This window comes from Taudactylus pleione, unplaced genomic scaffold (genome assembly GCF_031769625.1).
Source record: "Taudactylus pleione unplaced genomic scaffold, aTauple2 ptg000102l, whole genome shotgun sequence".
Taxonomy (NCBI): domain Eukaryota; kingdom Metazoa; phylum Chordata; class Amphibia; order Anura; family Myobatrachidae; genus Taudactylus; species Taudactylus pleione.
The window spans coordinates 1,565,290-2,069,187 of record NW_028284504.1 but is presented as its reverse complement, the minus strand read 5'-3'; the positions used below and the strand labels follow the sequence as shown (position 1 = coordinate 2,069,187).

General features: G+C 44.9%; 4 protein-coding genes and 1 pseudogene across 10 annotated transcripts; 2 read left to right on the top strand and 3 right to left on the bottom strand.

Moving 5' to 3' along the window:
- Nucleotides 1-48,829: 48,829 nt before the first annotated feature.
- On the bottom strand, nt 48,830-113,340 carry FAM171A2 (family with sequence similarity 171 member A2). Of its 3 annotated transcripts, none has more exons than XR_015878258.1 (10): nt 113,145-113,340; nt 98,366-98,593; nt 93,259-93,351; nt 89,898-90,062; nt 55,882-56,058; nt 55,600-55,716; nt 55,247-55,370; nt 53,611-54,989; nt 53,359-53,500; nt 48,830-53,047 (listed from the first exon to the last, which is right to left on the bottom strand). XR_015878258.1 is itself a non-coding variant. In XM_088470666.1 (10 exons), the coding sequence occupies exons 1-9, from the start codon at nt 113,275-113,277 to the stop codon at nt 53,409-53,411; spliced, it is 2,508 nt and encodes an 835-aa protein (XP_088326792.1). In that variant the 5' UTR covers nt 113,278-113,340; the 3' UTR covers nt 48,830-53,047; nt 53,363-53,408. The 3 variants fall into 3 exon arrangements, 2 of the variants coding, with proteins under 2 accessions (XP_088326792.1, XP_088326791.1); XM_088470666.1 differs by having other exon boundaries at nt 53,363-53,500; XM_088470665.1 differs by having other exon boundaries at nt 48,830-53,500.
- A 23,431-nt stretch (nt 113,341-136,771) lies between these two features.
- ITGA2B (integrin subunit alpha 2b) lies at nt 136,772-259,461 on the bottom strand. The gene is made up of 31 exons (XM_088470729.1): nt 259,381-259,461; nt 259,147-259,305; nt 258,162-258,292; nt 255,700-255,794; nt 244,640-244,808; nt 243,482-243,531; nt 240,740-240,785; nt 237,556-237,672; nt 211,609-211,653; nt 192,470-192,510; nt 183,862-183,912; nt 181,990-182,042; nt 180,345-180,553; nt 177,925-178,107; nt 177,799-177,844; nt 175,495-175,599; nt 173,760-173,815; nt 172,874-173,025; nt 170,093-170,218; nt 160,256-160,323; nt 155,761-155,908; nt 155,510-155,596; nt 154,042-154,121; nt 152,747-152,827; nt 151,985-152,090; nt 150,927-151,076; nt 150,329-150,481; nt 146,846-146,959; nt 145,900-146,001; nt 140,498-140,620; nt 136,772-137,029 (listed from the first exon to the last, which is right to left on the bottom strand). Exons 2-31 carry the CDS (start codon nt 259,281-259,283, stop codon nt 136,967-136,969), a joined length of 3,087 nt encoding a protein of 1,028 aa, XP_088326855.1. The 5' UTR covers nt 259,284-259,305; nt 259,381-259,461; the 3' UTR covers nt 136,772-136,966.
- Nucleotides 251,760-251,877, top strand: LOC148525627 (5S ribosomal RNA; annotated as a pseudogene).
- Nucleotides 259,462-274,257: 14,796 nt separating the features above from the next.
- Nucleotides 274,258-340,110, bottom strand: GPATCH8 (G-patch domain containing 8). 5 transcript variants are annotated; one of them, XM_088470661.1, is made up of 8 exons: nt 339,999-340,110; nt 326,487-326,561; nt 314,060-314,132; nt 295,394-295,461; nt 293,994-294,080; nt 293,690-293,833; nt 288,167-288,297; nt 274,258-278,539 (listed from the first exon to the last, which is right to left on the bottom strand). In XM_088470661.1, exons 1-8 carry the CDS (start codon nt 340,044-340,046, stop codon nt 274,978-274,980), a joined length of 4,188 nt encoding a protein of 1,395 aa, XP_088326787.1. In that variant the 5' UTR covers nt 340,047-340,110; the 3' UTR covers nt 274,258-274,977. The 5 variants fall into 5 exon arrangements, with proteins under 5 accessions (XP_088326787.1, XP_088326788.1, XP_088326785.1 ...); XM_088470662.1 differs by lacking the exon at nt 339,999-340,110 and adding an exon at nt 317,801-317,818 and having other exon boundaries at nt 326,487-326,556; XM_088470659.1 differs by lacking the exon at nt 339,999-340,110 and adding an exon at nt 325,305-325,342 and having other exon boundaries at nt 314,060-317,818; nt 326,487-326,529.
- Nucleotides 340,111-488,820: 148,710 nt separating this feature from the next.
- On the top strand, nt 488,821-491,966 carry FZD2 (frizzled class receptor 2). The gene has a single exon (XM_088470658.1). The coding sequence runs from the start codon at nt 489,322-489,324 to the stop codon at nt 490,978-490,980; it is 1,659 nt and encodes a 552-aa protein (XP_088326784.1). The 5' UTR covers nt 488,821-489,321; the 3' UTR covers nt 490,981-491,966.
- The last annotated feature ends 11,932 nt before the right edge of the window (nt 491,967-503,898 follow it).

The following is a 503,898-nucleotide window of genomic DNA, read 5'->3' as shown; positions in this document are numbered from 1 at the left end:
TGGCTGAAGTAACCGGTATAGCCAGGGGCGGATTGGGCCGTCGGGAAGCCGGGCCGTTTCCCGCTGGGCCGGTCCCTTATTATATCTTTAGGGGCTGGCGACGGCCCTTCCCCCACCCACCCCTCTGCCGGCCCAGCTGTAAGCTGCCGCGATCGGATCGTGCAGCATTACAGCTTCCGCACATGCCGGCAACAGCCCCATTCCTCACCAACCCTTCTGCTTAGACAGCCCAGCTGCCGCGATCGGAGCTCAGACAGCTCCGATCGGGCAGCGTTACAGCTGTCTGCACACAAACAAATATGGCAGATGCCGGGGAGCTGCCGCGCATGCCCAACCGCTGCAGCTCCCCCATAAGCCCTTGCGGATGCCTGTCAGTCACTTCTGACGGCACCGCCTCCAGGCTGTCTGCGGCGCGCCTCGGCACCTCCAGGACGAGTTATGTACATGCCGGCAGGGCAATGTACACGCACGCATGGGTCAGCAGCATCCTGCACACAGGTGCCGACAGGGCAGCCTACAGACCAATTGTTACAGTAAGTAAACTATATTATTTATATCTAATATATGTCTGCCTGCCTAAATATATATATATATATATACACATATACTATGTATATATAATATATACTGTATACAATATATATATACTGTGTGTGTATATATATATATATACTGTATAATATATATATATATATGCGCACACACACAGTATATATATATATATATATATATTTTGTGTGTGTATGTATATATATATATATATATACTGTATACAATATATATTTACATATATATATGTGTATATATATATATATATATATTGTGTGTGTATATATATATAATATATATATATAAATATATATATATATACAGTGATGCTGAATCGATCACGTTGGAGGCCATACTGTGATGAAATGCAACTTGCATATGGTTGGTGCAAGTTTTGATGGCGTAAGCAATGGTGGTGTCTAAAGGTACACCAAGCAGTATTGCAGCATTTGTAGCGTTAATGCTGGGTACACATTTAACGAGCACTGGGCCTGATTCAGAGCCGGACGCTATTTGCGCTCGCTCGTTCAGAAAAAGGGGCCGGCTATTTAAATTGAGTGCTCGCTCTTTGCGGTCTGTTGACACCTCTATGTCTGAGCGAGCGAACGAAACATGCGCTCGCTATTTTGTAAAGACGTCCCCTGGCCGCTCGCATCCTACGTCATCTCCGCTATTTATTAGATTAATCAAGTACATCGAAAGGCATCTGAACTGCTCGCAGTGCTTGTGGTAGGATTTTCCTACCGCAATCATGGGAACAGTTCAAGCTAAGAAACAACCAAGTGACGTGGTCGATGACGCTGCTTTGTTAATTATGCACACCCTTAAAACGCCCGTTTTGACTGTTTGGCACGCCTGCGTTCGGATCACCACTCCCCGTTTTCAAGCACCTTCCCCTGTTACCACCCACAAACGCCTCATCCTGTCACTCAAATTAGCAGGCACTCGCTATTTTGCGAGGGCTTGATTTCCGACCGCAATGACTGGTTGGCGCATGCGCATTACGACCCATACGCATGCGCAGATGTGCGAACATCGCTCGGAGCTAACGAGCGGCCGCTTACGAGCGGCTCTGAATCAGGCCCACAGTCTCAGTGATGGAACCAGCGGTGGTGTTGGGAGCAACATCGCCATGGCGGGTGCCATGCTGCATTCGGCAGCATGGCCCTCGCTAACTATGTCACCCGTCGGACCTGCATGCAAGTCCAAGGGGCGATGTCGCTGACGATGTGCCGGAGCGCGCATCATCAGTTAAATTGAGGATACACACTAGACAATGTTCCCAATATGTCGTCCAATCCGTCCGGATCGGACAACATATAATTTAGTGTGTACCATCCATAAGAGTAGGTGTCTCAGTCTTTGCAGATTCAGACGCACGGCTGTGGACCATACAAGGGGTTAGTAGTAGCCGCAAAGAGGGAGTATCCCATTCCCTCAGAGCCCGCCCTTACAACAGAGCCTGCCCCAAACAGGGCTGCTTCCAAAAATTTCCCGGGCTGGTTTTCCATCCTAATCTGCCCCTGGGTATAGCTGACCATAGCCATATGTGGCTCAGGAAATGGAGTTCACTTCTGGTATCATGCATGCCATGTTTATTAGGCAATAGGAAGTATGATTTTACTGACTTTTTTTTTCTCCATAAAACATTTGTAGACAATTACAGATGCTTGCTATACAAGCTTTGCAAGCTGCTGGCAGCAATGAACTGCTTTGGAAATTTTAAGGGATCAAACTTTAGGTAGGTGGATCTTTTATTTCCATAAATTCAATCAACAGAAATTCTCATATAGGGTAGTTGCACACTGGTGGTTTATTTCGCACTTATCTGCTCCTTTAGCTCATAGTCAAATGTAGTAAATGCTGGGTTAATGTCACATCACGATATAGCATGTTGCTTTCATAGACAGGACCCTCCTTTCACCTGTTCATCCCGAGCACTATCCTAGATTTTAGTGTTCCTTGGGTAGATTTAATTAGCCACTGTACTTACCTCCCGGTAATATTTAATTAATGCCCACTGTAAGCCTGTGACTAGTCCCGAGGATTCACTTAATGCCGATTTTTGCAAACAGAAATCCGCATTAACTAGTACTTCCGGGACTAGTCGTGTATTTACCTTGGATGGTTTTAGCATATCTCCAAGCACTTAACCTAGTACCTAAAACCCCACGGTAAGTTCCGTGCCTAATTCAGTCTGCCCGTTTGCCTCTTGTCTCCTAGTCCCTTTCAGCGACTCTGACCGCCGGCTTCCAGACACTATAATCCCGTTGTGGTACTAATGACAGGCGTCGAAAACTCGACGCCTGTCATTAACCAGACGCCGGAAGACCGACGCCCGGCAGACCGAACGAAGGTAAGCCGGGCGGGGGCAGCCGCGCGGGGGGGAGGGTTAGGTTTAGGGCTCCCGGGGGACATTGGTTTAGGCAGCGGTGAAGGGGGGGTTGGGATAGGCACCCATAAGGGAGGGTTAAGGTAGGGAATTAGGTTAGCGATACTTACCTTAGGACGATCAGGATTTTCACCCTTGCCAAGCAGCCGCTGCCGGGATTTGAACCGCTGGCCATGCGTCCGGCGGTAATACTTACCACACCCTCTGCTCCCTGTGTCTCACCATCCCTTGCTTGTCAGGATGCAGTATATTACTCGCCCCTGATTGCCCCTTCCTAAGAAGGCGATAAGAAATGTGTGAAAAGTCCATGGTTTGGGTTGCCTAAACAGGACTTTAGACAGGTTTAGCCACTATATGCAACTAAAACCAGTCTCATTGGGTGTAACAAGCACGATAATTAATGGGTGCCCAAAACAATTGAATTGCTACATTGGGCGCCCATTAACTATCGTGACGCCAAAAACAATTGAATCGCCCCCTATAGCTGGATCCACACTAAATTCACACAAACAATCCCTGATCCATATTAAGGGGTATATTTACTAAGGTGTGGGATTTTAGTCAAATGTAGTAAATGCTGGGTTAATGTCACATCACGATATAGCATGTTGCTTTCATAGACAGGACCCTCCTTTCACCTGTTCATCCCGAGCACTATCCTAGATTTTAGTGTTCCTTGGGTAGATTTAATTAGCCACTGTACTTACCTCCCGGTAATATTTAATTAATGCCCACTGTAAGCCTGTGACTAGTCCCGAGGATTCACTTAATGCCGATTTTTGCAAACAGAAATCCGCATTAACTAGTGCTTCCGGGACTAGTCGTGTATTTACGTTGGATGGTTTTAGCATATCTCCAAGCACTTAACCTAGTACCTAAAACCCCATGGTAAGTTCCGTGCCTAATTCAGTCTGCCCGTTTGCCTCTTGTCTCCTAGTCCCTTTCAGCGACTCTGACTATATGTTTGCTTGCCCTGGTACAATCTCACTGGCAAAATTCAGTTGAAAGCGATGGACGTAATGTGCTGTTCTGAAACGTCACATCGTACCTGGCGACATCGCAAGTTTTATTACCTATATGAGGTGCGAGGGAAAACTTGCAATGTTGACGCTACCATAAATGGCCAATATGTGCGTGGTGCCACATCACATCCCAATTGAGTGCTGAACTGCCTTCTGCTCCGGGATGTAGTCCGGAAGCCGGCGCTCTAAATACCGACCGCCGGCTTCCAGACACTATAATCCCGTTGTGGTACTAATGACAGGCGTCGAAAACTCGACGCCTGTCATTAACCAGACGCCGGAAGACCGACGCCCGGCAGACCGAACGAAGGTAAGCCGGGCGCGGGCAGCCGCGCGGGGGGGGGAGGGTTAGGTTTAGGGCTCCCGGGGGACATTGGTTTAGGCAGCGGGGAAGGGGGGGTTGGGTTAGGCACCCCTAAGGGAGGGTTAAGGTAGGGAATTAGGTTAGCGATACTTACCTTAGGACGATCAGGATTTTCACCCTTGCCAAGCAGCCGCTGCCGGGATTTGAACCGCTGGCCATGCGTCCGGCGGTAATACTTACCACACCCTCTGCTCCCTGTGTCTCACCATCCCTTGCTTGTCAGGATGCAGTATATTACTCGCCCCTGATTGCCCCTTCCTAAGAAGGCGATAAGAAATGTGTGAAAAGTCCATGGTTTGGGTTGCCTAAACAGGACTTTAGACAGGTTTAGCCACTATATGCAACTAAAACCAGTCTCATTGGGTGTAACAAGCACGATAATTAATGGGTGCCCAAAACAATTGAATTGCTACATTGGGCGCCCATTAACTATCGTGACGCCAAAAACAATTGAATCGCCCCCTATAGCTGGATCCACACTAAATTCACACAAACAATCCCTGATCCATATTAAGGGGTATATTTACTAAGGTGTGGGATTTTAGAAGTGGAGATGTTGCCCATAGCAACCTATCAGATTCTAGCTATTATCTTCTAGAAGGTGCTAGATAAATGTTACGTAGAATCTGATTGCTTGCTATGGGCAACATCTCCACTTCTAAAAACCCGCTCTTTAGTACTAAATGTACACATACTAGAGATGTGCAGGTTCGGTTTCATTCGGTTCTTATCGCCAAATTATTTCTCTTATTGGCTATTCAAAACACGTGACAGCCGGGTAGCCAATATGATGCTGTTTTTGAGATCCCAGTAAATCTGAATCGCACATCTCTAACACATACACACCCAGATTAACACTAAATTCACATAAAAGCATCTTTATCCAAAATGTGATTTGGCAAGATCCAGACGTGTTTGCTTGAATTTACTGCTGATCCAACTTTTGTATATTTAGAGTGGATCAATTTTTTGTGTATATTTAGTATGGATCTGGCTTTTACCCTCTTACTCATAGGGGTAAATTTACTAAACGTTGGTTTTGGTTCTAAATCAAAACCGATGGTTAATGACAGATATCAACCACGTTTAGCTGCCTAAAAAACCTCTATTTATCATCTGTTAGGTTTCAGCTTCAGTTGAAACCCAACGTCGATATCAGTTGTTTTTTGCAGCTCTAGATGCGATTGGGTTTGAACTGAAATCAGAAGTAAAAAAACGACGGCAAACCCGCCCACACAGAAGAACTGAACAGATCACTATGATCTGTGCTGGCTTCGTTAGGGTCAAAAGTTATCAAAGTGTTAAAATGAAAATAAAAGCGTGGGTTCCCACCCAAAATCAGTAACCAGCCCCAGACCTCTCAGCCCGGACTGGTATTGAATATATTGGGGAAAAAATGGCATGGGATTCCCCCTATTCTCCAAAAACCTGCACCATGCCGAACCAATCGGAGGAGATACTGCCATAGCAGGGAGACACACAGAGTGGGGTCCCCCCTGCCATCATGTTAACCTGCTTCAAACTGGTTAGCCCAGGGCTGGAATTCCTCGAAAAGTAAGGACCCAAAAAATAAAATGGGGCCCCCCACCCAGCGAACTACCAGCCCTAGGCTGAAAGCTATTCCCTGCATCCTTGGTGGTGGAGGATGCGGGGTTAATAATAATAATATTGTTTGTTAAAGGTGAACTACAAGTCCCAGGAAGCCTGCCCTGGCATGCCGGTCCTTGTGGGAAAATAACTGCCAGCATGCTGGGACATTAAGGGCCTGCTAGCACTTTGTAGTCCGTCTGCAAATAAAAAATTAAAATAAACACAGTACTCACACACCAAATGTGGTAATCTTTTATTGAAAAACATAAAACCATAAAAAAAAAAAATGTCATACTTACCAAATCCTTGGGTTACCGTTACACTATGAAATTGTTGATTATTGATGATTTTCTTTAGTCATTAATTGTCCATGATTTGCAGGACATTACTTGATTTTGTGCTTGAAAGTTTTTTCCTAACAATGTTATTGTTTATAAATAGCAGTTACCTTTTTGGGTGCAGTTCTAGTCCTTTATATATAGACAACTGCACAGTGCCTTTTTTTTTTAATGAATATAGTAACCTACCAAATCACTGCTGCACGCCTAATATTCTTCTCTCCTGCGCCAGCTCCTTTGCCTTCTCTCTGTCATACACCTCACTAGCTCCCTGTCCTATGGAGAAATAAGTTGAACTCTCATTTATTAATGGTCGCATGGGCATGTCAGTACAGCTCATGATCGCATTGCAAAATGCAATCATAGCGCCGGGTGTATCATCCGGGACATGCAGGGACACGAACTCCGAAAGGAGCCCGTCCCTATGTGCCCGGAGAGCTGCCGGCCAATGCCGCGGCTGCTGCGCATGCGCAGTCACGCTGACTGCACATGTGCGACGGCCAGTGCCGGGGGAGGTGTAGCCATAGGCTACAGCGGCTAACACCAGCTCCAGATGGCCAATATCGGGAGTGCATCGCATTCCGGATATTGGTAAATCTGGCAGGATCGCATCCCCCATAGAAGCCTATGGGGGATGCGGCTGCCAGCGGTAATGGGGTACCTGCTGCGGTCCCTCCTTAATACATCCGAGGGATACTTAATATTTGAGTTAAGCCCCCGAAAACAGGTGTTTTCGGGATATTACCTCAAATATTCGATGATAAATGGACCCCTTACTTACAAAGCCTTCAACCACTCTTCTCCTCCCTACATCTACAGCATTGTTTTTGCTCATACTCCCTCGTGCCCACTTCACTCTGTCAATGACTGCCTTTCATCTCTTTTCTGAACTCCACTTTACATTTTCTCCTTTATGATTTCTCCTGTATTTCTCCCAAAATCCAGAATGGCCACATCACTCATTCAGTCTTTAAACCTTTAAATCTGTACTTAAAACGGATCTTTAGGTCTACCTAGTGTTCTCCCCAGAAAATTTGTCTCGCCAAGTGGCATTAAGAAGTAGTCAGGTGGGGGCCTAAGCTTATTTTTAAAAAAGAAGTTTGTTTAATTTTTTTTTATTTTTTTTTACACTCTTCAGAGCGGCAGCATCAGACTGTCCTTTAGGACGTCCACGCTGCCGCTCCTACACCCCGCTGGCGCTGCGACGCCAGTACTGATCTGGGGATCACAGCGGGACCCCGGAGTCTGTACTAGCCGGAGCCTCGGGGACTCCCAGGACTGCTGCCGGACCTACGGGGATAGGTAAGCCGCGGGCAGCGCAAACTTGCTAGTTAGCGGCGGCGGGCTCCCCCTCCATGAGGCATACCCCGCGTGTCCGCTAGACCACCAGGGAGTAATGGCTGGAAGCGGGATCCGGGTTCCCTGGGTTTAAATACTAGCCAAGGGAGAGAGCCGTCCCCTGTCAGAGCGTCCAGCTCTGAATCAGGCCCAGTGTACACAGCACTATAGCCCTCCCAGACACAATCTGGGCGGTTGATTGTAGTGTAAAGGTGCAGTGAGTATTACTTTCTGCATTGTATGTGACTTTTGCTAGTGCTGCCTGTCTGTGCTATTATTTTACTTACTGTCAGATTATACCTATCCTTTTCCTTCTCCTACGGCCCGGCAGGTGTGTGGGGGAAAGGCTTTTCTGTGGACCTCACTTCTATAAATCACGTATTTGTGAGGTCAGTCACATACAGTTGTGTGCTACACAGTACCATATTGTGGGCATAGGCAAAACTAGAGATCTGGTAATGGGTGGTCCTAGTTTTAGTACCTTATCAGATATTGGGAAAAAAAACACCAGTGGCGCCCTTTCCCCATGGTGTCAACTGGAGTAAGAAGGAATGTTGTGTGCGCGGCGCAAAAAAGGGGGCATGGCCTCGTGATCAGGGGGCGTGGTCACTTGAGCAGGGGGAATGGCCTCGGAGCCCAAACCCCAGTGGTCTGGTTTGTGTATAAGTAGTACAGGTGAGCGCTATGCAGTGTCGGCTCCCTCACACTGTCAGGAGCCGAGTGCTGCATTTGATGCTACAGTGCAGCACCCTGCTCCTATCACCTTGGTGTCACCCCTAGGCGGGTTTTTGGGTCCCCAGTCAGTTTGAAAGTCTTTTCTTACCTATATGGTGGTTTCTCAGCAACGGGGAACCTCTAAGGAATTTGAGCCTCACTGGGCAGCGTCTTCAGCCGGTATTCACTATTCATGTAGGAGATAACATTGTCTGGAAGATGCCTGTTTACGTAGAAATATAATCCATGTCATCATCATAACCAAATAATATATACTGTAGTAACAGAAGCTTTTGTGCAGGAAATTTGTGAATTTCCCTGATCAAACTTCTGTGTCTCTCCAGGCTCCCCTGTGTTACTCCAGACCCCCCAATGTCTCCATGATCAGGCCCCTCTGTGGTTCTCCAGGCTCTCTGTGTCTTTTTATCTCCAGGCGTCCATGTCTGTCTATCTCCAGGCCCCCTGGTCTCTTTCCATCCCCAGGACCCCTGGGCCTCTCCATCCCCAGGATCCCCTGCGTCTCTCCATCCTCAGGCCCACCTGTGGCTCTCAGCCTTATTCCACCAGCCCCAGTATGCATCTCTCAGCCCCATTCCCCCTGCCCCAGTGTGCGTCTCTCTGCCCCATTCCGCCGACCCCAGTGTGGGCTCTCAGCCCCAGTGTGCATCACTCTGCCCCAGTGTGTCTCTCAGCCCCATTCTCCCTACCCCAGTGTGCGTCTCTCTGCCCCGACCCCAGTGTGTCTCTAAGCCCCATTTCCCCGGCCCCAGTGTGCGTCTCTCAGCCTCATTTCCCCGACCCCAGTGTGCGTCTCTCTGCCCCAGTGTATGTCTCTCTGCCCCAGTGTGTCTCTCAGCTCCATTCCCCCGGCCTCAGTGTGCGTCTCTCTGCCCCATTCTCCCAGCCACAGTGTGCATCAGAGTCATTCCCCAGCCCGTGTCACCCCAGCCCTGTGTTAACTCCAACCCCCCCCAGCCCTTTGCAGTACAGCTCCAACCCCCCCCCAGCCCGTTGCAGTACAACTCCAACCCCCCAGCCCCCTTTGCAGTCAGCTCCAATCCCCCACAGCCCTGTGCAGTCAGCTCCAACCATACCCCCCGGCCCACTGTGCAGTCAGCTCCAATCCCCCCTGTGCAGTCAGCTCCAATGCCCCCCAGGCCTGTGCAGTTAACTCCAACCTTCCTCCCCAGCTCCCCTGTGCAGTCAGCTCCAATCCCCCCTCAGCACTGTACACAGCTCCAATCCCCCCTCCCCCCTCAGCACTGTGCACAGCTCCAATCCGCCCCTCCCCCCTCAGCACTGTGCACAGCTCCAATCCCCCCTTCCCCCCTCAGCACTGTGCACAGCTACAATCCACCCCACCCTTCTTAGCACTGTGCACAGGTACAATCCCCCCCCACCTCCCTGCAGTCGCCACCAGCACTTACCTCCTGTTCCTTTCCTCTGTTTTGCTGCTTGTTGTGGGAAGAGCTATTGCTGAGCATACACAGCAGGTCCCCCGGTGGCCATTTTTTTTTTTTAAGCGAACTGGGCTAATGGGTGGTCCTGTGCACACCCGCCCCACCCCCCAGTTTCGTCTATGATTGTGGGCTGTTGTGTTGCACACTTGTGGGGATGCAAGTGTTAAACACTAGACTAGGTTGCGCACTCTGTGGCTCCTGCGTTGTTCCCCTGCAGACGCTGTTCTGCGGGAGTGGATAGGGAGGATTTATCACAGGACGGTCTGTGCGGACGGTGCCAGCTATTACCTGGCCCCTCTCAACCCCCTATGTCGCAGGACACTCCTTGGGCGATGTTTTCACAGGTCCTGGTGTCAATCGCGGACCGTCTGGCGGTCCCGATTGCTGTCCCTACTAGGGCAATGCCTCAGCCGACCTTCTCCCATTCCCCGGGTATTCCGCAGTTATTGCAGTCTCCCCCCGGATCTCAGTCTGTAGGTCCTTACTCGGGGTTGCCTATGTATATTCAGTCTACCCCAGTGCCGCAACAGTCTGTGGTGCCCTTTCAGGGTTTTCCTCAGGCGGCTCCACCACCCTGGGTAGATGTACTCTCCAGCTCTGTCCAGAGTTTGGCGGCCTCGTCTTCAGCTTTTCAGTCGATGCTACAAAGTGACATGCCTTCAAGGGCGTCTAAGCGCCCAGTTATGGCTTCTCAGGCTGCGCATTTAACAGACACTGATGTGTCTTCAGATGATGGGGAGGTACATGAGGACACTGACTTGGACGCCACGGCCCAGGAGGTAGAGACTAAGTCCTCCATTAATGTGCCAGCATTGGCTAGGGCGGTGCGGGCCATCCTTCACATAGAGGAGGACGCACCGGCTCCTAGGTCGAAGTATCCTAATTTTAAAAAGGCTAAGGTAACTTCAAATGTTTTTCCACTACTTCACATAGAAGATGATGCACCGGTCCCTAGGTCGAAGTATCCTAATTTAAAAAGACTAAAGTGACTTTGGCTGTTTTTCCCCTGTCTGATCAGCTGACGGATCATATGGCGGTGGCCTGGCAGTTGCCCAGCAAGAGATTCCAACCACAGAAACGGTTGGCAAAAATTATCCGTTCCCCGAGGCTCATTGCAGGAAGTGGGAAACCCCACTGGCGGTGGATTCCATGTCACCCGCTTGATCAAAAGCACTACACTGCCATTACCGTCTATCTCCTCCCTGAAGGATCCCACAGACAGGAAGGTGGAGGCTTGTTTAAAGTCTATTTACTCTCTCTCAGGGGCTATGACCCGTCCGTCCATGGCCATCTCCTGGGTAGCTAAAGCCATCGAGATACCTTTCCTGGCGATGCTCCGGATATCCAGAGAGCGTTAATAGGACAGATGAGAGATGCCGCTTCCTATATTGGGGAGGCGTCTTTAGATGCCAGTCTGCTGACTTCTAGGGTTTCGGCTGCAGCAGTTTCTGCTCGCCGGTCCTTGTGGCTGAGGTCCTGGAGAGCAGACGCAGATTCTAAGAAAGGCCTGGAGACCTTACCGCTTTAATGGGGAGTTGTTATTTGATCCAGACATGGACAAAATAGTGGATACTTTGGCTAAATCCAAGTCAGCCTTTCTCCCTTCGGCTACAACGCCTGCTAAGGTCAGGAGCTCTGCCTTTTGCTCCTTTCGGATTCAGGGTAAGGCAAAGGGTCAGTCCTTCCCGAGGCAGTCGGCGACCAAGGCCGCCTCTAAGCCCAAGAAGCAGGCCTGGAGTGCTAGGCGCCCTTCTTCCAAGCAGGAAGATAAACCTGCCTGATGGGACGGGCCTCCCTCTGGGGGACCCCAGAGTGGGAGGCCGACTTCTTCAATTTGCCCACTGCTGGCACAATACCACCACGGATGCCTGGGTTCGAGAAGTGGTCTCCCAGGGGTACGCTCTGTCCTTTCGGTACAGACCGCCCCACCAGTTTTTCTGCACAAGTCCTTCTCAGGACAAAACCAAAGCTTTGCAGATTCAGGTAGCTATATACAGTCCTTGCTGAAAGCAGGGGTCATTGTTCCCGTTCCTCAATCTCAGCGTGGGATGGGGTACTACTCTACTTTGTTTCTGGTGCAGAAACCAAATGGTTCTCATCGCCCTATCCTCAATTTGAAGTCTCTGAACAAGTTCCTTAGAGTTCCCAAGTTCAGGATGGAAACGTTACGTTCCCTCATTCTGGCGATGGAAACTGGGGACTACATGGTCTAGCTGGATATCCAGGACGCCTACCTCCATGTTCCTATAGCACCTTCACACCAGCGGTATCTGAGGTTTGCTATACTACAACATCACTACCAGTTTCAGGCCCTACCCTTTGGCCTCTCCACGGCATGAAGGGTATTCACCAAAGTTATGGCGATGATGGCCGCCCACCTTCGGAGCCAGAATATACGGCTGCTACCGTATGTAGACGACCTCCTCTTGCTGTCAAGCTCTCCGGAGGTACCGCTTCAACATCTCCACCTGACGATCGATTGTCTAAAGCACAAAGGTGGTTGATAAATTGGAAAAAGTCCTCCCTGATTCCATCACAGCGGATGGTTCATTTGGGAGCCCTGCTAGATTCTCGTCAGCAAAGGATCTTCCTGACTCCGGAAAAGGTCTCCTCCCTGCAGCTGCGGACATACAGTTGCTTGAGCAGTTGCCGAGTGTCTGTCCACTCGGCAATGAGAGTTCTGGGGTCCATGGTGTTGGCATTCGACATGGTGGAATTTGCCCAGTTCCATTCCAGGCCCCTGCAGGGGCTGATTCTATCCGAATGGAACGGGTTGCCTCACCGGATCCGGTCCCAGATGCTGGTGTTGTCCCCGGAGGTTCGGCTGTCTCTAGCTTGGTGGCTTCAGACAGCTCATCTCATCGTGGGGCGCCCCTTTTGGATCCCGGACTGGGTTCTGCTCACAAAAGATGCCAGTCTCCGGGGTTGGGGGGCAGTGACAGGCTCGTTGTCACTTCAGGGCCGTTGGACTGCGAAAGAAGCGGTTCTCCCAATCAACATTCTGGAACTGCGGGCCATGTAAAGGGCCCTGCAGTCGGCCGGCACCGCTCTTCAAGGAAGGGCAGTACAAGTTCAATCTGACAACGCCACCACGGTGGCGTACATCAACCACCAGGGAGGAACTCGCAGTCGTGCTGCGATGTCGGAGGTGTCTCGCATCCTATCTTGGGCGGAGTGCCACCTTCCAGCAATCTCGGCAGTTTTCATCCCCGGAGTCCTCAATTGGGAGGCGGACTTCCTCAGCCGTCACGACGCGCATCCTGGGGAATGGTCGCTTCACCAGAGGTATTTCAACTACTCGTGGACAGATGGGGACTGCCTGAGCTGGACCTGATGGCCTCCTGTCACAATCAGAAGTTTCCCGTGTACGGGTCAAGGACAAGAGACGCAGGCGCAAGTCTGGTGGACGCACTGTCGGTGAAATGGATGTTTCAACTGGCGTATCTATTTCCTCCGATAGCCCTGCTGCCTCGGGTCCTGCAAGCATTCAAACAGGACGGCGGCATGCTTCTCTGGGTGGCTCCAGCTTGGCCCAGAGGTCCTTGGTACTCCGATCTGCAGAGCCTCTCATTCGACGCTCCGTACCTTCTTCCTCAGCGTTGGGACCTGTTGTCTCAAGGGCCCTGCCTTTACCCGGATCTGGGTCGGCTGTCTATGACGCTTTGGCTCTTGAGACAGCCGTCTTAAGGTCTCGGGGCTTCTCAAGCTCTGTTATTAGTACCATGCTTAGGGCACGCAAGCCTGCTTCTGCACGGATTTAACACAGAGTGTGGCACACTTACTTTCAGTGGTGTGAGTCCAGAAACTATGATCCTCAAGTGTTCCAGGTTTCTAGGATTTTGGCTTTTCTTCAGTCAGGTTTCGACCTAGGCTTACGTCTTGCCTCTCTGAAGGTTCATGTGTCTGCACTGTCTGTGTGGTTCCAACAGGATCGCTACACTGCCAGATGTTCACACCTTTTTCCAAGGTGTTCTTCGAATCCAGCCTCCCTTTGTGCCTCCAGTGGCTCCTTGGAATTTGGAGGTGGTTCTTCGGGCCCTGTAGGGTCCTCCTTTTGAGCCTCTTGAGTCGGTGGAACTCAAGTGATTGACATTTAAGACTGTTTTTCTACTGGCAATTGCTTCTGCCAGGAGGGTGTCAGAATTGGGGGCGCTTTCCTGTCGTCCCCCTTTTCTGATTTTTCACCAGGACAGAGCGCTGCTTCACACTCGTCTTGAGTTTTTTCCTAAAGTGGTTTCTAAGTTCCACATTAATCAGGAAATTGTTGTGCCAGCTTTTCGGTCACCTGATCTTTCAGCTGGTGAGGCTTCCTTAGATGTAGTCCGTGCTCTCAGAATTTATGTGGACCGGACTGATTCCATTAGGAAGTCTGATTCCTTGTTTGTCCTCTTTGGTTTTCACAAGAGGGGTTGGCCTGCCAACAAACAAACTTTAGCCCGTTGGCTTTGTTCTGTTATTTGTGAGGCTTATATACAGGAGGGTTTACCTGTTCCAGCCTCCGTTAAGGCTCATTCCACTCAGTCTGTGGGTCCTTCTTGGGCTGCTAGCCGTGGCGCCTCTGCTGTTCAGCTATGTAAGGCGGCCACCTGGTCTTCCATTCAGATATTTTTGAGGTTCTATGCATTTGACAACTTTGCCTCTCAGAATGCATCCTTCGGGCGCCAGATGCTCCTTTCTGCACAGGAGCGTCCCTGCCCTTTGTTGAACTGCTTTGGGACATCCCCAAGGTCAACCCTGTGGACCCCCTATGGACCCTGAAGTAGAAAACTAGAGATTTGGTAAGAACTTACCTTTGTTATCTCTGTTTCTACGAAGTCCATAGGGTCCACAGGGCACCCGCCCTGACGCACCTGACTTCATATGGGCTGTGTGGCCATTTCTGTGAGTATGGTTTCTTGTGTGTTCCAGTCTTCCATCTCTCTGTTTCGTCTCCTCCTCCGGCCTTGGCTGCTTACCAACTGAGGTGCCTGGGGGGGCGGGGTATAGAGGATGATGGACCCAAGTGCATCCCGGGAGCAGCAAAAGCTTTAACTGCATGGTGCCCGTGGATCCAGATCCAGCTATACCCCAAGGTCAACCCTGTGGACCCTATGGACTTCGTAGAAACAGAGATAACAAAGGTAAGTTCTTACCATATCTCTTGTTTTTGCGGGCTGTATTTATGTTCATATGTAAATTTCTAAGCTTGAACCCTTGAGGTAATAAATAAATGATAGTAGTAATAATCAGTATTACTATCATTCATTTATTAGACTTTCAACCAGCCTACTTTGTTTTAAATGCACCCTTAAAACATACCTTTGTGGTGATCGCGAAAAGCGGAAAAATTTGTGAGTTCCAGTGACCCCTGTCTTTATAAAATTGGAGTCCTACGCCACCGTTTCTGGGTCCCATCACATATTATGGTGGGGTGAAAGCAGGCAGCAGCTGGGGCAGTGCTGGTTGGCAGGTAGCAGTTGGGGCGAAAGGCAGGGAGAAGATGGGGTAGAGGGGAGTAAGGCCAGGCAGTGCAGACAGCAATTGCGACAGTGCTGGGGGGCAAAGAGGGGCAAGGATAGATAACAGCTGACACAGAATTGAGGTGCAAGGAGGGAGCTAGGGGCAGACAGTACTGAGGGTAGAGAGGGGACAAGTGTAGATAGCAGCTGAGGCAGTACCATGGGCAAGGAGGTGGTTAGGGGCAGGCAGTGCTGGGGGTAGGGAGGGGGCGAGGATAGATAGCAACTTGGGCAGTACTGGGGGCAAGGAGGAAGTTAGGGCCGGGTAGGGAGTGTGAAACTGTAGGTAGCTGGAGCAGTACAGGGGGCAAGGAAAAGGTTAGTGGCTGGCAGTGCTGAAGGGTAAGGAGGGTGTAAGGGTAGACAGCAGTTGGGGCAGTACTGGAGGCAAGGGGCAGGCAGTGCTGGGAGTAGGGAGGTGGTAAGGGTAGACAGCAGCTGGGGCAAGGAGGAGATTAGGGGTAGGCATATTTACAGTGCATCACACAAAGGAGTACCCCATAAATTTAGTGGCCCACACACAGCAGTGCATTTAGAGAGTGTAACACAAAGGAGTACCCCATAAGTATAGTGGCCCACACACAACAGTGCATTTAGAGAGTGTAACACACGAGTGCCCTCAATTTTTAACAATATTATAGTGGGAGGATATTGTAATGAAATAATGTAAATAGTCAGGGCCCGGATTAACGGGGGGGGCGACAGGGGTGATCGTCTCTGGGCCCCCACACCTGAAGGGCCCCCACACCCATCGGGGTTAACGTGAACTGGAGGAGACTGAACCAGTTATGCCTTCTCCAGCCAACCTAACCCTGGCGCCACAGGGAGGCACCATTTGCCTGTCTCCCTCCCCGCAGTGGCAGCCGCAGCCAGAGACTGGAGCTCATTCGTGCTTCCGGTTCAGGCAGTGTAGAGGAACTGCCGGGCGGAATGGACATGGACGGCAGCAGGAGCGGGTGGAGACAGATCCCCTTCCGTAGATGTGTCCAACGTCATTCCCTACCATCCAAGTGGGCATAGAGGGAAAATATTCATGTGGCGAGCGAAGTGAGCTACCATGCCCGTAGCGTGGCGAACGAAGCGAGCACACAAGGGGCCAACTTTCTTATTTTTGTGGAAAGTGTGGGCAGAAATCTCCACTTGCGCCCTGACTCACGTCACTTCCAGGTACAGCAAGTGAAGGGGATTTATGCTCTTCCCAGCGGGAGCGGGGCTTAGGGTAAGTATTAGTTTTTTTGGTGTTTTTAGTGCAATTGGCTTTTCTACTGGGGGCATAACTCGGGGGGGGATTACTACTGGGGCCATTACTCAGGTGGGGGGGACTTACTGCTGGGGCATTACTCGGGGGGGGCATTACTATTGGGGGCACCACTTCTGGGGGCATTACTATTGGGGGCTCTACTACTTGAAGGCGGGGCACTACTACTGGGGCCACTACCACAGGGGGCATGACTACTGGGGGCACAACTACAGGGGTATTACTACTGGGGGCATTTATACAGAGGGCATTACTATTGGGCACACACAGGGGTCATGACTACTGGGGGCACAACTACAGGGGTATTACTATTGGGGACACAACCACAGGGGGCATTATTAATGGGGGGCACTACTAATGGGAGTATTGCATAGGGGGCACTACTACTGGGTGCACTGCATAAAGGGCACCACTACTGTGGGCTCTGCATACGGGTCACTACCACTTTGGGCACTGACACTACTGGGGTCCCCATTGCGCATACCCCCAGTTCATCACATTTAATAGGGGCCCCCACGTTTGTTGCCCACGGGCCCCCACAGACCTTAATCCGGCCCTGTAAATAGTCCCTCACCAGCAGTGTACAGCTCTCTCGAGGAAACTCTACCTCCCCAGTCACCAGTATTGCAACTCCCCAGGGTCCAATTCTTCCCTGCTGGTAGATATGCAGCTCACTGGTGGTCACTAATCCTCCCCGCTGGTAATCCCAACGGCACGGTCACTCTGCTCCCCGCTGCAGGGACAAACGCAGGATTTTTAAGGCGGGGGTTGATAGATCTTTGTATAAAACAAACACACAAGCATGCATACATACACAGCATGCGCACACATAGCTTACATACACACATAGGTCCTGATTCAGAGGCGCTCGTTATTTGCAAGCGCTCGCTCTGAATCAGGGCATTTTTTGTTTGTTTTTTTAAATCCGCCTCCAGGCCGCTCGCATAGCTGTGGGTGTGGGTGGTCTGGTGATGATCGCGATTATCGCAACCATCAGGCTTGCGACGAGACTCGTGTGGTAGGGTTCTCGTCCACCGCAAGCCCCAGTGAACTTCCTGCTCTAATATAGCAGGAAGTTCACTACTGACATCACGTGTGATGTCAGTAGGGCCACCCACAAACGGCAGGCGTTCCTTCGGGAACACCTCCATTTGTGCAGCCACCACCCCCGACCCGCCTACAAAACGGGGCTTGCTGTCGATCAACATCGACAGCCGCCTCGTCTTGTAGCGGGCCCCGGAGCGAGTGATTTCTCGCTCGCGCGTGCGCACTGCCAGACCATCGACCCGCTTGCGAGCGCGTCTGAATCAGGCCCATAGTTTACACATACACAAGCATACTTACACACACATAAGCATACTGTACTTACACACACATAAACATACTTGCATACATACACACACAGCATACATATATACAGTACAAACATACACACATCAATGTTAGTTCCCTGACACTTCATCTGACATCTACATCTTTCTTCCTCTACGAGTACTCAAAAAGATCAAGATCGATCAAGTACCAGTCATTCTAATAGTACCAAAATAACTTTAGAAAACATGATTCACAGACATTCTCAGCCTTGCAGCAGAACAACATTATTGTTATGTTCTGGGTTGCTTGTGGACCCGGGGTGGTAGCAGGAGCGATAACAGAAGCAGATTTGAAAATAAAACTAGGATTTTTAATGAGTGCTAGAGTAGACATATAATGTGGCAGTAAATAAAAGTCCAGGAATATATAAATGTGCACAAGAGTTCTGTGGTGGGAGTAAAAGGGTTAAGTAGAAACTAAGAGCTGTGCAGGTAGTGAAACTGAAAATAATCAAACCAGGGCCCTGATTCAGAGCCGGACGCTCTGACCAGAGCGCTCGCTCTGAATCAGGGCCCACCTCCATAATTATGGAGCGTCCTCCTGGACGCTCGTATAGCTGTGGGTCACCACCCACAGCCTATACGAGCGTGCAGGATGATGGTCGCGATGGTCTTGACCATCGCCACTGCGAGCCAAAGCCTGCATTTGAGTTTCTCAACCGCAAGGCCCGGAGTGATTTTGGCTCTATCAGAGCCAAAATCACTCCCACTGACATCACTAGTGATGTCAGTGGGGCCGGCTTCTGACGGTAGGCGTTTCCTTGGGAACGCCTCCGTCTGGCAGGCACGCCCACCAAAGGGGGCGTGATGTCAATCAACATCGACAGCACGCCCCCTTTGATCAGACACAACGAGTGAAGGAAAGTCCTTCGCTCGTCACGTCTCGCGCATGCGCACGACGGAGCTCCCTCCGTCGTGCGCATGCGCAGTGCACACCATCGACCCACTTGCGAGCGGACAGCCGCTCGTGAGTGGGTCTGAATCAGGCCCCAGGATTGCAGGTAGTGAACTGAAAACAATCAAGCCAGGTTTGCAGGTAGTGAACTGAAGCTCAGGATGACAGCAGGCTCAGGCACTCAGGTATGGGCAAGGGTGATGGAGGAAGCAGGGTAGTCCAGTGGGAGCTAGGAACTGGCAGACAGCGAATTCACAGGAACAGGATAAGCACAGAGAACTCCCTCAACTAGGCTGAGATACACGTTGCACTGGCAAAGAAGGAAGGCACTGACCCTTCCTAAATACCCCATGCCGTGCTGTTACTGGCCGGAGGGAACATGTGACTCACCAGGATTGGCCAGCCGCATCACATGGCCAGAAGGCAAGATGGCGGCACCCATGCCAAACGGAATGGAGACGCCTCCAGGCCTTACCAGCGCAGAGTGACAACAGGCCCGCACAACAACGCGCGCAGCCAAAGCCCCCCGCCAGACACCAGCTCCACCACCAGACAGCCCGCGCCACAATGACCTCACAGGTAACACTCGCCTAGCGCCATGCTGAAATACCCTGGCCGTGACAGTACCCCCCCTTTTTTTGGTGGCCTCAGGACACTCACCAGGCTTCTCCGGATGGGCAGAATGGAATCTCCTGATGAGCGTGGGAGCGTGGACATCACGAGCATCGGTCCAGCAACGTTCCTCTGGCCCGTAACCTTTCCAGTCCAGCAAATACTGTAGATGACCTCTGCGTAGACGAGAGTCCAAGATCTGGGCGACCTCAAATTCAACTCTCTCCGTCTGGACTCGAGGAGAAGCAGGTAGAGCACTATGGAATTTATTCAGGACCAGGGGCTTCAATAAGGAAATATGGAAGGAATTAGGGATTTTTAGGTATGGGGGTAACTGTAGACGATAGGCCACTGGATCAATGACTTCTGTTATGGAGAAGGGACCAATGAAGCGTGGTGCAAATTTCATAGAAGGAATCCTCAGACAAGGATTCCGGGTGGATAAACAGACCTGGCTTACAACTTGCATGCGTGGAACTATTATACGCTTCCTATCGGCCTGGGTCTTATAGCGAGAGGATGCCTTCAACAAATCAGACCGTACTTGAGTCCAGATGGCAACAAAATTCCGCACCGTGTCCTCCATGGCCGGAACATCGAAAACAGGCAGGCTTCAGAATTCGGGAACACGAGGATGAAGGCCATATACAACCTGAAATGGCGTTTGGTTAGTTGACGAGTGGTAGGAAGCATTATGTGCAAACTCAGCCCACGGCAGCAAGGCAGCCCAATTGTCCTGGGAAGATGACATAAAAATTCTTAAGAAAGTCTCTAGATCTTGATTAACTCTCTCGGTGGAGCCGTTGCTTTGCGGATGGTAGGCCGTGGAAAAGTTTAACTTCACTTGAAGAACAGAACACAAAGCCCTCCAGAATTTTGCAGTAAACTGCACACCACGGTCAGAGACAATTTCAGCAGGAAGGTCATGTAGACGAAATATGTGTTGGACAAACAACTGTGCCAGGTCAGGGGCAGAAGGTAACTTCTTCAACGGTATATAGTGGACCATCTTAGAAAATCGGTCTATTACAACCCAGATAGTGTTGAAACCTTGAGAGACTGGCAGGTCTGTGATGAAATCCATGGAGAGATGCGTCCATAGATGTGATGGAGTAGGTAATGGAAGCAATTCCCCAGCTGGAGCTTGTCGTGATGATTTATGCTGTGCACAGGAGGAGCAGGAAGAGATGAACTCCATTATATCTGCCTTCATAGAAGGCCACCAATAGTGTCTTTTCAGGAACTTCAAGGTCTTCCGAGTGTCTGAGTGCCCTGCGAAGCGAGAGGAATGTGCCCAAGTGAGAAGCTGCTTCCTTAATTCCAGGGCCACAAATGATTTCCCCGTAGGAGGCTGAACTTGTAATGCGGCAAAGACTCTTGATTCCAAGACAGGGGTATTGCTTTGATTTTCAGCTTGATCATCACAGAGGAGAGATCTCGATAGGGCATCAGCCTTCTGATTAAGTGCTCCAGACCGGAAGGTCAGGGTGAACTGAAACCTGGCAAAGAATATTGCCCAGCGGGCCAAACGAGGACTCACACATTGGAGGTTTTTGAGAAATAGGAGATTTCTATGGTCCGTAAATACAGTAAATGGAAACTTGGCGCCTTCTAGCAAATATCTCCATTCCTTAAACGCCAACTTTACAGCTAGTAGTTCTTGCTCACCTATGGCGTAGTTCCTTTCGGCAGGTGAGAATTTTTTAGAAAAGAACCCACACGGATGGACTCGGTTGTCCTCATAACGTTGAGACAAGACTGCTCCCACAGCTTCAGATGATGCGTCTACTTCCAGCAAAAAAGGCCTGTCCAGATCTGGTTGTCGAAGAACTGGTGCTGAGATAAAGGCCTATTTTAAAAGATGAAAGGCAGACTCTGCCTCAGGTGACCATTGGGCAGGATTAGCACCTTTGCGGGTTAAGGCTGTAATGGGAGCCAGCAGTGTAGAAAATCCCTTAATGAAGCGTCTATAATAATTGGCGAAGCCCAACAATCTCTGGATGGCCTTCAGTGTCTGAGGTCGGGTCCAATCCAGAATTGCTTGTACTTTCTTGGGGTCCATTTCTAAACTGGAGCCAGATATTACATAGCCGAGAAAAGGTACACTGGGCACTCCAAAGACGCACTTCTCCAGTTTGCAGTAAAGGTGGTTTTCTCTCAAACGGGTCAGAACTTCTTTAACATGTTCTTGATGTTTAGCCACAGAGGGTGAAAAAATCAGTATGTCATCCAGATAGACAACAACCGAAACATATAACAGATCCCGGAAAATCTCATTAACGAAACTTTGAAAGAGCAGGGGCGTTACACAATCCAAAAGGCATTACTAAATATTCGAAATGTCCATCTCTGGTATTAAAAGCAGTCTTCCATTCATCGCCAGCTCGGATACGAATGAGGTTGTAAGCCCCTCTCAGATCTAATTTAGAAAAAATGACAGAGCCCTTGACCCTATCAAACAACTCAGTAATCAGGGGAAGAGGGTATCGATTCTTTACAGTAATGTCATTAAGGCCTCGATAATCGATACATGGTCTTAGACCACCGTAGTTCTTGCCAACGAAGAAAAATCCAGCTCCGGCAGGTGAAGTAGAGAGTCGAATGAACCCCTTTGCCAGGTTGTCCCGGATGTACTCGGTCATGGCTTGAGTCTCAGGCAAGGACAGCGGATAAGTACGACCACGAGGTGGAATCTTATCAGGTATCAATTCAATTGGACAGTCCCATTCCCTATGACGGGGTAAGATATTTGCTTGTTGGTCAGAGAACACGTCGGCGAACATCTGATATTCCTTGGGAATGGCAGAAGAAACTATTGGAACTGTCTTTCTCACAGGTCGAATTTTTGGAAGACAGGATTTCTGACAGTCCATACCCCATGACAGAATCTGCATAGAACTCCAATCAATCCTGGGATTATGTTGACGTAACCAGGGTAGACCAAGAACAATTTCTTGAGAGGCCTCAGATATCACCAGGAATTTTAAGGACTCAGAATGAAGTGCCCCAATTCGGACCAATACTGGTTGAGTCTCTTTGGTGACTATCCCGTTAGTTAGAGGGCGTCCATCTATAGAGGTCAGAGAGATGGCATGATTGAGAGACAAACAAGGAATCTGAAATTTATCTATGAAACTAGACGTTATGAAATTTCCGGCTGCTCCGGAGTCAAGTAGAGCAGTAGCAAAGACAGGTTTGGGTTTAAGATCCAAAGCTAGGGTAATTGTGAAATCTTTAATTTTTGGAGACGGGCTCATAACTCCTAACTTGATGTCTCCAGGATCAGTTAGGATTTGGCATTTCCCGGTTTACGGGGGCAGGAGATCAGCAGGTGACCGGACTCTCCGCAGTACAGACAGAGGTTCTTTTGCATTCTTCTCTGATATTCTTCTTTGGAGAGGTGTGTATGATTCACCTGCATAGGCTCCTCTTCAGTAGGGGAAGGAATGGGACGGGTAGAAATGGAGGGGGTAAATGACCTTTGCCGGTCAGTTCTGTTTTTTTCAGTCTGACGTTCCCTGAAGCGTAGGTCAACTTTGATACACAACGAAATCATGTCGTTCAGATTAGTAGGAAGCTCTCGAGTGACTAGATCATCCTTTAGTCGGTCTGACAACCCATGCCAGAAGGCCGAGGTGAGGGCTTCCTCATTCCATTTGAGCTCTGGTGCTAAAATTTGAAATTGCACGGCATATTGATTGACAGGACGGACTCCTTGTCTCAGTGTCATGATGTTTGATGATGCTGATACAGTACGCCCAGGTTCATCGAAAATCCTCCTGAAGGATGACACAAAGCCTGCGTAATTATCCAGCAGCGGATCTGAGCGCTCCCAGAGTGGGGAAGCCCATTCCAAGGCCTGGCCGGATAACAAAGAGACTATATAAGCCACTTTAGTTCTTGCAGTTAGAAAGTTGTCAGGCTGCAGGGTAAAATGTATGTCACACTGATTTAGGAATCCTCGGCAGAGTTTAGGGTTGCCGTCAAATTTACTTGGTAAAGGAAGATGTAAGCGGGGAGATGATCTGCCTCCTGTATTCCCAGACGCTAAAGCGGATGTAGATGCTGGTACTCCAGGGGTAGAAAAGGAAGTTTGCAAACTATCCTGTCGCTTGGACATCTCTTGCAGAAATTGAGCCATCTGATGCTGCATGTTTTCCAGATTCTCTATAAACGACCAGAAATGCACCGGAACAAATCCACTCCTGACTCCTGATCTGTGGCCAGCTCCATGGGGCCAGTGCAAACTGTTATGTTCTGGGTTGTTTGTGGACCCGGGGTGGTAGCAGGAGCGATCACAGAAGCAGATTTGAAAATAAAACTAGGATTTTTAATAAGTGCTAGAGTAGACATATAATGTGGCAGTAAATAAAAGTCCAGGAATATATAAATGTGCACAAGAGTTCTGTGGTGGGAGTAAAAGGGTTAATGTCGAAGTAGAAACAATTCAGGTTTGCAGGTAGTGAACTGAAGCTCAGGATGACAGCAGGCTCAGGCACTCAGGTATGGGCAAGGGTGATGGAGGAAGCAGGGTAGTCCAGTGGGAGCTAGGAGCTGACAGGCAGACAGCGAATTCACAGGAACAGGATAAGCACAGAGAACTCCCTCTCAGCTAGGCTGAGTTACACGTTGCACTGGCAAAGAAGGAAGGCACTGACCCTTCCTAAATACCCCATGCCGTGCTGTTACTGGCCGGAGGGAACATGTGACTCACCAGGATTGGCCAGCCGCATCACATGGCCAGAAGGCAAGATGGCGGCGCCCATGCCAAACGGAATGGAGACGCCTCCAGGCCTTACCAACGCAGAGTGACAACAGGCCCGCACAACGCGCGCAGCCAAAGCCCCCCGCCAGACACCAGCTCCGCCACCAGACAGCCCGCGCCACAATGACCTCACAGGTAACACTCGCCTAGCGCCATGCTGAAATACCCTGGCCGTGACAATTATCCTCTTCCAAAGCATCTAGATCTCCTAAGTCAGAGTCCCTTCCAGCATCAGGATTTAGTTCAGTGGGATTTAATGGCTTGATCTCTCGGTCTAAAGTTTTTTCAGAACCAGTTCATCAAACAATGATTAAGGGAGGCCTGGCCATCAACTGACTCGGCTGTTTCATTGGAGCTTCTGCTGAGAAGATAAAAGTCCCTTATTTCTGACTCTCCTGGTCTGCTGGGGACTTCTGCCTTGTCTCCCCTTGGTCACCCCACTTGTTCTCACCTGGTGATGAGGTTCGCGGAGCTGGGTGTACTTCCTGCATCCCTGTGGGTTGCGCTCTGCTCATCTCAGTGGAGCTGGAAACTGGATTTCTGACAGACGCCGGAGGTGCTGTTCTCTGTGGAGGGAGCCTGGACCTGCAGTTTGACTACTCCCTGTGACCTCTTTGGCACCCTGCTTTGCCTGCTGAATGGCGCGCTGCTTTGGGGATCCAGTCTCTTACCTCCCGCTACAGAGTGCTTCCCATAGTGGTTCACACAGAGCTCCATGCTGGCCTGAGGCTGTGGGCTGTGCCTTTCTGCCAATCTCCCTATTCCTGATGATCTTTGCTCCGAGTTGTGGCAGGCTCCTGGACTCTTAGGCTGCTGGCTAAACTGTGCCAGATTTTTTTGTTGGTGAGCAGCTGCCCTATTTCTATGCACAAGACCTCTACTCCCGCCTATCTTGGTGGTGGTGTTTTCTTTGGACATAGGATTGCGCCTCTATACACTCCCTCTTATATAGCACCCTCCATATCCCTGCCTCCTGTCCTTCATACTTTAAAGCCGTTTCCCCAGCCCTTATTAATATATTTTTATTTCACATTAACCTACATTGGCACTATACTGGAGGTTTTCATTTTCTATTTATGGGGTTATAGCTCCCTCTTGTGGCTGAACATTGTACCTGCATCTTGCAGTGACGCCCTTCTGTTAATAGTTTATAGGCATATAGCAGGTCCCCTGTTCTGCATGCCTTGACTTGAGAAGTGCTGTTTTTTGGAGCTCATATAATACTTGTGCCTGGAAGTATTGATTGTAGATAAAAGATCCTGCTGCTTCCCACTGCCCTGACACTTTGTATGGCCGAGTCCTCCACAATGTTGCTGGCCTGCCTGATCTACTGAGGCTGACCATGATGGCTGGCTAGGCAACTTCTGGGGGTGTGTGACCAGTGATGGCTTATACATTCCTAAACACACCTACAGTCTTTTCCTCAGTGCAATTGCTTGACCAATCTTTTTTACTATTTGATTTTCTGTCATTTCGGCTCTCCATGGGCAAGAATAAAAAGGGATCCTCCAAATTAGATACCACCCAAACTACAGGGATCTCTTCATTCTCATTTACTTCACTTACATCGGACTGCTGCCTCACCTTCTGCAACTATGGACACTCCTTCACTGCCTCCCTCGCTGGGATCGTCTCCTTCCCCGAATCCATCTCAGAGTGTAGATTCCGCTAGCACTGCTCAGACAGAGACCCCTAAACCTCTCGTCTCTCATGCACCTTTTTTTTTTAACCCAGTTTATTGAACAGCAAAATGAGAAATATACAAAGTACTTAGCAAGAATAAACAAAGTACAATATCTGGTCACTGATCTAAGATGATTCTTGACAAAAAAATAGTCAATTGCTGCTGTTTTTTTTCTTCCATTAAACAAATGTAATCTTGTAAAAGATATAACTGTACAAAGAAAGTATTAGGGATGATACATTAATAAACCACATAATGGTGATCAGAATTACTATATCCATCAAGAATGCAAAAATACAAATGAAGAAAAGGAAAACACACATGTTAAATAGAATTGTGTGGAGTACCTATGTTGCAACATGGTCCAAATAACAGATTTACAGGGGGAAACGGCTAAAATAGGCAAGGGTATATATGTCAAGGGAAGGAAAGTATATTTGATGATCTGGCGTAACAGGAACCACCCTGTGAGTTCAAAAACCTTCCATACCTTAGCGTTCGTATGAAGAGGTAAATACTCTACATATGCTCCCCATTTTTTAGAGAAGGCCAAGAGTGTAGATGGCCATATGTCTTTCATGATAGAGTATATCTACAACAGCTATTTGTCATTCAGTTAAAGTAGGAGAGGATCGTGAGATGCAGTGTTTAAGAATTAAGTGTTTGACAACGGTAACCATTACTGTCAGTAGGGGCTTCCAGGAAGCCAATCTGTTTCCCACACTGAAATATCAGCAAAGAGAAAAACTACAACATTTTTAGTTAGTTGACGTTGTAGTGTAGAATTTAAGTAGTTTAGAAGCTTATTCCAAAACCTATTAAGTTTTCCACAATACCATAAATTATGTGAGAGAGAGGCATTGCATTGGCCACATTTGATACAATACCCTGAATCAGAGGGTACAAAATGCTTTCTATGTGCTCGGGATATACAAGTGCGATTTAATATCCGAAGGTGTACCTCTTGTAGACGAGCTAATTGGAGATGAGGAACAATCCTTTCAGAACACTGTATAATTGAATCAAAGTTCGGCATAGGGATGGGAATCATTTGATGTTTCAGCGGAAACATCGATCAGATGGTTTCGATAATTAACCCTGCAATGTTTAGGATCCAATGTTTCATCACCATCGCTAGATTTCTCCCCCAATGTTTTTCCCTGCTTTTCCAATGTTTTTTTTTTTGTGACACTGTGAGGTGCTTTCACTGATTTGGGTGCCGTCTGACTCTCTCCTTGTTTTATAGTCAATCACAACTTAAGAAGAGAGTACACAACACACTGACTGGGCTACTGCTGCTGTGTGCATGACACTGTGGTCAGCCAATTAGCTGCAGCACATAGGACAGCCCCGCCCCTGACTCACTGTCACTGGTGCTACTCTTAGTGAACACTGGTTGATTGCTGGGGTGTCTGCCTGCGGCAGCTCTTGGCAAGCAGCAGTGAGCTGTTTCATTAAAGTTTTATTAGTTAATGGTTAAAGCATCACATTTTATTTCTTTAGTAACAAGTTTATCACAAAACCTGTTTTACTTTTAAAAATGCATACATCCTTATCAATTTTGCACCATTTGTGTGTGTGTGTGCATATATATATATATATATATATATATATACATACACACACACACACACTGTACAAAGGTCCGGCAGTCACATAACAGAATGAGCAGGGTGCCCGGGTGCCAATCCAGAAATATGGAATATATGCAATAGAGGTGCGGGGCACTCAACAGGTTTCAGCAAAATACAGTATCTATATCTTGCTGAGACCTGTGGAGTGCCCTCTGCCTCTATTGCATATATATATGTATATATATATATATATATATATATATATATACATACACACACACTGTTTACCTCCATGAAGATAGACATAGTATAAGAATTATTTTAAAAGTTTATTAGTCTATTATATGTTTAAGTACAGAGTTAGTTTAAAAAATAAAAACAACATCGGTTCCAGGAATGTTTATATCTAAATACGGTAATGTTTTGTATTCAATTTTAAAAACATCGTACTTCCAATGTTTTCTTTCGATGTCCCATGCCTGCTGAGGTCAGGAATTTCTAAACGCCATGCATGAGAGTGGTGGAAAATGGTAAGGGGTTATCTAAAGATTGTATATAGTGATGAGTTTGTAGAAACATTAAGGAATGAGAAGAGGGGAGGTCATATTTCTCTTGCAGCTCAGTGAATGAGAGGAGGTGGCCTCCTGGGTCAAATATATCCCTGATAGACATTATACCTTTATGAATCCATAGTCTGTAGGCTGAATTAGTGAGAGGGGGCAAAAGCAGGATTACCCAAAAGAGGTATGTAGGGAGAGGAATGTGAGTCATTTTTTAGGTGTTTATTAATGTTTAACCAAGCTCTATAGGTGTCCCAAAAAAGGATGTTAGAGCGTAAAATTGTTGGGATCTGTGGCCTTGGTGTATGCAGTAAAGCTTCCGGGGCATATGGATGAAACAGTGCCTCTTATAAGGAGGGGTTAGTGTAGTGATCACTATGTAATATCCAATCGGCCACATAGCGAAACAGCGGAATTTGCAAATGCTTCGATTTGAGGAACCCACGGTCCTCCTTTCGTTTTTGGTAAATAAGTGCGTGCACGATTCATTCTAGGTTTTTGGTGATGCAAGATAAAATTTAGAGAAGATTTGTATGCATCACAGGATATCAGCATTTGTAAGGGTAATAGGCAGATTTGAGTGAGACGTGTTGTCGGAGAGCTCCTGATGTTCCCAGGGGAAAACAAGCTTTCCGACGTGTTCAGTGGCCCCTTTACACTGCCTAATCAGTCTCCTCTGTGACCCTCACTCTTGGGGTGCCCGGCGGTGGCGACCAAAGAACGGAGGTGACCTGCTCTGCTCACTCGCGGGCTGAGGCCTCTCACCAGCCCAGAAGCCGGGACCTCAATTTTGCGCTTCCCTTACTGCCAAGCGCTGTGCGGCCGCAGGTGTTTGCCGCGGATTCCGGACCACGCAGCTCCAACCCATATGGCTTATGGTACTCTGGGGACTTACTTTAATAGGAGGGTTCGCCTCCCTGGACCCCTCGTGTGTGTGAAGCTTGCCTACAGAGCTCTGGGAGGGCGCCATCGTGCCTGCCTCTGCAGCATCTTTCATAGGCAAGGCACTGCCAAAGAGTGTGGACTCCATCTAGTGGCGCTCTTCGATTATTGCATGTCTCCTTCATGTGCCCTGAATGCTATTCATATCAGTAGCTGCTGACTTAAAACACCGGACTACCATTTTGACAACCGGCAAAGAAGGAAGAACGCCTCACAGGTGAAGATTACTATAGTTCTCCCACTCTCTACTAAGATGCAGTTCTCTACTTAGTCAGATATGCAGGAGGAGAACCTTTTCCATGAGATAATTTGATTTAAATTCTTTACTTATCCTTGCGTCCACCACCAGTGTCTCTTTCCTCCAATTTCTTTATTTTTCTATGTTTTACTATTTTGTCCTGAGAAATCCGCTATGTCTCAACGACATAAAAAAATCAGCGACGGGAGAGTCGGCAGACTTCTTTCGACCCAAAGACAAAACCAGAACAAACTCTACACCTGCTCTCTCCCCGCCATCTACGGGGGCGACCTCGAGCCTCACGGAAGGGTGCCCTGAAATTTCTCGCTCCTCTGAAATCACTAAAATTATTCAGACTACCATTCGAACTGAGCTACGCTCTCTGATTTCCTCCCTCAAAACAGAACTTGACTCCCTTGGTGCGAGGACAGATACCCTCGAGCGTAAAGTTGATGAGATTTGTCAGTATCAGGATGTCACAAGCCAAGAACTAACCGATATGTGCTCAGAGATTGATCTTCTCAAGGAGCAGATGGAGGATGCTGAGAATAGATCCAGACGTAACAACATTCGCTTTAAAAATATTCCTGAATCTATTGACACCGACGCCCTGTCTGAATACCTAGAGGCTCTATTTCATCAGTGCCAACCAGATGCTTCTACAGAGTCCTTGCAACTGGATCGAGCTCACAGAGAACTTCGCTCCAAGCCCACGTCTGATCAACCCCCCCGTGATGTTTTGGTCCGATTTCATTATTATAAAACCAAAGAATAGTTCCTTTCATCAGTTAGTTTTTCCCCTTCTGTTTCATTCCGAGGGTACAACCTTCAAGTTTATCAGGACCTGGCTCCTTCGACTCTGAGGAAGCGCAGAGATCTCATAAATGTTACGAAAGCTCTTCGCAATCACAAACTTAAATATAGATGGGGATTTCCATTCCATCTCCACGTGTCTCATGAGGGCCGTCCATACGGAATTAAGACCCCAGAAGAGGGTTTAGCTCTGCTTCCTAAGCTGGGTATTGCCCTCTCTCTGCCCTCGCAGTCGACTGGTGATGAGTCCCCTCTGCTCCGACTCCAGAATGGTCTACTCCCTGAATCTGACACTTCTCGCGGACACCAGGTGTAATTCTTCCTCTCATCTTTTTTACTGGATGTGTCGTTCTCTACTGAATGATCCTGTTTTATTCTATCAATGTCTGCCTACTTTTTATACTGCGTAATTGCCTTTATATATTTTGCCTACAACGTAATGTGGTTTTGTCTTTACACATCACTAGGTTACTGTCTTTAAATAATTGGCCTCTAGCTACCTTTTAGCTATTTTATATGTTGTTAAAGTTGTGGGTCTTGTCCCTGGGATTTGTGGGCAGAGGGCCCTTGCCATGCCTTTTAGGTACGATTTTCTGATGTTTATGCTTATGGTGGGACCACCCTCGCTCTCTCCAGAGCCAATCCAAGTCTTTTGACCGGTTATGGTGCATACACATGGTCAGATTTTTCCTTCAGATCTGAATGATAACGATATAAAACTCGTTCAGTCGTTCATATCTGAAGGAAAATCTGACATATCTGACATGCCTGAACGATGGACAATGAACGATGCGCGTTCCCATTTGTCAGATAACGATATCTGACATCTGATGTGTTTGCAGTCAGACTTGGACGATTCCATTCATTTTAATGCAGTCAAAAATCGTTCAATCGTTCAAAACTTTGGGAAAATCGTTCATCTGACGAATCTGACCGTGTGTATGCTCCATTAGGCTATATTTATGGTTGTCATGTTTCTATTACCTAAATATTTATTTTTACAAATGCATTGTCACCTTTACCATGTTTTTCTTCCTATTTGTCTATTTCCTGTTTGTTTTTTGTTTTCTTCTTGTTTTCGCACTGGTGTGATTGGTCGTAGAGGAGGCTTTTCCTCATACGACATTTAATATATTTGTTTCTAATGGTTCTCCTCGATTACTTATTTTCTCTACTACTTGTTCATTTCTTCCTATCGCCACAGTATTGAAATATTTTACTGATATGTTTTGTTCATATTGTTTCATGTCTGTTTACGCTCTCTGGGCTACCCCCCCCCCCCCCCCCCGAGCCCCAAGTGCACAGGATGTGCTGTTTCTAAGGTGCAACTACTGCGGCCTGTGGATCAGACGCACCTCCTTTTCTACCCTCACTTTCTATCCTATACTAACAACCTTCCCCCTGTTCTTTTCACTCTGTTGTTTTTCCCCAGTTGCCTTTGGGTGTCTCCCGAGTTTGCCATCACAATTTACGAGCTCCATCTGATACTTTCCCGATGTCCCTGAGACTAAGTTCCCCTCCGTATGCCCTCTTCGGTTTAAGTGGATAATGGATGACTTTCTTGTCCTACGCGCAGATGTTCGTACCCAAATCCTGCAGGCGATCGCTGATTTTAATCAACATAATGACCCTGACCATACTTCACATGCGATTAATTGGGAAGCACTAAAAGCTTTGCTCCGTGGCCATTTCCTTCAAATCTCTTCCACCCGCAGAAAGGAAATCTATAGTTTAGAAGCAAACATTTTAGTCTTAACTGAGAAGTGCCAGAGGTTCCCTAAAGACAAATTCTTTTGCCAACTTCGTTTATGTAGAGCTCAACTGAACCAACTTTTCTCATCAAAGGTGTCCCCGTACTCTCAATTGGCTGCAACAAAGATTCTATAAGCGTGGGGATAAGGCATATACGATTTTAGCTCGTAAGCTTCAAACTAAGTGCACCAAGAATAGGATCCTAAAAATCCTTGACCCAGCAGGTTGTTCTCAATATGATCCGAAATCCATTGCTAAAATTTTTAGGGATTTTTATTCTTCGCTTTATTCTCTTCAAAATCGAGATCTCTCCCCCTCTTCTCTCTACCGCCACTAGTACCTATCTTGCCTCTTGTAAATTGCCTCGCTTATCCTCGTCACAGTTATATGCCCTCAATGAAGAATTCACATATGAAGAACTGGAACTAGTGGTGAAGTCTATGAAGTTCTGTACTGCTCCTGGACTGGATGGGTTTCCTGCGGCCTTTTATAAGAAATGTATTCCTTCCCTCTCCCTTCTGTTGTTAAACCTATATAATTCTATATTAACAGGTCGGAAGTTTGATGAGGCCACCACCAGGGCTGAAATAGTGGTTATCCATAAAGAAGGTAGAGACCCCGACATGTGCGCTAGCTATAGACCAATATCCATTCTGAATGTTGATCTGAAAATTTTCGCTAAGCTCCTGGCCTCCCGTCTCGCTCTTGTTATTCCTTCCCTGGTCCACCATGATCAAGTGGGATTTATTCCTGGCCGGCAGGCCTTTGATAATACCCGGAAGGTCATCGACCTCATTAATTTTTCCAATACAGAGTCGGTTCCTGCCCTGATGGTGGCCTTAGATGCTGAGAAGGCCTTTGATAGGGTTGATTGGACCTTCTTGAGATCCACTCTTCACGCATTTGGTTTCAGAGGCAACTTTATGAATGGTGTCGCCTCTCTATATTTTAATCCTTCTGCTTTGGTCCTGGCCAACGGTTTTGCTTCTCCTTTCAGTATTTTAAATGGCACCCGCCCGGGCTGCCCTCTGTCGCCGCTCCTCTTTGCCTTGATTATGGAGCTCCTAGCGGCAGGATAAAACGTAGCTCCTATTCCTTTCGATGGTGTTCACGGTCTATAAAATATCTAGGTATCCACCTCACCAACACTTACATTAAGTTATTTGCTGCCAATTTCCCACCTCTTTTAGAAAGGATTCGTCGAGATCAGAACACTTGGAGAGCTCATTTTATTTAATGTATAGGGCATGTTAACGCTGTTTCAAACGCTCCACTCAATTTTTCTAGCTACCTTGCAGCAGATGGTCTCCATGTTTGTCTGGGCAGGCCATAAACCTAGAGTCCCGTTCCATATCTTATGTCACCGTAGTAAAGAGGAGGGTTTGGGTCTACCAAATTTTCACAAATATTATTCGGCTGTCCACTTAACTCAGGCCGTCTTAGCACATGCTGCGACTCGCACTAGGGGTTGGGTAGATCTAAAAGCTCAGCTACTTGCTTTCCATTCCCCTTACTCTCTCTTCTGGATGGACTACAAGTTTAGGCCGCCCTCCCTTTCTATTCCTCCATCTCTTCGCTTCTCTTTGTCTATTTGGGACTACTGCGATAGAACGTTTGCTTTGACTCGTCCTGCTATGACTCCTTTATGGAATAATAGGGACTTTGTGCCTGGCTTGGATCCTAAACCTTTCACTCCTTGGATGGCCAACAATGTTAAATTTTTGAGAGATATTGCTCCTATTTGCCCGTTTCCTGAGTTCTCCAATTTACAAGACAGATTTGGAATTCCGACAAGATGCTTTCACGAATACCTCCAAATGCATCATCTTTTTACCATAGTAATTGGTTCAAGGTCTCACCTGTCTTATTCTCTTTTGGAGTCCCTCTGTTTACTCCGCTCTGACTTTAAAGGGCTTCTCTCTACTTTCTATAACCTACTCTTAGGTCATAATCGTCCCCTAAAGGAGAAGCACGAACTGGCCTGAGAAAGGGACATGTGATTGTCCTTGGATCCTAAAGAGTGGATCAAGATTCACGAGCTGACGGCGAAGTCTTCCATATGTGTCAGAATTAAGGAAAACACATACAAGAGAATGTATAGGTGGTATCTGGTCCTTACGCAAATTTGGGTTATCTTCCCTCAGTCCTTGGATAGGTGCTGGAGAGGCTGCCCTAAAATTAAAGGTTATTGGGAGAAAGTGCATCGGTTGATATTACAGGTCCCAAATCTCTCCCTTCCCCTGTGTTATCCTTTTCCCTCCTCCCGCGACCTGTCAGTAGTTGTGATAAACTTACCCAGCCGCTAATTGTGTGATGCATCGTCTTGGAAAAAACTGGACCCCCCCCGTCCATGGCTGCCCTTCAGGGCTCAATCTGGCATACATATAGAGTATATCACTAGTCAACTCCATGAAAATGCTTCTAAGTTTTCTGAGACTCTGCTCCTTGGTTAGCCTATGAGGAGACGCATTCCTAGCCTAGTATGGCCCCTGAGTGGTGACTCCCCACGCCAACTCTTCCCTTCCTACCTCTTACCCCCCTTGGTGTTCCTCACTAACACTTCCTTGCTTCCCCTCTTCTGTGTACCCCTCTCCCTTTCTTTCTCTTCTTTTCTGTTCTATTTCTTATCACTTATAAAATAATGGGGGAACTGCGAAGCTCATCTGTGTTCTTGTTATTTCTCATGTGGCTAGGAATATTTTTTTTGTTATATGACTCTTCTATGCCAATTTGTAAGCAAATGTGCCTTATTTGCTGTACCCTGAAAAATCCAATAAAATCTTTTTTTTTTTTAAAAGGGTAATAGGCAATGTTTGTAATAGATACGCTAATATAGGAAATACATGGTCTTGATAGCTGATGTGTACTTGGCTGGGATTCAGCCTTGTGGCCAAGTTGCAGCCTTGAGGGCTGATGTGTACTTGGCTGAGGTGCGGCCTTGTGGCCGAGTTGCAGCCTTGGGGGCTGATGTGTACTGTGCTGAGGTGCGGCCTTGTGGCCAAGTTGCAGCCTTGAGGGCTGAGGTGCAGCCGAGGCAGTCGTGGAAGTCTTTTGCTGATCTGTGGCCTAATGGCCGTGATGTGGCTGAGACAGCCGGGATGAAGTAACAAAAGTCCACTTAGACGCCACAGTACTACTGGGGCTAAAAGATACACGCTGGACAGGAGGTACAGGAACACACCAAGTGAATTATCTCCACACACGGAAACGGAAGACACTTTGCTAAATGCTATAGCCAGCATCTGAGCAGAGAATCAGCAGAGGTGAAAAAGGAAAAGGATCCAATCAGGACAGGACAGAGATGACTGAGCAGCCAGGTAGGAGGACCTCATGGAGTAGCAGCCCGGCGTCCTGGTCTCTTAGCAACGGGCCTGAGAGGATCGCACGGAGCGCTGTTGTCAAACAAGGTGCTGCGGCGGCTTGTGACAGTACCCCCCTTGACGAGGGGTTAAGGAACCCCTAGAACCGGGCTTATCAGTGAAGTTCCTTTCAAGGCGGGTGCACTGTTGTCAAACAAGGCGCAGCAGCGGCTTATGACATGGCTGTCAGAGATGATTGTGCAGATCTATAAGTGGAATCTTGCTCTGATCTATATTTTTTCAAGAAGGAGACAATGTTTCCACGTAACACTGCCTTAGCGGTTTTCCAAAAAAGGCAGGGGTAATTTTTAAGTGTATGGTTATTAAACTCATAGTCAACCCAAGCAGCTTCTAACATGGACTTAAATTGGAGAGAGGAGGCAAGTTTTGCTGGAAAACGCCATTGAGAGCAGGGCCCTAGGAGAAATTTCCCCTGTGTTTCTACCCATACAGGGGCATGGTCAGAGATAGACATAGATTCGATGTTGGTATCTAGTACTATTGGGGATAGTGAGTTAGAGAGATAGAAATAATCAAGTCTAGAGAACACATCATGAGTTGTTGAGTTATATGTATAATCTAAATCTACCGGGTGTCTGGTCATCCATATATATATGAGACCCAACTGAGAGGCTAAGTAATTTAGCCCAAGCTTGGGTTGCGTGAGGTAGTTTTCCTATCTAAAATCGTGGATGCAACTAAGTTAACGTCTCCACCTAACACAATTTATGTATCTGCCAGCAGAGGATGAATAGGAAGAGGAAGCCAAAACCCGCTAGTGCAGCATGTTTCATGCTCAGTGGGGGATAAATGAGTTTCTTGAAGATAGCTCACATCTGTCTTCTTTTTATTAAGATACGTCAGAATTCGCCTCCTTTTTATCGGAGGGTGGATTTCCCGGACATTCCATGTAGAAAATCTAAGATGGGATATCATAGTATAAAGTTAGGAAGGGGGTATCCTGGTAAAAGTATACAATTTAATCTTAATGTACTTCTTGCAGCTGTACCTGCACTAGATGGATCAGATGTCCGAGAGGAAGATACCAATTGGTAACGGAAATAGTTGCAACATGGGAGTCTAATACATTTAAAATACTTGATGAACAATACATTTGAAAACTATGTGGATCAAAATAATACCAATGATGATAGATACAAGTAGAAACGCGATGGAATATAAAAAGTAAACCATTGTGAACTGAGAAGAGAGAATATCACAAGATGGCAGTCACAGCCAAACAGGAAATTACACAAATATCTTTAGGAAACTAGACTGTTGCTAATATACGGGCACATACACAACTATCAACTAGGGGGACAACAAAATATGTCCAATAACTTGAATAAAATGATTAAGGTATGCACATTACACATATTAGAGAATCTTAGCGTGTAGAAAACGATATTCTCATGCACCTTCTTAAATCTACCACCCAAACAAGAGCTCCCATCCAAACGAGATTTTGAGCTATTGAAAGTTAAACTCCAGGAGACAGTTCGAAAGGAGTGTCTACGCTCAAGGCGGACATCTCTCATTTGACAACCAGGCTGGTGACCCTTGAGGAGGGCAGGGAGCATTTACAAAGCTTACAGGACTCAGGGCCTGATTCAGAGCCGGACGCAATTAGCGCTCGCTCGTCCAGAAAATAGGGGTGCCTATTCAAATGAACCGTTCGCTCTTTGCGGTCTGTTCACTCCTCTAGGTCTGAACGAGCGAACAAAACTTGCGGTCGTTTTTTGGGAAACTACGCCCCCTGGCCGCTCACATCCTACGTCATGTCCGCTATTTATTAGATTAATTGAGTACATCGACCAGGGTATGAGCTGCTCGCTATTCTTGTGGTTGGTTTTTGCTACCACAATTTTGCGAGCAGTTCTGGCTATAAAATAACCCAGTGATGTGGTCAATGACGCTGCTGTTTTAATTATGCACACCCATAAAACGCCCGTTTTGACCTTTAAGCACGCCTGCGATCGGATCTCCACTCCCCGTTTTCAAGCACCTTCCCGTTACCACCCACATACATCTCTTTCTGTCACTCAAATTATCAGGCATTCGCTATTTTGCGAGCACATGAATTTCGACCGCACTGACTGGTTCGCGCATGCGTATAACGATCCGTACGCATGCGCAGTTGGGCAAACATCGCTCGGAGCGAACGAGCGGCTCTGAATCAGGCCCTCAGTCCATGCTCAGGCTAAGGACCTGTCTCTCCTACAATAGAGAGTAGATGACAGACATCAGAGACCATCAAAATAATTTTAGGATTAGAGGCATTCCTGAAGATGTGCTGACACAGGGTCTGATCGATGTATTAATTAAGATTTTCAACAAAATATTGGGTAATGATCCCAGTACTCTGATCACATTTGATAGGGCTCATAGAGCATTGAAGCAGAGTGGAGTCTCAACTGACAGACCACGTGATGTCATTTGTAGGCTGCATTATTCCCAGAAGGAAGATAACCTGAGGAAACTTCGCACCGTAGAGGGGTTGGATTTTAATGGTCATCATGTCCAAATTTTTCAAGATCTTTCCTTGCACACTCTCCAGCAACTTTGACTACTCTGACCTTTAAAGGAAGCTTTACGTTCCAGTGATAGGAACTATAAATGGTTATTTCTGTTTGGCCTTCAATCATTGCATATTGGTAAGTCAGCTGTGCTTCGCAACCCATCTGACCTTGATACCTTTTGCTCTGCCCTGGATTTAACAGCATCGGTGCTCCAAGAATGGGACAATATTTTTCCTGTTCCTCCACCTCTTCATGTGATGGAGTATTTGATCAGGTGTGGAACTCCAGATGGCACCATAAGCGGTGGCAGTCCCCTTCTCCATCTGAGGACACTTGACTGTGGTAATAAGCTTCCTTTCTTTCATAATTCACATAGCTGGTATGTTATTTGAGTATATCAAGTCAACTGACTTTGCAAGCGGTAAGGCAGTGGTTTAGTTTATCTTTTCTATGTCATTCAGGAACTTTTGTTCACATTTTTGCCTTGCTTAAATTTATATTGCATAGTGAGGTTCACAACGTGTGGGCTTTCTGTATAGCATTTGTTTCCATCCCTATTTTAATGATCTTTATAGGAAGTTATGGGAAGGGTCTACATTATAGTTTGTTTGCGTGATTTGCACTTGAGTGTTTCATACGGATTATTTTGTTCGCATTACTTATTATGTTCTCTAAACTGTTTTCTGTCTTGATTTCTTTGTATTTTGATATGTTCTATGTCCTTCACCTATTGATGTCAGTTTTTTTTTTTGTATGTCTAGTCGAACATATACATATATATTTATTTTTTTGCCTGTCACTGGCACTGTTCCCCCAGTGCCCCTATACCGCAATTGTTGGTCCTAACAATGGGGAGTATTTTACTTTCCATGTCTATTGATAGCGGTATTATGTTTGTTTATTTCTATTTGAATGTATTTTTGGTGTTCTCTGATTATTTGATCTTTTTCTTTCCTTTCTCATTTTTTCTGGTTTCCCCCTTTATTTTATTTTCTTCTCCTCATATTTCCCCACCTCCTGTCCCTCACTGGGTTCTGATATTCCTGTATAGGATTCATATATATGCTGTTTTCCTGTTCCCCTTCATCTTTTTTGGTTATGTTATGGGCCCCCCCTCTCTGTCTGCCTTGATGACCCTAAAGCTGGGTACATACGTAAAGATTTTCTGTCCAACCAGCCAACTAGTTGATTGGTTGGAATTAAAATCTGGTACCGTATGGGAGTAACTGATGATCAACAATTTTCTCCTAAATGCCAGAAAACAGATGAAAATGGTCGTTCAGACAAGTTTATTAAATGTTTCATCTAAACAATTTGTTCAAACAACAGTTTTTGTCCATTTTCCTGCGTTTGGGAGCAAATTGCTGATTGTCATTTGCTTTCATACCTTACCAGATTTTCATTCCAACCAATCAACTAGTTGGATGGTTGGACAGAAAATCTTTACGTGTGTATGCACCTTTGAACTTAAAATATTTTCGTAAAATTCTAAAGGCCTAAATATTCCAGAAAAGAGGTCTAGACTTTTCAGGGAACTACGTGCAGATAGAGCATATGTGGCTTTCATCCAGGAAACTCATTTTCAAAAAGGTAAAGTTCCTTCTCATCGTAATCGAGACTTTCCACATGTTTATTTTAGTGGCAATAGCCTGTGTAAGCCATTGGGGTTGGCGATTCTTTTTGCACACTGTCTTCCTTTGTCTAATGTTGAGATGCATGTCCTTATGGAAGGTAGAGGCTTACTGATTAAATGTACGATACATAATCAGGTTTAAAGTTTAAACATTTGTCAATATTTATGCCCCGAACCTGTTATGCCCCAGTTTCCTAGACAAGCTGCTCAAAACAGGTACATGCTCTTAAATCCGGTATTCTTGTTGTTGGTGGGGACTTTAGTTGGAATCTACACCCTCTGCTAGACTCATCCTCCAATTCCTCAAATCGCCCTGATAAAAAGCATCGCAGAGTTTGACGGTTATTTCATGAAAATCAGTTAGTAGATGCATGAAAGTTAAGATGTCCCACTGACCGTGATTATACTTTTTTCTCCCACCCCCACAATGTATACTCCAGAATTGATTATCTGTTCATAAAACAGAAACATTTGCAGATGTTGGGTGAGGTGGAATTGGCCATATTACATGGTCAGACCATGCCCCAGTGTTCCTCATTCTTAAGATATGCCATACGTTCGTGGAGACTCAATGAACTTATCCTTCGGGATCCATATTGTAGGGACCAATTGAAACAGTGTCTAGATTATTATATCTCTCTCAATTATCATCCTGACATGTCGGCGATCATGTTGTGGGAAGCACATAAGTGTGTTTTAAGGGGTAAACTGATTCAACTTGGTTCCTACATGAAAAAAACAGAAGGAGGGACAAAAGTTGATGCTCTTGCAGAAGATTCAGACACTTGAGGCTTCTCATAAATCCTACCTGTCTGGTGATGTTCTTGCGGAGCTTACTGAGGCTAGAAGGTCACCGAATAAACTCATGGCGGATAAAATTAAACTGGATTATTGTAAATGTAGGAGTAGATTTTTCCAATGGGGAAATAAACCATGTTAGCCAGGGCATTGCGAGCTCAGCCGGACCCTATACACACAGTGATCGCAAATACGAAGTATATTGCATATTTTACCCGATATCGAGGACCGGAGACTCACTTTTTCGGAATGGGTGGGGCCCTAGGGACACGCTCCGCTACGGCCAATCCCTGCCTCCCCATGAAATGATTGATTGGCTGCCGACAATAGAAAGCAGTCGGACCTCTTTGGCGCCCCCTTAGTGTCATGCTGCTGCACCACAGGGACTGGCATGATGACGATGACCCCTGCACCCGAGTGGAAACGTCCTCCGGTAAGTGTAAGCAGGCAGGCAGCGGCTTAATTATGAGCGGGTGACTGGTGCTCCGAGACAGCTAGAGGAAGAGCGGCTGTACAAGCGTGCTATAGTGCACGCTGTGCAGCCGCCGGGACCCACACACCAGGCCGCCAGGAGTGTTTGGGAGGCCAGCTTATTATGTTTGCGCTACGTGAAGGGGAATTTGCCCGACAGCTGCCGGGCGGCTACTCGCTGGCCCCGGCAGCATGGAGTATCATTTGCGACAGGCAGCCTAGCAGTGACATCAGATTGGCTGCCTGTCATTACAGCGCAGCGGCCGTGCGGAGCTCAGTGTGGTGAGCAGGGAAGGTCTAGAGACTGCTCACCACACTGATGTACTAAGTACTGCAGAGTTGACTGAGAGCTCTCCGCAGCCGGCGCACTGTAATGACAGACAGCCAATCTTATGTCACCGCTGCCAGATGCAATATACAGTATAGTGCTGCCCAGTTTTTTATATATATATTATTCCAAGCCCCCATGTGTGCCACTGCCCCAGCCCCCATGTGTGCCACTACCCCAGCCCCCATGTGTGCCCTGCTACGTGCCGCCTCCTGCTACAGTGATTCAGTGACACAGCAGAGCAGGCTGCAGTGCAATTTGAATCAATGTGTTTAATTTTTGTGTTTAATTTTTTTTTTCCTGTGGAGGCCAATGTGTTTGTATTTTTTTTTCTTGTGGGGGCCAAAGTGTGGTACCCCAACCCAGGACTATCTGTTTTATATACAATGCGGTACCACTCTTGTACTGAAAATGGAACTTGTATGGCTTCCCTATATATACATGTACTTTATCTGCTTTGAATAAACTGTAGTGTGTGAGCTGCATTATGGACATGTTGCTGTGAGATACTCTGCAGGGGTCCCCCCCCCCCCTCTCCCCTGATACACTGCAGCTGAGGGAGCCATTGACAGTTGGGCTGAGAGAGAATTTGAACCTGCTTGTGCTGTGGGCGGGGAACATCCTGGCACCTAGCCAGAGGCTATATATAGCAGCTCTCACTGACCCTGAGGGGAGAGCTGAGGTGACCTTATGAGCAGCAGGAGCTGCGCTGCCAGAGTGCCGCCTGTCAAGGTGGCAGTGCTGGCCGTGACTTGACGGCTGTTAGAGCTGAAGCACCAGGAAGTTCTGAGGTGCCCGTTGAGTGGACTGGCTGCGGTGCTGCTGGCGACTGTGCCTGTGTATGTGAAGCCGCATCTCAGTGACAACAGCTTGGTGAGGAAGGATTCCCAATACCGGCGCATTGCCCTTCTGCCCACCTATAAGTCAGCCCAGCCCCAAAGCCCTTGTTGGTTAAGTGACTGCTCCACAAGTCTTGCCCCTAGGTATAGCCTTCTGTTACTGGCTAAAAAAAGTAATAAAGCCCAGTCTGCCCTGCAGTCTTTGTAGTGAATGCTGACAGGTAAAAGAAGCCCAGTCCCTCTTGTTTTCCTAAGTGGTTCCCTACTCTACAAGATTACTATTCCCCCAATTGCATCCCTGCCACTACGTAATCATTGCTGCCTGTCCGAGGATCCAGCTCAGCCACAGTTATAGGAAACCCTTGTAGCTCAGCTGTGAGACTCCGCCCCCTACTACTGACTGCTCAAGAGACACCTGCTTGGTCCCCCTGATGCTGCTCATCTGCATATCCAGCCCAGCTCCACCAGGACCCAGCCTTGAGAAAACTTCTAAAGCAGGCTTTGGAACCGCTAGTAAGGTACACAACTTGCATGCTTGAATCTGTTGTGCACAACATACTGTATATTAGGAGCTGCAGTATAAATAAGGAAGCACAAAACAAATGTGTCCTTCATATAGCGCAGCTTGATCTACGCATTGCAAGGAACCCAATAAAGACTTATAGGGGTATTCAATATGAAAGGTTAACTTCCCTGGCGAAGTTAACGTTTCATAGCGGAGTTTTTTTCTGCGTAAAGGTATGGTGCTCGCTCCCGCTTATCCCCGTATTCAATATCAAATTAACGAAAACGGGAAACTCCGAAGTTGGATTTGCGTAAAGTTACGAATTTTTCCTTAAAATAATTGTAAGACCCCCCAGAAACGGTATCAGCGCACGTTATGTGTGCTGATACCGCTTCTCCCCGATGTATGATTGGGGGTCTGGGCGGTAAATGACAGGGGCCCTATGCGCCCCTGTCATTATCGGCGCTGCTATCATGCTATCTACAAGATAGCAGCGCCGACGGCAGGGGCATGTACGAACGGTCATAATGCATGACCGTTCGGCCGGCTGTAGCTGTCGTTATCGAGTAGCGCCGGAGGGGGCAGTTAACGCTCCCCCTCTCCAGCCGATGAGATGTTTATACATCTCATCGGTAGTGCTTCCTGCTTCGCCTCGGTAAAGAGGCGAAGCGGGAAGCATTATAGCGGCACGTTAATACATCTACCCCACTGTCTTTAAATAAAATATATATATATAAAATTGTGTTGGATACGTTTTAAATACACTTCCTTGACCCAATTCAGTCATAAAAAACCCCAACACATTCGGAGCGGTTTTTGAAGAAAAATTATAGTCAGCTAAGTGGTTAAACACTTAACGCATTTGAGCACAGCTGCCCCCTCACCACAGCTGTATTTAAAGATAGAGTCTGCCTGATTAAGACACAGGCTACATCTGAGTCAAATTGGTCAGCTGATCAAGGGAGATAATATGCACCAAGTTTGACTATGGGGTGATTCAGAGTTGTAGGCTGTTCGCACTGCTGCTGCATCCTAGGACGCAGCAATGATGTGAAAATATGGTAATGACGCAGGAGGCGTCTGAAGAATAAAAAATACGCATCCTGCCAGATTCGCAGATTTGAGTGCTATGTCCGAAGATACAGCATTAGATCACCATCGCAACCATCTGAGTAAGCCTAAGCTTAATCAGAATGGCCGCCAAAACTCGTCTACTAGGGCCAGGAAATCTGTGTTGGAAGATGCAGACCCTGGCCTCAACACACCCCCGTTTTGTAAAATGAACCCCATGGCTGCCCTCTCCTTGCCCTCAAATGACCGCAGCCTGTCATTCAGGATGTGGCTTACGGGACACTGCGTGCGACGATGCAAGACCCATCCTGTGCATGTGCAGACCAGGTCCTGTGTATGCGCAGCCCTCCCATCGTAGTTGTACGCGCATCTAGATCCTGGTTAATATGGGAACTGGATACCACTTTAGAATGGGCTGGCATACTGTAGTACGCAGGTCCAACTATATGGAAATAGCAAATTTGTGTGGTGTGGTATACTGTAGTAATAGCAATCGATGCGTGTACCATCAATGACCAATGGTGCTGAACCATCATTAGAAAACCATTGATGATGTAGCCATCGATGGTTGTGTTGTGCGCATGTGCAGAGCGCGACCATCGGGCCTGCACCACCGATGTTTGGTTAACATCTGGTGCTTCCAATGATGGGGTGTCATCAGTGCTTGCCATTAGGTATACACCATCAATGGTTGATGGCTGTCCCTAGTATACTCCACATTAACTTTCTTCAAAATCAAAAATAGTTTTTCCCCCCGATATGTCAAAATCAATAAGTTTTGATAATTGATACTATCGTGGGCAGCCAGGGTGCTGCTATATATGTCCTAGGGAAGGCAATCAGTAATTACCATCGATGGCACAAAATATCTATAGTGAACCATCGATGGTTTACAATACTTGTTTGCCACCGCTGTCGAGGGCACGGCGAGCCGATCAAAATCGCAGGGGGACTTAGCAGCCGCCTGGGGGGCGAGGCTAAACTCTGTCCCGCCCAAAAGAAAGAATCCTCGGCTTCCACTCAACCATCGATGGAGAACTATTGGCTCCCTGCCATCGATGGAAAAACCTTTGGCCATCGACAGTTGGTCAATGGCCTTACCTAATATGTCCCAGTGGCTGCTTCCGCCAGGTACTCACGGGGCAGGCACTGATTGACATCACTACCCGGCGGCGACTTCATTCTACAGCCGCCAAGTAATCACAGGGCGCGGGCGCACACTGGCCTTCACTTCCCCGGCTGCTAATCACGGGGGGAGAGGGGGGCACACTGACCTTCAAGTTCCTTGCAGCTGCTTCACTCTGCAGCCGCTGGGTACTCACAAGAGGGCGGGTGCTGACCGCCCTTCACTTCCCCAGCGACTGCTTCACTGTGCAGAACGGGCCAGATCGGGTAAAATATCGCTGTGTGTGTGACCAGTATTACTTTAGGTAATGCCCAAAAGACACTTTTAAGGTTGTTGCTTTCATGAGCTGAAAGAGGTCCTGTCACAAAATTAGGCTGTGGCAGAATTGAACTCTCTCTAGCTTTTAAATTTGCCTGCCATGTACATTACATGACTCTTAAGGTGACCATGCACTATTGTACCGTGTATGGGCATGCTCAAGACCATGTGTGTACCTGTGGGGTCGTACATTACACCCCCAGATCTTACTGCAGGTTCAGTCGATCTGGGGATGCGATGTGCGATCCCATGCAGCGCTACGCGGGTGGGGGAGGGGGGAGCCGGCATATCGGGTGGTCGGCCACCCGATCGCTCTGTGTGTGGGGACCGCCTAATATGTCGAACGTCGAATCCCCCGTCGTGTCGCACGGGGCATATCGCACCGTGTATGGCCAGCTTTAGGGGGTGATTATAATTGTTTAAGGCGCCCTCTGCTGGGCGTCTATACGAATATGCGCCCATGGAGCAATTGTTGCTCTGTACAGACGCCTAGAGCTGCGGGAGGACAGATTTATTCTCACAGTCTCCTGAGGTGCGAAAAGAAATGTGTGTAAAGTCCATTTCTGTGGGGCACCCTAAACACTTCTGTAGATGGGTTTGGCCACTTTGTGCGACTAACTGCGGTGCTTGTAGCCACATTAAGTACTAATGGGCGCCCGAACGGAGAAACAATTGAATTGCTCCATCGGACGCCTATTCATATAAACGGAGCGCAGGGGGCACAAGAAACATTTGAATCGCCCCCTTAGAGCAGCCGTGTTGTCTGTGATGCGATCTTTCTCATCTTGCAATAATTACACTTGTACACACTAGTGTTCCCTCTAGCTCCGGCGGGAGGCAGGGTGCCGGAGCTAGAGAGGGCATGTCCGTGCGGCGCGCGCGACCGGTAAGGGGGCATGGTCATCAGAAAAGGGGGCGTGTCTATAAGACGCGTCCCCTTTTCGTCACACTTGGGGGCGTGTCCGGCACTTACGGACACGCCGGGCAGCCCCCAAGCCCTGCAGACAGGGAGAATAGATGCCGGGCGCATGCGCCCGGCGTCTATTCTCCGGCGGTGACCGGGTCACCGCATGTTTCTCCACCCGCGGGACACTGCGTCCCGCGGGTGAGAACGGCTCCCGCAGGCTGTGAGGGCAGGGCGCTTTTTGCCCTCCTCCTGGAGGGCAGGGTGCTTTTTGCCCTCCAGAAGGAGGGCAGGGTGCCGCGCCCCGCTAAAACAGCCTAGCGGGAACGCTACACACTATTATTAACAATGAGCATGTGTGAGATTTTGTCACTGTAAGAGCTTGTTTGTTAATATTCATATAACCAGTGTTAACTTCAAAACAATAGTTTTTAGGGTTTTCTGATCAGGAACTAAGGAGTAAATTTACTAAAGTGAGAGTTTTTAGAAGTGGAGATGATGCCCATAGCAACCAATCAGATTCTAGGTATTATCTTCTAGAAGGTGCTAGTTAAATGTTAAGTAGAATCTAATTGGTTGCTATGGGCAACATCTCGACTTCTAAAAACACCCAGTGGCCGCCGATCCCTCCAACTCCCCCCCCCCCCCGCGCGATTAACTGTTAAACCTCCGCAGTGGGGTTTGGCCCCCACCCCCTGCTCCACAATGCCTGTATTATCAGCATTGTGTGGCGGGGGCGGGGCTAAATTCTTGCGATCACTTGACCCCGCCCCATCATGCCCCCATACGTCAGTCATTCCCTCCCGGAAGGAGCAGCCAGAGAATCGGCAACTGTGCCGGAACTCCTTCCCATAGGAAGGAGCGGGAATCCAAGAACAAGCGCTGTCTGAAGATGGCACTTGTTCTCGGAAGCAAACTCCGAAAACTGAAAATCTTTTTCGGACCTCTGATTATGAATGACCCGGTAACTAAAATATGTGGAAATTAGCGTTTCCACATGGTTACCGGGCCATGTAGTGTTGATGAATAGGCCCCTCGGACTCAAAAAACTCTCACGATTTAAAATCTCATTCAGATGTTTTCCTGTTATGAAGATAAAACTCGACCAATGTGAGAGTTTACGGCTAAACTCACATTTTCTACACTCTCATCCTATTACATTTGACCCTAAGTGTCTATTGTTATCCTTCAATAGAAAGGACACAGAGACAGAAATGGGTATGTTTAGAACAGTCTGTAGCCAATCACAGTGGTAGAATGTCAACAGGAGCACAGATTATTTCAGCTCAGTCACCTACTGGGAATCCAAATGTGTTTAAATTGAAAGGAGCTAGACCAACATTGTAATCAAACCAAGCATTTAAATCAGTGGTTCTCAATTCCAGTGCTCAAGTGCCAACAGATCATGTTTTGTGGATTTCTTTAATCATGCACCAGTGAGTTGATCTATTTTGCTGGGTCAGTAACTATCGCACCTGCTTCCAGATAGAAATCCTCATAATGACCATTTGGGAAAACTTGAGGGTTGAGGTTGAGAACCACTGTTCTAGCAGCACAGAGTAGTGATGTCAAGCTGCTGTCAAACTGATTGTGTTATCAAACCCAGTCCTCTATGAAACATTTAATCTAATCTAATTAGGGTAACTAAGGGAAGCTGGAGGACACTGTGGACACGGGGTGGGCAAGATGCTTTGCTTGACAGTAATGATGGTATCCAGTAATGATGTTGCCATCATGTCGACAATGATAATGTTGACATGAATGTGGACACCAGCAGACATTGACAGAATGTTGACATACCTGCCAGGGTTTGGGGCAGTATAAGGTCTATATGAATGGGTCGGGAGAGGGTTAACATGCGATTTTCAGTGTTAGGCAAACCCCAGGGTAATGAACATACCCACTCCATGATGTGGGCCTGTCACCATAAGCTTACCTCCAATGTAGGAAGGTATGTGTGCATACAATTATTGAGCACAGTTAATCCGCACATCCAGCATACTCTCTGGTCTTTCGCTCCCAAACCGCACCTAGGCAGCACCAAATCAACTGTAGGTGGGGTCAACACCCAAGTAAACGTGGTTAGCACAATTATCTCTAGCCACATCACTGGTAGGTGAGACAATGTGACTGCAATAGTAAGCAGGATTTTAGGGAACCATATACAAGGCAGGCATTATAGGAACCTCTATACAGGATATTCAATACAGAGAGCATCCTAGATTCCAACATACAATGCAGAGGGCATCATAGTGACTGCCTTATATTAGAGAGAGCATCCTAGTGACTTCCATTATATACTGAGAATCATGGTGACCAATATGCAAACAACATATAAATGACTGTCATATAATACAGAGAACATCCATAAACTACTGAGAGCATCATAGTGACTGCCATTCAATAGATAGCAACCTAGTGGACTATGGGCCTGATTTAGAGACGTACCCTTTTCCGATATTTACGCAGTTGAGCGATTATAAGCTTATTGTGCATGCACCATGGTTGCACTGCGAACACGCCAAGATGCCTCTGTGATGCCGCTTGCAGTGAGGTCTCCTTCAAAAAGTGATTAATAGTCACGGACCATTTGGAGGAGATAACAGGGAATGGTAGCAAATAACACAGGCGTGTCACAGACATTTTTAGGGCATGTTGTAGTCTGCATCTGCGATCCTGTACACAGATAAAGTGGTTCCGATAGCTCAGTCCAGATGGTCATTCTGCGTGACCATAGGGCTACTCAAATGGGCGATTATAGAATGATCAGGGACGGCGGCTGCATGTTTGTACTTGCTTGGATTTGCAAAGCCACCGATGGACATCTCAATACAAATCCCTGTGGCTATGACACTTGCATATTTACGCATTGCCACTGCGTAGGATATGCAGCTGCTACATCATTAACGTACATCTCTAAATCAGTACTGAATGGTTGAAGATTAGAATGCAGGAACTCCTTGGAAAAAGGAGATCTGTGCAAGATTTTTCAGCTAATTTGCTCATCTTTAAGAAGCAACATTGTATAAAGCAGAACATTGTAAATTTACTTAGGCAAGTCTGTGACCAGCTAACAAATTATAAGTTATTTTCTGAGGTAATAGTTATTCTGATAACCATGAGAAGACTATACAGCTTGCAATCTAATAAATATGTTATGGCTGAATTAGTATTCATGATGAGGTAAAACGTCAAACTCAAGGAGGAAACAGTGACACACCTTAATCTGCATTCATGCATTCTCTTTTAATATGTAGTAACTTCCTACTGCCTCTAGATGTCATCATCATTGCAATACAAATACAGTATAGCTTCTGAAAGTTTACAGAAACCTACTTAAAGCAGCAATCCCATGAAAAAAAACAAATGTTTCCTTTTTAAACATAAATCATTGTGGCAACAATCACAGTCACCTGACACACAATGTTGTGATAGGGACGGACATCGAAGGATCCACCATCAATGTTGCCATCTGTGTTTTACAGTGATGCCAGGAAATCATATATGGTGAACTATCAATGACAGCATAATCACAATCTTTGATCCTGGCAAAGCTTAGCAGCCACGCAGGGCCACTGCTGGCGGGCCCCCTGCTGTCTGGGAACATTCTATCCAGGCATTCCTCCCTGATTGCAGCCCTGCTAGACATCGTCTTCAATGTTGGATTGCAGGGTGATTCAGTTGTGGACGCAGTGACGGATCACGCAGCTTAACAGGAATCTGTGCATGCACCTGACCTGTACTGCACATGTGCAGTATGGGTCTGCGATCCCGCACGCAGTCTGGCTGCAGACTGTCAGCCAATGATAGTCTGCTGCCATTCCTGGGTGAGAAGGGGGCAGAGACGGCCTCAGTTTCCCAAAACGGAGGCGTGTCACCGCTATTGGGGGGGCGGGGGGGAGTGGAAAGGTAAGGATCTCCATCGGCTGACAGAGATTTCCTGGCCTCTTTTACTCATCTGCAGCGGCCGGGTTGTGTGACCCAATGGCCGAAGGGATAGCAGAGGATCCGTTGCGGTGTCCTTAGACGCAGCTCGGATCAGTAAAGCATGCAGGTGGCATGACGCCCCCTGCTGCATTACCATATTATAGCTATCGTAGCTGCTAACATGTTAGTAGCTGCTATAACATATCCGGCCGCAGCTGAATCACCCTCTCTTTTCTGCAGTGATTTCTGAAACTCAAGTGATTTTGGAAGCTATACTGATTTCTGTCCTGTAAGTCAGTCTGCTCCTGATATACCCCATTCCAAACGGTATGAGAATACACCTGCCTGCACTGTCATTTACTGCTGATTCACATAGTTATCCAGGTTAAAAGTGAGGACAATGTAAAAAAATGAAGGCTGCAGGTATACTTCCAGGTCCAGTCTTCAACCCGGGCAACGCCGGGTATCCCAGCTAGTGTGTATTATATATATGTACACTATTATTTGCGTGCTAAATTACAGTGATTCAGTCAATGGTAGTGACTAGGAATCTCACTGTTTCTTATGGTAGTAAAGAGGATGCTCTGTATTGTATGGCAGTATCTAGAATGTGCTCTGTATTTAATAGATATCACTAGGATGCTCTCTGTATGTAATATCTGCCACTAGGATGCTCTCTGTATTGTATGCCCATAACATACATACATGCACTCAGTATTGTGTGCTACAATAATGCTTCTCTGTATGGAATGTCTGTCACTAGTAATGGGCAAATTATTATACATAACAGTATAACCTCACAGTTTTAAAAATGAAACATTTTTACATGTTTGTAAGTGACCCCCTATACTAAGAGAAATTACACAGGGTATTGGAGTGTGTGGAACCTATATTTGATGTAAATGAAGACCCACCATCATGGTTGGGACACCCTAATTTTTTTGTACAAATAGGCAAAGGCAATGTGATTTTTTTCTCTCTTTTACACTCTTAGGGAAAATTAGAATACAAACCTCCACCAATGGGATTGCATCGAGCACTTCAACTAGACGCATTGCCATAAAGACAGTAACTTCCTTGATGAAGGGAACGACAAAACGCATTGGAAGAGACATTATCAAAAGAACAAGATACCCCCTAGCAGAGACATTTCACTGAACAAACAACCTGCTGCCTGATTCACTCACCCCTGTCACCATCCACGTGACCAGGAAGCAGCCGTATACAGGAGCCGCTGGCTATGCTGACCAGTGCAGGTGTACAGAGAGAGGCACAGCCGACACAGCAGGGTGGCTGGACAAGACCAGACTCTGCCACCACCCCCATCATGGAATAAGATACAGGCAAAGGACACAACTTCCACAATACCTGCATCACTACATTAGGTGATCAGGAAATAACTGGAGATTGCAAGCACCAATAAATAGCCCAGTCTCCAGTAATACAATCAGACTCACCAGTGGGACATATCAATCTCCCGCAGCACTGCACAGGCTGAAAACACAGGCAGACTGAGTGGAGAAGAGACCTGGAGAAAGTGTACCATCAGACACTACTGCGGGATGCTGCTGCTAGAAACAAAATAAGGATACTTCCAGCTGGAACGAGATCCAACAGGTACACCGGAGCTACCCTGAGGGAACATACGATAAAGGCCAATTTGAACCAGGTATGTTACGCTCAATAAAAAGCCGAAACACAATATCCTGTATCAAATCATTATTTCATCCAACACCTACACTTGCTTACACATGTAGTATAATCTACATAAACACATCTGATACACCATCATTATAAATACATACATCAGACACTATAACTGAGGATTGGATAGAAAGATACCACAGGTGCAGTGCTTTAGTAACCTGACAAAATAGAGCACGCCTACGGAGAAGAGACACCTCCAGTCAAGAGCAGATCCCAAACCCTTGGCACACCCGCCGAGTGCAGTTCCCCCTTCCACCCAATATAGTGAGAGATTCACAATGGAGAAGACCCCGGTAAGAATGATCTATTGAAGGATGACTGAGCTTCATGCAAAAGCAAGGATGTCCCAGACTTAACTACTATCACTTTAATATAAACACAATGCTAACCGTTGGACTCCTTCTTGCTGGAATAAGTCATGATAAATAATAATTCACCACTTATGTAACCAATGCTTGTACTCTACCTATTGCTGACCCTGTCTATTGTTCCTCTGTCTACCAGCGCACTACTTTGACTACTTGTGTGCTAGCTCCATGTACTGTAACAATTTTCGATCCCAGTGTAATTGCCCACGATTTACAGGCATTGGCACTATTTATTTGGTTTTGCCGTAAAACTAATTGCCACTTTAAATCTCTACAGAATAGCACCGATGCTTGCAAATAATGGGGTATTACATTTGGGCCTCTGTCTATAGTTGCTGGGTCTCCACCTACCATGTTGCATTGGTCTTGCATACCACCTTTGTGGTTAGCGCTAATGGTGTGCTAACCATGTCTAGAACATCTTTTGTGTTTGCACCTTCTCCATGAGGCCATTTTCAGACGTTTATCCCAGGGGCACTTTAAGTTCCAGCATCCACCACTGGAGAAGGGTTAGCTAGTGTAAGAGCTCAAATAAAAATGATTATCAAAATAGATGACTTGTAATGCAGTCTAGTCCTGCTTCATAATTATCATGAACATCAACTGTGAATCCATAACAACATAAACGTGATTTTCTACAGGAAAGAAATTGAACAGTGTTATACATCCCTCACTGCACGGTGTCACAACTCACATCTTTGCACTACAATCTTTATTTTTCATGTTTTATTAATAATATTTGTAGGAAATGGCAGTACTATTTAAACAAGACGAATACACTTTTCTTGTGCTGTTTTCCTTGGGAAATTTCTAAGGACTAGCTTCTTGCAATATAAATAGCATCACCGCGAAGGAACATAACCACTGTCGGAATGCATCATAAAAGAAGTCTGAATACCATAGAAACATCAGGGTCCAAAAACCATAATGCATTTTTAAAAAGTTAGCATGGTATTTCTATGACCTCTTAATGCTATGGCGACCATGATACATTACACATTATTGGCTAATAATGAGATGAAATGGGTTTACAATGGATACAATGTATCACAAAGATTTTTATAAATTGAGAATTACAAGGACTTTTATGTATCATGAGAAGTAGCTGTGGATTCCATGGTAGGTGGCTAATGGAACCACAATGCAGTGAGGGGTGGAGCCAATAAAGTAGAATTAGCTGCAGGAGTTACATCGCTCCCTATATGAGAAATAGAATGACCATAATGCATTGCAGGCTACGATCTTCCACACACTTTACATAAACTAAACACAAGGACCACAATGCATGAGCTACTGGAAGATGTCATTAGTCTATTGGGCATAGACTAGCCTGCAACACAGGAGCTGAGACAATCCTGGCAGAGAGGAGGGAGGATGAAGATGAAGCCCACAATATTCTGACTGTCCGAGCCAGCTGCGCCTGCACCTCTTGTCCTTGTATTACTATTTTAACCAGAAATGGAGAGAAGAGAAAGTCAAGGTTAAATGTCCAATCTCAGGAATAATCTGTCCCACCCACAAAGAGAAGAATGGTCCCACTGAGAGTCTCACCATGAAGTGTCATAGACTCCCAGATTCCAGAGGGACCTCTAAGCACCTGTATATTTTTGTTGTTAATTCACCTTAAGTGTGTAAATGTGAATTCTATGTGTGTATCAAATACATAATTATGTTGATGTACTTGTGACTGGATATGTGTAAACATACATGTGTACTCTCTGTATGTATTTATATCAAGGTGCCTCTGGCCTTACACACAGGAAACTCTCCAATGCTGGGATTGTGCCTCGAAGATTGGGGAGAGTTAGGGGCAGGGTCTTTTCATTCTCCAGCCCCAGACTTCGGATTCAAGGGGCATCCCTGCGCTTTCTCCCGAAGTCCTTTGAGGGGTATATCCTATACACAGAATGAAAATTGAGAAATCCCTCATTATTTTACATTAAACACCATCAGTGGTCTCTCCTCTCTCTTTTGCCAGGGGCTCTTCTTATCTTGGTCATCCCCACCTTCAGATTGGTCATTAAGGTCCTCATCCGGGCTGGTCATAGAATCCCTCCGTAGTTCACTAGTGCTGCTGCGGGAACTGTCCCCTCTGCTGCGCCCTCTCCTGTTCATAACTGGGCATGTCTCAGAGGCCTCATCTAGAAGTGGAGTGAGTGAGCTGTCTTCTGGGGAGCAAGCACCCCCAGTGCGACTCTCACTTAGGCTTTGTTCACCTTCTTCAGCAAAAACCAGCTTGGAGTAGGTCAAAGAAGAAGGCTGAAGCTGGGACCTCCCACCTCTCCCCTCCTCTGGTCCAGATTTCACTTTAATTTCATTGACATCCACACCTGAGTCCAGACTGGCATCATTGCTACGTGTCTTGTCCCCAGCCTGCAGATCAATGTAAGAGTGACGCACCTGGGCATTGGATCGTCCATCTAGTGATACAAACCAAGCTCTGGGGTGAGGCTTGACTCCAAGTTCCAAAAGTTTCTTCTCAGTCAGTGCTTGGAGCTCTCCATTCAGCTGTGCCATTGTGGACTCATTAAAAACCACAGGAATTGTGACAGAACCACTCATTTGTGAAGAGTGGTTGCTCCAGCCTTTACCATCTTGATCTTGCACAGACAGAGATAATGACCCTGTTTGGTAGTTATGACTTTGTTGAAGCAGTTGCTGACGTTGGACATGATCTTGAGGTGCAAAATGATGGGCATGCGAGACTTGGGAGGATCCAGACTCGCACTCTGATTGCTCTTCACCCGGCCCACTGGGATTTTCATCTGATGATAACCTTACATAATGAGCTGGAATGACCAAAGTGGGCATAGCATGTCTGTACCCTCCCTCCTTCATGTGGTCAATGGATCCACAAAATATTAGCTGTCCAGGTTGAGTCAATGAGGTGGGACGTGACAGTGGATCTGCTGATTGTGTCATCAAATAATCAGGAGGTTTTGAGTCCCCAATCACGTGCTTGAAGGGTGGTGGAAGCGGAGGAGGGGATGGAGGAGGATCTCTGACTCCTCCCCTACCAACTCGCCTCCTCTGTCCCTTTCCACCTGCACCATATCCTCTTTTAAGGTCTTCTGAATCTAGCAGGTCTCCAGAGCGGGCAGACTTCAGTGGATAATCATCACGAGGACCTGGCCTTAGTGGGAGAGTATCTGTGGAATGTTGCATGGAAGAACGGCCTCCAGACTTGCAAAAATCTTCACGGGAAGAAAAAGCAGAGCGCAGAACTGGAGTTCGAATGTCGCTATCAGCTGTAGACGTGGAGTCCAAATGGCTAGTGCTGATGAGGTTAAGGTGGGAGGTAGAGGTTGCCTGGTCCCGTTTGGGTTCATTGAGGCCTGAGAGCTGCAGTTTGTGATGCTGTTGTCTTGGCTTTAGGCATCGCCGCCTGCAGAGATGTGTGGGGTAAGACGAAAGAGATTAGTAAGGAAATAGAGCAAACAGTGGAAGAGTGGGTGTTTTAAAATGATCATAAAAGTGGAATATCAGTAAGGTTATGTGATGAAACTGAAAAAAATTAAATAAAAGATTATGCAATATTGAAGGGGGAATGTATTGCTGTAAAAAGGAAAAGAAAGAGGTTGGATTCTGTGCACTGTTGACACAGAGAAAGCAGTAAATGTCATATGGGGACAGTGCCTTTACCTGCAGTAATATATTAGTAGACATAGCAGGATGAGGACCAGCAGTGCAAGAGCGCCCAAAATAGAAAGCAGGAAGATGGTATGGTAACCAGCTATGTCCACACCACTCATAAGTGACAGCATACCTAAGAAGAGAGTACAGTGTAAGAAAGAGGCTGTATGTCTGCAAGGAGAGATTTCAGAAAGGCATTCATCACATGTTTCAAGACGCAACAGAAAAAAAAAGTAGAAAACAACAACTAACAAACTGGGGACAGGGCTTCAAAAGAAAACCTAACAAGACCACACATAGAATAGAAGCACCACAAGGTTATAGAAGTATTACAGGAAAACAAAAGGAAGGGAAAGCCTTACCTCGACCAGTGGAGGGGATCGCTGCTGCCCAGTATCCTAGCTTTGGGTATGAAAAAGACCAGTACAACTGCTGTCCATCTCTTCGGACCACACCCATACCAGCACGGAGCCACAGACCTAAAGGTAACAGACAGAAAAGAGGAAGAAATGGTAGACGGAAGAGGTGAAGCAGAAGAAAATAGTAGAGAAAGAAGATTATACAACAGTAATGAAATTAAATCCAGTCAAAGACATGCCAAACTGCTATCCTATCATGGGCCTATTTTGTGGTGGTTCACATACCGCTCTTGGGCTCAAACTTCCAAGCAGGTATACTTGTGGCAGGTGTGAGACCACTGTCGGAGGGGATTGGAAGAGAAAGCTGAGCAGGGCCAGTAAGATGAACTTCAGAGCCGTTCCCGGTGAAAAGATGAACACTGACTGCAGCAACAGGAAGCAGCTCCACCCAACTTGAGTTACCTGGTAAAAGCAGATGAGGGAAGAAGAAACAATGGTCAGATGAAGAAAGAAATTAAAGGTGACGAGAGGCTCTAAAGCAAGTGAAGAACACATTATACCTATATCTGTGTAACAATTTCAGTAACAACCCTGTAGAAATAAAGAATATGATTTGTATATGGGCTGATTCAGAGTTGGGAGCACTTGTATATCTGTGTGCGACTGAGTTTCGCAATCAACATACGAAGTGCTATGATGCAACAGCCGCAGCATTTTACACACAAAGTTCCGTTTTCAGTCTCTGGTGCACACAGATATACAAGTGTCACATATAAAATTAATCAGCACAGTCTCCTGGTGCGTCCTAGTCACATCGCATTGTGACTTAGACGCATTTTCGGCAAAAAAAGATGCCTGACGCCCTCATGACAGGCTTATCGCGCTGCATGGCGTATTGAGGCTAGATGATACATCTGTAACTTTGTACCTTGGAAAAACTATGTTGCACTGCAGGTTGTGGAGACTGAAAATGTGCAGACAGATATATGCTGGGTACACACTTGTCAATATATAGTGAATTTGCATGCCAAGCAATATATCACGATATCACAGACATATCAGGTCGAACCTGCAGCATAGCGTATGTGGGTACGGTCGACCCTCCGACGACCAGTACACTTGCTGCAGGAACTGCCGACACTGGCATCTTAACTGGGCAGGCAAATTTAAATGCCCGCCCAGTTGTCATGTCAGCCCAAACTTATCAAGCGGTCAATAGGTGTACCCAGCTTTAGATTTAACAAGGGCGTGTCCAAATTCAACTCTAAATTGCAGGGTAAAAATAAAAGTAAAGCTGTCCAGCATTTGTTGGCTTCACGCAAAAGCAGCCAGTATTTACCCGCATACATACAAATAAATAAATGCATTACACCCTTTGCTTTGCAATATGGTTTGACCAGGGGTAAAGTTATTTGCTATTGTTTTTTTTTTTGCTTTGATCCCAACTCAGAATCAGCCTCAATGTAAGCATGGTGCTTGATATTGACATTATCTTATAAGTCAAGTATACTCCTAAAACCACAGCTATAAGAGATTCACAGTTGTGGTCAAATATGAAAAGTAGAAAATAGCATGGTGCACCTGTGCCTCTTGTACATAGATAGTTTGTGAAAATGCCTTGAGGCTTGAACCTATCTGTGCAGACAGTCTACAAATTGAAAAAGTAATGTCATGGACAGTAATCAGATGCAGAGGTGTCATTTACGAGGTTGGGTACGGGGTGCCGGCGCTCAGGATCCCAGTGGTGAGAATCCTGATACCGGCATCTCGACAGGGTTAAAATATGTCCTATAAAAAAAAAAAACCATATATACATCCAAATGGGATCATTAATATTATTTCCCTGCATTTGCTATAAGGCACAGTGATTACGATGGTTACATGTATTTTTTGAAAAGTATCAGTGTGTTTTCATCAACAAGTAGATATTACTAACTGCTTTGAGGCTCATTTACATGAGTGTAAGTACATTTTCTAACACGCCTCTCAGATGTAGCTGTACACTTTAACGCACGCATAGGTGTTGCTTTCACAATTTCCCTGAAATGCTTTTTCAAAAGTAGGCAAGTCTGAGTGAGCTAAGAACTTAAATCTTTTTACAAACAACCAAAAACAAATTACCACCAAATAAGTAAAATATCCTAAAATACAATTGATACAACTTCCACAATCAGCCCACTGGAACAGGTATCGGCACAAATGTCTTTCTCTACAGAACTTGGGGCCTGATTCATTACGGATTGCTATTGTGATTGTAGCTGTGATTACGCATGCATTTCTGCTGCAAAAATATGCTAATGTCTGCCACCACTCAGCCAGCATAGAGACGCCCACTACTGCTTTTTCACATCCGTAAGTCTTCGCAGTCCTGTGTATACATCAGTAACATCGGACCCGCACGCAGAATTACAGCAGGTCTGACCTGTCTCAGAAATTGCAAGTCTCGTTGCATGCAGTGAGCACTCAACCTGCATATGCCATCGCAGTGACTAATTTATGAAACGGCGGTCAAGTAAAACAGACAGGCATTCCTGCGTTTCTCTGACCACTCCCCCGTCACCACCCCCAAACACTGACGTCCCATTACTCACTCTGCGATGGCTTTTTGTTTGCGTGCATGATTGCAGTGCGATCGCAATGCAAACCCGCACACGCACACTGCGGCACGTACACATGAGCAGTACGCACCATCGGCCGTTCTGCGTACGATGTTGCAATTGAGATCCATGCTGAATCAGACCCTCAGAGCAGACAACAAACAGCCCTGCACTGGTGCACCACAGAAAGACCTCTAATCACTATGACAACAGGACCGGGACTCCTGTATTTTCAGCACATACCACCGACAACATCCCTCAATTGCAGATATTCCACAACCACCCAAAAACTAGCTAGCTATAGGGGTGATTCAGCTGGCGATGGAATTGCAAATCAGCACTAAATATGCAAATGCAGCAGGAGGTGTATGACATCCCTTGCTGAATTTGCGATCCAAGCACTGTGACCAAGTTAGCAGGCTGGGATAACCATCGTGAACGATGGTGGACGGCACCGGGCTGCCAGCGAGCTAAGTAAGCCTCAACTTACTCAGGCTGACCAGCTTGCGAGGCTAGGAAACTGTCCGTGGACACAGCCCATGGCCTTGCTACTCCCGGAAAACGGGGCGGAACACGCACACGTATCCAATAACCCCGGCTGACCCCACCCCCGCACCACCCCTTAAATGCCTCTGCCTGTCAATCAGGCAAAGGCATAGAAGTGGCTGCGTGCGTTCACGCAGGACCCATTCTGCACATTCGCAGAACGGGTCCTGGGCACGCACAGGTTCAAAACAATCAGGAATCTGCGCTCATCTGAATTAGCCCCCATATAAACTTATACTTTACTTTCCTGGTTTGCAGCCAAGGAGAAAATGAACCACTTAGATCTAGCGCATGGGACTTTGTGTTATACTAATGGTGATGACATATACATATGTCATAAAATATAAAGTAAACATTTTTGCTCTGATCCACACTATTTTATAATAAGTGGTTGCAGTTACATACACCATCTTTGTAAAATAGTAAACAGCAGGACTGTGTAGGTTTGGACTAAAAAATCTGCACTTTAAATGAAAATGCATTTTTTTTTTCTTTCAGATTTTCGTTGTTTCAACTAATACTCTATGTGTAGGGAGAATGTATATATTAGCCCTACAAAGCTTACCATTTTAAAAACTAGACTACCTGTCACATACAATTAGGATCCATTTTTCTTTATTTGACACAAGAAGGGGGAATGTGGACTTTAGATTCCCCACAGGTGTCTGTGTAATTTTTGGATGTAATTGGCATAGAATTTGTAGTTAATTTTGATGGACATCATCTTTTCCACATTTTTTGGAAGTAGCCTCCTACGCCGATCGCTGACAAGGTTCCCGGCTGTGCTAAAAACTCTTTCCGAGTACACACTGGAGGGTGGGCAGCTCAAGTAAAGCAAAGCCAGTTTGTTCAAGGGCTTCCAAATTGCCTATTTTTCCTGCCAGTGGTCAAACGGATTGTCTGATATGCCTATTTGGACGCTATCATTAAAAAAGTAAAATAATCCTCAACCATTCTTTGACTGGTGACCATATCAAATGGAATCATGATAGAGGTCTACTTAATTGTAGGCAATTATTTTAGACCCGACCAGATGCCAAAACTTGGTTGTGTTGACTCATTTCCATCACCAGTGGGTTTTTTGGGAAAGTTTATTTTTTCCTCGGCAGATGCACTAGCTGGAGAAACTGAAGGAGAAGCCATCGCTGCATCACGTGCCACTTGAGCTGACAATTTGCTTACCAGCAGCTCTTTGAATCTCTTCAGATCTGTGTCCATTGGGATGAAAGACACAATGTATGGCTTAAACCTAGGATCCAGCACGGTCGCCAAAATGTATTGATCTCATTATAAGATCCTGACAATGCTTGGATCCTGGTGAAGTGAATAAAGCACTTGATCTAAAAGTCCGATATACTTAGCGGAATCGCTTCGTTTCAGCTCCTCCTTCAGTTTCATCTCCTCCTTCAGTTTCTCAAGCTGCTTTTCCAACAGTCTAATTAGGGGAATAACCTAACTCAAGCTGGCAGTGTCTGAACTCACTTCACAGGTGACTACTTCAAAGGGTTTCAGCACTTTGCACAACACGGAAAATATTTTCCACTAAGCTTGAGTAAGGTACATTCCCCCTCCTCTTCCTATGTCACAGTATGCTGTGTAGCTTTGGATGGCTTTTTTCTGTTCCTCCATCCGCTGAAGCATATAAAGGGTGGAGTTCCACTTTGTAACTACCTCTTGCTTCAGCTGGTGGCAGGGCAAATTTAACATTTCCTGCAGGTGCTGCAATCTTCTACATGCACCTGCTGAATGGCATAAATGTCCAGAAATTTTTCAGGCCACAGAAAGCATCTCCTGCACACCCCTGTCATTTTTGAAAAAAAAATTTGCACCACAAAGTTGGTTGCGTGAGCAAAATATGGAACATGTTGGAATTCACCCAGCTGTAATGCTCTCACAATATTGGTGGCGTTGTCAGAAATCACAAATCCTCAGGAGAGTCCAAGCGGGGTAAGCCATTTTGCAATGACTTCCCTGAGTTTTTATAAAAGGTTGTCAGTGGTATGCCTCTTTGTGAAACCGGTGATACACAGAGTAACCTACCTCTAAATGAGCTGCTGTTGCTTAGATGCTGTTGGTGCCGCTGAAGGCAATACACCCACCCAGTGGGCTGTTACAGTCATGTAATCTTGCGTTTGCTCTGTTCCACTTGTCCACATATCTGTGGTTAAGAGGACAGTGGGTACAATGACATTTTATTTAATGTCCCTGTACAGGTTGGGAATTGCTAGTGAAGTTGAATCTAGATGGATTTGGTAGCGGGGACACAGGACCTCAATTAACTGTCTAAAACCCACTGCATTATTGGCGGATATTGGACGCACATCTAATACCAGCATAGATGTTATGGTGTTAGTGATCTGCTATGCAACTTGGTGACTGCTATTATACTTGCTCCCCCTTGCAAAGCATTGTTTAACAGTCAATTGTATTTTAAAGTACTACTAGTAGTCTTCCTGGTCCCCTTCTGGGATGAAAATCCACTCCAGCAGCAACAGCAGTAGGCATAGCGATCAAGGATTCTTCTGAGGCAAGGACTGATGTGAATGATTTAAATATTAAATTAAATTTACTACTAATCAAATCTTCCTTCCCTGCGTTCAACTACATACATACTCCAACTCCCTCAGGCCTCTTGAATAATAAAAACATTTGTTTCCTGATGTGCCATGTTGGAAGTTGAACTGCCACAGTTGCTGCAATCTTTGACATGCAGTTGCTGAATTCCAAAAATGTCCAGAAACGTTTATGGCCACAGACAGCATCTCCTGCATGCCCCTTTAATTTTAAAAAATATTCTGAACCACCAAGTTGATTTTGTGGGCAAAACATGGGACATTTTGTTCACCAATTCTCTCTCCTCCTCCCTCATGAATTTGCTTTGGATTAAAAAAATTAAATTACATTTACTACCAATCAACCCTTCCTGTCCCTGCCTTCAACTACATACATACTCCATCTTCCTCAGGCCTCTTGATTAATGAAAACATATTTCCTTATGTGCCATGTTGGAAGTTGAACTGCCACGTTTTTGTGCTGCCCACTGCTGCCACTTAGCTTAGTCAGCCTGCTAGCTTGGTGCAAATGGTGGGCCTAAACCGGATGAAAACAACATTTTGAGCTGTGAGGTGGTCAAAATTGACTGGACACAAGTGTAAATTAATGTTATTGAGGTTAATAATACTGTAGGAACAAAAAAAAGTCCAAATTATGTGATTTTAGAAAACTTTTTAGGGTATGCCACTAGTATTGTGGCCATCTTGAAGTTGGACATCTTGGATGCAACTCTATCATTTTTTAAATGGAAAGGTAGTCATAAGACCTATCAAACAGATGCAGACTTTTATAAGAAAACAATGGTGTTCTTCGTTTTAACGTATCACAAGTAATTTGCCTCATCACTAAAAAATACTTGGTGTGGAAAATTAGGGTCCAGTTGAAGTTGCTGTGTTACCCAGTGTGCAAACTCTACCCGACACTCTAGGTCTAGGTCATCCTAAGTCAGGAGTTGCAGCATCTTAATCTTGTAGGGGTGCCATTAATGTGTAGACAAAATCTACAAAATGGCCGTACGACTAACCCCACATTCACAAGACAGACGACGAGTGCTACGTTGTGGGCTCTTTGAAAATGATGCCAGCACAGCAGGTGTTGCTTCATCTGTAACAGTGTTTGGTCGTCCACTCTGGTTTATCTGCAACTGATCCGGTTTCTTTCAATTTTTCTCCTTGCCTTGCAATTGTTATAATGATTGGTAGCTGTTATGTAAAAAGCACTGCATATTTTGTATACACAGTAAACTCTGTGTGAAACTTTAGCTCTGCTCAATCAATGATAATCACATGCAAAAATCTAAGTATTATCCTGGAAAGGAATTAATTTAATACTATTGACAAATTTCTCATGAAAGTTTTAATAAATTTTTTTTACAATCTACATAACTTTGTACCTAATATATGTTAAACTCCACCATGTCAAAGTTATTTTAGACCTTTGTGACCAGTGACCATTTTGAGATGTGTCCGTTAAACCAGAGCTTCCCAAACACTGCCATTGCAGTCCAGGTTTTAAGAATATCCATGCTTGAGTCCAGATGGTTAAATCATATTGACTGAGGTACTAATCAAGTCACCTGTGCTCAAGCATGGATATCCTTAAAACATGGACTTTAATGTCTGAGTTTTTGAACCTCTGCATTAAACAGCAAAATACCCTTTTAACTGTATTGTGTACCCACGTGAATTGAGAATGGCTACCACAGGACCAGGAGTCTGCTTTGTGTTTACTGACTAGGTTGGTAGTTTGAGAGATGCCAAGTTTACATTTGGCACCAAAATTTTTGTGTGCCACTGTTTTTCACAACAACAGTCAGGTAGTGGAGTTTTCTCTGAGAAAAGATGGTATCTACAGACCCAATGGATAGCTTGAAAATTCTCTGGATATACAGTTTACTAATACCCCTTTTCCACCTAAATTCCGGGTCTGACCCGGAGTTGGAACAAAGTTCCTATCCGGATCAGACCCGGAATTTTGCCGGCGCCGACTCGGGATATTCCCGAGTCAGCGCCGCTCACACCGCAGTCGGGTCTGCAAAGACCCGGCTTTTGCGGAGTGAAAGTGGTCGCTTGGAGATGACGTCATCTCCAAGCGCCACTGAAGCCGGACCAATCGGCCGGCTAGCAGCGCACTCCAGGTCATCGTGACCTGGAGTGCGCTGTTCTCACAGCAGGGTTTCACGGGCTACGCCCGTGTTAAACCCTGCAAGTAACCTGGGTTGGATTGCCGGGTCACTCGACCCGGCGATCCAACTCTCTCCCCTTTTACACCAGGGAGCTGCCTGGGTTAACCCTTCAAAAACTCGGGTTTTAGCTCCGGTGTAAAAGGGGTATTAAATTCTCTGTTGCTCAATAGTCTGCTGTTTTGGAGTCAGGAAGTAATTTGGTTCCACTTGGCAGCGAACCTTTAATTTTTCCTTTTCTGAATCAAAAGAAAACAAAATTAACAAACATAGGGGGGAATTCAATTAGCTGCGATAACCCATTTTCGCATGTAACATTGATTTATGGGCAAAATAAGAAATATTCCCCATTCAATTAGCTGCTCAGTTAACGTGTGCTAATTCTGCATAGCGGTTGACGTGTCTTTTTTATTGGGACCCCCTGAGCAAGTGAAAAGTTCGAGAAAATCCCTATTTTAGAGTACAAATGTCAGAACTTGGGGCCTGATTCAGAGCCGCTCGTAAGCGGCCACTCGTTCGCTCCGAGCGATGTTTGCCCAACTGCGCATGCGTACGGATCGTAATACGCATGCGCGAACCAGTCAGTGCGGCCGAAATTCGTTTGTTCGCTAAATAGCGAATGCCTGCTATTTTGAGTGACAGAATGAAGAGTATGTGTGTGGTAACAGGGGAAGGTGCTTGAAAACGGGGAGTGGAGATCCGAACGCAGGCGTGCTTAAAGGTCAAAACGGGCGTTTTAAGGGTGTGCATAATTAATACAGCAGCGTCATTGACCACGTCACTGGGTTATTTTATAGCCAGAACTGCTCGCAAGATTGTGGTAGCAAAAACCAACCACAAGAATAGCGAGCAGTTCATACGCTGTTCGATGTACTCGATTAATCTAATAAATAGCGGACATGACGTAGGATGCGAGCGGCCAGGGGGCGTATTTTTTAAAAAAACGACCGCAAGTTTTGTTCGCTCGTTCAGACATAGAGGCGTGAACAGACTGCAAAGAGCGAACGGTTCATTTGAATAGCCACCCCTATTTTCTGGACGAACGACCGCAAATAGCATCCGGCTCTGAATCAGGCCCTTGATTCAGAACCACTGGGACACCCTCCGTAATGATTAATTAGGCACTTGGATGTTTTTCATGAACTTATTTTGGCCAATAATGACATGTCATTTTCGGGGTGAAATTCAGCAAAGTGCATAATAATGGGAACAGATATATGGGGTAGTTGTTTTGAACATTTCAGGTGGCAGTTACAGGTGTTTTTAACACTTTTTTTTTTTTTTACAGTTGCTTAAAATGACCCAAAAATAAACTAACATGCAATTTTATGCACCCCTTGTTCTATTACAGCATTTGATTTGCTGAAAAAGACTTGCTGTCTATGATTTTTTAATTGTTATTGAAAAATGCTTATAATAGACATTTGACACACTTTAATAACCCCAAAAAGTTTGCTTTGGGCCACTAGCAGACTTCTATACCGTTATCCTATATTCGTTTGCATTGCATGGGGGGTACAGGCTGATTTCCCCATTTTCACCTACAATAATTATCGCCCAAATGCCAAAAGAGGTTTTTGGGTGTAAAATGAGCATACAGGTGAAAAGTCACATTAACGGGTGATAGGTGCATTAAGTGAAACCACATTAATGTTTTATCAGGGCTAATTGAATTCCACTCATTGGGTCTAATTCAGAGATTTAGGTAAATTCTATATTTACATGAATCTCCAATGTTTGCAGGAGCCACACTGCGCATGTGCCGATCTGTCTCGCAGTGCCCCAAAGCCGCAGCATGATTAACATGAGGCAATGAGGAGGCGTCAGGGAGCACTCCAGAAAACGGGGGCATGTCGGACCAGGTTTCTGGGCATGCCAAAGTTTCACTGGCAGCAGCAGCGTGATTTTGCCTGACATCCTGAGTAACCTGAGGATTACTCAGATGACCGATGGTTACGCAGCTGATCCGATGCTGTGTCCAGGGCCGGATTAACAATGGGGCGGGTGGAGCTACAGCTCCATGCCCCCCCAATGAAAATAGGCCCAGAGCATCTGCTGTAGTCTGCCCAGTATTCACAGAAAAAAAAATATCTGTCAACGGTCACCACCATCGGCATTGGTGAACCCTGCCCAGAGCCGTAACTAGACTTTTTGGTGCCCTGTGCCAGAAAGAAAATTGGCGCCCCCCTCATTTTTCAAAGGGACATAATGCACCCAAAAAAGGGCCATGGCTTCATGGGGAAGGGCCAGGGAAGAGATAGGAGAGGCCAGGAGATGCTGGGGATGAAATAAGAGGAAGCTACAAGCAAGAATGATAATAAACATAAATTTGAAAGGCCCAAACAGCGCCCCCTGACCTGTGGTGCCCTGTGCGATGGCACCGACCGCACTACCCTAGCTACAGCCCTGGCCCTGCCTATTCACTTCCTGGCCATCTAAAGCCCAGACCATTCACTTCCCACATCCCCGAAGGCCATTTGCCTTTGTCTGACATAGCTCTGCCCACCCACCGGATTAAGCCCTGCCCACCCGCGGCCATCCGAAGCCCCACCCACTCACCTGTTCCTCGCTCAGCAACTGGAATCCAGACTCCAGCTACTGAGCTACATAGACAATTAGGGTCAGAAGAAATACAGACCTGAGGAACACGGGGACAGAGGACATCTATCACCGTCCATGAGGTGAAACCTACAGTACATGCATCCTACAGGTCAGTGTAATCTAGTGCTGCTCTGTGTGTGTTCCATCTGACCCAGGGCATATGTGTGTGTGAGTTTTCTTATCCAGGGGCTGTGTGTGTATGAGTGTATATTTATATATATATATATATATATATATATATATACACACATACACACACCCAGACATTGGTACTTCCTGATCTTTGCGGCCCCCTGCTGGAGGCGCTGGTTACGCTACTTACGTATCTTCACTAGTTAGTGAAGATACGCAAGTAGCGTAAAGATCATCCAGTGTCCAACGTCATTCCCTACCATCCAAGTGGGCATGGAGGGTGAATGTATCCTTGTGGCGAGCGAAGCGAGCCACTGTGCCCGCTGCATGGCGAGCGAAACGAGCCCACAAGGGGCCGAATGGTATTTCCTCATGTTTACGCTACTTAGTAGTGAAGATACGTAAGTAGCGTAACCAGCTCCTCCAGCAGGGGGCCGCAAAGATAAGGAAGTACCCAGATATATTTACCCACTCTATCTGTAACGTCCGGGAGGCTCCTGTTTTTTTAGGTAGTCCCCCAGAAGACTGAGCGGATCTCCCGCATCCCGCCCACTTTCTAGTGAAGTGGGCAGGATGGGGAGCAAAATACCGGAAATTGCGATTGCTTAGTTGCAAAAATTGCCCATCCTATCAGTGGCCAGCAGCTGCAAATTAAAGGAGTTGAAGAAAGCAGGCAAGCATGCATATGTATGTGAGTTAAATGTGTGTATGTGCATACATACATCCGCACGAATGAAGGATTCTGGCACCTCTTCCCACCGTCCACCCATCCCACTCTCTGCTCTGTCCCACCTTCTCTCTATCCACTTCTCTGCTATTGGGGTTTGGGGGAGGGTTAGGAGAGGTTAGGGTTAGGCACTAGGGGGTGGGTTAGCCTGAGGGTTAGGTTTAGGCTGCGGTGAGGTAGCATTAGGTTCAGGCTGCGGGGAGTGGGAGGATTTGGTTTAAAGCTGAATGGGGGAGGGTTAGGTTTAGGCTGTGGGGAGGGAGGGGTAGGGAGAGGGGGAGGGTAAGGATACTGACCGACAGGTGTCATTATCCTAACCCTGTCAGGATGCCGGCGTTGGGATTCTGACTGCCTTGATCACGAGCGCCTGGCATCCCGTACCTAACCCGGTTAGGGATCTTGGATGAACACTTAAAGAAATATGGCAATAATCAGTGAACAATTTTTTTTACAGTCAAGGAAAGGCAGACTATACAGTACACACACTTTCACACAAAAAAACAACTTTTTTTTTTAATCGCTCCACTGCCTCAGCTTTAGTCACATCCCCTGCAGTGGCATAAAATAGGCCCTTCGCAAATTTCAGCTCCAGGCCCACGTGGACCATAATCTGGCACTGGCTGTATCTTTTAATGCAAAAAAAAAGGGGGAGAATCTGCGCTGTCTATAATGTGCTCTTAGTTATCATCTGTTTGTGACTTCACATATGTTATTAACACTAGTACACATTATAGACAGCGCAGATTCTCCCCCTTTTTTTTTCCTCTTGATCTTTCCTTCAAACTTACACGGAGTTTGATATCTGCAGCAGTCTTTATTATATTGGACTATTGTTTCAGCGCCAGAATTTTTTCTTTTTTCTTGTGTCTTCAGATGCAGCAGCAAATCAGAGAAGCCGACAGTGGGCGTAATTTTATTTAAGATGCCACCTGCAGCTTTAGCATAATTAGCACAGTCCCTGAGTACAAAGATACAGCAGCTGTGCTGTAGCGTCCATCTCTGAATCAGGCCCATAATGTCTTTCTTTGCCAATCTATAACTCTGAATGTCTGGCCCCAAAAGACAAGCAAATAACTTATAAAGCAACTTTACAAGACTCCCCGAAGACAGTAAGATTTCAACAGCAGTGCCCTGAATCCATCTGTATTAGTCTCTGATTGAGATTACGCTGCAACTATTACATGTCAAATCTAAAGTGCTGCAATTAAGACATATAATAAATAATTAATAATAACAGTAATACATCTCTCTAGGGACAGGCATACTGTTTTATTGGACTGCATTATATATTCATAGAGATGGAGCCCAGCTCATATCAGCCATACAATTCTTTCTGCACATGGTAATCAATCACTTCATTAGACCTGGAGATCAGATCAGTATATACACTCATCCTTAGTATTGAATAACAGATTACTTATGCTGGGTACACACTAGACAGACTGTTTGGCCGACCTATCCGACGATTGGTAAGGCCTGATGTGTCGGGCCTGACGTTACAACTGGGCGGGCCTTTACATTTGGCCGCTAAGTTGGGCTGTCACTCGACGGCGGGTCCCTGCAGCATGTGTAGGTCGCCCATACACAAAAGCAGATGTACTGCTATATCTGCAGATATATCTGCCATCTGCTGTGCTGCACAGCCGATATGATATGACTGTGGCGTAGGTCACAGTCATATCGGGGATACACACCCGCCGACACTCTCGCAATATATCAGCCGTTCAATTGAATGGCCAATATATCACCCAGTGTGTACCCAGCTTTAAAGACCAAACAATACACACTCACCTCTAGTACCGTTGATAAGATTGTGCACACATTCCCCTCTAGTCCTAAAGATTACACTGTACACACAAATCTCTTCTAGTCCCAAAAATCAGATTGTAGACACACTCCCTTTTATGGTACCAACACACTTGGCGATTTTTTTACACGATTTGCCCGATTCTGACGAATCGTGACGACAAATCGTGTAAAATATGCCCAAATCATGAGTTTCCACTCACAATGCCGATGCACGTACCTGCTGGTCGTACATCGCATCTTCAGATCTGCCGTGCCGATCTCAGTCACGCTGCAATGGAATAGTTAGGAGGCACGATAGATCGTTTGTCACATTGGACAGTTTTTTAACACCAAATCGTGCCCACGACTGCCGGGGAGCTGCTGGGGAGAGTTCAAGGGGAAATCGGACACATCGTCGGATCGTGTGCACATCGCCAAGTGTGTAGGCACCTTAGTCCTAGAGATCAGATTGTGCACAAGCTCCCTTCTAATCCTAGAGATCAGATTGTATATACACACTCTCCTATAGTTCCAAAGGTCAGTATACACACAAAGAAATGGAGAGAGGGAATAGGGAGGTAGGTGCTTCTTGTCAAAGTCTGAATTAAAGGAATCACACTGTCACAGCTCACCAAAAAAAAAAAAAAAAGGAGAGGCAGACCCCTTAATGGATACAAACAAGAAAAAAATTTGGGAGCGCTGTCATATGAGATTATATCTGATTTAATAAATGTACATGATAAACATAAAACACATAAAATGTTTCTCTGGATAGCGCAAAAGCATGCATGTAACATGTAACATAAAACAATAAATGAATGCAGACCCGTGAAAACTAGCAATCAGATGGTAAATAACAATAATGTAGAGGAGGGAGAGGAAGACTTAATAAATCACACAAAAATGTAAGATGGAATTAGCTCCCACTAACATTTTGAATTTATTCTCTAAGATATTAACCCCGGCTGAGAATACCCTTTTAACAAAGGGACTTAAATTTGCACCTCAGACTAAAGGCACACATCCACTAAAAGACATCAAAACGACTGCAGGATTACGACATTGTAATCGTGCAGTCGTTTGTCAGTCTGTGATGTGCCTACACTGAACGTTCAGTTGTTCAGTGTAGGCACAGCAATCATCCCCGTACATGCTCAACCTAACGTAATCCTCAGGTTGTACAGCATTTTCGGGCGATGATTGATGTCGGATACGACCAGCGGGAGCGCGCATCGCTGGTAGTTTCCAACATAAAAGTGCACGATTACTGAGCGACTGCACGATTACGATGTCGTAATCGTGCAATCGCTCAGTATTATCGATAAGTGGATGTGTGCCTTAAGCCTAATCTCTTTCAACTGTTACTGTAAGTGGTATTTCTGTATGAAGGCACTTTAGATAAATAGAATAGATGGTACACCAATTGTTTTGAATGAGGATGACATAGGGGCATTGGATATTCTGGAATCTCTGTTGAACGAAAATGACAGTACACAGAGTGATGAGTTATGATACTTCACAGACGAGTGTGAGCAAGTGTTTCAAAAAACCTTCAGAATTTTACCCTCTACAACATAGAGGTCCATTCACTGAGTATTTTATACTACTACAATGAATGACTTCTTAACCTTATGGGCTAAACCAGATCGCTATTCCTTTAAAGACAATCTATCTAAAGCAGAGAGACTTGCCCTGATAAGGGTGGAGGGTAAAGGGGGGTATCCACTAGACGATAAAGTTGAACGATTGAACGATAACGATAAAATCGTTCGATAATCGTTCAAACATGGTTTGAAAATTTGGTCTTTTAGACATCTATTATCGTGCAAACATGCTGGTCAACCTGACGATATCGTCAGGCTCAGCAGGTTTCCAGATGATGGATGACCCTGCACTGAACGTCTGCTCGTTCAGTGCAGGCACATCACACGACTGACAAACGACTGCACGATTACAATGTTGTAATAGTGCAGTCGTTTTCAGATCTTGTAGTGGATGCCCCCCATTAGTAATTCAAAATGTAGAAGATTATTTGTTGGAAGCATACAAACAATTGGATAACAATATACTTGTGTTATTTATGCGCTTTTTCACATATTGTTCATATATAACACAATCAGGATCACTGAAGATATGAACTTCAATTGGATTCTGATCCAAAGTTTTGGGAACATCAGGAATTTTCTTTAAACAATTGTAATTGTTCGTTCTGAAGCTCGTTAGAGCTTACATTTAAGTATGGCTGTAAAGATCTTTGATATGCCGGCATAGTATACAATTTTTTAGTTTTAAAGATAAGGAAAGAGCTCACCCGTTGTGTAGTGGCCACACGGTGTCTGAGGGATGTCCCTTCGTTTGTAGATATAGCAATAGTACGGAACTTGATATGATGGGAACGGTGTATTGAATGTTCCTTTGTTGGTATATTCATTTGAATGTCCGCCAAGCTGCTGTGTCTAGAATCTGCTAGGACCCACAGCTAGATGACTCCGTTTGTTGTAATGAATTCGCATTTTTCCATTCACACCTCCGTGAGGGTGAGAAATGGAAAGGAAAATCTTTATTTTAAGGTTAAAATGTCAGGACACTGTGCTGAACCCCTTGTACACCCCCACCCCCCATAATGACTAAGGCAATTGAAAGTTTCCAATTAGCTTAATTAGTCCAATATTACATGTCATTTTTTCCTCAAATTACCCCAAAATCAACTATTTCATTAGTTTAGGCACCACAAATTTTATTACAATTTTTTTTTTACGGTGCCCTTCAAGTACCCCAAAATCACCTTTTTTTCCTAGTTGTTTTTACATTTTTCGATTAATTCGTTTGAGATTAAACGAAAAAAGTTAGATTTTTCTGATTTTTTTGCATTTAAAAAAAAAAACCCAGTACAAATCAGCCATTTGACGCCATTTAAAAACCTGCAGTACCTTCCTAATGCCCGCAAACAGCCTTCTATACGGTCCTGCTAACGAAATTATACATTTTGGGTGGTCCAGGATGGTCTCCCCACTGTTTTATGCACTTCTCTCACATTTCATTTGGCAGTCAATTCACACCCCTCTGCTGCAAGTACAGTGAATAGGCATTTTAATTGGATTGGAGAGTTCCCGGGAGCACGCATCAGTGCGAACTCTGCGAGTTTCAAGAAACAAACTCGCTACTCGCAATTCACACCTAATTGGATTGACCCCATTGTTACATGCATGCTTTTGCTCTTTCCAGAGCAACATTTTATTTGTGTTTTATGTTTATCATGTGCATTTATTAAATCTGATTCAGACCCGCTCACAAGATGCAATCGCTCGCTTGCAGAAAGGGGCCGGATATGTAAATTAAGCGCTCGCACTGCGTCACGTAAGGACGCCCACTGTGTGTTAGCGAGTTACGGCAAAGTGAGCTCGCAAGTGTCTGAAGACGTCCCCTTGCCACTCGCAACACACGTCATCTCCGGGAAATGTATGATTAATCGGGACCATCGTGAGCCATCGGAGCTGCTCGCAGCCCTTAGTGTTGCCTTAACCTGCCGCAAGCACTGCGATCAGTGCAGGCTGAAATACATGCAGGTGACGTGTACAATGACGCTACTTTGCTAATTATGCACGCCCTTTAAACTCAGTTTTGGCGGGCAGACACGCCTGTGTTCGCAACACCACTCCTCCGTTCACATGCACCTTCCCCTGTTACCATCCACAAACGGCACTATCAGTCAATCCAAGAAGCGACCTGATAGTGGCTTATGATCTACCAAAAGCAGATCGCAAGGAATGGCTTGCGCACGCGCACTGCGAATTATACGCATGCGCAGATGGGGGAAAATCGCTCAGAACGAGCGATTGCGCCTTAGAGAGCGGGTCTGAATCAGGCCCGTAGTCTCATCTGACAGCACCAGTGGCGTAACTAGGGTATTTGCCCCCCCCCCCCGATGTGCGCGGCAACAAAAAAATGGGCGTGGTCACTTAAAAATGGGGCGTGTCAACATGACACACCCCTTTATTTTCACGCTGAACATTCCTATCCATATGCACCTTAACCCCAGTAGTACCCCTTATACAGTACCCCCAGTATGCAGTTGTGGTCCCTCTTATGCAGGCCCATAGTAGTGCCCCTTATACAGTATCCCCAGTAGTGGTCCCTCTTATACAGCCCCCAATTAGTTCCCCTTACTCAGTACCCCCAGTAGTGGCCCCCCCAAATGCAGTGCCCCATGTAGTGTTCCCCCTTATGCAGTGCCCCCAGTAGCAGTCCCCACAATGCAGTGCGCCCAGTAGCAGTATCCCCTTATGCAGTGCCCTTTATATAGTGCCCCCAGTAGTAGTCCCCCTCCCTATGCAGTGCCCTTTATATAGTGCCCCCAGCAGTAGTCCCCTCCCATGCAGTTTTCACAGTAGTGGTCCCCCTTATGCAGGCACCCAGTAGTGATCCCCCCCCCTATCCAATGCCCCCTGTAGTGGCCCTTCCTATTATTGCCCCCAGTAGTGGTCCCCCCAGTGCAGTGCCTCTAGTAGTAGGCCCCTTTTATAATGCCCCCAGTGGTAGTTCCCCCCCCTCAAGTAGTAGTCCCCAGTAGAGGTTCCCCCTTCCGATTAAGTGCCCCCAGTAGTAGCCCCCCCCAGTAGAGGTCCTCCCAATAATGGTGCCCCCAGTAGTAGCCACCCCTCCCCCGTTGTGCCCCCACCCCCAGTAGAGGTCCCCCCAGTAGTAGCCACCCCCCTCCCCCGTTGTGCCCCCAGTAGTGCAGACAGGTTTAAAAAAAAAATATATAAAAATATACTTATCTGAATCCACGCTGCTGCTCCGGACCGCGACACCGCTCCCGCTGCCCGCCAGTCCTCCGGGCTGGCGCGCTCAGCATTATGGGAGAGACGTCATGATGTGATGACGTCTGTCCCATTACCCACTGCAGGAGCCGGACGCAAGCCTGGCTCTTGCAGTGGGTGCTGCAGCAGTATATGAGAGTCTGACTCTCATTGGCTGCTGTTTAACACACGCATCGCCGCCAGCGCTGGCGGCGATGCGTGTGTTATGCACAGCCTGAGCCCGCCTCCTAGCGCTATTGGGCAAGCGCTCAGGGGGAGGGAACGGGCTCAGCTATGCAGCACAGGACCGGCGCTGGAAGCCTAGCGCCAGTCCTGTGTAAATGTGTAGCGCTGACCGCACTCACTTCGGTCGGCGCTACACTGGTGCTAACTAGGGCGGGCCGGACCGTGGCTGGCGGCGCCCCCCGCGCCGCTGGTCCCACGGCGCCCAGGGCACGCACCCTGCCCAACCCCCCCTAGTTACGCCACTGGAAAGCACACCTAAATTTTTGTTCTTGTCAGTACACACACAGGGCCTGATTCAGAGCCGGACGCTATTTGCGCTCGCTCGTTCAGAAAAAGGGGCCGGATATTTAAATAGAGCGCTCGCTCTTTGCGGTCTGTTGACGCCTCTATGTCTGAACGAGCGAACGAAACATGCGCTCGCTATTTTTTAAAAAACGCCCCCTGGCCGCTCGCATCCTACATCATCTCCGCTATTTATTAGATTAATCGAGTACATCGAAAGGCATCTGAACTGCTCGCAGTGCTTGTGGTAGCATTTTCCTACCGCAATCATGCGAGCAGTTCAGGCTAAAAGACAACCAAGTGACGTGGTCGATGACGCTGCTTTGTTAATTATGCACACCCTTAAAACGCCCGTTTTGACCATTTGGCACGCCTGCGTTCGGATCTCCACTCCCCGTTTTCAAGCACCTTCCCCTGTTACCACCCACAAACGCCTCATCCTGTCACTCAAAATAGCAGGCATTCGCTATTTTGCGAGCACACAATTTCCGACCGCAATGACTGGTTCGCGCATGCGTATTACAACCCATACGCATGCGCAGTTGTGCGAACATCGCTCGGAGCGAACGAGCGGCCGCTTACGAGCGGCTCTGAATCAGGCCCACACTCCTCTAGTCCTCAAGATCATATTGTGTACACACTTCTCACTAGTCCTGGAGATCAGATAATACAAACACTCTCCTCTGTTCCCAGAGCTCAGATTGTACACAAACACCTCTAATCCTTCAATAAGAATATACACATACTCCTCTTTTGTTAAGCCCCGTACACACTGAACGATTTATTTGAATAATATGAATGATAATGATATCTTTGAACGATCGTTCAAATCATCCAGTGTGTATGCACTTACCAACGAACGATGCGTGCTCCCGCGGGTTGTTATCAATATCTCCAGTCATCTGTACATGCAGTCCAACATGGGGATAACGTTGGTGAAGCCATGCTGCTAAATGCAGCATTTCCCACCAAACCCCCCCCGGCGTCGGCAAGTGTGTATGCACCCCCGCCGGGCCCGCCGCATCCGACATCGCTCCGTACACACATCGTCCTGTGTGTACGGGGCTTTACAGAGATCAGAAAATACACACTCCCACCTAGTCTCAGATCAGATTATACAAGCATACTCCCCTAGTAGCACCAGAGAACACAGATTATACAAGCATACTCCCCTCTAGCCCCAGAGATCAGATTGTGCACACTACCCTCTTGTCTTGAAGATAAGATTATACACACATACTGTATATCTAGTCTTAGAGATCTGATTGTACACACACACATTATAAACATTCTCCCCTCTAGTCCCAGAGATCAGATTGTACTCCCACTTCCCTCTAGTTCTGGAGATCAGATTGAACCTATACTCCCCTCTTGTCCTGGAGATGAGATTATACACACATTATAGACCCTCCACCCTGGACATAATAGGCTTCCATGTACAGGCTACGATGGCCCATAGGGAATGAGGGGACAGTGCAGGAGTGCACCAGGACGAAGAGGAGGTTCTCCTGACAGCACAAAAAGCAGCAGCCACCCAGCCCCAGCAGTGAGCACCTTCATGATCTGCAGAGAGTTCTTGGGCCGTGAGTACCAACAGAGAAAATACTGTATCTCCATTAGAAAAACAGTGATTAGGGACAATACTAGGGGGTATGTGGAGGCATGTGAGGAGATCAGTGTGATATTTGTTGTGGGATGTGGGAAGGGGTCAGTGTGGCATTTGTTGTGGGAATTGGGGAGGTCAATGTGGCATTTGTTGTGGGATGTGGGGAGGTCAATGTGGCATTTGTTGTGGGATGTGGGGAGGTCAGTGTGGTATTTGTTGTGGGATGTGGGGAGGTCAGTGTGGTATTTGTTGTGGGATGTGGGGAGGTCAGTGTGGTGTTTGTTGTGGGATGTGGTGAGGGTCAGTGTGGAATTTGTTGTGGGATGTGGGGAGGTCAGTGTGGTTTTGTTGTGGGATGTGGGGAGTTGTATGTGGTGGTCTGAGTGGTTTGTAGAGGCATTTGGGGAGATTTGAGTGACATGTGGGAGGCCCGTGATGTGGTCCAAGTGCCATGTGTAGGCCTGTTTGGTGGTCTGAGTGGCATGTGGGGGCTCTGTGAGGTGGTTCAGAGTGGCTTGTGTAGGCCTGTGGGGTGGTCCAGAGTGGCATGTATAGGTCCATGGGGTGGTCCGAGTGGCATGTGGAGACCTGCGGGGTGGTCCGATTGCCATGTGGTGGTCCGTGAGGTGGTCTGACTGGCAATGAGAGTGTGTTTAGATTTGTTAGCAAAATATTTAAAACAAAAGATCATAGAAATTGTGCGTATAAGGAAAATAAATGATTAATTTTAGGTTTAATAATAAGAATTGTAAATTAAGGTTTTCTAGGGGCGATATTTTTTTATTTGCCCTGTGCACCATCAACCCTAGTTACACCTCTGCTGAGAGTACACACACACATTACCCTCCAGTCCTTGAGATCAGATTGTAAACCCACTCCTCTGTAGTCCCAGAGATCAGATTGCACATACACCCTTCTTGTCCCAGAGACCCAATTATACACACATTTCTTTAGGCCTGGACAATAGATTATATACACACTCCTCTCAATCCCAGATAGATTATACATATTCTCCTCTCTAGTCCAGGAGGTCAGATTATACACAGACACCAAATGATTTAAGGTATGTGCACAATCCTTCTACCGGTAATTAGGGTGTTTGGCTATTTCAACCACACCCACTGCTAAAAGGAGAATCTAGCCATGCAATCTCCATATTCAACCATAAACTGTTGAATGGGTAGTACTATAGAGCTCAGTGACTTCCAGTGTGGCACTGTTCAAGGATGCCATTTATGAAACGTGTCAGTTTATCTACTTTTTGCCCTCCTAAAACTAGCCTAGTCAACTGTAATACCTTTTTCACATCGCAGATGCTGGATTTGTACACGCATCCATCCCGGGTGCGACCCGGCTAAGACCCCTTTCAGACTGGCTGCCTGACCCGGCAATAATGCCAGGTCGATGACGTCACCGCCATCACTGCAGAGCTGGCGCTTGGAGATGAGATCATCTCTAAGCGCTGGCTCTTCCTATGCAGTGAACGGGACCCAGGTCACCTCGACCCGGGTTACCCGTTCACACTGCACAGCAAGCCGGTTTGAACTAGTGCTCAACCCTGCTCGTTGCCAGAGTTTAAATGCCGGGTCACTCGACCAAAGTTATTTCAACTGGGCCCTTTCACACTGCACAGTAACCCGGGCTGCTGCGTATTCATGTGCAATAACCTGGGTTATTTGCTGGCAGCGTGAAAGGGGTAAACTCAGCTGCAAAGTGGTAGGCAATGCTGGCTCACATTACACCCATGTACATAGCTGCTACACTCTGCTGAGTTCAAAATTGCCTCCAGAAGCACAAGAACTGTCAGTCAGGAACTACATTGATTGTGTTTTCATGGAAAAGCAGCCACATACAAGCCTTGGATCATTTTATACCATTGAGCAGGGGTAGCCAACCTCGGTCCTCGAGAGCTACAAACAGTTCAGGTTTTCCAGGTCACCCGGCAGGTGCACAGGTGTAGTTATTATTCACTTACACATTTTAAAAGATCCACAGGTGGAGCTAATTATTTCACTTGCGATTCTGTGAGGAGACCTGGAAAATATGCACTGTTGGTAGCTCTCGAGAATCAGGGTAGGCTACCCCTGCTCTTGAGTGACCAACCAAGCTTCAGTATCTGGCAGTTTTATGAATTAATCTGGGCTTGGTGTAAGAACACTACGTGCCAGAATGCTTAGTTCCAACAGTAAAGTTTGGTGAACAAAGAATAATGATCTGTGGCTGTTTTCATGGTTTATCATGTGGCGCTGGTTCCTGTGAAGGGAATTTATAAGGCTACAGCATACAACACATTCTAGAGATTGTGTGCTCCCAATTTTGGGGAAGGCCTTTTCCTGTTTCACTTTGTATTTGACAATGCTCCCGTGCTAAAAGCAAGATCAATCAAAAAATGGTTTGCTGTGTTTGGTGTGAGATAAATTGAAACACAGGCTGCAAACTAGCAGGGTTATTGCTACCATTAGGCAGCTGCCTAAGGGTGCCAGCCACTGGGGGGGCAAAAATAATAATAATGGCATAATTCACGGCTGAGTGGCATATAATGAATTTTTGGCACAGCTGTGTAGCATATTATGAATTTGCGGCAGTGTTATGAGGTACGTTATGATTTTGGCACTCTGCTGTGTGCAATATTCTACATAGTGTATTATGAATTTGGGACACTGCTGTGTGGCATTTATAAACTTTTGTGGGCATATTATAAATTGGAGGGAGCAGGGGCAGATGGTGAAATGTTGCCTAGGGTCAGGGCCAGATTAAGGCTTGTGTGGGCCCCAGGGCAACTAAGTTGCGGGGGCCCCTTCAAGCCACACAGAGCCGAGCCCAGCCGTGCCCCCAGTACCAGTTCCCCTCAAAAGTAGTTCACCCAGGAGTACCCCTAGTAGTGATCCCCCCTCTATGTTGTGTCCCCCAGTAGTGGTCCCAGCAGTGTGCAGTGCCCCCAGTAGTATCCCCAGCAGTGCCCTTAGTAGTAGTCTGTTCCCTCCCCAGCAGTGCCCTTAGTAGTAGGGTTGCTGCTATTTCCTATGTGGCTAAAGGACCTCTGTGACGTATCCACCACGTGACCGCTGCAGGAGGCTGGACCGCTCCTGCATTACCATCCACTAGGCATAGAGGGGGAATAAATATTTGTGGCGGGCGCAGCGAGCCACCGTGCCCGAAGCGTGGCGAGCGGACACTTTTGGTCCCCCGTTAGCATCCCCGCCCCTCCCCCTCACAGGTCCATCAGCGCTGTATAGTCTAGACCTAACCTTAGTAGTAGTCCGTTCCCTCCCCAGCAGTGTCCTTAGTAGTAGTCCGTTCCCTCCTCAGCAGTGCCCTTAGTAGTAGTCCGTTCCCTCCTCAGCAGTGCCTTTAGTAGTAGTCCGTCCCGTTCCCCCCCCATCAGTGCCCTTTGGAGTAGTCGTCGTCCCCTGGCCGGCCAGACACACACAGACAGAAAAAAATAAAAAAATCTCCACTTACCGCTCCAGCATCTGCTCCTCCGTCCGGCGTCCTCCCGGGCCGGCCCGCTCTGCATGATGGGAGAGACATCGACGTCTCTCCCATCATCCACTACGGGAGCCGGAAGACGGAGGCTCCGGCAGTGGGCCGCAGCGCAGCAGCCGATGAGAGTCTGTCTGACTCTTATCAGCTGCTAAAACAAACACACAGCTGCCGGCGCCGGCGGCTGTGTGTTTGTGCTGTGTAGTGCGGACGGCACTTACGTGCCGTCCAAACTACCGCCCTGCCCCAAGCTGATGCAGCAGCACTGAATGTGCTGCTGCATGCAGTAGTGTGGGGGCCCTCTGTGTGTGGGGGTCCAGGGCCCCTGTCGCCCCCCCCTTAACCCAGCCCTGCCTAGGATGCCCGGAAATTTTGCACCGGACCTGAAACTAGGATTTATCAACCTCACTACTGCTCAGGGATGAAGCTAAGGTTTCTGTCACCCAAGGCAAAGACTCAGCATTACAAGATCATTCCCTCATCAATAATCGGCCCTTTCTCAAAAAGTATTAACCTCTTCATCATCATCATAAAACCCCATTCAATGTAATTAATATAATTAGCCCCTTTACAATAATAACCTACATAATCCCCATTATTAACTAGCCCCAAAATGATCAAATAATTCCAATAATGCACATCAACCCCCTAATTATCTCCCTCAGGGTGGGATGTATCAGAGCGTTAATTGCAGTACAACCCTCAAAAAACTACCATTTATGATAGTATTGAAAAGGTCCACAGCAGCTATGGCTTTGCTCAGGAAGCATCATGTAGCAGCTGCATTTCAGACAGGTTCCGCAGAGGCTGCTGCTGTCAGTGAGGAGGGGTTTTACAGAAACAGACTGGGGCCGTGCATCTTATTTCTGCATCCCTGGGATGGGATAAACATATGCTGCTGCCCTCCCACCCTGATCTCTGTTATCGCAGCTGATGACCCCCCCCCCCTCCTTCCCGCCATTTCTGTTCCCCGGTAGAGGCTCCCCTGCTACTGCTCTTGTGTTTGACTGAGCATCTGATTATGCACATTCCGCTCTAGTTCTTGATAACAGATTTTACACACCCTCCTACCTAACATGCATAGCAGATTATACACATACTCCTCTCTAGTCTTGAATAACAGATTATACAAACACACACATTCCTGTCTAGTCCTATATAGCAGATGTATGTGTATTTAACGCACTCCTTTATATTTCTGAATAGCAGATTATACAGACATTCCTCTCTAGTCATTTATAGCAGATTATACAGACATTCCTCTCTAGTCATTTATAGCAGATTATACAGACATTCCTCTCTAGTCATTTATAGCAGATTATACAGACATTCCTCTCTAGTCATTTATAGCAGGTTATACAGACACTTCTCTCTAGTCATTTATAGCAGATTATACAGATATTCCTCTCTAGTCATTTATAGCAGATTATACAGATATTCCTCTCTAGTCCTAGATAGCAGATTATACACACACTCCTCTCTAGTCCTGAGTAGCAGTTTATGCACACACTCCTCTATAGTTCTGGATAGCAGATTATACACACAGTCCTCTCTAGTCTGAATATTAGATTATACAAACACTCTTCTCTAGTCCTGGATAGCTGATTATACAATACACACTCTCCTCCCTAGTCCTGGATATCTGATTATACACACACTCCTCCCTAGTCCTGGATATCTGATTATATACATTCTCCTCTCTAGTCCTGAATAGCAGATTATACACACACTCCTCCCTAGTCCTGGATATCTGATTATACACACACTCCTCCCTAGTCCTGGATATCTGATTATACACACACTCCTCCCTAGTCCTGGATATCTGATTATATACACTCTCCTCTCTAGTCCTGAATAGCAGATTATACACACACTCCTCCCTAGTCCTGGATATCAGATTATACACATTCTCCTCTGTAGTCCTGAATAGCAGATTATACACACACTCCTCCCTAGTCCTGGATATCAGATTATACACATTCTCCTCTCTAGTCCTGAATAGCAGATTATACACACACTCCTCCCTAGTCCTGGATATCAGATTATACACATTCTCCTCTCTAGTCCTGGATAGCTGATTATACACACACTCCTCCCTAGTCCTGGATATCTGATTATACACACACTCCTCCCTAGTCCTGGATATCTGATTATACACACACTCCTCCCTAGTCCTGGATATCTGATTATATACACTCTCTTCTCTAGTCCTGGATAGCTGATTATATACACACTCCTCCCTAGTCCTGAATAGCAGATTATACACACACTCCTCCCTAGTCCTGGATATCTGATTATACACACACTCCTCCCTAGTCCTGGATATCTGATTATATACACTCTCTTCTCTAGTCCTGGATAGCAGATTTTACACACCCTCCTACCTAACATGCATAGCAGATTATACACATACTCCTCTCTAGTCTTGAATAACAGATTATACAAACACACACATTCCTGTCTAGTCCTATATAGCAGATGTATGTGTATTTAACGCACTCCTTTATATTTCTGAATAGCAGATTATACAGACATTCCTCTCTAGTCATTTATAGCAGATTATACAGACATTCCTCTCTAGTCATTTATAGCAGATTATACAGACATTCCTCTCTAGTCATTTATAGCAGATTATACAGACATTCCTCTCTAGTCATTTATAGCAGGTTATACAGACACTTCTCTCTAGTAATTTATAGCAGATTATACAGATATTCCTCTCTAGTCATTTATAGCAGATTATACAGATATTCCTCTCTAGTCATTTATAGCAGATTATACAGATATTCCGCTCTAGTCCTTTATAGCAGATTATACAGATATTCCTCTCTAGTCATTTATAGCAGATTATACAGACATTCCTCTCTAGTCATTTATAGCAGATTATACAGACATTCCTCTCAGTGTAATTTATAGCAGATTATACAGACATTCCTCTCTAGTCATTTATAGCAGATTATGCAGACATTCCTCTCTAGTCATTTATAGCAGATTATACAGATATTCCTCTCTAGTCATTTATAGCAGATTATACCGACATTCCTCTCTAGTCATGTATAGCAGATTATACAGACATTCCTCTCTAGTCATGTATAGCAGATTATACAGACATTCCTCTCTAGTCATTTATAGCAGATTATACAGACATTCCTCTCTAGTCATTTATAGCAGGTTATACAGACATTCCTCTCTAGTCATTTATAGCAGGTTATACAGACATTCCTCTCTAGTCATTTATAGCAGATTATACAGACATTCCTCTCTAGTCCTTTATAGCAGATTATACAGACATTCCTCTCTAGTCCTTTATAGCAGATTATACAGATATTCCTCTCTAGTCATTTATAGCAGATTATACAGATAGTCCTCTCTAGTCATTTATAGCAGATTATACAGATATTCCGCTCTAGTCCTTTATAGCAGATTATACAGATATTCCTCTCTAGTCATTTATAGCAGATTATACAGATATTCCTCTCTAGTCCTTTATAGCAGATTATACAGATATTCCTCTCTAGTCATTTATAGCAAATTATACAGACATTCCTCTCTAGTCATTTATAGCAGATTATACAGACACTCCTCTCTAGTCCTAGATAGCAGATTATACACACACTCCTCTCTAGTCCTGAGTAGCAGTTTATGCACACACTCCTCTATAGTTCTGGATAGCAGATTATACACACAGTCCTCTCTAGTCTGAATATTAGATTATACAAACACTCTTCTCTAGTCCTGGATAGCTGATTATACAATACACACTCTCCTCCCTAGTCCTGGATATCTGATTATACACACACTCCTCCCTAGTCCTGGATATCTGATTATATACATTCTCCTCTCTAGTCCTGAATAGCAGATTATACACACACTCCTCCCTAGTCCTGGATATCTGATTATACACACACTCCTCCCTAGTCCTGGATATCTGATTATACACACACTCCTCCCTAGTCCTGGATATCTGATTATATACACTCTCCTCTCTAGTCCTGAATAGCAGATTATACACACACTCCTCCCTAGTCCTGGATATCAGATTATACACATTCTCCTCTCTAGTCCTGAATAGCAGATTATACACACACTCCTCCCTAGTCCTGGATATCAGATTATACACATTCTCCTCTCTAGTCCTGAATAGCAGATTATACACACACTCCTCCCTAGTCCTGGATATCAGATTATACACATTCTCCTCTCTAGTCCTGGATAGCTGATTATACACACACTCCTCCCTAGTCCTGGATATCTGATTATACACACACTCCTCCCTAGTCCTGGATATCTGATTATACACACACTCCTCCCTAGTCCTGGATATCTGATTATATACACTCTCTTCTCTAGTCCTGGATAGCTGATTATATACACACTCCTCCCTAGTCCTGAATAGCAGATTATACACACACTCCTCCCTAGTCCTGGATATCTGATTATACACACACTCCTCCCTAGTCCTGGATATCTGATTATATACACTCTCTTCTCTAGTCCTGGATAGCAGATTATACAATACACACTCTCCTCTCTAGTCCTGAATAGCAGATTATACACACACTCCTCCCTAGTCCTGGATATCTGATTATATACACTCTCCTCTCTAGTCCTGAATAGCAGATTATATACACTCTCTTCTCTAGTCCTGAATAGCAGATTATATACACTCTCTTCTCTAGTCCTGGATAGCTGATTATACAATACACACACTCATCCCTAGTCCTGAATAGCAGATTATACACACACTCATCCCTAGTCCTGGATATCAGATTATACACACACTCCTCCCTAGTCCTGAATAGCAGATTATACACACTCTCCTCCCTAGTCCTGGATATCAGATTATACACACACTCCTCCCTAGTCCTGGATATCAGATTATACACACTCTCCTCCCTAGTCCTGAATATCTGATTATATACACTCTCCTCTCTAGTCCTGAATAGCAGATTATACACACACTCCTCCCTAGTCCTGGATATCAGATTATACACATTCTCCTCTCTAGTCCTGAATAGCAGATTATACACACACTCCTCCCTAGTCCTGGATATCAGATTATACACATTCTCCTCTCTAGTCCTGAATAGCAGATTATACACACACTCCTCCCTAGTCCTGGATATCAGATTATACACATTCTCCTCTCTAGTCCTGGATAGCTGATTATACACACACTCCTCCCTAGTCCTGGATATCTGATTATACACACACTCCTCCCTAGTCCTGGATATCTGATTATACACACACTCCTCCCTAGTCCTGGATATCTGATTATATACACTCTCTTCTCTAGTCCTGGATAGCTGATTATATACACACTCCTCCCTAGTCCTGAATAGAAGATTATACACACACTCCTCCCTAGTCCTGGATATCTGATTATACACACACTCCTCCCTAGTCCTGGATATCTGATTATATACACTCTCTTCTCTAGTCCTGGATAGCAGATTATACAATACACACTCTCCTCTCTAGTCCTGAATAGCAGATTATACACACACTCCTCCCTAGTCCTGGATATCTGATTATATACACTCTCCTCTCTAGTCCTGAATAGCAGATTATATACACTCTCTTCTCTAGTCCTGGATAGCTGATTATACAATACACACACTCATCCCTAGTCCTGAATAGCAGATTATACACACACTCATCCCTAGTCCTGGATATCAGATTATACACACACTCCTCCCTAGTCCTGAATAGCAGATTATACACACACTCCTCCCTAGTCCTGGATATCTGATTATATACACACTCCTCCCTAGTCCTGAATAGCAGATTATACACACACTCCTCCCTAGTCCTGGATATCTGATTATACACACACTCCTCCCTAGTCCTGGATATCTGATTATATACACTCTCTTCTCTAGTCCTGGATAGCAGATTTTACACACCCTCCTACCTAACATGCATAGCAGATTATACACATACTCCTCTCTAGTCTTGAATAACAGATTATACAAACACACACATTCCTGTCTAGTCCTATATAGCAGATGTATGTGTATTTAACGCACTCCTTTATATTTCTGAATAGCAGATTATACAGACATTCCTCTCTAGTCATTTATAGCAGATTATACAGACATTCCTCTCTAGTCATTTATAGCAGATTATACAGACATTCCTCTCTAGTCATTTATAGCAGATTATACAGACATTCCTCTCTAGTCATTTATAGCAGGTTATACAGACACTTCTCTCTAGTAATTTATAGCAGATTATACAGATATTCCTCTCTAGTCATTTATAGCAGATTATACAGATATTCCTCTCTAGTCATTTATAGCAGATTATACAGATATTCCGCTCTAGTCCTTTATAGCAGATTATACAGATATTCCTCTCTAGTCATTTATAGCAGATTATACAGACATTCCTCTCTAGTCATTTATAGCAGATTATACAGACATTCCTCTCAGTGTAATTTATAGCAGATTATACAGACATTCCTCTCTAGTCATTTATAGCAGATTATGCAGACATTCCTCTCTAGTCATTTATAGCAGATTATACAGATATTCCTCTCTAGTCATTTATAGCAGATTATACCGACATTCCTCTCTAGTCATGTATAGCAGATTATACAGACATTCCTCTCTAGTCATGTATAGCAGATTATACAGACATTCCTCTCTAGTCATTTATAGCAGATTATACAGACATTCCTCTCTAGTCATTTATAGCAGGTTATACAGACATTCCTCTCTAGTCATTTATAGCAGGTTATACAGACATTCCTCTCTAGTCATTTATAGCAGATTATACAGACATTCCTCTCTAGTCCTTTATAGCAGATTATACAGACATTCCTCTCTAGTCCTTTATAGCAGATTATACAGATATTCCTCTCTAGTCATTTATAGCAGATTATACAGATATTCCTCTCTAGTCATTTATAGCAGATTATACAGATAGTCCTCTCTAGTCATTTATAGCAGATTATACAGATATTCCGCTCTAGTCCTTTATAGCAGATTATACAGATATTCCTCTCTAGTCATTTATAGCAGATTATACAGATATTCCTCTCTAGTCCTTTATAGCAGATTATACAGATATTCCTCTCTAGTCCTTTATAGCAGATTATACAGATATTCCTCTCTAGTCCTTTATAGCAGATTATACAGATATTCCTCTCTAGTCCTTTATAGCAGATTATACAGATATTCCTCTCTAGTCCTTTATAGCAGATTATACAGATATTCCTCTCTAGTCATTTATAGCAAATTATACAGACATTCCTCTCTAGTCATTTATAGCAGATTATACAGACACTCCTCTCTAGTCCTAGATAGCAGATTATACACACACTCCTCTCTAGTCCTGAGTAGCAGTTTATGCACACACTCCTCTATAGTTCTGGATAGCAGATTATACACACAGTCCTCTCTAGTCTGAATATTAGATTATACAAACACTCTTCTCTAGTCCTGGATAGCTGATTATACAATACACACTCTCCTCCCTAGTCCTGGATATCTGATTATACACACACTCCTCCCTAGTCCTGGATATCTGATTATATACATTCTCCTCTCTAGTCCTGAATAGCAGATTATACACACACTCCTCCCTAGTCCTGGATATCTGATTATACACACACTCCTCCCTAGTCCTGGATATCTGATTATACACACACTCCTCCCTAGTCCTGGATATCTGATTATATACACTCTCCTCTCTAGTCCTGAATAGCAGATTATACACACACTCCTCCCTAGTCCTGGATATCAGATTATACACATTCTCCTCTCTAGTCCTGAATAGCAGATTATACACACACTCCTCCCTAGTCCTGGATATCAGATTATACACATTCTCCTCTCTAGTCCTGAATAGCAGATTATACACACACTCCTCCCTAGTCCTGGATATCAGATTATACACATTCTCCTCTCTAGTCCTGGATAGCTGATTATACACACACTCCTCCCTAGTCCTGGATATCTGATTATACACACACTCCTCCCTAGTCCTGGATATCTGATTATACACACACTCCTCCCTAGTCCTGGATATCTGATTATATACACTCTCTTCTCTAGTCCTGGATAGCTGATTATATACACACTCCTCCCTAGTCCTGAATAGCAGATTATACACACACTCCTCCCTAGTCCTGGATATCTGATTATACACACACTCCTCCCTAGTCCTGGATATCTGATTATATACACTCTCTTCTCTAGTCCTGGATAGCAGATTATACAATACACACTCTCCTCTCTAGTCCTGAATAGCAGATTATACACACACTCCTCCCTAGTCCTGGATATCTGATTATATACACTCTCCTCTCTAGTCCTGAATAGCAGATTATATACACTCTCTTCTCTAATCCTGAATAGCAGATTATATACACTCTCTTCTCTAGTCCTGGATAGCTGATTATACAATACACACACTCATCCCTAGTCCTGAATAGCAGATTATACACACACTCATCCCTAGTCCTGGATATCAGATTATACACACACTCCTCCCTAGTCCTGAATAGCAGATTATACACACTCTCCTCCCTAGTCCTGGATATCAGATTATACACACACTCCTCCCTAGTCCTGGATATCAGATTATACACACTCTCCTCCCTAGTCCTGAATATCTGATTATATACACTCTCCTCTCTAGTCCTGAATAGCAGATTATACACACACTCCTCCCTAGTCCTGGATATCAGATTATACACATTCTCCTCTCTAGTCCTGAATAGCAGATTATACACACACTCCTCCCTAGTCCTGGATATCAGATTATACACATTCTCCTCTCTAGTCCTGAATAGCAGATTATACACACACTCCTCCCTAGTCCTGGATATCAGATTATACACATTCTCCTCTCTAGTCCTGGATAGCTGATTATACACACACTCCTCCCTAGTCCTGGATATCTGATTATACACACACTCCTCCCTAGTCCTGGATATCTGATTATACACACACTCCTCCCTAGTCCTGGATATCTGATTATATACACTCTCTTCTCTAGTCCTGGATAGCTGATTATATACACACTCCTCCCTAGTCCTGAATAGAAGATTATACACACACTCCTCCCTAGTCCTGGATATCTGATTATACACACACTCCTCCCTAGTCCTGGATATCTGATTATATACACTCTCTTCTCTAGTCCTGGATAGCAGATTATACAATACACACTCTCCTCTCTAGTCCTGAATAGCAGATTATACACACACTCCTCCCTAGTCCTGGATATCTGATTATATACACTCTCCTCTCTAGTCCTGAATAGCAGATTATATACACTCTCTTCTCTAGTCCTGGATAGCTGATTATACAATACACACACTCATCCCTAGTCCTGAATAGCAGATTATACACACACTCATCCCTAGTCCTGGATATCAGATTATACACACACTCCTCCCTAGTCCTGAATAGCAGATTATACACACACTCCTCCCTAGTCCTGGATATCTGATTATATACACTCTCCTCTCTAGTCCTGAATAGCAGATTATATACACTCTCTTCTCTAGTCCTGAATAGCAGATTATATACACTCTCTTCTCTAGTCCTGGATAGCTGATTATACAATACACACACTCATCCCTAGTCCTGAATAGCAGATTATACACACACTCCTCCCTAGTCCTGGATATCAGATTATACACACACTCCTCCCTAGTCCTGAATAGCAGATTATACACACTCTCCTCTCTAGTCCTGAATAGCAGATTATACTCATACTCCTCCCTAGTCCTGAATATATTATTATACACACACTTCTCTCTAGTCCTGGATTGCAGTTTATACACACACTCAGGGGCGCCTCAGGGGCCCGGGTCTGACGCCGCCCCCCCCTCCCTCACAGCAGCCCAGCACACAGCTGAGCTGCAGTTGGAGACTGTTTGTGGCTGCTGAGCATGTGGCTGCTGAGCATGTCGAAATGCCGGCGCCTATCTTTAGCCTCACGCCGAAATCCCGACGGATGGCATAAACCGGGGATAGTTAGGTGGTAGCCGCATGGGGGAGGGTTAGGTTTAGACACCCCCGGGGGGATTTAGGGTTAGGTACCCCCCGGGGAGGGTTAGGGTAGGGGAAAGGGGGCTGGGATTAGGCACCCCCAGGGGTAGGTTAGGGTCAGGCACTCCCCCCGGGAGGGTTAGGTCTAGGCACCATCCCGGGAGTTTTAGGGTTTGACACCACCAAGGGAGGGTTATGGTGAGGAGGGAGGGGACAGGGGAGGGTTAGCACACTTATGAGCCGCTGTTTGGATGTCCTCCCTTTGGGCTTCCGGCGTCGGTATGAGAACCGGCGGCTATTCAGCCGTCTGTATTTCATACCGGTTCCCGACAGACTGGTGTTGACATGTTAAATATGAACAAAGGACAGTTTACACACACACTCCTCTAGTCCTTGAGATAAGAATGTGCACACACTTCCCTCTAGTCCTGGACATTAGTGTATATTCACACTCCTCTGTAGTCCTGGACTTCATATTGTACACACACCTCTTTAGTCCTGGAGATTATACACATGCTCATCTTGCTATGGGTTTTGAGAAAGCCAAATAAATGATTTGATTTCCTTTATTTGGTCTTCTCCATATGCGTAGCGAAGACGATGCTCAGCACCTGCCGGCTGGTTATATTATGGATGTGGTAGGAATGGCTAGGAGCACTCAGATGCCATTGTGTCATTTGAATGTAACATTTTATTCATTAAATAGCTTTAGAGTTGATATTCAATGTAAATTAAAATATTTGCCTAATTACCCCCATTGGTGGAATCAGGATCAGCTCCAATGAATGCTGGGAATCCTCTCATCTGGTGAAGGTTGCTAGCAGTGGTCAGCGAGGAGGAAAGTTGGTTATAAGTGGATGATCGTGGTAAGCGGGCTGACTTCCTCTGGAACTGCACCAAGGGCTGGCTACGGACACCTGTACAAAGAAAAAGATAAATGAAAGAACACACAATAAACGTCAGTGGAATGCACAAACCATAGGCATTTTTTTTTTTATATTACTTATGTTACTATATTTACACTGAGATATTGAACAATTTTCATGGTTATTAACAAGTAATTACTGTGAATTTTAAAGTTTGTTTATTATCAGTTATTTATATAGGGCACACATATTCCGCAGCGCTTTACAGAGAACAATTTGCCATTCACATCGGTACCTGACCCAGTAGAGCTAACAATCTATGCTTCCAAATTCCTACAGATGGTCACACACATACACACTAGGATTAACTTTTGTTTATTGGGAGCCAATTAACCTACCAGTATAATTTTGGATTGTGGGAGGAAACCCACACGAGCACAGGGAGAATATACAAACTCCACACAGAGCCTTGGTGGGAATCAAACCCACAACCTCAGTGCTGCGAGGCAGTACTACTAACCATTACACTGTGCTGCAATGTTCTGTACAATATGTTCTGTTTGCTCATTTATTTATTACCAGTTATTTATGTAGCACACATATTCCGCAGTGCTTTACAAAGAATATTTGGAGATTCACATCAGTTCCTGCCCCAGTAGCTTACAATCTAGAAACATAGAATTTGACGGCAGATAAGAACCACTTGGCCCATCTAGTCTGCCCTTAAATATGTTCCCTATAACATATAAAAACACATACACTCTAGGGTTAAATTTTGTTTGGAGCCAATTAACCTAGTAGTACTTTTTGGAGTGTGGTAGGAAGCTGGAGTACCTAGGGAAAACCCATGCAAGCACAGGGAGGACATACAAACTCCACACAGTTAGGCTATGGTGGGACTGGAACCCACTACCTCAGTGCTGTGAGGCTGTACACCATTATATGTGCTAATGAAAAGTAGTACACAGAACATTCACATAATAGTGTTGAAAGAAGGAAGGAAATTAACATGGTCTTTAATGTCAGATGTAAATAAATATTTTAAACTTTTCACAAAAACATTAGTCAGCAGAAATTACCACTCTTAACAGTACATATTTAAAAAGTGAACGATTTTTTGACGTGTAATGAACTATTTTTACAACGATGAACGAAAAATGTTCCTTCCCTTAATGAAAATCGTTATGTTGGACAGTCTGAAATGGACGATGAACTACAAACTACAAATGGGAGCGCGCTTGAACGATTAACTGAATGATTTTTTGAACGATAATGACGTTGTTAACGACAAATTGTTCCAAAAATCGTTACGTGTGTATGCACCTTCTGCCTGGGGGCCTTTCCAGACTGGGCATACAACCCTGCTGCCAATTATGTCACCCAAGTCCCGTCATTTGGCCATATCCAAAACTGATTGTGCTTTGAGAAGATTATCACACTGACAACTCAACTAGATTGACAGGAGAGCTCTGGGTGAAGATAAGGGGATTGTAAAAAAAAAAAATACTGAAATTGTATGAAATGGCGACCTCTGCAGCAGATGACCCAATAAATGAAACGAAGACCAAAAAAGTAATTAGACGATTTACTATGGACAAATGTTAAGGGAAAATAAAAATGATAAGGTTGAGCCCCTTTAATATTAACAAATTTTTATTGGTGTAGATCTCTCACTATCACTATGTCTCTACAGTGGTGGTAACAAGGGGAATGGGGGGAGCATGTTGATGCATTATCAGATGAATACATTTAGACTAAGGATAGGGCTAGTTCCGGTGCTCACTGCTGATGATACCAAGTCTCCAAATAGGGGTGCTGCGGTCACAACTCATTTAGTTCTGTGCACGCAATTTGAATGCAGTTGCAGCCGGTTTGTGTTCAACTCTGTATTTGCAGTGACAGTTATCAACGGTAGCACTCAACAATCCAGTACCCTGGGAAGGGCGGACAGAAAGGATCACAGTCGCTGATAGGCAGTTAGTAGGTGCGTGCGTTAGAGAATTTAGAGTGCAAGCTCCACTGAGGCTTGGACATATGTAAATGATAAAATATTCTCTATAATACGGTTTTATTTAAATAAAGGTTGATAATAACAGTCATTTAATTATTTATGTGGACGTACCACATTGCACTACTACATTTACAATGTGTGACAAAAGCAAAACATGGAACTAAGGGCCTGAATCAGAGATGGTTGCTAATGCAACTGCTCTCACAATAGCGGTTGCAGGAATGTGCAAATGCTAATCTCAGCCGTCCTTTTGTGCTCCCAGTGCGATGGAGTGCATGAGCGGTGAGGTGCCCACTATCAGGCTCCGTGGTCCGTGCATTTGGGATGGAGATTGTAAACACACCAACATCCACGAAACATCAGTTGCACCATCAACATTTGCAGTAGCCTAGGGTCTACTCTAGCTACTCTCCTCAAATCCAATTAAACATTTCCTCTGAAGCATTGTATTTGCGATTGAGAATGTAGCAGTGTTTTCAGACACGCCTGTGACACTCCTCTAACACGCTCATGAAACTGACCTTTTTTTGCAATTACTTTAGGTCACCTCCCAGTCTCCACCCCGATAAGCCCTTTCTTAAGTGTTAGCAATTGCGTACACAATTACGAATGACATAGGACACCTTGGTTCGCATGTGCGCATTATTGGATTTCTGGACTTTTCAGGCATGCGCACTAGCAAAGCATCGCTAAACTGCGGGAACATCGGAATAACGTCCATCTCTGAATCAGGCCCATAGACACAGCAGTTATCTTTCCACCCTGTGACTCACCCTCTCTGCTACTTCTAGTCCAGTTTTACTGATAATAGTATACCATTCAGAGAGAGTCACAGACTTTGATCAAATTAAAGGCATATTATCCATTCACTGCAGTGCTACATAGCAAAAATATTTCAGATGTCAGATCATCATAGATGAGAGGTTTCCCTACGTCAAACGTGCTGTCTGCAATCCGCAATAAATAGGGTAATAACCGTTTAAACTGGAAAAATCTGTGTATGACTTCTCAGAATATTAGACAAATAACACAGTGTATTCACAGCAGACACAATGGCCTTCAGTACAGATTTAACTTTCAGTCCATAATTTATAATTTCCTGAGTCGGTTTTAAAATTTGCTAAAGCTCAGTCATCTATCTGAACACGAGACAGCCCAAACATGACAGTCTATGTAAAAATATATAAGCGGAAACAGTAAACTGACGCCATAAGTACAGAAAAATATGAAAAGTACCTGGGGAGCCCAGCAGAATCTGCACAATGTCCTCATATAGGATAAGTGTGGCCGGCCGCTCAGGAACCAGGTACAAGCTGACTGACGCATATACTGCAACAGCAAAAAGAGAGTATGTTAGTGACAATGGGGTGCAAATAGAGCATTAGATCTTAAAAAGGGTTGATCATACATCTTAGGTAATAGTACAGTTTTGGTAATGATTTGTAGTGTTTTTGACTTTGCTAACTGGACTGTTTTTGTTTTCTTGTTTTTTTTTTGGGGGGGGTTATTTGTGTCCTATCAGTTCACACATTTGAGGAAATTAAACTCAATTAACTCTGCTGTAACACATAGCAACCAGACAATGTCTATAGTTAATTCCATTGTTATTACTTGTGCACTAATTATCATATATCGAAGCCCTGTGGAATCATAATGATTCCACAGGGCTTCGATATACTGTCTGAAAGCAATCAATGTACATCTATTTACATTAATTCTTAAATGTCCACTCTGCCAATTTGAAACGTTGGGACACATTGTAGAGGTGTCTGATTTTTGTGAAGACTATGGAAGAGGACGGGAAATTACATTGGAAAAAGAAAGGGAAATGGATGACAGGAGACTGACAGAAATACCAAAGAATTCTTTCTTGTGACGGTGGATAAGAAGACAGGAAGCTAGACATATCCTGCCAGACAGAGCACAGGATGATGGAAGAACTACCAACAATAGTAAAGCAACAACATTGAACATAAGAGACACAGGGCTAGATTTAATGTGTGCAGTTTGTTAAAGCTTTGATTGATGGATTTAAAGCAGCAACAGGATTAGAAGCTAAACCATGATTTTTAGGATTTATTTATGTTGCTACTTTAAATCCATCGATCAAAGCTGCCGGTCATTGGCGGCTTTGACAAACCGCGCAATAGTAAATTTAGCCCACAGAATCTTACGCTGACAACAGAGCCGCCCTAAGCAATTTGATGCCCTAGGCCAGTGTTGGCTAACCTTGGCACTCCAGCTGTTATGGAACTACATAACCCAGCATGCACTGCTACAGTTTTGCTATTAGGGCATGCTAACACTGTGGCAGGGCATGCTGGGATATATAGTTCCACAACAGCTGGAGTGTCAAGGTTAGCCAACACTGCCCTACGCAATATTTTTGTTGGTGCCCCCTCGCATATAATCCCACCACCAAATTTAGTGTTTATATACGGACATCAAAAATAACACATTGATTTATGGTTTTTGTTAAAGAAACACGTGCTAAACGCACAAAATATACAACTATCCAGGCATCCTCCTTTGTCAGTCAGACTCATTATACTGCTGCCTGCTGCAGTTCTCTTCATTGCGGCAGGCCCAGGTAGGTGCAATGTCCCGGCTGCACCGCCGCTAGTTCCGCCTCTGACACAGCACCCCTCTCCATGTCTCCCGGCACAGCACAAATCACCCAGCAGCACAGATCACAGAGGCAGCCAACAACACTCATCATCCCTCTCCCACACAGCAATCCTCACCCAGCAGCACAGATCACTGCCTCACCCAGCCAGCATATAGCACCAGCACTCCTCTCTACATGCTGGGCTGACTTTATTCAAAACATTTTTATAACACAGGGGCCTATTCATCATACAAAACGCTAGTTACCGGGCTATTCATCATCAGGGGTCCGAGAGGACCCCTTGATATTCAGCAAACTCCGAAAACTGAAAGTTTTCGTAGTTTGCTTCCGAGAACATGCGCCATCTTCAGACGGCGCTTGTTCTTGGATCCCCGCTCCTTCCTATGGGAAGGAGTTCCGGGGATGCGAAGAGGGATCCCTCTGCCGCCACCTCACTACCTTCCCAGCAGCTTTGTGCATGCGTGTCCCCACACCGGAGCAATTATGAATTGCTCCGGTGTCACATTTCCATCTTAGGAAGTGCAATAGGCCCAACAGTCACTTACTTTTTAAAACTGGCTGGCTGCCTGTGCTGTTTTGCAGCTCCTGCTGAATCCTCCTCACTGCACTTTGTGGGGGTGGCGCTGGCAGGCTACAGGGAGTCAGTAGCCTGCTGGAAAGGCCCATGAGAGGAGGAGCTGCTACGGCTGGGCATGCGCATCAGCAATTCTCCAGAGACCAGCGGCAATTTTTGCTGATGCTCAGCCAGCAACAGCCTGCTGTTGCTGGCTGTGAACTGCCTGCTGCAAATGCTACCCATTTGAAGCTGAGAGCTCCGATCGCGGTCGCCTAACCACTATCAGAGCCCTGTCAATCAGGTGCCCCACCTCCGCAACCACCTCTGGCTGTTCTGCTGCTGCCTGCCCGCTCACTGTTTGCTGGTGCTGGGCCCGATCGGAGCTCAGCTGATTGCTGCTGCCAGGCCCAATCGGAGGGACGCTGCGCAGCACAAACTACCGTCAACCTCCATCCCTAGGTTGGCTTGGATGCCCCTAGGCTCTGGCTGACAGGATGCATGCATGCAACAATAGGACATGTCAGGTATACACAGCAAGCAATGCATTTATCATGCACCCGTTGTCTGCACCATCAACAAATGTAAGGAAAAAAAATGTGTAGCCATCACCTAGGTACAGTGCAGCCTAATTTTATCACTGAAACATGAGGAATGAAGTACTTGATACCTCAATGATGTCACTATTCGTCTAGTGTGTCAAGATACTGAATTATGATTGAACTGAATGAGTGCCTCCGCTGTGTGCAGGTGACCGATCTACTTTAAGCATACTTGCCTACTTTTGAAAAAGCTTTTCAGGGAGTTTGTGAAAGTAACACCTATGAGCGCACGTTAAAGTGGACGTGTACTGCTACATCTGGGGGGTATGTCAGAAAATTGACTTAAAGTGGGTACACATCTAGCAGATATATCTGCAGATCGAGTGATCTGCAGATACATCTGTAGATGATGGTCGTTCATATACACTGAACGACCATCATCTTCCAGGCAGCCGAGGGTTCTGCTGGCCGGGGGCGGGTCCGTCCCCCTCCCTGCATGTGTACGCGAGGTCTGCTGATCGACCGTGCACACAGCACGATGGACCAGACTAGCCTACCTTTAGGCTGTCCCTTCCAGGAGGGGACAGCCTGGACGACACTCCTCTCACAGCAGGTGGGCGGAGCGGGGGGCGTGGCGGCTCAACACGTCATCGTGGCCCCGCCCCCCGATGTTCAGAGCCCGTAATACAGGCACTTTACTGCGGGGGGCGGGGCTTCGATGACGCGATTTAACGCGAATCGCGTCATCTGATCCCCCGGCTGCATATTAAGTGGCCGGCAAACGGGGGGTGTGGGATGGCTGCGGCTGGTTCTGGGAGACTTGCTTTGCCTTCCGGGTGGTCGGGAGCGGCACCCGATTTTCGGGAGGCTCCCGACCAAATCGGGAGGGTAGGCAAGTATGCGATGGACAGATATGTCTGCAGATAGATCTGTCCATCGGCTGTGCAGCACAGCTGACACGATATATCTGTGAACGACATCGTTCTCAGACATATCGTTGGTACACACTGGCCGACACGCACCATATATATTGGCCGATCAATTGATCGGCCAATACATCTGTCAGTGTGTACCCAGCTTTACATCCAAATGTAAATGAGTCCCAAAGCAGTTAGTAAGATCTATTTGCTGATAACATAAAAAAAAATAAAAAACACTTTTCAGAAAATGCATGTAGCCATAGGAATCATTGTGCCTTATAACCAATGCAGGGACATTATACTAATGATCCCATTTGAATGTATATATCTCTGGGGTTTTTTTTTTAATATAGAACAGCTTTACAATGGGTGTAAGATGCAATCGAGGAGATTGCTAGACTATTCAGGGGGTCAAGGAGATTGCTACTATTTCAGGGAGTCTCCCCCACAATGAGGGAGAGTTGGCAAGTGTGACTTGGTATATGATAGACTAGAGACACCAAACAATATTAAACAGCATTACAGATGACCACTCCCATACACACACAGCTGAAACCAGCATGCCAGGAATTTCCTTATATCTGACCACAGAGGACAGGTGGTAAAATGAATGTCCCAAAACACTAAACAGATGCCAGTGCTTAACCCCAGCCCCACCAGGGAATCTGGAGAAAGTATTGGTCTCAATGCTTCAGAAAGCTGACCAATTTACATTGGCATGTTTACAGAGCAAAAGGACAGTTTCATGAAATGACCTATTAAGTAGGATGAGTTTGGAAATGAGTGAAAAATAAAGTAACCTTGTTACGTACAGTTGTTTGCGTAAGGAGTTACGGATTATTTTGTATTATGTAATGTCATGTTTTGACAAGGGCCATATTCTGCACAAGAGAGGCTTGCTAAAACCTAGTTCTAAATCTACTTATCCCCACTAGTTTATTTATGACACTACAGCTGAAGGGAAGCTAAGGCACTTCAAAGAACCCCTAAATCTGGTCTGACCTGCCTGCCAGCACTACAATATCCTGTTAGCAACAGAGGAACAATATCACAATCTTTAGGGCAGGGATGGGGAACCTCAGGCCCGAGGTCAGTGTAAGGCCCCCGGAATAATTTGATCAGGCCCTCTGAGTTTTAATCTGCTAGCCTCATTTGGCTAGCAGGGTGCCTAGAATAGCACCCTGCAGCCGGAATCTTTGCAGTAATGCCACCTGGAACATCCTTTGGAAGCTTTAGACGGTCACACCGCTGCCCTTACAGCTGCCCGGAGCATCCTCAGGATGCTTAGGGCATTGCTGTAATCACCAGCGATTGTGGCCCCGCCCCCGTGTGACATCAAATAAATTTTATAAATCAAAATGGCCCTCAGCAGAAATAAGGTTCCCCACCCATGCTTTAGGGTATATGACTGATTAAATGGTATTTAAATAAAATGAATAAATGAAAATAAATACAAAATACTTGCATCTTAGCATTATGTTTAAAACCAGCCCTGGAAGTAAACTGCAAATGATTAGACTCACAAGGTTCAGAATATAATTGCTAGTAGTTTACAGTAGTTATATATTTCCCAAACCAGTTACTGGTTAGTGCTATAATAATAATGAGCTTGATTCCACATGAAAGCATGACAATGGCAAAATGCACACACATAATATATACATACAAACATACATATGCTATATCTCACAATCCTTACGTGGAAGTCTATCCACACGCCAGGGCACGGAGTTGGTCACGTAGCCTCTTTTGCTAGCAGTGACGAGAACCCAGGTCCCTAGTCTGTAACTGATGCCAAGCACCGCCATACCATCCTGATCAGTGACGCCAGAAGCCAGGCCACTCTGATTCCCGAATATCTCCACCACAGCCGAGGCCAAGGGAGACAGGTCTCCATTCTCATACACCTGGACTTTTATGTGGACTTCTGCTGAGGACAAATATAGGAGTTCAGTAAAGTATAGACAAGACTTGCGACATTGGAACATTACAAGTTTATTATTCGTACACAGCACTAATAAAATGGCAAATCTGTAGGTACTTATAAAAGAAAACATTGACATATGCTGGCTAACCTTTTCTTGCCCATCAGACCTCCACTTGTAGCCATTTGATTATTCCCATATCATCTTTCCCATCATTTCACCTCTGTAGCTCATGCCTATTGACTGTGAACTTAAACAGCATGCATATTATCACATTGTGGCTATTTACTGGGAGGAACTCTAAAGTCCATGGAAGATACTTTGTGTATACAGTGGGATGTAGTTAATATACCGGAATCCCGAACAGCGGCCAGAAGACCGGCGCCAGAATCCAGAACAGCAGCCAGAAGACCGGCGCCGGATTCCGACATCAGTGGAGATGCAGACCCCGGAATCCCAACAGCTGGCATCCTGATTGTAAGTATATCGGACAGGTTAGATTATAGGCACTAACCGGGAGGGTTAGGGTTATGGTGCAGGTTAGGGAGTGTTAGGATACAGGAAAGGAGGGTTAGGGGGTGTAGGAGGGAGGGTTAGAGTACTTACTGTGCCCCTGTTGGGATTCTCAGCATCGGGATGCCGCTTTTGGTCTTTTGACAGCCGACATCCCGAGCTTCCATACCTAACCTGTATGCAGTATATCAGGGATGGGGAACCTCAGGCCCGGGGGCCGTATAAGGCCGCCAGAATAATTTGGTTTGGCCCTCTATTTTCTGCTAGCCTCATCTGGATAGCAGGATGTCTATAATGGCACCCGGCAGCCAGAATCTATGCAGTAGTGCCGCCTGGAGCGTCCTTAGGACGCTCCAGACAGTCACATCGCTGCCCTTACAGCTCCCCGGAGCATCCTCAGGATGCTCCAGGCATTGTTGTAATCACTGGCGATTGTGGCCCCGTCCCCGTGTGACATCATACGGAGGGGGCGTAGCTTGCACCAGCCCGCGAATAATGTTATATATATTAAAATGGCCCTCGGCAGAAAAAAGGTTCCCCACCCCTGCAGTATATACATAAATTTTTAGGCACTGTGCGGACAAAATTGGTGGTGGGTTCACTTGGTGACATCACTCCATTGCACAGCAGGCAGCGGTGAGCCGGAAGTTGACAGAGGTGAAAGGGCTAAAAGGTGAGTGTTGTACTATGTTTTGCATCTGAGGAAAATGTATTAAACATTTTATACGTCAGAGTAAAGTCCTGCTCTGTAGAGCTTATCATTTAGACTTGAGTGCTGTCCCTTTGCTATGCTTGTGTGAACCCTCTGGCGCTCACTGCTCGCTGCCCAGCCTCCGATAACTAAAATAATCAATATGGCCCTATATCTCCTCCAAGGGACAGACTGGGGCTGCTGAACAGCTCTGGCAGTCCCCCTTTGGCGTGCGCGTGCCCACAAAGGAGTTGTGGCCTCACCTCACAGGGGCGTGCCGCGAGTCACGGGGGCCTGGCCTCGCGGCATGCCCTCGTCTTTCAGGATCCCCGGCTGAGCAGAGCGTCGGGAAGCGGAGCTACTCGTCCAGGGTTTGATGCCGGACCGGCCCATCTGGCCATCGCCCCTTCTGGCATTTGCCAGGAGTTCCAGATGGGCAGTCTGGCCCTGTCTCCTCCTATCAGGGCCGGACTGGGACTAAAAATAGGCCCTGGCATTTAAAGAGCACACAGGCCCACCTTGCGTCAGCATCTGTTTCCTGGCATAGACTCCTCCCCTTACTATTCCTGACCCCACCCACTTCTTAGTCTATGCTCTTACATATATAATTAATATCAGAACAAAAGACAAGTACACATCATTCTCTATTAAAATACATACAACAGAGCACATCCTGCAGGGGAGTCAAACATTTGGTATTGTGTTGGTTCTGTTAAGCTATGTACACACCTATAGATATATATGTCCAATTCGTGTGGTGGGACAGAAAATCTGTGAATGTATGGGAGCAAATAACAATAGAAATTTGCTCCCAGATGCTGGAAAATGGACCAGATTTTCTTTCCCGCCAGACAGATTGGACAGATATCTATAGGTAAAGCTGGCACTTCACTGGTGTAGGTCATACACAAAAGAAAGGGGAAGGCATTTTCCCCAAGCCCTAGTTTAGCAGCTGTAGAAAATTAGATAGTGTTCACTGTAGGACTTTTTAGGGAAGGGGTGCTGAACGCAGAGGACACATCTGTGCACACCAAAGCAGAGCCGTAACTACACATTTTGAGAAAAGGTCATGTGTGCCGCCATCCATAGGGGCAGCACGGCGAAAAATTCAAGTGTGGTCTTGCTGGGAAGGGGCGTAGCCACCTAATTTTTCACGGTACGCCACACGGTAGTGTCTCTGTCACATTCCGTCACACAGTAGTGTCCTTTTTTCACATTACGTCACATGGTAGTGCCCCATAGTCACGTTACGTCACACAGTAGTGGCCCTTAGTCACATTACACCACATGGTAGTATCCCTTCATCATACTACACTGCACAGTAGTGTCCCTTATTCCTGTTACATCACACAGTAGTGCCCTTTCTCACCTTTCGTCAGACAGTAGTGTCCCTTTTTCATGTTACGACACACAGTAGTTTCCCTTTTTCACATTACATCTGTGTCCCTTTTTCACGTTATGTCACACAATAGTGTCCATTATTTACATACACAAACATGAATATTTGCCCATAACAAATATTATAAGATAGAAATATTATAAACAATATATTGTATACAATATTAATACTACATGGATCTGCAGGTTTGAAACAGCAACATACTAAAAAGGAATAGAGGGAGACAGGAAAAGAGTAGGAAAGGGGGGAGCCAGGAGAAAAAAAATAGAGGAGAAATTTGGGCAGCTGGGGAGAGAGAAGGAAAGAGGGGACCAAACATAGGAGAATTAGGGAGAGCCAGGAGAGAGAGAGGAGGAATAGGAGGAACAGGGGTAGAGAGAGAACATGGGGAGCCAGGAGAGACATAGGAGAAATATGGGGAGTGGGAAGAGAGAGAGAAGAAATAGGGAGAGCCAGGAGAGAAAGAGAAGGTTTAGGTTGAACCGGGAGAGAGCAGAAATAGGGAGAGTGACGAGACAGTGAAAGAACAGGTTGAGCCGAGAGAAAGAGAGGAGGAATAGGAGAAGCCGGGAGAGACATAGGAGGAATAGGGGAAGCCGGGAGAGAGAGAAGGAATTGGGGAGGCCGGGAGAGACATAGGAGAAGGGAGCTGGGAGAGAGTAGGAAGGAATTGAGAAAGAATAGAGAGAGGAGGAATAAGGGAAGCCGAGAGAGACATAGGAGAAAGAGAGGAACCTGGGAAAGAGAGAGAAGGAATAGGAGAAGATGGGAGAGAGAGGAGAAATAGGGGAGACAGGAGAGACATAGGAGAAAGAGGGGAAGCTGGGAGAGACATAGGAGAAAGAGGGGAAGCTGGGAGAGACATAGGAGAAAGAGGGGAAGCTGGGAGAGAGAGGAGAAATAGGGGAAGCCGGGAGAGACATAGGAGAAAGAGGGGAAGCTGGGAGAGAGAAGAGGAATAGGGGGAGATGGGAGAGACATAGGAGAAAGAGGGGAAGCTGGGAGAGAAAGGAGAAATAGGGGAAGCCGGGAGAGACATTGGAGAAACAGGGGAAGCTGGGAGAGAGAGGAGAAATAGGGGGAGACAGGAGAGACATAGGAGAAAGAGGGGAAGCTGAGAGAGAGAAGAGGAATAGGGGAAGCTGGGAGAGAGAGGAGGAATAGGGGGAGATGGGAGAGACATAGGGGAAAGAGGGGAAGCTGGGAGAGAGAGGAGGAATAGGGGAAGCCGGGAGAGATAGGAGAAAGAGGGGAAACTGGGAGAGAGAGAGAAGCAAGAGTGGAAGCCAGGAGAGACATATGAGAAAGAGGGGAAGCTGGGAGAGAGAGAGAAGCAAGAGTGGAAGCCAGGAGAGACATATGAGAAAGAGGGGAAGCTGGGAGAGAGGAGGAATAGGGAGAGATGGGAGAGTCATAGGAGAAAGAGGGGAACCTGGGAAAGAGAGAAGGAACAGGGGGAGATGGGAGAGAGAGTAGAACTAGGGGGAGATGGGAAAGACATAGGAGAAAGAGGGGAAGCTGGGAGAGAGAGAGCGAGAAGGAATAGGGCAAGCCGAGAGAGACATTGGGCTCTTTTCAATTCAATGCAAATTGAATAGCGCCAGTAATGAGCTCCCGGAGCGATTCAATTCAGAACGCTGCTAAGTCTGACTAAGGATTTCTTCTCACATAGCTCCTGGGATGCAAGCAAAAATCCGACAAAAGTCCAGGCGCAATGCTGTTTTCTGCCCTTAGCGCGGCGAAAACAGCATTGCGCCGGGAGGTTTATATGGAGAACGCCCGTTCTCACGACTAAACACCCTGTTTAAGGTGCAAGGGGTGAGAGAAGGGCATTCTCCGACCTAACAGCGCGCAGAATTTAATAGCTCTGGGAACTCATTCCCGATGCTATTCAATACGCGTTGCATTGAATCGAGCCAATAGGAGAAAGAGGGGGAGCTGGGAGAGAGAGGAAGAATAGGGGGAGGGGAAGCAGTGGGGAAGTCGGCGGACGCAATGCCGACCGCCGGCCTCCCGACTGCTTAATCGCGGGAAGGGTTAAATGACAGGCGTCAAGATCTCGAGTTTTCAGTTTACCTACGCCGGGAGACCTGCGCCCAGCATTCCGGTCGAAGGGATGCCGGGTGTGGACAGCCGCGAAGGGGGGGTGGGGTGGAGGATTAGGTTTAGGGCTCACGGGGGGGACTTAGGGTAGGGCACCCCCCTGGGAGGTTAGGGTCAGGTTAGAGGAAGGGGGGGCTAGGGTGAGGCACCCCCAGGGGGAGGTTAGGGTTAGGCACCCCCAGGGGGAGGGTTAGGTTTAGGCGGCAGGGGTTAGGGTTAGGCACCCCTAAGGGAGGGTTAGGGGGGGGGGAGGGTTAGGAAACACTTACCTTTTGCCGATCGGCATTTTCACCCTTGCCGGGCAGACGACGTCGGGATTTGAACCACTGGCCATGCGGCCGGCGGTAAATCATACTGATTCCGATGGGAGATAGAGGGTAGTAATAGGGGGAGAATGGAGACAGGAGGAATAAGGGCAGGCAGCACAGTTAAGGAATAGGGGGAGATAAGAGGGGAATAGGGGGAAACAGAAAAGAGAGAGAAAAATCAGGGGAGATTGAAGAGAGAGTAAGAGGAGGAATAAGGTGAGATCAGAGACAGAAGGAAATTAATGGCAGAGATGGCAGAGAGAGATACCTCTGGAGTGTGCAGAGTCACCATATGCAGTCCCCTGTGAAGCAGCGTCCTGCTGCACTGTGTAGCTGATGCCCGGGTTTCATTAGCAGCATGGAACCCGGAAAGTGCGCCTCCTCTGAATGCCGTGTACTGTGCCTCAGCTCCTCTTGTGGCTCCGCCTCCCATGCAGCAGACTGTCTCCATAGCGGGGGCCCAGATTCCCATTGCCGTGGTACTTGGTCACGGCTGCGTCATGACGCGCTGCGTCACGATGCGGCTGCGCATTTGTGACGTCTGTTTGCTGAGCAAGGTGCCTCCCGGGAGGGTGTACTGCCGGGTAAGCCTGGCTCAGCCAAAGCGGCCCATTTGGCATTTGCCAGAAGTGCCCGATGGCCAGTCCGGCCCTGCCTCCTATTATTCTATATAACCTGCTTTATGACTAATCATATAACCTCAATATACAACTTATTTTTTTCTCCATTTGACCTCTCCCTATAACACATTCTGTTACTCCATATAACTAGTGCTATGATTTCATATAACCTCTCCCTATATATCCTAATATTATTTTGTAAACCCTTTTATAACAATAATTATTGTTCTATTTTACATATTTATATAGGGCATGGTACTTATTTGTTCAATCTTACCATGTATAATCCTCTATTTGTTACCATAAAAGCTCTCTGTGCTAGTTGGGTAATTGAAAAAAAAAAAACAAGGTGGCAGGTCTTGGGCCAGTCTCCCAGGCATTCACTGGATGTGAATGGGATGGCAGAGTGTTCCTGTTGTCTTGGTAACAACTTCATTCACAAGCTCCAGGCTCACAAACAGGCAAAAAGAAATAGAGGGGAGAAGGGGGCACGGAAGGGGCGAAAACATTGATAAAATTGATGATATAAGAAACAGATTATGGGCCGAATTGAAATTAACGTAGAAAAGCCATTTTTTGCGAAAAAGTTTCGACGCTGATGTCATTTAGCCAGTGGAAACGTATCCCCGTATTCAATTATTGCAACTTTTCACCGGTGCGAAAACACAATGCAATGTACCCGGCGGAAAATTTTCGCCTATGAATAGCTAACGAAAAAAAGTGCAAATTTGTGGTTTTGGGGTGCAAAGGTGGGGAAATCACCCTGCACCCTTAGGACAGGTCCCCAAAAGTAAACTGCGTCAAAAAAATCCTAAAAAATTTTAAAGAACGTCCCAAAAGATGACTTTGAAAAATGGGGCGAAAAAGTACAAAGTTGGGTTACAAACCTAAAAACTAGCGAAATAGACTTTGGGGGGGTCTGCATGTATGGGGGAGGGTTTTTTGTGTTTGCAGGTGCTTGCTGAAGGTGCGTTTTAAAACCTCACTTTTGCGATTTTTAACCATGCTAGCGCCCATTTTCATGTACCCCAAATTTGCTGGAACTAGTTATTTTCAGGAAAAACAACTGCTAAATGCTATTCTTCACAAATTGTGCAAAGACGCTAATTAGCAGCTATTGAGAGAATTTAAGTACCCGAAATACCTTCAGCAGGTCTTTTCGGGGGTATCTATAGTGATCCCCAATGTTAGTGCATCTTTTGGGGGGTGTCAGGCTGATTTCCCCAAAACTGACAGCACTTTTCTCCTCTTTGCGTTTCGCCGGGTTCCGTTTTCGCGTCCTTTAGAATTGAATGCGGCGATAATCAGGGACGAGCGCAAAACTTTTCCGCAGGTAAAACCAGCGATGACGGCGAAAAGTACGGCATGCGAAAAGCGGCCGACTTTTCACAACTAATTGAATATGCCCCTATATAATGATTATATAAAGTGAGAAGACCTAGAAGATACATTATCATTGAGCAGGGTAAGTTATAGTGGACTAGCACTGCCAGGAGATGGAGGGCCAGGACTCCAGGGGCATAAAGGGACATGACAGCTCTGACATGGATGGAGGAAGAGGACATAGGGACAAGAGTGGAAAACAGGGCTATCAGTGGATAGCCAGATTTAACAGGTAAGTGAAAGGATGGGTCTGTCCATAAATTAGGGGACAGAAGGTTGGATATTGTTAGATGTAGACTCTGTCCTGGTTTTTATGGGACCCCTAATCAAAGTGGAAGAAGAATGAGAAGACAGTGGGCCTCTGAGTTGGACTGCGGCCATAGAAGTGGCATTTTGCATAGGTATTTGGTAGTGGAACAGCACTGGAAGGGTAACATATGTGCCAGGTTTGTACAAGGAGAAACCAGTAATATATACACCTAGTTTACATCTGGAGATGTGGCTTGACAGCGTTATTAGGCATTGCTACAGTTTCAGTACACAATTCGTACACAGTATACTTAAATGAAATATTATCAATGGCGGATTTTACTGCAGCCCCTCAGTAAAATCATCCATCTCAGTGAGCCAGTTGCAGTCCGTGACTGCACTGACTACACTGTGACTGGCAGTGGCTTCCCATTGGAAGTACTTCCTGCCAATCACACACAGCACAAGCAGTCTCAGGGGTAGGTACTTTCTCTCCCTGGGACTGCCAGTCCAGTCTGCCTTCCGGGCAGCCCAATCCGGCCTCTAGGGGCTGCAGCCGATGCAGTCCCTAGAAGCTGGTGTTAAGCTCAGTCCCACCGCCGCATGTGCCAACACCTGCCAGATCCATTGCTCAGGCGACAGAACCCAGACGCCAGGACTACTGTTTCTTCCTGCAATGCAGGCAGCAACAGCATGGGCAGCCCCTCTCATCCAAGAGGGTAGGAGCCGCTGCTGAATATCATATATACTCTCGTAAAATATACTGTAGTCCAGGGGTCTTCAACCTTGGCCCTCCAGCTGCTGTGGAACTACACATCCCAGCATGCACTGCCACCTTTTTTTATATAACAGCATGCTAAAACTATGGCAGTGCATGCTAGGATGTGTAGTTCCATAGCAGCTGGAGGGCCAAGGTTGAAGACCCCTGCTGTAGTCAGTCTGTGTTATTCATAATTTACCATTTAAAATAAAATACATCCATTGTATTCTCCTTAAAAAATTAATGGGACTTTGCGTTCCTTCCACAGAATGATTGCAAATATCATTAGTGACAAAAGTAACAGTATCAGTGGGAGGGATCAACATACACTCAGCCAATCAGAAGCGGCTGACAATAATGATTATCAGTGATTATTTTGCACCAGAGGTCGAGCATTCACAAATTGCATTTACACTCAACTGTACATAAGCTGCAATATGAACATCAGAGTTTTCTCTTACTGCCACTAGGAAAATAGTGTGGCCTAGTGCACAATTTATCTCTAAGCTATGCAGCCTATGCTGTGCACACAACAAATATATACGGCTCAGAGTTTCCCCTAAATTTGGGTACATGCTAGAAGATATGTTGTCCAATCCGGCGGATCGGGCCGACATATTGTCCACATTAGCCAATGTGAACCCACTTCGAGCGACCATGCGTGCTACCACACGGTCGTTCATCGCATCAACAGACAAAACTTCATGTTGCTCAATCTATCAATTTAATGAACAACCCCATGCTTGTGCAGGCAGTTGGTGAGCGACATATCGTGTGGTTGTTCGCCAGTTTCTGCGGTGCCAAACGACCGCACAACATGTCGTTCATCGTATCATGCGTCGGTCGGGTACACACATCATCTAGTGTGTACCCGGCATAACACAATGAGGCCAACTTTACTCACAGTGACATCCTTTTATCAGTACTATATCTGTGGATTGCATGGAATAGATCTCACACAGTTTCTCTGGTGGTCCTCTCACTGTGGGGTCTTCTTGGAAAGCCAAATAGAAAAAATATGTTATGTATTCTAAACCCATACCATAAAGAAAGGAACAGACATGAGAGGAATTAGATATGAGACATCAGAAGATTAATGCAAGCTACAATTAGTGTGAGGGCAGAGGCCTTGCAGGAAAATATTAGACATAATGCATGTTTTTCTGACCTACTTTAATCAGTTTTTTTTTTAAATAAATGTTAAAAATAAAAAACATTTGTGTACATCATTCCCTCTTTAGCTACCAGCTAATTACAAAGCAAAGCAAGGGATGTGCTAAATTTTCATTCTGCATCAGCGACACCACTTTGTATGTTTTGGCAGTAGAATGTTGCCTATGGTGTGGTTGGAGTAGAACTGACAACACCTCACCACTGAATGAACTGAGAAATGTCATCCCATGTCTGTTCATACAGTATATATGTTGGAATACTGGGGAAACCTGTACACTACTTCACACCCATCCATCAAACGTAAAGAGCACTAGTGAGGTCGGCACTGATAATGGACTATTAGGCCTGGCTCACAGCAGGTGTTCCAAGTCATCCCAATGGTGTTTGATAGGGTTGAAGTCAGAGCACTATGCAGGCCAGTCATATTCTTGCTTTGCCCACAAGGTCATTGTCATGCTCAAACAGGAAAAGGCCTTCCTCAAATTGTTGCCACAAAACTGGATGCATACGATTCTCTAGAATGTATTGTATGCTGTACCATTAACATTTCCCTTCACAGGAATTAGGAGGCCCAGGCCAAACCACGAGAAACAGTTGTAGACCATTATTTCTCCTCCACCAAACTTTACAGTTTGCAATACAAATACAGGACTGTTGTCCAGGCATCCACCAAAGTCAGATTCGTCCAACAGACTCTGAAAGGTCATTCGTCACCCCCCAGAGAACACATTTTCATTGCTCCAGAATCCAATGACGATGTGCTTTACACATCAGCAACAAACATACTATGGCAGTGCCACGTTGAAAGTCACTAAACTGTTCAGAGTGACTTATTATGCTGCTTATGTTACACTATGGAAATTGCATGCTCGATTTTATCCACTTGTTAGCATTAGGTGTGGCTGGCATGGCCAAATACATTAATTAGGTGCTGTGTGCACATACTTTCAGCCGCCCAGTGTACTTATTGAAGGGCTGATTATGACATTTTTGGGAGTCAGCGAGGAGTTTCCTTACTATAGAAGATTAAAATTTTAGTACTTTGTATGGTCATATTTTTACATAACAAATGAATAAAGAATTGTTATGGGAGTGTCGAGGGGCATCGGAACAAAAATTTTCATGGGAGGGGGGGGGGACCAAAAGGTCAAGGCCTGGAGCCTCTTGTCTCTTTTTCTCGCGTTTGATTTACGACAGCTGTAGCAGTGACAGTAGATATACAAAGACTCTCAATCCTATGTTCATTTTCGTCAGTGTTTCGGGGGTTGGCCAACCCCAGTTTAACTTTTAATTTTACTATAAAAATGTGTTTATACATTATTAAATAAATATTATTATTAACTACCAATTCGTACAATAGCTGTTAGAAAGATAAATTAAATTGTTCATATTAAAATTTTAAATTTTTCATGGTCATTATGGTCAGGTTTAGGTACTAGGGGGGAGGGTTCGGTTTAGGCAGCGAGAAGAAAGGGTTAGGGGTAAGAAGAGGGGGGGGGCTAGGATACTGACCGGCAGGTGTCGGTAGCCTTTCCCTGTTGAGATGTTGGCATCAGGATTCTGACCGCCAGGACCCCGAGCGCTGACATCCTGTACCCAACCCTAACAAAGGTTTAATGGCGGAGACATCACAGATTTCTCAGACACTGCTCTAGCCATCATAGAGGATACTCTAGAACAGTGGTCTCCAACCTGTAGCTCGCGAGCTACCGGTAGCTAACGATCTTAATTTTGGTAGCTCACCTAGCTGCAGCACTGCCGAGTAACCTAGGAGGAATTGACACTTCAACACCATGGGTGGAATCACAGGGAAGCACGTCAGGTGAATGCCACAGCCTCTACAGCAATCGCCTGACATGCTTCTCCGTGGTTCCACCTACAGCATCTACGTTATGGTGGAGAAAGTGACTCCTGCCCAGCCCTGCCAGAAAACCACACAGCAGCCCTGCCTATATCTTTTGCTTTTTTACTGCACGTACCTCCTTGGAGCCAGTAATTAACAGTGAAATGTTTTATTTACAGACTACAACAATATCACTGTAATAATTAAATGCATTGTTATTTTCTATGAAACATTTTTTTTCATTAAATTACCTTCAATTGTTCGGTTACCAGGCAGATTTTTTTTTCTACAATTTTAGTAGCTCTTCAGGAGGTTAAATTTTTCTAAAGTAGCTCACACCTCAATTAAGGTTGGCGACCACTGCTCTAGAACTATATTGGAACGTTGATGAGGAGCAATTCACTACGCTCTGGATGGCATGCCATATATTGTTAATGGGGTTCAGTGCTGATGGAGGGGTTTTACTGAATCCCCGCTAGATCAATGGGTCTATTTAGCAAGACAAATTTTACTTAGATCTTGGGGAAACTAATATTTCAGCACAATTTAAGTAATACAGCTATTTAGGAAAGGGTTAACGGAGAAGATAACACAATTAACTTCTTTGTTAATGCCCAAGCCTTGGAATAGTGGTTTGCACCCCAAATTAAGGAATGGCGCGTGCAATGGATTTAAGACTCTGTTTAATTGGTTAATTTTTAATTAACATTTTTGTGATCATAGCTTTCTCATGCACCCCTGTGTAAGCTCATTTGTTAGCTGTTTTCTTGGTAGTATTACAGCAGCTATGTTTGACGACTGTCTCACCTTTAAAAGCTATAAGTTAGTTGGCAGGTGAGCTTTAATCCAGTGTGACAGTAGTTACCATGTTTTCAGAATCATGACTGATAGTGTAGGACCTGCAAAGAAATGGGGTCATATATCTCAACATGTCCAACCTCAAGTCGGAGCAAGCGCTATACAAGAAATAGAAGCAAGTCTTTTCGGACTTCTGAAAACAAGGCTACCTGGGACTTCACAGTGACAGTGTGTTAACGCAACTACTGTCCCTAAAAAGGTTTTGGTTGCACAGCGGGGAAATAATTTTAATAATTGATAAGATACTGGGGCCTATTCATTAACACATAAAATTCGATGGAGGTAATTAGGTTTAGAACTCGCATGGAGTTCTACCTAATTACAGGAGGAATTAATCATTCCTCCTCTCCATAAGTATCAATTCCGAAAAGCTGTCATTTCTGCGATGACAGCTTTTCGGGAAAGTTTTCCCTCTCTACACTGCATTACCGCAGCTGGAATCCGTGCTGCGCATGCGCTGTTACATTTGTAAACCCAGCGCATGCGCACTACTTAGAGCTGCGGTAATTTTGTGTACACCACCCAACCCTCCCTCCACTCACCTCCCCCCACGTCCCGCACTTACCTGCCCACGCAGCAGCCTCCAGCTTCGTCCTGCTGGTCTGTCACATGGTCTCCCAGCAGATCACAGTACAGATTAGAAAAAAAATTTTTTTTTTCTAATCTTTATTGTGTTCTGCTGGGAGAACACAGTGTCAGACCAGCCTCTGGAGCCAGAGGACGCACCAGAGCGCCGAAGGGAGACGTCGGGGGGCCTGTCCAGCTGTAAGCAGGTAAGTTTCACCTGCTATTCGCCACCTCACAGTGGCGGATAGCACCTCCATCAAATTCCGAAAATTCATTATTTTCGGAATTGGATGAATACCATAATTTCCACATCCCCATACTAATGTATGGTGAGTGTGGAAATTAACGCAGGGGAACTTAACCAGGAGATATCAGTGATATCTCCTGCGTTAAGACACTTCATGAATACTAAAATAACATTATTTAAGGAAAATGTCCTTAAAAATATTAATTTAGTGTTGATGAATAGGACCCACTGACCGAAAATATTTGAGCCAATATTGCGATTATTGCTAAAATAGATAAATTTACTGTGCACATGCATTACCTGGTCATGCGTAATAATGCTTGCTCCATTCACCACAGCATTATGGTGATGGTGAATAGCTCATCCATGTCATTTAGGAGGAGGCATTTTGCCAGGGCTGGCAAGGATCCCTTGCATGTTAAATAGTGTCAGTAATACATTTTATATTGCTGTAATATGCAGTGATACAGAGTGAGTTATCAACACGCACTAGCCGCCATTGATAAATATACCTAGTATTGAAATATATGTTTAATAAAGAGTGGATAAAGTCATAACAACCAATAAGATCTTTGCTTTCTTTACATTAAATTGCACAGGTCTGAGCTTATTGATAGCTATGATGCCTACAGATTTGTACCATTGCTCCATATTGGTACAATAGAGACTGCAATGTCACTCTTGAAGGTGTCCTTATTATATACCCAGGTATTTTAAGTTTCCAGTGTGTTATAAAATATACATTTGTCACTAAACTATTATATATTTACAGAAACGTGCTAACTTCCATATAGAAAATGTATGTTACTATAGTTACCCTGTAATCTGTGATTTATATTTGTATAGAACACCAGTAACTAAAGTTGTAAACACACAGAATTTCATCGGACACTGATTCCTCTTGAAGCAGAGTTGCCAGCAGACAAGTGAGACCGTCGTCTACTAGGAAGACAGCTGTGAGCAGAGACAGCTGATATCGGAAGAGACTAGAAATAGAGACTGCTAATATATAGATTTCCCAAGAGAAACCTAACTAAAGTAGTCAGAGACATAGCCCTAATCATGTGAGATCACAAGGGGTATTACTTACCCCTCCTCTAAACTGTATGAACCCAAAGGAGAGGATGTAATGTGATATCAAGATATTTACTCCCTTAGCTGTTATCATCATAAAATACCCTATTAAGTCATCGTATTTACAAATAAGAAAACTAATTTCAGGCTAGAACCGGGTAATAGAAATATATTATGACACTGGTCTCTGGCCTGTGTATAACGACTAATTGAAATAACATCTGCATTCAGATCCTCCTATCTGCATCTGTGGACAGACCCGTCATTTCTAAGCCCCAAATGTATCCCCACCCATTACATCACATACTAGAATCACCCCAGAGACCATTACCTCCCTCCCCTAACTGTGCTACAGTAATCCATATACACATACTCCTCCCCAGGAAATATTAGCTCCATTCACTGGATGCACATTTCTGTTACAGACACCCAAGCAAATGAATGGAGTCAGTGTATCTGAAAATAGTAGTATCCACGGAAAATGGTCACCCCAATATCTTCCCTGACCAATCAAACAACAGAAGTCCATCTCCTATCAGAGACCAGAACCTCCCTCCAATCAGACTCCCTGCATAAACGAAATGCCCCAATCCATCATTTTTTTCTTAACAAAAGAACCCCACAATATAACACCCCAGAATGACTAGCTTAGGTACATATATATCCATCACACAATACATGTATCTATACCTAGCATAGCTCCCTCCACCTCCTCTGACCCTGCTACCTCCCCATTTCATTGTCTCAACCTCCTTCAAGACTTACCCTGAGGCATTGGGGGCTCCACCAGTGATTTCCCATGGCAACCTATGCAGCACATCACAAATAGGACCACCAAAGGGCTGCAGATCCCTCCACAAGGCATCCCTAAATCCACTGCAAGCCCCATGCTTCCCATTCGTCACCCCTCCATTCTTCCTTCTCTATACACTGTTACAGACAGCTTATGATTCTCTTCTTCTCTCCCCCTCCCTTTCTCTCCTCTGCCACACCTCCCCTTCTTTTTTTTCCCACTGGAAGCCAGCGCCATCTACTGGGGACTGCGGGTAAATCTGGAAGACTCACTGAGGTGAGAATAATGCTTCACAAGCAGAACATCATAGATACAAGGGGCTCACTCACCGCCAGTGATGCTTGGGCCCCCTCCCTCTCGACACTGAGTCTTATCCTATTATGCACCAAGACTCTGACTTCACGGACACACATGACACAACGTGTGTGTGTGCTAGTGCTAACACATATATACACACACACACACATTATATATATATATATATATATATATATATATATATATATATACATATACACATGTATACATATTCACATATATACATGCACTGTGTGTATATATATATTTGATCCGACATTCATATATACATATTCCACACATTATAGATAGCTATATATATATATATGTATATATATATATATATATAATATATATTATATATATATATATATATACATATATACACACACACACATACATCTATATAATAGCAGTGGACTGGCACTAGAGTGTAGCAAGTGGTAGAAAACGCCTGTGTGCCCTCCTATAATAGTATACAGAGTAGCAAGAAACAGTGGCACATTAGGTCTTTTAAAATAGACAAATTACACTGCTGGCATATAGCAGTTGTTTAGTCCAACGTTTCAGTTTTATTAACCTTTGTTAACCTATTTTAAAAGACCTGAAGTGTCGCCGTTTCTTGCTACTGTATATATATCTATATATATATATACACACACACACACACGTGTTTGTATATACGTACATACTATATGTATATATTCTCTGTAAAGCGCTACAGAATATGTGTGCGCTATATAAATAACTGGAAATAAATAAATAATATACACACACATACAGTAACACACATGAATTGGAGGAACCACAGCACATATCAAAGATATCTGCTGCAGTTCCTTCTTGTTACATTCAGGGGACCGTTAATATTTGCAGGATCCCCCTGAAAATGGGTATAACCTACTCTTTAATACATATGACATTTAGATACTAACAGACTGGTTACTTAAGTCATAGTGGATATATTTATGCTTTAACAAATTGTTTCTTTAACACGGGTGTCACTTAATTGGGTGACACCCGATGCAGCTGGCAGGATTTCTTAAATGCACGCACAAGGGGGCGTGGCCTCACTTCATGAAGCCATACCCCCTTATGCGTGCCAATCTTGGGGGCGTGACTTAGCCATCGCATCACAACCATTAAATAGTAAAACCATCGCAATGGTTCTACATTTGCCCTGAAAGGGGCAGAGCCTCTGTGAAAGGGGGTGGAGCATCACAGCACATCCATCCACGTCACTGTGTGGGCATGCCCAGAGATTCTCCAAGATGCTGGGCTGCCCCCAGGCTCCCCCTACACTGAGAATAGATGTCGTGCGCATGTGCACGGCATCTATTCTCCTGCTGCACACATGCTGCCTCGGTATGCAGAGCAGCAGGGCTGGCAATAGAAATCTTCGGGCCTGTTACACTGATATCTCTGGGGCCCCCACGTCAACCCCTCCTCCACACAACCCACACATCTATATTTTATTTATATATATATATATATTTTGTAACAATACACACAAGCGGCGGCACTCAGAGGCTGTTTTGAAAAGGTAAACTCCGTGTATTTTAAAAATACATAAACAAGAACTGATACCAATGTTCCGTCCCTTTGTCATAGTCCCGAAACGTTGGTGTCTGTTCTTGTTTATGTATTTTTAAAATACACAGGGTTTACCTTTTCAAAACAGCCTCTGAGTGCCGCCGCTTGTGTGAATTGTTAAAGTGGATAGATTTGTCCGGAGGGAGGGCATCGGAGCTATTGGAAACCCACAGGAAGAGTGCCATACATTACATACACGCACACAGTATATCAGTAATATATATATATATATATATATATATATATATATTATATATACACACACACACACTGACACACTCAAACAAATCTACATATACACATACATGAAAACCCTCGGCATACATGCCTAAACACTGAATTATGTGACATACACGGTACACACTGAAGGAAACAGGTTATACAGCAGCTTACCCCCAGCCTCTGCACTTAGTAAAAAGACACTTGCCCCACACACAGCCTGGGAAAGTGCGGTGCTGCAGCTTGAACCGGCATGCAGTGCCCGGCGACCGTAATGTTCTACTTCCTCCCTGCTCCTCTTAGGTTGACGCTACAGACTCAGCAGCAGGGACTCAGGAAAAACGTCGGCGCCCAGCGTCATATGCAAGGACGTCGAGGCCATTCAGTTATGCGCCACACTCGTTGACGGGGCCAGGGTTCTGTTTTTTGTTTGCTGCATACTCGCGGCAGACAGGCGGCCTAGTGGTGCAGGCAGTTGCAGTTAATTTTCCTCTATTAGCAGCGGTCCCGCCACGCAGATGCCTTTTGTGCCCCCAGAACCTGGGGGCCCTTCAGATCCTTGGGGCCCGGCACAGGTGTACCCCTTGTACCCCCCTGTCGCCGGGCCTGCAGAGCAGAGATGTGTAAACCCTCCTACAGCCAGCCAACAGATGGGCATCGGAAAGCTGCATTCGATGGCTGGCAACCATCAAATTCCCGGTATTCAATGGAAAAAGTACTTCCATCGAATCGGAAACATCAGTGGTTGCTAATCATCAGTTTTCCATGTCCATCACTAATCCAAACGATATGAACGATTACCCATGACATTATATTAATATCCCCAGACACATATGCATACCTCACAACTGTGCTGCATTCAGTCCTGCAGTATCCAGTGGTGGCGGGGGAAGTTGGGGAGAGCACATACAGAAGGTGTGCAGAAGGTGAACAGACATACGCGCAGCATCTGTAAACCTGTGTAGTCAGAGCCTGGGGACTGCCCAGCATCTCGGAGAGTGCTGGACACGATCCCTTTAGTGACATCAAATGGGGGGTTGCTGTGAGGCTCCGCCCCATTTCCAATAGGCCACACCCCTTCAAGTGAAGCCCCCACCCCCTTTTCAGGCGCACAGTGTCCCTCTCTTCGTGAAGAGCAAAAGTTGGGCGGTATGCATATGCACTACAAAAACACAGTATAAAGTAAGCGTTCACTCAACTGAAGAAATCTTGAAAACTGTACCTATCAGAGATGGGTGCCAGTCATTGCAGGGCCACCCGGAGGCTTCCTAATATGTTTTTTTTTCACTGGGTGCTGTGGTCTGAGAACGGAGGAGGGAGTGGATAGGCATACTGATTGTGCGGGCTGACAAAGGCTGGCCACCATCCAGATGATACACATTAATCCTCCTCCTGTTCCCTTGTAGCGGGCATGCAGCCTATTGCTGTAATGTATGGCAGTCACTGCGATGCAGTCAGGGCCGGCGCAATGTGGTCAGCAGGATGAACATTGCAGGGGGGCGCAAGGTTGGATAGGCGCTCTCCCCGCTGCTTGCCTTTACCTCTGGGTCCGCATTGCCAGCCGGCTATCCACTGTCGCTGTGCCTGACTAAGGCAGCTACGGGAGTCGGCACTGGGATCAAGTGTTGGATCCCAGCGCCAAAAGTGCAGTGGCGTGATGTAGAGATGTGTCCCCAGCGCTGTCAAGCAGCAGTTGCAACAGTTTTAATTTGGCGTAGGCTGTGAGCCAATCATGGTCCGCAGACTTGTAGCCAATAACACCCACTTGCGGCGTTGTAGTGTTTATTCAGCGCAGTCGTCAAGGCAAGAAGACGTCGGGTTGAAGAGCTCCTATGGGCGCGGAGGAGGCTAGACGATGGCGTAGCCAAGAAAGAAGATAGGCGGCACGGCTGGCCAGGACTGGCCAATGGCAGAATATGAGGCTGGGAGAGTGCAGCAGGTGGTGGGAAGCAAAGAGCTAAACGAAGCTCCCCACTGCAGCCTCTCTCAACTTAGCGGTAAGCAGCAGTGGCCACCAGTAATTTAACCTTCCCCCCCACTAGACCACCAGGAAGTGGGCATTAGGCCCGTGGGTACAATCAAAACTTAGGCATGTGGGGCATGTTAGGCGGGCAGAGGGCCCATGCAACAAGTATAAGTGACTCTGGGCATTAGGCCCAGGTCACTCTCTGTACCTAAAGGTAGGCAGGCAATGGTCTGAGCCCCTTGTGAGTGGCTGGGAATTAGGCACGTCACCATCTGTGCCCAAAGGTAGTCAGGCAAAAGCCTGAGCCCCTGGTGAGTGGCTGGGCATTAGGCACAGGTCACTCTCTGTGCCCAAAGGTAGGCCGGCAATGGCCTGAGCCCCTGGTGAGTGGCTGGACATTAGGCACAGGTCACTCTCTGTGCCCAAAGGTACCCAGACAATGGCCTGAGCCCCTGGTGAGGGGCTGGGTATTAGGCCCAGTCCACTCTTTAGTAACAGTTAAGGAGGCCCCTATTGTGTGGCATAATGTGTATAAGTGGAACTACTGCAGCACCGTAACTAGTGCTCCCGGCGCCCAAAGTAGGCCACGCCTCTGTGCTTGATGCCTGGTAGAGGGGGTGGGGCTAGAATCGCCAGTGATTACAGCAATGCCTAGAGCATCCTCAGGATGCTCCGGGGGCCTGTAAGGGCAGCGGTGTGAATGCCTGCAGCGTCCAAAGGACACTCCAGATGGCAGTGTAGCAGAGATTCTGGCTGCATGGTGCCATTCCAGAAACCCTGCTAGCCAGATGCAGGGAGCCGTGGGTGAGTTGTGGTGCCGCCCACAGAGCACTGCACTCTGTGCGGCCGTACCGTCCGTACACCCCTAGTTACAGCCCTGTACTACTTTGTGACATAATAGCATAATGGGCCTGATTCAGACCTGCTCGCAAGCGGGTCGATGGCCGGGCAGTGCGCACTGCGCGTGCGCTCGCCCCAGAGCGAATGAGAAATTCACTCGCTCCTGGGCTCGCTACAAACGGGGTGGCTGTCGATGTTGATTGACAGCTCGCCCCGTTTTGTAGGCGGGTTGGGGTGGTGGCCTGCCATTTGGGGACAGCCCTACTGACATCACGAGTGATGTCAGTAGTGAGCTTCCGGCAGTGATATACTGCATGGCGGTGGTTGCGATGTTATGTGTACTGTATTACTGTATGGCAATCACTGAGTTATAATCAGGGGTGTAGAGAGTCGTGCCAGGCCCAGGGGGCATGGCATAATCATGGGCAGTGTGGCCACGCCCCATTAGAATTAAATAAAAACTTTTTTGCAGCGCCGCGTAGTGCTGGGCTGCTGTGAGGTAAGAGGGAGTGGGAATAGGGCAACGTGGGGCTCTTCCAGCAAGCCTGGGCACCCGCTCCCCCCCTTTCGGCGCCCCTGGTTATGATTGAGTTGCTTTATACTGTGAGGGTGTAGGGAGCTGTGAAGGATCAGTGAGATATGGAGAGTGCAATGAGAGAACTATGTAAGGGCAATGAGAAGTATGGGGGGAGAGGGCAATGAGAGATCTATGCATGTATAGTGTTTGGATCTTTAATGGAAACCCATTTTTTGCTGTCAAGTCAATCAATAGTGCCCATTTCTGTATAAACTTGGTATACAACAGATTCATTATTGATTGGAACTATTCATGTGGTGCTTATCATATTAGGCACTTTTGATTTACCCGTATAAGTCTTATGCTGGGTACACACTTAACGATGTGTACCCTGGCGATGTGTTGTGCAGCGGGTCCTGGTGGGGGTGCCTGCATTGACAAGTGCATACACACTTATATAAAGCATGGCCCCCACTGACGATATCGCCCGTTGGACCTGCAAACAGATTGCATTTCCCTACTTGTAATGGGAATGCGATCTGCTTGCTAGAGAAATGCAAATTAAAGGTCTTGGAGTACGGATGGCCATTGACCATCGATGTTTTAAAAACATTGATCATTTATGTTCAATGTTGAATGGTTGCACCATCGATGGCAGAGAACCAGATGGTTTGCCATCATCAATGATATCCCTGGGGCCGATGGCGATGGTTTCTTTGGATTAAGAAAATAAGATCATTCATCAGTGGGCTGCATGTTTACTGAACAGTGCAGAGGTGTATAAAGAGGAGGGGGCCCAAGTTCATTCACCATCTGGGGCCCCCTACCCTCTCCCTAGCGGCCGGCAGTGCATTGATGAAACAGTGCAGTCTGTGCCCAGAGTCTACTGCGCATGCGCAGATCACAGGGAAAATTGCGCAGCAGCCATTTTCCAGCTGATTTCCCTACTGTGCATGCACAAAATGCTGGAAAAATGGCCGCCGCTGACATTTTCCAGGGGCTTTATGTAGAGCTGCTACAGCCAATGCGGGATTTAGGAGAGGTAAGTATAAAAAATATGGGTGCAGGGTGTGCGCCTACACCCATTATAGATACGCCCCTGGTACATTGTGTACACTACACACAGGACCTCTTTCAGAGTCGGTCGTTGCGGCCGCACAGTCGTACGCCACCGATGTTCGCTAAACTGCGCTTGCGATAAAATTTGCAATACGTGTGCGCAAACTAGCTATTACGATCAGAAATTGCTCTCTCCTTCAACTTGGCCAGGTCGTTAGTTTGAGTGACAGGATGAGGCGTTTGTGGGTGGTAACAGGGGAAGGTGCTTGTGAACGGGGGAGTGGAGATCCGAACGCAGGCGTGCCTGACTATGCAAACGGCGTTTTATGGGAGTGCATAATTAACTAAGTAGTGTCATGGCACATGTGACATGGGAGGTTTTTACACTGACTTGATTGTAGTGCTTAAGAGAGGGTATGGTCAACCTTAAGGTCTACGACCAGCTCCGATGGTTCCCGATGGTCTCGATTAATCCTTATATGCCCAGAGATGACATGTAATGGGAACGGGAAGGGGGCATATTTTTAGTCTTATGCCCGCATCCTCCCCTCGCTCGTCCAGCTAACGATCCCATCTTAACGACGCAACTTGCGAGCGCTTCATTTGCATATCCGGCCCCTTTTACCTTACGACCGTGCAGCCGCAACGACCGACTCTGAATGAGGTCCACAGTTCAAGTCCTGCCTCCTCCTCCTGGCATGTGTCTCTCTGTTCCACCTCTTGGCTAGATGTGTGCCAGGATTGGTGGATCGTGGGCTGTCCCGCCTCACTGACTGGCTGAGCAGCTTGAGCTCAGTTGTCAGTCAGCAGCAGTGAGCAGCACAGCCCACTCCAGCCCTGTCCCCCAGATCTCTGAGTCCATACATGTCCAGTGCCGGCGACATTGGAACCGCCAGAGCCAGGGAGGGGGCTGGCTCTCCAGCAAATCCTCTTCTGCGCATGTGCGAGTACTCGATAGTGGGAACCATCAATGATAGCATAGTTTGTAACCACAGATGGTTCCAGCTAAAACACCCATCGATAGCAGAGATTGATGGGTGTGGTACTGATGGCCATCCCTAGCTTGTGGTTTTTCACAAAAAATGCTCCAAAAGCCCTTTAATACATTTCAGCGAAACTAAAATAATGTGAAAAGGATATAAAAACACAATTTTTCACATTACTTTAGTAAAAAAAAAAAAATATAAATAGAGCCCCTGGGGAGGTAGCAGCCCATAAGGATCTTACCCAAGCCCCCACATAGGAGGAATTTAAAACATATAAAAAACAAAATTACTGGGGGCTGTTTAAATCACACCATTAAGATTAGTGAGAGTATTTTTATTATTTTTGTATGACAGGAGTAGCAGTGCAGCTAACCGTGGATAACTGGCTGCCAGCAGAGCGGGGAAGGTGCCTCTCCATGCCATCCTGCACTGCATACCTTGCTTACTGAATCACGCCGACCCTGCTCTCACAACTGCTATTAAGAGAGCAGCTGGATTACAACCCATCTCTGAATTAGTTCCATGGATTGCTTATATCACATATTGTAACCAATGTATAACGCCCAAGATGGCTGCCTCGTCTGGGTAGGATAAATAATGCTTGGAATTTATTATCCAAAATGGCTACATCAACCCTGTATTATATTCATTGGTTTCTGTATTTTCTACAAATCTAAACCCTTGTGTTATGTTTAGGATTTCTGTAAAGTGCCTTCAGTCCTTTTGGAAAAAAAGCACCATTTAGCTAGGGGAATGAAGTCAAGTTCTATAGGAGTTCAGATGTTATGGTTGGTTGGACACAATTTTCTGGGTAGGATTTTCCTTGAAAGAGGAAAATGTCACATATCGGAGTTCAAGGCCCCATTACCTGGCCCAACAGGGCCGCCTCACGGTCTTTGTTGCTCCTACTGGATGCCGGAGAATTCCATGTCTGCCAGCTAGCCAGGTGGTTGGGGTCTCTCCAGTCTCATATTTTACGCCAGAGAAGTATGGTGCGGCTGTCACCTGACTGCCTAACTTCCAACCAGATGCCACTACCTGTTCACCTGACCCGCACAGTCTATCAGGGACATGGGTGCCTTATTTAAACCTTCTTTGGCAATGGACTCATTGCTAGAACATTCCAAAAGATATATAAAGACCGCACATAATGTGGTAAATTTTACTATACTATCACCCAAGTGGAGAATGATAATATTGTGTGGAAATAGACCCCCACAAGGATAGGTACAAATAAAGATCACATGAATATCTGTATTTGTCATTATGCTTACTTGAAAACCCTCGTACATAAGCATATAGATGTTTCTCTGATGCAAAATGTTTCCTCCCTACCAGGATCAACACTAACTAATGTAACCATAGCCACTTCAATCTAAATATATTTCTTTATATAGATAAGGCAGTTCCGTTATTTCATTTGAATTATTGATAGAGAGAGATTCAATTGCGCTTTACAATTAAGAATCCTAAACAACCACTGCGAACTTGACATGCATTCTATCCCTGAGGGAAAGACATTGTGATTAATAGTGGGGAGTCCCCATATACTCACTGCTGATCTCGCTGTGCTGCCTTCTATGGGCAGAATAAATAATGTCAACTTCGGGAAAGACTGTTGTGCCTGCTACGGTCACTAGGTGGTTGCGAGCGAAGGGTGATGCCATAATTTTCTGGGGAAAAGAAAAACACAAAACAGGCCTGCAAGGTTTACTGAAACACATTTATTTTTATCTCTTGAATATAGGGAAGAGAAGTGTATTTTGGCAATGACTTTTACCTGAAACTTTGAGGTAGAATAATTGTATTGCACTTACCAAAGAAAACTGATTTTTTTCATTATAAATACAGTAAGGCGGCCCATACAAGGTAAGATTTTTTAGACGATGTGCACGATTTCGATCGATCGCAACGATCAATCGTGCACATCGTGTGTGGTTTGGCATGCTGTACGACTGCGATTCGCGTCCCCGCCGTCGTACATCGGCATTTTAGATCTTATAGAAATACCATAAGATCTGCGATCCGTCATGCTGTTAAATAGGTAACCGAAGCATCTTTTAAGATGCATCGTTTACCATTCACAGCAGCATGCGATGCATCGGGCTGAATTTGAAAACAGGTGTTGTACGATTTCAAATCGCCCGTCTATGGCCCGCATAACATTTCATTTGTTAAAGAATCACTGCCAGGACTGTTTAGTGGCTCTCCTGTCACAGTTTTGCAAGGCAGTGGAAGACAGCTGAACAGAGTCTGACAGAGAAACAGACCCAACATCCTCACGTATCTGCACTGTAGAAAAATCTGGTTGAGCATGCATGAGAGCATGGATGAGCATGTGACACCCTTGGCATACTTGCCGACTTTGCTGCACAGAGGGGCCGTGGCAGCCGGAAAGGTGGGCTTGTGCAGAGAGCGTGGTGGCACAATCGCGTCATTGTGGCCCCGCCCGCTATATAGTGCAGAGATAACAGGCATTTATAGCAGGGGGCAGTGCTACGATTAAGCGATTCAGCGTAAATCATGTCACCCCAGGGTTGGACTGGCCCACAGGGGTACAGGGGAAATCCCCGGTGGGCCCCACCACTTGCTCTTATGTCAGGTTTCAGACTGTACACTTGAATTATACATTGTTACTCTATTAGAGGGTCAGTTGAATGGTCTCCATTGTCTGGCCAAGCCCCTGTGGTAACTTTCCACACCCCGAACATTGGGCCTCTACCACTGCATTCCCCCGGTGGGCCCTTCGTGCTCCAGTCCAACACTGCGTCACCGCCCCCCCCCCCCCCCCGGTGGGTGGAGGGGTGGTGTGTGAGACCCGATTTTTGGGATCTTTCTGGCCATTTTGGGAGAGTAGGCAATTATGACTCTGTGGGAGCGATTCAAATGTTTTGCCATTGGCTTTTATTTTAAGACGCCTGACGGAGCAATACAATTGTTGCTTCATCAGGGCGCGATAAACGGCGGCACCGGTATTTCTGCTCGCACCCTCAGGAGGGTGCGAGCAGAAATGTGTGCGAAACCCCCTGGATAGGACGCGCTAACCACAGTTAGCTCGCCCTAACCAGAACTTTAGACGGGTTTAGCAGTTTTACATGGCTAAACCCGGGGTGAAGAGGGCGATAATTAGTGAGCGCCCAGAACAATTGAATTGCAACACTGGCCGCTCATTAATAATCACGCCTAAAAAAAACTATTGAATCGTCCCCTGTGTCTCCCAATGAGTACTGGCAGCTGAATAAAGTTTATTTCATATTCCCTTGCCTAAAGTGATTCAGGAGGTTTGCAACCTAAGCCCATACTTGCCCAATTTCAGGGAGATTGTGAAAGCAACATTATGTGTGGCACTGAAGAGGGCATATACTGCTCCGTCTGAGAGGCAGGTCATAAAATTCAACAACTGTAAATGAGTCCCAAAGCATTGCATTCATAGTTCAACACATAGCACACTCACTTGGGTTCAAATCACCTGTAATTCATCACACATCCTGGGGTACACAGCCACTCACGTACCAATCCTTGATCTCACATCCCAATCAAGAATCTGCATGATTCAGGAAATACGAATTTCCACTGCTACCTGTAATGGTAACTTCCTCTCTTGGCCGACAACCAAAAGTTGTAAAATAACTGCATTTGTAGGATAACCAGCCATGAAATGGATTAGATGCCAATGCAAATGTGACATGTGTTTGGAATTCTTCTTTAAAACCTCACATAACAATGGAAACAAATATCAACACTACAGTGTATCTACCCCTTGGCCAGGATGGCACTTGTTAGGGGCGCCAACTGAGGGGGGAGGGGCACTAGCCAAAGTCACCAGAGAGGGTAGTAGCACCAAAGAGATAAGGGCCGTTCATTGCACAGCCCCAAAGTAAGGGGAGGCAGCAGAGCTCCAGTGTCGGGGGAGAGCCTTGCCTGTGGTGACTTATCAGCGAGACGGTGATGCTGTTATTCAGCCACCACATCAGACTGACAGAATCCCCATCAGTCAGTGAGGAGGATGGAGGAGTCTGCCCATATATCCATTACAGCTCCAAGGAGCGGTGCAGTGCAGGAGCCGGCAATTGAATAAAATGCAGCAAGACGAGGTGGGGATCTGAGTGAAGGAAAAAGGAGGCATAGCAGCAGCGTGCCTGTGGCTGTGTGTTAAAGGACGGCCACATCTCCCAAAGACGCCAGGTTAGTTACAGTCCTGCAAGGGGCAGAGAAAGGACAGGCAACCCAGCCCCTTTTCCCTGGCCTTTTAACCTAGAGAGTACGGAGCAGGTGTTGCTGGTAGCAGCAAGTGGAGGTCAAGCCCCAGGAGGAGTTTGATTTAGGGGGAGGAGCATCTCCGGTTCTGTAGGCCTGGTACTGTTTGCAGAAACATGTTTTGCCCCTTTCGCACTGCCAGCAATAACGTGTTATTTCCCATGAACGCGCAGCAACCCGGGTTATTGTACAGTTTGAAAGGACTTTGGACCTCATTCAGAGTCGGTCGAAGCGGCCGCACGGTCGTACGGGAAAAGGGGCCGGATATTCAAATTATTCCCTCGCAAGTTGCGTCCCTAAGTTCGGATCGGTAGCTGGCCAACCAAGGGGAATTAAAAAAAAATACGCCCCCTTCTCGTATGCATTGCACGTCATTCCCGGGCATATAAGGATTAATCGAGACCATCGGGAACCATCGAAACTGGTCGTAGAGCTTAAGGTTGACCATACCCTCTCTTAGGGCCTGATTCAGAGCCGCTCATAAGCGGCCGCTCGTTCGTTCCGAGCGATGTTTGCACAACTGCGCATGCGTACGGATCGTAATACGCATGCGCGAACCAGTCAGTGCAGCCGAAAATCGTTTGTTCGCTAAATAGCGAATGCCTGCTATTTTGAGTGACATGAGGAGGCGTATGTGGGTGGTAACAGGGGAAGGTGCTTGAAAACGGGGAGTGGAGATCCGAACGCAGGCGTGCTTAAAGGTCAAAACGGGCATTTTATGGGTGTGCATAATTAATACAGCAGCGTCATTGACCACGTCACTGGGTTATTTTATAGTCAGAACTGCTCGCATGATTGTGGTAAGAAAAACCAACCACAAGAATAGCGAGCAGTTCATACGCTGGTCGATGTACTCGATTAATCCAAAAAATAGCGGACATAACGTAGGATGCGAGCGGCCAGGGGGCGTAGTTTCCCAAAAAACGACCGCAAGTTTTGTTCGCTCGTTCGGACATAGAGGCGTGAACAGACCACAAAGAGCGAACGGTTCATTTGAATAGCCACCCCTTTTTTCTGAACGAGCGAGCGCAAATAGCGTCCGGCTCTGAATCAGGCCCTTAAGCTCTACGATCATGTCAGTGTAAAAACCTCCCATGTCACATGTGCCATGACGCTACTTTGTTAATTATGCACTCCCATAAACCGTATGCACTCCCATAAAACGCCGTTCGCATAATTAGGCACGCCTGCTTTCGGATCTCAACTCCCCGTTTTCAAGCACCTTCCCCTGTTACCACCCACAAATGCCTCATTCTGTCACTCAAACTACCGACCTGGCTGTGTTCAAGGAGAGAGAATTTCTGATCATAGCGGCTAGTTTGCGCACGCGCATTGCGAACTTTACGCATGCGCAGTATAGCGAACATCAGTGGCGTACGACCGTGCGGCCGCTTCGACCGACTCTGTTTGAGGTCCTTAGTCCTGGCTCCCGTTCACAGCATAGGAAGAGCCAGTGCTTGGAGAAGATCTCATCTCCGAGTGACAGCGATGATGTCATCGACCTGGCAATAAGCCGGGTAGTGCCGCCAGTCTGAAAGAGGTCTCACGCGAGATAGACCAGTGTACAAAATCCCAGGTGCGACCCAGGAATGTACCAATCTGTTCCTGTAAAATGACAGAAGCTGTTTGGTTGGCACTTTCTCTCTCCAAACATTTATAAATCGCCTCCTCGGCAATAAAAAAAAAGCTGTTCTGCAGCACAAATGCTGCGCAACATTATGTTGTGTACGGACACAAAGACAAGATATGTAAATCAGAGTCGCCGGGGGGTGGGGTGGGGGGCATTGCAGCAGGTGAGTGCAGAGTCTTTCTCTATTACAATGTTTAAACACCTTCACATGTGGATATCGACTACAAGCATATTACTTTCAGGGCCATACTTTGTCTGATCCTGCAATTTATATGGTTAGGCACATTTACAGGTGCAAAAATACCAATGTAGTAAAATTAAGAGTTATGGTAGACTTACCTTTGTTAACTCTATTTCTTCGAACTCCATAGGGTCCACAGGGATACCATGAGGATGTGTGTGGGCGGAGAGGTCTGGGCACCAAACAGTTAAAGCTTTAGTTCCCAGGATGCCGCGGTCCTCCTCCAATTAAACCCCGTCCCCAGCCACAGGCAGACCGTTTCTTAAACAAGCCCAAGACAGGCGCACGAAAGAGAAGGAAGAACCGTATGCTCAAGAAACACTCTCCCAGAAGATGAAAGAATCAGTGATTAAGAGAGAAAATACCCATTGAAGCCAGGTGCGTCAGGGTGGGTGCTCTGTGGATCCTATGGACTTCGAAGAAATAGAGTTAACAAAGGAAAATCTAGGATAACTCTTAATTTCTTCTTCAGGGTCCATAGGGGATCCACAGGGATACCATGGGGATGTCCCATAGCAGTTTCCCCCAAGCTGGGGATGCTCCTGAGCAGAAAGGAGAATCTGACGCCCAAAGGAAGCATCCTGAGAGGCAAAGGTATCAAAGGCATAGAACCTGAGAAAGGTGTGGACGGAAGACCATGTGGCCGCATTGCACAATTGTACAGAAGCGCCACATTGAAGCGCCCACGAGGGTCCCACAGACCGAGTAGAATGTGCTGTAACCTTGTTAGGATCAGGAAGATTAGCTTGCGTATAGGCCTGAGATTGTCATTCGGAGTCATCGGGCCAGAGTCTGTTTGTTAGCTGGCCAGCCTCGCTTGTGAAAGCCATACAACACAAAGAAAGATTCTGATACCTAAAGGAATTAGTACAATCCACATCGATAAAAAGAGCACTAACTACATCCAAGGAGGCTTCACCTGCAGAAAGATCCAAGGACTGGAAGGCCATAACCATAATCTCTTCATTCAAATGGAACCAGGATACACATTTAGGGAGGTACCCAGCCCTGGTACAGAGGACAGCTCTGTCCGGATGAGAATGGGGAGCAACAGGAGAGCGCTGCCAAATCAGATACCCTGCGGGCAGAGGAGGTAGCAAGGAGAAAGAGCGTCTTCACTGTCAGCCACTTGATGTCTACTGAGACCAGAGATTCAAATGGAGGAGCCTGTAGAGCCTGGAGAACCAGATGGACAAAAGGAGGTTGAATGTGGAGAACATCCTGCAAGAATGTTCTAACATCAACATTGCTCGAACCAGATTGACAGAGCAGAAACCTGATCTCTAAGGGAGGCCAGGCGAAGGCTGAGGTCTAACCCAGCCTGGAGAAAGGCAAGCACCTGGGAGACCCTAAAAACTGTAGGGTCATATTCTCTGGGGCAGCCCCATTGGAATTAAGAGTGCCAAACTCTGTAATAGATACGGGCTGAGGCAGGCTTGCGTGCCCTGAGCATCATCTGGACCACAGATCGAGAGAAACCCTTGGCTCTCAAGAGGGATGACTGAAGAGCCACGCTGTCAAAGACAGATGAGGTAGGACTGGGTGGAGGCAAGGGCCCTGCGCTAACAGATCCTGCTGTAGAGGAAGTGGAAAAGGAATGGCTATGGAGAGACTCTGTAGGTCGGTGAACCAATGTGGCCTGGGCCAGGCTGGGGCTTTTAGTATCACTGTGCAGTCTTCTTGCTTGAACTTTCTGCGAGCCCTCGGGAGGAGGGAGATCGGAGGAAAGAAATATGCAAAATTGAAGTCCCACCTCACAGCCAGAGCGTCCACGAAGGCGGCTGAGGGGTCTCTGGTCCTAGACCCGTATCTGTGGACCTTGTGGTTGTGATGTGAGGCCATGAGGTCTACGTCTGGCAGGCCCCATTTGTCCACCAGGAGTTGAAAGACATCCGGAGTGGAGAGCCCATTTTCCAGCGTGCATGTCCTGACAGATTAGAAAGTCCGCTTCCCAGTTGAGGACTCCGGGAATGAACACTGCCGATATTGCTGGAGATGACCTTCGGCCCAGACCAGAATGTCTGCCACTTCCCGCATGGCTGCCCGACTTCACGTGCTTCCCTGATGGTTGAGGTAGACTTTTGCAGTCATGTTGTTGGACTGGATTTGGACCGGCCTGCCCTGGAGGAGATCCTGCGCCTGAGTGCTCTGTACACTGCATAAAGCTCCAGAATGTTTATGGGCAGGTGACTTTCCTGGGTTGTCCACCATCCCTGAAAGGTATGATAACCGGTTACCATGCCCCATCTGCAAAGACTGGCATCTGTAGTGAGAAGCTCCCAATTTTGAATCCAGAAGGGGCGACCCTTGTCCAGATGGGACGTCCTTAGTCACCATGTGAGGGAAAGCCGAACCTCCGGAGAGAGGAGGATCGTCTGGGACCGGATCAGATGATACTGCCCATTCCACCAGGAGAGAATCAGCTGTTGAAGGAGCCTGGAGTGGAACTGGTCATATTCCACCATATCGAAGGTGGATACCATGGACCCAAGGACCTGCATTGCTGAGTGAATGGATATCCTCCAATTGTGGTGAAAGTTGCGCACCCGCAAGTGTAGTGTCAAAACCTTGTCCGCTGGCAGAAAGATCCTCAGTATTTGAGAATCCAGGAGTGCCCCCCAGATGTACCATCTGCTGTGTTGGAAATAGGGAGGACTTTTTCCAATTGATGAGCCAGCCATGTGTTTGCAGACAGTCCATGGTCAGCTGGAGTTGGCATTGTAACACTGATGGGGGACCTGTACAAAAAAATAGCTGGGGATTACGCTTCATGAAGGTGAGGACGTACCCCCGAGAGACCACTTCTCGGACCCAGGCGTCTGTGGTTTGATGCCAAGAGCCGGAAAATTTAAGAAGTCTGCCTCCCACTCTGGGATCCCCCAGGAGAAGGCCCGCCCCATCAGGTGCAGGGTTTGTCACCAGACTTGGAAGCTGGACGTCTGTCCGACCAAGACTGCTTGGATCGTGGCTTGGTGGTCTTGTGAGAACTAGACTGCCTGGGTAAAGGACTGTACTCTTGTCTTACCCTGGGGATGAAAGGACCGAGAAGAAGACAGCTGAGGCTTAGGGGCAGCTGCTGATGGCAGAAAGGCAGTTTTTGAGGTTGCCACAGTAGCCACAATCTTGTCCAATTCTGCGCCAAACAGCCTGTCTCCAGAGGAGGGTAAAGATTCGAGTGCCTTCTTGAATCCCATTCCAAAACTGTAGCCAAAGGACCCGACTACAGAGGTCGCAGATGCCTTAGAGGCAAGGAGTCCAGTATCCAATGCAGCTTCTCCCAAATAAGAGGGCGCTTCCTGGATATGGGAGATGTATGCCAGTTGTTCCCTGGTAGCATCTGATGGCAGGCTCTCTTCCAGTTCCTCTGCCCATCCTTCGATAGCCATAGCCAACCAGGCCGCAGCCATAGCCGGCCTAGTGATTGCGCCAGAAAGCGAGTAGACTGACTTGAGACAAGTCTCTAGTTTTCTATCTGTGGCATCCTTAAGGGAAGATGCAGAAGGTAAAGGCAGCGTAGAGCTTCTGACTAAACGTGCCACATGCAAATCAACAGTGGGAGGGAATTCCCACTTAGTACACTCATTAGTAGGGAGAGGGTAAAAAGACGCTAGTCTTTTTGGGACCTGGAACAGTTTGCCAGGAGTACCATAAGCTTCTCCCATGAGCTTAGTGAGCTGTTCTGATTGAGGGAATTCAGACTTAACCACCTTTTGACGTTTAAACATTGGTGTTTTAGGCTTAGGGGCCGGTTCATCATCCTCTATATTCAGGATTGATTTAACCGCCCTCACTAAAGAAGGGACATCCACTGTTGAATGACTGTGCAACTCGGAGAGAGAACCTTGTGCGTCATCTGCCTCCTCAGATGATACATCAGAATCCGAAAACTGGGTGGACTGAGAGGATGATACAGTCTGCCTATGTGCCTTGGTGGCTAATGGTTTGTCTGCCTGTTACCTTTGCTGATAGGCGGCAGACATTTGCGCCATATTCTGAACTGAGTGAGCATAAACATCCATCCAGGGAGGATGCATTAGGGGTACTGACATAGTAAGCTGTAATAGCAGTGGGTACCCCATGGTAGGAGACAGCATAGGAGCTGAAAAGTGGTTCAATAGCTGCGTCATTACCTGGGATAAGGATGACACCCAAGGTAGCTCCTGGACAGGGGCTAGTACAGTGGGCTGGAGAGGTGGTAGATAACAAATAACACACAGACCATCCTGCACAAAATCCTGAGGAGACAAACCCGCTGAACAGGATCTGTAAGTAACCAGCACAGGGGACCCAGGCTCCTGTTTTCCATTAGAAGACATAGTAATAACCAGCAGCACACAATCATTGTATGGCTAGTAATGCAATGTGACACCCTTCACAAATACAAGTAAATGTGAAGTAATAATGAACCCCTACACACCTGGTAGTTAAGGGTTAAACAAGAGCAGCAGGGATAGATATAATGGACAGTCAGAAAGTTTTAAGACAGCAGAGCTAGCGCATGTCATATACAATGCATATAAATATACTTATAATGAGTACCAAATCAACTACTCAAGCCTCACAGGGCTGGTAGGATAACCTGGCCTCAGGGAGAGGTATACAGGGAGAATGGAACCAAATCTCCTGAGACCTGTAGCTTCAGAATTAATGGCTGCTGAGAATCTCATATAGGTAGAAGGGTGAGGGGAGGAGCAGCTCAGAGGAACCTCTTGTGAGGGATCGTGCTCTGGGCTGGGGGAGGGGCTGCCGCAGGAGAGCCTACTTCCCCACTGCTGCATCAACTGCTGGGTGCCGCTGACCTCTACATGTCCCCAACATCCGCTTTTAACTGCCCCCCGGTGGTTTAGTGGGGGAGCAGACGAACCAGTCACCCCACTGCAGCGTCCTCTGGCAGGTCTCCACCACGGGAGGTAAGGACTGCACAACATGTGATACTCCACAAGCAGGGAATCGCCTTACCTGTACTTCTCAGTGTATCCGGCGGCAGTCCTGGATCCCCAGTGGAGTGGCTAGCTGAGCATCCGCACAGGTGCCCATTAGGAAGCCTTGCTCCTTGCTCAGGTAAATAAAGTAAACTCCTAAAAATAAAGCTTGGGGCTGCCTAAGCAGCCCCCCTGTCTAAGGGTGCGACCGGTCCTTCCGGCACCAAATGAAAAACTGTCTGCCTGTGGCTGGGGGCAGGGTATATGTGGAGGAGGACCAGTGCATCCTGGGAGCTAAAGCTTTAACTGTTTGGTGCCCGGACCTCTCCGACTACACCCCCCCATGGTATCCCTGTGGATCCCCTATGGACCCTGAAGAAGAAATATGAAAATTTTAAAATGTATCTAGAAATAAAAGACCTGATATACCCTTACTCATGTTAATATAAAAATTGTAACTCATTACTGGAAGTAGGACTTTGAAGTGAAGATTTTACTTTTGTCAACATGCACACTCCATCTAGGACCACAATGCTGCAAACATTTGTGCTAAGTGTTAACACAAGGACACTTCCCAAAGCTGGAATATGCACAAAAGTTAAACATGCTGCATGTCCACATGTATGTGGATAGTATATGACCCATAGTGGCATGCCTTGTGTGACAGACAATTATTAAAGTCAAGAAGTGTGTAATTGGAAAATTCAGATTTTCTGCATCAACATATCCCTACAGATAATGTAAAATTAAAAGACAAGCAGAGTCCTCTACACATTGGTTTTATTAGTATTACTTTAAGAGAATAAAATTAAACAAAAATACTGTAGTAAAAAATATTGTGCAAAAAAATATCTATAAAAACAATCCAGGTTCTGCAATTAAGCAAAAATAGCTTTCAAGGCTTGTCTCAATAGGGAAGCGAGAAGCTAGCATGAGCCCTTATACCAACTAAATTTCTTGTTTCTGGAAATAAGTCAAATAAAATGTGCAGAGACAGAGTGAATCATGCATATTTTATAGAGCAACTACATGCACAGCAACAAAATCATGCAAAAATGATCTATCTGGATAATATATCACGAATACCTGCTCTAGATGTATTAATTAATCTAAAGAGTGTATGATTGAACAAAGACCTTGCTCATAATTAAATATGCACTAGTACCAAGGTGATACAAAAAGTAATTATTGTAAATATAAATCAGGTATATGTTATGGAGCAGATAAAAATAGGTTCTCAGGATAGTTACAGTGCTAACCTTATCCCTAATGTACCTGCAGTGGTGTGGGGTATTGCGAAAGGGAATGAGGGGGGAGGGAAAAAAAGTGTGGAAATATATGGGATTAAGCTTTACCTTCCTGAACGGAAGGTGATGATATTGTCCAGGGGTAGTGCGTTGAGGCACTAATGATATATAATAATAAAATGGAAATAGCTGTCAATCACTGTATGTGCACCAATTCCTAATCAGAGGTGACTGTCTCAGATTGATGTGAAGATCTCGTGAAGTACAAATACAAATGTTCCGGGTGTTGCGCTCTGGAGAGGCGGCGTCCCGTGCCCTCCGGTACAATAACTTACCCTATCCTCCTGATGCTTGCTTCTCTCTCTGTTGCGCGGCTCCCGATTGATGGACGAGGTGCTCTCTGCTGCTGGCCGGAATCACCCTCAGCGGCGGGACAGCTCGAGTCCCACGCTTCCGTGAAGTCACGTGGTCCTCCACCGTCCACCGTCGCTGTTAGGCGGCTCTACTCACTCTAGAGGAGAGCCTCCTAACAGCGACAACCATGTATAGATGGTTGTAAGGTGCGTTGCTTAGTTACGCCCTCTGTGTGGACGCTCAGTATGAGCCGGGAGCGGTGAGCTGCGTGTGATGAGAGCAGATGCGGAAGTCAGGCGGTATGCTGGGTCATGTAGTTTGATTGATTGAGTCCAACGCGTAGCGGCTTCAGCCTTCTTCAGGGACATACTGAAGCCGCTACGTGTCCACACAGAGGGCGTAACTAGGCACGCACCTTACAACCACCTATACATGGACCAGTCTCCTCCAGAGTGAGTAGAGCCGCCTAACAGCGATGGTGGACGGCGGAGAACCACGTGACCTCACAGAAGCGTGGGACTCGAGCTGTACCGCCGCTGATGGTGATTCCGGCCAGCAGCTGAGATCACCTCGTCCATCAATCGGGAGCCGCGCAACAGAGAGAGAAGCAAGCATCATCAGGAGGATAAGTTAAGTTGTCAGACCGGAGGGCACGGGATGCCGCCCCTCCAGAGCGCAAGACCCGGAACATTTGTACTTTACGAGATCTTCACATCAATCTGAGACAGTCACCTCTGATTAGGAATTGGTGCACATACAGTGATTGTTGACAGCTATTTCCATTTTATTAACATATATCATTAGTGCCTCAACGCATTACCCCTGGACAATTTCATCACCCTCCGTTCAGGAAGGTAAAGCTTAATCCCATATATTTCCATACTTTTTTTCCCTCCCCCTCATTCCCTTTGCAATACCCCACACCACTGCAGGTACATTAGGGATAAGGTTAGCACTGTGACTATCCTGAGAACCTATTTTTATCTGCTCCATAACATATACCCGATTTATATTTACAATAAATACCTTTTGTATCACCTTGGTACTAGTGCATATTTAATTATGGGCAAGGTCTTTGTTCAATCATACACTCTTTAGATTAATTAATACATCTAGCGCAGTTATTCGTGATATATTATCCATATTGTAAAATTGGGGGAACTGGGATAGACCCCTGGATACCAGCAGGTTATCATCACTAAAGTGAGCATAGGTTCTCACAACCTCATCTATCTATCTTTCTCAGAACTGGACCATGGAGCAACGGAAGAAGGTGGCCTGGTCCATGGAATCATGTTTCCTTTAACATCATGTGGACGGCCGGGTGTGCGTGGGGAAGAGATGGCACCAGGATGCACTATGGGAAGAAGGCACGCCGGCGGTGGCATGGTAATGTTCTGGGCAATGTTCTGCTGGTAACCGTTGTGTCTTGGCATTTATGTGTATGCTACTTTGACTCGTGCCACCTACCTAAACACTGTTGCAGACCAAGTACACTCCTTAATGGCAATGGGATTCTCTGATGGCAGTGGCCTGTTTCAGGAGGATAATGCTCCCTGCAACAATGCAAAATTTGTTTAGGAATGGTTTCATGAACATGACAGAGTTCAAGGTGTTGGACTTGGCCTCCAAATTCCCCAGATCTCAGTCTGATCGAGCATCTGTTGCATCGTCTTAGTGCAAGGCAGTGGCGTAACTAGGGTATTTGGAGCCCAGGGCAAATTTGAAAAGGGAGCCCCCCCCCCCCCCGATGTGCGCGCTGCAAAAAAATGGCCGTGGTCACTTAAAAATGGGGCGTGTCAACATGACACACCCCTTTATTTTCACACTGAACATTCCTATCCATATGCACCTTTACCCCAGTAGTACCCCTTATACAGTACCCCCAGTATGGAGTTGTGGTCCCTCTTATGCAGGCCCATAGTAGTGCCCCTTATACAGTATCCCCAGTAGTGGTCCCCCTTATACAGCCCCAACTCAGTACCCCAAGTAGTGCCCCCCCAAATGCAGTGCCCCATGTAGTGTTCCCCCTTATGCAGTGCCCCCGGTAGCAGTCCCCACAATGCAGTGTGCCCAGTAGCGGTATCCCCTTATGCAGTGCCCTTTATATGGTGTCCCCAGTAGTAGTCCCCACCCCCTATGCAGTGCCCTTTATATAGTGCCCCCAGCAGTAGTCCCCCTCCCATGCAGTTTTCCCAGTAGTGATCCCCCCTATCCAGTGCCCCCTGTAGTGGCCCTTACTATTATTGCCCCCAGTAGTGGTCCCCTGAGTGCAGTGCCTCTACTAGTAGGCCCCTTTTATAATGCCCCCAGTGGTAGTTCCCCCCCAAGTAGTAGTCCCCAGTAGAGGTTCCCCCTCCCGATTAAGTGCCCCCAGTAGTAGCCCCCCCCCCAGTAGAGGTCCTCCCAATAATGGTGCGCCCACCCCCAGTAGAGGTCCTCCCAGTAGTAGCCACCCCCCTCCCCCGTTCTGCAGATAGGTTTAAAAAAAATATATATATGTATATAATATATATATAAAAACATACTTACCTGAATCCACGCTGCTGCTCCAGTCCGCGACGCCACTCCCGCCGCCGCCCGCCAGTCCTCCCGGGCTGGCACGCTCAGCATTATGGGACAGACGTCATGACGTCAGTCCCATTACCCACTGCAGGAGCCGGACGGAAGTTCGGCTCTTGCAGTGGGTGCTGCTGCAGTCAATGAGAGTCTATCTGACTCTCATTGGCTGCTGTTTAACACACGCATCGCCGCCAGCGCTGGCGGTGATGCGTGTGTTATGCACAGCCTGAGCCCGCCTCCTGGCGCTATTGGGCAAGCGCTCAGGGGGAGAGAACAGGCTCAGGTGTGCAGCACAGGACCAGCGCAGGGAAGCCTACCGCCGGTCCTGTGTAAATGTGTAGCGTCGACCGCAATCACTGCGGTCGGCGCTACACTTGTGGCTAACTAGGGCGGGCCGGTCCGTGGCCGGCGGCGCGGGGGGGGGCGCCCAGGGCACGCACCCTGCCCGACCCCCCCTAGTTACGCCACTGGTGCCAGGTACCACAGGACACCTTCAGAGGTCTTGTGGAGTTCATGCCTCAATGGGTCAATGGGTCAGAGCTGTTTTGGCAGCACGAAGGGAACTAAGGCCAGTTTCACATTTGCCGGTTTTGGCCTGGCGGACAAAAGCCGCCTAGTTTTTAGCAGGGTTTGAAAAATAGATAAAAGGGAAGCAGGTGGGTCCTTTCACACGGCACGGGCACGGCACGGTCGTCGTGTTACAGCCGGGAATATCCACTGTGCAGGACGGCTGCCCTGCCGTGTCTGTGCCGTCCCTGCATGCCAGTGGTGTAAAGGAATTCCTTTCACACACACTGGCTTCTGCCGTCCTGGCTAGTGCAGCAGCAGCTGCTGCTGTGCATGCCCAATTGGTTAAAAAAAAAAAAAAAAAAAAAACACATAAAAAGGTAAAATAACTTTATTGCAATGATCAAAAATATGGATACACATCATAGCTATGTTATGCATGGATGTAAAAAGTGAAAACTCTGTCAGATGCCACATTTTTAGTCGGTAAAATGTGACTAGATAGTAATGACAATGTCCAAAAGTAGTTTCTTTATTATTTTTTACAGCAAGTATGGAGACAGTAACCTAGATATCCAGGAAGTGAAAGGCCATTCTTTACTGGTTGGTTAACTCTTCCTGATCATCTGTCGGTGGTCGTGTCCTTCTGAAGAATCCAACCTACACAATCAGAAATAGATTTAGGAGATATAAAATCATTCCTCACTCATGCTTTCTTAAGGTGCCTACACACTAGACCAGTGGTCTTTAAACTCGGTCCTCAGGACCCCACACAGCTCACATTTTCCAGGTCTCCCAGCAGGTGTATTCGTTACTCACTGATACATTTTGAAAAATCCACAGATGGAGCTAATTATTTCACTTGTGATTCTGTGAGGAGACCTGGAAAACATGCACTGTTTGGGGTCCTGAAGACCGGGTTTGAGAACCTGTGCGCTAAGACTATGTGCTCACGATGCTATAACGTGAGCAATTTCCCTTGAACTCTCCCCGGCACTCCAGGACACGATGTACAGCAATAGCTGCAGAATGTGACACAAGATCTATCGTGCACGATCTAACGATTTGCCAATATAACGATTTGCCGGTCAGACGACGTAAGGGTCCCCTGTATTTAGCGCAACCAGCACTGGGCTCTATTCTGGTCCTGGAAATACAGGGGAAAAACATGCGTAGGGTTACCAGAACTGAACTTTTTTTAGCGGGTGGTGGTGGTGGGGGGGGTAATGCCACAGCCAGGGAGCCCTTTCAACAGGTCCCCAGCCAAAGCATTGCCCCTGACCGCTAGTCAGCCCAGGCTGGGGATCCCTGGGGACTCCCCCAATAAAGGGGTCCCCCTCTCCAGGGCACCCCAGGCCTAGGCTGATAGACCGGGGCTATCCCCAGAACTTCGGCATCCCCGGTGGATGCTGGGTTGATTATATAGTGTGGTGCATTTCAAATAGTTACAAATATTGTTTTTTGCTGTGGAACTATAGATCCCAGCAAGCCTCCCATGCATGCTGGTACTTGGAGAAGCACAGTAGACACACACTATCTCACATACTCACCTATGTATCCCTGAAGCCATCATGTCCCCTTGTCCAGTAGATTATCCAATGGGTGTACCTGTAAAAAAAAATTCCGCACCTCCTCCTATGCATGGATCACGTCCTCCTCTGTCCATGTAGCATCCACGGGCTTGGCAAAACAAAAAAACGGAAATACCCTGAGCCACGAACTTAGTACTGTCCTCTAAGGACAGTACTACCCCAATGACCACTCCGCCTTGGGATTTCACTATAGAATCCCGGTGCAGAGCTTTCACTGGCTGCGAGAGAAGAGCCTTCTGCCTCTCAACCAATGAGCAGGTCCCACCATTGACTTCAATGGTGAGAACTGCAAAGGTAAATTTAGGTTACTTTTGCGGTTCTCACCATTGAAATCAATGGTGAGAACTGCTCATTGGCTGAGAGGTGGAAGCCTCGCCTCTCTCAGTGATTGAGCACTTAGAACCAGGATTTCCATAGTGAAATCCTGCCGCTGAGCAGTCATTCGGGTAGTACTGTCCTTAGAGTACAGTACTAAGGTTTTGGATCAGAGTATTTCCATTTTTATGTTTTGGATTGCCTACATGGACAGAAGAGGGCATGATCCATGCATAGGAGCAGGTGAATATGGATTTTTTTTTTTTGTTTACAGGTACCCTACGGATTCTACATGGAGAAGAGGACGTGATTGGCTACAGGGATACATAGGTAAGTATGTGAGATAGTGTGTGTGCACATGTGTATGTACATGTATGTTTTAATAAAGTTTCTACGGTGTGTGTGCTGTGGTTGTTTTAATATTGCTTTTGCTGTGGAACTACAAGTGCCAGAGGGCCCGAAATGCCCCGCTTGCTGGTACTTGTGGTTCTCCAAGTACCAGCATGCGGGGGAGGATTGCTGGGATCTGTAGTTCCAGAACCAGGACTGGATCAGAGCCCAATGCTGATTGTACTAAATACAGGGAACCCCTACGTCATTTGTCCCCTGTATTTAGCACAACCAGTACTGGGTCACAAAAGCCTGGCGCTGCTTGTGCTTTGGGGGGGGAGCCACGCCGTTATTTTTTTCACTTTGTATTCATTTTTTTTTCTAACACAGATGCATAGACAGATCTCACTAATCCATCCGTGCATCTGTCTCTTTTGTCAAAGGTGCTTGCTGCATGGATCCATGCGGGCATCAGTGCCTTGATGCATGCATGACAGATCTCTCTGAACCGTGCATGCAGCATCATGCAGATCCGAACGACATATCGTTCGGTGCATACACACTGAATGCTATGCCGCCGGATCGAGTAGGAGATCTTCAAAACTTGCCTGCAGTAGGCAAGATTTGACGATACGATGTACGACCGGTGGGTACGCGCATCGGCATCAAGAACGTGAGTCACCCGCGCACGCAGGGGGGGTTTCCGAGTCCCTGGAAACCCCCCCTGTTCGACCCGGCGAGCAGCGCTGCTTAAAACATTTTTTTTTTCAGGAAGACTGACACTGCCTGGGCTGGCTGTAGGGGGAGCTGCAGCGCGCAAGCCCCTCCCAGCCAGTTCCCAGGCAGGCACCATGACTCCACTCAGCGCCGCTGTGGACTGTTTGCCGCGCCTCCGTACCTGCAGAGTTCGGCGCCGGGCGGCGGCCGTAAGATGTAAGTGGCCCGGCCGCTGAATTGTTGATCCTGCGGCCAGTATGTGTCGGGGGAGCGCCGGGGATCTTGCGGGCGGGCCGGCGGCGGGGGCTGGGAGTCCGAGTATTAATCGGACTCCCAGCCCCCGCCGCCCGCCCGCTCCCCCCCCCCTGGCACTGCCATATAATTCCACTGCCAGACTGTCTGCTATACTGCTGCTGTGGGGGGCGGGCTGGGAGTCCCAGTATTTTTTTTTTTTTTTGTGTGACTGCAGTCGCTGCCAGGTGCCATCTATTGCTGGGGGGGGGGTAGGGTAGGGTAGGCACTGCCATATTCCACTGCCAGTCTGCTATACTGCTGCTGTGGGGGGGTGGGGGGCGGGCTGGGAGTCCCAGTATTTTTTTTTTTTTGTGACTGCAGCCAGGTGCCATCTATTGCTGGGGGGGGGGTAGGGTAGGCACTGCCATATTCCACTGCCGGTCTGCTATACTGCTGCTGTGGGGGGGTGGGGGGTGGGCTGGGAGTCCCAGTATTTTTTTTTTTTGTGACTGCAGCCAGGTGCCTTATTATTCTACTGCTGGGGGGGGGGGCAGGTAGGGTGACGGGGGCTGGGAGTCCCAGTATTTTTTTTTTTTTAATGCAGCCAGGTGCCATATTATTCTACTGCTGGGGGGGGGTAGGTAGGGTGACGGGGGCTGGGAGTCCCAGTATTCATTTTTTTTTAATGCAGCCAGGTGCCATATTATTCTACTGCTGGGGGGGGGGGGGGGCAGGCGGCGATTATTTGGAAACCCCCCTTTCAAAATCCTGCATTTGCCACTGTGAGTGGTCATTCTTGGTTTGGACATATTTAACACAATTTGCCATTCCGATGCGTTAAAATTGGGAGAATCGTGTAAAATATCATCTAGTATCGTCACACCTTTAGTCTCTATGGGAAAAAAATGCAGCAAGGGATAGCACCCATTTTTCAACTCACCTTCCACATGATAAATATAAGCAATGCCAAGATTAGCAGCCCCCCAAGGATTCCAAGTATGAGCCACCAAATAGGAATTTCTTTCTGACCATCAGGACTCACCCACTGGACCACAGTGTCAGCCTATGATCGGAAACAAATCGGTGGGGAATTTAGAATGTTTTGTATTAGTTCTACAAAACAGAGCCCTTTTATCCACTGTCTCCTCTATGGCAGTCCTTCATGTGGTTAATTTTTATAGAATTGATAGGCTGAATATTTATCCAGACCACAAAATGTCTGCCTTCACTGTTTACACCTAATTCAAATAAATGCTAGCTAGTAATTCAGTAAGAACTAATATCATGCATCATTGGACTGGAGTGCAGGGCAAACAAGTAAATTCGGTGAGAAAGGATAATTATACTGGAAATTGACATTATAGGCACAAGATTGTCCGTAGTATAACTGCAGAAAAGACAAACATTATTGGAATAAATGTTTAAGGGTATTACACAGTGTTCATCTAGGTTTTTAAAAATTGTCTTAAAAAGTAGGTGTGATGAGATTTGCTTACATTACTATGTTTTTTATGAATCACAATGTCTATCTACAGCATGAAAATCGAAGCTAAAATATTTGTTACAATTTTAAGAAGTCGCTTACTCTTTGTTTTGATTCAAATGACTTTCTTTTGATTTAAGTTTAAAAACAACAACTGTATAAATTGTAATAGATGTCAGAATTTGTCTTTACAATACAGGGGGTGGGTGTACTGTAGTTAAAAACACTTAATACTACAGGAAAAAGCTTTTCTGAATTCAGCTTACTGTGTTCTAGTACGAATACTAGTACTAACTGTTGCCCACAGTGTTGCCTAATTTTTTTTCTCTCCCCCCCTTTCTCCCTCTCTTTTCAGTCCCCAACCCTTTTCTTTTACTACTCCTTTATTTGCCCCTCATACACCATCTGCCTCTCTTCTCCTCCACCTCTGTCCCGTTTGCCCTTCAGTCTCCATCTCTCCCGTCCTCACCAATACCTAGTCTGCATCAGCGCATGCTGCTGATCTTCCAGTTGCTGCACCTTTCAGACTGTCACAGTCATCTGGCAGATGCAAGTGGGACCTTACATGCCTAGGATGCACCCACTCACTTAGAAACAAGTGCCCCATGTAGCTGCTTGCATTAACAGTGTCTGTTTTAAAAGTGGCGATAGAGGCTGAAAATGTAAGTTTGTAGCATGGAACAATACATATATCAGTGGTGTGGGAGTGTGGTCAGAGTGTGTGTGGGTTTTTATTCTTGCATTTTAAATAAATAAAAATTTGATGGCATGCGGTTGTGCAATGCATGCACGTGCTAACATGCTGACATAATTTTTTATCAGCACTTGATTTTATTATATAGATTTGTGGCATGGCGGTCCCAAAATTATTTTTCACCTGTATTTAACGAAAAACACATGCCAGGACAGTCTGCCAAAGAGTCTCTAGGTCCTGTCTCTAAGCTAGCACATCAATTAGACCAAATAAAATACAATAATAGGGAGTAGAGCAGCATGGAGGTTGCCAGGGAGGGAACAGAAGATCTCTCTTTGATGATGCTCTACTCAATGGGCATTAGCTATCTGGGCCAAGCTCTAAAAAGCTTTGTAAATTAGATCATACAGCAGTCCACATTGATAATAATGGGGACTGCAGTCTGCAGTATATGTTTGCTTAATACAGGATATCTCTCGGACTTCGCAAATTACTCCGAAACTTAAACCATGTGGAAAGACAGGTTTAAAACATGGTATTAGTCTTCATATTTCCACCCCCTTGTCTTTTTCAAAGTATAAAGGCCCCCATACATCAGCAATCTGAAAACCACAATTGAACAATTTGAAGATTTATTGCCCGATCTTAGGATTTCCCAATCGAGCAATCTGCGCCCATACACTACAGATCTTTTTCAGTGATTTGCAGATCGATTGCAGCAAACACAGATCTGGCAATCTTGAAAGGCCCATCATTTTACTAGTAACGGTCTGCAAATCTGCTGATCATGTCCATACACTAGCAATCTACAGCCCCAATCGATCTGTGAAATCCAACATGTTGGACAATCTGATTAAACAATTCCAATCACTTTTTGGTTGCAATCTGCGATCTGTGAAGCCCATACATTGCAGATTTTTATACACAATCGATTGCAAATTGCACGATTGCTGCAATCCATCTCTGATGTATGGGGGCCTTTACTCTGTCTGAAATTGACAATTTATTTTTTTTGGTTGATTAAAAAAAAAATCATAGTTCTACTTAACTTTTGTTCAAAAATCAGCATAAATTCTATAATCAGATTATAATCTCTCACTACTTTTTGTTTGATTCTAACAGCGTTATTGTTAATGCGACTCAAAGTGCACAGGGGAGGGGTATCAAGTATCAACACCACTCAGAATGTAAGAATCAAGAACATCTTAGTAGGAGCAAGAATAACAGCACTGGACTGTTGCCATTTTCAGTGGGACCCGCAGGACTGTAGATAAAAGTTTTTTTATCATATTTTCTGACCAGCATCCAATACCAGATATTATGTTTTGGACAGAGTTATACTTTTATACTCCTACACACATCAATTAAAGAATTTACAGATCGAACGATGTACTTATCACTCTCCATAGCCAAACGCAGGTGGGGTTCCGGTTGCCTGGAAACCCCCCTACCCAGCCCACACCATGAAAACAATAGAAATAGTAATATAATAAAATATTATGAATGCTGCATGTTCTTCTAAGTATCACAAATTAAATAATTAGCACCGCCTGTGGATCTTTTAACATGTGTCAGCCAGTAATAAACACACCTGTGCATCAACTAGGAGATCTGGAAAACATGCACTGTTAGGGGTGCACTGCTATAGACTATCAATAGGGTTAATTATTAATACCATATAATAATACACTATCCAGTGCATAACAAGACCAATATATACATATATATCTAGGGCAGTGCTAGGTCCTTTTGTGGCTCCCCCAGACTCCCGGACTTGCTCCCATACTCTGGAATGGTGCCCCCATCTGAAAAAAATAAATTCAGCTCAGGCAGGATGGCGCTGCTGCTGCATCTAATGGCTTACTGTGATCAGTGAGCCTGTATATGCTGGAATTATGACACTCAATAATTCAAAACGCTTTGTATGATGTATATTAAAGCTGAATAAGTGCTGATTATGCCCTCTTCAAGGACTGGCCACAAAAATCATGCATTTCGAAACCCCCCTCTAGAAATACTGCGTTTGCCAATGCTCTCACACAACCTTGTGGACCTCTCCCAAATCTTTATAAGCTTTGATTATGTCAAAGTATCAGTAAACCTGATACTCACCTCCCCGGATAATAGCCATTACAGTGAATTTACTCCAAAAATTACTATACAAAAATCTCATAATAGCAGAACCATAGTCAGTATTTGTTGATATCCAAACAAAATACATATTCCATATTGTATAGAATGGGAAACCTCTGAAGAATAAACAAATAAGTCTCAAAAAATTAATTTAAAGTAGGAGTTATATGTTTTCATGATACTAAACTCTACTATTAGGCTATCCATCCAGCACAGACTTTTGATCCACTTAACACTCTTACTTGGGTGAAATAAAAAATACATTTCTAGTTCTTATCTCTAACACACCTGGGGGACTTGCCAAACCTCACAGACCCATCAACTTAAATTGCATGCCAACGTTCAGGTTTGCATTGAAATTATGGTACGTATATTCCTATATTCAATCTTTCAACTCCCACCTCATCTTTTACTTCTATGTGGAACAACTCTAGTTTCCCCCAGATGTACACCTGGGTTGATTTATACAGGGCCACCAGGAGATCGGTCATGCAATGATACTAGGGGGGACATGGACAAGCGTGTTATCATCCACAAGCGTAATATCATCCAATTGCACATACCAGGGCTCTCTTTACATGATGCAAGGGGCATGGCTGCCTACTTGGGAGCCACCACCCCTCCCCTGTTGCCCCAGGCCAGGGCTGGTGATTCCCATGCAACACAGAAGGGAAGCCTTTTGCATTGCTGCCACCAAGATCATTGGCGAGTAAAAGGAGCCCTCGTCTGTCAGGTACCCCAAGCTAGTCAGGGCTCCATACACGGTAGCTACTGAAGGTTTCTTTGGATAAATAGCTCACTGATAGAGAATATTATTATCCAGCAAAGTTACCCATTTGCTGATTCTAAGATTCTTTGGATACCTTTAGATCAGGTATTTTGCCCTAAGGAAACTTTTTGGGCACCTTCTCCCTCTGAAACAATATTTGTGTAAACTCCCGTGAGGGGATGCATGATCTACCTAATTTATTGCAGGTTAATGGATTCAAGAACATTATCCCATACGAGACAAGTTCTGAACTTGGACCCCAGCCTGAAGAGGACTATTAGGTAGTGATTGGGGAGTGAATATCTTGTACCTCAATATCAACTTTGGTTAAGAGAATGGCATACAAAATTACATGACAGCTGGTACTATGCCCCTGACAAATGGATCAAAATGCCTTACATCTGACTCAGCCTGCTGCACCAGATTAGCTCTGTTTTGGGACAATGTCAACTGGCTTCTAAACTCCTCAGACTACTTCTCATTGGACACCATTGCCCTTGTGAGTACAACCTGAACAGCATCCTTTATCTTTCCAGAAATAAGGCTCAACCCTATTTCCCCATTATTAGGAGGCCTGCTTAAACTTGTAATGTTACAATAGGATGTCGGGCAGATTTGCCATTTCGTAACAACAAACCGCCTACAACGCTCAGTGTGTACTGGCGATTGTGGTTGCTAGCAATGGCTGCCCACGGCACTTCCTGCCTTCCCCGTGCCTGGGTCCCTCTTCTGAGCCCTGCAATCCGGCCAGAACCTGACCTCAGCTCTTTGCAGAACATACAAACGGTAAGGGGAGACTCTACACACACCTAGCCTGGATATCTAGGGAGAACGGGAGTGGTACCAGCTCATAGAGAAGGAGGAAATGAGAAAAGGAAAAAAGGAAAACCCCTATAAAACATATATCAGAGACTGCCTGTTTCTGGAGCTAACTGAGTGCTGCCTACTCCTTCGGCACTTAGAGAAAATTGAGGAGGTGTCAGAGGGGGAGGAGTTTTTATAGAGCTAATTAGCTAGCTCGTTAAGTGCTGATGCCTATATGCCACTCTCACCCCATGTGTATGGAAGTGTCCCCCAGATGTAGGAAGAGAAAAGACATGCAGTAATCTGTGAGTGTCCCGTAACAATACGTACTTTTATTTGTAATAATCTGGACCATGTAAAATGATCTCTTATGGTCTTGCCTTACTTGTACTTTTTTGGATTTGTCTCAGTTTGAAATAAAAAGATTAATAAACAAAAGCGAAAAAAACAACAACTTACAAATGTTTCTGTAGCTATCAAAGCTGTAGGCTGGATCCTGTAGGGGACACCCATCACCTGGAAGTAAACTCTGGAGCGCAAAGTGAACTGCTGCTGTGGTCTCTGTGTGGTGGGAAATGGGAAATTCAAGACTGGACATGAGGTCAACTATAATTCTTTTTATTAAGATTTCTGAATTACTATGGTAGTTATGCGGGGTACCCATATTAACAATTGGTTCTGGCAATCCGATAAATGCTCCTATCCAACGGAGTGATTATCGAATTGGTGTGCACCCGTTCACAACTCACACTGAACAATCTCTTCTGTACTTTCCTTTCATCTTTTGAAAGGGATCAGAAGCGAGATCACGTGTGCAGCACATGCAATGTCGTTCCCAGGAGTATTTGAAGCTTTTTATCAGTTTCAAACATTCCAACGCTCCTGCATACAGACTATTCAATTATCAGCTGATCAGCCTGATAACTGGATAGTTCGAACCCAGCATTAGAGTCAATCATGCTAAACCATCAATAAATAAGTGCTTGCAGCCTTGTTCTAGATCATTTCTTAGTCAGCAGTGTGTAACAGAACATTAATCAAGAGGTTTTACAAGTGATCTTCGAGCTAAAAGGAGACCACAAATTTCCTATGCGGATACGCAGCAGGTTACATTATAAGATGAGAACAGCAGTATGAAAGGGCCAACACTGAGCAAACAATAGAATAAACTGCTATTAACTAGTGTAGCTGGTAAGCAGACATCACCATATAATCATGGACTAACCAATTACATCGATACCCTGCTTAATGACACCACAGACACTTGATGGTGTCAGGGAACGATTTATACTAGGTAGTGCCACGTGACCCCCTGACAGCTGCATGTAGCCACTGAGTCGTTAGTTGCTCACTATTGTTCTAGACTGTATCAGGAATGCCAAACAAACAGCAAGCCTTCACTCACCTTCAAGAAGCTGGACACCCAGAGAATAGACTGAAGTTTCACTGTTGCCCGCTCCCCTTTTTCCATATTTTGTATGAAACATTCTATCTGCCAGCAATGTGAATTGCTGCAATTCTGGAACAAAGCAAAAAGCCATTGAGTCAGTCGTTTTATTGTCCCACTCACGTCAACAAATGTCTTACTTAATTCATAGAGTCTCAAAAGGCATATGCAACCCACCATGGCTTAATTTGTAAATATGGAGCTACCGCTGCTAAAGGATCTGCACCGTATTACTTGGGCAGTGGTGGGCACTAGTTTTTTCTTGTGGTTATTAGTTTAACTGCTTTTGAGACGCAGTGTGACTTCTGTAAAGGACTGCATCTTTAGATAGAATATAATACAAGTCATTCTTACTAATTTACTTACTGCAGATACTGGGCCTGTTTGCTTACTGCGGATACTGGGCCTGTTTGCTTACTGCGGATACTGGGCCTGTTTGCGTACTGCGGATACTGGGCCTGTTTGCTTACTGCAGATACTGGGCCTGTTTGCTTACTGCAGATACTGGGCCTGTTTGCTCACTGCAGATACTGGGCCTGTTTGCTCACTGCAGATACTGGGCCTGTTTGCTCACTGCAGATACTGGGCCTGTTTGCTCACTGCAGATACTGGGCCTATTTGCTCACTGCAGATACTGGGCCTGTTTGCTTACTGCAGATACTGGGCCTGTTTGCTTACTGCAGATACTGGGCCTGTTTGCTTACTGCAGATACTGGGCCTGTTTGCTTACTGCAGATACTGGGCCTGTTTGCTTACTGCAGATACTGGGCCTGTTTGCTTACTGCAGATACAGTGCCTGTTTGCTTACTGCAGATACAGTGCCTGTTTGCTTACTGCAGATACAGTGCCTGTTTGCTTACTGCAGATACAGTGCCTGTTTGCTTACTGCGGATACTGGGCCTGTTTGCTTACTGCAGATACTGGGCCTGTTTGCTTACTGCAGATACAGTGCCTGTTTGCTTACTGCAGATACAGTGCCTGTTTGCTTACTGCGGATACTGGGCCTGTTTGCTTACTGCAGATACAGTGCCTGTTTGCTTACTGCGGATACTGGGCCTGTTTGCTTACTGCAGATACTGGGCCTGTTTGCTTACTGCAGATACAGTGCCTGTTTGCTTACTGCAGATACAGTGCCTGTTTGCTTACTGCGGATACTGGGCCTGTTTGCTTACTGCAGATACAGTGCCTGTTTGCTTACTGCGGATACTGGGACGGTTTGCTTACTGCAGATACAGTGCCTGTTTGCTTACTGCGGATACTGGGCCTGTTTGCTTACTGCAGATACTGGGCCTGTTTGCTTACTGCAGATACAGTGCCTGTTTGCTTACTGCAGATACAGTGCCTGTTTGCTTACTGCGGATACTGGGCCTGTTTGCTTACTGCAGATACAGTGCCTGTTTGCTTACTGCGGATACTGGGACGGTTTGCTTACTACAGGTACTGACTTGAACTTTGTTTCTTGCTCATTATTTTGAAGCAAGGAGCTTACAACCTCTGCATAGCCATTGATATTATTGCAAGAGTTATATATAGAGCTATTACCATATAATGGCTGATTCATTAAAGTTTACTTTATTTTAATGCATTCACAAATTGGAAAAGAGGTGGCACTATTGTGTTAAAACTAAGGGTCTAAAAAATTTTTTTTAGCAGAACAAAATAATCTTTATTCTCTGACAACTGGTAAATAAACTTATTTTGTAAAGCTGTTCCAATTTCTCCATGGAAATTCTTCATAATTTATGACATAGGGTCAGTATTGTGATCTTGTTAAGTAAATTGGAGAGATTCTGTGAAGGAGGAGGAATAGAAATATAGCCTTATCTGTCCTTCGTTGCTCAACATGTTGTATGATGTTAAGTTACCTTTTTTTGCCAATCACATGGGCATTATTTAGTTAACGCTTTAAACAAAAAAAAAAAAAAAAAACTTACACGTAAAAGTAGCCATTTTAAAGAAAAATAAAATTCCTCGGAATCTAGTCTTTATAAAAAATATAGGAAGTTATCCTATCTGGAGAAAATAGGAATGACTAGAGCAATGTTTATTTAACTTTTAAAGCATGGAAAAAAACAACAACAAAACATTTGTAAAGTAATAAAGAAAGGAACTTTTTTACATCTTAAAGATATTAATAGGATATGGTGTAAAAAGTAGTATAGTCCCATTAAAGATATTTTTGAGAATAGTTTTCAAATTTCTCCACTTTTACAGAATATTCCTCAATAAATATTTTAGGTTTTTGCAGATTACATCTATGTATCAGACATTTTAACAACAGAATTACGTTGCAGTCTGCAATGAGGAATATTCTTTGTACCATCTCCATGTAGCACTATCTAGAGTATGCTCCTGTTTTGGAATGCAGCTGCTACAATTCTATTAGGGACATCTTTTTTCAATGACTGTCAACCTGTGTCTCTCTGGCTGTGGTGGAACTGAAATTGTACAGCATGCTGGTACCTAGAGCACCTCTGCAGCTGGAGAATCACAATTCCTTTACTCTGCTTTAATAAACAAATAATTCAGAAAATAAAAATGAGGGAAAAATGTTCTAGTCTTGGTGGCTTAACAGAAAAGTACATATGAACAAGCCCTGTGGTTATAATTATAATAGTGTTATAACAGGGTTTTTTCTTAAGAAGGCTTGTAACATTGTAGCACTGTATACCTGCAGAATGATATTGAAATGTGGGTTATTTGTTAAAGCAAAAAATTAAAGATTGATCAAATTCAAATTATGTCAGCTTCACGTTGGGATATCTGGCCTGATATGGCAGCATATGTATCCATAAGACAACCATGATGCCCGCTAATAATCTTATAAAAATCAGTTGGATCATTATTGTGCACGTGTGAGACTATCTTCTAATAGCATTAATAAGCTCCAGGGAGACTATAAATGATTTGGCCACTCGTCCAATGAAGCCACCTACATGTGCGGATGAGCCAGCGAGTGGCCAGGTATAGACGCAGTAACTTCCAATCAGAACGCTTTATACTCTACCATTTTGTTTGTAATATAGAAAAGAAAACTATCTATCTTCTTCTTGGATGTCAGAACAGCCCTGTTTACTCAGAATATAATTTATTTGTTTTTCTCCCAATGTTATTATAAATCTAAGAAAATATGTCCCACATGTCAGGTCTTTGGATGTGGAAGTAAATTGTGTTTTAGCAGCAATGTAATCTACAGTGTACATCCGAGTCATCCTTTGCTGACATGATGTATTTAAGGAAAAAACATCTCAATTATCATGAAGTTTAATTTTCTTTCTACATACACAGAAATATTTCATTATGGCAGCACCCAGTTAGCACAGCGCAAAATTGTAGAATGAATCTAGATCAGCATATATTGACAATTCATCACCTTCTTTTACAAGAATCATTACATTTCTTTGGTTTGTTTAGTTTCAAATATTTGCTGTCTATAGTTACCAACAGAATGGGACCGATTCCTTTGAAGGTTTGGTTCAAACTCTCTCTGCTCCCAATAACCTGCTCATCTCTTGTTACGTCTCTCTTACCCAGCCTACGGCCATCTGACTTTTTGTAGTTGACAGGTGCTTCAGTTACTCCCATGAGGTCCAGCTGAGAAGAGTGAAGTATGGTTATTGTGGCATATATACTAGCAAGATATTCTGCATCTCTCTGTGTAAGAAGAATGTGTAATTTACAATAAGATGGCAAACCCATGTAATGAGTTTGATGTTTACAGTCAGGGGCAAAAAAGGACAAAAAGGAATGAGAGAAACTGGAGGTTTGAGACAATATTAGGAAGCTCCAGTTAGCTGGAAAGATCCTGGAATTTAAAGGAGACAATGAATTAAGAAATATGAACATGATACATTGTGGGACCACACAGTAATGTTTCACTTTGACAGACTCCTATTGTAGAAGACATTAACATAACACTGCAGAGAACAGTGGAAATTATAAGACTTCCTAAAAAATAAATGACAATCTGGATATGAGAGATGAAACAAATATAGTAGCAAGCTTTGGCCTAAGGATGGAATGGAATTGTTCAAGTGACCTGTAGAAAATTGAGGCTTGAAAGGTTGGTACATCGCATGTTATCATCAGTCTTCAGACGCAATGGGTACAGGAAAATGTCATCTTCATAGTTGTCAGGACTTTGAACAACGAACTTTACATGGACAGTGCCTGGTCCAGCATTGTGCAACTAGCAAGAAACATAAGTAGATATGAAGAAAATATAATCAAAGGAAGATGATGATGATGATAACAAGCATTACATAAGATTAGAACACATGGACTGGATTTTTCCCTTTGACAAATAGCTTTATACAGATTCAGTTGCACATGGATATACAAGTGTTGCATATCAAATTAATCAGCGCAGTTTTGTGGTGAGTCTTAATCGCATTGCATTGCAACTAATGCATTTTTTTTGTGCAAAAAAGATGCTTGGTGCTAGCAGAGTTGCACAGGACCTGGCGGCTCACTCACGCCAGGCATCTTGCACCACATGGTGTATTGACACTAGGTGTGTGAAGACGCATCGGTAGATTGTTGGCCATTATGAAAAAAGTGTGGACCGTTCATACATATGGATTCTGCGTGAAGACTGGTCAAACAGTGGCATGTCAATGATCCCTATTTGAAAAATCAGTAAATCTGGGTAAATGCAACTCACACCAAATGTACCTTTCACAAGTACAAGCTAATGTGCATAATTTACCATAACTACACGTGTGGAACATAAAAGTGGTGGTGTACTTCTGCACCTGGTGGTGATTTTTGTTGGATACTAGACATTGACACTTTGCTATGCGTCATATTTGTGCAAAAGTTACTTGAAGGACACACCTTGGTAAAAGGAGGGCGGGGTCAGTGTGATAAGGAGGTGTGACCAAAGATGCCGCATTTTTGTCTCTCAGCTTTACATTAAAATGGAAAAATTAGGTGGTTGGTTAATTTCAAAACTCATGGCAAATAATCACACCACTGACATAATGGATAATCTTTCTAAGATACTTAGTAAATCTTGCCATCTAGCAGGTATACAGTACTATGAAATGATAATGAATCAGCAATATACACTGTATGCACCAAGCCATAAAGATTTACCTCATAGACATGAATCACTTCCTCCCCTTTATCCTGGGGTTTATTAGTCTCCTCTTTTGGTTCCCAGTTAGGTAATGGAAGAACCACTTCAGCAGGGTGTGAGCTCCTGGGTCAGGGAAATAAGCATTCAATTATTCAATCCCCCTCCACCTTAGTTGAAAATCACTTGGGATTGTACAATATACATGTACTATCCCAAATTTCCACCAACTAGAGATAAAATCTATATTCTACCATGATCAATGCCATGGTAATCTCCATAGTACTTCAGTTACCCTCCACATAGCAGTCTCCACCACTACAATCATTATGAATGACCACAATCCCTATATCACTGCAATCACTTTCAACCATGGCATTATTGACCCTTCTTCAACAGTTGAGTTATTTGAGACCCAGTGTTGCTAAAATAATCCCACCATCCACATATGCAGTCAAATCGCTTTATTATTCCAACCTAGAAAGACTACATTCAAATGACCAATCCCACCTCTAGGACAAGTGTATCTTTAAGAATAGTTAGAGAGTGCTGCATTAAGTATATCTATTACTCTCTTGGCTCTGGAAGTAAAAATGTACTGAAAATGATCATTTAAAATCAAAGAAATCAAATTGTAACTAAGTTCAGTAAACAGGTGATGGATGAGGTCTGCAGTGCCACCAAAATCCGCCAACATTGCGCCACATGTGACAATCTTCCTAACATGAGCCCAGCCGCAAAGCATTCCTTGAAATATGTAATTGTGGCAACTTTTCACTTACCCCCGAAGATTGAGTGACATTTTTACTGTCACGTTCAAGTGCACCCAAACAATTGGACTGCTTGAATTCTGACTGTTTCGGCTAAAATAAATAGATTATGAAAAGCACAACAGGAGACATTGTTAGACAAAAATAAATATATAAGCCACTTAAAAAAATATTCCTGAATCAATATATAAATTCATATTAATATACTAAAGCGAATATCAATTTATCTCTGTTTTATAAGATAAAAATATGAAGCATAAAAACATAGGGTGACATTTATCAAAACCACCACACAATGTCATGCAAACTGTCAGTTACAGTCTGATTGGTTGCTATGAGTTACTGCACATGTATGTGTTCTAGGTTTCAAATATGTCATTCATTACAATTTATCAACAGATATTTAACAAATGGTCTTGATTTTACAGGGCAGTTTCCACAGTCCATAAATGCCAGCTTTGCTTCTTTACATCTGCTGCCTACTGAAGTGCACAATGCAATGTGCTGCAATAGTCCAATTCCAATGACACTTGTCATCAGTGGAAGGAGAATTTTAAATACTTGAGACAGCAGATATTCAAGTGCACAAATGACTAATGTATTGGTAAAACATATGTTCATTAGGTGGTGACTGAGAAGAAAGGAGGGAATGGTTGAGCAGACTGGCTAATTTCTGTCCTGACTTTGTTGGTTGATAAGGGGAAGCCCTCTCATGTCAGAGTCATGTGACCATCCACCTGCTCTTGGAGGCAGGAGAATCAAATGTTAGATAGGTGCCATGATGCTTAGTATCTCTCCAACTTGGACAACTGCAATTGTCTTACTTGTGGGAGATGGTATCACTAATAAAATCTGCGTGTCTTGTAGACATCACTTTTCTGAGCATTAAGAACAGTTTTCCTATGACATTTCATTATGTTCTCTCTCCCTAATTATCTTATTCTAGAAGCGTCATGAGAGAGTGTTCTAGAAAAATTTTTTTTTTTCATTTAAAGATTATTTGGACTGTTTGGGAATCAGTATGATTTACCACCTGCCTAACCCTAACCTCCCGGGGGGGGTGCCTAACCCTAAGTCCCCCCTGTGAGCCCTAAACCTAACTCTCCCCCACCTGCGGCTGTCCGCGCCCGGCTTACCTTCGATCGGTAAGCCGGGTGTTGGGCTCCCGGCGTAGGTCTAATGACAGGCGTCGAGATTTCGACGCCTGTCATTAGACCCCTGCCGGGATTAGACAGTCGGGAAGCCGGCGGTTGGGATTACGTCCGTCAGCTTCCCGACTGCTACCCGTTTGGAGTATAGAGTCTTACCTCTTTATATGCATTGGAAAAGAGATGTTGCTCCCAATATCTTCCAGGTTACTGAAGCTCAGCTGTAGCCCTGCATAGACCTACATTATACGGAACAAGCAGCAATGAGACATTAAAAAGGCACTAGAAATCTGGCAGTGTTCACAGAGACAGTCAGAAGATGATGATACATACAGTAGGGTCATAGAAATCCTTAGATACTGATTTAATAAAGCCACAAGACAGAAGCCATGAGAGGAAGCCAAGAACTATGCTACCTCCACAGATAGGTAGACTAAGGTAGTCACTTTCATCACTCCACTAAGAACTACAGACATTTTGAGTTAAGAAATGTTTTTGTAACGGTACTGGATTTTATTGAATGGATTGGGTACATTCTCATAAATATGGTTGAGTTCACAAATTGAGGCCTCCGCTTTAAGCTAAGGGGAAAATTCAATTAGCCCTGATTATTTTTCTGAGGAGAAAAATGGGACGTTTCCCCATTTTTTATAGCTTCGGGCAATTCAATTAGAGTCCATTATTTGCACCCAAAAAATTATCTGTTTTCAGGTGAATACACATTGAATCCGTGATAACTTCACAGACCTATGTGTTTTCGCTGGCGGTTTCCCGAAAACAGGCTAATTATGGGGGATTTTTTTTTAGGAGCCTTCTGAGGTCCCAGAAAAATCCTAGATAAGTGCTACAGGTGGCTGCGCTTCGGGGCTAATTGGATAGCACGCGATAATTTACCACAGCTTACTCAATTTCCCAATAAGAGTGCTTAGAGGGAAACATTCATATTATATAATCCATTTAAAATAATTAAATGCCTCAAGAAAATGCTGTAGAACCCAGCCTTATCCCGTTTCTTCTCAGTCATACAGTGACCATCCTTTTCTATTACAGAACCCAGATTTGCCCCATTCATTCTTTTCTCATTACTGATCTCTGTGTCATTCTTCTATACTAGCTCCAAACTCTGCTCTAGCCCTTCCTATTCACATACTGACTGCTGCTGTATCATTTAATCCTTTAGATTACAGTGCTGTTCCATGATTTCCTATAATTTATACTAGTCTCTACCATTTTCTGTTGTACACCCAGTCTCCTTTATCGCTTCCTAAACTAGAATTTATATCAGAATCACCAATTCCTTATTAAATCATCCTTCTTTTAATCAAGTACTCAGCATTGTTTTATGCATTTAAATTCTAGTAATCACTCTTTCATTATTGATAGGTTTATTGACTTTATACAAGGTCAGGATGGGCCTCGTTTGCAGGAGTTCTCAGGTGGTGGAGCAAGGACTGATGTGAGTGAAGCAATAATTTCTATAATGTACTGTGTAAGCTGGTAGTGCTATACAGATAACAACAACAAATATTCTAGTGCGCTCTTTCACTAAATAGCTGCAGTTCTCATCAGTACACAATACTACGCTATTACTCACCCCTTCACCAAGCTTCCATTTTCCAGAACTCACCTTTGTCCCAGTCTTCATGGGATTTCCCAACTCGCAAACGACAAGTTCAGTCTCATTAGCTTTTTTGGGGGTACACAGTATCTTTTCCTAGGAAAATATAAAGCTTATGAAAATGACAAATCGCTATATAAATGCCCTGCATGCTGACCAATGTGGTTTATCACCAATAAACTATGGACAATGAGGAAGCATGGAACATTACACCAATTCCCTCTTAATGGCAATACACATTGCACTATAAACCTACGCACCTCGGCTTCCATCAAAACCTGCATGTAGTGTGCCCCAGGTGGGAGATAAACATTCAACTCAGCTTCATAAGCCCCTTCTCCGAGGTTTGTGGCAGTGAAATAGATGTGTACAAGATTGTCAGACCCAATGACAAGAGGTTCTTCACTCCTTGAAAGAATATGCAGAACAGCCGACAGTTAGTAAAAACATGATTTTCAGGTTATCCCCAGCTATTTGACCAATTAAAAATTTGCAGAGGCATGTGATTTCACTCACTCATAGCATAAGGATATTAGGATAAGAAAAGTAAGTCATTACTCCAGCAATAGTTTAGTTGAGGATGTTAAAAAGTATCTTCTGCCGTAGAAAGTTTATGGGCAGGTGATGCCTGAACCATGTTAGCGAATACCACTCAGGTATCTTAGCTTGTTGTATGGAATTGCAGTGTCGCGCAACTCCATGGAAGTCCATTTATAACCCCGATGTTATTTCTCATAGCTGGGTAGTTACAGCCGTCTTTACATTAGTTTGTTCAGATGTCGTGATTGATCCTACCCAATTAATGCAGAATATAATATGGAGCAAACAAATCCCTTGCAGCTGGAACACACAAACCTGCTTGTTCGGCAAGGTTAAAATGCAGCTTAAAGCTTTACCAGCATGTTTGAACTTACATGGTCAACACCATTGGAATACTCTAACTTCATACTTGCCAAGTCTCCCTGCTACTATTTCATGGAGTCTCCCTGACAATCTCCCTGACTCCCTGAAGAGTCTAGGGGGTAAATTTTACTAAGAATCGAGTTTGGTCGAGATGAAAATCTCGGGTGAGTTTCATATTTAATAAATATGAGGATTTATTTCACTAAGGGGCACCAAAATCTATAGCCGCTTACCAAAAAAATTAGGCTCGGGCCGGCCCTAGTCACAACATATACTTGCACCTGTTCGCATGGATCGCGTAAGTCGTTTTCTTATTTTGCCAAGAACGTGAATGCTACGGAGAGCGGCGCCAGGATGGAGGTGAATATGGGATCTTTTTTCCAGGTGCATCCGTGGAATCTACATGGGACAAAGGGACAGAACAGCTGGCACAGGTAAGTATGTGTGAGTGGCATAGGTGTATGCAATAACGTTTACTGTATACGGTGTGTGTACTGTGGTTTTTTAACTATTTATTTTACAGGGGGGGGGTATGGGTGCCGGCCGCCTGCTGGTACTTATAGTTCCACAAGTGCAAAATGGCAGGCATGCTGGCACCTGTAGTTCCATTATTACCCCTGTACCCAGAGCCCAGGGGTGCGCGGAAGAGACCTGGGCTTCAGACCAAGCCTGGGGTTTGGGGAGAGGGTGGACACCCATTTGGGGGGTTCCCCACCTCCCCTGAGATACCCGGCTTGGCCTGACCGGCTTGGGGTGCGAATGCTTTGACCATGGAGACCCGATAATAGGGTCTCCTGTCTGTGGCATTACACCTCGATCGGTTTGGGTCCGGTGCTGGTTTTAAATATAGGGGGAGCACTATGCAACTGGCCCTGCAGCAAAGTGCTAGTTCCTAAATTACGGTGGAACCCTACTCATTTTGTTCCCCGTAATTTTAGGTACTGGCTGACCAGTCCGAGGCTGGTTATGCTTTTGGGGGGGACGGGAGCCTGTGTAATTTTTTTTTTTTAAAGATTTAACCCTTGTTTAACAGGTTGACCACACAAGCAGCCTTCACATATCTCACTGATATGTGCAGGCTGCTAGCTCGGGAGAGTTTTGCAGAGAGAAAACACTGCAATCTCGGGTGAGTAATCTTATCTAAACTTGCTACTCGGAGGGAGAAATCTTCATCTGCTTCACCAACGGAAAACTCACTTTCAGATAAACTCACTTTAAAAACGGGAAAATCACCGGAGTTTCGGTGATACATATAGAGTTTAACAAAAACCAAGCTCGATCAGACTCGAATCTTAGTAAATTTACCCCTGGGAATCTTCCTGATTGCACATTAATTATGTAGCAGTAATATACTTTGAAAAAAAAAATGAAATCAGAGATATATACATTCAAACGGCAATGCCATTCCCTGCATTGGTTATAAGGCACAATGATCCCTATGGCTACATGCATTTTATTACAAGGTTTCTAGTGGCCACTTATATATAATCACTTATAAAACACAATACATGAGCAAGGCCTGAAAATTAGCACTATGTTTTCATAGTGTAGCATCAGCAGTGAGACGTATCTGTTTGTAAGGTATATAAAAGATAAATCAGGTTTAGTTTATTTTAATTTCTTGGTGCCCACCCTGTAAATTTAACTAAGCATGTCAATTTTTCTTCCAATTTACATCCGAGCTTCTCAGTTAGACATTTATACTATAGACAGTTGTTTGTTTTAGTTGCAACTGAATAGGGAACAATATGACTCCACTCTATTGATGTAATTGTATTGAACACAGTAATCACAACTGATATGGTTCACATCAACGGAAACAAAACAACTCTGCTTGATGATATAAATACATATTTGAAAGGCATAGAAGGAAAACAAAGATAAAATAATATTATTAAAGTAATCTAATTTAGTGGGAAGCCACATTGAATAGGATCAATAATTAAATTGGAGCTTTTCAGCTATCACAACAAGTTTTCTCACTGCATGTGTGATTCCCAGGGGGACTACCAGATCAATAAATACATAAGCTTGATAAAATAACTCCGGATTAGACATCTGTGATAGGACCATTAAAAATGGTAAGATCCAACTAGGAATGCCTCTCTTAAGGTGCGTACAGACTAGAGGATTTTTTAAACGATATTGCCAATAACGACAATTTAATTTAATCATCTAGTGTGTACGCACTAGATCATTGACGATGCGCTCTCCCGCCGGTCATTAACGATATCTCCAGTCGTCTGTATTTGCACTACAATCTGGGGATATTGTTAGCGATGCCATGCTGCCGAATGCAGAATGGCCACGTCCCCGTCCCCCCGTGTCGTCGTTCGTCGTTGCCAGCATCAGCAACTGTGTATATCATCGCTGAGTACACACATCGTATCACGATGTGCAGAACTCAACAATTAGCTGTCTGCGTGTGTAATCGCATCTGCGATCATTCCTGAATCAGGTCCTCTGAGTGATATCTGCTTTAATGTTTTATTGTACAAAGTGATTATAGCCTTTTTGTGATATTATTGGTATGTGACAATGGGGTCAATCCTATTATGTGCGAGGAGTTCGAGTTGCCGTTCCAACAGCATTAAAATGCCGGCAATGGACCGACACCTCACACCCTTCGCGGCCCGCTCCGGGCCCAAATTCGCTGAAATTTGCTCGGAGCCCTATGGGCTGCGAGCAAAATTCTGCAAATCTGGGCTGTTGTAAAGTGTGGCAATTGCCGTGGTAACTCGCAGCAGCGAGATCATTGCGGCTAATAGGTTTGACCCCCAAGAGTGAAATACCTACATAGAGTAACAGCATCAAACCAAGAGGACAAGTCTGTAACATAGCCTTGTAGTGTTACATATGTGTGGAGTAGTACCTTATAGTCCCAGAGGCACTGTACGCCATTCTATGTAGGGTAATTAGTCAAGACACCTTGTATTGTGACAGCCAAGGCTAAACTAGAGATTTTTGTCATGGTAATCTTGCGAGCAAAAATATATTTCTTGGAGCACAGGGTGAGTTCCCTGAAAACTCACCTCTTCAAGCAAGCTTATTAAATTCCAGAACCACCCACATAACCTCCGTAAGCTATACCAATTACCTTCCCTCTACGCAGACGATACATAACTTAACATATTTTCTCTTTCTACACTCAAGGCCGGTACACAGTAGACGATGTCTAGCGTGTACCGAACTCGTAAGCGACGGCACCCGACGGGGTGCCGGCATCATCAAGTGCATACACACTTGCTGATGCCAGCAGCGACGGCGTGATGGCGGGGGCATGGCCCTCGCTAACGATTTTGTGCAGGACCGACTTGCGATGATGCTGACAACGCGCGGGAGCCTGCATCATCAGTGACATTGAGGGGACGATGTGCCCGATATGTCGCCTGATCGGACGACAAATCATCTACTGTGTAACCGGCTTCACACTTCCCACTGATCCCAGGCCATTACTGTTGTGTGCCTAAGGGCCTCTGCATTATGGCTGGACCAATATGCAATAAGTAGCATTTATCCTTGTGTATCAATGCCTATGTCCCTATAGATTGTACGCTTGTGAACAGGGCCCTCTTACCTCTTTTTCTGTCTGTTATTACCCAGTCTTTTGTATTAATGTTCGATTACTGTTTTGTTACCTATTGTATGGTGCAAATGAATATGCTGGAACTATATATTCATAATAATAATTATTATAATAAAAAGCGTTTACTACATACACATAATAGGAGAGTAACTAGAGAAAGAGAAATATTTAGGAAGATTAATTTGTATAGTGATTGAACTATATCCTAAATTATTATTATACATTTTTTTAAATAATAAAACCTGGGCATTATGAGAAGCACTTACCAGCTGGAACTCAAATGCAGGTCAGGAATACAGACCTGGTCTTCACCACACTCCAAAAGGATATGAATCTAAAGCACAAGGAAAGAGCACTCATGTAAATGTATCTGTACACATCAGACATCTAAACAAAGAAGCTCTTTGAATAAAAAGTCAGGAAGTCATAGACTCCTTTCTTACATGGAGGGCTTAGGGGCCTATTCATCAACACTAAAAAAAAAATAAAAAAAATCGATGGAGGTAGTTAGGTTCAGAACTCGCATAGAGTTCTACCTCATTACTGGAGGAATACATCATTCCTCCTCTCCATCAGTATTCTGAAAAGCTGTAATTTCTGCGATGACAGCTTCTCAGAAAATAGATACTTTTCCCTTTCCATTCTAACTTACCACAGCTGTAATCAGTTCTGCGCATGCGCCGTTACATTCACAAAAGCGGCGCATGCGCAGCACTGATTACAGGTGCGGCAACCCTGTGTGCCCCCCTCCGCTCCCCTCTCCCACCTACCTGGATGCCTATCACAGGCTGCAGCCGCGGACCCCGACCTCCCGTCTGATGATTTTTTTTTACATTTCTTTTACTTTACTGTGTTTTACCGGGAGAACACAGTCAGAGCAGCAGCCGGAGGAGGGACCAGGGAGCGACGGAGGGAGCCGAGGAGGACCAGCTCACGCTGAAAGCAGGTAAGTGTAACCCGCTATACGCCACCTGAGAGTGGTGTATAGTAACACCATCAAATTCCGAAAATACATAATTTTCGGAATTTGATGAATGTATCGGGAATGTGTAAATTAATGCAGGGGGACTTAACCAGGAGATATCAGGATATTTCCTGTTTTAAGTGTGTTAATGAATACTAAAATAACGGTAATTAAGAAAAATGTCCTTAAAACCGTCATTTTAGTGTTGATGAATAGGCCCCTTAGAATAAAAAGAATCAGCAGCCCTTATCTGTCCATACTGCAGTAGAGTAAGTCATTCACATAATGGGGCACTGCATGCGTGGCAGCAAATGTGGATATTCACCCATATGCAGAGTTACAAGCATCTATGTGACTGCACCCTGCCACTATTCTTCTGCTAGTAAACGTAGCCATCAACATTATCAGTGCACACTTACACTAGCCCTATAGCCTGGTGCAAGAAACTCCTCAGAAATCAGACACATCTCTACATACTCCAAAAATCTGCATATCCCCCATTTCCAACGAAACATTCACAACATGCCCTCACTCAACTTAGTCTATGTGTAAACGCCCCATTACCACCCAGTTACACCCGTTCAGCCGCAAGTGGAGATGCAACTGGTTTGAATAAGTGTCTGAAATAACCATAGATGTGTACATTTGGCTACAGAGAGCATGCACAGGGCTAACAGGTCGGGATCCCGGCACCAGTATCCTGACCGCTGGCATCCCGAAGGTAAGTATCGGGGTGTTAGGGGGAGGTTAGGGTTAGATAGTGGAGTTAGGCATTACGGGGAGGATTAGGCACTGGGGAGGGAGTGTTAGGATAAGTGTGCGGGGAGGGGGAGGTTAGGTTTAGGCACTAGGAAGGGAGGTCAGGGTTAGGCGCTGGGCAGTGAGTGTTAGGGTAGGGGTTAGAAAAATACTTACGAGTGTTCCCTATGGGTGTCGGGATGCCGCTGTCGGTATTGTGACCAGCGGCATCCCGACAGCTGGAATTTCATACTCAACCCGTTAGGAACAAGTACAGACACCTTACAATAGCCAGTGTGAAAAACAGAATCCTTGTATTGTAAATCTATAACCAACAAGGAATCTTAAATCTCAGCATTGTAAAACCATTAATGGGAGAAGAGTAAATTCTCAATATTGTATAGACATCAATGGAAAAAACATAATTATATGTAAAAAGTAATGGAGGTAAAAAGGAGAGAGAAACAATTTCCTGTTGCAGATAAATCACCATATAGGTAAGAAAAGACTCTCAACCACAGAGGATACATACAGGTTGCAAAACAACATCAAACAAACATGGGGCACCCAAGTGACAAAGTCTTATTTGAGGGGACCCCTTGGAAAAAAACTCAGAATAGTGACACTGATGGCATAGTCTCAGCTGGTGCTAAAGAAGCATCTAAAAGTATTTCACACTATCATAGTCCCTAAAGCTTCTGGGGGCCTAAGCAGCCCCTGTTGCCTAACCCTGACTGTTCCTTCTAGTGCCTAAAGCTGGCCACACACTAGACCAACTTACATCCAACCAGCCAACTAGTTGATTGGTTGGAATGAAAATCTGGTAAGGTATGAAAGCAAATGACTATCAGCAATTTGCTCCCAAACGCCGGAAAATGGACAAAAACTGTTGTTTGAACAAATTGTTTAGATCAAACATTTAACAAACTTGTCTGAACGACTATTTTCATCTGTTTTCTGGCAATTCGGAGTAAATTGCTGATCAACATTTACTCCCATTCCTTACCAGATTTTCATTTCAACCAATCAACTAGTTGGCTGGTTAGATGTAAGATGGTCTAGTGTGTGGCCAGCTTAACACTAACCCTCCAGTAAGTGCCTAACTCTAACAAACCCCCAAAAAGTGTTGATCAGGTTTGTATCGACATTTTGTACCTGTCGACCTTCATCCACGTCGACCTATTCTGTGTCGACATTTTGTCCATGTACTTCTTATTCTCGGATATATTCTGGAAACCTCTATAACCTTACAGCTCTGCTTTAAGGGGGGATTATGCAATAAGAAATCGCATTAATGCGCCCCTCATACAAGTGATTCCAGGTAAAATGGCGCTCCTAGAAAATTGGTTTAGCCAACTTTGAACATGAGAAGGCGCAAAGTTGTAAAAATATGTGTTTCAAAATTAAAACATTCACATCTAAATTACATAAATTGCATCAAATATTACCTATGATATTACATTAATACTACCACACACACAGCATCGCAGTGACCACAATACTGTACAGAGATTTGTTGTGGCTGCCATACACTACAAAGCACATTTTTTGTGACCACCACACAATACAGTAAGCATTTTTTGAGGCCGCCATACACTCTAGGCCTGATTCAGAGACGGACACTAATGCGATCGCAGCTGCAATTTCGCACGGACCGCAACTGTGAAAATGAGAGATATGGTAAGAACTTACCCTTGTTATCTCTCTTTCTTCGAAGTCCATAGGGTCCACAGGGTTGACCTTGGGGTATAGGTTGTGAACCAAATCCGGGCACCACGCAGTTAAGGCTTTCAGCTCCCAGGATACACTGGTCCACTCTCCCTATAACCCCACCCCCAAGCCAGAGGCACCTCAGTTTGTAAGTAGCCAAAGGCCGGAGGAGGAAAGAAAGAGAGAGAAGACTGGAACACACAAGAACCATACTCACAGAGAAGGAGACGGGAAACCGGTGACCAGTAACACAGCCCATATGAAGCCAGGTGCGTCAGGGCGAATGCTCTGTGGACCCTATGGACTTCGAAGAAAGAGATAACAAGGGTATGTTCTTACCATATCTCTCATTTTCTTCTTCAGGGTCCATAGGGGGTCCATAGGGTTTGACCTTGGGGGATGTCCTAAAGCAGTCCTTGTAAGGGTGGGGACGCTCCTGTGCTGAGAGGAGAATCCGTCGCCCAAAGGAAGCATCCTGAGAAGCAAAGAAACCCAATGCATAGAAGCTTAAAAAGGTCTGAACAGAAGACCACATGGCCCACTTGTAAGGCTGAACAACCGAGGTGCCACAGCAAGCCGCCCACGAGGGGTCCACAGCCTGAGTAGAATAAGCATCAACAGAAACCGAAACCGAAAGGCCTTCCAATGTTGAGGTCCCTGAGATAGTCATACGAAGCCATCTAGCCAATGTTTGTTTATTGGCCGGCCATCCTTTGATGTGAAATCCATAGAGCACAAATAAGGAGTCTGATTTCCGGAAGGAACTGGAACGGACTACGTAAATCCTGAGAGGCCGGACCACAGTCAATGAGGCCACACCCGCTGAGAGGACTGGTGACTGAAATGTTTGTACCATAAGTTCCTGAATAATATGGAACTTAAAAACCACTTTACAAAGAAACACAGGGCGAGTGCAGCTCACAACCCTGTCTTCGTGAAATATCGAGAAGAGGGAGCCACATGAGAACGCTCCCAATTCCGACACTCTCCTGGCAGATGTAAACACCATAAGAAAGAGAGTTTAAGCTATAGACCACGTATCAAAGCTAGTGGTTCAAAAGGAGGCCCTAGAAGGGCATGAAGAACCACTACCAAATCCCAAAGAGCCCCTAGGGGGGGGTAAAGGAAGGCAGAATCCAGAAAACACCCTGAAGGAAGGACTGGATACCCGGGAGTGGAGCAATTCCACATCCTAACCATACTCACAGTCAGAGACCCGCGCTATCAGGGAGGCCAGGCGGAGGGCTAGACCCAAGCCAGCTGGAAGGAATACAAGAACTTCTGGAAATCCAAAACACCTGAGGATCGTAGCTACAGGTACGATAGCAGAAGAATTATTTATGCCACATGCTGTGGTAGATCCCAGCAAAATCTGGCCTACACACTCTAAACATCCCGATGATGATCACAGAGCCAGAGAAGCCTTAGGACCACAGTAGAGATGCAATCAAAGACAAACGATCCAGGTCCAGGGAAAGGCAAGGACCCTGAGACAACAGGTCCGGATATTGAGGCAGCAGGAACAGAGCGTCGATGGAGAGACTCCAAAGATCTGAGTACCAATGACATCTGGGCCAAGCTGGAGCCACCAGCAGGACAGTGCTTCCATCTTGTTTGAACTTCCAAAGAACTCGAGGAAGAAAGGAGACTGGAGGGAATAGGTACGCAAACTGGAAGGTTCACTTCACTGATAATGCGTCTATAAAGGTTGCTTTGGCATCTCTTGCCGGCTCCCTCACTGACAGGAGCCGAGAGCTGCACTTAATGCTATAGTGCAGCACCCGGCTCCTGTCACTGAGGGGGATCCTGCACCTTGGTGTCACCCCTCGGCGGGTGACACCCGGGTGCGGGCCGCACCCGTCTTGTGACGCCATTGCCTAGATGAGATGGCCATAGCCACCCAGATAGAGACAGACACACCTCCGGAGAGAGCATCATCATCTGAACAGTGATCCGATGAAGAAACCGGTTCCCTCTGGAGAGGATCAGTTTTTGCAAAGGCCTGGAATGGAACTGAGCATATTCCACCTTTCCAAAAGGTAGACACCCTGGATTCCAGAACCCGCACTACAGAGTGTAAAGACACTTGTCGACTGTGGATACATCCGCGCACTCGTAGTTGAAGAGTGGAGATCTTGTCGGATGTCGGAAAGATTCTCCGATTTTGAGAATCCAGCAGGGCTCCCAGATGAATCATACCCTATGCGGGATTCAGGGAGGACTTTTCCCCAGTTGATTAACCATTCATGCTTGTGAAGGAAAGCAATGGTTAACTGGAAATGGCTTTAAAGTACTTTGGTGATCTTGCTAAGAGCAGGAGGCCATCCAAATACAGGAGCAGTCGGATACCCTGAATAGGTGGGCTGTCATAAAAGCCATAAATCTGGTAAACCCCGGTGGGGCTGTGGACAGTCCAAGAGACAGAGCCCGAAAATTGGAAGTGTTGCTGTGGCACAGCAAACCTGAGCTAATGCTGATGAGAGGGCTCTATAGGTACCTGTAGGTATGCGTCTTGAATATCCAGCGATACCATAAAGTCCACAGGTTCCATAGCACGGATGATGGAGCATAGGGGTTCCCTCCTGAACCTAGGCACCTTTAGGAATTGGTTCAGAGATAGGACAATGATGACCATTCAGCCTCTGCACCAGAGAGAAAGAATAACCAGACCCTCGCTGAGATAGTGGGGCTGGCATAATTACCCCTGCTTACCGCAAGGACTGTATAGCTTTCTGGATTTGTAAGGTCTTGTTCGGGTCTGAAGAAGGGCCTGTGTAGCAAAACACGTGTGGAGGGCGTCTGAGCAATGAGAGGGCATACCCGTGAGAGACTTCAACTCTTACCCAAGCATCCGTGGTGACTTGACACCAGCACTGGGCGAACTGAAAAAGTCAGAATCTCACTCTGGAATCCACCAGATGAAGACCTGTCCCATCAGGCTGAAGGTTTATCCTTAGGTTTAGAAGCAGGGCGTCTGGATGTCCAGATCTGCTCGGCACCGGGTATGGTGGCCAAAAGCCTAGGAAAAGACTGGCCTTTAAGCTGTCCCTAAGGACCAAAAGACTCAACAGATTTAGTCCGAGGCCTTGTAGTGGGAGTAGCTGAAGACGGAAATTTGCCGTTAGTGATACTTCCAATGGTGCTACAATCTTGTCAAGGTCAGGACCAAACAAGATCTCCCCAATATAGGGTATCCATTTTAAGGCCTATCTTGGAGTTCACCTCTGCCTTCCTTGAGCGCAGCCATAGGGTATGGCGGTGGATACAGTCGCAGCAGAAACCCTGAAGGTTAGGAAAATGGCATCCAATGTTGTTACTCCAACATATGAAACTGCATTTTAAATGTGAGCAACAAAAGGTAGCTGATCCCCAGAAGGTTTTGAGGGAAAAAGCTCCACAAATGCATCAGCCCAGCACTCAATAGCATTAGCCACCCATGCGATAGCCATGGTTGGACGGGCAACAGCCCCTGACAGCGAGTATATTGATTTCAGGCAAAGTTACCACCTATGGATCTGTAAAATCCGTCTGGGCAGGGATGGGAGGCGTAGTAGCGCTCTTAATTAGACGAGTAACATGAAAATCCACCCCAGGAGGTGATTCCTATTACTTGCAATGACCCTCAGGGAATGGGAAACATGAGGCCAAACGCTTTTGTGATACCTCTGATCTGGCAATAGCCAGACCCCGCCATGTGATCCACCCGCTGGTCAGAGTAGGGGAAAACAGTCGAAGACACATTTATGCTTAAACTGAGGGTGATTTGATTTAGGTGCAGGTTCGACATCCTCTATAACTAGGATGGACTTGACCGCCAGCACCAAAGCAGTAATAATAATACTTGATTTAGGCTCCCCCTCGTGTGAGAGGGATAGAAGACCGATACATCATCCAGTTCATGCTTGGCTGATGATCTATGTTAAACAGCAGTGCAGACTGGGAAATAACCACAGGGCGTTTATTATGCCACTTTGTGTTTCGTAGAAATGACATCCACCCAGAGTGGCTGTTGCGGTAATCCCTGCAAGGGAAATGACAGACTGTTGTGGTACCTGAGGGAATTGCATGTACTGTGAAAAACCCTGGTAGGGAGCGATAGTCTGTGTCACAGGGTTAAACCGCAAGAAACTGCGCGATACGCTGAGATGAAAGGATAGCATGTTGAAGTAACCCCAAGTGAGTTACAACAATGGGGGCCGCCAGGTGATCCGCAATGGAGGCCAGGGTCTTGTAAGGGGCCCGACACCTGATGGCGCCATATAACATAACTCTTTCTGAGTCAAATCCTCCGTACTCATACCTGCGGTACATGACTTGCAGGGTTGCAAAAATGGGTGTAGTATCGTGCTCTATTTCCTGGTCAGACATATCTGACTAACAATCATTGTGGAAATATTAAACAGCGCTGTACTGGTCCTGACTGGCGCCAAGATTAGCTGCAGGGACCCATTATCAGCGTATGCAACACACAGTTCCACCTAAAATATGGCCACGTGCAGCACCAACAGTATGTAACCAACCTCACAGATATTGACAAGTATATATATGTGAGGTCTCAGAACCACCCTAAGTACACCTGTATTAGGGCAGATTGTAAAGAAAAGGGATAGATGTACACTGACAGGTGAGAGAAAAAGCACAGACAGTCAGCGCTAGCATAAGTCACATAGAATGCAGACATATATATAAACATTACATATAATTTACTGCAAATGGCACTACATTCAACTGCCCATATTCAGTGTCTGGGAAGGCTATAGCGCTGAGCACACTCACCCAAATGGTGAGGTACGCAGGGGGACTGGACCAACTGCCATCCTAGGAGATCTGCTGCTGCACCATAGAGATAAAATGGGTGCCTGGAGACCCCAGAGGAAGCGTGGCCCACGGAGGAAGCAGCTCAGGGACGCCAGACCTTGCTCTGGAAAGGCGCGCTGAGCTGAGGGGAGGAGCCACCGTAACAGTGAAGGCTGCCTCCCCTGGCCGGCTATTAACCCCCGGGACCCAGGCTTCCCGCTGCCAAACTATAAGTCCCTGGTGGTCTAGTGTACACGCGGGGTATAGAGGGGCCCGCTGCCACTGCCAGCACCTCCGGTCTGTCCCCAGAGACCGAGACCAGAGGCAAAGACTGCATATACCCGCAGGTCACCGAAAGCGGTGACCCGCGATCTTACCTGTTCCCCGGCGATCCGGCAGCAGTCCTGAGTGCCCGCAGAGTCCGGTTAGCACAGACTCTGAGGTCCCGCCACGATCCCCAGATCTGTACTGGCGTTGCGACGTGGGCGGGGTTGAGGAGCGGCAGCTTAGACATCCAGTTGGCAGTCCGACGCTGCCGCTCTGACGAGTTCTAAAAATAAAATAAAATTTAAACTAATAAAATAAAATTAAGCTTAGGGGCTGCTAATGAGCCCCCCTGCGATAACGGTGACCATCTCCGGCCGGGCACAAACTTAAACTGAGGTGCCTCTGGCTTGTGGGTGGGGTTATAGAGAGAGTGGACCCAGTGCATCCTGGGAGCTGAAAGCTTTAACTGCGTGGTGCCCGGATTTGGTTCCCAACCTATACCCCAAGGTCAACCCTGTGGAACCCCTATGGATCCTGAAGAAGAAAATATGCTAATAGTTCCAAAGCTTACTTGAGCATACGAATGCCCACTGCTTCCTTCTCATCTGCATCCAACATTGCGTACCAGCATAAATATCGGTAACATTGACCAGCCATGCAGCCCTTGCGGCAGGTCTGACCTGTCTCAAATACAGTGGCTCTCCTGACATGCAGAGAGCTCTCATGCTGCATAGGAGATCGCAATGGCTAATTTATGCACGCCCATGTAACAGTGTTTAAATGGTAAGACACACCTCCGTTTCCGCCCCCAAACGCTGACTATATGTCACTCATTCTGCAAGTGGGTTCTCTGTGCGTGTGGAATAGCAAGACAATCGCTGCGTGTGCGCAGTGCGACTTTGACACATGCACAATAGCAAAAAATTGCTTTTCTGTATAAAAATCGCCATTGCATACATCTCTGAAACAGGCCCTATATACAGCAGTTTTATGACCACCATACAACTTAGTGGGAGTGACTGAGTCGGATGGATTTCTGTTCACAGACACAAACGGCGAGTCGGACACATCTGTCTTTCCGTCAAATTGGGCGTTTTTGGGCTACAGCAATGTGAGTGCAGAGAATCGCTCTGTCTTGTGGGAATGTCATGGGACTCTGGGAGTATTGTGGGCGTGCATCTAAAGCTCCATTGTGCGTACAGGGAAGGGAAGCTTCCTTCTGACTGATCTCTTGTGCCTACCATGGGGCTAGTGCATGTGCTGATAGAATAGTGACGGTATCAGTGGCTGGCGTAAAATCAATATGCAAAACAGGTCTCCGCTAACAGATGCACGGACCTCCACATTAGCCTGACGAATACTTGCATTAGCATAAAGTAGTAAATCAGGTTTCCGCAGCTACGGCAAACTACAGCCACTTTACGTCCAACACAATATCAGCCCCAGAGAGCTTCTCTTTTTTTATTTTGACCTCCACACAAATCATCCCCTCATCACTAATTAACTCCTCCTCAAACATCATTAACCTTTTCAGCATCATTCTAACAGCCCCATTCAACATAATTAACCCCTTAAATCATTCGCTCCTTCATCCTAATATTCAGGACACATGCTCCATAGGTCTCACCTGTTCCTGCAAAAAGGTGTTTCCGTGTATCACTGGTGGCAAAACGCTTGGAGCTTCTGTACTAATTTGACTGAAGTTCACACTAACAACTATAGGACTCAGTTTATCCTTAAATTCAACTTCATCCTGTAACAAATGAGAGGATCATTCTAGTACTGTGGTTCACTGTATATACACCTGTTGGATTATTCCATGTCAAGTGATCCAATGCAAATTATTTTACCATATACTTTTATTCTATGCACACATTTAATACTATAATATATTTATACGGAATGAAAGTTTCATTAACCCTCTTATTCCTTGCAGACAGCAGGTGTAAGGGTGCAATATAAGTTTTTATCTATAAAAAATAAAAACCTGATAAATTACACTGGTCTACGAAAATAAACTTTTTCTTTCACAAGAACAAAATAAACCGATTTATTAAAAAATTTATTTTTGTGCTGAAATAGAATATGCATTCAGATTTTTCCCATCGGGCAGGGTTTTTTTGCGACATACTGTATATTTACAATGTTATTAAATTAGTACTTACATAAGTCTAAATGATAAATATACACCTCATACTGGATAGAGGCATCCTTGGAGAGGGAGGCCAGGGTTGGTAGGTTTTTTGAGATGTGGGAGAGTTATGTGACCACTCTGCCACTGAATACAAGGCAATTGCTCCACAAGTGCTTTTCTCCTACATCATGGTTCGAACTCAGAATGGTGGCTAACGACCCGCCGATATTGTTTTAGAGGGGAGGGGCCATTATCCACATGACGGCAAGACTCAATTATTGAAATCTGATAGATAATTTTTCAGTTTCTATAATATCAGAGATAGATATGTTATGGTATATTGTTGGAATTTTGTATGGTATCAAAACTATGTTATGTGTTGTACAGCGATATCTGTTATGCATATTTGTGCAAAACCACAATATGTTGTTATTTTTGTGCTAAAGAGTCATAATAAAAATATTTTCGAAAATATACACCTCATTCTGGCTGACCTAAAAAGTTGTAGATGATGATTTTAGGGCATATTTTGCCTTTGGGATGTCTCTCTTCATGGTCCAGCAACAGTCAGCCAGCATACTGGGACTCCATTTGCCTTGGTACCTGTTTTCCATTATAGAAATCTGCTTATGGAAACGCTTGTCATGCTCATCACTGACAGCCCCAAGATTTTCTAGGTGGGAGTCCTCTAATGTTAGTTAAGCAGAAATAGCAATCAATCAGTTGAATGGTCCTTTGGTTCCCTCCAAATCATAGGAATTGCAAATGGCATATGATGTGGACCATTTTTCCAGCCAATGAGAAGCCTAACACATGATACACAGCAAATATGCGGGGCCCAGTTCTTAGCCCGATCACCAGCTTTACACCCGAAATAAAGTTCATAACACTTTTTTTTACAAGTGGTGTGAAATTTTGCCTCTGAGATTTGAAGGTTACAGTACTTCACCACACGCATAACAGAAATTATCTGGATGATTTAAACACTTTCTTGGCATTATTAAAAATATTCTAACAACTAATTCAACAAATTCTTATGCTAAAAGGCTCCTCTATGCTGAGACACACCCAGGGGTCACAGGAGAATGTGCTTAGCCCTGATTGGAGGAGCCCAGCAAACATGCTCCTCTGACCCGACCAGGAGGTCGGGGCAACACCGTCAGGTCAGGCTGCATGGAGGAGGAAGCTGCTGGAGGCTCCACATAAAGGCGAGAGTGGGGAGGGACTACAGGGGGACATATTGCTTGTATGCATCTGTCTGTGTGTGTATGACAGGTCATAAAGAACAGTAAAATCTGAAAAAAGAAAAGTAACTGTCACAAACACACTATGCCTGATGGAAAAATCCTAATCACATACTTGAATTCAGAATTAAAAAATTGCACTAGAGCCACTATTCAGTTTTCCTGTGAAAAAAATCATGTTGACCAGTGTTATTTGGGTAAGATCATCAGAGTGAACAGTTTTGACAAAATGCACGGAGATCCAGGGCTCTGGGAGTGGTCTTGAATGCATTGAGATCCCAACATGAAAATAATAAATAAAAAAAGAAATATATATATATATATATATATATATATATACACATACGTACATACACACACACAGTGTGTATATATATATATATTATATATACACACACATATATATATATGTGTAAATATAAATATATATATATTTATATATATATCCTGGCCTGAGAAAATTGGGTTTTGCATGTTCACAAGTGCCAAAATTTGGGATTTTCAAATAAAAAATACATAACGTAAAAGTAAAATCCAAGATTTGTAGGCAGCTTTGATGTCGAATTTAGTATACAGAGTTCAATAAACATTGGGAAACCATTGTGGCTTCTATCTTACTCACTTATATCTGTCTCAAAATACAAAAAAAAATTCCAATCTAAAGCATCTGAATAACATCACCAAAAGGCCTTTTCTGGCATGTTGGAGATCCTCTTCCTGACCCTACATTATTAACTGGTTGGCACTTATTTGTTTTTGACACTGGACAACATTACAATTACCATATTGGCTGTAGACAGATTCCAGAAATGATCTTTTCCATGTTTTCCATGGCTGGAATTCATGAAATGCCTTCCCTGTAAATCTTGTATTAATCCTACTCAATTTAGTGTCAACTCGTCTATACACTATTTTTTTGAGTGGAATCCTGCTGCTCTCTCAGAGATATATGTTGGGAACCTAATGTAAAAAGCTATTGGATCAGTAGATGTGGAATCACCCTGTCTTATCATTGGAACTTAATATATACCCGCAGGTAGACTGTGAACTCATTGCAGACAGGTTCTACGTTGCTCTGGAGTATAATGGTCGTAGTTTTACTTGGCAGAGAAGTATCAGTGAAGACAGTTCTGCGTAGAAACTTGTTCTTCTGACTGTCCAGATGGATGTCCGCTTGCAGACCTGTAACAATAAAACAAAAGAGAGGTGTCGATAAAGGAGGAAGGTGGTGAGTGGGCACATTGTCATAAAAAATTGTACAAAGATTATTAGGATTTGACATGTATTAACAAATTACTCAAGTAAGGGGACAACAAAATAACTGTATAATTTACCCCTAGGGGACAATCCATGAGAGGGAAATAAAAATGCTGCAATCTGTCCTTACATTGTCTCCCTTTGTATCCCATTCCATAATGTAACAGAAGGCCTGGAGAACCTGTGGATCTCCAAGTGAAATGAAGCTATAAAACCCAGCATACTCTGCAAGCTATCAGCTATCTGGCAGAGCAAGCTGGGATATGTAGTTGTCCAGACCTTTATTTCAGCATAATTTATTTTTTACATTACTGCATACTCTTATGCTCAGTAAAATACGGACATTAATTACTGCCACAATAAAACATTTGGACGTGCTATTCATTTGTATATTTCTTTTCTCACTGAATAAGTAGGTGGTGATCATAAAGAACACACATACAAATTGTTTATTTTCTTAAGAATGCATAAAAAAATACTTGGACTGGACTGAAAAAATTACAATACAGACATTTGTACATCCTAAAAAATGGCTTTTAAATAACATTTGGTATAAAATTATGTAGTCGATATAGTCAACACATTTTTAAGAATATTTTCAGTATGCTCCTTATACAGTAAACTCCTATGCTTCCCTCCAGAAATAAAGATGCTCTCACTTATTGTCTTGGGGAGACTTTTTCCCGGGGCTCGAGTGCAGATACCCAAAGTGAAACTAGAAAAATAAGACACACACATTAGATAACATAATATCCACATAGCGCAAATTAACTAATCCCTCATATGTCATGATCTCACATGGAAAGAGTAACCATATTATAACAATATGTTGTTCATTTGTCAGACACCACAGCACAAGACAGATGGGAAAATAGGGCATACATAATTGTTAACAACTATTGATGGGTAACCACTGATGTTAGATGGTTTTGCCATAAAGGAAGATCCAGTGGTTCTCCGCCATCGATGGTACTCTGCTCCCCGATTTTTTTTCTCTTAATACTTGCCGCCGGGTCACGGAGCCTAGCTCGGCCCCCAATGTGACTTGCGAAGCCCCATCTCCACCTCTGATTGGCCTGGTGAGTAATAGAGCAGGAATGACCATTGGTGGGTGAAACCATCAATGGTCACCGGTCAATGGTTTCATACCATCAAGGTTAACCACCAATGGTACCATCGATGGTCATCCCTAAGCTTGACCCCTCCATTCTGCATAAGATCTGTATCTCTCATCCACACTCCTTACCTACTCCCTTTCACTTTCTGGACTACACCTATTCTGTGGAATAACCTTGCTTGCACAACAAGACATTTCTTCCAGCCTCTTAACGAATGATGGGCATCAGGTGGCTCTGAGGCCACATACAGCCCTCCAACCCTAAACTAGCAGCCTCCAGCTCCTTCCTACTTTGTTTTCATAATCGTTATAATTTATAATGCTTGCTTAAGGCAGGCTGATGTTATTACAGATAGGTGTCTATTTCATTGATTAAATGTATTAATTTGACTTTCTATTGAGATTAAGAAGTGGCCACCTAGTGCAGTCCCTAAACTGTAACAGGTTGCCTATCACTTCTCTAAACCATCAGGTATTCCGAAAACACCTCTCTTCAGGCATAGCTCCTTCACCAGCACAATTTAGCCACAGCACAGGCTTGTGTGTTTGATGGCCCTGCAGGCTGCAGAGCTACTGGAGAGAGACGAGAGAGTAGCTTTTTCACATCACAAGTCTCTCTCAGCAACCTCTGCCAAGTTTTATTTCTGATGTTCTACCGATGTATTAGGGGGCTGGAGCGATCAGGTAGGCTCATACAGGAGATATGTGCACCTTCTGTAATTAAAACAGACATTGCTCAGCATATCATACCTGGTCTTTAACTCTCAACCATTACAGTCAGGCACCTACCCTTAGGATGCACCTGACGCCTCTATAAGAACCATAACAGGGCTTAACAGCACGCTGTGCCAGCCCGCCCCCTTTGCACATAGCATAACAACATCACACATAGGGGGCAGGACGAACAGCACCCAGAAGCTCAACAGTGCCAGCAGCATCTCCGGGCAGCTGTACACACGACAGAGTGCCTGGCTGTAGTGTCCAATGAACTCTACAGGTGGCACTGCAGCAGGAATACTGACTGCAGGGTACCGTTCCAGGTACCCTGCTAGTCAGAAGCAAGGGCTGTGGGGCAGCGACTGTGCCACCCACAGAGCCTTGCACTCTGTGCAGCGGCACCGGTTGCACAACCCTAGTTATGGCCCTGGCCTCTGTAGGCAGCAAGGTGCCCATCCAGGTACCACAGAAGCTGGAAACAGGTGTCGCTTGGGCAGCGGCACCAGTCGCAACACCTCTGGTACTGCTCTGGCTGTAGAGATCACACACAGTTTCCTCACCAGGAGACAACCTCTGATCCCCGGTGTTTACAAAGCTTCAAGTCTGGGTTCAAAGTATCTGGAGAGAAGTACATGGAGGTTTGGAGGAGAACTACTGGCTGGGCTCTGAAAGAGAGACGATGCAAGATTACTACATACTTTTATTTGTATAGGGCCAACATATTGTACAGTCCTTTACTTACTGTTGAAAGTCGCAACCATACAAAAGTGTAGATGTATCAAACCTTCGAGCGAGATAAAGTGAAGTTGCCCATAGTAACAAATTATCTATTAGCTATAATTTATCTAGCACAGCTTATAAAATGACAGTTGAAAGCGGATTGGTTGCTATTGGCAACTTCTCCACTCTCTCTCTTCAAAGTTTTGATACATCTCCCCCAATGACGTACAATAACATTAATCTACTAGTATGTTTTTGGTTTATTAGAAGAAATAAAGGCTAACATAGGGAGAACATACTAACTCCATACATACAGCGGCTGATTCTGAGTCACACGTAATGCCAATGTTCACGTAACAATCAGCGATATTTTGTGACTGCGCATGCATGTAAATCTCTAAAAAGTTGTACGGTGCATGTGTCCCGTTGTGTCTGCATACGGAGTCGCAGGATTGATTGAGAAACACTGACTCTGGAATGTATTGGGCGTTCCTAGGCAGTGACTGGGAGGTGGCTAAACAGATGGATATTCAGTCTGATGGTGTGCTATGGGAGTGGTGTAGGAGTGTCACAGCATGGTTGCGAACTCAGGTGCTTAATCGCGTATATTGGAGACCATACTCTGATGTATGTCCTAATGGTGCTACCGATGTTTGTGACTGCTGACCAAAAAGTGCATGTCCCAGCCCTTGCGCATTCAGGCACATGCTTGTACACCAGGGGAAGGGCTTACACTAGCATGAGCATAAAGGGGTCTATTTACTAAGCAGTGTTAAGAGACAAAAGTGAAATGAGATAAGGTACCAGCCAATCAGCTCCTAATTGCCATGTCACAGGCTGTGTTTGAAAAATGACAGTTGGGAGCTGATTGGCTGGTACCTTATCTCCTTTCACTTTGTCTCTTAACACTGCTTAGTAAATAGACCCCAAAGTCTCAGATGCGACTTTGGCAAAGACGCTAAAGCAGTAGCAGCAGCGTGCGACACAGAATCAGCCTCAGTCACAGAAACAGAAGAAAACAGGAATGTATTAGTCAGTGAAGAGAAAGAATGTTGGCAGTTAATATTGAAGTAGTTTTTTTTCTTTCTAATGCATTTTTAATGACCTAAAGACGTAAAAACATGTAAAAGTAATCTGCAAAGATTTCTCAGTTATTAGCAGCAGAGCTGCATTTAACAAGTCATTGTAGACCGATGCATACATTAGTAACAGTTGAAAATGTAAGCCGTTTTCCCAAATTCTAATGACTGATATAATTTATATGACTTCTGTGTGCCCTACTTTTACTAAACATATTGATTTTTATAATCAATATGGAGAACAGAACAGAGATCAGTCAATCAAGAAGAGGCAGCTTCCAGGTCCCAGCGGTAATGTGTGCAGCAGTTCTGTCGCAGACACCTGACGGATCGGTGGTTTGGGCTATTATTCTCCCCCTATCTCTAATCCCTACCTGTCCCCCTAGTGCCTAACCCTAACCTCCCCTCACCCTAACCCGAATGTTGGCATTCTGTGAATGTTGGAATTTCAGATGTTGAAATTTCATATGCTGACATTGTGTACATGTCGACATTCTGAGGATGTTGACAAGTTGCCTGTCAATATTAAGTTAATGTTGACATCATAACAGATATTGTGTTGTCGACATTATGATTGTCAACATTATGACTGCATCCCTGACAGATAGGCAACTCATATAGTCTCATAACATACATAGTCAAAAATACCCAGGGGGAACCCAGAAAGAGTCTTGTATCTAGGAAAAGTCAGAGAAGTGCATATAAAAGCCAATAAGTTAAAGTCACCCGAAGGCGAACAAAACCATGGCGACCCAAATTTCTGCAAAATATGAATGCAAAAACTATCACGGACCTTATTCATTTATTGATATCCAAAAGTGTTATATTTATAGCTATATATACGTATATGAAGAAGATGAAACGGTTTAATCTTGGCTTGGATGCATAGTTCTTAAAGTACAAGATGAGAGAACAATGTATAGTGGCACCTGATGTCAGGAAATCACAGAACACCATCATACACCATACAAGCTATGACACAGAAACACAGCTATTCTTCAGCTAGCTCACTACAGAGATCAGAGATTAAAAGCTCAGTAACCATATGCTGCTAAATCTTCTCACCTGAATACATACACTGTATCTGCTTCAAATGCTCCTACAATCAAATCTACAAAAAAGACAGAATTCAGAATACAAGGTAGAACAGTGGGGACAAATTGTATTATGCTTTGTATTATTGATCATCACCTGGATACCCGTTACCATCAATGTCTACTCCTCCTCTCAGTGCAAAGCCAAACCTGGAAGGGGGATTTAGGGGGCTCTCTAGGATCTGGGATGGTTGTGCCGACAGCCCAGACTTCTCACCATTATAAATGTATACACAGCCTCCTCCAGATTTTCCTCCAAACGGAGAACCTACAGCCACATCTACGACAAGACAAACATTGTGTCACATTCCCTTCAGGCATAAATTATATACAGGTTGAGTCTCCCACAACCAAATATTCCGAAATACGGATTTTTTTTAGCATGACTGAGATAGTGACACCTTTGCTTTTTTGATGGTTCAATGTACACAAACTTTGTTTAAGCCACAATATGATTGAAAATATTTTATCAAATTACCTTCAGGTTGTGTGTATAAGGTGTATATGAAACATAACTGAATTTATGTATGTATACAAACTTTGTTTGAGCCACAATATTATTGAAAATATTGTATACAATGACCTGCAGGCTATGTGTATAAGGTGTATATAAAACATAAATGCTTTCTAGCTTAGATTTGGGTCCCATTCACAGGATATCTCATTATGGTATGCAAATATTCCAAAATACGGAATATTCTGATATCCAAAATATCCCTGGTCCCAAGCACTTTGGATATGGGAGACTCAACCTGTACACAAATACTACTACTCAGGCAATAGTAATTCCCATAGAGCAGTGGTCAGGGAACAGGGGTAAATTACCCCACATGGGGTAAAAATGAAATTCCTGGGGTTAATGGACGGACAGCCGAACATGCATATGAATCATTCTGAATGATTCATATGCATGCCCGGCTGTGCCGCAGGAAGGCTCTAAGCCGGACGGCCGCTGAGATGTTATTACCAGCGGGCGCCCGGCTCCTTCCCTGCGGCACCGCGTTAGCCGGAGTTCTCTTCTGAACTCCAGCATCCGGTTCTCTCCATGCGCACTTTGGGAGAGACGTCATGACGTCTCTCCCATAGTTCCGAGGAGCCGCCGGGCGGACAGGACGGCGGCGGATGCAGGAGCGAGGATTAAGGTGTTTTTTTTTTTAGTATAAGCGGCACTACAGGGGCATAACTATGGGGGCACTACTACAGGAGGCCGCACCAATTTTAGGTCGGCCGGCCCTGATTCAGAGCGAGCGCTCTGGTCAGAGCGTCCAGCTCTGAATCAGGCCCAGAGTGCAAAAGAAGTTATGTGAGATGTGTGTGAAGATGTGGAAGAAGTACAGGCACCAGCCAGCGGAGGGCTAGGTGGACCTGCATGTATGAAGTGGAGAATTACAGGCACCAGCCAGCATAGGCCTAGGTGGACCTGCACGTATGAAGTGGAGAACTACAGGCACCAGCCAGCAAAGGGCCAGGTGGACTTGCACGTATGAAGTGGAGAACTACAGGCACCAGCCAGCATAGGCCTAGGCACCAGGAGAACTACAAGCACCAGCCAGCATAGCATAGGCACCAGCCAGCAAAGGGCCAGGTGGACCTGCACGTATGAAGTGGAGAACTACAGGCACCAGCCAGCAAAGGGCCAGGTGGACCTGCACGTATGAAGTGGAGAACTACAGGCACCGGCCAGCGTAGGGCCAGGTGGACCTGCATGTATGAAGGGGAGAACTACAGGCACCAGCCAGCAAAGGGCCAGTTGGACCTGTGTGTGGAAAGTGCAAAGCATTCATCGTGACTGTGCTTAAAGACTGTGCTGGTGAAGAAGAGTGTGATGTAATGTAACCATATCCATAAGATTGTCATATACCATCTGACAAGCCAAGTATATGAGCTGGAGGGAGAGGAGAAGCTGCTGTAACCATATTCTTGTCCTTTAAAGTCATGTGCAGGAGGAGAGAAATAAAGTGGTATATTTTTATAAGAGAAGGTCTGGCGCCCAAGTTATTCAAAAGAACTGTTGCTGCATGTGTATATCTAAGCCTGTATCTATATGTGTGACTGTTATAAAGCCTGCATGGGCAGGGACCCCCTTCTCAGGTATTGCCCACACCCTGGAGAGCTAGCCTAAGGCAATAGGAGGTGTATCACTCCAAATGCATCTTGGTATCACACCGCACACTGAAGGGGGGTTACAGAAGTTTTTAAGGTGAATCGGAGCTCATTATATTCTGTATTCAACTACTGTTCTTCCTTTATGCTCTCAATTTTGAGGTGGTTTGAGTTATTTACAGCTGCTCAAATGGTCTTTAAATATAGTCCTGCCTAAATTATTTATTTATTAACATTTACGTATATAGTGGCGGCATATTCCGTAGAACTTTACGATTGGGACAGTTCAAAGTTATGGCTGAAAGATTACGCTACCAAATGGAGTTGTATATTAACTAAAAATCAAACATCCAACAGGGAGCAATCTTATAAGGATTCAAACGCATAACTATTTAGCACTATCCCTGGTCTCACCATTGTATCCATCTTTATCCAGGTCTCCCAGTGGTGTGATTGCGGCACCAAATTGTCCATAAAGGTAAGTCCCTGTGAGGATCTGAGGCTCTTTGTCAAAAATGTTTTGTTTCTTCTGCATATACACATATACTTGCCCAACTTCTTTTAGCTTTCCACTTGTCAGACGTTCCATGAAAACAGGAGCTCCCACTAGTAGATCATCATAACTGTAGGCCAACATATAAGCAATCTTTAGTACAGACATGCAGCCATTGAGAGACTGAGTGTATTGCTGGGGGGAAGCAATCGGGAAGCCGACTGCCTATATACCGGCAGCCGGCTTCCCGACTGTCTTATCCCGGCAGATGTAGACGCCCGCATTTTTACCCGATGCCGGGAGACCGGCGCCCGGCATCACGATCGTAGTGATGCCGGGCGCTGCGAGCGGACAGCCGCGGGGGGGAGGGTTAGGTTTAGGGCTCCCGGGGGGGACTTAGGGTTAGGCACCCCCCCGGGAGGGTTGGGGTTAGGATAGGGGGAGGGAGGGTTAGGGTTAGGCACCCCCCCGGGGGACTTAGGTTTAGGTAGCTCGGAAGGGGGTGGTTAGGGTTAGGCACTTAGAGGGGGGATTAGGGTTAGGCACTTGGGGGGGAAGTTAGGGTTAGGCACCCCTAAGGAGGGTTAGGGTTAGGGGGGTTAGGTTAAGTTAGTGGATACTTACCTATCCACGATCGGGATTTCCAGCGCTGTCGGGCTTCCACTGTTGCGGGCCAACTGTCACGCAGACCAAGCGACCAATATGGTAAGCATACACACTTACCAATCGGCCGCTCAGTGTGTCACAACTGTGCCGACATATAAATTTGCCCGCATACTTGTTATTTCAGTGTTGGCGGTTCCAGCAGCCAGTGTAACGGGTCAGTCGGGGTTGTCAGTACAGATCGGAAGATGCGCATGCAAAATATATTGCATCTGCTGTGCTGCACAGCCAACAAGATATATCTGAACTACATTGTTTACAGATATTTTGTGTGTAGAAATGAGCCAATGCACTTAATATATTGTTCGTCGGCTGTGCAAACTATATATCGCATAGTGTGTACCCAGCATTAGATCTGCCATGAAGCAGTACTGTTAAAAGCTATGTTTGTTTACAGATAAAGTTTACAATGATGTCAAAGAAATATGTTGTTTGTAGGAGAGTGTCGAGCAAGAACTCAGTCCCTGGTTAACTTGCTTCACCATCCTGAACGTGACCACAATATATTTTTTCTTTTGACTACTTGGCCAATGTAAGTACAATTACTTTATTTTAACAATTAAAGAAACTGCACTTTATGTGCCTTTATTATCCTTTTTGTCTAGTACTCTCTAATCAAACTCATTATAATTTATTAACCTCTTCAATGTTGCGATGTTGCTTAGATTCAGATCTGTTCCGATGGAAGTGCAGCTAGGCAGTTTTGGTTTAAATCAGGTCTTCTATCTATTTACATTACATGTGGTCTATCACTTTCCCAGAATGAGATTTAACTAGTAAATATATATTAAAAATGTCATCAGTTCTTCATGTGTTGCATTGTCACAGATCAAACACTAGAGGGCTCTAGATATTATATAAAAGAATGTTTGCTAAGAAAGTTTACTTATTTTAAAGACTCACCCATCATTGTTTATGTCAGTAACAGCTACTGAGTGACCAAAATACGAGGCAGTCTAAAAGGAACATATGACACAAAAATGCATTGTATGATATGAACAGACACATAGCCACCATGCAATTAATTATACGTTTCATTTGGAATCGGTATGTAATGCCGGCTGTCGGGATGCCTCCTGTCACAATACCGACAGCGGGATCCCGATGGTTGGTAAGTATACTTAGCCTCCCCCTTCTTGTAGTCTAACCCTCCCCTCCCCACCCCCTAACCTTAACCCTCCCAGTTAGTGCCTAAACCTAAGTTTCCCCCCTTCGTGCCTAAATCTAACCCTCCCCCCTTAGTGCCTAATGGTGCATACACACGATCAGATTTTTCCTTCAGATATGAACGATAACGATTTAAAAATCGTTCAGTCGTTCATATCTGAAGGAAAATCGTTCATATCTGACATGCCTGAACGATGGACGATCAACGATGCGCGTTCCCGTTTGTCAGATAACGATATCTGACATCTGATGGGTTTGCAGTCAGACTTGGACGATTCCATTCATTTTAATGCAGTCAAAAATCGTTCAATCGTTCAAATCGTTCAAAACTTTGGTAAAATCGTTCAAATCGTTCAATCGTTCAATCGTTCAGTCGTTCATCTGACAAATCTGACAAGTCTGACAAATCTGACCGTGTGTACGCTCCATAACCCTAACCCCCCCCGTGGTGCCTGACCCTAACCCTCCCCACTAGGGGTGCCTGACCCTAACCTCCCCCCCAAAAAAACTTAACGCTAATCCTGCTAACTTGCCTACTACACCTAACCCTCCCCCCCCCCCACGGCTAATACTAAGGGCGCCCTGGCTTACCTTTGCATCGGGATTAAGATAGGCATTGGTATATCGACATCTATCTTAACTCCCTTGTCGGGATTCCAGCGTCGGGATTGAGCACAGTTACCCCCTCTCCAGGCTTTACATTTTAGTACCAGGGACAGGGGTCAAAAATTTATATTTTCAAGGTCACATGGAGCGGTTATTAGGATTTTGACCAATAGGAAGTCTTATAACACTGTTACCCACTAAACTACACATGCTCGAATAACAGTAAAATATAAAAGAAGCATCTACAGATCTATTAAACTGTGTATATCTGTGCATTATATAAATAATCAAATGTAAGATATATAGGATTTGATACATGCATGTATGTATATTGCCAAAAACAGAAAAGTATAGAGGTTAATTTCAATTAATCCTCACACTCATTTAGGTTTTTTTCTGCAACATAAAAAAAACTACTTTAAAACCTATTTTCTCTTATTATAAATAATAAACTAAGTAAGCTTGTAGCCCGAAGTTCCCAATTTGGTCTCAGTGACATGCTGATAAATATTTTTATTTGGGTCCTATTTTTAAGGATAGTCAAGTCTTACCTATTTTTTTAAACATTGTATTTTATTTAGTACATTGGGATACTTGTAATAATTCACTCAAAAGTTTTATTACCTACTAAAAAAAGCTCTTAAGGCGTTCCAGTGGAAGTACTGTAGACATTATGGTGAAAAGTACAATTTATAAGAATAAGATTAACAATTCATTGGGAATCAATGGACCTGTGTGCAACAATGCTATCTCTAGTTCCTATTGAATTAGTATGCTTAATATTTTGATTCCATGAATGAAATCCTGGAAGCCATCTAGAAGCAAATGTATAACATTTTTTAAATAATGTTTTCAATGTCAGACTTGTGTCCATGTATAATCATCCCTACACCTGAGACCACAGAGTTAAGCATCTAATTCCAGTCACAATTCTTACTAAAATCCTTATCCAAACCATGAACATCGTATGATGACATTACTACTAGATATATATATACTCACCTGATCCCCTTGGATCATGATAATACTTTTGACACCACTAAAAATTTCAACCTGTAGTAGAAAATAGTGATAAAAGAGGGAAAAGAGGTCGTCAGTGGGTGTAGGAAAGCACTTGGGGAACAAGGGGCAAATTATTCAATTTCAAAAAGAGTATAAGTATGGGATAATTTTTCAAGAAACCAATCTGTAATATATTGAAAAAAACACTGCATTAGAAAAGGTGCTGATATCCTCCAGGATCACCAATCCCCCAATCCCATCTACAATGTTGGCATTTAGCCTTCTAGACTTTCATCCACACCAGAGAAATTTTGTAAACAATTTAGAACAATGAGTAATATCACTATGAGATAAACTAATTGGTAGCATATGTAGGATAATTTAGGGAAGATGATGTTCTTAAGGACAGCTACCCTACCTAAGAGGATAAGGAAAGGAACCGCCAACCGTCTAAAAGATGGGCGATCCTAGACATTAGAAAAGAAAAATTAGCCACATAAAGTATGGACAAAGTAAAGGTGATCTGGAATCCCAAATATTTAAGCCGAGACCCAGTTCTCCTAAATTGACGCAGGGCGTAATGAAGCACTTTTGGGGGAAACGCCTATAGGTAAATCTCAGATTACTACAATTTCACTTATACCCAGCAAATGTGTCAAAGCATGTTATAATGTTAATCACAGTGGGAACTGAGAAAGACGGGTTCAAAATAAAAGCATATCATCAGCAAATAAAGTTAGTTTGTGCCCACCTGGATCCTCCAAAACAGCCCAGAACTGTGCAGTGCAATTTCAAGGGATTTAAGCGCTAATGCAAACAGGGGAGAGAGGGCAGCCCTGTCTGGTCCCCCTAAAAACCTGAAAGGGTATGGAAATCTAGTCATTACCAACCTGCGTGACCAGCTAAGAATAGGTGGTACTTAGAATGGATAGGAAGTCGGAGGGACTCAAAAGGTGGTCCCATGTAACAAGATCGGCATCAAGTGACAGGAGCACTGCCTCTTTTGGAGCCCCAAACTTTTGTAGCCACTACATCACAGAGAAGACCTTATGTAGGTTAACCACCTAAGGCCCAAGATAAAATCCTGTCTGATTTTATGCACCACAGAGGGGAGAACACGTTTAAGCCGCTCAGCCAGTATCTTATAGTCAGTGTTGAGAAGCAAAATGGGTCTATAGGAACATGGTAATTTGGGGTCCTTACCGAGCTTAGGGAGAACTTCAATAATTGTTAAAAATAATGTGACAATAGGCAACCTTTAATGATGGTATTTTAGACGGATTGTAAAGGGTCACAAATTTTGGGTAAGGGTATCTTATAATATTCCCCCATTAAACTATCAGGGCCTGGGGCATTGGCAGATTTAAGGGGATTTATATTTTTGGTAATTTCCGCTGGCGTAATCGGAGCTGTCAGAATAGAGGCATGTTGAGAGGAGATTTGGCAAAGAGATAGATCTCTCCAAAATGCAGCCGTTTCAGTGCAATCTATGGGACTATAAGCATAAAGGGATTAATAGAAAGACTTACGTATTTCTGAGATCCATTTACCAGAATGAACCTGTGAGCCATAAGTTGCTTGCAGGCAGTGGCGTAACTAGGGCAGGGTGAGTGGGGTACGTGCCCTGGGCGCCGTGGGACCGGCGGCGTGGGGGGGCACCGCCGACCACGGTACCGGCCCGCCCTAGTTAGTCAGTGTAGTGCCGACCGCAGTGTGTGCGGTCAGCGCTGCACATTTACACAGGACCGGCACTAGGCTTCCAGCGCCGGTCCTGTGGTGCACAGCTGAGCCCATTCCCTCCCCCTGAGCGCTTGCCCAATAGCGCCAGGAGGAAGGTGGCAGGCGGGCTCAGACTGTGCTATCACACACATCGCTGCCAGCATGGCAGCGATGTGTGTGCTATTCAGCAGCCAATGAAAGTCAGACAGACTCTCATTGGCTGCTGCTGCCCACACATCCTCCGCCAGCACTGGCGGAGATGTGTGTGAATCAGCAGCCAATGAGAGTCAGATAGACTCTCATTGACTGCTGTGCGCCCACTGCAAGAGCCGGGCTTCCGTCCGGCTCCTGCAATGGGTAATGGGAGAGACGTCATGAGGTCATGATGTCTCTCCCATAATGCATAGCGCGCCAGCCCGGGAGGACTGATGTGCGGCGGCGAGAGTGGTGGCCTGAGCAGGAGCGTGGATTCAGGTAAGTGTATTTTTAAAATTTATTTTTTTGTAACTTGTGTGTCTGCACTACGGGGGAGGGGGGGGCTACTACTACTGGGGACACTATCACCTGGGGGGGCTACTACTAGTGGGGACACTATCACTTGGGGGGCGACTACTACTGGGGACCCTATCACTTGGGGGGCTACTACTCATGGGGACCCTATCACTTGGGGGGGCTACTACTACCGGGGAAACTATTACTGGGAGGGGCTACTACTACTGGGGACACTATCACTTGGGGGACGACTACTACTGGGGACCCTATCACTTGGGGGGCTACTACTCATGGGGACCCTATCACTTGGGGGGGCTACTACTACTGGGGAAACTATTACTGGGAGGGGCTACTACTACTGGGGACACTATCACTTGGGGGGCTACTACTACTGGGGACACTATCACTTGGGGGGGCTACTACTACTGGGGACATTATCACTTGTGGGGGCTACTACTACTGGGGACATTATCACTTGTGGGGGCTACTACTACTGGGGACACTCACTTGGGGGGGCTACTACTACTGGGGACACTATCACTTGGGGGGGCTACTACTATTGGGGACACTATCACTTGGGGCTACTACTACTGCTGGGGACACTATTACTGGGGGGGCTGCTACTACTGGGGACACTATCACTTGGGGGCCTGCTACTACTAGGGACACCATTACTGGGAGGGGCTGCTACTACTGGGGACACTATTGCTGGGGGGGTGCTACTACTGGGGACACTTACTGGGGGGGCTGCTACTACTGGGGACACTATCACTTGGGGGGGCTACTACTACTACTGGGGACACTATCACTTGGGGGGGCTACTACTACTGGGGACATTATCACTTGTGGGGGCTACTACTACTGGGGACACTCACTTGGGGGGGCTACTACTACTGGGGACACTATCACTTGGGGGGGCTACTACTATTGGGGACACTATCACTTGGGGCTACTACTACTGCTGGGGACACTATTACTGGGGGGGCTGCTACTACTGGGGACACTATCACTTGGGGGCCTGCTACTACTAGGGACACCATTACTGGGAGGGGCTGCTACTACTGGGGACACTATTGCTGGGGGGGTGCTACTACTGGGGACACTTACTGGGGGGGCTGCTACTACTGGGGACACTATCACTTGGGGGGGCTACTACTACTACTGGGGACACTATCACTTGGGGGGGCTACTACTACTGGGGACACTATCACTTGGGGGGCTACTACTACTGGGGACACTATCACTTGGGGGGGCTACTACTGGGGACACTCACTTGGGGGGGCTGCTACTACTGGGGACACCATTACAGGGAGGGGCTGCTACTACTGGGGACACTATTACTGGGGGTGTGTGCTACTACTGGGGACACTATTACTGGGGGGGGCTACTACTACTGGGGACATTATTACTGGGGGGGTACTACTACTGGGGACACTATTACTGGGGGGGCTGCTGCTACTAGGGACACTATTACTGGGGGAGCTACTACTGGGGGCACTGCATCAGGAGGGGGAATGTCTACTGGGGGGGACTACTACTGGTGGCACTATTTAAAGGGGCTTACTACTAGGGGACCACTACTGGGGGCACTAAATAGGGAGGGCCACTACAGGGGGCCCTGTATAGGGGGCACTGGATAGGGGGGGATCACTGCTGGGGGCCTGCATAAGGGGGACCACTACTGGGGGCACTGCATGGGGGGGGCTACTGCTGAGGGCACTATATAAGGGGCTTACTACTAGGGGACCACTACTGGGGGCACTAAATAGGGAGGACCACTACAGGGGACACTGTATAAGGGGCACTGGATAGGGGATCACTGCTGGGGGCCTGCATAAGGGGGACCACTACTGGGGGCACTGCATGGAGGGGGCTACTGCTGAGGGCGCTATATAAGGGGCTTACTACTAGGGGACCACTACTGGGGGCACTAAATAGGGAGGACCATTACAGGGGGCACTGTATAAGGGGCACTGGATAGGGAGGGGGATCACTGCTGGGGGCCTGCATAAGGGGGACCACTACTGGAGGCACTGAATAAGGGGAACTAATGAGGGGCTGCATAAGGGGGACCACTACTGGGGATACTGTATAAGGGGCACTACTATGGGCCTGCATAAGAGGGACCACAACTGGGGACATTGCATACTAGGGGTACTGTATAAGGGGCACTACTGGGGTTAAGGTGCATATGGAAAGTAATGTGATGATAAAGGGGTGTGTCATGTTGACACGCCCCATTTTTAGGTGACCATGCACATTTTTCGGCGTGCGCACATAGGGGGGAGGCTCCATTTTTACATTTGCCCTGGGCAGGGGTGCCGAGAGGGGGGGGGGGAGCGGGTACAGATTACCAGGGCCCGGGCTTCCTGAGGGGCCCGGCGGGGGCCTGGGTCCGGTGCCGCTCCCCCTCCCTCACAGCAGCCCAGCACACAGCGTGTGCTGAGCTGCAGTGGAGACTGCTCGTGCAGCCACAGCAGTCTCCTATGCCTGTGGGGGGGAGCGATCACACTGATCGCGCCTCCCCTGGCTTTGAGCAGGGCTGAGGGGGCCCAGAGCGCCCCCCTCCCCAGCACGCAGCGCCGCTTCGTGGCGCTGCAAATCTTTTTTGGGGGGGAAGGGGGCGTGGCCACGCTTCCCGCAATTAGGCCACACCCCCTATTACCCGGGCCCGCCGCAGCTCTCTGCGGGCCTGGCCCTGGGCTCCAAATACCCTAGTTACGCCACTGCTTGCAGGGAATGAATAACTGAGAGTTTGGGATCAGAGTAAATTTGTGAAACGACGGCAAGTTTTGTTACCAAACCTATGAAAGTGTGACTCCCTCTGATATATAGAGCGGTCATCCTAATTGGGATGATACATTATCAAAAACAACTTTCTAAGATAAACAGCTTTCGGGGCAACAGTGGGCGATGCCCGATATGCCTGGTAGGTGTCAGTCAATTACCCTTGGGCAGTAGTATAAGTTGAAAAATTGTTTTGATTATACTGTTTAACATAAGAGATAATCTCCCCTCTAATGCCAGCTACACACTAGACCACAGGTTCTCAAACTCTGTCCTCAGGACCCCAAACAGTGCATGTTTTCCAGGTCTCCTCACAGAATCACAAGTGAAATAATTAGCTTCACCTGTGGATCTTCTAAAATGTGTCAGTGAGTAATGAATACACCTGTGCACCTGCTGGGTGACCTGAAAAACGTGAACTGTGTGGGGACCCGAGGACCGAGTTTGAGAACCACTGTAATAGACGATATGTTGTCCATTGTGTACCCTCAATGTCACTGACAATGCGTGCTCCCGCATGTCGTCAGTGACATCGCCTATTGGACCTGCATGCAGGTCCATTGGGCGACATGGTTAGCGAGGGCCTTGCTGCTAAAGGCAGCATGGCCCCCGCTGTCGCGCTGTCACTGCTGGCATCGGCAAGTGTGTATGCACTTGCCGATGCTGGCACCCCACCGGGTCCTGTCGCTTATGAGGTCGGTACACACTAAACATCGTCTACTGTATACCGGCCTTAAGAACCGTGTTGGGGGCCTGCCAGAACAGGAGAGGATCTTGCTGCGCATGCTCTAAATGATTGAATAAGTAGGCCTGCCAAGTATATTCCAGCATGGAGCAACATTTCAACAAATTAACCAAATGTATTGGAAATCTATTCTGGAAAGAGAGCCATGCACAGCATATAGGCAGGAAAACTCCTGATCCAAAGGGTGGTGTGCTTTCCTTATACGGTATCTGTCAGGTGTCGTTCAAAAATGGAGACACCAAGATGGGGTGGGACATATTTCTGCTTACTTGTGCCTTGTCAATCTAAGACAGTTGAAGCAGTTAAGTTAAAATCTCCTCCAACAGCCAAAACAGAATGTGATGGGAATAGAAGTTAGTAAGTAATTTCTGGAAGAATTGCTTATTATATACGTTCGGAGCATAAACATTACATATAGTATATCTAGCATTATGAATAGTTATATCAACAATAACAAATGGGCCAGTAGGATCAACAAAACATGAATGTATAGTATGGAGGTAAGTGCCTATTCGGTAATTGTAACAACTCCTTGAGCTTTAGAGTTACAAGTGGAGGAAGCAATAATCTATCTATGAAACATGTTAAGTTTGGCCGTGTCCGCCTCCAAAAGGTGCATCTCCTGTAATAATGCCAGATCTATATACAGTATTTCATTTCCTGAGATAGGTGAAGACTTTTGAGTTTTATGAGGAAGTGAAGACCTCTAATATTATGGAAGCACACCTTGGAGGAGGCCATGAGAGGAGATGGAAGGGGGATACAGAAGGCCACATCATATAGTCAGCATTATTATACAAAGTAGAGTAATATCTATGGGTCAAAAACAAAATAGAATTTCTCTGAAGTGCCAACATTGCTGCTGGGAGACACAAGAGGAGGCAGGAGAGCAAAGAGGGGGGAACATACACAAAAACAAAGACAAGCGAATATTAAAATATGGTGATAAAGAGAAAACTCCTAGCCCGCCACAGCCAGTATGGGAACTAATATACAACAAAGTAAATTTGCCAATATACCTGATATCAGAAATTGGGGAAACAGTATCAGAAAACCATAAAATAGAGACTGTTGGGCGAGGAATCAGAAATGCACCATACAACCAAAACAGTCAAGTTCAAGAAAAGGCAAGGTTAATATATAACTGAAGACATATCCCTCAAACCTCCATACACAGGTAAATAATTTGGAACACTGAACAACCAGCCCATAGGTGGAAATTTCTGTTTCTCTCCTAGGTGAGAAAAGGGGAAGGGAATCTCTTTCCTCCAACAAGAAGGCAATGTCAGCAGCAGTGGAAAGGTCTTGTTAAGATGAGTCAAAGAGCCACAGTCTGGCGGGATAGAGTAAGGCACATTTGTGACCATCCATAATTAACCGAGAACAAACTTGGGAAAATTTGTTGCAGGTGTGGGTCACCATCACAGAATAGTCTTGGAACAAACATTTTAGCTTACTCCCCAAACATGTTCAAAGTCATCTGGATGCTGTACATAGGGCTTCTTTCAAAATTGAGACACCAGAAAAATTAGCACTCGTTGTCTGCCATCTTGGTCGTCACCTAGCAGGCCCATTCTATGAGCTCTGTCCACCATCAAGCCACTGCAGATATCACGCACATCTAGAAGGCACAGGGCCCGCATTTCACAGATCGATTACTCTTAAATTATTTTCGTCTGTATCTATTCTCAGGATCTTCAATCTTGTTACATAGCTGATAGTTTTCTCAAGGCAGGCACAGAGCGTCTTAAGTTCACAAACATAACGAAAGTAGTTTCCACCTTAGGGGCATTTTAAGTGAGGAGGGGGTCCGTGTGGCTGACTCCTCTCTCCAGCAGTACCTTGGTGCAGTAGATTCTAGCTTAGTCTACTGCGTATACGTGGGTCTCCGGGAAAATGGTGATGCCATATTTCCAGTGATTTTTGCTGCTCTGCAGCGCCGGCTCGGTTCTGCAGAGCAGCACTACGGACAGGTAAGTATAAGACTAATGGGTACAGGGCATGCGGTGTGGGCCCCCCTGTGCCCAACACACACTGTACCCATTATAGATACACTCCTGTCCCACCTTATTGTACATGGCGTCCACTTGTTGGTCAGGCTGATGAATGCAGGGTTTGACCTCTTTAACAGCTTGTGCAAAACTAGAGGCTTGTTCCTGCAGTAAAGGGGCCATGATGTCATTAATGGCTTGCACTATAGTAACATAAGTAACAGGGGGCTCCAGAGATGGCACCAAGTTGGCCACAGACAGGGGGGGGGGGGCGTTCAGCTGGTTCAGTTGGATTTGGACCATTTATTGGTGCACAGTTTGCCCATCGGTGGCCGCAGGAATGTCACCAAGGTGGTGGTGCACACTGGTCAGTGTCATGATGCTCGATGCCGGCGATTAGGAGGAGGATGGCTTTGGTGTCAGTTGAGCTTCGAAGACAGGCATCCTACTGCATGGGCAACAGAAGTAGAAGCCCTCATATTTCTTTTTAATTAGCATGAGGTCACTAGTGGGACTGTGCAGGTTGGTGCTGTCTGCTCAAGTTGCATCGGCCAAACATCCTCAGCTGAGTGACTCAATTAGCAATAAAAATAGCAAAGTGAACAGGGTATGGGTTTGGCTCTAAAGTGCTAATCACGCTCTCCATAATCTAGACACAACACCTCAACGAAATGGCCATAGCCCTTTCTCACAGATTGGGGTGTTAGTGTTCTGTGTCTAGTTACAGCTCTTTGTTATCTATTTACTAATACCAACCTCATACAGAGCATTGATAAATCAGAGTATTGTTATCTCCCAGATATGCTGTGATTATTTCTGCGATAAGCCCTTACAGTATTATACATATAAAATATATAAAGAACTCTATACTTACTGCTCCCGAATCTGCCACATTTGGACTGCCCACAACAATTTCTGAAAAACACCAAACACAGGTACAGTACTACAGATACATTTTACTACCATTCAATAAAGAGATAAACAGACAGATTTCCATGTGCGTATTACAGAAAAGGTTGATGTTACCCAGCTGCACTCTACGGCAGGTGTTGATAATCTTTTGCTAGAATAAGAGGATCAACAATTAAACATAATACTTTATTAACTATTGAAATATGGAATACATTTCAAAGCACACAAGTATAATAATGTGGGTGATGTAGTAAGAAAGGTAGAATCAGGGAGTTGGTGGCAGCCAACAAGAATAATACACCAACCAAGCTTATAGGTGAATTGGTCAGTTTAGGCGTATTAGTAGTATTGTAACTAAATAAACAAATTGCTATTTTATTTATAAAATATTGAGATCAAAATGTAATTGTGGAACTTACATATTGGTCCTAGCTGGTAAATCCTTTAAACATTTAGTATGCCACTTAAACTAGTTCCATGTGCCGCGTGTGGGAATGCTGACCCTTAGGGTATTGTTGACAGAAAGACCATTCTAAATGCTATTTGGATGTGAATTTAGTATTATTATTATTATTATCCTTTATTTATATGGCGCTATAAGGCGCAGCGCCTTACATAGTACATAAACAAAGTACAGAAACAGTTGAACAGAACAAGAAAACAGTGACATACAGTAGAAAACATTGCAAGACAGGCACATGGTATATAAACTAGAGATGAGCGGTTCGGATTCTGAAGAATCCGAACCGCTCCGAACAGGTGGAATCCGAGTCCACCCGAACACAAGTTCGGGTGTTCCCGCCGGACTCGGATTCCACCTCGAGGCCGAACGTCACCCGGCCAGCGTCGGATTCTCGCGAGACCTCGCAAGACATGGGTGACGTTCGGCCTCTATAAAAGGCGCGGCGCCTGGCAGTCGGCGCCATTTCGCGTGACTGAGGAGGCTGGGCGGAGAGAGTAGGCATTGTTCTTCTTGCCGCTGGCTGTGACTTAAGCCCACTGTGTGTGCTCTGTGACTGGGCATAACAAGCCCACTGAGTGTATAGTGTATACAAGCTCCGTGAAAGGGTATAGCCCACTGTGTGTATTATACAACCTCTGTGACAGGGCATAGCCCCACTGTGTGTGCTCCATGACTTGGGCATAACAAGCCCAGTATAGTGTATAGTGTATACAAGCTCCGTGAAAGGGCATAGCCCACTGTGTATATTATACAAGCCCCGTGACAGGGCATAGCCCCACTGTGTGTGCTCCGTGACTGGGCATAACAAGCCCACTGAGTGTATAGTGTATACAAGCTCCGTGAAAGAGCATAGCCCACTGTGTGTATTATACAACCTCCGTGACAGGGCATAGCCCCACTGTGTGTGCTCCATGACTTGGGCATAACAAGCCCAGTATAGTGTATAGTGTATACAAGCTCCGTGAAAGGGCATAGCCCACTGTGTATATTATACAAGCCCCGTGACAGGGCATAGCCCCACTGTGTGTGCTCCGTGACTGGGCATAACAAGCCCACTGAGTGTATAGTGTATACAAGCTCCGTGAAAGGGCATAGCCCACTGTGTGTATTATACAAGCTCCATGACAGGGCATAGCCCACTGTGTTTATTATACCAGCTCCGTGACAGGACATAAGCCCACTGAGTGTATTATACAAGCTCCGTGACAGGGCATAAGCCCACTGTGTGTTTACAAGCTACGTGAAAGGGCATAAGCCCACTGTGTGTATTATACAAGCTCCATGACAGGGGATAAGCCCACTGTGTGTATACAAGCTCCGTGACCTTACTGGGCGTCTGTGCCACTTCGCCGCTGCTCTGACGCTTGGTCAGGGCCGCAACTAGGGGGGGGCTGGAGGTGCACGTGCACCGGGTGCACCGCTGCACCCGGCGTCAGTGTCCTCGAGCCCGGCGCTGCAGAGAGGCTCCAAGCCGGACGCCCGCTGAGATGCTATTACCAGCAGGCGCCCGGATCCTTCTCTTCAGTGATGCGGTGTAGCCGCAGCCGGAGGCTGGAGTTCTCTCCTGAACTCCAGCTTCCGGCTCTCCCCACGGGCACTATGGGAGAGACATCATGATGTCTCCCCCATAGTTCCGAGGAGCAGCTGGGCGGAACGGATGTGACGCTGGATGCAGGAGCAGGGTTCAAGGTATTTTTTTTTTAATAAGCTGCACTACAGGGGCATTATTATGGGGGCATGGACATTACCACATGGGCATTACTATGGGGCATGGCGAATACAGGGGCATTACTGTATAGGCCCTATAGGGGCATTACTATTGGGGCATGGGCACTACAGGGGCATTACTATGGGGGCATGAGCAATACAGGAGCATTACTGTATGGGCACTATAGGGGTATTACTATGGGGCATGGGCACTACAGGGGCATTACTTTGAGAGCATGGGCACTACAGAGGGATTATTATGGGGCATGGGCATTTCCACAGGGGCATTACTATGGGGGCATAAGCACAACAGAGGCATTACCACAGGTACATTACTGTGGTGGCACTACATGGGCACTACTATGGGAGCATGGGCACTACAGTGGCATTGCTATGAAAGCATGGGCTCTACAGGGGCATTACCACAAGGGCATTAATATGGGAGCATGGGCACTACAGGGGCATTACTGTGTGGTGGGCACTACAGGGGCATTACTTTATGGTGGGCACTACAGGGGCAATACTATCTGGGTATTAACATATGGGCATTACTATGGGGGCATTACAATATGGGCACTACTACAGGGGCATTACTATATGGGCACTACTATAGGGGCATTACCTCAGGGGGCATTACTATAGGGGCACTGATGCAGAGGGGAATTACCAGGGGGGCGCCAAATTACTGTCCCTGGTGACAAAAATCCTAGTTTCGGCCCTGGCTTGGTAACCAGTTAGCTCACTGCGACCTTTGGCCAATAATGATGAAAACAATAATTTAAGCTGTGAGGTGGTCTAAATTGATTGTAAATGACTGGAAATTAATGTTATTGAGGTTAACAACACTCTAGGAAGAAAAAAAAGACCAATTTATGTGATTTTAGCTTTTTTTGTCAATTTTTGCAAAAAATCCAAAGCCAAAGCCAAAGCCAGTCACCGCAGTTTGGCAAATCCAAATCCAAAGCCGGACGACAAATTAGAACCAAATCCAAATCCGGCAAAAATGGTCCGGCGCACATCCCTAATATAAACATTACTGCAACAGTAGCAGGATGGCAAAACTCAAGGGTTAGGTGCTGTTGTAAGGAGTATAGAGTAGATAACAATATAAGTAAAGGAAGAAAAAGCACATGAGGGAAGAGGGCTCTGCTCATGAGAGCTTACATTCTAAAGGGGAGGGGCAGACAGACATGGGTGACACAGATGGGATAGACAGTGAGCATGGGACAGAGGGTTAGGATGACAGATGGATGGATTCCTATTTTTGGATTAAGATTTACGCCACTGACATTCTACTTTATGCGACAGTTTTCGTAGGTGCCTGTGGAAAGCCATGATTGTGATTTCAGTTTACATGACGTTTGATGGGTAGCTGAAGCTACTTCATCAAGGGCTATTTAAAAAGAGTTTGGTTAAGGGGTGAACCAGCAGTCTCAGGTAAATGTAGAAATTGGTGAAAGTAGTTGTTGTAAGGAGATGTTCAGATGTAAAATAATGATGAGTGTGGATTCCATAAGGCACATTTAAAGATTTGGAGGGTGATGGGGGACAAGTGAGGTTTGCAGAATATTTATTCCATAGTAAAACCGCTGTGTGTGTGGGGCCTGGATTTGGTGATATGTCACCAGCTAATAAAAATCAGGAGGATAGAGAAGTAGATATAGTTGTAGGAGGTGTGTAAAAGTTTTTATAGTGACAGAATGAGGTTGTAATAGTCAATGTATGATGAAAAAAAAGCTTGTTAGTTTTTAGAGGAGGTGTGTGAATCAATACGGCTGCAATGCAGGGAGAGTTAGGGATGTTATATCCTTAGAGAAAATACAAAGGAGTGTTTTGATGAAAAGAAATCTGTAGTAAATGGTGAGTTTTAGGTTCGTTATTTTTAGACAAATTTTAAAGAAATTAGTTTTTTTTATCTGAAATTACCTTAGATATTGGTCAATGTTTGTTCAACTGTTTGATTAACTGTTATGTTAGTACACTTTGTGCATGTAACACTTGGTGCTTTTAGCCACAGCTGCCAAAACAACCACAGCTGCCCCTTTACTGAATATAATGGTATCCTTGATTAAGACAGGCTACATCTGAGTCAATTGGTCTGCTGGTCAAAGGAGATAACTAATGATGGGCATACATTCTACAATTATCTGTGAGATATCTGTCCTATCTGGCTGGTTGGAATGAAAATCTGGTAATGTATGGGAGCCAATGACAATCGACCATATGGTCTTAAACACTGGAAAATGCGCAAAAATGATTGGTCAAATTGGTTTAATCCATTTGATTTAACCAGTTTATCTGGATGACACTTTTTGTCTGTTTTTCAGTGTTTGTGAGAAAATGGTCGATTGTCATTTGCTCCCATACATTACTAGATTTTCATTCCAACCATTCAGATTGGACAGATATCTAACAGATAATTGTAGAGTGTATTCCCAGCATTACTCTGAGTTGGAGCAAAAACCAGGCCAGATATATACCATAAACTATGCTTCACTGAACAATATAGACTATACAGGTAAAAACAAATCTATGCACGAGATTAAGTCACATACATTTAAAACTGCACATGATTGCATGAAGGTCTAGATGCATAGTATAGATGCAGTAAATAGGATGAGGTATTAAGTCAGTATGGATACTCTTAAGATCCTCATACTCTTGAGTCTTTACAATGCAGAACTATGACCCAGGGGATGTAGTTGACGTCCCAGCAGTCAGGATGCCGGCGCTCAGAATGCCAGCACCAGAATCACGACACCAGTCAGAATCCCCGCGGGCTGACATCCAGACGGGAAGTATTGGGGTTAGGGGCTAGGCACTAGGGGGAGGGTTAGGGTTAGGCTGCGAGGAGGCAGGGTTAGATTTAGGAGTAGGGTACTTACTGGCATTTGTCGGCATGACCCAATATCCAGTGACAATACAATTCAGGCTCCCTGTAAATGAGCTCTTGAGGAAACAACAGCTCATTTATAGGGAGTGGAGGGAAAAATATTCCTATGGTCGCACTTGTGTGTTTATATATAAAACAAATAAGCTTTATTGGTTTGCATTAATATATATTTCACTTTAAGCAAAGCATGATATAAAAAAGGAAAGAGGACGGTAATAATTTGTGTATGGAGTGCAGGTATAGTAGTATTCAAGAATTCAAATCATGCGGTGTCGCTGTGCATACGCTTAACACCAGCTTCTAGGGACTGCATTGCCTGCAGCCACTGGAAGGAAGCAGTGTAGGGCTACACGAAAGACAGAACAGCGGCTTCCACAGGAAGCCGCTCTCTGCTAATCACAGCCCGGACTAACAGTCCCAGGGGGAGAAAACACCTCCCTCTGGGACTGCCTGTCCTCTGTGTTGCTTCTCAATAAGCAAGTATTCCATAAAGTCTCCTCGCTTCACCTACTTTGCAGTTAGGCCCAAGGGTCCCGAGACGGATTCTCAAAACCCTACACCCATGACAGGATTTATATAGCACATTTTGCAGCATACCACCCTTACTGCAGCCGAAAAATAAACATAAGCAGCTTGCATTACCTTCTGCGTGATTGACAGACGTTATGATTTCACTGTAAATTGTACACAAATTAGGGGTGTGCACCGGCCACTTTTTCGTGTTTTGTGTTTTGGTTTTGGATCTGGATCTTTCTTCGTGTTTTGGATCTGGATTGGTTTTGCCAAAACCACCCTTCCGTGTTTTGGGTTCTGGGTTTTGTGTTTTGGATCTGTATTTTTTTTTTAAAAAGCATAAAAACAGCTAAAATCACAGAATTTGTTGGTTTCTCTGCTCCTATGCTATTATTAACCTCAATAACCTTAATTTCCACTCATTTCCAGTCTATTCTGAACACCTCACACCTCACAATAGTGTTTTCATGTCCAAAAGGTTGCACCGAGGTAGCTGGATGACTATGCTAAGCGACACGAGTGGGCGGCACAAACACGTGACCCATCTAGGAGTGACACTGCAGTGGCAGACAGGATGGCAGTTAGAAAAACTAGGCCCCAAACTGTACATAATGCAAAGAAAAAAAAGAAGTGCAAGATGGAATTGTCCTTGGGCCCTCCCACCCACCCTTATGTTGTATAAACAGGACATGCACACTTTAACAAATCAATCATTTCAGCGCCAGGGTCTGCCACACAACTGTGGCTGAAATGATTGGTTCGTTTGGGCCCCCACAAAACAAGCTGGCAATTAATGTGTCCCTGCACAAACTGGCTCTACGGAGGCAAGATGTCATCCTCATCCTCCTCATCCACCGATTCCTCACCCTCTTCAGTGTGTACATCCTCATCCTCACAAAGTATTAACTCGTCCCCACTTGAATCCACCACCACAGGTCCCTCTGTACCTTCTGGAGGCTGGTCTCCCTGGAAGAGCTGATAATTCATTTTGATGAACATCATCTTCTCCACATTCTGTGGAAGCAACCTCCTACGCCTTTCGCTGACAAGGTTCCCGGCTGCACTAAACACTCTTTCGGAGTACACACTGGAGGGGGGGCAACTCAGGTAAAATAGAGCCAGCTTGTACAGGGGCCTCCAAATTGCCTCTTTTTCCTGCCAGTACAGGTATGGACTGTCTGACATGCCTACTTGGATGCTGTCACCGATGTAATCCTCCACCATTCTGTCAATGGTGACAGTATCATATGCAGTGACAGTAGACATGTCAGAAATTGTTGCCAGGTCCTTCAGTCCGGACCAGATGTCCAAACTTGGTCCTGCCTGCCCTGCATCACCGCCAGCGGGTTGCTTAGGATACCTAAGTTTTTTCCTGGCAGCCCCAGTTGCGGGAGAAAATGAAGAAGGAGCCGTTGACGTGTCACGTTCCGCTTCAGCTGACAGTGTGTTCACCAGCAGGTCTTTGCACCTCTGCAGGCTTGTGTCGGCCGGAAAGAGAGACACCACATAGGCTTTAAACCTAGGATCAAGCACGGTGGCCAAAATGTAGTGGTCTGATTTCAACAGATTGACCACCCTGGAATCCTGGCAAAGCGAATGAAGGGCTTCATCCACAAGTCCCACATGCCGAGCGGAATCGCTCCGTCTTAGCTCCTCCTTCACTTTCTCCAGCTGCTTCTGCAAAAGCCTGATGAGGGGAATGACCTGACTCAAGCTGGCTGTGTCTGAACTGACTTCACGTGTGGCAAGTTCGAAGGGCTGGAGAACCTTGCACAACACGGAAATCATTCTCCACTGCGCTTGAGTCAGGTGCATACCCCCTCCTTTGCCTATGTCATAGATGGATGTATAGGCTTGTATGGCCTTTTGCTGCTCCTCCATCCTCTGAAGCATATAGAGGGTTGAGTTCCACCGCGTCACAACCTCTTGCTTCAGGTGATGGCGGGGCAGGTTCAAGAGTGTTTGCTGGCGCTCCAGTCTTCGGCACGCAGTCGCTGAATGGCGAAAGTGGCCCGAAATTTTTCGGGCCACCCAAAGCGTCTCCTGCACGCCCCTGTCGCTTTTCAGAAAATTCTGCACCACCAAGTTTATTGTGTGAGCAAAACATGGGACGTGCTGGAATTTGCCCAGATGTAATGCCCGCACAATATTGGTGGCGTTGTCAGATATCACAAATCCCCAGGAGAGTCTAAGTGGGGTAAGCCACTGGGCGATGATTTCCCTCAGTTTCTCTAAGAGGTTGTCGGCGGTGTGCCTCTTACTGAAACCGGTGATACACAGCGTAGCCTGCCTTGTAACGAGCTGGCGTTTCTGAGATGCTGCTACTGGTGACGCTGCTGCTGTTGCTGCGTAAGGTGATACATCTACCCAGTGGGCTGTCACAGTCATATAGTCCTTAGTCTGCCCTGTTCCACTTGTCCACATGTCCGTGGTTAAGTGGACATTGTGTACAACGGCATTTTTCAGGACACTGAGGACACTTTTTCTGACGTTTCTGTACAGTCTCGGTATCGCCTGCCTAGTGAAGTGGAATCTAGACGGGATTTGGAACCGGGGACACACTACCTCCATCAATTGTCTAAATCCCACTGCACTAATGGCGGATACCGGACGCACGTCTAACACCAACATAGCAGTCAAGGCCTCAGTTATACGTTTTGCTTCAGGATGACTGCTGTCGTACTTCATCCTCCTCGCTAAGGACTGTTGGAGGGTCAATTGTTTAGTAAAAGTAGTGGTGTTCCTACTTCCTCTCTGGGATGATGAACGACTCCCAGCAGCAGCAACAGCAGCAGCGGCAGCAGTAGGCGTAGCAATGCAGGATCCTCCAGAGGAATCCCGGATAGGAGAGTCAGTCATGCCAGTGACATGGCCTGCAGGACTACTTCCGATCCTGACTAAGGAGGAAATTGACGAGGAGGGAGTTGACGGTGTGGTTTGCAGGCGCTTGGATACAACAGGACAACGGGATTTAGGTGTCCCTGGACTGCTTACGGTCTTAGCCAAAGTTTCTGAACTTGACAGTAACTTTTTATGAACGCGCTGCAGGTGCCGTATAAGGGAGGATGTTCCTAGGTGGTTGACGTCCCTACCCCTACTTATTTCACCTTTACATATGGTACATATGGCAAGACAGTTGTTCGGATTTGGATAGAAATATTGCCAGACCAAAGAGGTGGAATGTTTGGTCTTCTGCCCAGGCATGACCGTGATGGGCTTTTTCATCCCACGGACAACAACTGTCTCCCCCGGAGCCTGATTTAAACAAACCACATCACCATCAGAATCCTCCTCGCCAACTTCCTCCTCAGCGCCAGCTACACCAGTATCCTCATCCTGTTGTACTTCAACAGTGACATCTTCAATTTGCATATCAGCAAGTGGACTGTGGGTGCTCCTTTCAGCACTTGCAGGGGGCGTGCAAATGGTGGAAAGAGCCACCTCTTCCCGTCCAGTGCTGGGAAGGTCAGGCATCGCAACCACCACCACACTTGGACTCTCCTTGGGGATTTGTGATATCTTCTTAGAAAGCACAGTTCTTCGCTGTGCTTTTGCCAGCTTAACTCTTTTGATTTTTTTAGTGGGAGGAGGGCTTCCATCGTCATGTGAAGCTGAACCACTAGTCATGAACATACTAGGGATCGACCTTAGCCGTTCCTTGCCACTCCGTGTCGTAAATGGCATATTGGCAAGTTTACGTTTCTCTTCAGCTGATTTAAATGTCTTTTTCAAGGTCATTTTCCTGAACTTTGCCATTTGGGATTGTATGTGCCCTCTACTATGACATTGGGCATCGGCCTTGGCAGACGACGTTGATGGCATGTTATCGTCTATGTCATGACTAGTGGCAGCAGCTTCAGCACTAGGAGGAAGTGGTTCTTGATCTTTCTCTATTTTATTTTTATCGGAGAAAGTTTGGTCCTCCATTTATGTTATATCGATTTGATATATACGTGCGGCTAAACACAGAAAATAATTTTTTTTTGGTTTGGACTGGAGTGTACTTTGTGGGTTACAGCACCCTTTAACGGTCAAGCCAGCCGGCCCTTTACTTATGACACAGGCGCACGCTTGGCACTACTTTGTTGATGCACGTGCGGCTACTGCGCACACAATTCACAAACACAGAAAATAATTTTTTTTTGGTTTGGACTGGAGTGTACTTTCGGGGGTTACAGCACCCTTTAACGGTCAAGCCAGCCGGCCCTTTACTTATGACACAGGCGCATGCTTGGCACTACTTTGTTGATGCACGTGCGGCTACTGCGCACACAATTCACAAACACAGAAAATAATTTTTTTTTGGTTTGGACTGGAGTGTACTTTCGGGGGTTACAGCACCCTTTAACGGTCAAGCCAGCCGGCCCTTTACTTATGACACAGGCGCACGCTTGGCACTACTTTGTTGATGCACGTGCGGCTACTGCGCACACAATTCACAAACACAGAAAATAATATTTTTTTTGGTTTGGACTGGAGTGTACTTTGGGGGTTACAGCACCCTTTAACGGTCAAGCCAGCCGGCCCTTTACTTATGACACAGGCGCACGCTTGGCACTACTTTGTTGATGCACGTGCGGCTACTGCGCACACAATTCACAAACACAGAAAATAATTTTTTTTTGGTTTGGACTGGAGTGTACTTTCGGGGGTTACAGCACCCTTTAACGGTCAAGCCAGCCGGCCCTTTACTTATGACACAGGCGCACGCTTGGCACTACTTTGTTGATGCACGTGCGGCTACTGCGCACACAATTCACAAACACAGAAAATAATTTTTTTTTTGGTTTGGACTGGAGTGTACTTTGGGGGTTACAGCACCCTTTAACGGTCAAGCCAGCCGGCCCTTTACTTATGACACAGGCGCACGCTTGGCACTACTTTGTTGATGCACGTGCGGCTACTGCGCACACAATTCACAAACACAGAAAATAATATTTTTTTTGGTTTGGACTGGAGTGTACTTTCGGGGGTTACAGCACCCTTAACGGTCAAGCCAGCCGGCCCTTTACTTATGACACAGGCCCACGCTTGGCACTACTTTGTTGATGCACGTGCGGCTACTGCGCACACAATTCACAAACACAGAAAATATATTATTTTTTTAGCACTTGGGGGGAGCACCCCTGATGGACAGAGCACCCCCTGGACAACACTACAGCACCTCTTTAGGACTGGGACACTGCACAGGACTTTGGAGTGGACACAGCCCCTATGGAGAACTGACTGCACAACACAGTCCAGCCAGCCCCTATGGACTTTGAAGTAGTGGACACAGCCCCTATTAACAACAGCAGCACAGCACAACACAGCCAGCCCCTATGGACTTTGAAGTAGTGGACAACAGCAGCACTACACTACACTACACTACACAGCCCTAACTCCCACCCTCCCTCTTCACTGTCCACAGCCGAGTGAGAAAATGGCGCCGACGTGGGTACCTTATATAGGATCCAAAACCCGCGAGACTCGGAAGGCGGGAAGATGACGTTTTGCCTCGATTTCAGAATCCGAGTCAGGCGGGAAAAGTCGAGCCTGACTCGGATCGGACTCGGATCGGGGGGGCTCGGGGGGGTTCGGATTTCAGAAATCCGAACCCGCTCACCCCTAACACAAATACAGCAAAAACTGTATTTGTGCTGTATATTTCACTGCAGCTTATATAACAAAGATTTTAACATTGGGTTTGTGTACATCTCTAAATCAGGCTGATAGTGTCCATTTTTATAAATAAATTCAACATAGAAAGGGATGAAGTTCGATTTCAGATGGCATAGTTCAATTTTAAGCTTTTTTTTAAGATACTTTTGCTTGTATCCAAAAAATGTGACATGATAAGAACATTTTAGTGTCATATTCTGAATTAGCATATAAAATTTAACAGAAGCAGACAGTACATCCTATACAGACGTCCAAAGATTCCAGTGGAAACCTACACAAACACAGGAAGAAAATACAAAACTTCACACGTTTTAAAATGACCCATTTTTGTCCCTGTCAATGTCCCTGTTTTCTGGATGCCCAGAACAGTTCCTTTTATGTAAGGTGTATAATTTTTACTGTATAAAAAGTAGTATTAAACCACAATAAAATGACTTGTGCAGTATAGAACTAGGGATGAGCGGGTTCGGATTTCTGAAATCCGAACCCCCCCGAGCTCCCCCTGATCCGAGGCCGATCCGAGTCAGGCTCGACTTTTCCCGCCTGACTCGGATCTGAAATCGAGGCAAAACATAATCATCCCGCCTTCCGGGTCTCGCGGGTTTTGGATTCTATATAAGGTACCCGCGTCGGGGCCATTTTCTCACTCGGCTGTGGACAGTGAAGAGGGAGGGTGGGAGTTAGGGCTGGCTGGGCTGTGTAGTGTAGTGTAGTGCTGTGCTGTGCTGTGCTGCTGTTGTCCATAGGGGCTGTGTCCACTCCTCCAAAGTCCATAGGGGCTGGCTGTGTTGTGCTGTGCTGCTGTTGTCCATAGGGGCTGTGTCCACTCCTCCAAAGTCCATAGAGCTGGCTGTGTTGTGCTGTGCTGCTGTTGTCCATAGGGGCTGTGTCCACTCCTCCAAAGTCCATAGGGGCTGGCTGGACTGTGTTGTGCAGTCAGTTGTCCATGGGGGCTGTGTCCACTCCAAAGTCCTGTGCAGTGTCCCAGTCCTAAAGGGGTGTTGTAGTGTTGTCCAGGGGGTGCTCTGTCCATCAGGGGTGCTCCCCCCAAGTGCAAAAAAAATATATTTTTTTTCAGTGTTTGTGAATTGTGTGCGCAGTAGCCGCACATGCATCAACAAAGTAGTGCCAAGCGTGCGCCTGTGTCATAAGTAAAGGGCCGGCTGGCTTGACCATTAAAGGGTGCTGTAACCCCCAAAGTGCACTCCAAACCAAATAAAAAAATATTTTCTGTGTTTGTGAATTGTGTGCACTGTGGCTGCACGTGCATCAACAAAGGAGCAGCGCCAAACGTGCGCCTGTGTCCCATAAGTAAAGGGCTGGCTGGCTTGTCCGTTAAAGGGTGCTGTAACCCCCAAAGGGCACTCCAAACAAAATAAAAAAATATTTTCTGTGTTTGTGAATTGTGTGCACTGTGGCTGCACGTGCATCAACAAAGGAGCAGCGCCAAGCGTGCGCCTGTGTCCCATAAGTAAAGGGCTGGCTGGCTTGTCTGTTAAAGGGTGCTGTAACCCCCAAAGGGCACTCCAAACAAAATAAAAAAATATTTTCTGTGTTTGTGAATTGTGTGCACTGTGGCTGCACATGCATCAACAAAGGAGCAGCGCCAAGCGTGCGCCTGTGTCCCCATAAGTAAAGGGCCGGCTGGCTTGTCTGTTAAAGGGTGCTGTAACCCCCAAAGGGAACTCCAAACAAAATAAAAAAATATTTTTTGTGTTTGTGAATTGTGTGCACTGTGGCTGCACGTGCATCAACAAAGGAGCAGCGCCAAGCGTGCGCCTGTGTCCCATAAGTAAAGGGCCAGCTGGCTCATTTCTTAAAGGGTGGTGTAACCCACAAAGTGCACTAGTCTCCAACAAAAATAAAAAATTATTTTCTGTGTTTGTGTGCGCCTTAGCCGCACGTATATATCAATATAACATAAATGGAGGACGAAACTTTCTCCGATAAAAATAAAATAGGGAAAGATCAAGAACCACTTCCTCCTAGTGCTGTTGCTGCTGCTGGGAGTTGTTCATCATCCCAGAGAGGAAGTAGGAACACCACTACTTTTACTAAACAATTGACCCTCCAACAGTCCTTAGCGAGGAGGATGAAGTACGACAGCAGTCATCCTGAAGCAAAACGTATAACTGAGGCCTTGACTGCTATGTTGGTGTTAGATGTGCGTCCGGTATCCGCCATTAGTGCAGTGGGATTTAGACAATTGATGGAGGTAGTGTGTCCCCGGTTCCAAATCCCGTCTAGATTCCACCTGCATCCTCAAAGCAGCAGCGACAAGCGTGCGTCTGTCTGTTAAAGGGTGGTGTAACCCTCAAAGTGCGCTCCACAAACAATAAAAAAATTCTTCTTTTTTTTTCTGTCTTTGTGAATTGTGTGGGCTGTAGCCGCACCTGCATCCTCAAAGCAGCAGCGACAAGCGTGCGTCTGTCTGTTAAAGGATTACATTGGTGACAGCATCCAAGTAGGCATGTCAGACAGTCCGTACATGTACTGGCAGGAAAAAGAGGCAATTTGGAGGCCCCTGTACAAACTGGCTCTATTTTACCTGAGTTGCCCCCCCTCCAGTGTGTACTCCGAAAGAGTGTTTAGTGCAGCCGGGAACCTTGTCAGCGAAAAGCGTAGGAGGTTGCTTCCACAAAATGTGGAGAAGATGATGTTCATAAAATGAATTATCAACTCTTCCAGGGAGACCAGCCTCCAGAACGTACAGAGGGACCTGTGGTGGTGGATTCCAGCGGGGACGAATTAATACTCTGTGAGGATGAGGATGTACACAACACTGAAGAGGGTGAGGAATCGGTGAATGAGGAGGATGAGGACGACATCTTGCCTCCGTAGAGCCAGTTTGTGCAGGAACAGATTAATTGCCAGCTTGTTTTGTGGGGGCCCAAACAAACCAATCATTTCAGCCACAGTCGTGTGGCAGACCCTGGCGCTGAAATGATTGGTTTGTTAAAGTGTGCATGTCCTGTTTATACGACATAAGGGTGGGTGGGAGGGCCCAAGGACAATTCCATCTTGCACCTCTTTTTTTGCATTATGTACTGTTTGCGGCCTAGTTTTTCAAACTGCCATCCTGTCTGCCACTGCAGTGTCACTCCTAGATGGGCCATGTGTTTGTGCTGCCCACTCGTGTCGCTTAGCATAGTCATCCAGCTATCTCGGTGCAACCTTTTGGACATAAAAACACTATTGTGAGGTGTGAGGTGTTCAGAATAGACTGGAAATGAGTAGAAATTAAGGTTATTGAGGTTAATAATAGCATAGGAGCAGAAAAACCCACAAATTCTGTGATTTTAGCTGTTTTTATGCTTTTTTTCAAAAAAATACAGATCCAAAACACAAAACCCAGAACCCAAAACACGGAAGGGTGGTTTTGGCAAAACCAATCCAGATCCAAAACACGAAGAAAGATCCAGATCCAAAACACGAAAAGTGGCCGGTGCATACCCCTATATAGAACCAATACACCTAGATTGCAGTGCACATGGTATGTTTATGATCCCCTGTCCATTACCTTAGTAAAGCCTAGAAACAGAGCCGGCCCTAGGCTTAGGCAAACTAAGCATAGGGCATTTGGAATTCCTAGGGCATCCAAGCCCGCCTAAGGCCAGTGGTTGGCTGAGATTTGGGGCAAGCACTAAGGCACCTGCTGCCAACTGGGGCAGCTGCTACTGCTGCTGCACAGCGTCCACTGTTTGCTGCTGCAGGGCCCGATCGGAGCTGTCAGCTGAGCTCCAATCGAGCCCTGGAGCAGCAAACAGTGAGTGGGCAGGCAGCGGCTGCAGCAGGCAGCTCACATCCAGCAATAGCAGTCTGTTGCTGCAGGAGCAAGCAGGTCCAGGTAGGCTGGAGCAGAGTAGCAGACTCTGTGCAGTGAGCACTGGGCAACAACAAAAGGGCCGCTGGTCTCTGAAGGAGAGCTGCTACGCATGCCCAGCTGCATCAGTTCCTCCTTCCATGGACCCGCAGCAAGCAGCAGTATAATGAGTCTGACTGACTCATTTTACGCCATTCACCTCTGCACCGTGAGACGTGAGAGGAGGATGTCTGGATAGTTGTAAATTTTGTGCATTTACACATGTTTATTTAACAATAAAAAATAAGCCATAAACCAATGTGTTATTTTTGGTGTACGGTGGGAACACCATTGAAAAAAACAATGCCAAATCCTGTAATAGATGCTGGCAGTGGAAGGCTTTCTTGCTCTGAGCATTGTCTGAATCACAGAAGTAGAAAAACCTTTTGCCTTTAAGATGGAAAACTCAAGAGCCATGCCATCAAAGCCAGATGAGGTAGGTCCGGATGTAGGTAGGGACCCTGCACGAATAAATCCAGCCGTAGAGGAAGTGGATTGTCTATAGACATGTCAGATTGGTGAACCAATGTCGCCTGGGCCAAGCCGGAGCTATTAGTATCACCCTGCCACCTACTTGCTTGAATTTTCTGAGGACCCTTGGTAGGAGGGAGATTGGAGGAAACAGGTATGCCAACCTGAAGTCCCAACTCACTGCCAGAGCATCCACAAAGGCGGCTGAGGGGTCCCTTGTGCTGGACCGGTGACGCCATGTGGTCTACGTCCAGCAGTCCCCTCTTGTCCACCAGGAGCTGGAAGATGTCCGGATGAAGAGCGCGGTGTGTATGTCCTGAAGACTTAGGAAGTCTGCTTCCCAGTTGAGGACTCCTGGGATGAATATAGCTGAGATTGCCGGAAGATGGCATTCTGCCCAAACCAGAATGGTCACCACTTCCCTCATGGCTGCCGGACTTTGTGTGCCTCCCTGATGGTTGATGTAGGCAACTGTGGTCATGTTGTCGAACTGAATCTGGACAGGCCTGCCTGAAAGAGGTTCTGTGCCAGAACGAGCGCCTTGTGCACTGCACGAAGCTCCTAAATGTTTATGGGCAGGTGACTTTCCTGAGCTGTCCATCTTCCCTGAAAGGTGTGATGACCTGTCACTGCACCCCATCCTCGAAGACTTGCATCCATGGTGAGGAGAATCCAATTTGGGATCCATAATGGGCAACCCTTGTTCAGATGAGCTGTCTGCAGCCACCATGAGAGGGAGAGCCAAACCTCTGGCGAGATGAGGATCGTTTGAGACCTTATCAGATGATACTGACCATCCCACTGAGACAGAATCCATCGCTGCAGGGCCTGGAATGGAACTGGGCATATGCCTCCATGTCGAAGGTGGAAACCATGGACCCCAGGACCTGCATTGCTGAATGAACAGCTACTCTTCAATTGCGGAGCAATTTGCGCATCCGCAATTGTAAAGCAGAAATCTTGTCCCCCGGTAGAAAGATCCTTTGTGCCAGGGAATCCAGTAGCTCCCCCAGATGTACCATCTGTTGTGTTGGAGAAAGAGAAGACTTTTTCCAATTGACTATCCAGCCGTACTCCTGTAGAAAGACAATGGTCAGCTGGAGATGTTGTTGCAAAATCTCCGGAGACTGCGCCAGTATCAGGAGGTCGTCCAAGTATGGCAGTATCCTGACTCCTTGTCGCTTGAGATGAGCCGTCATGACTGCCATAATCTTGGTAAACACCTGGACAGACCAAAGGTCGAAGCCTGAAACTGGTAATATTGCTGATGAATAGCAAAATTCAGAATCCTTTGGCGAGATAGAACAATAGGCACATGCAGATACGCATCTTGTATGTCCAGGGAAACCATAAAATCCCCAGGCTCCATTGCCAGCATAATTGATTGTAGCGTTTCCATATGAAACTTGGGCACATGGATAAACCTGTTGAGAGATTTCAGATTCAGAATATGGCGATGAGACCCATTTGGCTTCTGAATCAAGAATAAATTTGAATAACCACCCCCTTCTTGTTGGGCCAAAGCAACAGGGATTATTAACCCTGAACTCAACAGGGCATGAATAGCCTTTTGGAGGGCCAGGGCCTTGACCAGGTCTGATGGAGGATCTGTACAAAAAAACTTCTGAGGGGGATGCTTCAGAAACGTGAGTGCGTATTCTTGAGGGACCACTGCTCGAACCAAAGCATCCGTTGTTTGTTTGATGCCAGGCATAAGAAAACTGGAGAAGTTAGCCTCCTTCCCGGAGAGCCCCCAGGGGGAGGCACGCCCCATCAGGCAGAAGGCTTATCATCTGGCTTGGAAGCTGGACATCTGATAGATCATGCTTTCTTGGATTGCACTTTGGCCTTCCTGCGGGAATTATCTTGTCTGGAAAAAGACTGTCCCCTCCATGCGGGCGAAAGGTCCGAAACGAAGACTGCCTATATTTAGATGTAGTCGCAGATGGTAATCTGGCATATTTTGATACTGTCAAAGTAGCCACTATGTTATCCAATTCTGGGCCAAACCGTATTTTTCCATCAAAAGGCAAAGATTTGAGAGCTCTCTTGGATCCTGAATCTGCCCCCCAGGACCTTAACCAAAGGGTCAAGCAAACAACAACTGAAGTTGCCGAGACTCTAGAAACCAGAAGTCCTGCGTCAATAACCGCATCTCCCACATAAGCAGCCGCTTCTTGCATTTGGGAGAGATAGGACAGTTGTTCTCTGGTAGCCATACTATCTTCCAGAGCTGTCATCCATTCCTCCATAGCCTTGGCTACCCAGGCTACAGCCATAGCTGGCCAGGTAATAGCTCCAGAGAATGAAAAAGCTGATTTCAAACATATTCCAAGTTTTCTATCTATAACATCCTTGAGTGAGGATTCGGATGAAATAGGTAACATAGAGCTCCTGATCAACCGTGTCACATGAGCATCTACAGTCGGAGGGACTTCCCACTTAATACATTCACCTGGTGAAAATGGGTACAGAGATGTTAACTTCCTTGTTGCATGGAAACGTCTATCTGGAGTGCTCCATGCTTCAGCCATGAGGTCCGTCAGCTGCTCAGAGGAAAGTAATCCTTAACCACTTTCTGACGCCTAAAGACTGGAGTCTAAGATTTAGACGGGACCTCCTCTTCCTCTATACTAAGGACGGAACTAACGGCTCTTACCCTGCTGAGCACCAAACAAAAAACTGAATGCTTGTGGCTAGTGGCAGGGTATATTGGAGGAGTATTTAATGACGTAGGAAATTACATCACCCGCACAGGTATTTGTATCTCCTACAGATCAAGAAAATTGCATATATAATGATTATCCCCTTATATATCCGATCATTTCAACTATTCAGATAAAATCAAGTATAGGGCAGGGGATGCAACCTTTCAACAAGGAATGTATTATATCAAAAATAAAAGGTGCCCCGAACAACAACAATTCTTTTCCTTTTATTTTTGATATATATGGAGGAGGACCAGGGCATTCTGGGAGCTAAAGCTTTCACTGTTTGGTGTCTGGATCACTCCAACCACAAACCCCAAGGTAGTTCCTTTGGACCCTATGGAACCTGAAGAAGAAAGTTCTTTTGTGACTTTCAATAGAAAGCTTGGGGTTATATTTAAAGACAGCTGCTTCTTCATGGGTTGGAGCTGAAAATTTAAAGCAGCACTTACATTCCATGTAAATGTGAATGCTACTTAACATTTTCAGTTCCAATCCGCCGATAAGCGTTGGCTTACATTTATTATCTTAAGCGAATGGATTGCATGGTCATTGGAGAAATTCTGTTATTTGTTAACATGTGGTCTAGTATCGCCATTCAATGAAATGACTTACAATCATAGTCAGGGCCGGATATGGCTGATTTGCAGTACCAGCCTGTCACTGATCATTGTATATAATATAGTAGAATATATATGCTAAACAATGGCATACACAAACATGGATAGTTGTGGAAGTAGCATCCCAAATATTGGAGGCACTCACTATTGCATAATATTTCCCCTTAAAATGAATAAGACAACACATTGCTCCACTACAGTACCTGTTTGGCGATCCATTGTAAATTCACCATAAGCCACTGAATAACCTGAATTAGAGGAAAAAGGATAAAATTGTTACAAATATTTGAGCTGAACATCTAGACACACATTCTCCAGACATTGTAGAGATTTCAGGTCAAAGACTCATACACAGAGGTATTTTTAAAGGCCATCATTCTACTACATTCTGAGGGCTGACCCAATATTCATTAAAATGCAGCCTGTGGACTCTCTAAGAACCAATCACTGGCACAATATGTGAATTAGACTCCATTGTGAGGAATATTGGTTCATCCAATAAAATGACTAAACTGACAGTATTACCACCATGGTTAAAATAGCACAAATACAGGTTGAGTCTCCCATATCCAAAATGCTTAGGACCAGGGGAATTTAGGATATCGGAATATTCCGTATTTTGGAATATTTGCATAAAATAATGAAATATCTTTGGAATGGGACCCAAATCTAAACACAGAATGCATTTATGTTTTATATACACCTTATACACACAGCCTGAAGGTTATTTTATACAATATTTTTAATAATTTCTGCTTTAAACAAAGTTTGAATACATTGAGCGATCAGAAAACAAAGTTTTCACTTTCTCAGTCATGCTAAAAATATTCTGTATTTCTGAATATTTGGATATGGGAGACTCAACCTGTATAGTATAAACCCCATCGCACTCAGGCATTGTCTAATGTCAACATTCCATAGAAACTTTGAATAAGATTCCTGTTTTACAAAGCATGTTATGATTGTTCTGTTTTGCAACAAGTAACTGAATGCATAACAGTTTACATTTTCGCAAATACAAGACTACTAGTATCACATTCATTTAATATTGGATAAAAAAAAAAGAAAGAACAAAAAAAAAACCAATCCAAATCCGAAAGGTGTTTCTGGACATAAAAAAATATCATATGCTCATTAGGTACTCATTGAGATTTACTGATAATGTATTAAGCTCCCCAAATTACTGCACCAATGATGTAGAACTACACACTATTGTACCTCCTGGTTTCTGGTTTCCCAGCTTAGCTACAAACTTTGAATCTTCCCAGACAATTTTATTAACTGGGTACAAAAACCATGGTCACTCAGTCCAATGCTTTGGTGAGTATACTGATTCTCTGATTAGTTTAGTCTTAATTCCATCTCTCACCCTAAATAATGGCTCTTACGTTAGGCTTCTTTCCAGGCATAGCTCTTGAGTCATTGGGGAGGTAAACTAGATTAAGGGCCTGATTCAGAGTCATATGCCGTCGCTATGAAAATGTTTTTGCAGTTGAAGGATATTCGGAATGCGCACGCATCAAGGTATATTACCCGTGGTCACTCGTAGCGCTATTTACTCGCAGTGTGATTGACAGTCAGGGAGCTTTTGGGGGGAGGTAAATGGGTAGTGGTGGCAAAATATGCAGGTGTATCACAACCATTTTCAGGGAGGGGGTGTGTATCATACCCTGTGTCTGAGATCTCATACACAAGAATATGGTTTCAGTGTCTGAATTCCCAAATTCATTCTGTAGGACCATAGACTCACTCAGGACTGCGATCAATGCTGAGTCGGTTTTATTTTTTTAAACTGAGTTTTTAAAAAAAAAAATATTTTCCAATTGAACAATAAAATATAATAAAACAAACAAAAACAATAATTATTACACATCAAACTCGTAAAACATATCCACCACGAATACAGAACACCTAATATACATAACATTTGAAAATTGCGTAACAGAGAAAAAGAAAAACAAAATTTACAGCATATATAAACATATTATATAAGTACATGGAAAAAAAAAAGAGAATAATAGACTCAGTGCAGAATAGTATCAACATCTAGTACAGAATATACAATATATTTTACGATAGAGCATTAACACTTAAATGTTAGGGCACATTGGACCCGCTCGCTAGATGCATACTTTCGCACGATGTGTATGCAAACTGCGTAGGAAGTGCTATTGCACAGCAATGCATTAGCATGCCCAGTATTTCTTAGAGAGCGATCACATAGTGTATGCAGACACCCACCAGTCTGTTTTAAGACCCCCACTTGTGCACGTCATGTCCAGGAAGTGTATGCAACCATCAGTACATCGGATGCTATCGCAGCGCTTCAGGTTGACCATACCCTGCCGCAAGCACTGCGATCACTTCAGTGTAAAAACAAGCCAGGTGATGTGTACTATGATGCTGTCTTTTTATTATGCGCACATCTAAAACGCAGTTGAGATGCTCAGGCACACCTGCGTTTGCACCTCCACTCCTCTGTTTTTAATGGCCAGTCCCTGTTACCACCTACAAATGGCTTCCCCTGTCACTCACTCTGCTGGGCTGTCTATGCGCAGCGAGCGAATGCATTGTGAATTTTCACTAAGATATGCGCATGCACACTGCGATGCAAAGGCATGCGCACATTGCATACACACTGCATACAATCGGCAGCAGCGAGAGTATGCATCTTAGCGAACGGGTCTGAAGCAGGCCCATAATGTAGATACCTCCATTCCCAATACGCATTAGATCCAACCATAGTCTTTCTCCCAAACAATAAACATAAAATATGTTGATCCGGCGCCAATTTAGCATACGAAGATTGTAAACATCTCTGCCAAATTCGGTCAATCTTGGATTCAGTTTTACGAGTAGTATATAAATGATGCTGCGTCTTTGTAGGCAGACGCTGCAACATTTGACGCAGATGCTTCGATTTGCAAAGCCACAAGTGGGCGTCTCAATATAACTCCCGGCGGCTGCAACATTTGCATATTTACAAATAGCAGCTGAGATGGCACTGGCATACAACTCTGAATCGGGCCCTAAAACAAGAAACTCCAGCCATTCTTAATTGTTTACAAATTTCAGGTCTCACATTGTTTTGCAATGGGGCAGTTTCACCAAGAGATTCTGCCTATACGGCTCTCTTCAAATCCCTGCAATACACTCCTGGTTCACGTGAATGGCGATAGGGATCACATAAGGCAGAATAGGAATCAGATATTTTAGAGAATTCAGCCTCAGAAGTTGACAGATATTTGCGACGCGATATCCGAGATTACCATGAAGCTTAGCTAAGGTCCATTTTGTCCAAATTCAATTAACCTACTTGTACTACTGTACCTATACTTTTGGGCTCTTGTAGGAGGAAACTTACAGGCATACACAGGAAGAAAATATAAACTCCACACAGACTGTGCATTGGTCGAAAACCCATGGCAACAGTACTGTGAGACAGCAATTCTAATCTTTATGCCATTGAGTTGCTTTTAAATGCCCATGTAAAAGCAAAGATTTTGACAGCTGACCTTATGAAATGAACTATAATGAATGTGTGTTAGACAAGTTAGACTCTTTTTGTAAACACAATATAAATAATAATGTTCTTTGAGGACCTGGAGCTCTAAAATGTATAAGAGGAAATTATTTAAAGTTTTAAACACCTCAGTATATGACAAATAGCTACTATCTATTGCATTATTGTCATGTGGCGATTACATTCAGATAACATCTAACCAGCTGAATAAATGTCACAATATCCATCTTTCTACATAGAGAACTGCTTGCACAAGCAGCATTTATTTCCACATAACACCTAGCAGTGGGAGTTCAACCTCTGCAGACTGCTATTAGCTATAAATGAATGGTTCAGTGTTGCTGAAAGCCGAACACACCCAAACTTTGGGGTTCCTTTGATGTTCCAAGTAGAACAGAGGCCCTCATTCAGAGGCGGTCGCAAGAAGTGATCGCTCTTTCTGAATGAGGGCGGCCGCTTGTTTGTTTAAGTGCTGTCTCCTGGTCACTAGCTAAGCTGTGAGTTACCACCCACAGCTTAGCGACCGACCAGGGTGATGGTCGCGATGGTCAAGACCATCGCGACCGTCAGGGCTTGCAACGAGACCCTAAGGTTGGGTCTCGGCAACCGCAAGCCCCAGGGAACTTCCTGCTCTGATCAAGCAGGAAGCTCCCTACTGACATCACTGCTGATGTCAGTGTGGCCGCCCACAAAACGGCAGGCGTTCGCTTGGGAACGCCTCCGTTTGTGTAGCCACGCCCCCGCCACGCCTACAAAACGGGGCGAGCTTTCGATCACCATCGACAGCTTCCCCTTTTGTAGTGAGCTCTGGAGCAAGAGAGTTTCTCTCTCGCTCCGAGGCTTGCGCACGTGCAGTGCGGCTGCTGCGCATGCGCAGGGCCTCAACATCGACCTGGTTGCAAGCGCTCAGCGCTTACGACCGGTTCTGAATGAGACCCAGAATCCTGACCCAGGTCTTCTTGCCAAGTGCGGAACTCTGATCTAAAATCCAGATCTTGCGTATTTTGGATTGCATGTACGTAAGTCCCTCCCTTGTGATTTCAGGTCCCATTTCACACAGAGTCATACTTGCCGACATTCAGCTCCCTCCTTCCGGGAGGAAGCTGAATGTCTGCTTACAGCGGGGGGAGTGGCCGGGCAATGATGAAGTATTGGGGGCATGGCCGTGGGCATGACCGCGCAATCGAGTCACAATGCCGCAAATAACAGCAGGGGGCGGGGTCACGATGACACTATTCAGCCTGAGTCGCGTCACCGCCACCTCCCCTCCCCCGATGCGGGGGTTTCTATCTCTACCTTGGGAGAAGGGGGGGGGGGTTGGGAGGCTTGCAAAGGCTCTTGTGTATGTTTGCTAGAAGTGAACTTAAGGAGAGCTGCACAGTTGTTTTTCATAGATGTTGTATATTCTTTTAAACTGCCATGTTTGTGCCACTGCTCTCTCGTTAAGTTTAGCCAGCCAGCTCGCTGCGGCCTTTAGCCAATATTTGTGCAAACAATATTGTGAGCTGTGAGGTGGTCAAATCTGACTAGAAATTAATGCTATTGATGGTAATAATACTACAGAAACAAAAACTGGCAAGTTACATGATTTTAGCGTTTAACAATTTTTAAAGCAGAATCCAGATACAGAACCAAAAGCAAAACTGAACTAAAATGCGGCAATGATTCAGAACCAAAACAAAAACACGGCGGTGATTTAAAGCAAAAACACATGGTCTGCACACATCTCTACTATTAGCAAACTTACTTACCCTAAACTTGCGGGAGGCTCACAAATTTTTGGGTAGTCCCTGGAAGAGTGTACCAATCTCCTAGTGAAGTGGGCAGGATGGGGAGATAATTGCCGGGAATCAGGGCATCGTATTGAGGGGCCGGAGCTAAATGATGGGAAACTGCATAATTTAGTCTTCACAGTCTCGTGATTCGCGGCTGCTTGCTATGATGGGGGTAGGGCTTAATGACATAGGAGCCCGGCCCTACCCCCCGAAGCGGCCAGCTACATCTCCCGGAGAGTAGAATTAAGAAGTTGGCATGTATGACTATTAGCTGTTTTATTTCTTCATGGGGATTCTTGTTGCTCAGTGAAGGGCAACAGGTGGCTCTGGGCTGCATGCCGCCCTACAAGCGTTCACATGCAGCCACAACGCCTTCCTGCAGGGCCGCCATCAGGGGAAGACTGCCAGGACTAGAGTCCCGGGCCCGGACAGAAATGGGACACGGCCGGCAGCAGAGTGGATAAGTACCAGGGGCATTTTGAAAGCGTGCCGGCTGCGAGCCAATCGTAGCTCACAAACCGGCAGCCAATCAGGAGCGGCCAGAGCGGCGGTTCCTGATTGGCTGCCGGTCCGAGTACTCGATTAACACACAGCCGGCACCAAACACAAACAAAATGCTGCTGCCTCCCGGCCCCCGGGCCTAGGAATGGGACATCGCAAGAAAACATTGGAAGAACTGATCATTTTAACATTGGATACAAAACATTGTTTAGTCCTAAAGATTGGTTATGGATCATCACTGTTATCTGATGTTAACCAATGTTTCTATTGTTTTTTTTAAAGTAAACTACCTACTTAAACATATAATACACTACAACTTCTGAAATCATACTTCTGTTTATTTGATGGAGGCTTACAGTATAAACAGTGGTTCAAAAAAACAGCGGCTCTCAGAGGATTTAAGAAATGCAAAACTCCTTTATAAGATCTGTAAAGACCTGGTACTTCTTATTATTACCAATTATTTATATAGCGCACACATATTCCGCAGCACTTTACAGAGAATAGTTGGCCATTCACATCAGTCCCTGCCCCAGTGGAGTTTACAGTCTATGTTCCCTATCACATGCGCACACACACATACACACTAGGGTTCATTTTTGTTGGGAGCCGATTAACCTACCAGTATATTTTTGGAGTGTGGGAGGAAACCAGAGTACCCGGAGGAAACCCATGTAAGCACATGGAGAATATACAAACTGCACACAGTTAGGTCTGTGGTGGGAATCAAACCCACGACCTCAGTGCTGTGAGGCAGTAATGCAGCATACTACAAGCAGTCCCCCTGAAATATTGGCATTAAATGGGTATATGTGCTGCCGGGATGCAGGCATCTAGCATGACTGCTGTGTCAGCGGTTGCCAGGAGACAGCATGGTTGCCACAGCTGGTGTTGCTGGGAGATTGTGTGACGTAGTTTTTGAGCGCCTCGTGGTCCAAGCAGTCACTCAATGGGTTGGTAACTTCTCTATTTAAAGCGGGGTAAGTAGCATCTATTTGTGGCTGCAGTTTTTTATTTTGCTACATTGTCCTGAGGACCAGGGGCATATTTAGAGAGGAGGGGGCCAATGTTCACTCACCATCCGGGGCCCCCTCCTCTCTCTCCATGGGGTGCGGCGCACTTAGAGGTTCGGTAGACTCCAAGCACTAGTCTGTGCCCGGAATCTAATGCGCATACGCAGGACATCGGGAAAGTGGCGTGGCATCCATTTCCCCGGCGATTTCCCTACTGCGCATGCACAGAACGCAGGGAAAATGGCTGCGGTGGCCATTTTCCAGGCATTCTGTGTAGCGCCTCTCCAGCCGGCATGGGACTTTGGAGAGGTAAGTAACACCCTGCATCCATTATAGATATGCCCCTGCTGAGGACATTCCTTATATATACCAAAACATCGACTTACACTAATGTCTGTATGTATTAATGGTGGTTTAGATACACTTATTTATAGGAGTGCTGTACCTTTGTGCCTGTGTATGTATATAACTAATTATTATATGTATATATATATATATATATATATATATATATACACACACACACACAGTCAGGTGCATAAATATTGGGACATTGACAGAATTTTCATATTTTGGCCTCTATTCACCACCACAATGGCTTTGAACTGAAACAAACAAGATGTGCTTTAACTGCAGACTTTCAGATTTAATTTGAAGGTAATTACATCCAAATAAGGTGAACGGTGTAGGAATTACAACGGTTTCTATATGTGCCTCCCACTTTTTAAGGGGCCAAAAGTAATGGGACAAACTAAACAATCCTAAATCTAACTTTCACTTTTTAATACTTTGTTACAAATCCTTTGCAGGCAATTACAGCCTGAAGTCTGGAACGCATAGACATCACCAGACGCTGGGTTTCATCCCTGGTGATGCTCTGCCAGGCCTCTACTGCAAATGTCTTCAGTTCCTGCTTGTTCTTGGGGCATTTTCCCTTCAGTTTTGTCTTCATCAAGTGAAATGCATGCTCAATCGGATTCAGGTCAGGGGATTGACTTGGCCATTGCATAACATTCCACTTTTTAGCCTTAAAAAACTCTTTGGTTGCTTTTGCAGTATGCTTTGGGTCATTGTCCATCTGCACTGTGAAGCACTGTCCAAAGAGTTCTGAAGCATTTGACTGAATATGAGCATATAATATTGCCCGAAACACTTCAGAATTCATTCTGCTGCTTTTGTCAGCAGTCACATCATCAATAAATACAAGGGAACCAGTTCCATTGGCAGCCATACATGCCCACGCCATGACACTGCCACCACCATGCTTCACTGATGAGGTGGTATGTTTTGGATCATGAGCAGTCCTTTCCTTCTCCATACTCTTCTCTTGCCATCACTCTGGTACAAGTTGATGTTTGTCTCATCTGTCCATAGGATGTTGTTCCAGAACTGTAATGGCTTTTTTAGATGTTGTTTGGCAAACTCTAATCTGGTCTTCCTGTTTTTGTGGCTCACCAATGGTTTACATCTTGTGGTGAACCCTCTATATTCACTCTTGTGAAGTCTTCTCTTACTTTGACACATATACACCTACCTCCTGGAGAGTGTTCTTGATTTGGCCAACTGTTATGAAGGGGTTTTTTTTCACCAGGGAAATTATTCTTCTGTCGTCCACCACAGTTGTTTTCCAGGGTCTTCCGGGTCTTTTGGTGTTGCTGAGCTCTCCGGTGCATTCTTTCTTTTTAAGAATGTTCCAAACAGTTGATTTGGCCACACCTAATGTTTTTGCTATCTCTCGATGGGTTTGTTTTGATTTTTCAGCCTAATGATGGCTTGCTTCACTGATAGTGACAGCTCTTTGGATCTCATATTGAGAGTCGACAGCAACTGATTCCAAATGCAAATGTCACACCTAGAATCAACTCCAGACCTTTTACCTGCTTAATTGACAATGAAATAACGAGGGAATAGCCCACACCTGTCCATGAAATAGCTTTTGAGTTGATAGTCCCATTACTTTTGGCCCCTTAAAAAGTGGGAGGCACATATAGAAACCGTTGTAATTCCTACACCGTTCACCTGATTTGGATGTAATTACCCTCAAATTAAATCTGAAAGTCTGCAGTTAAAGCACATCTTGTTTGTTTGATTTCAAAGCCATAGCCATTGTGGTGGTGAATAGAGGCCAAAATATGAAAATTCTGTCACTGTCCCAATATTTATGCACCTGACTGTATATAAATTAATTAGTTTATATGCATACACAGGCACAAAGGTACAGCACTCCTATAAATAAATCTAAACCACCATTAATACATACAGACAGTAGTGTAAGTCGATGTTTTGGTAAGGAATGTCCTCAGCAGGGGCATATCTATAAAGGGTGCAGGGTGTGCGGTGCACACCGCACACCCTGCACCCATTATTTTTTTACTTACCTCTCCAAAGTCCCATGCTGGCTGGAGCGGCGCTACACAGAATATATAAAATATATATTTTACACACACACTCTCGTATATAAACATACATATACTGCACATGCAGTGAGTGACTGGCACTGTCACTCACTGCTCAATTACCAATAGCTGCTGATTGGCTGCCAAGAATGTCTTTCACTGTCAGCCACTTCTCCCAGCAGCACACATGCAGCCAGCCCAGTCCTGCAGCCAGCCACTCACTGGGCCGAATTCAATTCAGTGCGATGATGAATAGCCTCAGGAAGGAGCTCCCGAAGCTATTCAATACACTGCGCTGTTTGGGTGGCTAATGGATTTCTTCTTGCACCCCCCCTGGGGATGCAAGGAGATATCCGACAAGAGTGCCGGCTGTGCAGCTGTTTGTCGGCTTAGTGCGGCGCTAACAGCCGCGCACCCGACACTTTAGTCAGAGAATGCCGGTTACCGCGCCTTAACACCCAGGTTAAGTCGCAAGAACCAGCATTCCCGACCAGGCAAACAGCGCATTGTATTGAATAGCTGCGGGAGCTCCCTCCTGCGGCTATTCATCATCTCACTGAATTGAATACGGCCCAGCACCAGTGGCAGTGAGCCAGGGATGGGGATGTTCTATGAGCTGCTGCATGTGAGGCGTTAAGGGCCCGCTGGTACCTCTAGTTGATATGCAAAAGAAATATTAAAATAAGCACAGGACACGGGGACCGATGGTTTTATTATTTTATTTCGCATACATTCACTCATTCACTCACACCTACTCACCTACAATTCCTGTAGCCATTCACATGCTTTTGTCACTATAGCATCCACAACACCTGTAAAAAAATAAAATAAAATCCAATCTCACTTACCCATTGTTCTGATCCTCTTATGTTCATGTAGGCATCCAGCGTCTTCGGAAAACAACAAAAACGGAACACGCAGACAAGTACCGTCCCCTAAGGGCAGTACCTCGCGAATAAGAGCTCGTCCGTGACATTTCCCATAGAAATGCATGGGCTGAGCATTCATTGGCTGAGAGAGGCAAGCCTCTGCCTGTCTCAGCCAATGAGCGGTTTCCACCATTGACTTCACTGGTGGGAACCGCTAGCTACGCACACACGAATTATACCTTGTTTTTTTCTATTCAGAAGACTTTGTATTTTCAGAAAATACCATTAGTCTTTTCTTTTTACACATTCTAACCAGTCACAAAAATTTTAACTCGAAGGGCCAAACAAGTGTTTTTTTTTTTAATTGTAATTTCAAGAAAGGCAACCAAAAGCCAACATTAATTTTTTTATCGTCACCTAATAAATACTTTCCCCAAATATCCACTTTGCCAAAATAGTAAAAAGCAGGATTCTATGTGTAGGGTTTGACAAAACCATCTGCATTTTAAATAAAAAAAATTTCTGCCTCAATTTAAACTATATGGTTGGAAGAATAGGGTAGCCTAACAAGGCCTACCAGTTTAAAAAATATAAACAATCTACCGCATTAAATGAGGGGCCACAATTTTTTATTTGACACAAGATGGGGGGGATGTGGACTTTAGATCTTCCCAATCTATGAAAAATTATTTTTTGTGTACAGTTTCAGTTATTGCCTAGTGATCACCAGACAATAATTACTAAGGGGGCACCTAGTTTGAAAGAGGATACTCCTGTCTTTCAAGTCAGGGTGCCTCCCATGTGTGTGTGGGCCAAATAAGAACAACAAGTGAGAAACTACCTGTGTTTGGCAGTGGTGGCTCCAGAGCGTCAGGACGTGGCCTGGGATCGGCCGCTACTCACCACTGCGCCGGCGTCCTCAAGGACGCTTAGGTGTTCAGTCACTGGGGGTGGAGGTAAGTGGTGGCTGAGTATTCTCCCTGGGGTCTGCTAGGGCTTCTGTGTGTGTGTCCTGGTTCCCGTGGTGGCAGGCATGTGTGCAGCAGCCATGTTGGTCCATTTCATCTGACTAGTCTCTCCCAATGGTAGTCCTGCATTCACTCAGCTGATTCTCTGATCCAATGACCAACTACCTAATGGTATTTAGCCTGACTCCAGGAACAGGAAGTTCCCAGTGACTACGATGCCAGTATATGTTCCAGGCTCTAGGTTACTTTCTTAGTGTATCCCACAGCTAGTCTGCGTCTAGCTCTTTAGTATTATTGGAGCCAGCTCGCATCTCCGTCACCTGTGCCTTCCAGAGCATATCCGCATCTGGATTCCTAGAGTCTTACCTTTGTTTAACCTCAAGTTTTGCTTCAGTTTATCCTCCGGTGTTCACCCAGCTCTGGCACATTTTCCATTTTCCTGCGGCTCCTCCTGTACCATTCCCAAGCACTAGTTTCAGTAGCTTTCCCTGCATCTGGATTCATGAAGCACCTTCCCTTATCCCCACGATTGTATCTACAGTGTATCAAGTTAATTCACCTGCATCTGAGTTCCCTGCACAGTTACTTGTATTCCGTGACTATCTACAGTGTAACAAGTTTATTCACCAGCGTCTGAGTTCCCTGCACAGTTACTTGTATTCCGTGACTGAATCTACACAGTGCCTATGCAGTAACCTTCATCTGAGTTACCTGCACAGTTACTTGTATTCTGTGACTGGATCTACAGAGTGTCTTTACACTACCATGCGTCTGGCTTCACTGTACACCCAGTGTTCCTCTGAGCAGGGCCGAAACTAGGATTTTTGTCACCAGGGGCAAGACAGTAATTTGGCGCCCCCCATGTAATTCCCCCTGCAGTAGTGCCCATATTGTAATGCCCCCATAGTAATGCCCATATGTTAATACCCCCATAGTAATGTAGTAATGCCCCTGTAGTGCCCACCATACAGTAATGCCCCTGTAGTGCCCATGCTCCCATATTAATGCCCCTGTAGTGCCCATGCTTTCATAGTAATGCCCCTGTAGTGCCCATGCTCTCATAGTAATGCCCCTGTATTGCCCATGCCCCCATAGTAATATCCCTGTAGTGCCCTTACAGTAATGCCCCTGTAGTGCTCATGCCCCCACTGTAATGCCCCTGTGGTAATGCCCCTGTAGTGCCCATGCCCCAATAGTAATGCCCCTGTAGTGCTCATGCCCCATTATTAATGCCCCTTATTGCCTATGCCCCCATAGTAATGCCCCTGTGGTAATGCCCCTGCCCCCATAATAATGCCCCTGTAGTGCAGCTTATTAAAAAAAAAAAATACTTACCTTGAACCCCGCTCCTGCATCCAGCGTCGTGTCCGGTCCGCCGGCTGCTCCTTGGAACTATGGGGGAGATGTCATGACGTCTCCCCCATAGTGCCCGTGGGGAGAGCCGGAAGCTGGAGTTCGGGAGAGAACTCCAGCCTCCGGCTGCGGCTACACTGCGTCGCTGCAGAGAAGGAGCCGGGCGCCCGCTGGTAATAAATATTACCAGCGGACGTCCGGCTTGGAGCCTCTCTGCAGCGCCGGGCTGGAGGTCACTGGCACCAGGTACAGCGGCTCACCCGGTGCACGTGCACCTCCAGCCCCCCCCTAGTTTCGGCCCTGCTCTGAGTCTGGATTACTGAGCTTCCTTTACACTACCCTGCGTCAAGATCTTCCGAGTTACCCAAACCATTCAGTATCTTACCTTCCATTATTCCTCATCACTCCCAACTAGTCTGTGCCTGGACCTCCTGTGTCATTTCCTAGTGTATCCTGCCTCTGAATCCTGCAATGCTTCATTGAGCTTACCAGTGCATAATTCCACTCATTATACTAGTGTCAGTCCTTGATCTCCTCGTCACTCCCAGGTATCTAACCAGAGGGCCGCAACCTGCAAAACTCAAATCCAAATAAGAGGGGCCACTGGTGAAGACCACCGAGTGGGTTAGACTCCGCACCTCTGGTAAGGTCTAGCCAACACCTGGGTTTGACCTTTATTGAGGGAACTAGTACTGTACTGTCACTTCTCTAGCTGCCTCCTAGCCATCCTAACCCACCCAGCTACCTGTCCTCCACGGAGGAATTCCTTGCACCGGATCGTGACACAGAGGTGGGGCTACAGCGCAGTCCACAATTCAAATAGGGGAGCCACACCAACTGCCACCCCATACGTTGCCAAACATCGACGGCCGGGACTTACTGGCTGTTAGTGTGGCTCCTCTATTTGAATTTTGGACTGTGCTGCAGCCCCACCTTTGGAGTTGCCACTGGTTGTTGACATTTTTTTTTTTAAATTAAAAGGGAGAGGGAGGGAAGGAAAGGGCATGGAGGTGGAGATGGAGAGCCAGTGCTCAAGCAACTTGTCAGACAGGAGCTCAAAAAGCACCTTAAGAACAAAGAAAATAATTACCAACAGCATTAATAAATACCATGGAGCAAGGAACTATGAAAGGAGTAGCAAGGTTCCCATACCAAATGGACTATTTGGATTCTGCTGTGGAGCTGACTAGTAATATATTCCATCAATGCAACATGTGCAACTCGATCAAGCATAGCATCATAGTTGGGAATTCTGGTTCCTTTCAATCTCTTGCAATTTGAGAGCAGGCCACAATGCACACATGCTGCACAAGTTTATGAAATATTCTGCTAGGAGCCTATTTGAGTAGCACAATAACATAACAAGGGAATCAGTAGGGACCGTGGTGCCAAAAAGCTGCCCTAGAAGGGCAGATACTTTGCTCCAGAATGTGAATACTAAAGTAGTTAAGAGCAGAAGTCACTTCCTCCTTCATAACAGACCGGTCAAGTTTTAGGACATGAGCATAGCTGAAGCTGGGCAATTCACATTGATTTAGGAAATTCTGAATTGCTGAAACATTAGAGGATTTGTGAGTCAGGCTTATGTGTGTGTTATAAAGGCTATTATAAAACCTATGAAAGATATCATTAATGGTGTTAGAATCACAGGACATGTTCCCTGCAGGATCCCTAATAGCCTGCTGTTGCTTGCGATGTGCCACAAACCGAATAATTGCTCCCTACACTATAGCCTTATGAGCCTCCCAAATGGTAGAGAGGGAAACGTCTGAAGTTGCATTGACCTAAAAATAATCTCGGCTGGATGTTAAAATAGTGTCCCGAAAGTATGGCAATTTTAAGACAACAGCTCTTATCAGTAGGTTCGGCAGGTTGTACTAGAAGTAACAAACAAATTAACATACAGTTCCAAGTTAAAGACTAGTTTGAAATATCTTTATTCGCACCATTGCAGTGCACGGACTTTCTTTAGATGGTTGTTGTTACAAAATCTCCTCTGAGCTTCAAGTAGCAGCAAGCCTCCTGTCAGACATCCCCTGCCAACACACTCCTCCAAACCAAACCACTTCTTTTATGAGAGACCCTCCAGCTGGTGCACTGTGCCACTCAACGCATGGCTGGTTGAATCTGCTCTATAGGCTTCTCCACTTCCTTATGGAAAGCGAGCAATGTGGAATACCCAGAAAGGTATTTGCGCTAATTCTGCACAAAAAGAAAAACCATTATACATTAAGGCTTTTCATATGAGCAGTTAAATGAATATTTATCCCAAGTACAGGTTTCTAAAACTGCCAATGTTGCAGGTGGATGGATTATTAATGAGCTTACTTAAAGCAATCTGCATACATAAATTGTATTTTATGATTTGCATTAGCATGTGTCAAAATCCTTTTGTCACAGGGACGTGTTGAAAAGTTTTTAATTACATGGCATAGTCTGAGGTGTGTTAGCTCTAACATTGGAATGTTTATGTGTTTTACTTTTAACTAATCTTTTGCAGTGTTCATTTTTGCTAATTACACGTGTTTATGCATGTGTGAAAGGATTCATATTTATGCTGGCGAGCTGCCTAGCTGCCCTGTTGAGAGTCAGGTGTGTTTATATCTAAGTATATACACCTTTTTATTTAATATATACACATTCACACATATTTAAGATGGTGACTCACTGCTCCAAAAGTAATGAATGGGGGGCCTGATAGATTTCACTATATGGAGACATAAAAATGCTTACATAATGTCCAGCACTCACCATGTATAGTTGAAAAACTAATGCTTTTAGTCCATCATTTTGGTCTCGACAGATACCTGCTGTTATCAAGGACAATAATTAGAGTTATGGTAGACTTACCTTGATAACTCTTTTCTTCGAGGTCCATAGGGTCCAACAGTTAAAACTTTCAGCTCCCAGGATGCCTCGGGTCCTCATCCATACATACCCACCCCTAGCCACAGGCCTTCAGTTTAGTAAACAAGCCTCAAGGCAGGAGAAGTAAAGAGAAGGAAGAGCAATCGTACACCAGAAACTCTCTCCCGCAAGATGAGGGAATCAGTGACCGAAAGTAAAGAAAATGTACCCAATACAGCCAGGTGCATCAGGGTGTGTGCCCTATGGATCCTATGGACCTCAAAGAAAAGGAGTTATCAAGGTAAGTCTACCAGAACTCTTCTTCAGGATCCATAGGGATTCACAGGGATACCATGGGGATATCTTAAAGCAGTACCCCTAGGGTGGAGGACGCTCCTCAGCAGAAAGGAGAACTAATCACCCAAAGGAAGCATCCTGAGAGGCAAAAGTATCATGGCGTAGAACTAAAGAAAAGTGTGGACACAACTGTTCAGCAGAGGCACCAAGACTATACGCCCAATATGGCCCTACAGACTGTGCTGTCACTGTGCTTGGGACAGGGAGATCAGCCTGTGTGTACACCTGAGAGATAGTCATGCGTAGCAATCTCACCAGAGTCTGCTTATTAGCTGCCCATCCTCGTTTGTGAAAACCATATAATACAAAAAGAGCACCTGATTTTCTAACTGAGTTTGTGCGCTGCACATAGATATGGAGAGCACGGACTACATCCAGGGAGGCTTCACCTACAGAAAGATCTGGAACCTGAATAGCTGGAACTACAATTTCTTCATTCACATGGAAACGGGACACTACCTTAGGAAGGTAACCCTCCCTTGTACGAAGAACAGCTCTATCCTGGTGAAAAATCAAAAATGGAGAGCGACAAGAGTGCTGCCAAATCAGAGACTCTGTGTGCAGAAGACATAGTGAGGATAAAAAATATATTCGCTGTCAACCATTTCAAGTCTACAGAGTCCAGAGGTTCAAATGGTGGAGCTTGTAGCCCCTTAAAGAACCAAAGACAAATCCCACAGTGCTACTGGTGGGACAAATGGAGGCTGAACTCGCAGAACTCCTCAAAAAAAAATTCTAACATCTGATAATGAGGCAATCTTCCTCTGGAACCAGACTGACTCAAAATGGCCAGGCGGAGACCCCAATCTAAACCTGCCTGGAGAAAAGCCAGTACCCTGGAAATCCTAAACACCTTAGGGTCATACTTTCTATGGGAACATCACTGACCAAAAGAATGCCAAACCCTGTAGCCCTAAGCATCATTTGTATTACAGAACTGGAAAAACCTTTTGCTCTTAATATGAAAGATTCAAGAGCCACTCTGTCAAAGCCAAATGCGGTAAGTCCAGATGCCGACAAGGACCCTGCGTTAGCAGATACTGCCATAGAGGAAGAGGATACGGACTGTCTATGTATAGATTCTGTATGTCGGTGAACCAATGACATCTGGGCCAAGCCAGGGCCACCAGTATTATTGTTCCGTCTTCTTGCTTGAATCTCCTGAGCATTCTTGGGAGGAGGGAAATCAGAGGAAAGTGATACGCCAGCTTGAACTCCCATTTACTGCCAGTGCATCCACATTGGCTGCTGATGGGTCTCTGGACCTGGACCCATACCTGGGGACCTTGTTTTTGTGACGTGATGCCATGAGATCTATTTCTGGTAGACCCCATTTGTTTACTAGGAGCTGAAACACTACCGGATGGAGAGACCACTCTCCAGCGTGTACAGTATGTCCTGGCAACTTAGGAAGTCTGCTTCCCAATTGAGTACTCCTTATATGAATATTGCCGAGATGGCCGGAAGATGACGTTCTGCCCAAATCAGAACCTTTGTCACCTCTTTCATGGCTGCATAACTTCTTTTGTCTCCCTGATGGTTGAGGTAGGCCACTGTAGTTGTGATGTCAGACTGGATCTGGACCGGCCTGCCCTGGAGCAGGTCCTGTGCCATGATAAGTGCTTTGTATACTTCTCGCAGTTTCAGAACGTTTATTGGCAGATGACTTTCTTGATTTGTTCATCTTCCCTGAAAGGTGTGATAACCTGTCAATGCCTCCCATCCGCGAAGACTGGCGTCCGTAGTTAGCATCCAATTTGGAATCCAAAATGGGCGCGCCTTTGTTCAGATGATCCTTTCTCAGCCACCACAGGAGGGAGTGACTAACCTCTGGAGTGAGAAGGATCCTCTGGGACCTTATTAGAGGATACTGTCCTTTCCACTTGGAGAGAATCAATTTTTGCTGAGCCCTGGAATGGAACTGGGCATACCCCACCATGTCGAAGGTGGATACCATTGATCCCAGGACCTGCATCGCTGATAGAACTGATACCCTTTGATTGTGTACTCTAAATGATAGGGCCGCAATCTTGTCCTCTGGTAGAAAGACCTTTTGTGCCTTAGAGTCTAGAAGTGCTCCCAGATGTACCATCTGCTGTGTTGGAGAAAGAGGATTTCTTCCAATTGATGATCCAGCCATGCTTCTGTAGGCAGGATATGGTCAGCTGAAAATAGTGTTGTAAAACAACTGGAGTTTGTGCCAATATCAGAAGGTCATCTAGATATGGTAGTATTCTGACTCCCTGATGCCTGACATAAGCCGTCATGACTGCCATTATCTTGGTAAATACCCGAGGGGCTGTCGATAGACTAAAGAGCAGCACCCGGAATTGGTAATGTCACTGTAGGACAGCAAACCATATAAATTGTTTGTGGGATGGAGTAATGCGAACATGCAGATATGCATCCTGAATGTCCAGGGAAACCATAAAATTCCCAGGTTGCATTGCCAAAATAATTAACCGGAGAGTTTCCATACGGAACTTGGGTACACGGATAAATTTGTTGAGGGTTTTTAGATTAGAATAGGGTGATGAGACCCATTCGGTTTCTGAACTAAAAATAGTTTGGAATAATAACCCCTTCCTTGTTGTAACACTGGAAACGGTATTATTACCCCTGCCTGCAGCAGGGAACGAATGGCCTCCTGAAGGACCACCTTTACCGCACCTGCCTCCAGAAAGTGAGAGCATACCCCTGAGAGACCACTTCTCGGACCCAGGCATCTGTTGTTTGATGCCAGCAATCTGCAAACTGAAGAAGTCGTCCCCCACCCTGGGATCCCCCAGGAGGAGGCACGCCCCATCAGGCCAAAGGTTGGTCGTCCAGCTTAGAAGCTGGACGTCTGGCTGGCCCAGACCTCTTAGTTTGTTGCCTGGTTGACCAGCAAAAACTAGACTGCCTGGAGGAAGATTGTTCATTTGCAGAAACCTGAGTACGAAAAGTCGACTGCCTAGGCTTCAATGTAGCTGTGGATGGGAGACCTGCAGATTTTGAAGCTGCCAGAGTAGCTATCATCTTACCCAAGTCTGCTCCAAAAAGTATATTTCTATAAAAAGGTAAAGTTTCCAGAGCCTTCTTTGATCCTGTATCAGCTTCCCAAGACTCTGCGCGCCACTACTGATGCTGCTGATGCTTTAGAACCTGAAATTCCAGCATCTATTGCAGCTCCTTCCAAATAGGAGGCCGATTCCCATATGTTGGAAATATACTTCATCTGTTCTCTGGTAGCATCTGGTAGAGAGTCATCCAATGCCCCTGTCCATTCCTCAACAGCTTTGGCTACCCAGGCTCCAGCCATAGCTGGATGAGTAGCGGCTCCTGTTGATTAAAATATTGCCTTAAGACATGTTTCAAGTTTCCTAACTGTAGAATCCTTAAGAGAAGATGCTGACGGAATAGGCAAAGTAGCATTTCTGACTAAGTGCGTCACATAAGTATCCACAGTAGGAGGTACCTCCCACTTAGTACATTCACAAGCTGGGAAAGGATACAACGATGTTAATCTTTTATGCACATAAAACCGTTTATCCGGGTTACTCCATGCCTCTATAAGCTCAGTGAGCTGCTCAGATTTAGGATACTCTGTTTTGACCACTGGAGCCTTCTTACTAGGAGCTGGTTCATCATCCTGAATATCTAGGATTGATTTAACTCCCCTCACTAAAGAATAAACATCCACTGAGGACGGATGGTCCTCCTCTCCCAAGCTAGACCCTAGAGACTAACCCTGCGCATCATCTCATTTGTCTAATGATGCATCTGAATCTGTATGCTGGGTAGACTGATAAAAAGATAACTTGCGTTTAGGCGCCTTAGTAACTACCGGTCTGCTTGCAACCGCTAACCGAGCCATACTCTGACTTGAGAAGGATGTATAGGAGTTGTAAGCATAGCATGCTGTGGGTACCCCATACAAGGAGGCATTATGGGAGTAGCCATACGATCCAAACACTGCTTCATAACCTGAGACAAGGAAGACACTCAAGATGGCTCTTGTATAGGGACTGGTATACTGGACTGGTGAGGTGGCTCTTTATAACAGCACACAAACCATCCTTAATCAAGTCCTGAGGGGTCAAGCCCGCTAAACAGGCTTTACATGAAATCAGCACAGGGGCCCTCTCCTCCTGATTGCCTTTACTTATTGACATATCAATTTCAAAAGTAACAATGCAATGTAATGTGACAACCTTCACAAATAACAATGAAATGGGAAGTAAAATAAACCCCCCACACAATGTTTGGTAGGATATAGGGCCTGATTCAGAGCGGCAGTACGCTCGCTCCGAGCAATGTTTGCCTGACTGCGCATGCGTACGGATCGTAATACGCATGCGCGAACCAGTCAGTGCGGCCGAAAATCGTTTGTTCGCTAAATAGCGAATGCCTGCTATTTTGAGTGACAGAAAGAGGCGTATGTGGGTGGTAACAGGGGAAGGTGCTTGAAAACGGGGAGTGGAGATCCGAACGCAGGCGTGCTTAAAGGTCAAAACGGGCGTTTTATGGGTGTGCATAATTAAAACAGCAGCGTCATTGACCACGTCACTGGGTTCATACGCTGGTCGATGTATTCGATTAATCTAATAAATAGCGGACATGACGTAGGATGCGAGCGGCCAGGGGGCATATTTATCCAAAAAACGACCGCAAGTTTTGTTCGCTCGTTCAGACCTAGAGGCATGAACAGACTGCAAAGAGCGAACGATTCATTTGAATAGCCACCCCTATTTTCTGGACGAGCGAGCGCTAATTGCGTCCTTTTCTGAATCAGGGCCATAGAGCACTATATACCTGACCCATGGGAAATGTATACACAGGGAGACTGACCCAAAAACCTCCTGAGACTAATAGCTACTGCTGCACACCGATAGTGGACTGTGAGCATCTCATATACACGAGGCGGGTAGGAGGAGCGACCCAGATGCGTGAAAACCTTTGATGGGGCTGCGTCTGGGTCGAGGGAGGAGCAGCTCCCGGGGGAGGGCCTACCTCCTCTAAGCTGTGTCAACCGACCGGGCACGCTGGCCCCGTGGCTGCTGATCCCCGGCGTCAGACGATAAGGCCCTGGTGGTCTAGTGAGGAAGCGGACGCTCAAATTCCTGACTGCAGCTGTTTCCGGTGTGTCTCCTACGCCAGAAGCAAGGACTGCCGCCCGCGCGACTCCCCGTAAGCAAGGAATCGCCTTACCTGACATCTCTGTGCATCCGGTTGTAGTACGGGTCCCAGCATCGCTGCTAGCATGCTCAGCCGAGACCCGCCGTAATCACCAGTCCTGTTACTGGTGTTGTGGCCTGGCAGAGGTAAAAAGAGTTGCAGTATATGCGTCTTAATTCAGATGCCCAGTACTGCCAACCCAAAAACATAGAAAATAATATAAAACATAAAAATAAAAGCTTAGGACTGCCTGAGCAGTCCCCTGTTACAAAGGTGCGTCTGAAATCTGCCGCAGCAAACGAACAACTGAAGGCCTGTGGCTAGGGGTGGGGTATATATGGAGGAGGACCTGAGGCATCCTGGGAGCTGAAAGCTTTAACTGTTTTGGTGCCTGAATCTCTCCAACCACATTATCCCCCATGGTATCCCTGTGGATCCCTAAGGACCCTAGAAGAAGAAAAAAGCACAGAGACCATTTTGTGCCTATAACGTCCCATAATGCACCAGTGGGAAACTGCTGTGCTATCAAAAATATTAATAAAAGAATATAACATCTATAAAAACCGAACCATGGATGGGCAGGGCCACCCTGACCCTTGGGCCACATCTACTTTGAACACTTTTGGACTGTATCCAACTGAACCATTATTGCTTGATGTGGCCATGCTGAGGGCTGTTGAGAGGGAGAGTGGATTCTTTCACTGATCAGGAGCATTACTTATATATAGGTAGGGGTTAAAGTGGGCCGGAATGGGGCGGAACTTTGTTCCGTCACTTCTATTTGAAGACGGAACCAGTTCCGCCTTCTATGACCCACCTCAGCCAGGTGCTGCAGGAGGGCTCCATTTGCCGGGCGCCCTCAGATTTTGTTACCAGCGGGCGCCCGACTCCTTCCCCACAGCGCCAGTGACTGCCAGAGGCTGGAGCTCACTCCTGAGTTCCGGCTTCCGGCTCCCGCAGTGTGCAGTGCACTATGGGAGAGACGTTATGTCGTTTTTCCCATAGTTCAGAGGAGCAGCCAGGCGGACCGGAGGCAGCGTAAGCAGGAGCGGGGCTTAAAGGTAAGGGAAGTGGCTAGATCCCCTTCAGTTTTTGTACTCTGACGTCATCAGCTACTGCCCAACGTCATTCCCTACCTTCCACGTGGGCATAGAGGGGGAATATAACCTTGTGGTGAGCGTAGCGAGTATGCGAGGGGACAACTTTATGGGACTACTGTATGGGCAGAGAACTGCAATTCCAGCCACACTTCACGTCACTTCCAGGTACAGAAACTGAAGGGGAAATATACCTTTCCTTAAAGTAAGTATTTTTTTTTTTTTTGTGTAAGCGGCTTCACTATAGGGGGCATAACTGCTGGGTGCACTACTACAGGGGGTACTGCATAAGGAGCACTACCACTGTGGGCACTGCATAAAAGGCACCACTACTGGGGTCACTGCATAAGGGACACTACCAATGTGGGCACTGCATGAGGAGCACTACCACTACTGTGTGCACTGCATAAGGGGCACCACTACTGGGGGCACTGAATAAGGGGCACTACTACTGGGGCACTGCATAAGGGGCACCACTCCTGGGGGCACTGCATAAGGGGCACTACCACTAATGTGGGCTCTGCATAAGGGCACTACCACTACTGTGGGCTTTGAATAAGGGGTACCACTACTGGGGGCACTGAATAAGGGGCACTAACACTGTGGGCACTGCATAAGGGGCTCTATCACTACTGGGGTCACTGAATGAAGGGTCACTACCACTGTGGGCACTGTATAAGGGGCACTACCATTACTGGGGGCACTGCATAAGGAGTGCCAATACTGGGGGCACTGAATAAGGGGCACTACATAATGGGCACTACCATTGTGGGCAGTGCATAAGGGGCACTAGCACTACTGGAGGCACTGCATAAGGGTCACCACTACTGGAGGCACTGCATAAGGGACACTACTACTGTGGGCATGTGTATTAGGGGCACTACTACTGTGGGCATTGTGTATAAACGGCACACATGTGGGCAGTGTGTAAAAGGGGCACTGCTGTGTGTCATACATGAATAAAGTACACTACTATGTGGTGTAATGTGAATCAGGGGTGAATCAAGATTGTGCTATTGTGTGGCATAGATTGAATTGGGAATACTATTGTGTGACTAAGCCCCTTTCTTTTGAGACCACTCCCCGGCACGCTGTCCCTTTTTTTTAAAAAAGCGCTAAGGGGGGGGTGAATTCCACCACTTCTCTAGGACCACTTTATGCACTGTATATAAGATAAACGTGGAGGCGGGGCAGAGTTGTGCTGACACCTTCAGCATGCTTCAGTGCGGCTCTTGGCTCTGCCCCTTCACCAACACAGGACAGCAGGTAAAGGAAGCTGCTCTGCTCCACTGTTCTGACTGCTTAATAGAATTAAGTGTTCTAATAATTGGAATTTCAGTGTCTTGGGGAATTGGTTGCATTGCACACAACCAGAGCACTGTTAAAATGAGCCAAGTTTGCTTTTGTTTTTTCTTTGTTTGTGCAGATGTTATAGAGCTCACAAAGGGTTCCCACTTTTCAAAGACTGTACTGTGTGGGGAGTATTCTCACTGATGCCCTACATGGCAGAGCTGCAGGTGAATAGATGTCGGCATCTACAAAGTCCGGATAAGAGAGTGGAGGCAGCCCAGCATCTCCGGACAGGCACCTTTGGCACATGCAAGTCGTCCCTATTTTGAACTCACATATGTTGGGAGGTGTGACAAATGTGTTATGCTTTTGTATAAAGGAACATTGTCGCCTGTAATAAGACAGGCACAGCCATATGATGAGTAAGATCAATATAAGTGACAGAACAATAAGGGATATCATGAACATCTATCTTAATATAACCAGCTACAAGGGCACCGACAAAGAAACAGCTCCTGAAATTTCCGCCCCACGCTCCCATACTCCCCCAGCTGCTGATCTTATTATTTTCCAATGTCAATCCGACACCCCAGCCTATTAATCCAATTCTATTATTGAAAGAACTTTGTGTGATTTCATATCACAAGAAATTGGTAATGTATCCCACCCCCCTCAACAGACCCCACCCCCATTAGGGCTGCTTCCAGAAATTTCCCGGGCTGGTTTTCCAATCCGCCCCTGCATCTACAACATTATCTAAAACCAATAATATATAACTGTATAGAAGAGATGAAAACATCACAAAGGGTTGCACAAGCCACATGCAGAGATGAAAACGAAGGACGTCCCAACAATTACAATAGCAAAGATGAAAAGAAAAAGAGAAATGCTAAGGACAATCTATGTAATCACAAGCTCACGAAAATGTTTTATATCATCATGTTGCTTTGTGCCTATTGTTGCGTTTGATTAAAACACATTGAGCACCCCGCAACCCTCCCCTCGCTCAACCCCTAAACAAATACAAAATAATTACACTAGCCCTTCGCAAGGTTTAGAAATACAATCTAAGCACGAGTGCTGCTCCTATGTACATAGCGCACACCACAGCAAGTGTCTGGTAGGCGTAACGACAATTAAAACAGCTGAAGACAGGTGCGAGGAGAAGGTACTGAAGGCGAGAGGAAGGAGGAGGGAACGAGGAGCTAGAAACAGAGGGGCAGATAAGAAACAGAGGGCCTGATTCAGAGCCGGACACTCTGACAAGAGCGCTCGCTCTGAATCAGGGCCCTCCTACCTAATATTGGAGCGGCCTCCTGGCCGCTCGCATGGCTGTGGGTTACCACCCACAGCTTATGCGAGCGTCCATGATGATGGTCGCGATGGTCAAGACCATCGGGCTTGCGACGAGACCCTGCGGTAGGGTCTCACTGCCGCAAGCCCAGGAGTGCTTTTGGCCCAGAGCCAAAAGCACTCCCACTGACATCACTAGTGATGTCAGTGGGGCCGGCCCCAGACGGTAGGCGTTCCCATGGGAATGCCTCCGTCTGGGCAGCCACGCCCCCGGCACGCCCACCAAAGGGGGCATGCTGTCACTCACTATCGACAGCACACCCCCTTTGGTGCGAGACCCATAGCGACGGCTTAGCCGTCGCTATTCGGGTGTCGCGCATGCACACGACAGAGCTCCCTCCATCGTGCGCATGTGCACAAGGGTGCCATCGACCCGCTTGCGAGCGCTCAGTGCTCGAGAGCGGGTCTGAATCAGGCCCAGAAGCCCCCATTTAGCAACGAAGGTAAACACCAGCAGCATTTTTCATTTAGTATCACTGTGCTACAAACGAAAAAAGCCACCGGTAATTACCAATACTTAGCCCTCCGGCAAGGTCCAGCAAAGTCCTCCTAGTCTGCGAGGTCCTCCACTGGGCTGCTGGCATCTCAATGTTACCAGGGACGGTGGTCTTGTGTAATACGCATGCGTGATGGTCCATCTGCACATGTGCCTGGAAAGCTTTGCTGAAGCCGGAAAGGCAGCGCCGGGGGTCCCTGTTGTCTAAAGATGGCGAGAACGATGCTGTGACAATCAGTAGTAATCTTAGATTACCGTTGTTTGTTAAATCCAGAAAGAATGACATAACTCCTTTAGAGAGCGCTAAAGGGGTTATGCTAAATTGATAAATGGGGGCCAGAGATGCAAACACAGAAGGGCAGAAGTGTGTGAGTAGAAAAAAAAGAGCAAGACAGGAGGAGGGGTGAGGTGAGAGAGAAGGCGAGAGAGAAGGCGAGAGAGAGAGAGAGAGAGAGAGAGAGAGAGTGTAGAAGGAGAGAAAGAGTAATAGAAAGAGAAAAAGGGGAGAGAAAGGTGGAAAGATGTCAGATGAAGAAACAGAAAGACAGTGGGAGAAGAAAGCGATGGAGTAACTAGACTTTTTGGTGCCCTGTGCCAGACAGAGCATTGGCGCCTCCCTCCCATTTTTCAATCAGGGACATAAGATCACCTGCACCTGAAAAAGGGCCATAGCCTCATGGGAAAGGGCCAGGGGAGAGATAGGGGCGGCCAGGAGATGCTGGGGATAAAATAAGAGGAAGCTACAAGTGAGAATGATAATAGACAGGAAAATTGACAGACCCAAACAGCGCCTCTTGTCCTGCGGTGCCCTGTGCCATGGCACAGGTCCCACTACCCTAGTTACTGCCCTGCACACAGACACACACACAACTACCCACAAAGCCATGTAGCACAGTGAGATGCAATATAAATAATAACATAGTATAAATGAAATGACAGCAAATCTTTATATATTTTAATTAATGTTACTGTATTCATAAAGAAAATACCATGTATCCCACCATTTTACAGGTTGCAATAATTGTATGGCTGTTCCTGTTTTGGTTAATAAATGCAACAGGCAAGCAGAACAACCTGACTGTATGTGTTACTTAATAGCTAGAAAAATAAATAGTGAGATTGTATTTCTTTTTATATAATATTGGCCAGAAGTACCTTTATATGTATCCATTGCAGAAAGGTTCTCTGTTGAGAATACCAAGCCAGAATATTTCTTGATTGTAGCCATAGGACTATTCCAGATATTGTGTAGCGGCACTGTAGTGAATAGTCCTAGAGTTTGTAGGCAGACAAGAGACCATTAGCATCAAGTGAAAACATAAAATATTAGTTGGGAGATGAGCAGGCTAATCAGACTGAACTAAAATGTTGTCAAGACAATGGGGCATATTTATCAAGAAATAATATGGGCTACATTCTGCACAATTTACTGGGAGTGGAGGAATCCCCCCACTAACCCAGCAATGGCCTTTCGCACATGCGTAGTCTGATGAGCATGAGGAATACCTTTACGTCTAACATACCGCAGGGACGTTCCCCAATTGGAGCCCCAGTCCCTACATGTATTATTTAATAAAGCCGGCAAGCCCTAATTTGTTACTGCCACAATAAGATCCCGATCATTAATAAACACGCTTGTAAGTATGGGTAGAGTACAATAAGGGGATGTTCGCACAAATTCTTCTTAAGCCAACCAAAGAAAGATGTCTAGATACAGTAGGTGCTCAACTCCTGGGCGAAAATACAAACCGATGATGATGATTGGTAGCCGCTTCTGATTGGCTGAATTACTGCAGTGGTCTATTAACATTATGGGGTCTATTTACTAAGCAGTGTTATGAGACAGAGTGATAAGGTGTCAGCCAAGCAGCTCCCAACTGTCATCTCACAGGCTGTGTTTGAAAAATGACAGTTGGGAGCTGATAGGCTGGCACCTTATCACAGACATCACTTTTCATGTTGTCTCCTAACACTGATTAGTAAATAGCCCCCTATAACATTGATATTTGCAATAAGTCCACAGCAAGAATGCAGATTCCCATTTTATATTTATAAACCTCTCTGAGTAATAAAGTGTGTCTCATGCCCCCAGACTCCTGTATCAGCCCCCACCACATGACTCTTGCATGGCCTTTGCACCTTCCCATATGCTTTTCAAACCTCCCAGCTTTGTAAAAGCTCCAATATGTGAAGGTAACAACCAAGGGCATAGCTAGAGCTATGGGGGCCACTTCTCTCACTATAATGCCGCTGAGGTGAACTAGGTGCAGGGGGCGCTGTGGGCCCCATAGCAACTGCACCCCCCAAACCCATGGCAACTACTTCCCTGGTAACAACCTAACCTTTCATCCTTATCTAGCACCGCTGGTAAGTCTGTTCACTCCTCTCATCGTCCTCCTCCTTATTTAGCTAGTCTTCCCCCATACCCTCCATTCCTTCAGACTCAGTTAGTCTGCCCTCCTACCTGTCTAACTGATCCTTCTCGGTCTCTACCTCTTGTTGGTGTGCCCAAAGTTTTTTGTCCTTGGTACACTTCTCTTCTCTCGCTCTACAGGAGCTCTCTTGGTGACCTCATCAGCTCCTTTCGTCTTCTATATACCCTTTATGCTGATGACATACTGTAAACCTATTTCTCAGCCCTAGACCTCTTCCTCTCCACTCTTGCTCTCATCTCTGTCGCTCTTCTCTCTCTTCCTGGATCCCAATGCTTTCCTAAACTCGACATGTTGAAGACTGAGTGTGTCTTCCCCTCTCCAGGGTCCACCTTCTTTCCTGTCCCCCAAGTTCACTGCCTGTGTATCATCCTAGACTATTCTCTCTAGACTACTCTCTCTCCTTCACCCCTCACATTCTTGTGATCTCTAATTCCTGCCACCTTTACTAAGGCAATACCTCCAGGATCACACCTTAAAGGCTACGAAGTGTCTTATTCACGCCCTTGTCATCTCCTGCCTGAACTACTGTAAACTCTTAGGGGTCTTTTTACTAAACTGTGTTAGGAGATAAAGTGAACGGTGATAAGGTACCAGCCAATCAGCGCCTAACTGCCATCTCACAGGCTGTGTTTGAAAAATGACAGTTAGGAGCTGATTGGCTGGTACCTTACCTTCACTTTATCTCCTAACACAGCTTAGTAAATAGACCCCTTACTCTCTGGTCTTCCTCTCTCTCCCCTCTTAAATCTGCACTCAATGCTGTGGCCTGTCTTGCCTTTGTATCTAATTGTTCTGATTCTACCTCTCCTTCATTCGCTGCCTTTCTACTTCAGAATCCAGTTTAAGATCCTCATCTTCACCTTCAAATCAGTCAATCTCACTCCCCCTCCTACATCTCTGACCACTTCTCTATGCTGCCTCTCACCCTCTCCACACTTCCCAAGACAGTCGCCTTGCCTTAATGCCCTTTACCTCCCTCAAAATCCTGCATCCAGGACTTCTCCCATGCTGCTCTCCTCCTCTAAAACTCTCTCCCCCATCCTTGCAGGTTGCCCTAAATACACACCTGTTCATTAAAGCCTACCAGCACTCCCCACACTCTTAACACACATCTGCTGTCCTCCCTTCTCATCTCTCCCCACTTCACTTCCAAGTGAGCCCTTTTAGACTCTAACCTCTCAGGAACAGGACCATCCACATCCTCTTGGTTCTCACTCATTTGTGTTCTTTGATGCACTCCCACTTAGTTACAGTCAGTGACTTATCTTATATGTCTACTTTTTCCAGCCACCACAGACGCTTATACTACTTTGGTTTCCTGGAGCAAACCAGGCACATATGCTGTCCTTACTGAGCTGGATATTTAGTCATACAATAGGCTCTGGAAGGTAAGAAAAATGTGCTTTTGGGGACACATTTTACATTTGCTATTTAGACGCACATTGGGCAATATTTACTAAGCGGCAGTTTGACTGCGGTTTCTATTCTATTCTAAGCCCCGGGGGTTTGATGGCGGTTTTGCAGCAGTTTCTAAATGACAGCCCTGTTCTATTCTATTCTAAAATGTGTTTTGATTGTGGTTTGGCGGCGGTTTTGCTATCTGCAGATTTACTAAGGCCAAAACCGCTGCAAAACTGCCATCAAAACACATTTTAGAATAGAATAGAACAGGGCTGTCATTTAGAAACTGCTGCAAAACCACCACCAAACCCCTGGGGTTTAGAATAGAATAGAAACCACCACCAAACCACTGGGGTTTACAATAGAATAGAAACTGCCATTAAACCGCCGCTTAGTAAATTTTGCCCATTCTGTCCAACTCCTCATTAGTTCCTTGTGTGTATGTATAACTGTGAGGAATTAAAGAAGAGTATGGTGTAGAGATGCAACTGGAAGATACCTACCTTCAAAAAAGTAGCCTCCTGGTGCTCCCGCTAATAGAGTCCCATTCTGCAAGGTAAAATGAGGAATTAAAAGCCATAGATATCTATATTGGGCAAGAACCAGTGACAAAACAGATTTTATTTAGCTCCTTTACTTCCTGACCTAACAGGGACTGCTTTCCTCTTCAATCACCATTGTTACTGTAACAGATATGTCTTGTTTCAGGTTTCCAAATTAATTTCCTAATCATAGGATATCTTTTCTAGCTAAAAATTTTATCTATATTAGAGAGCTCATGTCATGGACCACACAGTTCATAAAACTCACCCCTGACAGTTTTCCAATGCTGCTTCCTCAAGCATTGACAGCCAGAAGGATGTGAGATTTTGCTGACTGCACATTATTTTATTCTCCGATTAAGTCTCTGTGCTATGTGACCCATGACACTGCAAGGTATTTAAAGCCCCAAAACTGAGCTCAGACTGGAATTGCTGAGGTTCCTTTCACTTTGATCAGAAAGGTATACAGGAGAGGAGGTTGGCAGGTGGCTGCCCAGCAAAGGAAGAGTAGAGTGCCCCTCCCTAAAAGCTCGGAGCCCAAAATGTCTCAGTGCAAAGAAATTAACGGTGTCAATGGTCAGATTCTCGGGATGGGCCTGCTGCTGAGAAACTGTTCCATTACTACCTGCACATAAGTAAGGAGATCTAAGCTGACCATTTTTGTTTTTAGATATTTTTTTATTTTCAAACGGTCTTGTATTCCTGCATGTATGTTTATTATGGTTACTTATCATTAAGCAATGTGACTATTTCCTACCATGTTAAATAAGTTGTAAAAATGTCAGTCTCTGATTCTTAAGGGATTTGTGTGTCAAATGATATTGCTAAATTAGGCTGTGAATTAATTTTAAATGTCACAGAGCAACTAAAAATTTCCTAAGTGCCAGCCGCTGAGGTAAATTAGATTTTTGGGAGTTTTAGTAATTTTTTTAGACATACCAGGTAGTTTTGTTTGGATGGGAACTTTGATACCCTCTTGTCATACACGCCTTGGTGGGTGTTATTGTGACACACACTAAAGATGATTAAAAGTGTATTGGTAATAGTGGCAGGAATATAAGTACATCAATCGTCATACAATCATTTGCTTGGGGGAAGGTCACTGACCATTACCATGAAACCCCTCTGCTTGCCCATTGTCATAAAGGCCAAAGATAAACTGGGAACAATGTGCAGCCTTGGTAATAACAACAACAAAACACACTGCATTATCCTGCTGGAATATTCCTTTGTTGTGGAGGGCTGCAAATTGTCATCAAGCAATGCAACATTGTGGTTACCGGGCAATGACTTGCTCTGGTGAACCAACGGACCCAACCCATGCCATGGGAACACACCCCACACCATTATGGAATCACCACCAGCAGGGCCGGATTAAGGTCTGTGGGGGCTCCTGGGCAACAAACATGTGGGGGCACCTATTAAATATGGACGAAATGGGGGAATGCGCAATGGGGACTATCGCTCGTAAGCCGTACATTTACAAACAGTGATAAGTTAAGCTCAGCGCTGTTTGTTAAATAATGAAAGGAGGACATAATCCCTTTAGCGAGTGCGAGGGGTTATGTCTCATTGTGAAATGGGGCCCATGGGTGCCACATGAAAAAAAAATACAGGCACACCCACACGAAAACAAACACACAACATACACTCACAGGAAAAAAAACACATATAGGCACCCACATGAAATATTACACACCAGTTGCACAATCTAATCCACATTACACTGCACATACTGCCCCTGATTCACATTACAGCACATAGTAGTGTCCCTTATTCATGTTATTACACACAGTAAGTCCCTAATACACATAATGCCCACAGTAGTAGTACCTCTTATACAATACCCACACCAGTAGTTCCCCTTATGCAATGCCCCCACAGTAGTGGTGCCCCCAGTAGTGGTGTTACCCCTTATGCAGAGCCCACAGTAGTGGTGCCCTTTATGCAGTGCCCCCAGGAGTGGTGCCCCTTATGCAGTGCCCCCTATGCAATGCCCCCCAGTAGTCATCCCCCCAGTAGTAGTGCCCCCTGTTTTAATACACCCAGTAGTAGTGCTCCCTGTAGTAATACCCTGTGTAGTAGTTCCCCCAGTATTACTGCCTCCTATAATAATACCCCCTGTAGTAGTGCTCCCTGTAGTGAAGCCGCTTACACTGACCTGCACTGACCTGCTGTATATACGTCTGGTACCTCCTGCATTGAATGTGGATGTGATATGAGCCAGTGTCGCTTGTCTGTTACCATGGACAATTCTGGCCAGATGCCGCTGGTCACGATCATTAAGCACCTGTGGTCAGCCACTGCGCTGTCCACAGTGGGTGGTAAAGCCTTCCATGAGGTATTCCCAGTACACACGTGACACCATAGATGAGGAATGTTAAATGTCCGCACAGTTTGGGAAATGGAATATACCATCCGCTGGGCACCCACTATCATGCCTCATTAAAACTTCGATATTTCATGTCGCCTTGCCATGAGCAGCCTAGTTGGTGTTCAAACTGACTCACGAGATGTAAGATTACAATTAATGCAGGTCTGGGCATTTCCAAGATGTCAGAGTATGGTGACGCCACCTACCACTACCTATTTACCTTTACATACTATTATCCCATGACTTTTGACACTTCAGTGTAGTTGTCTGTTGAAAACTAACTGTATGTAGCAGTTGTATTGTAGAAGTTACTTTTTAATAAAACTTACCTTACTTATTTCTGCACTGAATCCAATCTCGCAGTAGCGCTTATCTCGTACTGTGCATTAAAAAAACAAAACAACACAGACATTATAACACCTCAGACATCACCTGATTGTGATATCCCGGACCTAAGTGGCAAGCACATAATTCCCCTCCCCCTACTCGTCCCTAGCATAAGTTCAAACACCAAATATACTATGTATATAAAAAAAAAAGTACAAAAGAAAATATTTAAAAAAGACAATGACAACACCAATTTTTACATTGGCAATGATGATGATGATACAAGGAGAGCCTCTGCAGGTCTGCCATCCTTGATCAGGATCAATATTGTGCTTCAGAGTTTATTTAAGAACCTACTCACAGACCATACGTTGCGTATGATAAAACTGGTTGATAAATGGGCCCCAAAATACCAACCAATCAACCAGTTTTATCATACGCAACGAGTTTTAAAACTCGTTGTGTATAACAATGGAGCTCCAGCCAATCAGCTCCCAACTGTTATCTGTTTGAAAAATTACAGTTGGGAGCTGATTGGCTTGAGCACCATTTATCATACACAACGAGGTTTAAAACTCACTGCGTACGATAAAACTTGTTGAGGCCCTACATCTCTCTGCACTTTCTCACTCTCCAAGGTTTGATATATCTCCCCTACAATCCATTATGTTGTACTTAGACCCAGATATGGCAGCTTCTAACTTATGAAGCTTTCTCCTAGATTTCTGAGCATATTTGTCAAGACCTGCTGACACTAAGCGGCTGTGGAACCTTCCTTGCTAGTCGTTCTGTAAACCAGATCTGAACCAGGAAGTTAGAGCCAATGTACACAGATAGCCCCAACTCACTGGGTATACAATGTCGACATGGTGAGGTCCTGAGGCAAATTCTGATGATATGATTTATTTAATGTAGAAATGTGCTTCCTCCACAGTACAAATAAATAAAAAACCTACAATGGCCCATATTTTGTCTAAAACTGACCTTGACCCTAAGTTTGTGCGTACAGCCAGTTTCTAATTTGCCACTGAATAGTATTACCGGTACATAAATATGATTGCTCTCAGATACCTAAGCAAGTGGCTCATAATATTGCAGATACCTTACTAGTATTAGTGATCTTGCATGAGGTTTGGGATGTGCAATTTTCTCAGACGTACCATAACTTCCTTCATGCACTGCTTCTATTTTGATTTCCCGACATGGAGCAAATTCATAGAAGTTCTTCAGATCAGCAGTTAAGTAGCATGCCCCTGTGGGAGTTTTACCAGATTCACGAGCCCATTCACCTGAATCTATATAGTTAAAATGCTGGTAAGGGGCACAGGCCTGTGAGCAGAAAGAGAGAAAGAGATGAGTATTACCAATAGGAACATGTAACCATATTATTCTTGTGACACAAAATGGTTTCTAGTGAATTAGCAGGCTGCATTTCCATCAGTGTCACTGGTTATGGAGAATTAACTGCATTTTATTTTTCAGGAACATTGGTTCAGACCACAAAATGTCTGCCTCCATGCAGGAGATGGTGCACTTGATATTTGCACTCTGCAAATGAAAATAAATTGATTTAATGTCTGCTCTAGTTAAAAATATTTTAAACTGCATGGGGCCAATTCAATACCAAGTGATGTGTGCCCATGATGTGCAGCTGCGCACAGTACTCAAAATTACAGCAGAGTACCATTTCTCATTTTCCTGTGCACCCCTATGAGGGTACAAAGCAAAATGAGCGATGTTGAGAGCCTCCTGATGGCACAAAGTATTGCTTGGAATTGAATCAGTCACTAGGAAAGTCTGTATTCTTCCAACACCAGATGTGCTGTGACTGAGACATTTCCCAGGACATGTTATGTAAGATCCATGTGATTTCCCTTTTATATCTTGTGATCCCCTTGCAAGATCAGCAAAGGAGAGGTTTGGGACTAAAATAATAACTTACATTAGGTGGTGCACAGTTTTTTTATCCTAAGCAAGATTCCTTATCAGTGATGTGATGACAACATAACTCATTGCTGTTTATACATTTTCTACATTATTTATTGCATGATGTAACCCCTATTGTAACAGTTCCAAAAGTACCATACACTTAGCTGATGACCATGTATGTCATGCTTGTTACCATCTCTTATCCCCCTTTTTATTTCTGTACCCGGTCCTTTATTTCCTCTTTTACCAAAATAAAAAAACTTGATTAAAAAAAGAAAAAAGGAACAAGGTGGCAAGCAGAGGGCTAGGAATCCCCAAGGTGACCTAATATCTATAATAACTTGCAGTAGGGAATGCATTATTCCTTCTAATATACACATTTCACTAACACTAAAGTTAAGGTGAGAATTCATTGTTATAAATGATGACATCAGAACAAACCGTTTACATAATTTATAATAACCAGCAGGAACAAGCAGGAACTCAGTTCCTGAACCTCTCATTAACTATGACGTAAAGTCCTGGGCCAAAATGTATTTTCAATAAGATAAGTCCCTTTTGAGTGCCTTCTTTTCTAATACTATATATATGTTTATAGAATAAATATATTTAAAGTTATGTTAGACTCACTTTTGTTAACTGTATTTCTTTGAAGTCCATAGGGTCCACAGGGATACCCATGGGGTGTGTGTGGTTGGAGTGATCCGGGCACCAGTCAAAGCTTTAGCTTCCAGGATGCACCGGACCTCCTCCACATTTACCCCGCCCCCCGCCACATGCAGACAGTATTGTAAACAAGCCCAAAGCAAGAGCAGGAGAGAGGAGAAGGAAGAACAGTACACACGAGAAACACTCACGGAAGATGAGGGAATGCGTGACCAGGAGGAAAATACCCAATTAAGCCAGGTGCGTCAGGGTGGTCGCCCTGTGGACCCTATGGACTTCAAAGAAATAGAGTTAACAAAGGCAAGTCTACCATAACTCTTAATTTCTTCAGGGTCCATAGGGATACCAATGGGATGCAATTTTTTTTTTTAAAGACTAGAATTTGTATACTGTGGTGAACCGAGAGAGAAATTAATAAAAGTGCGCAAGTGCAGTGCCGAAATCTTGTCCACTGGCAGAAAGATTCTTTGTATTCGAGAATCCAGAAGTGCCCCCAGATGTACCAATTGACAAGCCAGCCGTGTGTTTGCAGGTAGTCCACGGTCAGCTGGCATTGTAACACAGCCGGTGAATGTGCCAAGATTAAGAGGTTGACTAGGTAAGGCAGGATTATGACTCCCTGGAGCCTGAGGTGGGCCGCCATAACTGCCATTATTTTGGGAAAGACCAGAGGGAGTAATAGGCACTTGCAGGTATGCACCCTGAATGTCCAGAGAAACCATGAAATCCCCAGGCTCCAATGCCAGGACAATTGATCGTAGAGTTTCCATGCGGAACTTGGGCACTCGGATAAATTTGTTGAGGAATTTGAGATTCAGAATAGGCCGATGAGACCCATTCGGCTTCTGAACCATAAAGAGAGTGGAATAAAAACCAGTTCCTCGCTGAGCCGAAGGAACCGATATTATTACACCTGAATGCAACATGGAGTGAATGGCTTCCCGGAGGGCCAGAGCCTTGATGTGGTCTGATGGGGGACCTGTACCAAAAAAAATAGCTGGGGAGGGCGCCTCAGGAAGGTGAAGGTGAACCCATGAAAGACCACTTCCCGGACCCAGGCGTCCGTGGTTGTTTAACGCCGTGAGTCGGCGAACCGTAGAAGTCGGCCTCCTACCGTGGGGTCCACCGGAGGAGGTCCGTCCCATCAGGCAGAGGGCTTGTCGTCAGACTTGGAAGCCGGACGTCTGGCCGCCCAAGGTTGCTTGGATCGCGGCTTGACGGTCTTGTGAGAACTAGGCTGCCTGGGCTCCTCAGGAAGGTGAAGGCTTACCCATGAGAGACCACTTCCCGGACGCAGGCGTCCATGGCCGCAGATGCCTTAGAGGCAAGGCTAAAGTGTATAGCTAATAATGCAATGTGAAACCCTTCACAGATACACGTAAATGTGAAGTACTAATGAACCCCTACACACCTGATAGTTGAGGGTTTAAGAAAGAGCAACAGGGATAGATAACTGACAGTCAGAAAATGTAAGGCAGTATATTACACAGCGGCCCTAGCACAAGTCACATACAGTGCATATAAATAAATATACTTGCAATGGGCACTGAATCAACTAATCAAGCCTTAATATGCTGGCAGGATTGAGCGCTGTATAACCTGGCTCCAGGGAAAGGCATGCAGGGAGACAGAACCCAAATCTCTTGAGGCCTGTAGCTTCAGTAAAGCTCCAAATAATGGCTGCTGAGCATCTCATATAGGGAGGAGGAGGAGCAGCTCAGAGGCGGGAAACCTCTTGTGAGGGATCGCACTCTGGGCTGGGGGAGGGGCTGCCGGAGGTGAGCCTACCTCCCCTCTACTGAATCAACCGCCGCTGGCCTGTCATGGTCCTGGGTGCCAGACTTAAACTGCCCCGGTGGTCTAGTGGGTAATCGCCTTACATGTCCTCTCAGTTTGTCCGGCTGCAGCCGCGTGTCCCCACTGAAGCTTCTAGCAAAGCCCCGCTGGCGCCCGCTGTAATCACCGGACCACTCACCGGTGTTGCGGTGCCAGCGGAGGTAGTCAGAGCAGCAGTACAGGCGCCCATTAGGACGACTAGCACTGCTTGCTCTGAGCTAAAAAAAATTAAATAAAAAAACTCATAAAAATAAAGCGTGGGGCTGCTGAACCCGGCACCAAACTTAAAACTGTCTGGCTGTGGCTGTGGCTGGGGGCGGGGTATATGTGGAGGAGGACCGGTGCATCCTGTGAGCTAAAGCTTTGACTGTTCGGTGCCCGGAAAAGCCCAACCACACACACCCCATGGTAATCCCTATGGACCCTGAAGAGGAAAAAAAAAATTATATATATATATATATGAACAAAGCAGAAGTGATACAGTGCATGCCTTTATACCAAGAGACATCCCATAGTAGCTATGTGCAGTGCGCCCTGCGCCATCCGTCGAGTGAATGACGTCATCAGGGCGGGCAGGATGCGCCACCCATGATGCGGCTGTAATGAACGTCGTTGCCATGGTGTGATACCAAGGCAACCCGTCTCCAACACATGTAAACAAAAACAGAGTGGCTGCAGGCCTCACCACATGCTGCGGTTAACCCTTGCGGGGGAGAGGATGCAGCTTACATTGTGTAGACTGTCAGCAGCTGTGCTGAAATGATGATCGTAAACAAATACAATGTCTGAAATGCAGCAATCATGTGGCAACATACGGGCAAATAAGTGAATACAGTGGTGACAAAATAAGACACAAGAACCTCTAAGACACAACTTCTGCAGGAGGTGGGTTGCAGTTCTAAACAAATGCTCTCTAGACCTCATTTTGTTGGTCATAGAAGAGTCTAGTAGAGAACTTAACATCATCCGAGATAAAATCAAATCTTTTGACACTATACACAAACCCTGCTTTATCAATGATAGTTCTAATAACTGGTTAGACAAACTAAACGCTCAAATTGAGGAGTACAAGAGGGACCTGATCAAATACAAGAAAGACAAACTAGCTAAGGTCAATACTGACTATCAGGAACAGCGTGTCTATTCCTGGGCCACAGGCAGAACCCTAAATCCTAAATTTCAAAGGAATCGCTTTAGGACCCCTCGATGACTATTAGACACAGAAGGATCCAGTGGTGCCAACTCCTCACAGAGTGACCAGGATTTTCCCTCCACCTCACTCCCAATTACACAACGTCCCCCTTTAGGGGTAGCCACACGAGCCCAAAAAGGAAACGGTCCCGTACTAGACGTGGGAAACAGTGGTCGAGGCAGAAGGGTGTACAAAAAGAAAACGTAATTGTCAACTTATCATCCAGAACACTTACCATGGCAGAATCCAAACTATTACAGAGGGGTCTCACTTTCATTCCCACATGTTCATTCAATAGTTTTCACTGGAAAAAGGATCTATGGAGGTTTCATAGGAGCCTAAAACTCAAGGAATTCTTTAGTAACTCAGAAATTATGCCATCAGTAATACCTGCCACACGTTTCAAAAAGGCTTCCTCCTTTGATCGATCTTTCAACAACACTTCTATCAAAAGCTTTGTTAGAATTTTAGATCAGGAAGTTTGCTCATAATTTAAGGGGATTACTCCAGTACGACACAATCTTTCCAAGGAGGAATACAATGCTATGATCACCCTAGGCAAAGATAACTCTATTGTTATCCGCTCAGCTGACAAAGGGGGCGCCATTGTTATTCAAAATAGACATCAACACGTATTCTTATCTTAACCATGATCCTACCTTTGCTTTCAAAAAACAACTGGATGATAGTCTAACACATGCTTGTAAAATGGGCTATATAATCAAAGACATCAAATATTATCTTACAGTAGATAAACCTGTGGTTCCATTACTATACACATAACCCAAAATACACAAGTCATTATCCATACCTCCTGGTTGTCCCATCATTTCAGCCAGGGATGGTCTCTACAGCATGACATCCAAATACCTTGATTTTCACTTACAACCTCTCATCTCATTAGAACCGACATTTTTGAAAGACTCCAATTCTCTATTGGAGAAATTACATAGTTTAAGCAACCTTCCATACAATTTACTTCTGTGTACCATAGATGTTAATTCTCTTTATACCAGCATACCGCACCAGGAGGGTTGCGAGCGCATGGAAACCTTTTTGAAGTCCCATTCTGATTATCATGGTCCCAATATAGATTTTTTCCTGTGTCTATTGAAACACACTCTGAACAACAATTATTTCCTTTTTGACAATAAATTTTTTCTCCAGAAGAAAGGTTGTGCTATGAGGTCTCATATAGCCCCTTCTTTTGTCAACATATACATGTTTTTCATCGAAAAAGAACGGTTTCTCAACAACTCTGAATTCAATAAGTCCCTTATCTTTTTTACCCGGTATATTGATGATATACTGGTACTGTGGTCGGGCACTGAAGTGGAGTTCATCACTGCTATGACTAACATCAACTCCATGCATCAATATATTACCTTATGAACAAAGTTTCAGTAATGTACATTTTTTTGAAAATTAACATCCATTGGTCCAGCACAGAATTCAACACCTCCATTTACCACAAACCCACGGACAGTAACATGCTACTGCATGCACAGAGTCATCATTCCCACTTCACTTAAGAGAAGTCTGCCTTATTCTCAGTTTTTATGTGCACTCAGGATTACCAGTGATCCCCTTCGGGCAGAGCAAGAAATTGACAGTATGATTACCAAATTTTCACAACATGGCTATAGACACAAGGATCTCCTTACAGCAAAACATAGGGCAATATCGTTCAACAAACGGGCAAATGGATCCGACAAGATGACATCTATAAAAACTGACACTATGCTATTTGTTAATCAATATAATATTGCAAGCAAATTCATCAACTCTGCAACCAAACATCTTTGGCCCATCATAAACACAGACAACTCCATCAAGTCGTTAAAAAATTCGAAGATCATGCTGGGTCACAAGCGTAGTAAAAACCTGAAGAACTGGCTTGTACATAATGATATTAATTATGGTCCCAGCACTACTGAACAACATTTCCTATACAAAAAAACGGGATGCTACCGATGCACGGGTTGCACCACATGTGGCTTTAAGGAAACTGGCCCAGACATTGTACACCCACACTCGGGTAAACGTTTACCAATTAAACATGTGTTGCCATTCACATCTAAATACGTGGTATACATGATTCGCTGTCCCTGTGGATTTGTCTACATTGGAAAAACCACCTGTACTGCCAGGATTAGAATGGCGCAACATAGGACTGCGATTCGACAAGCATTAGAGAAGAAAGAAATAGACCAACCAGTAGCTCGTCACTTTAAGAACTTCCGACATTCATTATCCACGTTGGTATATAAACTCATTGACCATGTCCCTGTGAACAAGCGTGGAGGTGACAGGGAAAAGAAATTGCTACAACTCGAGACTTTTTGGATTCATAAAATGAACACAGTATCACCATTTGGTCTCAATGAACAATTATCCTTTTCTTGCTTCTTTTAATGACATTTAGTGACTTTTCTTTGCTGTCACACTGCGGCCTTGTACACACTTACTGGGTATGTGTTACCCACTTTTGTTCATCACTGTTTATTGATTCACCATATCGATGTCTTTATCTGGTTTTGCATTCTTTGATTTCCACTACCACAGGTTCGCCACAGATCCATTCACTATGTTTAGATAGATTGTGGTCTCGGTTGGTGGAAGGCTCAGGACACTCATATCCGGATCTTACATTCTCTTGCTACAGCCATACTACACTGGATACGCCTTATACCGTTCGATCTTTGAAGCTAAGCAATGTAGGCCAGGCCAGTACTTGGGTGGGAGACCTCCTAGGAATACCTGGTGCTGTAACTTGCAGATACCCTTGATGACGCCTGTCCAGACGTATCTGCCATTTTATTTATGTTTGCCATTTATCTGCATAGTGTTTGGATCTTATTAGGTTTACTGTCTCATGCATTACGGAGCCATGCAGCCAGCGACAGTGATCACTTTTTCTCGCGACACAGTTCCATCATCATTTATTTAATAGAACATGATTTACAAAATTGTTTGACCTCTGTGCTAGCTACATTCTTGTCTGTTTGCTTTCTAGTGGTGTTGGTCATCATTTATTTTGACAGGATATGACTCACTGTACAGTTACAGTTGCCACTACCTATATATAGATATATTTATTTTTTTCGCTGCCAGCTCAGTTCATTTTTATATATCCACACACTTATGGTTTTATGCATATATCCTAAGTGGAGTACATATTCCAATGCACTCATCATTGATTGGTTTGGTTTTCTACAGCCTTTGGTAACTAGTACCTGCGTCACACTCTCAGTCTTTTCTCTACTTTATTACACTTTGTCAAGGTTATTTATGTATTTATTTTTTTATCTTTTTCTTTCTGTTGGGGGTTTGTGCCTTAGAGGTTCTCGTGTCTTATTTTGTCACCACTGTATTCACTTATTTGCCCGTATGTTGCCACATGATTGCTGCAGTTCAGACTTACATTGTGTTTGTTTACGATAATCATTTCAGCACAGCTGCTGACAGTCTACACAATGTGAGCTGCATCCTCTCCCTCGCGAGTGTTAACGGCGGCATGTTGTGAGGTGTGCAGCCGCTCTGTTTTTGTTTACATGTGTTGGAGCCGGGTTGCCTTGGTATCACACCATGGCAACGAGGCTCCTTACAGCCGCATCATGGGGGGCATGCCCTGTCCCGCCCTTATGACGTCATTCACTTGACGGACATCGCAGGGGGCACTGCACATGGTTACTATGGGATGTCTCTTGGTATAAAGGTATGCACTGTATCACTTCTGCTTTGTTCTTGATAAAAGTCGTCAGACTGAAACGTTGAACTTTGACCTATTTGAGTCATGAGTCTTCCTTACAACAGTCCTTTGAGTGCCGCTGTTTCCTTTATATATTTTTGGCTATTTTTTTTACCATTGGATGGCACCCAGGCAGGTATTCTAATATTGTGGAATGCCGGCATTTTTTGTATTATAAAATATATATATATATATATATATATATATATATATTTATTGTTTTTCTACAGCTCCACCCCCAGTAGCTCCACCCACAGTTCCTGAACCTATTTTTCCAGAAAATTTGCCCTGGTTATAATTTATAGGAGTGTATTCATACACTCAGTGTCCTATTGTTATTTAAATGGCTTTGGCCATGAAATGATTGTTTGTACCAAATGGGAAGGATAAGTATGTCAGAAACTGATGATCTCCTGGGCTTCTCACAAACAGCAGTCTTTAAAGTTTACAGAGAAAGGGGTAAAAAAACATCCAGTGAGTACTGTTGGCAAAAAGGCATTGCTAATGAGAGTGGTCAGTGAAGAATGGCCAAACTGGTTCAAGTTGACAGTAACTCAAATAACCATACATACAGACATAGATACATACATACAGACATACAGTAATGTGTCAAAGAACATCTCTGAAAACACACTGAAACCTAGAAGTGGATGGGCTACAGCAGTAAAAGACCATACTGGGTTTCACTACTGTCAGCTTAGAACAGGGAACTAAGACATGCAGATGGTAGGGCCAGAATTTGGTGTAAACAGATCCATCCAGCTTTATGTATATGGTTCAGGATGATGTTGATAATTTAATGGTGTGGGGAATGTTTTCTTGACACGCAGACCCCTTAATACCAATTGAGTCTCTCTCTTAATGGCTTCTACCTGCAGAATAACGCGCCATGTCAAAAAAACACAGGTTGTCTCAGTCTGGTTCCAGAAACATGACAATGAGCACAATGTACACAAAATGCTTCCACAGTAACCAGGGGGTAATGTAATAAGTTCAGTGATTATGAAAATGGTGAGTTTCCACGAGTTTGTTGCTAAATTTAAAGCGGCAATCGGTTCAAAGGCTGGTTTTGCCTTATAACTGATTGCCACTCTAAATTTTGCGGTGAACTTGCTATAATCATACTGGTTCCATAATTTTGGAACCTATTACACAATTCCCTAGATCTCAATCCAATAGAGCACATTTGGGATATCGTAAAATGGGAGACTCGCAGTATGAATGTGCAGCCAACAGATCTATCAGCCAACAGATCTATCATCATGTACAGCCAACAGATCTATCATCATGTACCACAATCTAAAGGGAATATTTCTAGTACCTTGTTGAATCTATGCCAATAGAGGCTCAGGCTGTCTGAGTGCAAAGAGTGGTCTTACCCAGTACTAGAAAAGTGTACCAAATAAAGTGGCCACTGAGTGTAGAGCCCCTTTAAAAAGTGCCTACACATAGTAGATGCAACCATCATAGGTGACCATCCATGAATATTGGTCCAAGCTATAAAATAGATACCTCCACTGTCTGAAGTGGTCAGTGCACTATATAGAGAAATGTCACCATGTTTGGAATTTTACATATACATTGCATAATGCCTGGTGTATAATGATGTTCGTCATAGATGTATGCCCAGAAGCAGTAGCGTATCCATCATGGGTGAAGGGTGTGTAAAACACACATGCCCATGTGTCCAGGGATCTCCTTCCTATACTTGTCTGTTATCTCCATCTTCTAGTGATATATTCTGAAACATGGCTCCACACAGGAGCTAGCAAACTGTACTGTACCAGGGTCGTTGCTCTATTCTGCACATGCAGAATAGATAACTGGAAACATGGTGCTGCTGGGAACTGGTATGTGATAGTTAGATCCACTGCAAAGTATGTGTGTGGCCTGGGAGAGTCCAGTGGACCCCCCCCCCAGCTCTTAAAATGTCCCTGTGTAGAATCGTAAAATCATGCCTAGTGCTTACATCTACACTCTTCTGGACTTTTAGGTCATAAAGAAATTAAGCCACGCCAGTGCTGGCAATGCATGGGAGCTATGACGTATGAGGAAACAGCCCATGAAAGCAAATGTGCTGTATCTGAAGCACCAACTATTTTGGTAATGCATACCATACTTACCAAGCTTCCAGAGGGGGGCTGTAAAGAAGTTGGAAAGTCAGATTCATAATGAACAACACACTATGCAATATATAAATGGTATGGTAAAAGGTTTTCATTAAAATGTAACAGACTAATAATCATGTATAGGGCTCCTATCATTTTTACATGAATAACCAATACACTCATATGTCCTGAAGTTTGCTAGGGCTTTTCAGTCTGTTGTGTATTCAGTTTAGGTCCCAATTTTATAAAACTGTTATATTATTGGTTTATTACCAGTTATATATATACCGCAGACATATTTTGCACTGCAGCGATTTACAGACAATATTTGCCCATTCACATCAGTCCCTGCTCCAGTGGAGCTTACAATCTATATTCCTTATCACACACACACGGGTTCATTTTTGTTGGGAGCCAATATTTTTTTGGAGTGTGGGAAGGAACCAGAGTACCTGCAGGAAACCCACGCCGGCACAGGGAGAATATACAAACTCTACACACTTAGCATTGTGGTGGGAAGGAATTGAACCCAAGAGTTCAGTGCTGTGAGGCAGTATTGCCAAGCATTACGCCAACCAGGATTAGGAAACACTCTTCTGCCTTGTGCTGTTGGGGTTTCCAGGCATTTAACTTAAAAGGATTTAAAGAGAATAAAAATTTTGGGTCAAGGAAAATGGAACTGTTGAGGGTAAAAAGGGACATGTGGGAACCCTAATCATATATAACATGGACTCATACCACAATGCTGGTCCTCCAGGTCCTGACTGTTGCTCCGAGCCACTGGTCAGACTTAAAAATTCTCATTATGCCGTTGGAAGAATCATTTTTGTCACCTGTAAAATAACAATTCAGTAAATATAATGTGCCTTATTCAAATGTAAGTGTTAAGTGTTAAGGTGCCCATACATGGTGCGATGCACCATGTAGGGCGACGGCCGATCCGTTGCCAGACGGAACGTGCTGTCACCGCTGGCAATCGTGCGGTCCCTGCTGACCGCACGATATGCTGGCTCCCCCCTCCTCCATCTGAATGGGATCGTACATCGCATCCCAAATCAGATGAACCTGTGGGAAGATCTGGGGATGAACTATATGATGCAGCGGGAGCGCGCAGCACGATATCAGGTATGATATCACGTATGGTGCCATATATGGCCACCTTAAGACCAAAAAGGTGGGGCAGATTTAAAATGTGTAAAGATTCATAGTTGGGAAAGGTTTCCTAGCTTAATTCTAAATGCCAATATTTGTTAAATTTAAGCAAAAGCAATCTGTATTTCTCCTGCATGCAAAAAGAATAAATGCATTTGTACCCTTTACATTGCAACATGATTTGATACAGTAGCAAATTACTTGCTCCTAATACTCAAAGAGGCCTCATGTGAGATAGAAGACGAGAAGAAGGGAGAGGAACGAGAAGAGTAACAGAACAAAAAACAAATTACCTTACAGCTAATTAACTTCTGGCCAATTCAGATTTCAGAAGAACCTATTTGTTTGAACCAGGGTCAGATTGGCCCACTGGGGTACAGAGGAAATCCATGCACTCTGTAATGTTAGCTAAGTGTCTGTGGTAGAAGGCTGCACCCCCTCTGGTGGCTGGCCACACCCCTTAAGCATGGGCCTCTACCACTGCATTTTCCTGGTGGACCCTACATGGCCCTGTCTAATACTGGTTTGAAACCATTTTCTTTAACAAAAAAGTTAAAAAGGGACTGTTTACTGTAACTGGAAAAGCAGCCAGTATTACTATTGTTTCTTGAAACCATTCTGCAAGTCTCTGCAAAACATTTTTTTCTTAATGCCTAGAACAATAGAAAATAATTATCCCCCCCCCCAAAAAAAAACAAAAAAACACAAGTCATCGCCTTTTATGATATAAAGGTAAAGATTATTTGTTTTTGCAGGACTCCTTTGGTTATTAGAGATGCATAAAAAAGTTATTAGTATATCCGCAATGTTTCACATATCATACACATAAAGGGCCAACACTACCACTAGGCCAACTTACTGTAGGTAGTATACCAGGGTGTAGGGGGCACATAGAACACTGGATGATTATAATCACTCATTAGTTGTCAAATGAATCACTAAAGCCCTTAGCTGAGAGCTTAGCCACACAGCGTTCCTGTAAGGAGACAGGACCCGCACCAGCCAGGCTTACCAGTGTAAGTTATCTCCAAGATGCCAAGCTAAGAGCAAAACTCCCAGGTGCAATGTACATATAAACCCCCAATCCAATTGTCCATCGTGACTTTCTATGCTCCCTAGTATATGACAAAAGAGGGGGTCCATAATGATGAAACACAGTGCCCCTGTCCGGCATGGGGGAAAGACATACCCACCCTAAACATATGCACTGTAATGCATAGCATAAGAAAAGAACACTTCGTCCCGTTTGCATCTGGCAACATAATGACAATCACAATGTAACCATACTTCACATTTCTACAAGATAAAAACTTTACATGGTCCCCCCCCCAAAAAAACCCAAAACCTCATGGAATTCAATTAAATATAACTACATATGTAGCTAGAAACACATCTCCACATGGTAACAACATTATGACTGTACATAGTGTACACTGTAATTTCTTTAGTGTAAACTCCCTGCAATCAACTGCCTGCTTCCCAGTACCAATGGGTAGCATTGGAACGTAACAGCTCCTTACCCATCACTTGGTGAGAGACAAGGTACAGTGTGTCAAACAAATGTCAGTACTCCCTCCTCTGTCACACTCACACCCTTACTCTACACTAGGTAGGAGGAGGTGGGAACCGATGTTAAAACTCATGCATTTACTAACTTTTTTTTAATGCTTGAAAAAGTATATTAAATGGTATTGCAATGGAACCTGTTAGTTTAGTATATATCTTTTTGCTTTGTGGTGAGTAGTGTTTGTAGCACAGTCTGCTCTATTTAACGGTTTCCACTGATAAATCACACAATCTGCAATTTCTAGCTACCACCAAATGTCAAATGCAATTGGGTAGTAATGCAGGTCAGTTCCCTAACTAGATAACAAAGCTTATGTCTCTCTAGGCTACAGGGCTCTCTCACCTGAAATGTATTGGTGTTGTTATTACGGTGTATTCAGTTTGTTTACAGCACTGCAGATTATACTGGTGTTATGTAGAAATAAAGGATAATAAAATGAATACATTATTTTCTCAGTTCCTATTCATAGCTGTTACTGCACCTGTTTGGTCAAATGGTATAATGGAGCAGCTTTGGTCTCCTGGCCCCCATGGACACAGAAACACACCTCCACCATGACGGACACCCGGCTGTGATGTATTCAGTCTTGGTGCACCCACAACTATATTTAACCTGGGTTAAAAAATAAATACATACATACATACATACATAAAATGGACATGACTAATATTAGACAAAAAAAAAGGAAGTTATCCTGTTAATCTGGCAGGAGTTCTTAATGCCAGACCTCAAGCGCCCCCAACTGATCATGTTTAGTGGATTTTTGCAAAAGCGAGTATCTATTTTGCTGGGTCAGTAATTGCCCCACCTGCTTCCACAGGCAGAAATCGCTAAAACATGACCAGTTATGCTGGGCATACACTATACAATTATCTGTCAGATATCTGTCCAATCTGGCTGGTTGGAATGAAAACCTGGTAATGTATGGGAGCAAATGACAGTCGATCATATGGTCTTAAACACTGGAAAAGAGACAAAAAACAATTGTTCAAATTGATTAAATTCGTGTGTTTTAACCAATATGTCTGAACGACCATTTTTGTATGTTTTCCAGTGTTAGTGAGCAAATGGACGATTGTTATTTGCTCCCATACATTACCAGGTTTTCATTCCAATCAGCCAGATTGGACAGATATCTGACAGATAATTGTATAGTATATGCCCAGCATAAGTGGTACTTGAGGGTTGACGTTGAGAACCACTGGTCTATGCTACATGTTCATAAATAAACGAAGACAGCATTTAGTGAACTATGATGTGAATTAAAGAAAAATACACTATAAAATGTAAAACTAAAAAAACAAAAAAACAGTAATATACATAAGGAGAAAATGAAAGACAAATCACTCATAGCTACACATAATACAAAATAAAAATTTAACAATACATATAAAATGAGCAAAGCATATATTACATCCTACTGTAGGCGGATAAAATACGGATTCAGCCTTCCCAAGTGTATTTACCCTTTATCCGCAGCCTCATAGAAATCAAAGGAAAATCCGAAGTAGCTGCTTTTGGGTCCAGAGAAGATGCGGGGGTTCTGTTTATCCAAATTCAGTGCGTGAGCGTAGAGCAGCATAACAAACAGCAGACACAACATGGTGTCACCACTTCAATGGAATCTGCAGAGAAAGTAGAGACAGATGTAAGCCTCCTGATCTGTACAGGTCTACCCTAATACCAAATGTAATACCTGCCTCTACTTCAGTATAAATCTGCCAACATGAGCCTACTCTGTATCCCACCGTTTCTTCAAATACAGTTCACTGGCAACACTTCTATTTATCTCGATTCCTAAACATTATCCTCACACACTCCTGTACATTTGTGTCTACAGACAACTAGGCTCAGCCCTATAGCAACTTCTGCTCTCTACTCACCAACCACTATCTATGACTTCCTAGGCTACGAACGTCATCCATGTCTTATCTTTCAACACGGTCAACTTTTATTCAACCACTGCTTCCTTTGCCAGCCATATCACATGTTGTATATACAGTTTCACTATTCCTCCCAGCTCATTTCTTTGAATTTTTCTGTCATTTGTTTAAGTTTTCAGTCATATTCACTATTTATATAACTTTTCAGTCATTCACTATATTTACATTCCGGGGTACAGCTGGTATATGGGTCAGGAGAATATCTGCTTATGGGCTATGCCTGTTTCTACAGACAAAAGAATGTCACGATGTTTGAGGCTGTACACCCTGGCACAATACACAGGGGAGAGGAACTGGGACCCATATGTCACTTGCCACCAAAACAGATTTCTTGGACCCCTGTTAGTCTGTAGGAAGCAAAGTACTGGATATACAGTGCATCCGTAAAGTATTCATAGCGCTTCACTTTTTCCACTTCACTTCACTTTTTTTTGTTATGTTACAGCTTTATTCCAAAATGGAATAAATTCATTCTTGTCCTCAAAATTCTACACACAATACCCCATAATGACAATGTGTAAAATTTTTTGTGATTTTTGCAAATGTAATTAAAAAAAATAAATAATAAGAAATCACATGTACATAAGTATTCACAGACTTTGCTCAATATTTTGTTGATACACCTTTGGCAGCAATTACAGCCTCAAGTCATTTTGAATATGATGCCACAAGCTTGGCACACCTATCTTTGGGCATTTTTGCCAATTCCTCTTTGCAGCACCTCTCAAGATCCATCAGGTTGGGTGGGAAGCGTCGGTGCACAGCCATTTTCAGATCTCTCCAGAGATGTTCAATTGGATTCAAGTCTGGACCACTCAAGGACAATCAAAGAGTTGTCCTGAAGCCACTCCTTTGATATCTTGGCTGTGTGCTTAGGGTCGTTGTCCTGCTGAAAGATGAACCGTCGCCCCAGTCTGAGGTCAAGAGCGCTCTGGAGCAGATTTTCATCCAGGATGTCTCTGTACATTGCTGCATTCATCTTTCCCTCTATCCTGACTAGTCTCCCAGTTCCTGCCGCTGGAAAACATCCCCACAGCATGATGCTGCCACCACATTTCACTGTAGGGATGGTATTGGCCTGGTGATGAACCATACCTGGTTTGCTCCAAACATAACGCCTGGCATTCACACCATAGAGTTCAATCTTTGTCTCATCAGACCAGAGAGTCCTTCAGGTGCATTTTGTCAAACTCCAGGTGGGCTGCCATGTGCTTTTTACTAAGGAGTGGCTTCAGTCTGGCCTCTCTAATATACAGGTCTGATTGGTGGATTTCTGCAGAGATGGTTGTCCTTCAGGAAGGTTCTCCTCTCTCCACAGAGGTTGCTGTAGTTCTGACAAGAGTGACTATCAGGTTCTTGGTCACCTCCCTGACCTTCTCCCAAGATCGCTAGGTTTAGGTGGCCGGCCAACTCTAGGAAGAGTCCGGGTTGTTCCGAACTTCTTCCATTTACAGATGATGGAGGCCACTGTGCTCAGTGGGACCTTCAAAGCAGCAGATATATTTCTGTACCCTTCCCCAAATTTGTGCCTCGAGACAATCCTGTCTCGGAGTTCTACAGACAATTCCTTGGACTTCATGATTGGTTTGTGCTCTGACATGCACTGTCAAGTGTGGGACCTTATATAGACAGGTGTATGCTTTTCAAAATCATTTTCAATCAACTGAATTTACCACAGGTGGACTCCAATTAAGCCGTAGGAACATCTCAAGGATGATCAGTGGAAACAGGATGCACCTGAGCTAAATTTTGAGCTTCATTGCAAAGGCCGTGAATACTTATGTACATGTGATTTCTTAAGCTGCATACACACGTAACGATTGTTATCAACGATTTTCTGTCAGATTTTCTAAAGTGTAATGATGATTTTTTTGAACTACAAACGATTTTTGTAACTTCCCTCCATGAAATTCGTTCAGTTGGTCAGTCAGAATGAACTACAAATGGGAACGCACATGAAGTATAATCGTTCATCGTTATAACTCAGAAACTGAACGATTTTTTCAACGATTGAACGATAACGACGTTGTTATAGTTAAATCGTTTAAAAAATCGTTACGTGTGTATGCACCTATAGTGTTTGTTTTAAATTAAATTTGCAAAAATCTAAAAAAAACTATTTACACGTTGTCATTGTGGGGTATTGTGTGTAGAATTTTGAGGACAAAAATGTATTTATTCCATTCTGGAATATGGCTGTAACATAACAAAATGTGGAAAAAGTGAAGGGCTGTGAATACTTTCCAGATCCACTGTACATAGTGTCGGGATAGGAACTTGCAGGAAACTCAGAAAACAATTTTGAAATAACCTATATGGAGTTATTAGATATAAAACAATGTATAGATTCCATTAACATCTAAGAAACAATTCAGTTAACTGAATTGTATTAAAAGCCCATCTGTACCCCTCCTAAGGATGGATCTAACCCTGCAATATCCTTGGATGGGGTTATTGTTACCCGCACACCATACAATGGGGTCTGATGTCCCTTTTCTGCCACTGAGCTGAGGCAAGCAATAGACCACATAGTCTTCCCAATACTGACAAACTCAAATCTGATATTTGAACAATAAACAGACATGTCTTACCGATAGAGAACCACATACCCTTCTCTGGGGCAGAGACTTTTCAACCATCTTCATCTCATGCCTGCAAGTAATTCCCAGGCCTCTTGTCACTAGTTTCCTATTAGGCTGGGAGTTGGAAGAGGTACTGAACTGGTAGATAATGGTCCTTCCATGATCTCCTGTAGAGGAAGTTCTAACAGCTCTGGGGCTGTGGTCCTGACATAAGACAAATTTGATTGACACAAACTAATTTATCCAATAACATGGTCACGGTTATGGTCTTGACAATTATTACATGCCCGGTTTGCATCCAGTCTATTGATTGTGCTCTCCTCATTCCTGGTTTACTTATCTCAGTAAATCAGTACCCTCATGTATGGACTGCGTATATAAACTGATCAGCCATAACATTAAAACTACCTGCGTGATATTGTGTAGGTCCCCCTTGTGCCGCCAAAACAGCTGTGACCCGATGAGGCATGGAGTCCAGAAGACTTATTTAGGTGTCCGGTGGAATTTGGCACCAAAACATTAGTAACAAATCCTTTAAGTCCTGTAAGTTGTGAGGTGCGGCCTCCATGGTGGGGGGTGCGGGGCTCTCTAGGCTGGTGTGGCTGGACTACTTCATGGCATCATAATGTACACTTTTTCACTTCTTTAGTTAGTTTTTTTGTACAGTCAGGTGCATAAATATTGGGACATTGACAGAATTTTCATATTTTGGCCTCTATTCACCACCACAATGGCTTTGAAATGAAACAAACAAGATGTGCTTTAACTGCAGACTTTCAGATTTAATTTGAGGGTAATTACATCCAAATCAGGTGAACGGTGTAGGAATTACAACGGTTTCTATATGTGCCTCACACTTTTTAAGGGGCCAAAAGTAATGGGACAAACTAAACAATCCTAAATCTAACTTTCACTTTTTAATACTTTGATGCAAATCCTTTGCAGGCAATTACAGCCTGAAGTCTGGAATGCATAGACATCACCAGACGCTGGGTTTCATCCCTGGTGATGCTCTGCCAGGCCTCTACTGCAAATGTCTTCAGTTCCTGCTTGTTCTTGGGGCATTTTCCCTTCAGTTTTGTCTTCATCAAGTGAAATGCATGCTCAATCGGATTCAGGTCAGGGGATTGACTTGGCCATTGCATAACATTCCACTTTTTAGCCTTAAAAAACTCTTTGGTTGCTTTTGCAGTATGCTTTGGGTCATTGTCCATCTGCACTGTGAAGCGCTGTCCAATGAGTTCTGAAGCATTTGACTGAATATGAGCATATAATATTGCCCGAAACACTTCAGAATTCATTCTGCTGCTTTTGTCAGCAGTCACATCATCAATAAATACAAGGGAACCAGTTCCATTGGCAGCCATACATGCCCACGCCATGACACTACCACCACCATGCTTCACTGATGAGGTGGTATGCCTTGGATCATGAGCAGTTCCTTTCCTTCTCCATACCCTTCTCTTGCCATCACTCTGGTACAAGTTGATCTTTGTCTCATCTGTCCATAGGATGTTGTTCCAGAACTGTAATGGTTTTTTTAGATGTTGTTTGGCAAACTCTAATCTGGTCTTCCTGTTTTTGTGGCTCACCAATGGTTTACATCTTGTGGTGAACCCTTTATATTCACTCTTGTGAAGTCTTCTCTTGATTGTTGACTTTGACACATATACACCTACCTCCTGGAGAGTGTTCTTGATTTGGCCAACTGTCGTGAAGGGGTTTTTCTTCACCAGGGAAATAATTCTTCTGTCATCCACCACAGTTGTTTTCCGTGGTCTTCCGGGTCTTTTGGTGTTGCTGAGTTCTCCGATGCATTCTTTCTTTTTAAGAATGTTCCAAACAGTTGATTTGGCTACACCTAATGTTTTTGCTCTCTCTCTGATGGGTTTGTTTTGATTTTTCAGCCTAATGATGGCTTGCTTCACTGATCGTGACAGCTCTTTGGATCTCATATTGAGAGTCGACAGCAACTGATTCCAAATGCAAATGTCACACCTAGAATCAACTCCAGACCTTTTACCTGCTTAATTGATAATGAAATAACGAGGGAATAGCCCACACCTGTCCATGAAATAGCTTTTGAGTTGATAGTCCCATTACTTTTGGCCCCTTAAAAAGTGGGAGGCACATATAGAAACCGTTGTAATTCCTACACCGTTCACCTGATTTGGATGTAATTACCCTCAAATTAAATCTGAAAGTCTGCAGTTAAAGCACATCTTGTTTGTTTCATTTCAAAGCCATTGTGGTGGTGAATAGAGGCCAAAATATGAAAATTCTGTCAATGTCCCAATATTTATGCACCTGACTGTATATGTAGCACTTTCTACACTATTTATTATATGTAGGACTTAACACATAGGCTTTTTTCTTTATTATTCTTTAACCCTCACTTTAAATCTCACACTAGTATGAAGCCATGGGGCAGTTCTGCTGGGTTGGCCTGGGGCGTCCCGTGCCCTGTATTTGTTCCATAGGAGTGTTAGGGACCTGCCTGATAGAGGTCACCTGGACGCGGTGGGCGCCATTATTATGCTAAGAACCTCTTGGATGCAATTTAGCAGCATTATAATTAGGTTCAGCATAGTTAGAGTGTGCACTTGCATCTGTTTTTTTTTTTTGCTTGCAGCACTACAAGTCTCAGCAAGTAGCACCTCACATTGTGCTTAGGGTGTGCAATCTAGGGCCCCTCCCCCTATTCCAGCACATCCCACAGATTATTGATTAGATTGAGATCTGGGGATTTGGAAGTCAAGTCAACAAGTAAAAATTTTTTATCATGTTCCTCAAACCATTCCTGAACAATTTTTGCAGTGTGGCAGGGTGCATTATACTGAAAGAGACCATTGACATAAGGGAAAAAGCATTGCCATGAAGGGGTGTACTTGGTCTGCAACAATGTTTAGATAGGTGGTATGTGTCAAAGTAACATCTACATGAATGTCAGGACCCAAGGTTTCCCAGAATATTGCCCAGAGCACCACACTGCCTCCATGGCTTGTCTTCTTCCATAGTGCATCCCGGTGTCATCTCTTTCCCAGGTAAATGATGCTCACACATCTGGCTGTCCATATGATGTAAAAGAAAATGTGATTCATCAGGCTAGGCTACCTCCTTCTTTGCTCCATGGTCCAGTTTTGATGCTCATGTGCCCATTGTATGCGCTTTTGGTAGTGGACAATGGTCAGCATGGGCACTCTGACTGGTCAGCGGCTATGCAGCAAGTAGCAATGCACTGTGTGTTCTGACACCTATCATAGCCAGCATTAACTTTGTCAGCAATTTGTGCTACAGTAGCTCTTCTATGGGATCGGACCAGACAGGCTAGCCTTCTCTTCTTTCACATATGAATGAGCCTTAGGCGCCGATGATTCTCTTGCTGGTTCACCAGTTGTTCTTCCTTTGACCACTTTTTGGAAGGACTAACCACTGTATACTGGGAACACACACAAGATCTGCCGTTTTGGAGATGCTCTGACTCAGTTGTCTAGCATTTGGCCCTTGTCAAAATCAGATCCTTACACTTGCCCATTTTTCCTGCTTCCAACACATAAAATTAAATAACTGAATGAGGGTTAGGTTTAGGGTGCGGGGAGGGGGGGGGTTTTAGATTTAGGCACTAATGGGGGGAGGAACTAGGGGGTAACGCTAGGCACCCCTGAGGGTTGGGGGGGGGGGGGGGAAGAGGGGTAGGGGTTGTATATATACCTGCGCTGCTGGGATTTTGAGCCGCCGGGCTGTAGTCCGGTGGTCATTCATACTGATTCCATCCCACCCCTAGACAAGTGCCATTGTAACAAGATAATCAATGTTATTCACTTTCCCTGTCAGTGGTTTTAATGTTATGACTGATCATTGTATTTCATAGCTAGTCTGCTAGGCTCCTTGAGTTTGATGGCAGTTGATATCCCTATGCTACACTAGCAAATGAAACATGTATAGTGAAGTATTTATATGACCTACAGGAGATCATGACTGCTCATCATGAGTTGCTACTTCTAAATTACTTCTTAGAAAAGTAAATGCATGTATGCAAGTGGACACAAGTACCTTGAATATACTGTATATTACTTGTGCTATAGCCCCAGGCTACAAGTGTCTCCTTTTAAAAGCATAGTAATCCTGCCTCTCCCTACTTCATAACCACAGAGTACCCATCATTTCCCTCTTAAATTATCACAGAAAGGAAACTTCTATATCACCCGGAACCAGAGAAGTTGGTAAAAAGGCAGCAGACTATTAATAGTGTTCAGGGAAACATAAGGAAGTAATATATAATGCCAGACTCCAAACACAGTTCACCAGCCTGGAGACTGAGATTAGTGTGAGCACCATACATGCGGGAAGATTTTAACACCTTTCATGACAAAACTGATTTTGGCAGATTCACCAGAAATAACTTTTATAGTGGTATAATATTGTAATGCTTATTTTATCTACATTACATAAGACATTAGGGACTAATTCTAGTACTACTTCCACAATTAAAAGAACCTCAGATAGCGTTTCCAACTATAGCGATGCCCATTATACTTGCGTTTTAAAAGGCCTGATGCAGAGAGAGAGAGAGAGGCAGAGAGAGAGAAGATGAACTAGACCACTATTAGGAGCATATTTATTAAAATATTTGCAAAATACACAAATATGACAACAGCTTCCATGAACTCATGAGCACAATTAGGAAGTTGTTTTGGACAGGCTAAAGGATGGTATCCCCAGTGGGGTCCCATGCCAGTTTCATGTAGTAGATGAGTGCTAATCATAGTAGTTTCACGAGGCTGTTGCTCCCAGCACTCACCCCTGCATTGAATGATGAAGTACTTCTTCCATTCCAACACAGCATTCAGTAGAAGAAATGTAATTTCTCGTACATGCCGATTCACAACATGCATGTTCCAGCAATGGTGACTAAATAATATGCACAACATGCAGATATAGATTTACAGTGAAAAAGACCTGTGCCCTCTCACTGAAGGAGCTATGTGAATCTTATGATAGTGGTTGCTGTCTTTTTTAAAAGGAAAAGGTTCCAGAACTTCTCGTGGTAACTTTGGAATAGGGAAGGTCCTTATTTGGTGCATGTTCCAATAGAAAGTCAATACCACTTCTTATAAACGGTTCAAACACCCTACAGGTGGTAGGGAAAACATTTTGCATATGGAATAATATAAATCTAGTTAAGCATTTCACAGGTATGTTACCCGCTTCTTTAGATTTGTTTATGCCAATTTTTCTCAAGTAGTGCCTTATAGTGCAGTGTAAGGGAGCGGTGATAGCAAATGGCAGTTTGTTATTCTTCTTCCATATGCCTTAAGCAAAACATTTTCCCTGCCACCTTTATATATACAAAAAAAATCCTTACATACAGAGCTTTACTAGATAAATGTTTAAGATGGCTTAACTGGAAGCCACAACTTACTTTCTCAGTCGTCCATGACCGTCTTTACTTATGGATAGTACATAAGAGACAGGGCTGACCTAACGTTCTATGCCCAATATCCAGGGCATACATGTATTTAGTCAACTCCTCCATGGTCTTTTTCCTGTCTCAATGATAGAGCTAGGATGCAGACTTACCTTGTCCCCGATGATGCCCCTCATCATAGCTGCAAGCCGTAGGGAGGGGGGTGATGCATCGAGTCTATGCCAGGTATGGGTTGCTGACAAAGATTGCTGCTAAACCCTTCTGTCTTCCATGTTTGCTGCCCGAAAAACCGCCCAGGGTGGAAGCCTTCCCCAAATGTGCTATTCTTTCATACCGTTTAGGTGTCTCCAAAGCAAGGAAGAGCCTTTCTAAAAAGTAGGCTGTGTAGCCTGTGACAAACCTATCCCTGCTAGCCAATACTTTTGTGCAGCCCATTAATCAAAATCAGGAAATAATGCAATGGATGAAAAAGTATTTTGTATCAATAGAATTTTTTGTTACACAAAGTCTAAGGATGGGTACACAGTAGACAAGAGGTTCCCAAATGTTTTCAAATCCCAGCGCCCTATCAGCATTTTTTTCCATGGCACCCCTGGGCCAAAAGTTTCTTAAGGAGTAATTCAGCAAAAATGAAATGAAGTAAATTGTGCTTATACAGTATGTCACCCTTAGGTTCAGTTCTGTGATGATGGACAGGGCTGCGCTTCTTTTTGTCCACATTTTTTGATTGGCAGTCATTAACACTATCACACTGACTTAAAATTATTTTATTTGGTACTGGACCACCAAATCAAGGCACCCCTGCAGGTGCCCTGAGACACCCAATTTGAGAAACACTACATTAGACGATAGATCATCTGATATACCGGTTTGATGCGGATTGGAGAGATATATTGGGCACATCGACTGTGTACTCGCAGTTGCGCACTCCCGCGTGTCGCCAGCGACGTCGGGTTATTGGCTGTAGTACAATGCATACTTGTCAGTGCATATGAATGAAGAAATGGAAAAAGCGATTGTTTAGTCTTTCATTAAATCTTCTACTGTGTACTTGCAATCTTGCATGGTCCGGGGCAAAAGGTAATCGTCCCGATGATTGGCAATATTGGCGTGTTGTTAATGTGTACCCACCCAAGACAAGCTAAGATCTGGAAGGCAATTTAATACAGAATTGGTAGATATTTTTAAGTAAACTATCTATTAAACAATGAATTATAAATACAAGGGCTGGAACCGGGTTCTTTATTTGAAGGTCACTTCAAAAAGGGTAGAGTGATTCCCTTTCATAAAGTCATGAAGAATTTGATTATTAAAGAATGGTAAAATGTAGATAAATGTCAAGGGTGCCAGTCTAGCATTGAGCGAATGGATCTGGTCAGGGATGAAAAGTTTATAAAATGGTTTTCTGTCCCCAACGTAAACACAGTTGTGGCAGCCAGGTGTGGTATAAAATTTTAACATAAAAAAGGTCAACAGGTACAAAGGGTTGACTGACAAAAGATCGACATGGTTAAAAGGTCGACACATTTAAAAAAACAAAACAAAACTAAAATCATTTATCCCTATTCCTAACCCTCCAATTGCCTAAATCTAATAAAACAAAAAAAGTTGACCATTTAAACATTATATGTTGACCTTTTTATCCAGATACAGTGGTGGCCATGACTTCCTAAACCCCCATTCCTCAAGTTGTTTTAGAAAGCTGCATACTTCAACTGCAAATGCATTATGAGTGTGGAGTACTACTCGCCATTCCAGGGGCATAACTAGGACTTTGTGGGCCCCATAGCAAAATTTTAAAGGGGGCCCCAATTTTTTTGAGGCACATCATTCGGGTGCATTTTTTGTGACTACTGAATAAACTGCTTTTTATTCTTTTATGCAAACAAACACTGTACATACAGTTTCCCTGCTTATTGTGCCTCCCTAGATATTTTAAGAATTTGGGTAGCACAAGCAGGCACGCTGCCTTCTCCCACAGCCTGTGGTGGGCAACACACATGGAAGGTATTCCTCAATTACAGACATGACATCCTAATGCAGGGGCAGGCAACTGCCAGATAAAATATACTTTACTCAGACCTTATTTCTGTAGTTTTTACATTATTTTATAAACAAACATTTTAAGTACATTATGTTTAATGTGTATGATTATATATATATATATATATTTACATTACATTAGATCCTTAGCATTGTGGCTATGATTCAATTAAACATTCGTACTGTGCAATAGAAGGTTTTCTGCATATATTACTGCCTTCCTGGACGTCTTATTTAAATTCCTTCTGACACATGGCGACCATAGTGATCTTCTGTAGAAACAGACCCACTGGGCAACGTAGCGTAGTACGGGGATTACACAATTGAAGGGTCATCCCATATATGCCTAATATCTACTACATTTGTAAGTTTATTAGTTTTGGCATTAATATTAATCCTTTATTTGGCAATATACACTCAAGTAACAAATTACATATAGGCAATATTGTTTAAGTGTGCACACACTGACTGATGCTCTCAAGCAACATCTAAATGTGTGCTTTTGTATCAATCAGTTTCAGAATTTTAGCATCCAAAAGGCTTCCTCATAAAAACAGATAGATATGCAGGCTAGGTGCACCACCACCACCACCACCGACCATGCCCCTTGCAGATACAGCAAGTAGCCCCAGTCCGCTCCTATTTATAGCCGATGGAAAGCCACATCGGGCAAAATTTACTAAGCGACTGGATCTAAACCCCGGGAGTTTGGTGGCGGTCTCTAAATGACAGCCCTGTTCTATTCTAAAATTTGTTTTGACGGCGGTTTTGGCCTTAGGAAATCTGCAGATAGCAAAACGCCGGGGTTTAGAACCCGCCGCTTAGTAAATTCTCTCTGGCAGCCAGGGACTTGCATTAACCACTTCTTTCTCGACAGTGAATAAGCGCAGAGCTACAATGACATTCTGATGTCAGGAACGAACCAAGCCCCCATGTTCATCCACTGTCCTCCTTCACTACGTAACTACAATGTATAAGTACAGTGCACTGTCTGGAATCTGAGAGGGTGGGGTGTACAGGCAAACCAGCGATTACCCCTGTGGCTAGTTGGCCTTTCCTGAACCAACATTCAACCTATATCAATTCATTAGGAACTAGTGAATTCACCAAAAAAGGCCTCCATTGGAAATAGTGACAGTTGGGCACCAAAGTATAGTGTAGGCAATCACAATGGCATATTTTGCATATGCCACAAGTGGGACTGAAGGAAGTCACTCCGCAAGTTTCCTAAATTGATCAGGCACAAGGGTAACCAAAATAGCTCCAAATTATGCACTGATTTTCTGGCAATGTGGATCAACAGGGCCTCGAGTCAGTTGAAAAAAAAAACAAAAAATGGTGTGCATCTAATCTATACGTATTTTTTAATTTACCCTATTTTCTAATGTAAATATGTATCCAGATCTCACGGTTCAGTAGAGATGCCATTGTTTCTCTCATGTTCCCCATAATCCTTTTATAATCTCTCCTCATAAGTGGGATGATCATATAACAACACACACAAGCATGGCTGAGTAGCACATGTGACTCATTAGTGGTATGGCCAGGTCTGACATGCAAAGAGGTAGCAGACACAACATAACCTGCCCAGATGGAGATACATTTAAGGTGAATTTTTAAGTTTACACTCATTTTAAAGATCCCTTTACCCCTTTCCAAACCAGACCAATTATCCCATTTTTATGACTGGTCTCTGACCATAAATGTTTTATTTTTAAGTCTAACCAAAATAGCTTTGTACTGCATTTTTTTTTAAGAATTGTAGATCTGGCAGCATTTTATAAAACAAATACTGTAATACTGATGCACTAGAACCCTGAGCTAATCAATTATTAAAGTACTAAGTAAATGTTATCCTTCATTTGTGCTGCAAAATATGCCACAGCTCTGCACAATGAGAATGTTCAACTGTAGATATCAGTCTGTAACCCAGTGAAGTGCAAAAATCTAATTTCAATACCAAGGTCATAGAAACGCATACAAACCAGGCCCAACTTAGTCAAAACCCAATAAACTTACCCGTATGTTTCAAGAAAGTGGGAAGATCAAATCCAAGGCCTGATCAATACAAAGCATCAATTATATCACACAAGGTGGGAACCTGCCTTACAGTGATTACACAGCAGTGTTCTTGAAGGACTAGTCATGGAAGTAGAGACTGTTGGGAGTAGGACTAAAGTAAGTGTTTTCATATTCTGTTTATTCAGTGTCATGTCACTCCACACATTTCCTAAATTGATTAGCATTTGTATGATGGGTCATACAGCTCAAGCTGCAAAGAAATAGCATTTTATACTAACCAAAGTGTGCCTCATTTACCATTGGAAACTGGTTGCTACTTTGTGACATACCTAAATTCAGAGACTGAAGGAGGTAAGTAAAAGCAAAAAGACATCTCAAATAAAATGTTAAAGTGACTATGGGACGGATTCTGAATTGGCAGCAAAGTGAAAAATTAAGCAAGTAACTTTGCACCTGGACAATACCATGTTGCACTGCAGGTGGGGCAGCTATAAACTGTGAAAGATTTAGATGTGATAGGGGTGTGTCCATACTCGCATCTTAGGGCCGTAATCAATTACCCGCAAAAAGTGCCGTTTGGAGAACAGTTTTCTCCGATTTGCATTATTCGCCTGTTTTCAAAGAATCTCCATATTCAATTCCTGGGAGTTTTTGTCTAGGCCAGAGGTTCCCAAACTCTGTCTTGAAGGCACCCCAACAGTTCAGGTTTTAGAGATATCCATGGCTAAGCACAGGTGGTTACATCAAATTGACTGAGGTACTAATTAAGTCACCTGTGCTCAACCATGGATATCTCTAAAACATGAACTGTTGGGCAGCCTTGAGGACCGTGATTGGGAACCTCTGGTCTAGGCGGAAACTCCATAGACAAAAAACAGGCAAAACAGTTTCTCCAGCAAAAGGCATGCGAAAGAAGTGCAAAATCCATATTTTGGGGTACAAATGTGGAGACTTGGTTCAGAATCCTTTGGACACCCACCTAATGACTAATTAGGAATATATAAAAAAAATAAAATAATAATTGTCATTTTTGGGGCAAAATGAAAAAGTTTTGAAAAATGGGAAAAAAGTTGGAGGCCTGGTACTGTTGGGGGGTTATATGGTGTTGGGACATGTGTTTTTGGGAGTGCACGAGGTTGCAGTAGGTGTTTTTTTTAGTTTTTAAATCTTCACTTTAGAGACACCTAAATATACTAGTACCCATTTTCATGTACCAAACACTTTACAGTACTTATTTTTCAGTAAAAACATTGCTTTCTATAAGTTTTTTGCAAACATATGCAAATATGCATATAACAGCTCATTGCAACAAAATAAGTTCACTAAATACCTTTATTAGGGCTACTAGTACTATTCTATATCGATTCCCAGGGTCACTGAAGCTATTTATGGGGTACAGACTGATTTCCCCCAAAAAATTTCATTTTCGCTAGTTTTGCTTTGTAAATCATTCGCCTATCCGCATTTTCACGTGTTTTACAATTGAATAGGGCGAAAAGCGGGGACGCACATGGAGAAAACATTGCATCAAAACTGGCGAATGAGGCGAATTCAATCTGCTTTTCGCCAGACGGCACTTTTTGCGACTAAATGATTTCGGCCCTAAGTTGTAGTGTAAAAATAAAGCTGTCAAGCATTTGTGGGCTACATGAACAAATAAGCCAGTATTCACCTGCATTAAATAAAATATATAAATGTATATGTACCCCATGCAGTGCAACATGGTTTGTCCCCCCCCCAAAAAAAGCTCCTTGCTTTTTTTTGCTTTGTTCTCAGCTCAAAATCAGCCCCTATATGTATATTTTATTATTGTATAATATATTGTTATTAATTGGTTTTACTTGCAGAAGTTCATGGTTAATATTAGGAATGTATTTACTATATTTTATACCATTTCTAGAATAGCTGCTCTGCATTTATGCATATGAATGAATCTACTTGCCTGCAGTTATTCTTCTTGATCCACAAACTGAAGACATCCAAAATGACATATTGGCAGTACCTGATAACTAGAGTCAATAACCCCTGGTGTAACCAAATACATACAGGACACTTAGGATGTTATGTAATAGATTCTGAGGTTACCAAACCACAATGTTCAGCAAGTTTGCCACTAAATATAGAGGCAGTCAGTTATAAAGCTGGCTTTCTCATTTAACTACTTGCTGCTTTAAACTTGGCATCGCTAAAATCCCACCGATTCCGTAAGCTCGGAACCTATTACATAACCCCCGTTAGAACCTGAATAAGAGTTTGAATGAAGCACAGGGAAACAAAATAAAATAAATTAGCACCTTAAAGAAAAAAAAAAAAAAAAAAAAAGAAACCCATGTACTGCAGGTGGGGCAGAATTGAAATGTGCACAGAAATTTAGAACTGGGAGGTACATATCCTTGTCAAAGCTATCCAGTGTTTGTTGACTACATGCAAGAGTAGGGAGTATTTACCCTGCATCGCAGTATAGATTTTTTCAATGCAATGTTGCTTCTTTTATGGGTTTCTTTCCAACTCTGAACCAACCTCTTCTCATTTTCCAATATATTACATGCTCCTGCACAATTGTAACAATCATTTGTTTTATTACTCCTTATAATATATTTTTCTGCAATCCTCAAGGGTTTTCTCTTTATTACTTTTTTTTGTACATTTGTATCATACATAGAAACTTCAACAAAAAATGAGTTTGATAAAATATACATGCCACAGCAGCAGAAATACATTTTGTTGCAAACTAGCTGAAAACTATAGGTTTGCCCCTCAGATTACTATACAACTACTGCAGGGAAAAATATACAGAGTGCATATGTCATATTAAACCTCCATTTTGACATATGCGGCTTGTCCCACACTTATCTTCATCATTATTCATTGCGTGGACATGTTTGGATGTGGGAAAGGAGCAAACAAGTCAGTTGTATCTGGTAGTAGTGTGGAGTGAAATATATATATTTGGGAAGTGTGTGGAAGAGAAGAGGCCCATCATCCTGTATTTTTGCCATACAACTCGAGGGCTCAGTATACAACAAAGATCCTGGTGTCCAACAGAATATTTATAATTTAAAGAAAATGGTACATAAAGGGAGGATTAAAGAATGACAGAATTATGAAATTACCTAGAAGTGCTGGCCAAAGGGTTTTCCAACCCTGAAATGTGATGGAGGAGAGGGTTTGAATTTTTACTGCATTCATTGTCCATAACAATTTTGTCCAGGCAGACTGCTAAACCTTCTATTGTGCCAAGATCTGGCAGGATAAAAGTGTGCATATCAAAAATTCACCTCATGTTCCATGGCTAGGTGGGTGCTGCAGGTCTTGACCTGAGAAGATGGGGTGAAGAAGAGGGTGGAGGTGCAAAGCTGTTGCTGCAGCAGAAGCCGGCCGAGGAGCAAAGAGAGTTGGATACAGGGCATGTGGAACATGATGAAGAGTAAGAGGTCCAGCATGGTGGAGAGCAGAAGCCGGGATTATGTGTATAGGATGGCTAGCTAAAAAAGCAGCAGGATGGGCTGGTATAAGAGAATGGGTAAGGTGGGATAGGGAGATGGGAGCCAGATGTGGCTGAGGGATGTGGTGCACTTGAGCCAACTGTTGTGGGTGAGGAGGTATACCAATGGCTGCTGCAGCTGCAGCATGTTGAAGGATGGCATGCTGTACACTGGTTAAGGAAGCAGCAGGCGGTGCTTGCTGAATGTGAATGGGCTGCAGGGTAGGTGTTACAGGCTGCAAAGCTTGTGGTATAGCCCCTGCAGGGAAACTTTTTACCTGCTTGGCTAAGAGCTGTTGCTGTATATGCTGTTGAGCTGCCTGTTGTAGCTTGCTGTACTTCTCCATCTCCTCTGGTGTAAAAGTGATAGGCTGGCTTTCCAGAGGTGCCAAGGAACCTTCATCATCCTCCTCTTCCTCTTCATCCTCCTCATCTTCCCCTTCTGGCCGAGAAGAGTTGGGATCAACTGTGATGGGTGGATAAGCTGAAGGCTGAAAAAAATCAGCATCAGGTGGTGGTGGTATCAATCTACCTGGGAGTGGTGGAAAGGGAAGACTTCCATTGCCCAAAGGGTGTGATTCAGCTCCTTCTCCAAAGCCTGGAGGGGGTGGTTGAAAGCAAACTGCTGCCTCTGGGGCCAGATGTTCAACAGCAGATGTAGGTGGTTCAGGGACTGGCGTTTCCTCCACCAAAGTCTTTTCTCCCTTTTCTTGTACCCCTTCTATAGTAACTGATGTTCCCCCAGAGTCATTTTCTCCTCTATGAGGAGCTGTGCCTTTGGACACTACTGGGAGCTTGCCTATCATGGGTAGTTGAGTAAGTTTAGCGCCAGTAACAGGTGGCAACTTGGGGCCAAAATATCCCTGAGGTGGGTCTTTCACCTTTGCTCCTGACTTTGAGCTGCTTTCTGCAGTGCCTGCTGCCTTTTCCAAACGTTGTGACTGGATTTTTTCAAGGAGTTGTTTTGCTGTTAAGATACATCTCCCCACATCTTTCTCAGTGCTCCTACGATGCAAGTAAGTCCCACTAGCTCTTCTTGGTTCTGAACCTCGACTCCCCTCTCTTCGGCTCCCAGAGCGAGTATAATGTGGGGATTGTGAACGGTAAATCTTGGAGCGGTTGAAGTCTCGTCTACCACCTCTACGACTATCAACACTGTCCCGCCCATGTGATCCTTTCCCAGAGTGACTGCGAACACTTGTGCTCCGGTCCCTACTATAACTTCGGCTGCGCTTCCAGCTGTGACCAGTCAAGCTGCGGCTCCTCCTCTTGCTCCGACTTCGGCTACTACTACTTGACCTTCCTCTGCCCCGGCTCCTACTTCGCCTCGAGCGACTTCGGCTTCTAGAACGACTACGGCTGTAATCAGAAGAGGAGTATTTATGTCTAGTGGAATGTCTCTTGGAAACGACAGAGTCAGAATCTGAAACTGGTGACCTCCGCTTTGAACGCCTCCTTGATCCACTGCTATAATCACTATAGTCACTGTCTGAATAGCTTTGATTGCGATCATATCTACTTCCATCAGTGGACCCTCCTGAACTGGATGAGTAGGACCGCCGCCGTTTTCCAGATCTTGATCGACTTCTGGAGCGGTCACTTGTTGAGTCATACTCATCACTGTATCTAGATGTGGATTTTTTTCTACTGGCATCATCTTCGCTATCGTCATCACCACTACTTCGTCTGCTCCTGGCCTTGGTGGGTGTGTTTCTGTGAGACGAGGAAGAAGAGGACGATGGAGCAGCCATAGGGGGAAGTGTTGGTTTAAGGTCAGTTTTGGGCTTTTTGTTCTTTGGCTCTTTGGATGTAGTGTGAAGGTCTTGTTTAGAACTGACATTTCCCCCACTGTCTTCTTTTTTCAGGGACTTTCCTGTAGCAGAGTCACCGCCACGATTTCCCAAAGTAGGAGCCAGACTTGTATCAGATTCTTCAATTTTCAACACTGTTTTGGAAGCACCCTTTGACTTCTTGTGCTTGTGCTTCTTACGCTTTTTCATTTTCTGTTCTGTCCCCTCATCTCCTTCTTTGTATTTCTGCTTCCGCTTGCTATTCTTCTTGTGCTTTTTCTTCTTCTTGTGCTTATGAGATTTTCCAGTGGCCTCTCCTTTGTTCTCTTCTGCAAGAGATTCAGGCTTTACATCAGAGGAAGGTGCAGGAGAAGCTTTCGGTTGGGCACCACATGTATGCATGATTGGGATAACCTCTTTTTTATCTGGGATATTTGGGTCCTTGTCTGATTCAGCAGCAGTTAAATTATCTTTACTTGACCCTGGGTTATTCTTTGGCTTCTCCACTCCTTTAGCTTTTCCATCTTTGTTTCGAGAAAGTTTGAAATCAAAGTATAATGGATTACAGCTGTAGGAGATGGATGGTTCAGCCTGGGTGAAGATCAAGAGCTCAGAGGGCCACTGCAGAGTTGTGCTCTCATCCTTGCTCAGAACTGGAAAAAAAGGACCAGTCGGGTGCTTTGGCCGATCTGGGTGTTCTTTTGCAGGAGTGTTAGAAGCCTTGGATGGCTCTTCAATTGAAGTAGTGTTAGGCTTTTCTTTGTCTTCTGCATCTTCTGTAATGTCTGCCTTGGGTAAGCCAGGAGAGGCACTGCTTTCCACTGGCTGATGCCCAATGGTCTTCATATTCGCACTTGCACTTCTTTCTACTTTGCTTTCGGTGTGTTTTACAGGTTTGACCTTGCTTGTGACAGTTTGTTTTTTGTCATCCTTCGGAGGCACATTCTCTACCTGTATTTGATCTGTGGATCTCATGAAGAGCAAGAATTGGAAATTAGGTTTCACCCTACAGTGGGCAGGTGGCATGTAGTGGTAATACTCTGGTTCCCCAGGCTGGTTCACCCTTTCCTCTCGTTTCATCTTCTTTAGTTTTGATAAGGTATTTGCAAGGGAGGCACCATCATCTACTTGGCTTTCCTCTTCCTCCACCTTGCTTTCACTTTCTTTGCTGCTTTCACCCTCTACTGCTTTTAGGGTGCATATAACATCAGGAGGTGGTTTGTCCTCCTCTTTCTCCTCCTCTGCTGATCCCACCTCCTCACCGACATCCTTGAAGACGGCTGCTGAAGACTCTAACTTCAATGGGGTCTTTTTAGCAAAGGAGAAGGAAAACCCCACTTTCTGAAGAGATGACGTACTAGCTGAGCTTTTAAAGCCAAAAGTAATAGCTGGCGTAGCAGGCTGAACAGCAGCAGAGTTGGAAATCTGGGGTGACTTTTCTTCCTGAACTTGTTTTGGGCTGTCTTGCGCTGTTGAGCTTGTACTAATTGGTGCATCTTCCTCTTCCACTCCTTCCTCATCCACAGCAACTGTAGTAGGTTTGAACATGGGACCACTACCAGGAGCACTGATGAAAAGGAGGAAAAACAAAAACAATTAGCAACTCAAATAACAGACCATAAGATTGTTCATTTTTTAAATATTGCTGTACACTAATGCAGATAGTTTATAGACATCAGTAAGCCAGGTATTCAGCTTGAATTATTTATTTCTATCTGTGGATTAGTCCTTGAATAAGCATTCTTGACCAGAGCAGCAATCAGGACTAAAAAGATCAGTGTTACTTTTCATGCAGTTTTCTGGTTGAAACAAAGCTCCTAATGAAAGATTATTTAAAAAAAATATCTGCTTAATTACATTAGGATCCATTCGACTTTTATATGACTACAGAGGCATTTAAGAGTTCAACAACCAAACAGCTGAATCCACTTGTGGGGACTTGCCAACGGGTTGGGTGTGATATCCCGACAGTCGGGATGCCGGCTGCCAATAGACTGACAGCGGCATCCCAATGCCTACAATATCGACAGGGGACCAGTAAGTACTGTTCCCCTGCCCTATTCACCCCCTAACCCTCCTTTCCTGCACCCTGAAACTAATCCTCCCGGTAAGTGCCTAAACCTAACCCTCCTCCCTTAGTGCCTAACCCTTACCTTCCCCGGTGGAGCCTCACTCTAACCTCCCCTTGTCTGGAGCCTAAACCTAACCTTCCCCCTCCCACAGCCTAACCATAAGCCCCCCAGGGTGCCTAAACCTAACCCTCCCCCCTTTCGCCCGTTCTAACATCTACCCGGCCCCGCTATACTTACGATCGGGATGCCAGCTGTCGGGAATCCGTTGTCGGCATCTCCAGCCATGCCGGGATTCCATCAGCCGGCATCCCTGCAGTCGGTAAATTAACTGCATCCCCTTGCCAACACACCAACATTGATATAATCACCACTGGGGGTGACACTTGTAATATTAATCAGGTTGCGAAAATCAGGTGTGTTTATGAAACTAATTGCGAATCCACATTAATATTATTACTGTTTATTTATATGGTGCCACAAGTGTTCTGCAGTGCCTTACAAAGTGCATCAACACATAAGTGACCAGTGACTTACAATACAATACAGTGCAGGACAAGGACATAAGATAATATACATTGCTGCATTAGCGCCCATAACATCCAAATAGCAAAAGCATAAGCAACCAAGTGTTAGGTTTCCTAGTGGGGAGTAAGGAGTAGATGAAAATAAACTAAGAGAGAAGCACAAGAGGGTAGGCAGAGTGCCCTGCTCGTAGGAGCTTACATTCTATAAAGGGGGGAGGGGGGGGCAGACAAACAGGTGTGAAACAGATGGGGTAGATAGGAGCATGTAGCAACAGGTTAGGAAGAGAGTTGGATAGCGTTGATTAAGTAGTGGGTTTTGAGAGCCTGTTTGAAGGAGTGTAAAGAGGTGGAAATTTGGGAGGACAGGATGAGGACCATGACTTCCACTCTAGGGGGGGGGGGTGTGTGTGTGTGTGTGTGTGTGTGTGTGTGTGTGTGTGTGTGTGTGTGTGTGTGTGTGTGTGTGTGTGTGTGTGTCACACACACTGTAGGGAATGGAGAAAGTCTGCGCTCTGGAGTTTGTGAACACTTTTGCAGGTAGCTTGTGCATTTGGAATGCCAGGGTCGAGGTGTGGATCTGCAAGGGCGAGTAATGATCGCCGGAGCAACAAGCGAGTCAAAAGCAGACATAAGGGAGGCATTGTATATAGGTTAATGGCTTGTTCAGGGCAGGAGAGGATAGGGGAGAGAAGAGAGTCAAGCAGGGAGGAAAAAGCATTAATTTTCTGCACACCCACTTTAATATTCCATAATTAACTATAGATCAAAATTTATATATAAATATTGCACACATAATATCACCTATTGGCAAATTAATATGAAGATCTAACAGGAAATAAACTGTATAGAGCATAAAGTCTCTATATAGATATACATACACATCTATGCATACATGCAGTATACATACAGTATACACACACACACGTGTGTGGTGGGCTTAGGGTTAGGCACCCCCCCGGGAGGGTTAGGGTTAGGCACCCCTCCGGGAGACTTAGGTTTAGGCTGCGGGGAAGGGGGAGTTAGGTTTAGGCACTAGGAAGGAAGGTTAGGGTTAGGCACCCCTAAAAGAGGGTTAGGGCAGTTAATACTTACCTCTACAGCTGTCGGATCTTCACTGGTGCCGGTCTTACGGCTGCCACCTCCGGCGGTATTTAATACCGATCCCGTGAGGTGGCAGCTTGGGCAGTGCTGCAGGCAGGTAGCAGTTGGGGTAGAGCGGGGGCATGGGCAGGTTGTGTTTGGGGATAGGGAGGGGGTAAATGCAAACAGCGCTAGGGGTGGGGTCAGGTGGCAGCATGGGTGGAATCGGTATGTAATGCAGCCGCCCGATCATATACAGACACCAAAAGACAAGGAGCTGGTAAGCACACTAACCCTTCCCTACCCTAACCCTCAGTGGTACCTAACCCTAACCTCCCCCCTAGTGCCTAACCCTAACTTTGGGATTTCGACGTCTATCTTTAGTCCAGTTGGGCTTACAGTGTCGGAATATGGGTGTACGGGATAACGCCAGCCGGTAACCTGACTGCATCCCCTGTGGGCAGTAACAGATGGGGTAGAGGGGGTAAGGGTAGGCAGCAGTTGGAATAGAGCTAGGGGTTGAGGCAGTGAGGGGGGTATATTTGGGGGGGGGGGTAAGAGCATGTGGCAGTTGGGATAGGAAGGGGGGATAAGTGTAAATAGCAGTTGGGACAGTATTGCAGGTAAGGTGGGGGTTAGGGGCAAGGAAGGGGGTAAGGTGCTGAATAATTATGAACATTGTAAATGACAGTCCTGTGGGACCCGCTCATTTACTAAAAGTGGGTCCACTGACACCAATTTTCTCAAAGTAGCAGCAACCCCCCACACCCACAACTGCTAGTCAACCAGCCACATTGATTGATTGCAGTGTGTTAGCCTCTGCGGCAGCCCCAGCCCCAACCCTGTTTGAATTATTAGCTAAACCAGCACCAAAATAAACCCCCCTGTCCCCGCCAATTAAACACTTTCCTCCCGCTCAGGAAGTGCAGCCACACGTGTAGTGCCGTGCAGCCACACGTATCTTCTCCTCAGCTCCTCGTGTAGCCCCCTGCAATACACCAGAGCTGCCTTCTCGCCGGGGACCAGGTCTGCCAGCCTTCTATGTTGCCAGGATGCTGGGGTCGCCTTCATACCTGGGTGCTGGCCGAACTTTGTATCCCTGTAGTGCCGGAATCCCGCCGCTGCTGCATCAAGGAAAGGTGACAAAGGGCTGTCTCCTCCTTCACTTTTATAGTCCTCTCTGTAGCCAGGCCAGGGAGACCATCATTTATCCAGTAGCCAATCCCAGCGGAGCACGTCCCCAGGGAACCAACCTATTCTGAAAAAGCGAGTCCCTGGTGCTCATTTTCGGGAAAAATATGCACTATAGCACATATTTACTGAAGTGCCAAAGGTTATGGGACAGATGTCTAGTATCGTGTGGGACCACCTCTAGCCAAGCAAAGTGCAGCAACTCAACGTGGTCTTGATTCCACAAGTGGACGAAAGACCTCCGGAGAGATGTTGACCCATGCCGTTTGGATAGCTTCCCAACTGTGCAGGATCTTGGGGGCTTATGGACCTCTCTATTTCATGTCAGGTGAACGTAGTGGCGACTTCATTCATCTGAACTCTCCAGAATGCTCCTCAAATCAATTCTGGACAACTTAGGACTGATGAAACTGTGCATTATCCTGCTGGAATATTCCTTCGTTGTGGAGGTACATGAGGACCATGAAGGGCTGCAAACTGCCATTAAGCAATGCACAGTAGTGGATACCGGTCAATGACATGTTCAGGCATACCAGCGGATACAACTCATGCCACATGAACACACCCCACACAATTATGGAACCACCACCAGTCTGCACAGTTCCTGGTTGACAACTGAGGTCCATGGCCTTATGGGGTCTGTGCGCCACACCAGAAACCTACCATCAGCCAAAAACAACTGGAAACGTGACTCATCGGACCACGCCACATGTTGCCGCCAGTCTTCCAGGGTCCAATTAGCGATGTCACGAGCCCAGGTGGTGTTGTGTCTAAAGTCGTAATGTTAACAGGAACACACTGGTGGGTCTTCTGCTCCCATATCTTATGGAATTATAAAGAATGCTGAACTGACCTGCTGGATATGCGTCTGGTAACTCCTGCATTGAATGTGATGCAATTTGAGCCAGTGTCACTTCTGTTACCACGGACAATTCTAGGCAGACCCCACTAATTATAATCATTAAGCAACCGCGATGGGCCACTGCGCTGTCTACGGTGGGTGGAAATGCCTTCCATGAGGTTTTCCCGTGACACCGTAGATCGAGAAATGTTGAATGTTCACACAACTTCAGAAATGCTCAGTTTGAACTCCGATAATTTACGTCATCTTGCCATGAGCAGCCTAGCCAGTGTTCAAACTGACTCTCGAGATGTCATATTGCAAATAATGCAGGTCTGGAAATTTCCAAGATGTCTCAATACGGTGACGCCACCTACCATTACCTTAACATACTGGTATCCCATTGACTTGGGGGGGGGGGGGGGGGGGAGAAGGTAGAGAGAGAGAGAGAGAATATATATAGATGTTAAAATAAAAGGGGGTGCACCATAGCACATTAGTTTTTTTTATTAACAGACATAAAACATCTCCACAAGCATCATAGTAATGCTTGTACCAAAATGATTACCTCTGTGGGCTGGTTATCACATGGTTTAATACAAGACTATGTATGTATATACATATAATCAATAGTATGGCCAGATTTTTTTGTCACATAGTCCTCATACTTGTCTAAGCATATCTTCCAGCGGTACACCAAGGCATCTATCCTGCCATAGAAGAAATCAGTGTCAAGCACCTGGACATGACGGCTTGCTATAATTCACCGTTGTACCCAGTGTGAACACTTTTTTTGTAGCCCAGTTGCTCATGGACGCTATTGCGCACAGTACCCACAGAGATGTTCAGTTCGTCAGCAATATAACTAATAGGAATGCGTCTCTCCTCCCGAATCAGACCTTCAATGCGGAACAAATTGTCATCTGTGGTGGACGTGCTTGGCCAGCCGGATTGCTGCTCATCTTGAATATCTGTGACGTGCCACGGTGCCATTAATGGTAAAGTAGTATAACTATGTAAGCCAGCGGAACTCAGTGGGCTTGTAAAATGGTTAGATTATATAATAGGGCAGGAGAGATCTGCCCACACAGGAGGAAAGCCAGGTGTGAGCACACCTAATGCCTGCCCTTTTCACAGTGCCCAGGTAGGGCTGGAGCAGTCAGACAGTCCAGGTGGGACTGTAATTGGATATCAGTATGTGCTGGGAAGACACTGGTGGCTAGAAAGCCGGGGTTCAGACCTACAGAAGGTAGGGAGAACTCCAAACCTGTAAAAGACTGAGTTAAGACTGCAACTGTGAAGCTGTGGCAGCCAGCCAGCTAAAGACCAGGCCAGAGCCTGTGTCAGGACAGCTGAATTGAGAAGCCAGAGGCCAAGCCAGGCTAGGCTGGCTAACTATGCCAGTGTTACTCTGCAGGAAGAAGAGTTTGAGACAGACTTTGGACCTTATTTTGCAGACTAGCTGCCCAAGGTTAGTCAGAGGCGAAGAAGCGAGTCAGTGCCCTGAATGGGGGCTAGGCATTTGTTATTTTCTTACTATGCTGACATTAAAGCACTTTTCATTTATTATACGTGGGCCCCCATTCGAGTACTACACACTGACACTGCAGCACTGACACCCATCTACTGAGCTAATTACCCCACAAAATATATAAATAAATAATAAAAATATATATACATACACACACACACATATATATATACACACACACACACAAATCTAAATACCAGCACTCCACTGTAACAGGTAAGCAAAATGCCCAGGTGTCCTCCTAGAGGTTAATGAACAACCTTATGCAGACAACAGAAAGGGGTACAATGGCAGCACTCACGGGTCCTTTAAGAGAAGAATCACTATGATAAGCTGTGTCGATCCTTGTTCAACGTTTCGGTCACACAGACCCCTATCAAGATTCTTGATAAAGGTCTATTCTTGATAAAGGTTTACACGCGTACTCGGCCGTTCACGTGTAAAAGTAAATGTGACTGATCAGACCAGGCCACCTTCTTCCATTGCTTTATTGTCCAGTTCTGACATTCACATGCCCATGCTTTCAGTGGTGGTCAGCGGTCAGCATGGGAACTCTGACCGGTCTGAAGCTACGCAACCTCATACTCAGCAAGCTGTGATATCATGGGCACGAGTCATGGGCACCCAAGTCTCATTATTGCACATTACAAGCGAAGGCTATTACAGTAGCTATTATGTGGCATAGGACCACACAACTGCTGAAAAAGTAAATGCTGGATATGATAGAAATGTGACAGAACACACTTCTGTCACATTTCTATCATATCCAGCATTTACTTTTTCAGCAGTTGTTTGGTCCTATGCCACATAATAGCTACTGTAGCAGACGGGCTAGCCTTCGCTTGTAATGTGCAATAATGAGACTTGGGTGCCCATGACTCGCAGGTTCACCAGCTATCTTTCCTTGGACCGTTTTAGACTATTTAGACTCCTTGTTGCAACCATGAATAGTAAACCATCTAAAATATCTATTGGTCACCACATGATTGTTGAACAAATGAAATTCTTTAGCTGCTGTTCATACGAATAGTTTTTTGTGCAGTATCGACATCTCGAGTACATATACTGTAATTCCAACAGTATAAGACCAGTCCAGCAATTGATTCAGGATAATCCACTGTATGTAGGCCCTGATGTGAATTTAGTGGTATACCTTCTATATTGTTTGTGGCTGAACAGGCGGCTTTCTTTTCCAGGTTAAATGTATCTGGTAGAATTTTTTTCTACACCAGATACTTTGATGACTTGTTTTTGATCTGGACAGGTATCAGGAGTGAATTTGTTTAACTGAGATGCATAATGCATCCTCCAGTCCTATCAAGCTCTCCGATTGTATAGATCCAGTATTTGTAGAATTTTATGGATCTACAAATTCTATTGTGGATGATAGTTTACTGCCACTTTATTTAGTAACCCCACTGAGAGAAATACTCTGCTTTATGCAAATACAGATGTGTCCTCATAGTAGGCTATTACTGCATTCGCTCCTAACAGCCCTTTTCGGCGTGTCAGGTTCCGTCCGACTCAGCTTGCGTTGAGTGTTTATTTTTCACTCAAATATATGACAAAAGTGCTCAAAAAAATTAACGGATTAATTTGATCAGCGACACTTGTACATCTGTGTGTAACAGAGTCTGAATTTGTTTAAGACGTGCTACAATGCAGCTCCTGCAGATTTTTTTTCACGCCCAGTTCCGTTGTGCTTCATCTGCAATTTTCTTACATATTTAAAACGAATTCCTGTGCGGTTAAAGTTCCAGTCCGGCATCTCTGGTACATATTGAGTGGTGTTTCGCTGCATCTGCAGTGCGAATAAGACGCAAATTTAAAGTAAAAACGATACACCACGGGTCACTTGCGCCATGCGTCTCGCGCAGCATGGCGTATTGAGGCTAGGTGTATAAGGACACATGTAGTTTCCACCCTAAACCTCTGAAATACAGTTTACACTATTTACACCTTCTGCGTGCAAGGAGAATTAGTGATAGTAGTGCTACGGAAGTCCAGACTGATCTGATAGTTAATAAGTGTGTAGCGAGTGGCTATGATTATGACAAATTGATGCGAAGAACAAAGTGTTAGCTCTCTCCTGTGAACAATTGTTGCCCCCTAGTGTAAAAGCTTTGAAATACAGGAACGTGCCTTGGGTAAATAATTTGAACCATGCTAGTGATATAATCAGGTCTTTGATTATTACCCATGGCCTATTGTTAAACATGATCCAGATTTGAACCTTAATGAGATAAATATGTCCTGTTATTCTAGAGCTAAGAATACCTGTGATTTTGTTATGAAGACGGTAACTAATTTGAGGATTGTGAGATCTTATTTTCTGTCGAAGAAGAAAAAAGGCTATTTCAATTTGACATGTTGGTATCTTGTAGCTGGGAACAGTTTCTGTCATCCACTTAGAGAAAATAAATTTTTAGATCTTTCATTTAATCTGCACTTCCAAATTTGTAGTGTACTTAATTACTTGGCCGTGTGGCCTTAGTTACGTCGGCAAGACAGACAGTTTAAGGAACAGATTGCCCTTCATTGATTGGCTATACGTTCTGCAATTGCTAAGGGCCATATTGATTAACCTGTGGCACACCATTTCTTGCAGGTAGGACATAAGCTGTAATCATATACCGTTAAGTAGACACATTATGTTCCCACACCATTAGAGGGAGAGGGGGACAGATCTAGAAGATTACTGGAGTGTGAGGCCGATGGATTTGCAAATTGGGTACATTGTCCCCTAGGGGGTTAAATGAAACTATGGATTTACATTGTTTTCTGTAAAATGTTGCGGCCATTAGAATTTTAAGATTCTTATGTAGATCCTTATTGCATCATTGCTGAATTTGCACGACTTTTGAGCATTAATATGGGTACTATTATATTGACTGTCTTATTCACTGTAGATGCAGCATGGGCTATCACCATCTTATTCGGACGGGCCGGCATGCTGCACTGATGTGATGATTGTGACATTTTGTAGTATTAATAATTTATGTTATTTTCTTATGAAGGACCATTTTCTATCCATTTCATGCGTGTCTTGGTGTGTATTTATAATTTTATATGCCTTTACTGAAGTGTCTTTTCATTCGGCTTGTATGTGTATCCATGGTGACAGGCACTGGGTGATTATATATATATATCTATCATCCACCTGTATATCAAACACATTACTTCTCTTTTAGGAAAATTTCAGTCATCTAGAACAGCGTTCTAATAATTAATAATAATAATCAAGTACAGATCTAGTAAACTAGAGGGAATATTAATAGACCTCTGAACAATAAGTGAACTAGATTATGCTCCATAGTGAGAGAAAGTGGTACTGAGGTAAGGGGCAGGTTATGTAAGAACATGCATAGAAATGTAGTTTGATTACCTTCTCTACAAAAACAAAGCTAACAATATAGATAAAAACAATTTGTTTAGTGATGGTGTGATTTTGTACTGGTCTTAATAGCCCTTCAGTTACTTTCCTCCCTTCTATTGTTTGGGCAGTCAAGCAAGAAATCACCTAGGAGTGAATGGGCTGAACAGGTTGAATTAAAAGTCAAGAAGCTATTTAACAATAATAAAATATATTGTATGTATATGTAAATGTATTAAACAAAAAACAACTCTGAAGCAATGTATTCAATGCACACCATACTTCTGGCAAGTAAAACTGTTCATTTAGGTAGCTAGTGGGATTATATACAATTTAGCAATTTCATGTTATTGACATGGTATGACGGCAACATACTTTATTTTTTGTGGATGCCATTCAGGCCAACGTACATTTTAAGTACAGTGATGCTTTGAAAAGTAATGTTTAAGACTAGGCAAAGAAGTGCACAGTATTCTTTATATATAAAATAACAAAATCAAGAAAAAAAAAAAAAAATCAAGAAAAACTAATAAAAAACACCCATAACTAAAAAGCTGAAAACAGCAGCTCATTTTCATTCACCTTTCCAGTTGCTTCCTCTGCTCTGCCAGCTCAAGTAGACGCCGCAGAGCCTTCTCCTGCTTGCGCTCATCTTTCCGGGAACGAGATGAAATATTGCGGGCAAACTCTCGCTGCTTGAGATCCTTTAGCCTCTGCAGGATAAAATTTTACATATTGAAAAAGAACGATACAGGGAAACCATGCAGTAATTACAAGCTTGACTAAGGCATTCAACCAACCAGACTTAAGGATGATGGCAAATAGTATACACTGAAATTTCAATATTCAAATGAGAGCTAGGACCAGCAGGTATTTCCCACAAAACCAAGTGTTACACTGCGGAGGTCCCAAGTTCAGAGTAGAAAGGAGTCAATTCCTTTTTTACTAGTTGAGGAGTGAGGTCATTCCTGGGAACCACATTATGGATCAATAACTCCTCTAACATTATAATAAATATATAATGCAGTGGTCACAGTACTTTTATTTGTGGAGTTAAAAGAAAAAAAAAAAAAAAAAGAGAAGAGAGGAGGAAAAAAAAAAAAGAGAAAAGAGAAAGACACACACACACACACAGTGTATTTATTCAGTGCCTCATATACTTTGGAAAAATAAATAGAACTTTGTGGTATAGCACAGGTGGCAGATATATGTATTGTGCTATTTAGTCTCCAAGCAGATTTAAATGTATTATTTTGTTTTTACAACCACTCATTAATAACCACTTCAGACAAGTTTTCAATTAGGTTTAATATAACCAATAAGTCATTAATTTTAACATTTGTTTACTTAGTACGATTGAATCGCCCAGAAATGACACTCCCCAGGTTTCCCTGCATCAGTGGTCAGGGCTCCCCGCACCAGAGGCCACGTCTCTGCGGCCTAGGAGCTGTCTCTTACCTTGCTCGCCTGCAGCCACATGTGCAGGTCTTTAGCCACCCCACTGGCTCCTCTGTCATCTGTGAACGATTGGCCATCGACTGTTTAGTAACCATTGATGGTCTGAGGCCGTTGGTGAGTGCTTCACCATCAATGGACAGCCACCGATGGTATATCAATGGCTGAACTAATGGTGAATCCCAATTGTGTTTTGCGCATGCACCAACTGCGCATGTTAAAAAAACAAACCATTGATGACTTCTGTCAGATAGTTTAAAACCATAGACAGGACAACACTACGACTGTGTCATCTGTACCATATCTCCTTCCCCATGCTTCAAAATGGCACCAATTTGTCTTAAGTAGCTCCAATAGAAGAGGGAAGAGTGCCGACATAGCCCATCCAAACTGTGCTCTCCAAATGGAAGCAGCAGTGGGAAGAGCTCCCTAACTCTGGCATTGGGACAAGCTTTCTTCTCCGATGTTTCATGCGTTCAAATACACGAGACCTTTTATAAAAAGTCCCTGTTATTTCATAGGCACTATGATGCCTATATAGGCGAACATTAGAGCACTGACATAATATATCATGTGGATGTGTAGATAGGGAGTAGGTGATAACTATTATGACTTCCTAGTTCTGGATTTAGCCATTATTTTCTCATGGTTAGCATTATTCTGTATGTTCCAATTTGTATCGTAGTATACAGTTAGCAAAATTTGTGGCAGATTCTTAAGCTGGGTGCACAATATATGATGTGTACTCATTGATGGAACATCACAATGTACCTATACATCGCGTGTGCCGTACACACAACACGATCTGGACTATGATGGTGCGATGTGTCTCTATATGGTACATTTAACAGCACCAGGTCGTTCATTCCATGGTTTGAAATCTACCGTCTTGTTCTTCTCCTTGAAGGTAGTTCTGAAAAAGCCTGGAGGAAACTGTTGATTCATGATGAGCCTTGAGCAACTAGCCACGCTTATGTGCAACTACCCACACACCAAAGTATATAGTATGGTGCTGCAAAATGCTGCGGTACCCTTTTGGTTCAGGATGCCAGTCACTCTGTGCAAGTCAATGACTTGCACAGAGCCAGAAAAATAGCACTAGACCATCATCCAAGTTTCACATTAGGGGCTCAATTCACGAGCGAAGGTGGCAATTTGCCGTTGCATCGGCGTAGAAATGCCAGCAACAGTAGCAGAACTGTTCCCTCATGGGTCGATCTTGCCACGGACTCGTAGTTTTTTGTACGCAGTCCTATGGTATGCAAGCGTGGCATGCAGCCACATTTACTTGTGTCGCGCCTAAATTAATTGAGCCCTTGGTGTATACAGCAGTTTATCTACTAAGCAGCTTGCAAAAGTATATATAAACTACCGGTCAAAAGTTAGAACACCGCAATTTATTTTTATTGAAATTCAAGCAATTCAAGCCAAATTAATAACCTGCAAGGGTATAAAAGTAAGCCAGCTAAACTGCTAGAGATAAAAAACAAAACAAAAACAAAACAAAACAAAAAAACCCCGGAAATCCTAAATTTCAGAGTTAAAAACAAACCGGGAATAAGTACTAAGTTAAGAATTTTCAGCTTTCGAATTAATACCTGAGTGGGCCATGTGGGATATTATGCCATCGTCTGGGTCATCCTGTCCTTCTAGAGGTGCCCGTCTGCTACTAGCAAAGATAGCAGCAGCTGCAAAGAAAACCATCCAATCCCAATGGATCTCTGCTGACACTCTAACACTCAATCTTCTACACCCTAGAATATCGTATCTATTCAATATGGATTGGTTAGAATCTCTTAATAAAGATAAAGGAGCAGAGAAATTTTTTGACACCTGGCTACCGTATGTTCACACATTACTGCCTCAGGTCAAAGATACACTCCGTGCTGCAGTCCAACTTACAGCTTGGTACAATGAAGAAACCCTGTCTACAGGTTCTACCCCCTTTTAGATTTTGTAACACTATGTTCCTCATGGACTTATCAGTAGGTGTACAGCAGTAAATCATATCTGTCTTGCTATCTATTGACCATTATATTGTAATGGTCATTGCAGTCCTTCAATAAAATATGTTTAAAAAAAAAATTTCAGCTGATGTTCTGCAATAAAAAAAGAAGCTAGTCTGGGCCATGAAGCACCACCAGTGGACTAGCAGTAAATACAATTTTGAAATCTTTGGAACGCCACGCAGGATTTTACATGATATGGATTTATTTATTTATATGAGCACTAAGGATATCTCCCCCCTCACGTGATCTACAATAAAAAGAAACTTACTAAATGGAGAGAGAAGACTTTCAGTCTAATTAGGTACAGTTTTGCACTTTATTCTGAAACAGGATTTTTGCACAATACCAGCGCACAGAGCACGGTGTGTATCCCTCATATCTCACTTCACTCCCCCAATTATTCCTAATGTATTCCACTATTGTGGCCCCTTTTTCCTTTCCTCTTCTGGAACATCACTTGAAATCCCATCCTCCACATCAGTTTCTTTTGGACAAGGACGTTGAACAAAGATTTAAATATAATTATTATTATAATTTATTTATATGGCCCACAAGTGTTCCGCAGCTCCTTACAGAGTAAGATAAGCAGATTTCTGATTATATTTGGGTACACACAATGATTGACTATTATATAAAAGACTTATCTGCAATAAATTAGCTGCAATTCTTCATCATGTGCTTCTATACAAAAACTTGTTGGGCATCATACCAACTTATTTGAAGAAAAGCTGGCACCTACTTATTTGGGGAGTGTTCATCATACCTAGACTTATTAAGCATTTTTTTGTTCTTGTGTTATTGTATAATATTGTTCAACAGTGGGCCTTTGGAACGAGCGTCATTTTCCTTTTTTAAATATTAAATGAGTATCAGGAGGGGGAGAATGTGGTGATTATTGTGTGTATATAATTTCAGTTTTTAGTGGTAATCAATTGACTCCTGGAGAAATATGTTTTTTCTTTCTAGCGTGGTCTGTATGACCCACTAACATTACCCAGATCAATTTAAATAAACTGGCATAATGCCAGTGAGGAACTAATGTTAGAAAACACTTCATTCGGTTACATACTCAATCTTGGTAGCCCTCGGGACATATAAAGGATTCAGAAATGTATCAAGCATTGAAGAAAGAGAAAGTGGATAAGTTGCCCAAAGCAACAAACAGCTTCTAAACGGTCAGTTCAAAGACTGCAGGGTCTATGTACTAAGTCTTGGAGAGAGATCAAGTGGACGGAGATAAAGTACCAACCAATCAGCTCCTGTCACTTTTCAAACACAGCCTGTCAAGTGACAGGAGCTGATTGGTTGGTACTATACATATGTCCACTTTATCTGGGTGATAAGTGACAGTTAGTAGCAGATTGATTGCTTAGGGGCAACTTCTTCACTTTCTCTCTCAATACCATGCCGCTGATTGTTTTCTTAATACATTCATATTAAATTGCCATCACTGAAATTTACAGTAAAAAAGATTTCCTGATCCACAGTTTTAGGCATGTAAAGCAAGATATAATCTCCAGACAGTTTATCGCATAATCTGTCCATGGTGTCTGCAAGTTATTTTGGGAAACTGAAAGTGACAAATGGGTGGGGAGGGGTGAGAAGTGTGTAATGGGACAGTCAGAGGAGAATTCAGCTGTTTGGCTGACTAAATGTGGTGATGGAGAACTCTAGGGCAGAGGTAGCCTACCCTAGTCCTCAATAGCTACTAACAGTTCACGTTTTCCAGACCACCTAGCTGGTGCACAGGTGTAGTCATTACTCTCTAAAGTTGGCCATCCACTATACAATTTTCTGTCAGATATCTGTCCAATCTGGCTGGTTGGAATGAAATCCTGGTAATGTATGGGAGCAGTCGATCATATGGTTTTAAACACTGAAAAAAGGACAAAAAAATTGTTCAAATTGGTTAAATTTGTGTGTTTTAACCAATTTGTCTGAACAACCATTTTTGGCTGTTTTCCAGTGTCTGTGAGCAAATGGAAGATTGTCATTTGCTCCTATAGACTACCAAGTTTTCATTCCAACCAGCCAGATTGGACAGATATCTGACAGAAAATTGTATAGTGGATGCCCAGCTTTACACATTTGAAAAGATCCACATGTGGAGCCAAGTATTTCACTTGTGATTCTGTGAGACCTGGAAAACATGCACTGTTGGTAGCTTTCGAGGACCAGAGTTGGCTACCCCTGCTCTAGGGCATTATGAATAAAGTAGTCTGCAACTATACTGACATTTCTTTATTATAAAGGCCGGGACAGCCACCATAAACTGTAAGAGCACAAGTGTGTTTCATATTTAAAAAAAAAAAAAAAAGTTGCTCTAGATAAACTTAAAGTGTACCAATCACACACACTACATTGCCAGCCATGTTGTGGGCTGAAGCAATAGGAATGGTTGCCTTGTCAACAGGAATGATGTCACTAGTGAATTCATGGGCAGCTTCCACAGACATTTCGCAGCGATGTCATTTGTTATTAGTGAGGATTGAGACGTTTAATAAAGAAAACAAAAAACGATATTATGCCTATGCCTCTTCAAATAAACTCTTATTGTCACACAAAAATAAACATTACATTACTCTCCCTTTTGAGCTTTGATTTCTCAAAAACAAGAAGTTTTGCATGTGTATCTCATCACCTGTTTGTGTGCATGGTCATAGGAGTTTATGTGGTTGTCAAATTCCTGGTGCTTCTGATACTGTTTGTCGCACAACTCGCAGTAAAAGTTAGCACGCAGCTCCTCCAGGGCTTTCGCAATGGCCTTCTCCTTGTCCACAAAATCCTGCACAAATTAAAGAACGTCTACAGTAATCATTCGTAGTTTGATTTTTAGCAAGGTTGAAAGTGTTCACAAAGCTACTAAATATTTAAATCCATGTGATCTAAAATGCCCACTCAAATAGAGTTCCAGAACTTAAAATACTTAAAGCAGAAACAATCACCTTGTATTTTTGCCTCAGCTCCTCTGTGTCTTCCTTCTCTACCTCCAATACGCGTCTGCGCTCTGTAGCATCCTCTGCATAGTCCAGCTGAAGAAATATTATAAAATGTTTCATGTAATTTTTAATCTTCAAAAGTGACAAAAAAAAAAAAAAAATGGACGCCAGTAAAATGTATATTCAGTAAACACTGGCTTTAAGGGGGATTGCCCAATTAACCTGCACTTGCTGTCTACACACTGGAGGCAGCCATTTTGTAGAACTAGCCTGTCCAACCCTCCAGGAACAAGCGACACCACTAATGCTGGGTATACACTTGTCAATATATCGCTTTATCGACGAGCGATATATCGCGAGTGCATTGGCGATTGTGTACACCCGATATGTCTGCGAACGTCGTCTTTCACAAACATATCAGGTCGGCCCTGCAGCACAGCCGATGCCTATATACAGTATATCTGAAAGATAGATCAGTGCATTTGCATGTGTATACCCGCGGATCACCCATACACTGGCTGCAAGGACCGCAGACACTGACCTTTTAACTGGGTGGGCAACTTTACAAGCCCACCCAGTTGTGTTGTCAGCCCAGACATACTGAGCGGCGCAATTGGCAAGTATGTATAGCTTACCAATCGGCCGGTCTGATGGCGGATCGGTCTGGTGACAGATCCTTCGTCTCAGTTTGTACCCAGCATTAGACACAAAATAGCTGCCTATTGAAAGGTTTGTAGTTGTACACATAATGAATACATTTTCTAAGTGAAAGATTGTGTATAAAAAATACACAGTTAAAGACTTTCTGGGTTTGCTGCTTTATCTTGTTTTTTTATGCATTACACAGACGTGATCTCCTCTTTATAATTGTTTTTATGAAGAAAAATGAACATGTTTCAGCATGTACATGTTACCGCACTTTTGAAGTGTGTATGCAAGTCTCCGAAGTATTTATTAAAGATATATCAGACACATGGCCAGGTGACTATCAGACAGGTTTATGGCTGTTTTAATGGATTTTTGACTTTTAATGAAATACGCTGCTCTACCGCTTTTAATGCATTTGTGAGGTTAATCAGGCACAGCTTGATATAAATCAACATAGAGAACACAGAGGAGCTGTGTTGTAGCCAAGGAGCATGTCACAGCCCAATCTTCTGAATGTGGAATTACGCCCTATTAACATGCACCTATAAAGAGAGGAAGACACCCAGATCTTACTAGTCATTGGCTACCTGGGATTAGCATGATGGGCACATCTGCTGATTTGGCAGGCTGAGCCATGTGGGTGTGATATGAAGCATTTTACAATGGCTTTCAATTTTAATATTTCATGCCAATTTATGGGTGTGTAATAATATTGGCACTTCAATAAAAGGTTTTTTATTAGTGGCTACATTTCTCACCTCCATTTCCATACGTCCCATTCCCATGACATCATATTTGACCACGATAGGTATAGGATCTGTCCTGCCTGGAGAAAAAAACAGTCAGAGCGGGAGATTAGTCATGGGAGACTAGGGGAAAGGAATTCAGTTACATAATGAGTTTGGGTGGTTAGAAAATTTGCCTTGGAGTGCAGAGACCAGAAAGCTACAGTGGACAAAACAGGAGTCATTCTCACAGCTTACCCCTTCAGCAACCATGCCGGGCCACAGTTCAAGCTACGGATGGCTTTTCCTTTACCATATTTTCCAGAATGCCCTATTGGCTTAACACAGCTCTACAGGTATTACAAAATACTCCAAATAACACCTAACTATATCCGTTAAAAGTTTATCATGATGGAGAACGAGTAACGGATAGAAAAAACTAGAAACAAGACGACAACATGTTTAACAGCTGCAGTACCCCTGACATTATACCCATCTAATCAGCTCACAGGGTGCTCAGTAAGCTGTGAAAAAGACTAGATGCAAATAAAGAATTGACTCAACTAAATCAAACCAGCAACAGATTACATCTTATTTTGTTCGCATCGAGGAATATCTGAAATCCACTCAGTACCAGCCAAAGCAGGGTTGGGAATGTAGACGGGGTGGGATCAAATCTAAGAAGGAGCGGGCAGGCAATGCACTACCGCAGTTGATCTCAGACTAGTGCAGATACCAAATTAGGTTACATCACAATGAGATGTAAGTCCACAGGGCACAGAGAGGGAAGGGAACTTACCTGTGTGTCACTCACCTTGAATAAAGAGACAATATTAATATGAGGTTGCCCAGCTACCTGGAATGTATGTGGCGCACACATCTGAACATTATACCATTGGGCTTCTTACTGTAGCCAATTGTAAAAGCTCCAGTTCTACTTCGTACCCCATAGCAATGATCAACAGTTTGGAATCATAATAGCCTATGTCCAAGGGCATTCCCCAACTTCTATGGCGCAGTGCTGCAGTATTTCTAAATGTATTCTCACCATGCAGACATGTGAAATAGTAAAACACAAGGGCAATAATGGTTAGTGAGCACTACTTAAGCCACGTATCCACTAGCAGATATTAATGAGTGACTGCACGATTAAGACATCGTAATCGTCCAATCGGTCATTATTCGTGCACAAAACGTGCGCTATAATGTCGGAAACGACCAGCGATGCATGCTCACGCTGGTTGTTTCCGACATCAATCATCTCCTGAACATGCCGGTCAATCTGACGATAACAGATGGGCCATGTTCAGGGATGATAGAGGGTGCCTACGAACTTGTAATCGGACGGTCCTTACCTCATTTGCTAGTGGATGTGCGGCTGTACAGATTATAAATAAATCAACAGAGCCCGTACAACATTAGACAGGAAACACCCATTTAGGAGGCATTCCAGATAACAATTAGTTATTGTAATTTACTGCACAAAGGAAGAAAGAGAAAAACAAAAATAGACCCAAACACTGTGCCAAACTGTAAAATAGCTAGTTCTATAGATTATTTTTTATTGTGAATGGGTTAGTGTCTGCAAAGTGTTTTCCAAAAAATACTGGGTTCCCGAGTGGACTTCGCAAATACAGGGTAACCTGCATTTTAAAGACTATCAGTAATTAATCAAACAATTGTTACCGCTTACAGATGACACTGACTGATAGCTGCAGTACACCATACCTCCTACAATTTAAATCACAGCCCCAGCTAATATGAAACCAATACTATGTGAACACACTGACTGGTGCTGATTGCAGTGGACAAAGGACGTGAACTGCACCATAAAAGCTTAAAAAAAAAAGAAAAAATATTGTAATTCAACACCCCTTGCCATGCTTGCGGGACACAACTAAATATGTAGATGGTTTAAAACCCCTTAGCTTTCTTTAAACAATGATCAGGGGCCAGATTACTTATAAAGACAGGGATCACCATAAACAGTAAGATAAATCATTTGGGTTTCAGGAACGAAGTAGGACTGAGGCCTTGTTTAAACAAAGTGGATTGTTTACAATATTTATATTGCATTTTACCCCCATAGATGCTCCTTGTAGGGCAATCATGCAAGTGTATAGCCAATTGTTGGTACGGGGTATTACATACAAGATTGAAGACACACTAGAGCATGGGAATGAAGATTGTCCTTTTGAAGCCCAATGGTATGATATAAAAAAGCAGTCGCCACACCACAACGGAAAGGACTGAAGAGTATTATCAGGTCTGAAAATGGTTTCTTGTGCAATACCATTTTTAGATGGAGGTTTCAGGCTTTTCTATAATAGAACATTCATTTTCTTACCAGAATCAATTTCTGTAAACCAAATTTCTGCAATAAGTGCACAGCTACAGGAACTTTACAATTACAATTTAAAGGGGATGATCAGCTTTCATTTAATTTTAACTTCAGGGGAGTGTGGGTTAAGTGCTTATTGGTAATATCACAACACGCACTTATATCATATCTCCACGTCAGCCTAGAACAACGTGCTCCAGATAGCAACAACCACAGGGAATAAATGGACACGTACAGATAACAGTGATCAACAGTGAGAACTTTTGTCTCTCAATGTTTCAGGAACTTCAGACCTTTTCTCTTGATTCCCTATCATTGCATATACAATTCTCTGGTGAAAGAAATTGGCTTTTCAAACAAGTTGCCATTCTAAATAGATTTTAGAACACCTTAAAACATTTGTTTTATTAAATAAAAAGGTGTATTATCCACGCAATATGTATACGCGTGCATAGGGCTAAAGACAACTTTTTTTTTTTGTTACTACACTGGCCAATTACATAATGGATTCCTTTGACACCCACTTTAAATTTTAATTTGCATAATTATGAATAAATGCCTGGCTAGGCGGCATTAAGAATACCATAGTTAAAGAAGGGAGGAAGGAGGATGAGGGAGCCATATTAGTAAACTTAACCCACACTCTAATAATATTAAAAATGAAATAAAGCTGAACATTCCCTTCAAGAGTCATCGTATGCATCCCATCACCATCGCTATACAGTTGCTGGCTTGCCATGTAAGCATGCGCAGAAGTCTATTGTTATCCCTTATTGTTTTAGTAATGGATTCAATTTGCAAGCCTGCTTTCCAAACACCTTAAGTCCTTTTCCTCTTCCCAGCCACAGCCTGCATTCTATCATTACCCAGTTACCGCAATACTAGTAACTCAATCGTGTGGCACAAACATGATAATCAAGATTCACATTTGAACAGGGTTAGAAATTTTGTAGATTCATTCGTCATTTTTAATTTTCCAGAGGTCTCCGGCTAAGGTTGAGAAAACGGAAGGGAGGAGGGAGGAAGAGGATAGGTCAGGAATGGGGAGGGCAGGCTGCAATTTATTTATTTTTAATGAAAACACAAAATAATAAAAACAAAAATGCCCCCTTCAATATGTCCCTTTTAATGGACGAGGATCAGATACGTGTGCATGGAAAGAGACAGAGGAAGAAAGGACGGTCCAAGCAATATATGAACGCTACGACAGAACAGGAGGAGAGGAAGCCTAACATTGGTGCACTGATGACAGTCAGTCTTAACAGAAAGTTTCAATTACCACGGCTAAGTTTACCATCACCACAACAAGTCCAGGGGTATTATGCTGTAAAAAAGAAACACGGTTGGTTAGGCAGCGATCACGAGGTGAGAGGGTGGAGGTGGCTAGCAGGAGTAAAAGGCTTCTTCAGGGAGGGGAAGGGGATGAAGCAAGAGGTCTCTAGAGCTTGCACTCTCACCATAGGGGAAGAAAGCCAGAGAATGTTCAGATGGAGAGACGGGAAAGAGGAAATGTCATGAATTGCTGCACCTGGAAGAACATTATAACGTACACAGGCTCTCAATACAGCGTCCATCATTACTTGCCGACTGACAACTAACTGCCTAAAGATCATCATCATCTACTGTATATGACTTCAGGTGGTAGTCATAATTCATAAATACTAAACACGCCCAATGCTCTCTTCAAACATCAATCTGGCTCTGACTGGGACAAGGACTGTGCAATAGACTTCATTTAAAAAAATGTAAGACAAAATTCATAAATTAAAAATATATAAACATTTTAATTAATAAATTGTTAGCATTAGTATGGATTATTAATAATAGTAAGAACAATGAATTGCTTGCAGTGTTCCAATCTGGGAATCTGCCCTATTCTCTATGTTATAATGGTATCATTGAATAGAGAAAAATGTGCAGTCTCTAAGTGACCTCTAAGTAAACTAATTAAAAACAGAACAGTAAAAAGCCTTAACCATTGGATAATAAGGTATACCACATACAAAAATATTTCAAAAAGAGACTGGATGAGGTTGGAAAGGCAGCAATAAAATGGTGAGACAGTCAGTACTGTTAGCACTGAATACGTGACCGTAAGCAGGAGGATAAATGTTTACAGCATTTCTCAAGGCACTGCTGAAAGTATCAGCTACAGCTGTAAACCAACCATGGGCTGTTTAAAATGAGTAGAAATACATTGTTTCTTGTTCTGTTGTTCAGAGAAAGGGCAGCAAGATGTAATTAAAAATTGCTTCTTTTTTATTTAAAGTAATTTTCAATTATTACGTCATCCATCTAAATCAGGGGTAAGGCAGCTATCTTGTGGGCTGGAGACATGAGGCAGTCACCTTGTAGGCTAGACCAATGATTAAGGTGGGCAAGTAAGCGGCCCTCCAGCTGTCCCAGCATGCCTTGCCAAAGTTTTGCTATTTGGCCATGCTAGAACTGCTGCAAGGCATGCCGGGAATTGTAGTTCAGCAGCAGCTGGAGGGCCGCTTATTGCCCACCCCTGCGAGTCTAGCGCCTAGCAGACTGGTATTAGTAAATGGTTACTAGGACTGTGACTGGCAATAGCTACACTTTGTTTCCACGTAGACCAAAATGAATCATCATTCGCAAGGACACCAACAGAGATGCACATCCGCCTAAAGTAGGTTGTCCAGGTGAGTCACAGGTTGTCCTGGCCTAAACTAGAGCTACATTTGACAAAGCCCAATGATAATTCATAGAGGGTAATTCATTAAGTGGTGATGGTCACGAGGTGCCAGCATAACAACTGTTTGTCCAGCACCTCAGGACCACCGATATCTCCAGTTTTGTTTTCTTGCACCCCTGCAATGTTGGGTTACAGCAACAGGCAGTGATGTGCCACGCTGCACGTTACCAGTAAATTAATTGCCCACTTAGGATTGAGGTCTACAGGTTTTTTTCTTTTTTTTAACTGAGCACTTATAATATAGTAAAAAAAAAAGCTAGTGTCTGTTGTGGGATTGATCCCTCACTTAGAAGCCTTAAGGGGCATACACACTAGACAATATGCTCCATGAGCGATGTCGTTAGTGTTTGGCCTTGATCTCCTGGGAAAACGAAATGGAGCATACACACTGAACGATTTCGTTCAGTGACGTCACCCTGCACTTCACCGAACATGCAGCTCCTGAGGATATTGTCAGATTGACCTGCATGTTCAGACAACAGACACCGGGGACAACCCGCGGGAGTGTGCATCTTCCATCGTTTTGAGCATACACATTGGACGATATGAACGATAACAATATCGTTATCATCCACTTTTATCGTCTAGTGTGTATGCACCTTTAAACCGTCTCTACCCTGACAACATAGAGCTGGCAACATCTAATATCCAGAGATACAAATTAATTTAAAAGGTTGAAGGATACAGAAAAGAGTGAAGCTTGAAATATCCAGATGAAGTGTTGGGTTACTTGTAGCCCATGAATATTCAACATGGGTCAGGAAGGGCTGCATCGAGGTTGAGAGATATGTTACAAGGCAATACACACCAAAGCTGCTAACCACTATCATTGCATACACCTTGTCTACTACTTTTTTGGGAAGGTCAATGCTCAAAACTAATGCTGGGTTACACACGGGACGATCTGTTCAGCGAACGAGATCGCTGAACGGTCTCCCTTGAAATTCCTGGTGTGCTGGATGAATGATATTGTTCATCCACACACCAAAAATATCACCAACAATGAACGACCAACAATTACAAACCCCTATGGAAAATGCACGATATCGTCCAGATTGACCTGCATGCATGATGGACGATATTGTTATCGTCCAGCGGGAGCATGCATCGTTGGTCGTTCATTGCATACACACGGAACGATATGAACGATATATGGTTCAATGATATCGTTCATATCGTTACGATATATCGTTCCGTGTGTACGCACCTTAAGTGGTGTGACAAAGTGATGATGTCAAAGTCTAGTGCAAGTTATGCTAACCAGGGAAGAAAGAAGATTTTAGATAAGGAGCCATTTTTATAAATGTAGGAGTCAAGATTAACTTTACAGAGACGGAATATTTACAAACTAAAAAGAACTGGAAAGGTTATATACAACCTGTAAATGTATCTTTTATGCTGGAATGGCACAATGTCATGTGGCATCATACAGGCCTGTACAAATCTCAAGAGCCAGGTAGACACTGTGCCAAACAAAAAAACATAACATGGCTAACAAACTATAAAAGGTCTGTTTAGCTGGAGAATTCAACCTTTATGCAGTTTCTTATGATCAGACTGCCAACACATACAGGTTTAATAACCTTGTTAAAGGTGTAGGAATGTGGTGCGCCGCTCGCCAACAGATAAAGCCAAGCCTAGCTCAGAAAATGATTGCACGCTTGCACTCTTATGGTGCATACACACGGTCAGATTTTTCTTCAGATCTGAACGATAACTATTTAAAAAATCGTTCAATCGTTCATATCTGAAGGAAAATCTGACATATCTGTCAGATGAACGATTTGAACGATGCATGTTCTAGAAGATAACGATATCGGACATCTGAGGTGTTTGCAGTCAGACTTGGACGATTCCATTCATTTAATGCAGTCAAAAATCGTTGAAATCATTCAAATCTTTGGTAAAATCATTCAATTGTTCATCTGACAGTGTGTATGCTCCATTACTACAACTAATATTTTTCACAAATAATTACAGATTGGAACCACTGGTATATCTGGATGCTCACTAAGTAGCCTCTAAAACATGACTACCTTTATATTATGCAGTTGCACCTCAGTGTGCTGCCAACATAGTTCTTGTACAGTCATGGACTCTACAAGATCTCTGAAGGTGTCCTGTGGTATTCGGTACCAGGACATTGCCAGAGGATCTTTTAACTCTTGCAAATTGTGAGGTGGGGCCTCCACGGATCAGACTTCTTGTTCCAACACATACCACCAGAGATGCTCGACTGGATTTAGACCTGGTGGGGGGCAACACCTTGAACTCTGTCATGCTCCTCAAACCACTCTCGAAAAAACTGTACAGTATAGCGGGGCACGTTATCTTGCTAAAATTTACCACTTTCATTGGAGAATACCATTGACATGAAAGGATCTATCTGGTACACAGTGATATTTAGGCAAGTGGTACTGTCAAATAAACATCCACATGAATGACTGGACCTAGGGTTTTCCCAGCAAAAAATTGGCAAAAGAAACACCCCCTCCACCAGCATGTGTTCCTCCCACAAAGCTTCCCTAGCAATATGGTAACCAGCACACACGTAACCACCTGACCATGTGATATAACAGAAAATCGGATTCATTGGACCAGGCAACCTTCTTCCATTAATCCAAGAACCAGTTCTGTCGCTCACATGCCATTGTAGGTGCTTTCGGCGGTGGACAGGGGTCAGCATGAACACTGGCCAGCATTGTGTCGTGACACACAACTTCTGTCACCATTATTGACATTTTCTTTCATTTGTGTCACAACAGCCATTCTTCTGGTTCCTACCAGAAGGGACAGCATTTGTTGATATTTCGTTGACAAGTCTTGACCTCCAACTGTCAGCAATTTGTGTTTTTTTTCATCCTCAGACCACTGTCGGTAGGTGCTCACAACAACTGACCTTGAGCATCCCAAAAGCCTGGTCATTTTGGATATGCTCGGACCTATAATATGGCCCATCTGACCACAATGATTTGGCCTTTATCAAAGTAACTGAAGCCTCTCTGCAAAAAAAATGCTTGTACTTAGTTTTACCCATACTGTATATGATAGCAGCTGCGCGGCAGCATTAATGCCATATATGTGTGCACAAAACAGGTCTGTCCACCTGTCCAAGTCTTCTGAACACTGAGTAACTAATGTCAGCTTACATTGAAATGCACCAGTTGCAAAATAGTCATCGTTATTTGCTACATATGGGAGTGGTCATAATATTTTGGCTCATGTGTCCATGGGGTAAATGCTTTAACCGCCGAAGCGGCATCAGCGCACGTTATGTGCGCCAATACCACTTCTCCCCCCTGTATGATTGAGGGGCTGGGCGGTAAATGTCATTATTGGTGCTGCTATCTACAACAGCCTAGGCTATGTATGAAAGCTCAGTTCGTCTGACCGTTCCACCCGATGCAGCTTGGAGATGCCCTATCCCCACAGCAGGGACAGCACTGTCCCTGCTTTGGCGACTGCCGGCTCCAGGACCTCATGATACTTGCGAGACCCCGTGCATGCTCAGTGGAGCCGGCCAAGACTGAGGCACAGCGCATCAGCACTTGGTTGATGCGCTGTGGACTCTAGCGGGGATCGCCGGAGGGGGGGGTTATCTCTTCCCCGCTCCGGCCGATAAGATGTTAATACATCTCATTGTTAGTGCTTCCTGCTTTGCCTCGGTAAAGAGGCGAAGCGGGAAGCGTTATAGCAGGACGATTACATGCTGCTATAATACAGCTCTCCCTATATCTCTCTAGATATCTATCTATGGCTAGATTCATAATTGGGCGGATGGGCCTACAGCTAAAAATAGGCCCATCATCATGAGAGCATGTTGATGCCCAACTGACTAGCTGGCAGGTCCAGGTTGCCCATAAATCATAAATATTAAAATGGAATTTCTTTTTTCCTTACAAAATGATGCTATTTTTCTACTTTTATGTATTTAGGGAGACATTGGGTGAGTTAGTGTAAGGATTGTACACATCCACATGGCACTGACCACACTCAAATAGCATTGGTCACACCTCCTTCCCTTCTCAGAATAGGCCCTTGATCATTTTCATGTGGCCCTTAATCCAGTCCTGTGCATCCATCTCCAGATGTCTGTCCTTCCATCCACCCATCTCCATCTTGTTTTTTCCCTCAATTTTAATATACTTTCTTTGGTAGCTAAAGGACACATTCCAGTTCTGACCATGGCATATTCTTGTCTACATCTCTCACTTTGCCAGCACTATTACACATAAGACTAGAACAGTCGATAAGAATGATGTCTGGAGAAAGATTAGTTATATTGTTCACTATTAAAATATTAGCTTTTTGTAGATTCAATGAGCAACGGTAAAATCTTTGTTTACCGCGGCTTGACTTAACGCAATTATATCTCATGTTAACATTGATTACTGCTTGTATGTGTTCTGCTTAATGTACTATTCAATTGGAAAAGACTTATGCCAGTGGCCGAGCGGTAAATCTGGCTAGTAATACCCAGCTTAAGTGTGGAGAAAAAAAATGGGGAAATCAGTACACCAAAAAAGTGCAAATAAACATTGGACAAGAGTACAGAGGTCTATTAGTGGCCAAAAGCAAAGTAGTTGGGGCTCTTAAAAGAAGTCAAATGGCTGTTTTTTGTTGTTGTTTTTTTAATAACATTGAAAACAATAATAGAAAGCAGGTGCTTTTTCAGCAAATTTATGCTCAGTGTTTCCCAAACCCACTCCTCAGGGAGCACTAACAGTGCATGTTTTCCAGGGTCTCCTCACAGAATCACAAGTAAAATAATTAGCTCCACCTGTGGATCTTTTAAAACGTGTCAGCTAGTAATGACTACACCTGTACTGTTAGTGTGCCCTGAGGAAGGAGTTTGAAAAAACACTGCTCTAGATAAATATGGGCTTAATAAAAATGCCTGTAACTTGGATTTTTGTATCATTTTAAGCCACTTTTAAAAACTGGTTAAAAAACACCTGTAACTCCCATTTGCAAGCTTAAAAAACACATTTCCCATCTATATAGGACCCCCATGTACCTGTCTCACATCATTTAACCAATTATTCTGCGGTTTGCAGAATTTCCCCCAAAAAATGACATTTCATTACTGGACATATTAAGTTAATTAAAATGTACTAAGTGCCTAATCAATCATTATGGAGTGTCTCCCAGGGGTTCTGAACAAAATCCTGACATTTTTGCCTTATAATAGTAGTGTTCCTTCTAGGGTGGCCAGGGAGCAGGGCGTCACTCAGATAGGGGCACTTTACTGTGCGTGCCTGAAAAAGGGGCGTGGTCACTAGAAAAGGGGCATGTCCTTGAGACGGCGTGTCCTGTAGGGAGCATGTCCTGTAGGGGGGAGTGCCCAGCATTCACGGAGATGCTAGGCCTGCCCCCAAGCTCTCCTGCAGTGTGAAACGATGCCGTGCGAAATCGCAGCCGGGTTATTGCGGCTAATTGATTTCCCCATAGACTAATCTTGTGTAGCAGTGTTACCTGAATTGTTTTAATTATGTTCAATAGTAAGCTCAACCCTTTTTTTTATCTGTATAGTCAATATCAATTAAAGTGTTTTATTATAAATAAAAAAAATTGCTTCTGCTGGCTGGATCATGGAGGACTATTTCCAGACAAGGTAAATGAGTTGCAAGGATTCCAGGAAAAGGTCAGTGATATAGTATCTCCAGGAGAGAGAAATGATGGCAAGTGTTCCAGAATTCTCAATACATTTCAGGAACAAAAGAGTGAAGGTAAATATCTGCTTTAATATACATACAATCAAGGCACCTGTTCAATTCCTTAAAAGCAACCACCACACTAACGCTGGATACAGACTAGGTAAATGGTTGACCAGACGATTGGTAAGTGCATATACATTTACCAATCGTCCGCCCGATATGTCGTGCCTGATGTCACAAATAGACAGCCATTTGAATTTACCCGTCCAGTTGAGCTGTCACTCACCGCTGGGTCCCTGCAGCAAGTGTACGGGTGATCGGCAGGTCGCCTGTACACACCAGCAGATGCACCAATATATCTGCAGATATATCGGCTGCCTGCTGTGCTGCACATTATCAAAAAACTGGAAATGTATGGTACATTCGTCCGTTTGCTCCCAAACGCCAGAAAACGGACAAAAACGGTCGTTCATACAAATTGGTTAAATCGGTTTCATTCACCAACTCATCTGAACAATAATTTTCCTTCATTAAAGAACAAATAGCCGATTGTCATTTGTCCCCAGACATTACTAGATTTTAGTTCCAACCAGCCAAATAGTTGGCTGGTTGGAACGATAATCTTCATAAAAGTGTGGCCATCTTAAGTTTCTTAAGTCCACATCTGAAGACTAATTATTTCCTGAAATATAACCATCAGATATAAAAGTGTAAACGCATCGGTAAGTATAACTACATGCACTTGTTAATTTCAAAATGTCTTTTCACAGTTTGTAAAATGAGAGTGTGTGGAACTATACCTCTTTGACAACTGCTTTTACTCTTTCACATCAAGCATGGGGGAGTTTAAACACATTAGCAGCAGGTAGTGTTATTGCAAGCAGCACTCTGGTATTAATAGACTCATACCCCTTTCAGACATACTGAGATTCCCGGGATTTTGGCCTGCCTCAGCCAAATTTCCCGGGTCTCATGTCTGTGTGAAAGGTACCTACCCGGGAACACGTTCCCGGGTAGTCAACCCTGCAATTGACCAGGGTATTTCCCGACTCTTAAGTCCCGGGAAGTCTACCCTGCTCTAGTGTGAATGGTGCAACCCGGGGATTTTACTCCCGGGCTGCACCAGGCAGCTTCTGATTGGCCCTGGCTCTGACTGAGCCACCGGGGAGGCGGCACCAGCGGCGGTAACAGCGCCCGCACCCACCCTTCCCATACTCCATGTGCAGGGACCAGCTCCTGGCTTATATAGGGCTGCCCCCCCGGATGTAGCCCCCAGCTGCAGGGAACGTGCTGTGGGACCCCGGAATACTCGCTAACCTGACCGCTGCAGCGCTATATATAGAGTGTATAGAGCTGAGTGCATACTAGTAACTGCATGAACCAGATGCAGCTATAAATAATACTAATAATTACCCCCAGGATCATAGAGCTGTGGTACCTACCTGTCCCAGTGGGTGCAGGATGCTCCCTGTTTGCAGACACGACAGCACTGAGAGCAGCGGCCCCCCTGTCTCTGTAATTACCGGCGGTAGCAGCGCCCGCACCTCCCCTTCCCATACTAACCGCCGGCAGCACTGAGATCAGCGGCTCCCCAGTCCTCAGTCCCAGCGGGGGAGCTTTCCGGCTGTCACCAGGCAGAAGCGGAGGGAGAGATTACAGCCTCCCCGTATTCTCACTGCTGCACAGAGCTGCGCTGGGAAACTACAGGTACAGTGTCCCTGTCACTTTCCCCACCTGTCCCTCTGTCACTTTCCCCACCTGTCCCTCTGCACCTTACCATCCACTTTAATAAAACTCTGAAAAACCCTGCTCATGTCTGAAAGGGGTCTACCAGGGAATTTCCCGGGTAGACAGTGTAGTGTGAAAGGGGGGTCTAGACCAAATACCCGGAATTTTTCACAGGAGAAATTCCCGGGTCTGAGCAGGAAATTTCCCGGGTTGTATGTCTGAAAGGGGTATAAGAAACACCTACCTTAGCACAAGAGGAAAGGAAGAGCTGTTTCTACAACTGGATTTTAACATTTTCAACATGACAAAATAGGACAATGGTGAAGGTGATTTGCATCAGTTTATGTTGAAGAAGTGTTGTACAAAATGTCAATGTTCAAGATGTCGACACCAGAATGTGGAAATGCTCTGAATGGCGACATTCAGAATGTCGACGAGGATGGGAGAATGTCGACCATATGTTTTGCAATGAGGTGGTAAGTATCCCTAACCACATCCTAATTCTAAATTGCAGCCAAGCCCTAAATTTGTTAAAAGAGAACAACATTATTGTCGATATTATGTTGTCAACATTCTATTATTGTCGATGCCAACATTCTGAACATATACCATTGTGGGAGAAATTGTTTCACGATAAAGCTATAGGACCCTTCAGTTGGCTGCATTGGTAACGCTTCCAAGAGTCACTTGTTGTCATAAGAAAAATAAACCCTAATTTTTCACTTCCAGATTTAGTTTATGTTTTACAATTTGCTAATCTCTTCCTCACTGCATTACACCAAATAAAGTGCTCTATCTATAAAATAACCCAGCAAAAAAAACAAAAAAAGTTTTGTTGCCAAATACATTTGAACTAATTTAGGGTTGCTGAATTCAAAAATTAAAGTAGTTTCCTTTTTTCGATATGGATCTAGTTCAGATAATGCTTGCATATGGGAATCTATCTAGAACAGGGCTTGACAAATTATTCTAAAATCTAGGAGCCAGGATGAAAGTGTAGGAGCCAGACCACCGCGCCCCCGCCCCCCCAAAAATAAATAAATAAATTAATAATAATAATTACAGGAGTGAGTGAGGAGCACAGCTCTGTGTGTTATGCAAGTGTTATACACACTGCACTAGTCCACAAAATGGTCACAGTTGAATGGATACAGTAAAATGGAGGACCCTCACTGCTCTGCACAGCTCCCCTGCTCCACCCTCCAGTAATAACGGACCACATTTCACATAAAATAATGGTGCCAGAAAGTACAACAAAATCCCCCTCCCTTCATGGTCACACCACTATCCCTCTGAAGCTGCTCCGCAATCCCTGGCCACGCATAGACCCTACTACCGGAGAGCTCTATGCGTCCGGAGATAGGAGACAGTAGACGGCCGGGACGTATAGGAGGATAAGCGTAGACTGGGACAGATAGCAGGGATCAGAGCAGGCCAGGATGGAGAGGATTCGTCAGTGCAGGCCGGGACGGACAGAGGCACTGTGCATGATAGGTACACCGCAATACTATAGGCCCAATGATCAGGATCTGCTTCCTTCCTCACTGCAAAATCTAGTAGCCAGGCAGCAAAATCTGGTAGCCATGGCAACCTGGCTCCCGGGATTTGTCAAGCCCTGATCTAGAAGGTGAGACAAGATAATATTCATTCCACTATCATTCAAGAATATTCGTCCTCCGTATATAAGTGATCGGCCAACCAATCAGCAGTCAGTTGCCCATTGTGTTTTTCTTGTTTCTCGTCTGTGTATCTCAAAAACTAAAGCCAATCCAGCAAAACTGAAGTCCTATATGAATCGGCACCACAAAGTTGCCCCAAAATCGCTCTAATATGATTGGCAATAAAATGAATGTTGATCAGTGTTATCTGTCATGATAGCATGTCAACTTAATTATTTTCCTTTATTTCGAAGGTACTGGCAAAGTACTCAGTGCTGTACAGATGTGTCTCTTGCATCTTTGCTGATCATGCTGCAAACGTGCGCATACATCGCGCCATTTGATTAGCCCCGCCGCGTTCGCACCTGCGTCTCCATAGGATTGCATAGTGCGAACGCAGCTCGCATACCCGTTCGCGGGTGCCCAACTCACGCCATTCGTTGCGCAATTTGACGCACAAGCAGCAAAGATACAAGAGGACACATTTGTACATTGAAGGGATCGAGATGTGAACAAATCATGTACGAGAACCTGAAACAGAAGGAAAAGATGGCCCTGCCAGAATGAAATTACTATATTAGGTATAGAGAAGACCACATGCATAAGGTAGCAGAACAATAATTCTATTTTCATAAAAGAAAACATGGAAGGGGACAATAATACCACTAACAAGCTCAAATAATGAGTTTTTTTAGTCTAAGGGCCTGATTCAGAGATGGACGTAGTCTCAATATTCCTGCAGGTGTCTGAGTCGCACTGCGCATATCCTGAGATGGTCCTGTGGTGGTGCTCACAGAGAATTTATTTCCAAAGCGATTGACAGGTAGGGACTATTTGGGGGAGGTAATGGGTGAGTGGTGATGAAAACACAGGTCATGACCTGTTTGGGGGTGTGTGGCAGACTGTGGTCCTGTACGTTGTTGCAAAAGCTGCAGCGTCCTCACTCCGTCAGCCATTCTGTGTAATCATAGGGTTACTCAGAACTTCGATAATCGACTGATCCGCAACAGATGCTGCGTCTTGTATGCAACGTTTGGATTTGCAAAGCCGCAAACGAGCTGAATTTCATAGTACATAGTACAGGATCCTACTTCTCAACTTCAAGATCTTCCATACATCTGACAATCCCTTGTTCACTAACTCACATATATTATTGCATGCTATTATGGCTTTTTCTTGCTTAAACATCAATGCAATGCTCTATATAAAACCTAATTAAATACAACTACCTGGGGTACACCAGTAACATGATACAGCAGGTCCCCTGATGTTTGGTGAGTGCCAGGTGCTGCTTGCTCACTCATGCTGGCAGTAGTAAACACACTATCTGTATGAAGATAAGTATGTGGTAATTGGAAGAGTCCCCCTATATCAGGGCTCGACAAAACCCGGGGGCCAGGTCGCCATGGCGACCAGATTTGGCTGCCTGGCGACCAGATTTTCAGCAACCCCCGTGCCCTGTAGTGCAGACCACAAGCGCGGTCCACACTACAGAGTAGTCTGACTCTCAACGGCTGTTATAGCAGCTTCCATTACTGGGGGGGCGATGGCCATTACTAGGGACACTGTGAGGGCACTGCATAGGTGGGGGTGGCCGCTACTGGGACACTGTATAGGGGGGGCAGCTACTAGGGGCATTGTATAAGGGGGGTTGTTACTAGGGCACTGCACAGTAGGGCGCTACTACAGGGGGGACTACTAGGGGGGCTACTAGTGGGGGCACTGCACAGCGGGGGACTACTACTGGGGGCACTGCACAGGGGGGGGGGGGGACTACTACTGGGGGCACTGCACGGGGGGACTACTACTGGGGGCACTGCACGGGGGGGACTACTACTGGGGGCACTACTACTGGGGGCACTGCACAGGGGGGGGACTACTACTGGGGGCACTGCACAGGGGGGGGGGGACCTACAACTGGGGGCACTGCACAGGGGGGGGGGGGGGACTACTACTGGGGGCACTGCACGGGGGGACGTGGACTACTACTGGGGGCACTGCACGGGGGGGGGGGACTACTACTGGGGGCACTGCACGGGGGGGACGGGGACTACTACTGGGGGCACTGCACGGGGGGGACGGGGACTACTACTGGGGGCACTGCACGGGGGGGGGACTACTACTGGGGGCACTGCAAGGGGGGGGGCGGGACTACTACTGGGGGCACTGCACGGGGGGGACACTACTACTGGGGGCACTGCACAGGGGGGGGGGGGACACTACTACTGGGGGCACTGCACAGGGGGGGGGGAACACTACTACTGGGGGCACTGCACAGGGGGGGGGGGGACACTACTACTGGGGGCACTGCACAGGGGGGGGGCACTACTACTGGGGGCACTGCACAGGGGGGACTACTACTGGGGGCACTGCACAGGGGGGACTACTACTGGGGGCACTGCACAGGGGGGACTACTACTGGGGGCACTGCACAGGGGGGACTACTACTGGGGGCACTGCACAGGGGGGACTACTACTGGGGGCACTGCACAGGGGGGACTACTACTGGGGGCACTGCACAGGGGGGACTACTACTGGGGGCACTGCACAGGGGGGACTACTACTGGGGGCACTGCACAGGGGGGACTACTACTGGGGGCACTGCACAGGGGGGACTACTACTGGGGGCACTGCATAGAGGTGCCCAAAGCATGTTCTTGCATCTGGGCCCACCACTCTCTGGTTCAGCCACTGCCGGCGGTGGCTTTGCTTGCCCGGGGTTTTTTGGCTGCGGAGGGGTGGTCTTTCTGGGGGTTGGTTGCCTGGAGAGGGGGGTTAGCTGCTTAGTAATGTGGCTGTGGTAGGGTGGTTTACCTAGGGTACCCCGTTAACGGTGTGGCAATGGGGGTTGGCAGTCAGGGGCGTAGGTGCTCAGTAATGCTGCCCTGGGGGATGGGGGGGGGGTCTGGCTCCTACACTTTCATCCTGGCTCCTAGGTTTCAGAAAAATTTGTCAAGCCCTGCCCTATATAGTACATCCTCTCTTGTATTTGGAAATGTGTGTGTAATCAATGAAGCTGTAGAAATAAACTAATGTACACATCTCTAACAATTGTTTTCACTTATCGTGGATTTCTGCTCGCACACCTCTGAGGTGCGTACAGTAATCTGCGAGAAGTAGGGATTTTGGGTACCTTAACTGCAGCATGCCCGGTTTTTGGGCGTCTTAAATGTCACTATAGACGGGAGAAGCTGCTTTATGCTACTATAATCCCCTTTATTTTGGCCGCAACATCCACGATGAATGAGTGTATGCCCAAACTGAATAGCTCCCGTCACTTTAGACAAGAAATGCAGCTGCGATAAAACAATTTAACTCCCCCCAAGAGTTCAGTATGCTGGCTCTATCATTTTAATAGTAGTCTGGGAAATAAATCCATATTCTGTACATCGTAGAATATGCCTTCACATGTTCTGACTGCTTATAGGACTTATTGTAGAATATAAAGTTGACAATGCTTATAGGACATGCACTTCCATTTATGCCATGTGCTACATAGGGGGAATTCAATTAGACGTGGTAAATTTACGGCTGCATCAGGGATTTTTTCTCAAGACCTCAGCAGGATCCGAAACCTCCCCCCCCACGATAATTAGCCTGTTTTCAGGGAAGCCACCAGCAAAAACGCATAGGTCCGTGAACTTATCACGTATTCTGTGTGTTTATGCCCAAAAACAGGAAAAAAACAGGCTCAAATTAGATTGCCTAAGGCTGAGTACACACCAAAGACTTTCTGTCCAACCATTCAACTAGTTGATTGGTTGGAATGAAAATCTGGTAACGTATGGGAGTAACTGATGATCAGCAATTTGCTCCTAAATGCCAGAAAACAGATGAAAATGGTCGTTAGACAAGTTTGTTAAATGTTTGCTCTAAACAATTTGTTCACACAACAGTTTTTGTCCATTTTCCGGCGTTTGGGAGCAAATTGCTGATTGTCATTTGCTTTCATACCTTACCAGATTTTCATTCCAACCGATCATCTAGTTGGATGGTTGGACAGAAAATCTTTACGTGTGTACCCAGCCTAGAACTTAAAAACGGGGAAAAAAGACCAGTTTTTTTTTTTGCTTATTGACTACCCCCTATAGTTGGAAACTGTGCTTATGCATCATGAACCAACAAACTTCCAAACTGCATATTCAAAGTATACTTTGTAGAAAACAGCTGTTCAAACACCAAACTCGTATCTGATTGTTAACTTTTTCTTTTAGCAGAAAGGAGCTAAAAGTTCATGAAAACTAGCCATTACCAACATTTATCAACAGCTAAAAGCAATAAAATCCTTCACCGAGTCTACTGTAGGTAACACGACCAATCTACTGAAACCTTCAGCACAGAAGCATAGACACAATAGCCTATCAAGACTCTTCATACCAAACAAAATAAATATTATAAAAAAATCGATATAATATACAAACACAGACAAATCCTTCCAACATGTCACTTGTCCTTTACGAATGGATTCTCTAGCAGTTGAGGAACAGAAAGGGGAAGGGAGAGAGCAAAGGGTGAGAAGAGGAGAGATAAGGAAGCACATGAAGACTGAATGTTAAACATATCAGAAGACGCAGAAATCAGGGTTAGCAATTCACTTACCCTGAAGAGATTTCCCCAGGCCCTGGCCAAGTTTCCACCCATGCTTCTGCAGCAAACGATGTCCAATGTTATCCTGATGGATAGGGGAGAGAAGGATTGGGGAGAAAAAAAAAAAAACACGAAAATATTCCAGTAATAAAATATGCCCCCCCTCCATCCTTTCATTTATAGTTCACCAGTGATTGAATTTCGTGAGAACCAAGTCATGCGTTAAAGAGTGTATATGTATGCGTATATATATATTATATTATATAGAAATATATAATCTATAATATATATAGTTGCTAAATAAAATAAATAAATCTAGTGTATGGTGACAAAACACTGTGCTTCCTAAACTAAGAACTGATCACAAAATGTGGTACTCCTCCTGGCACTGCAGTTACCTCAGACAGGGTGCAAGTATTCTGCAGTAATAAAATGCTGTGGTGTGACATAGGTGGATATGAGTTCAATATGAGACACGGAGCATAAGACAAAACACCTGTCCATCACCTGGACCACAAGGAAGGTGCTGTCCCACAGAGAGCCAAAAAGAACCGCTGCTGTTTTATGTGAAAATATTGACATTTTATAAAAGTAAATATATATAAAAAAACAAAACAAAAACAAAACTACATTAGTGGTGGATTGCATAACTACATACACACAACAGAGCGGAAGTAGGCAAGCGGTGACCTCTCCATCTTTGAAACTACAAGTGTTAGGATGTACTACCAGCCCATCTGTCTACCTCAGCACTAGAGGCAGCCCAAGGTAACATTCATTTTAGTAAATAGCATAATAAATGGCCAGCCTAGACTTTGCCACCCATTAAGCACCCAAAATGTATAAAATAAGGCTAACTGATGTTTTAGTGGCTTGGTTTTTTTTCCTTCAAGGTTACAAAATAACTCTCTTTAACTCTGGATAGGACAGCACACTTCACTTCCTGGGGGAAATTACAGACCGTGGGGCAACCAAAAGCCAACACTGCAGCAAGACCAAGATGATTACCAGTTGGCTTTAGAATAACTTTCTCAATTACATTTCTGTTCAACTCAGACGTAACTAAAAGCATGCAGCAAAATGTTATATTTCGAAAGAAACCATTGGTGTTAGTGTAATCCAGACAGAGTAATCATGGGGGAGAAGTAAACAGAAGAGGAACACCTGCAAGTCTGGCTTTATGAAACTGGGATCATGAATGATTGCATAGCATCTAATGCATCGAGTGAGACAGGACTAGAACAGGGTTAACAGCCAAGGATGTTTAAGTGCAAATGAAAGCAAAACAGAGGCAAGAGGATAGGGGTCCCAGCAGAGTGTCTCATCTCCCCTTTATGCATTTACGTTTAATTGCTATACCTTAAAACTAGAAGATGAGGGACCTCGAGGTGACATTATTGGTGGAAAGGCGCAAGGAGCAGTGTTTGAGCAAAGAGCTTCCTAAATTCGGCTTGTGTAGTATTGAACAACAAAATATAGTTATAGTGCAACGCGTAGGTCTGGTGAGAAAGGAGAGGGGCTGAATTACATACCCATTTGATCATAAATGTATTTTAATAATTTGCTTAACACATAACTGCTTAAAGGCTGTATTCAGAAACTGCAGTTTACAATTTATAAAAAATATCCAAGTAGTAATTAGGGGAGGCACTACAAGGCACCAAGAAGGGAGGGGGGAACAATAGAGAAAGGACGAGTTAAAGGAGGGGGAGGTGGGTGATTCATACTGCAGGGTGGAACGTAGCAGGACATAGAAGGGAGTCTTGTTCTGCATTCCTATGCACAAAGACGCATTGCAGACTAGCAGCGTAGGGAGGTGCTGATAAGTGCCCACTACTGACAGCCATGGGATAACTGGGATCTGATACCATCTAAAGTCTTAAAATGTATGGTAATATATATTGAATATAAAAGGGTTATGCATAATGAGATATCTTCTGAATAAGGTTCCACAGACAGTAAGATGCAATCCACAGCTGCAGACATGGAAACCATTACAGACTGCCAGAAATGATTCTCAAAAACACTAAGTCTGCCAACAGAGAACAAAAACATAATTTAAACAGCATTTAACACGATCAGAAGACGAATTAACTAAAGAATCCAACATGACAGTAATGATGGAGAGATCTTTAGTTACCCTTTATAGGCAAATTTGTAACCTTTAAAACAAAACTGACATTATCTTTGCTTGTTATACTGTAGCAAGTAAAAGGGTAACTATAAGCACCACTAGCCATTACTTAAAATGGTAGTGCACAGGAATGTTTTGAAACTGAGTAAAGTCATCGAACATGACAATTATGCACTTTGGTTTTATCCAATTGGTCTAGGAGCTATTGCTTGGAATATGTTTGCTAGCCTCCTTATTTGATAAAAAGGCCCAGATTTAAAAAGTGAAATTTGTATTTTACTGTGGAGCTAATGTTGAGAAAATTTAAATTTTGTGAATCATCAACATTGTTGCACAAGAAATAGTTTTCTTTACAAGTTTCCTGGCATGCAGATTTTATGACCATCTCAACCAGAGTTAATGTCAACAAAATAATGACAGGATCAGTAAACTATATCTAAAAAAAAAAATCTCACAAACCCAGAAATATGCACGGTTAAGTAGGGGGCTAAACTTGAGTGGTTAAACATTTACAACGTATATAAAAATCTATGTAATAAGTCACACTCTAAATAAGATCTGTCCACATTTCTTTTACCCCCAAAAATAATGTCTATGTAGTTGTGCAAGGGACAATAAGGGGGCCTATTCATTACACGACTTTTGGAACGATCCGACCGAAACCAGGAGGTTTTGATCGCATTGTTCACAAAGTCGTGTAATGGATAGCCGGCAAGGACCAGCGATGCATTTGCAAGCTGGTTCCTTACCGACCCAGACTATCTACGGAACATGTTGGTCAACCTGACGATCGTCAGGTTCCCCATGTTCCGAGATAGGAGGTCGGGATCCTGCACCGAGACATTCAGGGAATGCCATTCAGTGCAGGCACCGCAGCGACCTGAGGGACTGAACGCTAGAAGTTCCGTTTTTTAGGTCGCCTAATGGATAGGCCCCTTAAGAGTGTGGGCTGATAGTCAACAGTCCTGACTCAATTTGTTTATTCCCATTTTTTAACAAATCACTGTAGCAGGTAAGAAGCAGCAGCTTGATAATTACAATTTCCTTGCTTTCTTTCTTTGGACTACTAATAAGAATGACTGATAATGCTGCAGATGTGACTGCCATGGCAAGCACATTCAGGGCACCGGATACATTTGTGTTCACTGTGACATCTCTTCACCTTTCCTTCTCTCTCCGCTGCACTTACAAGAAATGCTGAGTGTCTGAAAGCCTGTGGCTTTATAGTAGAATGAGTCTCAGCCATACTTGTTTTGACTCCAGTGAGAGTTTGAAAAGAAGATAATGATTTGTAGGAGAAGATCTAAGAAAATGGCTATCAAATCCATGCTCAGAAAAGGTACTTAATTTGCTTTCTAAAGAAAAAAAAAAATTGATGCAGGATTGCTATTTTTACTGCGGCCTAGCACATAAATACATATTCCTGGCAATGGAGGAATAGAGATAGGCAGGCTGCTCAGAGGAGGGGAGGCACTCTGCTTAGGAAAAGAGGGAAAGGTCACTAGGAATTTTCTACAAGAAAGTTATTAAACAAAACGAAACAAAAAAAAAAGACAGACAAAATGGGGGAAGCATTGCTAGTTTCCAAAAGATAATACAAGTGGAGTGGAAATACGAACCTGGCTTTAAAAACAGGGCTGTCAAAGGAACAATTAAATGTAACACAGTAAGAAACAGTTTATTTATATTTTTTATGTATTTTTGTTGCATTGTCACCAAGCCACTGCTTGCAAGTTAAGGCTTAATATAGATAGGTGAAAGCAGGAACGTGAAATGAAAAAGGCATAGACAAAATTTTTTTTCTTAAAAAAAAAATTGTAAATGGGAGGGATGAGTTGAGTGCTGGGGAGATTGCGAGAGGAGAACAGAGGATAGGATCTGAGTTTAAAGAAACAGGAAGAAATGGAATTAAAATAAAAAGGGAGTAAGATGGCACAGAGGGGTCATTGATGCATTGGGCAGACATTTGCATCACTTACAGAGCCAGTCAAGAGCAATGCCTGCTGGGCAAAGTCATCCAGCCATTAACATCCCTTGCTAACAGTCAGTACAGCCCCTTCCCTCTCCTCATTAAGCAATGTTGTAAGCAACACCGCTGGAAAGCATGAATTTGTTCATCCACATGGCTAATGTCAAGTCAGTAATAGTAAACTGAATGTGAAGAGGACAGAATAGGGGTGCAGTCCCTTAGATTTGGCTATCAGACAGGTTGTATTATAGGTTATTGCAGGAATGGCAGTGAATACTTTGATGTAGGATGGAGATGCAAAGTGTGTTAAGTAGTATGAGACATGGAAGTTTTAGAACAAGATTATAAAGTGTGCACTGTGAAATGCAAATATAAAAAATTAGTGTTTTGGCATTTTCTTGACAGAACCAGACAATAAAGAAGTATATAGGAGTATATAGATTGTTAATGTAAAAAGATGGAAAGGACAGCAAGTAGGGATTAATGACAGCTGTGAATGCACTATGGTCACTAAAGAAATTGTTCTGCAGACACAGAAATTCAACAAAAGGACAGGGATCCAGTGACAGCTGTGTGAACGTGTCAGATTGCCAGTGAACAGATGTCACTTTATGTCACCTCTATTTTGCACTCCTCACTCCATCCCACCAGCTCTTGAGTGGGTGATAAGTTCAGCTTAGTGTGCTCTGAAGTAAGAGTTGAATGCTCACTGTGGTAATCTCATGCATATTGCAGGGCAGAGAGACCCTGACCAGCCCCTCAAAACCAATCCCTGCAGCTCACTACAAGTTGACACCACCAAGGCCGGACAAAGGGGAAGCAGTTGGGTTAGGCTATATCAAATGGCACTAAACTTGGTGCCAGTAACCCTTCACACCGCTGACTGGCTCCCCTATAACAAGCACTGGTAAGAACCTCTGACAGTGGAAGGGTTAATGCTGGCCAAGTTGAGTCCAGGCGGTCTCAGAGTCCACAGATCCTGCCAGCTGCACTCCATTTATTATCTTCAGCAGACTATTCCCTCTGGGATGCTATACACAATCAGTGGCTTAATGCATTTTCAGGCAGCCCAGTGTAATCTATTTTAGAAGCTCTCTGCACACATCAAGTACAGGCTTCATTATGATTTTGAAGTGCTTGAATAATCAGAATTGTAAAATACATTGGAAGCTTATCAGACCTCCTCTTATAGCCTGTAAGATTCACACACACAATATGGCACTAAATCTCTTCTATATGTTTGACAGCATACGACTAAGTTCTGTAGACTCCTGGAGCAAGAACAGCCATAGCCCAACACCTACTCTTCCCCACAGGTATTGCTGCAGAAGCCGGTTTACACCCCCCAGGAACCCTAGCTGTCTCAGTGCCCCAGCTCTTCCTCAGCTGCTTAACACCCTGCAACTGCAGCCTCTGACACACTCCTGGGATACACAATCTATAGGCCTCTTCATTTTACTGCAGCACAGGACAACAGCTTACAACCCCACCACAAAACAATGCGTGTAATGTTGACTTTAGGGCGGAAATAAGTGTTATGGTATAACATACCTTAGTTAACTCTCTTTCTTCGAGGTCCATAGGGTCCACAGAATCTACCTTGGGGTACGTAGTTGGAGAGATCCATTGCACTAAACAGCTACAGCTTTAAAGCTCCCAGCATGCACTGGTCCTCCTCCCTATATACCCCGCCTCCAGCTACAAGCATTCAGTTTGTAAACAAGCCTAACAGCAAGAGACGGAAAGTGGCGAAGGAAGTACAATGTACCCAAGAAATACTCAAAATACGAAGAGGAAATCAGTGATACAAAAAAAGCAAAGAACAGATCCCAACTGAGGCCAGGTGCATCAGGGTGGGTACTCTGTGGACCCTATGAACCTCGAAGAAAGAGAGCGTTAACTAAGGTATTTTAGATCATAACTTTTTTTCTTCAGGGTCCATAGAATCTACCTTGGGGACATCCTAAAGCAGTTCCCTTAAGGGTGGGGACACTCCTGAGCAGAGAGGAGAATCCGCCGCCCAAGGGAGGCATCCTGGGAGGCAAAAGTATCATATGCAAAGAAATTGATAAAGGTATGGACGGATGACCAAGTGGCTTCCTTGCACAGCTGTTCAGCCGAGGCACCATGTCTAACCGTCCACGACGGTCCAACAGACTGAGTAGAATGTGCTGTCACCTTGTTAGGAACAGGGAGATTAGCCTTTAAATAGACCTGAGCAAAAGTCTGTTTGTTAGCTGGCCAGCCTCGTTTGTGAAACCCAAATAACACAAAGAGCGAATCTTATTTCCTGATGGGAGCTGGTATGATCCATCTTAAGTCCATCTTATTCAAGGGTTCAAGGTGGGAGCTTGCAGCGCCCTGAGAACCAATGATAAATCCCATGGTGCTACTAGAGGGACAAACGGAGGTTGCAGTCGGAGAACCCCCTGCAAAAATGTTCTTACATCTGCCAGGGGGTGCAATTCTGCTCAGGAACAAAACTGAAAGCAGAAACCTGAACCCTCAAGGTAGCCAGGCGCAGACCTAAGTCTAACCCAGACTGCAGAAAAGCAAGTACTCTTGAAACCCTTAGGGTCATATTTTGCTCAGGAACACCAATGAAAATATGAATTCCAAATCCTGTGATAGATGCAGGCTGAAGCAGGCTTCCTTGCCCTCAGCATTGTCTGGATCAGAAATAGAGAAACCTTTGGCCTTCAAGATGGAAGACTCAAGAGCCACGCCGTCAGGCCAGCCAAGGTAAATCCGGATATAGGCAGGAACCCTGCACTAGCAAATCCGGTGGAAGCGGCCTGTCTATGGATAGACATGTCAGATCGGTGAACCAATGACTCCTGGGCCAAGCAGGAGCTATTAGTATTAACCTGCCGCCTTCCTGCTTGAACTTTCTGACGACTCTTGGGAGGAGGGATATCGGAGGAAACAGGCATGCCAACCTGAAGTTCCACCTCACCACCAAAGCGTCCACGAAGGCGACTGAGGGGTCCCTTGTTTTGGACCTGTACCTGGGGACCTTGTGGTTGTGACGTGATGCCATGCGGTATACGTCTGGTAGTCCCCACTTGTCCACCAGGAGTTGGAAGACGTCCAGATGAAGAGCCCATTCTCCGGCATGTATGTCCTGACGACTTAGGAAGTCCGCTTCCCAGTTGCATCTCGCGTTGTCGGACTGAATCTGGACAGGCCTGCCCTGGAGTAGGTCCTGTGCCAGAATGAGCGCTCTGTGCACTACACGAAGCTCCAAAACATTTATCTGTAGGTGACTTTCCTGAACCGTCCACCTTCCCTGAAAGGTGTGATGACCTGTCACCGCTTCCCAATCCTCGCAGACTTGCATCCGTGGTGAGGAGTACCCATTCTGGGACCCATAACGGGCGACCCTTGTCTAAATGAGTTGTCTGCAGCCACCAAGAGGTAGAGCCGAACCTCTGGCGAGATGCGGATCATCTGAGACTTCATCCGATGACACCGACCATCCCAATGAGACAGAATCCATAGCTGCAGGGACGTGGAGTGGAACTGGGCATATGCCACCATGTCCCAGCACCTGCATTGACAAGTGACCTGATACTTCCTGCTTGCAAAGTAGACTGTGCACCCGAGATTGAAGTGCTGCAATCTTGTCCTCTGGCAGAAGAATCCTCTGTCCCAGAGAATCCAGCAATGCCCCTAAGTGCATCATTTGCTGAGTTGGAGAAAAAGAAGACTTTCCAATTGATTATCCAGCTGTGCTCTTGTAGGCAGACAATAGTCATCTGGTGATGACATTGTAACATCTCCTGAGATTGTGCCAATATCAGATCGTCGTCCAAAAATGGCAGTATCCTGACTCCTTGTCGTCTGAGATGAGCAGTCATGACTGCCATTATCTTGGTAAATACCCGAGGGGCTGTGGCCAACGCGAAGGGTAGAGCCTGAAATTGGTAATGTTGCTGATCTACTGCCATTCTCAGAAATCCTTAGTGAGTTTGTGCAATAGGAACATGCAGGTAAGCATCCTGTATGTCCAGAGAGACCATGAAATCTCCAGGTTCCACTGCCAGCATAAATGACCGTAGGGTTTCCATATGGAATTTGGGCACATGGATGAATCTGTTGAGAGACTTCAGATTCAGGATAGGGCGATGTGACCCATTTGGCTTCTGAATCAAAAATACATTTTAACAACAACCCCTTCCCTGTTGCGTCACAGGAACGGGGATTATGACTCCTGACCTCAGGAGGGCCCCAATAGCCTCCCGGGAGGCCAAAGATCTGACCGGGTCTACTGGAAGGGTTGTACCAACAAACCTCTGAGAAGGATGCCTCAGGAACGTGATGGCGTAACCATGAGAGCCCATCTCTCGAACTCAGACATTTGTAGTCGTCTGATGCCAGGCATGAGAAAACTGTAGAAGTCGACCTCCCACCGAGACCTTCCAGGGGGAGGCCCACCCCATCAGACAGTGGGCTTATCGTCCGGCTTGGAAGCAGAACGTCTGGTTGATCAGTCAACCAGTCAACCTGGTCTGCGGTTCTTTGTGGGAATTATCCCGTCTAGAGGAACACTGTCCCTTTGCCTTACTCTGTGGGCGAAAGGATCAAGCGGACGACTGCCTATAACTTAGGGGTAGTCGTAGATGGCAACCTCGCAGATTTAGATGTCGCCAGAGAAGACAGTGTCATCCAGGTCTGGTCCAAACAGTACCTTCCCCACGAAATACAAAGACTCGAGGGCATTCTTGGACCCTGTATCCACCTTCCAGGTTTTTAGCCAAAGAGTTCTTTGAGCCGCAACCGAAGTTGCCGATACCCTAGAAGCTAAAATACCTGCATTAATGACCGCTTCTGCCACTGGTCTATTCGCCTGTACTACTGAGGGGCTATAGGCAGCAGCATACTCTGACTAGAGTGAGCTGAAGAATCAAACCAACAGGGATTCATAGGGGACATGTACATAGAAGGATGCAACTGCTGTGGGTATCCCACAGTAGAAGGCAATATCATGATAGGAGCACGCGATGCTGCGAACTTGTTCACCATATGCGACAAAACCTGCGACCAAGACGCCACCCAAGATGGCTTTTATGTAGGTGCAGGTGTACGAGATAGGAAAGGTGGCTGTTTAAAACAGGCACTACACAATCCCTCTTGCACAAAATCCTGTTCAGACAGGCCTGCAAAACAGGATTTACATGACTTGAGCACCAGAGGCTCACCCTTCTCATCTTTACCCTCAGACATGACAAATGTGTGATCAGTATAAGGTGTACAGTATTAATTCAATGTGACCCACTTCATATATGAAAAACCCTTTTCAGAGGGATGAGGAGAAACACAGTAATAGGTATAACTGATAGTTTGAAAACAAGAGACAGTATATACACAGCACCTAGCATGAAAGTCACATACATTGCATAAATACAAACACTGTTATTGCAAATTGACTCAATCAAGTGACCAGCCCCGCCGGCGTAATGGCAGGATAGAGCGCTATATACCAAACCCAGAGGAGAGATATATAGACAGACCAGACCTCTGAGACAACCAGCCTGCAGCAGTACACACAAATGCGAACTGCGAGCGTCTCACACACGAGGTGGTCAGAAGTAGCAACCCAGAGGCAGGAATCCGTAACCGGAAGTTGCGTCTTGGTCGGGGGAGGAGCGGCCGGGGGAGCGCCTATCTCCCCATAGCTGCAATTTTGACGGCACAGGTACGCTGGCCTCACAGTAGTAGATGCTATCTAGTGTGTCTACTACCCATCCCCGGCGACAGACGATATGGCCCGGGCAGCCTTAGTGAGTACATGTTACACGAGACCTTCACCCAAAGCCGCCTCTGGTGCGTCTCCCACACCGGAGGCCTGAACTGCGTCGCGCACGATTCCTGTCTCTAGGAATAGCTTACCTGCCATCTCCGTGAATCCGATCGCAGTGCGAACCCCAGCGACGTAGGCTAGCGAAGCCTCGCTGAGGCCCCCCGAAATCCCCAGGGCATATACTGGTACTGGCGTATCGGCAGCCGCGGAGGTAGATGGAGTCGCAGTACCTGCGTCCTATTCGGCGCTTAGTACCGCTCAACTCAGAAGTTCAAAAAAAACTAAGGTAAATCGTAAAAGAAAAAGCCTGGGAATGCCTAGGCAGTCCCACTGTTAAACAGGTGCGTCTGGATACTTGCTACACACCAAAACAAAAAAAAACTGCATGGCTGTGGCTGGAGGCGGGGTATATAGAGAGAAGGACCAGTGCATGCTGGGAGCTTTAAAGCTGTAGCTGTTTGGTGCAATGGGTCTCTCCAACTACATACCCCAAGGTAGATTCTGTGGAACCTAAAGAGGAAATATATTTAATATAGTAATGGAAAGATATGAGATTAAGGTTTTGAGAATATTGCAACTAGTGTCTCCAATGAGAATAAGACCTTGCAAGCACGAGACATACCTAATAACCAAGTCTGAGGCAGTATGCAAACATTGTTAGCAGGTAGATGGGAATATTACTAAGTGTCCAATATGCACCTTTTTCATATGTATCCTACTCATTCTTTTTTACCAGACTGAACAAACATGGCTTCATGTCTGAACTATACTTTCCCACATCTATATGGAACTTTATTTGCATATTATAACCTGTTCAAACAGACACCAGGCTGCATAGGTGTCATAAAGGGGGCAATATATGAGAAATGGTCTATCCAAAATCTTTTGCCTATCTGGTCTCAACTAAAATATACCAGCTATTAAATCCACACCAGGGACAGGAAAAATACAGCACTTTGGAGTAATAATCTGACAATGGCTGATAGAACGAATGTTGCCTATGCCTGACCTATACCTCTGTGTGAAGAGTGGTGTCCTCCTCTGCAGCATTACCTTGTGCGCACTTTAGCTAGCTACATGCCAGCACATAGCAGAAAAAGGGAATATATATACACACAAATATAGATACGTGGTGTTCACTGGACCAGAACAGAAAGGAGAAGGGCAGGGGAGAAAAGAGGAAAGTCTTCCTAGAGTATTAACCCATTCACTGCTGGTGAGGCGAGCAGCAATACCAGTCGTTGCCGGACCCTCCAGCAGTGAATAGCGTAAAGGAAAAATGAGAGGAAAAATGTATAAGTAAAAAAGTAAAAAATTAAAATTAAAAAAAGGCAGAGCGTGCAATACAAACCAGGTCATGAGCAGCTTAGCTAATATTGGGATCAACTGCTGTGGAAGAGAAAGGCCAGATAGGGCCAAAGTTGTGTAAAGTTCTGTATACCGTCTATACACAGACACACACACAAACACAACACAGACCTACACTTCAGCAGAGAGATGCGCATTGCTCCTTAGTCGGCTTTACAGAGCACAGGGAACCGCTCATTATAATGGTATGTGCTGCACCCATCCTCATCAATGCTTGAAAGTGCATTTTTGATACAGACAGGATATATGTGAAAACCTATCCACGTGAAAAACACGTAAGTGGAAAATAACCCTTGTACAATGCTAGGGGCAATAACCATAAATTCAGAAAATCCTCTTAAAATCTCATTGCATGTAATAAGAGGCACTACATACCAATATGCTTGTAAAGAAGCTGGAATTGAAGACATTATAAAAGGGCCTAATCATATGTCACAGTCCCCCCCATATTATAGTTTAGACTGTATGTTCCAGCTGAGACTCAATGCGCATTCCACTTAAATCGGACTTGTCAGCTAAACAAAGTGGAAGTAGCCATTTTGTGGGCTGAGCTAACAATCAGTCTAACAGTTCACTAGCAACTTGTGTCATGCAGAGGCCAAACTACAGGGCACATGACTGCTACAGGGCCTAGCAATGCTTTTCCATCTCCTATACCCACTCTGCTCCTTTGGGCATGACAAGGGAGCAGAAAAAGTATTGTTGCACTTCCACTCCCAAAACTATTTGGTTCAGTGCCAAGCAATTGTGGGTTACGTCACTAGTTCCTAATAAACTGATGGGCTGATCATTGGCGAAGTAAGCAGATATGAAGAATATTGGTGAAGCACAAAATGGCTCCCACCACTGCGTGCAGGTGATAGGTCCATGTTAAATAAAAAGGTGGATTTTGTCACACTTGGATAAGCATAACCACGTATTACTGTACTATTCTTAATAACATGAAGCCAATTCTAACCTTTCCATCGACTGCTCCTTGATTTCCATAGGCCTGCGTGATAACGCAGTGCTCTTTCGATATATAATGTACTCAGATTGCAAGGCAAAAAAACACACCAATGAATGCTTTAAGCTGAATTCCTATTCCTTCTACACCTGTCTTACTGGGCGAAGAACAAAAAGAAATACAGGAATACAAGGGCCTAACCAAAATGCATCCTCTTACCGATTCAATGGGCTTGTCCAGAGATGCCTGTTCAATCTCCAGATGTCCATCCTCATACTGGTCAAAATGGTTGCCCTACACAGAAGCAAATATAAAAAGTTAAAAGAAAATACATGTGTTACTGAAATATTCCAAAGTCTATTAAAAGTTGACATTAAATTAGCAAAATGGTGGCAAGCACGAGGAATACATGCGATAGTTTTGTTATCGTCTGTACAGAGGAAAAACATAAGAGTGTTTATTTCTGCCTCAGTTTCCTATACTACCCTTTATTAAGTGTAGTTCACACCGGATCATGCCCTCGAATCCCTCAGACCATCATCAATGGACAACATGACAACCAAAACTTTGTATTGAGACAGGATAGTCGCGCGCAAATAAAACTGGAATGAGAGTTTTTAGAGCAGATGAGGCACTATGGGACAAAGGCAAATACAGTGGCTCTGTGGGCAAGCTAAATTGTGCAGCTGGCAGTCACCTTCATGGCAACTTTCAGCTTTAAGACTTTATAAACCTGCATACTAGAGCTACTATTATTCTCTTCATATGACAATTGACAACAGTTGGATAACAATGGCTTGCAGCCATGCTTGAACAAAGGTTGAATGCGGAGGAAGGCTTGAAACAAATCATTTTAAAATGCCAGTTCAGATTCACTGATTTATATACATGAAAGGGATAGCCAAGTAAAAACGAAAATGTTTTACATTAGGTATAAAATATCAGTGTATATCAGTGAAATTTCCTACCACTCTTAGACCTTCTACCAGTCTTCAAAGAAAACCATCTGGAGACTAACCTACTCCCACACGACTGTGCCAATCCCCACTCAGATATACTTGCTCCAATTTTCTCAGCTGTGCCCTTTTCCCACACAGCTGAGAACAAGCCCACATTAACCATTTTCTTCATTTTTTGCACTTCTTTACCATTAATATCACCATTTTAGGTATGCTCCGTTTTCCAAAGCCTACAGATCAAATGACTTTAATTGTACATGTTGTCTACATACATTAAGGCAGCCATATTATGACCAGACCCAATACTGACTGGGAATGCGACCTATCAATTCATTAAGGGTTGGTGAATACAGTGAGACAGGAAGCTGCTACTATGGTGTGTAGAGAACTAAAGTGAGATGGAAATGACAAGGCAGCTGGAAAGATTTCTTGTACACACACACAGCACATGATCTCAGCCTCCCACAAAAGGCATCCTCCCCCCCCAACCCAAGAGTCTTTTGGGAACAGTTTCTGCAGATTGCTTCAACATGTTCGCAATCTGGATTCTGTTTGGGAACCCTAAGAAAGAAACCAAAGTACTTCTATAGCAAAAAAGCTAAACTCTCATCATAGGAGCACCAAGATCTAGCTGTGCCTACTCTCACAGACCTCCCTCCAAGCCGCAGTGAGATCTGGCAGTGATTCACTCTGCATAACATGCACTTGGATTCACTGCCAGACTCTCTCTGCAATGCTTAGACCCGTCTTTGCTGCAATTGCGCCAAACAGCCCCTCTTGGCGCTCCTGTTCCTGTGAGACTGTTAGTGCCAGGCATCTTTTCTGCTGAAAATGCGTCTGTGTTGCAATGAGACTAGGATGCACCAGAAGACTGTGCCGATTCATTTAATATGCAACACATACACTTATCTGAGTGCGACTGAGTCTCTGAATCTGTATACGAAGTGCTACGATGCAACGGGCGCCGCTTACTTCCAAACCAAGTTTCTTTTTTACAGACTCCAGTGCACACAGATATAAAAGTGTCACATATCAAATTAATCAGCACAGTCCGCTAGTGCATCCTAGTCACATCGCACTGCAACGTATGGTACATACACACGGGCCGATCTTCAGCGATAACGATATCGCTGAACGATCTCCATGCACCTTCCCGGTGTGCTGGATAATCGATATCAACCCACCGACGGCCTCGCGGGTCCCTAGAGTAACCTGGTCGATATCGACCAGGTTGGCCTGCATGCACGGTCGATGGACAATATGTATCGTCCATACGTGACCGCGCACACAGGTCGTTGGTAGGTTGGAGGCACCGAAGAATGCACAATACTAACGATCTGATCGATATCGTTAGTATTGTGCATTTTTATCGTACCGTGTGTACGCACCATTAGATGCATTTTCAGCAAAAAGAAAAAAGCCCGGCGCTGGCGGAGTTGCACAGAACCTGGCAGCTCACTCACGCCAGGCATATCGCACTGCATGGCGTATTGAGGCTAGATGTATGAGGATACATCTGTAATACACAGAGTCCAACTGCATTGAAGAAGTGTACATCCCAATCTGACATTTTACAGTGTTCTAAGGGCCTGATTCAGAGCCGGACGCTCTGACCAGAGCGCTCGCTGTGAATCAGGGCCGGTCTAGCTTAAAATGGAGCAGCCTCCTGACCGCTCGCATAGCTGTGGGTGACCACCCACAGCTTATGCGAGCGGCCAAAAAGATGGTCGCGATGTTCAAGACCATCGCGACCATCGGGCTTGCGACGAAACCCAGCGGTAGGGTCTCGCTGCCGCAAGCCCAGGAGTGCTTTTGGCTCTATCAGAGCCAAAAACACTCCCACTTACATCACTAGTGATGTCAGTGGGGCCGGCCCCAGACGGTAGGCCGTGGAAACGCCTCCGTCTGGGCAGCCACGCCCCCGGCACACCCACCAAAGGGGGCGTGCTGTCACTCACCATCGACAGCACGCCCCCTTTGGTGTGAGACCCCGAGCGACGGCTTCCACGTCGGTCGCCGGGTCTCGCGCATGACGGAGGCATCTCCGTCGTGCGCATTTGGGTAACATTGACCCGCTTGCAAGCGTACAGCACTCGTGAGCGGGTCTAAGTATTTTATTGCATATGTCCTAGTTATGGAGCATACACACGGTCAGATTTGTCAGATGAACGATTTTTACCAAAGATTTGAACGATTTTTGACTGCATTAAAATGAATGGAAATCGTCCAAGTCTGACTGCAAACACATCAGATGTCAGATATCGTTATCTGACCATCGGGAACGCGCATCGTTCAAATCGTTCATAACAGATCTGTCAGATTTTCTTTCAGATATGAACGACTGAACGATTTTTAAATCGTTATCGTTCAGATCTGAAGGAAAAATCTGACCATGTGTATGCACCATTAAGGATACTATGGAGTGGATCAATGTTTTACATTGCAAAGAAATGTATTGCAATAGAAGTGAGCAGGGGAGGGGTATAGTTACAGAGGTGAGAGGGCATGCCCCCCATAACTAATTTTCAATAATCCCTGGAATTATTACAAACATTAAAGGGACTGAGAAATTACAATTCATACTTCAGGTGCAGCTGTAGTCCCAAAACAATATATACATAATTAGCAAAGACAGTCATGCCATATGTATGGGGAATGCAGTATAGTTGTTAGCATTATTGCTTCACAGCCCTGAGGTCATAAATTAAATTCCTGACTAAGGCACAATCAGTGTGGATTTAGTATGTTCCCTATGCTTTCATAGGTTTCGTCCTACGCTCCAAAAACATACCTCTGGTGAAAGGAATCGGTATGTATGACGAAAGACCTCAGCACGGCGGATGAAGATCCCGACTAAGGTAAGTAACTACCCTAACCCTCCCCCCCCCCTAACCCGCCTTTAGGGGTGCTAACCCTAACCTCCCCCTTAGTGCCTAACCCTAACCTCCCCCAGGGGTGCCTAAACCTAACTCTCCCGGAGGGGTACCTAATGCCAACCCCCCTTCCCCTAGCCTAACCCTCCCGGGGGGTGCCTAACCCTAAATCCCCCCGGGAGACCCTAAACCTAACCATACCTACGATTGCTATGCTGGGTGTCAGGATATCGGCGTGGGGCTAATGGTAGGCGTCGGTATTTAGACGCCTTTCATTAGTCCCATGCTGGGATTTCAGTGTAGGGAAACCGGCGGTCGGCATTTCGACCGTCGGCTTCCTAACTACATCCCTTGGTGAAACTACCTTTCAAAAAGAGATATGCGTTGAAAAAACCAGCTAAATCATTGGATCCACAAGCGCAGCTGATTCCCAAGCAGCACCTGGGCAGCCCGCTCATCTAACTCTGCTACTTCATCAGTACAGACCCTCTGATTCACTGCTTCTACAGGTATGTTCCAGCAGTGGAGGCCGGCTGACTAATACCGTCGAGACATCACAGTGAACCCAATGAACTCTGACATCTATACTATGATACCACTAAAATTACAGACTTTTCACTATGGGGCTTAATGAACAACCCACATAGGGCCGTATTTAATTAGCGGCGAAAACGGCCATTTTTCGACAAAAAAAGGCAATATTTTCACCAAAAAACAGGCGAAAAGGCAATTAGTGAAAAAAAACTGGAGAAAAAGTTCTCTCCATCCCAGACGGAAAAAAAATGCAAAATCACTATTTTTGGCTAAAAATGTGGCGATTTCTTTCCCTTTGGACACCCCCCTAATGATAACTGACTAAAAAATGTTTTCGTAAGTTGCGCACTTTGGCAAAACACGACCACGCAAATTACAGGTAAAAAAAACTGTTGAAAATGATTTTAATGTATTAGGTCTGATTTTTCGGGGGGCGCTATGGATGCATTAAGTGTTTTAAACATTGCAAGCGGTCGCAGCAGGCGGTTTTTTTAAATTCCGTATTTACAACGCGTAAATATACTTGCACCCATTTTAACATACCCCCAATTTACGTGGAACAGGAATTTCCTGGAAAAAAAATAGTTTATATATAATTTTCAAAGTATTTTTTTTTTTCACCCAAAAATTACGCGGTCCTTTTTCACCAAAGTGCGCAACTTACAATTATTTTGGGGGGTAATTTATCATTAGGGGGGTGTCCAAAGGGTTCTGAAAGAAATCCCCACATTTTTAGCTAAAAATAGGGATTTTGCATTTTTTTTTTCACCTGGTCTGGTATGGAGAAAACTTCTCTAGTTTTTTTTGCCAACTGCGTTTTCGCCTGTTTGTCGAAAAAACGTCCGTTTTCAACGCTAATTGAATACAGCCCTAAGTCTGGTTTATACTGGGCCATATGGACTTACTAACACGCCAAATGCTGCGCAACATAAAATAATATTGTAAATATCTAACTTGCTCTTCACCTTTAACAAGAATTCAGTGAACAATGCTAACAACTTGGATTCAATTAATAAGCAACCAATATCTAGCCTGTGGCCACAGTTTTCCTCATAAAATCTTTATTGGATATAGGGGAGACACATTGTTATTTACAACTGATGTGTTGGTATGTGTATGTCTACTGACATTTCTATATTGTACTAGGCTATTTTATTACAACTGTAGTAGTTCACTGAAAAGTGCCTCTACTTGCTTTTTATATAAATTACTGGTAGGTTAATTGGCTCCTGAAAAAAAATAGCCGTAGAGTTTATGTGATAGTGTTTACTTTGTTCATATTCACTAATAGTCCAGTTTGACATATGCACATTAATATAGGGGGCGATTCAATGCAGCGCGCTGTTAATAGCGACGGGAAGGAGTTACCGAAGCAAATTAATTCAGCGAGCTGTTAGGACAACAAAAGGATTTTTCTTGACCCTCCTGAGGGTGCAAGCAGAAATAAGACTAAAGTGCCAGCTGCGAGGCTGTTCGCCGGCATACCAGTGTGGTGAATTGAATAGCTCCAGGGCCAACTTTGCAGCGCTATTTATCTTGAGCTTAATTGAACCTCCCCCACAGTGTATCAATCATCCCACATTTAAAGTAGGGATGTGCAGGCTCGGATAGGTCCAGGAATGATGATGTTTGTCCATGCAAGATGACGTTTAGCCTCTTTCTGAGTTCCGTTTTTTTTGAGGGAAAAATCCGAACTCGGCGTGCAAACTCGAACCTATTCGAGCCTGCACATCCCTAGTTTAAAGGACAGCTGAACTAAATAATTTTTTGTATCCGCCATCAAAAGCCAACAAATTGCTCAATAAGCAGATATAAAACAAAAAGCTCAAATAAAGCATAACATATCATAAATGCTTTCAATGTCATCACTGGCCATGTCCATGTGTATGAAACCACCAGTCTGTACACAGACTCAGACTTATTTAGAAGCGTGTAAACCTTAACTCAAGCAGGGTACACACTATACAATAATCAGCCTGAAAACCCAATTTATAACCAATTAGGCTGAGAATCTAATGGTGTGTAAACGTCACCTATGCCGAGGATTTGAAGGACATTCGTTTGAACGGAATGATAGTTATATAGTGCGTACACTGGAAATTAGATGTGCTAAGGATTGTTTTTAGATCCAACAAGTGTCTAGTCGCTAGCATTGTTTGACAAATTGGTGTGTAGCCAGCATTAGGCACTTGCACTGCCCCAGAGGGTTGCAAAATAACAAATGTAAACTAAGTAAAATAAATGTATAGCATACTAGGACTAACATACTTTAGTTTTATACTAGGTCTTATAAAACAGTCTTTAAAATGGGATGTAGTTGAGATGCCGGCTGTCGGGATGCAGGCGTTCAGAATCCCAACACAAGTCAGATTCCCGGCGCCGGCATCCTTACAGGTAAGTATTGGGGTTAGGGGGAGGGTTAGGTTTAGGCTGCGAGGAGGGAGAGTTAGGGTGAGGAGTGGGGTACTTACCGACTAGTGTTGGTATTCCAACCCAGTCAAGATGCCGGCATCAGGATTCTCACCACCAGGATCCAGAGCGCCGGCATCCCGTACCCAACTCTTTGAAATATAATAACTTCATATCATGGGCTTCTATATTCCTTAAGAAGGCTCAAATAATCCATCTGACACTCTAGTTGCTCCAGTGCAGGGAAGCAGAGATTGGGTGCTCCTCAACATGTATTTAAAAGGTGATGCTGCAGGAGGAATTACTGTAGGAGGAGGGAACACTAGAATGTGCAGAGTATTGCAGAAATGTTTTTATGATCTATTAAGATTAAGGTCCTGCAATTGCAGCTACAATATATCATGGAACGCTACTGCGAAAATATGCTGTCTCCAAAAGTTTACCTGAGCATAGGGACGCCCACTGCTGCCTTCTCATATCCGTCCGATGACGTGCAACAGCGTAAACATTGGTAACATTTACGCATCTATGGGAGCTACGCAGCCTCTAAGTCAAGTCTGTCCTGTCTCAAACACTACGTCTCTCCTGACATGCTAAGAGCGCTCATGCTCTGAAGGAGATTGCAATGGCTAATTTATGCACGCCCAGGTAACTGCATTTAAAGACACGCCTGCATTTTTGTAACCACTCCCCTGTTACCTCCCCCAAACGCTGACTACTTGTCACTCAACTTGTGAGTTAATCCTCTGGCCGAGCCTATTTACAATCCAATCGCTGCACATGTGTAGTGCAGTTTTTGCTCATTAGCAATACCTAACAATCACTCAATTTCCGTAAGTATCGGCACTGCGTAAATCTCAGGAATTAGGTCCTAAGTTTGTTGCTGTCAATGTGTTTATTGTATACCTAGAACACTAAGTACACACCACTTACTACTAAAAAGGTCAGACTGGCTCTCTCCAATGTATCTAAAATTATTACATCCAACTAGTAAGTATTGCAATATTATGGGCATAGTTAATAAAGCCCAAGATAATCATTAAATATATTCTGTATGAATGCATCTACTCAATGCTCTGCTAAAGGTGTAACTCAAACTGCGGATTAGAGTCAATTGACATCAGCAATAACATGTGCATGCCTTCCTTTAACACCACAGTATACAGCATTCATGAACATGACAAGCCAAAGCACAAAACTATTACTGGGAAAGGCGACATACCCGTGAACAGCTGAGCAGATAAATGCAAGTGCCTCAAATAGTACATGGGTTATTATAACACCCTCACTTGGCTGCAGGGCTCCCTATGCTTCTGTCACTCTACACAAACAGCAACAATAGACAGGGCACCTATCTTACAGGAATATCACTTCATTGTAACAATGTGATAGGCAGCTAAGTTAAATATTTTATTAAAGTGGTTTATCTTCAATAGTATTCCCGTCAGTAAGATTACTCCACACAATTCAGTAAATTCTTGGTTGCTATCCATGTTCTACTCACGTCACCTCCAGGGGGACAGAACACATTTTTTCCATTATTTACAGTTTTTGTTAGAAATAACAATAGGGATGAGTATCTTACAAACTGACTGTTATGCTATGTAGGATTCCAACCCCATGAAGTCGTTTTCAGCATATTCAGGTATCCTGACATACACTCTGGATGTATGTATGCAACTAGACTATTTGTTAATTACATTGGATCAGTTTATCCAGAGAAATAAACATATGTGGTGGTTAAGGTACAGAAAGAAGAAAAATGAGGCTGGAGGAGAGAGGCAGGACAAAAATAAAACATTTACTAGATTTATTTTATTCAAATAAAGTAAACCAATATCATAGGGTAACTTGTGTTTACACATTCTTAACAAAACTGCACTAGATAAACTGGGTATTTATAGAAGCCTCTAGGGGAGGTGAGAAATGACGCGTTAGTAGAGGATTAGGGTGCAGTTGAAACACAAGTAGGGGAGGAGTCAGATTTAGCATTCACAGTAGTCAAGTACAGTTGATGTGAGCTGTCATGGTATTCAGTCCAAGGACTACGGAATTTGTAAGGGCAATCATGTAGTATGCTTGTAATGTGCTCAAGGCAGAATACCTGCCAAATTGTAATAATGACATCTGTGACGAGGTGGGGGCAGCATGTTTTCCAACTGGCTGCCAGTAGAGTTGGCAACAAAAAATTAGGGAGGGGGGGGGGGAGGGGGCTGAGCGGTCGCCCGACGGGCGATATTTATCTGTTACTAGTTGGCTATAGCGCATACGTATGAAGCGGCTCTATTCAATTCCTTTGTCGACTGCACAGTCCAAATACACCAGGTTTAGACTCGTAAAGTTGCTAAGCCTGTGAAAAGCAATGGGGGCATTGCCCAAATAGCGGTTTGGGTGCCTAAAAGTCCGACCTCAGGAGGCTGCGCTCAGAAAAATTGGGCACCCGCACCCATTAGCATAAACAAAAACAATTGAATAGCTCCCAGTCACTTTAGACAGGAGATCTGGAACCCAAAAACAATTTTATTTTCCCCTAGGGGGGAATTCAATTGTTTTTTGAGCGCCTAAACGTAATGGCTGCCCATTGGATTTATCTGACACTGTTGCTCTGAGTATGAGAGACCTGCATCACATATACAGGATTGCAATTTTATTTTACTGCCAAGTATTTGATAACAAAAATGTTAGTACAAGTTAAGTATCCCTCGTCAGAAATGCTTGGGACCAGAAGTATTTTGGTTTTCGGATTTTGTAATATAAGTTAAGTTGGAGAATGCCGGTTCTCGCTACTCAAGGTGCTTAGTCGTGAGAACCAGAATTCTCTGACTAAAGTGCCGGGAGCGAGGCTGTTAGCGCCGCGCTAAGCCGGAAAACAGCCTGGCAGCCGGCACTTTAGTCGGATTTCTCTTCGCACCCACAGGAGGGTGCGAGAAGAAATAATTTAGTCGCCCTAACCGCGTGGTCAATTGAATAGCTCTGGGAGCTCCCTCCCAGCGCTATTCAACTCCTGCTGAATTGAATCGCTGCAATAGACTAAAAAGGTATTTTTATACAATATTTTTAATAATTATATGCATGAAAGTTTGTGGTGCCACTAGCTCAGTTTGTGCTTTGTGATTTGGAGGATTTTGGATAAGTGATACTAAACATGTAGCACATGACTATTGTAAAAATATAAATGCCTGATCTATATACAGACAAAACCGGTAGAAATGTAAAACTGAGAAGGAACAGGCATGCCATGATGTCTGAAATATTTTGTTAAATAGTACTTGTTTACAAGCACACAAAGCTAAACTACACTGCTAGTTGGTCTCCAGGCACTTAAGAGGGATCAATACCATGGAAACATTGAGGGCAAAGAGGAGAAAGATAAGTGAGCAGATAATTCTGAGGGGCTAATATAAAGTTGGGTTTAAGTGCATTTACTTTAAACACTTATTTATTTTAATATTATACACATATATTACACAGTACCCTATAGAAAATATTTCAGTTATTCACATCAGTCCCTATATAGCTAACAATCTATGGGCCTGATTTAGAGTTGTATGCAAACCCGGTGTGTGTGTGTGTGTGTAACTCCAATCAGAGCATGCGCTAGTTCTGTACTGCGCACGTGCAGATCTGTGTCTGCAATGATGGTTGCAGTGCCCCCTAAGCAGTAACATGATTGACATGATGCACCATTTGGGGGTGGGAAAGGGGAGGCGACGGTCAGAACACCCCAAAAATTGATGCGTGTCGAGGCCAATGGCTGCGTCTTCCAAAGCAGGTTCACTGAACATGGCAGAGTGAAATTTACATCATCCTGAGAAACCTGTGGGTTACTCAGATGGGAGCAAGCACCCACTCGTTTTAGTGTTAGCCATCCTAATTTGGTAAGCAGTTCTCAGAATTGTATTGTCAGACTGACTGAAGCACCTAGTCCTCTTTTTTTTCCACTTTGGCTACTCAGATGGCTGATGTTTACGCAAGTGATCCGATGGCTGCGTCCTCTGAGGCAGCAGCAGATCACAGAAGCCGGCACTAGGAGTCTATTTACACAAAATGTCTTCTGCAGCATTAGCATACTTCTGCAGTAGGGTCTGCAACAACAGACACAGCTGCTACTGCTTAGCGTACAACTCTGAATCAAACCTTATATTCCCTATCACACAGACACACATCAGCAGCCAATTAACCTCCCAGTAAGTTTTTGGTGTAGGGGGAAAATTGGAGCGCCTGGAAAAAACACAATAAAACATGGGGAGAACATAAACTGTATACTAAATGGCCATAATCAGGAATTCAACTTATGACCTCAATGCTGTGAGGCAATAATGCTAACCACTATGCCAACCGGAGACATTGTGCGCTTATATCTTGTTACGCTCAGCAAGGCAGAATGGATGATAGATGTGTAGTGAAATGTTGGCATTGTACAGCAAGGGTGTCGATGCAGACCACAATAAAGACACATATGAACCTGGCAGAAGGAGTGTCGCTTGAAGGTGCTCGACCTATGTCGCAAGATACTCACTGATGAAGATGCTAACTATCGTCAGCCTCCTCTGATCGGTTGAGTGTGTTATGATCTCTCCCACTGACGCTTTTAAGCTGGGTACACACTCAATGTGTGTACCCAGCGATGCGACCCACGATCCCTGTGCAGACGGGCCGACATATCGGGCAGTCCGTACACACTGGGCGATCTGGGGTCTGACCGCCCCCAATATGCCAGCCCCCGCTGCATGGAATAGTCAGCCGCATCGCCTGATCTTCCTGCATGTACTAAAGATCAGACGATGCGGCTGACAACCCCACAGTAGCACACTCTACACGATTGTAGTGCATAAACACTGCATGATATTGCCGATTTATCGTTCAGATGTGTTGGAATAGGGCCAATCATTAGCAATATCGTGTAGTTTGTAGAGGCCATTACTATAATTAGCATGGCTTCTGACATGTTTTGTCTAAAAAAAAAAAATGTTGGTGCAAAATGTGTATCTCTACATAAGCACCTGAGTGTACATACAATTAGGATATTTGTCTCAGCTCACATATGATCAGCGATGACTTGTGATACATTAAGGAATTTGGATATATTTACTAAAGGTGGTTTTTCATGTTCCCAATCGTCAGCAATTCTGGCTACCATATACAAAATTGCATTAATATCAAATGTATAACATGCTAGTATTTTCATTTGTTATTGCAGTTTTCAAAAAGTTGCCGCTTTGTATATATACCTCATTGTTTTAAAAAAGCAGTGCAAATCAAATGCTATTAAGCATTTACACTCAAGGATATTCTCAATGCATTGGCTTGCGGTGAAACAGCCCTGCAAAGCAAATATTCCTGACTGCAAGTGCCAATACAGAGGTGCGGAGCACAAGGACCGGGAAGAGCATACGAATGTGCAGAGCACAAGAAACAACAAGAGCATACAGAGGTGCGGAGAAGGGCCGGGAAGGCTATATGGAGGAGCAGAGAACATGAACCTGTAAGGGCATAAGGGTGTGAGGAGCACAAGGACCTGCAAGGGCATACTGAGGTGCAGAGTACAGGGACCAGGATATTGAGGTGCAGAGCACAGGGACCGGGATTGGGATATTGAGGTGCAGAGACCACAGGGACCGGGATGGGGATATTGGAGGTGGAGTACAGGGACCGGGATGGGGATATTGGAATGCAGGGCACAAGAACTGGAATGGGGATATTGAGGTACAGAGCACAGGAACCAGGATGAGAATACTGAGTTGCAAGGCACAGGGACCGGGATGGTGATATTAAGGTGCAGAGCACAGGGACCGGGATGGGGATATTGAGGTGCAAGGCACAGGGACCGGGATGGGGATATTGAGGTGCAAGGCACAGGGACCGGGATGGGGATATTGAGGTGCAGAGCACAGGGACCGGGATGGGGATATTGAGGTGCAGAGCACAGGGACCGGGATGGGGATATTGAGGTGCAGAGCACAGGGACCGGGATGGGGATATTGAGGTGCAGAGCACAGGGACCGGGATATTGAGGTGCAGAGCACAGGGACAGGGATATTGAGGTGCAGAGCACAGGGACCGGGATATTGAGGTGCAGAGCACAGGGACCGGGATGGGGATATTGAGGTGCAGAGCACAGGGACCGGGATGGGGATATTGAGGTGCAGAGCACAGGGACCGGGATGGGGATATTGAGGTGCAGAGCACAGGGACCGGGATGGGGATATTGAGGTGCAGAGCACAGGGACCGGGATGGGGATATTGAGGTGCAGAGCACAGGGACCGGGATGGGGATATTGAGGTGCAGAGCACAGGGACCGGGATGGGGATATTGAGGTGCAGAGCACAGGGACCGGGATGGGGATATTGAGGTGCAGAGCACAGGGATCGGGATGGGGATATTGAGGTGCAGAGCACAGGGATCGGGATGGGGATATTGAGGTGCAGAGCACAGGGATCGGGATGGGGATATTGAGGTGCAGAGCACAGGGATCGGGATGGGGATATTGAGGTGCAGAGCACAGGTACCGAGATGGGGATATTGAGGTGCAGAGCACAGGGACCGGGATGGGAATATCGAGGTGCAGAGCACAGGGACCGGGAAATGGATATTAAGAAACAGAAAGGACCGAAAAAGGGATAGTGGGGGTGCGGCATACAAGGACGGGGAAGGAGATAATAAATCCGCAGCGCACCGATATGGGAGGTGGGGGAGCGTTGTTTATAGGGGGAGGAGCGAGAATAAAACTGAGAGGATGAGTTCATATAAGGTAACGTCGCGGTCGCGGCTGTGTGCGGGGAGGAGGCCGGACACTGAGTGACGGTGCGGAGGTCACGGTACAGATGGCAGTGACGGATGATGTGCCGTTGGATACAATGTCAGGATCACTACAGCGCGGCACGTCAGGCCCCCCAGCCAGCGCCTGATGCCGTACACTCTCTGACTGCCAGACATCCCGTAATGGCCCCGGTACCTGGAAGTCTCGGTCCTCATTAAACCTGGAAAATCTATCCGCGGCCATCTTCCTGCGTCTGCGGGGGTGACTATCGCAGCGTACACTAGACTCCGCCCACTCGCGACATTACGCATCACATAACCACGCCCAACACACGGCCACACGCACGGCTGCTGCTGACTTCACGCGCACTCAAGGTAGTGATCATGTGACTTCCCTGCCTGTTTGTCTCTCTGGTCCCTGCTGCTCCGTGCTCTCCTAGCACTAGCAGCAGCAAGCATAGGTCCCTTCTGCACATAGGATCTAGCAGCAACCGCTGCAGCATGTCATTCTGTGCTTTTTTACTAGTTGTGTCTTATTGGAGATAATTATCAAGACACTTAAGCTGGCCACACACTAGACCAACTTACATCCAACCAGCCAACTTGTTGATTGGTTGGAATGAAAATCTGGTAACGTATGGGAGTAAATAATGATCAGCAATTTGCTCCTAAATGCCAGAAAACAGATGAAAATGGTAATTCAAACAAGTTTGTTAAATGTTTGATCTAAACTATTTTTTCAAACAACAGTTTTGGTCCATTTTCCAGTGTTTGGGAGCAAATTGCTGATTGTATTCCTTACAAGATTTTCATTCCAACCAATCAACTAGTTGGCTGGTTGGACAGATAATCTTTAGATGTGTGGCCAGCTCTATTGGACATGGTCAACTTAATATTGATCCAATAAAAGTATTATGGGGAGAGATGTATTATTACTTATCGTGCTGCTATAGCTTTTCCTGTGTCTCCTGTTATGGAAGCAAAGCAGGAAGCAATAACACCGAGATGTATCACTCCGGTGATACCTGCAAGTCCCTCAGCTTATCAGTCTAGTGCTGATGCGCTTCCTCTTGCCTCCTGACTGGCACCATGGAGCATGCTTGAGATTCTGCTCTTGAGCAGGGGCGTATCTATAATGGGGACACACGGGCCCTGGGTCACGGGGGGGCCCCGCACTGCACACCCTGCACCCATATTTTCTAATACCTCTTCGAGGTCCTTCGTCGGGTTTCTCAGCCCTGCACAAAACATCAGAAAATGGCTGCCGTGGCCATTTTTCCAATGTTTTGCACAGTGGACTCTAGGCACAGACTAGTGCCCAAAGTCTACTGATGCTACGGTCGCCCCCCCCCTCCCCCGATCCAAATGCAGATATTGTGCCCCCCCCCCAGTCACAGTTCAGCCCTCCCCTACCCTCAGCAAATGCTCATTGCATAGCAGCCAGTCCCCTCCTCTTACCCTTCAGCAGAGGCCCCCCTCCTCAATCAGCAGTGTGTCAGCACCTGTAGCTCAAAAATAATTAAATACAATAATATTCAACTTCAGCCCCACTGCAGGAGTTCATGCAGCTTTGCCAGTACCGCTGTCCCATCTGTGTCTGCGCCAACATCGCAGTTCACTCCTGTCCCGAGTCCTCCTCCCACCAAAACCCCTGCAGGTACCAGCCACTGCCTACCGGACTCTGAGCCATTCACTGCAGTGCACTGTGGCTGTCAATGACAGTCCAGATTTCTCACTGCCGGCTGCCGCTGCTTTATCATGGTCGGCAAGCAGGGCCAGACTGGGACTACAAATAGGCCCTGGCATTTGAAACACACAGGCCCACCTCACGTCGTTATCTGGCTCCTGGCATAGACGCCTCCCCTTACTATTCCTAACTCCTCCTACTTTGTGTATGCTTTTACCAAAGTAATTAATATTAGAACAACATACAAGTATACATCATTCTCTGCATTAAAATACACATGAAAGAGCTCACCCTGTAGGGTATTCATACATGTGCCATAGTCAGACATTTGGTTGGTTTCTGTAAGGTAAAACTGGCACTACATTGGTGTACATCACACACACAAGAAAAGAGAAGGCATTTTCCCAGTTGACCAAGTCCTAGCTTAGCAATTGTAGAGGATTAGATAGTGATCATTGTAGGAACTTTTTAGGACAGGGGTGCTAAACTCAGAGGATGATACATTTGTGCCACCAAAGCAGAACCGTATTTACAGTTTGGTGCCGTGTACATAAAAAGCATTGCTGCCAGCATCCAAAATTGAATTGAGAGAGTGCGCCAAAGGCACGCGCAGAAAAAAACAGGTTACGTTCTCGCTGGGAGGGGCATGACCACTCAATAGTACCCCCAGTGTAGTGTCCCATTGTACAGAACAGTAATGCCCCTTGGTCACGTTACATCACACACTAGAGCCCATTAACTTTATGCCACACAGTACAGTAATACTCCTTATAAACATTATGAAACACAGTAATGCCCCTTCTTACACATTATTCCACAGAGCTCTCGCAGAGCTCTCACCCTGACAACATATACCTCATACAGCTCTCCCCCCTGACACAACTCGCCTCCTCAAACCATCTCTCTCAAACAGCTCTCCCCCTGACACCATGCCCACTCTGTGAAGGGCATCTAGATGCTGCCCTGACACCATATCCCTTACGCAGCTCTTCCATTGACACCATGCCCGCTCTGTGAAGGGCATCTAGATGCTGCCCTGACACCATATGCTTTATGCAGCTCTCCCCCTGACACCATGCCCACTCTGTGAAGGGCACCTAGATGCTGCCCTGACACCATATCACTTACGCAGCTCTCCCCCTGACACCATGCCCGCTCTGTGAAGGGCATCTAGATGCTGCCCTGACACCATATGCTTTATGCAGCTCTCCCCCTGACACCATGCCCACTCTGTGAAGGGCATCTAGATGCTGCCCTGACACCATATCCCTTACGCAGCTCTCCCCCTGACACCATGCCCGCTCTGTGAAGGGCATCTAGATGCTGCCCTGACACCATATGCTTTATGCAGCTCTCCCCCTGACACCATACCCACTCTGTGAAGGGCATCTGACACTGCTTATCCCTCACACTAATATCCCTCACAAAGTTTTTCCCCTGACACTGCTATCCATCACGTGGCTTCCCACCCTCAAGCAGCTCTTTCCAACTTACCATATTGACGTCCGCGTGGGTCCGGTCCTCTTCCTCTTGTCACAACAGCTCCTTCGCGCGGCAGGAAAGACGGTGACAGACGCGCAATGACGTCACTGCGTCGTCTCATTCCGGCCAGTGCAAAGCGATGGTGACTGAGGGGGAAGGCTGTGTCTCTACCTAGCGCCGTCCGCCAGCTACACTACACAATGTGTAGTACACATCTATATAGGAGGTGCGGCGGTGGGTGGCAGCGGCTCGCTGCACAGCAGGACAGGTTTCAATCAGGCAGCCACAGCACTGCCTGTATAGAGTGCTGTGTCCAGGTACACTAATGATGCTGCCCCCCCTCCCCACCTCGGCGGCGCCGGCCGGACCAGCCCAGCTGCAAAATTGGGCGGTCTGGCCCTGTCGGCAAGGCATGTGACTGTGGTTCTCCTCTGCCTTTGTCTTCCTCCTCCTTTGTTGTTGGCACAGGCCACCAGCTAGAGCAATGCATGGGCAGGGATGACATTAAATGCCAGGAAGTGGTTTGGTTACGCGGCTGCCTGGCGCTGGCATATTCAGGCGGAGTCTGTCACTCAGTGACTGTGACAGACTCACTGCTGGGAGGGAAATCAGCAGGGCGAGCAGAGGGGAATAGGCGCGCCCAAAAAGGGTGGCGCCCTTGTGCGGCCGCTCAGGTGGAACATGCCTAGAGCCGGCCCTGATCTCTGGTATGCTCTTCCTTCCTCTCCAAGTAGAAAATGTAGAGTCGGGTAAGGCTAGGCTTTCTGCCACCCGGGGTAAAGATTCAGGGCACATTCATAGTAGTCACTCTCTGCTTGCTTAAATACAGGCATCAACATATACCAACATATAATGCAGACAACATCACCTTACAATAATCTCATAATTAACCCCTTCTCAAAAACCATTAATTACTTTAGCGTCATTGTAACAACTCCATTCAGTATAGTTGATATAATTAATCTCTTTATTATTTATTATCATTTATATAGTGCCAGCATAATCCATTGTGCTTTACAATTGGGAACAAAACTGTAATAAAACGAGACTGGCTAAGCTTGTAAACTGAGCCATATAATTATTACCAGTTATTTACACAGTGCATACATATTCCACATATTCTTCCCTCTGTGGAAAACTTTTTGGCACCTATAGCACACCTCCCAACATGTGTTGTTATTATTATTATAGATTTGTAATGCATGACAGTGCTCTTCTGTGCCAGATAGTGGGGAAAACAGGACATACAACTATATATTAGGGATGTGCAGGCTCGGATAGGTTCGAGTTTGCACGTGGAGTTCGGATTTTTCCCTCAAAAAAAACGGAACTCAGAACGAGGCAAAACGTCATCTTACATGGACGAACATCATCATTCCTGGTCTTTTGTCCAGGAATGATGATGTTCGTCCATGTAAGATGACGTTTTGCCTCGTTCTGAGTTCCGTTTTTTTGGAGGGAAAAATCCGAACTCCACGTGCAAACTCGAACCTATCCGAGCCTGCACATCCCTACTATATATCATATTATATTATACAAAATAAATGCAGAAATGAAAACAAAGGGTAGAGAGGGCTCTGCAAGTTTTGATGGTGCATCTAAAAAAGCACCAAGTGGTACTAGAGCACCTACGGACACTGAAAGTGGGCATCTCAGTCCTTGCACATTTCAACGCATGGATTTACACCATGAAAAGGCTTTGTAGCGGCTTAGCATAAAGTCACTGCAGCAAAAGGAGTAGGCAGGGACGCGGCTGCGTCCAACTCAGAATCAGGCACAAAATGTACTAGGTACACAGGATTAGTATTTTTGTAGCAAAAGAATTGGTATAAACTAGCAGAATATGCATAATGATGCATGGCGCGGATCACTTGTATCAGAACTGTCTTTATTCTTTTTTTGTCAAATTTTCCTCCATTCTGCTACTTTTTCCTCAGTTTTATGTCTTAGGGCCTGATTCAGAGTTGTACACTAATGCTAAGGATACATGAAAAGGGGCAGACTAGCTGGGCCCAGTGGTTCTTATCAGCCGTCAAATTCTATGTTTCTATATTGTCACAGCTGCGAATTGGTATGCTGCTGCTATTCAAAAATTATGCAAAGGCCGCAGATGCCAGATGATGTACTGAGCCACTCATCTGCAGCTTTTTTAATCCAAGCATGTGTGTAAAATGTCGCAGCATCTGTGTACAATGCAGTATCAGTCACAGATCATTCAATTGTTGCAGCCCTGGGTGAGTCTATGGTCTCGCAGAATGGACATGGAAATTGAGATGCCAGAGCCATATTCGCAGGGTGTGACAAAGGTCACGACACGCCTGCGTTCTTTGCCGCCACTGCATTACCTCCCCCATACGCTCCTTGACTGTCAATCACACTGAGAGTAAATTAGACTGTGCGAGCGACTATGGTAAAAGTACCTTGACAAATGCACATTGTGACACATGAATGCACAGTTTACTGATAATCGCTCAAGTCCATAAACATTGGAATAGTGTACAACTAATTCTCTTATAGTGTACTACCGGTAGGTACTTGGGATTAGAGTTTTGGCTCAGCTAAGTCACAAAGTCCATGGTATGCTAAATTAGGCTATTTAATATGGTTTGAGGATAGATGTTGACACCTCTGTATTAAAATAAATTTTCACCTCAAACTTCTATGTGTTCAAGTATCCCCGGAGTTCATTCCACTTTGGATATACTGTAAGATCGACAGACTCTCTCGTCTGATGTGTAACATGCTGAAGTCCGGAACCAACATTACAGGGTACAACGGGGACCCTTTATGTATATGCTTGTCCTAGCTGGCCACCTGCAGCATCCTCAAAGTGTTTAGGCACTTATTTGTAAATGAGGCTGGTGTTCTCCCAGTGGTTCTCAATATTCTGAACCATGGGCGCTGTCCTCAGTGTGTGGTCTTCGATCCTGGTCCTGTCCTCCTTTGGTCTTCAGCCACTCCTAGCCGTGCCGGTGGTAAGGGCTGTATTCCAGTGGTTGCTGCTGGTGCATCCACTGGCTTGGTCCCTGCAGTGTCTGGGAGCGTGTCCCGTCGGGTCCTGCGATCTTGTGAGATTTCGCCGGCCGAGGGGGTCTGCAATGCTCGTGGTACTGCACGCTCGACTCACCTATTTTGTTTTTCCGAATTTTTGAAATTTGATATTTATTCCTTTTTTGAACTAATTATTCGGAAAAGAAAATTAGATCTAGTGGAATTAAATAAGGAGATTGACCATCAAAAAATACTGGAACCATTTCTAGATTTCGAAGAAGTAAAAGAAAAAGAGAAGGACATTCTAAATAAACTGGAAAAAAACACTAGAGATCTCAAAACAAAAAAAAAAGAATAAATATCATAGAGATACTAATACCCTACAATTAAAGGAAATGCCCATAGAAAAAATTAGGAAACCAAATGAGCTTACATTTACACATGAGAGATATAACAAGATAGTCAATAATTATAAAACCCCTACCCACTCAGGGTTTAATCCAACAACAACAAAAAAATTCGGAAAAACTAAATGGAGAACTAATAGAGAGAGAAATTATGAACATAAATATGATTTTATTGAGAGAAATTAGGAAAAAAGGAGAAATTCCTTTAGACCTTGTGAGCAAAAAAATTATAAAGATAAAAGAAATAATAGAGACTTTAAAGTCCCCACATGGAACAAATTTGATCCCTTTAATTTTGATAAGCATCCCAGGGAGCCTTATGGTGACGATTTGTTAAGATGGGCACCATGGACCCCAAGATGGGAAGAAATAAGAAGACCAAAAGAGGAAAACGAGGGGGGAATCAAAAGAAAAAAGCTAAACCTACAAACAAAAGAACTATTTCTCCTTTATCCACTAGGGGACACTGGAGTCTCAGTACAGTGGGGTATAGATGTGGGATAACCAAGAGCTGGCACTTTAATAAATTTGAATAGTAGCTAGCTCCTCCCCCTCTATACCCCCCTACAGGTCAGTCTAAATAAACTGTGCTCGAGGAGAGCTGGAAATATAATAACAGAGGAGAAGAGAAGCTAGAACATACATAAACAACAAGCAAATATGCAAACAAATCAAGCAGACCTTGAAGAAAAAACTGTCCAAACCTGGCAGAACAATAACAAATGCAGGTGGAACAGCGCCGGGTGGGCGTCCAGTGTCCCCTGTGGAATCGGAGAAAGGGATTTACCGGTAAGAACCAAAATCCTGTTTTCTCCTTCATCCACTAGGGGGCACTGGAGTCTCAGTACAGTGGGGACATCCCAGATCTCACATCCCGGGCGGGAGAGCGCTGAGAACCTTGCAAAACAGCATTGCCATATTGTGAAGCAGAAGCCGCAACCGTGTCAAAACAGTAAAACTTTGTAAAAGTATGCCGGCCCGACCAAGTGGCCGCTCAACAAAGCTGGGTCAAGGAAACCCCGCGGGCAGCCACCCACGAAGGACCCACCGAGCGCGTAGAATGCGTTGTGATTGAAGTTGGTGGTTGCTTTGATGCAGCCAGATAGGCTTGTCTGATTGTCAGACGAATCCATCTAGAAATAGAAGCCTTAGAAGCCAGCCAGCCTGGCTGTACCATATCGTATCGAACAAACAGCATATCCGACTTCCGGAGGGATGCTGTCCTATCAACATAAATCTGAAGAGCCCGGACAACATCTAGGGATCTGGAAGCCGAAGAATCCTCTTAAAAACACTGGAACTACGATCGGTTGGTTGATGTGAAATGCCGACACTACCTTAGTGTAGCTCAGCCCTATCCTCATGAAAAATGAGGTAAGGCAGACGACAAGAAAGCACCCCTAGCAGAGGCGAGCGTCAACAGGAGAACCACTTTCCATGATACAAATTTTAATTCCACTGTGTGTAAAGGTTCAAATAGGGAAGATTGGAGAAAAGAGAGGACCAAATCCCATGGGGCCGTAGGAGGTACAAACGGAGTTTGCAATCTGAAATTTGAATAGTAGCTAGCTCCTCCCCCTCTATACCCTCCTACAGGTCAGTCTAAATTTTGTGCCAAGGGAGCTGGTCACATACAAGAGCTCTCTGCTAAAAATCAATGGATCCTCAATCAGCATGAGGATCAGACAGGCAGCTCACTGCCCCTGCCTGTCTGTTTCACTGGAGCTGCCGAGAGACCTCATCGCTGCTGCTTGCAGCGCATGCTGGCGTCTTCAGCTACAGAGACCACTGTCTCTGGGGGGTAGCCAGATGCGCTGCGTGCAGTGTTCGTTGCGCTCCCCCATTAGCAAGCCCGCCGGCCGGCTGCATTTGGCAGAAGAAAGGTTAGTGACTCCTGGCACTCTGAGTAGCAGGGTGACCGGGAGAAAATGACATGCGGACATTAAAACAGCAGTAGGAAGAATGGAGGGGACGGAGCCTTACACACAGTTCAGCTTCTGCCTCCCAGCAGCCCCAGAGCTTCCACAAGGAGTCTGGTGGCCATTTTACAAACACAGGCTGCTGACACATGCAGAGAACAGACATGTCTGCCCAGATTGTGCCTGCACAGTGGGGATAGACTTGTGAAGATGAGGTTGAACTGTGTTTACTCAGTGATTACAGCATTATATTGTGTTAATAGCAGCATTTTATTGTGTTAATAGCACTGGTCTCTGAAGCAGAGCTGTTGGGCGGGGTTGATAGCATAATCTCCCTTTATGCCTCTATCTCTTCTTCAAACAGTCTCTCTGCATGTGTGTTTGTCTGTATCACTTTTCTCTGTGTGCTGTGTACAGTGAAGTGGTAGAATGACTTTCAAGGGGTCTAAGGCTGCACAAAAAAACTTTCTCTTGTAAGCATTGTGCAGAGAAGTTTACACAGGGACTATCATCCAGTTTCCTGTTGTGTGAGAATTGTGTTTCAGAAACACAGACTGCAGCATCCCCACAAAATTCATAGACTGATCAAATTACATCAGTCATGTCTCAAATGTCTGCAGAGCTAGAAGCTTCTTGCAGGAAGAGAGAGGTTGAAAGATCTCAGAGGTCTGCCTTCTCTGAACCAGACTGGGCGCGGTCTTTAGCCAGATCTGCAGAAGGGCTCACAAGGGTTATGTCAGCCCAGGTTCCTCCCATGGCATCGTCCTCTAGTGTCTCTGCTAGGGGACTAATAACGAATCCCCTTATGTGGGATGATCCAGAAGAGGACAACATGCCTGATACAGAGGAAGGGGAGGTACAGGACCGTATAGAGCGGAGCCTGTATCTCAGGGTATAGAGACGCTGATTGCAGCGATACACCAGGTGTTACATATTGAGACAGGGATCCTGTAGATGTTAGGCCGTCTATCTTTAATAAAAAGCAAAGACTGGCAGCCTCCTTTCCAGTGTCTGAGGAATTGGACGAGATCCTTACCTCAGCGTGGAAACACCCTGATAAAATGTTTCAGATTTCAAGGAAGCTTTTATCATACTATCCCTTTCCTGCAAAAAGCAGGCATTTATGCGAAACTCCTCCTTCAGTGTCACGTCTGTCAAAAAAGACAGTGCTCCCTGTTCCAGGGGCAGTGTCTTTAAAGGAGCCTTCTGACAGGAAGTTAGAAACTACCTTGAAGTTAGTGTACACTGTAGCATTGCAGAGTCTGCTGCTTTTCTTGGAGAGGCTCCTAAGGAGATTTGTAGTCTTTCCTCTAGATCCTCGGCCTTGGCTGTCTCAGCCCGTAGAGCCCTGTGGCTGCGACAATGGCAGGCGGATGCGGAATCCAAGAGAGCCATGGAAGCTCTTCCACTCACAGGAGAAGCTCTGTTTGGAATGGAACTGGATAAGTGGATATCTCAAGCCACAGGTGGTAAGTCCACTTATCTCCCATGTGCTGCTCCTCCCTCCAGGCAGCCCTTTGCCAGACCGTCCTTTCGGTCCTTTCGTATTCCAGACCATGGCAGAGGCACTCCCGCTTTCTCCCGGTGTCCCAGAGGCAGGGGTAGAGCCACTGCATCCTCCTCCCAGCAGGATAAGGCTTCAGTTAAGCCTCCAGCATGACGCGCTCCTTTCTCTCCTGGTGGACCCCAGGGTGGGAGCTCACCTTTGCAACTTCAAGGAAGTTTGCATCAAGTCTTGCCAGGATGCATGGGTCCGGGACATCATTATTCAGGGGTTGAAGCTGGATTTTCAGATCCAACCTCCTAGTTTTTTCACAACCGGTTTGCTGGCATCTGTGGACAAACGGGTTGTTATATAGGAGGCAACACAAAAGCTACTGTCTTCTCGAGTAATAGTGCATGTTCCTATCCGCCAGCAGGGTTTTTAGTCCAGCTTGTTTGTGGTTCCCAAGCCAGACAGCTCGGTGAGACCCATTCTGAACTTGAAAGTCCGCAAATAAGAATTGAGACGTTTCAAGCTTAAGATGGAGTCCCTGCACTCCATCATTGCAGGGCTAGAGAGGGGCGACTTTCTCGTATCCTTAGACATAAAGGATGCTTTTCTCCACATTCCCATTTGGCCTCCTCATCAGGCATTCCTTCGGTTCCCAGTGCGGGCCTCTCATTTTCAGTTCCAGGCCTTACCTTTCGGTCTTTCATCAGCACTAAGAGTGTTCACAAAGGTCATGGCAGTAATGATGGCCCTTCTTTCGGATACAAGGGGTTACTTGGTTATCATCCCTTACTTGGACGACCTACTACTTAAGGCTCCGTGAGGCTCTCAATTACTGCAGGACATCCGGGTAACACAGAGGGCCTGATTCAGACCCACTCACAAGTGCTATGCACTCACGAGCGGGTCGATGTTAGGCCACTGCTCATGCCGGCTCCGACGTGTGCATGCGCGAGACCCGGCTAGCGACAGCGCTCCATCGCTCCGGGTCTCGTACCAAAAGGGGGCGGCTGTCGATTTTGATCGACAGCGCGCACCGTTTTGGAGGCGTGGCATGGGGATGGCTTCACAAACGGAGGTGTTTCCATGCGAACGCCTGCCGTTTGTGGACTCTATTAGAGCCAGAAGCTCTCTGGGGCTTGCGGCCATGAGACCTTACCACAAGGGTCTCGTCACAAGCCCGATGGTTGCGATGGTCTTCACCATCGCGACCATCAACCTGGCCGCTCGCAATAGCTGTGGGTAGTCACCCACAGCTATGCGAGCGGCCTGGAGGCCGCTCCAAAAAACAAACAAAAAAAAAGCCCTGATTCAGACCAAGTGCTCTGAATCAAACAAAAGATTTGTTTGCATATTTGCTTGTTTATGTATGTTCTAGCTTCTCTTCTCCTCTGTTATTATATTTCCAGATCTCCTCAGGCACAGTTTATTTAGACTGACCTGTAGGGGGGTATAGAGGGGGAGAAGCTAGCTACTATTCAAATTTATTAAAGTGAAAGCTCCCGGTTATCCCACATCTATACCCCACTGTACTGAGACTCCAGTGTCCCCTGTGGAATCGGAGAAAGGGACTTAACGGTAAGTACCAAAATCCTGTTATACCATGAGATAATTGTTCCCAATAATGCATCAGGTACCGCAATGGAAATAACATCTAAAAAATCGACAACATTAGGGAAGGATTTTAATTTACGTAACCAGCCCCTAACAAGGGTGGAACTAAATATTTTAGAAAAGGGCCTAAAATTTGCCCCAACCTCCCAAGTAAATACGTTTGATATTTTTGTTGATCTACAGAAATTTGTTGGAAATCTAAGTGTTCTTTTTATCAAAAGAACAAACAGATACTGTACCAGAAAGTCAACACAGAAGTAAATTCAAACCAAGTTAAACACATGAAAGGTGAAAGTATTGGTTGTTTCAACTCAATAGTTACAAAAGAATTGAGGAGTCTTTCCAATTCAAAAAAGAAAAATAATGTAAATGTGAAAAGAGAATTTGTGGCTATAAACTCTACAAAAAAATTAGAGTATAGTCATTAAACCGGTGGATAAAGGGGTGGGGGAGTTGTCATCTTAAATTGTGATGACTATATTGGAGAAATTAGCAGACAGCTGGGTGATCAAACCACATATAAAAAATTAAGAGGAGATCCTACCTTGAATATTAAAAAAAAAATCTCTTGGAATTTACAAAAAATGCATTTGAAAAAGAAGTAATAACCAAGGATGAAATGGATTTTACAAACATCTCAAACCCCTCGATCCCCACCATATATGTGTTACCCAAAATACACAAACATGAAAAAAAGCTGCCTGGTAGACCAATCATTACTGGAACCAAGAGTATTACTTCCAATCAATCAGCAATGGTTGACTAATTTTTACAACCACTAGTTTCCACAACAAAATCCTATTTAAAGGACACAGGGGATGTCCTTAGGAAACTCACTACCATAGAATGGGATGAAAACTGCACCTTAGTTAGTGCGGAAATAAGCACTTTATACACCATTATTGACTAGAAAAAAAGGTGAGGAAGCAATCAAATTCTTTCTGGAAACAAGTGATTACTCAGAGGATTTACAGGATTTTATTATGGAATCCATTTCTTTTATTCTTTTTTTTTTTAAATCTTTTTATGGAAATTTTATAATAGTTGCATACAAAAGAATTAGATGATTTGTGTTAAATACAAATAGATATTATGGTAGCAATTCGACATAGATGGAAATTATAACCAGAATATAAAATATATATAGTTGAACAATTAACTCACTATACAGCAGTAACGATATCTGTAGTGATGATGCACATAGGGGTTTTAATACTGGTTTGAGAAAATATGAATATCTGTACTCAGAGGCCTGCTCTGATTTTTCCCCATTCGAGCAGTTTGAGAAAACAACAAAAAGAGAAAAAAAAAATGAAATCGTTGTCTACATGAATTAAACCAGACTAACAAACATTTCCATAATTTCTTTTTTGTAGACCAGTTCAATAAATACAATTATTCCTAAAAATAAAAGGGGGGGGGCACACAAGACAAACATACATGTGGGGAAAACACGATAGGTAGGGTGGGAGGGACATAGGGAAGATTCTCAAAAATAAGTTGTATTTCGAACCTCACAATTTCTCCATCCGTATATAATCAGGCTCCTATTTTTCTGTTTCTGTCAGTCATATCCGCATATCGTCACAAATACAATAATAGTATATATATATTATTAACTTACAGAGAAATATAATACAATCATACCCTCTATATTTAAATCAGCTGTCTCAGCAAATACCAATTTGTGTTTTCAAACACCTGTAATATTTGGGTTTGGGTCTGTGGTGGCAAATAATCAATGTAAGGACCCCATCTCCTGTAAAATTGCACTACTCCCTTCTCGACATCTGTAAATGAAGCCCTCCTATCAAAATATTAATTTTTAAGTAGTAAATGTTGTACCTCATAAATAAAGGGTGGGGTCTTACTGGTCCATTGTTTTAAAATAACTTTTTTGGCCGTAGTTAAAATAATAGAAAGTAAAGGAATAATGGATCTTTTATATGGGCCCAGTTCCCAATTGGTGTAAATAAGACATAAGACCGCTGAAGGGTCTGGGCGTAAATGTAAGGAAAAAATATTATTAATAAACACAATTGTTTTGTTCCAAAATCGGCGAATCTTCCTACACTCCCAGAAATTGTGATAAAAGGAGGCTGATTCATGATGACATTTAAGACATCGACCTGTTTCGTTAGGGACCATATATTTCCTCTGATGTTGTGAGATATATGCTCTATTCAGCACTTTATAATGTACTTCTTGAAGCATTGCTGTGCACAAGTACTTCATTGTAGAGTCAAAATGTAAGAGAAAGCTGTTAGGTTCCAGGAAAGATGGAATATCCCTGGACCAACTACTATGTAAAGAGTTCCAGGCATGGTGGGAATCAGTCTTATTCAGCATGTCAGTTAATAGTTTAGTATGATAGGTACGGAATTTTATTAGAGATAAGAGTGAAACTAGTGGGTCAGATCCATCTGGAGTTAAATAGGCTTTAGGTAGACCAGAAATATAGTGTTGCAATTGGAGATACATATAAAAACAGTTGTTCGAGACGTTAAAGGTATTTCTGATATTGATAAATGGTAGTATGTTACCCCCCGGGTCGAATACATCATTGATTATTAGAATCCCCTTCCTCTTCCATTCTGCAAAACCCCTATTGGTCATAGCAGGGGGAAATAGTGGATTACCACAGATAGAGATAAACGGAGTGAAATGCCAATCTCTTTTCAGCCTGCGGTTAATCGCTATCCAGGCTAGATAGGTGCTATTAAATAGGGGGCTTGCTATAATTTGTTGGGGAATGGATTTTCTGGGGGTGTGGAGAAGAGCACTCAGGGAGTGTGGTTTAAATAACTCTTTCTCCACATCCAAGGAAGTATAAACAGAACGATTCAGTAACCAATCTGAAATATATCTGAAGGCAACTGATAAAGAAAAAAATCTTTAGATCAGGGACACCCAATCCCCCCTCTTTCCGGGGCAAACTAAGTCTAGCCAAGGTAATCCTTGATTTTCCGCGGTTCCAAAGAAATTTAGTGAAATTTTTTTGGAGTGCATATAGATCTGTGAGGGAGATTAGCAACATCTGCATAGGGTATGAAATTTTGGGGAATATAACACTCTTCAAGACGGCAATGCGTCCCAGTAAGGACAAAGGTAAGGATAACCAATCTGTTAGTAATTTTGATATTGATCGGAGTAATGGGGAGTAATTCACTGAGTATAGTTTCCCAGGATCAAAAGGAATATGTATCCCCAGATATTTCAAGGTTGGGCGTGCTAAACGAAAATGTGAAAATAGGGGATTGAGTGAAAGCCCTCTGGTGCACCAGAAAGTGGTAAGTATTCCGACTTGGCTACATTCACCCTGTAACCTGCAAAAGATCCAAATAAATCCATGAGGTGCATCACCTCCGGCATCGAGGAAGCCGGGTCGGACATAAATAAAAGCATATCATCAGCAAATAATGCTACCTTTAGTTCTACTGCTCCAACCCAGATTCCCCGAAACACTGTGGAAGTGCGGAGCGCCATAGAAAGTGGCTCCAAAGCACGTGCAAACAGGAGTGGTGACAGGGGGCAGCCCTGTCTGGTACCCTTGTGTATAGGGAAGAGATCTGAGGCATAGCCATTACAGACAATTTGTGAGGATGAATGAGTATATAGTGAGGTAAGAAGCATAATAAAATCTGACTGGAATCCAAATTTATGGAGTGTGAAAAATAAATGGTCCCAAGATACCAGGTCGAAGGCCTTTTCGGCATCAAACGATAAGATGGTATGTAAATCCCTGGTTTTTAATGACTGTACTCAATTGGACGGTGCCAGTACTCTACGTATATTGGCCGTCGAGTGACGCCCCCATATAAACCCAGTCTGATCTTCATGAACCAGTCTGGGAAGTACTACTTTCATTCGCTCGGCCAATATTTTTAATAATATTTTGTAGTCATTATTAAGAAGAGAAATAGGCCTATATGAGCCAGAGCATTCCAGGTCTTTACCTGGTTTGGGTCGGACTTTTAGGATTGCTGAGTTGAAGTAAGATGGTAAGGTCTAAGTAGTTAAAATGTGATTATATACAGACGTTAATGTATCTATAATTTTGGGGGAGAGAAATTTATAAAATTCCCCGGTAAACCCGTCAGGGTCAGGGGCTTTACCCGAACTCATACCTTTTATAATTTTTTGTACCTCTGATGCAGAGATCGGGGCGGTTAAGGAAGCAGCCACGTCAGAAGGCAATTGAGGAGGGGTAATAATGGACCAGAACAAATCTCTGTTTGATTCATCAGGGGGGGATGCAGCATATAGTTTGGTATAAAAAGAACGAAATTCTTCGACTATTTGTCTGCTAGAGGAAGTGTAAGAGCCGGTGGATGTGCGGAGTCTTTTAACCAGAGTGGACGGTCGTGGGCCCTTTAAAAGATTGGATAAGAGGAGTCCGATCCTATTGCCATGCTTGTAAAATTGAAACCCTCTTTGGAATGTGTGCCGATCTCCCATGTCAGTTAGGATAGCGTCAAAATGGGTTTTACAGCCCAAGTACAATTGTTTATGTGCGGGAGTAGGAGAAGTTTTAAATCTCGAAAAGGATTCTGTAAGTGCTTGTTGTGCAGATTTAAAAGTTTTCAAAAATCTTTTTCTATTATAATTGACATATGAAATTAATTCCCCTCTGAGTACTGCCTTTGAGGTCTGCCAGAACAACAGAGGGTCTTCTTGCTCATGTGATTGATTATCCTGCTTGTAGTTTTGCCATGAGGACTCAATTTTTTTACAAAATTTCAGTGAGGACATTAGGCTGGACGGAAAGCGCCATTGGTGAAATGGGCCTTTATCTACATTGACTGCAAGATCAACCCAGACCAACGCGTGATCTGAGAGACTTATTGGTTCGATGCAGCTATCAAGTGATTTAAAAAATATGGAGTCGGACATCAAAATATAGTCCAGCCAGGATGAGCCATGGGCAGCCAACAAGCAGGAGTAATCTTTTTCAGTGGGATGCTTGGCTCTCCAAACATCAATGAGCTGCAGTTGTTGCATGACATACGGTATACCATATCTGGGCATGTGTGCAGATCGACGGGATGGGTGTTGACAATCCATCTCCTTTGATACTATTAAATTAAAATCTCCACATAAAATTACGTTCTCATTATATATAGGGTATAGTTTTGAGAGAACAGATCGTAAAAATCTCTTGTCATACCGGTTAGGTGCATAAATAGTACAAATCACATAAGGTACATCATAAATGGAAGTTTCCAGGATGGCATATCGACCCTCAGGATCTGTCTCAGTTCCAAGGACTGTAACAGGTAGATCATGTCTGGCCATCACCACCACACCTCTAGATTTGGAGTTATATGGGGATGACGCCAATACTCTCCAACCCATCATATTAAGTTTAGCAACCTCTGTCGCAATTAGATGCATCTCTTGTAAACACACCAAATCTAGATGATATTTATTTAAATATATTAGAATTTTTTAACGCTTAATTGGAGAGTGGAATCCTCCCACATTCCAAGTGCCAAATCTTATTTGTGACATAACGTTAATTTAAGACGATGCTAAGAGGATATGTGCTGTAATTCCAATGAGCCAAAATATCAAACCTATCATAAGGACATGGAGAAGAGAAAAAGAAATACATATATGGACAGGGGGAGGGGAAGTGGACACAGTGGGGAAAAGACATACAATGGGGCAATAGTAACACAGCTGTTGTAAAAGGCGCTGATGAATACTTGTAATTACAAACAGGCTGTTTCGTTATCAAGATTGAGACTTCCGGTTGGCGCAAGTGGATAGGCGCCAATAGTAAAGAGTCCTGGCCAGCGAACTCCTAACCAGACCCAGCAAAACAATAGTAATATATCCTTCAGCAAAGAATATTTTCACTTTTGTAAAACAACGTGTGTTATAACTGAATGTATTATTCATTGTCAACCAAAGGGTGACATAAGGTAACGAATTAAACAGCAATGTCAGTAGAACACATTATACTCAGACCCTCGTGGGTGAAGTAGGAGAAGACAGTGCTGAGTCTTTTTCAGATTCAAATAACTCCCGAGTATAACCTTCAGCATCTGCTGCAGTGGTGAAATCTTTATATGTGTCGCCGTCATATAATCTCAGACGTGCTGGGAATAATAAAGCAAAACGACGACCATGTTGGATTAAATTTTGGCAGATAGGGGAGAATTCCTTCCTAGCCTTGGTGACTTCTGTAGAAAAGTCTTGGAATATAAATAGGCGGTGACCTTCCCATGTAAGGTTACGACATTTGCGGGATGCTGACCATATAATATCTTTATGGACATAATTCAGGCATCGGAATATGACAACTCAAGGTCGTCTGTCAGGAGTGTTTCTTTGCGGGCCCAAACGATGCGCTCTCTCCACAATAATATCCTGACAGTTCTCAGCAACATCTAAAAGTGCCGGGAGTTGTGTAGATAAAAATTTAACAAGATCTGTCCCTTTAATGGTCTCCGGGAGACCTACGACTCTTAAATTGTTCCAACGTGACCTGTTCTCAAGGTCGTCAACTTTAGAAAGTAGTTGCTGGTGAGAGTTATGTAATGTAATAAATTCAGCTTTCAAAGTGTTAAGTTCGTGAAAATTAGATCCAGACACATTTTCAGTTTCAGAGACTCTTTCAGAGATCTGCTGCATCTGGCCCTTTAAGGCAGACATTGTCTGCTGAAATAGATCTGCCTGTTCCTGAAGCATAGGTCCCATAGCTTCTTTAACTGCTTGGACCACCTCCCCATAAGTTATGAAATAATCAGTGGTACCGGTAGCAGACTCTGAGGATGTCTGAGCCGCTTGCTGTGTAGAAATAGGAATCAATTCTCCCTGCTGCGGAGTCGCGGCCGCCATCTTGGATTTGGAGGGGCGGTGGTCAGTGCGGTTCCTCTGTGATTTCCCTGGCATTAAGGAGGGGAAATACTTTTCCATACAGGTACGCGGGGTCTCGAATGTCTGAGGAAGCTTCAGGGGGCAGATTGTAGGCTGTCAAGCAGCCCTGTGGTATGTAAATCACCAGGTCTGGAGCGGAGCCCTAGCCACACACAGCTCACTGCATAGTGGGCGGAGCCGGAAGTCCCCATTTCTTTTATTCTTAAAAATAATTCTATTTTATTGGCACATTTTTTTTGCAACAAAAAGGTACAGCGATGGGCACCAAGTTTGCCCCAAGTTACGTATACTTGGAGGTTATGATGATAGACACCACACGAGCATTTTAAAGATCATGTGCTTTTTATCTGGAAAGGGGATCCAGACAGTTTCAAAAACTTTTAGTCAAAATCTTAATTTGAATGATTTTAATATTTTACTCACTTTTAATGAAAGCAAAGATATTTTGGTATTTTTAGATCTTCATACACACACACATATATATATATATATATATATATATATATAAAATGGGAAAATTCATTCGAAGACCCATCGAAAACCTACAGATTCAAACTCCTACATTGATATAAACAGCAAACACCACTAGGTTGCTCGAAAATGTACCCTTAGGGCAATACAAATGACTAAAAAGAATTGCTCAAATGAGACGATATTAGAAGAACAAGTAGGAGAATTAGAAAAAAGATTTGAAGTGAAGGGATATACGAAGAATCTGTTAGATAAAGTGAAATCCAACCTCCGGGAAATAGAAAAGATCTCCTTAAAGAAAAATTGAAAGAAACTGATTCCAAACCATCATGTGAATGGGCGTTCCTTACCCAATATGGGGATCGCTATAAGAAAATAGAACAAGTTATAACAAAAAATTGGAGGCTTTTTCAAAATGACCCGATATTGGGAAACAAGTTACCAAAAAATTAAATTCGTAAAAAGTGCACTTCCAGAAAAAAGAGGGATTAGTGAAAGAAATAAGGGGTTCCACCGATGTGGCACATGTTTGATGTGCAAAACGACAGCCAAAAGAAATAATCCACGTAAGACGATTGAGTTTGAAGTAAAGGGAAAGAAATATAAAATTCCCAACTGAATTACCTGTAATTCAAGAATATAGTGTATATGTTAGAATGTTCTTGCGTACTTATCTATATAGGAAAAACCTCAAGAAACCTAAAAACTAGATCCGCAGAACATACACCCATTATCAGAGCATTTCTCTGTAAAACACTCCAAGTGTGAGGGTGAAATTATTAGATTCTTGGGAATTCAACAAATCAAGGAAAATTGGAAAATAGGGATATTGAAAGGAAATTGGTCCAATGTGAGATGCATTGGATTTTTAATCTAGATACCTTTAGTCCCAATGGTCATAATGTAGACTTTGAAGTTAAATGGTTTTTAGATTGATTGTTTTTAATATATCTCTTTTATATAAATTCTTATATTTTCCCCATTTTAATATGTATTTTCTCTCTCTCTTTTACATGTTCTTCAAACACTATGATATTCATTAAGATTCCCCTCCACAATTTTAGGGTAGGACTCTGCAGGAATACGAAGTGTGGCAGTAGTTTTTTTAATATTGAGAAGTGGTCTAATCTGTGAATTAATTAAATATGCCCTGAGTCAAAATGTCCACGCCTGGCTTTATGAGTACATCTGGTCAGGTGATCAGATAGTAATGGATACAAACCAAGATGCCCTGAGTCAAAATGGCTATGCCTGACCTTATAACTACATGTGACTAGGTGATCAGAAACTCCGAGTGAAACAAACATGGCCTGTCATCACAGCCAGCAGAATGGCCGGGGGAAAGAACCGGATGACAGGAGGATGCCGGACGTTAACTTCTGAAGTATACGAATGGGAGTCTCTGTAGCCGCGGACCGGAAGTAACACAATTGGAACGCAAATGTCACTTCCTGGAGTCTAATACCGGATGAAGGTAATCATAATATTTCCAGGATAGGGGTGTTTAAACCCCAGGAGTTTTGTGGCATGCCATCCGCTCCTGATGAAGGATTTACCGAAATGCATTGTGCGGACTGCATGCTTGGACCTGGTGCTTTGAAAGGGATCTCCTGCATTTCTCAGCCGAATCTTGAACTGGGCTCCTAATACACCTTATTGCGGTGGTGCCGTGCAATGTGCTCGGGACCCATTTGCTTAATTAAGCTAGCCCACTGCATCCCCTACAAGGGGAGAACTCTTTTTATAAGAAACTAGCTGGAGTACCAGGCGTTGCCCGGGATTTTAAGAATGTTTGTTTACACATCATCCTCCAGGCAGGCCTCACGAAAAGTGTGATAAAGTTCCCCATCAACAGTCCTAAGGTCTTCAAAGGAAGTTGGACCTGTAACAGGTGTAAAGCAAACTACAGAGATAGAAGTATTTCAAAATTTGTAGGATGTACAGTGTAAACACGGCCAAGAGCTTCTGTTGCTCTGATACCAGGATGACCATCTACAGTGACTCCCTGTTTTCTGCGCAGAAAAACTTTTGGAGAAGCATTCCATGTGTAATATTTTGGCAGCTCACAGTACAGCAGGGTCCTTGCAAAGTCATCCTTTTGACACAGTTGGAAGAAAGAAGTGAATGTTGTTGCATAATTTGGTATAGTCAGAGAGCTGAGAATGGTGACAAAGCCTGCTAAAGCTCTCTTCGATAATAAACATTAAGATAATGACAAAACATGACAATACAAAATGCTTGCTCCAAGGCCCTACCCAAATGCTGTGAGGCCCCACAATGAGCGTCCAGCAAAGATTATGTTTTTTAATTAATTAAAGATTAACTAATTAATTTACATTTACATTTTTTTTAGTTGCCTCCGCCGTGTTTTAATATGCTCATATGTAAAATGTCACGATCTTCGCTTGTAAACTGTGGATTTATATAGAAAGACAAAAGGACAAATTTTTTCCTTTTATATAGTAGAGAAGATAGAAAAGAAAAAATAGTTGATAAGCTAAATCCTTTTCTAATTCCGTACATGACCTGTAGAGGGTGAATGCTATGCAAAAATGTGTTTTTTAATTAATTAAAAATTAACAGTAATTAATTTTGATTTAGTAGAGAAGATAAAAAGAAAAAAATAGTAGATAAGCTAAATCCTTCTGTAATTCCGTACCTGACCTCTAGAGGGCGAATACTATGCAAAAATTGTGTTTTTTCATGAATTAAAAATTAACGAATTCATTTTGATTTCACATTTTTTTTAGTTGCCTCCACCGTGTTTTAATACGCTCGTATGTAAAATTTCACGATCGTGGCTTGTAAACTGTGGATTTGTATAGAAAGACAGAAGGACAAATTTTCGCTTTTATATAGTATTTTGTATGGATTCATCTTCACATGATATTGTCTTGTATGGTCTGTGACCTTTATTTTATATATATATGTGTATCTTCGTTATGTGTGAAATTAAAATGTTTTAAATTGTCACACTTGTAAGGGATATTACTCCTTACCTTGTTCAAAGGTTTTTCCACATCTTAACTTTAAGTGCCAGGTATTAAATACACTATCCTTTTATCATATATATCCTAGGAAGTAGGTGTTGTTTCCATTGGTATTTAATTGGCTGCTTTAAGTGAGTTCACTGCGCAGAAAATGATTGTAACGCATTTATTATTTTCTTTAAATTAACACAGCCCAGCTGCTCCTTCCCAATGCTGTCTGATAGGGACTAGCCTGCCCCTGCATGGGCCCCACCCTCGACTGTCCGCTCCTGCACCTAGGGAAGTATCAGCTTTAGCAAAAGAATGGATAAGGGATGACATTACACAAAGGCACCAATAAGACATACACCCAAAGAAGTTTAAAAGTGCCAAGACTTCATCTAATTGTATGTACGGGCACTTTACACATCAGTGAGTCCCTAACATACATGGAAAACATAAATTTTCTATAGCACAAGATAACATTGCCTGGAGCTAAATTTTAGCCCCAGGATTCTGTTTGAACATACGTCTACAATACACGAACGGGAAAAGGGGGCAAGGCCTCACAGTACGCCCTGTCTAAGCATGCCTGCCAAGCAGACCATTGTTAGGCGGAGCTGTACAGCCAGGCTTTCAGACAGCAGCACCCGCCCATCAAGCCATTGGCTCTTCTGGCATTTGCCAGATGGGCAGTCTGCCCATGTTGCTCGGTGATAATAGGTGATCACCAGACAATAAATACTAAAGAGGAACCCCCTTCTAAAATGGGTGCCCCTGATTTTGGATGTCAGGTTGGGAGGAGACCTACCCACATGCCTGGACTCCATGATTTTTCTGTAGTGCTGGGGCTAATGCCTAGTGATCACACTGATAATCCCTATGGAGGCACATAGGACCTCATTCAGAGCCGCTCGCACAATGCGAGTGCTCGCTCTGAATTAGGGCGGCTGCTTCTCTGTAATGAGCCGGCCTCCTGGCCGCTCACTAAGCTGTTGATGACCACCCACAGCTTTAGCGAGCGGCCAGGTTGATGGTCGCGATGGACAAGACCATCGGGCTTGCGACGAGACCCTTGTGGTAGGGTCTCGTCTGCCGCAAGCTCCAGTGAGCTTTCGGCTCTAATACAGCCGGAAGCTCACCACTGACATCACTTGTGATGTCAGTGGGGCCGCCCCCAAACGGCAGGCGTTCTCATGGGAACGCATCCGTTTGGGCAGCCACCCCCTGGCTCACCCACAAAACGGGGCGAGCTGCCACTCCACATCGACAGCTCGCCCCCTTTGGTGCGAGACTCGGATCGATGGAGTGCCCGTCTCTAGCCAGGTCTCATGCATGCGCACGACAGAGCTGGCTCCGTCGTGCGCATGCGCTGTGGGCCATCATCGACCAGGTTGCGAGCGCTCAGCGCTTGCGACCGGGTCTGAATCAGGCCCAGAGCACAGGGCTCTGTGGGCAACACCGTAGCTACCCCACAGCCCCTGCATCTGGCTAGCAGTATGCCTGGAATGGCCCCCTGCAGCAAGTGTCACTACTGTAGTCAAAATGTGTTGAAGCGCTTGTTTGAAAATAAAACGTAATGTTATAAAAATCTGTTTTAATAAAACAAATGAACTAGATACATATTATTACAAAAGTACTGGTTTCAGTGCTCTAAACAGTGCCCTATGGACAGGGCTCTCGGCTGCTTACACAGGTCCTCAGGTGCTCAGTTTTGGGGATCATGTGGGACTCTGACCAGGTGAGAAAGTCCCAGCACACAGCCACCGCATGACAATGTGGGAGACACCAAGACATCTCTCCCCCACTCAGTGTGGGAGCCAGGCATGTATCCAGAGTGGAGAGAAGGAACTACGTGCACCGCTAGCATAACATGCATTGCAGTGGGTGCCTGGCAATAGGGACTGTGGCAGGGGGTGAGCATGGTGGGTTCCCACCCCAGGACATCCCACCTTGTGCAATGGTACTGGCAGCACCGCTCTCAATATGGCCCTGTGCTCAGAGGAGTAGCTAGGTGCCATGGTGCCCGGAGCAAGGGTATGTTCCGGCGCCCCCCCATCCCCTGTACTGAATTGGGGGTGTAGCCAACATGTGGGGGGGGGTGTTACATTTGAAAATAAAAAGTATTTTAAAATCCTAAATTGGTCACAGAGTTCCTAATTCAGCAAGTATCTCATTTACAAAGCTGCACGCAGGCAGCTTTGCAATTGCGATCCTTGCAATAATGCAAATGCAGCAGGTGTATGACACCCCCTGCTGCATTTGCGATCCCAGCACTGCGACAGAGGTCGCAGGTTGGGATCACCATCGCGGCCATCGCTGGTCAATGGTTGCCATGGTAACGGCGCCGGGTGGCCAGCCAGCTGAGTAAGCATCAGCTTACTCTGGCTGGTCGGCATGCGAGCCTTGAATACTGCGTATGTCCATGCAGTCCCTGTGCTGGCCACTCCTGGAAAACGGGGCGGACAAACCCTGTTTCGGGAACAGCAGCCGACCCTGCCCCTTCACCACTCCTTAAATGCCTCTGCCTGTCAATCAGGCAAAGGCGTTCAAGGGTCTCCGTGCTGCCTTTACTACTACTTTACACACAAGAAGAAGCAGAGTTCACTTTATATAGTACATGCATTTTTTTTATATAGTAAATGCATTTTTATGACTGGCAGTGGCAGTGCCTCCCCTCCCCCTCCCTGATTGTAGCAGGTTCCCATCCCTTATATTTATTATTGCACCCATTAGTCAATGACCTGTTGGCCCACTGATATATAATCAACAAGACACTGGCTGATGGGTGCAATAATAAATATATGGGATCGGGGGACCTGCTACACTCAGAGGGTGGGGGGGGCACTGCCACTGACTTTCCTCCCCCTCACTGACCGCCCCTATAAATTATATAGTTAGTACATACTGTATTAGCCTGCCTAAGGCTACAAGCAAAGTGCAGCCGAGCTGCAGCGGTGTAGCGGGTCCCAGGCGGCTCCTCTCTCCACACTCTGGTCTGACTCTCCACCCGCCTGACGCCAGCCAGTTACTGCGATCAGGACTGTTGCGTGCCAGTGTGTTTCAACGCTGTTGCAGGCGCGTGCATAAATTAGCCAGTGTGCAATGCCATACGCAGCCTGAGGACTCATGGCATGTGCTGAAGTTAGCAATTACTGAGTAAGGTCTGACCTTGTGCAAGTGTGCGTGAGGCTGTGATGGTACTCGATTGTACTGATGGTTTCACACTCTTGCTAAACATTACGGATGTGTGTAAGCAGGGGCGGATTGGGATGTAAAACCAGCCCGGGAAATTTATGGAAGCAGCCCTAATGGGGGCGGGGTCTGTTGAGGGGGTGGGGTCGGTCGAGGAGGTGGGATCTCTCATCGGACCTGATCCTGAGTTGGACGCATTTGTAGCCTCCCTTGCATCTTTTGCTGCAATTGCATCTTTGACTTTATGCTAATGCTACTATACAGCCCTTCCCTGGTGTACATCCAAATGTGCAAGGACTGAGACTCCCACGGTCAGTGTGTACAGGGTCTGCAATCATGTTGTGTGTCTTTAGATGCCACCATCGGTCGCACCATTGAAACTTTCACCAGCCATATGCTAGGTGTAGATCATGTATCTGAGTATGGCTTCCAATGTGAGTAATTCAGCGTCTCTGTATTATTTTATTATTATTACACTTTATTTATAGGGCGCCACAAGAGGTCCGCAGCGCCGTACATACAGTAAAGGGTACACAGAACATTACATTACAATACAGTAACCAACTTATGTACAGAGCACAAGTAACAATTAGCATACACAATACAGCTGGGAAGGTGAAGGCTGTCATAGAAGTGCTAGAGGAGAAGACTGTGAGACAGTGGGGAGGAGGACCTTGCTCCTAGGAGCTTACAATCTAGGGGAGAACCAATGTCATCAACACACCCATATCACTCCTATAACACGCCCATACTATGCTACATCTGCGTCTGATTAGTCAACCCCCTGTAACTAACCTAGGAATGCCCAACACATTTTTAAATACACTCCTTCATGCATGCACCTGCACTGCAACTCTGTATGAACACCATTGGGATGCATGCACAGTGTAACTCAGATGCATGCACAAACGAAAAACATTGTAAAAGAAAAAAAATAAACCCATTGTTTTTTTTCCTTTGGGGACCAAACACACGGACCCCCGACAGGAAAAAAATCATACACACCGGCCCCAACAGAAAACAATAAAATACATTAGTCCCTACTTTAAAAAAAACAAAACACATTGGTCTCAGAAGGAAAAAAACACCCTGACCCCAAGAAGAAAAAAACAAACACATTGGCCTCAATAGGAAAATAAACACACTGACCCCGACAAGAAAACAACAAACACATTGGCCCTCACAGAAAAAAAACAATCACATTGCGCCCCACAGAAAAAAATAGATAAAAACACATTGACCCCCTGCCAGGGAAAAATAACCCATATTGGCCTCCACAAGAAAAAAAAACAGGGTGGACAGTATGTACCAATATTGAAAGAAAAGAAAAAGGACTCCTTATGGGGGGCACACTTTAGGAGTGGAGATTTATCAAATTGGGTAAAACTAAAAAACTTTTATTCTTAACTGTTAAAAGGCAAGCGAAAATTGGATAAGAATCCTAACATATTCGTGTGCATACACAAATAATCCTAAAATTTACCGGCAAAATATTTCCAATATGAATCATCAATCAGAATATCGCTTGAGAAAACCACAATATACCGCTGTTTGTGAAGACCCGTCTCTCCGGCTTCAGCGAAGCCTTCCAGGCACTGCTGGGTCCCCGTGTCATGCACTTGCGCAGACGGACTGTCGCGCATCCGCTTACCACAGGAGCCCCATCGCTGGCAGCGTTAGGCTGCCAGCAGCCCAGTGAAGGACCTTGCAGAGGAGAAGGACTTCGCATGACCTTCCCCAGGTGGTAGGTATTGGTAAATACTAGTACATTTTTCGTTTGTATCACAGTGATACTAAACGAAAAATTGCTCTGGTGTTTACCATCGTTGATAAATAAATGGGTGCTATGATTTGCAAAAATAATCCGAAATTACAACGAATGTCAATTGCAAATATATAAATTACTGTTAACTATATAAAAAGTGACAGTCTGAAAAAGTCTGAAAATTCTGCATAACAGAAGCATAGTGTATGTCCCTGGGTACCATGTCTAAGGATCTGGGGAATAGAGTGGTGAGTGTATGTCCCTGGGGAAGACAAGGGGCGAGTTATGGCGTGTATGGTATGTCTGTGGGTACTAAGGGCCTGATTCAGACCCGCTCGCTATATGCGTGCGCTTGCAAGCGGGCCGATGCACTGCGTACGCGAATGCGCACGCTTCGTTCTGCGCGTGCGCCTACTCACTGCGATCGCATACCGCTCGCTCGCCCTGCAAAGACAGCCCAGTGTAATGAGTGACAGGAGAGGCCGTTTGTGGGTGGTAACAGAGGCAGTCCAGTAAAAACGGGGGGTTGGAGATGTGAACGCAGGCGTGCCTGAGTGTTTCAACGCCATTTCAGAGGCATGCATAATTAACAGGCAGCGTCATAGGTCATAGGCTTTTTTTTTACACTGAAATGCTCGCAGACCTTGCGGTAGGGTATGGCTACCACAAGCACTGCGTTCGCATCTGATGGTCCTCGATGTACAATGTTTATATACACTTCCTGGAGATGACATGTGCCAGTGGGCATCTCTACATACGCTAATGGGTGTCTGCATACACAGAGCGATCGCCAAAGTGGGTGCGCTTATGCCTTGGCGAGCGATCGCATCCCATGACGTCAATTTGGAAAATTTGCATTCCCTCAGTGCGAGCGTACGCATCTATCGACCGGGTCTGAATCAGGCCCCAAGTCTGAGGGGGATGTAGTTAATAGACCTACATGCCGCATCCCGGCTGACGAAATCCCGACAGCCAGGATGCCGCACGTTAGTATAGCAGGGCTGGTTAGGACTTAGCCATGGGGGGTTAGTGTTAGGTTTAGGCGTCACAGGGTGGATTAGGGTTAGGCATGGGGAGGTTAGAGTTAAGTACCCTCGGGGATGGGTTAGGGTTAGGCACCAATGAAGAAGAGTTGGGTTTAGGCACTAAGAGGGGTGGGTTAGGTTTAGGCACCAAGGGGGGGAGGGTTAGGTTTATGCACTAACAGGGAGGGTTAGGATGGGGTGGGGGGGTTAGTGTTAGGATGTAGGAACAGAGGGCCTGATTCAGAGCCGCTCGTAAGCGGACGCTCGTTCATAGTCAGTCGATGTTGTACAACCATGCATGCGTCGGTGCAACAGTGCGCATGTGCGTACGTCAGTCGATCGTAGACACAGCGAACAGGAAGTGACATGTCAAATGTGATTGACAGAATTGTCCATTTTGGGGTGGTGACGGGGGTGGAGATGGAAAAACGCAGGCGTGTCGAGGCGTTTTTTGGGCGTACATAAATTATCTTATGCGAGCGCCAAATGTGAACGGAACAAGTGATACGTCACTGTCTCATCCAATTTCCATTAAGACTGCTCGCTCAGCTTGTGGTCTGGTATAGTCTACCACAATGACGATGGTCTCTTCGTACTTCCCTGGGCTCATCGATGGTATAGCGATTTATCAATTGAGGCCACAAAACAATCATCTTTTAATTGCAAAACTGCTTGTAAGGTGCTTAGCGAATAGACCTTTTTTAGTAGCTAAAAACCGAACGCAGGTGAACTACTCAGCTGCTAATTTCTGGGTCATACAATAAATTAGCTAACAAATTTTTTTTGGGGGGGCTTTTAAAATATTTGTAAGTGTTTCTTTTTTAGGGAAACAATATTGTATGCATTTTTTTTTCTTAATTTTTTGGGGGACAAGAAACCAATCGTCCTTTTGTGTTTGGCGAAGTGTTAATTAAAACTCATAAATTGTTTTTAACCCTTTTTTTTCCTAAAAATTAAATGTTTCTATTTCCGTTGTATTGTTTCTAAGTTTGTTTGAGGGATTACCTTTTATCCCGTTTTGGAATAAATCAACAATAGAATTTTGCAGATTTTTTTCATAATTTTATTAAATGATTGTGTCCATTTTTTTATTTTTTTTTGCCATAAACATATTTTTAATAAGGTAAAAAAATGTAAAAATGATTTGGGCCACACACACACAAAATAAGTGGCATTTGAACTTAAAAAAAAAAAAAAAAAAACAATTCACAAGAAAGGAGAGGGAGGTTGTTGTCATGAAGGAATATGGGGCAAACACAGAGATGGATTGTGGGGTAATTAGCCAGTGCTGTCATCTCCTTTTAGGCCTTTTGGCCGGGGGTTGGAGGGAGCCGGAACAGGCCCGGGAGCTCCTTCGGCTGGCCTGGCCAGAGGCAGATGTTGTGGCCTCTGGACTAGGCATAGGGCTAGGCACATTTAGAGGGATGGCTGTTGTTGTGCCAGAGGTGGAGGGTCCTGATGTTCCGGCAGGAAGGGAGGCCGGCTCCAACATGTGCTGGCAAACGAGCTGCTCCAGGGCATTTGCAACTCTCACGTTTGCCCCAGTATTTTCCGCCAGGGCATTTGCAATTCTCACGTTGGCCGCAGTATTTTCCTCCAGGGCATTTGCAATTCTCACGTTGGCCGCAGTATTTTCCTCCAGGGCGTCCGCCACCCGTAGCAGATTGGCGTCCATCCTCAGCAGAATTTCGGTGTGCTGATCCATTTTAACATTGAGATTAGTGAGGAGGGCCACTGCCTGCGAGGGGGAATGGCCTGGACTGTCTTCCACAGGGTCCCCAGCCGGATCTACTGCTTCCTCCCCTGCAGAGCCAGGAGAAATTCTGCGGCCAAAGCTCACCTCTGGAGCGGACTCATCCGCCTGTGTCTCTGTGAGAAAAAAGAGAAAAGATTCAAATTCTAATCAAGATATTTTACAAAACACATTTCTGAGTTGTTAACATTACAACATTTACCTGGGGCAGCATGAGGAGCCGCAAAGTCTGGCATGTCGGTATCCATGTTCAACACGCCAAACACCTCCTCATCCTGCACACACCCCTGGTCCAGCTCCTCCAAATCTGTGAGCTCAAGTGACATGGGTGGGACCCCCACCTGTTCCCCCTGCATGCCTAGCCCTATCAGCCATTTTTTGTTTAAGCCGATATTTGAAGTCGCTCCATCTGTTGGTTAAAAAGTTGGCATTATTACTGCAGTATTTGGACCTGTAACCACTTTTTAGTCAAATGTAGTTTTTACGTACCGGCGTTTGACCTCCCGGGTTGAACGTTCAAACTCACCCACCCCATTGACAGCACTGGCTATGTCGTCCCACAGTTTCCATCTCTGGGTTGCACCCATATTCCTTGGTGCCTGTGCCAGGTTGTCGTTGCACATTTGCACCAAAACTTCCATCTCCTTCCTTGTGAATTGTGGCTGCCTTTTTTTTGGCCCTAGTTTGCCTACTAGGCCCAGCAGCCTCTTCCATGGCATCCTCCACACCTTTTTTTAAAATGGTATAAACATTTTTAAAGTTAAATGTTTCAAAATGTAATGTTAAACATAAGCATTTTCACATAATTTAGCAAATAATTACATGGCGCCTCTTGACTAGTACTTTGCTACTCTGTACTTATTGTCTTTTCTCAATGAAGCAGACCGATTTTGTCCTTCAGTGACGTTTTATACATGCATCAGCATTATTCAGCCGCATAATTCCTTGTGCGCTCCTATTGTCCGTCCTTAATTTGAGCGGGAAAATAAAGACTATTTATGGCTTGGTGTGACTTGAGTCGAGGTGGCATTTTTGGATTGTTGGAGGTTTCTCGCTGTAGTGGTTGGTTCTTTGTTGGTTGGTTCGTGAAGGAGTAGTTGGTATTTTTTTGAAGGAGCATTTGTTTATTACTTTCTTTGTTTACGTTAGCATTTTTGCGTTTCATTTTTTATTTTTTATTTTATTTTTGAGTAAGTATTTCAATAATTCCCATATATATTTATTATTAAATTGTTTTCAAATTTTTTTATTTTTTTTTATTTTTGTTTAACAGTTATTTTGGCTGTGACCAAGTGACCTTTTCGAACTTTGGGATATTTGTCTGTTTTTGGTAAGTGTTTTTGGTTTGATTAATTAACAAATTAGATGTGTTGGTCTTAGCATATGTTTCGCTAAGTAATGTGTGCTTGTTCTGTGTAAAATCATGTCTTAACTCTAAATGTAGCGTACTATTTTGCAAACTAATGTGTGCTTGTTCTGTGTAAAATCATGTCTTAACTCTAAATGTAGCATACTATTTTGCGAACTAATGTGTGCTTGTTCTGTGTAAAATCATGTCTTAACTCTAAATGTAGCGTACTATTTTGCGAACTAATGTGTGCTTGTTCTGTGTAAAATCATGTCTTAACTCTAAATGTAGCATACTATTTTGCGAACTAGTGTGTGCTTGTTCTGTGTAAAATCATGTCTTAACTCTAAATGTAGCGTACTATTTTGCGAACTAATGTGTGCTCCCTCGACAACTATATTTGGCTTAATTCCTAGTTTATTAAATTAATCCTTAAAATATTTTCTACTTTTGAAATGTAGGTGGAGTTTCACAGGACACGACCCAGGCCTGTAAGAATATTTGGTTTTCTTTGAAAAGATAAGTATATTTTTCTTCACACATTTGTGTAAAACAATAACTACCTGGCTTAACATTTCAGGTTGATGTTGGTCGTATTATATTGGCCATGGTTCCAGAACCCGACCAACCTCAACTTCGTCCCAGGCGTAGGCCTCGTAGGCGTGCAAGGCCCCAGATATATAGAACATGTGTCACCCTTTTTGGAATGCCAGATGATGAGGTGTTAAGGCGCTACCGTCTTCCGCCACAAATCATCATAGACACTCTCTCATTAATAGAGAGTGATCTTGAACGGCAAATTGACAGTCCTACAGCAATACCACCACTTACGCAATTAATGTCGGTGTTAAATTTTTGTGTCTCAGGATCCTTTCAAACCACCGTGGGAATAGTGGCAGGAATCTCCCAATCCTCCTTTTCAAGGATCCTGAGGGCAGTGATGGATGCACTTTTTAAACACCTCCATCATTTTATTAAAATGCCATTGGATATGGGTTCCCTTAATGTGGTGAAGGCTAATTTTTACCAAATTGCTGGCTTCCCACACATCATAGGGGTTGTGGATGGCACTCACATACCACTTCAGCCTCCAGCAAGTCTGGAGGCAATATTTAGGAACCGCAAGCACTTTCATTCGATGAATGTAATGGTGATATGTGATGCCTCCCTCCAGATCCTGTCCCTGAATGCCAAATTCCCAGGCAGTGCACATGATTCCTTCGTCATCCGGCAATCAGGGATTTGGCACAAATTAAACAACCTACAAGCTGGTGATGCGTGGCTTCTGGGTAAGTTGACACCTTCTGTTGAAACCAATGCAAAGCTTGGTACACAATGGTCCTGATGTTGTTTTTTATATTTTCACAGGAGACAGTGGTTACCCTTGCACGCCCTGGCTGCTCACTCCTTATTTGGTTCCCACACCAGGCCCACAGTCAGTATAATTCCGCACTTACAGCCACCAGGCAGGTGGTGGAGTGCTGTATCGGCCTTTTAAAAGGCCGATTCAGATGCCTCCACCGCTCTGGTGGCGACCTCATGTATTTGCCGGCTATGGTTTCGAAAATTGTGGTCCTGTGTGGGATATTTCACAACATCGCCATAAGGAGTGGTGTCCCAATGCAGCCAGAGGATGTCTTGCCTTAGGACGGCCCCCCCGAGGTTGGTCGGAGGTCAGTATGTGGGGGGGCCATACGCGATGAAGTTATTGCAAGATTTTTTAGGTAATTATTTCCACAAATAAATTTAATTGACACAATGTAGACATGTAATATTTTAATGTACACTTTTAACTTTTTTTATTTTTGTTTTATTCCCTCAAATGACCATAAAAATCCATGCATACTACCTGATCAACACAAATGACTTTATGTGGACACATTGGATATAACTTCGGGAACAATGATTTCTTCTCCTCATTTGTGGATTCATGTTGGCATGCTACTTCTTCAAACAGTTCCTGATTTTTTTTTATTTTGGGTGGATTGTGGTGTTGTTTGGACTTTTATGTATGTTTTCAATGTGTGAATTTATTGTGTCAATTCGCTTGGTGTTTATTATTTGTGTGCATTAAATTAATTTTTTTACGTTAACCAACCATTTACTTCGTAAATTACAACCAAGTGTAACCTGTTCCAAAAAATGAAAACTTGCTTAATGCCTAATACTGTAATTTCTAAATTTGTAAACTTTTGTACACTGCTTTGTTGCTAAAACCAAACAACAAAGGTATTATGGTGAATCAGTATGTTTTCTATTCTAGGCCTAAGCAGGTAGCTTTAATTTTTACATTACCCCCCCCCTCAAAAAAAACGATTTTTGAGGTTAATTCTACAAACCAATTGGTATTGTTATGTGTTTAATGTGCAAGCTTACATACTTACTTGAGCTTTATACAAACCAATTTACATTACTTAAAAACTCAGGGACAAATAGTAGACTTATGTAAGGTTCAACAATCTAAGATTTACAGACAAGGAATGAGACTTAAATAAATCTACATAAACTTTATTTTTGGGTTGTTTTTTTTTGGCTAGAAAAAAACTTAGTGGCGCAGGATCGCCAAAAGGTGGTCCAATGCCACCAGCATGGCAATAACATATCCCCCGAGATCCAGCAATACGCCAGCAATTGCCTCTGTGGGTTAAAAAAATGTGCGGATTACTAAAATGACACCTTCATTTAGATTTTAAAAACCAACAAAAAATTCAGACTATCCCAAAAAAAACCATCAGTAACCAAAACATGTCCAAAACAAAAGGAATGCAAAACGAAAAGATTTACAACAAATAAGGGCCCAAAATGAAGAAATAAAAACGATGAAAAAAACAAAACAAACTAAGCAAAACTACGACATTTGTTGGTACCGTAAACAAGAAAGACACAAGTGTGAGTGTTTGGACATGTGTCATATGTGTAAGGGGAAAACATCCTTGACATTGTTTCCCAAAGATATATATAAAAAACATTTGAACTACTTTACTATTTGGAACTGCACAGGCAAAAGGACAACTTCAACCAAAATATGAAAATTAAAAAAAAAAACATAGTTAAAATGTAAACATACCGGGCACACTGCTGACTGGGCCTGGAGCCCCGAATTCCTCCTCATCGGACGTGGGCCAGTGGCTCATGGAAGGAGGAGGGGTCATGTGGGATGAAGTGGATGGTGAGGAAAAGAGAGGGGGGGTTTGAGGGGAAGGGGAAGTTGGAGGGATGGCAATGTGAGGAGAGGGAGGGGACTGACGGTCGGCAAGGTCTGGGGTGGAGGGGGAATTTGGGGAAGAGTGGGCAGAGGATGTTTGGGTGGGAGTGGGGGATAGGGGACGAGCCGCACGTCGGCGACGTCTGAGTCTCCGCTCTGCCCCTAAATGATGGTGAAAATCATTTTTAATTACCAATGACCTTTTTTTTATCCAAAAAAACAAAAAAACGCAGGGCTATACTGTAAACATGCACATGCAGGTATGAGCCAAAATAACCCAACAGGGCTATACTGTAAACATGCACATGCAGGTATGAGCCAAAATAAACCAACAGGGATATACTGTAAACATGCACACGCAGGTATGTCCAAAATAAACCAACAGGGATATACTGTAAACATGCACACGCAGGTATGAGCCAAAAAAAAAAAGAAACTTAAAAACATACACAGAAAGACTTACTTTGGGCAATCCGGAGACGCAAAGGGGCCAGCAGGCGTGGTGATCTGCGCCGCAGATCCGACCACCTGCGTTCCAATTGGCCTATATTTCGGCGATAGCCGAGGGAACGCAGGTGGCGGCGCACCTCCGCATAGGCCCTCCGCTTCAGGAGGTTGGTGATGGGGGGCGGATGGTCCGTTATTCTCTGGTCCATCACCTCAGTGAGGACCAGTAGCTCACGCCTACAAAAAGCGGTGGCTCTCATGATGGCAATGATTTTTTTTACACAAAACAGTTTTAATAAAGGTCCTAGAAAAAATTGGATTGGCTAATGTACTTTGTAAATTAACAGGAACAATTCTATTGGTTATTGTATGAGTCATGTGACCTACACCCTCACAAATATAATATATACGTAAGCTAATTTAAATATAAAAATTAAAGTATTAAAATCTGCCTAGAAAAAAAAAACGCAAAACAATAGTAGCATTCAAACAAACTTTTAATTTAGAAAAACCATCCCCTTGGTCAAACCGTACGTATTCTGCGGAACAAATGACACACACTAACAAGAATAAAGTTTATTGACATTGAAAAAAAAAACAGGATTGCAAACATGTGAATAACAATTAAGGTAATTAATATAGTGATTGCCAGTAATCGATTCAAGTATGTTTGCAGAATGAAATAGCAGGCAATCGAAAACTGACAGGGCCACTTCCGGAATTGACTTGGGCGAGCGCTCCCTGCAACCAAAGAGGAGACGGACGCTCGCTATTTTGAACGTTCGCTAGCTAGAGGAGGGGTTGGGAGAATATGGGGCGGAAGGTTAGCTACGAGCGAACATGCGAGCGAGCGCTTGAATTTAAATGTTTCCGCTCGTACGGCGGACGAGCGAACGGCCACTTGCGTCCAGGTCTGAATCAGGCCCAGAGGCTTAGGGGGAGAAGGGGGGGAGGGTTACTATACTATTGGGATCCTGAGCATCGGGATGCCGCTGTTGGTATATTGACAGCAGGCATCCCAACTGCCGGGATTTCATACCCATTCCGTCTGAGGGGCTGTGAAGTAGGGTGGTGAATGTATGTCACTTGGGTAGCCAGGAGGGGGGTGGGTAGAGTAGGTAGTGTATGCCCCTGGGCTGGGAAGTACTATATATCTAGAAGTCGGGGGTAGTGTGGGTTACAGGCATGTTCTGGAGGCGGGGGTGGGACCGGTTAGCCTATCGCCCCCCCACCAGAGTCAGCGCTTGGAGCACAAGCTCCATACACTCTGCCGCTGGGGGCAGGATGGGAGTAGTAATAGCAGGAAGCAGGGGACAGAATAGGAGTAGTAGCAGAGCGAACGCAGGGGGCAGGATGGAAGTAGTAGTTAAAAGCAGGGGGCAGGATAGTAGTAGTTTGAAACGGGGCATGATGGGAGTAATAGTTAGAAGCAGGGGGCATGATGGGAGTAATAGTTAGGAGCAGGGGGCAAGATGGGAGGAATAGTTAGGAGCAGGGGGCAAGATGGGAGGAATAGAAGCAGGATGAGAGTAGTAGTTTTAAGCAGGGGGCATGATGGGAGTAATAGAAGCAGGGGGCAGGATGGGAGTAATAGTTAGAAGCAGGAGGCATGATGGGAGTAATAGTTAGGAGCAGGGGGCAAGATGGGAGGAATAGTTAGGAGCAGGGGGCAAGATGGGAGTAATAGAAGCAGGATGAGAGTAGTAGTTTGAATCAGGGGGCATGAGGGGAGTAATAGAAGCAGGGGGCAGGATGGGAGGAATAGTTAGAAGCAGGGGGCAGGATGGGAGGAATAGTTAAAAGCTGGGGGCAGGATGGGAGGAATAGTTAGATGGGAGTAGTGGTGGGAAAAAGCAGGAAGTATGAAAGAGGAAGGAACGTCTCACCTGGAAAAAATGTAACCTCAGCTCCGCAGCTCTCAGGTCCTGGCCGCTATATCTCCCTCCGTGTAGTATAGCAATGTGCCACTGACAGCCAGCTCCTTCTACAAACTGCGTACATTATAGCTGCCTGCAGCGTGCACACCATGCAGCGAGGAGCCGCGCACACGTCCATCAGCCCCAAGGTACAGTCTGACCCATCACCCATCTCACAGAGACAGGGGGTGGGCAGGTGGCAGAGGATAAGGGAGGAGACACAGGAGCCGTCAGCGTCCCGGAAGCGCGGCAGCCGGCCCTTGCACAGTGCACACATGAATCAGAGCGGACCATCTGGCAGTGTCAGTCAGCCTGGCCAGCCCTTTTAGTGGGGAGCATGGGACCGGCCCAGCGGGACCTTTCCCGCTGTCCCGGGGGCCCAATCCGCCCCTGTGTGTAAGGTAAAGTGGGCGTGCTTGTGTATTGCTGCAACAGCACTGCAATCCCAATGGATTAGCATACTAATCGCAGCCAGACTGCGTGCTATGCGTAGTGAATCAGGCCCTCAGTACGGTTAGTAGTAGTGACACATGGCAGCTGGGGAATGTAGTAATGGTAGTGACTGGGTGGGGGTAGTATTAGTAGTGATACATGGCAGCTGTGGGAGGTGGTGGGCTTGATGGAGGTAGTAGTAGGAGGGACTGGGTAGTAGAGTAGGGACACAGATGTTATCTGTAGCTAGCACTGGTATAAGTGACACACACAGGATGCCTAGTCCCCCCTGAATCCTCCATTGCCCATTACGCCCATAATAATTATGGGTAAAACTCATCAGCCACCAGCATCAGTCCCCAGTCCCACTGTCCGTCCGTCCGTCAACACTTACCTGCTGCCCGCTGCTTGTCTGTTGAGTTGCCGGCGTCACTGTGCAGGGCAGGCCGCTGTCTGCTTGTTGCAAAAATCCTGGAGCCTGGGATGGCCGTGCCGTGGAGGGGCTGGAGCCGGAGCCGTCAGTGGTGACTGACAGGCTCCGCAAAGGATTGTGGGGGAGCTGCTGTGGCTGGGCATGCGCAGCAGCTTCCCCCATTAGCTGTAACTACTGTAGTGTGTAGAGCTAATGGGGGCATTACAACAGTGGCCACTACAAATGGGGTCATTAATATAGGGGGCATTACTACTGGAGGCACTACAATAGGGGGCATTACTACAGTGGACACTACTAATGGGGGCATTACTACTGAAGGCACTACAATAGGGGGCATTACTACAGTGGACACTACTAATGGGGGCATTACTACTTTGGGTACTACTTTAAGCATTGTGGCCCATTCTTACTGTGGGCACTACTATAGGGAGCATTACTGGGGGCACTACTAATGTGGGCATTACAACTGTGGGCACTATTATAGAGGCATTACTACTGCGGGCACTACTATAGGGGGCATTACTACTGGGGGCACTACTAATGTGGGCATTACAACTGTGGGCACTATTATAGAGGCATTACTACTGTGGGCACTTCTATTGGGGGCACTACTATAGGGGACATTACCAATGGGGGTTCTACTGGGGGCCTTAACACTGGGGACATTACCACTGTGGGCACTACTAATGAGGGCACTGTGTGGGGGGCACAACTTGTTGGACCATTGTGTAAGGGGCACCACTGCTGTGGGCATTGTACAAGAGGCACTAATACGGTGGGCACTGTATTAGGGGCACTACTACTGTGGGCCTTGTGTATAAGGGGCACTAATTTAGGCATTGTGTAAAAGGGGCACCACTGTGTGTCATAACATGAATAAGGGACTACTGTGTGACTTAACTTGAATTGAGGATAATGTATTATAAAGGGAATTACTGTGTGTGGCACAATGTATTATACAGGGCATTGCTGTGGGTGGCATAATGTAATATACAGGGCATTACTCTGTGTGGCATAATGTATTATACAGGGCATTACTGCATATGGCATAATGTATTATACAGGGCATTACTGCGTATGGCATAAAGTGTTATAAAGGCTATTACTGTGTGTGGCATAATATGTTATACAGGGCATTACTGCATGTGGCATAATGTGTTATAAAGGGCATTACTGCATGTGGCATAATGTGTTATAAAGGGCATTACTGCATGTGGCATAATGTGTTATAAAGGCCATTACTGTGTAAGGTGCATTACTGCATATGGCAATTATTCGCCACGAAGGGAGAGCTTGGGGGAAGCGCAGCACCTTCGTAAGTGCTGGGCATGCCCCACAGTGTGATGAATTGGGGGTGTTCCGCAAGCGCGCGCACAGAGGAACGCCATCTAAATTTTAAATTTTTTTTGGTGGGGGGGACGAGGCCGCCACTGGGAACTTTCGCCCTGAGCTCCGCAATGTCTAGAACCGGCCCTGCTCCCAGCATCTCTGTGCCGCTACCCGGTCACCAGATACACTTACCGGCTGGCAAGCTGTATATCACCCTGCTCCACTCAAGCTCCACTCTATCAAACCGCTATATAACAGTGAGTATGGCTAGTATCTCATATAACACCAATAAACCACTACACTGGTTAAGCAATTGGGCTGTTTGGTCTAAGGACATCCGCTGGTGTATACTGGAACTCTGCTACACCTACAAACCTGTATACACATTTCCAAGAGGAATCCCCCTATGATATTGGTCACTACATTGAAACTCAAGATAAAGTTGATGGGCCTCCGAGACCAATGTTTAATAATTAATATATTTCTGAATTTACTTTTTTCTTATGCTATTGACAGAGATGTGTTACTGCTCTGTCTTACAGCATATTGTTTTTATCATATATCTGTAATTTCTTTCTATGTTATAAAAAAACAACTTTCTACTCCTCTACAACCAGCCCTTTCAATAAAATCCTGCATCATTTATGGACTATATTGTTCATAAAAGTGAGGGGACAGAAGGACTAAGGCTCTGATTCAGAGCCGGACGCTCTGACAGAGCGCTCGCTCTGAATCAGGGCCGTTCTTTTTTTTTTTTAGAACGGCCTCCTGGCCGCTCGCATACCTGTGGGTGACCACCCACAGCTATAGCGAGCGGCCAGGAAGATGGTCGCGATGGTCAAGACCATCGCGACCATCGGGCTTGCGACGAGACCCTTGTGGTAGGGTCTCATTGCCGCAAGCCCCAGAGAGATTTCGGCTCTAACAGCCTCCGTTTGGGCAGCTACTCCTCCGGCCCGCCCACCAAAGTGGGTGTGCTGTCACTCAACATCGACAGCACGCCCCCTTTGGTACGAGACCCGGAGCGACGGATTGCCCGTTGCTATCCGGGTCCCGCGCATGCCGGCTCCATCATGCGCATGCGCTCTGGGCCACCATCGACCCAGTTGAGAGCGCTCAGCGCTTGCAACTGAGTCTGAATCAGGCCCTAATTTCATTAGAAGTGACAAATTTTTTTGTGAGGTCCATACAGGATTATACTTGCCTACTCTCCCAGAACAGCAGGGAGGCAGCCAGAATGTCGGCAAGTATGTACTGGGGTCCTGTGGAAAAATCAGATCTCATTGTGGATTTTTAATGGGTCATTAAAAATCCACAATGAGATCTGATTTTTCCACAGGTACAAAATTTAAGTCCTTCTGCAGAGTGTAAATGGTTTCTGCACAGCAGATGAGGGGGCCCGTGTGCATTCCCCTTCCGGGGCCCGCTCCTCTCTCCCCGATGGCCGGCTGCGTCACCGCAGCAGTAATCTCTGGGCACTAGTCTGTGCCCAGAGTCTACTGCGCATGCACAGATCACTGGGAAAATGGCGAGGCTGACATTTTCCTGGCGATTTCCCTAGTGCGCATGTGCAAAATGCCGGAAAAATGTCCGCCGCAACCATTTTTCAGGTGTTTTGTCCAGCTCTGCAGCCTGACGCAGGACTTCGGAGGGGTAAGTATTAAAATATATGGATGCATGTTGTGAGATGTGGGCCTGTGTGCACGGCACACCCTGCACCCATTATAAGTACATCCCTGGTCCGCACGTAGAGTGGCAGCAGACTGTCAGTTATTGACAGTCTCCAGCCGTTTGTGTGCAGGAGGAGGCGGCGACAGGCTCCTTTTCCTAAAATGGAGGTGAGTTGCCGCCGTTGGGGGGGAGGGAAGTGGCCAGGGTCTTCGTCGGCTGACGAAGATTTCCTGGCCTCTTTTTCACATCTGCGGCGGCCGGCTTGCGTGACCCCATGGGTCACTTAACTGACCGATGTTCCCGCAGGTTATCTGATGCTGCGTTGTACAACATAATGCCTCCTGTTGCGTTACCAAAATTGCATGAACGGAATAGCAAAGCTGCTTGCGTGCAGCTTTGCAATTCCTTCCTAGACCCATATTCAATATGTTTCGCACCCGCGACACTTTTTCACCTGCCACACTTTTTGCCTATATCGCGTGTTTTGAAAAAGTATCGCGCGCGTCACCACTTATCCCCGTATTCAATTTGAAAGGTCGCAAAAACGGGACACGCAAAACTTAAACAGTTGAAAAGTCCTGTCAGATTTGGGGAAATCAGCCTGACACCCCCCAAAAGATGGACTGACATGGAGGATCACTATGGATACCCCCGAATAAGCCTACTAAGGTTTTTGGGGTACTTAAATGTTCTCAATAGATTGTAATTACCGTCTTTGCATAAGTGTTAAAGAATAGCATTTAACTGTTCTTTTTTGTAAAAATAACTAGTCCCAGCAAATTTGGGGTACTTCAAAATGGGGGGTAGCATATTTAAATGTTGCTAAAGTGTTTTTTTTTTAATAGTGAAAAATGCACCCCTCGCAAGCACCTGCAATTAAAAAAACACCTGGGGCATACTTGGGGACCCCCCTGGAGTCTATTTCGCTAGCTTTTAACTTTGCCCCACAACTTTTTTCTTTCGCCCCTAAAATGAAAGTACTTTTTTGGGGTGCTCTTAAGTGTTTTTTTTATTTTTTTGACACAGTTTACCTTTGGGGGCCTGTCTGAAGGCTGCACGGGGGTTTCCGCAACGTTACACCCCAAAAACCCAATTCTGCACTTTTTTCCGCCTGCTATTCATTGGCGAAACTTTTCTGCCGGGCCCATTGCATTGACTTTTCACCTAGGCGAAAAGTCTTTGAAATTGAAAACGGCGAAAAGTTTCCGCCTGGTGAAATGACGTCACCCGCGATACTTTTTTGCCGAAACGGACTTTTCGCCTCAAATTGAATACGGGCCCTAAGATGAATCAGGCCCCAAGAGACTAGTTAGATAAGTGTCTGTGCTCTAGGTTTTACTGAAAATGTTTCCCACTCTAAAATCCAGGACCAACCCAGTGACTTAAGCAAGGAGTGTGATGATTTACATGGTACTGCTACATAGCCAGATGCTAGAATAACTTATATACTTTGCATTAATATTGTGTCAATGTCATTGCATGTATCTTACATGTCATGGTTACAATCGTCCCAGCCACCTATACTTTATTAGAGATAAAATATTTTACCCTTTATATGTCAGTCTATGGTCTTTAAGTTACACAGCCAGTTAGCAAGCCTGGCAACAGTCTTCATAGTCAACCCCTTATAGAGCTTGCCATGATCTGGAACCCCCAAAAAAGCGCACATGATTTAGGTGGAGGCACAGTGTTTGTGAAATGTAGAAAGAGGGGAGATTATCCATTCCATGAGATTTACAACCCCCCTTCCAGGTATGCTGGGGTACCCAGCAGTATACATTCTATATTCTGATAGGATGAACTGGGCAGATGTGAATGTCTCTGTCTTAATCCAGGAGAGATACACTCATGTAGTTTGTTTTGTTCCCACATACAAAAATTAGATTTGTATTGTAAAATGAGACATTTTAAATGATATTCAAGGGGTGAAAAGGGAGTTTTTAGGATGGCATTCCTGAGTCTGTGGCCAAATAAACACCTTTGTACATAATGAAATCAGGGATGAAGCTAGGCTTTCAGTCACTTGGGGCAAAGACAGCTCAGTTGAAATAAATGTTCCCACAATGCTCTTCCTCAGGAACTGGGCCCTTTATCCCTGGGTGCTTCATCTCAGCAGTATTTCCAAATGGATTTTACTCCCCCTCTTGAAGTTCCTGCTGTAACTATGGAGCAGTTGCTACATGTGATTACTACCTCTGAAAAGAGGGTGACTAACAGGATCGCTGAGGTGCATGTGGATATCTCCCTTATCCGTGAGGTTAGACAGAAAATGAGCAAGAGTATTGATGAGAATGAGAATCATATATCCTCACTAAATGATACCACAGTTCTGGTTCTGTGCCATTTGACTGCAATGGCATCTTGAATGGTTGCCTGTCTTCACAAGATTAAGGATCCGGAGGGACACCTTAAGTGGAACAGCATTTGTTTGATGAGGCTCCCTGAAAAGGCAGTGGACTCCAGACCTGAGGAGTTTCTGGACTCAATGTTAAAACTCTGCTGTGTTATGTTGCCTAACAGTATGATTTCCTACCACCAGGGGTCGCCAGGCCTCTGGTTATGTGAGCTAAAGTATTATTATTATTATTACATTTTATTTATAGAGAGCCACAAGTGGAGCATCGGAAGGCATTAGCATATATTAGAAACTGCAATTTGTAAGAGGTTGCGATTACATTAGCGTAAATCTCGGAATCAGACCCTCTGCTTGCTCCTGTCATTTATTGCAAGACTCCTGTGTACCAGCATTCGATATTCCTGTATTATCAAGCTTGCTATTGTATCATCCCCCAATAAATATCTTCATATGTTTCATCATACTCTGACTTGTGCTTTAACTGCTCCCAGGGGGTTCATAACAGTTGTGAGGAATTTACCCCCAATTTCTTGTGGAAATAACCGAAAAAATATCTATCTATCTATCTATCTATCTATCTATCTATCTCTATCTCCATCTCTTGTGGAAAGAGCTCTCATAACTCCATTTTTTGGGATTAGCGAAGACCAAGGGTCTCTAGGAATCTAATGGGCAATGAGTTGCCATCTTCCCAAATTTCTCAGTGGATGTGTAGTAGTCTTGGTCCCAATTTGTTCACATGAATATGCGGCTTTGTGACCTTCAACTCCCATATGCCATGCTGTTTCCCACCCGGTTGCCAGTTGTGTCCAGTGGTTTGGCACTCCAGCATTTGGATATTCTTGAGATTTCTACAGTAATAAACTATATATGTTATATGCTATATACTGCTCAAAAGCTAGTTGTTACACATACATTGCATTCTGCCAGACCTTAAGGTGCACATCTGTATTACATGTATTAGTTATATTGTGTCTATTTACTAAGCAGTGTTAGGAGACAGAGTGAAAAGTGATAAGGTGCCAGCCAATCTCACAGGCTGTGTTTGAAATATGACAGTTGGGAGCTGATTGGCTGGCACCTTATCACTTTTCACTCTGTCTCCTAACACTGCTTAGTAAATAGACCCCTTAATGGCTGTTTCCCCTGGTTTTAGTTATTGAGGACTTCTCACTGGCTGACGCTATCCAAGGAATGCATTGCCAGGCAGATTCCTCAGGCTCCGGCTATACAGGGTTTAATTGGATTGGTCCACAATTGCAAGAGTGCTTCCTGTATAACAATAGACAATGATTTATCAATAGTCTGGATAGTCTGGAAGAACTCAGAAAGGCTCTATTTACTACAATCCGCATATTGAATGCGGATTGTAGTGTGATATTACCGAGTGAATTCGCATTGCGAATTCAGGCAATATCACAGGGATTTACTATAAATCCCTTGCAGGGACAGAGCTTGTGATAAAGCTCTGTCCCTGCGGATCCCATCCGCACTCTAGTCGCGGTATTTTCGGAAAAAATACCGCGACTAAGAGCCCGCGCATGCGCCGACCGACCACCGCTACTACCCCCCACCGACGCTAAGCCCCGCCCCCGGCGCTAAGTCCCGCCCCCGCGACCTCCCCCCCCCCCGCGACCCCCCCCTCCCTTCATTACACTTACCTGCATCCTCCTGGCCTCCGGTGACCTTCTCCGGGCTTCACGATCAGGTGATCTCCCATACTGCACTGGGACCCGATCACCTGATGACCGGGCCCCAGTGCACTGTGGGAGACCAGCTGACCGGAGAGGAGCCATCACCGGAGGCCCGGTCACCGGTCCCTGGATTCAGGTAAGGAAAAAAAAAAATGTTTAATTTTTTTTTCTTTTTTTTACAGTAATCAGCTTGCGGTCTACTTAGACCACATAGCTGATTACTGGTACCAGCTCCCGCCTCTGCTCTCCCCGTTAGAGCAGAGTGGGAGCCCGGTAACCGGGGGAGACCACCCTCCAGGTGGCGTTATTATCACAGGACTTCCCCCGGTATTTTTTTACAATTTATTTTTAGTAACTTGCACACAGATCACATTTCCCATTACAATTATGGGAAATGCAATCTGCTTTACTAAAAATAAGTGATACTAGGGGTTGGAGTAGAATTTTACTAATTCTACTCCAATTGCCCTGTAATAACTACAGGTGAAACTAAAATAATGTGAAAAGGGTGTGAAAACACCCTTTTTCACTTTATTTTAGTAAAAATAATGTTAATAAATAGAGCCCATAATGTGTTAGAAGAGAGGTCCTCTGATGTCTAGGGTTCTATGCATGTCCCAGGGGTGCCTACATTTCTTGAATCTTATTTTGAGGCCATGAATACTTGCTTTTTACCTCTCTACTAATACCCTATTACTTATTACTGCTATGCTTTTACATGCTCTATGCATTAACAGAACTTATTACCATTGGCATATTTAATTTAGTATTGCAGTGATACTAATTAATATGCCACTGGTAATCATCATTACTTACCCCTCCAGCGAATTCTGGCAAGGTCCAGCGACAATCTCCCTCCTCAGTGACCTCTTCTCTTCTGTAGCTGGCAGCCTGGTGAAAATGTCATGCATGCGCGTGCCTGGAAGGCTTTGCTGAAGCTGGAAAGGCTGCTGCCAGGTCACTGCTATCGCCATCTTTATATGCAGCGACAAGCAGCTGTAATCTTAAGGCCCCTACACACGGTACAATTTTTTAAACGATCTTGCTGTTTTCGACCGATTGGAATGACAAATAGTTTAAAACTGTCCGTGTGTGGGCATGATAACGACGCAATGCGCGTTCCCACTGGTCGTTGGTTGTGGTCAGTGATATCTTTAACATGCAGAAATATCTGGACCTGTTTTTTTGCGATTTGGCACACATCGTTATGTGTGTATGCACGCTGAACGATGTCATGGATGACACAAATGCACGGATCAGAGAGATCAGTGATGCATGCATCTGTGTGTAAAAAATAAATAAATAGACACAGATGCACATACTGATCACTGAGATCCGTCTGTGCTTCTGTGTTAAAATAAAATAATGTAAACCAGTGTAAAAAGTGAAAAAAAAGAACGGAGTGGGGTCCCCAGTATTTAGCGCAACCAGTACTGGGCTCCAAGCCGGTCCTGATTATGGAAATACAGGAGACAAAAAGCGTAGGGGTCCCCTGTATTATCCATAACCAGCACCAACTCTTTCTAGCGGTGGGTAAAGCCACAGCCAAGGGACCCTTTCACCGCCTTACAGGCACATATGGATTCCTAGTTGAAGCAGTGGACGTGATGGGCTTCAGGGATACTAGGTGAGTATGTAAGATAGTGAGTGTGCATGTATGTGTGTGTACTGTTTTTTTTTTAATATTTATTTTGCAGTGGAACTACAGGTACCAGTGGGCCCGTAATGCCCCGCATGCTGGTACCTGTGGGGCTCCAAGTACCAGCATGTGGGGGAGGCTTGCTGGGACCTGTAATTCCACTGAAAAAGATAATATTTTTAACTCTTTAATTTTACACTACACTATCAACCCAGCACCCACCGCACCACGGGTGCCGGGTATAGCCCTGAGCTATCAGCCTGGGCTGCCCTGGAGAGAGGGACCCCTTTATTAGGGGGGGGTCCCCAACTCCCCAAGGATCCCTGTTCTGACTAGTGGTCAGGGGTAATGTTTTGGCCGGGGGACCCAGTGAAAGGGATCCCCTGGCTGCTAGAAAGAGTTTGGGGCTGGTCATGAATAATACAAGGGACCTCTATGTTTTTTGTCTCCTGTATTTCCATAACCAGGACTGGCTCAGAGCTGGTTGTGCTAAATACAGGGTTGTCCCCTGTGTTGTTTGTCCCCTGTATTTTCACAACCAGTACTGGGTTTCAAAAAGCCCGGGCTGGTTGTGCTATGGGGAGGGCACGCCGTGTTTTTTTTCTTTACACACAGGTTTCTCCTTTTTTTTACACAGATGCACGGATGGATTTCACTGATCCTTCCGTGCATCTGTGTCTATATATTTTTTTTACACACAGATGAATGCATCACGGATCTCCCTGATCCATGCATGCATCTATCGGCTATCGCACATGATCTAATGAATATGCAAATCATTAGATCATGCACAATAGATCTTTTGCTGCACATCGTGCATTGGAGCTGTCCGGGAGAGTTCAAGGGAAATCATTAACCAGATCATATCGTTGCCTACATCGTACCGTGTACCCACCTTTCTTACCACTGTTTGTTAAACATTGAAAGCATAACATAACTACTTTAGCAAGTGCTAATAAAGAGGTTATGTATCATTGTTAAATGGGGCCCTATGTATCAATGGAATGCAACTTGTCTGTTTCTTATTTGGTTGGGACTGGTCCTGTATATGATTTTTGTATGACTTTTCTTTTTTGCTGTTATTATTTATCTTGTTTATGTGTGTATCTGTGTTTAAAAAACAATAGACTCAATTTAAGGGGGAAAAAATGCATTTTTCCCTGCTTTACATTCCTGTTTATGTATTAACATTATAAAATTGAATTTCCACTAGAGGGAGCTCTTGCACTTGAGAAAAAAGTAAATGTGGTAGCTCAGCGGTTCCCAAACTCGGTCCTCTAGACACCCTAAAAAGTTCAAGTTTTAAGGAGACCCATGCTTAAGCACAAGTGACATATTTAATAGCTGATTATTTAATAACAGTTATTTATATAGCACACATATTCCTCAGCGCTTTACAGAAAATATTTAGCCATTCATATCTGTGCCTTCCCCAATGGAGTTTACAATCTATAGGCCTGAATCAGAGGATGGGGCATGCGTGGATACAGGGACCATTCCCCAAAAAGGCGTGTCACTTTAGTTTTGAGGGAGTGCTGAGACAGAGGAGTTCAATGACCCATTCTGTGTAAGCTTAGACTTTCTCAGATAGGTGATGACTGCAGCCATTGTGACCGATGGTTGTGATGATGATCCGATGATCCATCTTCGGACGCAGACGTCAGAAGGCATCTTTTTTTTCTTCAGATGCCTCCTGTGGCAGTAGCATATTTTAGCATAAACTCCAGTGGCAAATGCAGGATTTCTAGAGGGGTGGTTCCAAATGCCTGATTTTAGAGCGAGTGTGGCCAGTCCATGAAGAGGGCAGAATTAGCACTTAACCTGCTTTACTATGCGTCATACAAGTGTATTGTGTGTCATAATTCCAGCATATACAGGACCAGTGATTACAGTAAGCCATTAAATACGGCAGTAGGGCCATCCTGTCTGAGCTGAATGTTTTTATTTCAGATGTGAGCACCATTCCAGAGCACTGGAGCAAGTCTGTGGGAGCAGCAGAAGAACCTAGCACTGCCCTGGACATATATGTACATATTGGTTTTGTCATGCACTGGATAGTGTATTATTATATGGTATTAATAACACATTAATAACTGCGCAACAATGAAAATGTTTCTGATGTGAAGTTACTTCTAATTGATATCAGCATGCAAAAAATGAATATAACATTTAAAACTCTCAGTTAGCTCTGGTTTCCGAGATATAGCCCATTTATGACGATGTATTCCTAGTGAAGTGGGCAGAATGGAGAGAACCTTACCAGCAATCTGCGTTCCGCGCAGAGGGGGCGGGGCCTAATGACCCAATTAAATGAATCAGTTATTTGTCCCCTCCCCTATTCAAATATATGCGATTCACGGGATTACCCACACAAGATAACTGTGGTGCACTGAGTGACAAGCATAGTGAGCAATTCCACCAACACATTTCAGCAATGGAACAAAGATATCAGGGTACTGTAGGTGAATCACTACTATTGGACAGTGACAAGAGATGCCCCAGAAGAGGAGTACAAGCGACAAGCAAAGAGAAAGCACCCCCATGAATAGGCCACTATATTAGATAGTACTTTCGTATGCTGTATGTTTGTTTCGTATGCTGTATGTTTGTTTCGTTTTGTGTTCTTATTTGTGATTGATTGAATTAAAATAACTGTTATTTATTTTCTATCAAGAAAATATCAGATTATTTTAAAATAGCTTTTCACTATGACTATATTACTAATGTACATACAGTATAGTGCAAGTAGTGTAGCGCAAAAAATAGAGCTAGTAAAAACATTCTGAAATCATTTTAGTTTTTCTTGACCTCAAATTAGTAATGTATGACTATTTTTAGAAAGGAAACAAATTAAAAGTATAATTTTTGTACAGTGTAATTAACCCTATTGATGGTCTATAGCAGTGCACCCCTAACAGTGCGTGTTTTCCAGATCTCCTAGTTGGTGCACAGGTGTATTTATTACTGGCTAACATGAAAAATTAGCACCACCTGTGGATCTTTTAACACGTGTTAAAAGATCCACAGGTGGTGCTAATCATTTCATTTGTGATACTGAGAAGGACATGCAGCACTAGTAAAATTGTATTTTACTATTTCTATTGTGGTCATGGTGTGGGCTGGAGAGGGGGGGTTCCAGGCAACCGGAACCCCCCCCTGCGTTTGCCTATGAACTCTGAATCAGGCCCTATAGTCCCTACCATATGCATATACACACTAGGTTAATTTTTTTTGTTAGGAGCCAATTAACCTATTAGTATATTTTTAGAGCGTGGGAGGAAACCAGGGTACCCGGAGGAACCATGGGGAGAATACACAAAGGGCCTGATTCAGACCCACTCGCGAGCGGCTGTCCGCTCGCAAGTGGGTGATGGTCCGCACTGAGCATGCGCACGATGGAGGGAGCTCCGTCGTGCGCATGCGCCAGACGCGACGAGCGAAGGACTTTCCTTCGCTCGTTGTGTCTGATCAAAGGGGGCGTGCTGTCGATGTTGATTGACAGCACGCCCCCTTTGGTGGGCGTGCCGGGGGCGTGCCTCCCTGACGGGGGCGTTCCCAAGGGAACGCCTACCGTCAGAAGCCGGCCCACTGACATCACTAGTGATGTCAGTGGGAGTGATTTTGGCTCTGACAGAGCCAAAATCACTCCGGGCCTTGCGGTTGAAAACCTCAACCGCAGGCTCCGGCTCGCAGTTTCGATGGTCGCGATGGTCAAGACCATCGCGGCCATCAAACTGCACGCTTGTATAGGCTGTGGGTGGTGACCCACAGCTATACGAGCGTCCAGGAGGACGCTCCATAGTTATGGAGGACGGCCCTCATTCAGAGCGTGCGCTCTGCTCAGAGCGTACGGCTCTGAATGAGGGCCAAACTCCACATAGTTAGGACAGTGATGGGAATCGAACTCAGGACCTCAGTGCTGTGAGATAGTAATGCTAACTATTACTTCAACCATGCTGCCCAAATGTAAATGTTGAGTTTGCTATGTGTGCTCACACATGGATATCCATAAAACCTGGACTGTTAGAGTGCCTTGAGTACAAGGTTTGAGAACCACTTTGGTATCTAGAATAATTCAGTTAATTTTATTAGGTTTAATATATTAGTATATATTCAGCAGTGTTAAACCAGAACAAATACATTGGATTTAACGTAAATTCATTTTTTTTTCATACATGAAAGTTTAAAAGTCAAATAAAGTAGTCCGTTCTATTTCTGTGATTAAAAAAAAGACTTCTCTATACACATTTACTACAGAAATTAGTTTACATAAAAGAAATGATCCTGGGGTAGACTTAGTAAAGATTCTAAAAATTAAAAGTGGAGGTGTTGCTCATAACAACCAATCAGATACTATTATTTTCTAGGATGCAATATAGAAATGATAGCTAGGATCTGATTGGTTGCTACTGTATGGACAACATCATCACTTTCACTTTTAGAAGCTTTAGTAAATCTACCCCTTAGAGAGGGATACTGTAAACCAAAAAAGGTTTAGCTGTTTGACGACCATTTGGTCAGCCATTTGTCAAGCTTTGTTTTTTGTTAAATGTAGGAAAAGGAGCCAAATGTGTAATTGTTTAGAGAAGCTCTGCTGCACAACGTATGTAATTGGTAACTTTTTTTCGATCTTCTATGAGCAGGACATACGCAGTGCTCTGCATACAGCCATCTCACACTGCCAAGTTATATTCCTGACCTAATAAAGCTTGAGTTGACTCATTTGAACAGGTTTTCAATACTTTTGAAGTGAACTTTTCATTATGGAGACATCAGTGTTGTGGAGCAAGTCCGTATATAAATGCAGGCCACCAAGGGCCTAATTCAGAGTAGTATGCACACCGTGACCCGATGGTTTGCTTACTACTCAAATGTTCGTAGATCGGAGCATGTGCCAGTCTTCTACTGCAAGATCTCTCAGTTACCCGATGCCACAGCCTGATTGACAGGTTGCGTCCATTTTGGGGGTGGGAGTCTGCCTCTGTTCTGGAAATGGAGGCGCGTTGCGCTTGTTTTTGGGGAGTGCCGAGGCCAGGGTTTGCATCTTCTGATACAGGCTTCATGGCCTTGGCTACGGAGCTGTGAGGGGCAATCTGAGTAACCCCATAGTTACTCACAATGCCAATGGTCTTGCAGAAGATCCAATGCCTCTTCTTAGAGTGCAGCACACGGATCTGTGATGCTGTCAGGAAGCATCTATTTACACCAGACACCTCCTGCAGCATTAGCATACTAGGTTTATGGTATTGCACAGCCACTTCCCTGCATCTGTGCAATATGGTACAACTCTGAATCAAGTCCCAAGTCACTCGTATCTGTAGATTCCCTGTACTGTACGCAAATTAATATACTGCATCTCAAATATTTATTAAGCAACTGTAATGTATGTTATCACTACCACTGAAGTAACCGTAGTGCCCAGGGGCTGGCTGGCAACTTTTAGCCTGGGGGGCAAATGCATGCAGGCGGCCCTGGCAGAGGAGTAGCGTGTAGCCAGGGTGCCCGAAAGAACGTGCGTGCTACGGCGCCCCCCCCCTCAGGAGAGGACACCCTTATGCAGGCCTCGAGTAGTGCCCCCAGTAGTGATCCCCCCTATGCAGTGCCCCTTGTACCCCCAGTAGTAAGCCCCTTACATAGTGCCCCCAGTAGTGGTAACCCTTATGCAGTGCCCCTTAAATAGTGGCCCCAGTTGTAGTCTTCCCCCTATGCAGTACCCCCACTATTGCCCTTTATATAGAGCCCCCAGCAGTGGTCCCTCGATGCAGTGCCCCCAGTGGCAGTCCCCTCCCCCTATGTAGTGCCCCTAGTAGTAGACCCCTCCCCCATATGCAATGCCCCTAGTAGTAGTCCCCTTGTAGTGCCCCTAGTAGTAGTCCCCTCCAGTAGTAGTACCCCCCCTTGTAGTGCCCCCAGTGGTAGTCCCCCCTTGTAGCGCCCCCAGTAGTAGTCCCCCCCTTGTAGTGCCCCCAGTAGTTGTAGTCCCCCCCTTCTAGTTCCCCCAGTAGTAGTAGTCCCCCCCTTGTAGCACCCCCAGTAGTAGTAGTCCCCCCCTTTGTAGTGCCTCCAGTAGTGGTCTCCTCCTTATAGTGCCAGACCCCCAGTAGTAGATACACATAATATAAAAAAAAAAACACTTACCTGACACCCGCTCCTGCTCCTGGTCCCGCCGCCGAGATCAGCTCCTCCGTCCGCCGCTTTGCATTATGGGAGTGACGCATCATGGGAGTGACGTGTCACTCCCATTACCCACTGCGGGAGCCGGAAGATGTCCGGCTCTGGCAGTGGGAGCAGCAGCCGATGAGAGTCTGTCAGACTCTCATCAGCTGCTAAAGCAAACACACAGCTCCCGGCTCCGGCGGCTGTGTGTTTGTGCTGTGTATCGCTGACCGAACTCCGTCCGGTCAGCGCTACAGACGCGGTGCAGTCTGTGTCACAGTGACACAGACTGCCCACGGCCCGCATGACGCTGCGGCCCGGGGGGCACATGGCACCCTGCCCCCCGGCCCAGCCCGCCACTGGTAGTGCCCCCAATGGGGAAAATGTTTATCCCCAAACCTCTGAGGAAGTTACTAACGGGCACACACATCCAAGTTCTCCAGTCACCCTGTTACCCAAAAAACGTATGCGCTTCTTCAACGGGCCTACTGGTGGCCACAGATGAGGTCAGATGTCCAAGAGTTTGTGGCCTCCTGCCCCAAGTGTGAAAAAACATAAAGTTTTACCTACTCACCCACGTTCCCATCTGTCCATGGATTTCATCACTGACTTGCCTGTGTCCCATGGATCTAACACCATTTGGGTAGTCGTGGACAGATTCACAAATTCCACCAGAGCCAAGAGGGCATCCTGCTGCTGGCCACCTGTATCGCCTGCTGAAAATCTTGCAGCAATGTCCTGCCTGCCCAGGATTGCTGCAGTGATCATCCTGGAACTGCTACTCTCCCTCCCGGCCACTCACCATCCTCCGACCGCGGACCTGCTCCTTGCTACTGCAGGCCATCTATATCAGGTGCTGTACCACTGGAGTACCTGAAAATGCTCCTGAACATAACTGCCACCTGAAACCCATCCTTTGGAACACTGCAATGCTGGACTTCTAGGGGATTAGCTGGTCCTAGCTTTCCCCACTATCATGTGGCTGCATCCTGGACTCCCAGACACCTGCAACACCTGGCCTGCACTACTGCCACATCAGGGTGTCCCTGCTCCCTCCACTTGGCTGCAGCTGTTTTAATCTCACGGGCTTAAGTCCTGGAACTCTATATTTGTATCAGCGGACACTGGTGCCTCCTGGTGCTGGGGATATATTTTAGTTGAGTATTGGGGACCAGCTTTCTTCAACCTCTCCTCCTCCTCTTGATTTGGCGTCACAGATTAGTGCTCCTTGTTCTGAGCTGAGCCTCCTGCAGCATGGCCACAGAAGATATATATTTTTGCTCCATACCTGTAATAAAGAGGCTGCCTGTGCTCTGATTACCTCATGCATGCTGCGCTACATTTATTGTTACGGTGATGGCTCTTTTCTAGCACTGTGCTGCCTCCATAAAATAGTGGTATGATAAATGGTGATGGTACACCTGCATTCTGTCTACAAATAATAGTTATCTCAATTTGCTGATATATTCATGTTTCTCTACATTGGTTTCCTTTGCACCTGCATAGCTTTGATGGGGAAAGATAGTAAATTGACATATAAGAAGGAAAGCGTCGGCTCCACAACCTGATTTTATTTTACTAATTCTCCCTTTCCCGCTCTCTCCAAGGATCCTTCAATGGCATCACGGTCGGGCTCTCACTCTGCTACTTCTTCTCCTATTCAAGCCTCAGGCTCCAACCCTAAACACCCAGATTGAGAAATATGGAGGAATATTACAATATATAAATTCTCTCCCCATAAAACAGGACATCCAATCTGTGGAGAAAAGGCTCCAGACAATGATCAAGTCTCAAGTGGAACCCCTTCGCACTGATGTTGCACAATTAGCTGACAGGGTGGCTTTTCTGGAAGAGGGAAGGGAACAGTTGGAAGACATGTGCACAGCAATTAAAGGAATTCAAATATATTCAGACACGCCTGTATGATCTAGAAAACCGTGGACGTCGTAATGGATATGAGATATTCCAAAGGATGTTCCCACCCTCAAGGCATAGAGGATGCTTTGACATAGATTTTCAGTGAGCTGCTTGATAAGGATCCGAACTTTATCATAGCTTTTGATAGAGCCCATAGAGCACTTTGTCCCCGTGATTTTTACTCTGATAAAAACCATGGGATAGCATGTAGACGAAATTATTTTACAGTCAAAGCGGAAATATTACATAAGTCAAGATGCGTAAGGGCCATTGACTTTAAAGGTCATTCTAGACAGATCTATCAGGATCTGTCTTGGTGCACCCTTCAACAGAGTAAGCCTTTAAAGCCAGTGACTGACTAACTCAGACAGCGGGATATCAAAATTCGATGGGAGTTTCATTTCATCATTCAAGTTCTCCGGGATGGGAAGATGATTCTCCTAAAAAACCTGCCCTATTCAGGTTCCATTGTCTTGTGCTTTCACTACCAGAGGCTTCTGTCCACTTTCCCTGGACAATTCGGTTGGAAACTATCAAGAAAAACAGAAAAGAGGAGAGCCCGGCAAGCTTCAACTTCTTCTGAACTTTCCACTACTTGATTTCCCCTATACTGGTATTACTTACCCTTACTCTATAAAACCACTAGATTACCATCTGTCCCTGGGAACACTTGTATTTTTCTGTCAATACCCCTGGTATCCCGTGGTCACTTGTTCATCTATTCTATAATCTTAGTGCTAGTTTGTTTAGGTGCTTCATTGACACATATTTTCTCTTTTATGCACATTGCTGGAATTTATGACTTGCTCAACATTTTTGATGGAATCCATTTATTATATAGTTGATATTACCTTCCCCATATGGTACTTAATTGTATTTTTAGCTTTAAATTGCCTACGAACTTATTGTACATAACCAGTGTTGGAATGTGCCGTATCCTATTACTTTGTACTATCATAATTGTTAGTATATACCTATATCTACCTTCGGCTTATATATTTGTTCATGAGATTACCTTTGTCTCCCATGATCGTAGATGCGGTATGTGATTCTGGACATTCTTTGTTTAATTGTTTCATTGATGCTCTTACTGTTGTATCATGGGACTCATTCAGACCCGCTCGCGAGCGCAGGACGCGCGCAAGCGGGACGATGGTACCCAAATGCGCATGCGCACGATGGAGGCTGCTCCGTCGTGCGCATGCGTGAGACCCGGCGAGCGACGGGGAAGCCGTCACTCGGGGTCTCGCACCAAAGGGGGCGTGCTGTCGATGGTGAGTGACAGCACGCCCTTTTTGGTGAGTGTGCCGGGGGTGTGGCTGCCCAGACTGAGGCGTTCCCATGGGAACGCCTACCGTCTGGGTCCGCAAGGGTCTCGTCGCAAGCCCTCCCTACCGCAAGGGTCTCGTCGCAAGCCCGATGGTTGCGATGGTCTTGACCATCGCGACCATCATCATGGACGCTCGCATAAGCTGTCCAAAAGGCCGCTCCAATATTAGGTAGGAGGGCTCTGATTCAGAGCGAGCGCTCTGGTCAGAGCGTCCGGCTCTGAATCAGGCCCTCTGTCTTTTGTACCTGTTTCCCTATCCTTTCTTCCCTACCTTTCCCAGGCCGTGGACATCTCCGTCACTCTCCGACCTTCTCCAGCATTGACCACGTTGAAGCTATTTTTCCGTAGCGTATGATCAGATGGATAATTTGCATTTTATTTCTACTAATGTGAGGGGCCAATATTCCAGAGTTCACTCTAAACTGTTACATACACTATAAGTAGAGAAGATAGATATTGCATTTTTTATAGGAAACACATTTTAAGGCCAATCTTCCTCCCTGCCCCCCCTTAAAAATCATTACTTCCCTCTTGGGAAGCTCACAGATGTTTCTGTAATCTGCTGAGAAGAGGGCTTGGGTCTCCTTGTGAAAGGGAAAATCTGCTCTGTTTACATCTGTAAATTTATATGCCCTGATCAAGGATCAGCCAGCCTCTCCCACCCATTCCTTGGAACAGATACATGAGCATAGGGAGGGAGTTTTGGTCCTGGATGGTGATTTACAGTGCATTGGGTGTTTGACCCTCAGACGGACTCTATGGGTAGGTCGAGCAGCTGTCTCTTAGAGAGGCACGTAGGGCCCAGTGTACCTTCCATGAGCATCATTTAATTGAAACTTGGCGTCTTCTTGATCCAGTAGACAAAGCTTTTACTTTTTATTCTAACCCCCATTCTGGCTATTCCAGAAATAATTATTTTTTGTTGAGCATGGCCATCTGGATTTTCTGTTGGACACTCCCATTTGCCAAATAATGGACTCTGATGGTGCCATGATATATCTCCTATTGAAATTGGTTAATTTCTACCCCACCCCCCTCTGACCCGACACTCCCCCATAGGCATTAGACTTGGCACTTTAATGTACAGCTGGTCCATGACTCATATTGTCACACACAACTTGAGAAGAACTTGACACATACATATCTCTTTAAAGATAATAATGTAGTCTCCCAAATTATATTATGAGAGGCCCATAAACGCATTCTTAAAGGACAATATTTGTTAACTTGGGATAGTTTCTCAAAAAAACAGAAACTGGCCCAGAGGGAGTGAGTCTCTATTACATAAAATCAAACTCTAAGTGACGAAATACAAAAGTGCGCTGTTTCCAGATACGTATTTGGAAATTGAGGAGCAGAGTTCAATGCTCTACATGATGACAAAACAAAACTAGCATTCAGGAAATGCAAAGACAAATACATTACTTCCAATGGGGGAACAAACCAAGAAAGCTTCCAGCTCATGCACTCCGATCACATTGTGAGAAAACTTTCATTAACTCCATAAAAGACAGCTCTAGTATGACATGATTTTGAGACAAGGACATAGCAGAAGCATTTCAGGCATATTGCCTAAAACTTTACAACATCTCCCCTTCTCTGAGCCCACAGGCTTCCTCCTAAAGACAAAGATAGATTTCAGACTACTTACAATGTTTACGGCTTCCTTGAATCTCAGATGAGATGAAGACTGCACTTAAACAACCCTTCTCCAAATGGGAAAAGCCCCGTGTCCAAATGGGTTTTCTGTAATCTAATACAAGACTTTCCGTTAACTCTTAGGCCCCCTTCTCCTTTCTGCCTTTCATGAAGTCTCTGACAAATCTGTCTTTTCTAAGCAATCCCTGGAAGCCCATCAAGGATGCGGAAAAGGCCTTTGACAGATCTGATTGACAGTTAAAATGGGGAGTATGCTGGAGCACATGGGACTGGTTCCTTCCTGTACCCATTGGATTCTTTCAATTTATAAATTCCCCTCAGCAAGGATTAGGGTGAATGGTATGCTTTCAGATTCATTAACCATCTCCAATGGCACATGGCAGGGTTGCCCTTTGTCTCTGATCACATTTGTACACTGTATGGAGGCTTTGGCTGAGGCATTCAGTCTAAACTCTGATATTGGTAGGGTACAAATTAGGGCTAGATTATTTAAAATTGCATTGTTTGTAGATGACCTGTTGGCCATAGTCACAAACCCAACCATTTCCCTCCCTAATTTAAGGGCTGAATGTCACACTTTTAGATGTTTGTTTAATTTTACATTTTATTATTCTGAATAATCTGCTCTTAACAGTTCCCTTTCCGCTCAGGTAGTAGTTTGAAAGCTGCCTTCCTTTACAAATGGCATCTCTCCCACATATCCATTACCTGGGGATCTCCCTGACCAGTGCCACTTCTACACTTTATAACCAACTATTTGCTAAGACTCGCCTGGATGTCATTTCGTTATCTCCAATTAAGTTCTCTAGGTTTGGAAGGGTAAACAGTTTGAAAATTAATATCCTCTCTATATTATTCAGACTGTTCCCATTTACGTCCCTCACAGTTTTTGTGTTGACCTACAACGTATGGTCAGAGATTTTGTCTGTGGCGGTGGAGATCTAAGTTTAAGGATTAAATTCTCTACCAAGGTGGCATCCAGATTTTGGAGCTACAGTATTACCAGGTGTCCATGCTCAACCAGGTTATGGAGTGCACAAGACTAGCTGACACTAAACAATGGGTCTATATAGGAGAAGAGGTAACTGTCCATATACATCTCCTACCATAACTCCCTAAATTGATCCGCATTCTCCACCCAACATTTGGACCTACTCTTTTATGCTGGCAGGGATTGCGGGTCTCCTAGAATATCTCAACATAAGTGTCACTTCTGACTCCTTTTACTCATAATCAGTAGTTTCCCCCAGGACTCCACCCAACTTCAATCTCTAACTGGACCGCCTTCGGTATCCAGAGATTGAATGACTTGGTCCACCAAGGTGCAATTCACACCACTCATACCTTCTCCTCTTTGCAAAAAGACAGGATGTTATCACCAATTATGCTATTTTCTCCACACACATCTTCATACTACAAATACTAGATCTCTGACCATTTTGAGTCTCCTGTGTATACCTTGCTCCTCCAAAACACTTTCCCACCATTTTCTAGCTCATTTTGCAAGATATTTACCACAAAAACAAGTTCTTTCGAGGTCTGGGAGAAACATCTCCATTAATTCCATCATCCCGTACCATGGCACAAGCTTGTTCCTATAACACCTCCTTTGTTGAAACCCAATACAAAATACTTACTCATTGGTAAATGTCCAGAAATTCTCCATAGAATTTCCCCAGCTATCTCTCCTCTTTGCAGGAGGTGTCATGCGGAGGTGGATTTCATATTTGGTGGAGCTGTCCTGGGATTTCCCCATACTGGGAGAAGATCATAGACTTGTCCACTTCTTGGGGATTGAGATGCTAGCTGATCCTGGCTTCTGGCTTTCTGATATCCCTATCTTGGTACATAAGAAATCCCTCCTTAAGCACCTGGAGAACGCTGGCAAGACTATGATTCCTACTTTGTGGAAATCTTCTCATGTCCCATCTATGTCAGAGTGGTTTCATAGTCTAGACTTCTATATGTCTATTGATGATATCTCTTTCAGCTACTGATCATAATCGGGGAATTACATGCTCCAGATGGCTTGAATTTAAAGAGCATCTGTCGCGCTAGAGTGGCCTCTCCCTTTAGCTAACGTGATCCTTATCCCCGTTACTCTTGCTTCCTATTAGTTCTGCAGCCGGGACGTTTCCTACACTTATACCACTTCCTGCTTTGGGGATAGTCCATAAATTGCTCTCTTTACACTTATCCTTCCCCCCTTTCTCCTCCTCCCTTAAGCTGGTAGCCGTTTGTTTTAATATCGGAAGAGTGTGTACGTACATCTGATCATGTTTTAATTTTAATCTGATTTGACTGAGTCAAGTCGGACATAACTTGCAGTGTGTATGCACCTTCAACCGTTCTTACAGTTCTATGCCAGCAGCGGTGACGCCTCTGTGGGTGTGCATAATTAAACCAGATCAGGAAGCATGCTGCTTCTCGCAGCATGCTTTCCCCAGACATATACTCAAAGCCTTTTTTACCTATTGCTATAAATTGTATCTGGGCTTGCTGGCATGTGTAGTTCCACAACTTGCTGGGATGTGTACTAATGCAAGTGGAAGTGGCCAAATGCATACACCCATTACCATAAACCTGGGTGAGTCAGCCATATTTACCAGAAGCCAATGCTGACTGGATGTATGGCAAGATAGCGAATATGAGGATTGTGTTAAAGGAAGAACAGAACAAGTTGGAGGCGTCATAGAAATCTGGAGCAGGAGCGGAAGACGTGTTTGTACCCAAACTGTGGTATTTTGAACTCTTATGGTTCACAATGGACCAGGAACTACCAAGGCTGTTTATCTGTAACTTGAGTGGTTCTACAACTATCCAGCCTCTGCCAGAAATAGAAGATAGCCCCTTAAGTGGCTTTGTAAGTACACATTCAATCACAAAACGAAACACATATTTAAAGTAAACTGTTTATATAAAAAAAAATGCATTACTACAACACAATACTGAAACTTTCACGTTTATAGATTACAACATGTCAACAGGACATTACATTTTAAATCATGTCATTCTGCCATGACACAGCTTCTAATCTAAACCATTAAAATACTCCACCCTGTTAAATTTTGCCCGCGCTGGCATTACATATGCTCCGTGGCAGAGTGCATGGTGTGAGCTGTGTATGCTTTACGGCGCAAATGGTTGTGCAGTACACAACACGCCATTACCACTTTATCTATTTTGTCTAGCCGAAGGTTAAGGACATATGGAAAACGCAAAACTTGTTGCTCAGGATACCAAAAGCATTTTCTCCCACTCGCCTAGCTCTAGACAATCGCTACAGTGTGCTGGAGGGCTCTATTTATTAACATTATTTTTACTAAAATAAAGTGAAAAATTATGTTTTCACACCTTTTTCACATTATTTTAGTTTCACATAAATTTACTAAAGGGTAATTGGAGTAGAATTCGTAAAATTCTACTCCAAACCCTAATTATGACATATTTTTAGAAAGCAGATCGCATTTCCCATAATTGTAATGGTTAATGTGATCTGCCTGAGATTTACTGAAAAAATACCGGGGAAAGCCCTGTAATAATACCGCCACCTGGAGATGGTGTTATTCAGGGTCTCCCCTGGTTCCTCGACTCCTGCTCTGCTCTAACAGGCAGAGCCGTGCGCTGGGCTCCAGTGATCAGCTGTGTGGTCTAAACAGGCCACAAGTTGATCAGTGCTAAAACACCCCCCAAAAAAACCTTACCTGAGTCCAGGGACGGTGATCGGTGCTTCGGTGAGGGGGGAACCTGTGTGTGAGAGGATATTCACAGCAGGGCTGGTTCCTCCATGATAATCTGGCCCTGCAACAGGCACCACTGATCCTGGCCAATCCTTCACAGAAGCAGTTTGCAGTCAGGATCATTAGAGCTACCTGTACCCAGGACCAAATGGAGCCCAGGGAGAGAATTTCTTTTGGCGCCCCCCCTCCTCAACACATAGATACACCGACATACACTCGGATAAAAAAGATAATGTCCTAATACACATCTGCTCTGGCATAGACGTGTCCTTCTCATGGTGTTTCGTGTCTGCAATGCAGAAATGGAAGAGGTGGGCTTCAGCGCAATCTCAGAGCAGCAAAGGTGGTGGCCTGGGCCATAGGTGTTGGCAGACACTTTGTTGGTAGGTCGTAACGGTGTGCACAACAGATTGGCTTAACCAGAGGGTGCTTTATTAACCAGGTAGAAAACAGGAACAGGTTAAAGGTAGGTACAGGTTGTAAGGATCCTAGTTGTAGTCATGGGCTTTAGGGTTATGCTGGGCTTTGTGGTGTGCCGGGTAATACACACTCTTTAAGGCCACTTATGCACAGTGGTGGCAGCGGGGCTATGTATAATAATAGTAGCAGTGGTGGCACAGTGTAATTTGGATCTCCATGTGGCCTCCCATTATACAGGATACTTGGGCACGTCCAATAGCTTCTATGGGTGGAGAGGAAAGACGCATCGGGGAGCCGTGTATGTCAGAGGGTGCACCTCCATGGTGAGCTGCTCTGGGTCAACTACGCAGAGTGTGGCTCTAACAAGGTTCAGCTAGTGGTTGAGGCAGGGCTACACCCTTCAGGCTATGGCACTGCGGGCAAGCCTGTCAGCCTGGGCATTGAGCCACCCCTGGTTGGTGAACATTTACTGTAACACCAGGCAAATGTAAAAAAGAACAAAATAAGAAAAAAAAGGTTGAGAAGCTCTGCTCTAGGAACTTGGCTTTTCATTACATCTAGGACAGTGGTTCTCATACTCGGTCCTCAGGACCCCACACAGTTCACGTTTTCCAGGTCACCTAGAAAGAGCACAGGTGTAGTCATTATTGGCTGACACATTTTAAAATTAATTCACTTACGATCTGTAAGGAGACCTGGAAAAATGCACTGTTTGCGGTCCTGAGGACCGAGTTTGAGAACCTTTGCTCTAGGACAACAGCAGCAGTAAGACAGTCTAGGACAGACGTGCTAGGACTGAAGCAGTGGGTAAGGTATAGGCTGCACTGTCTGACAAGCATTTTTTTAACTAGCTAGAAACACAGGGCTACAAGCAACCTAATGCTAGGATTTTACAAGTCAGGCAAGAGCCTTTGATCCCTGACAGCTTTATCTCAACTGCACCATCCCTCCCTCATTATTCCTCCCCAGCTCCATTCCAAATACATGGTGAGTACTCAGATCAAAGTTTAGTCCATTGTATCTCCAGGTACAGTACTTGCTTGAAACCAGGTACTCGTCTGGTGCCAGCCCCCTCACAGCAAGTCACCACCTGAGCTCCTGCTTCCTCCCAGTCACATACATACTGTAGTAGTGGTGCCCCTGCCAAACCACGGCAGCCACTTACCTGCCTGTGCTGAGGAAGGTGTTGGGCGGGATTGCCGGGCACTGCTCTCACTGATCCTCTGAAGGGCAATACCTTGTGCACCCAGTATGGAGAGCCATGATGGGTCCTAGTGCCGGGTGGCTAGCTTAGCAGTAGTACTCAGGCAGTTGGGTGAGCACATCTGAAATTATGTTCAGGCAGGGAGCATGGCTGTGCCCTCCAAGCTACAGTGCTCTGTACTGCCTGTACCCCCCTGAAAGTCCTGTCTGTGTCTTCTGGTCCTTTCTTGTGCTAGTTGCACTGCCGCAGCCTGATGCTGACAGCCGGGAGGCAGACACAGGAACCTCCCCGACTGAGAAGATTTTACATTTGGAAAACAGTAATATATCTTGGAGGGAAAAACTCCACAAATTAACTAGTCTGAGGCTGTTACTGGTATATGCTTACAGAGCGGAGCGGCGGCTCTAGTGCTGTACAGTTGTACCGGCTCGAGGGGACAGAGGGCACCCTGCTCCCCGGCACAGCCCACCCCTGGCTGGCGGCATGATGCGGATATGTTTCCCGTCAATGACTCCACCACAGTTAGGGGAATGCCATTGTTCTTTAAGTCTTTGGCAATGTCTAGCTACTCTTCCACCTTATTAGGAAACTGAAATAAAAAAAAAAAGTAAAAATTAAACATCAATTATCTAATATCATCCTTTTTTTTTTTTTTTTTACAGCCTTCACTACGGAAGAAGGGGTCAGCCACTATTGAGCATATGGGCCCTTCATTGTCAGTCCTCTTTCAACCCCCATCCCCAGCACCCAGCAAACATCACAGCAGCCTCCATGTTCAAGCCCCTCCCCCAGCACCCTACAAAGCAAGTGGATGGTCAGCACGAGGCGAGAGGACGCAAAAGGCAGCAGCAGCAAGGGGTGGATCAGTTGGAGGTCATGACTCACCAGATCCTAGTCTGCCAACAGGCTCATGGCAATGAATGAGGATGAGTATGAACATATGGCGAGCACCTATGCCAAGAAACTGCGTGACTTTGACCGTGCAACCTGATTTGAGGTGGAGAGGATTATAAATGAGGCATTTTACAACTTTCCTTTTTCTCAAACTCCTTATGGGGAATGAAACAAGCAAACGTATTCACACCTCAGCACTAGTTCAGAAAATGGCGAGGCGATTCCAGGAGGCTTGTTTTAGTCACATTATGACACCACTTCCCTGCCCATTATGCAAATTTTAGGTACAATTTCTGTGAGTGTAGCCTGGAATCGGGAGAGTGTGTACTCTGGTACAATAATTTTTTTCTCTTGATATTTTGGCAGCTCAGGATTGAAGGTCGCAAATATAATTACATAGGTGTGTACGCATGTATCGGCACTATGGTCGGGACTTTCAAATGGAAATGAAGTTGAATGAAAATCGCATTGAAAATGTGATTGTATAGGTGTGTACCCAGCGATACCCTTCCGCGTTCATTTGTTGCTTTCTCTTTCTTTCAATGTGTAAACCGATAGAATATTTTTGTAACTGAAACTTGCTTGCCTGTGCCGATATGATTATGATCTGGTTTACCGCAATAAACAATATAAATAAATAAATAAATATATATATATATATTATCCTTTATTTAAATGGAGCCACAGGGCTTCATAAACAGTTGAGCAGAACAAGAGAACAGTGACTTACAGTACAAGACAATGCAGGACAAGTACATGGTATGTAAACAGCAACAGCGGTCATATCACTGAAATAAGTAGTAGGGTGGCAGAAGTCAAGGGTTAGGTGCTGTTATAAGGAGTATGGAATAGGTATAAGTAAGGGAAGGAAAAGCATATGGGGAAGAGGGCCCTGTTCGTGAGAGCATACATTCTAAAGGGGAGGGGCAAACAGACATAGGTGACACAGATGGGGTAGACAGTGAGCATGTGACAGGGGGTTAGGATGAGAGATGGTTAGCTTCCTATTATATGTGAGGAAGTCACTTTGAGTACAAGACTTACGCAACTAACATTCTACTTTATGTGATAGTCTTTGTAGGTGTCTTGTTACTTTGGAATGCCACGATTGAAATCTCCGCTTACGTGGAGTTTGATGGGTAGCTCATTGAGGGCTACTTCTAGAGTTTGGTTAAGGTGTGATACTGCAGTCTCAGGAGAAGTGAACATTATATATATATATATATATATATATATATTAGGGGTGAGCGGGTTCGGTTTTACTCGGTTTTACTCGGTTCTTATCGCCACTTTACCGCAATTTCAGCTCGATTTCATTCGCTATCCAAAACACGTGTTCGGCGATAGCCAATAAAAAGATCTGAGTAAAACCGAGTTAAACCGAACCCGCTCACCCCTAATATATATATATGTCACATGCACAACTGGGCAATCTGGTATAGAAATTCAGATAGAATGATCGTTACATAGACAAGTGAGTAACATGAATATGTTATTCACTGAATAAGTTCCGACATCACAAGATGCAGCCAAGTAGCTATAAGAGTAGTGACTATCTGGGCATCTGTGCGTATGGAGAATTGCTCAAAAGAAAGGTGCGTATGGGATATATGCCAAACAGACACTCTGCCCCTGAGCATGGCCGGAGGGACAGGGAAGTTACAATACCCCCCCCCCCCTTCATATTTTAGGAACTCGGGACTCCCTAAGTTTATGCAGATGGTCAAAATTGTGTTCGTTCTATATAAAAGGGGCATAAACCTAAAGATGCTTGAACCCAAAACAATTACTTGGACCATAGCTCTTCCAGTTAGTCACTTAAAAGAATATACTACAAAAGTTTGGAGTCCAGAGTATTATTAATATTTTTATTTTAGTTCATGAGAAAATTGTTAGATGGGTGCTTATTGTATAAGGAACAGGATACTTCAACAAGGGGGCATAAAACATGCTTAAGGAAATTACTGTAGCAAGGACTGCATTGCTTTTGCTCCTAATTTTATATGACTCGGTGAGTGGTAAAATGTATTATTATTATTATCTTTTATTTATATGGTGTCACAAGGGGTCCCCAGTGCCTTATAGAGTACGTAAACAGAAACAGTATGAACAAAACAAGAAAAAAGTGAACAGGAGGGCGGCCAAACCCAAAGGTTTGGCGCTGTTGTTGGCAGTGGGAAGGAGATGATGGTATAAGTAAGGGAAGGAAAAGCACATGATGGAAAAGGGCATTGTGAGAGCTTACAATCTAAAGGGGAGTGAAAGACAGACAGGAGTGACACAGAAGAAAGAGACAGTGAGCAATGGGTATGGAGTGATGGGTTAAGATGAGAGCTGGAAAGCTTCGACAGGGCCGTAGCTAGGGTAGTGCGGCCGGTGCCATCTCACAGGGCACCACAGGTCAGGGGGCGCTGTTTGGACTTGTCAAATTTCTGTTTATTTTCGTTCTTGCTTGTAGCTTCCTCTCATTTCATCCCCAGCATCTCTTGGCCTCTCCTATATCTTCCGAATGAAGCCATGGCCCTTTTTTGGGTGCATTATGTCCCTTTGAAAAATGAGGGGGCGTCAAAAAGTCTAGTTATGGCTCTGAGCTTCGATAAATAAGTCATTTTTTAAAGCCCAAATGAAATTTAGTAGAGAGGTTCCATAGGCCACCACGCATATGTGGTCTGTAGACCACGCATGCACAGGAGTCCTGGCACAAGAGTGAAGCAATCACTGACACGGTCACCACTCCCAGCACTAATATCGCACTATTATCACATGCTTGGTCAGGGCAGGAGAGCAAGACAATGGGGGAGAGAAGAGAGTTTAGCAGGGAGGATAAAAGTCAAGAGCCTCAAGGTTTATGTTTGGTGATAGTAGCCTTTTGTGGTGTCGAGGTGGAAGAGGAGAGATAAGTTAAAAGAAAGAAGAGGATGGTCAGAGAGAAGGAATGTCAGATATATCACCATAATGGGTGAAGAGCAGATCGTGTCAGTGTCCACTCACATAGGAGGTCCATTGAGAGAGACAAGATGAGGCTGTGAGGGTAAGGAATTTAGAAGCAGAGCGCTCAGTGGGGACATTGATAGGGGGATATTGAAATCACAAGATGAGGGAAGGAAGGTCTGAAGAATGGAAGTGGGGTAGCCAGGAGGTCAAGTTGTCCAGGAATTTCAAGATAGAGCCTGGGGGATGATAGACGACAGTTAGTTATGGGTGAACAGGTTGAAAGAGAATGAAAGGGATGGTTCTAAGGGTATGAGTTGGAAGGAGCAGGAGAGGGGGATAAAAGGATCCCTACACCACCAGCATGCCAATCCCCAGGGCAGAGGGTATGAGAGAAGGCAAGGCCACCAGAGGAGCGAGCATCAGTAGAAGAGGTGTCTGTTTGAGAAATCCAGGATTTGATAGTGGCTAGGAGATTCAGTTGGAGATGAAAATATCATGGGTGGGGACCGGTTTTTTACAGACAGGTCTGGCATTCCGGGGGGGCACAGGAGAGAGGGACAGAGTTAAGGGGAGAGATGTGAATTTAGGGAAGTTGTTATTAATTTCCTAATACAACTCTTACCTTCACCTTGGGCATTCCTTTCATGAGACAAGTCAAGCAGCATTTTAGTTTGGTCAAAGAAAGGGTCCTCTGCTCAAAGCCTCCAGCATTCTCTCCTTCCCCAGTGCCTGTATGGCCAGTGGCAGTCACCATTTTATCACACCATGTCTGAGGGAAATGAATGATGCGTAGAGCTGTGTGCTTTGTCCATGTATAAGGAATGCAGTAACTGACACAGCAGTAGGGAAGGTACAGTTATGGTTGATGGAGAGCCAGGAATGCCTCTTCTCTCCCCTACTCCAAATATGCAGACATTAAGGTATGCTTTCCATTCTTTAAACTACATTAAAATCTGCAACAGTAGCGCTCATTTTGCTATCACCTAATAACACAGATATTTTACCTCCTGTCCTATACCAACATCATCACTGTCGTCATATTATTATAAGAGATAAGTATTTTGGTTTAGGCTCGGTTCTATGTGCCAAGTTCAGCACTCCGAATGAAGCAAAACGCCATCTTACACGGACATCTGTACTGAGATCCGAACTTGGCGGGAAGATCTGAGCCAAAACTGAACTGCTCATCTCTAATTATTATTACCACTTTAAAAGGACTCCACATAAATAAGTAGAATTCCTCAGGGCCTGAATTTGATCATTCTCAAGGGTTGACAGACTGAATGTAACAATGTAGGGTAAGGGTTGTCAGCGTCAGAGGACAGGATGGATGATATAACTTGTACTTAGGCTGCTAGTTATGAAACCTGTTATAGCAATTTGATTTCTTGGACTGCTGTATGCTGTACTTGGGAAGTTGTTTACACGTTTGCTCATATTTCGAGCATAGTTATCAACATGTGAAAATATTTCCCAGGGACTTTGTTGCTGACGAGGTGAATCCAACACCTCATTGATTATATCTTGCAGACCATGCACTACAATTCCCACCATGGCATGTTTATTGACTTTTAATGTTTTGGTTGCAATGATTTCTTGTCTTGCATTGTAAATACTCCTATAAATGAATGTTAACATTATATTAACAATATACCCAATTAATAAGTTTAGATAGTGAGAGTTACATACAAAAAAGAATAATTAGAGGAGTAACACAGTGCAGTACGGAACTGTGTCTGGAAAATATGGCCATTTGTCAATTATAGTAATATAACACCATAGTCTTATGTACAATTATATATAGTAGATCCCTTCCAGTGGAACTAAGAGTCCTATGTAACAAGCAAATGTGTTACTTAAATCATTCGGAAACAAAAGTGTCCATATGTTTTAATTATCACAGATATGTAGGAAAGGCTTAATGGAGAATATAACACAATTATCTTCTCTATTAATGACCGACTCCTACATTATCACACTGTAGACAGCAATCCATTGCTTTCTACAGCACTTAACATTTTCTACTCTACAGCAAGCAAAGAAAGGTTAAGAAAATCCCTAACTGCTTACCTTATATAACGCCATCTGAATGTGGTGTGATTTGCAAACATCCTTATTTCATATGAAAACTGCAGGAACAGATGGCTCTTTTGCCATTAGTCTCTGCCGGTGGCTGCAACTCCTCCCCTCATTCGGCATAGTGTATAGGATATATGTTTATATACAGAAAAGCAGAGGTGCAGTTCTCAGGAACTGATTGATCAATAAATCACAATACATGCTTATAATATCAACGTTTCAGTATATTCACTGTCATCAGGATGGTGAATACACTGAAACATTGACATTATGAGCGTTATTGATGGACTGGTTCCTGAGTGCCGCACCTCTGCTTTTCTATGATCTTCTACCTGTGTGGGCACCAGACAAAGTTGTACTACATTGATTGGCGTGCCTAACCTAGGGTATTTTCTGTGTGTGTATATACAGGGACTGTGCTAGGGTGTTCGGAACATCCCTTCCAAACTATAAATTTGCACCCTTCTACAAAAGTACCTTTTAATAATTTTTCATTGCAGAGTGCACACTTTTATATGCAGTGCAAACCCCTTCCCCTATCCTTCAGCATAAACAATGTACTTAAGTAGTTAACTGAAATCTATAAGCGTAGCTTAAAGCTAACTGACTGGCCCCCTCACTTCCATCAGAAACAGGCAGCTGCCAGCTGTCTGTCTCTCTCACTCACTCACTGTTCTGTGGGTCCTCTTCCTGGCACTGCGGTGCACAACTGAGGCAGCTCCTCCATTGCTTCTCTTCTTGGGCACAGCGCCCCACACACAGAGAAAGCAGATGCATGTGTCGTGACATCATGTATGCCGCACGTGTAAACTGATGGTCTACATGCTATATCTGGTAGTGGCACTGCTTATAGCAACTTAACAAAGCAGGGGAACAAACTAGCTCCTTCTGCTCAGGGGAGGGCATTGACGTGCAATGAAACCAGGGTGGTTGCAAACATAAAATCTGGACCACCCATTACCCAAATCGCCTATCAATCTGAATTTAAATGCAATTTATGTCCATGACTGCTGGTCCACTCCTGGACCACCCCTTAGTTTCGCTCTACTAGGCCCGCCCATGAGACTGCACTTGCTGCCTCAGCCTGCCAGCCACAGGTGCAGCAGCAGGGAGGGCACCTCTCCAGCCCAACACCCCCCATGCAATGCTTACCCCATGGACTGCATTGCGCCAGCCCTGTGTGTGTGTGTGTAAATATATATATAGATTTAGATGTATACACTACTGTTCAAAAGTTTGGGGTCACTTAGAAATTTCCTTATTTTTGAAAGAAAAGCACTGTTTTTTTCAATGAAGATAACATTAAATTAATCAGAAATACACTCTATACATTGTTAATGTGGTAAATGTCTATACTAGCTGCAAACGTCTGTTTTTTAAAGGAATATATACATAGGTGTATAGAGGCCCATTTCCAGCAACCATCACTCCAGTGTTCTAATGATACATTGTGTTTGCTAAGCGTGTTAGAATACTAATGGATGATTAGAAAACCCTTGAAAACTCTTGTGCAATTATGTTAGCACAGCTGAAAATGTGTTTGCTCGTTAGGGAAGCTATAAAACTGGCCTTCCTTTGAGCTAGTTGAGTATCTGGAGCATCACATTTGTGGGTTTGATTATACTCTCCAAATGGCCAGAAAAAGAGAACTTTCATGTGAAACTCGACAGTCTATTCTTGTTCTTAGAAATGAAGGCTATTCCATGCGAGAAATTGCCAAGAAACTGAACATGTACACGGTGTGTACTTCTCCCTTCAGAGAACAGCACAAACAGGCTCTAACCAGAGTAGAAAGAGAAGTGGGAGGCCCCAGTGCACAACTGTGCAAGAAGACTGTCACGACCATGTCTAGTTTTCACCTTTTGCCTGTTGACTTACCACTGCCAGCTGTCTCCATGGATCTGTGTGTGTAATTTGCCTGGAGGATCTGTTCTGATCATGCTGCTGCAGCATTTCTCTATGCATTCCTTCCACAGTGATATTTCACCTGGGTCCTTTCCTGTCTGTGAACATTGCTAGCCCTGATTGGAATCACAGGTGTAGTTCTGACTCAGTGCTGCAGAGATGAATACTCCCTCTGCATGTTGTGCCTTCCACCACTCAGAATGCTACTGCCAGACCACCTGTCCATATCCTCCAATTGCTGCCAGACCCAGGATATATATATCCTCCCTTGATAGCATTCTGGGCCTGAACATCTCGTTACTTCCGTGGTGAATGGTTCGTGCTGTTCTGTGTTCTAGTGTATCCCTGACTCCTGCTGACAGCAACCCCTGGTGCAATCCAGAAACCTGCTACAGCAACTCCTGGTGCAATCCAGAAAACCTGCTACAGCAACCCCTGGTGCATCCAGAAAACCTGCTACAGCAACCCCCGGTGCATCCAGAAAACCTGCTACAGCAATACCTGTCAATCCAGATGTCCTGCTAGCATCAGCTAATAGTGAGTTCCTGTGCTCCTGACCTTAGTCCTGTGCTCTGCTAGCCCTACTCCTGGTTGGTCCCTGACACCCTTGCAAACCTGCATCGTGCTTCCTGCTGTGGATCAACTCCTGCTCCTTCTACCTACCCACTCCCTCCCTGAACCTAAAATCCCAAACCTACCCATTCCTTCCTGAACCTATTTCCAATTACCCTATCCAGCCTGCACCTGAGTTCCAGCCTTTGTCACACCATTTCTGGATTACCCTGTTTAGCCCTCGTCTCAGCATTACCTGATTTCCCTTCAGCCAGTGTCACGTTATTCCAGTCCAGAGTCAAGTTCCAAGTTCTTCAGTTCAATCCACGTTATTCCAGTCCAGAGTTAAGTTCCAAGTTCATCAGTTCAATCCACGTTATTCCAGTCCAGAGTCAAGTTCCAAGTTCATCAATTCAATCCACATTATTCCAGTCCAGAGTCAAGTTGCAAGTTCACCAGTTCAACTCAACAAGTCTTCCTGCCAGTCCCAGTCCGGTTCCTCCAAGTTGCTGTCATTCATCAAAGGCAGTTCTCACTGCTACATAAATCTTGCAATAAAGCTATCTATGTCATCTGTGGTTACAGTCATGCCGGTCTCCGTTGAATCCCACTCATCACCTGAGACAGGTAACTCACAGACACCATTCGTGACAAAGACAAGTACATTAGAGTCTCTAGTTTGAGAAATAGACTCCTCACAAGGCCTCAACTGGCAGCTGCATTAAATGGTACCCGCAAAACGCCAGTGTCAACGTCTACAGTGAAGAGGCGACTTCGGGATGCTGGTCTTCTAGGCATATTGGCCAAGAAAATGCTATATCTGAGACTGGCCAATAAAAGGAAAAGATTAGTATGGGCAAAAGAACACAGACATTGGACAGAGGAAGATTGGAAAAAGTGTTATGGACAGACGAATTTAAGTTTGAGGTGTTTGGTTCACACAGAAGAACATTTGTGAGACGCAGAACAAGTGAAAAGATGCTGGAAGAGTGCCTGATGCCATCGCTTTTATTGTTTATTTACAGTCTTATCACATCACTTATCATTACTTATTATCACTTATCATCTCATCACACACATGCGCACACACGTGCACACTTGTTTATACGCATCGATCTGTGTACATCTACGCAAGTTCCTCTATCGAAAAATAAACTCAGTTCTTCAGATCACATCTGACTGGATTATTGGAAGATAGAGTATTGGTTATGCTGGCTGCTCCAAATTTCTCAGACACTTAGTGCGGGGCAGTACATATATATATATATATATATATATATATATTTAATATACACACAAATATATTCATAAAAATAAAAAAAATCGAATTTTTATTTGCACAATGTCCAAACGGTTGGAGTGTGCGCAATAATGTATAGGAATTTTTTTTTTGGGGCTGGACAAAAAGAATGCCAGCAAGAACTTTGCAAGCACATTCTGTTTACGCAAGTGCTGTCACTGAAAGGATTTTTGCAGAATAGCTGTGAAAGGTAAGTAAAAATAGCTAATAATCACATCGATATAGGCAGAACATATTAAAGCCAATATCACAATTATAGTTAAATAGGCCCCTAAACCTCAAAATATAAGTTTTCTGGAAATCCTGAAAATTCTGTTTATAGTACAGTTTGTTGTAATACATGCCCCATATAAGGCATCCTATTCTATATGTTTCTCTATACTGTAGCCAAGTTTACTTTCTAAACATTTTGTGTAAGCATACTGCTTGCTGATGAAGCCTTCTTCTTAATGCCTCACTGTGAGGGTACCTTTTCTAATCCCCCTGTCCCCTCTATTCTGCCCCCCTGACAGATGTCTCAGAGATCTAAGCCGGGAGGAACAATCACATGCCTTTGAAGTGTAAGTGTCCCCATCTCTGTCTGACAGAGGCCGCGGCAGAGTCACAATGATTCCCTGCGCTGGCAGCTGAGATCTGCATGCTGTGCCCGGCTCTAGTAAAAGAACCTCATTAACTTGCAATTACCGATTCACTATATGTAATAGGGGGCCCAGTATTCCCACTGCCAAGCAATTCTAGAAAATAAAAACCAGGTCGCCTGTCCTCATCTTTCAGGAAAAGCCCCTTCCCCCTTCGTCTCCCCAGAAGAATTTGGGATAAACCTCTTAGCAACTTGGGAATAATATCATTATTGTTGCAAGAGTTGAAGCAACATGTTTTATTGGGACATCTGAGGGGGGATAAGGAAGAAATGTTATAACAAAACTTTTATGGACATAAGGCAGGGTTAACAGAAAAGATAAGTGAGGCAGCAGATAAACACAGTTTTAAAGATTTGTCCCCAGAAATGTTTGCCCCTAGAATACTTGATGCAATATTTATCATATATTTATATTGCCTACATTTTGTATGTTAATGTTTATTGCTCAGTAGCTTATTTACACTGCAATAAAAGCATATATTAGCTCAGCAGTTTAATATACCAGAAAATAGTTGCCAACTATGTAAATAGAAAAAAAATCTAATTGATAACAGGCAGATATTAAGATATGTATTTTTGTACAGGGGACAGAGGCTTCTTCAGCATGTGCACTCATTAATGTTTTTTTTATGGACAGATTTTATGATGGATCTCTGCTAGGCAATCACTCTCCTGTTAATTCCTAATTGAGGGCATCTGTATACACAATGGCATGAGGCAGTATAAACACCACATACTCCTCTAGTTACATAGACAAGTAATCAGACTGAAATTAGAGCTTTTTCCTCCTTTCCGTGTAATCCTTGAGTGATTATCCCCGTACGGTGAATTCCCCATGTTTTATTTTTCATTGTTGCTGTGCCACTCCAGAGTCGAATCCTAATATAGCTGCAACCAGCTGCTGCTATAATTTCCGCTGTTCATTTCTGCTCTAGTACCTGAGTCAACTACCATTAATGACACGCTGGGATGTCTGTACAAACAGGACTAAAAGCTAATTTAATTTCAGAAGTTTGTGAATAGGCTAGAGTGGTGGATCTCTGTGATTGGCCAACATCTAGGTGTGATTTAAGAGTGCAATAACAATACCCTCCAGTTGTGGATATATATTCGAGGCAGGGTGGTTCAATAAATAAGACCTCTCATTGTGTAAATTTATTCAACTCGTACATATAAGTATAATCAATAGTATGTCCTTGGTACAGATTATTTGTCCCCACACTTGTCCTAGCATTTGGTCCAACGGTGCATCAAGGCATCTATCCTGGCATAGAAGAAATCGGTGTCAAGCACCTGAAGCCAGAACATTATGGCTTGCTGAACTTCACCGTCGGTTGCGAATCGTCTTCCACCCATGTGCTTCTTCAATGGTCCAAAGAGATGGGAATCACTCTGTGCCAGGTCAGGGCTGTAGGGAGGAAGGTCCAGTACCTCCCAATGGTAGCACCATAACAACTCACACCTGTTTGCAGCAAACCAGGTTGTTTTTGATTAATTGCTCTTCGCAATCGGTTCAATGTGTCACAATAGCAGACAGTATTCACACTTCACAGTATTTCTCTTGGTGAGGAAATCAACAAGAAACACTCCCTTGTGGTCCCAAAACACGGTCGCCATGACCTTCTATGCTGATGGAGTTGTTTTGTTTTATAATTTTGAAGGTGGGGGACGATGTGTGTTTCCATGTCATAGATGGGAATCGGTATGTAATACCGACAGACGGGATCCAGGCGGTCAGAATCCCGATGCCTGGATCTCGACAGGGTTAACATACTGGCACTCGGTGGTCAGTATGCTAACCCTCCCCCTCTCCCTACCCTAACTCTCCCTCCCTGGTGCCTGGACCTAAACTCCCCCCCTAGTGCCTAAACCTAACCTGCCAGGGCACCCTAAACCTCACCCTCCCCCATAGTGCCTAACCCTAACCCCTAATCCTAACCCTCCACCCCAACCCGCTACTTACCTTTGGCTTACCGGTAAGGTAAGCGTCAGCATCCAGACCGTCGGGATGCCAAACGCATATTCATAGATGCTTACTTCGTCTCCGTTATCACATGATGCACCCATGTTTCATTGCCTGTAACAAAATGCTGCAGGAACTGCACTATCTCAAATGCATGAGAGACAATCCCATCCTATTGGTTTTGTGAACTTCTGTGTTACTTTGTTACCCAGCAGGGAACACTTTTACCTGTACCGTAGTTGCTCATGAACGATATTGTGCATAGTACCCACTGATATGTTCAGTTCGTCAGCAATATGAGGAACTCAAATGCGTCTGTTCTTCTGAATCAGACCTTCAATGCGGCACAAATTGTCATCTGTGATAGGTTATTTGGATACTCATCTGCTTAACCATAAGAGGACACCCGTTGGATGCTCCAGCAATTTGCCATTAAGGGGAGAAGGAGGATTCCGGAAACTCCCTACTTTACACTCACCTTGTTGCTCCTCTTTAGGAGTTCCACACGGTACGGTTTCTCACATTGTCAAAATTCCAGGACAATCAATAATTTTTTAGATGTATGCTTGTTTTTAATAGAACTTGTGTGAATAAATCAATATTGAATTTGAGAAGTACTACACTAGTGGCTCTATTTACTACAATCCGCATTGGAAATGCAGATTGTAGTGTGATATTACCGAGTGAATTCGCATTGTGAATTCAGGCAATATCACAGGGATTTACTACAAATCCCTTGCAGGAACAGAGCTTGCTAGAAAGCTCTGTCCCTGCAAATCCCCTCCGCACACTAGTCACGGTATTTGTCGCCAAAAAAATACCGTGACAAGTGCCCCGCGCATGCGCCGACCGGCCGCCGCTGCTACCCCCACCCGGCGTTAAGCCCCGCCCCCCGCGATTGCGGACCCCCGCGACCCCTCTCCCCCCCATACCCTTAATTACACTTACCTGCATGATCCGTGCTCCGGTGATGTCCTCCATGTCCTCCGGTCAGCTGACATCCCATACTGCACTGGGCCCCGTTCAGGTGACGACCGGGCCACAGTGCAGCATGGGAGACCAGCTGACTGGAGGGAAGATATCACCAGAGCCCCGATCATCGGTCCCTGGAGTCAGATAAGTTTTTTTTTTTTTTTACTTTTTTTTACAATGTTTCCAGCTGATTACTGGGGCCGGCTCCCGGCTCTGCTCTCCCCGTCAGAGCGGAGCAGGAGTCCGGTAACCGGTGGAGACCCTGGATAACGCTACCTCCAGGTGGCGTTATTATCACAGGGCTTTCCCCGGTAATTTATCACATTTTATTTTTAGTAACTTTGGTCGGATCACATTTCCCATTACAATTATGGGAAATGCGATCTGCCTACTAAAAATAAGTGATACTTAGGGGTTGGAGTAGAATTTTATGAATTCTACTCCAATTGCCCTTTAGTAACTATAGGTGAAACTAAAATAATGTGAAAACACCCTTTTTCACTTTATTTTAGTAAAAATATATGATAAAAAATAGAGCCCTATATGAGTTATTCTCTTTCCTTTTTATGAAATCCCATGTGAGATCCACCCATTTGGATCAGAAAGACATCTCACAGTAAATAGAGGAATTCATCTAAAGAGACCAACTACTTGGGAAACCTTGTCCATTAAGGAACTTTAGACTTTTTTGCTCTGCATTTATGGTACACTAGTAGCGCCAAAGATTTTATTCAAACTTTTTGTATATTGTCATCTGTGATGGACGTGCTTGGCCGGCTAGATCGCTGCTCATCTTGAACATCTGTCCTGCTGTTATCAAATGCAGTGCACCATACCTGTTTCCGTGACATGGTGTTATTGCTGTACACCTGGACAAGTTGGCAATGAACTTCAGCAGCTGATATGCTCTTTACTGTAGACACAGAAATCTGATCACACTACGAACCGCAACGTTTGACCATGTTTTCGCCAGCCCCACCATCATACAACAAATGTTGGGACAATATGACTGATATGAGGCGCAGTCTAATGGCCGTGAGGGGAAGCAGTGGTCTACCTGCTCTGGCCTGGTGGAAAATTAGAATGAAATAGAGAACATTACATACATGAGAGATCTTTTTACCTTACTGAACCACCCTCATATAAAAGGCATTATCCACCATACTCACCAAAATCTGGGGTGCACGTGGTATGTGACCATATTGTCTGAATATAAAAAATACAGAGGCTTGGCCACTCACCATAATAAATCATGGGGTTTTAGTTAATATTTTTATCAAAACATGTTAGCTTTCAGCCCCCGTCAAGGGACCTCACTTTTCTGCAACTACCTACTTATCACTCAGAATCATAAACTTGGTGGATGCTGCCATATTAGAATCAAACTTTAAATATGCCTCCTGGTTTAAAGCTCCCCTACGCATTGGCTTTTAAAGGTCAGGCAGTCACCAAGCATATAAGCCATAAAACTCCTAGGAAAGCAGCTGACACAAGTTATATTCAGTATATATAGTTTCAGCTTCATTTTTTCACGTTTGTCAAGTTATAAAACAATTTAAATAAAACGTTGAAGAGGTCTGGTGGTTTCCACTTGCTTATTTGGATGATTACAAGTCCCGATAGTGCCGCAGTAGCAAACCTTCGGATATAGCACTATACATAGCTGGGGGCTATCCGGGTACACTGTAGACACTTGGCTATATATACGAGTATATATGCACACAGAATCCAGCTGCACTCTCCTGCAATAATCAACAGAACCGGTCCCCTCCAAGACCCAGATAATGCTCTGGGCAACTGCAAACTCTGCAGAATGGCGGCACTTGGAATAATAAAGAAAAGGAGCAGCAATTCATGGGGTTGTAAAGTGGTGGGTGGGGCCTCAATGACATGATTCAATGCAAATGGCGTGATCAAGACCCCGGACTGTCCACATCACTCAGGAAGCGGGCTGCATCTGGGAGGCTGGCCTACTCTCCACGGTATCTAGGGGAGCCAGGGGTTAAAGTGGGCACGAACGGGGTGGAACTGAGTTCCGTCACCTTTAATGGTAAGTGGAACCAGGGGTGTATCAAGGGGTCCAAGCGCCACTGGCAAAGTAATGGACTGGCGCCCCCCCATATTTTCTGAATAATTACTCTGTACTTATAATGTCTCCACAGCCAGCCCTCCTACTGTATCCCTAGCCAACCCCCATGTTTTATCAGCCAGCACCCCCTTCTGTTTTTTTCAGGCAGCTCCCTTTTTGTCTCCCCAGCCCCACCATCCTACTTCTGTCTTCCGAGCTATCACCCTCCTGTCTCCCCAGCCATTAGCCTGCCTGTAATAAAGGGCTCAAGTCCCTGGCCCCCCCCTGCTCCAGTCCCTGGCCCCGCAGATCCAGCCCCCTGCTCCAGTCCCTGACCCTCCGCAGATCCAGCCCCTGGCTCCAGTCCCTGATCCCCCGTATCTGGCCCCCCGCTCCAGTCCCTGGTCCCCACCACCCAGCCCCCGGCTCCAGTCCCTGGCCCCCACCATCCAGCCATCGGTCCCCCGCAATCCCACAAATACTTACCAACTTCAGCCTGTGGCTCGGCGGCTCCTCAGTGCAGCAGCAGCAGAGATGAGGCGCACATGACGTGACGCGCGCCTTGTAAAAAAAAAAAGCTTTATTTATTCTATGTACCTACCAGGCAGCCGCCGGCAAGCGATGGCGGCAGTCCGGACCTTGACATCTAGGAAGCTCCTAGATGTCAAGGTCCGGGCAGCAGCCATCGCTTGCCAGCGGCTGCCTGGTAAATAGAATAAATAAAGCTTTTTTATTTAAACAAGGCGCGCGTCACTTCATGTGCGCCTCATCTCTGTTCGCTGATGCACTGAGGAGCCGCCGAGCCACAGGCGGCCGCGGCCCTGTCTTGATTCTACCCACTGGCCACAGGTGGCACCCCCGGATGGCGCCCCCCATTGGCCTGTGCCCCTGGCGAGTGCCATCCTGGCCAATGGGTAGATACGCCCCTGAGTGGAACTAGTTCCCCCTCTGCCATGTCCCTGAATAGAAGTCCTACAGACAAAGTGCCACTGTCTGGTGGCGGCTGCCTCTCCATCCTTGGTTTCCAGTTCCATGTTCTGCCTCTTCCTTCGCCCGCGGCCTGCCCCTTCCTATCACTCACTTTGTGGCCCTGCGTCCTGGCAGCTCCTTTTGCAGCACAGCGTATGTGATGTCATGCCTTCACTGCTGCTGCATAGTGCACTGAGGAGCCATGAAGAGGAGCAAGGGCCAGGGCAGGCACGAAGGTTAGCTGCTGCTAGAAGGACACGAAGGGGGATAAGCTGCTGGTGGGAGAGGATACACAGGGGCAGGGAGCTGCTGCTAGTAGGACACGAAGGGGGATAAGCTGCTGGTGGGAGAGGATACACAGGGGCAGGGAGCTGCTGATAGAGGGACATGAGAGGGATAAGCTGCTGGTGGGAGAGGAGACACGGGCAGGGAGCTGCTGATAGAGGGACATGGGAGGGATAAGCTGCTGGCGGGAGTGGAGAGACAGGGGCAGGGAGCTGCTGCTAGAGGGACATGGGAGGGATAGGCTGCTGGTGGGAGAGGAGACACAGGGACAGGGAGCTGCTGGTAGAGGGACATGGTGGGATAAGCTGCTGGTGGGAGAGGAGACACAGGGGCAGGGAGCTGCTGCTAGAGGGACATGGGAGGGATAAGCTGCTGGTGGGAGAGGAGACACAGGGGCAGGGAGCTGCTGCTAGAGGGACATGGGAGGGATAAGCTGCTGGTGGGAGAGGAGACACAGGGGCAGGGAGCTGCTGCTAGAGGGACATGGGAGGGATAAGCTGCTGGTGGGAGAGGAGACACAGGGGCAGGGAGCTGCTGGTGGGGGACACAGGGGGGTAAGCTAGAGAGACACAGGGGGTGGTGTTGGAGTAAAGACACGGGCAGGGCCGGATTAACAGGGGGGCGACAGGGGCAATCGTCCCTGGGCCCCCACACGAAAAGGGCCCCCACACCCATTGGGGGTTAAAGTGGACTGGAGGAGATGGAACCAGTTCCGTCTCCTCTGGCCAACCTAACCCAGGTGCCGCAGGGAGGCACCATTTGCAGGCGCCCGCTGAGATTGTAACCACCAGGCGCCTGGCGCCTGGCTCCCTCCCTGCAGTGGCAGCCGCAGCCGGAGGTTGGAGCTCACTCATGAGCTCCGGCTTCCGGCTCACGCAGTGCACTATGGCATGACATCTCTTCCATAGTGCAGAGCAGCAGCCGAGCAGACTGCAGCGGATGCGGGGCTTAGCTTAAGGTAAGTATGAGCTGTATTTAATTTTTTTTAGTGCAAGCGGCTTACTGGGGGCATTACTCGGGGGGGGGCATTACTACTGGGGGCATTACAAGGAGGGCATTATTCAGGGGGGAAGCATTACTACTGGGGGCATTACTCGGGGAGGGGGGAGGCATTACTACTGGGGCCATTACTGGGGGAGGGCATTACTACTGGGGACATTACTACTGTGGCATTACTCGGGGCGTTACTATTGGGGGCTCTACTACAGAGGGAGCATTAGTATTGGGGGCACTAATACAGGGGCATTACTACTGGGGGCATTTCTACAGAGGGCTCTACTACAGGGGGCAAAACTACAGGGGTATTACTACTGAGGGAATTTATACAGGGGGAATTACTACTAGGGCATTAATATTGGGCATTACTACTGGGGGGCACAACTACAGGGGTATTAATACTGGGGGAATTATACAGAGGGCATTACTACAGGGGGCACTACTAAAGGGAGTATTGCATAGGGGGCACTGCATAAGGGACACTACTACTGGGTACACTGCATAAAGGGCACCACTACTGTGGGCTCTGCATACGAGGCACTACCACTGTGGGCACTGACACTACTGGGGGCTCTGCATAAGGTCCCTATTGTGCATACCCCCTGTGCATCACATCTAATAGGGCCCCCACATGTTTGTTGCCCAGGGCCGCCACAGACCTTAATCCGGCCCTGGACACGGGAATGAGGTGCTTATGCTTGTGAAACACAGGAAGATGGTGCTGAAGAGACAGTGGGATAGAGAACTTTTTATTTTTAAGCGACCTATTGTAGACTCAGCTGATGGCAGGGGTGCTAATAAAGCATCTAAAATGTATTTCACACTGTCATAGCCCCCAAAGCTTCTAGCCCCCAGGCCCCCGGCCATTCACTTTAAAGTTTCCTATACACAACAGTGTGTGTGTAAAGATCAGTCTTCACATTGTTCTGGCCTCTCAGAGTAGCTCCGTATAATGTGTGTGTGTATGTGTGTGGGGCGGGGGGTAGGTGGCGGGGGAAGTGAGTTCCACCACCTCTCTGGGACCACTTTAAGCCCTGAGGGGAGCCACATGAAATTTGGGAGTATGCCAGAAATTGTAGGTGAGTACTGTATATAAATTATGAATTTATATGGTGAAAATAATTATGTTTTAACATCAGTCAAATGTTATTTTTTTTTTTTAGTTTTTGGTAATAATAATAATAATACTTATCCTATCATGGCAACACTAATTTGTTTGCTGTGCTGTTTCAATTTTTTTGTCTATGTGTGTACAGATTTCTATGTGTTGTTTCCTAAATTTGCAAAGTTCTTTTAAAAATTAAATTGAATAATTGTTTTCCTACAGCCAGTTCCCTCTAGCTTCTTTCTTCACCGACCCCCTTTTAATCACTTCCCTCCCTTTTTCACTCCCCAGCCTTTAATCCATCTCTCTCAGTGGGAAGTTTTAGCACAACCATTCTCTGTACTTCCTTAGCATGCTGCACGGCGCAGTGTTTAATAGGCCAGCCTGGCAGGGGTCTTGTCCGACATGCAGACCAACCCTTCTCCCCTACGGAGAAGGTCAAGGTGCATACAGAGCCAGTGCTCTCCCTCTCAGAGGAATAAACCCCTTCACAGTGCAGGCGTATCCAATGGTTCCATAGAAGTCCTTCTGTTACTCCGTCAGCCCCTGGGTAAAGTCACATTACTCTGAGAACTGTGTATTTATAATACAAAAATGATGCTGGAATTTGTAGGCTTTGCCGATAGTCACTATGGGCCTGATTCAGGTTGGTTCACAAGGCTGCGTTCACACGCATCCCACTCGCTACGAAAATATGCTATTGAATGCAATCATACGGCAACCGCAGCTCTACACCAAGACGCCCACCACTGTATAAAGCCGCCCACTTCCCATGACATGCATCGGCAAGTCAGCGGAAACATTGGTAACATCGAGTAACATCAGAACCATCCGCACAGATGTGGTTGACCTGACGCTACCACACAAACTGCTAAACTTCCTGTGGCTATCTAGACCTCTGCCAGTGTATGCTATCACAGGGACTTAATTATGCACGTCCCTGTAACAGCGTTTAAATGCCCAGGCGCACCTGCAATTCTCTGACCACCCCCCGTCACCACCCTCAAACAGTCACTTCCTGTCAATCACTGTGTGAGGACTCTGCGTGCTCACTGCGATCGCTTCCCGATCACAGTGGCTGGTTCGCGCACGCACACTGCGTCTTATACGCATGCGCAGAATGCAAACATCGGCTGGCTGCATGCGAACACAGCCTTGCGATCCTATCTGAATCAGGCCCCATGTCCACAATCAGTTTGTCGGCAGCGTAATGTTGAACAGAGTATAACGACATGGTACTAATATTAGCATAGTAATCATGTCAGCAGTTTAGGTTTAAGCATGATTCTAAAAATTGCACCCTATCTCTAGCAATAACGAGCCTTGTGCTGATAGAACTAGGGTGGTCCCCACATCCTTTGGGCAGTGGGGTTATTAAATCTATTTAAAATAATTATTATAATTCTTTACACGTTCCAACTACCTCTGCTATGACCAATTTAAATGGCTGTCAAGGCATGCTAGCACTTGGAGAAGCACAAGTGCCAGCATGCTGTGGTAGACAGTGTCTCTTGACATCTGTAGTTTACCTGTAAATAATTATTACAATAAAGACAGGACTAAGGGCTTCAGTCAGCAAGGAATGCAGTTGCGTATGTGCATGCAATCGGTCGATTAATTGGCACTGCGCATGCGTAAGCATCACTGTGCGCGTGTGCGAACTAGCAGTTGCGATGGCAACTGTGTCTGCAGAGGCTACACAGACCCAGAGCAGAGTGATTGACAGGAAGTGCCGTTTGTGGGTGGTGACGGGGAGTGGTCGGGCGAACGCAGGCGTGCCAGTGCATTTCAACCCTGTTTCATGGGCGTGCATAAATTAGCCACTGTGTTACCTGACGCCTCCTGAGGTCTCATAGCGTGCGCAGAAGTTAGCAATTCCTGAGTGAGGTCTGGGCTTCCTTAACTGTGCGCATGAGTCCGATGTTACTCGATGTTACCGATTTTTACGCTATGTTGCCCTAGTATACGGATGTGAGTAAGGGGAAGTGGGCGTCCTTATGTCAGGCTGCGTACGCTATGTGTATGCACACATTTAAATAGCACCGCTAATATTAGCAAAGCAGTTGCGTGCGTATAAGCAGAATAGCGTTCCTTGCTGAATCAGACCCTCAGACACCATTGAAGCAGTATTTTATAAAATAACTAGCGATTCACCCCATCTTCACACAGGGGCAATTTCATCTCGCCACAGCCCCTTGCATCTCTTAACAACCTAAGTCATGTCACCACAACCCCGTGCATCTCACCACAACCCCCTACATTTCACCAAAACCTCCTGCTTCTCACTCCTGCCCACTGCATCTCACCAGTGTCACCACAACCCCCAGCCCAGAGCCCAGCCACTGGGATGTGTTAGGAAGAGCTGGATGATCATGGATAAGAGATTTGTATCGTAGCTACTGAAAGCAGTAAAAGCAATATGTCCCCAGGGCTAGGGCGCCTGTGCATATTTCCACATCCTCCATGCGCACCACTCCCCAGCTGCCGAACATGGCAATGAGAAATGTCCTCTTTGTACAATGTACCCTGTATTTCCTGGTCTTCTTGTTGACCATCATCGCCGTGGTGCCCCTGTCTGAGAAGACTTCCATGGGAGGTGCCTCCTGTTTACTGTGGCATGTGGCTGAGCGAGAATTTCACGCTGGAGAGGGAGCACTTCACAGTGGAGAAGTGGTGGTCAGAGGCTGCCTGCAAGTTCAGCATAGGGATGTTTTTGTTCTGATGGTAGTGTTTTCACCATTTGATGGTGGTGGTCCGATGTTTGCCATCATTGAATGAGGATCATTTGATGGTAATCCGATGGTGGGTGTTTCTTTTTTTCTTTCAATTCCTGATAGCTATGCCTCCTCTGGCTCCTTCCTGGGTACTGTGTCTGCATCAGGGCATCTTCATGGGTTCGTTGGAGGCTGTCTCTCTCAGATGTGTCCGTGCTCAGTCCCTGACTCCCTCCCCTCTCTAGGCTGCTGCTAAGCAACAGGGCCCATTGCTATCTCTAATTGGCTCTTGCTGTTTCAACACCCTGTCCAGCTCCTATACATCAGCTTGTTGCATATATATATATATATATATATATATATATATACAGAGAGAGAGATACGTCCTTCACATTTACCACTTTATTACTAAATCATATCATAGAGAAAGACCCTGATAGTAATGGTAGGTCTAGGTCATTTAATGGCACTGCCATAGGAATTAATAGGAGCACTGATTGGTCAGATGCGGAGCCAGGCGACATAGTTGCATTGGCAGCTATCTCCTAGCAGTTATCTCGCTGCCCAGAATGAACTCTATTATTTAACAAGATTTTGAGGTGTATTCCTGGTGAGTTTTTTATTACATCTAATGATTTGCATGTTTAACTTAACAAAAAATGGGATAGGGGTATGGTCTGACCGCCATAGTGAGTGGACGCATCCTGCAGGAGCTCCCGGTGATTTCCAGCTGTTCACCCACCCAACGGTGGTTACACTCTCCCTTTGCTCACCTCTCCCTGTGCCTAGACTCAAGAGGCTGGGGCGGCATCTCTGGGCTTTGGTGTGGATCTAGGCCTGAAGCCATAGCCTTGAGTTCTGGACCACTGATGCTGCACCCTTGGTGGCCGTTGTAGCAGTGCCGCCATATGAGTTCCACTGGCCCCTAGTTCCCTCCATTCACCTGCTGAGACCCTTCTGTTGCCGCTGACCTTTTTTGGCAGCTGCTGCCCGCCGGTTAGTCTGCCTCTCCTGCGTGCTCCTGGCCTGAGTGCCTCAAGGCTGTTGGTCTCTGGTCCCTGACAGACTTCATCTGTTCTCCATTGTGCCTGGCCCTCCTGAGGTTGTAACTACCACAGAGTCATCATTCCCAGGATGGCCTTCCCTTATTAATTTCAGTTGATAGCCTCGACCCTCCTTATTATCGGTGGCCATCTTGGGACATTTCTACCCTCCAGCTGCCTGTGGAGCTGCCCAGTGGGAATATAATGGCTGGCCCTAGCCCTCTTGGTAATACAATTACCTGACTGCTTAACCTACTTCTGGATTTCAATTTACCTGGGCTCTGCCGGATGGTTTAATTTCTGCTGTGACAGGTCAGGTACTCTGCTTCTTTCTAATACATATGTCATCCACATTCATTTTTTCTCTCCATCCATGTTCTCCATGTATATCACCTAGTCAACTTATGCCTATATAGCCGACACAGCTTACCTCTCTCGATGATGGTCTGGGACATCTGTGCGATATAGATTTTGTGTTTGAATTGGTTTGCTTACTGTGCTTACCTCAATATGCCTTCAAAAAGAACTAAAGTTGCCCTTCTTCCTCCAGTGGCTTTTCCTAGCCAAAAGACAGCCTGCTCTTCAGCTCACCAACTGGCGTTTCAACAAAAATGGCTTTCTCCACTGTATTCATGTGACATGGAATGTGGATCAACTGACAAAATGTACTGCTTACCAATCTCATGATCCAGCTTGGCATAAAACATTGTATTCTGCTGTAAGTGAGATCTTGCATCTTTTATGCCATACGGAAATACAACATCATTGGATGTTACAATCATCATTAAGACATACTAGTGCAGTAATTGGCTGCCAGGGAAAGCCTCTTGTTGCAGCATTGTGGGCCTGATTCAAAAATTTACGCAATGACGATATTTACGCAGAGTGAGCTATTTTTAGCTATTGCACATGTGTGAAAGCCAAACTGCGCAAGCGCAGTGAAGGGTTTACGATTACGCTCACATAGAGGATTCATTGACAGGTAGTCAACGTTTGGGGGAGGTAACGGGGTGATTAAGGAAATGCAGGAGTGTTGGGACCGTTTACATGCCGTTTCATGGGCGTGCATAAATTAGCCATTGCGATCTCCTTCGCAGCATGACAGCTCTCAGTGTGTCAGGAGAGACGCAGTGTTTTTGACAGGTCAGACTTCACTCAGAGGTTGCGTGGCTGCCTGATCTGCGTCGATGTTTGCATTGTTGCACGTCGTCAGATGTATATGACAAGGCAGCACTGAGCGTCCCTATGCTCGGATAAGCTTAGGAAAGCATTAGTACATTTTTAGCTAATGCGATCCTTGAGTGTTCGCAGTTGCGATTGCATTTGCGTAAATCTCTGAATCAGGCCCTGTGTCTGTTACCATTTTAATTTGGCTCTCAAGCATGCAATCATTGTTACATAGTCTTCACATCAGACAAATATTATGAAATCTTAGGGACTTTTTCCAGGCTGGTATGTCAGAGCTGGAGAGAACCAAACCCCGTAGCTCTGCAATAGAAGGCCTGCTAGTGATGACCTGCTGCCAGCTAACACAACAGATGTGTTAAGAAATTAAAATGAATAAAAGAATAGGCCTAGAAAATGGTCCCAATTTCCCCCAAATGTCTCTCCTTAGCCTATAAAAATGTTGTCATTCATTCTCTGTGATATGAAGATATGTTGCAATTGTGTCACAAACTTGTGCACAAAGGCATAAATATTAAGCATGATTCATTTTTGTTGTCCAACCACTGCAGGCCCTATCCTCTCATAATCACACCATAGATGTAGCACACTCTTTGCCTAAGTCTGCCATATTGTATCTTGCATCTGTCTCTTGCATCCAGGGCTGCCATCAGTATTGTGGGGCTGGTGAATAACAAGATGGCTTCCTCCCCCGCTGAGGTGGGCAGAGCTGTGAATAATGTGGGTAGAGCCACAGCAGGGGGTGGGGGGGACATCACTTGGTGCATAAACCAGTTTTTAAAAAAAAGTTGTCAAAGTTTGCGCTGTGGGGGTATGTGATATTATAACATATCAATCTATCATATTTAACATTATGGGGCCTATTCATTATAACTAAAAATTATCTGGAGGTAATTAGGTTTAGAATTCGCATGGAGTTCTACCTAATTACTGGAGGAATTCATCATTCCCCCTCTCCATAAGTATCTATTCCGAAAAGGTGTCATTTTGCGATGACAGCTTTTCGGGAAATAGATACTTATCCCTGTCTACACTACCTTATCGCATCTGTAATCAGGCTCAAGTGCAGCACAAATTACACCTGCGATAATTCTGTGTCCACCCTCCCCTCTCCCCCCCTTCACTTACCTGCCCGGCTGTAGCCGCGGATCCCGACCTCCCGCCCGGCCGCGGTCTGCAGCAGACAGCAGGGACAGGCAGAGGGGGCTGAAGATTTTTTTTTTTAAACTTTATTTTGTTCTCACAGCCGCAATGCTGAGAGAACACAGAGCAGCAGCCGGAGCCTAAGAAGGGACCAGAGCAACGGAGGGAGCCGGCGGAGGACCTGCCCAGCTGAAAGCAGGTAAGTGTAACCCGCTGTATACCACCTCAGAGTGGGGTATAGTAACACCATCAAATTCTGAAAATACATAATTTTCAGAATTTGATGAATAGTATAATTTCCATATCCCCATCCCCATACTAATGTATAAGGAGTGTGGAAATTAACGCAGGCGGACTTAACCAGGAGATATCAGTGATATCTCCTGTGTTAAGTGTCTTCATGAATACTAAAATAATGGTAATTAAAGAAAATTTCTTAAAACCGTTATTTTAGTGTAGATGATTAGGCCCCTATATCATGTAATATATGAAACTATACAAATACAGGAATGTAGGAGAGAAAACTGCTGTAAACACACACACACACACACACACACACACACACACACACCTACCTACCTACCGCTGGTTACCACTTCTACAGGTGGGCCTCAAGTAAGCAATACATATCTTTACATTAGGTCTTCAGAAGCTGCAATATAAACCTGCGGACCACAATCATCCATTCCAAGCAACAGAGTTCTTAAGTGCAAGTTTATCATCATCATCTATACATAACTTACTGCAGTGCCAGTCAGTATAATGAAAAAAATAATACAAACAACATACATAAAAAGAGGACAAGGACATAGAAGTTGGCATAGAAGTTGCAGACATTAGAGCCCTGCTCATGAGAGTTTACAATCTGGGGTTCTTATTTAAACTCTAACTCTGGCCACATTTTATTGCTCTATTATAAACAGTAAACTTGTATGAACAGGGTCCTCTCCCCTTTGTCTATACATGATTATGCTAACTGGACACTGTAATCAGTGGCGTAACAATGGCCCCCGCAGACCTTGTGATTGCTTCGGGGTACCGGGACCATTGCTACACCACTGCAACTGAGAATGCTGGCCTCTGAAGGAAGCTCTGATCGCTTCGGAGGTCAAGAGGGCCTGTGATTGCTTCAGTGGCCAGCATTCCCAGTGATGCAGTGCACGGGTGACATCATGATATCACCAGCGTTGCGAGGAGCCTGCGCGGCCGCGCCTCCTGGATCAAGTAAGATCCAGTCAGCATGGCAGCATGGACGGCGACCGCGTGATGTCAGTGATGCCCAGCGTGGACAGATAAGTACTGGGGTCAGGTAATTACTGGGGAGGGCACTACTTTAAGGGGCACTGCATAAGGAGCCACAACTACAGGGGGCACTGCATATAGGAACAACTACAGGGGGCACTGCATAATGGGCACTACTACAGGGGGCATTGCATAAGGGGCACTACTACTGGGACATTGCATAAGGGGCACTAACTTAATACACTCTGCTTTTGAGGAAACGGCGTACTGCTGAGAAATGCGTCAAGCCACACACACCTTCTTTATGACGTCAGCCCACCATTTACCACGCACAGCAACATTGATCCACCCACCGCATTGCACTGGTATCCGGTTATCACATGTCCCACTTGGAGGAGACACGCCAACCCGGCGTCTGACACAGGTAATCCATTCATTCAGGTCCACGTTCATCGGACGCTCCCCACCTGCCAGCTGGGGCCATTCCAGAGGGGACGCAGGTCCGGCGGACACCCAATTCACGCAGGTCCTTGCGCATCGGACACTCCCCACCTGCCAGCCGGGACACTCCAGAGGAGACAGCCTGTCAGGAATCTCCCTCACAACCAGGTTCAAGTCATTTCCTGGTTACAAGGCACCTTACTCAGACACCACGGACGGACCAAGTGAACCCATATCCCTCATTACCATTATTATTTCACTTTACTGAGAGGCTCTCCATGTGTCAATTAGAGGTTTGGGAGTTACAATTACCGGTATATCAGTGCCAAACGGATACATAATTTCACTAGACACATTGAATGCTGTGGATCATACCCGGGTATAACAACAAATGGGCACACTCTCCAAAGTTCAATTTTTCTGAGACTTCATGAAACATTGTATCCAGCGATACTCTTTGGTTCTTTTCAGACTTTTTATTGTGGTTGCAATTTTATATTGTTACTTTTTATTACCTAGGGATCTGATCCTTGGCTCATGTGGCTGCTTGTTATTGGTTCATTTCTGACCTCACTTATTCATGCACTGTATTTAGCTTACTAATTAATTGTGTATTGTTTTTTATGAATTTGACTCCCATATTTTATTACTTATTTATTGTCATTAAATAGTTTTATACCACTTTATTTATCCTGGTAGTAGTACTGCGCTTCTTCCTCTTTTAACTTGATACACAAAGTTTACAGGTTATAAGCTATGTTCCCAATAATCTGGTTCTACACGGACATAGAAACTGTGCAACCTGTCTTGAGCTGAGGTGACAAACTGGCAGGAGTGGAGAGGAGGGTTGGTGAGGTAGATCTTTCAGGATGGGATGTAATGGACAATACTGTGTGGTATAATGTGTGAGGGGCATTACTGTGTGGCACAATGTGCTATTAGGGGTAGGGCCAGCTCGAGGCACTTTCAACCAGTGCGATCGAACAGGGGCGCCACCCCATAGAGGACGCACCCCTCCCAACCATCCCGATTTTTAGCAGGACAGTCCCGTATTTCAGGCTCTACCCCGCTGTTCCACTCGAAGGCCGAAGTGTCCCACTGGTGGTCGGGAGGTTGGGTACCCCCACCGCCGCAGCTGTGTGGCGATGCCGGCCCCAGAGAAGAATGGATGAAGCGGCATCCAATCAGTGCGGGGGGAGGGCTGGGGGCAGCCCAGCTACTGAAGGAGTGCTGGGCTCGCCCCTAGCCAGATGTTAAATGGGAGGCGTGCCATACCAGCACGCCCCCAATTAGTGTCATTTAGGGGGGTGGCCTATGGTAATTAGACCATACCCCCTTAAAGGACGTGCGCGGCTTTGCAGGGGAGAGGTTAAGGGGGCGTCAGAGTCCCTCTCTGCACAGGGCACAGCTCCTCCTCGTGCCAGCCCTGATTAGGGGTATTACTTAGTGTGGCATAATGTGTTATAAAGGGTATTACTGTGTGGCATTTTGTGTTATAAGGGGCATTAGTGTGTGGCATAATGTGTAACTTTTTTGGCAGGGAGGAGCAAAATTTATAGTTACACCACTGACTGCAATTATGTATTAATGTGAATTTATATACTGTCTGTATTAACCTGTACTTTTGTACATGGCCACAAAGAGCCATCCTGGGCCCTATTACTAATGGGGGCATGGTCTAATCATGGTAGGCGTGTCCATGACCCCTTAGAAAAAAATCCTCATCGACAATAAGTATGCATACATATATACAGCTATTATTTCAACATTGCAACTTCTTGCTATAATTCCTCCTATTACTCCATTTAACCTCTTCCTTTACTTCCTCATATAACTCCACATCCATTCCCTATATCTCCTATTATCCCATATAAAAACTTCTTATAACTACTCCTATTAGTCCACATAACCTCTCCTTATAACTCCTCCTATTACTTCATATAACCTCTTCCTTTAACTCTTCCTATTATCCCATATAACCTCTCCTTATAACTCCTCCTATTACTCCATAAACACCTCCCTATAACTTCTCCTATTACTCCATATAACCTGTCCCTATAACTCCTCCTATAACTCCACATAGCCTCTCCCTATAACTCCTACTATTACTCCACATAACCTCTCTATAACTCCTCCTATTAATCCATATAACCTCTCCCTATAACTCCACCTATTACTCTGTATAACTTATCCCTGTAACTCCTCTCTATAACTCCTATTACTTTATATAACCTCTCCCCATAATTCCTCCTATTACTCCATAAAACACCTGCCTATAACTTATCCTATTACTCCACATAGCCTCTCCCTATAACTCCACCTATTACTCCGTATAACCTCTCCCTATAACTCCTCCTATTACTCCGTATAACCTCTCCCTATAACTCCTACTATTACTCCATATAACCTCTCCTTATAACTCCTACTATTACTCCATATAACCTGTCCCTATAACTCTTACTATTACTCCATACAACCTCTCCCTATAACTCCTACTATTACTCCATATAACCTCTCCTTATAACTTAGCGTTCCCGCTAGGCTGTTTTAGCGGGGCGCGGCGCCCTGCCCTCCTTCTGGAGGGCAAAAAGCACCCTGCCCTCCAGGAGGAGGGCAAAAAGCGCCCTGCCCTAACAGCCTGCGGGAGCCTTTCTCACCCGCGGGACGCAGTGTCCCGCGGGTGGACAAACATGCGGTGATCCGGTCACCGCCGGAGAATAGACGCCGGGCGCATGCGCCCGGCATCTATTCTCCCTTTCTGCAGCGCTTGGGGGCTGCCCGGCATGTCCGTAAGCGCCGGGCACGCCTCCAAGTATGACGAAAAGGGGACGCGTCTTATAGACACGCCCCCTTTTTGTAACCACGCCCCCTTTTCGGGCGCGCACACAAGATTGCCCTCTCTAGCTCCGGCGCCCTGCCTGCCACCGGAGCTCGAGGGAACACTATAACTCCTACTATTACCCCATATAACCTCTACCTATAAGTCCTCCTATTACTCCATATAACCTCTCCCTATAACTCCTCCTATTATTACATATAACCTCTCCCTATAACTCCTACTATTACTCCATATAACCTCTCCCTATAACTCCTCCTATTATTACATATAACCTCTCACTATAACTCCTCCTATTACTACATATAATCTCTCCCTATGACTCCTCTCTATAACTCCTATTACTTCATATAGCCTCTCCCCATAATTCCTCCTATTACTCCATAAAACACCTCCCTATAACTCCTCCTATTACGCCACATAGCCTCTCCCTATAACTCCACCTATTACTCTGTATAACTTCTCCCTATAACTCCTCCTATTACTCCATATAACCTCTATATAACTCCATATAACCCCTCCCTATAACTCCTCCCATTATTCCATATACAGTAACCTCTCCCTGTAACTCCTCTTATTACTCCATATAACCTCTCCCTATAACTCCTCCTATCACTCCCTATAACCCCTCCCTATAACTCCTCTCTATAACTTCTATTACTTCATGTAACCTCTCCCCATAATGCCTCCTATTACTCCCTATAACCCCTCCCTATAACTCCTCTCTATAACTTCTATTACTTCATGTAACCTCTCCCCATAATGCCTCCTATTACTCCATAAAACACCTCCCTATAACTTCTCTTATTAGTCCATATAACCTGTTCCTATAACTCCACACAGCCTCTCCCTATAAATCCTTCTATTATTCTATATAACCTTTCTCTATATCTCCTCCTACTACTTTGTATAATTCTAAGGGAAGCATGTCTAACATAATAACATATCTTTCATGAAAGAATTCAAACATTATTGATGACAGTTGATAAATACAATAAAAACCTTACATCCAGCTAGTAAACAATATTGCATATTGCATATATTGCCAACATCGTGACAAGGTATGGCAGTTCTTACTAGCAACTTTCTATGTATGTATATATATATATATATATATATATATAAAAATATAAATAAATAGCGAAGGTTCAATTCTGAACACAATATTGTACAAGAATAACAAAGTGATAGAAACTATCACCTCTTCTCATGCCATGACATTTGGATGACTGGCTGTATGCCTGGAAGCAGCTGGCTACCTTCATGACTTGCAAACTTGATGAATGAGTCCAAGGGATGATCTGAGTGTCCCCTTCTCCCTGTGAGGGTCAGCAGAGGTCAGAATAAATCAGTGACTATGACCTTTGCTTTAACTCCGTCACGGCCATGAGAGGCAGGAACAGCATGAATTTAATAACTCACAGCAGGGATCAATTCATCATCAGCTGTAAATGGGACAGACAGGTGACAAGGGAAAAAACTACCATGGTTTTCACATATCTGTAATCTTAAGAACTGGATGAACAGATCCTCTATGACTGCATATAAAAGGACACAGACAAATGTCCTTAAACACTTTGGGGTGTATTTACTAAATTGCAGGTTTATAGAAGTGGAGATGTTGCCCATAGCAACCAATTAGATTCTACTTATCACTTATCTAGCACCTTCTAGAAGATAATAGCTAGAATCTGATTGGTTTCTATGGGCAGCACCACCACTTCTATAAACCCGCACTTCAGTAATTATACTCCCTAGTCTTTGGTTTACAGCAATATACTCAGTTTGAGGCCTATTCATTATGAAGCCAATCAGCAGGGCCGTAACAGGGCTTAACAGTGCCCTATGCCGGTCCTTCCCCCTTTGCGCATGACATCGCACATAAGAGGCAGAGCCGCCAGCACCTGGAAGTGCAGCAGTGCCTAGAGTGTCTTTAAGACACCCCAGGCAGCAGGGTGCCTGCCTGTAGCGTCCAAAACCAACGATACTGGCTACAAGATGCCGTTTTAGACAGACTGCTAGCCAGATGCAAAGGCTGCGGAGCAGCAACGGTGCTGCCTACAGAGCGCTGCGCTCTATGCAGCGGCACTGGTCGCACACCTCTAGTTATGGCCCTGCCAGTCGGCCCCCTATTAATTAAAAATAAAACTCACAGTGAGTTGTGGTGGTGGATACAAAAGTACCAGAACAATTCTGCTTTGCTCCAGTTTTGTGGAAGCTGTTCAAAAAAGCAGTTGCCTTGTGATCTCTAACGCTACCACTTTTGCCACTAATCAGTAGTGAAAGTTTAAAATATCGTAAGTGTAAGTGCGCATGAGGACCAGAGGAGGCGAAGGGATTCCAATGGATCCCTCTTCTCACTCCGGAACTCCATACAATAAGAAGGAGTAAAGCTCCGTCAACAAGCACCATCTGAAGATGGTGTCAGGTCCTGCTATCAAACTCCGAAAAATTCCGGTTTGTTGATGGATATCCAGATTCCATATTTGGCCCAATACATAAAACATTTGGAAATTACAGGGCCATTAATCTTAATGAATAGGCATCTGTTGATTCAAAAGCCGATTTATTAATTTGATCACTGTTCCAAATGAATATCAAGCATAATGAATAAAGCGCCGCCAACGCCTTTACATCTAGTAATTGGCATAACATCAAGAAATAATGTTTTTTAATGAAGCATGGCATACATGTTCTTACACCTTGAGTTATAATTAAACACATACTTAGGGGTAAATGTAATAGTCTGCGCACTGCAGGCATCGGCGAGTTCCGTGCAAGACTGCCCATGGTTTTAAAGGAATGGGCATGGTTCATATCTCGATGCCGGGAGCCCGAAGGGATAAGATCCCGACAGGGCAGGTAAGTACCCTACCCCTCTCCCCCCCCTAACTCTAACCCTCCCTTTGTGGTGCCTAACTCTAAACTCCCCCCTAGTGATTAAACATAACCTTCCCCCTGGGGATGCCTAAGCCTAATTCCCCCTTACTGCACCCTAAACCTAACCCTCCCGGGGGGTGCCTAACACCAACCTCCCCCCCCCCGGGGTGCCTAACCCTAACCCTCCCCCCTAGGGGTGCCTAACCCTTACCTCCCCCCAAAAAACCTATCCCTTGCCCTGCTACGCTTCCTAAACCTAACCCTCCCGCCCCCCACAGCTACTGCTAAGGGCTCTCTGGACTTAACTCGTTCGGGCTGGCGTCCTTCGGCATTCTGGCATCAGGATTAAGATAGGCATCGGTATTTTGACACCTATCTTAAGTCCCTTGTCGGGATTTGGATGTCGGTAATGGTTGCGGCCACCGTTCTCATAACTACATCCCGTTTTAAAGTAGCGATCATTTAAAAGGCAAAATTAATCTGGTTATAACATCTGCTTATAACTATACACCCCAAATGTCCTGATATAGGTGGCACATTCTCTATTTGAGAGTGCTTTGTCACTCCCAGCATTGTCCTAATCTGGCTAGAAGGTGGGGAGTTAGAAAGTAAGTTCCATTCCAGGGGTGAATGGGTGCCGCATATACCTGCCATGGTGGGCACATAATTAAGGGTCCTATTAGAGCAGGGGTGGGGAACCTTTTTTCTGCCGAGGGCCATTTTGATATATATAACATTATTTGCGGTCACGGTGCAGGCCACACCCCCTCCACGTGACATCACACGGAAGCGGGACCACAATCGCCGGTGATTACAGCAATGCACGGGGAGCTGTAAGGGTAGTGGTGTGACCATCTGAAGTGTCCTAAGGACGCTCCAGCGGCACTGCTGGCAGATAAGGCCATTCTAGGCACCTTGCTAGCCAGATGAGGTCATGGGTTCAATTCCCACCACGGCCCTAACTGTGTGGAGTTTGTATATTCTCCCTGTGCTTGCGTGGGTTTCCTCCCACATTCCAAAAATATACTGGTAGGTTAATTGGCTCCCAACAAAAATTAACCCTAGTGTGTATGTGTGTGTGTGCATGTGATAGAGAACATAGATTGTAAGATCCACTGGGGCAGGGACTGATGTGAATGGCCAACTATTCTCTGTAAAAGTGCTGCGGAATATGTGTGCGCTAAATAAATAACTGGTAATAAATAAATAAATAATGAGGCTAGCAGAAAAAAGCTCAGAGGGTCAGACCAAATGATTCCGGGGGCCTTATACGGCCCCCGGGCCTGAGGTTCCCCATACCTGTATTAGGGGAAGGGACAGGGGCAATCCAGTGCATTGGAACCACTGGTCACGTCCTTGTGACATGTCACCATACCCCTTCTTATGCACACATCCCCATTTGGGTTTGTTATAAGATTCCGGCGGTCGGAATGCCGCTGCTCAGAATATCGACAGCGGCATCCCGACAGTCAGAATCCCGACACCCGTAAGGAAATAAAGTAAGACTAACCCTAACCCCTACCTCCCCAGTGCCTAACCCTAATCTCCCCCTAGTGCCTAAACCTAATCTCCCCCTCCCTGCACCCTACACCTAACACTCCCTCCCCAGTGCCTAACCCTAACCTCCCCCCGTAGTGCCTAAACATAATCTCCCCCTCCCCGCATCCTAAACCTAACTCCCCCCTAGTGCCTAATCATAACCCTCCCCCTAGTGCCTAACTCTGCACCCTAATACTCCCTCTAACACCCGATACTTACCTTCGGGATGCATGGCGGTCTGGATTCTGGTGCTGGGATCCCGACGCTGTTGGGATTTTGGCGCTTGTATTTCGTCCATCGGCAGCTGACTACATCCCCTACATTTCACTTGTTGACAAGAAAAACACTTCCTATTACTCCATAGAACCTCTCACTAATATTCCTCCAATTACTCCAAATAAATTATAACTCATTCTAATACTATTTATATAATACAGGAAAACAACTCGATTTATGTGTGTAGCTTGAGACATACCTGGCAAAAAGATTTAAGTAGTTTCAAAAGCCGGTAAAAGTTATCACTTAAATGAGAATTTTTTACCCATCTCTATATGGCTATCATGCTTTTCACTGCTTGGTTTATACGTTTTCATAACTACCCACACATTGTAAAGCTTTATTATTCAATTTCATGCTGATTGGACTGGTGGCTATACTCATGGCCAATTTCAGAGACCAATACATTTCTATGCGTCCAATACTAAAACTAGCTACATGGCCTTGTAACGGGTCCTTGTAAAGGTCTGTAAATAAGATCCTATGTTTGTATTTCAAATGCTTGTAATTCCAAACTCAGCAGGCTGAGCCTCCCCTGAGAGAGGAGGTAAAGGCAGACAGAGGGGGAGGAAAGAAAACAGAGAGGGAGGCAGAGCAGTGATAACCAGGAGGGAAAGGATTGCAAGATAGAAACAAAATGCTAGACCTTATTTAGTATGAGGAGTAAAGCTTTATCAGTTTTGAGAATGACACAAGTATTGGTTTTCACAAAGTTTACTGCTTCAGTGTTTTTAGACCTTTTTGTCAGATGTGTCGAAGCCAGATAATTGGCTGAGACAGAATCTGTTAAAATTAAAATCTGCACAACGCCATTTTGCGAATGGCAACAAGACACCATTTTGCGACTGGCCACACAACACCATTTTAGCGAATCCCACAATATCAGTACATGCTATTATTTAGCGCCGTGCGATTCCCACGCAATAGAACAATGTTAAAAGTCCTTACTATATAAATACATACATTAACTAAAACATATAATATGAACAACCCTGCAAAACATGTACCACGGTGTACTTCACAAACATGTAGACGCACAACGCTAACTAGCGTCATTTCATAATATCCTTACACTTACACAATGTACACTTACATAAAAAGGTTCCCTAGTATTAAGGTTAATAGCCAAGGTTTTATTCATTATTAATTATGTAATAAAGCGACTGTATTTAAGATCTCAGGTTTAGTACATGATAAGCAGACAGTGTTTGGTCCCATTCTGAACCACTGTTTATTTGCAGATTTCCGGTTCCATCGGCGAGGAAATCACAACATGCGTCTGCAAATTATGGATCATAGAGAGATAGGCATTGAAATGTACTCTGTAAATGTAAAGTAATTAGCCAGTTTAGACTTGTTCCTCGGCAGGAAAATGGACACAAAGAACTGTTGGAGGCTGGACTATTACAATACGAATTGACCTATGAATTACATCGTAACAGAAGAACTAGGAAGAAGAACCAATAGGATTATGCCTACTAGTTCTATTGTATTGCCTATCTCTGTAAGGGTATATATGCAAGCTCTCTGAATCTGTTAGTTAGTCATCATTTTCTTGCTATTTGACGGAGGATTCACCTTTGATGCTAGAAATCTGGATCCAGAGCGCATTCGTATGTATTCGACTGTACCTAGTGATTGTATCATTTGTTTGCGCTAATTGTATTTAGATCACAGTGTGTAACTATCTGCTTTTGGTGAATAATATCTTTTTGTGCTTTTGAAACCACAATCAAAGTCTGGAAAGCAATTATTTCTTGTGCGACTTATAACGCTAAATAGCGACATTTAGGGTGTATAGATAGGTAGGAATTCATAGATGTTACTAAGGTATACTGAAGTAAAATTACAAGGATTTCATAAGTGTCAAAGGCTTTTATTGACAATTACATTAGTTTATGCAAAGAGTCAAAATTTGCAGTGTTGACCCTTCTTTTTCAAGACCTCTGCAATTCGCCCTGGCATGCTGTCAATCAACTTCTGGGCCACATACTGACTCATGGCTGCCCATTCTTGCCTAATCAATGCTTGGAGTTTGTCAGAATTTGTGGGTTCTTGTTTGTCCACCCGCCTCTTGAGGATTGATCACAAGTTCTCAATGGGATTAAGGTCTGGGGAGTTTCCTGGCCATGGACTCAAAATTTAGATGTTTTGTTCCCCAAGCCACTTAGTTATCACTTTTTCCTTATGGCAACGTGCTCCATCATGCTGGAAAAGGCATTGTTCGTCACCAAACTGTTCTTAGATGGCTGGGAGAAGTTGCTCTTGGAGGATGTTTTGGTACCATTCTTTATTCATGGCTGTTTTCTTGTAGTGCAACACCATCATTATTGTTTTTTGTATGTGATCATCATAGGTGATCTTTATTTGGGTTTACACAGACCCTCGGGTGTATGCAGCTGTTTTATATTATTTAACACTTAGGGGTCTATTTACTAAGCAGTGTTAGGAGAAGTGAAAAGTGAAGAGTGAAAAGTGATAGTGATAAGGTACCAGCAAATCAGCCCCTAACTGCCATCTCACAGGCTGTGTTTGAAAAATGACACCTTGAAAAAGTCACTATCGTGACGAAACGCGTAGGTGTAAGCGGGACCCCGGATTGACGTCACTTCGTCAGAGGAAGCTCAAGCACACGAGGCAAAAGACTCCCGTTATCGGCGTTTCAACAAGAAGCCAGGGAGAAAGCTTATCCCGGACAAGCACAACCAGAAGGCATCAGTTTACATTTCATTCTGCTAGCCGCTCACTGCCGCCCTTGCTGACGTCAGGGAAAGGTAGGGTAAGTCCACCGGTGCTCCGGATCCTTTTTCAATCATTTGATATACGGGACTCCCAACTGACATATACTCCACTAAAAGAGTTATAAACATCCTACCATTTATGTTTTTATATGTAGCGCACTGTGTGTCAAACATTGCCGGTCTAATTTAACAATTGTTATATTTGGTTACCATCTGTGTACATTTCATTTCATTGATACAGTTTATCATTTCAGTTATCGCCAGGCCATACTATATCAAAGTCTATCCATTTAGGATTGTTCACAACACGCTTAATAGATACATATAGTTTATTACAAGCGCTTCTATATTGTGGTCTTTGAAAAATGACAGTTGGGAGCTGATTGGCTGGCACCTTATCACTTTTCACTCTTCAATTTCACTTCTCCTAACACTGGTAGACCCCTTAGTTCTATTCATGCCAGACAGTCATATCTTTTGTTGGGAAAATTGTGAGTGAGCCCACTCCCTTGACTGAGAAGCAACCCCACACATGAATGGTCTCAGGATGCTTTACTGTTGGCACACACAGCATGCAGTTTGCAGACCTAGATTTACTATACTGCAGTTTGGAGACAGAGAACTGAAACACATCTAATATGTGGCAGTATGCGAACCCCTAAAGTTGGTGGGAGTGGGCCGTAAAAATAATTGTGCTCTCGAACCTAGAGGCTTGGAATCCATGCTGAGTAGCACTGTTTCCCTCTTGGTACCCCTGGCCATTGGATATTAGGGTCATTAATATTATCCAAAAATAGTGAAAACAAGTAGAACTAAACGCACCCACATACACATAAGCAGCAGCACAAACTTACACTTGTATGCCACTAGAGTGCTGTAACACTGTTGGCTCTCCAAGAAATAATGATAATAAAAAAAAAATGTGCAACATTCATAATATAATAAATGATTCCCCATGAGTGAGAATTACTTTTGGAAAAATAAAATGAAATGGGCCAACAAGAAATGCGAGTTTTTTTTTTGTATTCATTTTCTTTTCCATTCCAGACAACATAGTTAATTAATAACCATATAGAGAAACTTCTTCTAATTAGTGTATTTGGCCATTTCAGGCACTATCATAGCTGACTGACTTTCATCTTGGCACTGCCATAGGATAAAACCTTTCAATTCATGACATTTCTGCCCTGTCACCTGTATAAAATCATCTGCAACACACACTATCAAGGTGCAAACTGTCTCTGGAAGCAACATTTGTCTGGAGCTTCATGGATTGAGTTTCCATGGCTGAGCAGCTGCACACAAGTCACAGATCATCGTGCACAGTGCCAAATGTTGGTTGGAGGAGTGTAAAGCACACTGCCATTGGACACTTTAATGGAAATGGAAATGTGTTCTCTGGAGTGACGAATCATACTTCACTATCTTGCAGTCTGGACTATGAATCTGGATTTGGTGGATGCCAGGAGAATGATTCCTGATGAATGCTTACTGTAAACTGCAAAGTTTGGTGGCGTAATAATGGTCTGAAGCTGCTTTTCATGGTTTGAAAGAGCCCATGAGTATGCCCAGTGGCAATTGCCGACTCAAAGTTCCATCAGGGTCAATGTTCCAATGTCTGAGTTGTTCACGCCTGCCTGCACTTCTAAATCAGGCCTATATTATATATAGATAAATTGCACTTTTTAAGCAAGCGGCTTGAATTACGCAGAACCTAGTATATGTAATTTTTATAATGAGAATGGAATGTATTGGGGGTGTTTATCTCCCATTTATAATCTCGCTAATGATATACAATATGTGCAGGGGCGGATTGGGAAATGAAAGTGTCCCTGGAAAATTTTCAGAAAGTGGCCCACGTCAGCAAATGGAAAGAGAAATGTACTCATTCCTGCGCGTGCCTACGGCGTGCGCCTGGAAAAAGGGGCGTGTCCATATTATAAGGGGCGTGTCACATGAAATATCATGGCCATGAGCCACTCCCGTCACACTTGGGAGGAGCTGCTGGGCATGTCCCCATTCTCTTTCTCTCCAGTGAATAGACACCCTGCACATGTGCACAGTATCTATTCAGTGGGTGAGAGGGGGCTTCCCAACCTCCCCCCCACCGCAAGGGGAGCTCTGTCTCACAAGACAAAGATGGTCTCATCTTGCAATGTGAAGAGATCCTCCGCGGGCCACTCTGCATGCTATGACAGACGTCAGTACACTGCCTGTTATGCAAGTGTGTCACTACTTGCAGGGTCAGGCCTAGACCAAGTAGAGTCGGGGGGTGAAATGTCTAAAAAAATAAATAAAAATCTTTACCATTTTTTGTGTGTACTAAATAAAAATACACCTTACCTACAGTGTGGTTTCTCTGCAACGGGGGAACCTCTGAAGAAATTGATCCTTCCTGGAAAGGCAGTGTCGGTATTCACTATTCATGCAGGAGATCACATGGTCCGGAAGCCGCCTGATTGCCTAGGAATAAAGCCAACGTCATCATCATGCAATAGAGGTTCAACCAGATAATACATATTAACAGAAGTTTTGGAGCAGGGCAAAATGTGAGTTTCTCTGATCTAAAAATGTAATATTAGTAAAATATATTTGCTATTTGGGTACCATTTGTATATATGATTTCTAGAATTGGTGCTTTACTGAAAATTATTGTCCCCCAGCCTTTTTTTCTATTCCTACCAGAGGTCCGGGATGCGGTCATAATACAGACCGTGGGGATTCCGTTGGGCAGAATGCCGACGCCGGAATCCTGACACCTGTCACAATCTAGCTGCCAGCACTCCGAAGGTAAGCAGTGGGGTTAGGGGGAGGGTTAGGAGCTGGTTTAGGCACTATGGGGAGGGTTAGGCACTAAGGGGGGAGGGTTAGGTTTAGGGTGTGGGGAGGGGGAGGTTAGGTGTAGGCGCTAGGGGTGGGAGGTAAGGTTTAGGCACCAGGAATGGAGGGTTAGGGGTAGGGGTTAGGATACCAACCGACAGGTGTTGGTATCCTAACCCTAAGGGCATTGGGATTTTGACCGCCAGGATCAAGAGCAACGGCATCCTGTACCCAACCCAGTAGTCCAAATGATAAGGGGGGGGTGATAAAGTGGTGGCTGCATTGTTCACAGGGAGAAAGGACACTGGGCTGGTTGGGGCGGGGGAACTGGGGGGGAGGGAGACAGTGATATATGAGAGGGACACTGCTGAGCTAGATGAAGGGCCAGTAAGATTGGGGTGCACTGGGCTGGATGGTAAGGGAGGGCAGTTAGATTGGGGGTTTGAAGGGGGAACACTGGGCTCAATGGGTTGACATTGTCACTGGGCTGGCTGTGGGTTTTTAAGAGGTGGGGCAGTGAGAAGGGGGCTGGGTGGGGGAGACACTGGGATGGGGAGGGGTCAGTGAGATGGTGGGGGTTTGAGGGACACAGGGCTGAAGAAGGGTCGAGACACAGGGATGGGAGTACTTACCTGGAGTTGTTGATGTTTCTTATCCAGCATGCCTGGCCCCCGCACACTGGAACAACGTCCATAGCCACCCGCAGTAGCCTCCAAAGCAGCAGCACGTCAGCTCCGGCTGGGATCTGGGAAGCTGGAGTTGAGGTACAGGAGCCGGGTCGACAGTGGAGTGGAGTGGCGGTGCAGCGGGGCACGGCACGATGCGGTGTGGCCTGGTGGGGTGGGACTGCCGGGCTGTCAGTCTCAGGCAGCCATCTGAACAGAGGCTGCTGAACTGATTGGAGGCGGGGCCTCTCTCCAGCTCAGTGAACATGAGCTGAGGCCGGCCCGCCTCCCGATCAGCGCTGGCCGGGACCGAGTCTTAAAAAAATACACAGGAAAATATTGATTTTAGTGGCCCCAAGATGGTCCGGCCCACCAGGGAAAGTCCCGGTGAGGTCTACGGCCAATCGGCCCCTGAATATGTGATATGCAGACAGTTAGAGGCTTTAAAACTTGCTTCATACTACTGTTGGTGTAACTAATATCAATGAAACTTGCTAGATATTGTCACGACCTGGCCCTTGAGGTTTCCAGTCAGGGGACTGGGAGTCAGGGTGACTTGGTGGGGCAGCAGCCGTAAATGAGGTAAAAGTACATATGACTTCCTCATCTGCTAATTCCGGGTGTTGGTGAGACCTAGCCAGAGGCGCGGAGTCTAACTCATTGGTGGTTTTCAGCAGTGACCCCTCCAATTCGGATATGGGTTTTAGCTGCGCCCAATGAGCAGGTCGCGGACCCCTGGTCAGGGACCCAGGAATTAGCAACTGACAGGGAGATAAGAAAACAAATGAGTGGCAGGAGATTATCAGTGGTGAATATCAGTAATCCCTGATGTTTGTAATACTGAAGTATATTGGTAGAGACCGATGTAGAATATCACTGGAGAAATATCGGTAGTGACTGATGTTGAATACCACTAGTTGTGACTGATGTTGAGTATCACTGAAGAATATTGATAGTGACCGATGTTGAAGAATATCGGTAGTGACCGATGCTGAATGTCACTGGTAGTGACTGATGTGGAATATCACTGAAGTGACTGATGTCGAATATCACTGAAGAATATTGGTAGTAACCGATGTTGAATATGACTGAAGTGACTGATGTCGAATATCACTGAAGAATATCGGTAGTGAGTGACTGATGCTGAATATCACTGGAGAATAACAGTAGTGACTGAAGTTTAATATCACAGAGACTTGTGAAACATACTGAAGATACAACAGCGTGGAGCCTGGAACAGCGATCTGAAGCAAACAGCTACTGGAGAAGAGAAGTTGTTCAGGCGACTTCCTGTTACCTGGAATCCTGCTTTATACCATTAGGTAGCTGGCCATTGGAGGACAGAGTGAGCGCCATGGTTCCACGCTACTCCTCTGACTGGAATGGTCATAGGCTCATAGTATTGGATATCTGTAACTGGAATGGTCTTGGTTTCGAAAATCTCTAACTAGGATATACTTTATATTGTATGGTAATCATTAGCATGTGCTCGGTATTGTTTTAATTCTTCTAACTAGTTCCATAAACAGGAATAAGTCAGTGTAATAATTATACAAAATTAATAATATAAGTGTTTCAAAGCTTATCCAGAATGTGGAAGCTACTTGTAACCTTAGAAAAGTACCAGTACCATTTTTCAGAGAAAAAAATATTGGCTATCTCTATTAGAACTAGGATGCTCTCTTTATTGTATGGCAATCTCTGGAATACTCATTGTATACCGGTCGGTGGGTTACTCCATGGATTGTATACTGATCAATGTATGCTCTGTGTGTTTTACTTTGGTCTCTGTAATGCTAATTGTATTGTATATGTGTTTTTCAAAGCTCCCTGTAATGCTCTCTTTGTTGTAGATCAGTCTCTGGAATGTTCTCTGTATTTTATATAGGTCCCTAAAATGCCTACCGTTGTTGTGAATCCGCCTATCATTGTGCGTTGCATAGGCCTTGTCTACCACCGGGTTGCTTATGGATTGCCGGCGGTCGGGATGCCACTGGTCAGAATATCGACAGTGGTATTCCGACAGTCAGAATCCGGACACCCATCAGGAAACAAGGTAAGTCTAACCCTAACCCCCCCACCCCAGTGCCTAAACCTAACCTTCCCCTAGTGCCTAAGCCTAACCTCCCCCTCCCCGTACCCTACACTTAACACTCCCTCCCCGGTGCCTAAACCTAACCACCCTCTCTAATGCCTAAACCTAACCTCCCCTTCCCCGCTCTCTAATCCTAACCCTCCATCCCCAATGCCTAACCCTAACCCTCCTCCTAACCCTAACCTCGCAACCTAACCCTCCCCTAACTGGCAATACTTACCTTCGGTATTTAGACCGTCAGCATCCTGCATGCCAGGATGCCGACTACATCCCCTATCACCAATATGGCTTAAGATAATAGAGTGCTAATCACAGGGCCGGTGCTTCCATTAGGCAGCTTTAGGCGGCTGCCTAGGGGCACCAGCCACTAAATGGCGCTGCTGAGTCCACTAAAAAAAAAAATATAGGTTGTCTCTTTCAGTCCCGGCCGGGACTATTGATGACCAAGGATGACACAGGAACTCCCCCACTGTCACTTGTTAATGAGGTAGAGATATCTCTTTTCCTCCGGGTGCCAGCCTGTCTCTCAATATGAGTGTGTGTGTGGGTTTAATGAGTGCTGGCAGGGTGTATGTGTATGTGGGGCTTAATGACTGGTGGCAAGGAGAGTGTGTGTAGGGGGGTTAATGAGTGCTGGCAATGTGTGTGTTAATTAGTGCTGGCAGTGTAAGTGTATGTGGGTTAATGAGTCCTGGCATGGTGAGTGTGTGTATGTTAATGAGTGCTGAAAGGGTTAGACTGTCTTCTCCCAGTACCCACCCAGTTCTGTCTGCGGCACGTGGTTGGGGGGATCCTCCCTTAGGAGGCATCACTGCAGTATGTGTGTATAAATATATGTGTGTGTATGCATATAAACACATACATACACATATATATTAGGGATGTGCGCCGACCCCCATGCTTTGGTTTTGGTTTCTCCTTGTGTTTTTGATCTGGATTTGGTTTTGCCAAAACCGCCCCTTACGTGTGTTGGTTTTGGATCTGTATTTTTTTTTAAAATTGATCAAATCTGCTGTAATCACATATTTTTTTTTGTTCCTACAGTATTATTAACCTCAATAACATTAATTTCCACTCATTTCCAGTCAATTTTGACCACCTCACAGCTCACGATATTTTTTTCATCCGATTTAGACCCAAAATTTGCACCAAGCTAGCTGGCTGACTAAGCTAGGCGGCAGCAGTGGGAGGCACAAACATGTGGCAGTTCAACTTCCAACATGGCACATCAGGAAACAAATGTTTTCATTATTCAAGAGGCCTGAGGGTGTTGGAGTATGTATGTAGTTGAAGGCAGGGAAATAAAGATTTGATTAGTAGTAAATTTAATTAAATTTTTTGATTCCGAAGCAAATTTATGAAGGAGGAGGGGAGGCATTTACAAAAGATATTTTACACATTCACATCAGTCCTTGCCCCAGAAGAATCCTTGAGCATTATGCCTGCTGCTGGGAGGGTATTTAAATCCCAGAATGGGACCAGGAAGACTGTTAAACAATCCTTTGCAAAGATTCCACTTCACTAAAAAAGCATTTTACAACCTGTACAGGGCCATTAAAAAAAACGTAATTAGTGGCCTCCAAAATGCCATTGTACACACTGCCCACTTAACCACAGACACGTGGATAAGCTGAACAGAGCAAATGCAAGATTTAAGATCTAAGCTTTAAGTCTTACATTGTGTCTTTCTTGAGAATCCTTGAGCGCTATTCCTGCTGCCAGGGCTGCCATCAGAAATTATGGAGCCTGGGACTGACAAAATAGGCAAGGCCCCCCCCTTACCTTTCTCCACTTCACTCCCCCCTTTTATTAAATCCAGTCTGTGCCATGATCTGTCCAGCTTTCCTCACTTCACTAACCCCTCCATTTATTAAGTCCAGTCTGTGCCATCTGCCCAGCTCTTTTTCCCCCACTTCACTCCCTCCGTTTATTAAATCCAGTCTGTGCCCTGCCCAACTCTTTTTTCCAACTTCACTTCGCTCTCCCTGCCCTGTTTATTTTTTTTAAACCATCTGGCATCTGCCCGCTGTGCACAGCTTTTTCCACTTACCTTATTTCCTTGAAGAAGGCTCCAAGTTCCCCGCTCCGGCTTCTTCTCCGCTTCTTCCCCGGCAGAGACGCTGCTCCTCTCAATCCGCGGCTCCTCCGACCTCTTCACCAGCGGCGCCCATGATGTCATGACGTCACGTGCGCCGACTCCTAAACAAACTTTATTAAACATAACAGGGGCCAACTGGTGTCCTTCAGGTTGGTGGAGGAGCGCCTCCTCCTCCACTAGGTTGGCAGCAGCGGGTTGTAGCTAGCAGCATCAGTGGGCGGTTGCAGCGGCCGGGCCCACCCCATTCAGCAGAGGTCCGGGCCCGGGACTCCAATCCCGGCAGCCCCCCCCTGATGGCGGCCCTGCCTGCTGCTGATGCTGGGAGTGGATTTTCATTCCGGAAGGGGACCAGGAAGACTACTAGTAGTGTTTTAAAAACCAACTGACTGTTAAACAATCCTTTGCAAACATTCCACTTCACTAGAAAAGCATTTCCCAACCTGTACAGGGACATTAAAACAAAACTTAATTAGTGGCCTCCAAAATCCTGTTGTACCCACTGTCCACTTAACCACATATATGTGGACAAGATGAACAGAGCAAAATCAAGATTTAAGATTTAAGGTTTAAGTCTTACGTTGTGTCCTTCTTGAGAATCCTTGAGTGCTATGCCCGCTGCTGGGAGTGGATTTTCACGTGATGCAGCATTGGCTTCTCGTTCAGTTTCTCCAGCAAGTGCATCTGCTGAGAAAAAACTAAACTTTTCCAAAAAAAAACACTGGTGTTGCAGATGAGTCAACACAACCAAGATTTTTTGTCTTGTGCCTAGGTATGACAATGGGCTTTTCCTTATCATGGGCAACAACTGTTTCATCCACTTCTGCCTAAGTTACACAAACAACATCCTAATCATCAACATCTTCATCATCAACATCCTCATCATCAACATCCTTATTAGCGTCAGCTACACAAGTATCCTGCTCATCCTGGTGCACTCCCACAGAAGCATCATCATAAGAGGCAGAACCACCAGTCAGAAATAAAGGCCAAGGCCTTAACCTTTCCTTGCCACTTCATGTGGTGAAACTGGCATATTACCAATTGTATGTCTTTCTGCAGCTAACTTTCCCTTTGATGTGTTCTTCTTTACCACTGTAAAAGATTGGTCCTTGATTTTAGATGCCCTGATTTAAGCCATGTATGTAGGCTTTAGTAGATTATGTAGATGGACTAGTATCGTCATGACTGGTGGCACTGGCAGCAGCCCCAGCACTAGTATGTGGTTCCTGCTCTCCTCTCAAGTCTCAACTGATCGTTCTCCTTATCAACAAACACAAATGAAGTGGGGTACTGCACACACCTCATTTTGTACCAATTTTAAATATTACACTGCGGTATTAATGACCTACAGTGTCACAAGATTTTTTATGAATAAGAAAAGAATAACACACTGCTCTGCCACTTACAGTGTCACAATATTAATTATGAATAAGAATAACACACTGCGCTACCACTTACAGTGTCACAAGATTAATTATTTATGAATAAAAATAACACACTGCGCCGCCACTTACAGTGATGTAATTATGTTTTATATATAACGCATGTTATCTAGCACTTTGCTGTGGTCGGCGAGTAGACTAATCATTTTTTCACAATTGAGGAAAGAAGTGAAAAGTTGAATATTAGACTGCGCTACCACTTACAGTGTCACAAGATTAATTACTTATGAATAAGAATAACACACTGCGCTACAGCTTAAAGTGTCACAATACGTGGACGATAAACTGCGGTCTGGTCGGCAGTGTCACCAAACAATAATAGCACAGCTAAGTTGCTAACGCACATAAACATATATTGATTCTAGTTTAAGTTCACTTTCATTTTTTTTACACTGGAGAAGAGCACCCCTGAATGAGGCAGCAGCCCCTTGATGAACAACACAGACAGCACCCCTTTTTGATGGACAACAAAGCACCCCTGCCGAGTGCGGACAGACCACCTGCAGAGTCACAAAAAAGTGGACGATAAACTGTGGCAGTGTCCCCGTACAATAATAGCGCAACTAAGTTGCTAACACACACGCACACAAAAAACACTTCTTTTTTTAAACTGGGGAAGAGCACCCCTAATTGACAGAGCTGGGGAAGAGCACCCCTAATTGACCCCTGGACAACACAGCACCCCTTTATGGACTACAGCCGTGGCCTGATGGACAGGACAAAAACACAGCAGCAGCCACAGTTATGGAAGCCCCCCTATACTGCAGCCTAAGCCCCTTTATGGACAACACAGCAGCAGCCTTCAGGCCAAGACCCCAACTGGACACACACGCTTAGTGACTGACTATGGCCCTCATTCAGCGCCGGACGCTCTGAGTAGAGCGCATGCTCTGAATGAGGGCCGTCCTCCATAATTATGGAGCATCCTCCGGGACGCTCGTTTAGCTGTGGGTCACCACCCACAGCCTATACGAGCGTGCATGTTTTTGGCCGCGATGGTCTTGACCATCGCGACCATCGCCACTGCGAGCCGGAGCCTGCGGTTGAGTTTCTCAACCGCAAGGCCCGGAGTTATTTTGGCTCTATCAGAGCCAAAATCACTCCCACTAACATCACTAGTGATGTCAGTGGGCCGGCTTCTGATGGTAGGCGTTCCCTTGGGAACGCCCCCGTCTGGGTGGCACGCCCCCGGCACGCCCACCAAAGGGGGCGTGCTGTCAATAAACATCGACAGCACGCCCCCTTTGATCAGACACAACGAGCGAAGGAAAGTCCTTCGCTCGTCGCGTCTGGCACATGCGCACGACGGAGCTCCCTCCGTCCTGCGCATGCGCAGTGCACACCATCGACCCACTTGCGAGCAGACAGGCGCTTAAGAGTGGGTCTGAATCAGGCCCTATGTCTGCTAGCTTCTCTCTCTACAGCCAGAATGAAAATGGCGCAGATTGCGGGGACCTTTATATAATCCAAAACCCGCGAGATTCTGACAGAAATGTGCGTGATAAATAGGTTCCTTTGTTTTTCATGGTCAAAAAAATAAAAAAAAAGAATAATAGAATACCCTACTTTTATTTAAATACATTTAAAACAAATAAATTAAAAATATTTATTCAAAACATGCAGAAGTAGGCAAATACTGTTCGCCTACTTCTGTGACATCACAAGTTGGAGAGAAGTTGGCTGGTGTGATGAAAAAGTTGGTTAGGTGTGTGGAGCACTGTTATAGTTGGACAGACAAGTTGGACGGTTGGTCAGTTGGATGGTTGGAGGAATTTACAGTTTATTTGGTTCTGTCTACATGAGGCCACGTTCAGATTTTTTTCCAGATGTAACTGGGCTGTAATGGGGTGAGTGCAACCCCGGCATAGTTCAGTTAGGGCATGTCAACGGAATTGCAGACAATTCAGAGTTGTCATTCATATTTTTTGCACCTAATTTAGGGCTGGGGTAAGTGTACACTCAAACCAAGCATACGAACAGGGCCAGTCCACTCGCATAGATGCGTACAGCTATGTATACATGCAAATATACATGATTATTTATGTTCATGTCATTTAGGCTCAACACAAAGCCATGCCCCTACCAATGCACACAACAAAAGAGGAAAAATAACTCATACTTACCTTTTTTTTTTCTCCCTCAGGCAACACAAAAACAACTCAGAAAAAGTTGAGGTAACAGATATTTTCTATTACTGTAAAGGTGCGTATCCACTAGCAGATAGTGGAACGACAGTACGAATACAACATTGTAATCGTATAGTCGTTCCTCTTCCCCTGCAGAGCCTACACTGAGCGATATGTTGTTCAGTGTAGGCACCCTCCCTCATCCCTGAACATGGTCAATCCGTCGTTATTGGCAAATTGACCAGCATGTTCAGGTGATAATTGATGTCGAAAACGACCAGCGGGAGGGCGCATCGCTGGTCGTTTTCGCCATTTTCATGCCCGATTCATGCACAATTAATGAGCGATTGAACGATAACGATATCGTTCAATCGCTCTTGTTAATCGGCAAGTGGATACGCGGCTTAATACTTACACAATGATAGTTACAGGACACATATACCTCAATGGAACATCTGGAAATAGCAGGTGACACGCAGGAAAATACAGAAGTGATTATCTATTTTGTTGAATAGGAGTATGACTACATCTCCAACAACATGCTACTCCGCACATCATGGCTGCTCAAGCTGCACCTGCTCGTGATGGGCCTGATTCAGAGCCGCACACAATGCCGATGTTCGCATAGCAGAGCGATTTTTTTTGTTACTGTGCGTACGCAAAAAATTCTAAAAACTTCTACGGCGCATGCCTTAAGGGCCGCCAAAAGCATTGACTGGTCCCATGTACTGGAAGGGGCCAAATTGAGGTGGCATTGCCACAGCCCCAATACGTAGTGCCGCAAAACTGAGAAGGGGGGCGTATTTATCCCCTTTGGCCAGGGGGAGATCCAGTGGGGCGGGTGATTATTGCGACCCCCTGGACCCTCCACAGCCCAGCACGCAGCAGCATGTGCAGGAGCTATATCTGCAGCTATCCAGGAGTTTTGGACCAGCTAAGCCTGCAGCTATCCAGGCGTTCTGACCACCTATGTTTGCAGCTATTCAGGAGTTCTAAACCAGCTATGTCTGCAGCTATACAGGAGTTCCGGACCAGCTATGCCTACAGCTATGCAGGAGCTCCGGACCTCACATGCCTGCAGCTATCCAGAAGTTCTGGACCAGCTATGTCTGCAGCTATACAGGAGCTCTCAACCAGCTATGTCTGCAGCTATCCAAGAGTTCCGGACCAGCTATGTCTGCAGCTATCCAGGAGTTTCCAGACCAGCTATGCCTGTAGCTATCCAGGAGCTCTGGACCAGCTATGTCTGCAGCTATCCAGGAGCTCTGGACCAGCTATGTCTGTAGCTATGCAGGAGTACCGGACCAGCTATGTCTGCAGCTATCAGAAGTTCCAGACCAACTATGTCTGTAAATATCCAGAAGTTCCGGACCAGCTATGCCTGCAGCTATCCAGGAGTTCTGGACCAGCTATGTCTGCAGCTATCCAGGAGATCCGGATGAGCTATGTCTGCAGCTATCCAGGAGTTCCAGACCAGCTATGTCTGCAGCTATCCAGGAGTTCTGGACCAGCTATGTCTGCAGCTATCCAGGAGTTCCGGACCAGCTATGTCTGCAGATATCCAGGAGTTCCGGATGAACTATGTCTGCAGCTATCCAGGAGTTCTGGACAGTCCAAAAGAGCTTCATGGAAGGCGATGTTGGGGTGGCCAGGCAGCGTTTGGGGGGTGTGCTTGGTCTGGCTCCACTCTTTTAGTTTGCTAATGGCACATCAAATATCTGCATTAGAAACTGACTACAGTCTTCTAACACTATGGAGCATATTTACCAATGTTCAGGAATTGGTCACGATAATTATAATTTCTTATTGCTGCATATAACAAAAGTAATAAATTATGTATCGGTGGAATTTACCAAAAATCAAGTGCAGGGACCGAGGCTCTGAGATATGTAAAAAGTAAAGTGATCACTAATTATTATTATCCTATATTTATATGGTGCCACAATGGTTCCGCAGCGCCTAACAAAGTACATATACAAATGAGCAGAACAAGAGAACACTGACTTACAGTACAAGACAATGCAGTGCAAGGACAATGTATATTGCTGCATTAGAGGTCATAACACTCAAATAAGCGGCAGGGTGGCAGAAATAAAGGGTTATGAGCCGTTGTAGGGAGAATAAAGTAAATGATAGTATAATTATTATTTTTATTATTACCAGTTATTTATATAGCGCACACATATTCCGCAGCACTTTACAGAGAATATTTTGGCCATTCACATCAGTCCCTGCCCCAGTGGAGCTTACAATCTATATTCCCTATCACATGTACACACACATACACACCAGGGTGAATTTTTTTTTTTTTTTGGGAGCCAATTAACCTACCAGTATTTTTTTGGAGTGTGGGAGGAAACTGGAGCACCTGGAGGAAACCCAAGCAAGCACAGGGAGAATATACAAACTCCACACAGTTAGGGCCATGTATAAGTAAGGAAAGAAGAAACACATGGTGGAAGAGAGCCCTACTCGTGAGAGCTTACATTCTAAAGAGGAGGGGTAGACAAACAGAGGTGACAGATGGGGTAGACAGAGGGTTAGGATGAGAGCTGGTAAGCTTTGATGAAGAAGTAGGTATTGAGAGCTTGTTTGAAGTTTAGTAGACATGTGGAGAGTCTGATAGGGAGAGGGAAAGAGTTCCAGAGGTAGGGAGCAAAACGGATAAAATCTTGGCGGCGGTCGTGGGAGGAAGTAATTAGTTGGCAGGAGAGGTGACATTCATTTGTAGAGTAAAGTGGGTGGGTGGAAGTGTGAAGTGAAATAAGGTCAAAGAAATAGATGTGAGAGAATTGGGTGAGGGCTTTAAAAGTGAGTGTGAGGAGTTTGAATTGGGTTCTGAAGGGGAAGGGGAGCCAGTGTAGGGCTTAAAGGAGAGGGGAGACAGATGTAGTACATTTGGAGAGGAAGATGAGTCAGACAGCAGCACTGAGGACAGATTGGAGTGGAGACAGATGGAAGTCAGGGAGGCCAGGAGCTTACAGTAGCCCAATCTGGATATGACCAGTGAGTGGATGAGGGTCTTAGTAGCATCCTGGATGATATAAATGGAAGGACTGCGAAAGGCATTGGATGTGTGGTCTGAAGAAGAGGAAAGAGTCAAGGGTAACTCCAAGACAGCGCACTTGGGGGCTAGAGAAGATGGTTCAGCCTTTCAATTCACTATGGGCCTGATTCAGACCCGGTCGCAAGCGCTGAGCGCTCGCAACCGAGTCGATGGTGGCCCACAGCGCATGCGCACGATGGAGCCGGCTCCGTCGTGCACATGTGCGAGACCCGGCTAGCGACGGGCAATCCGTCGCTCCGGGTCTCACAACAAAGAGGGCGAGCTGTCGATGTTGAGTGACAGCTCGCCCCCTTTGGTGGGCGGGCCGGGGGGGTGGCTGCCCAAACGGAGGCGTTCCCATGAGAACACCTGTCGTTTGGGGGTGGATCCACTGACATCACGAGTGATGTCAGTGGAGAGATTCCGGCTCTGTTAGAGCCGAAATCTCTCTGGGGCTTGCGGCCACGAGACCCTACCACAAGGGTCTCGTCGCAAGCCCGATGGTCGTGATGGTCTTGACCATCGCGACCATCATCATGGCCGCTCGCTGTAGCTGTGGGTGGTCACCCACATCTATGCGAGCAGCCAGGAGGCCGTTCTAAAAAAAAAAACCCCGGCCCTGATTCAGAGCGACCGGGTCTGAATCAGGCCCTATGTACCTTTTCATTGATCTGCTTAAACTGTCAGTTTTCTGCTCTGTGTCTTAGATATGTTCACTTAACATTTGCAGTACTGACATGTCTATATGCATTGTTTTGCTGTGTACTCTTTGTACTGACCAGCCAACACTAGGTGTGGTCTTAAAAATAAAATATAATAATAATAACACAGCTCTGGGGCATAGGGGAATTGGTGCAGGGGCAGATCCAAGGAGGAAGGCGTACACCACCCACCCTGTGACAGTTCTCCGTGTTCACTAGAAATGGCTGCTGTATAGCAGTGTAATGGCACATTGGGCAGGGAAAGAGCAGAGACTGCTGCTGCACAGTGGCCGCAGCCTCCCTCCCCAGCCCAAAGATTCCACAATCACCCCACTAGATCCACCACTGCACGGGAGTCTCTATAATTTGTGTATGCCTACCCATACAGCCACACTGTGCATATGCCCCTCTTACACCCCTACTGTACATGTACTTCACTAACATCCACACTTCTACTGTGTATTTACCACACTTACACCTCCTCCCCTACTGTGCATGTAGTACCTTTACACCTCCTGTCACAGTACGCTGGACACAGGCTATTACTTACCGCGTCCAGCAGCACTGGAATCTCCGTCCCCAGCTCCCGCTGCTGAGGCATCCACTCCTCATCCCCCTCGCTGTGCGGCTGCAAGTGCAGGCGGCCGCGGCTCTCCTTGGAGCATGTGCACTGACGTACAGAGGAATTTAAAGGGACAGTCGCACCAAACGTGAAGGTGTGAGATTTAAACTCCTCCCTATAAGAGGGAGTCTCTGGCACCAGACAGGTGCCAGAGTATAGGCTCCAATACCTTACTCCTGGTACTGCGTTGGTAATCCGGTTCTGACCTTGGCTATCCTCCGTGACCTGCATACGTCTGCTCCCTGGTACCATCTTGTCCATTTGGTTCTGACTTGGCCCGTCGACTACCCTGAAAGTCTTCTCCGCTACATCCAGAGATCACCAGCACCTGTATAAGTGATCCTATTCTGAGGGCCACGACCTGTGTGTCGTACGCAGCCAAGTCTATACCTTCTTGCGAGGGTCCCTGGTGAACACCGCCGGCAGATTAGACTCTGCACCTCAGAAATAGGTCACGCCAATCCCTAAATACGGGTTGCATCTATTATCTACCCGAGAAAGAATACTCTGTCGAGAAACAAGAACAAGACCATGCTCAGATTATTCAGTGTTTGCAGACCCTAATGCACGAGTCAGTGCCACTCAGCCACCTCTGGTACGGTGACTGTACAAGCTGCAGGTGCTTCCGCGCCATTACGTATTCCGAATCCTGTGAAGTATGATGGGGACCCCAAAGGCTGTCGAAGATTCCTGAACTCAATTCAGTTTGAAGTCCAGACGGCAAATTTCCTTCCAAGAGGATGAAAGTGGCTTACGTGATATCACTACTGTCCGGTCAGGCGTTGGCTTGGGCATCTCCGTTATGGGAGAAAAGTGATCCACTGGTCAACAACAGCGCCAAGTTCCTGATAGCTTTCCGGAGTGTCTTCAATGAGCCCGGACGATTATCCTCTGAAGGGTTATCTATCTTGCAGCTGAAACAAGGCAACCAATCTGCAGGACAGTATGCTGTGCAGTTTCGAACCCTTGCTTCAGAATTAGGGTAGAACAATGAAGTTTTGGTTGCCGCATTTATGCAGGGGCTGTCGGATCAAATTAAAGATGTATTCACATCCAGGGAATTGCCAACTTCCTTGGATGACTTGATTTCCTTGTGTACCCGGGTAGATCTTCGCCACAGAGAAAGAGCATGAGAAAAGGAACAGTCTTGTCGCTACACCTTCAAGCACGCTCCACGTTGAGGCTCCAGAAAAGCCTATGCAGATTGAGAAGTTTCGCCTTCTTGCTGCAGGAAGGGTAAATAGTTTCAAAAATAAACTTTGTCTGTACTGTGGCAACCCAGGTAATCTCTCTGGCTGCTCAAAACGTCCGGGAAACGAGAAGGCCTAACTGATCAAGGGGTGGTCAGATTAGGTGCGTTTCAAAACACTTCAAAAGACAGTGTTACTTCCCAGTTTTCCATCGATGTAACTCTGGTCATGGGAAATATCTCTGAAGTCCTCGAGGCCTTTTTGGACTAGGGGGCCGATGGCAATTTCATTACAGCTAAGAAGGGTCAAGAGTTAAGAATTGCAAGTGTGCCGCTACAAAACTCAATTTGTATCGTTGGTGTGGATGGGAATAAACTTCCCACAGCTACCATCCACTCTCGGACAATCGAGATTACCATGCAAGTGGGTGCTCTCCATCGAAAATTTATAGCACTTTATATACTCCCGAAAGTTCGGCTATCCTGGGTCTTCCTTGGCTCCACAAACATGCTCCTATTTTAGATTGGAAAGGACCTCAAATCCTGTCATGGGAATCTCAATGCTGTGGGTCCTGTTTGTCATCTGTCAAAACTCCACACCGTGCCATTCGAAGTTCAGTCATCTCTCTGGAAGATCCACTTCCAGCTCCATACCAGTCCTTCAGAGATGTATTCAGTAAAAAGGCTGCTGAGACGCTTCCTACTCATCGGGAGTGGGATTACGCTATAGACTTATTACCTGGAAATGTGCCGTTTTGTGGAAGAATTTTTCCTCTCTCACTTCCCAAATCCCAGGCAGTATCCGAATACATTTAGGAGAATCTGGAACGTGGGTTTATCAGAGAATCTAAATCACCCACCAGCGCTTGCCTATTTTTCGTTAAGAAGAAGGATGGGGGTTTGAGACAATGCATTGATTACCAGGGGCCTGATTTTCACCAAGCTGGATCTTTGTGGGGCCTACAATTTAATCAGAATCCGATCTGGGGACGAGTGGAAGACTGCCTTTGATACTCGTGATGGTCACTACGAATATTTAGTCATGCCTTTTGGATTAAGCAATGCCCCAGCTGTTTTCCAAAAGTACATGAATCATATCTTCTGGGACCTGTTATATATGTACGTAGTGGTATACCTGGATGATATCCTGATATTCTCGTCCAACGCAGCTCCCATCACTGCTCTTACCAGAAAGGGTCAAGACACTCGTGTGTGGTTGACGGAGGCAGAGGAGGCTTTCACCCATTAAAAGCAGTGCTTCCTTTCAGTACCCATCCTGAGACAACCAAATTGTGACCAAACTTTTTTCTCGGAGGTGGACACCTCCACGGTTGGTGTTGGGGCAGAACTGTCACAGAAGGATAAACAAAACAAGTGGTACTCCTGTGGGTCTTTCTCTCAAATGTTCTCTGCACCAGAGAGGAATTATGCTGTCGGAGATAGAGAACTACTAGCCATCAAGTTGGCTCTTCAGGAATGGCGATACTTGTTAGAGGGAGCTAAATTTCCGGTGACAGTCTATACCGATCATAAGAATTTGACGTACCTCAGGATAGCCCACTGTCTAAATTATCATCAGTGCCACCTTATCCCATTAATAAGGGTTACATATGAATTACACAGATTCTGGGGTGGCTGAATTCAAGACTCCATTTAATCTGGTTTTAATCAGCCTCAGAACCTGTGTAGAGGAAGGTCCAGGTGCTCAATATATTTTCGTTTAAGTATGCTATGTTTGAAATCCAAATAGGTATGATAAGTGACTTAAATAAATGTGATATATATTATATTATACAGAGGCTTCTCAAAGCTGCCAACTTATAATCTTAGATGTGGACTCTCTGATATTGAAACATAAAGAGGTAACTTATATGAGAGATGTGGGCTCACTGATATTCATCAGATCAGAACCTGTGTAATTCATATGTATCCCTTAATAAATGGAAGATCTCTCATCCCTATGTTCCACGCACTGTTGCTAAGAGGAGGGAGAGAGTGGAGGTGGAGCCCCTGGGATCCTTCCTCCTTTGTCAGGCTCTGTGGGGGTCATTCAGACCCACTCGCGAGCGGCAGTACGCTCGCAAGTGGGTCGATGTTCCCCACTGCGCATGTGCACGACGGAGGGAGCTCCGTCGTGCGCATGCGCGAGACCCGACGAGTGAAGGACTTTCCTTCGCTCGGAGTGTCTCATCAAAGGGGGCGTGCTGTCGATGGTGACTGACAGCATGCCCCCTTTGGTGGGTGTGCCGGGGGCGTGCCTGCCAGACGGAGGTGTTCCCAAGGGAACGCCTACCGTCTGAAGCCGGCCCCACTGACATCACTAGTGATGTCAGTGGGAGTGATTTTGGCTCTGATAGAGCCAAAATCACTCCTGGCCTTGCGGTTGAGAAACCCATCGCAGGCTTTCACTCGCAGTTCCGATGGTCGCGATGGTCAAGACCATCGCGACCATCATTTTACACGCTCGTAAATGCTGTGGTTGGTGACCCACAGCTATACGAGCGTCCAGAAGGACGCTCCATATTAATGGAGGTGGGCCCTGATTCAGAGCGTCCGGCTCTGAATCAGGGCCTGTGTCCACTGTTCTGTGGGTGCGCTGCAGGGACACTCACTGCTCCGGGTGCTGTACAGCGCACTGCTGCCAAGGGGAGGGAGAGTGTGTAGGTGGAGCCCCTGGGAATCTGGGATCCTTCTTCCACTGTCCTCCAGGGTCCCAATTCTCTGTTATGTGGGTGCAATGCAGGGAGCATTTGTGTTCCTTGTGGTGCTCTCTGCTGGTTGGGCCGGCCTTGGTTACCTGAAACACTTTATAGGTTATATAAGTAATGCATGAGTAATTCTGTGACAAGGCCTAATTTAATCCAAATTTCCAATTTGGAATCTATGTTGAGAGGAATGGCTAAGTAGTTCTAAGAGTTCTGGCTAAATAGCTACAAAATTGAAAATCTTGCTGGAGACCACTAAATCAAATCCCAGCATCAACTGAAGATGGTAAATTATTGCAAAGTAGGGGTGTGGGTAAAAGCCGGAAACATAGTAAATGCATTGAAAAAGCCGGAAACCATGTAAAGTGTATTAAAAAAGCCGGAAATCTTATTATGCATTGAAAAAGTCAGAAACTATAATAAATATATTGAAATAATTGGAAACAATAGTAAACTTATTGAAGTCTTTACTATGTTTTCTGTTTTTTGCAAAACACTTTACATGGTTTCCGGCTTTTTTAATACATGTAATATGATTTCCTGGCTTTTTCAATGCATTTTATATGGTTTCCGTCTTTTTTAATACACTTTACATGGTTTCCGGCTTTTTCAAAACATTTAATATGAATTCTGGCTTTTTCAACACATTTATTATAATTTACGGCTTTTTCAATGCATTTACTATGATTTCTGGCTTTTTCAATGCATTTACTGTGATTTCCGGCTTTTTCTATGCATTTAATATAGTCTCCGGAATTTTCAATACATTTACTATGGTTTCTGGCTTTTTCTATGCATTTACTATGGTTTCCGGCTTTTTCTATGCATTTAATATGGTTTCCAGCTTTTTCAATATATTTACTATGGTTTCCGGCTTTTTCAATACATGTAATATGATTTCTGGCTTCTTCAATACACTTTACATGATTTCTGGCTTTTTCAATATTTTTACTATGGTTTCCGGCTTTTTCAATATCTTTACTATGGTTTCCGGCTTTTTCTTTGCATTTAATATAGTTTCCGGAATTTTCAATACATTTACTATGGTTTCCGGCTTTTTCAATGCATTTACTATGGTTTCCGGCTTTTTCTATGGATTTAATATGGTTTCCAGCTTTTTCAATATATTTACTATGGTTTCTGGCTTTTTCAATACATGTAATATGATTTCTGGCTTCTTCAATACACTTTACATGATTTCTGGCTTTTTCAATATCTTTACTATGATTTCCGGCTTTTTCAATATCTTTACTATGGTTTCCGGCTTTTTCAATGCATTTACTATGGTTTCTGGCTTTTCAATACTTTTACTATGGTTTCCGGCTTTTTCAATATCTTTACTATGGTTTCTGGCTTTTTCAATACATGTAATATGATTTCTGGCTTCTTCAATACACTTTACATGATTTCTGGCTTTTTCAATATCTTTACTATGATTTCCGGCTTTTTCAATATCTTTACTATGGTTTCCGGCTTTTTCAATGCATTTACTATGGTTTCTGGCTTTTCAATACTTTTACTATGGTTTCCGGCTTTTTCAATATCTTTACTATGGTTTCTGGCGTTTTCAATATCTTTACTATGGTTTCCGGCTTCTTCAATATCTTTACTATGGTTTCCGGCTTTTTCTATGCATTTAATATGATTTCCGGCTTTTTCAATACATTTTACATGGTTTCCGGCTTTCTCAATATCTTTACTATGGTTTCTGGCTTTTTCAATACTTTTACTATGGTTTCCAGAATTTTCAATATATTTAAAAAGATTTCCGGCTTTTTCAATACACTTTACATGGTTTCCGGCTTTTTCAATATCTTCACTATGGTTTCCGACTTTTTCAATACTTTTACTATGGGTTCCGGCTTTTTCAATGTATTTAATAAAATTTCCAGCTTTTTCAATACACATTACATGGTTTCCGGATTTTTCAATGCATTTACTATGTTTCTGGCATTTACCCACACCCAGTAAAGAATAACTGTACTTCAAAAATGGTAGAACTAAGAATTCAAAGAAGGGAGTTTGTAACATGGGAACATTTTCTGCCTCTAGCATTGATTTTCTGTGCCCCTAGGGAGCATTAATGCACAGACAACAGGTGTTTACCTCTCTACTTCTACCTTTTGCAGCACTAAACCAGGCTGCCCTGATTCCCATTTCCAAACAGTCTTTGATTTTTGGAGCTAATGCACACCTCCCCCCATTCCTCCCAACCCTATGGTTTCAATTACCTCCTGAAGTCACAGGGGCCTCACTGCAGAAAGCGCCCTCATTCTTACCTCAGCCTCTGAGACAAGCTAGAGTTACAGGAAGGAGGGAGAGGAGGAGGGGGCTGGGAGGAATAGCTGAGGGAAGGCAAGTTAGGAGGGAAGAAAGAAGAGAGATGGAAAAAATAGGGGAGTGGGATGAAAGCCCAACAAAGAAAAAGAGAAGTAGAGTGGCATTTACAAAAGGCAGAACCATGCTGAAACACCACACTCTCTCAGTTCTATTATGTACAGCTGGAGCTGTTCTGTATGCAGAAACAGTGATTGGCAGCCTGTCTCTCACTAACAAAAAAGGCAGACAGTTTGGATGTTTACCTATTGGCATGCATTTTGCAACTCAGTATCAAGTAACAACCAGGGAGTATCTACTCTATACCATATAAGCATATGTTGGCCACTCACAAGCAGATCTGGTTTGACCGGTTGTCTGAATTACTAGATATTTGGCAAATTTGGTCACTCATGTTGTGAGCCAATTTGCACAGAACTGATCATTCAGAACTGATCATTTGCTGCGGCCTGTCACAGGGCCTGATTCATGTCTGTGCACAAATGCAATCACAGTTGCGATCTTTCACCGATCGCAATTGCAAAATATGCTAATGACTCCACCTGCCGTCCAGTGCATAGAGATGCTCTCTGAAAGCATCTCACATTCGCCACACATGCACATAACTGGAAACATTGGAAACATCGAACGCAGATTAGGTGACCATCATCCTCCTGAGTAGGTCTAACCTGTCACAGACACAGCGGGTCTTCAGACACGCAGAGGGCTCTCCTGCGAGCAAGAATGCAGTAGCTAATTTATGCACGCCCAGAAAAAAGAGTTTAAACGGTTCCGACGTGCCTGCGCTTCTCCAGCCACCCCCCATTACATCCCCAAACGCTAATTACCTGTCATTCACTTTGCAAATGAATCAGCTGTGCGAACGTAATCGCAATACAATTGCTGCATGTGTGCAGTGCAGCTTATACACATGAGCAATGGCTAATAATCGCTCAATCTGTGTAAACATCGGCAGTTGCATACAAATATGAATCAGGCCCACTGTCCAGTCATCAGGGCCGGGCTGTGTGTTCCTTCCATTCCCTTTTTCATGGCTGACTAGTGATGGAAACTATTATCAGAAGAAAAGCTCTACATGATTTAGCTGGGGAGAGCAAGATGTGGCTCAATGGCTTGAGGGGGTTGATGGCACTGGGGTGCACTCGCTATGGGGCCCGGTGGCTTAGGGGGCCTGCTGGCTCAGCAACCAACCCACTGCACCATGCAAACTTTTTTATTTTATTTATTTTATACATTTTCTCTGTTATCCTTTATTAAGCGGGCAGCAGCATAAGGTGGGTGGGCATGATATGGGTATGGGGGGGGTCACCAGGACTGTGGTCACTAACTGATTACTGTGCTTCCGTCAGCTGCGCCACTGAAGAGCTACTGTCTGATCCGGGCGGGGACTGGGAGGGATGTGCTGTAGTGCAGCAGCAGTCAGGGGCAAGGCTCAAGTCGTCGGAGCAGAGCTTCAGGGAAGACTATCATTTCTTTATAAATATATATATATATTTATATGTACATTTATATGGATATATATATATACTGTATACATGTGTATATACATATGTTTTTAAAAAACATTTTTTTTATTCGTCTGGCTATGTCGGCTGAACCCCACCATGGGGGGAGGGGAGGGGGGTCGGAGCTGTGTGCACCTTTGCTATGGGGCCCCCAAAGAGCTAGTTACGCCACTGGTTGGAGGTAGCATGCTTTGGCTGGGGAGGGCATGATGTGCATTTGGCTATGCAGGGATTTTCTGTTACAGGGACAGCATAGCACTTCTAATGCAGAGCAGACAGTATTGTGAGTGAATATGCTCTAAATAGCTCTAAATAAAATACTCAAATGCTTGTATAAGCTTGAGAGAATATAAGCATACTGTTTTTATTGGAGCAAGACTAGTTAGAGCTGGTTTGGTGTTGATAATTTATGATTGGTGGTCTGTGGTTGTCAATCAAAATGGCTATCCTATTAGCTGCTCTGTTTAGCAGTACTATTTAAAGGCTGGAGGAGGGGTTTAGCTACCTCTTTCCAGATTGTGATCCAGTCTGATAAATACACTGTGTCTTTTGATATACTGGGGTAGATGCATTATAGCGGCACTTAACGTGCCGCTATAACTCTTCCCGCTTCGCCTCTTTACCGAGGCGCAGCAGGAAGCACTACCGATGAGATGTATAAACATCTCATCGGCCGGAGAGTTAACTCCCCCCTCCGGCGCTACCCGCTAGAGACAGCAGCGCATCAGCCTAGTGCTGATGCGCTGTGTCTCTGTCCTGGCCGGCTCCACTGAGCAAGCGCGGGATCTCGCAAGTATCGCGAGATCCCCGCGTGGAGCCCTGGAGCCGGCAGCTGCCGCAGCAGGGACAGCGCTGTCCCTGCTGTGGGGATAGGCTAGCGCCAGGCTGTAGCTGTCGATATCGACAGCTACAGCCGGGCGAACGGTCAGACGATCTGACCGTTCATACATAGCCCAGGCTATCGGCGCTGCTATCTTGTAGATAGCAGCGCCAATAATGACAGGGGCGCATAGCACCCCTGTCATTTACCACCCAGACCCCCGATCATACATCGGGGAGAAGCGGTATCAGCGCACATAACGTGCGCTGATACCGTTTCTGGGCTTCATACATCTTCCCACTGTGTGGTGTTTTTTCTGTCCCTATATACTTTTCCCTATATACTTTTCAGCGCTTTCCCTGCTGTGGGGATAGGCTAGCGCCAGGCTGTAGCTGTCGATATCGACAGCTACAGCCGGCCGAACGGTCAGACGATCTGACTGTTCATACATAGCCCAGGCTATCGGCGCTGCTATCTTGTAGATAGCAGCGCCGATAATGACAGAGGCGCATAGCACCCCTGTCATTTACCACCCAGACCCCCGATCATACATCGGGGAGAAGCGGTATCAGCGCACATAACGTGCGCTAATACCGTTTCTGGGCTTCATACATCTTCCCCACTGTGTGGTGTTTTTTCTGTCCCTATATACTTTTCTAATTTCTTTTCTAAGCTACTTATACCTTGCCATTCCTTTTTTACTTCACATTTCCCCCCTTTTTTCCTTTCATTCTTTGTATTTTCAATCCTTTTTCCTCCCCACCTTCCTCCCTCCTCCCGTTTTCTGCTGTCAGCTTGCTTTGGCCATTTAGTCAGGCAGTTAGGCAGTTGTCATTCTTCACCGGGTGGGGGCTACTTGCACAGGCTGGTTGCCCCACCCGGCGGGACACATTTTTCTAGTTTTTTCCCTCCCATGTTCCCCCCTCCATTAGCTGTAGCAAGTACTCAGGGTGGGATGCAGGCATTAAATTTTGTCCAGGGTGGTATACCTGTGCCGGGCTTCTATTGGTCCCCTTATTTTAATCATGGGTTGAGGCATCAGCCATTGCAACCACAATTCCCAGTGCCTATTCAGCAGTTTTGCCCCCCTCCCTTTGTTCAAGGAGCGGTACAATTTCCACAACATTATGTCACTGCCCCTGCAGTGTTTAATCCTTATGCACAGCAGGCGCAATATGTGCCTGGGCAGCAGGCAAGCCCACAGCAAATGTTGCAACCCCCCCTTCCACTTGCTCCTCCACCAGCTTTGCCCCCTGTTTCAAGGCAGGTAGCACCGACGCAGCCTCCTGCTACCCCATCGCCACAGATTGTGTTGGTGCCGTCAGTTGCTGCTAGTGTGCTAGATGTTGTTGTCCCTAATGCAGATGTTTTGAGTTTGCAGGTTCCTTCTTTTCATTTGGCGGTGGCCACCTCCGCATCCACATCCATGGTCGCTGAAGATCAGTTGTCGACATGTCAAAATGCGGTGGGCGCACTGTGCAACGAGGGACAGGCCTCTTCATCTGCGGTTGAGTCGGTGGTCCCTTCGACATCAAGACCAGGTGAGAAGAATATTTTGCCTAATGTTAGTGCTCAGTTGTCGTGTTCGGAAGAATCTTGTGATTCTTCTAGCTCCGCGGAAAAACCACGCAAGCTGATGAAATACTTTGTGCAACAATTAAAGGGTAAGGGCAAGAGCCCTAAAAGAGCGGGTAGCGTAGCGGCCAGTTCGGCTCCGAATGCATCGGGGGATGTGGTATTGAGGTCAACACCGATTTGGGCCTGTGCAGATTACCCTGTGATAAGGTGCAGAAACTTAGTGATTTATTGTTAAGTTTGGTTTCAGCTTTGAAGCAGCTGCAGTCTTTACTGGGTTCACTTAACTTCGCGTGTAGAGTCATTCCAATAGGCAAGGTATTCTGTCGTAGGTTGGAGCGAGCATCAGCGGGTGTAAAAAAGCTCCATTCCATGATTCGCCTGTCCGTCGAAATGAAAGACGATTTTAGGGTTTGGTTGAGGTTTTTACGCAAATTTAATGGGGTTCGTATTTGGATGCCGCCGCCAGTGGCCAATGCCGAGCTGCAGTTGTATATGGATGCATCAGGGTCAATGGTCTTCGGTGCGTTCTTTGAAGGGGAGTGGTGCGCGGAAGCTTGGCCGGAGTCATGGCGAGTTGAAGGTTTGACGGGCAATTTATTTCTTTTGGAATTGTTTCCCATTGTAGTAGCGGTGGAGATTTGGGCTTTAAAACTTAGCAATCGTAGAATCATATTTTGGTGTGATAACCTGGGGGTTGTGCAGGCCATCAATAATCAAAGGTCGGTTTGCCAGCAGGTGATAAGGCTACTTAGGCATTTGTTTTTTGTTTGTCTGTCTAGTAATATAGATTTTACAGCTAAACATGTTCCTGGAGTTGAGAATGAGATTGAGGACGCGTTATCTCGTTTTCAATGGGAGAGATTTAGAGCGCTTGTGCCTACAGCGGCGGTTCACGGGTTGTCTTGTCCTGATTATGTTTGGCAGATCATAAGGCCGGCATAGTAGGACTCGCTTTGAGGGCACTTGCTCCTGGTACTTTGAGATACTATTCAGCGGCTGGAATGAATGGCAGATCTTCATTGCAGGCAAAGAAGAGGGTAAGAACATTCAGGATGTTATGTTGGAGTTTGTCTGGCGTTGGCACGAGAGCGGCCTTCCAAAGGTGTCTATGTCAGGCGCTTTAGCAGGAATTTCTTATTTTGCTCATTTAAATGGTTTACTGGATCCAACCAAATCTTTTGTTATCTCTAAAGCACTGAAGGGATGGGCAAAGGAACAAATGAGGTCGGGCGATTTTCATAGGCCTATTGACACAGGGATGCTAAAGGACTTGGTAGTAGCAGTAGCCGGTATAGCGAAAGATGATTTTGAGGCCAGTTTGTTTAGTTTGGCTTTTGCCTTAGCATTTTTTGGGGCTTTAAGGGTGGGGGAGTAAATAAGAAGTCCATTAATACAGGTATTCTTTTAGATAACGTTATAGTTAAATCGGATTTGATTCTTTTTAAAATACATAGATCAAAGTAGGGATGTGCAGGCTCGGATAGGTTCGAGTTTGCACGTGGAGTTCGGATTTTTCCCTCCAAAAAAACGGAACTCAGAAAGAGGCAAAACGTCATCTTGCATGGATGAACATCATCATTCCTGGACTTTTGTCCAGGAATGATGATGTTCGTCCATGCAAGATGACGTTTTGCCTCTTTCTGAGTTCCGTTTTTTTGGAGGGAAAAATCCGAACTCCACGTGCAAACTCGAACCTATCCGAGCCTGCACATCCCTAGATCAAAGACAGATCAGTTGGGAAGGGGGCGTTGGATCTCTGTCCCGTCGCATCCGGAGCCGAACATATACCCAGTAACTTTGGCTGGCATTTACAGCCAACGCAGGCCTTGGGGAGGGGTACAATGGTTAGTGCATGCAGATCTTTCTTCGCTATCTAGGTTCCAGTTCACAAGCGTTTTCAATAATTGCCTTATAGTTCTGGGCTTGCCAGTTGAACTGTACGGCACTCATTCATTCAGGATAGGGGCGGCAACATGTGCGGCAGTCAGGTTGTTCTGCTGAGTCGATTAAACATTTAGGCAGGTGGAAGTCTTCTGCGTTCAAAAGTTATTTAAGAAGCGACAAACTACAGAAGTAGCAGCGCTCCCTGCGAGTTTGTTCTTTGGGAAACCCAGGGCCTTATGCCACCTGCCGCTAGGGGGGATTTGGAGTTCTTTTCACTTTTGCCCTCAAAAGGTAATAGAGGTTTGGTGTTGTTCACCTCCATCTGGGTCACCCAAATAGCTCAGTTTCCCTTGCCTTGGTTATCTGTTAATGACTACATATTACTAATGCTTTGTTATAATGCTTTGGTTTTTTGGGAAGAGATTGTCGGGTGTGGATTGTAGGACACTCTTTTGTTTTCTGGGCTAGCAGAAACCCTTGTGCCAGGTCAGGTCCTTGCGGAATCCGCTGGATCGTGTTGAGAGGGTTTAAATGGAGTAGTGTTTTGGACCTTCTATGGCAATCAGAGAGTAAGTGGGGGGTCCTGGATTGTTTAGTGGTCCATTTAGGTGCTAATGATCTGGGTACCTGTAAAGGAGTGGAGTTAATTATTGCCATTAAGCGGGATATGAAGATAATTGCTGAATTCTGGCCACAAGTTAAGCTCTGTTGGTCAGAGGTCATCCTGCGCAGGTTTTGGCGCGGTACACACAGTGGGCCAGCTATAGATCGGATCAGGAGAAACTTGAATGGTGCAGTGTCCAGGTTTATACTTGGTTTAAATGGGAGTGTTGTGAGGCACCCGAGTATTCATTATGAGAAGGAGCATTTGTATAGGCCAGATGGGGTTCACCTGACGGAGGAAGGTCTAGAGTTATTTATCGCAGCCATTATGTCGTGTTTGGCGTAGAGTGGAGGTGTTTTTAGGGTCTTGGTGGCATGACGTGGTCAGAGTCCACATTTGTGTGGCGGAAAGCAGTGCTCATCGGCGGCTCAATTTAGCACAGCAGATCTTGGGTAGCATTCCCCCTTTGAGAGAGGCGAGTCGGTCATTACTTTATGAGAGGACCAGGTCTCCGTCCTAAGGAGGGACCAGCACTGGGCTAGTTAAGGGGATGTGGTACTACCCAGGATGGTTTGCACACATGGTGGAAACTCCACCCCATTTTTGGTAAATAAATCCTTATATGGGCTGTAGACCGAGGGAGCACTGCTTTTTTCACCACCAGGCTTAATTCTGATTCTAATTCTAATCCGTTATTAATAAATTTGGCTGTGACCTCTTTTTTGCAATTTATATAGTTGTCATGTCTTTATTTATTATTTAGTTAAAGCTTAAGAGTGGTGTGAAAATAATAAAACTATGGGTGACTTATCTCTGTACTCTACATGCAAATGTGCCTATACACACCACATCTTCTCCCTCCGCAATTTATACTGCAAAATTTAGGTTTTTGGTGAAAATCAAGCAGAAAAAATTACAAATATAAAGTAAATCAGATGAACTATGGTGCTGCCTAGAGAAGCCTATGGACTTCTATTCGCAAGAAGACCCCTGAGAGGGATCCAAGTGATCTTCTGCTGATTGCACATATTACAGACCAATGTCTGCGCATGCACAATAGGACTACTGGGTCATAAAACCTTATTGGAAGACCTGTCCCAGATAAGTATACCAATAATCACAGATGTTGGTATGCAGGAAAAAGAAGCAGGAGGTATCGCAATTTTCATGCTAAAATTGATACATCCTTTCCTAAAATTGTAACTGTAGAACAGTTCCGCAAACTTGCCAACTCTCCAGAAGTGTTCGGGAAAGTCCTTAATGTCGGGGGCTGTCCCAGAACCCCCAAAAAATGGGCCAGTCTCCCACATGCCGACCACTTACCAAGTGAAGTGGGAGGCCGATAGTTTTGTGATGAGTTGCTCGTTGAACCACTCTGCACCTCTGCGAGAGTTACATCGAACAAGAAAGCATCCAGCTCTCCATCGTGCAAACCTGACATCAACCTGAAGTTATAGATCTCTATGTTAAAGCTGGCCATACACTAGACCAAATTTTCTTTAACCATCCAACTAGTTGGTTGGTTGGTTGAAATAAAAATCCGGTAATGTATGGGGGCAAATGACAATTTATTTTCCATAAAAAGACGGCCTCAAAGAAGCAAATTGTCCAATTCTGTCAATCCGTAAAAAGAGTCCATCCTCGTGTTAGGTCCTTGGGATTTGAACCTAATCCTAAATGCCTTATGTCATAATCGTTGAAACCTTATTGCTTAGATACAACCCATTATAATAAAATTGCCAAGGAGATATGTAGAAGAATAAGCAGATTATTTTACGTTACTTCCGTTTCTTCGTAGTACTTCATTACAAGGCCCCAATAGAAATCCACACTTCTGTAATTCTGGGAAGAATGGATCTATGTCAGAAACATAGGAGAGAGAATTCACGGCAACGCTGCATTGCCTCCAACTGAAACTCAAAAGGTGTCACCATGCCAACCAGTTATCACATAGCATACTTGCTAACTCTCCCTCATTGTCAGGGAGACTCCCTGAAACAGTAGCAATCTCCCTGTTTCCCTGAAGAGCCTAGCAATCTCCCTGATTCTACTTTACCCCATTATGAATATGTTAAATATAAAAATAAACAGATATTTACATTCAAATGGGATCATTAGTATAATTTCCCTGCATTGGTTATAAGGCACAGTGATCCCTATGGCTACATGCATTTTCTGTAATAGATCAGTGTGTTTTCATCAACAAATAGATCTTACTAACTGCTTTTGGGCTCGTTTACATTTGGATGTAAGTCAGTTTTATGACACGCCTCTCAGATGTAGCAGTACACGTCTACTGTACCGCGAGATAATAGGTGTTGCTTTACAGGGCGGGATGTACTAAGGTTGCGGTGACCATTCCGACAGTCACCGCAACGTTACTAATCGCATATGTACTAACATCTTGCTATAAGAGCTGCCCTTTGCGAAGCAGCCGACGCCGGGAACACCCTCCGAGCCTCGGGAACTTCCTGCTAGTGACCTATTCCTCCACCCTGCACCTGGAAAAAGATTAGGAGGAGGAGGCAGAGGACCCAGGAGGAGCACAGCTGGCGACAATGGAGAGTCAGGTGAGTGGAGGCCATTGTTGGGCAATGGCGAAGCGTCTGGTGCGGGGTGCGGTAAGAAGCCCATAGGCTTCTATGGGGGAACGCCAGGTTTTTCTGGCATTACCCTCCGCACCGATAATAGGGTGGCCGAGGCTTAGTACATATGGAAATGCAGTAAAAACCCAGAAAACAGGGATTTTACCGCATTTTTCCTTTAGTACATCCCACCCACAATCTCCCTAAAATGCTTTTTCAAAAGTAGGCAAGCATGTCACATAGTAGTGCTCACATCTTTATACCAAGGCCCAGATGACTCTCCAACCAATCAGCTCCTAACTGTCATTTTTCAAACACATGACATTTAGGAGCTTATAGGTTGGAGCACCATTTAAGATTAGTAATAAATGATAAGAATATCAGGGCCATATTAACAAACTATGCCAGTATAACATAATTTAACATATGTTCCCACAGATACTCAGGAGTATATTTACTAAAGTGAGTGTTTTTAGAAATGGAGATGTTGCCCATAGCAACCAATCAGATTCTAGCTATTATCTTCTATAAGGTACTAGAAAAATGTTAAGTAGAATTTGATTGGTTGCTATGGGCAACATCTCCACTTGTAAAAATCCACACTTTAGTAAATATACCTCGTAGTCTTTTATATCAAAGGCTTTAACCTAGTCTAGACCAACAAGATAATTTTCACATATAAGGCCTTTATGTCTCAGAAAATCTTGAAACTCGGCTGTTATACCACCTGGTCCAAGTTCATCTGAAGCAAGTTTTCAATAACATCTTTCACTTCTTCACCCATTAATTCAGCTGTGAAAAGGGAATAAATCTAAATGAGCAGTATATTTAAGAGTTGTCTTCAGGAATTGGACCATTTCATCTTTATCCAAGACATTTTGCTGAAATAAGTCAGCATAGTATGATTACACTGCCAAAATATCCACTGAAGACTCTTGTACATGGGACTCAGTGAGACATGCTATTAATTTATTAGTCACTCTCTCCTGCCGATATTCAAAGGATCAGGTGCCCCTAGGAACCCATAATCTCTTTTTAATACTAAAGATTTGTACCTGCTATACTGCCTTACTTCATACTTCAGCCGCTCAGAAGTGTGCCTGTGAAAGCAGCAGGAGATATCATCAGTCACTTCTCTCACTGTGTAATGCCGCTGAGGTGAGCTAAGTGCCCCGGAGGTGCTGTGGGCCCCATAGTATCCGCACCTACTGCATGGTAGCTATGCCTCTGTGCAGTACGCTCGCTGGGTCCAAACCTGGAAGTGATAGCTACTGCTATCACTTTGCTTCTAACTAGGGGTGAGCGGGTTCGGATTTCTGAAATCCGAACCCCCCCGAGCCCCCCCGATCTGAGTCCGATCCGAGTCAGGCTCGACTTTTCCCGCCTGACTCGGATTTGAAATCGAGGCAAAACGTCATCATCCCGCCTTCCGAGTCTCGCGGGTTTTGGATCCTATATAAGGTACCCGCGTCGGCGCCATTTTCTCACTCGGCTGTGGACAGTGAAGAGGGAGGGTGGGAGTTAGGGCTGGCTGGGCTGTGTAGTGTAGTGTAGTGTAGTGCTGCTGTTGTCCACTACTTCAAAGTCCATAGGGGCTGGCTGTGTTGTGCTGTGCTGCTGTTGTTAATAGGGGCTGTGTCCACTACTTCAAAGTCCATAGGGGCTGGCTGGACTGTGTTGTGCAGTCAGTTCTCCATAGGGGCTGTGTCCACTCCAAAGTCCTGTGCAGTGTCCCAGTCCTAAAGGGGTGCTGTAGTGTTGTCCAGGGGGTGCTCTGTCCATCAGGGGTGCTCCCCCCAAGTGCTAAAAAAATAATATATTTTCTGTGTTTGTGAATTGTGTGCGCAGTAGCCGCACGTGCATCAACAAAGTAGTGCCAAGCGTGCGCCTGTGTCATAAGGGCCGGCTGGCTTGACCGTTAAAGGGTGCTGTAACCCCCAAAGTACACTCCAGTCCAAAAAAATATATATTTTCTGTGTTTGTGAATTGTGTGTGCAGTAGCCGCACGTGCATCAACAAAGTAGTGCCAAGCGTGCGCCTGTGTCATAAGTAAAGGGCCGGCTGGCTTGACCGTTAAAGGGTGCTGTAACCCCCAAAGTACACTCCAGTCCAAACCAAAAAAATATATATTTTCTGTGTTTGTGACTTGTGTGCACTGTGGCTGCACGTGCATCAACAAAGGAGCAGCGTGAAGCGTGCGCCTGTGTCCCATAAGTAAAGAGCCGGCTGGCTCATTTCTTAAAGGGTGGTGTAACCCACAAAGTGCACTACTCTCCAGCAAAAATAAATAAATATTTTCTGTGTTTGTGTGCGCTTTAGCCGCACGTATATATCAATATAACATAAATGGAGGACCAAACTTTCTCCGATAAAAATAAAATAGGGAAAGATCAAGAACCACTTCCTCCTAGTGCTGTTGCTGCTGCTGGGAGTTGTTCATCATCCCAGAGAGGAAGTAGGAACATCACTACTTTTACTAAACAATTGACCCTCCAACAGTCCCTAGCGATGAGGATGAAGTACGACAGCAGTCATCCTGAAGCAAAACGTATAACTGAGGCCTTGACTGCTATGTTGGTGTGACGTGCGTCCGGTATCCGCCATTAGTGCAGTGGGATTTAGACAATTGATGGAGGTAGTGTGTCCCCGGTTCCAAATCCCGTCTAGATTCCACCTGCATCCTCAAAGCAGCAGCGACAAGCGTGCGTCTGTCTGTTAAAGGGTGGTGACATCCTCAAAGTGTGCTACACAAACAATAAAAATATTGTTCTTTTTTTTCTGTCTTTGTGAAATGTGTGGGCTGTAGCCGCACCTGCATCCTTAAAGCAGCAGCGACAAGCGTGCGTCTGTCTGTTAAAGGGTGGTGACACCCTCAAAGTGAGTTACACAAACAATAAAAATATTGTTCTTTTTTTTCTGTCTTTGTGAATTGTGTGGGCTGTAGCCGCACTTGCATCCTCAAAGCAGCAGCGACAAGCGTGCGTCTGTCTGTTAAAGGGTGGTGTAACTCTCAAAGTGCTCCAAAAAATAAAAAACTATTTTTTTAATGTGTTTGTGACTTGTGTGCGATGTAGCCGCACGTGCATCAACATAGTAGCAGCGCCAAGTGTGCGCCTGTGTCATAAGTCAAGGGCTGGTTTGGACATCTGGTCCGGACTGAAAGACGTGCCAACAATTTCTGACAAGTCTACTGTCACTGCATATGATACTGTCCTCAAAGCAGCAGCGACAAGCGTGCGTCTGTCTGTTAAAGGTGGTGACACCCTCAAAGTGTGCTACACAAACAATAAAAATATTGTTCTTTTTTTTCTGTCTTTGTGAATTGTGTGGGCTGTAGCCGCACTTGCATCCTCAAAGCAGCAGCGACAAGCGTGCGTCTGTTTGTTAAAGGGTGGTGTAACCCTCAAAGTGCGCTCCACAAACAATAAAAATATTCTTCTTTTTTTTTCTGTCTTTGTGAATTGTGTGGGCTGTAGCCGCACTTGCATCCTCAAAGCAGCAGCGACAAGCGTGCGTCTGTCTGTTAAAGGATTACATCGGTGACAGCATCCAAGTAGGCATGTCAGACAGTCCGTACCTGTACTGGCAGGAAAAAGAAGCAATTTGGAGGTCCCTGTACAAACTGGCTCTATTTTACCTGAGTTGCCCCCCCTCCAGTGTGTACTCCGAAAGAGTTTAGTGCAGCCGGGAACCTTGTCAGCGAAAGGCGTAGGAGGTTGCTTCCACAAAATGTGGAGAAGATGATGTTCATAAAATTAATTATCAACTCTTCCAGGGAGACCAGCCTCCAGAACGTACAGAGGGACCTGTGGTTGTGGATTCCAGCGGGGATGAATTAATACTCTGTGAGGATGAGGATGTACACACTGAAGAGGGTGAGGAATCGGTGGATGAGGATGACATCTTGCCTCCGTAGAGCCAGTTTGTGCAGGGACAGATTAATTGCCAGCTTGTTTTGTGGGGGCCCAAACGAACCAATCATTTCAGCCACAGTTGTGTGGCAGACCCTGGCGCTGAAATGATTGGTTTGTTAAAGTGTGCATGTCCTGTTTATACAACATAAGGGTGGGTGGGAGGGCCCAAGGACAATTCCATCTTGCACCTCTTTTTTTTCTTTGCATTATGTACAGTTTGGGGCCTAGTTTTTCAAACTGCCATCCTGTCTGCCACTGCAGTTTCACGCCTAGATGGGTCACGTGTTTGTGCCGCCCACTCGTGTCGCTTAGCATAGTCATCCAGCTACCTCGGTGCAACCTTTTGGACATAAAAACACTATTGTGAGATGTGAGGTGTTCAGAATAGACTGGAAATGAGTGGAAATTAAGGTTATTGAGGTTAATAATAGCATAGGAGCAGAAAAACCTACAAATTCTGTGATTTTAGCTGTTATTATGCTTTTTTTCAAAAAAATACAGATCCAAAACACAAAACCCAGAACCCAAAACACGGAAGGGTGGTTTTGGCAAAACCAATCCAGATCCAAAACACGAAGAAAGATCCAGATCCAAAACCAAAACACAAAACACGAAAAGTGGCCGGTGCACACCCCTACTTCTAACCCTTTGCTTTTTCAGAAGCTTTGTTCCGGGGGTGTGCTATATTTTTTCATCATTCATCATGTTGACATGGTCATAATGTTGACATTAATCATGTCGACATTCATCATGTTGACGCTGATGAAATGTTGACCTAATGTCCCTGGTGGTCTAGGGGTGACTTACCTGGTACGGTGGGTCCTGAGCCTCCAGCGGTGTCTTCCGGGATCTGGTAGTGACGTTCTGATGACTTCTGGCAGATCCTGCAGTGCTTCCGCTGGTGAGTTATGCTAACCCTAAGCCTCCTCCTAATCCCCCCCCATAGTCTATCCCTAACCCTCCCACTAGTGCCTAACCCTAACCTTCCCCTTCTGTAGCCTAACCGCAGGCTTGGACTGGGCTGCCAGGGAATCAGGTAATTCCCCGGTGAGCCCCACTGATTTGAGGTCACGCCCTTTTTCAGGAGGGGCGGGGCTTAGCGGCCCACGATCGGGAGGTGCGGAGGGGTTGCTGCCCAGCCTGTGGAAGTGCTTCATGCCCTCCCACGACTAGTACTAGCCTAAGCATTGCACCTTGCCTCAAAGCCCTGCCTCATGCTGCTCTGGAGCAGCTCAGCAGCGAACGGAGCCTAATGCAGGGGGCGGAGCCTAACCCCGGGAGCAGTTCTGTGAAGTTCGGGGATCCCTGCTGCAGTCAGCTTGATTGCTGTTAAATTGCCCCTTACCCCTCTCTCAGGGAGCGCCAAGCCAGGTTTGCCTGCCAGCTCCTTAATGGATGTGTCAGCAACAGTGGGGAAACTTCTGAAGGAGAGCCATGTCTATGGAGGGCACAGCTAACCAGGCACAATAATGGTGAGTAACTTAAGTTGAGACTAAGGGGCTGATTCTGAGTGGGACGCAGCATCTTTTGCCAATAGCACGTCTGTGACTTTATGCTAATGCCGCTATAAGCGCTTCCTCTGGTGTACTTCCGTATGTATGACTGTGCAAGGACAGAGACCCCCCTTTAGAGCATCTGCAATCGTGCTTAGTGCATCTTGGTGTATAAAAACTTGTACCAGCCCCATGCTAGGCGCAGAATCTCTGTGTAAGTATGGGCTCCATTGTGAGCAACTAAGGACCATATTCAGAGCCGCTCGCAAAATGCGAGCGCTCGCTCTGAATGAGGGCGGCCGTTTCTCTGTAAACAGCCGGCCTCCTGGCCGTTCGCTAAGCTGTGGGTGACCACCCACAGCTTTAGCGAGCGGCCAGGTTGATGGTTGCGATGGTGAAGACGTCTCGTCTGCCACAAGTTGCGATGGTAGGGTCTCGTCTGCAGCAAGCCCCAGTGAGCTCTCGGCTCTAACAGAGCCGGAAGCTCACCACTGACTTCACGAGTGATGTCAGTGGGGCCGCCCCCAAACGGCAGGCGTTCCTTCGGGAATGCCTCCGTTTGGCCAGCCACCCCGCCTACAAAACGGGGCGAGCTGTCCGTCACCATCGACAGCCGCCCCTTTTGTAGCGAACCCCGAAGCAAGAGAATTTTTCTCTTGCTCCGGGGCTTGCGCATGCGCAGTGCGGCCGCTGCACGTGCGCAGGGCCTCAACACCGATCCACTTGCGAGCGATCAGCGCTTGCGAGCGGGTCTGAATGAAACCCTAAGTGTACTGTGTACACAACCATTTCAGGGAGACGCCCGGGATACACCAATAACACGCCCATGAGATGGACCATCTCTGTGTGTCTGACCAGCCACCTCCCTGTCACCGCCAAAGAATGCCCAATCCATTTTCAGTACACTTCTGCATCCTTGCATCTGACATCACTACTGTGACTCTGAATCTGACATCACTACTGTGACTCTGCATCTCAAATCACTACTGCGACTCTTTATCTGACATCACTACTGCGACTCTACATATGACATCACTACTGCGACTCTGTATCTGACATCACTACTGCGACTCTGTATCTGACATCACTACTGCGACTCTACATATGACATCACTACTGTGACTCTGTATCTGACATCACTACTGCGACTCTGTATCTGACATCACTACTGCGACTCTGTATCTGACATCACTACTGCGACTCTACATATGACATCACTACTGCGACTCTACATATGACATCACTACTGTGACTCTGTATCAGAATGCATACGACAGAAAAAAAAATTAAAATCGCTTAACTGTGTCCGGCACCATCACCATAGTGTCAGAATCAGGCCCTAGCAGCTTCCCACTAACAGAGCAGGATGGGAGTTCTCCGTTGAAGGACTGTAGAATGGCATCAGAGGTATGTTACCGCATAGCCCTGACAGCCATGTGTCAGCTTCATTGTTCTGTTTATGTCCATTAAGTTTGCATTGCTCCAAATTGCTTTCTCTGCACTTTCCTTCCTCCTCCACCTCCTCCTAACCAACCCATCCTCCACCTCACCCACCTGCCTCCACCTTAATCCTCTCTGGTACCCCATTTTTTATGATCTCTTGCCACCCTTCCTTACATACCCTCACCTACCTATTCTTGCCATAATACTCTCCTCACCTATAAATATTCCTCCTACATCCTTTTCCTACTAACCCTGCTCCTTCCGCTGGTTGTCGCTAATCCTGCTACATCTCCCCACTTCTCTCTCCAACATTCTTGGGCACTTTCTAGAGTGCTAGATCTGTCTGCAATAAACTAGGGATTGCAATCGACCATCGATGTTTTAAAAACATTAATTGTTGCTGGTCGTTCTCTGCCATCGATTAATAAGTAGAAGCAGAATTTAAATTTTTTTTTAGTGGCAGGATAGAGCTTAGTCCCGCCCCTGACACCACTAAGCCCCATCCACATTTTTTCATGGGCCGCAGCTAGGCGTGCCAGCAGCAGAGGTGACAATCGAGGGGGTGCAAATCATTGATGGTTCACCAAAGATGGTTTCTGTGCCATCGACGGTAATCAACAATGGGCCCATTGATGGTAACCATTGATGACCACCCCACCGATGGCCATCTCTATAATAAACTGGCTTCCATTCATAATATTTTCAGCTCTAATTTACTAAAGCTCTTTGTCCATACCCCTCCAGTTAATGACCACACCTACCAAATGGCTGGTCACGCCCTTTCAGAGGGCATCTTGCATTACATTTCCCTGGTGGGCCCTTCATGCCCCAGTCTGACACTGCCTAACCCTCCTCCTAATCTCCCCTCCCGTAGCCTATCCCTAACCCTTCTCCTAGTGCCTAACCCTAACCTTCCCCTTCTGTAGACTAATCCTCCTCCTAATCTCCCCTCCCGTAGTCTATCCCTAACCCTTTCCCTAGTGCTTAACCCTAACCTTCCCCTTCTGTAGCCTAACCCTCCGTTGCCATAGCATTACCCTAATCCTCCAGTCATTGCAGAACGTCGACATTTTACATGTTAACATTCTGTGGACATTATGAATGTCAACATAGTAAATGTCATCGTTATGACTAAGGGGTCTATTTACTAAGCAGTGTTAGGAGACAGAGTGAAAAGTGATAAGGACAGCATTAGCGATTGCCATATTCTGCAGACAGCATTAGTGACCACCATATACTACAGACAGAATTAGTGACCTCCATATACTCCAGCTACCAGCTGAAAGGGAACATCACTGTGACAGGTGCCAAACTGGAAGAAGACCGACACCCACCCGCAACAGAACACTGACACCCCGGGGGGACCAGCACCACTAAAAATGGTAAGAAGGGGCCGGGCTCCAGCGTACTGTGACAAGCTGTCTGTCAGGCATATCCCGATGAGGCTGCTGCTGTCAGTGAGGGGGTGGGGACATGCACAGACAGGGATGGGAGATAGGGGCCATGCAGCCTGTTGCTGCAGAGTATGGTCCCTTGGAGGGGATAACTTTGTGCTGACTCCACCCAATCCCTGCTCAACTCTCCCTCTTCCCCAGCATTGCAGCTGAGCTGAGGCAGCTACAACTACAGATCCAAGTGTTGGTGTCGGTGCGTCCCTCCTCTGTCCTCCGGGGCACATGCCCAGCCTGCACCCCTCCCCCCCCCTAGCTGTGCCCCTGCTATAGAGCAAGGATGTGAGGGTTACTCCTGTCACCTTCGCAGAGGCCTCAGTTACACTCTGAAATTAGCAGCATGGATGCCTCTTCTCAGCAAGTGCTGATTAGAAGGGTATAGAGGGAGGTTATATGAGGTATAGGAGGTACTGTAGGGAGGGTTATATAGAATAACAGGAGGAGTTACTGGAAGAGGTTATATCAGGTAGTAGGATAAGCTATTTGGACAGAGAATACATCGAGTATAATAAGGAATGATATTAAGAGTGACTGCAAAGAGCCTGATTTCTATGTATATACTGTATGTTGTACAAAGGAATAGCAGACATTGCTGGGAGAACTTTAATGGAAGACCAGATAAAAACAAAGGAACGGTTATATGCATATAGTAGATATTACAGGCAGAAATTTATCATAGAACTGATCTTTTCTCTCCCTATCAGCCCCTCAGGCACCCTTTCTACAACATCCTAAAAAGGAGGAGGAGGATATGAGGAAATCTTTATACACCGCCTGGGGGTCTGCAAATCAGAAACAGGACGCTAGTAGCCTATATATAAACACCAGCCACGTCTCACTCCATACATCACCCAAGCAGCCTGGGGGATATAGAAACTAGAAAGGTGACAGACTACTTTACAAAAAAAAAAAATCCAGACAAATCCACTCAAGCTTCAAACTTATTTATACTTTCTTTCTTTTTATACTTGTATATTTTAAAATAGGAATATAGACAATCTTTAATTAAAGGTTATATCCACCTTTAGTGGATTTAATTGACTTAGCATAATTGTATTTTTGAAAAAATACTGAGGGCCTTATTCAGAGCCAGACATAAACGTGATGATATAGCTGCTACTTGCATTCATCTTTAGTGTGTCTTTACAGTCGTACACAACACAAGCCTGTGTATGATTAGGTGGCCGGGACCGGGGCAGACAAGGCCAATGTAAAATAAGAGTGGGGTGTGGGCGTATAGTCGCAAATTGCTACTAAAATGTCCGGCAAGAAGTTGCAAACGTAGCTGCCTGGAGGGAGCAGACTTGTAATTGCTACAGTATAACTCTAGTGCTTATTATCTGCTCTATCCAGCTATTAACTGTAATATGATTCCATTATGTACTGTGATTTTTAGCATTTTTATTACTCAAAGTGAAGCTTGGAATCATATTACAGCCACTTCTGACCCAGGCAAATGAAGGAAGGGGAGCTGCAGTTACAGACTTGCGGATCGGTCGCAAAAAATACACTTTTTTGGATGTAATTTTGCGCTGTTTCCTTTTCTTTTTCATGCCAGGCAGCGCTGAGAACCTGGAGCTGTCGCTCAGACGCTGCCTGACTGTGCGCAGCGTGACTTGACATCAGAGATCACGCTGCGCAGCCCCACTCCGGCCCGCCCCTTCAGCCGTACCCGTCCACCCCATTGACCAACTCAATCCCGGGTATCCCAGGATTTCCTCGATTGGTCTTTTTTCAATCCCGAATCCCGGGATTGAAAAAACCACCAGGGATTGGCTTCCCTATGTCCGACTTTGAATAAGGCCGTAGGCTCACTTATATAGGTGGAAAATCAAATTTTTGTTTTGTCTGTGTTTTTATGGGCGGCCCATACTTACCTGCTCTACTGGACATTACGAGATACTCTCGATTTTTCTGGTAGTCCCCCGCGTCCCCGGATGATTGGGTGTTTCTCCTGCATGGGGAGATAATTACCTGGAATTGCAAGTTCATAGGGAGGGGGTGGATCTAAAATAACGTGACTGCGCCATTTTAGCCTTGCCCCCTCCTCATGGATCTGCAAATTATGGCAAGTGGGGTGGACCTCATGATGTAAAGAGCCAGGCCCCGTCCCCCTAAATGGTCAACTGCATCTATTCTCCAGGCTTCTCCCAGAGAGGAGCATTAAAATGTCGGCATATATTGTGTAATGCAAGTATGGTGTAATGCATGAATGTTTCTTCTTATGCACCAATATCAAAAACTACATTTAGTTTTGTCACACAAGATTACTGAAGTAACATAAAAGAGCCGAGTAGCTGAAGTTAGAAGGGGTTCTCTATTGAGTATGCACCTTGAAATGTGCTTTGAAGACAAATAAGCCCACTTGTGCAAATAAAAAAAAAACACAGTAGGTAAGCACTTCAATTTATTCTTTCTCGTGAGTTCTTCATTTTGCAAGATACACTCTTTGACAAAGTGTATTTAAAACTTTAAGTTTATTTATTATTTTTCTAGTTCTTCCAGAGTCAATTTAAAATGATTGTAAAATATTGTATACCATCTAGATTAGAACCTTTGCGGCATGTTACACACCAGCCCTGGGTTACAAACGTGGCATCAACAAACAAAGGTATTGAAACTGTCCATCACTAAACATTAGTGTTAAGCTGGGTACACACGTAAAGATTTTCTGTCCAACCATCCAAATAATTGATTGGTTGGAATGAAAATCTGGTAAGGAATGGGAGTAAATGATGATCAGCAATTTGCTCCTAAATGCCAGAAAACAGATGAAATTGGTCATCAGACAAGTTTGTTAAATGTTTGATCTAAACAATTTGTGCAAACAACAGTTTTTGTCCATTTTCCGGCGTTTGGGAGCAAATTGCTGATTGTCATTTGCTTTCATACCTTACCAGATTTTCTTTCCAACCAATCAACTAGTACAGTGGTCGGAGAACAGGGGTAAATTACCCCATTTGGGGTAAAACTGAAATTCCTGGGGGTAATGGACGGACAGCCGGGTATGCATATTAATCATTGCATGCCCGGCTGTCCGTGCATTACCCACCGGAAAGGAGATCACTGGCGCCAGGGATCAGTGACCTCCAGCCCGGTGCCGCTGGGAGGCTCTAAGCCGGACGCCCGCTGAGATGTTATTACCAGCGGGCGCCCGGCTCCTTCCCTGCAGCGCCGCGTTAACCGGAGGCTGGAGTTCTCTTCTGAACTCCAGCTTCCAGCTCTCTCCATGCGCACTATGGGAGAGATGTCATGATGTCTCTCTCATAGTTCCGAGGAGCAGCTGCACTACAGGGGCATAACTATGGGGGCACTGCTACAGGGCCATAACTATGGGGGCACTACTACTGGGGCATAACTATGGGGGCAGTATTACAGGGGCATAACTATGGGAGCACTGCTACAGGGGCATAACTATGGGGGGCACTGCTACAGGGGCATAACTATGGGGGCACTGCTACGGGGCATAACTATGGGGGCACTGCTACAGGGGCATAACTATGGGGGCACTGCTACAGAGGCATAACTATGGGAGCACTGCTACAGGGGCATAACTATGAGGACACTGCTACAGGGGCATAACTATGGGGGAACTGCTACAGGGGCATAACTATGGGGGCACTGCTACAGAGGCATAACTATGGGAGCACTGCTACAGGGGCATAACTATGGGGGCACTGCTACAGGGGCATAACTATGGGGGCACTACTACAGGGGCATAACTATGGGGGCACTACTACAGGGGCATTATATGGGGCACTACTATAGGATTTCCTTCCTTTCAAATCAAGGGGGTAATGTCGGCGTATCTAAATATATTTTGGGGTAAAAAAGTTCCCTGACCCCTGAACTAGTAGGATGGTTGGACAGAAAATCTTTACGTGTGTATGCAGCTTTAGTCCGTGAGGTGGCCCACACACTGATAGTTGTTGGCCCGGATTTGGTAGTATAGTGGTTAACATTGCTCTCTAAAACCACTGAGGTCATAAGTTCAATTCCCAACCAGGGCCCTATCTATGTAGAGTTTGTATACTCTCCCATGAGTGCATGGGTTTCATCTCACACCAAAAACATACTGGTAGGATAATTTGAGTCTGACAAAAATGAACCCTTGCTTATTTACTAAGCGTTGGGTTATAAAACCCAGCACTTCCGATTGTGTTTATGCCTGAAATTTAAAAGGGTAATGATTTTACCAGCAAAACCCAGCTATTAAAAGAATTGCCCTTTTAAATTTCGGACATAATAAACATGATCACAAGCGCCGCGTTTTAGCACCTGACACTTAATAAATAAAACCTTTAGACTGTTAGCTCCAGTGGGGCAGGGAATGATATGAAAGACAAATATTATCTGTACAGTGCAGCATAAATTGGTGGAGCTATATAAATAAATGACAATAATAATACTAAGGTTCACTTTGTGTCCAACAAGTAATAATTTGTGGACTCAGTAACATTGTCTATCAATTCAGATTGATCTGCATGTGTAGCCTGCTAAAGAATTTACTGCCAACCACATCTAAATGTTATTAAGGTGGATCTGTAACCTTCACACAATCAAAGCAGCCATTTTGTGGGCAGAACTATTATGCATGTGAATTCAGATTACCAATTTGCTGGGAACTAGTGAAATCGCTGAGGCATAAGCCACATTGCACCTGATGTCCTACTAAGGCACTAGCTCAGAGCAACTAACAGACTGGAATGTTGGTTCACAGCCACAAAATAGCGTCTCCCATGTGTGTAGGTGACTGATCCACTTCAATAATACTGGTTTCTTTTTTAAAGATTTTGGGCTGGGATAGATATCTTACTATTAAAAAACATATGTAAATGTGTACGTTTATTACATTGGTAGTATTATGTGTAATATGAGTTGAATATTGTATTTCTGTAGTAGGAAGGAAAGGAGTATTAATGGTTAAAAAATTTTAATGTGTGATGTACTTTACAAACATATTTGGATAGTATTTTTGCAATCATTTAACTTCATGCGTCTCAGCAGTAGTATCACAAACTGGATTCCCCTGCAGGGGTATTTTATGAGGGGAGCCCCGATTGTGCCATGCATGCGCATGTTAGACTCTAGTACTGTGTCAGTCTACCGCGCACCAATGCCATTTGCCCAGTGGATTCTCTATTGCGCATACACACACACTGGACCCAATATTTACTGGTTTCGAATATACCTGCAGTTGTGTCTATTGAAAGTCAGGGAAATACAACATAGTTATCTTGTTTCTCACACAACAAAGAAATAAGCTCCTTGAAAGCAGCCTGCAGTACTATTATTACTCAAGGAGCGCTGGAATGCTGTAACTGTATTTTGGATGATCTTAAGACAAAGTGTTTAAGAAACCTAACTGCATGAAAATTGCCCTGTACAAACTGTGTAATTACAATACCTAAGAGCACTTTTGGATTATTGATTTGCTTGTAGAAACCTTACACTGTGCTCGCCTTTTATTCATTGTTTTTTATAACAGGGCAAAAGCAGTGCCATAACAAGGTAGCAGTGCGCCCTGTGCTGGCCCTGCCCCCTTAGCGCATGACATCGCGCAGAGGACACTGGGCCACCAGCACCAGGAAGGGCAGCACTGCCAGAAGCATCCTGAGGAGCAGCTGCACACAGATGGCAAGGTGCATGCCTGGAGCGTCTAGGCACTGGCACAGCGATAGTGGTTGCAGGGTGCCGTTCCAGGCCTTGACATATGTATGTATGTGTGCCACAGGCACGAAAAATTGGTGTGTTGCAAGTCAATGGGGCTGAGCAGAGCACCAGGAAACGGAGCTGCTCAGCCAAGCTTTCGGGTTGGATTGGCCCAACATGCCATCGGTCTTTCTGTCATTTGCTAGAAGTGCCCGATGGTTACATTTCTCACCTCAGGTGCTAAAATTTGCAGGTACATCTCCAGTGATTTCAATAGGTCTCAGTGAATTGATAGGCTAATTATTAGTACATTCCATAACATGACTGCTTCAAGAATGTTCATGCAACATTTAGGAGCATATTATTAAAATTTGCAACCTACCCCTAAAAATTAACATACTTTATAGCTGCATATCGTGGCAATAGGGAATATTTTTTCAGTGGTATGGATTTTCCTATATCTGTCTTGACATGGGCTCCTGTAAGAGCCTGCCCCAGCGTTAAGTAAGAAGTAAAATGACCTCCTTCGCAGTTCGGGCCTGGCCACGCAACAGTGCTTGCGTGGCAATTTGGCTATGCATGTGCAGTAGTTGTGATAGGGATCACGTTTAGCTACAGCCCACATACAGCCTTATGGCGCGTACACATAGTCAGATTTAGCAGGACGATAAGAACGATATCGATATATATCGTTATCGATCATATCGTCCTGTTTCTGGGCCCTTCCAACCCCCAAACGATGGTTGATACGCGGGCACGGATGGTCGATATTGACCATCACCCATGCATGCAGGCAAACCTGGTCGATATCGACCAGGTTAACCTAGTTACTATAGGGAGATCGACGATCGCGGGTTGTTATAGTTGTTTGGGTGTTGGTGCATGTGCTGGATGTTCGATATCGAATATCCAGCACATGAAGGACAATCAGACAACGATATCTGATTGTTGTCTGATCGCTCCGTGTGTACGGAGCTTTACACAGACAAGTTCTGAAAACTTTGGGCCTGATTCAGACCCACTCGCGAGCGGCTGTCCGCTCGCAAGTGGGTCGATGTTCTGGACTGAGCATGCGCACGACGGAGGGAGCTCCGTCGTGCGCATGCGCCAGACGCGACAAGCGAAGGAAAGTCCTTCGCTCGTTGTGTCCGATCAAAGGGGGCGTGCTGTCAATGTTGATTGACAGCACGCCCCCTTTGGTAGGCGTGCCGGGGGTGTGCCTCCCTGACGGGTTCGTTCCCACGGGAACGCCTCCCGTCAAAAGCCGGCCCACTGACATCACTAGTGATGTCAGTGGGAGTGATTTTGGCTCTGATAGAGCCAAAATCACTCCGGAGCTTGCGGTTGAAAACCTCAACCGCAGGCTCCGGCTCGCAATTTCGATGGTCGCGATGGTCTCGACCATCGTGGCCATCAAAATGCACGCTCGTATAGCCTGTGGGTGGTGACCCACAGCTATACGAGCGTCCAGAAGGACGCTCCATTTTCATGGAGGCCGGCCCTCATTCAGAGCGTGCGGCTCTGAATGAGGGCCTTTGTTTTCTGATCTTATTAAATTGCAGTACATTGTATTGGGATGGTATGCTGCGATTTGAGTACCTAATACAAAAGACGTCTTCAAAATCTCTTACTTTTGACATTGCTAAATACTTTACTTAAATAATGCGGAAACTGCTGTTTATACATTATTTCTGGATCCAAGGGGATTTGATAAACAGGACCCTAAGAATCCCGAAAACAAATGTATAATGCAGATTTTTTTTTTGCTATATGCATTCCAGCAGGGTTGACAACCTTCCAAATATTTGTACTCACACTTTATAAGGGTTTATGGACAACCACAGTTTTTACAGACATATTTCCTATGCATAATGAAAATATCTGGAGGGGGGGTCATAGAGTTACAAAGCCCTATACAGGCCCACAGCACGGATTGTGCATCTCATGTATAGAATAGTAGTTTTTGTTGATGTCTTATTAATGATATTTTGAAATCTGTACTATGGACAAATCAATTAGTGTTTATTGACTGTCAGTAATTTACGAACATCTGACAGCCATGCATTGCAATATTATAACAAGCAAATCATAGTGTGGGTGATGTAAGAAGAGGGGGTAAGTGCCAAATGCGCTATAACCAGCGCTATTTGACATTTACAATGAACATTGGTATGTATGAAAGCAGATAACATAGAGAAAATCACATTTCTCTACGCTATCTGCAAACATCTAATGATTCAGCTGTCGCCATACAATAGCAAACTCATTCAGATGTTATTTAAAAAACAATAAGCGCACTTGTGTGGCTTATAGTTTTTCACATATTGGCCGGATGGGATGTAGTTATCAGACCAGCGGACGGCATGCCGCCGGTCTGAATCCCGACACTGAAAGTCCGACATGGGACTTAACAGGGCCGAAACTAGGATATTTGTCACCCGGTGCAAGGTAGCAATTTTGCGCCCCCTCCCTTCCTGTACCTGGATTTTGTCCTTGCTCCTCCATAAGGCAGTGCACTAGTCAAGCGTTCCTGGTATAGTGACTTACATTATTCCACACACAATAATGGCCATTACACATTATGCCACACACTGTAATGCCTATTACCAAAGTGCCACTTACATATTTGCCTGACACCATTTTATGCCCCACAGTAAGGCTTCTAATTACTTTAAAATCACCTGCTCGTTGTCAGGGGGTTCCATGCTCGTTGCCAGGGGGTTTCATGCTCATTGCCAGGGGGATTCATGCTCGTTGCCAGGGGTTACATGCTCGTTGCCATGGGGTTTATGCTCGTTGCCAGGGGTTACATGCTCGTTGCCATGGGGTTTATGCTCGTTGCCACGGGGTTTCACGGGAGAAGATGCAGCTTTCAGCATCTTCTCCCGGCACTTGCGCTGGCCTAACAGACAGTAGAGGTCCAGTAGGACCTCTAGTGTCTGTCTCCTCCTTGGCGGCGGCCATTTTTGGATGGCCGTTTTCCGCATAGTCTATGCCAGTGTTGGCTAACCTTGACACTCCAGCTGTTATGGAACTACATAACCCAGCATGCACTGCTACAGTTTTGCTATTAGGGCATGCTAAAACTGTGGCAGGGCGTGCTGGGATATATAGTTCCACAACAGCTGGAGTGTCAAGGTTAGCCAACACTGGTCTATGCGTGGAATCTGCTGAAAATGACCATCCAAAAATGGCCACCGCCAAGGAGGAGACAGACACTAGATGTCCAGTAAGGACTTCTAGCATCTGTCTCCTCCTTGGCGGCGGCCATTTTTGGATGGCCGTTTTCTGACTCTGCAGCCCCCAAGCCACCGTGAGTCATCCCTTTTTCACCCCCTGCATTCCGGCACCCGGTGCACGTGCACCTCTAGCCCCACCCTAGTTGCGGCCCTGGACTTAAGATAGGAGTTGAAATACTGACGCCTATCTTAATCCCAACGCCGGAATCCAGAAGGATGCCAGCAGAATGAGGTAACTCCGGGGTGCCCTTAGTGTTAGCCGCTGAGGGGGGGTGTTAGGTTTAGGCAATGTAGCAGGGTTATGGATGTTTTTTTTTGGGGTGGGAGGTTAGGGTTAGGCACCCATAGGGGTTAGGTTTAGGCACTAATGGAGAGGGTTAGGAGGAGAAGGGGGAAGGGTAAGTATACTTACCTGACCCCTATCGGGATACCAACCATCAGGATGCCGCTGCCAGTATTTTGACAGAAGGCATCCCGACAGCCGGCATTACATACCGATTCCAGCAGGATTACCTGCTGGTATGTGCACTAATCTGGGGCAGTTTTTGTGGGGTTTCCTGCTGCGCACAAGATCTTGCGATTTCTGTGAGATCTTGCGCATGCATAGTAGGGCTAGGCTGATGCACTGTGGGTCTTGCACAGATCGTCGGAGGGAGGAGTTTTCTCTCCCCCATTTCGGCATTTGAGATGTTAATGGTAGCGGATTCCTTTTCGGTAGATGAACCCTGACGTCAACAGTTACTGTCCAACGTCATTACTTACTATCCACGTGGGTATAGAGGGGGAACATAAACCTATGGTGAGTGAAGCGAGCCTGCAAGGGGACAAATTTCTTCATTTGGTGGCCTTTATGGGTATAGAACCGCACTTCCACCCTCACTCCACGTCACTTCCAGGTACATCTACTGAAGGGGATCTATATACTATCAGATGTTAATACATCTGGGCGTTATTGCTTCCTGCCTCAGGATGATATATGCCGCTATAGTACATCTCCACCAGTGATACAAAGAAGACACACCCACAAGTCATTTTGAACAAATTAACAACTACACACAAAACGATTTTACTTACACAAACCAACAACTCTTTACTGGGAAAGCTCATTGAACATTCATTTCAATAGCTCAATAAACAGACTCTTTATCAGCCTGTGCAGATAAACCTACTTCAGTGCTAGGTAACTGTAGAAAAGCAAGAGCAAATGAAGGTACACACAATACAAAATGAAGACGCATCAGTTGAGTTTCTGTTGAGAATCATAGGGTGATGGATTTAGTCATTCGCGAAAGGAGTGTGTAATAGGATGAGATTAGGGATCTGTGAATTAATGGCGATCATCCTACTTAAATTACAGCATTGTTGGGATTTACATGTGGAAGGGTGGCAGTTTGATTTGCATACTAAAATGAGAGCACTTTGTGCTGGAGTGAGATTGCGTTTGTTTGAAAAGTTGTGTTTTATTCCAGTATGTGTATTGCGTAGGGTAGGGATTCATACTTATGCAGCAGAGTAATCGGATACAGGGTTACTAGCACTTTATGGGATGGGGGTAGGGTCGGAGACTAAAGTTCCCTAATCCTATAGACATGCTGCTGATTATCCAGAGGGGTGTGTAGCCCTCCCTCCATTCTAAGTGCTAGCTTCTGATTGGTGAGGTGGGATTTTTGGGGAAGGGTTTTTGGACCTGACAGGAGGGGGATGAGGGGCGGTTTCAAGGCGGCCCCTTAGTTTTCACTGGAAAGTATCCGGTCTCGGGATAGAGGGTGCCTTGAAACTGATTGTTCAGAAGTGACTAGAGAAGCGGAGCACAAAGAGAAAGTGATCCGAATCAGAACCGGAGGAAGCAGAGCTGCGATACTCGGCTCTAAGGTACCCGGATCGTAGCTGCTTGTTGCTAAAGTGGTGATACATACATGTTTTCACGGCTGAATGGGAAGGCGGTAACTCGTGGCAAAGATCGGGAAAGTAAGGACGTAGCCCGGGGCAGGCAGCTCCAAGAAGGGAGGTGATACAGAGTACACACACAGTGTTGCTGCGGTGCTGAGCGCAGTGGGACTAAGCTGTGTGATCTCGATAAACACCTGAAGAGTGGACGAAATTGATTCAATTCCATCGACAACTGGACTTGAAGCAGACAGACCACCCGTGAAAGCTGCAAACCCTCGGACTCCACTTGTGGCTCAAGGCTAGTCCATTGACTGGATCCCACAGAACAGGTGATTGTACAACACTTTACCACTGCCTCAACCATGCAGGGTGCGCGGACAGCCACCCTTCCCCAATTCCTGAGCTCATTTCTTACCCTATGCATACTGGCCACTGCCCAACTCCATGGTGAAAAAGGTATCTCCGTGCCAGAGCATGGCTTCTGTCAGCCCATCTCCATTCCTCTGTGTACAGACATTGCCTATAACCAGACCATAATGCCCAACCTCTTAGGGCACACCAATCAGGAAGATGCTGGCCTGGAGGTCCACCAGTTCTACCCATTGGTAAAGGTCCAGTGTTCTTCAGAACTGCGTTTCTTTCTATGTTCAATGTATGCCCCAGTATGCACAGTGTTGGAGCAAGCTATTCCTCCATGCCGATCTATTTGTGAACGTGCAAGACATGGGTGTGAGGCCCTCATGAATAAGTTTGGCTTCCAATGGCCAGAGAGGTTAAGATGTGAGAACTTTCCTCGTCATGGTGCAGAGCAGATTTGTGTTGGGCAGAACCACTCAGAAGATGGAGGTCCAATTACTACTAGACCACCACAACATGGCACCCCTGAGCCACCAATCTATGCCACACTTGATCGTCCCTTCCACTGCCCTCGGGTGCTGAAAGTACCTACTTACCTGAACTACCGTTTTTTAGGAGAGAAGGACTGTGCTGCCCCATGTGAACCTTCTAAGAATGATGGTTTTATGTTCTTCAGTCAAGATGAAATCCGTTTTGCTCGGGTTTGGATTCTTATTTGGTCTGTACTTTGTTGTGCCTCAACTTTCTTCACAGTGACTACTTATTTAGTTGACATGCAGAGGTTTCGTTATCCTGAAAGGCCCATAATTTTCTTGTCTGGATGCTATACCATGGTGTCAGTGGCCTACATTGCAGGGTTTGTTCTTGGGGATAAAGTTGTTTGCAATGAGGGATTCTCAGAGGATGGATATAAAACTGTTGTGCAGGGTACCAAGAAGGAAGGGTGCACTATCCTTTTTATGATGCTTTACTTCTTCAGTATGGCAAGCTCCATCTGGTGGGTCATTCTGTCTTTAACCTGGTTCCTGGCTGCTGGCATGAAGTGGGGGCATGAGGCAATAGAAGCAAACTCTCAGTACTTCCATCTGGCAGCATGGGCAGTGCCAGCTGTGAAGACCATAACTATCCTGGCCATGGGACAGATTGATGGAGATCTTCTCAGTGGAGTTTGCTTTGTAGGACTAAATAGTATTGATCCGCTGAGGGGCTTTGTGCTGGCCCCTCTCTTTGTCTACCTCTTCATTGGAACCTCATTTCTCCTTGCTGGTTTTGTATCCCTATTCAGAATCCGGACCATCATGAAGCATGATGGCACAAAGACAGAGAAGCTGGAGCGGCTAATGGTGCGGATTGGTGTCTTCAGTGTTCTGTATACTGTACCCGCCACAATTGTCATTGCTTGTTACTTCTATGAGCAGGCCTTCAGGGAGCACTGGGAACGTAGCTGGGTGAGCCAGAATTGCAAGAGCCTAGCTATACCATGCCCACTGCAATACACTCCTCGCATGACGCCAGACTTTACAGTTTACATGATTAAGTATCTAATGACCCTCATTGTTGGCATTACTTCAGGTTTCTGGATATGGTCAGGCAAAACCCTTCACTCATGGAGAAAGTTTTACACCAGGCTTACCAACAGCAAACATGGAGAAACAACTGTGTGAGGACTGAGAGACTCCTGATGGGACCTATAATCAATCTTAGACTATATATTCTCCAGACTATTCTCCCCCCCCCCCCCCCCCCCCTCCCAATTCTTTGTCACTACGCTGTCTGTGTAGCTCTCCATATGATACCTTCAGGCACATCTTTCTGGAGTTGTAATTAAGACTGTAAATAGAATTTTTGTAAATTATATATTTCTATTTAAAATATGGGGTTAAAAAATTGAAGAGATGCAGGAAACTTCCATGGAAAAATAGACCTTCTTTTCTTCAACTATTTCAGTGACTTGACCGTGCCTTTTGAATAATTGCAGATATTTAGACTTCTGTTTTTTTCCTGAATAATACATATACAGTATTTTTTTTTTATATATATATATATATATTTTTTTTTTTTCTGTTGCTCCGCTACATAGTGGAATTTTAGTAGTTTTTAATTTCATGTAAGCCAACCAAAGAACTTTGAGATCATCGAATTGTGTTTGTGTGTGTCAGAATCTCAACATCTTAAGATCTATTCTATTGCTGCTGCTGTAGTTTCTGTCAGCAAGACAAAACTGGATTTTTGGGGGGAGAGTCGGGTTTTATTTTTTAACTTCCCATTCTGTGCATGAATTACAGCCAGCTGGGTTTTTTCGTTTTTTTTTTTTTTTTGCTGTTTTTTTTAATTGTTTGTGAGGGATGATTTGAAACCAGACAAACGCATATTCACAGATCTAGATGAGAGGAGTTGGCTGGAGACAAACGTTGGCTACACAAGGGATAATGGTACAGATTCAACAACTGACAAATACATTTATATGTGTGTCAAAAAATGGAGAGGGATGTGTTTTATGCTCTGCAGAAACCTGTAGAACTTGTGTACATTCAAGGGACTTCAATATGAACCGGTCTTCCCAAGAATCCTATTTGTTTTTTTTAAATATATGTTGATTTTTATTAATTTTCAAATTAAAAATGGAAAAAAAAAAAATATTTTTGTTAAGAACAAGTAGAAAGTGTTTTGGTGTTTCCTCTTTGTCCTACAATTGGTCCTAAAAATGTAAAGATTCTCTCTGAAAAAGGATAGTATCTGTATGATCTTTAACAGGCTCCTGTAGTCTGCTGTTGTGGAACCAGAAGTCCCAGCATATCTGCCACCCAGATATATATATTTTTTTTCTTTAGGTTTACATTACTCTTAAGGAGAGTACAATTCTAATGTATATCATTGACTACTATGGGCTGCTGGGAGGTTTTGCTCTTATAAAAATACTAGGTGTATCTAGCTTTGCAGCCTTATGTTTGTCTGAAAGGATTATCTATCCAAATAGAACTGTTCTCTGAGTCTAGTTTAAGTTGTATTAATGAAATACAATATCTTGTTCTTATACATTTCAGCACCTTACTAATATAAATAAGTATGTGTTATGTTTATGGCTGGTAAATATGGTTCCCCCACTATTTATATTGGTTGTCATATGGCTGTGGTTGCTATGCTAAAGGGCAACATAAGATCGTCAGTGTTCCATTCACTTTAATGTTGCACTGACAGCATGCATCATCACCTCAGAACTGTGCAGTTTGCCATTCGGAAACACTCGGCTAAAGAAACAATCTGTAAACTAATTTCAAACACCTTCATATACACTTTAGTGGTTAATACTTGGCTGATCCTACTAACTTCTTCAAATGTAATAAGTTGAATTCATTTTTTTTTTTTTACCCAGAACTTCCTGTAGTTATCATTAAAATGCCCTCACCTACAAACTGAGGAAGCAGCCATTTTGTGGGCTGTTCCTAAGAATGAAGCCCATTCATTAGGAGCTAGTGACATCACTGAGGGATGAGGAATTTTGTGGTTTACTAGCAGAAGGCAAAGGATTACATAGAACCATAGGAAGTGTAAGTTAACAACAGCTGGATAGCTGTAGGTTAAAGGGCCAGTAAGCCTAAAGTATAACTTAACCAAAATAAAATGTCATCTTGAAACATTAACAAAAGTATTTGTAAATAATGTCACATTACATATATTTTTTTATGTTTCACTTTGTGTGTAACTTTTTACTTACCTAGCCCACTGTACTCTCATCAGCAATTTTAGATTAATGGTGCGTACACACTGTACAATAAAAATGCACTATATGGACGATAACGATATCGACCATCACTTGCATGCAGGCCAACCTGGTCAATATCCAACCTGGTCGATATGGACCAGGTTACATAGGGACCCGTCGTTGGTGTCCTGGATGAACGATAACGATCAGCCAGCACACCGGGATGGTGCAGGACGATGAGTCAACTATATCGTTAATCGCTGACCATACCGTGTGTACGCACCATTAGGTTCATTAGTGTTTTCATTTGGATCCCTAATGTATATAGTAAAGAAACTGTCCTCCCATGGTAAAACCTTTATCTGAAATGTCTTAAGCTTATGAAGCAACAAACAAAACTAAGAAGATGACCGGGTGGGACGTAGCTGTGCAAACTTGTACTGGCATCAGGGGCTGTTTCTGCTAGGAGGCTGAAGGGTGGAGGGACTTGGCTCCCTGACTGAAACAGTATATGGCTCCTGGTTGAACAAGTGCAGAAACCAGATTATTAAGAGACTCCTGTCATTTAAACAAATTGTGTCAGATCTTTTCTCCTAGGAGTGGCCCACAATGTGAGCACTTTACACAACAGAGATGTATCAAACATTGGAAAGAGAACAGTTGAGAGAGAAAGTAACAACTAATCTGCTGGTAACTGTCATTTTTCAAACACAGCCTGTAAAATTACATTTAGCATTTGATTAGTTGGCACTTTATCTCTCTCCAAGGTTTGATAAGTCTCCCTCTTTAGGAGTCCCAAGAAAGAGATTTCAAGAAGTGTGGAGGACTGTTGTGGACACCTTCCCTCTAAATATAGTAAACTCTGTACTTGTGTACTTTACGGACTCATTGCAGAGAGAACCCAAGTGTCCTACACTCATTATTATTATTATCCATCATAAATCCCATTCACAGAGAGGACCCTGACGTCATTCCCAGTGTCCAGCGTCATTCGCTACTATCCAAGTGGGCATAGAGGGGGAATATGAACTTGTGGCGAGTGTAGCACTTTCTACTTTAGGTGGGGACAACTTTTGGTACTTGTGTATGTAAAGTACACAAGTACCATTTAAAACATTCATTGGGTTCTCTGCAATGAGTCTGTAAAGTACACAAGTACCGTAAACTCATTACTGGAGGTCACTATAGGGCAAGAAAATTATATTGGGGTATTGATAAATGGTGTGTTTTCTCTGTTGTGGTGGAACAGAACTGCTTTTGTGCCTGTTGTACAGACAGTTGTAATATTTTGCCATAAGGAAATGTGTTGCTCTGGAGGGCAAGATAACATTCCTTCTGAATATGGTGAGGCCAGAATTACACACAGGGTGATTCAGCGGTGGACGTTATGCGTCTGTAAGGTAATGTGCAGCAAATGAGCTTTCTATTGAAACGTCCCCTGCCTGCAGCGCAATCGATTGGACATTCCAGCAACCCTATGGCTGCTCAGATTGTCCCATCAGTACATGGCCGCCGGTGCCAACAGACTGCATCTTCCGACGCAGTCCCTGCCACCGGAACGCCCCTGACACGCCTGCCACCCTTCACCACCACCCAGGAACGCCTTTCAGAATTGCATGGATCTTCATGCAATTCCGATCTGTGCACCCTGGTGGTAACCATCAGGAAACATGCACAGTGCGTTTTGAGTGCATGAGCAGAAGTAAAATATTGGCTTACATGCGTCCGACTCTGAATCACCCACAGAGTTAAAACATACTGAGAACTTCATCCTGCACATCCAGCTGACTGCTACAGTGTCTTATAAATAGAGATGAACAGAAATTGAGAACTGCATCAGGTGTACAGACACTCAATATAACACCATGCAGCATTAAATTAAACACTAATTAGGAGGAAACAGGATTGTGAAACACCCCCTGCCCAAAATATGAAAGAAGATACCTTTTACCAAGTACCATGACATATATATGTGTCTGACTCTTTCTGGGGTGTATTAAATGTACTAATCTGCTACTTACATTATAGATAGTGTGATCATGTTTTATATCCGGTGGATCGAGCCAACATGTCATCTACATTGGCAAGCGTGTACCCACTATGTCACGCTCACACAGGGTTGTTCATCACATCGACAGATCTGTACTACATGCTACTCACTCTCAATTGCGATGAACGACGCCAAGCAGGCGAATGGAGCCGGTGCCCGACATGTCGGGCACAGTATCATGTAATGTGTACTGACCGCCCGATATGTCGGCCGTTGCAATGCTGGGTACACACATCGGTAAGTGTGTACCCAGCTTAACCCAAACAGATGTCTGTTCAATGTAACCTATATATTAACTAGTTATTGGAAAAGTTTATGGTGGCAACATATTTTTATCAAAAATTAGATAGTTTTGAGTCGGCCAAGGTCCAGTAATAGGATGCTAACCCAGATTTACAAAGGACTGTAATAGGATCACATTCAGGTTTTTTCAGTAATTCCAAATCAATGACCTGCAGTTTATAATGTAATGGCACCCTAAAGCCCCAGCTGATTCATAAATTCATGTTTAAGTACTGTGTGCACAAAACCTATGAACATATCACTCGTCTGAAAAGTAATGATTCAGCGAAAGGGAGCTTGATTCTGATATGGCCAAAATACTAAAGCGCATTTGTGGGCAGTTAGGAAGCGCAATTGCATTAAAAAGACTGTAGCCTAAGAATGGGACAGAGCCTACATGCTGGGGGTGGGACCATTTATATACTCACTTTTGGCTTCCATGCAAGTACGACACCAGCCTGATATGGAGTTTTCAACAAATATAAGATTAACAATTATAAAGGCATCACAAACGCGATCACAGATTTCTGTGTAATAGCCCTTTTCTTGACTCACACAAAGATGGAAAAAGGGGTTATCACCGCTTTGTAAATAGACCCGTCAATAACACTTCCTCTAGCATACAGGGGCAGATGTATTATAGCGGCACTTAACGTGCAACTATAACGCTTCCTGCTTCGCCTCTTTACTGAGGTGAAGCAGGAAGCACTAACGATGAGATGTATTATCACTCCCCCACTCTGGCCGATGAGATGTTAACTCCCCCCTCCGGCGATCCCTGCCTGAGTAACCACAGCGCATTAGCCTAGTGCTGATGCGCTGTCTAAGTCCCGGCCGGCTCCACTGAGCATGTGCGGAATCTCGCAAGCATCGCAAAATCCCGCGTGCAGCCCTGGAGGCGGCAGCCCCCGCAGCAGGGACAGCGCTGTCCCTGCTGTGGGGATAGGGCATCGCCATGCTGTAGCTGTCGATATCGACAGCTGCAGTGGGCAGAACGGTCAGGCAAACTGACCATTCATACATAGCCCAGGCTATCTATCTTGTAGATTTACTGCCCAGACTCCCAATCATACATGGGGGAGAAGCGGTATCAGCACACATAACATTCGCTGATGCTGTTTCAGCGGTTAATACATCTCCACCTCTGAGAGATAGGGCAGTGGTTCTCAAACTCGGTCCTCAGGACCCCACACAGTTCTCATTTTCCAGGTCACCCAGCAGGTGCACAGGTGTATTCATTACTCACTGACACATTTAAAAAGATCCACAGGTGGTGCTAATTATTTCACTTGTGATTCTGTGGGCATATATGGAAAACATGCACTGTTTGGGGTCCTGAGGACCGAGTTTGAGAACCTGTGTGATGGGGGATAGGATGATTCTGGAATCGTGGCTGCAGTAAGTCAGTAATGTCTGTAAGAGTTTTCCTATAAGTGCACCTACTGTACTGTGCCTATTGGTATATAACTGAATCTCTGAAATTAGAATTTTACATTACAATGAGTAACAAGGGGTTGAGATATGCACATCTGAAGTTATCACTTTCTGACTGTGTAGAATTACATGAATTTAACATTAACACCTATTTGAACTAAGGTGCACAGGAGATGCATAGTCTGCTTGAAGGTGCTAATAGCAAAATGTATATCAAATTAGTTCTTGCAGCACTTTTTCTCCTTCAGACAAGAATTACAGACCACAAGGCATAATGAGTGCACAAAACAAACATAATTATAATCAACCCTATTGTGTTCATGCCTGAAGCTGGCCATATGCGCTACAATTATCGGGGCGATCTGCCTGATATCAGCGGATCACCCCGATAATTGTAGTGCGTGTGCGGGCGACCGAGGGTTAAATATTGCTCGGTCAGCATGCCGGATTGTCCAGCATGCCCGTCCGATGCGATATTTAAGAGGTAACTGTCGGCCACATCGGGCAGTGTATGCCCTGTGAACAGGGAAATGTCTCCTCCCCCGGGGACGGAGCGCAGATGTCGGGCTAATACACTGTGAGTAATCTCACAGTGTATGCCGCGGACATCTGTGGCTGGAAGGCTGCCAGATAAAATGTCTGTTGGTCTGACAGGCATTTTATCTGGACATGTATGCCCAGCTTTACTTGGAATGGTATACATGTTTCAAATTTCAATGAGCTTGATCTTGTTTGAGCACAAGTGAGTCTAAAGGTGGGTACACACTTGACAGATATATCTGCAGATCTGGTCGTTCATACACACTGAATGGCCATCATCCACTTGTGCCCTCAGGTCCTGGCTGCCGGGGGACGGGACCCGGCGGCTGGGTGAGGTGCATGTCCCGCCCCCCTAGCAGCTGCCGCTGTGCGTACACACCTGCCGATGGACAGATATGTCTGCAGACATATCTGTCCATCGGCTGTGCAGCACAGCCAATGCGATATGTCGGTGAACAACGACGTTCACCTACATATTGCAGGTACACACTGGCCGACGTGCAGCAGATATATTGGCCGATCAATTGATCGGCCAATGTATCTGTCAGTGTGTACCCAGCATAAGGGGCATATTTATTGAAGTGGAGATGTTTCCCATAGCAACCAATCAGATTCTACATAACATTTATCTAGCACCTTCTAGAAGATAATAGCTAGAATCTGATTGGTTGCTATGGGCAACATCTCGACTGCACTTTAGTAAATATACCCCTAAAGGCGCATATCCACTACACAATTCGCTCCATGAGTGATATCGTGTAGTGTGTTCCCCGGCAGTGGTGTGCTCAATGTCATTAGCAACATTGATCACCCACACTGAACGATATATATCGTTCAGTGACGTCACCCAACGCAATCCAGGGGGACCCACGCCCCAAAAATGAACCAAAGTTCCACTACAGTATATAACTTGTAGGACTTGCCTAGAATTGTGCCTAATACCAGTGTGCATATCAGAGCCGGATTTAGACCTCATGGGGCCCTAGGCAAGATACCGATTTGGGGGCCCCCTTCCTCAAACAATCCTGTTCATAAATTACAGTAGGTGTCGCTGGAGCAAGATACACATGGGATAAAAAACAGCACTCGGAGACATCTTCATAGGCAAAAATACGGTGTATTAGGAGCAGCGTTTCGGGTTGTAACCTCCTTTGTCAAGCCCACACCTCTCACTGTGACAAACAGACATGGAACACTTACCCCAATAAATACTCACACAGGTACATGTGTTGTCCATGCCACCATCACTCACTCACCAGCCGGAAACACCTAGCTGACGCACTTCCGGGTTCTGTGTTCCAGTGTTTCCTAGCAATAGCAGGCTTACATTCCAGGGCCGCCCATATAATGCTTCCCTAGGCACTGCCAACCTGCCAGGCTTACAGATTGCACAGGACTCGCTGGTCACACTGTACCAGAAATACTAGATATTACCATACATGGAATATCGCTACATAAAAACACAATCAATACAACACATATAAAAACAAAAAACAAAAGTAACACTCATAGAAGCCAAACAAAAAATATATAGTAAAACACAATCCTCATACCTAAACAGTATGATGGGTGTATCTTGCTCCATTGACACCTATTGTAATTAGGGATGTGCAGGCTCGGATAGGTTCGAGTTTGCACGTGGAGTTCGGATTTTTCCCTCCAAAAAAACGGAACTCAGAACGAGGCAAAACGTCATCTTACATGGACGAACATCATCATTCCTGGACAGGAATGATGATGTTCGTCCATGTAAGATGACGTTTTGCCTCGTTCTGAGTTCCGTTTTTTTGGAGGGAAAAATCCGAACTCCACGTGCAAACTCGAACCTATCCGAGCCTGCACATCCCTAATTGTAATATATGCACAATTATTACAGTGTTACTAGATCATATATATTTATTTATATATATATATATATATCATCCTGTAATAAAAATGTATATGTAGCCAACTGTGCATAAACATGTATATGTATGAAATGGGTATATATATACCTCCAGGTGCGGCACTCGGTGGACTTGTTAAATAATCATATCTGCAGAGATTACTGCAACGTTTCGGGCTTTATTTACCCTTCGTCAGGCTACATATTACAAAGGGCAAATAAAGCCTGAAATGTTGCAGAATCTCTGTGCAGATATGATTATTTAACAAGTCCACCGAGTGCCGCACCTGGAGGTGTATAGATGGTTTAGTAGTGAGCACAGCGGCAATCTAAGATTTGGAAGGAGCGTACCAGGCCCTTTCTGATATATAGGGGAGAGGGGAGTTTGGTCGGAGGAAGACTGGCTGAACTCACTGAGTGCAGTAGCTCACACTGCACGGGGGTGGAGTTGATTTGAGCCGCATTGAGGAGTAGGAACAGGAAGTGGATTGGAGGTGGTTACCCAGGCTGTAACTTTGCTTCTGCGTGAGATCTCTGCATAGTAGAGGCAGGGCCCTGACTATACTGTTGCTATACTGCCTATTTGTGTGTGCTCTCCCTGGCCGGTGTCAGCAGGAGCAGTTTAAGAACAGCGCAGAAGGTTATCTCCAGGGCTGGATTTTGGGGGGGTCTGGCAACGGGCCCCTTAGGACCCGACGGGTCCTAGGCGGCTGCCTAGGTTGGCCTAATGGTAAATCTGGCCCTGGTGCATACATTACCAGGGTGCTAATCCAGACTGAGGGCGTCTCCTTTCCCTCAGGTGTGCAATAAGGCACATTAAATTGAGTATATGGGAAAGATTCCTGGACTGCACACCCTAAATATATATATATATATATATAAAATGGGAGGACACCTCCAAACTGGCCCAGCTAAGCCGCCCCAGGGCACCGCCATAGTAAGAAAAGTGCAGCCCTGCCTTGTTTAAAAGCATGGAGTCTGGTAATGTATATGCACACTGGTATTAGGCACAATTCTAGGTAAGTCCTACAATTTATATACTGTAGTGCAACTTTGGTTCATTTTTGGGGCGTGGGTGCCCCTGGATTGCTTTGGTTGACCTGTTTCAGGGCACCGCATTATAACACATTTTTCTTTTATAACACATTTTAACCCTTCACTGTTTGTTTATTATACATGTACTTCACTTTTTTATTTTCATTCTTTATATGCAGATGTGGCTGCTCTTAACTATCTCTTTTACACTGCACTTTTCATACTATGGCGGTGCCCTGGGGCAGCTTAGCTGGGCCAGTTTGGAGGTGCCTTGCGCTCTGGATTTGAACCCTAGTATGTTAGGGACCTACCCTAAAGAGGTTACCTGGATATGGGGGTAGGCCCATAACCTTGGCCATGATTATGCTAAAAACCTCTATTGATTGCAAAATTTTATTGCATTTATATACTATCAATAATTTGGAGTTGTGCACCTGAAATTTGTCTGTTTCTGTGCATGCAATTAGTCTCATCAGGTAGCACCTCCCATTATATATATATATATATATATATATATATATATATTTAGGGTGCGCAGTCCAGGAATCTTTCCCATATACGACATTTTTAAACATGTTGACATACTGGGTGTCGACATTCAGAACATGTTGACATTCTTTTGTCGACATTTTTATTGCCTACATTCTGAATGTCAATATGTTAACTGGAAACCCTTTTTAAATATGGTGTGCTTATGCAGAGGAGAGTATAGGGAAATAGGCCACATAGCTGACCCTGAGAAAATGGTACATTTTGTCCTGTAATATCTTACGCAAAGTGCATTGCATGGAGACCAGCTATCTCTACATAAGCTGACCTGTCTTCTGAATGTGAATCTCTGTGCCCCTTAAGAGATGAACTTCCATGTGAATTAGTCCTAATAGTTAATGGTCAGTATACTCCAAAGGCCTCACATTAACTTCATTTTCTATAAATATATGGAAGAGCATAGGCCCATAAATTAGTTTGCAAATAGAATAAATCTTTTTGATACTTAACTTAAATTTTTTAACAAGAGTGAACAGAATTGGATTAGGAAGCTGGTTGCTAGGTAGCTTAACAGTGCACCTCTGATTTTAACTGTATCTCCAGACAATGGGACATCAGGAAAATATAAGGTTTACCATATTCTGAATATCTGTCCCATTATATGTCCCAACTCTCCTATGTAGCAAATAAGGATGTGCTTCTTATCGTAACATGTTATAATAAGGTCAGTCTAGGAAGAAAAACAACAAAGCTGTGAAGTCTTAAATTACTAGTCATAGCTGAATTTGCCAATAGCAACTGCTCACTGTGTCAGATGCCCTTGGTACCAATATAATAATTATACTGTAGGTATTTGTGCCAATATCTTGAAAAGTTAAGCTGGGTACACACTTAAGATGTGTACCCAGCCCGACATCGCTGGCAATGGGCCCCAGCAGGGTGTCGGCATCGGCAAGTGCACCTACACTTGCCAATGCGTGGAGCGATGGCGGAGGCCATGCTACATTCGGCAGCATGGCCCTCGCTAATGGCATCCTCTGTCGGCCCTGCATGTAGGGGCGACAGAGGATTTGCTGATTAAGCGCGGGAGCGTGCATTATCAGCGACATAACGGGTACACACTAGACGATGTGCCCGATATGTCGCTCTGATCCGTCGGATCGAATGACATATCGTCTAGTGCAGGGGTCTTCAAACTTGGCCCTCCAGCTGCTGTGGAACTACACATCCCAGCATGCACTGCCACCTTTTTGATATAACAGCATGGTAAAACTATGTGCAGTGCATGCTGGGATGTGTAGTTCCACAGCATCTGGAGGGCCAAGTTTGAAGACCCCTGGTCTAGTGTGTACTAAGCATTTGTTTCCCAAACAAGATAAAATAGGCCCATCAATCAGGTAGTCTGAGCATTTTCAATTAAATATTGTTTGATATGAACTTTGCCTTCACCAAACAACACTAGTTGTTCTTTTATGGTTTAATAGATCCTTAGGTTTGAACAGGTCTTGTGTATTTGTGTTCCTCAAGATGCTGCAATAAAATATGTCAATTGCTCTGATTATCTATTATTATCTTTGTCTTTGTCTAAAATGCAAAGACTTAATTCATGACCATGGAGGCCCTGGCTGAGCAACTTAATGCTGTAATTTCTAGCACCATATCTCCCCAACCCCCACCTCGAGCGTCTTCACCCCAGTCATGGAGCCTTCAAATTAAGTAATGTTTTTGCAGCTGTGCTCAATTAACAGAGGTAGGAAATATCTGCATTTGTGTATAAAGACTGTAGAGTGTCCATGTCTTCTTTTTCACTTCAGTATGTGTGTGTATATGTATGTGTGTGTGTACATATATATATATATATATATATATATATATAGTGCTATATTTCACCAGGAACTCAGGAACTGATTCAGACCCACTCGCGAGCGCTGAGCGCTCGCAAGCGGGTCGATCGTGGCCCAGTGCGCATGCGCACGACCCGGATAGTGACGGGCAAACCGTCGCTCCGGGTCTTGTACCAAAGGGGGCGTGCTGTCGATGTTCAGTGACAGCATGCCCCCTTTGGCGGGCGTGCCGGGGGCGTGGCTGCCCAGACGGAGGCATTCCCATGGGAACGCCTACTGTCTGGGGCCGGCCCCACTGATATCACAAGTGATGTTAGTGGGAGTGTTTTCGGCTCTGTTTGAGCCGAAAGCACTCTAGGGCTTGCGGCAACGAGACCCTACCACAAGGGTTTCGTTGCAAGCCCGATGGTCGTGATGGTCTTGACCATCGTGACCATCTTCCTGGCCGCTCGCTATAGCTGTGGGTGGTCACCCACAGCTATACGAGCGGCCAGGAGGCCACTCTAAAAATCAAGAAGGACGGCCCTGATTCAGAGCGAGCGCTCTGTCAGAGCGTCCGGCTCTGAATCAGGGCCTCAGTTCCTTAACCTCTCATTAATTATGTCGTAATGTCCTGGGTCAAAATGTATTTTACATAAGATAAGTTATATCTTAAAGTCACTTTTGAGTGTGGCTTCTTTCCTAAATGCTATATATATGTATATATAATATATATGTAATTGTTTTTCTATAGCTTCACCCACAGTTCCTGAACCTAATTTTCCAGACCAGAAAATAGCTATATTTTATATATATATATATATATATATATATATATATATATATATATAATCATACTTGCCAACTCTACCTCACTGTCAGGGAGACTCCCTGAAATAGTAGCAATCTCCCTGACTCCCTGAAGAGTCTAGCACTCTCCCTGATTGCACCTTACCCCCATTATGAAGCTGTTATATAAATTAAGAAATTAGAGATATATACATTCAAATGGGATTATCAGTGCCATATACCTGCATTGGATATTATAAGGCACAATGGGGGAGATGTACGAAGCCCAGAAGCGGTATCAGCGCACGTTATGTGCGCTGATACCGCTTCTCCCCGATGTATGATCGGGGGTCTGGGCGGTAAATGACAGGGGCGCTATGCACCCCTGTCATTATCGGCGCTGCTATCTACAAGATAGCAGCGCCGATAGCCTGGGCTATGTACGAACGTTCAGATCGTCTGACTGTTCGGCCAGCTGTAGCTGTCGTTATCGACAGCTACAGCCTGGCGCTAGCCTATCCCCACAGCAGGGACAGCGCTGTCCCTGCTGCG

Excerpts from the sequence above, each read along its gene's own strand:
- FAM171A2 (XM_088470665.1), bottom strand. The coding sequence starts at position 113,277 with ATGGGAAGCATGGGGCTTGCAGTGGATTTAGGGATGCCTTGTGGAGGG. Across the intron at positions 90,063-93,258 it reads GATTCTGCTGGGCTCCCCAG|GTGTCCGTAGCCAGCCCTTG; the intron begins GTACTTTTCATA and ends TTCTTTGTACAG. Across the intron at positions 55,371-55,599 it reads GATCCCCTCCACTGGTCGAG|GTATGCTGTCACTTATGAGT; the intron begins GTAAGGCTTTCC and ends CTCTCTTCTTAG.
- GPATCH8 (XM_088470661.1), bottom strand. The coding sequence starts at position 340,046 with ATGGCCGCGGATAGATTTTCCAGGTTTAATGAGGACCGAGACTTCCAG. Across the intron at positions 295,462-314,059 it reads CCTGGGGAAATCTCTTCAGG|GCAGGACAGATCCTATACCT; the intron begins GTAAGTGAATTG and ends TTTTTTCTCCAG. Across the intron at positions 278,540-288,166 it reads CAGAGGAAGCAACTGGAAAG|TGCTCCTGGTAGTGGTCCCA; the intron begins GTGAATGAAAAT and ends CCTTTTCATCAG.
- ITGA2B (XM_088470729.1), bottom strand. The coding sequence starts at position 259,283 with ATGTTGTGTCTGCTGTTTGTTATGCTGCTCTACGCTCACGCACTGAAT. Across the intron at positions 255,795-258,161 it reads TATACCATTTGACCAAACAG|GTGACAAAAATGATTCTTCC; the intron begins GTGCAGTAACAG and ends GTTATTTTACAG. Across the intron at positions 150,482-150,926 it reads CAAGCCTCAATTTTCTACAG|CTGGACCTCATGGGAGTAAC; the intron begins GTCACTTGAACA and ends CACTCTTCTCAG.
- FZD2 (XM_088470658.1), top strand. The coding sequence starts at position 489,322 with ATGCAGGGTGCGCGGACAGCCACCCTTCCCCAATTCCTGAGCTCATTT.